Genomic DNA, 576,716 nt, shown 5'->3' on the forward strand with positions numbered 1-576,716 from the left:
TTTTGATGATAGCATACAAGCATGTTTTCACAGTCTGCAAATCTTTTGGGACAGGTGCAATGAAACAATGGCAGGATGATATCTGATGACTGAGTTAAAGGATAAAAAAATGTGACAGTCATACGTACTGAGTAAATTACCATGGACCTTATTCAGCTTGATGTAAAACACAGTATTTTGATACTGGGGAGGAACAGAGATAGCTGTGAACTCTGCTTAGTTAATTTTCATTACTTCAAAGCTATATCTATATTTCAGGTTTTTGTGTAACGGTATGTATGTATAATAAGTTGGCAGAGTCTGTCTGAAACATCTCACACTTGTAGCAGGTTTGATTCTACTGGGAAAGGGTTAAGTGGATTGTAGCATCTCCTGCATATACTGAAGGTGGAAGTGGCTCTTTGAGAATAAAGGATCTTGGGTGTGGGGCGAGGACTCCTGAAGAACCTTAGCAGCCACCAAATGCAGTTGAGGTTTGTGCTCATCTGGGTATTACCTTACTATTGGAGTGTGTTTGTAACGTATCTGAAGGTACAGCTGCTGCCAACAGCAGCACAGAAGTAAAGATGGCATGATATGGTATTGCCACCTTTACTTCTGCACTACCTTCAGGGTTGGGTGCCCAGCCAACAGCCGCTGCTCTCCAGCTCTGAAAGCAGCACAGAAGTAAGGATGGCAATACTGTGACCCTCTAAAATAACCTTGTGACCCCCCTGCAACTCCCTTTTAGGTCAGGACCCCCAATTTGAGAAACGCTGGTCTCCCCCTTATAAAATCTGTATCGTACGGAGTAAAAGCACACAAAAGACCAGATTTCATGGGGGGAGCCCAGATTTCACAGTCTGTGATGCATTTTTCATGGCCGTGAATTTGGTAGGGCCCTACTTATACCAGTACAATTGGGGGCAAGATGACAACTTTCACAGGGTGCTGCAGTTACGTGTTATGGACTAGTACAACAGAAGGCTCCCAGATATCGATTTGTTGATCTTCTGGTATTAGTAATGTGAAGCCATACTGTATGTAATTAGTATCTTCATGTTGTGTATAGATTATTCCCCTTCCTATCTAGAAATAAGCAGTAGAGGTATAACCACTTTTATACTAGTGTAATGATATCCACAATAGGGGTGTTATACCACTCTATGATACAATTAGAGTGGTACAACTTTTGAGAGACCTGGTATAAAGCGACAGAACTTTTACATGCAGACAGGGCCTTAGCTTACTCTTCCCTGTCTCTTAGCTTATGCTTGACTTCAAAAATCCCTAATAATAGGAATAATGCAGGGGCTATAGGGCCTACATACGTATGGTTACCATAGGTCTGGATTTCCTGGACATAACCTCTTTTAGGAGCTTCTTTTCTCTGTCCAGGCAAATTTTTGAAACAACAGGAAATGTCCCGGGTTTTTGCAGAGCTCAGAAAGAGCCCGGATTGGTGCACTTCCCCATGGATCCCTCCCCTGCAAGCCACACCACAGCTCCTTGCACAGGGGAGCGCGGGTCCTACAGGGAGGCATTGCCTGCTAGCTGTTGCTGCATCCTGGGCTTGCCCTAGCCACCCTACCACTGTGATCGGGAGTGACACTAACCCCCACCTCCAGCTCTCCCCCCTAGCAGTGTCCTCTTTGGGGGAACCTGAAATACTGTGACCCTATATACTAGTGTGAAGCAACCATGTTGTTCTTTAGCTCAAGTGGGGGAGGTTTTTCTGTTTTGGGGAGCTGAAACCCCCCCCCCCCCTTTTTTTTAAAGGTCTCCTGAGACCCGCAGTATCTGAGTGCAGGAGCAGACAGGGCCCCAGCGAGCCCATGAGAGACAGCCGCGCAGCGCGCCAGGCAGCTAGCTGAGCACCACGCGAGAGCGAGCTTCGCCACGCCTGGCCGCACGCGAACGAGAGACGGACGCCCTGAGGCTGCCACAAGCGGAGCGAGCCCCCTACGTACAGGGGACTTGGAGGGCAGCTAGGCCCTTTCAGCAGCGGCGCGCGGACCGCACCCACCGGCAGGCTCATCCCACCCCCCAGGCACTGCACCACCTCGGCTCAGGCGCACGAGATTTATTTATAGTGCCAGACGCGAGATGGACAGGAGCCTGAGCCAATGAGAGGGCGCCTCTCGGCAAGTTGGCGGTTGACCTGCCGCGGAGGACCATTTGGCCAATGGGCAGCCCGGCGAGCTGCAGCGGGCGGGCTCTCCGCGCAGCGGGCTCTATAGGGCGGGCGGAGGCGGTGCGGGCTGAGGAGCTCGCGGGCCTTTGGGCGCCGCCTCAGCCCCTGCCGGCGAGGAAGCGCGAGCGGCGGCGGCTCCTCCTCACCTCCCCCCCCCCCCGCGCGGGAGCCCAGGTGGCCCGGACCCAGGTGAGCGTGGGGGCCGGGACACGCCCCCTCCTCAGCCCGGAGGGCAGGTGGGGGCTGCGCTGCGGGGGGCTCCGGGCTGAGCCGCCGGCGGACCCAGCCCACCCCGGGCCGTTGCCTCGGGGGACTGGGACCCTCCTCCCCGGCTGTGCCGCGAGCGCCCGGCCGGCGTCAGGGGCCGCGCCCCGCGGCGTGTGGGGGTCCCAAGCGGGGTCTCCCCGGCCAGTGCCCCAGCCCGGCTCCCCCGCCCCGGCGGTTGCGGGGCGCCCCGGAGCAGGGACCGCATCCCCGGAAGCTCCTCCCCGCGGGGGCTGCCCCTCCCCGCGGACTGAGGCGACGGTTACTTATCGCCGCTGCCGAAGCAGCCCAGTCGGCACCCGCGCAGCCCGGGACGCGCGGGGGCGATTGGCAGGTCCGCGAGCTCCGCTTCTCCCCCCGGCGTTGTGGGATGCCAGGGTAAAGGGATGTCGCTGTAAAGAAAACTAAGGGGCGATGGTGAGAGAGAAGCTACATCAGTAAACGGATGCGAGCCAGACCGTTCAAGGGAGCAAGGGTAATAATCCAGCCTTAATTTGTCTCGTGTTCTAGGAATTAGACACGGTGTTTGGTCCTGCTGGAAAACCCCAGGCACAACAGGGTGGTCTGGCCTTTGATTATCCCTGACTTGCTTTTCGTTTTTGCTAAAGTTGTTACGATGGCTACGTTATTTATCAGTCTTGAGCACCCGCCTAATGCTCAGTGATAAAAGTATTTATATTACTGAGCGTGATACACGTGAGACTTTCTTCAAAGTGGCTTACAAATTTTACCTCTGATCCTCACAGCCATCCGGTACTAGTGCCCTCATTATTACAGAGGAGGAGGAGGAGGAAACTGTAGCAACGACGTTTCCTGCTTGTAAGCAACAGTGATAGCCAGTGTCACCTGAGAGTAGAATTAATTCGGTTTTGGTTCCCAGTCCTGTGCTTACACTCATTCTCCCAACCCTAAATACAGAAAAATGTTCTAAGGAAGGGTTTAAAAATGGCTGTAATGAGAATGTCCCCCTTTATTTTTCTCTTTATAAGTTTTTTCTTTTTGTATATTATACAAAACAGCTTTTTAAAGGTTTTGGTGGTGGTGGTTTCTTTTGCTATTGTGAATTCCATTTTCTAGGCATTTGTGCTCCAATGTGTGTTAAGGTTTCCTCAGAACCACAAGGTACTTTAGGTCCTGATCCTACAGAGATTTATGCATAGTTGGACTGCAGGTTTGGGGCATTAACGCATATCAGGTTTTGGCACACATTTGAAACTACTTCATGTCCATTTACCAGAGGTCTGGAAGCATATAGACGTTAGCCAGTTGTTTGATTTAGTAGGCTAGGGAGCACCTCCTGAGAGATGTTGAGAGCCCTCAACTGCCATTGCCTTAAGCGTCTTGCAGGGTCAGGACTTGAGTCACATCGTCCATAGCGGGGAAGCCTAGGCCATCTCTATACTTGAGAAGTTTTACAAGTTTAACTAAATACATCTAGATAAATTGGTAGAAACCATATAATATAAATATACTTCAACTGGCTGACCCCTCATTTAGATCAGCTTAGTTTGCTAAATTACTTTACCATAATCAGTAATTTAAGCAAACAGAATAGATGTTTGGGGGTTAAATGGTTTAAGTACATCAACATTGGGGCATGCACTGGGTTAACTAGATCAATTTAAAATTTTAGTTAAATTGGTGCAATCTTTCTAGTATTGATAAGGTCTTAGAATGTGCAGTCTCTGATGCAGTGTAGTTCACTTACATCTCACTTAACGTTGTAGTTATGTTCCTGAAAAATGCTTCTTTAAGCGAAACAATGTTAAGCAAATCCAATTTCCCCATAAGAATTAATGTAAATGGGATGGTTAGGTTCCAGGGGAATTTTTTTCACCAGACAAAATACTAATATACACACAGTATAAGTTGTAAACTCACAGTTTAATACTGTACATAGCAATGAGGATTGTGAAGCTTGGTTGAGGTGGTGGAGTCAGAGGGTGGGATATTTCCTAGGGAAGGTTTTACTGCTAAATGATGAACTAGCCGCAGTCAGCTGAGCCCCTAAGGGTTAACAAGTTGTTAATGTAACCTCATGCTCTAGAAGGTAGCACAAATGGAGGGAGGAGACACAGCATGGCAGTGGCTGCAAACATTGAAAACTGAAGGGGTGATGAACCCACACTATCCCACTGGAGCGCACCACTCCCTCCACTTTCCAAAGCACTGGGGGGATGCATGTGTTTGTGACAGAGACACACACCGTGTGTGTGTGAGAGAGCGAGAGAGAGAGAGACGGACACATGCACTGTGTGTGAGAGAGACAGACGCGCATTGCCCCTTTAAGTACGCTGACCCCACTATAAGTACACTGCCTTTTTATGCCAACAAGCTCCCTCAGTCTTGAACCCTGTTGTCTCTTCCTCCCCACCCCCGCGCTCTGTGGAGATGGGGTACTTTAGTAGGGGGCAGGAGCGGAGGGAGTGGGACACCCTGACATTAGCATGCCTCTTTCCCCCCTGCTGTGCACAGCAAGCAGGAGGCTCCCGGAAGCAGCTCCAAGGCAGGAGCAGCACCCGGCAGTGGAGGGAGGGACATCTGAACGGCTGGGCAGTTGATAGCCTGCTGGGTGGCTGCCGCACAGGGAACTTGGGGGGGGCTGCCGGTCCACCCTGATTCCAAGCCCTCACCACCTAGCTCCAACAGACTGCTCTTTCTGCAAGCAGTGGACAAAGCATGCGGCTGCCAAACAACCTTATAAGGGAGCATTGTGCAATTTTAAACGAGCATGTACTCTAGTAGATGAATGACGTACAACGTTAACTGGGATAATGTTAAGTGAGGAGTTACTGTACCCCTAAATAATAACTAGGTTATGGGTGGAAAAAAGGAGTGTGTGGGGGGGAGGAGAAGAATAGCATAAGAGCAAACCCAACTCACCACAATCTACAGTACTACTTACTTCATTTGCAAACATCTAGTTTTGCACATATTACTGTGGCTTGTACTTACTTTCTTCCCCTTTCTGCTGCTGTTTGAGACATTCATATATCATGCCTTGTCTTATAAAAACTCTTTGAGCAATGACTGTCTTCTTATGTGTTTGTAAAGAACAGTGGGATTCCAGTTTTGATTGGAACCTCTAGATGTTATTGCAGAACATCATAATAGCTCTCTAAAACCAACCTAATGCTGTTACTGTCAGCATTGTTGATATCATTACCTCCCAGTCAATTAGGCCTGTCACCTGAGAGTCATTTTAGGTTCCTCCCTCTTTCCAATCCTATACATCCAGGCCATATAAAAATCTCACTGCTTTTTTCCTTAACACTTCCAAGATCTTTTCTCTCTGTCCACACTACTTTAATTCTCATTTAGGCCTTCATCTTCTGATTTAACTACTGCAACCTACTCTCTGGTCTTCCTTATGTCCATCTCATCTCCCTTAGAACGTTCAAAATGAGGGTGATAGATAATTTTTCCTGAGCTATAATTCAAACAGCGTCAGTCCTCTCTCTGAATCTCTCTACTGGTTCTCTCTCTCTCTCTCTCTCTCTCTCTCCCTTCACATCAAATTCTTCTTGTCTACCTTAAATGTTCTTCACAACTCTGCCCTTCCTATTTATCTATTCTTATATCGCATTGTCCCAGGTGCTCTCTCAAGGTCAGCCTTTATCGCACATTTGTCCACTTCTCCCACAAGTACCTTCTTGATGCTCCTTACATGTGGAATGCTCTCTCCAAACTAATATGTGAAGTACCTGCCCGACTCTGTTTTTAAATTCCCTCAAGGGTCACTACAACGATTATACTAATGGTAAATTACCAAGTGAAAAAGATTGGGAAGGCTTCTGATTTAAAAAAATATTAAAAAAAAAAAAATTTATGAAGAGTTGTAACCTGAAAGTTGTGTGCAGTGTTAGTCTGCGAAATCATGTGCTCCTATAACTGTTACGTTTTTCTCTCTATTTGTTTGTGACACACTCTTGGTGCATCTTGTCTTAATTGTAAGCTCTCTGCATAAGGGTCTTTGTTACTATATATTTTTATAGCTGTTAACACAATGGGGCCCCAGCTGATTGGAGTCTTAAGGTGCCAGTGTATTAAATTTTTTTTCCTTTTGCTCTTAACTGATGACCTATTTGAATGAGAAATAAATGATCAGTTCTGAACTGGAAAACTTAAACTCAAAGAAATTCTTGCCAGCTGAGTAACAAACTTCTGTCAGATGGAATTTGAAATAGAAGATCTGGCAGTATCTTGAAGAAACAATATCAGGTACTTAGGCTTCATGTTTATGCCATTTCATAATTGTGTAGTCTGGTAGGAGGAAAGTCCTCCAGATTTCTCTGGTACTTAAAAATCCCAGAAACCAGACATTGGCCTGTTTTGGGATGTTTGATCTGCTCAGGTAGTGCAAAAAGGCGGAATACTTAGAATTTTCCAGTAAATTGAGCTATTGACTGGGCAATGCTAGCATAGCTATCTCCTGCACTACACCCTGGTGTGAAGGGTAGTGGTGGGGAGACAGGTAGGGGCATGGGCAGAGTGTAGTATTCTCAGATGATTCCTTGGGGACCGCTGCCAGCTGGTGTAGGTTGAAGGAGCTCTGAAGCCTTGGTGTAACCCATGCCAGAGCTAAAGCTGTGGTTGAAAGAAAGTTGGAGACTGCTGGACCACTCACTCTCCTGCACTGCACAGATCTGTGTTGAATTAAATCTGGCATATTGTCTTCTGTGCATCTAACACTGTTTTGGGTTCCTGTGCATCCTATATTGGGTCAGGAGCAGTTAACTAAAATACGGTAACTCTGGAAATGCTAATTGAGAGCTCTGATTCTTCAGTTCACTGTTCACAGGTGCACCAGTGAGCCTGTATAGTTTTGTTGATTTCAGTGATGCTCTGTGCAAGTGCACCACTGTTACCTATGTGCAGTGAATCACATAATTGAGGCCTTGGACTATAGGTCTTTTCTTGAAGAGTTAATCTTCTGTGATTCTAGTATGTACCTGTGCAGCACCTTGAATGATGAGACTTGGTCCTGTTTGGGCCATTTGGTATTGCTGTAACAAATACTAATATTATTGATATTTGTAGCATACAAACAAAACATGTGCTAATTGTGTCCTTTTCAGAAACAAAACTTTTTAATGAAAGGGACAAATTAGTATGTCAAGTAGTATTCATGTTTGAAGAAAGTATCCCAAAAATGGGTGAGCGGAAAGGAGAACTAATCTGCTTGTGCCATACTTGACTGTATCCATTTTAGTAAAGAGCATCATAGTACTAATGGTGTTTCTATTATGTGTTTTGATATAGAGGTGAGACTGCTTATGAATATATTTTTGTGCCTCTAACTGATCAATTGTGTTCCCTTTGTAAACAGGAGTAGAAGCATAAAGAAGTTTACTTTATGAAGGCTAATGAGTGACTCAAGTAACAGTTTGAAGCGATGTAACTGCTGGACTGGTTTTACGGAGCTTTTGAAATGAGAGAGCTACATCTCTCATTCTTGTTGGTCAAGTGATGCTAATGGTGGAATAAACTGACTTCAGTACTACTGATCAATCCAAATCGCAAGTACCATATAAACAAGTGTGATGTTGAAATGAGATGAGGCTCCGAAATGGAACTGTGGCCACTGTGTTAGTTTTCATCACTTTTCTCAGTTTGTCCTGGTACACTGCATGGCAAAATGGTAAAGGTAAGACAAATATTTTCTGAAAAGAAACTGAACTCTAGCTATGTGTGAAGGAGAAGTGAATGATGCAACATATGCTGTTTTTTTAAAATGCTTTTCTTAATGCTAGTAGGCTGTAAACTGAATGTTGACTACTTCTGCTCAAGAGTATTACCTTGATGAGTAATATGCATCTATTTTTGCACTCAGAAAATCAACCTGGAGGGATGCCTGTTGGTTTTTGTTTGAAAACATATTTCTGTGGAGATAAACAAGCCTTTTTTTCCCTAATGGAAAAGGGCTATGTTAGGCAGTATCTCCATTGCACATTTGCAGGAGAAAAGATGCTCTTCTTTAATTTTTCCAGTGGGCCAGGCTGGAGAATATAAACATTACTTTTTGGTGCCACTTTCTATTTTTTCTTATTGTTTTGGTGATTGGAATGGCAAACTGCAACTCAACATCTTTTGAGAGATTTTTCTCCCTTCTGTCTTGCCTTTTGAGGGAAATGTAAAATATTTCCAGTTTGACCTGTTTATATGAAATATTCCTTTTCTAGTCATTTAAATAAGGAATTTGTGAATTCTATATATTAGATTTTTACAAAACTGATATGTTTGTTGAGGATTGTATTACTGTTAGCTCAAGTCACTTCAAAATGATGAATATGCTCTAATTGTCTCTTCTAAGACTGACTTTCTCAATGCGGGGTGTGAGCACATCACTTCCTGATGGAGCAGGGGGTTGGTGGCGGAGAGTCTTAGAGTAAAAGTGCCATGGGGCGGGCAATTACCAGATCACAATGCCTCTCTCTCAGATTTTGGGAAGGGACAGCCAGGTTACATTTGAGTGAGTGGCATTGTGACTTGGCACTTATTACTTTTGCCATCCTTCCAGCGCCCCTTATCTGATGCTTTCTAAACAGGTGGGAATGTTTTTATAGCACCATTTGACTTGCATTTTCAGTAATTTGCCTAATGGTTCATGAACATACACGTGGAACACTAGGTGGCAGTCTACTCGCATTGTAAGGATGGGCGGGGATCCAAGTTTTTAAAAATAAAATAAATTTAAAAAATACTAAGGTGGGGCATGGTTTAAAAAAAAAAAAAAAAGGCTGGGAACCCCTATGCTGAGAGAGTGCTGTTTTGGGGTTCTGATCCTGCACCACTGAAGCATTGACTTCCCGGAAAGCAAGCCAAGACTTGCCAGGAATCCCATCTGTTACAGAGAGAGCCAACCTAGAGTCTTTCTTTAAAAAAAAATCTGTGGGAAGAAAGACAAACAAAGCCTTTGGGAAGAAACATATGGGCTGTGTTGCAGGTTGGCTAATTTGTCTTCATTGTGCATTTGTAGGAGAAACAGATGTTATATCCTTTAATCTGTTTTGTAACAGTTGGTCAATGGGCTTGGCTGCTGAACATAAACATCAATGAAACAGCTGCATTCTTGAGGTCAAGATACTGTAAATTTGTTTTAATTGGGCAATAGAAATCTAAATTTGACAAACAATGAAAACAGAAGGATATTAATACTGTACCAGAAATGCTGAATTTTGCATGTTGGCTTATAAAATGCACGTACCCTTTCTCATAAAAGTTTCATGCTATATAACTTGGACAAAGATATTACAATATGCTGCTTCTGCAAATTCTGATGACAGTGTCTTTATAAATACCTTGATACATATCTGTGGACTTTTAGTCAGGGTGGATTTGATTTAAATCACTAGTCAGGAAGACTTGATTTAATCATGGATTTCTACTTAAGTGCATTCTTGTTGGTTGTTATAACCTTAATACATATTCTTCGCAACTCAGAGAGAGAGAGATGTAGGTTTCATTTTTAGAAGGTACACGCAATACATTTTTAAAGTGATTTATTTTGAAAACTTTTCAGATTTGTTTTACAGCTATATCAGAAGATTAATGATTGTTTGGTTATTTCATTTACTAAGGTGATTTTTATGAAGTCATTGGGAGGTGAACTATCTCCAATTCAACAGGTTAATCAATAATATTTGGAGGATTTTCTTGCCAAGCTGTATTAGGAGGAGAATATCACCAGATAGACATTTAAATTGTTTTATTTAACTAAAACAACAACATTATTATGTATTCTGGATTTTTTTCTTCAACAGCAAACATATAATATTTTAACAAAACAAGCATATGGATCTTTGAATTCAGCTAAACATTCAAGTTTTTTAAAATCACGTTTGTTTTTGTTTTAAACTAAAATAGTTAATATTTTTAAAAAAAATCAACTGTCAGCCAGGTCAACGTGAGAAACTTAAAATATTGGCTTCTGCAGCTAACTCAGTCATCTTCACCTTCATTTTCCTGTTGGTTCATAATCTGGAAAAGAAAAACAAGCTTTCCTCCTTTTTCAGGTCCCCAACGATTTCTCAATTTGGAATGAATTAATCCAAAGAAAGAAAATATTCTTTCTACACCGGCAGAAGAAGCTACTGCTGTTGAGAGAGATTATCACTTCAACAGTTTCTGAATCCAAGTACTAAAGTGACTTCCACCAGTTCACTGGTGTAACTTTTCTTTAAAACATCCTCGGCAAACCTATTTCTTGAATGGATCACCCTTAGCTCTGAAATTTATTATAGTTAGCATTATGGAAGCATGATTGCTGGATGTCCATGTCATTGCCAACTCCTCTTCTTCATCTGTTAAGGTTTGACCCTGGTACCGAGTATTGAGAATATTTGCAAGAAAATGAGCTGGAGATAGTGCTTGTCCCATTCTTTAATGCTTGTAATTTAACTCTGTCATTGCATATTTCTCTTTTTAAGATCTCACTCAATTCCTTCCGAATTTCAACAGCGTCAGCAATAAAACAGCTATTTCTCTGCATTTTGTTCAAGGTTACAGAAATAGGCTTCAAGGTACTCAGCATGTATTCAACATTTCTCTTAAGCCCAATGTTGAGAACTTTGGCAATGCCATCTTTTTTCAAGATTTTGTTCACAAACTGTCATCAGATTAGGCCACTCTTGATACAGTACTCAAAACAGTCCATTACTGAGTTCCATTACACGTCTTGTGGGAGAGTTAGCTTCGTTCCTCCCACTTTTTTCAGAGCAGCTGCTGCAAAGTAGTTGTTACAGAAGTATTTTGCAGTTTCAACAATATTAACCTTAATTTCTGGAACACTGAAGTCTTTGGCTAGGAGGTGCATCAAATGAGCACTGCAACTGTATGTTAACTTGGGACTCTTTTCTAAATAATCTCTTCTCATCTTGGATACATTTGCAGCATTATCTATGACCAAGCTGCGTACTAGACATTTGAATTTTTTTCCCACAGTTTTATAGTTTTTACTGCTGCTGCTTGTAAGCATTCTGCTCTGTGTGCATTTCCTGATATATCAATTGTTTCTGTAAGGAAGACATTCCCTTCTTCTGTTGTCACACAAGCACATACAACAGGATAATTGTGGGCATTGCTCCACCCATCAAGTCTCAGGTTAACAATTTCACTCTAGACTTTTTGCACACCGCTCAATGTCTTTGTCATACACTTTGTCCAGCAATTTGCCTGAGACATCTGCTCTGTTGGGGGGGACTGTATCCTGGTCTTAATCACTGAACCATGTTAATGATGTGTGGGTTATCAATCACACTGAAAGAAGAGTTTGTTGTATAAAGAAACTGGGCAATTTTTTCATCAATTACACATACACTTTGGTTTTCCTCTAAGAAAAATAGTTTTGTTTACTATTCCAAAGATTTTTTTTTATGACTGTGCTTCAACTAAAAAAACTCTTGTCTCTAATTTCAGATGTCTTTTGTAATTTTAAGGAACTGATATTTGTGTTGCAATGGCTCTATGGATAGGCTGTCAAAATCTGAGTGATGCCCTCACTAACTTTACTCTGTCGACCTTTTGTAAAGGGACGCTATCTGGTTAAAATTCACAGACCTGATTCTTGCATTGTGATTCGGCAGCATTTTATCAATAACTACACAGTGTACAAGGCAGTGTAGAATCAGGCTACATAGGTATTAAACTAGCTTCTTTACCTATAAGACATTAAATTTTTCAAATTGAAAATTTTGCCATTAATTCTAATTGTTTTTTTGCATTTCACTCATCTTAGATAATGAAAATTGAAGTTAATTGTACTGTCATTTCTAGTATTTAACTTCATTTTCCCTCATTTCTGACCCCACCCCAGAGCCCGCATCCTCCTCTCCCACCCAGAGCCTGCTCCCCCACCCTTAACCGTCTCCCATACCCCCAGCCCCCAAGCACCCTCCTGCTCTTCCTAGCAGCTGCCTCAGTTAGGTGGCCCTGTTTCCCACAAGTGGCCAGCAGCTGCTTGGGGAGGAAGAGTCAGACAGAGATGCTCCAAATTTTTGGCTACCTTCCCTGATAGTCCCTACCCAGAGGCCTCCACTTTAGCCCCACTGAGCTGTCTACACTGCAATTACGTGCCCTGCTGGCCTGGCTCAGTGGACTGGGACTATAACATTACTGTGTAGACATTTGGGCTCTCTGAGTCCTTCCCCCGTTGGGAGTCTCTAGCTAAACCTCAAGCTCTGAACAAACACCGCCCCACAGCGAGCCCCAGTCAGTGGACGGGAGCAGCCAGGTTTAAGTGCTGTGTAGATGCACCCACCCACACCCTCTCCCAGCAAGTAGGACACAGCAACTGCTAGCCTAGATGGCTGTGCAGGCCAGTCCCTGCAGGAGGTGCATGTAGGTTAGTTTGGTTTTGGGTGTATCTCTGTCACTTCATCCAGGGTCAGTGCACTGGGGCTGCTCTGGCTTCCGCCAGTGGAATGGCCACTGCAACCCACCCAGTCAGTGGGGCATATCAGAAGCCACCCCAGCAGCCTGACATCGCTGTGCACAACGCTTGGCACTGGTGGGTACCCGCTGGAGTCTGCAAAAAGTAAGTGGGTCATGTGGTCTGATGGTGCCAACACCATGGGCAGCACAAAAGGGGCCTGGCAACAGGGAATGCATAGCGTCACTTGGATTGATGTTCCTGAAACAGAAGGGGGGAGGAATAGCTCAGTGGTTTGAGCTTTGGCCTGCTAAACCCGGGATTGTGAGTTCAATCCTTGAGGGGGCCATTTAGGGATCTGGGGCAAAAATTGGGGATTGGTCCTGCTTTGAGCAGGGGGTTGGACTAGATGACCTCCTGAGGTCCCTTCCAACCCTGATATTCTATGATTACCCTCTATGAAGAGCTAGTCCCTGGCTATGATGATCTCCCTCTCACCCATATACAGACCCTTTATGTTTCAAATAAAGGACAACTTGGAGAAAGTTTATTTTTAAAGGCACCTCCCCAATGTTTTATTTGTGACACACACTCATATACAAATAACACATTTTATTACAGTGTGCAATCCTTTTAATGATGATTGGTGTATATGAGACAATATTTATTGATTTATGTGGAACATTGGGCACCGAACAAAGGACAGGTGGTCACGCAGTGTGTGACATTCTAACAAATCTGGGACATAGTACACATGAAAAAACTTGAAGAACACTAGAAAATCTGTTGGTTAGTAGGATGGTAAAATAGGGAGGGGTCCATTTCTGTGGCCTGAATTACATTTTATGCAACCTTATCTTCTTAACGTTAAAGAGCTACAATGAATTCATAAAATAACATCAGTGCAATATTAAGGTTAAACATAAGTGTGTGGAAATCTTAACATTAAGAGCCCATATCCCTCCTGCATCCCATAACATTAATTTGTGCAGATTGCATATATTGTCTATTAAAGCATACATTTAAACAGTTTAACTAGTCATTAAACATGGAACAGCATAACTTTTTCCCCTACTATACAGTTCATTTTCAGGTAGGGAAGGAGTCAGTCAGTGGCTGCAGCACTACTGGATCCCCTACCAGGACAATTGGGTGAGGCAAGGAAAACAAAGCTCCTGCAATAGTCTCTTTAGTCTCGCTCATTGAGAGTGGTGGGACTCTTTTGGGGGGCAATTAATTTTGCAGTAGTGTTTAAAACCTCTCCCTGGTGAGGTGAAGGGTATTTGAATCACACATTCTAACTGTTGCAACTCCTGGCCTTCTGGTGCCTGTTTAGGCCTTGCAGTGAAAATCAGTGAGCAAAGGGGGAGTGGGGGGGAGAGAGCAAGTGATGGAAGGAAAGGGGATGGAGTGAACCAAGGCGGAGCCTAGAGGAAGAGGTGGGATGGGCGGGCTCTCGGGAAGAGGCAAAGCAGGGTTGTTCGGTTTTTAGCAATTAGAAAGTTGACAACCCTACGTCACTGAAAGGTAATATATCTCCGAGTGCTTGCTCATGTTAATTCAAAGTAGGTGTGCTCATGCCATGAGCAGTCATCGGAAGTTTTTTTTCCCTAGCGGTACCCATTGGGTCAGCTGTAGTCTCCTGGAGTCGTGCCTTCATATCAGTGTGTGTATAGGTCCCTGCTGAGGTGTCACTTCTTCAGTTCCTTCTTACCGCTAGTGATAGTCATTGGAGCCTCTCTCTTCTTTTAACTATGGCAAATGATCCCCAGTGGACTTTCTCTTATTGTATATGTGACTAGTTTAAACTTAGGATTGATTAGTTTTCATTAATTCATAGCTAAGATAAGTTTTAGTTGTTGGTTTCTACCCCCAACCACCACGTTCTCCCCTTCCCAGGGACTGGGGCATACTTTGTTCTCAGGTGTTCAAACCATGCGAGTCCTGTCTGAAGCCTATGCCATAGGGAGACTCTCATGTCTCCTGCTTGAAGTGGTTTTGGGGGAAGCTCATCAGACTGAGAAATGCAAATCTGCAAAGGCTTCCACCCAAGGGCTAAGAAGGAGAGAGAGATTTTAGGCTAAAATTGCTTCTCATGGAGTCAGCCTTTCGTCCTCATCTGACGTCCGACCCCAAGCCCAGCACTTTAGTGTGGAGTGCACTGGCCTCAGTAAGAGAGGCTGCAGCACCAAGAAAGGACTCGGGCTCCAGAGACCCTCAGCACCATCACTTCCCAGCATCGAAAACTTCCTCTGGTGTGGTGCATGGCACCGCTCCAATTTGCTGGTGCCGCACAAGACCAACACAAGTTGCTCTCCCACTAAAGCAGCAGCGCGAAGAGATGCCCTGGGATGCCCTGCTCTAGGTCAGCTGGCGCCATCAATTCCAGCCTTGTAGGGAGGTCCGTCGAGTCCGGTTCTTGTTGAATCCCCAGTGCAGGAGTGTCAGTTGGAGGACCTTCCCCTGCACCGGCGCAGCAAAGAGTAGCTTCTAAAGGCAAGCCGGCAATGATGTGGCACTGCTCTCCCTGGCCTCAGCACTGCTCCCTGGCACTGTCTTGCTCCACTGAGGTCCGAGTCTTCATCTGACTCGGAGGCAGAGTCATACATCTCTAGGTGGAGCCAGCAGCGTGGTCGGCACCACTCCAGACAGGAGAAAGGGCAGCCGTTGCCTATGATGCCGTGGCCACCACAGTGGCAGGTGTCAGCTCAATGGTCCTTCTGGACCGCATTGGCCTACCACCAAGGGTCCGGATCATGTTGGTTGTAATGGAGGCACAGGGGCCCTCCATCATCATCTGTAGCTCAGGAACCTCCTTGAGGCCATGAGATGGGTACCCAGGCTGCAGCAGGGGCCGGCACGGGTCCAGCACCACACGACCCATCTACGCAGGGGGATCTCTGCGAGCCGGAGGGAAGGAGGACCCAGTGGCACTGCAGGCAGCATCCTCATTCTCTCTGGATGAGGCAATGGCAGGCACATCTACCGTGCTGCTGGCCATGGACAACAGAGCTCACCAGGAGTTGCTCAGAAGGAAGAGCAGGACAGACCCCATGGTCGACATTCTGGTGCCTGAAGGTCCCTCAAGGGTAGCTTTGTCTCTCATTAAGACCATTCAGAACACTACTAAAGTGTTGTGGCAAACGCCCGCCTCTCCTTTTCCTCCCCTCTCCCCCCGCCCAAAACCAAAGGAGTGAAGAAGTAGTTTGTGCTTTCAAAAGGGTATGAGTACCTTTTCATTCACCCTCAGCCAGACACATTGGTTGAGGCGGCTGCCAACAAAAAGGAAAGGCAAGAGCAACCGGGACTGACTCCCAAGTCCAAGGAGGCAAAGAAGTTGGATCTCTTCGGTAGGAAGATGTATTCTACCGGGGGCCTCAAGCTTCACATTGTCAACGAACAAGGGTCCTCCGCCACCACAGCTTTAACTCCTGGAACACGTTGTCCAAATTCAAGGAGCTGCTTCTGGGTGTTTCTCATTCAGAGTTTACTGCTGTTCTTGAGGAAGGCAAGGTCATTGCGAGGACCTCCTTTCAGGCCTCCCTGGATTCTGTGGATTCAACACCCATCACTATGAGAAGGGGCTCATGGCTTCAGGTGTCAGGACTTCCGCATGAAGTTTATGCAGACAATTCAAGACTTGCCTTTCAATGGCTCAGGGCTTTTCTTGGAGCAAACAGATTCTAAGCTCTGTAGCCTTGAAGGCTCACAGGCAACACTGAAGTTCCTTGGGCTTCATACATCAGCCCCCCAGAGGAAACATTTTAAGCTGCAGCCTACCCCTCACTTCTACTCTGCTCCCCCAAGACAGGACTATAGCAGGAAGAGGGGGCAGGAGTAATAGATGGACCTTCTTAGTCCTCCTTTAACTAGGGCCACGGTTCAGCGAGGCAGCTCTCAGCCCCCAAGCAAAAGAATCATCCACTCCCCACTCACCCCTTTGACCCTTCCCAAATTGCCCTGTGATGCTTGCAACAGCATTAGCAATATCCAATGCCGATCTGTCTCCGCCAGGGGACCCCTGGGGAGGGGGCTGGGGTGTGACAATGGTAGAAATGGGATATTCTCTCCAATTCTGTTTCCTCCAACCTTCCCCGTCGCTGTTCAGGGACCCTTCCCATAAGCAACTTCTCATGCAGGAGGTGCAAATGCTCCTACAAATTGGGGCAGTAGAGAAAGTTCCTCTGGAATTCAGGGGTGTCTGTTCCCTATTTCCTAATCCCGAAGGCCAGGGTGGGCTCAGACCTGCGAAACCTCAACAGATTCATGAAGTTGACGTTCCACATGGTCTCCTTGGTTTCCTTTATCCCCTCCCTGGATCCAGGGGACTGGTACGCTGCCCTTGACTTGAAGGACGCATACTTTTACATGTCTATAGTTCTGTCCCACAGATGGTTTCTCCGCTTCCTGGTCACCAATGCCCACTAGTCTCTAAGGTGCCACAAGTACTCCTTTTCTTTTTATCAGTTTACAGTTCTCCCTTCAGCCTCTTGGCGGCCCCTTGGGTGTTCACCAAGTGCATGTTGGTTGTAGTTGCCTTCCTGCAGAAGCAGCAGGTACAAGTATTCCCATACCTAGACAACTGGTTAATCAAGGGCCACTCTAGGGCCCAAGTGGAGGACCACGTGAGCCTGGTTCAGGTGACATTCGACAGGCTCGAACTGATACTGAATATGGCAAAATCAGCCCTAACCCTTACTCATAGGATAGAGTTCATTGGAGCTCTCCTAGACTCTGGTCAAGCCAGGGAATTCCTTCCGGAAACAGGTGTTCTTGCCATGGGCGCCATCATAGAGGCGATACCCCACTACTACAGCACACAATTGGCTGAAGCTGCTCGGCCATATGGCCGCTTGTACTTATGTAGTATAGCACACCAGGCTGCAGCTCCGACCCTTTCAAGCTTGAATAGCCTTGGTATACAGGCTGAATTGAGACCATCTAGACAAGTTGGTCACACTCTTCCAGTTATGGAGCCCCTCCTTTGGTGGCTTAACCCGCAAGTGGTGTGTGCGGGAGCGGCCTTCTCCGGGCCCCAACCCTTGCTGTGTCTAGTAATGGATGTGTTGGCAATGGGTTGGGGGGGGTGCACCTAGGAAGACTCAGGACTCAAGGTCTCTGGTCCAAAGCAGAACTTTTTGCTGCACATCAGTATCAGGGAGCTATGTGCAGCTTGCCTTGCTTGCCAGACATTTCACACCCATCTGGAGGGCAGATGTGTGTGTCCGTATTGACAGACAATACAAGTTATGGTGTATATAAAAAGACAGTGGTGCTTGCTCTTCTCCCCTGTGCCAGGAAGCCCTCAAGCTGTGGGACTTCTGCATTGCCCACTTGATACATCTGGAGGCATTGTACCTTCCGGGCTCTCAGAATGAACTGGCTGATCATCTCAGCAGGTCCTTCCACAACCATGAGTGGTCCCTCCACCCGGATGTCGTGATCAACATCTTCCGAAGGTGAGGATTTCCCCAGATAGACTTGTTCGTAACATGGTACAACAAGAAGTGTCAGCAGTTCTGTTCCTTCCTGAATCACAGTCCGGTCTCCTTCGCAGATGCCTTTCTTCTTCCTGGGAAAGGACACCTGCTGTATGCATTCCCACCCTTTCCGCTCGTGTACAAGATCCTGCTGAAAGTCCAAAGAGAGGGAACATCAGTGATCTTGACAGTACCGGCATGGTAACATCACCACTGGTGGTTCATGCTTCTAGACCTGTCATAGACACACCTATAGCCCTGCTCCTGGACTTGATCACCCAGGACCATGGCTGCCTCCAGTATCTTAATCTAGAGTCTCTCCACCTCATGGCATGGAAACTGTGGCTAAACCCTTTGGAGCTCACATGCTCAGACTCGGTTAGGAAAGTTCTCCTTGGCAGCAGGAAACCATCCACTAGAGCCACTTATTTGGCTAAGTGGAAGAGGTTCTTGATTTGGTCACTGAAAAAGGACAGTCCACCATTACAGTCATCAATTCCCTTCATCCTGGACTATTTACTGCACCTGAAACAGCAAGGTCTGGCAGTATTGTCAGTAAAGGTGCTTCTGGCTGCCATCTCTGCTTTCCATCCCTGGTCAGTTCTGCTGACTGGTCAGTATTTGTTAACCCCATCGTTGACCACTTCCTCAAGGAACTAGATAGACTGTACCCTCATGTAAAGCAGCCAATCCCCCATGGGATCTCAGCCTGGTGCTCTTGAGGCTGATGGGCCCTCTTTGTGTGCCCTTAGCAACATGCTCCCTCCTCTACCTTTCCTGGAAAGTGGCATTCCTGATGGCAATAACTTCAGCCAGGGGAGGTGTCTGAGCTTAAGGCCTTGACCTCCGAGCCCCCTTCTACTGTTTTTTATAAGGACAAGGTACAGTTGCGACCATACCTGACTTTTTCCTCCAAAAGATAGTTTCGCAATTCCATGCGAATCGGGACATATTTCTTCCAGTGTCCTTCCCTAAGCCGCATGCTAGTAACTGGCAATGGATGCTCCACTCCCTGGATGTCGGACGAGTGTTAGCTTTTTACATTTAGCAGACAAACCGGTTTAGAAAATTAACACAGCTTTTCATTGCAGTGGATGAGGGGGCTTCTGGTGTCATCCCAAAGGATCTCTTCATGGATCACGACCTGTATCAGGATGTGCTACAACCTAGCAAAAATACCTAGCAATAACAGCGTACTCCATAAGATTGCAGGCTTCCTTGGCAGCGTTCCTGGCAGATGTCCCCATTCAAGACATCTGCAGGGCAGCGACGTCATCAATCCACACCTTTGTCGTACTACGCCATTACACAGCAGGCCAGAAATGATCCCGCGTTTGGCAGAGTGGTGCAGCAGTCTGTGACTCGGTGAACTCCGACCCCTCCTCCTAGGGACTGCTTGGGAGTCAACTATTTGGAATCGACATGAGCAAGCACTCGCAGAAGAAAAAACGGTTACCTACCTCTCATAACTATTCTTCAAGATGTGGTGTTCAAGTCCAAGACCCACCCACCTACACCTCTGTTGGAGTACTCTGGCAAGGAGGAGTGGTGGCAGGTGAAGAGGTGGCGGGTTGGCAGGGACCTATATACACCCCCATGAAGGCGTCACTCCAGGGGGCTTCACAGCTGACCCAACAGGTACTGCTAGGGGGAAAATCTTTCAATGACTGTGCATGTGGCACGGGCACATCTACTTGCAATGGATATGAGCAGCACATCTCAAAGAACAACAGTTAATTGGTTTTTTGATATTTGGGAAGTATTAGTAATCTTTGAACAATGCATGTTCGGTGGAATTGTAAAAGAATTCACTTAGCAGAACACTAATTCCTAAAATATGACTTTATTACATTAGGAATACCCATTCCTTTGGGATGAAAGGCACAATATGCAAGATTCTATGCACTCAACATAGCTGATAACCTATTCAAGTAATTTAAAAAAACCCCTACAAGCTAATGAAAAATAATAAATACCTTGATTCCTTATAGTACTGTAAAATAACTTGTTTACCCTGCTCAGAAAATTAATTGGAAGAATTTAATTTCTGCATCATGACTATTTTGAATGAAATCAGTGTGTGTATTTTCTAAGCACTGCTGTATTTCTGTTGATTGTGTTGGTTTTAAAATGAAATATGTTTGCAAAATTGAATTTGTAAGTTATGCTAATGATCCGAATACACATGGATATGAGGTGTGGTGATCGTGATCAAAAGAAAGCTCTATTAAATGTGTTCCAAATTGTAAGAAACCATGATTTGCGATGGGACTTTTTTGATGCATATAGTTAAAAATGCAAAAATTCTGTTCATCTGCTATATTATGAATAGGGACTTTTTTATCTCTGTGATTGAAAATAGTGTAATCTATTGGAAAAGACATCAACTGTAGCAGAAATAAGCATCATTTCCTTAGTACTAGTGGTTTTTTGTGTGTGTGTGGGGAACTGAATTATATGAAACCCCTTAATTCTTGCTGATACCAGTGAGGATCAGAGGTATTTTAAGTGTTGGGTGCTTACTGTGGAACTCATTCAACATATGACTTCAGAATATGAGGAAATGCCAACACAGTCAACATCACTTCTTGATATTGAGACTGAAGTACAAACCAAATAACCGGGACTTGAACAACGAAGTAGAAAAATGTGTGTGTGAGTACATAGGAACACAGGACAGCGTAGTCCATTGAGCAACAAGTATGAACTCTGGTAAAATTAGGAGTGAGATGGAAAAAAATCAAATATGAGACTCTTTTTTTAAAAATGTGGGAAAAAGAAACCTAAGCTACAATGAAATAAAGTAATGGGCAACATTTAAGCTGCAAGAATTATTTCCACACAAAACATGTACTTAATTATCCTTATTGGCTGTAGCCGAGGCACAGACAGCGAACCATATGCTTCTCTTGACATAAGCTCCTTAATAGGAGTCTGGATTTTCTGATGCTTCGTTTTTTTGTACAGTGATATTTCCTACAAATGGTTGGTCCTCCACCTCTCTCGTTAGTGAGATAGAGAAGAGCATGAGGTCTTGAGCTTTATAAGAAAACAAAAATAGCAGACTTCCTAAATTTATGTCCTTTCTGTTTTGTACTATGAATATGTAGAGGTACATAGAAAAATCAGTTACATCAAAAGAGATTAAAACCTGTTCCCATTTATTCTATCCAGCTGTAAAAAAACAAACACTCCTAGATAGATGTGCAACTGTGCCACTATTAGTGTTAGGCTGCTTTAAACACTATAACTGTTTGACAACTATCCTATCAAATTCCTGCTATAATATTAAGGTAATTTACAAGTCGCACTTCTTTTAAACCTTCCAAATCTTATTGCAGAGATGACTTTAAATGCTTTTATGTTCATTGGCCCTCCCAAGTATGGCTGGGGTGTTAGGGCTTGTCTACACTTGAAACATTGTAGTGGCATAGCTGCAGCCGTTCTGCTGTAGCGCGTCAGTATAGACGCTGCCTGCACTGATGGGAGGGGTTCTCCCATCAGCATAGGTAATCCACCTCGAGAGGCAGTAGCATAGTCAGTGGAAGAATTCTTCCATCAACCTAGCACTGTCTACATCGGGACTTAGTTTGGCTTAACTATGTTGCTCGGGGATGTGGATTTTTCACACCCCTGAGAGATGTAACTGGGTTTATCTAATTTTCTTATGTAAACCAGACCTATGAAACAGAACCTTTAGTGACATTAGTTGTCAACAATGAGACAAAATTTCAAGAACTATGGTGAAGATTTGGCTTTTTACAGATTGGTGCTGACCAAGGTTTTGTCCTATCTACACTCCAGGTAAATTGTTTTCATCTTGGGTTCAGGAGGATTTGTTGCTCACAATTATTAGTTCGGTACCTTAGTGTCTCTGTATGTTACTTCCTGTATTTAGCCTCCGTAAACAAGATTCGCAATATATAAAAAAAAATCTTTTTAAAAAAAAATTACCCTGTTGATTGGACTCTGGTGTAAATGAGAATAGTACAGTATTTAAAGAATTTCAGAATTTGGAAGTAAAATAACAAGTAGCTTACTGTAACTCTTCCCCTTATTTGGAGGGTAATTAGGGTCTCCTCATTTCATAGAATCTTTCTTTTTTGAGAACATATTTTAAATGCCTTTGCTGCATATTAATCTTCATTTCAGTCATAAGCAGGATATAAATGCAGCTCACTATCTGAAAAACCACTATCACTTGTGTAAGGAAAGAAGGAAGTGGAAACCTCAACAAAGAATTAGAAATTGTGTAAGCAATAACATGCATCAAGATTAAATTTTGATTCAGTTGTCAATTCTATGAGTAATTATAATGGAGAAACTCCTCTTGGAATTGATTTGTAACTGAGAATTCTTTTGTGTGTCTTACATTTCTATTGTGGGGTTTCCATTCTCCTTGAAACTAATGGGCAGAACTAAATCTGCAAGGCAGGTGGGAGCTGTGCCTTCAAATGAAAATGAGGATAATGATACTCTTCTTTAAGTGATTTGTGGTCTATGGATGAAAAGTGCAATTTAAGATTTTAATACTATTGTAAAGGGAAGCTACTTGCCTGTTGCTTTTTTAAAATGCTGCTTGACTCGTATCGGGAATCCTCTGTGAAAGAATTTTTGAGGTCAATTCAGAAGTATTTTGCGTTAAGGACATGTTCCTAAATTTGGATTTGAGTCCTAGAATTTCTACCACCTTGCTTGAGCGATTACTTTGTTTTTTGTGTTAATTGAAAAACTGACTGCTACATTTTTGCATCTGTTTTTGAAAGCAAAACTTCCCTATGAACTTGTTTCATTACAGTCCTTAAATTATTGTTGAATGATCAGTCTGTGAGGTTACTTACTCTGTCCTTCAAAGTGCAGACACAACTGCTTCAATTAGACAACAAGAAAATCAAGTCAAGATTGTAATTTGAACAAGGTCTAATCTTCTAGGAAAACTTTTTTGTTTATCTAATGTTTAGAAACAACTTGTCATTTCTTTTTTGACTGACAATTTTTTTTTAGTATATTGAATTAAAGGTGTCAAGGAAAATAATTAACAACTCAAGTCTGTATGTTGTGTTTTTACAAATAAAATATGAAAAGTCTGCCAAATCTGTATGAACTTTCACAGTGACAATCATTAGTTCATAGCTCAGTATATATGATGATTTAAACCATTTCATCTGTTTCCCTTAATTTTCTTTTCTTCTCTGTCAATGAAATTGTGACTGTCATTTTAGAATTTTACAGGAAAATTGTACAGATTGTAAGGGCCTATCCTATTTTTATATTCTATTTCTGTTCCTTTGTTTCATGATTAAATAGAATCACTATTGGGACAATTTTCTAGAAATGTTTTCAGATAGCTCAAGCCTAAAATTTAGAGTTTGTAATAGAGATGTTTAACCACCTCTCATTAATAGGAATTTTTTTTTATTCAAGCAATTTTAAGTCAGTGAAAATGATTTTTGTTTGCTTTAAATATTCCCTTATAACAGGAGGTGCAGGTGGTTAACACCTCAAAAATCAAGCTCCAGAGTTTTCAGCTCAGACATTTCAGCACTGTGCTAATGCATTCAAACCAGAAAGTAGGGTGGGGGTGGAAAACAAACTAAACCAAGAGTTATTGGATTGTACTCAGAGGCCAAGATGATGTAAAGTGCAAAAAGTAAACAGGCTACAAAAAAATAGTGAAAAGTAAACTAGATGTTAAAATTCTTTTTTTTTTTTTAATCTGGGTTTGAAAAATCCGCTCACTTATGATGAGTAAGAATCTTTCCCAAAAATTGAAGCTTTGTGAATGATAGATCAGAAGTAATTACTACTACCTTTCCATCAGCAATGAGGCCAAGGGATGATCTACACTACAGGTTATGTTGGTATAACTTATGTCACTCACGGGGTGTGACTAAGCCACTCCCTTGAGTGATGTAAGTTATACCGACCTAAATGTTGGTGTGGACAGTGCTATGTTAGTGAGAGAGCTGTTCCCACCAACATATGTGTATATATATATTTTCTCGCAGAGGTGGTTTTATTATGCCAATGGGAGAGCTCTCTCCCATTGGCATAGAGCGTCTTCATCTGTGCCCCTGTAGCACTTCTAGTGTAGACTACCCTAAAGATTTTGAGGGGAGAGGGTGTTTATACTTGCCAGCAGCAGTTGGGAGGATGGGTATGTAGAGCTTCAAATTTTTCAGATGCCTACTAAAAAAGATTGATTCGTGCTAAGGGCTTTTCCTATACTACAGACCTTACAGTGGCACAGGTCTCCATAAGGTCTCCTGTGTAGCTCCTTTGTCAATGGGAGAGCGCTCTCCCGTTGACATAATTAAACCACCCCGAATGAGCGGTGATAGCTATGTTGGCAGGAGAGCATCTCCTGCTGACCTAGTGCTGTCCACACCCCTGCTTTTGTCGATGAAACTTATGTCAGTCGGATGTGGTTTTTTTTTCACACCCCTGACAGACAAAAGTTTTACTAACAAGTGCTAATGTAGACATAGCCTAAGGCTTTAGGGCCAGTATTCTGGTAAAAATTGCAGCACTTGCCCCTTTCTAAATGGTTTGGAGAGAGGAGGGGGAAGGTTTTTGACTTCTCTGCATATTGCCCCTGAACTTCAAATTTTAAGTTCCATCTATTAAATATCTGTTGAATTGTTTACACTCCATGTATAGGAAGAGAGTAAGTGGGAATTATAGTAAAGAAAAAGTGGAGTGAAGCTAGGAAAGGAAAGGTTTAAGAAAAGCAGGAGCCATAAAGTAACACTTTAAAAATGTATTTTAGAAAGTTAACTGGCAGTATATATGACCTTCATACACTGCACAGCCACCACTACACATATTTTATTGCTTTGAGTCATACATTTTAGACTTAAACCTTTGGCCTAGTAGGTGTCAAATTTTTAATTATCTCACTGTGTGGGTGTTTAAAACTTTTGGCACTTCACTCAAATTGCTAACAAAAATAGATTGTTCACTTTCAGATTTTGTTTTTAGTTAATTATAATTAGTTTCACTTTATTTCCCGTGCACTAGCGCAGTACTGTTGGACTTGGGTCCACATCATTATAAAAGTATAACCAGACTTTAACATTTTAAATCTTAAGTCGGGTCCCAGAGACTACATTTTGCTTAGAAATGATTAATTAAAAAACCTTAGAGATTTTTATTTACCTTCTGGTTGCTGACTCGTTAGGATTCAATGGTTTGATGTTTTCAAACTTTTTGCCACAACCATGAAGTTGCTTTTTATTTTTTAAATGAAATCTGAGATTCACGGTCTTTTGATTACTGTAACTAGGATTCTAAGAAAAATTCTAAATAGCATGAGACTTTGTCAAATTCTGAGAGCTTCAGGGAATATCAAATATGAAAAAAACTGTTTTTGCTTTATGTATAAGTTTTTATCTTTTAAATGTAATGGGGAAGAGGGATGCAAAGGCAACATTATGTATAATTCTGCAACACCCACCTTCTTCCTGCTCCTCATCTTAATTCTTTGCTTCAGCACAGGCAAGAGTTCTGTCTTTTTTCAGAAAACATTACACAGAGTTAAACTTAGGGCTATTATGTGTAAAACCCTGACAAGTAGGCATTAATAGTTCTAGACAATTTCAGAAAGTGAGAGAGAAACCCCCTACAGTTTTTTAATAAAACATTTAATGCATACAGAAAACATTATAAATGGCATGAAATATAGTAAATAGTATTTGGACTACTATGAATAACTTTTAAACAAAAGCTGTTAGGTAGTAAATCTACTGGTGTTGTTTTTACAGGTTTCCCTACTTTTACATAATCACCGTAACATTACACGCTTGTATTTTAATGCACATATCAAAATGCATTCCCCTCTGATCTGCTCTCATAGATGATTTCTCAGTCTTCATAGTGTTGTTGTAAATATGGTGTGTGTGTGTGTGTGTGTGTGTGTCACCTGGAAGAATAACAGCATCTCAGTCCTTTCAATACCCCAGGACCTGTCAGCAAACCATATGGGGCTCTCCACAGTTAGCAGCTTTCCAGTCAATGGGTTAATAGTTTACTGATCCTTGAAGTTGCTGGTGAGACAGAAATCCATAGCCTGTATCCAAAGTGATGCAGGTTTTAGGATCAACATATAACACATCAATTCCCTCAATCTCTCTAAGGCTCTTGCTCTACCATTCTCTCTCTCTCATAAGCCCAGCTAAATCGGACAAAAACTTGGAAACTGTCACCTCACTGAGCCTCTATCCCCATTCTTTTTAACTGAGACAGAATCCCAGTTTAAAGCAGTTAAATATAAACTCTGCAGTCTCTAAGGATCACAAATGCACCCCAACTAGGTCTTCCTCTAGGGCCATAAAACACATCAGATTGGACCAAACATTATTCTAATGGAGGGCTTCTCTACTAAGTAAAGCTGGAATAAACACTCACTTGTATCCAAAGTGGTACGAGGATGGGGACGCAGCCCTCATAGCAAGCACATTGCTTGGTCCTGTGTCAATCAGCCACTGAACCCAAAGGTCTGTCTTTAACTCCTGTATTTGTAACCTCCCCAGCTCCTGTGCTATGATAGGCTTAGCGCTCAGAGAATGACTAGGTGTGACCTGGCAAATGGGCTTGCCCACACTGAAAACTTGCTATGAAGCTTCAGAAACACCTATAGAGTATGTCTAGTAACTGCTACACTTCTATTACTGGATATTTGTGGGGGCATTCTGGCTCAGCTGCCTTGCACTGCTCTCTGTAGATGTGTGGGACACCGAATGCTCCATTCCTTTACAAGTCTTTGATGCAGGAAAATAATTTTATTTGGTTTATGGAGAAGGGAAGGGGGTTTTGTGATTGGGATGTATTTTTAATATAGAGAGATTTAACAGCCATGTTCCATAACTTATTGTGACTTTCACTTCAAGGATAGTAGAGGTTTGATAGCTTTGAGGTGTCTAAAAATGCATCAGGAAAATTATCCTGAGTCTATAGATGAATAGGATAAAATATTTTTTGAACAGTCTTCAATTTAAAAAAAGCTTTTCAGTTTACTACTTTCAAAATAATAAAAATATGCAGAGCAGCTTTATGAATAGCCATAGTTCTGGAGGCCTAGAGAATAAAATTGTCAAATAAGAATACCTAATGAAATTTGATCCCAGGCAGTATCTTTAAGAACATCTATTTATAGGATCTATATTTTGTTTGTTTATGCATGGCTGATTAATCTTCTGCTTCAGGTTTAATAATCCTCTGGAACTTGCTTAAAAAGTTTTTGTTCTTAAAAGGAGCTCATTTCAGTCAGGAGTGAGGCAGCTAATTAGCCCAAGGGAAGCAGTCATCTATGTCAGTACACTTCTGACATTTCAAGGACACCATACATCAACTTTAAGCAGTTTCAAGGCACAGACATGGATGACACATGTTTGCCTTATGTCAACACAGTTTTTTTAACAACATAACTTTGTGTATTGTAACTGTCAGATGAGCGTCACAAAAGCCTTCTCTATGCTAGGAAGCTGAACCATTGCTGAAAATGGTTTTCAACAGAGTTCCCCTGAGCCAGTATTGAAAATGGGTTAAGCGCTAATGTAGAGCAGAAAAAAATATTTTCATTATTACTTAGGTTCAGTCTTTTTCTGAAATGCTACTGAAAACCATTTTGTTTGGTATACGCTTCCACATAAGTAGTTTAATTAATTAAAAAAAGAGGCCAGTTGGCTCCAAGGAGAAGGAAGGAGACTAGACCAGATGATGAAATTTGTACTGATTTGTAAAACTCTCAGATATTGTAGCCTGAGCATGATGGTATATATTCAAATAAAATACAGATTTTCTTCAAGTGATGGTCCCTATTCTGTTGCACTGATGAGCTTTTTCATGCACACCATTCAGCTGCAGCCAGAGATTTTGAAAGTAGCAGTGTCTGTTGGTCTGCACGTGTGCCCGTGGCTCACCTCATGGTTTCTGTAGCCGGACACAGCCCCCACGCGCCCTGCTGCACACGCCCCCTCTTATCTCCCCCCTCTCCCCAAACTTGCTCTTTCGCGTATAATCTGTACGATTTCCTGTTGTCCTGCTACAAAACCACTAGAAACAACGGAAGGTCCTTAAAGCTGCAATGCTCTGTATCACCAATAGTATTCATCCTTATGAACATGTAATCAGTCAATGTAAGGAATGAGTGAGATAGTGAGTGACAGCCAGTGGCAAAGCAAAGAAGCAAATATCGCCTTTTATGGAACCAAGATGTATATGGGGCTGTATATATACCTATGGCAGTAGCGACCAGAGAGAGATGTAACCCATGACAGAGAGAACTCGGGACCAGACCAGAAGCAGTAGAGCCCTCTTGCAGATCCGAAGGGACTTCGGAGGCTCTCGTCACCTAGTGGTTCAATCTCATGGGCAGCTGAAACCTGGCCAGTCTATCACCTAAGATCAAAAGTAACACCCCCGTCTTCAGCCTGTCAGAGAATTAATGGGATGTGCCTGTGAGTATAACTGCGCAAATAAGGGAAGCAAGTAATAAATCAACTCTCAGTACTGCTTTAGTTCGACCTTTTTGGTTATTTTTTGGCTGTTCCCAAGAATGGGTAACAGTTTTGTGCGAGGTGATAAAGGGCGGAGCAGATCGACCATGTCTCCAGTTCCTTCTGACTGCTGTGTGGTCCAGGTTGCATTTATTGGGTGTTCTCTATCATGTGATGCACTTCAGAAATATATAGTTCTACATACTTTGAGTATTTTACTGTTTTTACTGTTTATGTAGTAGTTTTTAGTAATTTGCTAGTTCTAGGAGTAGAGTTGGGGCTTTTGGGGGAAGAGGGGGGTTGTTTCTGCATAAACACCGCTCCCTGGTACCCACCTGCGGGTACTGGACTATGCCAAAGACCCCAGCTTTTAAAATCTGTGCCTCCTGTCCATGTTCCTTCTCGGTCAGCAATGCACATCAGCTCTGCGTGGAAGAAGCCCATGTTTCATCCAAGTGCAGTATCTGGCAATCCTTCCCCAGCCATACCTAAGAAGGCCAGGCTTTCCACATCTGGAATCTCCTCCTGGAAGTCACCACGAGACCTCATTCGGACTGTGGCCAGGCAGCCCCCCTGTCAGAAGCCTGAGGTTGCCAGGAGTGCATCTCCAGCTATGGAGTTTGACGCCAACAGTGTTACCACCACTATGGATCCAATGGTGGGGCCTAGTCTTGAAATAAGTAAGCATGCATATAAGAGTAGCAGTAAGTCTTCCTCTAAATCTAAGAAAGGAGAGACTCCTTCCACAAGATCCAGTTGTGGGGAGGGAGTGCGCTCTAATGACACAACACAAAAAGAGGCCATTTAAATCTACAGATCTGCCAGTACCGGTTACGGACCCGCACACGTCTGCATCCCTCAGAGTTGGAGCCATCCGTTCCAGGAAAGACAATTGCTCCTAGACCAGTTCCGGGGACTGAAAGAGTACCTTTGACTCTGGGGAGGTTGGGAAAAGCACCAGAGTCCGAGGAAGTGCTCACCCTGGGAGAGCTGAGGTCTCCATGCCTTTTGGGACTCTCTATCTCCAGAGAGACTTTATTTCAGGGACAGGACAAGCCACATCTGAGGCACTCCTCACCACCCTCCCCGCTCTGGTGGTTTACATGATTCTGATGATACCGCTGATGGAACAGAACTTTGAATTTTCATCTTCTGAGGAATTGCATGAGAACAGGGACCATCCATCCCTTTCCACTACTATGAGTACCAAAGGAGGCCTTCTACATCGTTGCAGTATCCTCCACACTCGTTTTGATTTTTCAGTTTTCACTCCCCTCTCTCAATTCACTTGCGTTCCAGGCAGCGATGGAATGGGCTAGCAATAGCACCCACACTCCACCCCATCCGACAGGAAGGGCAAGCAGCTGGACCTTTTAGACTCCAAGGTCCTCACCTCAGTTAGCCTTCAATTCAGGATTTCTCATTATCAGGCATTACTTGACAAATACAATTTCTTGAATTACAGCAAATTGGAGGACTTTGCCAAAAACAAAAAAAAAAACAAGCCTGCCACAACAGGACCAGGCCAGCTTCTGAGCAATAATTGAGAAGGGGAAGCTAGTAGCAAGGACAATGGCGCCAATCAGTGGTGGATGGGCAGATACCTCATTTCACTCAATGGCCACAGGCATTGTGATGAGGAGAGAGATGTGGCTCCATTCCTCTGGTTTTCCCAGGGGGAGACACAATACCATCAAAAACCACTCTTTTGTTTGATCCCATCTTTTCAACCAGAAAATAGACAATTCCCTCCACATACTCAAGAGTTTAAGAGCTATACTCCATTCCTTTGGTATTTACACACCTGTGCCAAAACGTTAATTCTACTGCCCGCAGCCCCCACAGTGTTACAGAATTTCCATCAGAAACCTTATGAACCACATCAAAAAACTCAAACATCGTCCTCAAGGCCCACCTTTGCTGCCTTCCTCCTCTCAGATGCAACCCCAGTAGTAGAGATGTTTCTAAGGAACCATAGAGAGCTGTCAACCATCTTGCCTGCTGCCATACAACCACCTTTGGGGGTCACCTAGCACTCTTTTTTTTTTACCAGCATGGAGTGCAATAACAATGGACAAATGGGTGCTAAATGTCATCCACTATGGCTGTAAGATCGAGTTCATCATGCTACCTCATCATGCACAACCCCCTCCCTGATCCCTCTACAGGGATCACTCTCATGACAGCTTCCTCACCCTAGGGATGGACTCCTTGCTACAAAGAGGGGTGATAGACTATCAAGGAGAGGGTTCTACGTCACCGCCTTGATGTGGCTCCAGAAAGTTTACTCACCCATGCGCCATACCATGGACCTTAGGCTGACAGTTCCCCCTATGATACTCTTTCCCTCCAGTGGTAGATGGACCTGCAGCAGGTTTTTGGGGGGTCCCCTTTCTCCCATCCTCCCTGGAAAAGATGATCATCACCGATGCATCCCTTGCAGGATGGGTAGCACACATGGGAGATCACATGACACAGGGAACATGGACCTCTTGGGAATCTAGGATGTACATCAATATTTTGGAACTCTGGACTGTAAGGAAGACATGCCAATCGTTTCTCCCATCCATCCATTCCCATGATGTCTTATCATTTTGGATGACACCATCACTGTTTACTACATCAGTAAACAAGGGGGCACTAGATCAACAGTTCTGTGTATGAAGGTAGTCAAGCTCTGGAATTGGTGCATCACCCACCAGATCCTGTTGTTTGCAGTCGATCTCCCGGGCACTCAGAACGTGACCGCAGACTCATTCAGCAGACCGTTCGTCATCAATCACAAGTGGGAACTCTGACACTATAGTATATGACATCTTTGACCAATGGGGGACTCTGATCAGGGAGCTCTTTGCCTCCCCTGCCAACAACAAATGCTCCAGGGGGTGGGGAGGGTATTGGTCCCACCCTCAAAGCGATGTGCTCATACTCCGCTGATCAGAGCAGATCAACTCCGTCTTCCCCCCTCTGCCATTCCTGCCACAAGTTCATCCTGATGGCCACATGCTGGCCCAGACGGTTCTGGTTTTCCAACCTCCTCTTTATGTCAGCCCATCTCTCAATTCCCATTCCCAGTTTCCCCGAGCTACTAACGCAGCACCATGGCAGGATCAGACATCCCGATCCACAGACGCTTCACCTCAGAACATGGTATTTGGATGGGAATCTTCTTTATTTGACCGTCTCATAAATAAACTAGGGAAATGCAACCTAGATGGAGCTACTATAAGGTGGGTGCAAAACTGGTTGGAAAACTGTTCCCAGAGAGTAGTTATCAGTGGTTCAGTGTCATACTGGAAGGGCATAATCAGGGGGTCCCGCAGGAGTCAGTTCTGGGTCCGGTTCTGTTCAATATCTTCATCAGTGGTTTTGATGATGTCATACAGAGTACATGTATAAAGTTTGCAGATGATACCAAGCTGGGAGGGGTTGCAAGTGCTTTGGAGGATAGGATTGAAATTCAAAATGATCTGGACCAACTGGAGAAATGGTCTGAAGTAAATAGGATGAAATTCAATAAGGACAATGCAAAGTACTCCCTTTAGGAAGGAAAATCAGTTGTGCACACACACAAAATGGGAAATGACTGCATAGGAAGGAGTACTGCAGAAAGATCTGGGAGTCATAGTGGACCATAAGCTAAATATGAGTAAACAGTGCAACACTGTTGCAAAAAAAGCAAACATCATTCTGGGATGTATTAGCAGGAGTGTTGTAAGCAAGACATAAGAAGTAAATTTTCCGCTCCACTCTGTTCTGATTAGGCCTTAACTGGAGTATTGTGTCCAGTTCTGGGAGCCACATTTCAGGAAGGATGTGGACAAATTGGAGAGAGTCCAGAGAAGAGCAACAAAAATGATTAAAGGTCTAGAAAACATGACCTGTGAGGGAAAATTGTAAAAACTGGGTTTGTTTAATCTGGAAAAAGAGAAGACCGAGAGGGGACATACTTTTTCAAGTATGTAAAAAGTTGTTACAAGGAGGAGGAAGAAAAATTGTTTTTCTTAACTTCTGAGGATAGGACAAGAAGCAATGGGCTTAAATTGAAGCATCGGGGTTTAGGTTGGAAATTAAGAAAAACTTCCTGTTGCTGGTTAAGCACTGGAATAAATTGCCTAGGGAGGTTGTGGAATCTCCATCACTGAAGATTTTTAAAAGCAGGTTAGACCAACACCTGTCAGGAATGGTCTAGATAATTAGTCTTGCCACTGGTGCAGGGTCTCTCGAGGTCCCTTGTTCATCAGAAGTGCAAAACATCCTCTCCAGCAGCAGGAAAGAGTCTATGAGGCAGTCCACGAGTCGTTCCTAGCAAGCCAAGTGGAAATGCCTCCTCGGCCCAACAGAAAGGACTTTCCCAGAAGAGCTGGAGATTCCCCTCCTTTTGGATTACATCCTGTCTTTTGAATGCACTGGGTGTCACCCTCAACTCTCTCAAGATACATGTGGCAGCAGTAAACTCCTTTCACTTCAGTTTATCTTAGGGCTGTCAAAAGATTTTAAAAAGTAGTGATTAATCACAGTTTTAATTGCAGTGTTAAACAATAAATAAATACCAATTGAAATTTATTATAACTATTTTTGAATGTTTTTCTGTATTTTCAAATATATTTCAATTACAACACTGAATACAAAGTATACAGTGCTTACTTTATATTATCTTTAATTACAAATATTTGCACTGTAAAAAAGATAGAAGAAATAGTATTTTCGGTTTACCTCGTATAAGTACTGTGGTGCAATCTCTTTATTGTGAAAGTGAAACTTAAGAAGGTAAAATTATTTTTTAACATAACTGCACTCAAAAATAAAACAATGTAAAACTTCAGAGCTTACGGGTCTGCTCAGTCCTACTTCTTGTTCAGTTAATTGCTAAGACAAACAAGTTTGTTTACATTTACAGGAGATAATGCTGCCCTCTTCTTATTTGTAATGTCACCTGAAACTGAAAACTGGCGTTCAGATTGTATGGTTGTAGCCAGCACTGCAAGGTGTTTACGTACCAGATAAGCTAAACATTTGTATGCCCCCTCATGCTTCGAGCACCATTCCAGAGGACATGCTTCCAAGCTGATGAAGGGTTCTGCTCGATTAATGATCCAAAACAGTGTGGACTGACGCATGTTCATTTTTATCATCTGAGTCAGATGCCACCAACAAGTTTGATTTTTTTTTTTTTTTTTCTTTTCTGTGGCTCGGCTTTTTCTGTAATTTCTGCATCGGAGTGTTGCTCTTTTAAGACTTCTGAAAGCATGCTCCACACCTTGTCCCTCTCAGATTTTGGAAGACACTTCGGATTCTTAAGCCTTGGGTCAAATGCTGTAGCTATCTTTAGAAATATCATATTGGTACCTTTTTGCATTTTTTCAAATCTGCAATGAAAACGTTCTTAAATTGAACAACATATGCTGGGTCGTCTTTCAAGACTGCCAGAACACGAAATATATAACAGAATGCAGGTAAAACTATAAAGGAGACTTACAATTCTCCCACAAGGAGTTCAGTCACAAACCTGAAGAGCTTTAGTAGTGTTTCCAGTTTCTACAGTTTTTCAAAATCATTACTTGTCGACACTGATAGATTGTGTTTTGAAGAGCTAAGGTGGCTGTGATCGCGGCTTTATTTCTAAGCAGTTGCTGAACCATATCTAATGTGGAGTTCCATCTGGCTGAAATATCTTGTACAAGAGTTCTTGTTTCTGTCCATTTGCAGCTTGTTGTTTTTCTAGCTCTGTATTGTTAGCTGGACTATGTTTTGAAATGGCCAACAAGTTTTCTAAATTTTGCCAGCAGGTTTTCAAAACCCCCGAGTGCTACTGTAATGGATTGCTGCAGATTGTGACAGGTTTCAGAGTAGCAGCCGTGTTAGTCTGTATTCGCAAAAAGAAAAGAAGTACTTGTGGCACCTTAGAGAATAACAAATTTATTAGGGCATAAGCTTTCGTGAGCTACAGCTCACTTCATTGTGAGCGATGCATATCGTGTTCAAAAGGCAAATGACTGGCTGCTGCTATTATTATTATGTGCACTGTTAGTACTAATTGTTACCTTTTCTTGAATATTCCCTTCTTTGGCAACATCCAAGAAACACTCTGCACAAGTTTCAGCATATTGTCTCTCTTCAGTATGCGTTTCTGTTAAAGCAAACTACTGCAGTGTCCATGCAGCATCAGTCAGGTGTTCTGTGACTCTAAGATAGCTGTGATTGCCCAAGGATGTCCAGTGATCACCAATCAAAGCAACAGCTAGTGCATTTTTCAGAAGTTCCAACTTCGTAGTCTTCCCGTTGTGATGCCCTGTATTTGGGTTGCAAATGGTTCCTTGGGAGGGCAAATTGCATGACTGATTGGAAGATGCAATTTGAATAACATCTCTTAGTGCTCTGATGTGTACAGTGTTGCGAGGTCTGCAGTCCATAGCTATCCACTTTGCAATAGCTTTGATTAAGAGGTTGTACTTTGTTTGATTCATGGGCTTGTAGCAATCCTGAAACTCTATAAGCGTACTCTGTCACAGCTGGCAAGATTCATTTCTGTTGGTGGGCTATCTGTAGTGCAAGAACTAGAGGTGAAAGCATGTTTAGGGCATAGGTGGTATGCAGACTTTAAGTACTTCGATGGTGTTGGATCTCAACCTTGCAATAGCTACAGATATGGATGGTTCTCTGGATAAAAAGACTTAAGTTTTTTGAAAATAAACTTCCCATTCAAAAGGCCATAACGTTTGCTGCTTTACTCCATTAACTTTTTCTGATATTTAATCACTCCAGAACATCACAGAACTGTGCCAATGTCCGCCAATCGATTAAGTAGTGTGTGTGAAGAGGGCCAAAACAGAGGGGTGCAATTAACGCTTGTTAAAAAAACAAGTGTTAATTTGTTTTGCATTAATCACTTGTGTTAACTGCGATTAATTGACAGCCCTAGTTTTTTGTTTTTTTTAAACTGACAATTAAGCCCCAGCTATAACCCAGGCTACATCTGATTTTTAGAGCAGATCTCCTCAGCTTTGTTTCCCCTTCTGAGGCATTTGTATCAGCTGGTGCCCCTGCAGACTTCATAGAGTGAGCTGGACCTAGAAAAGTCAGAGGCAAAAGGAAGGCCCAATTTATTTCACCGCAGTACTAAGCATTGCATTGGGGATCTTGGCTGGCTCAGTGGGCAAAGTGCAGTTTACCACTCAGAGTCCAGTCCAGGTGGAATTATCTTGTACCTTCCCCAGGGCAGGAAAGGAGCCAAGGAGGATGGGCGGCTGGCTCTGGTAGGCAGGGTACAGGCATTGTCTCAGCAGCCCAGTCTGGTTGGCTTGCTTTAGTTCTGCTCCCCTGGCCAGGAAAGGAGCTGAGCAGGATTGGAAAAGAAAAGGTTCCAGGCATAAACAGCTTCCCTTTCCCCATTTCCATGAGGGGAAGATGCCAGAAGAGCATCACACTGGATGGAAGATCAGGTCCCTAGAGCCCACACCTTGCACAAAACTTAAAATTTGACTTTGGCTGGATTAGTGGGAGTGCTTATACTGACGGTCAACAATTTGTTGCTCTTTATAAAAAAAAAAAAAAATACATTGAGTACATTGTGCAATATACCTGATATCCAGTATCATAATTGGAGATAGGGATGTCACCAGAAAAAAACAGGTGCACACCTCACAAACACGTACATGAACTTTCTCTCATTAAATGAATGAAAATACCAGACCATTTTGAGGCTTTTTATGGGTTTTTGTGTGTGGAGGGATAAGGGAGATGGAGACCTGGCTGTGCACGTCCCCCGCCCCCACCCCCCAAATGAAAACAACAAAAAACTGAATGCAGCCTATTACACCTATCCTGTTAAAGCTGTATATATCTTTGTACATCTAACTTGCATCATTTTGTAAATATATACAAGCAATTCCAAGAACAGCAAATGTTAGTTTTTCAAGTGTGTAGCTGTTCTTGTGTTCTGCATTGGCGGAACCTTATTAAATAGCTTCTGTTCTAACATGTTGTGACAGCTATAACAATAAAAGATTTGAAAAGAGTCAGCGTTAAAGTAGAACCTGCTAATTAGCAATAATGAATTGAGACCCATTGCAAACTAATTTGTGAATTGGGTAGTAAGGATCCCATTCTTCTCTAATTTAAATCAGTGGAAAAGAGACCATTGACTTCAACTGGAGGAGAATCTGATCCTAAATTAATAAATATATTTAAAAAAAAACAATCTAATGCTGAATCACAAAATATGCTTCATTCATTTGATGCATTTCAGTTTCAATATTTAGGATGTCATAGTATATTGTCTAATAATAGGGCTGTCGATTTAACTCTCATGATTAACTAAAAAAATTAATAGTTTTAATTGCACTGTTAAACAATAGAATACCAGTTGAAATGTATTAAATATTTTGGATGTTTTTCTACATTTTTCATATATATTGTATTCTGTGTTGTAATTGAAATCAAAGTGTATATTTATTACAAATATTTGCACTGTAGAAATGATAAACGAAAGAAAATAGTATTTTTCAGTTCATCTCGTACAAGTACTGTAGTGCAATCTCTTTGTCGTGAAAGGTTTCAGAGTAGCAGCCGTGTTAGTCTGTATTTGCAAAAATAAAGAGTACTTGTGGCACCTTAGAGACTAACAAATTTATTTGATCATAAGCTTTCGTGAGCTACAGCTCACTTCATTGGGTGCATTCGGTGGAAAATACAGTGGGGAGATTTATATACACACACAGAGAACATGAAACAATGGGTTTTATCATACACACTGTAAGCAGAGTGATCACTTAAGATGAGCCATCACCAGCGGGGGGGGAGGAGGAAAACCTTTCATGGTGACAAGCAAGGTGGGCCATTTCCAGCAGTTAACAAGAACATCTGAGGAACAGTGGGGGGTGGGGTGGGGGGGAAAATAACATGGGGAAATAGTTTTACTTTGTATAATGACTCATCCACTCCCCGTCTCTATTCAAGCCTAAGTTAATTGTATCCAGTTTGCAAATTAATTCCAATTCAGCAGTCTCTCGTTGGAGTCTGTTTTTGAAGCTTTTTTGTTGAAGGATAGCCACTCTTAGGTCTGTAATCGAGTGACCAGAGAGATTGAAGTGTTCTCCAACTGGTTTTTGAATGTTATTATTCTTGATGTTTGATTTGTGTCCATTTACTCTTTTATGTAGAGACTGTCCAGTTTGACCAGTGTACATGGCAGAGGGGCATTGCTGGCACATGATGGCATATATCACATTGGTAGATGCGCAGGTGAACAAGCCTCTGATAGTGTGGCTGATGTGATTAGGCCCTATGATGGTGTCCCCTGAATAGATATGTGGACAGAGTGGGCAAAGGGCTTTGTTGCAAGGATAGGTTCCTGGGTTAGTGGTTCTGTTGTGTAATGTGTGGTTGCTGGTGCTTTGCTTCAGATTGGGGGGCTGTCTGTAAGCGAGGATTGGCCTGTCTCCCAAGATCTGTGAGAGTGATGGGTCATCCTTCAGGATAGGTTGTAGATCCTTGATGATGCATTGGAGAGGTTTTAGTTGGGGGCTGAAGGTGATGGCTAGTGGCATTCTGTTATTTTCTTTGTTGGGCCTGTCCTGTAGTAGGTGACTTCTGGGTACTCTTCTGGCTCTGTCAATCTGTTTCTTCACTTCAGCAGGTGGGTTTTGTAGTTGTAAGAATGCATGATAGAGATCTTGTAGGTGTTCGTCTTTGTCTGAGGGGTTGGAGCAAATGCGGTTATATCGTAGAGCTTGGCTGTAGACAATGGATCTTGTGGTGTGATCTGGATGAAAGCTAGAGGCATGTAGGTAGGAATAGCGGTCAGTAGGTTTCCGATATAGGGTGGTGTTTATGTGACCATCGCTTATTAGCACTGTAGTGTCCAGGAAGTGGATCTCTTGTGTGGACTGGTCCAGGCTGAGGTTGATGGTGGGATGGAAATTGTTGAAATCATGGTGGAATTCCTCAAGGGCTTCTTTTCCATGGGTCCAGATGATGATGTCATCAATGTAGCGCAAGTAGAGTAGGGACATTAGGGACAAGAGCTGAGGAATCGTTGTTCTAAGTCAGCCATAAAAATGTTGGCATACTGTGGGACCATGCGGATACCCATCGCAGTGCCGCTGATTTTGAAGGTATACATTGTCCCCAAATGTGAAATAGGTATGGGTGACGAAGTTCAGCCACCAGGTTAGCCATGACATTATTGGGGATAGTGTTCCTGACGGCTTGTAGTCCATCTTTGTGTGGAATGGTGGTGTAGAGGGCTTCACCATCCTAGCCACTATGGATGTAGTTTTTAGGAAGATCACCGATAAATTGTAGTTTCCTCAGGAAGTCAGTGGTTTCTCGAAGATAGCTGGGAGTTTGGCTGGTAACGTAGGGCCTGAGGAGGGAGTCTACATAGCCAGACAATCCTGCTGTCAGGGTGCCAATGCCTGAGATGATGGGGTGTCCAGGATTTCCAGGTTTATGGATCTTGGGTAGCAGATAGAATACCCCAGGTCAGGGTTCCAGGGGTGTGTCTGTGCGGATTTGTTCTTGTGCTTTGTCAGGGAGTTTCTTGAGCAAATGCTGTAGTTTCTTTTGGTAACCCTCAGTGGGATCAGAGGGTAACTGCTTGTAGAAAGTGGTGTTGGGGAGCTGCCTAGTAGCTTCTTGTTCATATTCCGACCTATTCATGAAGACGACAGCACCTCCTTTGTCAGCCTTTTTGATTATGATGTCAGAGTTGTTTCTGAGACTGTGGATGGCATTGTGTTCTGCACGGCTGAGGTTATGGGGCAAATGATGCTGCTTTTCCACAATTTCAGCCCGTGCACGTCGGCGGAAGCACTCTATGTAGAAGTCCAGTCTGCTGTTTCGACCTTCAGGAGGAGTCCACCCAGAATCCTTCTTTTTGTATGTTGGTAGGAAGGTCTCTGTGGGTTAATATGTTGGTCAGAGGTGTGTTGGAAATATTCCTTGAGCAGGAGACGTCGAAAATAGGATTCTAGGTCACCACAGAACTGTATCATATTCGTGGGAGTGGAGGGGCAAAAGGAGAGGCCCCAAGATAGGACAGATTCTTCTGCTGGGTTAAGAGTATAGTTGGATAGATTAACAATATTGCTGGGTGGGTTACGGGGACCACTGTTGTGGCCCCTTGTGGCATGTAGTAGTTTAGATAGTTTAGTCTCCTTTTTCTTTTGTAGAGAAGTAAAGTGTGAGTTGTAAATGGCTTGTCTAGTTTTTGTAAAGTCCAACCATGAGGAAGTTTGTGTGGAAGGTTGGCTCTTTATGAGAGTATCCAGTTTTGAGAGCTCATTCTTAATCTTTCCCTGTTTGCTGTAGAGGATGTTGATCAGGTGGTTCCGCAGTTTAAATTCAACTTACAAATGTAGGTTGTTTTTTTTTTACATAACTACACTCAAAACCAAAATAATGTAAAACTTCAAAGCCTACAAGTTGACTCAGTCCTACTTCTTATTCAGCCAATCTCTAAAACAAACAAGTTTGTTTACATTTACAGGAGATAATGCTGCCCTCTTATTTACAATGTCACCAGAAAGTGAGAACAAGCATTTGCATGGCACTTTTGTAGCTGGCATTGCAAGGTATTTATGTGCCAGATATGCTAACCAATCGTATGCCCCTTCATGCTTCGGCCACCATTCCAGAGGACGTGCTTCTATGCTGATGATGCTAATTAAAAAAGAAAAAAAAAAGTTAATTATATTTGTGACTGAATTCCTTGGGGGAGAATTGTATGTCCCCTGCTCTGCTTTACCCACATTCTGCCATATATTTCATGTTATATGTGATAAACCCAGGACAAACAGCTACAAAAGGGGGGGGTAGTAATTAGTCCCAGGGGATTAAAAGGCCCCTCCCTATCCACTGATGAGAGAGAACCATGGGGCAATAAGGTTCAGCTGGAAAACGGGTTGCTAGGGAATCAATTAGGTTCAGCTGACTCCAACTACTTGGAACCTTTTTAAACCCTCCCCTGGGTGGTAGGAGGGGGAGAGTGAGGGAGTGAGAGTAACAGGGAAGCTGCCAGTAGGCTGTTTGCAGCAAGACACCAGACCTTCCCAGTAGGGAGGCTGCACTCACTCCCCAGAAGGGAAGGAAAACATGCACAAGGGACTGACTGAGGAGAGGAGTAGCAGGAGCCTGTGCCACCTATAAGGATTCGCCTTGCCCCAAACCCTGAGTCTCCAAGGCTAAAAAGGACTGAGCCTACTGAGGCGAACAAGGTATTTTGCAACATCTAGCAGTCTTGGATGATGACCCAGCACATGTTCTTTTTAAGAACACTTCCATTTTAGATTTCACAAAATGCAAAGAAGGTACCAATGTGAAATTTCTAACCAACACAAGGTTTAAGATTCTGAAGTGCCTTCTAAAATCTGATCAGAGTGGGGTATGGAGCATGCTTTCAGAAGTCTTAAAAGAGCAAGACTCCAATGCAGAACCTGAACCACCAAAAAAGAAAATCAACCTTCTGCCCGTGGGATCTGACTCAATGGTGAAAATGAACATGCGTTGCTCCATACTGCTTTGAATTGTTATCAAGCAGAGCCCATCATCAACATGGACATATGTTCCCTGGAATGGTGGTTGAAGCATGAAAGAACATACTAATTTTTAGCGCATCTGGAATATAAATACCTTGCGACGCCAGCTAAAACAGTGCCGTGTGAACACCTGTTTTCACTTTCAGATGACGTAAACAAGAATTGGGCAGCATTATCTCCTGCAAATGTAAACAAACTTGTTTGCCTTAGTGATTGGCCAAATAAGAAGTAGGACTGAGTAGACTTGCAGGAATATGAGTGGAATATGAACAAGAGGCTGCTAAGCAGCTCTCTAACTCCACATTCTACAGGCCATTATCCTCTGATCCCACTGAGGATTACCAAAAGAAACTACCCCATCTTCTCAAGACACTCCCTGAAAAAGTACAGGAACAGATCTGTACAGACACATGCCTAGAACCCCGGCCAGGGGTATTCTATCTGCTTCCCAAGATCCATAAACTTGGGAATCTTGGACGTCCCATTATCTCAGGCACTGGCACCCTGACAGCAGGATTATCTGGCTCTGTGGACTCAGGCCCTACGCTGCCAACACTCCCAGCTGACTTCGAGACACCACTGACTTCCTGAGGAAACTACAATCCATCTGTGATCTTTCAGAAAATGCCATCCTGGCCACTATGGATGTAGAAGCCCTCTACACCAACATTCCACACAAAGATGGACTACAAGCTATCAGGAACAGTATCCCCGATAATGTCACGGCAAATCTGGTGGCTGACCTTTTGACTTTTTGTCCTCATCCACAGCTATTTCACATTTGGGGACAATATATACCTTCAAGTCAGTGGCACTGCTATGGGTACCCACGTGGCCCCACAGTATGCTAACATTTTTATGGCTGACTTAGAACAACGCTTCCTTAGCTCATGTTCCCTAACGCCACTACTGTACTTGCGCTACACTGATGACATCTTCATCATCTGGACCTATGGAAAAGAGGCCCTTGAGGAATTCCACCATGATCTCAACAATTTCCATCCCACAATCAACCTCAGCCTAGACCAATCCACACAAGCGGTCCATTTCCTGGACACTACTGTGCTAATAAGCAATGGTCACATAAACACCACCCAATACAGGAAACCTACTGACCACTATACTTACCTACATGCCTCCAGGACACACCACACGATCCATTGTCTACTGCCAAGCTCTAAGATACAACCACATTTGCTCCAGTCCCTCAGAGACAAACACCTACAAGTTCTCTATCAAGCATTCTTACAACTACAATACCCACCTGCTGAAGTGAGGAAACAGATTGACAGAGCCAAAAGAGTACCCAGAAGTCACCTACTACAGGACAGGCCCAACAAAGAAAATAACAGAACGCCACTAGCCATCACCTTCAGCCCCCAACTAAAACCTCCAGTGCATCATCAAAGATTTACAACTATCCTGAAAAGTGATCCCTCACTCTCACAGATCTTGGGAGACAGACAAGTCCTCGCTTACAGACAGCCCCCCAACCTGAAGCAAATACTCACCAGCAACCACACACCACACAACAAAAACACTAACCCAGGAACCTATCCTTGCAACAAAGCCCGATGCCACATCTGTCCACATATTTATTCAAGTGACACCATCATAGGACCTAATCACATTAGCTACGCCATCAGGGGCTCGTTCACCTGCACATCTGCCAATGTGATATATGCCATCATGTGCCAGCAATGCCCCTCAGCCATGTACATTGGCCAAACCGTGCAGTCTCTAGGCAAAAGAATAAATAGACCCAAATCTGACATCAGGAATCATAACGTTCAAAAACTGGTAGGAGAACACTTCAATTTCTCTGGCCACTCAGTAAAAGATTTAAGGGTGGCAATTTTGCAACAGAAAAGCTTCAAAAACAGACTCCAACGAGAAACTGCTGAGCTTGAATTAATATGCAAACTAGATACCATTAACTTGGGTTTGAATGGAGACTGGGAGTGGCTGGGTCATTACACATATTGAATCGAATAAATTTTAGTCTCTAAGGTGCCACAAGTACTCCAGTTCTTTTTATTAATTCTTATGGGGAAATTGGATTTGCTTAACTTTGTTTTGCTTAAAATAGCATTTTCAGGAACATAACTACAGTGTTAAGTGAGGAGTTACTGTACTAAAGTACTGAGACTTTCTTAGAGGTTTTTTATTAGAATTTGAACAAAAATATCTTTGATTAAAATAACAGACTTATACTTGGAAAAACCTAATATATCTTTAAAAATCTGTTTCAGGTAACTGGTGACCACACACACTAAATGCCCTAATCATAATTGTATTGTTACATGGCATCACAATAGGGCAGAGTTAAAGCTGCTTGGGTGCCTTAACTTTGCATTCTCATATTTTAACTAGGGCTGTGAATTAATTGCAGTTAACTCAAGTGGTTAACTTAAATTACCTCGATTAAAAAAATTAATTGTGATTAATCGCACTGTTAATAATAGAATACCAAATGAAATTTATTAATATTTTTGGATGTTTTTCTACATTTTCAAATATGTTGATTTCAATTACAGCACAAACACAAAGTATACAATGCTCACTTTATATTATCTTTGACTAATATTTGCACTGTAAAATGATAAATAAAACAAATAGTATTTTTCATTTCTCCTCAGACAAGTACTGTAGTGCAATCTCTTTGTCATGAAAATGCAACTTACAAATGTAGATTTTTTTTTGTTGTTACATAACTGCACTCCAAAACAAAACAATGTAAACTTTAGAGCCTACAAGTTGACTCAGTCATACTTCTTGTTCAGCCAATCGCTAAGACCAACAAGTTTGCTTACATTTACAGGAGATAATGCTGCCCTCTTCTTATTTACAATGTCACCAGAAAGTGAGAACAGGCATTTGCATGGCACTTTTGTAGCTGGCATTGCAAGGTATTTACGTGCCAGATATGCTAAACATTCATATGTCACTTCATGCTTTGGTTACCATTCCAGAGGACATGTTTCCATGCTGATTACACTCATTTAAAAAAAAATGCGTTAATTAAATTTGTGATTGAACTGAATATCCCAAAATATTTAAATAGATGTTATTCTATTCTTCTATTGTTTAACAGTGTGATTAAAACTGCAATTAATCATGTTGTTTTTTTAATCTCGTGATTAATTGCGATTAATTTATTTAATCATTTGACAGTCCTAATTTTAACATGTTTGGATTTCTTCTAAAATGTAACCTTAATCGTGAATTTCCTTGGTTTGTAGTGCTTGGATTTGGAATACTTACAACATGCCTCTAATATTTTCTGCTCTTAAATTAGTTATATACAACCTAAACTCCAGTTCAACGTCATTTTTTCTCATGGAATAGATAAAAACTTGAATGATTCCTTGAGTCATGATATTTGGCAGTTAGAGACTTTGTTGACAAAAATTGTACACCAAATGTAATTCTGTCTTAAAAAGAAAATGCACCAGACTTTGAAAACAAGAATGAAAATCTGGGAAAGTAATTAAACTACTAGCATCCAAAACCCCATGCCGTTGCATCAGTGTGGCAATTGAGCCAAGTAATCCACCATCTGAGCAGTCTCATTCTTATAAAAAGAAAAGGAGTACTTGTGGCACCTTAGAGACTAACAAATTTAATAAATTTGTTAGTCTCTAAGGTGCCACAAGTACTCCTTTTCTTTTTGCGAATACAGACTAACACGGCTGCTACTCTGAAACCTCATTCTTATAGTTAGTGAAATTGGTGCATGCAAATTAGCTGTAGAGTAAGATAGTGATTACCTCCGATATCATGATCTAGGAGTCTTGGCATGGCATAGATACATGTCTTGGTGTTGCATGGATGTAATTTGTCAAAAAGTAAAAACTCAAAATGACTGAGAATTTCGATAACAGACCGCAAATCCCCGTAATGATTGAACTTGTTGATATTCTGAACAAAAAGAGCTCCCAGCCATGCTTGTAGCTGTTTCTATGGCTTCACACCAACTCAATAGACGTAGCCTTGACTGACACGCGGTGACAACACTGGAGTTTTATTGTATAGATATGATCCTAAGAAATCTCAGGGTAAATGCATAAAAGTTGCAGCAAAGTTCTCTTACAGTATTAGGGCTTGCCTATAAAGGGAAATTGACCAGAATAACTACTGTGAATTGTGCTATTCTGAAATAGCTCCCAGTGAGGGTACTCTTATTCTGGAATTTTAACAATCTTATCACCTGTAGGTGACTATTATAAGCCATGTTCTTTGATTTTTTTTTTTAATTGAGATAAATTTCTGGATTTTTTTTGTTTTGTGAGCAGGGATTTTCATATCACAGCAATTACTTCCCTTTCATGTCTTTATGTGAAGTTTTTTCAACAGAAAACGAGCATTTTTAATACATGGTGTGCACCAGATGCACCCAATTTCTGTGCATTGGAAAATTTCCTAAAGCTGGGTCAAAAAACTAAATTACAGGATTCAGAGTAGCAGTAGTATTAGTCTGTATTCTCAAAAAGAAAAGGAGTACTTGTGGCACCTTAGAGACTAACAAATTTATTTGAGCATAAGCTTTCGTGAGCTACAACTTTCCACCGAATGCATCCAATGAAGTGAGCTGTAGCTCACGAAAGCTTATGCTCAAATAAATTTGTTAGTCTCTAAGGTGCCACAAGTACTCCTTTTCTTAATTCTAGGCGTTGCATAGTTGGATAACTATTTGTGTAATTAATTCTTTCATGTGGGGAGTAACAAATTGATTGAGCAAGGTAAAGTAGTTGAAGACTCTAGCCTATATTCATAATAACAAAATGATTCTGTTAGGTCATCTTTGACCTCAGATTGAGATTTTGTAAAAATGAGCTTTTATGAAACCTAAGACAAATGCAAATATTTTCCAAGAGGTAAAATATATATATTCTATGGAAAGAGCTTTGTGAAAATATACTCCTCTACACTGTTTGCAGCATTGTACTAGTGTATGGTACTAAATTGACACATAAGCAACTGGACCTGTCTTCATTGTCCAAACTCTGGGGGGGGGGGGAATAGACAATAAAAATATTATAACTGAATTTAAAAATCTTCTTTTTAATTTAAAATATCTTCTACCTGTTACTGGTGTGGGGTGATAATCCCCATAGAAATGCCTATAAAGAAATAAAATAAAGAGTAGTATCAGTTGTGAGGAAATTTGTTCTTAAAATATGAATTTTAACTTGACAGTGCACTTTTTAAATACAGATAGGTAAACTTCATATTAGCATTTCAGGCTAGATGTCACAGTGGTCCCTTCTGGTCTTATAGTCTATGAATCTATAAAATTTGCTATGCAGATTTTGTTAAGTATTGCATTAAGTGTGATTCCATGATTACATTATGCTGGACACATGGGGTAGGAATTGTTTCAAATACATTTTTACTTTTGGTTCTGAAGTATTATGACTACAGTTTTGTTTTTGAAGAAGACCCATGCATCTCACATAAGAATTTGAACTCCACTAGAAAAGATTCAGTTTGAGTTTTAGTAGGCATAGCAGTCTGAGAGAATTAATGTAACAAGGGCTGTGATTGTCAGCAGGCATTCTCAGAAAAATCTCCTACTGTACAATTTGTTCTGAAAGCATGTGTTTTAGTACTCAATCAATTAAAAAACCTGCAGGACGACAAAAATGCCAAACATTAGATGAATAAGGCTATTGACATCTGTTAAATAGACCAATCACTTTATTTTGATTCCTTGTTTTTACAGGAGAAAATAACACAGCTAGGGAAATGTATATATAAGTTAGATGCACACCTGAGGTAGCAAAGTGCAAGACTGTTTTACAGCCACATTCTCTACTGATACTTTCATGTTGCAAGTAATATGTAGGGTTTAATTCATTTTTTCAAAATAGGTAACTAATTACAAAAAGGTATTTTAGATCTGCATAGCTGATTTTTTTTAACAAGATATAACAAATGAATACAAAAATTGATAAGATTGGAAGACTTTCTTTGGATCTTCAATGTACCAGTCCAGATTGAGGGGTTGCTGGTTTTTGTTTGAAATTGACGGACAGCAGTATTAACAAAATTGTAATCAGATTCTTGAGAACAAAAGGCTTGTTTCCCATTCCTCTCTTTTTCAGATTGATCTTTTGCCTCCAATAGAGAGACATTCTTCCAGGATCTGAAGACTTAACTATCGCCATCTGATGACTGACCTTGAGTACAAGGCTAATGAAAACATAGCAATGTAACCCATTTCTGTATGTTTCCTTCACTAAAGTATTGCTGAGTCTGCTTGTTAGTTTTGAATCCTGGAATCTGTTCCTCTTAAAAGGCTAGCATTTGACAATTTCCCCCTAACGGGACTTATCTGGCATTGTACACAGGTAAATGCCAAATGCCCACTTCCTCTCTACTGTCGTCTTGTGCTCCATAATTTAAGATTTCATTATATTTTTAAAAGTAATCTTTATGGTTGCAAAAGAAACCTTCAATTGTGAACTCGGGTATAGCAATAATGTAGTGCTGTTATCCTGAGCCTGCAGAAAGACTGAAACAATAACTTGGAAAGGTGTGAACTTCCTCTATTGACACTACATTTAACTGTAACATTATGCTGGACATCATAACATCCATCAGCTTTCTATTAAATACATTTTCCCCACCTGGGGGTTTTTCACCTTCCTCTGCAGCATGGGGCATGGGTTACTTGCAGATTAAAACTAGTATAAATGGTGGATTCTCTGTAACTTGAAGTCTTTAAATCAGGATTTGAGGACTTCAGTAACTCAGCCAGAGGTTATGGGTCTATTACAGGAGTGCGTGGATGAGATTCTGTGGCTTGCAATGTGAAGGAGGTCAGACTAGAGCAGTGGTTCTCAAACTTTTGTATTGGTGACCCCTTTCAAACAGCAAGCCTATGAGTGCAACCACCCCTTATAGATTAAAAACACATTTTATATTAAACACTATTATAAATGCTGGAGGGAAAGCAGGGTTTGGGGGTGAAGGCTGACAGCTCATGACCCCCTGAGGGGTCGCAATCCCCAGTTTGAGAACCCCTGGACTAGAGGATCATGTTTTTCCCTTCAGGCCTTAGATTCTAGCCTGTCCACACCTACCAGGATGTTAGGAACCATGTGCTAACCATATGTATACATGTGAACCCTATGTGAACACGATTACAATTTTTGGTAAAAGCAGTAGTGTAGTCAGAATCTTATACTTTTAATGGTATCTTCTGCACCCTTGTTGGTAGATTTTTAAAAATACTAGAATACCTCTAAACAGTAACATGAGAACTTGTTCTTAAACAACTTCCTGCTGTAGTTGTAGCACCATCTTTAGTATAAAGCCTGTCCAGTTATACTTTCTAGATTTCTTTGTAGAATTCCTACTCTCAAGACTGGTGTATCATGAAACCTATGATAGCCACAGGGGCTGCAACTCTACTCATTGTATTGTGGAGTCTTTCAATGTACAATTATAAAGGTTATTCTGCAGTAGTTTGTCCATTTAATCTAAAAGCTATTGACAGCTTTAAGAACTCTGAAGCTTTAATCTTCAACATTTTAACATTACTGCAGCAGAGTGACTTGGGCGAAGTTTGGAGAGAGTTTTAGCCATTTTGATGTTCAGACTTTCATTTGAAATGTTGATATTCAGAGCTTTCTGGTCATGCAAACTATTAACCTACAATTTAGGCTGCTTCTGCTACAGTATTCAGATATTCTGGCAGACATATATACAAAATGAAACTACACTATGGTTTTTCTCTCCTCTTTTTCTTATTTTTTTGCTACCCGTTTTTGCTAAGGGAAAGACCACTTAACTGTTAAAATCATCAAGGGTTGAAATGCATTCATTTTAACACACTGGACTAGTAATAAAGAAAATATAACTTAAAAACCAGTGAAAAACTCACTAATATTTCCAGATTCTTCTTGCTGAGTTTAGAAAATTGGTATCTATTGTAAAAAAAAAAAAAAAAAAAAAAAATAACTTGCTAGCTGGCCAGAACTAAAAAAACCTGGAACTAAAAAAACCCTAACTGTATAATATAGAATGTGTGTGTGGCTGAGGCTGCAAGGAAAATGGACAGCATTTGTAGCTTGTGGAGTGTGTTCTTCTTTTGAGATGCTAGTGGAACTCCCATTACATTCATGAGAGTACCACACAAGAATCAAGTTCCCAAAAGAGCATGTCTGGGTTTTTGACTCTGCCTGTTTATGAGCAGTGCTTGGATCAAGGGAAAAAAAGATGGAGAAACCTAACTGCTAAACTAGCAAACAGTGTTAATTTTCCAGGAAATGCAGAACGTTAAGCCAGATTAAACATTTACTTTTAATTACTGGAGTTATGCTGGCTGAATGAAAACAACTGACAAAGAATTAAAATATTCAGTTCTTATGTAATTTCTCAACAGGAAAATCATTTCTTTTAGCAGTTATTGAGTATTGATATTTTTATTTGATCCTTTTGGCTTCCAAAGCAAAGTGTATGTATGGCAAAACATCAATTTCCCATTTTTACCCTAAAGTGATAAATGCTTCTTAAATAAAAAAAAATATCAAGGACCAAGCTGTAAAACCTGCAGAATTTTTGAAGGTCAAATCTTCTGTTAAATTTTCTACTCATTTGCTGCTTCTCTGTACGGGAACAAATGGTGTTTTATTCATCAGATAGATCTCTTTTGGGGTCCTTCCATCAGCTTTAAGGAGGCTAGTAATTTGGTATCTCAATTCCTTCCTCTGTTTTACTAAATTATTGTAAGATTCAACATAAATAGAAGGAAAGAAGCATTTGGTAATATGGTGGAAACCTAAGTGTTTTTTTCATTTAAATTATTGATCCTTTAGTGACCTGTTTTTCTAACTTATTTAAATTTTAATGTTTTTCTTTTTTTGCTAAAATAATTAAAAATCTGAGGTTTTCCTACTTGTCTCAAGAAATCCCTATCGGCTATTTTGGTACTGCTAACTAAGAAATAATTCTTTTTCAATTAGCTGCCTGGGTTTTTTGGCAGGAAGCAATAGACCATTGTGTGTATTATTCTGTGCAAAACAAACTGACACATATCAAGAAGTTGTTTGTGAACTGTGTTTTGTTCCTTCTTTTCTAAACACAGGGTATTTTAGCTAACTAATTATGTTTTCAAAATATTAAATGGATAATACATCCTAACTACAGAGAAAATAAATGTAAAGTAGGGGGTAAAAAGGACAAAGAAAGAAATATAGTATAATCAATCTTTAATGGAGAACAAGGGAAAGATGAGCAGTGCATGGATAGAGAAGGAATTGTACTGTATTAGTCTTTTAACAACCAAAAAGATAATTTACCTGCAAAACTTTAATTTAGTTAAGTAGAGTTAACTTTGCACTTTTCAGAAGTTGGCATGGGAAATCACCACTGGATTACAGATGGATAGTTGGAACATCCATTTACTAGATAAGAGGGATTAAATGGATTGAGATCAGAGGTGGGGCTACTGTGTGATCAGGTTGGGGACTTCAAAACAGGGAGCTGACAGGCTGGCAAAGTGAAGAGGGCAACAATGAAGGGAAGATGCTTAGCTTCTTGGGTGGTTGTGTCCTAGGACTCAGGATATCACTGAAAGGGCCTTGTGTTTACTGCAGCCCTCCTCTCTTTCTGCACCTCAAACAAAGAAAAAAAATGTATGTGTATTTACCTACTAACATATTTGCTTACTAATACGAGTAGGAATCCAGTTTTAGTCACGGGGTAATTGCTGGTAATTTAGTACTAAAGGATTAAATAATTAAAGTTGAACTATATCGCCAAACTCCATTTATGAGTCAGTAGTGCTGCCAAGTCTGATACTGCTACAGCTACACTAACTCCTCTGAATGATTCAAATAATAAATAGGTTCTTTGTTGTTTCACTCTGAAATTAAAATTTATCTGGTACTTTGGTCCAAAAAGTTTGGTGTTTTAGACTGTGCTACAAGAAGTGTCTGCATAATTACTACATCATCTAAATCAGTGGTTCTCAACTTTTCCGGAGTACTGTACCCTTTTCAGGTGTCTGACTTAAGGTTGCCAACTTTCTATCTGCAGAAAACTGACACCCTTGCCATGCCATGCCATTCCCCTTCTCTGAGGCCACGCCCCCCCACTGCCTCCATCACTCGCTCTCCCCCACCCTCGCTCACTCGTTTTCACTGGGCAGGGGGTTGGGGTGTGAGGGTGGGTGGGTGAGGGCCCTGGGGTGGGGCCAGAGATGAGGCATTTGGGGTGCAGGAGAGAGCTCTGGGCTGGGGCAGGGAGTTGGGGTGCAGGAAGGGCTGAGGACTCTGGCTGGAGGTGTGACTCTGGGGTGGGGCCAGGGATGAGGAGCTTGGGGTGCAAGAGAAGGCTCCAGGTTATGGTGTTGGAGGGGGTACGGGCTCTGGGCTGGAGGTGCAGACTCTGGGGTGGGGCCAAAATGAGGGGTTCAGGGTACGGGACAGGGATTGGGGCAGGGGATTGGGATGCAGGGGGGTGAGGGCTGTGGGTGAGAGTTCTGGGGTGGGGCCAGGGTTTGGCATGCAGGAGAAGGCTCTAGCCTGGCTCGGGTTGGGGTGCGGGCTCTGGGGTGGGGCCAGGGATGAGGGGTTTGGGGTGCAGGAGAGGGTTAGGGTAGGGGGGTGGGACACAGGAGGGGATGAGGGGTGCAGGCTCCGGGCGACGCTTACCTGAGGCAGCTCCCAGGATCTCTCTCCGCCTCTTAGGCGGATGCATGACCACGTGGCTCTGAGCGCTGCCTGCACCTGCAGGCGCCTCCGCCTCAGCTCCCATTGCCCATGGTTCCTGGCTAATGGGAGCTGCTTAGTTGGCTCTGGGGGTGGAGGCAGCACGCAGAGCCTCCATGGCCACCCCTGTGCCTAGGAGCTGGAGGGAGATGCCGGCAGCTTCCCAGGAGCTGCAAGGAGGTGGGTAGGGAGCCTGCCTGCGCTGCCTACTGGACTTTTAACAGCAGTGCTGATCAGAGCTGCCAGGGTCCCTTTTCGTCTGGGCGTTCTGGTCGAAAACCAGAGACGGGGCAACCCTAGTCTGATTTTTGTCTTATGTACCCCAATTTTCACCTCACTTAAAAATTACTTGCTTACAAAATCATACATAAAAATACAAAAGTGTCACAGCACAATATTAGTAAAAAATTGCTTACTGTCTCATTTTACCATACAGTTATAAATCAATTGAAATATAAACATTGTACTCACATTTAAGTGTATGGTATTTAGAGTAATATAAACAAGTAATTGTATGAAATGTTAGTGTACTGACTTTTCTTGTAGTTTTATATAGCCTGTTGTAAAACTAGGCAAATATCTAAATGAGTTGATTATATCCCCTGGAGGACCTCTGCATATCCCTGGTTGAGAACCCTGATCTAAATTCTTCTAACACTGGAGTTAACAGGAGTATATTGCATTTAATTTAATAATTTGATAAAGGTTGTCCTTCAGCCTTCTACAAAAGAAGTTTTTTCTACTTGTTCTGAGACTCTAGGCCCAAAGAAAAGGAGTACTTGTGGCACCTTAGAGACTAACAAATTTATTAGAGCATAAGCTTTCGTGAGCTACAGCTCACTTCATCGGAACAGAGTCTCTGTTTTTTCCACCAAATGCATCCGATGAAGTGAGCTGTAGCTCACGAAAGCTTATGCTCTAATAAATTTGTTAGTCTCTAAGGTGCCACAAGTACTCCTTTTCTTTTTGCGAATACAGACTAACACGGCTGCTACTCTGAAATCTAGGCCCAAAGTTTGCAACAAAATTGTCTTATATAAGGACGTTATTTGGGGAGTGAATAACAGATGAAGTGTTTTCAAAAGTAAGTAACCAGACATTATTTTTCCTTCTAGAAAAGCTGATTGCTTATCAACGGGAATTTCATGCTTTAAAGGAACGTCTTCGCATTGCTGAGCATAGAACCCTGCAGCGTTCCTCCGAGCTAAATGCCATCTTGGAGCAATTCAGACGTGCAGTAGCAGAAACAAATGGAAGTAAGGATGCATTAAACAATTTTTCAGGTACAAGCCATGATACAGGGTTTTTTATGCTTAATGTTTTACGTCTCTAGATTACTGATGTCTATTGTATATAATTATTAAAAGAAACCATCCAACTGTGCATATAGCTAGTTTATATAAACATGTTCTTATCTCTGGTACCTCTTCCCCTTCCTTCATCCTCCTTTCCCTCTGTTTGTTATATCCACTCATTGTATCATATTTTAAATTAGATTGTAATCTCTTCAAGGACTACATAGTTGTTCAAGTGCCTAGTAAAATAGGTTTGGGGCTTCTGGGTGCTATTCAGTACAGGTAATCGGGCAGCAATTTGTATAATATTTTTACACATTTTAAGCTAAAACTGATCAACTTTAAAAATGGAAAAAAAAAAAAAAAGGAAACTAGTAATTCATGCAAATGTTAAAAGTAGAATGAAATCCTCTTTACCTGCCAGGATCTGATTTGGGGATTCTGTGTTTCTAAAGTTTGCCTTTTAAGCAATGCAAAGTGTAGTAAATAGCAGCAAACATTTGTTAACCTTTTCTGCAAAACTAATAATTAAATATTTAAAAATAATTACCTCTTTTTCCTTTTCATCAAATTATGAGGCAAATCCTCAAAACTAACAAGAACTGTATATGGAAAGATTATTAGCCAGCACAACCATATTGTAATAGTTTTGTCACTGTTTCTTTTTTGAGGTATATTCCCCTGACTTTAAGAGATTTAACTTGTCTCTAAAAAGTCAAAATTGCCAAAAATAATTTTGTTCCAAAGGACCTCAGTCTAGCTAATTAAACCAATACTCCCTGATTTTTTTCATATGAGAGAAGTACACCTAAAACAAATTTTATTTGAGGTCTGCTGTCACTTCCTAGTTCTACTATAGAATGTTGAAAAACTTCAACAAGTAGTGCCTTTTATAGAAAGATGAATCTACTCTGTATTCTACAGCTCGTGTCTTAGGTCCTCCAGCCAGGTACTGATTTAAAAAGTTGTCCGTCAGTACGTTAATGTCTCACTCTTCTGGATTTTAGATAGCCACCTGGGATACCAGGAGCACTGGGGACATTACTTTTTAAAATCTGCATGTAACATATCTTGTGATTTTCTTTCTGATGTGTACATTGCCATTGTTAGCCATGTCGTTGTGATATCCACATTGGACTATTGCAATGCATTCTCCATAGTGGTTTAAGACTGTAGAACATTTAGAAGCTAGAGATCATGCAGAATTAGAGATGACCCTGAGCCATAAAGTTTGGATTTGGATCTTAATCTGAACTTTCACAAAGTTCAGAGATGATTCGATATGGAGTTTTAGTTCGTGTTTGTCTTTATGTAAAATGTATTGGCCTTTTTGTACAGAATGTTTGGCCGTAAGAAATCATATTATACCAGTTCTCCAAAGACTGCACTGTCTTTTTCTGTTCACTACTTGGTGCAATTAAAAATAGTAATATACATCTTTAAAACTCTCTATGGCTTGAGCATAGTTACCTAAAAGGTAGTCTCCCCTCCCGTGTGCTGTCCTGCCTTCTTAAGTCAGTTGTGGTATTCTCACTAACCATCTCAGTTTTGAACAAATGGTGGCAGAGTTTTTTTGCTGGAGAACCTTCTACTCTGTAATTCACTTACCTTATTGGTTTGACAGAACCCAAGTTGAGACTTTTTGGGCACACATAAAGACTAAGTCTTCACTGTGACTTTTTCCTAGGGGATGTATGGGCTAGGTATAATTATTTTTAACATTGTAATTTTGGGATTGTTGCCTCTTATTTTGGGTTGACACTGGTTCACCAATTCTTGTGTTAAATTTAATGAATTGTAAATGTGCCAGAGATTACTATGATTGGTATATTTTAAATAAAATATAAATTATCAAATCTATATATTGTATTTGTTTAGTACCTTAGATCTAGAAGGAATCCAAATTGCTTTACAGATCTTATCATTCATCCACCCTGGAATACATTTGGGTGAACTTGCATGTCCACTTCTGCAATTGAAACTGCAGAGAAAATTTTGACAGGAAGAGTATAATCACCCAAATTGGAATTTAGCCCACACATTGAAGCTAACATCTCTACTCATTGCACTTTGTACAAGGGCCTTTTCAAGACTATAAGTATTCAGGAGTTTAGTTTTAGATTTAATCCAAAAAAGGCATCTCCAGTTGTATAGGAAACACTGGTTCATTTCAGCTTCCCAGGAAAGAGTGATATCTGCTGAGTCACCATCACTTCTAAGGTAGGTAGGTTTTCTTTGGAAATCTCCCAACCAGTTTCTGACCTGATCTTTGAGACTCATGAGATCTCAAAGGTCAATATGAGGTGCTATGGCTTTTTTTCTAATTAAAAAAATTGGCTACGGTTTTCATGTTTGATTTAAGAGAGTTGACACATACTGGCTAGGGAATTTCAAAGCTGATATTTATGCTCCATTGTGGAAACATCTTAAGAACTGGTTTATCTTTAGTATTTAACTGTAGTAAATAATTTATATGCCTACTTTTGTTAGGTATATCTGTTTTTATTATAAAAAGTATATCCAAATTTAATCCCTGGACTGTTGCATTGTATACTGTGTGAAGTCCTATTTCTGTGCAATATATTTGCGTGCAATGTATGTAAAAATGTGCATGCAATTTTGAAGTTATTTATTTGAGGATTAAAATGTTGCTTGAGCTCATGTGAGAATAGATGCAGATTATTTTGAATGTTTGGGGTCTAATAAACCCAATATACTGTATGATATGAAGACACACCCAAGGTAAATATTTATGGAGGATTCTACTCAAGGTGAGTTACTTCCTCTCTGTCATTGGTCATAGCACATTTTAACTCACATGCGATGATGTAAGTATGATCCTGTTTTCAGAAAACTATTAAAAATCAATCTCGTTCATAACTCTTTTAAAAATTAAAAACAGAAAACTTTACTTCCTGGTATACAAAACTTAAAAATGGTTCCTAACTCAAACAAAGCATGAATGAATGATCAGTTTTGGAATTGCATATGTTTTATTCCTGCATAAACATATAGCCTCTCTGATTAATTTTCTTCATTACTGGTTTTATATGTGTTTGCAGATGAAACACTGAAATTGTTAAAAGAGCTAATAAGCAGAAAATCTCTTCAAGTGCCGAATATCTATTACCATTTGCCTCATTTGTTGAAGAATGAAGGAAGCCTTCAGCCTTCTGTGCAGATTGGCCTGGGACGAACAGGCGGTATGCTGGCATTATTTAAATAATGTTTGTGTTTATATATATATATATATATAAAATAATATATAATGTATATTATATAAAAATAATATGTTTGAAGGACTTCCTAATTTTGTTTTGGTAATATCCTAATTTAAAGTATTGTTTGGTAGCTGCAATGTTATTTGTATGGTATCTCTTAGAACTCGAATGAATCCAAGATAAAAGGAGTTGTCTTCAGTTTTGCTCTTTACTGCATAATCCCAGATCACACACTACCCCAGGTGCTAAGGTATAGATAAAAAGCACTTAATCTGGATCAAATTGTGTTATCTTTTAATGAGATTTATGAAAATTAACAAGGCATGGAACTATTACAGGCTCTGAAACTAGTTTTCTGACACATCCCTTTGGCTACTCAGATATATAGGTAAATCGAGAATGGATTTAACCGTTTCAAAGTTCGTGTCTTGTGTTCTCACCAATGAATTCCAGTGTATAACTCAGAGGACCTGGAATTATGGGTACCTAATAATTGGCTTGGTCCTTTCCATAAAAGTTGGACCCTGGTTGGAGGAGAAAAACACGTCTGCTATTAGACTACATATTTTTACTCTTATTGATTCCTTATACTTCGTAAATATAAATATTCACCAAAACAAGTGATTAATCCTCAAAAGTTCTGCTCCTTCATCAGTAGATCTCTACATAATTCCATTCTTGGAGCTGCAGTCCTTAAAGCAGATAAAGCCCAACCAGAATCATGTACTTGGAAGCATGTCTGCATGTCTATAAGGCATAAAGACCCGACATATTAATCCATATGTGTCTGACTGCCTTTTGATCTGGAGCTGCTGATTCTCTCATAATGGAAGCTTCCTTGTTTTGATAGTAGTATTACAGTTAGTGTCTTTTTTTGTGTTCTGTGCATTTGATTCTGTCCTTGTTATAACAAGATGCATGCCCATATATCAATGTGCAGAATCAAGTCTTGTATTCAGTCACACCCACTAACAAAATTGAAATACGTATTTTATATGTAGGGCTCTTCTAAATTCGTGTCCGTGAAGAATGTGTCTCAGACCGTGAAATCTGATCTCCCCCATGAAATCTAGTCTTTTGTGCACTTTTTCCCCTATACTATATTGGGGGGAAAAGTATACAAAAGTACAAAGTGTTTTTCAAACTGGGGGTCCTGACCCAAAAAGGACTGCAAGGCTATTGTAAGGGGGTTGCGGTATTGCCACCCTTACTTCTGCACTGCCTTCAGAGTTGGACAGCTGGAGAGTAGCAGCTGCTGGCTGGGTGCTGAAGGCAGCACTGCCACCAACAGCAGTGCAGAAGGATGGAATGGTAGGGTGTATTGCCACCCTTACTTCTGCGCTGCTGCTGCTGCTGGTGGCACTGCCTTCAGAGCTGGCGTCCAGACATCTGCTTTCTGGCCGTCCAACACCGAAGGCAGCACAGAAGCCCAGGTGGCAATACTGCGACACCTGCCCCCATATAGCCTTGTGACCCCCTCTTGGGTCAGGACCCCCAGTTTGAGAAATGCTGACTTAAGGGCTTTACATGTTTATATTTTTCTGTTTTTAAAATACATATTCATGCTTACAACACCATGAAATTTAAGATTTAAATTTCTGAAACTGAAATTCAAGATTTTTAAAATGCTATGACTCTGAAATTGACAAAAATGGATTGTGAATTTGGTAGGGCCTATTTATATGTATTTAACCAGCAAAGTGAAGGATTCAGACTTTCTTCCACCGGTTTAAGCAACCAGAATTTAAATTGCAAAAAAAAAATATTTAAAATCAAGGGTCCTAAAAACAGAAGAGAAATTAAGATTTGCTTCACCATCCTTCTCTTTTTCTGTTGTGCTTGCTGGATAGGCATTTCTACTCAATGCACATTTAACATCACATACCTTTCTAGGAGATCTGTAGTTTGTAAGCACAAGAGGATGAGTTAAGAATGCAGTCAGCATTTTCAGCTCTAACTTGATTTTGTGTATTTAAAGGTGAGATACCTTTAAGTACAGCTGCTTCAGCACAGGGCCACTACGCTTCCTCATTACTGCATCCAGTCCTACTCATCCCTTTTATTCCCCCCACCCATTCTGCTCCCAGTAGGAGGGCAGCCCTTTGTATTGGGAGTGAGCTAACGAGCATGAAAATTGAACAGCCATGTGGAAGATAGGGATAGGTCGGTGGGATTAGCATCAATGTGGTGGGAGTCAGAGTGATGATATTTGGGGTAGTTTATGGGGAAGAAGAGGTTTTAATAAGTTTCTTCTGCAAATGTTATTAAATATTTTAATAAAAAAATACATAGAAGATTAGTTTGTGAAAAACTGTTTTACTAAATTTGGAGACTAAACTCTGGAAAAGGATTTTAGTGTACTTTGTGTAAGTCTAAGTGCAACCTTAACTAACTGGTACCACAGTTGTATGCATCTTAACAATACATACATATTAATACTGTGACACTTTCAGCATTTGCTTTTTTTTTTTTTTTTGGCTGGCTGTGTTTCCTCTAAGAATTGATGTTGTTACTATTAATTGTATTCTCAAAGATACTGGTATGCTTTGAAATTGTTTTTGGTTACCGTGTTATCTCTTAATATTTTGTGTGTATTTCTGAATTAATGCTTTGTTATATAAAGACTTGTATATTGATTGTGTTTTTTTATTTATTTTCAGTTTCAATTGTAATGGGAATTCCCACTGTGAAGAGAAAAGTAAAGTCTTATCTTACAGAAACTCTTCATTCCCTTATTGATAAATTGTCTCCAGAAGAGAAACTGGACTGTGTTATGGTTGTCTTCATAGGAGAGGTAATCACTTATGTGTTTTTACATCATTAGTATCACATAGCAGTTTATTGTGCAATTTCTAAGAATTGGTTTGAATGTTCTACAAGGATAAATACATTGTTATAGAAAAATGTTTTTGATTTAGTGGTGGTGCATGAAGAGGCAGAGTGTATGGTGCATGTGTTATATTGAGACACGTCACCTTGAAGTTGTGTGAGAGAAGGTGGAGGAAGGTACAGGAGATCCATCATTTTGCAGATCCTCTGGCGCTTGCTCCCACTGGTGATGGTGGCATGTGTCGATGCTGGAGAGCACTACTGAAGCTATTTGGGTGAAGTAGCCTCTGCAGAGATCCAGGTTGGTGAGGAGAATTCCTCTCTTGTACATCATCTTGTACATCCTGATCCTCCTGCTTTGGGTACTGTGCTTAGGATTTTGTCCATAATGCATAACAGATTGTTGACAAATGTTTTGCTGTTTTTATTTTTATGGACAATACGTTTCTTCTGCTAAAAGATCATTATTTTTGAACCTTGTCTTTTGGTGGACACCATTCAAACAGGATTAATTGAACAGTTTGGAAAGATGATTTATTGTTGCTGATTACACTAGATGTTCTAGCTCAGATCCTAAGGACAACAGGGATCCATTCTCTTTCAGGAATGATTTTATCAGTTGCTGGGGTCAGATAGGGAGCTCATGTTCAGCTGATTATCCATCATATATAAGCTAGAACCTTTCTATGAGTAAGTGCAGAGCCAAACAGACATGCAAATGGTTCTAGTTCTGTTATCAGAACACGCTGAGAATTCAGCAAATTCTAAGGCCTCCTTTTAAAAGTTTTAGATTACTCCTCTTCAGATGTTAAATTAGAACAACTTGGGAGTCAATTCTAGGTCATATTGCTCTCCATTTTTCCTGCCTGTCAACCATGACCATCAGTCTGGATATTACATTTGGGTACTCTCAATCTCCATAAGCAGCAGAAAATGCTCATACAATAGAGACAGTTTTCACAATTGTCCCTTTTCTGTAAGTATGGCCTACATTTTTTGTTCCTTGATATATATATTTACAGTTAGCCATATTAAAATGAATATTGTTTGCTTGCACTCAGTTTACCAAGTGTTCCAAATTACTCTGAATCAGTGATATACCCGTTTCATTATTTATCATTATTTCAATTTTTGTGTCAACTGCAAACTTTATCAGAGATGATTTTCTGTTTTCTTTGAGGTCATTGATAAAGATATTAACTAGTGTAGGGCCAAGAACTAATCCCATTAGAAACATACCTGTTCTATGATGATCCCCTGTTTGCAACTATATTTTGAGATTTATCACTTAGCCAGTGTTTAATCAGTTTAAAAGTATACCTTGTTAATTTTATAGTCTAGTTTTTAATCAAAATGTTATACCAGATCTAATGCCTTATAGAAATCTGTGCATTATATAATCACTATTACCTTTATCAACCAAATTTGTAATCTCATAAAAAAAAATCAAGGTAGTTTGACAGGATCTGTTTTCTATAAACCCATGTTAATTGTGATTAATTATGTTACTGTCCTTTAATTCTTTATTAATTGAGTCCCATATTTGCTGTTCCATTGTCTTACCCAGGATTAATGTCAGACTGCCAGACCTATAATTACATGAGTCATCCCATTTACCTATTTTAAATGTTGACATAATAGTAGCTTTCTTTCAGTTTTCTGGAACTTCCCCAGTGTTCCAAGACTTACTGAAAATCATCATTCACGATCCAGTGAGCTCCTCAGCCATTTCTTTTGAAACTCTTGGATGTAAGTTATCCAGGCCTGCTAATTTAAAAGTGTTTAACTTCAGTAGTTGCTGTTTCACATCCTCCTGAGAGACAACTGGAATGGAAAGAGTACCTTCTTCCTCAGTTGTGGTTTTTTGGGTGTCTAGTGAATTGTTCTAAAACAATTCCCAATTATCATTCACATTTTTCTGATTAAATTCTTCCTCCCAGCTGATTTGGCTCATAATTATTGAGCTATGTGAAACTGGCCTTTTTAAAGCACCAACTCCTGTGTGTGTGTGTGTATGTATTACTGGTCTGGACTTTATTCTGTTTTCACATTATAAATGAAATTAAGTCATGATCCCTTGTCCCTAAACTGCCTTCAACTTTTTTATGCAGTGATTATGCAAATTGGATATCCACACTCAGAGTTCAGGGAATTCTAAAGTGCCTGTCAGCTTGATAGCTAAGCACCAAATTAGGCAAGTGCTGGAATTGTATAACTGAGATAGTTATGCTTCAATAACTGCAGCATCCTTGCTCTTTGATTTGCTGAGACAATCGTATTTCATATAACTTGGATTAATTAATCATATAACCATATTTGACTAAGAATTTGCTCATTAATTAGGAAGGATTACAAATTTTATTTTTATCTTATCAGTTATTTTAAAAGTGGGTATGATTCATCTTTGTATTCCATCTCCATTACATATTGAAACTCTTGGGTTCTTGTTCACTATGTAACTAGTTTATATACTTGCCAGCTCAGTTTGAGACATTTAAAATATTTATTTAATCTTGTCTTACCTAAGTATTGCCCTTCAGAATATCCTAGAGGTTCTGAATTGCAGAAATGATGAACTCCAAATTACATTAACTATATACAGTATTTATTATGGTAGGGATTGTAGTTAATTTGGGAAGTATTATTTTGAATTCATCTTTACCATTATAAACATTATTGAATAATAGATTTTGTTTAAAAACTTTGGTGGGCTTTGCTTGAATAGTTGAAAGTGAGAAGTATTTTGTGGCTCTCTGAACAGGTTTGTCTCAGTGAAGCATGCCTGCTTAAATAACTGCAAACTAATCTGAACTAAATATACCTCTCAATAATTTATTCTAGAGATATTTCTAGCACAAATCATTGTCTACCCACTTTAATCAGTGAATACCCTCTAACACTTTTGATACAAATCGTAATCAGGATATATTCAGAACTACTGAGATCTTGTTTTGCATTCTGACTGATTGTTCCCAAGACATTAGCTGAATTTCTGGAAGCTTTCAATCAGTCAGTAGACATCTCAGATTAGCTAAACATTTTTTAGTAGTTCTGTACGCTGTTGCCTAATTAGTAGGGCTGTCAATTAATGGCAGTTAATTTACACGATTAACTAAAAAAATTTAATCTAGAATAAAAAAGTTAATCACAATTAATCACATTGTTAAACAATAGAATACCAATTGAAATTTATTAAATATTTTTGGATGTTTTTCTACATTTTCAAATGTATTGATTTCTATTACAACACAGAATACAAAGTGTACAGAGCTCGCTTGATATTATTTTTATTATAAATATTTGCACTTTAAAAATGATAAAAGAAATAGTATTTTTCAGTTCACCTCATACAAGCAGTGGGGTGCAATCTCTTTATCGTGAAAGTGTAACTTACAAATGTAGATTTTTTTTTTTTTTGTTGCATAACTGCACTCAAAAATAAAACAATGGAAAACTTTAACGCCTAAAAGTCACCCAGTCCTACTTCTTGTTCAGCCAATTGCTAAGACAAATAAATGTGTTTACATTTACAGGAAATACTGCTTCCTGCTTCTTATTTACAATGTCATCTGAAAGTAAGAACAGGCATTCACATGGCACTTTTGTAGCCGGCATTGCAAGGTATTTCCGTGTCAGATATGCTTAACGTTCGTATGCCGCTTCATACTTCAGCCACCATTCCAGAGGAGATGCTTCCATGCTGATGATGCTCGTTAAAAAATAATGTGATCATTAAATTTGTGACTGAATTCCTTGGGGGAAGAGTTCTATGTCTCCTGTTCTGTTTTATCTGCATTCTGTCATATATTCCATGTTATAGCAGTCTCGGATGATGACCCAGCACATGTTTGTTTTAAGAACACTTTCACAGCAGATTTGACAAAACACAAAGAAGGTATCATGTGAGATTTCTAAAAATAGCTACAAAATTCAATCTAAGGTTTAAGAATCTGAAGTGCTGTCCAAAATCTGAGAGGGACGAGCTGTGGAGCATGCTTTCAGAAGTCTTAAAAGAGCAACACTCCGATGGGGAAACTACAGAACCGGACCACCAAAAAGAAAATCAACCTTCTGCTGGTAGCATCTGACTCAGAGGATGAAAATGAACATGCATCAGTCCGCTCTGCTTTGGAGCGTTATTGAGCAGAATCCTGTGACAGGTTGGGTCACAGAGACCACCTTGGGACTGCCACCTGATATGCTGAGACTACCTCTGATCCCATTTTCCCTGCCAGCTTGGGACTTCAGTACTCTTGTCTTGTTGAGCCAGACATGCTAGCCTGCTGCAAACACAGACCAAAGTCTGAACCATGTCCCCCAAAAGGTGCAGATTTAACAGAAAATGGCTTAGAAAGTGCTCCTGTCTCTAGCACCCAGATACCCAATTCGATCCAAACCCCAAATAAATCTATTTTACTCTGTATAAAACTTATACAGGGTAAACTCATAAATTTTCCACCCTCTATAACACTGATAGAGATGCACAGCTGTTTGCTCCCCCAGGTATTAGTCATGAACTCTTGGTCAATTAATAAGCAAAAGTGATTTTATTAAATTTAAAAAGTAGGATTTAAGTGGTTCCAAGTAATAACAGACAGAACAAAATAAGTTACCAGGCAAAATAAAATAAAACACGCAAGTCTAAACCTAACACTGTAGGAAACTGAATACAGATGAAATCTCACCCACAGAGATGTTCCAATAAGCTGCTTTCACAGACTAGACTCCTTTCTAGTCTGGGCCCAATTCTTTCCCCTGGTACAGTACTTGTTCCAGCTCAGGTGGTAGCTAGGGGATTTCTCATGACTGCAGCCCCCTTTGTTCTGTTCCACCCCATTTTATAGCTTTGGCACAAGGCGGGAATCTTTTGTGTCTCTGGGTGTCCACCCCTCCTCCTAAATGGAAAAGCACTGGGTTTAAGATGGATTTCAGTACCAGGTGACATGGTCACATGTCCTGTGAGACCCTAAGCCTTCATTTTTCCTGGCCTGACTCACAGGAAGGCTTGCAAGGAAACAGAGCCATCTACAGTCAGTTGTCCTAGTTGATGGGAGCCATTAAGCTTCTAAATCACCATTAACGGCCCACACTTTGCATAACTACAGTAGGACCTCAGAGTTGTATTTTATATTCCTAGGTTTCAGAGTAGCAGCCATGTTAGTCTGTATTCGCAAAAAGAAAAGGAGTACTTGTGGCACCTTAGAGACTAACAAATTTATTAGAGCATAAGCTTTAGTGAGCTACAGCTCACTTCATCGGATGCATGAACTCCTTTTCTTTTTATATTCCTATTTTCAGATACAAAAATAATACATTCATACAAATAGGATGGACACACACAGGAGATTATAAAATTTGTAATGATACCTTATAAGAGACTTTTTTTTTTGCACAAAGCATATTCCAGTTACATTATATTCACACTCACTAGCATATTTTCATAAAATCATATGGAGTGCAACGTTACAAACCCATCATCAGCATGGATGCATGTCCTCTGGAATGGTAGTTGAAGCATGAAGGAACATATGACTCTTTAGTGGATCTGGCACGTAAATATTGTGACGCCAGCAAACACCTGTTCTCACTTTCAGGTGACATTGTAAACGAAGCAGGCAGCATTATCTCCTGCAACTTGTAACCAAACTTGTTTGTCTGAGCGATTGGCTGAAGTAGTACTTAGGGGACTTGTAGGTTTTACATTGTTTTATTTCTGAATGCAGTTATTTTTTGTACATAATTCTACATTTGTAAGTTCAGCTTTCATGATAAAAAGATTGCAGTACAATACTTGTATTAGGTGAATTGAAAAATACTATTTCTTTTGTTTTTTACAATGCAAATATTTGTAATTAAAAATAAATATAAAGTAAACAGTATACACTTTGTATTCTGTGTTGTAATTGAAATCAATACATTTGAAAATGTAGTAAACATCCAAAAATATTTAAATAAATGGTATACTATTATTGTTTAACAGCATGATTAATTGCGATTAATTTTTTTAATCGCTTGACAGCCCTACTAATTAGTGCTAATAATCCGTTATTAACATACACAATGTATTTGAGTCTGGATACTCAAGAGTAAATTCCTTGTCTGTGTGTGGTGAAATCCTATTTGTAAAGCACATGGCACACTTTTGGCATCATAGGCCTGATTCAACAAGGTATTTAAGCACATGTCTAACTTCTATATATATATCCTGAATACAGACTTGCTTGCCCAATTATAATATAGTATACATATAATAACTGGGCAAGCAAGTCTTGGTACTACCACTTATTGACCTGAATTTTCATGGACAACATTGAAATTATACCCCATTTGGACATTAACTATCTTGCTTAAGAAATCTCATGTTAATATAATATTATGTGTGTACATGTAAAATGCTATTTATTTACTACTTTCATAGAAGTTAATATGTATTATTTCCTTGCTCTTTCCCCCTTGCCCTTAATAAATTTCTAGTAGATTGTTTTGATTAGATATCTTGCATTAGTGTTCATTTTTGCAGTGTTAAGGCTGAGAAATAAAGTATGCAAAGTCAGAAAATGCAGTTAAAGCCGCACATTCCAACCTTAGTGCTGTATCTTTGTGCTTTTGTCTTTAAAATATGGTCTCATTTTATGTCTTTGTCAGTTAATACAATATAAAACAAATTTGAATTCATATACAACCTTGTATACTGTAAATTACAGCTCATAGTCTTCAAATTTTGCTTGTTTTTTTTGTCTTTGGTGCTACAAAACAAGTCATCAGAAGAAACTGAGATAAGTAGTTTTAAAGTTATGAATCTTCACAATCCTCATGCTGAAACTTTTTCTGTTTTATCAGCTCAAACTTAGTGTTTTAGAATGTTGGGAGGAAGGAGTTGGGCTATGAAATACTTTAGCTTGGTCTTATTTGCAGATTGATCATAGAATGGAAGTGGGAAAGGGGATTTTTTTTATAGTGACACGTGGGTAAGTGTACACGCGTACACTTACAAAATGCATAAAGAACTCTTGAACACACACAGCAGAATTACACATTTTAGTAACATTTTTTTAAAAATCCACAAAGCAAACTTCTTAGAATTTTGTTTGTTTGTAAATGTCACCTGGTATCAGTCAGCATTGCCCATCAGCCCCCTTCATCATGCCCTGTGACTCAGCCTTTCCATGACTTCCAATCTCTCAGTCCTCCCATCCTTGCCATCCCTTCCCTTTCTTCCATTGATATGGTTGTTGATTTTCTCCAGAGTTCACTCTCTTCCACCCTTGACTCTTTCCCTTCTTAAGATCCATCCTGCTAACCCCTATTTCTGACTCAGAGCATCCCTGGTAGAAATTCCATGATCAGGCTAACTTCCTCAACTACAAATTTGTTCTCTTCCTTCAGTTCTGACCTCTTCCTACCTAAACAATTCTACTTTTCCATTTTAATTGAATCTCATGCCCTTGACCCCAGCCATCTTTTCACCATTTTTGACTTATTCCTTAAATGCTGTTCTCCTTCAACTTGTCTCTCCACATAGGATCTCACCAATTTCTTCCAAGAAAAAATTGATAAAATATTGCACAATGACCTTCCCTCTCTCCTTGGCTTCCCTTCCCCTCCTAAAAATCTCTCCTCCTTTTCCATCTCAGAGATATAGAAGTTTCTCATCTGCTTTCTTCCTCTAACTCTCCATTTGCCCCAGTGACCCCATCCAATACCATATCATGATCTCTTTGTGCCCGCTTATTCTTTCCCTTACTCTTCCCATTAAACTCTCACCCTCCTCTGGCTCTTTCCCCTCACAATAAAAGCATGCTTTAGTCAATCCCATTTAAAAAAATAATCCTCCCTTGACCATATTTGCATCTCCAACTTCTGCCTCTTTTCCCTTTCATCGCTAAGCTCATGGAATGCACTATTTACAATTGCTGTCTGGAGTTCCTCTCCTCCAATTCCATCCTAAACCCTCTCCAGTCTGGCTTTGCCCCTTGAACTCCACTGAAACCATTCTTATCAAAGTCTCTCTAATGACATCTTCTTAACCAATTCTCAGCATCGGTACTCCACCCTCATCCTCCTTGACCTGTCAGCCACTCTCAACTATACTCTGCTTCTTGAAATCCTGTTTTCTCTTGGCTTCTGTGACTTTGTCCTCTCTTGGTTCTCCTGCTGTCTCTCTTACCAATCTTTCATCATGTCCTTTGGCAGATCCTCATAATCTCTCTCTCACCACCTTCTCCCTCACAGAAGACTGTCCTTTGTACCCTTCTCTACACCATATCTCTGGGTAACCTTAACCGCAAACACAAATTCATCTACCATATTTGTGCGGATGATTTATAGAACCACGTGTACATTCCAGACCTGTTTCCTTTTGTCCAAACTAAAATCTCAGCTTGTGTCTCTGACAGTTCCTCATGGATGTCTGTCTGCCAGCTCAAGGTCAACATGGCTAAAACACAGCTCTTGATGTCCCCCTCCCCCCCAAAACGCTCCCAACTATCATTTTTCTTGATGACTGTGGACAACATTCCCATCCTGCCCATCAGTTCATCTTATAACCTGGGCATCATCTTTGACACAGACCTCTGTACAGGTCTTCATATCCAGGCTGTGTCTATATCTCATGGATTCTTTCTGCATAACATCTCCAAGATAATGGCCTTTCCTATCCATCCATGCAACTAAAACATTTGTCTAGGCTTTTGTCATCTCATGTCTCAATTAGTACAACATCCTTCTCTCTGATCTTGACAAATGCAGTCTTGCCCCATCCATATCCATTCAGAATGCTGCTGCTGCTTCAAAGATAATTTTTCTAGCCTCTTGCTTTGACCATGTCATTGCTGTCTTTGCATCGCTCCATAGGCTCCCCCTTCTCTATTGCGTCAAACATGAGCTATTTCACTTTCAAGGCTCTTTGTAGCGCACCCTACCTATCACCTCTCATTCACTATCAGTATGTTTCAGAGTAGCAGCCATGTTAGTCTGTATTTGCAAAAAAGAAAAGGAGTACTTGTGGCACCTTAGAGACCAACAAATTTATTTGAGCATAAGTTTTGTGAGCTACAGCTCACTTCCGATGAAGTGAGCTGTAGCTCACGAAAGCTTATGCTCAAATAAATTTGTTGGTCTCTAAGGTGCCACAAGTACTCCTTTTCTTTATCAGTATGTTGACTCCTGCCTCTAGTTAGCCAATCACCCCGCCGCCCCCCCCCCCCCCCCCCAGCACTCACCGGCAGCTGGGGCTGGGTCGCGGCACTTTGTGCCACTGGTGAGTGCAGGCCCAGCCCTGCTGCAGTCCTCAGGGGAGTGGGGACAGGGCTGGGGCGGAGCAGGGGCAGGGGCTTTGCGGAAGGGGTGGAATGGGGGCAGAGCAAGGGTGGGAAGAGGAGGAGATGAGGCGGAGTAGGGGCGGGGGCCATGGGGAAGAGGTGGGGCAGAGGCTGGAGCAGTACGCAGCTGCGCAGGGCATCAGGAAATTTGGTACCCCAAATTTTCTGGTGCCCTATGCAGCTGCTTACTTTGTGTATGGGTAGGGACAGCCCTGATGATAGTGTCATAAATAAGTGAAAACACTATCATGTGGAATTACTACTTGTATTGTGAATGTGAATATTCTTGACGACTAGTTCATCTAAAGAAAGAAAACAAGAAAATATCTGAATTCATCATTGATGTGGTATAAGGAAGAAAATCCGTAGTACTTGCATTTCACTCTTTCCTTATTTAGGAGAGTATAATCTACGTAGTTTACCTTCAGTATGCCACTCGTATCTGTTTCAAAAAGGTTCTTGGTATAATATTCAAATTACTTTGTATCCTTCATTGAAAATATTTAATTTATTTAAATTTGTTTTTATAATCTTGCTGAATTAAGTTAGAGACTAAAATTAGGAAAACTGTTCCACCTTTGTTTCTTGAGAATTACCTACAAGAATGATCAAAACCATTTGATTATTATTTATTTTTTGTAAAGCTCAAACACCATCATTGCAATGCCTTGGAAAAGCCGACAAGACGTAACCTTTTGCTTCTATATCCAGTACTTAGACGGGTGGCAAACAGCTTGCGGGCCAGATCCAGCAGTCTTTCCCCACCCTACCTATCACCTGTTTTAAGCTGGCCTGCAAACCTCCATTGGGGAGCGGGCTCTGGGGCTTGCTGAGCTCTAGCCAGGGTGCCGGGTCCGGGGTCGCACCACACGGCTCAGCCCAGCTCCAGCACGGCAGCCAGCAGTCAGGAGCCACTCCAGCCGGAGTGGAGGCTACACCACGCGGCTCCCGGAAGCCATGGCATGGCCCCACTCTGGGGTGCAGAGTTGGGGCCACACTACATAGCTCCTGGAAGCAACTGCATGGCCCCGCTCTGAGGGTTGAGGGCCGCGCCACACCACGTGTAGGAGCCGGAGAAGGGACATGCCACTGCATCCGGGAGCCACTTGAGGTAAGTGCCACTCAGAGCCTGCAGCCCTGATCCCCCTCCCACTCTCCAAACCCCTTGATCCCAGCACGGAGCACCTTCCTGCACCCCAGACCTCTCATCCCCAGCCCTACCCCAGAGGCCACACCCCCAGCCGGAACCTGCACCCCTTCAGTACCCTGCCCCAACCCTTATCCCCCTCTTGCCCTCTGAAACCCTCGGTCCCAGCCAAGAGCACTTTTCTACACCCCAAACTCTGCACCCCCTCCCGTACCCCAACCCCAATTTTGTGAGCATTCATGGCCCACCATACAATCTCTATTCCCCGATGTGGCCCTCAGGCCAAAACATTTGCCCACCCCTGGTCTAAGAATTAGTTTATTTTTTGTCAACATGGAGTAATAAAAATTATCTTTTTAATTAAAATGAAAAAGACTGTCAGTAGACCTTCATATATTGAGGTAGAGGCCAAAAAACAATACAAAAGAAAAAATCCAATATCATTTTAGTTTATAAAATGTCAGAAGTAAACTCATTACTGAGTTAATCTCTTAAATCAATTGATGTATTCATGTGAAATTGAGTCACCTGCACTTCAAATCCAAGCCTCATTAGGAAAAGTCAAGAATAAATAAATGCCTCCATTTTGGTGTTCATGTAAACTTGGCAAATGTTGAATACTAAAAACCATAAAGTTGTTGTGCTTTGAGTGCTTGCTCATGTCGATTCCATTCTAGGTGGGTGCACGCCCACAAGCACATTCATTACAGATTTTTGCCTTAGCAGTAACCGGAGTGCCGTGCTCATGCATCTGTATATTAGGCACCACTGGCCTTACGCCCTCTCAGTTCCTTCTTACTGCCCATGACGGTTGGTCGGATCGCTTTATCTTGCATGGAAAGAACATTAGCGGTTCTTAACAGTCCACTGTTGTTCTCTTTGTATATAGTTCTTAGGTACTTAGTTCACCATTTAGTTAAGTGTTTGTTAGTTGTTAGAGTCCTGGCTGGGACTTTTCCCTGTTTCCCAGGCTTGAAACTGTGTTCATGCAACAGGCTGATGCCTGTTAGTGACCCCCACAGCAGCTGTTTGAAGTGCTTGAGGGAATCCCATATAAATGACAAGTGCGGGATTTGCAAAAATTTTCATCCCAGAACCCAGAAGGCATGGAATATCCACTTGAAGGCCCTCCTCATGGAAGCTGCACTTCGCCTGGTGTCGTTGGATTCTGTTCCTAACACCTGGTCGTTGGTGTGGAGCACCCTGCCAGCACCAAGCTCTCCCCAGCACCGTTCCTCCTCATCGGTGCCCAAAAAACAGCAAAAGAAAAGAGGTGCCTTGGCGCCATTTAAGCAGGGGCAGGGGGCTCTGGGCAAAGGACCTAGTTCAGGCCACGTGCCTGTCCAGAGCTACAAGGGAGTACAGCTACAGTGGGACCCCCTAGCCCACCCAGGGATCTGCCTCCAACTCCTGGGAGCAGCAGGGGATCCTGGCTACTACTGGGACCGTCAACACCTGAAGCTGCCCAGGTGGACAAAGACCTCATGGGCCTTCCAGTACCGCAGACACCACACCAGGTGTTGGATATGGCTAAGGCCCTGCAATCCAAGGGCAAGCTGGCCATGGGATCCCCGCAGAGAGCGATGGAGCACCATTGGTTTCCAGATTGTAGGCGTATGTCCCTGGCTTCATGGCCTAGGACCCCAGCCCCGCAATCTCAGCCTCCAGACAGAAGACCCAGGTCTCCGGCACCTCATTCTGCTTCTACGAGGCATGGAACGCCGGAATTGAGGCACCGGTCTCCATACTCTTGGTATCAGCCAGCCTCTCGCCAGAGATTGCCCCGGTGCAGGTCCCTATTGTCTAGATGATCTCCCAGGCATTGGTCCCCACCAGCATGGGACCGCTCTCCATTGTGGCACCAGTCTCTGCCGCCTCAGTACCGCTCAATGGACAGACGCCAGTCTCTGCCCTTTAGGCATCGGTCTCTGTCAAGGGTCAGCCGGCAGACTCAGGTTTCCACAGCCCTGCCTTGGTCACCTGAAGGGGAATGGTCTGAATCGAAGCTGGAGTTCAGCCCCTTGGTGAGAAGGCAAGGATCCCCATTGGTCCCCCAAAAAGGCACGACATCTGCAGTGGCAGCAGAGCCAGTGGCCTGCTCAATGGCCTAGTTGGAACCCTTAGGGTGCATGCATGTGGCCGGTTCCATATTCCCACCACTCCTCCCTGGCCGCCTCAGGCAAACTGCCCCTGGTACTACTGGCACAGAGTTTGAAGCACGGTGTGGAGCCTGACGCGAGTGTAGCACATCAGGTACTGATGTCTAGAGAGCCATCCCCAGAAGGGGAAGGGGAACCTGCCTGTCCCCCTGTAATGCCATCACTGGACGAAGCAGTGGTGGTTGTCTCCCAGAGTGATAATTGTTCTCTTCCCCCCCCCGAATATTTTAAGGAGCACCAGGCCCTCATGAAAAGGATTTCTGCCAACCTAAATCTAGAAATTGAGGAGCAATCAGATGACCTTTTCAATGTCATCTCTACCACCACCCTGGTCTGCATCGTGCTGCTAGTCCACCCAGGGGTCCTCAAGCTCGCTAAGGCATTGTGGCAGATCCTCTTCTATTCCACCCACATTCAAAAAGATGGAAAAGAAGTATTATGTCCCTGCAAAGGGGTTTGAATACCCCTATACGCACCCACCAGCTGGGTCACTGGTTGTGTTCGCAGTTAATGAAAGGGACAGGCAGGGACAGGCGAGCGGCACCCCAAAGAATAAAAACGCCAAGAGGCTGGATCTTTTTGTCAGAAAGATTTATTCGATGGCCAGACTGCAGTTTCAGGTATCTAACCATCAGGCCCTGTTTGACAGTTAAAGTTTTAGTCTGTGGGACTCCCTTGGCCAGTTCAAGGAGGACCACGCCAAGGAGTTTGCCATAATAGTGGAGGAGGGCATAGCAGTGGCAAGGGGCGCTCTCCAGATCGCCTGGGACACTATGGACTTAGCAGCCACGCTTGTGGCCTCCATGGTGGGGATGAGGCTCAACTCTAAGCTGTGCTCCTCAGGCTTATCCTCGGACCAAGGTATTAGGCCTAAGTGGGCCTTGCTGCAGTCGATCCTGGACTACTTTCTGCATCTCAAGCTCCAGGGTCTGTCTGTTTCATCTATTAAGGTCCATTTTGGCCTTCCACCCTCTGCTCCAGGGCAGGTTGGTTTTCACTCATGACATGACTATCAGGTTTCTCAAGGGTGTGGGGTGACTTTAGCCCCACATCCGGGACCCCGTCCCTCCTAGGGACTTGAATCTTGTGCTGCCGTGGCTCATGGGTCCTCCCTTTGAGCGTCTGGCTTTCTGTTCCCTTCTCTCCTGGAAAGTTTGGTTGTTGGTTGCAATAACTGCCCGCAGGGTCTCTGAGATGAGGGTGGTCACCTCAGAACCGTCCTATACAGTGTTCGACAAGGACAAGGTTCAGCTGTGTCTGCACCCGACTTTCCTGCCCAAGGTGGTTTTGCAGTTTTCTTACAGGCCATGACATATTTTTACCTTTCTTCTTTCCAAAGCCTCAAGTCAAAGGAGGAGTGCAGATTGCACACTCTGGACATCAGGAGGGCACTAGCCTTCTACATCAAAAGGACCAAGCCATTTCATAAGTCAACACAGCTGTTTGTCACGGTGGCAGACAGGATAAAAGGTTGTCCAGTGTTCACTCAGAGAATTTTATCCTGAATCACTGCTTGTATCTGCTGTTGCTATGATCTGGCGAACGTGCCTCCACCAGTGGTTGTGACTGCCCGTTTGACTAGAGCACAGGCTTCCTCGGTGGCTTTCCTGGCCCAGGTGCTGATCCAGAATATCTGCAGGGCTGCTACTTGATCTTCCATCCACACATTTGTCTTATGCACTTACCCAGCAGGCCTGAGACAGTGCTAGATTCAGGAGCGCAGTGTTGCAAGCTGCACGACCGTAAACTCCGAGCCCACCTCCAGGGGTACTACTTGTGAGTCACCTGGAATGGAATCAACATGAGCAAGCACTCAAAGAATAAAAAATGGTTTATTTTTCCATTACCCGCCCTCCGGCCCCTTTGTCGGAGTTGTTGGCAAGAAGGAACTGAGAGGGCGTAGGGCCGGCGGCACCTAATATACAGACGCATGAGCGCAGCACTCCAGAGGGCTCCACTGCTGACCCTACAGATACTGCTAAGGCAAAAATCCCTGATAACTGTACATGTGGGCACGCACACACTTAGAATGGAATGGACATGAGCAACACATCTTGAAAAACAACAGTTACGAAAGGTAGGTAACTATTTTTTCTGCCCAATCTGAGGGTAAAAGAAAGGGAATGCTATTACAAATAAAAATATGTAACAAAATGTAGCCTTGCTAAACTATGCCATTCACATTATCTGGCTGTAATATGGAGCAACAGCTAGCCACATTGATCCTGGTTGCAGATTGCTTTGAGTTTTGTTTTTGTTATATTTTGTTGCCATGATGACACATCTTCTTGGAAGCATTTCAGCGGGAAAGGTGAATTGTAGGCAAATCAAACAAAACACGATTCTGACTATTCACAAATCCTTCCATCCTCTTTCCTTGTTCCCTTTGGTGAGGATATATGCTTTCTCCATTTACATCTCCATAGCAAACTATTATTGAAGATTAATCCTTTCGTTCTTTCTCCTTCACTGTCCTACATAGATTCACCACTCCTGCAGCACACTATATGTAAACACCACAAGCTTGTTTAGTGGCTGCAGTCCTAAACTGTTAAACTGTGTCTAAAGGCACAACAAACCAAAGTTTCTAAGTAGTTATTCATTGGCGTTTCCACCCCCAAACATTTTTCCTTGTTTCCTGCATATTACACAAAATTTAGAGAGTTGTCAATTTTGCAGTGTTAGATTCATATTTTAGGGAAACGACTTCTGTAGTGGTTAATTCCTTTTGTTTTATTTTCATACTGTACTCATCCTCCCCATCCTATATGATGCAAGGGATCAGTAAGTTTGAATAAATGACTGCAACAAATAGAATGACTGGTTTTGGCAGAGTTGGATCATTTTCTTCTTTTGCTTTTTAAAGATGTCTCTTGATGGTTTCCAAAGTATGTATTTATAGTTAGCCATACTTAAGACAGTTACAGGTTGTGTAGTTTCTGAGCCTAGATAAAAACCATTCTAAACAGTATGGCTTGCGTAGATAGTGTCTGGATCATCCCTGCAGCTTTTCTCTCTGAATTTAACTTGACTCCCTTTAGCTTTGTTTCCTTTCCCAGTGGCTTGTCAGTGTCCTAATGCTCTCCCTGATGTTAGTGCCTTGCTTGCTTCCCTTTGCATTTCTCTTCCTGAACTTGACTTTTGCTGTAGGGTGAAGGGTGGGGAAATCATTCAAAGGAGACTTGGGATTTAGGAAATATGGCCGCCAGTATAGATAGTCAAGGTGAAATCCTGCCCCTATGAAAGTCAATGGGAGTTGTGCTGTTGAATTCAACAGGGCCAGATTTCACTCTGGTTATTTTTCTCAGTATTTGTTCAAATATAAATACCTAAAAATAGCAACTATTCATATGAAGTGAATATAAATCAAATATTAATTGCATCTCTAATTTGCCACCTAAAACAGTGTGAGCAAAGGATGACAATATATCTTCATGAGCAAGGCATTTCAAAATTGTAAAGGGAAAAAATGCCTCAATACCTGTTCAGGATTTGTACATACTGGTAAGGATTTTCAAAAGAAACTAAGTGATTTAGGAGCAGAAGTCCTCCTAAGTCACTTAGGTTTCAGAGTAGCAGCCGTGTTAGTCTGTATTCGCAAAAAGAAAAGGAGTACTTGTGGCACCTTAGAGACTAACAAATTTATTAGAGCATAAGCTTTCGTGAGCTAAACCAAATGCATCCGATGAAGTGAGCTGTAGCTCACGAAAGCTTATGCTCTAATAAATTTGTTAGTCTCTAAGGTGCCACAAGTACTCCTTTTCTTTTTAAGTCACTTAGGTGCTTCTGAAAATTGCATCCTGTAAGAATATAGGACAAAGCAAGGAATTAGAATGTAAAACAATTACTAACACAGATTTAGATAGCTATGTGACTCAATAAGAATATAATTTGAGTTTGGTGTGATTAAGAGCCGGTTCTTATACCCCTTAAATTGTGAGCATGTCCTGGTAGGGAACATCTCCTACTCTTTGAAAGGCAATATGTACATCAATGCACCACACAGATGATTATTCTAAAGTATACTGCCAAACTTCTTTTTCTAAATTATTTTACAGTAAATAGTGTTTGCATACATAAGAGTTTATCTTTATCGTATCTTGGAATTCTTCTTTTCCAGTTTCTGCACGATTCAGGGCATCAATATCAGTAGGCAGAAGCAGCAGATAGTAAACTGAAGTACAGAGCACCAGCACAGTCCCTACCGCAAACAAACCTCAGCCTGTTGGCAGAAGCATTTCTCTTTGGATACAGAGCATACACTGTACTTGCAGTTCTGTGTATACAATGAAGGTTCAAAAATCCAATTAAAGTACCAAGAAAGAGACTGTGTTGTTAGAAAAATGCATTCAGAGGCAAAGATTGTTGTATGTGTTTATGCATCTTGTTGAATATTGTTTGAATACTGCTATCCCTTTTCACAAAACAGAACACGGACATGGAAAGTGACTTGGGGCTTGTCCACACAGTGCGGCACTGTGCACTACAGGGGTGTGAATCTAAAGTGCACTAGCAGATCCATGTAGACCCTGCTGGTGCGCACAACAAGTTCTCTAGGGTGTTTTAATGTAGGTACTATGTGGAAAGCACAATAGGGAACTTTGTGTGCACCAGCAGGGTTTACATGGACCAGTTAGTGGACAACACATTAGTGTGCTTTAGAAATCACACCGATGTAGTGCACATTGCTGCACTGTGTAGACAAGCACTTGCTCAGGATTACACAGTCTGTGGAAGAGCCAGTAGCTGATCCTGCAACTTCTAACCCAGTTCTCCAGGCCTGTGTACTAACTGCAAAAACAAGCCAGGTTATGAGTTAATAACTTGCAAATTTTTACTTTTAGCCCTAAAGATCTTAAAATACAAATAAATATTAAAGTGTTGACTTTCCAGCTCATAGCATGTTTTTAGCTAAAAGCTTTAAAGTTTAGACTAATCATGAAAACAGTTTTCTCCAGGACTGAAACTGAATGCCATATTTCAACCCAGAATGAATTATTATGGCTGAGTTGTAGTATAAACTAATAAATGTAAGGCTTGTAAGAGATTGCCTAAAACAACCTTAACTGTAGCAACAACAATGTGCTCCTTCATATGGTGTCTTGATCTCCACAAAAGCAGTACTGAGATTTCTCGACACTTTTGAAAACATGCTTTCTTCACTAACCAAATATGCCAGATCTATTAATACAAGTCTGGTTTTGTTCCTGCAACCCTATATTATTTGTTTAGTACGAAATGCAGTTCCAGGAATGTAGGATGGTGAGGGAACAGAACTAATTTGCAAAGTTACGCATGTCTTATTGGAGGCCATCTACAGCCAGTTAGTATGTAAAGTGAGACAGTATTTACAGAGGGGGGAAAAGCAATCAATATAAATATACTACAATCTCAAAGTCCATGTTAAAATAATCAGTGATCTTTACATCAGACATCTGGGTAAAATACAATAATGTACACCTCTGTTTTTGTCCCTCTCTCCCCACAACACACTCACTCTCTCACTCTCTCTCTCTCCTGTGCCTCCTTTCCATGCTAAATAATCATATTTTAAAATCTCACATTTGAACTTCCCCAAGGTCACTAACCGTTTTCGTCTTCTTTCTCCTATAGACTTACTTACCTTGATACTGGTTGAACTTTATTCATATTATGTTGAAAAAATGTTAAGTTTGGAAACTCAAGCACTTAAATTTAGGAAATGATAGAATGAAGGTTTTCTGTTCAATTTATTCTTACATCATCCCTGTGAAGTAATATGGTATTATTACCCCCATTTTACATCTGAAGAACTGAAGCTCAAAGACATCGAGGCCAAAATTAAATATCCAGTATTTTTGGGTGCCTAACTAAACTTAATTTTTGAGAGCATCTTAGCATTCGTATAGAACTTTATATGTTCAAAGCACAGCTGGCATTGATTTCAGTTGCAGTTCTGAGTGTTCAGCACTTATGTAAATCAGGCCCTAAGTGCCTAAAGGTTGGCATCTAGAAAATTAGTAACACTTAATTAATGGTCACCTGTGAAAAGTTTGGTTTAAACGATGTACCTAGCATCAGTATAGTAACTTTGTGGGTGAGGCAAGGATAGAATCCTGTTCTCCAGCATGGCATTCAGCTGCCTTAGCATGAGAGCATCCTTTCTCTTCCTGTAGTCCTCTCTCTCATTAACTACACAGCTTCCAATTTCCGGTAAAGAGGAGGTCCTACAGATTATTTTATTTATTGCTCCAGGTAATTGATAAAAATGTTAAGTAGTGTAGTGCCAAGAACCCTTTGCGTCTCCACTGGAAACAGACCCACTTGATGATGATTCCCCATTTACAGTTACATTTTGAGACCTGTCAGTTACCAGCTTTTAATTCATTTAATGTGTGCCATGTCAATTTTGTATCATTCTGTTTTTTTAATAAACATATATGTGGTTCCATGTCAAACACCTTACATAAATCTAAGTATATTGCCTCTACATTATTATCTTTATCAACAAAGCTTGTAATCTCATCAAAATAAGATATCAAGTTAGTTTGACAGGATCTGTTTTCCATAAATCTGTTTTGATTTGGATTAATTATATTGCCCTCCTTTAATTCTTTATTAATTGAGTCCCATATTGAGCCATTCTGTTATCTTGCCCAGAATCAATGTCAGGCTGGCAGGCCTACAATTACCTGGGTCATCCTGTTTACCTAGTTTAAAAAATTGCACAATGTTAGCTTTCTTCCAGTCTTTTAGCACTTCTACAGTTCTCCAAGACTTATTGAAAATCAACATTCATGGTCCAGCAAGCTCCTCAGCCAGCTCTTTTTAAAATCATGTATTGCATATAGAAATCATATTGTGCATCAACGTATCATAACAACAAGGGGGGCAAATTAAGATTGCACTGGCAACTGCTAATTCTGTCACTTCCTGAATTTTGAGTGCTATGTCTTTGTGAACGTAATATTCCTTTGCCATATTTTTCTATGTGACTTACTAGCAAATTGGACAAACAAATTCCATCAAGTGGAATCATACTGTCCACTACATAAATCATTGGGGTTGGGACATTTAGGTCCATGGTGTATACCTCTATTGCTTGAGCTAATGGAGTAACTGGTAGCAATAGTAGGCTGTTATCCTTTAGGTTGAACAGCCCTTAGGAGGGAAGAGATTCAGATTTTGCCAGTAGGATTCACAAATGTTTGCTAGAGAGCTGAGGAATGCAGAATGTCAGGACTCTTAGGTTCAGTTTCAGGTTCTGAAGATAAGTGTGCTGAAGTGGTTAGACAGCCATCTCAGTTCTCCACTGCTCATTGCTTACATCCAATCCCTGTCCCTGCTTTCTCCTCAACTCTTGGCTTTCAAGTCAGACTGTTTCTTTCTCCTCCTCCATACTGCCTAGGCGCTAGAAGGGGAACATTAAGAGCACAGGAGACATCATTTCCCTGCTCTCAGTTCTGAGGCCTGGCACTTCAGTGGGTCTCTGCAATTGGAAGGCGCAATTGCAGGAAAAGTCCCATTTCCCTCCAGCCCAGGGCTGGAGCATACTTAGTTATTCTGTCAGGTTTCAGAGTAGCAGCCGTGTTGGTCTGTATTTGCAAAAAGAAAAGGAGTACTTGTGGCACCTTAGAGACTAACGCATTTATTTGAGCATAAGCTTTCGTGAGCTATAGCTCATGATGAAGTGAGCTGTAGCTCATGAAAGCTTATGCTCAAATAAATGTGTTAGTCTCTAAGGTGCCACAAGTACTCCTTTTCTTTTAGTTATTCTGTGGGGATGCTATATGTGCAGTCTGGTTGGCCTACAGGAGGTGTATGGGAATGGAGCGTGCTCCGTGCAGATAGAATCTTAAGAGAATAATGCTGAGAATAAACCTCTGAATATGTGCAAACTGATGACTTTTTGGAGACTAATAACATTGTTAGATTTGAGCAGATTTTCATGGGGATGGCAAAAGGTACATCCCTGACACTAGGACAATCCCACTTGCCAAATTTCAAGTCCCTGCTCCAAAGCATAAAAGTGCTACAGTTCTTAAAGAAACTAGTAAAAAATTCTTTAACATGGGGGAAACAACTTATTTTCCCTAACCTCATTCTAGGAAATAACTGAACCATTTTTAGTGGGGAGCAGGAGAGGAGGAATTAGCCTGAAACAGACACCCAGCATGGAAAATTTCAGTCCAAATAGTTAAATTTTGACACAATTATAAGCAATTGAAAACAAAGTCTTGTAAAGGACTGTTACCAGTGTTTTCTATAATATGGCTGTTCCTTGATGTATCTGCCCACCTTTATGTACAGTGGGTGTGTCTTTTCTCATCTACCAATCAAACAGGTGGGAGCCAATTCAGATTCAGTAATTTTCACCTATAGTCCCTCCATTTCATCCCTCTTCACATCAATTCTAAGTGTAATGTCAGGTCACTGGAGTAGCTATAGCTGGTGTCTCTTTGGAAAGGCACTGTCTTTGTTCCAAGGCCTTAGGAGAGACCCGCAGCAACAAGATGATAGAAGACCCACAGATGAAGCAGTGGAGAAAGGGCAGAAATAAAATGTTTTACTTTTACTATCTCTTTTAAGCCTTTCATAACAGTAGCATTCTGTGCAGGTTGACCCTCTCTTTCATTCCCTCAAGTAGAACTGCCTCTGCCAGGCCTAGTAGAAGCAGGGAAAGTAGTGACTCTGAACCTGCATGTCTGTGCCATGCTTCAGCACCCTCCTGCTGACACAGGATTTGTAGGATAGCAAACTAGAAGACCAGAGTGATCAGAAGTCTCAAGATTCAGTCATCTAGGAGATATCCAGTTTCTCCTCCTCTTAGACTGACCCCCTCTTCTTCTGAGCGGGGGAGGGGGGGAGGAATCTGCACGAAAGAAACATGGACTGGATCAGCTGGGTGTCTCCTTCTTTGCTCTTTCATCCTGCTCCTTTCCCAAGAAACTTCCAAAGAAAGCCGCTTCTGCCCACCTGAGATCTTCCTGTCCCTCTCATCAGAGGTCTGTAAGAACCTGTTCTTGGCCCCCTCTGCCCTGGCAAAAAAAATAAAAATAAAGTGCTTTTCACTGTTTCCTTTCTCAGAAAGAGGCATTTTGGAGGGAGAGAATTGAATGTAATCTGATCTTATCTGTGCTCAAGGCTCTAGAGAATCCTAAATTAGCATCCTAGGAAAAATAAAGGTACTTTAAAGCTCATTTCACCAAGACCTTGAAGATCTCCTGTATCAAGCAGAAGATACCAGATGATTCAGTAGAATCTACCATTTGTCCTTCAGGCATGCATCAAACAAGTCATTGTCTGTATGAAATTTTAGTTTGTACTGACTTTGCTTTTTATGTAGCCTGTTGGAAAACTAGGCAAATATCTAGATGAGTTGATGTGTACCCCCTGAGTATCCTCCAGGAGTAGGTGTACCGCTGGTGATAACCACTGATGTAGAGAATGGGGAGTTCTTCTCCCTAAACTTCTTGCAGAAGAACTGCCACTGTCCCTTCATCTGAGGCATCTGTTTGCAAAGTAAACATGTTTGAAAAGTTTGGATTAAAAAGAACTAGTTCCTGATGCACACAATCCTTTAGAGTCTTTAAAGGCCTTGTCGCTGGCCTCAGATCACTGGACCCTTTGAACATCCGTTCTTTACTAGATCTATGAAGGGAACTGCAATAGTGGTAAATTATGGCACTAAACATGAATAATACTGTGCCAGTCCCAAGAAATGTTGTATTTGTTTGTTTGTTAGGATGGGACAAGCTATTAAGGCTTGGACCTTGTTGACTAGTTCTCATAGTTAAGACTACGTTTTAGTCACAGGTATTTTTAGTAAGAGTCGTGGACAGGTCACGGGCCATAAACAGAAATTCACGGGCCCGTGACCTGTCCATGACTTTTACTAAAAATACCTGCTGTGACTAAAACTTGGGCAGGGGGTCACGCATGCTCTGGGGGTGGCGGGCAGGGGGCGCCGTAGTTGCTGGGGGAGGTGGCTTGGGATCCCCAGTGGTGCTGGGGAAGGGAAGGGCTGGGCCACTGGACCCTCACTGGTACTTGAGAAGGGGCAGGGTCCAGGTCGCGGTGCACAACCCGGGACCCTTGCTGGTGCTGGGGGAGGAGGGTTGGTGGGGCTGGCAGGGGCTTCATACCCGGCTTTGTGTCCCTGCAGCTCCTAGACAGCGGAGGCAAGGTCCAGGGCAGGGGCTCCACTGCTCCCACCACAAGCGCTGGCTGCCGCAGCCCCCATTGGCCAGGAACCACAACCAATGGGAGCTGTGGGAGTGGGGACCTCTCCGCTGCCTAGGAGCTGCAGGGGGGCCATGCCAGTGGGAGCCGGGCAGCCCCTACCCTGAGGTAAGCGCACTCCCCAACCCCATGCCCCTAGCCCTGAGCCCCGTCCCACACACCGAAACTGCTGCTGCTGGCCCAGGGGCTGTCCGGCTCGGGCAGCCCCTGAGGCAGCACCAGCCACTGTAGAAGTCATTGTGGTCACGGAAAGTCATGGAATCCGTAACTTCCGTGACCTCTGGGACAGACTTGCAGCCTTACTCATAGTCAGCCCTCTTCCACAGAGTAGCCTACATGTGTGACCTCATGATTTCCCACTTTCCATTTTGCTGGGTTTGCTCTCAGACCTATATCAGTGAGGGACTGGAGGACTACTGCAGCAAGTCTTATGTGGCTATCTCAGTTTTGGCTGTAAATAGTGTTAACCAAGGAGGCTGCTGCATATCGTCTATGTGGCTGCAGAATCCAGTCCATCAGTTTCTGAAAAGTTCTTGCTTCCCTGTGGAGGCAAAAAGGCACAGTGGAGAATTGATATAAACCCAAGGCTTTGGAAAAAGTATTTTTTCCCTGCGATTGTGTTGTCAAGGGTATCTGCCTGTATCCTGTCCTGAGGGCTAAAGTCATTAATATCTGGCTGCTCTTTGCTGTTCTAACAGCTCATCTTCCTTTATCCGTTGTATTGAATTTTGAAGAAGCATTAACCTTTCAAAAATCAATGCAGAAGCGTGTTGTGCCTTCAGAGTTTGGCACAAGCACAGTGGGGCTTCTCCATTCATTGTGCTATTCTTCTATTAATTCTAGGGTCAGCATAGCCTATAGTACGTCCGGAACTGTGTCCCACATTTTATGGGGGAGTGGCAGAAGAATCTCTTGGGCATGTGCAGTCTTGTTATGGTGATATGCTAGGGTGGGTTTGTCCTATTTAGAACAAGAACACTGGGGAATATAGCAACTAGTTGCTGCACCTGGGCTTTTTGTTCAGACTACACCTGCTCTCCTATCCATACAGTCTCAGATGTTTGTGTCAAGGATGCCTACAGTCTTAATTTATGCTCTGGAGGGTGAGGATTATAAGAAAACCCTAAAAAGAAAAGGAGTACTTGTGGCACCTTAGAGACTAACAAATTTATTTGAGCATAAGCTTTTGTGATGAAGTGAGCTGTAGCTCATGAAAGCTTATGCTCAAATAAATTTGTTAGTCTCTAAGGTGCCACAAGTACTCCTTTTCTTTTTGTGAATACAGACTAACACGGCTGCTACTCTGAAAGAAAACCCTAGTGGTCTTTCCAGGCTTGTAAAAGATTCACGTGGTAGATCTTTATTTCAGCTGTCAGACCTCATAGTCAACTGGGGCCCACTTGCCTCAGCATCTCAAAGAGCCCCTCTCATTGGGCCAGTAACTTGAGATTTTGAGCTCAGCAGCAATAATAGTAACTAGGGTTGTCAGTTAATCAAAGTGAATGCCTGCCATTAACTGGATGAGGAGGGAGGCAATGGCAGCAAGGGGCAGAAGCCCCAACCTGGAGCTCTGGAGACAGCGTGGGGCTGAAATCCTGAGAGGGGCTGGAGCCCAGAGCCCCCAGCCCAGAACCTATATTTAAAAATAAAGAAAAGATCCAAAGATATTTAAATAAATGATATTCCGTTATTATTTAACAGTGTGATTAAAACTGCAGTTAATCAAGATTATTTTTTTTAATTGCTTGACAGCCCTAATCGTAAGTGATTTCCTGGTTTGAACACCTGCAATCAGGCCCCTTAATTGTAAGCTTTTTCTTGGACGTTCTGGACTTCTACCAGGTTTTCCGTGGCAAACATAAGATCATAGATTTATTACCTCTGGGGGAATTCTGCGCTACTGCTCACATACTTAATTAATGAACTGTGCATATTTTTAATTTTTTGTGCAGAAAAAAGCTTCTGCCAAAGTATTGCTTCAGTTCTGCCTTTTGCCCACCAGCAGGTGCTGTGACAATAGAAAACAGCAGCTTCCAGCCAGCTAGGGAAGAGAGAGAACCTTCTTCGTAGTGGGCCAGGTCAGGAGACAAGGGTTAGGGGGAGACAGACAGCATGGGGTGCTGGGGAGATCAGACGGGCTCATAAGGGCTAGTGGGAGAAGACAGACTGGGGCAGGGGCTGAATGGGAGTGGAGGCACAGGGCCACAGTGGGGAGGGAGGTGCAGGGCTATATGGCAGTGGGGGAGGGGGTGCAGAGCTACATAGGGATGGGGTGGCTGGGTGGGGGCACAGATACACACGGGGAGGGCATACAGGGACACATGGGGATGGGGGGAGTGGGTGTCTTGAGTGGGGGTGGAGGGACATGGGGATGGGGCAGATGTACCTGACTGAATAAGAGAGGCTAGGGGTCTGCCAGGGTTTGCATAGGAGAAGCGCCCTAACAATCCCTTCCCATCCCTCCCTCCCCCCCCCAAGAAAACTTGTTCCATACTTTTCCCACCCATACCCAACAACCTCCCAAGTTCACACTCAGGCTTCTTCCCAGCAATTTACTTCCCTCTCCCTCAGCTCCTCCACTACTCCTATTTCCCTGGGCCTTTGCACTGCTTCTGAGAGGTGCGGGAAATATGGTTCTGTATTGTATTTTAAATGAATTATTATTCAGAGTTCTGTATTAATATGCCTAGTAAGGAATCTATCTGTCAAAAAACATTTCCTGAATCTTTTTTGTTGACTGTATTGTTACAGACATACTTGCTGACAGGTATTTTGAAATAAATGACCAAAAATAATTGAAACTGATGTGATTATATTGTTGTTTTGACAAATAAAATATGCAGAATTTTGCAGAATTTTAAAATATTGTGCACAGAATTTTTATTTTTTTGGTGCAGAATTCACCCAGGAGTAGTTTATACACCAGAATCTTTTATACACGGTGTGACATTTGTCCTTGGAGATCAGCCTAATCCTCTCTATCTTCACAAGAAGATTCAAAGCATGGTCAAGAAAACCTTTGAACTGGTGGGCTTTGAAATCACCATGGCTATTTATGCCTGCTACACCTATAAGGTGGGAGTTCATTGGCTTATGGAGTTCCACCTAACAAGACATCCTTTCCCAAGTTTCTTTCTTTGGTGACTCTCCAACACACTCATTGATATGTCCCATCTTTTTAGAGACTCACTTTCTTGGCTCTTCTGCTCTGGCTCAGCACAGCCTTGGATTCATCCCTTTCAAGGGGAAATTTGTTTATTTTCTCCCCTACACGTTGAGGGATCTGTCTCTGTGGAGATATCTTGGATTCATCCTTGAAAGAGCATTCAGAAAATACGTTAGCCTCCTCAATGAATAGACAAAAGCTTTTGTCATCTTCTTCCTTAAGGATGAGCAGGTGATGTGTCTGAAAGGAAGTCATTAGTCAGATATAAGTAGGGCAGTACCAAATTCACGGTCCATTTTGGTCAATTTCACTGTCAAAGGAATTTTAAAATAGTAAATTTCATGATTTCAGCTATTTAAATCTGAAATTTCATGGTGTTGTAATTGTAGGGTCCTGACCCAAAAAGGAGTTGTGTGGGGGGTTGCAAGGTTATTGTGGGGGGGGGGGCTTGCGGTAGTGCTACTCTTGCGTGCTGCTGGTGATGGTGGTGCTGCCTTCAGAGCTGGGCAGCTGTAGAGCAGTGGCTGCTGGCCAGGAGCCTAGCTCCGAAGGTAGAGCCGCTTCCAGCAGCAGTGCAGAAGTAAGGACTGCATGGTATGGTATTCCCACCCTTCTGCACTGCTGCCTGCAGAGCTGGGCCCTCAGTAAGCAGACATTACTCTCCGGCTGCCCAGCTCTGAAGGCAGCAGCGCAGGAGTAAGGGTGGCATGTTATTGCCACCTTATTTCTTCACTGCTGCTGGCAGGGCGCTGCCTTCAAAGCTGAGCGCCTGGCCAATGGCTGCTGCTTTCTGGCCGCCCACTTCTTAAGGCAGCGCAGAAGTAAGGGTAGGAATACCATGACCTCTAAAATAACCTTGCAACCCCCCCGTAACTCCCTTTTGGGTCAGGATCCCTGATTTGAGAAATGCTGGTCTCCCCCATGAAATCTGTAATAGTATAGGCTAAAAGCACACAAAAGACCAGATTTAACGGGGGAGACCAGATTTCATGGTCTGTGAATTTGGTAGGGCCCTAGATATAAGCCCCAATGAACATTATTTTTATGAGTCAGAGCTTAAGTTCACCAGATCTTCCTCTAACCCAAGATGGAATGGATACTAAGTAGCCTTCCCTGGAGGCCTGAAGAACCTTTACGTGTTGCTTTTCCTGGAGTACTTCCTTTTGATTATTATAGACCTCTCTTTGTCCTGTTTGAGGAATCTCTGAAAAGGCAGAATGTGTTGTCCTTGCCCAGTGGAGTTTGTTTCCAGCCCTCTGGTTCTTTGGGAGGCTTTCTCTGTGCAGAGGAGCTTTAGAACTCATTCTACCAGGACATTAGTCACCTCTCCCATTAAAAGTGGGGAAGCTTCTGTGAACTAACTCTGCTGGTCTCAGTTTGCACAATTTCTCATGGCTACTAATTGAATCTATCCACGCTGGTCAGATGGTTCTCAGAGCAGTTCCCACTCAGCCCAACAACTCCTGACTGTTTCCTGTCCTTCTCCTGTCTAGTTCTTCTTGTGTTTAATTTTCTCTCGTGGGCATAGTGTCACGGAGTCCCCGGGCGGTGCTCTGGAACTGCTCCCTACGAAGCCAGTCAGGACTCTGGGGAAGTCTCCTCTCTCTGAGTAGACTGTCTGTCTGCAGGGCAAAAAGCTCACACAGCTTCCACCTTCCTGGATCTAACCTCAGAGCATTCAGCATCCTTTGCCCCTCCGTGCACTTCCCACAGCTAGTCTTCCCAGGCGGGGTCCTGGGGAAGCCAGAGGGTCCTGCACCCAACTTCGCAGTCAGACATGACTCTCAGCCAGCCAGTAAAACAGAAGTTTATTAGACAACAGGAACATGGTCTAAAACAGAGCTTGTAGGTACAGAGAACAGGACCCCTCAGCCGGGTCCATTTTGGGGGGCGATGAGCCAGACAACCACGTCTGCACTTCACTCCTCCTTCCCAGCCAGCCCCAAACTGAAACTCTCTCCAGTCCCTCCTCCTCTGGGCTTTGTCCCTTTCCCCTGGTGAGGAGGTCACCTGATTCCTTTGTTCTCCAACCCTTTAGCTATCACCTTGTGGGGGGGGGGGGGAGGAAGGGTCAGGCCATCAGTTGCCAGGAAACAGGGTGTTGGCCATTCTCTGTGTCCAGACCCCTGCACACACCTGCCCTCTAGGACTCTGCAACGATCATACACCCTTATCCCACCGCCTAGATACTTAAGAACTGCATAAGGGAAACTGAAGCACCCCCACACTATTCAGAGAAAACATTAAGAACAGTCCCACTTCGTCACATATAGTGACTGTATATATTGGTGGCAGCCATATCAAGGAAAAACAAATTTCTCACACTTGCTGTGCTTGCCACAATGTGGCAATATGCACCCACTAAGAACCTACTAATAGGCCAAAAAAACAAAACAATAGGTCTTTGGCAAAGTGGCTGCTTAGTTAGACTAGAGCTGGCTGGCAAAAAGGCTTCTCTCTAGTTCTGGAAGGTCTTACCTGGGAAAAGATTGCCTGCCTGGCTGCCAGCTAGCCTTCTTAAGAGGAGGCACTGGGTATGAAAAAATCTTAGCACTGGATTGGCTAACGCCTGCTAACAGATAAGAGTATAACCACCTGAATTGTAATTTTTCCAGGACACCAGGTCTAATGTTTCTGCTCTTGTGAAAAGTTGGGCTTGAATCTTTTAATCACTACATGTCTTTTCCTTTGGAGGGTGGCATCTCCAGCAGCAATAACCTATCTGACTGTTCTGGGGCATAGGTTTAATAGTGCTGTCTACTGAATGCTTGCTGTATTAGGTCTTCCATACACCTACTAGTCAGATCTAACCTGATTTAGTTTGAGAACAGAGAAGACTACCTAATAGTTGTATGCTTTTGATATGAGGCATGTAGACCTATTTAAAGTTTTCATTCAGAATTCTTTCAGGAGGAAACTTATTCCCATTCATTTCAAGATGCTTTCTGTTAGGCATTATAATGGACTTCAGTTAATATGAAAGTAGGTGTTCTTAATTGAAATGGTGATGAAAATCATAGGATCGTAGCCTTAATCAAACAGGATTAATATTGCTAAATTCTTGGGGCAGATTCTCCTTTCAGTGCACATAGCTCATAATGCTAATCTGAGTTATGGGCACAACAACAGAAGAGCATAAATTATCCCTTTGTTTTCCATCATTTGTAAGAGTAACCAGCAAGAGGCTGTAAATAAAGCATTCTGATGAACTTCCAGAATCTACTTTGATTTGTCAAGGGCTAAAAATTTTCTTTTGAAAATTGATAATCAGTTCCTCAGAGTATTAGATTAAAAACTGTAACAAAGACTGATTTTCAGCTTTGATTTATAAATTCAAAGGCTCACTTTTTTCAGAATTGGATACATATTACAGAAGAATAGGTTGTATAATATGGCAGGTTTGGAATGTTGGTGACCTTTTACCTTATATAAGGTCAGGATTTGATTTAAGTGATTTGTAAAACTGTTATTTTTGCAACATTATTTAAATCAGACTTAAGAGATTGCTAGTAGAAATTTTGTCTCTAGTAAAATTTAGACCCTGATTCATAAGACCATCTCTATTCAAGAAAGCACTTAAGCATGTGATTTGGGGCCTTAATAGATACTATAAATGACAGTTTTAATGTCTTTATTTCCAAGAGATATAATCTGACTTCAAGTTGTCTATTTGTAGAAAACTTGTTTATCTGTAAATATTTTTCCTAAAATTAGTAATTCTTCAGGTATGCATGGATCCCACCGTAGGTGTGCAAGCACTACATAGTTGTAAGCTTGGAATCTTTTGACTAGCAATGTCTGGTGGGACTGCGTATGCCCTGTGCCTCTTAGTGGAGCCATACAAGGGGATAAAGGGCAGAGCGGCCTGGCCCCTCCCTCAGCTCCCTCTTCTGCCATGGTAGTGAGACAGAACCAGGCCTGTGACTCCACCCACTTCTGATTTCTGTAACTCTTCAATGGTGAAGAAATGTTTTCTCAATTCTCTTTTTAATTAATTTCTTCATTTAAGTTTTGTTGGTATTTCTCCCCCCAATTCGTCAGCCCTGCTCCAAAAAAAAAAAAAAATAGTAGTTAAGGCAGATTGGGGAGACCCTCCTTGACATGCACAGCAGGGTGAGGTGCTTTGTGGCAACCACTAGCTATGGTCTATTCAAAACTCACTAGGTTCAAACCCTGTCTTTCCTTCAGTGTACTAATGCCCGTGGTAGACTGTCTTGTTTCAGAGTAGCAGCCGTGTTAGTCTGTATTCGCAAAAAGAAAAAGAGTACTTGTGGCACCTTAAAGACTAACAAATTTATTTGAGCATAAGCTTTCATGAGCTACAGTTCACTTCATCAGATGCATTCAGTGGAAAATACAGTGGGGAGATTTATATACATAGAGAACATGAAACAATGGATGTTACCAAACGCACTGTAATGAGAGTGATCACTTAAGGTGAGACATTACTAGCAGGAGAGCTGTGGGGGGAACCTTTTGTAGCAAGCACACATCCCCAGTAAGTATGATATCTGCTGCTCTTTTTGTCCCGCTCCCAGAAATCCTGGGACATCAAGTTCAAACTACACCTCTTGGAGCAATCCAGGAGGGTAACTTTGGAGGATGTCTCCACTCCTGGATCGAGATAGGAACAGAGAAGTTTGTCTTAGGAAAGTGCTCTGATGACTAGGCACCACACCCCTGGTTCCAAAGGAAAAGGAAGGTGAAGAAAGCACCAAACCCATCTGTGCAGGCACTGGCATCCCCGATACTGACCATGTCTACCTTGGGTTGGTGGGGAAGAAAGACCCAACTCCATCCTCCAGAGCAGAAAGGCATGCCCACACCAAGTGCAAACACAGCGTGGAGAGGCAATACGTCTATCCCGCAGAGATGATTCTGGATTGAGAAAGAAGCCCTCAACATCAACGAAGGATAGCACCAGAACACCAGCACCGCCATCTAAAGCGAGAAAGACAGGCCCACTAATACCAATGCTGAAATCCGTGCCAGCACTAGAGCCAGAACGCTTCCCGGTACCAGAATATGCCTTCAAGCCCCCCCTCACTGCTCCTCTCAGCACAAATATTGGCACTATCCCACTGCCAAAACAAAAAACTCAAATTATGAAGGCATCTTGAAATCTAATGCAGCTAGTTGGTTCTAGTTACTTCGCTACAAATTCACCTGAGCAGTGCAAATACTAGACTTTAAATTTTTCTTATGATTTTTTTTATGAGCAGTTTCACCACATAGAACACTTCGTAGATGTAATATCACTTTTGTAGGTTTAGAAAAAATAAATATAATTAACTTTTAATTCTTCTGGCATGAATTTCATTACATGTCAGTCCCCACCAAACTTTTTTTGCAGCACACATTTAAAAAGTGTTACTATTTTTAATTGCGTGTCTCCAGTTTAAAAAAAAAAATCCCTTTTCTCTGTTTGAACACCTTGTGTTCTAAAATTATTGTTGTGAAATGTCAATTTAAAATACCTTTTCTTTTTAAAGCGGAAAAGTTTAGCTCCGAAACTGTTCTTTTTTTCTTTTCCAGACAGATCTTGACTATGTACACAGCATTGTAGCAATCCTGGAGAAAGAGTAAGTTGTGGGGGTTGTTTTGTTTTGTTTTCTTAACAAAGCTGTGGTGTGAGGGAAATGTTTTGGTTACTCCTTTTTTTTTCTCAGGGTGGTTTTGGTTTGGTTTGGTGGTTTCAGAAAAAATAAGCGCATGAAGACAAACCAAGGGGAAGTAATTAAATAGGTTAAACTGTAAAACAGTAAATGGGATTAAGTGGATTTGGCGTGACATAAATGGATTGGATTGGCGTGACATAAATGGATTCTATGACATCTGCATTCATGCTATCCTTTGCAGTAGTATGCTCAAACTGAGCTATAGAAGGGAAAGCCCAGGTATTTTAAAAATTGACATCATTAGATTGACTAGAATATAGTGTAGAGTGGAGGAGTTAATGTTCTGGAAGACTCACTTAGGAAAATAACTTTTATACTAGTTTTGTTTTATGTTGCTTGTTTAAAAAATTCTACTGCCGTATTATGCTGTCAACATAAATTAAGAATGTAATTTTACCAGACATAAATCCTGCATATCATAAAAGTTAAAAGATGAGCCCTCATTCTGATATATTGTGAAGTAACATTATGCATTTGTTCCAAATGAGTACAAATATGTTTTCTGTCAGACACAGTAACTGCACCAATAATAAATAAATAAATAGTCCCACTGCACTTATTTACTTGATGTTTCTGATGATAGATTTTCTACAGAAATCAGTTCTGGCTTGGTGGAAATAATATCCCCTCCTGCGACTTACTATCCTGACTTGACAAATTTGAGAGAGACATTTGGAGACTCAAAAGAAAGAGTCAGGTAACATTTTTCCCTTAGACCTTTCTTGTTTATGTAATGCCAGACTGAGTGTGAATTCTGGAAACATTTTTCACATATTCTTTAAATTATGTGGGGAAAAAAGGCCCTAATTCTGGGGGAGAGAGGAAAAAACCACGCATGGTTGAATCTCTGCATCCACATGAAGCAGTTCCTGCATGTTTTTTTCTTAAGGATTGAAGCCTAAATGTTAAGCTTTGTGGGTTTCCTTTAATGTTAAATTTTGGGAAGAAGCAGTGGGAGTTCAGAATATAACAGCATATAAGATTTTTGTTGCATAACATCATGTAGGTTGTCTGTTCTTGTTTTCTGTTTTCCTTCATAGAATCATAGAATCATAGAATATCAGGGTTGGAAGGGACCCCAGAAGGTCATCTAGTCCAACCCCCTGCTCAAAGCAGGACCAAGTCCCAGTTAAATCATCCTAGCCAGGGCTTTGTCAAGCCTGACCTTAAAAACCTCTAAGGAAGGAGATTCTACCACCTCCCTAGGTAACGCATTCCAGTGTTTCACCACCCTCTTAGTGAAAAAGTTTTTCCTAATATCCAATCTAAACCTCCCCCATTGCAACTTGAGACCATTACTCCTCGTTCTGTCATCTGCTACCATTGAGAACAGTCTAGAGCCATCCTCTTTGAAACCCCCTTTCAGGTAGTTGAAAGCAGCTATCAAATCCCCCCTCATTCTTCTCTTCTGCAGACTAAACAATCCCAGCTCCCTCAGCCTCTCCTCATAAGTCATGTGCTCTAGACCCCTAATCATTTTTGTTGCCCTTCGCTGTACTCTTTCCAATTTATCCACATCCTTCTTGTAGTGTGGGGCCCAAAACTGGACACAGTACTCCAGATGAGGCCTCACCAGTGTCGAATAGAGGGGAACGATCACGTCCCTCGATCTGCTCGCTATGCCCCTACTTATACATCCCAAAATGCCATTGGCCTTCTTGGCAACAAGGGCACACTGCTGACTCATATCCAGCTTCTCGTCCACTGTCACCCCTAGGTCCTTTTCCGCAGAACTGCTGCCGAGCCATTCGGTCCCTAGTCTGTAGCGGTGCATTGGATTCTTCCATCCTAAGTGCAGGACCCTGCACTTATCCTTATTGAACCTCATTAGATTTCTTTTGGCCCAATCTTCCAATTTGTCTAGGTCCTTCTGTATCCTATCCCTCCCCTCCAGCGTATCTACCACTCCTCCCAGTTTAGTATCATCCGCAAATTTGCTGAGAGTGCAATCCACACCATCCTCCAGATCATTTATGAAGATATTGAACAAAACGGGCCCCAGGACCGACCCCTGGGGCACTCCACTTGACACCGGCTGCCAACTAGACATGGAGCCATTGATCACTACCCGTTGAGCCCGACAATCTAGCCAGCTTTCTACCCACCTTATAGTGCATTCATCCAGCCCTTACTTCCTTAACTTGCTGACAAGAATGCTGTGGGAGACCGTGTCAAAAGCTTTGCTAAAGTCAAGAAACAATACATCCACTGCTTTCCCTTCATCCACAGAACCAGTAATCTCATCATAAAAGGCGATTAGATTAGTCAGGCATGACCTTCCCTTGGTGAATCCATGCTGACTGTTCCTGATCACTTTCCTCTCCTCTAAGTGCTTCAGGATTGATTCTTTGAGGACCTGCTCCATGATTTTTCCAGGGACTGAGGTGAGGCTGACCGGCCTGTAGTTCCCAGGATCCTCCTTCTTCCCTTTTTTAAAGATGGGCACTACATTAGCCTTTTTCCAGTCATCCGGGACTTCCCCCGTTCGCCACGAGTTTTCAAAGATAATGGCCAAGGGCTCTGCAATCACAGCTGCCAATTCCCTCAGCACTCTCGGATGCAATTCGTCCGGCCCCATGGACTTGTGCACGTCCAGCTTTTCTAAATAGTCCCTAACCACCTCTATCTCTACAGAGGGCTGGCCATCTCTTCCCCATTTTGTGATGCCCAGCACAGCAGTCTGGGAGCTGACCTTGTTAGTGAAAACAGAGGCAAAAAAAGCATTGAGTACATTAGCTTTTTCCACATCCTCTGTCACTAGCTTGCCTCCCTCATTCAGTAAGGGGCCCACACTTTCCTTGGCTTTCTTCTTGTTGCCAACATACCTGAAGAAACCCTTCTTGTTACTCTTGACATCTCTTGCTAGCTGCAGCTCCAGGTGCGATTTGGCCCTCCTGATATCTTTCCTACATGCCCGAGCAATATTTTTATACTCTTCCCTGGTCATATGTCCAACCTTCCACTTCTTGTAAGCTTCTTTTTTATGTTTAAGATCCGCTAAGATTTCACCATTAAGCCAAGCTGGTCGCCTGCCATATTTACTATTCTTTCGACTCATCGGGATGGTTTGTCCCTGTAACCTCAACAGGGATTCCTTGAAATACAGCCAGCTCTCCTGGACTCCCTTCCCTTTCATGTTAGTCCCCCAGGGGATCCTGGCCATCTGTTCCCTGAGGGAGTCAAAGTCTGCTTTCCTGAAGTCCAGGGTCCGTATCCTGCTGCTTACCTTTCTTCCCTGCGTCAGGATCCTGAACTCAACCAACTCATGGTCACTGCCTCCCAGATTCCCATCCACTTGTGCTTCCCCCACTAATTCTACCCGGTTTGTGAGCAGCAGGTCAAGAAAAGCGCTCCCCCTAGTTGGCTCCCCTAGCACTTGCACCAGGAAATTGTCCCCTACGCTTTCCAAAAACTTCCTGGATTGTCTATGCACCGCTGTATTGCTCTCCCAGCAGATATCAGGAAAATTAAAGTCACCCATGAGAATCAGGGCATGCGATCTAGTAGCTTCCGTGAGTTGCCGGAAGAAAGCCTCATCCACCTCATCCCCCTGGTCCGGTGGTCTATAGCAGACTCCCACCATGACATCACTCTTGTTGCACACACTTCTAAACTTAATCCAGAGACACTCAGGTTTTTCCACAGTTTCGTACCGGAGCTCTGAGCAGTCATACTGCTCCCTTACATACAGTGCTACTCCCCCACCTTTTCTGCCCTGCCTGTCCTTCCTGAACAGTTTATAACCATCCATGACTGTACTCCAGTCATGTGAGTTATCCCACCAAGTCTCTGTTATTCCAATCACGTCATAATTCCTTGACATCACCAGGACCTCCAGTTCTCCCTGCTTGTTTCCAAGGCTTTGTGCATTTGTATATAAGCACTTGAGATAACCTGTTGATCGCCCCTCATTCCCAGTATGAGGCAGGAGCCCTCCCCTCACAGACATTCCTGCCTGTGCTTCCTCCCGGTATCCCGCTTTCCCACTTACCTCAGGGCTTTGGTCTCCTTCCCCCGGTGAACCTAGTTTAAAGCCCTCCTCACTAGGTTAGCCAGCCTGCTGGCAAAGATGTTCTTCCCTCTCTTCGTAAGATGGAGCCCGTCTCTGCCCAGCACTCCTCCTTCATGGAACACCATCCCATGGTCAAAGAATCCAAAGCCTTCTCTCCGACACCACCTGCGTAGCCATTCGTTGACCTCCACGATTCGACGGTCCCTACCCAGGCCTTTTCCTTCCACGGGGAGGATGGACGAGAACACCACTTGCGCCTCCAACTCCTTTATCCTTCTTCCCAGAGCCACGTAGTCCGCAGTGATCCGCTCAAGGTCATTCTTGGCAGTATCATTGGTGCCCACGTGGAGAAGCAGGAAGGGGTAGCGATCCGAGGGCTTGATGAGTCTCGGCAGTCTCTCCGTCACATCACGAATCTTAGCCCCTGGCAAGCAGCAGACTTCTCGGTTTTCCCGGTCAGGGCGGCAGATAGATGACTCAGTCCCCCGGAGGAGAGAGTCCCCGACCACCACCACCCGCCTTCTCCTCTTGGGAGTGGTGGTCGTGGAACCCCCAACCTCAGGACATCGCATCTCATGCCTCCCAACCAGCGGAGTCTCCTTCTGCTTTCTCCCCCCAGACATATCATCTGGTCCACTCTCCGCATTGGTACCTGTGGAGAGAACATGAAAGCGGTTAGTTACCTGTGTCTGTGTTACTGGAACCCGGACATTCCGCTTACCTCTTCTGGAGGTCACATGTTGCCAAGCTTCTTCACTGGCCTCTTGGCTCCTCTGTGCAACCTGCTCTATATCTTTAGAGCTTTGTGCCCCTAGAAGGCTATCCTGAGTTTGGTCCAGAAAATCCTCAGTCTCTCGTATACAACGCAGGGTCGTTACCTGTTGCTCCAGACCTTCAATCTTCTCTTCCAATATGGAGACCAGCTTGCACTTTGTACAGACAAAGTCGCTTCTGTCCTGTCCTTCATACTGTCAGGAATAGAACAGTGTATGAAACTCCACAGTATTACTCACTTACCATTTGAAATACCCAATATATTTTTAGAGAAAGCTTAAATAGCTGCAAAAGATCAGATTCAGTTGGGTTGTTTTTTTTGTGTGTTACAGCATATGGGGGGGGGAGTATTCACCTGGGTTTTTTTGGGTTTTCTCAGACAGAGACTTTCCTGGGAGAATAATACCTGATATAATTGTTCTGTCATTCAAATAATGTGTAGTAACTTATCATTCTTTGTAATGCAATTCACTATGTATTGTGAAATTCTTTTTTATTTTGTAATTCCTTGACTTTTTTTTTTTAACATTTAATTTCAGATGGCGAACAAAACAAAACTTGGACTATTGTTTTCTTATGATGTATGCCCAGAAAAAGGGCATTTATTATATTCAGGTAAATCGCTGTTCTTTGATGTGTAAAGCTATTCAAAGATGCCTTGGTGATGGGCACATCATAAAAACCTAAATAGAATATAAATAGAATGATTATATATTTGTAGCATGATTGCAATTATGGATATTATAGTATTAGTGAATGTGTATAAGTTGAATTACATACACTGTCTAAACTGGAAAGCCAGTTGTCAATATGCTTAAGTGTGGCAAAAAACTGCTGATGTGGCAAAAAACAATGAAGGAACACTATTTAACTTTTTCATATGCCAAAGAAAGGGGTAGGAGTGGAGCCTCTATAATGCAAAGAAACAATAGAATAGTTATTGGTGGAAGTAGAGCTCTAGATGCTGCATTATTTTTAATTGGTTTTGAAGAGGCCTAGATATACTTTGTGTCTTTTGGCACATAAGATAATGTGACTGTGTATTGAATACAGATGCTTTTAAGTGTGTTGCTAGATTCACTGCTTTTAACTAAAAGTTAAGATTGTGGTAAAAGCTGTAACAGTTGTGCAAAATTTAAAATAAACTTAAATGTAGCCCTGAGTAGATTTCACCTTTTATTCCTGCTTTCAGGTAGAACCCCACCTTCTCCTCCCTCTCAAATACATTTAGGGCTTGAGCTGCTATTAAAAGAAACAGTAGCATGTTTTCTTCAGGCAGCACACACTGCCCCTTACTGAGGTTTAAAACCCCCTAATCACAGTATGGAACTTATATCTATACACAGGGAAAAAAGAAGAAAATTAGTTGGGGGGGTCCCAAAATGAAGGTGAATTAAAGTGAGAATTTTTTAAAAACTGACCTATCTTAGTGGTTAACTAATCATGACTTCCTTTTTCTAAAATTGGAGGCCACCGAGTCCAGGGACGCTTTAAGACTTGGCAGGACATCTGAAAGATTGAATGTACATAGATTAAAAAAAAAGTGTGTTATATTGTTATGAGCTGGATGAAACCTTGTTATGGGTTGAGCTAAAACCTCATTCAAACTGGTGTGTGAACGCACCCTTTCTTTGATAGTTGTAAGCAATGAGCTGTCAAAATCTTAACAACCGGTTCCCTATAAAAAGTTCTGATTTAAGGGATGTGCCACAGTATGTATTTTTTGTACCAGTAGGGTTACCATACGTCCGTATTTTCCCAGGAAAATTCCTCCTGGACAGCGATTTAAGAACCAAAAAGTATGACATGTCTGGGAAAATACGGATGTATGTTAACTGTACCTAAAGTTCTTTTATAAAAAGATGGGCCTGAACTAGAGATGAGCTCCGTTTCACATGTGTGGGTCCCCGCCACTCCCTGGGGGTGTGCTAGGGTGACCAGATGTCCCGATTTTATAGGGACAGTCCCGATTGTGGGGTCTTTTTCTTATATAGGCTCCTATTACCCCCCACCCCTGTCCTGATTTTTCACACTTGCTATCTGGTCACCCTAGGGTGTGCACATGTGTGGGTCCCAGCTGCTCCCTGGCCACCTCATTGTAGCAGATATGCAGGGTTACAGCCCTGAGAACTGCAGGGCACCAGTGGATGTGGGGCCAGCTGCAGACAGGGGTGTGGGGCAGGGCTAACTTGAGGCACGGGGTGCGGGGCTGGCTGCGGGCAGGGCAGGAGGGTGCGGGGCTGGCTGGCTTCGGGCAGGGCTGCAGGGGGGTGCAGCAGGGGTTGGCTGGAGACGGAGGGTGTGGGGCTGGCTAGCTTCGGGCAGGGGGGTGCAGCAGGGGTTGGCTGGAGACAGGGCAGGGGGGTGCGGCAGGGGTTGGCTGGAGACAGGGCAGGGGGGTGCGGCAGGGGCTGGCTTCAGGCAGGGGGGTGCATGGGGCTGGGGTTGGCTGGGGTGGTGTGGGCAGGGGATGCGGCAGGGGCTGGCTGCAGACGGGGTGCGGGGCTAGCTGGAGACAGGGCAGGGGGTGGGTGCGGCAGGGGTTGGCTGGATACAGGGCAGGGGGTGTGGCAGGAGCTGGGTGCAGGAGTGGCTGGAGGCAGGGGCTGGCTGCAGGCAGGGTGGTGGGTACTCATGGGGAGAGCAGCTCGGAGAAGCCCAAGCAGCAGGACGCAGCCCAGGCCCAGCAGAGCATCTGCGGACCCACCAGGCAGCAGCGGGAGCCCCAGGGCCAGGGGTCGGGGGAGCAGCAGCAACAGGGCTCGTGCCCAGGGCCAGGCGGCAGCCCACATGGCTCCCGCAGCACAGCGGCCCCGGCGGCCGGAGGAGGAATTACATCACTTCCCGGCTGGAGCCCATCAAAGCCTCAATGCCCCCTGCAGGGAAGCAGGTTAACAACCAGTTCTAAAACTGCTTCAAAATTTAACAACCGATTCATGCGAACCGGCTCCAGCTCACCACTGGTTGTAAGATATAGTTAAGGCCCCACACCTAAAACAAGGCTTATTAGATTTTTGTCTAGAAACTAGCACCATGTGAACAGAGGGTTCCACTGGGTATTGTGTGAGAGAACACGCACAAACTCAGAACAGACAAGAACAAGAAAGAGAGGCAGAGGTTAAAAGCAAGAAAGCCAAGCAATAGCCTGTGAGCACTATGTGCTCTGGAAAAAGCTAGAGTTTTGGGTGTGGTGTTGGCTAAAGATGCTTGGGGTTGTAAACTAAGAAACTGCCCCTTTTGTTGTTTGTTCCTCCTATGTTCAGACAAGCAGGATTTTGTACAATCTTTGTAAATAAACAAGATTGTATCAAGGAGATTACCAGACTCCATCAGTTTTACTTGCAACTGGAATATTGCCAGAGCCCCAAAATTTGACTAGCTGCTCAGATCAAAAAGGAGTGACAATACCAATATTACACTCTACCTTTACTGTTTAAAAATGGCATTGGAGAATGATGATCTGATTACCTTTAAGGAATCATGGCTATGAAGAAATTTTCAGTTAGATCCTACCATAAACATGTAGAAATAAACGTGTTAAAAGCTTACAAAAAAGTGTAAAGTTCCTTCTCTTTATTCAGATTCTGCACAATATACCTAGTCCCTTCAGTGTTGTCCTGTAGCATCTCTTATCAGGATGGTTGAGGGCACATAAACTTTGGCCTTCTATCTCACAGTACACCAATAGATGCAGTTATAAGACAGTAATTTTAGAATTTAAGCTATTAGGAAAATTTGATCCTGCCCTTGGGTTTGTATAGCACCTACCACAGTGGGGCTCCAGTCCTGATTGGAGCCTTTGAATGCTACCCCACTACATATAGTAAATAAGAAGTAATGCACGTTATGGCCTATCTTATTTTCACACTGTGTTGAATCACTCAAACTGGTTCTTACCAATTACTTATATTTGTGACAATAAATACATGAAGAAGAATAAAAAATCAATGTTGAGATTCATCCTTTTTGCGGGGGGTACATTTAGCTGTTTGTTTCTCTTCCCATGTAACTTTAGTGGTCCTCACCGTTGATATGCCATTTTATATATGCAATGTTGTTGTCATGTTAGTCTCAAATATTAGAGAGACAAGGTGAGTGAGGTAGTATATTTTATTGGACCAACTTCAGTGAGACTTGAAATAAGAGCTCTATGTAAGCTTAAAAACTAGTCTCTCTCACCAGCAGAAGTTGGTCCAATAAAAGATATCTCACCCACCTTGTGTGTCTCATGCCAGTTAGTAGATTATTGTATAGTCATCTGCTATGATGTCAGTTTTGTTACAAATAATGCATGTATTCATGTGAAGTAAAGTAAACAATACAACCAATTAATCTATACCTGGAAACTTGCACTTAGTCATTTGTATGTCTACAAACAACACATGCGATAAGAGGAAACATATGTATGGGTACTAGTATTCAGTGTTTCCACTATGGGCAGCAATTGTAAGCAGAAGTGGGCAATTTTGGGGATAGAGTCCAAAACTCTCACTACTATGGAACATTTGAAATTTTTTTAAAAATTGTTTAATCATGCCAGTATTTGCTTCATAAGCATAATTCTAAAATGGAGATCGTGCTGCTTTGAGTTATGTAAACATTTCTATGCTTATTTTCCTTGATAATCGCTTTCTACATTTGCTGAGACAATTGCTATTGAGGGAATGGGACTATAGCTTCTGTTTTCAAGCTGTTATTTTTATTGGCCATTATAAAATGCACACATCCTTTCCCATCTAAGAAATGTGTGGGGAAAATACCAAATAAAATATTATAGAAGTTAAGATGGTGCTTTCCCTTTTGGTACAGTTCTATTGTATGCCAGCAACATCAAGCAAATTCACTATAGTAGTTGTATACTAAAGTATTTAATATTGCTACAGCCTTTTGATCAAGGATGAGAGATCATTATTGATAGCTTATAATCTAACAGCAGTTCAGTAACAGAGGGGTAGCCATGTTAGTCTGTATCCATAAAAATAACGAGGAGTCCTGTGGCACCTTAAAGACTAACAGATTTATTTGGGCATAAGCTTTCGTGGGTAAAAAAACCCACTTCTTCAGATACATGGAGTGAAAATTACAGATGTATGCATAAATATACTGACACATGAAGAGAAGGGAGTTACCTTACATCCACCCTGATTGAACTGGCCCTGTCAGCACTGGTTTTCCACTTTAAGGTGCCAGTGGACTCCTCGTTTTTTTTAACAGCAGTTAAGTACATGCTGAATTGAATCTTTATCTGAATATTATACGCTTGTAAAGAGAAGTTTTTTAAAACTATTTCCTATCCAGTTCACTCTTGTGTGTTCCCAGATAGTTGATGTATATAAAGAGTCTCCAAATTAATTATCCTCAAATAAGTGGATGGTGATCATGCTTCTGCAGTAATAATTCTTGTGTATGATTCCTGGATACTAGGGTGGTGATTGCACTAGAAATCTATGGATAAATATATTTTAGGACTACTTTTTCCTTGCTGTACTTTTTCTTTTTGCTTTGCTCTTCCTGCTTTGTGTTAATACAAGTGTTTGATTCCCCTAGCTTGAAGATGACATTGTTGTCAAGCAGAATTATTTCAGCACGATAAAAAATTTTGCACTTCAACTCTCTTCTGAAGATTGGATGATTCTAGAATTTTCTCAGCTGGGTTTCATTGGTAAGAAAAAGGTCCAGTTTAGTAGTTTGAAAAGAAACTGAAACTTTGAAAAGAAAGTTCAGCCGCAGAATCTCTGATTAATAGTGCTATGACCTCAAAACTGCCTTATTTATACTGGTAATGGAACATGGAATAAAAATGGATTGACTTTTATGACTATATGCTGTAACTATACACTACAATAACTGCGGTTACCTATGAATGTTTGTCAGAATTAAGCTATGGAAAATGAGAACACTTTTATAACTAAAAATTAAATTGCTTTTAAAAATATGGAAAATCAAATTTTAAATATGTCGTCTTTCTAATTTTTGGCAAAATAAAAATGACGTTAAGAAGATTGCGTATGTGAAGCAAAGGGACAAAATCAAGAAAACTCACCCAGCTCAAAGTAAATTTGATGTCTTTTGGCTATTAGAGACATCATAAGTTTCCAAGAGTCAACAGCCATAAAAATTAGTCTCTTTTGCAAAAAGGTTCTATCCTATCTTCCTGCTACCACCTGAAGCAACCATGTGACTTCCAGAGCCTGTCCCCTTTCTAGGGATGGAGTCACAAATACCACCTGTCATTTACAGTGATTAGGATAATTACAACAATGTTGAGACAGAAAATGCAGAGTCCAGAATCTTAGCAGGTTGACCACCACTATGTCATGAAAGTAATTTTAATGTTCTTTATTTTCTGCACAATAATGGATTTTACTGAGAGGCACAAAACTTACATAAATGCAATTGAAAGAGCTTTCAAAGGAATTTAACACTTTGAAAGTTGATACAACTAGAGTCACAGTCTGGTTTGATTTAATTAACCATAACGAACTAGAACCACACAATGATAAAATTGGAAACTGATTCAGAGAAGCTATGACATCTTTCCATTAGTTAGTCAACGTTACTGATCCCAAATACAAAGTTCATAAGTTGAGCCCAGAACAGGAAGAAGCTGAAACGTGGCTAGTGGAATGTAACCCTGAGGTTTTTTTTCATTCTTTTCCAACATTTCAATTAAAGACTCAGATCTCTACCCACGTATTTGTTTGCAAAGGAAGTTGTGTCTCAGTTCATTGTATTAAGGTGGTGGGAAACAGTGAATGTAAAATTAAACTCTTGATTTCAGTATTTTGTCAATAATTAAAGAACATGCATTCCCCTGAAGTCAGCTTAATATCAAATGTGTTTTTAATATGTTCCTCTCATGCACAGGAAGTGGGGGAGATATGATCCTTTACAGGGCTGTATAGCAAGCAGAATGGGTGTCCACTGGGTTGAAAACATCAGCCAGCAACCTTCCACCAAACCAAAACGGGAGGAGATGGTGATCCGTACTTTGACAATGAGGTGGTAGGTTCAAACAACAAAAGCAGGGGGGAGACAGGAACTGCCCCAAATGAGAGGAAGAAATTTTCCAGTTCTTAAGCCAGGCAAGAACAAGTGTTCTCTTCATCTTGAATCACACAGTTAGGGTTACTTCCAGTTGAAATACATCCTATTAGTTTCATGGCTCCAAAAGGGACAAGGGTGAGAAGAGGAAAAGGACCAGCCTCGAGTGGAGAGCTAAGAGTTCATTTACTTGAGTTCTTCTGTCCTCCAAGCAGCTCTGTTACTCCTGCTAAGGAGTTTTGTGTACACCTTGTAACTCTCTGTGACTGCCCAAACTTTATCTCAGGAGACTGGCCTGGAACCTAGAATGCCATGGATCTCAATTTCTGGGTTGTGCTGATAAACCTTAATTATGAATTTTACTTGGGTTTTGGAATTTGCTTCACAATCTAACCATTCTCTCAATGTAGATTTTCATAAGAAATTCTGTGATTTTACAAGTAATGTAAAATTAATTATAGATTTTCTTAATCATCATAGTATATGCTGGAATGTCTTGTGGCATGCGGGAGCTTGTGGTCTGCAGTTTTTTAAGACTGAAAAGGCAAAATATATAAAATCTACCATGTGCTGAATCTTTAGTTTACACTTGCAATTTGGGACATGCAGCATATAACCCTATGAGTAGAGCCCTATGCGGATACAAAATTTGTATCTGTATCAGATCCCAAACATGGTCCACAGATATAAAGCAGATATCTGCAGATTTCCAGGGCTCTACCTATAAGTAAGGCTACGTTTTAGTCATGGGTATTTTTGGTAAAAGTCATGACCAGGTCAAAGGCAGTAAACCAGAATTCATGGCCTGTGACCTGTCCATGAATTTTACTATATATCCCTAACTAAAACTTGGTGGGAGGCGGACGAATCTGTGACTTCCATGAACTGGACTTGCAGGCTTACCTATGAGTTACTTTTTAAAGTATATTTACAGATCATCTTTAAAAGGGGCACATTTCTCTCCTCACCCCTACCGTTGGGGAATAATAAATAAGCATTATTTATTACAATTTGCTTATTTCATAGAGTTTCTGGTTAAATCATGAGTAAAACTGATTGGAACTCAAGGATTAGAAGTTGAGTTATACCTGATTGCCTGCCTGTTTGTTGGCTTTTCTTTATATGGATTCTGAAAATACTTACTTTTAAAACTAGATTAATGAATTGTCTCCAGCTACTTTCTCTCCTTGCTCTCCCATGTGTTGTGTTTACTGCTTACTCCATTCTGTAACCATTTCATTCAGATGTTCTTGCTAGTAGGCCTTCAGCAGGATTTACCCATGACTACACCACATCTTAACAGTGTTTTTTATTGAGAGAGTTTAATCGGGAGTCTAATGCTCCCAATTTAGCTCCTTATTCTATTTTTAAGTTGAATGAATGTTGTATTCATGAAAGTGTGTGATTGGCTAGAGACATGTAGACATAGTGTATTCATCCACAGTGCAAAATTCTTCACACAGTTATCATTATTCTTGATTTGCTGTCTCTGCTATTCCATTTCTGGTTCTTTATGTGGACACATACTACTAGTTGTACAATTTGGTAATGTGAAGAAATAAAGATGTTGAGGCAGCCAAATAAACCATCATTTATGACTTGGGATGAGATTTATATCCAGATCTCAAAAGGCTAGCATATTGACTTGTAATATCACTTTGTCCCTATCAATTTAACATAAAAAAATAATAATTTAAATGTTAATAGAGATGTGGCTTTAACCATACACTGTTGAAAGCCTTAGCTAGCTTACAAGTTCATTTATAAAAATGGTGTTTTGTTTTTATTAAAATTTGTCTTGGCTGTAAATCTTATTTATGCATACATCTAATCTGTTATTTTTTAAAGTGTGATGAAAAAAAATTGTTTATACACAGAAGTGACATTCATCCTTGTTGATGAGGGGTTTTGACTGACAGCCAAAAATATTAGAATTCTACCATCCATACATCATAACAGAAGTTGCATTCTCTGTATGCTGTGCTGAATATGTAGTCATTAAGTGTTGTCACTTAAACTAAATAAATCACTAAATTATAAAGAGTGGAATTCTGTGCTTCACCTCTAAGAAGCACAGCACACTCATCAGTTTTGAGGGAGAAGATGCCCTCCTAATTTTGGGCTGCTAGGCAGTCCATGGTATATCACACGCAGCTCTGGGGTCCTGTCTGAACTATGGCAGCCTGTCTCCAGCTGCCTGTGACCTGCAGTTTGCACAGCAGAGATTCTGAGCACCAAGTGCTACAGCCATGTCCTGGACATGTCCCCTATGCCAGGGCTTGCAAGGGAATCCTCTGAAGGCAGCCTTACAATTGTATTCCACAGTTCCTATGTTGGAGGAATCCTCCCATGGCTGGATCTAGAGGTGTTTAGAACCCCTAATATGAAGGAGCCGTGTAGCACGGGTGCTGACTCAAGTTTTTAAATTTTTTCCAATTAAAATATCGAGAACAAAAAGTTAATTCTGGATGAGTTTGGAGTCTAATAACACCAGCTGCCAGGCAGATTGTCAGTGGATCAATTTTAATATTAGTCAAAGAACTTCAATAATTTGCAGAATATAAGCATAAAAATAGTTTAAAAGTTTTTCATTTTGTGTTTCTGGAGATATAAAATTGGTTTTGGAAACGTTCTGATTTGTGGCTGTAACTAACTCTCTGTGTTTAACACTGTTTTTACTAAAGATTTTAAATGAATTATTTAAATATCTGTAATTCAAAGAAAAATGAAAACAAAGTTTTTCCTCTTGAATTGTAACTTTTACATTAATACTGACCAACTAAATACTATGCAGTCAGAATAGTATAATTTACAATAGAGTTAAAATATACTGAGAAACTAATGAACTAATAAACTAATAAAAGGTCATAAAAGGTAATAGTAAATTTTCCACTGTATACCTTTTTTGAATCCCAAACTCTCATTTGCCCTCTTCTCTATATAAACACAAAATTAATATTTTTAATATGGAGAAATAATCTTCAACATTGTATTGCTAATGGTTTACAGAAATCTGGTCCTATTTTAAGTTTGACTTTTGTATTCTAAAGTTCTCTGTTCTTGGAATTATTGAAAAATTCTGTATTTATATTGAGTTGTGTTTTATTATGCAAGTTGAGTATTTTAAAGATGTTGGGAGTTGTAATATTTTAAAGAGCTATTTTGTGAAGTTTTCCTGTTTATATAGTTTTGCTCAACTTGTTGACATGTCCCTTTGTGATATCAGCTGGGATTTCCAGTTGTGAGATGGTAATACAACTTGCCTTAGCACAAACAATATGGTCTCTAGGCTTGTGATCTCGAAAGAGTTGTTTCAGAATTACTATTATTAATTTAGAATAATATCTTTACAGGTAAAATGTTCCAATCTCCAGATATCACTCTTATTGTAGAGTTCATATTTATGTTTTATAAGGAGAAACCTATTGATTGGCTCTTAGATCATATACTCTGGGTGAAAGTCTGCAACCCTGAAAAAGATGCAGTAAGTTCAATTTTTGTTATGTAGCTTTTAATGTGTCTCTTGATAAAAAGCTTTATTTTCTGTGAATCTAAGAAGTAGTATGTGATATGCTGATTCTTTTAATGGTTCCTTCATATCCCAATACAAATTTGTCTATGGTTAAATCTGAATCTGTGAGAAAGTTTTGGAGACCTCAAAGATCAGAGAAGTTACTTTCTTACATTTCTTAATGTTTCAGATTTGGGAGGCTTAGAAATGCACTTTTTGGGGGAAAACAGAGGTCAAAATTTTTTGTGCCTAGCAGGCCTAAGATAATTAGCAGTTGCACTAGCTATATTTAACATTCTGCAGCAAAATTATTTGAGTCCACTTTAATTTTTGAAAATAATTATAAAGGTTCATCCCAATAGCTCAATGGTAGTGCTCAATACTTCAGTGAAGGAGTCCTTCATTAAATACACAATCTTGGAGTAAATTCCTGGTCATTTTGAAGTCAATGAAAGTTTTTTTTCCATTGACTTCAGTAGGCCAGGATTTCATCCAGGTTTTTTTCATCTTCAGACTATCACATCCCTGTGGAGGTAGTTCTTGTAACCCTATAGGGAGTACCTCATGTAGCCACACAGAAAGCTCTCTGTCCAGTGAAGAAGCTGTATTGACTAGTTCCATTAAAAATCTCATGCAGGTCTCATTAACCAAAAGAATGATGGCTACGATATGGAGTTTTGAAGGTGTGTGGGGGACTTAGGAGTCCCCTGAAAAAATATTTAAAATTATCTGCTAAAATTGGTAAAGTATTTACATATATTATAGAATTGCTGCAGGTCTTTAAAATACTGGAAACTTCTTTTTCTACCATAGTAACATTAGGTAGTCCTTTTAACCAATCAAAATTTTGCTCTTCAAGGTTATGGATTCTTCATTATGTTAGTCATTTAAGAGAGGCATTTTGTAAATATCAGTGGTGCTTTGCTATTGCGGTGGATCATCAAGAGGACTCTTATTACAATAAAAAAGCTTTATCTCCAGGGTGCTATTCTGCATGTGTGTTAACCTGGAAACACTCTGCAGGCAAACTTTATACACTGCTTTTTTTGGCTGAGGTTTTTGTGTGTGAAAACTCCAGGGGTAAAATTCACCCATCAGTGAAGAGGCCAAGTGTAGCTGAACCACTTCAGTTCTGCTGCATGGGCAGGGCAACTGTTGAGAGAGAGTATATAAAAGGGTCTCTGTGTATGGCACAGTTGGCATGTAGACCAGTATAGCTGGAGAATATGGGGCATGTGAGCAGATTGCTCTAAACAGAATACTTGTAGTCAGAGTATAGTCCAGATTTATCCCATACTTGAGAATTGGATTTCCTGGTACTAGAAACAAGAATTAAACATCATAAATCTCAACCTGAGTTTTCTGCCCAAGTTTGATATGTCTAATTATTCCTGCAGGTGCCATTAATTCCACCTTCCTTATATCCCTATAGAGTTAAAAAGCCCCACTTGCAACAATGAGTGAGCAGAATTTACTCAGAAGCTTTGTGCCAGGTCCAATACCAGCTAGATAGGGTGGATCGACAGGAGAGCCCCATTAGTATTGTCACAGGGTGGAAAGGGGAGAGCATTATGTCTGAGACTATACCTACTTACTGGTCAAATATCATCATCATATGGAGGCTGTACAGAAATTCCCATTTGACTTGAGAAGTAGTTGTGATGGGGTTACAGGCTGCCCTGCATCCACCTACTGATTGGTAAATAATTTCTCCTGTAGTTCCTCTGTACAGAGCCCATTTACTCAGGCTTTTTGCAGGAGGAGAGGAGTAAATTTTAACCAGAATGAATAGCCCAATGGTGCTCTTATGCAATGAAATAAGATAGCGTCAGGAATGAAGTATGTAGTTCTAATTTCTTATTTGTTTTGGTTCATGAATCATGATTATCCTACAATTTCAATAAAAATTCACTGATCTTTCTTTATTAGCTTTGCTAATGTGAGGTTTTCTTGATTTTATTTTAAGAAACATTGTGATAGACAGAAATCTAATCTACGAATACGCTTCAGGCCTTCCCTTTTCCAGCATGTTGGCCTGCACTCCTCCCTAGCAGGAAAGATCCAGAAACTCACGGTTAGTAACTAAAACTTTCTTTCCCTTCCATGTCAGACAGGATTGATAAGTGATTTTTCATCAGATCAGAAAATTAACTTTTTTGATATAGTTTAGCATTTTCAGGTATAATATATTATACTCTAGTTGGAATTAAGCCTGATTAAAGCTGACTACCATAGAATAGAAGAATGTCTAGGTCAACTCATATATTTTTATATGACTCCTGCATATAGTCTCTCATTTTAAATCTCTAGCCTTTTATCTGTAATACTGTGACCTTTTAATTCATCAATACAGGGTCTCAGATGTACAGTGGAGAAAATGGATAATACATTAGTTGCCCTTTGTTTTCCATTTGCTTTTAAGTACTAGCAAAATTAGCCACTAAGGAAAAGAGACTGCCTGACCAACTTAATAGCATGTTTGTCTTTCTTTCAATTAGGATAAAGACTTCCTGAAACCATTATTACATAAAATTCATGTGAATCCACCCGCCGAAGTTTCTACATCTTTAAAAGTCTACCAAGGACATACGCTGGAAAAAACCTATATGGGAGAAGATTTTTTCTGGGCTGTTACACCAATTGCTGGGGATTATATCCTATTTAAATTTGACAAACCAGTCAACGTAGAAAGGTTAGTAATCACTTGTCTTTTGGTCTCACAGCTAAAGATGCTTGCTAAGCAAGTATGCTTGAGCATAGAATTGAGGAAAAATAAATTAAACATAATGAAAAAGTAATTTCATACAAGGTGTTAGATGAAGTGGATATTTTGCAGTTCAGTTTAAAATGTGCTTCAATCAACTTTGTTCTTCGTAGTTGACTCTGTATTTTATTTAGAGTATTTTGCTACAAAATCTGTTTTTGTAACCTTCTCCAGAAGTATAACGCCACAGCCAGTGCCCTCCCAGCAGTTAAAAAGACTGCCAAATTGAGTCTGTTCCAGTCGGTTGAAGGTGACTTTTTTTTCAAGCCCTTTATCTTACTCAAAGTCAATGTGTGTGGTTTTTTATCTGCATCTGTGCTTGAATTTATGATTTGCTACAGTCACACAGAGGAGTGAAAGTGACCTCGTCTATTTATTAACCTTTAGCCCAGCTAAGGCAAGGAAATACTTCTTTTGCTTTTATTTTTTAACGCGGTAATTTTAGTTTTGCTAGGTTGCCACTGTCCTCTCTCTCTCTCTCTCTCTAGTTATGTTGGAGTCTCTTTTGTTTGCTTATTTTCTTTTCACCCTGTCTTCCTTGTACACTAGCCCAAAACTTACGAAAGAAATTTTTTGTTTAAGGTATCTTTATATTCCTCTTATAGTCTCCTTTCATGCACATTGTAGCCTTTCTGCTGCCCCAGTTCTACAGACGCAGAGCCTTGCAGTGGTAACAACTACTATTAGAGTAATCTCACTAGATACTTTCCTTGTGAAGGCTATCTCAGGCTGTCAAGCTGCTCTTTCTGCATTCTTGAAGTGAACCCAATTGGTCAACTTCTTCCATGGATTGGCAGCTAGCTGAAGACTGAGTCATCACCTTAACAGATCTTAAAGATCTCAGATTCATTGAGTTTGGTATTTTCCCCACATTGTACTTTTTGCTCCAGTGATTCTGACCAGTGAAATGCAGATCACTTGAGAGGTGAAAGAATTAAAAATTACTCTTCAGTTGCTTAGAAAAGTCTTTTCTTCCAGTGTGGTTATTAGGCCTGCATGGAATGTACCTCCCGGGGGTACATACACCCCACCTCATCATATAAAAGTCAATACCTTTTACCTGTGGCAATAATATGAAATAGACACCTTTCAGCTAGAGAGTATACATTCATAGAATCATAGAATCATAGAATATCAGGGTTGGAAGGGACCCCAGAAGGTCATCTAGTCCAACCCCCTGCTCAAAGCAGGACCAAGTCCCAGTTAAATCATCCCAGCTAGGGCTTTGTCAAGCCTGACCTTAAAAACCTCTAAGGAAGGAGATTCTACCACCTCCCTAGGTAACGCATTCCAGTGTTTCACCACCCTCTTAGTGAAAAAGTTTTTCCTAATATCCAATCTAAACCTCCCCCATTGCAACTTGAGACCATTACTCCTCGTTCTGTCATCTGCTACCATTGAGAACAGTCTAGAGCCATCCTCTTTGAAACCCCCTTTCAGGTAGTTGAAAGCAGCTATCAAATCCCCCCTCATTCTTCTCTTCTCCAGACTAAACAATCCCAGCTCCCTCAGCCTCTCCTCATAAGTCATGTGCTCTAGACCCCTAATCATTTTCGTTGCCCTTCGTTGTACTCTTTCCAATTTATCCACATCCTTCCTGTAGTGTGGGGCCCAAAACTGGACACAGTACTCCAGATGAGGCCTCACCAGTGTCGAATAGAGGGGAACGATCACGTCCCTCGATCTGCTCGCTATGCCCCTACTTATACAACCCAAAATGCCATTGGCCTTCTTGGCAACAAGGGCACACTGCTGACTCATATCCAGCTTCTCGTCCACTGTCACCCCTAGGTCCTTTTCCGCAGAACTGCTGCCGAGCCATTCGGTCCCTAGTCTGTAGCGGTGCATTGGATTCTTCCATCCTAAGTGCAGGACCCTGCATTTATCCTTATTGAACCTCATTAGATTTCTTTTGGCCCAATCCTCCAATTTGTCTAGGTCCTTCTGTATCCTATCCCTCCCCTCCAGCGTATCTACCACTCCTCCCAGTTTGGTATCATCCGCAAATTTGCTGAGAGTGCAATCCACACCATCCTCCAGATCATTTATGAAGATATTGAACAAAACGGGCCCCAGGACCGACCCCTGGGGCACTCCACTTGACACCGGCTGCCAACTAGACATGGAGCCATTGATCACTACCCGTTGAGCCCGACAATCTAGCCAGCTTTCTACCCACCTTATAGTGCATTCATCCAGCCCATACTTCCTTAACTTGCTGACAAGAATGCAGTGGGAGACCGTGTCAAAAGCTTTGCTAAAGTCAAGAAACAATACATCCACTGCTTTCCCTTCATCCACAGAACCAGTAATCTCATCATAAAAGGCGATTAGATTAGTCAGGCATGACCTTCCCTTGGTGAATCCATGCTGACTGTTCCTGATCACTTTCCTCTCCTCTAAGTGCTTCAGGATTGATTCTTTGAGGACCTGCTCCATGATTTTTCCAGGGACTGAGGTGAGGCTGACCGGCCTGTAGTTCCCAGGATCCTCCTTCTTCCCTTTTTTAAAGATGGGCACTACATTAGCCTTTTTCCAGTCATCCGGGACTTCCCCCGTTCGCCACGAGTTTTCAAAGATAATGGCCAAGGGCTCTGCAATCACAGCCGCCAATTCCTTCAGCACTCTCGGATGCAATTCGTCCGGCCCCATGGACTTGTGCACGTCCAGCTTTTCTAAATAGTCCCTAACCACCTCTATCTCTACAGAGGGCTGGCCATCTCTTCCCCATTTTGTGTTGCCCAGCACAGCAGTCTGGGAGCTGACCTTGTTAGTGAAAACAGAGGCAAAAAAAGCATTGAGTACATTAGCTTTTTCCACATCCTCTGTCACTAGCTTGCCTCCCTCATTCAGTAAGGGGCCCACACTTTCCTTGGCTTTCTTCTTGTTGCCAACATACCTGAAGAAACCCTTCTTGTTACTCTTGACATCTCTTGCTAGCTGCAGCTCCAGGTGCGATTTGGCCCTCCTGATATCTTTCCTACATGCCCGAGCAATATTTTTATACTCTTCCCTGGTCATATGTCCAACCTTCCACTTCTTGTAAGCTTCTTTTTTATCTTTAAGATCCGCTAGGATTTCACCATTAAGCCAAGCTGGTCGCCTGCCATATTTACTATTCTTTCGACTCATCGGGATGGTTTGTCCCTGTAACCTCAACAGGGATTCCTTGAAATACAGCCAGCTCTCCTGGACTCCCTTCCCTTTCATGTTAGTCCCCCAGGGGATCCTGGCCATCTGTTCCCTGAGGGAGTCAAAGTCTGCTTTCCTGAAGTCCAGGGTCCGTATCCTGCTGCTTACCTTTCTTCCCTGCGTCAGGATCCTGAACTCAACCAACTCATGGTCACTGCCTCCCAGATTCCCATCCACTTTTGCTTCCCCCACTAATTCTACCCGGTTTGTGAGCAGCAGGTCAAGAAAAGCGCTCCCCCTAGTTGGCTCCCCTAGCACTTGCACCAGGAAATTGTCCCCTACGCTTTCCAAAAACTTCCTGGATTGTCTATGCACCGCTGTATTGCTCTCCCAGCAGATATCAGGAAAATTAAAGTCACCCATGAGAATCAGGGCATGCGATCTAGTAGCTTCCGTGAGTTGCCGGAAGAAAGCCTCATCCACCTCATCCCCCTGGTCCGGTGGTCTATAGCAGACTCCCACCATGACATCACTCTTGTTGCACACACTTCTAAACTTAATCCAGAGACACTCAGGTTTTTCCACAGTTTCGTACCGGAGCTCTGAGCAGTCATACTGCTCCCTTACATACAGTGCTACTCCCCCACCTTTTCTGCCCTGCCTGTCCTTCCTGAACAGTTTATAACCATCCATGACTGTACTCCAGTCATGTGAGTTATCCCACCAAGTCTCTGTTATTCCAATCACGTCATAATTCCTTGACATCACCAGGACCTCCAGTTCTCCCTGCTTGTTTCCAAGGCTTTGTGCATTTGTATATAAGCACTTGAGATAACCTGTTGATCGCCCCTCATTCCCAGTATGAGGCAGGAGCCCTCCCCTCACAGACCTTCCTGCCTGTGCTTCCTCCCGGTATCCCGCTTTCCCACTTACCTCAGGGCTTTGGTCTCCTTCCCCCGGTGAACCTAGTTTAAAGCCCTCCTCACTAGGTTAGCCAGCCTGTTGGCAAAGATGTTCTTCCCTCTCTTCGTAAGATGGAGCCCGTCTCTGCCCAGCACTCCTCCTTCATGGAACACCATCCCATGGTCAAAGAATCCAAAGCCTTCTCTCCGACACCACCTGCGTAGCCATTCGTTGACCTCCACGATTCGACGGTCCCTACCCAGGCCTTTTCCTTCCATGGGGAGGATGGACGAGAACACCACTTGCGCCTCCAACTCCTTTATCCTTCTTCCCAGAGCCACATAGTCCGCAGTGATCCGCTCAAGGTCATTCTTGGCAGTATCATTGGTGCCCACGTGGAGAAGCAGGAAGGGGTAGCGATCCGAGGGCTTGATGAGTCTCGGCAGTCTCTCCGTCACATCACGAATCTTAGCCCCTGGCAAGCAGCAGACTTCTCGGTTTTCCCGGTCAGGGCGGCAGATAGATGACTCAGTCCCCCGGAGGAGAGAGTCCCCGACCACCACCACCCGCCTTCTCCTCTTGGGAGTGGTGGTCGTGGAACCTCCAACCTCAGGACATCGCATCTCATGCCTCCCAACCAGCGGAGTCTCCTTCTGCTTTCTCCCCCCAGACATATCATCTGGTCCACTCTCCGCATTGGTACCTGTGGAGAGAACATGAAAGCGGTTAGTTACCTGTGTCTGTGTTACTGGAACCCGGACATTCCGCTTACCTCTTCTGGAGGTCACATGTTGCCAAGCTTCTTCACTGGCCTCTTGGCTCCTCTGTGTAACCTGCTCTACATCTTTAGAGCTTTGTGCCCCTAGAAGGCTATCCTGAGTTTGGTCCAGAAAATCCTCAGTCTCTCGTATACAACGCAGGGTCGTTACCTGTTGCTCCAGACCTTCAATCTTCTCTTCCAATATGGAGACCAGCTTGCACTTTGTACAGACAAAGTCGCTTCTGTCCTGTGGAAGAAAGACAAACATGGCACATCCAGTGCAGGTCACAACAGCTGAATTCCCCCCTTCCATATCACCTACCTACTACGGAGCTTCCTCAGAGACGTTGGCAAGATGTAAGCCTCACTGGGCTCACTCCAGGCGAACTCCCAGGCAAACTCCTGCTGTGAGCTGCTCTGCTGTCCCCGCTGCTCCGCTGGTTCGCTGCCGCTCAGCCGGTTCGCGAGGCTCCGGCTATTTTTAAACAGCCAGGCTTCCCTGACGCAAACACACAGACACCCTAATGCCCGCCCCCTGCAGGCTAGCAGCCAATCAGACACTCACTCAGGCTCCCTCCCAGCAAACACACGCTCGGATACTTCCTCAGCAAGCAAACACACACACTCGGATACTTACCAGTCCCAGGCAAACTCCTGCTGTGAGCTGCTCTGCTGTCCCCGCTGCTCCGCTGGTTCGCTGCCGCTCAGCTGGTTCGCGAGGCTCCGGCTATTTTTAAACAGCCAGGCTTCCCTGACGCAAACACACAGACACCCTAATGCCCGCCCCCTGCAGGCTAGCAGCCAATCAGACACTCACTCAGGCTCCCTCCCAGCAAACACACGCTCGGATACTTCCTCAGCAAGCAAACACACACACTCGGATACTTACCAGTCCCAGGCAAACTCCTGCTGTGAGCTGCTCTGCTGTCCCCGCTGCTCCGCTGGTTCGCTGCCGCTCAGCTGGTTCGCGAGGCTCCGGCTATTTTTAAACAGCCAGGCTTCCCTGACGCAAACACACAGACACCCTAATGCCCGCCCCCTGCAGGCTAGCAGCCAATCAGACACTCACTCAGGCTCCCTCCCAGCAAACACACGCTCGGATACTTCCTCAGCAAGCAAACACACACACTCGGATACTTACCAGTCCCAGGCAAACTCCTGCTGTGAGCTGCTCTGCTGTCCCCGCTGCTCCGCTGGTTCGCTGCCGCTCAGCTGGTTCGCGAGGCTCCGGCTATTTTTAAACAGCCAGGCTTCCCTGACGCAAACACACAGACACCCTAATGCCCGCCCCCTGCAGGCTAGCAGCCAATCAGACACTCACTCAGGCTCCCTCCCAGCAAACACACGCTCGGATACTTCCTCAGCAAGCAAACACACACACTCGGATACTTACCAGTCCCAGGCAAACTCCTGCTGTGAGCTGCTCTGCTGTCCCCGCTGCTCCGCTGCCATTCAGTGGTAGGTTTTTGATCAACTTCAAAGTTTGTTTCAAAGTGTATATTGAAATTAACAATATTGTTTGTTTTTTTACTTATTTATCCATTTTTGAAAAAAAAATGCATACTTTTGTAGGATATGAATTTCAGGGAAAGGGGGTGTAACAAGTTGATTTTTATTTTGGTTAGATACTTGTTTTATTAAGATGTGTCAGAAGCAACCTGGCAGTTTTGACAAATGCTCTAAACTTGCTAGGAAATGTCAAAAGTAAACTTTGTGCCTCAAAAATGGACATGACTCAGACGATGTATTTGCTGAAGAGTATCACCTCAGTTTATCGTGTTGAGGGAGAGAAAGTGCCAGTCATTTGTGCAAAGAAAGGGAGAATGTGTCCATTCTTTTGTAATTGGGCAAAATGGTTAATATAAGCCTATTCTCAATACTGCCATGTCTCAGGTGTTAGTAACATTCAGAAGAGATGACTTTAATAATCTCTATTCAATGAAGATAATTTAGTTTCTGAAGAAAGTGAACATCTTGGATTCTCCTGCTTTCTCAAAGGAAGTTCACTGACTGGACTGGTAGAACATTTTAAATCTAAGTAGTTTTTAATCTGACATGAGGCCATTTTCTTAATTTCTAGTAAGTATTGAAATGTTATTTGGGCTCTTATATCATTACCCAAAGTCCACACACATGCAGTTTTTACCTTTCTTGAAATGTCAGAAGATTTGGGAGAGTTACTACTCTAGCTAAGAATTGTCAGGGATATGATGCACTTAAGTGGTGGGATTTTCAAAAGCACTCAGTATTGGCCTAAATCTGTTTCCATGGAAGTCAAGTGACAAGTAGGTGGAGAAATAAGTTTGCAGATATATCATGGGTCTAAACACCAATGAGGGAGAGGAATGATTTGCTGAAGTACGCAGAGGTTATAACTGGGAGTAATGGGTTGAATTAAGAAAGGGAAAACTTAGGCTGAATATCAGGAAAACCTTCCTGATAGTGAAATGTAGTAGGATGTGGAATAAAACTAAACTAGATAAACACTAGGAAGTATACCTTTGGGAACAATCCTGGATTTGTGGGGGAAGGGAACTTGATGACCTTTAGTATGCGTGTCTTTTCTTTGTTTATGATTCTTGAAACCAATGAAAAAAGCCTTCTGAACCTGAATGAAACCTTGTCTGCCAAGCTCCATCACAGAGTTACTGGTTAGTAGCTAGGTATGTTAGTAAAATCCTGATAAATGAGCTTTCTGATGGAAATAATGACGACAAATCTGACCGAATGAATGGTGCTTCTGTAACAGCATAACACAGCAATTACTTGTTCCCATAATGTATTTTCCATATAAACCATTTTACTATGCCAAATTTACTGTTTCTGTAGTAGTTTGCTTGTAGTAGCTATAGTATTAGCTATAAACTTTTGATCCCTTTTTTTAAAACCCCATACTTCTGAGAATCAGAAAAATTGTTATTTAGCAAGGATAAAGGTATAAGAAAATGTAAGAGCAAAACTGAGCACAGAAACCCACTGTTTATTTTATCCCTTCATAACTTCAGCATATGTTTTTTGTCCTAAGCCAATCATACTACAATAGGGATGGAGTGAACTGAACAAGACTCTGAAACTAGTTTTCCATTTCGATAACAGTTCTTACAACTGAAGTTCCTCATCACTGAACCCCCTATATAGTAAGCTAGAATCACACTGTCATCTTTGTAGTCTCTGATGTGCTTCTTCACACATCTCTCTGTTTCAGTGCTGTTCCAAGAGGATACTGTGAATTCACTAGTTTTATTCTTGATAGTAAATTGGACATCAACATTTTGTGGATTGTTTGCAAAAATAAATCCCTCATTAATTCTGGATGTTAAGACCCTCAAAATAGATCACACTTTTAAGATTACAAAAAGATGCTGTCACTTTAAATTGTTACTGGGCTATTGAAGTCCACTTTAGCTATTTTGATATATGCTACTTGTTGTCCAAATGCACTTTTTTGAACTAAAAATGACAGCCACATTTAAAAGTAGCTTTGAAAGCTCGACCGTTCTGTCACTGTAATTTTTGTGTCAAAGATGCATTTACTTTTTTTAGCTTCTAACATTTTGTAAGAAAATATAGATACCCTTTTTCCCTTCTATTTACTCTTTTGTTTAGTGATGTCAATGAGAAACACTGCACCTGGTTGTTCTGTTGTAAAAAAAAGGTTTGAATTTGGACACCACTTTGTCTGGTTTAGTGTTAGTTTTTATAGGAATCATTGAAATATTTTTAGCTTAGCAGTCAATCTAAAAGAAAAGAGGAGAAACAAATAAAAGATAAATATGCTTCCCATTTAAAATATATATATATCCCACCCTCAAACTTTCTGCTACAGCACTTTCTAAGACTGCTGTCCCTTGGCTCTCAATTACATCTAGCACCATTGTAACCATTGCATTTAGAACACCCCACCTTGCATAGTACACACAAATGTTTCACTGTCACAAATCTAATGATAACACAGGACTGTGAAAACACTAATAATGCTGATGTGCTTTTTGGAACACATACATTGTGATCACCCTTTGTTCTTTTCAAAACTTGGCACCTTTCAATTATAAATGAGAGCTTGTTATCGTGAAAATTCAGAGTAAACATTTCATCAAAATTAAAGCCTGGCTCTTCTTTCTCAGCTTGAGAAAAATGCTTCCAACTTTGATCTTACTGAAAATTTTTCAAGAAAAAAATGCAAAAATATATTCTATCCTCTAGTTTCAGAGTAGCAACCGTGTTAGTCTGTATTCGCAAAAAGAAAAGGAGTACTTGTGGCACCTTAGAGACTAACAAATTTATTAGAGCATAAGCTTTCGTGAGCTACAGCTCACTTCATCGGATGCATTTGGTGGAAAAAACAGAGGAGAGATTTATATACACACACACACAGAACATGAAACAATGGGTTTATCATACACACTGTAAGGAGAGTGATCACTTAAGATAAGCCATCACCAGCAGCAGGGGAGGGAAAAGAGGAAAACCTTTCATGGTGACAAGCAAGGTAGGAAAAAAGAAAAGGAGTACTTGTGGCACCTTAGAGACTAACAAATTTATTTGAGCATAAGCTTTCGTGAGCTACAGCTCACTTCATCGGATGCATTTGGTGGAAAATACAGTGGGGAGATTGATATACACACACAGAGAACATGAAACAATGGGTTTATCATACACGCTGTAAGGAGAGTGATCACTTAAGATAAGCCATCAGCAGCAGCAGGGGCGGGAAAGGAGGAAAACCTTTCATGGTGACAGGCAAGGTAGGCCATTTCCAGCAGTTAACAAGAAATCTGAGGAACAGTGGGGGATAGGGTGGGGGGAGAAATACCATGGGGAAATAGTTTTACTTTGTGTAATGACTCATCCATTCCCAGTCTCTATTCAAGCCTAAGTTAATTGTATCCAGTTTGCAAATTAATTTCTCTGTGTGTGTATATAAATCTCCCCACTGTATTTTCCACCAAATGCATCCGATGAAGTGAGCTGTAGCTCACGAAAGTTTATGCTCAAATAAATTTGTTACTCTGTATTTTGTGTATAGTTATAATTAGTTTTAGTGTTAGTCTCATACAGTTTACGTATTTCTCCTATTAGGGGTTTGATATGCAGAAATCCGCAGGACTCAAGCAATGGTGTCATATGCAGGGCCATGGTCCCAGTTATGGATTGACACTAAAGCTACCTCATTTGCTTAGGTGAAGGACATGTGAAGGACAAATGTCCTATTTGTTCTTCCTTTCCAATGAGGATGAAGAAGCAGAGGGATTTCTACCTTAAGGTACATGTCATAAAGAAGCCACTACATCCTTCTTCAGAGCCTGACCCAACCATGAGAAGATGGACAGTCTGTCCATGAGGAGCACCTGTCTAGCTGCATCAGCTTCTAAGCCCAAATTGGGTGAGAAACACCACTTATCTTCCTTCCTTGCAGCCTCATTGAAGTTTCACCCCACAGAAAATCTTCTAAAAAGTCCTCCAGTGCCAAGTCAAAGTCTGATTGTAAATCCAGACACTCACCAGTGCTGTCTGAGGCAGCACTGTTGACTCTGGCTTCAGTGGGGCCATCAAGAATGCCTTCATCGTTACCAGACTGATCCCTGACTGCAGTGCCATTGGGTCCAGGACCTGTGGCATTGGCAACAGAACACTTGCTTCTGATTTCAGTGCCGTCGGTACTCCAGGCCTACAACAGAGTGAGAGAGCTGCCAAGGTAAAGAGAAGTTTGGCTGCAGGGGGAGGAGGCCAAGGGATTATAACTATTAGAAAGACACCAAATCCCGAAGAAAAGTAACTGACAGGGAAAAAACAAAAAATACACCTAACAGTATACCCCAAACTTAAACTATATTTAAAAAAAAAAAAGCCACAAGAGTAAAAGAAATGCAGGCAGAAAACCAGCAGCAGGGTGGGAGCTACATATATGTGTTGCTCTCAATGTAATAAACTGATTATCTGGCTTGTGTGCAGGGGGCATATGTATGTGTGAGGTGTTAGCAACCCATGACTTTGAGACAGCGTTTGGGCTCTTGAGACCAGGGTGACTGAACTGGAGGAGCAAAGGGAAACAGAGAGGTACATAGAGGAGACTTTTAGGACATAGAGTGGTCCCGCCTCCTGTCCAACTGTCCCTGTGCTGCTAAGGAGGATGAAAGTCTGGGGAGGGAGAGCATCAAGCTGGAGTGGAGGGAAACAATCCCATAGTTGGGATCCACTTTCCAGATGATGTCATAATATTCTCTTGCACTGAGGATATCCCTCCAGGGGCAGGGACTCCAGTTATTAGGAAGAGGCAGACAAAGTAGTGGGGGATTTGATTATTAGAAATATAGATAGTTGGGTTTTTGATGACCTGGAGATCTGCATGGTGAATTGCCTGCTGGGTGCAGAGGTAGTGGATCTCATGAGACATCTAGGTAGTCTTATAGGCTGTGCTGGGGAGGAGCCAGTAGTCATGGTACATGTAGGTTATCAGTGACACAGGGAAAGGTAGGAGTGAGCTCCTGGAAGCCAAATTTAGGCTGCTAGGTAAGTGATTAAAGTCCAGGACCTTCATGATAGCACTCTCTGAAACGCTTCCATGCACAAGCCTAGTAAGACAGGCAGAACTGCAAGAGTCAAATGCCTGGATGAGATGATGGTGTAGCAAGGAGGGAGTTAGGTTTATTAGGAACTGGGGAACCTTTTGGGGAAGAAGTAGCCTATACAGGAAGGATGGGCTTCACCTTAACCAAAATGGAACCAGAGTGCTGACACTTAATTAAGATTATAGAAGATTTTTTAAAGGGTTGAGGGAGAGCCAACAGCTGCAGAGGAGCACACAGTTTGGGAGGAGACATCCCTTAGGGATGAATTTATGAAAGAGGGAACTCTTATATCCTAATATAAAGGATAGGCAAGAAATTGGCAAAGGTAGGAGCTAGTGAGGAACAGTCAAATGCAAAGAGACTAATTAAAATATAATACATGAAGGCAAGCAACTAAATACTGCCAAAATGTACAAGTGCTTATATACAAATGCTAGAAGTATAAACACACAGATGGTTGAACTAGAGTGCCTGGCATTAAATGAAGATATTCATATAATAGGCCTATCAGAAACTTGAGGGTAATCAATGGGATATGGTAATACCAGGGTACAATATATAGGAATGACAGAGCAGGTTGGTGTGGTGTGGGAGTGGCAATATATGTTTTTTTTAAAAGTAGAGTCAAATAAAGTTAAAATCTTAAAGGAATCAAACTGTACCTAAGAGTATCTATGGATAGAAAGTCCATACGTGAATAATTAGAGTATAATAGTAGAAATACACTACCGACAACATGACCAGGATGATGACAGTGATCGTGAAATGCAAAGGAGGGTAGAGAGGTTAAAAATCAGAAAACACAATAATGATGAGTGATTTCAGCTGTTCTCATATTGACTGGGTAAATGTCACCTCAGGGCATGATGCAGAGATAAAATCTGTAGACACCATAAATGACTGCTTCTTGGAGCAGCTAGTCTTGGAACCCACAAGGAGAGAGGCAAGTCTTGATTTAGTCCTAAGTGGAGCATAGGATCTGGTCTAAGAGGTAATTATAGTTGAACTACTTGGTAATAGTGACCATAATGTAATTAAATTTAGAATCATTGTAGGGAGGAAAATACCAATACAACCCACCACAGTAATACTTAACTTTGAAAAGGAACTACACAAGAATGAGGATGCTAGTTATGCAGAAGTTAAAAAGTCACAAGGGTAAAATGGCTTCAAGCAGCTCGAGACCACTTAAAAACACCACAATAAACATTCAGAATAAATGTCTACTCCAAATAAAAAAAGACAGAAGGAGGACCAAAAGAATGCCACCATGGCTAGACAGCAGAATAAAAGAGATGGTTAGAGGCAAAAAGACAGTCTTTAAAAATTGGAACTAAAATCGTAATGAGATGAATAGGAAGGATCACAAACTCTGACAAGTAAAATGTCAAAGTATAATAAAGCAGACCAAGAAAGAATTTGAGAAGCAACTTGCTAAAGATGGAAAAACTAACAGTAATTTTGTTTAAAGTACATCAGAAGCAGGAAGCCGGCAGTGGAACCAGTAGATGACAAAGCTGTAAAGGAGGATTCCGGGAAGACACTGCCCTTGCACAAAAGCTAAATGAATTTTTGCACTGGTCTTCAATTCAGAGGTTATGGGGGAGATACCCACATCAGAGCTATTTTTTTGGGCAACAAATCTGAAGTACTGTCCCAAATTGATCTCTGTCAGTAGAAGAGGTTTTAGAACAGATTGATAAACTAAACAATAAGAAGTCACCAGGACCATATGATATTCACCTTAGTGTTCTGAAAAAACTCAAATATGAAATTGCAGTACTACTAACTATAGTATCAGGTTTCAGAGTAGCAGCCGTGTTAGTCTGTATTCGCAAAAAGAAAAGGAGTACTTGTGGCACCTTAGAGACTAGCAAATTTATTTGAGCATAAGCTTTCGTGAGCTACGAAAGCTTATGCTCAAATAAATTTTAGTCTCTAAGGTACCACAAGTACTCTCTTTTCTTTTAACTATAGTATGTAACCTATCACTGAAATAATGTACTTGATTACCTGCTGCATGTGAAGTCCTCTGGTCTTTGTCAGTTCAGTGAGAGTCCATCTAGCATGCATCTCTGCAGAACACCTTCCAGTGGATGGATTTTCTATCTTTTCACAGCCTGTCATTTCCAGATTTTAAAAGGGATTTCTTAGCATGTACCATCTTGTGTCTGATCCATTACCTTCATGAGACCTGAATTTAATGCTGTCTTGCTTGTTGGTTCCCTCTTTGAACCTTTGATAACATCTCTGAAAACCATGTTCTTGATGGCTGTTAGCTCTACAAGGAGAAACTCAGAGCTGCAGGCACTTTTAGCAGACCCTCCTTTCACAGTTTTCTTCAAAGACGAGGTCTCTTAGGCCGCACTCCAAGTTTGTGCCTAAGGTGGTATCAGCATTCCACCTCAACCAGAGTATTATCTCCCACTATGTCATTGTTCCTAGGCCAAAGAAAAGCTTCATATCTTAGATGTTTGGAGGGCTCTGGCATTTTACCTCAACCACAAAAAATCTTTCAAATCCTCTGCTGGACTCTTTGAAGTCTCTGCTGAAAGGATCAAAAAGGGAACCTGTTCCAGCTAAGTGTATTTTATACTGGATTTTTGACTATATCAAGCTTTGCTATGATCTTGCTAAAGTCCATACTCCACCATAATAGTGGCCCACTCCACTAGGACTCATTCCACTTTCAGTCTTTTTTGAGCAACATTCTAACATTTGTTAGTCTCTAAGGTGCCACAAGTCCTCCTTTTCTTTATTCCTGTAGTGGACATGTGCAAAGCAGCAACATGCTCATCTGTACATAGCTTCTCTAGATACAATATTATTACTCAAGCTTCCTGGGATGATTCCTGCTTTGGCAAATCAGTCTCTCTTCAGATAATGCAAAATCCCACCACTTATAAGAAAACTGCTGGTGTGTCACCCACAGTGAAATGTATATGTGCACAATCACTCAAAGGAGAAAAAACTGTGTTTTAGAACAATGAAAAAGAACAGTAAGCCTGCTATGATGATTTCTCAGAGGAAGACCACATTTTAACATACATGTAATCTGATTATTCTATAGAACATTCCTTTTTTATTTTTAAAAATCATTTAAACATCAGTCAGTAAGAGAAGATTATTAAAACCAGAGCTGTTTAAAAATCTATATATAGAGAGACGAAACACATACTATAACCTAAATAACAAGAATTACAACCATGATAAAAAAGTAGCTTGGAGTCCAGAAAAACCACTAATGCCAAAATCCTGGCACCATTGAAATCAATGGCAAAACTCTCATTGACTTCAGTGGGGCCAGATTTTCACCCCTGGGATTTTATAAATAGACCAAACAGTTCACTAGGCACATAAAAACAAGATAGAAAAAAAAAAAAACACCTAATACTTTTTCCAACTAAGTTAAAATGCAGTTGTATGTTATACAACAATAGACTTAAAAAAAAATCAAATTGTACTTTAATTAAATTAAATAACACATGTCCAATAAGTATCACCCATTGATAGAGAATTTTAATTTAAGGGAAATATTATTTCCTTTCTCTAGTATAATTGTAGTTGTTTATATCGAATTACCAGGAAATTAATATAAAACTAAACTTTTTGAAACTACAAGTGATGTTCATGTAGTTTCATGAACTACATGATACTGATCAGTATCAAGCTCACTAGTATCTTTACAGGCCAGCTGTGAAGAAAGGAAAGCCTTGTCTTCATCAAAAGTGTAAAATAAGTACATTTTATAAGTACATAAAATTTGAAAGGACATGAGGCAGAAACCTAAAGACAGAACTTGAGCTGAGAGAAACAATAATTAATTCTGTCAACCAGCATAGATTTTTGAAACATGCTGGAAAATGCATTGTTTTTATTTTGCTAGAAAAGATTACTTCTATTTCCTGACCTGATTTATGAGCCTTACACAATCAATAGCTGATCAAAAAGGGTACAATCAGCACATACTTTTGCAAAAAGAAGAGATGAAGAACTGCTGTTAGAGATTAAACAGTTTAAGTATGGAATGGAGAAGATTAAAATCACAAATGGAGGTTAAAAGTATTGACATAGATTTGTACAAATGGTTGAGGTTTTTTAAATGACACCAGAATTAGGTAGTTTTAACTCTGACCCCATACTCCGTACAAGGAAGGTGTCAGGGATAGAGCAGCTTTTTACAGTTTCATTTTTATGAGGTAGCTTGATGTTACATTTACAAAACAGAAATTAATATTACTTTTCATTGACAAACTTATTTTAGAATTTCCAAACTTCTGCATGTTTAAATTTTTAACTAAAATATTTGTTGTACATCTTTTATTTTTAAGAGAATAATTTAGCAATTTTCACTTCAGTTTGGAATAATATACGTGTGTGTCTGTGTGTGTGTGTGTGTGTGTGTGTGTGTGTGCACGCTTTCCAGAATTTTAATGTTAAATAATGATTCTGAGGCTATTGTGTAGAAATAGCAGATAGATGAGACACTATTGTTAGTGATTTTAGTGACAAGAAAAATGCCACTCAAGCAGAAAAAATACGTATTTCCAATGTTCCTGTCAAGATTCCCTCCCCACTCTGGAGTACAGATGTGGGGACCCGTATGAACAATCCCCTGAGCTTATTTCTACCAGTTTAGGTTAAAAATTCCCCAAGGCACAAATCCCTTTTGTCCTTGGACAGTATGCTCCACCACCAAATGATTTAAACATTCAGGGAGGGCCACTTGGAGCCCTATCTCCCCCAAAATATCCCCCCCAAGCCCTTACACTCCCTCTCCTAGGGAGACTTGAGAATAATATCGTAACCAATTGGTTACAAAGTGAGCACAGATCAACTCCCCCTGGGTCTTAGGACACTGAAAATCAATCAGGTTCTTAAAAGAAGAATTTTATTTAAAGAAAAGTTAAAAGAATCACCTCTGTAAAATCAGGATGGAAGATAACTTTACAGGGTAACAAAAGATTCACAAACAAAGAGGAACTCCCTCTAGGCTTAGTTCAAAGTTACAAAAAACCAGGAAAAAACCTCCCTCTACCAAAGGGAAAATTCACAAGCTAAAACAAAAGATAATCTAACACGCCTTGCCTGGCTTTACTTACTATTTTTGTAATATTAGAGGCTGGTTCAGGATTGGTTAGAGGAGATGGATTTCGGCCTGGCCTCTCTCAGTCCCAGGAGAGAGAACACCCAACAAAAAGCACAAACAAAGCCTCCCCCTCCCCAGATTTGAAAGTATCTTCTTTCCCCATTGGTCCTTTTGGTCAGGTGCCAACCAGGTTATTTGAGCTTCTTAACCCCTTACAGGTAAGGACAAATTCTAGGCTACCCTTAGCTGTATGGTTATGACAGTTCCCATGGGTTGACACCAGTTAAATCCCAGGCCAGATGTCTTAGTAATTCATGAATCAAAAGCACATCTCTCTACACATCAGTCAGGTCTTGCAACTAGGAAAATGTTCTGTAGCTCAACTCCTCTTGGGCCTTGTGCTCGTTATCCACTGAGAGGAAGACAAGCTTACTGCAGGACACCTAGCTAAATGGCAACCAGTGTACTAGCAATAGAGTTTTGATCTGCTGTAAAATAATTTTATCTTTAAAAGAAATAAAATTCTTATAAATCTGAAGTACAAGAATATACTATCATTAAGGCTCCGTGTTTGTCACAGAGGTCACGGAAGTCACAGATACCGTGACTTCTGCAGCAGCCTGTGCAGCTGGCCCGGGAGCTGCCTGAGCCACTCGGGCAGCCTCTGAGGCAGTCTTAGGCCCTTTCCGCCCTCCCTTCTCTCTCCCCAGCAACAGGAGTTCGGGTGTGGGGGGGCTCTGGGCTGTGGATTGGGTGCGGGCAGTGCTTACCTGCGGGGGAGAGGGGGCTCACTAGAAGGGCAACAGGAACTCCCCTCCCTCAGCTCCTAACTCCAGTGTTGCCTTGGCCCGCGGGCACCGCCCACGCAATTCCCATTGTCCGCAGTTCCTAACCAATGGGAGCTGCAGAACCGGGGCTTGGGGCGAATTGAAGACAGCACATGGAGCTAGGAGGTGTAGGTCGCTGCTTCCCAGGAGCCGGCTAGGGAACATGCCCCAACACTCCCACCCACCCACACACACACCACCCACGGCATCCACCAAGCACCCATGGTGATACCCTGCTCCCGGGCCATGCCCACTCCCCCAGCACCCACAGCGCCCCCTGGGCTGCAACCTCCCCACCCCAAACACTTGCACCGCCCCCAGTTTTAATCATGGGTATATAGTACAAGTCATAGATAGCTCATGGCCGTGAATTTTTGTTTACGGCCTGTGACTTGTCCATGACTTTTACTAAAAATACCCATGACTAAAACGTAGCCTTAACTATTATGCATAACTTTATTTGTATTTTGTATGCATTCTTTGATTATGGTAATAGACCTGATCTGTCAAAGAGAAATTACATGTGTGTATGTGTTATTTACATAGAGGAAGAGAGATAAATGAAAAGGACAACTTTTGGATAGAAGGAAGCTTGGAAACTCATTTAGGTCAATCATTTCTTTAAATCATATCATACTGACATTATGCTAACTTTTGTGTGTGTTGCAGTGTTGCTGCAGTGGAGCTGATAATTGCTGTAAATGAACAAAATCACCTTCTAGTGTCTAAATGTTAATAGCACAGCAGGAAAAACACTGCTACCGTTGCAATTTTTTCACCATTAACTCACACAGAGAGCTTGATGACTGTAAAGGAGTTTCTTTGCTTATTGTTCCCAGCTCTGTCCTGCTGTCAGTAAAAAGATTTGTGTATTAAAAAGAGATGAAGAAAAGTACTGTTCCTGCCTCTATGCAAGAGCGTTTTATGCATTTGCATTTTTAAAGAGTTCCCCTTATGAAAAAATATTGGCGCGTGAGAGTGATAAGAGAAGGGTTATCTCATTAGTATAGTAAAACTCCCACTGACGATTAGGGTGTTAGAATGCATAAGGACATCAGAATAGATCTAAATGCACATTTTAAACACACATCTTTCTGGGCTGCTTTGCTGTAATTTTGGCTTACTTATCACTGAGACCTGTAGTAAAAGGTGGAAAATGTACTCCTTGTATGTTTTTGAGATTTCATAAATGTTTAGAAAAAAGATTACAAATTTGGTTTTGCAGTCCTTAATCCAGGCAAAACTCTCCATTAATTTCAATAAGAGTTTTATTTGATAAAATTTGCAGATTAGGGGCCTGTGTATGATAAATTCTGTTTCTATGTTAGCATTGTGTAAACTCATGTATTGAACATTTAACAACAATTGTTAAAAAGAACAAATATTTTTCTTGAAGAGTTTAGAGCCCATGTCCCTGAAGTAAATTCTGTTCTGCTACTCCTGTACAATTCCTGTTGAACTCGGTGTATGCCACTGAAGTCATTGGAGCTTGCATGCATGTATCTGACAACAGAATTTGACTCTGTCTCTTTCAGAGCCCTGATCCTGTTTTAGGATTTTTTTTCTGTCACCCATCACTTTATCAGAGAATTTCCCTGTTTGAGAAAGCAGGTGCTTAAAGTTAAGCATGTGCTGCTGTATGATGTTTTCCCAAATCAGGACTAGAGAGCCCTGTTTTCCTCTTCTGCTTTCTTTTAATGATGCTTTCTGCAAGGATCATTAATCACAGAAAAAATAATTTCTTGCAGATAGAGATTTTGTGGATTAATGGCAACTACTTATCCAGCTCTAGACATATTTAACACTGACAAATTGGAAATTTTATGTCTGATTACATTTTAATAAATTGTAAATTGAGTGATTTTTCATAATTTTAGTTGTCATAATTCTTGAACTAGTTTTAACTGAGTGATGATGCATATGTAATGTTTTAGATGGTGCTTATTTTACATTTCAGTTGAAATGAGGGCTTCAGTGCTAATAGATTTTACATATTTATTTAGATGCATTAAGAATAACAGAGGCCTGTTACAGTAGGAATATTTAGATGTCACTTCTATACGCAGTTACATAGACATTAATCTTAGGAAACTAGTCTGTGTTCTATTTGTATAAATGAATGGCCTTAATAAATTCCCAAGTAGAGATACCACCTAGTGGTAAAAAATGCAGGTGTTTCTCATTCACACAGTGCGTGTTGAAAACTCAGCGTTAAAAGGAGTGCGTGTAGTTGAAGCCATGTTGGTCCCAGGATACTAGAAAGACAAAGTAGGTGAGGTAATATCATTTATTGAACCAAATTTTGTTAGTGAGAAAGCCAGACTTTCAAGTCACATGGAGCTATTCTTCAGGTCTGCAAATGTTACCCGTACAAAATTCTCTATTACACACACTCTAGGACACCCACCCTTACCTAGTTCCTTGGGCTCAAGGCGTAACCCAGTTGATTTAGGCACCCCCACCCTTTCCCAGTTCCTAGAGCTCCAGGCGAAAGGCATCTAACTTTATTCCTCCATGGACTCTGGGCTCTACTCCTCTGTGGGATCCAGGTAAACACCCATTCCCTGTGGACTCAGGGCTTAATCTTTTGGGGATTTACGGGTGAAGGAGCCTTACACAGTAATATCCTACTTAATCTCTATTTATTAACAATCACCAAAACAGAATGCACATGCTAAGCACACAATGCTCACCACTCCCGATAAGGCAGATGCACTTTTCCTGCTGGCCAGTCAGGATCAGGTAATCTTGAGGTCTGGCACCTCTGATCTTGGGGCTGTGTTCTGGAGTTGGTTCCAAAGAACTTCCTTTTGGACCTCAGTTTATATAGTAAAACTTGAGTCTTGCTTAGCTGTACCTTAACCAATCGTTTTACTAAAATATTACTAAACAATTTTTTAACCAATCCTAACATACTGTAAAACAATAATTTAACGAATCATACACCACCACCCTAATTGATTTATACCTAGCAAAATTAATTCTGTAACAGACAGAAACAATCAAAGAACCAGACAGAGACCATCCAGATAAACAATAGAGAAGTGGGGACCACAAAGATAAAACAATAAAGAAGTGGGAATTTCACAATCACTACTAGTGATTTCTTGCCAGACAGAATGCTATCAAACTAAGTTTTCTTTAACCATCTTAAGATTTGTTTCTTTCTCTTGTAATGGTGGGTGCTAATTCACCTTCTTAAGATCACCTTCTTAACAGCCGATATTACATTGTTTTAATGCAGGGATTCTCAAACGGGGGATCGGGACCTCTCAGGGGGTTGTGAAATTATTACATGGGGGGTCGCGAGCTGTCAGCCTCCATCCCAAACCCTGCTTTGCCTCCAGCATTTATAATGGTGTTAAATGTATTTAAAAGTGTTTTTAATTTATAAGCGGGGTCGCACTCAGAGGTTTGATATGTGAAAGGGGTCACCAGTACAAAAGTTTGAGTACCACTGTTTTAATGTAATTTTAGATGGAATATGAGGATGTGACTTTTTGCTGCTTAGCTAATGGCTGCTGCTGTCCTAATATGGCTGCAAACAAAAGCCTTAGGCCTTACAATATGGCTACAGGAAAAGGCCTTATCCTTACAGGAAAGGAATTCCAAGCATCACAGCTAAATGCAGGGTGGAACAGATTGTTTAGCATAAGTAGTTAGCACATATTGTAATTGTCATAAATATAAAGGGAAGGATAACCACCTTTCTGTATACAGTGCTATAAAATCCCTCCTGGCCAGAGGCAATATCCTGTTACCTATAAAGGGTTAAGACGCTCCGCTAATCTGGCTGGCACCTGACCTAAAGGACCAATAAAAGGAACAAGATGCTTTCAAATCTGAGGTGAGGGGGAGAGGGAAAGCTTTTGTTTGTGCTCTTTGTTTACATGTTTGTTCTCTCTTGGGACTGAGAGAGGCCAGACAGAAATCCATCTTCTCCAACCCATCCTAATCCAAGTCTCCAACATTGCAACCAGTATAGGTAAACCAGGCAAGGTGGATTAGTTTATCTTTTTGTTTTATGTGAATTTTCCCTGTGTTAAGAGGGCGGTTTATTCCTGTTTTCTGTAACTTTACGGTTTTGCCCAGAGGGAGATCCTCTGTGTTTTGAATCTGAATACCCTGTAAAGTATTTTCCATCCTGATTTTACAGAGGTGATTCTTTTACCTTTTATTTAATTAAAATTCTTCTTTTAAGAACCTGATCGATTTTTCATTGTTCTTAAGATCCAAGGGTTTGGGTCTGTGTTCACCTATACAAAATGGTGAGGATTATTATCAAGCCTTTTCCTGGAAATGGGGTGTAGGGCTTGGGGGGGATATTTTGGGGAAAGATGTCTCCAAGTGGTCTCTTTCCCTGTTCTTTGTTTAAAACGCTTGGTGGGGCAGTATACTGTTCAAGGACAAGGCAAAGTTTGTACTTTGGGGAAGTTTTTAACCAAAAGCAAGTAAGAATAAGCTTGGGGGGTCTTTCATGCAGGTCCCCACATCTGCACCCTAGAGTTCAGAGTGGGGAAGGAACCTTGACAATAATGTAAGGGATCATTCAAGGTGAAGTGACCGGTTAACACCCCTGTAGTCACAGGACAAAAAGAGGGGTTTAGTTGGGTTACAGATTGTTTTAATAAGCTATAAATCCAATGTGTCTGTTCAGTCTGTGATTTTTATTGTCTAATAGAGTTATGAATTTAAGCTCCCACGCTGATCTTTTGAATGTGTAGTGCAGGTTTTCTTTGAGGATGCGGATTGATATAGAGTGATAGCTTTGTGAAAAGTGTTCACCCACAGGTGATAGGATGTATTTGTCTTTTATATTTTCTGGTGAGAGTTAATTTGAGAGCATAGTGATTGGTTTTACATAGTTGTTATTGGGGCACTTAGTGCACTGGATGAGATATACTACATGTTGTGACAGGCATGTGTAGGATCCACAGATCTTGAAGGATGTGTTGTGGGGGTTGTTGATCATTGTAGCAGTGAAGATATGTCTGCAGGTTTTGCATCTGTTGTTCCTGCAGGATCTGGTGCTGCTTTGAGTTGGTTTGTCCTGGTCTGTGAATCCCTACATTGGAATTCTCCCATAACTTTGCATTAAAATTCCAGTTAGTTACTCTTAATATATGTCATACACATTTATTTTTATCATCATATTAATACATCATTTAAAAAAATAAAGTATAATTAATAAATGCAAACACGGTTCAAACAGCCTACACTGCAGAAAAATGTTGACTGTGGAGATAAATATATTTATTAATGGTGAGAAACATCCAATTTTGTCCTAATATAACTAATGCTAAATTTAGCAGGCACTTAAATTGAGTGTTCTTTGTTAGCAAAGTGAGATCTTACAAATGTGCATTTTCAAATGTCTGTTTGGAATGTGTCCATTACCAGATGTCATAGGCATAATTAAATATGTAATTTCTGTCACACAGTTCATCCCAGCCTTGTTACATTACTTTCTGAAAGTGGAATTGTTGTCTTTTTCTTCCATTTCATTGTCACATTTTGGAACATTTTGTTCCCACCTTTATTAGGGGAAGCCTTGCTCAAAGAGACAATCGTGTCTTGACTCTTAAAAGTAGCAAATCTCAGGTTCATCCAAGTCTCTGGTGGTAGGGAGTTCCATAGTCCATGAGCTCCTCTTTTAAGTCCTCTTGGCCAGAAAGCTGTATGCCGCTCGGTTTAGGACCTAGAAACTGCCATATTGAATTAAGCCAATGGTCCCTCTGGGTTAGCGTCCAGTCTCTAACAGTGTCCAGTATCAACTCCTTCAGAGGAAGGTCCAGGAAACTTAATAACGAGCAATTACGGAATAATTGCCCTTGGGAGAAGTGAATTCCTTTTCTCATGTGGTTAGTGGTTTACTTGTGCCCTGAAGCATTAGGGTTTAAGTGCTATAAACATTTTTTATGTAATATAATCCATCCGATATGCATGTTTACAGGGAAATTTTCTAGTTTCTTTTTTCAAAGTTGTGATGCACATCGCAATATGGTCTCTAAAATTACTGTGTAAAATACACACAGGTACCGTTGTTGCCTAACATACCTTGTTTTTCTCTCTTATAATAAATAAATCCGTAATCCCATTAAAAATGGGAAACTGTTCCACAACTTGGATGGGGGAAAGTAGCTTCTTTCTACTGCACTACATTACTTTGGGGGATTTATTTGTTTGTAGTTTTTTTGTATGTTTGTTTATAATATGTGATCAAGGGATTGTAGCTTTGATGAGCCATAACACTATGTAAATGTTAAGACTAATACTTATTAATACCTATAGTTATGAATACAGTCGTGTAACTACAACTATGCTAATAAACTATGTAGCTTTGTTGTTGCATTCATGATCTTGGTTAGTGTTTATGCAGTAGCTTTTGCCATGACTAGCAAATTTCCATATAGATGACAATAACATTTAGCATTTACTATATAGCATTTTTCATCCCTAGATCTCGAAGTATGTTATGAAAGAAGTTATTTAGTATTAGTTTTGCAGATGGGAAAGATGAGATGCAGTGGACTTATGTTAACTGCCCACAGTTACACAGCTGGTCAGCAGTAGAACTAAGAACAAATGCAATTTTCCTGACTCCCAATCCTGTGTTCTATTGAATGGACCTCTTGCCTCCCAGTCCCCTTTGTGTCACAAGATAACCTTGTGGTGTCAAGACCAGCTCTATATGGTTATTTTCCTAGGTGCAAGTTCTAGTAACATGTGAATCTATTTAAAAATCTTTGCCTAGTGACTTTTTTTAAAAAGCAGAGTTGTTCAGTACATTAGTATATGAAACTAATTTTCAGTTGATTTTCATAGTTGAACTGGATCATCTACCAGTGTAATTTCCATAATGACTTTTAATGTTACTTATTAAGCCAACAGTGACTGAGGTGTGCAGACCATTTATTTTTAATTTTTGCATTTATAGATACTTCTTTCATAGTGGCAATCCAGAGCATCCAGGAGATATTCTACTAAATACTACAGTGGAGGTTCTGCCTTTTAAGGTATGAATACATTAATATCTTTCCTTTCTATATTAGGGTAAAAGCAAAACTCCTACTTTCTAATGACATCATTGGGTTGGGAAAATTATGGGTGTCTCTTTTATTGGAATTGAAAACCTCTTATCTCATCACATTTATTCCTCTTTACTTTAAACAGACCTTGTTTACAAAGAGCAGACTTTCATTCAGAATAAACCTTGGTAAAAGAAAGATAGGTAATCTGGAGGAGAACAGTCTTTACTCATCTACTTTTGTTTAGCTGTTGTTTTGTTTTGTTTTAAGAATTGGATTTTGGAGGAATTGGCTTCACTCCGCTTCCTCATTTGTCATCCACTGAGTGTCCAGCCTTAAAGATCCTGCATAAATCCAGCTAAGAAGATATTTTGGCATCTTAATTGTCAAGTTAATAGAACAGTGTGTGAAACGTTCTGTTCCTTCTACACAACCAACCTGGATTTTACCTCAAGATGGCAATGCGGTGAAGAAAGACAATTCCAGTCTTTAACCACTGTACCGAAAGGAAAATCTTTAGTCTTTTTCACCACAAAAATTTCTATTCCAATAGCAAAGACATTACTCTTTTCAGACTGACTGAAATAACCCTCTTTTTGAAGTAATCTAAAGTATTTGTGTCTGATCTCATTGCAATTGATGCACATCTGATGCAGATATTTTCATCTAGAAGAACCCTGACCATTGTGTCTGGAAAATAAACATATGATGATTCAAAGTGATATCAGAGCAGTAATCTTGCTAGTATTCCATTCTCCCCTACTTTATTCCCACTGCCTCCCCCACACAAATCCTACCTTAACTCATGAGAAATTACTTCACAGTTTTAATCAAAACAAGACCTTCTTTCCTCTCCCCACTTCCTTGTGTTGTGAGAGGCCAAACTTATTGATGTTCATATGTATATTACAAGAGAGAAATTATAAAAAAAGAAATAACTGCTCAAAATGCAAAAATTTTTTGGAAAGCTGCATAATTTCACAATGGAAATATCTTTAGCCAAATTCAGAACTGGCATAAAGAGGCGTTAAATGGAGTTGTACCCCAATTAGGCCTGAATTTGGCTCATCATATTTACATTCTACTGAGTAGAGTTAATTTGATTTAAGTTCAGTAGTTTACTGTGGAGGTCAGCTGGAAAAGATAGGAAACATTTCAGACAGGTAAAGAGTGTTGTATCTTGATATCCCTTTCTCCTGGTGTTTTTGATTCTTATTGGTTCGTCAAGAAAATATTTCTTTTAAAAAATCAATATATTTATCATGTATACAATGCTAAACATTATTACAATTATTAATTTTAATACAGTTTACGTTTCATCATGCTATTTTGACATGTCTAAATAAAGCCCAAAGATGTATAGAAAGACAATTAGAAGCCTTTAAATGGGGTTAAAATATGTTGCCAACTCTTGTGATTTTTATCATGAGTCTTGCCATATTTGTTGATTTTCTTAAATCCTTAGTTTCTCAAGTCAAGCGATTACATGAAGGTATTAGCTTTTTTAAAGGAAAACAAAAAATAAAGTAATTTTTAGCCCTTCTGATTGCAGAGAAAACTTTGAAAAGTTTGAAAGCTATATATCTTGAATTTAGCAAAGCTTTTGATACAGTTTCCCACAGTATTCTTGCCAGCAAGGTAAAAAAGTATGGATTGGATGAATGGATTATAAGATGGATAGAAAGCTGGCTAGATGGTTGGGCTCAACGGGTAGCAATCAACGGCTCAATGTCTAGTTGGCAGCCAGTATCAAGCAGAGTGCCCCAGGGGTCTGTCCTGGGGCCTGTTTTGTTCATCATCTTCATTAATGATCTGGATGATGGGATGGATTGCACCCTCAGCAGGTTTGCGGATGACACTAAACTGGGGAAAGAGGTAGATACGCTGGAGGGTAGGGATAAGATCCAGAGTGACCTAGACAAATTGGAGGATTGGGCCAAAAGAAATTTGATGAGGTTCAACAAGGACAAGAGCAGAGTCCAGCACTTAGGGCAGAAGAATCCCATGCACTGCTACAGGCTGGGAACCGACTGGCTAAGCAGCAGTTCTGCAGAAAAGGACCTGGGGATTACAGTGGACGAGAAGCTGGCTGAGTCAACAATGTGCCCTTGTTGCAAGAAGGCTAATGGCATATTAGGCTACATTAGTAGGAACATTGCCAGCAGATTGAGTGAAGTGATTATTCCCCTCTATTTGGCACTGGTGAGGCCACATCTGGAGTATTGCATCCAGTTTTGGGCCCCCCACTACAGAAAGGATTTGGACAAATTGGAGAGAGTCCAGCAGAGGGCAACAAAAATGATTAGGGGGATGGGGCACATGATTTATGAGGAGAGGCTGAGGGAACTGGGGTTTATTTAGTCTGCAGAAGAAAAGAGTGAGGTGGGATTTGATAGCAGCCTTCAACTACCTGAAGGGGGGTTCCAAAGAGGATGGAGCTAGGTTGTTCCGAGTAGGGGCAGATGACAGAACAAGGAGCAGTGGTCTCAAGTTGCAGTGCGGAAGGTCTAGGTTGGATATTAGGAAAAACTATTTCACTAGGTGGGTGGTGAAGCACTGGAATGGGTTGCCTAGGGAGGTGGTGGAATCTCCATCATTAGAGGTTTTTAAGGCCTGGCTTGACAAAGCCCTGGCTGGGATGATTTAGTTGGGGTTGGTCTTGCTTTGAGCAGGAGGTTGGACTAGATGACCACCTGAGGTTTCTTCCAACCCTAATCTTCTATGATTCTATGACCTGAGGACTTGTCTACATATGGATATTCAGAAAAATTAATCCAAATTAACTAAAGGTGTGAATTTGAAGGAGATTAGCTAAACCACATTCACTTCCAAAGTGAATTAAACTAAACCCAATTAAGGTCACTTTAATTCTGAATAACAGCGTCCACACAGTGATTTAATGTGCTTTAATCAAACCACTTCAAATTCACACCTTTAGATAATTTAGATTAATTTTCCTGGATGTCCACATGTAAGATAGCTGTTGGTATCCCATAAAGGCTCATAATATAAAAGGCAAAAAAAGAACTCAACATATATTTGAACTCATTATTTTTCAGATAAACTCATAATTATTGAGGCCTGACATATGATGTTTGAAAACCTGAGTTTGGCAATACTGTAACTCTAAGACAACAGTTTATTGACACAACTGCTCTATTCAGAAATCCTCAGTACAAGGAAGGAAAGATCGTCCATAAACCGAATATATATTCCCTACTTCTCCTTGTGCCTTTTCTAGAGACATTGTGTATTGAAGAATCACAAATATTGTATTTTTCACATGGATCAGATGGCTCTTAATCTCAAATATTTTTTGTTCTTGCCAAGGCAGGGTCAGTTTTGTCAATCATTGGATAGGGACTGGTTCCCCATTCAAAAAAAAACTGCAATTCAATCTGCCTTCTGGGAGCAGAAACAAGCTGTTTCCAGAGTTCCTGCTTCCCAAAAAGAGAGAGCATAGGAAAAAGCCTACTTAAATTGCCAGTTTGGTTCTGAATATCATGCTCTTTTTTGCCCATCATGTTTAATGATAAAGCTTTCAGGTTTTGTTTCTCAGGGCTTAGGCTAGGCTTGCTCAAAAGCATGCATCAACAGCCTCACCCACAAGAGCTCAAGATATAGTGGCAAAACCCAAGTAGTAGCCTGGAACAAAGGGATCCTGAGATCATCTCCCCTTCAGCCTTGCCTGAGGGAGTTTTGCATCTTCTATACCCAGGAGCATCCTTTGCTCTCCTGCTCTGGCTGCTAGCTATAACTACCAGCTCCTAGTGCTGGCCACCAGTAGGAACAGCTCCCCCTGCTATCAGCGCAGTGCCACAGCATGAAGCATAGACCCTACCAGCACTGAGGTAACAGCACTACAATGGCTGCTGACCCTGCAGGAAGCAGACCCAGCTCAGGTGGCCCCAAGGATTTCCAGCTCTGGTTTGACTCCAGCAGGGCTGAGTCCAAATTCAGTGGCTGATGCTGGATAGAAACTTCAAGCTGAGTTCCACAAAATCTTTCAAATCCCAGAATACCTACAGGATGGATTGGCTCTAGGTCTTAAAACAACACACTCCAAAAACCACTTTCAGCCATCTTTTTAGTAATAGCAGAAGCAAACCTTAATGGATTTCTTCTCATCCACCTATCAAGCATTTTTGATTAATCACCAGGAATTCCCCAGAGTAGAGCCTTTGGATTTAGACCTTGGATGAAATTACTAGACTGTTGTTCACATTCCTTTCTTCAGTTTCATTTTTCTATCTCTTTATTAAAGTGAGCTTACTGGTGTCCATTCCCTTTGTACATGGAGGCATTGTGCCTTTTCTAGAGACATTGTGTATTGAAGAATCACAAATATTGTATTTTTCACATGGATCAGATGGCTCTTAATCTCAAATATTTTTTTACCAAAAGTAAATTAGGGATTTCACAGATCCCAGGAGATAGTCCTCCCATCATTCTCTACAAAGCTTACGCATCAAAAAGAAAAGCTCCAGCAAATATTTTATGTCCACTAAGCTGTTAAGATCAACCTGGCAAGAATGTAAATGTATAGAAAAGTCATCCAGCAACAAGAGCCAAAAAAGGGCATCTAAAGCATTAATTGCTAGATCTCTGAAATATTGCATTAAAGAAACCTATGAAGCAGGCTTACAGGAAAGATAAAGTTCTTCAGGCAAGGACATTATTTACTTCCTGGGCTGGTAAATTGTTTGTGTTGAATAAAGGCATTGGTAGGGCAGCAACAGTCACCTAATTAAGCATTCACCAGGGGCTAGGAGTTGGACACGGGCCTTGACAGATACTGCCTTAGCAGGAGGGTATTGCGTACTGTGATACCTAATAATCTCTTAAAGTATCATTGCTTCAGTAGTCTTGCTTGTGGCCTACCCTTGCTTGGGGCTTTCCCACTATGGGAATGGTGAGCCTGGATAAGAATGAGAAAGTTGATAACTGCTGATAGTTCTCTGAGTATCCGGGCACTATGTTCTGACCCACCTGTTAATTGGAAGTAAGTAAAAGTTGTTTGACGATGGATTGTTCTGCAGATAGACTTACTCAGTGGAAGTTGATTGTTAATTATTGTTCTAGTGTTACAAACTGAGTTGTTTCAGAGTAGCAGCTGTGTTAGTCTGTATTCGCAAAAAGAAAAGGAGTACTTGTGGCACCTTAGAGACTAACAAATTTATTAGAGCATAAGCTTTCGTGAGCTACAGCTCACTTCATCGGATGCATTTGGTGGAAAAAACAGAGGAGAGATTTATATACACACACACAGAAAACATGAAACAATGGGTTTATCATACACACTGTAAGGAGAGTGATCACTTAAGATAAGCCATCACCAGCAGCAGGGGGGGGAAAGGAGGAAAACCTTTCATGGTGACAAGCAAGGTAGGCTAATTCCAGCAGTTAACAAGAATATCAGAGGAACAGTGGGGGGTGGGGTGGGAGGGAGAAATACCATGGGGAAATAGTTTTACTTTGTGTAATGACTCATCCATTCCCAGTCTCTATTCAAGCCTAAGTTAATTGTATCCAGTTTGCAAATTAATTCCAATTCAGCAGTCTCTCGTTGGAGTCTGTTTTTGAAGCTTTTTTGTTGAAGTATAGCCACTCTTAGGTCTGTGATCGAGTGACCAGAGAGATTGAAGTGTTCTCCAACTGGTTTTTGAATGTTATAATTCTTGACGTCTGATTTGTGTCCATTCATTCTTTTACGTAGAGACTGTCCAGTTTGGCCAATGTACATGGCAGAGGGGCATTGCTGGCACATGATGGTATATATCACATTGGTAGATGCGCAGGTGAACGAGCCTCTGATAGTGTGGCTGATGTGATTAGGCCCTATGATGGTATCCCCTGAATAGATATGTGGACAGAGTTGGCAACGGGCTTTGTTGCAAGGATAGGTTCCTGGGTTAGTGGTTCTGTTGTGTGGTGTGTGGTTGCTGGTGAGTATTTGCTTCAGATTGGGGGGCTGTCTGTAAGCAAGGACTGGTCTGTCTCCCAAGATCTGTGAGAGTGATGGCTCGTCCTTCAGGATAGGTTGTAGATCCTTGATGATGCGTTGGAGAGGTTTTAGTTGGGGGCTGAAGGTGATGGCTAATGGCGTTCTGTTGTTTTCTTTGTTGGGCCTGTCCTGTAGTAGGTGACTTCTGGGTACTCTTCTGGCTCTGTCAATCTGTTTCTTTACTTCAGCAGGTGGGTATTGTAGTTGTAGGAATGCATGATAGAGATCTTGTAGGTGTTTGTCTCTGTCTGAGGGGTTGGAGCAAATGCGGTTATATCGTAGCGCTTGGCTGTAGACAATGGATCGAGTGGTATGATCTGGATGAAAGCTAGAGGCATGTAGGTAGGAATAGCGGTCAGTAGGTTTCCGATATAGGGTGGTGGTTATGTGACCATCGCTTATTAGCACCGTAGTGTCCAGGAAGTGGATCTCTTGTGTGGACTGGTCCAGGCTGAGGTTGATGGTGGGATGGAAATTGTTGAAATCATGGAATTCCTCAAGAGCTTCTTTTCCATGGGTCCAGATGATGAAGATGTCATCAATGTAGCGCAAGTAGAGTAGGGGCATTAGGGGACGAGAGCTGAGGAAGCGTTGTTCTAAGTCAGCCATAAAAATGTTGGCATACTGTGGGGCCATGCGGGTACCCATCGCAGTGCCGCTGATTTGAAGGTATACATTGTCACCAAATGTGAAATAGTTATGGGTCAGGACAAAGTCACAAAGTTCAGCCACCAGGTTAGCCGTGACAGTATCGGGGATACTGTTCCTGACGGCTCGTAGTCCATCTTTGTGTGGAATGTTGGTGTAGAGGGCTTCTACATCCATAGTGGCTAGGATGGTGTTTTTAGGAAGATCACCGATAAATTGTAGTTTCCTCAGGAAGTCAGTGGTGTCTCGAAGATAGCTGGGAGTGCTGGTAACGAAGGGCCTGAGGAGGGAGTCTACATAGCCAGACAATCCTGCTGTCAGGGTGCCAATGCCTGAGATGATGGGGCGTCCAGGATTTCCAGGTTTATGGATCTTGGGTAGCAGATAGAATACCCCAGGTCGGGGCTCCAGGGGTGTGTCTGTGCGGATTTGTTCTTGTGCTTTTTCAGGGAGTTTCTTGAGCAAATGCTGTAGTTTCTTTTGGTAACTCTCAGTGGGATCAGAGGGTAATGGCTTGTAGAAAGTGGTGTTGGAGAGCTGCCTAGTAGCCTCTTGTTCATACTCCGACCTATTCATGATGACGACAGCACCTCCTTTGTCAGCCTTTTTGATTATGATGTCAGAGTTGTTTCTGAGGCTGTGGATGGCACTGTGTTCTGCATGGCTGAGGTTATGGGGTAAGCGATGCTGCTTTTCCACAATTTCAGCTCGTGCACGTCGGCGGAAGCAGTCTATGTAGAAATCCAGGCTGCTGTTTCGACCTTCAGGAGGAGTCCACCCAGAATCCTTCTTTTTGTAGTGTTGGCAGGAAGGTCTCTGTGGGTTAATATGTTGGTCAGAGGTGTGTTGGAAATATTCCTTGAGTCTGAGACGTCGAAAATAGGATTCTAGGTCACCACATGTTCGTGGGGGTGGAGGGGCAAAAGGAGAGGCCCCGAGATAGGACAGATTTTTCTGCTGGGCTAAGAGTATAGTTGGATAGATTAACAATATTGCTGGGTGGGTTACGGGAACCATTGTTGTGGCCCCTTGTGGCATATAGTAGTTTAGCTTTGGAAGCATTCTCAGTTTGTAGAAAAAGCAGCCAGCCCCAATGTGGTGGGTGATAGGTTTCTGATCCTGCCGCCTCAAACTACAGATGAGAACAAAAAACAACTATAGGAATATAAGCCTGAATACTCAAAAGAGAAATCAGCAAGTATCCAATTTCTTTCTGAATACAGCAGGCAGATTAGCTAGACCTATTTTAAGATTAAAGTGTGCTGTATGGTTTCATGAGTGTCCTTTGCGTGGGGAAGAGGTTTTTTAATCTTTCTCTCCCCAAATCAGCCATGGAGCAGGCTTTACCCCCGAGTGTCTTTTCTGGTGTGTGTGCCAGTATCTGCAATATCCTTGTCCTTTCAGCATATGAGTTCTTATGAGTGGTACTTTTCTTTTCTACCCTGAAGCCAAATACAGTCAGTTCTGGAACAGTTTTTTTGTTTTTTGTTTTTGTTTTTGTTTTGTTTTTGTTTTGTTTTGTTTTGTTTTGTTTTAAGAAAAGTCTATGCTATAAATAACATCTGTTTGCTCATAGAAATTGTAGGCTGGTTCAAAGTTTTTAGGAAACTGTTCTAAATAGAGAACAAGGGCACCCACATTTTGCTCTAGCTTGCAAATTTATTAGATGCATGCAAAATAAGTGCTCTCATTTTGTTTTGTGCCTGTTTTATTTTAGAATGAAGACTTGGTATTAAGCAAAGAAACCAAAGACAAACGCTTAGAGGATGGTTATTTCAGGATAGGTAATACTCTGCGCCATAGAACAGCAATGTTCGTTCTTTTACAAACCTAGAAATAAAATTTGTTTTATTACTATATCAATTAGTAAAATGTTATTTTTTTAAAGCCTTTATATGGTCCTGATCATTCTCATTGCGTAACTGACCTTGTAAATGTTACTTGCCCTTTTCAGGTTGATTTAATGAACGAAGTCCTGATATGATTCTTAGCTGTAGTGGGAAAAAAAGGATTTTATTCATCACTTTTTAAAGTATTCTAATTAGTTTTTAATTCATTTTTATTTTGGTCTATTAATAGCCTTTACAACATCATATTTATTCATCCTGATATAATCGAAGTTTCTACCTGTAGGAATACCAATATCTGTACATGATTAATGTAGTTTGAATATATTTAAGTCAAAATTTAAAAGTTGGTTGCCTAAAATTTGACCTCTGAATCCACATTTAGTTTCCTAACCAAAAGTGGCCTGATTTTCAGAGGTGTTGAACCACCACAGATACACTGAATTTAAGCTTTTTTATTCCTTATTAGTGCCTCTGCTGCTTAGTCTGTGTGCTGAGGCTATATGTACTGCAATATTTGCCAATAAAAAACTGAAGCTTATGGCAAAGAGCTCTGAGCATTATGGAAGATTTTTGGATAGTGGTTTAAGGTTCCATCTTCCTACTATTAGACTTAAGCAAAAAAAATAAACCCTCAAAAACTTATTTATGGTGAATTACTGCAGCCAATTCATGACAGTAGCATTGCAAATCCATTTATTGAATAGATATTCACTAGGACTGTCGATTAATCACAGTTAACTCATGCGACTAACTCAAAAAAAAAAAAAAGTAATCACGATTAAAATAATGAATCATGATTAATCACAGTTTTAATGGCACGGTTAAGCAATATAATACCAAATGAAATGTATTAAATATTTTGGATGTTTTTCTATATTTTCATACATATTTTATTCTGTGTTGTAATAGAAATCAAAGTGTACATTATTTTTTATTACAAATATTTGCACTATAAAAATGATAAAAGAAATAGTATTTTTTCAATTCACCTCATACAAGTATTGTAGTGCAATCTCTTTGTTATGAAAGTGCAGCTTACAAATGTAGATTTTTTTTGGTTACATAACTGCACTCAAAAACAAAACTATGTAAAACTTCAGAGCCTACAGATCCACTCAGTCTTACTTCTTGTTCAGCCAATCGCTAAGACCAACAAGTTTGTTTATATTTACAGGAGATAATGCTGCCCTCTTCTTATTTCCAATGTCACCATAAAGTGAAAACAGGCGTTCACATGGCACTTTAGTATTCAACGTTGCAAGGTATTTACGTGCCAGATATGCTAAACATTCGGATGCCCCTTCATGCTTCAGCACCATTCCAGAGGACATGCTTCCATGCTGCTGATGCTCGTTAAAAAATAATGCGTTCATAAAATTTGTGCCTGAACTTCTTGGGGGGGGGGGGTGGAATTCTACGTCTCCTGTTCCATTTTACTCACATTCTGCCATATATTTCATGTTATAGCTGTCTCAGATTATGACCAAGCACATGTTGTTCATTTTAAGAACGATTTGACAAAATGCAAAGAAGGCACCAGTGTGAGATTTCTAAAGATAGCTACAGCACTCGACCCAAGGTTTAAGAATCTGAAGTGCCTTCCAAAATCTGAGAGGGACGAGGTGTAAAGCATGCTTTCAGAAGTCTTAAAAGAGCAACACTCATGCGGAAACTGCAGAACCCGAACCACCAAAAAAGAAAATCAACCCACTGCTGGTGGCATCTGACTCAAATGATGAAAATGAGTCGTTCTGCACTGCTTTGGATTGTTACTGAACAGAACCTGTCATCTGCATGGATACATGTCCCCTGGAATGGTGGTTGAAGCATGAAGAGACATATGAATCTTTAGCGCATCTGGCACGTGTAAATATCTTGCAATGCTGGCTACAACAGTGCCATGAGAAAGCCTTTTCTCGCTTTCAGGTGACATTGTAAACAAGAAGCGGGCAGCATTATCTCCTGCAAATGTAAAGAAACTTGTTTGTCTGAGTGATTGGCTAAACAAGAAGTAGGACTGAGTGGACTTGCAGGCTCTAAAATTTTACATTGTTTTATTTTTGAATGCAGGTTTTTTTTGTACATAATTCTACATTTGTAAATTCAACTTTCATGTTAAAGAGATTGCACTACAGTACTTGTGTCAGGTGAATTGAAAAATATTATTCCTTTGGATTTTTTACAGTGCAAATACTTGTAATCAAAATAAATATAAAGTGAGCACTGTACACTTTGTAATCTGTGTTTTAAGTGAAATCAATATATCTGAAAACGTAGAAAACATCAAAACATATTTAAATAAATGGGATTCTATTGTTTAAGTGCGATTAATCCTGATTAATTTTTTTTAATTAATATTCCTAATAAGCCCTAATATTCACTTTCATCAGAAACCTTTCTACAAAGCAGATCTTGTATTTGTTTGTCTGGAGATTGTTTATTCAGGATATGCTTTTGCTCATTTAAAGGTAAATTTGAAAGTGGTATAGCAGAAGGAACAGTTGACCCAAGTCTAAACCCTATTTTATCATTTCGGCTTTCGGTAATACAAAACTCAGCAGTCTGGGCAATTCTGAATGAGGTGAGATGTTGTATACTTTATCCCTTCCCTTTTAAAATCAGAATATCAAATATGAGATGTCTCTTAATTGCATCAACATATTTGAAGCTAAGAATTTTGGATTAATCGGAAAGCTGTTTCTCTTTTATAATTGTCTAAAAATTAAGATTTACTGTAATGTACTAAAATGTGTGATTTTTTTTTTTTTTCAATTCTTCATTTTAGATTCACATTAAAAAAGTCACAACCTGATCAAAATCTGTTTGGAAGAAAAGAGAGAAACTTTTCAAACATTTCCTATAATATCCTACATCTTTAACAGTCAAAAATTGAAAATACTGAGCATGCACCTTATTCCAATTGTCTTTTATTTTTCACTCGAACTCTACCTCTTGTGAAATCTACTGTAGATGAGAAGATTGTAAGTAACCCTTCCTGTCATATCCATCCAGAAACTGATGCTCCATACTGATAACGTTCATCTGAGATCCAAGTTGTCGTCCATTTTTACATGACTTTACCATCTTATGGTTGCTGAAGCCTGCTACTCTTAACCCGTACTATTTTGATAGTGTAGTAATACGGAGAAGTTGTACATATTCTTACATTTCTTGAAGATGAAAAAATATAATTAAATTTTATGAAGGGGGGTACTCTCGGGGTTCCATTTATTTTGCTATAACAAAACCCTCTTTTATAGATTATCAGGATATATTTATATCTATATCTAGATATAGATATATATTAAAACATTCGGGATATTTAATTTATTAAAATTTGAAAAGTACATATTTTTATGCAGTAAAATTTTAAATTGATAAAGGTTTTTTTTATGGATTATCTAGCTTAGATTATCTTTCTACATTTTTCTTTGCAACTGCAAACAACATAAAAAACTAATACCATATTTCAGCTATACTGCCATACTAAGAAAACTAAATTGAGTTTCTAAATTAAGTACTTTTGTACCACAAAATCTGTAAGATATTGTTCAAAGCATGCCTTAATTGCCCAAGTTCTGAAGAACATTATTCTTGGGGGCTACCATATTCCACTGATTACAGGGCATAGCCACATAAAAAGCATGTTGAAGTATCTTAATATTTCAGTATAATGTAAGTGCTAAATCTGCAGTGATTTTAAATTTAATCCATCACATTTTAGAGGGAGATTTCAATACCAAGCTATCCTTTTTAAAAATTTTGTAGACAGTTCTTAAACCGAATGAATTCATTCTCTGTGTAGAAGAGCATTCCCTATCTTTGTGCTGTAAATTTTGAATCTTGTCTCACATGCCAAAACATACAAATTCTGTTCAGTACCTTGAATGACTACAATCCTATATGATATTTTTATCAGGAAAATAATAGTAATTAGACACTTGTAATTAATCTCATTATAGGTCTCTCATAAAATGTTTTTATTTCAGTATTTACCTTACGTAAATGTTGTAGTGGGTGATTTTTTTTTAAAGGGTGAGTCCTATCCAACTTCCATGGGACTCAATTAAAAGACTTTCATTGACTTTAATAGAATCAGGTCCAAAGTCAGTTTCCTGTCTTTTGCTCTTCAAGGAAAAGAACAATACCTGTTTAACTGATGAGCAGCCCAGACAGTGTGAGCTCTTTGTGCTGCTACAGCACTGTTCATAACATGTAATGCCATTTAACAGTTCATTAAAATCTAATAATTTTTTCACCACATCTCAGCATAGATCTGAGAAATTATTTGGGTTTAGTTTTCTCCCAATTGTATCTGCGAATGATGCCAATAATTTAAATTATAGCTCTTTATTAAATTATATCATGACTTAATTTTTGTCAGATATATGTTTCTGAACAAGCAATGCCAACAACTGTTGTCTTATCGTTCCATGAAGTTAAAATGATTTCTAATAAATTTACCAATACCATTGTTAGGTGCCTTTCCTCTGAGCAGTGTCTTCTTATGGGTTTATTCTGTCAGCCTAGCTGTTCCTAAAGCAACGTTCAACATATAAGAAACTCCTAACAACATCTCTAAATGTGTAGAAACTCACCCCAAACTGATCACATTGTTGTTTTTTTTGTTAGCTGTACCCTATTTTTTTCGAAGAACTTTTTTCTAGCAGTCAAAATATTGAACTGAAACTTGTCAATTATCATCCATTACCTCCTTGATGATAAACTGATTTTTTTAAAAGTATTAATTTATATTCGATTTTGTTGGATCTTACTAGCAGGACCCAGAAATACCTTGGGACACTATGACAGATTGCACTCTTAGTAAATTAATGTGCCACAACAGTAGAAGTGAATTTATTATAAATCATTTAGGGAGCAGGTTTTGTAGATTCAGAATCAAATTCAGACCTGATGTAATCAGGTACAATTCCGTTGATTTCCTGAGAGTTTGTTCCTTAAATTAGAAGGTAGGGGTGGAGGAAATCTAGCTTTTGTTGTTGTTGTTTAAAGAAAATTCTCTCTATCTCTACACACCATTGTTTTAGACTCTAAATTCTCAAAAATTCTGATTCACAAATCACTCTGAAGTGGTCTGCTCTCCTTTTTGGAGATCCACCTATATATGGCAGAATAAGAGTATTTCAAATATTGCTGGACATTAGCCAGTTTCTGTATTGCATTCCTCCATAATTTTTTGATTAATACACTACAAATATACTTACGTACATTATGTCAGCCAGAAACGATAGTTGATAGATGTTGTACCTTAAGGAAATGTAGGTCTTTTTTGGAGCAGCTGGCATTTCCAGATATCTCAATTTTCTGATCAAATTGAGTTTAAATCCCCAGATTTGATGCCAATTAAAGCTTTTTCTTAAAATACTGTTTTGTTTTGTTTTTTAACAAGACCTTTAGCAGAGCCCAGAGCAATTGCAAAGATTTGGCCTATTCATAATGAAATCCTGTTTGGCTAAGTGAATAATCCTGCTGAAGACTTTTTGTGTGCGTGATGTAAGAAAGATTTGGCCTCATGTCAAAATATTCCCCCATGAATGAAAACAATCCCCCCTCTGAACAAGCTACTACAGGCTTTCTGCTCTTTTAGGGACCTAAACATAATTTATTTGCATTATTTGACTAATTACAATCATAGGGATAAATTGAATGATTTTTTTTGCCTCTATCCATGGTGATTTGGCAAAGCTCAAGGCAGGTATAGTAGTTATGGACCAGATTAGAATTCTCATCCATCTCTGCTTTTCTCAGTCTTTTAAAAATTTAGACTAGAAAATCATTAGGGTCCCTTGTGAGTCTCAGATGAGATAAGATAGGTTTCAGAGTGGTACCGTGTTAATCAGCAAAAAGAACGAGGGGTGCCACAAGTACTCCTCGGGTTTTTTTTTTTGAGATAAGATACTGGCTAAATTTAAGGCAGAATGATTTTGTATGAGTATGTTGAGGGATCTCGTTTAGTCTTTTGGCAAGACTAGACAATTTTGTACTTTTTCCTTCATTTTTCCCATAAGCAAGTATAAAATTCCTTCAGTAATTCCTTTTATTGTTTGAAATATCTGCTCCAAAAGGAGTACAGTATTAATTTACATCTTGTGCTTCTAATCTGTGCTTTCCTCTGGAAACAAGAATACAAATTCATTCCAAGACCATTGTTTCGTGAAATCAAGTGTTTGCTTAAGTTTTAGATTTCAGCGTTCTCTTGTGATTTCTGCTGTAAGCAGTGAGCTAGAACTCTAAGTAGCTTAATATTGAGAACTATGAAACTTTGTTTCAAGGGGACAAACTTTGATATCTTTACATGACTGGCAGTCATCCTGCTCCCATTAATTTTATTGGTGCAGGATCAAGCTCCTAATTGCAAAACATCATTACTGTTGCCTTTAATGGTAGCTCGCATGATGATCATCACTGGTGCTAAATGTTCATATAAAGTAAGGAAGGGTGGTTTTTTTTTTTTAAAAAGTGTTAATTGGTGGCTGCCTGCAGGTCAGGAGCTCTCACTTTGTGCCAGTGTTCAGCAGGTCACAACAGGAATTCCCAGCCTCCCCAGGATCAAAGGTATCGTGCTTTACTTGTTGAAATGGTAATTTTTTCTTTGTTGCTCAGTGTTTGCTGAGATTTCAGTAGATGACTTGGAGTGCATTCTCTTCAAGCCTGAACAGTGGCTGATATGACTGTAAAATGAACTGCCAGCAGATTTGGTATTTTAAGCTAAACGTATTTTTTTTCTATAAAAGATCAAATTCTAGTAATCCAATATTGAAGTTGTATTGTAACTAGTTTCCTGTTTAAAAATATCCTTTTTGAAATTAAAACCTGGTGCTTGAGTTTGATACTGAGCACTGCTTTTGCAAAATTGCCATCTTCATTTTCAGGGTTTTTTTTGGGGGGGGTATCAGTTTGTACTCTTGCCTTGTAGAATCTAGTACTGTTAGATCCTCAAACATTATTTTCTGGCAAAACTTATTCTGTACATTTTTCCCCACCTTTTCATTAACCAACCCCTGCTGTAATAGATTTTTATAAATTGGCTAGATTTGTTTAAAACTTGCTGCTATCTTTGAAAACCTGATATGGGTCATGTCAACTGTGCCTTTCATCAATGTTTCTATGTGCCACAGCTATCTATGTATATTTGAAATAAAGGCTTTAAAAAAAATTGTGTAGTTCTTATATAAGCTGAGAGAGAATACTTCTGTCCCTAAGAGACCCAAGGTGTTAAGTCCAAAGGCATTGAATACAGTACTTTTAAATGCCATGTATTTAAAGTACTGTAGCCGCCTTATTGAAGAGCAGTCGCTATAGTTCAATACAGAAGTGACACATACAAAAACCTCAGTGCTGGCCAAGAATTTAAGTTTGTAATAACGATGACTAATTTTTTCACAATAGTGCCATTGGGCTAGGCTCTGTACAAACATGGTAGTAGACAGTCCCTGTTCCTAAAAGCTTACAATCTAAATAGACAAGCCAAATGGTGTACAATGTAGTAAACAGTTGTCAGTTCCATACTTCTGAGGGGTGCATTTGTTTAGGAATAGATAATGGAAAGGAGAGGGGTGGTGGTATGGGTGAAATGAAGGTAAGGGAGGGACATGGTTGGAGCCAATTAGCATAGAACAAAAATAGTTCTGAATGGCCAGTGGTCCCTGTGGTTGGGGCTTTTGCTCCTAGGGCCTGCAGTCTCATGCTAATTGACTACATTGTTTGGCCCAAGGCTGTATGGCAGGGGAGGCATCACCTGGGTCTTATTATCCCTACAGTACAGGTGGAGGGGGGGGTTATAGCTGTACCTTTGAGTCTATAGGGGTGGGCACAATTTCAGCACCTGCCTCCATATAGGAGTCCTTGCTTTGGCTGACTCCAGCTGCTTGGAGTGGCTGATGCACTACAGGAACTTAACCCACATAATACTGACATGTAGCTAGAACATGTGACTCTGAGCAGCAGTCAGGTATTATTAGTGTAGGTAAACTGTAGAAGTATTTACCCTGAGAACCACACAATAAACCAAGCACTGCATCCTTAAAATGATTTATAACTAGCCTCCATCTATTTGTTCCACTAAAATATAGTACTTATCCCATTAAGACATTAACAGTGAGAATTATGCTATTCAACTTATTCATAGTTAGATTTATTACAAAAATGTACAGGTAGTTTATCTTGAGGAATGTACTGCAAAAGTGTTCATACAGAATTACTAATGTTTGTTTGTAAATATTTTAATCATTAAAAATTGCAATAGACATGTCAAGCTTTTTACACTTATCTACAAAGAAAATTTACAACGAGATCTTAGATGTTCATACTGTCAGCAGCTAAGAAACTACACAGTAGAGAAATATGAAGTCCTGTTTTTATTTCACTCTGAATTCATAGAAAGTACAAAGTGTCTTAGTGAAGTTCCATCCCAGTGCTAATGAGAGCACATATAGCAGAATTAAGAGTGCAAATGGATACAAAAGAATAACTGTGTTCTTCAAAAATGGCAATGCTAGAAAAGAAATACAATTATGATCAGAGTACAAAATTTAAAACCAGCAACTAGTTGCATTAATGAACTAAACAAACTCTTACAGCTAGAACACAGATCAGAAAACTTTGGCACAAGGCTGCCAGGGTAAGCCCCATGGCACGCTGGGCCGGTTTGTTTACCTGCTGCATCTGCAGGTTTGACTACTTACAGCTTCCACAGGCTGCAGTTTGCCATTCCAGGCCAATGGGGGCTGCGGGAAGTGGCAACCAGCACCACTTCCCAGCAGCCCCCATTGGGCCTGGAGCAGTGAACCACAGCCAGTGGGAGCTGTGATTGGTCAAACCTGCACACACAGTAGGTAAACAAACCAGCCTGGCTGGCCAGGGGGCTTACCCTGGCAGGCCACATGTCAAAGGCTGCCAATCCCTGATCTAGAAGGACCCTGGGGAGATGCTGTCAGCATTTCATCAATTTCTTAACAGCTTGGTTAAAATTAGGTGCCTGTTTATCATCCCTGCCATGCTTATTCTGCAGGCCTTAGCCCAGATACAGGCTAGCTTCTATCAGCGTAGAGGAGTAATTGAGGTAGATCTGCATACATTAGTACAGCCAACCTGCTCAATGATTTTGTTGCATTACTACCTCCTCTCTAGTCAATCTGGGAGTCCAAAACTAATGCAAGGGTCTTGAGGATTGAAGCAGTATATTAACTGGATTATAGTATAACACAAGGGCGAGCATCAATAAGTACCATTACCTTCTGTGCAAAGCGTTTTAACACCACAACATAAACTGACAAGTCCTTTAGGTATAAACTTTTTAACCCAGTTTGGACATTTAGATAAGGGTGTACCTAGCATTCTTGACAAAGGATTACAAATTAACTCCAACCATGAAGGACAGAGGCAGTATTGGGTTTGGAAGGGAATGGGAAAAGTTACGTTCAGAAAAAATTTAACAGAATGGAGCAAGCTGCAAAGGGAGCATATGGAATTGCTTCATTAGACAGTGAAGCCTGCAAGACATCCATCTAGGAAGGATTTAAAAATAAATCAATATTGAATTCTTCTCTTACTTCTGCATTTGAGATGATCATTGCAAACCTCTGAGTTCATAAATTAAAGTAGCTTACTAGGTCAAGACTTGTTGGTTTTTCTATAGTCAGTTGCCTAATTAATAAAAGCTTTTGAAATTACTTACCACTGTACCCTAGAAATGTTATGTAGATATAATAACCAATTGCAATCAGCCATACTGTATTCCCAACAAAATATCCCATGAATGAGGCTGTTGAGATAACATCTGTAAAAGAGAAGACAGTTGCTCTGTTACCTGCATGAAGCCCAGCACCAGGGCAAAAAAGCATTAAAAAAGGTGTTCTACTTACAATGGATGAAAAACAGTTGGATAAAATGTAAAATGACTAGAAGTGGATAGAAAGCATTCAGATGAACATCAAAGGCATATCCCCATTCCACATCATAGTCTCTGCTCTGTCGCTTTACCAAGTACTTATTAGAAATAAACCTAATTGGAAAAGAAATTCAAAAGGAATAAGTTGTGAAACAATTTCACACTTTCATGTTTCCTGAAGTTATAATGCTGATTTGACATTCCACCTATAGTTAAAGTAATGAAGTCACATACAGGAAAATACCTCAAGTCTTTACTATTTAATTCATAAATTCAATCCTTTCAAATGTTTCTGCATAATTGCCAACCTCAGATGACTGAAAATTATTTCCCTAATGTGTGAATAAAACATAATAGCCTAAGCAAAGGTGAGTATTTCCTCAAAAAGACAGCGCAGACCAGCCTTTTGTTAGCCTTTTTCTCTCTCAGCAGTAGTCACATTCTTTGATGCTAAGTAGAAAGTGCAAACATTGTGCACAGGAGAGCAGCAGCTTCCTTTTGCAAAGACTGCTGGTGTAATTACAAGGTACTGAAGAAGCACTGTCTTTCAGTTGGCCCATCCACTCACTTCCCAAAAAGGCTGGGTATATCCTACATCTTCACATTTCCTGTGTTACAAAAATATCCCAATTGCATTCAATTTTAGAGACAGAAGGCACACAGGTTACCTCATTTAATAAATGCCTCACCTCCACCAAAAAAGGCAACAAAATACTTAAAAATATGGGTACTAACTTACTTTCTGCACCCAAAAGCAAAACAGGCCAAACATGGTTTCTGGTCTTGAGTTTATGGACCAAATCCATAGCTTAGCCTAATTTTCTCAAGCAAACTTTCACTGAAGTCTATGGAAATTTTGCCTAATTAAAACCTGAGAAAAGAGCGAAGAATTTGATAATACATTTTGGGCTTACACCTGGAATAAGAGCAGAACATTGCTCATATGATCAACAAACTTCCAAAGACATTTTTGAATCAAATATCGAACCTCTCTTTTTCAAGGTCACTTTACTTTAAAATGTCATTTTCACTAAGAAATCAGTTATTTGAAATGCCCCTGATTTCCTTTACATTTTTGACAACAGCTTCCCTACCCTTTTCCCCACCTCCCTGCAGCTTCAAGTGAACCATACAAGCAGCAGAGAAAAGAGCATGTGTGAGAACTGAGCCCTTCCTGTGCGTGTGCCTCGAAGAAGCAACTGAAGGCAAGAGATTGCCTCTGCTATTGGTCTCTGACAGGAAAGTCTTACCACTATTCTCAGCTGTTTCCCTCAGAGGCCCAATTCTGCAGAGGAACCAGCATTCGACATATTCTCAACTATTGGCCCATCAGGCGATACCCTGAAGTACTGGAAAAGTCTCCCGTGTCTGCAGGGAGATGCTTGGCCCTCAGTACCCTGACAAGGTTCTTAGAATTGAACACTATATCTGTACAAAGGCCCAGGAAGTAGGAAGGGCTCTTTACTCACTCTGCCTTGCTCCCAACTATTCCCTGTCCCATTCACTGAATCCAGTACATGCCTGGACCACACTAAGCTGGGGTTCTCAAACTGGGGGTCAGGACCCATCAGGGGGTCGCAAGGTTATTACATGGGAGGTAATGAGCTGTCAGCCTCCACCCCAAACCCTGCTTTGCCTCCAGCATTTACAATGGTGTTAAATATATTTAAAAAGTGTTTTTAACGTATAAGGGGGGGTTGCATTCAGAGGCTTGCTGTGTGAAAGGGGTCACCAGTACAAAAGTCTGAGAACCCCTGCACTAAGCTCTGGGCAGTTAATGAGGCCCCTTGATTCTCCCTTGTCCTTCCCATTGACAGCAGCGAGGGAGGGGAGTGAAAAAGGGGCCTGTTTCCCCTCACCCATGGAGAGGGAGGGAGAACCTCTCTGCCGTACCCCACCTACCTCTTCCATTATTATTGTGGCTCAGTGGAGAGGTCAAGTACAGGGAAGCAAGAAGTGTGCGGTTCTTTTTGCTCATTCCCTTCCTCTCCCAATCCCATGCAGGGCACCAGGGATAGTGAAGGGAAGCTACTACCACTCCGTGCAGGTGTCCCAAAGGGAAGGGCTTGGGTAAAAAGGAAGCATCCCAGCCACTCTCCCAGGCTCCTGCAATGGTTTGAAGAACAGGAGAACCTGCCCACATCTCTGAAAGAGCAAACACTGCTGCTATGTTACTGGGAAACATCCTCTTACTGCACATGAACTCTGCCCAGCACAGGGCATAATACTGACGTGGCATACATAATATGGCAGGAGACAAAAGTGACAGTGACCACAGGAGCGGAGAAGCTGACAAATGCATAAAGTAAACTCTTATAATCACCTCAGGAATTATTTGTGACAACAATAGTTAAAATAGTTCAGCAAGAAGGGTGGCTTGACTTTACAATGTTGTTCCATTAAACATTGAGAATACTAAACAAAAGAATTCACCTGTTACACGTTTACAAGCATGTGATTTATTAAAAAAGCCCCAAAAGGCAATAAAAAATGTCTTGATCCCTCCAGCATTGTTGATAAAGACCAATTCAGCAGGAAAATAGGCACTGAGAGGTGCAACTGATAAATTTCCTCTAAGTATTGACCCTTTTTTGTAGAAAGAGATCAAGCAAAGTAAGTATTTTCTAATGCTCTTTCCCAATAATAGTGCTCTATTCACAGCCCCTGAAAACTCTTAGCCCTCTCTTCTGAGCAAAGTCATATCGTTACAGATTTAAGTACAATGCCTCAGCAGCAGGGAACTGTCAACTGCCCTATAGCAATGCCTAACTTAGTTCTATTGACTTGGAATTATTTACTTACCACATTAAAGTTGCTATTAGAAGGCCAACGCCTACACAGTCTATAAACACAACCCAAAGAAGTAGCTTTATCATTTGAAAAAATCCCAGGTCCAGCACAAATCCAAATCCTATAGTAGAAACTGGGGGCAGGGGGGAAGAGAGAGAGAAGGGGGAAAAAAAGGAGATTAATCCTTCCTAGCTGAAAAAATGCTGCATCACCAAACAAGGCCAATCGCTCAAACTTTGACATTCCAGGGATTAACTTTTTTGGAGGTCTCCTGAAATCTCAACATTTTCCCCTTTATTCCTCCTCACCCCTAAGATCTTCTGCAAGGCAGTCCCTTTTTCTATTCAAATGCTGCATACCATACCACTTGTGTATAATGTGATTGGCTTAGGTTCCGTGTGTGGCAGCACCACTGCCACTGAACTAATTTCACATTTTTAAACTTAGAATCTTTTTATGAAGAAGATACTCTGCACTTCTGCTAACAAGGTAAGAGCAACAAGCAGAGCTGAAGACACACTGCTTTCAGTTACAACGAAACCACGTGATAGTGCATAGTTTTCTGGCTCTGAAGACTCAGCTGTCCTTCACACTGGCATTCAGATTTCCAGTCCATTTCAGTTGAATGAAAATGCAGTACACATAAGACTCATTCTTATGGAGTTCCTTTGGCAGCTTTGGGAAAACATCCATGAAACACATATGGATCTAGGAAATATTTCCCATCCAACTGCAAGAACATTAGAATTTCAGAAGTGACTGCAGGTACTGTGCCATGTCAAAAATGGACTGGGTGTAGTGTTTTCACTGTTGCCTTTTAAAAGACAATTTGACCTGAAGCTTACCTGCAAAAGATTTTCTTTTGATTGGTGATGGCCGAAGTCCACAGTATCTCGCTGAGACTTTGTTCACTGTATTTGTATTATCAAAGCACCTAGGAGTCCTAGCTATGGACCATGACCACATTGTGCTAGGTACTGTACAAAAAGGGAGTCTCTGCCCCAAAGGGCTTACAATCTTAAGTATCAGACAAGATACAACAAATAGATAAAGACAGATGGAGTCGCCAAGGAAACAATGAGACAATACTGGACAGCATGATAGGCAGAGGTCTCGGCATACCAGCAGCCTAATTGTTGCCAAGAGTTCTGTAGGCATCACAGCAAAGGAGAGTTTTGAGAAGGCCTTTGAAGGTGGATAATGACGTTCCTTTGCTGATGCTTACGGAGTACTCCTCCCAAGCGTGTGGGTCAGCATGGGAGAAAGCATGAAGGCGCTGTCTGAAAATTTAACAATGGTGTAGTGGGCAAGGGAGGCTGGCATTGCAGGAAAGGAAGTGAACATCCACAGGTTGATAGTGAATGAGAGATGATCGGTAAGACTGGGGGCTGACCAGGAAGGGCCTCAAAAGTGAACACAAGCAGCTTACGTTTGATGTGATAGCGAAGAGGCAGCCAGTGGAGGGATTCAAAGAGAGGGGTGATGTGGTCAAAGCGCAGGCTAGGAAAATGATCCTTGCAGCAGCATTGTGAACGGATAGGAGTGGGGCAAGATTGCATTTGTCAAGGCCAGAGAGAAGGATGTTACAGTAATTGAAACATGAGATGAGGATACCTTGGACAAGAGTTTTAGCTGTATGGATGGATAAGAAAGGCCTATCCATAGAAACAGCCTTGATGTAATGACCTAGCGAGATGTCTGAGTCAAGATGATGTCTGGGTAACAGGTCTGAGTGACAGGCAGGATGGTGGGGTTTGTCCACAGTGATCAAGAAAGCAGGAAGGTATTGGGGGGAGGGGGTTTGCAGAATAGGAGCTCTGTTTTAGCTATGCTTAGCTTGAGCTGGTAGCTAGACATCCATGAGGGATGTCAGAGAGAAAGTCCAAGATTTTAGTTTGAACAGATTTTAGTTTGTACGGTAGATCTGTGAGCCATCAGCATATTTGTGTTTGTAGATAAGATGACCCAGAGATAAGGAATAGAGGGAGATGAGAAGGGGAGCAAGGACAGAGCCCTGTGTAAAGGGTACTTTGCCTGTAATGGGTTCAACATTAGGGACTGTCTTTTTTTCTGTGTTTACACAGTGACTAGCACAATGGTCCTAGGCTACAATTTGGGTGCTTATGCGATAAGGTAATACACATAATAATACACCCCAGTTTCTAATCATCCAAATGTTCGACTTTTTTTTTTTTTTTTTTTTAAAGAATAGTCATTCATTCCTCTGGTTGTTTTTGCTATGACAATTACTGAAACCCAGACAGTTTGAAATACAGAACAGAAACAAGACTTGACTACAACAAACAAAGAAGACTCTTTAGAGGATTCTAGATACAACTAGACCCTGCGGTTTACCCTGGTTCTCTAATTTCTAAATGGTTACTGTAACCTTTGAGTGTAGATAGGTCATCAGCTTCTTTTCCATTCTGATTAAGGGCCTCTACAGTCAAAAACCCAGGGTGCTGAAAAAAACCCTGCGAAGCTACATTCCTGCAACTTTATTGAAAAGAGAAAGATCTTATCTAGCTTAGGTACTTATATGGCCACCATCACTGTAGTATCTGCGCACGTCACAATTAACGTGCTTATCCTCACAACACCCATGTAAGGGTGGAAACTACTATTTACACAATTTTACAGATGAGGAAGTGAGGCATTGCGAGACTAAGTGAGTTGCCCAAGGTTACACAAGGTCTGTGGCAGAGCAAGGACTTGTACCCAGGCCTCCCTAATCTTAGGCTAATGCCCAATTCTTCCTTTTTCCCACCTCATTTTTGCTGTTCATGGAAATAGACACTCACCACACAGCCAGATACTCAGCAATACCAAGAAAGCAGGATCATCTCTTGCCCACTGGTCCTTTGTTTGTTTCCGGTAATGAAAGTTTCTATAAACTCTCTGTGGTGAAGTGAACAGGTAGAGCATCTGCCAAACAGCAAACTCAAAGTCCATCTGCCGGAAGTGAAGCAGCCTCCTCAGGTATTTGTAGCGTTTTGCACCCGCTGTATGTCTCGCTGCATCCCTGGAGTTTAACGCACCATTGCCCTGGTTTTGGGAACTAACTGAAGTGGTCGGCAACATTTTTCTGAAGAAAAGATTTTTAAGTTAAAACTAATTTATTTTACATAATCTTAGAAATGATAGACAGCAGATGTAAAATTAGAAGTGTTTTAAATTATGTAGTGTTAATTACAGCATTTAGATTTAAATCTGATTTGCAAGGGTAATCAGGCAAGTAGCTAGCTAAATAGTTCCACTTGTGCCTGCAAGACTGTACATGCAAAGCTGTAAGCTAGAGTGAGCCCCTTTCAAAATTTGGCCATGTATGTTAATTGATTCACCTTTCTGCTGCCTAAAAACAATGTATTGAAATAGCATAGTTTAGAAACTTGCGCACCAAGATTGGTGCCAATAACACGCAAATTAAAATTCCAATCTGCTAACTGTGTGGCCTTTGACAAATTATGTAACCTCTCTGTCCCTCCCCTTTCCATATATAACACAAATACTTACCTGCCTACTGCATGGGGTGCTGTGATAATCTTTGTAAAATGCTCTGGAAACAAAGCACTCTTCAAGCACTAAGTATAAATGTACAGTTTTACAATTGCCTTTGAATTGATCTATGAATCTATAATCTTTGTAAAATGCTCTGGAAACAAAGCACTCTTCAAGCACTAAGTATAAATGTACAGTTTTACAATTGCCTTTGAATGTTTTTACTATTAAAGATGTTCTATTTTACACTGCATTATATTTTAATTATTTCAGATAAAAATTCAGTTGGCCCCCCTCCTCAAAGAAACATAAGCATGTAATTCTGGGTTGGAGGGAGGCACCTCTGTTTGCTTGGGATTCAAGGCCATGAACCTTCTCCCCACCTAAGCTCTTTCTTGCAACAAACAAAACAAAATGAAGACAAGATGATTGAGTCTCCCCTTATAAACTTCAGCCTAGTGGGCAGGGCATTTACCCAGGCTTTGGGAATCCTGGATTCAAACTTTCCCCTTTGCCTGAGGTGGGGAGAACAGAGGTTTCCCATGTCTCAGATGAGTGCCCACTGATTGGTAGGTATTCTTGGGTGGGTCTCTCAATCTGTCCTGTTGAAGCTGTTTCACTTTATATTAATAAAGAGTTATTGCAACAGGGTCTTGAACTTGGGTCTCTGAATATCAGTCATAGTTTAAGGGCCTGCAAGGACCACCAGATAATCTAGTTCGACCTCCTGTATATCACAGACCACCACAATCACCCAGAACCCCACACTAAACTCAATGACCAAAATATTACTGCCCACAGGAGACTAGACTATGTGTTGTCACAGGCAGAGAATAGGAGGGACTAAGGCTATATCTACACTAGCACTTTTGTCAGTAATACTTTTGTTGGACAAGGAGATTGGGGGGGGGAACCACAGCCCTGACTAACCTACATTTCACTGACAAGTGCCAGTGTGGACAGCACTATGTCGGTGCGAGACGTTCATTGGGGTGGCTTAATTATGCCAGGAGGAGAGCTGTGTGCCGCCAGCATAGAGCAGCTACACAGGAGACCTTACAGCGGCACAGCTGCAGCGGTACAGTTGTTCCACTGTAAGATCCCGGTAGCGTACACATAGTCTGAGGTGGACCAACGCCTGAGGCCCCTGCAATGGCAGGGAAGTGACTGAGATATACCCAGATAATCCTAGCAAGTGACCCACACTCCCGGGAAAGGCAAAAAAAACCCCAAATGCTGAAGTCACTGCCAATCTGACCTGGGGGAACTCTCTGCCTGACCCCAAACACGGGGATAGTTAGACCCTGAACCTGAGAGAGAGAAAATGCTCTGAGACGCCTCAGACACCAACCCAAACCATCTAATGGCCCAGCTCCACGGTGGCCGCCCAGGATGCCACCAAGGAGGAAGGAGACCCAGGAAGTCCCCCCCTTAACGCTGGGCGACAGAGTCAAGGCTCAGGCCGAGGCTATTGAAGCGTCCCCGCAAAGTGGAACAGCTTCGGCAGCGCGGAGGGAGACCCCCACCCGCAGCGTCCCGCCCCCAGGGGTTCGGCCGGCTCCTGGCCGGTGGGAGACCCGGGTTCAAGTCCCTTCCCCCGGCAGGGCAGAGAGCGCAGGGTCTTCCCCCGCCCCCCGCGCGTGCTGCCCCCTGGGGGAGACTCCGCTCCGGCCTCCCGGGCAACGATCTGCCCGGGGCACGTGCCCAGAGGCGGCTCCGAGGCGCGACGTCGGGTGGCTGGGGGGGCGGGGAAGGGCCGCGCGCAGCAGTACAAGGGAAGGCCCCCCCCCCCCGTGGCTGATGCAGGAACTGGGGGCGGAGCCACGGGTGTCCGGCGGGTCTCTCGAGCCCGGGCCAGCAGCTCCCGCGGGGCGCCAGCGCTTTGTGGCGCAGGCGGGACCCTGGGTCGCCCGGCCCAGGCAGCGCGCGCGCGCACGTTGCACCGTCCCACGCGCCCGGGGGGCGAGAACGCCATCCGCAGCTGCCCCGCTCACCTGCCGCTCCGGCCCCGCCCCTCCCAACCCGCACACAGCGCGAGGGTCTCCCGCGGCCGCGCGCACCCACAGCAAATTCCAGCGGCTTCCGGCAACGTCGCACGGCGCGCGCCCCCCTGACCCGGCCCGTGACCCTGCGTCGCGGTGCACGCTGGGTACGGTAGTTTCTGTCCCGGCGGGAAAGAGCGGCGGCGGTGGTGTCAGCCCGGGCGCCGCAAGGGGGTCAAAGGACAACAAGATGGCGGCGTCCTGCGGTGCGAGCTGGGAGGCGGCGGCGCTGCAGTGAGAAGCCTAGACGCTGTGTGCGGGGAGCGCTGCCGCGATGCCCAAGTACTATGAGGAGAAGGAGGAGGACGGGCGGGCCTGTGCGGGGGTGCGGGAGGACCTGAGACAGTGTCTGCTCGAGACCTCCTGCGTCACACAGGTACGGGGGGGCGGGGCCTGCTGAGAGACCCCTGGCGTCATACAGTCAATGCGGGGGGGGGGGCTGGGCGGCCCCTTCCCTGTTACCCCCCAGTGAGGGCCCAGGCCGGGACGCTGCACCTGACTCGTTGCCCCCCTGCAAAGCGGTTGGGTCCTCCCGGCTGCACTGAGCCTGGCTCCCCTTCGACAAGGGGCCATCTACTAAGAGCAGCGAGTCGGCCCAGCCTGGACTGATGTGGGTGAAACAGTCACTGCTCCTCCGAGCCCCGTGGAGTTGGCACAACTAAAAGGGAAGAGCCGGACACTCTCTTCCCCATCTGCCATCCGCAGAACCGTCCCAACGAGTTACACCTGTACAGGTCAATGTATTGAAGCCTTGCCTTTATTTACACACGTGCGACCCCGCTGAAGGCCTTAGTGCCCCAGCGTAAATGGCAAACAACGTGATCCATCTACCTCAGAAGGGTCACTGGCTGAGTTCGCCCACCTTACATTGGAAATTGGTTCCAAGGAGCCTTGGAAAGCCTGATTTAAAATCTACCAGGCGGCACATGATGGTGATAAAACTAATAAAATATTATTTGTCTCAGGCAAATAACCAAGCAAAGGAAGAATTCAGAATTGTAATCCCAGGGGTTTCGCTGTATGCGTTTTGACTATTAACATTTTTGACTGTTGCCTCATCTGAAAAATGTGGGGAATAATACAAGAGTATTGTTAGACTTAATGTTTGTTAAGCACTTCCAAAGTGAAAATCCTATAGAGCGCTTTGTATTATTATTGGATCAATAGGTTTTAGAGTAGCAGCCGTGTTAGTCTGTATTCGCAAAAAAGAAAAGGAGTACTTGTGGCACTCTAGAGACTAGCAAATTTATTTGAGCATAAGCTTTTGTGAGCTACAGCTCACTTCATCAGGTGCATCCGATGAAGTGAGCTGTAGCTCACGAAAGCTTATGCTCAAATAAATTTGTTAGTCTCTAAGGTGCCACAAGTACTCCTTTTCTTTTTTTTATTAGATCAATCTACTTTATTCTGTCTTGGATAACATATCGTCTAAACTTTATTCTGTCATTGGTTGCCACCTCTCGTGATGTCTTGCATGACAGAACCATTATTATATGATATATCACATTATGAGCTGTCAAGATTTGTGACTTTAGGATTGTAATTTAAAGGGAACTGTAATGCTCATTTTGACATTCAGGAGATTTTGAAGTTGCTAATAATCAATCTTCAAAATATAATACCTTTTTCCCTTAGTCAAGCCTACCTCTTAGTCAAACGAAGGCCTGTTCTACACTGGGAGCGGGGGAGATCGATCTAAGTTACGCAACTTCAGTTATGTGAATAACATAGCTGAAGTTGACACCGCGGTGAGTCGACAGCTGATGCTTCCCCATCGACTTTTCCCGCACCTCTCGCTCTGGTGGAGTCCTGGAGTCAACGGGCGAGCACTTAGCAGTCGATTTATCGTGTCTAGTGTAGACACGATAAATTGACATCCCTCTCCACCACCCCCCCCCCGCTGGATTGATCCTGCAGGTAATGTAGACAAGCCCTAAATCTCGGTAATACTGGAAATAAAAGTGCTCTTTATTTTGTTTGCTAAATTGATCGTTAGTATATAAACTGTCAGTATCAAAGCTACAAACGCTAGTGAATATCAAAGAAGAGAATTCATGGAAAGTCAATGTCAGTAGAAGAATTAAAACGTCTTTAGATATTTCAGACCTTGTGATTATTTCCAGACGAAGTACCTCCAGAGCTAACACTGTAACTAGCTGGTCAATAAAAATCAAAGAATTTGCCACTTCAGGCAACACCACCAACGTGAGATCACCATAACCTTTTATTCCTTGTATAATAGGCTATGGAGGCTTTGTAAAAAAATCCTTGTACAGAGAGACTTGCGCTGAGTGAAACTGCAGAAAATTTAAAAAACAAAGCAACCAGGTATGAAATTTTGAGTGGTGAAGTTTTAGACCATATTTTCAATTACATAGGATAAATAACCTGAAAGGGCCATGCCCACTATCTAACATGAGCTAGCAATAAATCTTTTTTCCTGTTGAAGATGGAGCCTCTGAGTAGGTTTATATGCAGCTACTGAAAATCTATAAACACTAGATATAGCCAATATTTACCTGATCGTTTTCTATTTTAAAAATGCAGATTGTTCTACACCTGAGCTTTTGTTTTTGAACTGCCATATTTGCATCTAAAATCCAAAGGAGAAATGAACTGTTAATGTTTGTAAAACACTCTCTGAACATGTGAATTGCTACATATATGCCAAGTATGCAAATGGGTTCAATTGCTGTGATGGCATTGATACTTAAATTTCTTTACCAACTTACTGCTTGAAAACGTGCAGTGCTCAGTATATTATCTTTATGGACATCTCATTTTAAATAGACCAGAAAATCTTGCCCTCTTTCATGATAAACTGAAACTTAGAAACCTTCCTGTATCTTGCATTTGAGGGAAAATAGAAGAGAAAGTGAAATGTAGGAATGAGAATTCCACAATGATTTATTTACTTTGGAGGCACCTACAATAGAGATAAGTATAAATAAACAGAATCATTGTAAGAGAAGATGTGTGTGACCCCTAAGAATCCCTCAGTGCCAACTGGCAAAGGAGAAAAGGAGTACTTGTGGCACCTTAGAGACTAACTGGCAAAGGGTTCACTCTTCTGTAACAGTAACTCTTGACAGACCTGCCAAACTCACTGCTTTCCATAAAAGATGTCATGTGCCATCTTAAATTAAAGCCAGAAAACACAGTGATCATAAATATGCTTGTGAAATGTCTGTACAGATGCAATGTAAAAAGTTATATATGTACAGTGTAAAGGAAATATGTTCCTACAGTCTGAATCAAGGCAGAGTTGACAAAGAGGTATGTACCAGACAAAAGATTTTATATCACCTGTCTGCCGCAGTTCACAATGTAAATTAAGCATTGTTAGCCAATACAATGGAAGCCCTCTTTGTATACAAAGTCAGCATGGGGATGTGAAGTCAGCACAATATGGAATAAACTTTGTGGGGTGCCAGGGAGGTATCCTGACTTCAGTATCCAATAATTAATTTTGGGGGATAAAAGAGAAGGCAAAAGGACACCTCTTTATCCTGCACCTGAGGACGTAATCAGTCAGTGGGATTTCATTCATGAAAACAGGATCCTAACCTGCCCTGGTTGGAAACACTACAAAAGACATTTTGGGTGAGATAAAATTCCTTAGTCAGAAGGTTAGCCTGCTAAGTTATCATAACAAGAAATGTGAAGGCTAGAATTGCCCAGTGGAGGTTCTTTGGGTGGCTAACAGGCGGGAAGTGTCAAGGAGGTGATACCCAACTAAGCACCAACAAGTCTCTCTCTCTCTCTCACTGGAGGCATGGGCTCACAAGGTAACTCACAGTCCTGGGCACCCCAAGAAAGTGTCACGGTGGGTTAGCTTATTGTGTGTAATCATGAGCTGGGAAAATGTGAATTGAAACAGAAATGTTAAAATTTGATCATACAGAACTTCAGGTGTGGTAGTGTGATTTTTTTCTATAAAAGGTCAAATGGTTGTGTTAGAAATTCTGTACCGTTAATAAAATTTCAGTTTATTGAAACAAAAAGTTCATATGGAAAGCTCCCACCAGAGATGGCACCCTTGCTTGGCTACTTGAATAGGAACCTCAGGACTGAATAGAAATAGAGACTGAAAAAACTTTCATCCATTAAAGGTGGTCCCTTCAATTAGGGTTGAAGCACATTAGCAGAATGTTGTAGGGAAGCTTGCCCTGCTGCTGTCTATGTTGTATATGTTGTGTAGATAAGTACAAAACTTCTGTCTCCAAGACTGTCTTGTTGACACCTTTCACCAGCGCAATTACCCCTGTTTTGTTTTCTTTTTGGTCTTCTGGTGATGATAGCTTGCTTTTAGCATTATGTTAAGTCCAGTTTGAATAAATCTAAAACCCCTCAAAAGATGTGTATCCAGTTAGATTATTCTTCTGTCAGGGTGGATTTGATTTAAATCAAACTGATTAAAATCATGATTTAAATCACTAGTCAGGAAGACTCTATTTAATCATGGATTTCTACATTAAAATGCATTCTTGCTGGTTGTTTATAACCTTAGTACATATTCTTCACAACTCAGAGTTAGATGTAGGTTTCATTTTTAGAAGGTACACACTATACATTTTTAAAGTGATTTATTTTGAAAACTTTTCAGATTAGTTTTACAGCTGTATCAGAAAATGAATGATTGTTTGGTTATTTCATTTACCAAAGGTAATTGAAGCAGATAGTTCACCTCCCAATGACTTCATAAAGATCTCCAATTCAACAGGTTAATCGTTAATATTTGGAGGATTTTCTTGCCAGGCTGCATTAGGAGGAGAACATCACCAGACACGCATTTAAATTGTTTTATTTAACTGAAACAACAACATTATGTATTCTGGATTTTTTTTCTTCAACTGCAAACATATAATATTTTAACAAAACAAGCCTATGAATTTTTGAATTTAATTAAACATTCAAGTTTTTTAAAATCGGGTTTCTTTTTGTTAAAATTGTTTTAACTAAAATAGTTAATTTTTTTTAAACAAAAATTAAATAGACTATGTCATCCACGTCAACATGAGAAACTTAAAATATTGGCTTCTGCAGCTAACTCAGTGGTCTTCACCTTCATTTTCCTGTTTATTCATAATCTGGAAAAGAAAAACAAGCTTTCCTGCTTTTTCAGGTCTCAAATGCTTTCTCAATTTGGAATGAATTAGTCCAAAGGAAGAAAATACTCTTTCTACACTGGCAGAAGAAGCTACTGCTGTTAAAAGAGAGATTATCACTTCAACAGTCTCTGAATCCAAGTTCTTAAGTGATTTCCACCAGTTCACTTGTGTGACTTTCTTTAAAACATAATCAGCAAACATATATTTCTTGAATGGTTCACCCTTAGCTCTGAAGTTTATTATAGTTGGCATTATGGAGGGATGACTGCTGGATATCCATGTCATAGCCAACTCCTCTTCTTCATCAGTTAAGATTTGACCCTGGTACCGAGTATTGAGACTATTTGCAAGAAAATGAGCTGGAGTTAGTGCTTATCACATTCGTTTTTTTAATGCTTGTAATTTAACTCTGTCATTGCATATTTCTCTTTTTAAGATCTTACTCAGTTCCTTCCAACTTTTCAACAACATCAGCAATAAAACAGCTATTTTCTTGCATTTTGTTTAAGGCTACAGAAATAGGCTTCAGGGTCCTCAGCATGTATTCAACATTTCTCTTAAGCCCAATGTTGAGAACTTTGGCTGTGACCGTGCCATCTCTTTTATCACGATTTTGTTCACAAACTGTCCTCAGATTACACCCGTTCTTGATATAGGGCTCAAAACAGACCTCTACTGAGTTCCATTGCACGTCTTGGGGGAGAGTTAGCTTGGTTCCTCCCACTTTTTTCAGAGCAGCTGCTGCAAAGTGGTTGTTATGGAAGTATTTTGCAATTTCAACAACATTAGTCTTTATTTCTGGAACACTGAAGTCTTTGGCTAGGCGGTGCATCAAATGAGCACTGCAACCGTATGTTGTTAGCTTGGGACTCTCTTCACTCTCTCCTAAATTTCTTCTCATCTTGGATACATTTGCAGCATTGTCTGTGACCAAGCTGCGTACTAGATATTTGAATTTTTTTTCATAGTTTGTTATAGCTTTTACTGCTACTTCTTGTAAGTATTCTGCTGTGTGTGCATTTCCTGATGTTTCTGTAAGGAAGACATTCCCTTTTTCTGTTGTCACACAAGCACATACAACAGGATCATTGTGGACATTGCTCCACCCATCAAGACTCAGGTTAACAATTTCACCATCTACATCTTTTGCACGCTGCTCCATTTCTCTTTCATACACTTTATCCAGCAATTTGCCTGTGACATCTGCTGGTACTGTGACTGTATTTAATGAGTGAACCATGTTAATGAAGTGTGGGTTCTCAATCATACGGAAAGGAGAGTTTGTCGCATAAACAAATCAGGCAATTTTTTCATAAATGACCTCTTTTTGTAATCTGCTACTTCTTATCACAAACTTGTCTGTTTGTTTCTGGATGATGGAGGTTTTTTTTGTTCTTTTTTTTTTTTTTTTTGCTACAGGTGATAGATATACTGTGGCTATGTGACATACATGATGTGACTAAAACACTATCATTGGCAGATAACTCTGAAACTATAGAAAAAGATGGTGATCTTGAAGGTGGATAGTCCTTCAGAATCCTGTATGTTGAGGATGGATTCTCCTAAACAAAATAAGTCAGTGCAGTTATTTAATTATTATTACCATACTGCTCATTTAGCATTCATTGACACTTAGTACTACTTTAAAGGTGAAATTGTAAAAGTAAGATCTGCCTATTTCAGCCATTTATTTTTTATCACAACTGCATCTAAAGTAACATAGAGTAACAACTATATTTTTTGCTCAAACGTGAGAATTCAAGAATAGTCCAGAGAGAAGACAAGCAGTCTCTAAGAAAGAAGTATGAAATAAAAAAAGTTTACCAACCTGAAGATCCTGCACATTCAGGATGTTTGTGTACACAGAGTCAATCCCTTACCTCTCTCTAAAGATACAAAGTTTCAAAAAGTTCATCACAAGAAAGATGTTTCTTTCATCATCTTCAACGCAGCTTCTTCCTGAGAAGGAACACTTCTCATTATGTTGCTTCATTCGGGAAACCAGACCTTGCATTTCTTTGTTGCACTGTTTGCATTTTGCACGCATGCCTGTTTTACCCACAGGTAGAGGAATTTAATTAAAATATCCCCAGACTGGGTCTCTTTTATGGCCTGCTGCCATTATAGGTTTTCCCTTCTAGTGTGAGAATGTATGTTAGATCTCAAATCAATGAAGGCTACACTCGGAAAGACCTCAAGACTTCCGGAATATGCTGCTCAAACAGTTTCACTTCTGTTTCTACTGCCTGTCCCTCCCTTCTCACATTTATCTCCAGACTTCTTCTCCTTGTCCAGATCTATTCCACCCCCAACAACCTTCTATTCATTGAACTTTTTGAAACTTTGTACTTTTAGAGAGAGGTAAAGGATTGACTCTGTGTACACAAATTTGCAGAGAGACAATAGGGTTGAGGTCAGTTATTTCTCACCTCTGTATATTTATTTAAAAACATTTTTGCTGTTAACAAGCCTGTTATCTCTGGGGACACAAATCCACAGTTTGAGAACTGGAAAACTAAGCATCTCTGATGGTATCTTCTACACCAGGGGTGGCCATCCTGTGGCTCCGGAGCCACATGCAGCACTTCAGAAGTTAATATGCGACTTCTTGTATGGGCACCAATTCTGGGGCTGGAGCTACAGGTGCCAACTTTCCAATGTGCTGAAGGACGCTCACTATTCAACACCTGGTTCTGCCACAGGCCTGGCCCCCACTCTACCCCTTCCCGCACCTTCCTGAGCCTGACATATCCTCCCATCCCCCTTCCCCCCCCAGAGCCTCCTGCACACCACGAAACAGCTGATCGGGAGGTGTTGGGAGGGAGGGGGAGGCGCTGATCAGCAGGACTGCTGGTGGGTGAGAGGTGCTAGAAGTGGGCAGGGGGGAGGGAAGGTGAAGGGGACGGGGGCTGTTGACATATTACTGTGGCTCTTTGGCAATGTACATTGGTAAATTCTGGCTCCTTCTCAGGCTCAGGTTGGCCACCATTGTTCTAGACTGAGCACTGAGTCCCATTGGGTAGATAGAAAGATTAACCTAAATAATCTGTACAGAAGCCCCTGGAACCCAATCAGATTGGGTCCCTAATCTATGAACTATTGGAACTCATTTACAAAACTTTTCTTAAACATTACATGAATATATTTTCTCATACTATAGAATTAGAATTTATAATCCCTATTCCATGATGAGATTGCTTTGAGCTATCATGTATCTTAATTAAAATTATCTTTAGATTGCTTTTTATCCTCAAAAAGCATTTTATCAAAAAAAAATCGAGTTGAAATTAAAAAAAATCAGATTTTTTTGATAGTTTTTTAAAAAGCATTGATTTTTATCCATCCTGGTCTTCATTTTACTGATGCAAGCACATGTCTTGGGAGTGGGGGGAGGAAGGGAAGAATTATTATCCGGACTTTCACAATTCTCAGTTCCACTTACCTGGAATTTACCACAGCAAAGAACACAAGTTAAAGGACCTTGGACAAAGTTTCAACAGTGTCCACAGGACTTTTTAGAGGTGTGTTGTCTGTAGTGTCCTTTCCACTGAAGAAATACACTGGATTTTTATTCTGTTATGTTTCATGTGACAGGAAGGAAAAAGCCCCAGACAATGCTTGAAGGAAGGACACTGCAGAAGTTTGCAGGTTTCTTTTTTTGAGTGCAAAAGGTCAATGGTAAGTAATTGGTTTGATTATTTTTTAGTCTTTGTTGCCAGTGTATTTTTGTTTTTATATTATTTTTTTCTTTTCTAAAAGATTCTGATGAGGAAGAAGATACCATTGAAATTAATCAAATTGACATCACTAAGTAGAATAGCTCCTTACTTGTTATAATTGTAATTGGTCCTTAATAAATGTTAGCTCTTGTGAACATTAGTAGAGCACATCTTTCGCACTCAAGCAAAACAAGGAATTAGGTTGTGGGTATAATCCAACAAGATATTCATATTTAAATTGGAAAAGGCTCAGTGTGACAGCTGCAATAAAAATAGGAAATGATAAACAAAATTGGGGTTATTTTAAATATGAAAGATCAATAGGTAAAATAGCTTTTTAATATTTAGGATTGATATTTAGCCATGCGTTAATCTTATCTATTTGAGATCATGGGAAGAAACAGAACTGGGGGACATTGATTTAAGTTTAGAGGAAACTCACTGAGGGATCATTTTACTGTGGTATTGGACTTCTGCTTTCCACTTGAAGTTTTGTAGTTTTACTGTAATGTACTTGGGTAATAATTGGATGACTGTTAATTTAAGGAGATATAAGTCAGTTTTATGATTGAGTGACAAACTCTCCTTTTGGAGTGAGCGCTCAAGTACCACAGCATACTATTATAAATACCTACCTTGATAGAAAAGGAGGAGTTTCCCCAGACTGGCTATGAGTTTCTTGTATGGAAATGTTGACCTATGCTGTCATAAAGCTTTTTTTTTAAAATAGGGTAGAGACAGCAAAGTTGATATCAAACCATTCCACACATGATGGGCGCACAGCCTGTTTTTGGTCTTAACTAATGTGTTACTTTGCTCTATAATGAATAAACCCTGATTTTAATTTTAGATTAAGGAGGGATGCAGAAATAGAACATACCTAAGATCTTTCATCCCACTCTGCTGCTCTAGTCTCACAGCCTTCAACCCCTCTCCAGTGGAAACTGTCTTAATTCAACTAGAGAGGAAAATGGAATTAAGCTAGAAATATGCTAGAAAAGTGTCTTCAAATGTCTTATTTACTCTCCAGCATGTCTACAACAACACTGTACCAGTCTTCAAATATTTCTTATTATAGTTTAGTATGTAACAAGGACAGATCAAAAGGACTAGGTAGGTGGTTCTCAAACTTAATTGATTACGCCCCTCTTCTTTGTGTCTGTAGTGGTTTATGCCTCCCCGCCCGCCACACAGGTACGTACACGGATTAGAAAAAAATCAACATGCACCTCTCACTAAATATTAAAAACAGTAAGGCATTGATTCAAACAGAGCCAACGACCTATTGTAACAGTAAAAGCAAACCTGTGATTGTGGCCAATGCTTAGAATTAAATGTGCATACCACATTGTAGCAAACGGATTAATGTATAGATGGCAACGGCTTTGTTAAATGCTATGCAAGCTTAACAGAAAACTGTCAAAATGCACAGCACCATCTGAGGACCTGATACGTCTGGAGGAATCAGCTTTGCTAGTTATTCATTGCTGTGGGTAAAATGTGAACAGTAAGGTTTTTTTTCCCACCTCAAGCACCTCATGCCCCCCAGAATACATTCCCCACCCTCCATCCCAGAGAGCCTCATCCCCCTGTTTGAGAACCTCTGGATTAGATTACTAGAAAGGAAAAGAGTGAGAGATTATGATAATTATATTTAAATAGGAATATAATAGAAAAGGCTGTTTGTGTGCTTCTGCTTAACCTGTCCGTAATATAGGGGGAAAAGACATTTGTTGACCAATTAAATTAAAAGGCAACAAACTTAAAATGGAATTTTAAAAGATTTTGTATTCTGGAATTTTACTATCTCAGGGTACTAGTGAGGCAAATAATTTAGTACATTTTTTTAAAGGATTTGGCACTGCATGCAAATACAAATACTTTTAACATTTACACTAGATTAAAATGATTAGGCTTTTTCAGTTGTCATACTTCAGGACATAAGAGATCAGCAGCTGGGTAAAGAATAAAGTATGCTTCTGGGCTAGCAATTAGATACACAAATGGGCAGGGAGTGTACACGTTCTTCTCCCTCCACATGGCATGGTGACTGTTGTAATATGCTCAATCTTACGTTTACCTAACTTTTTCTTGTGCTATAGCAGTGAATTCTAGTTAATGATTTTGCATAGTAGTAATCTATTCCTCAAATTTAAGTGTGTAGAACATACTAGCTGAATTATTGTTGGATTCAAGAATACTCAGTCATCGCAACCTTGAAAATAGAAAACTTAAGCTCAGAGGAACTATGCCAGGCCAAAATAACATGGCCCTTCTTGCTGCCATATCTCTCTGCAGTGCTAAAAACGATCTACTGTACAGCAGCTCTCCACTCTCAGCTTTAGGAAATGCTGGTGTACAGTAAATCTTTAGGCTTTTTCCTCCAATTATATATCCATGTATTACTTCCCTTAGATATTAGCTTGCATTTTTCCTAAATTAAATCTCACTTTATTTTTTCCCATATTTATAGACACTGTAGATTCCTTTTTATATTACCCCAGCCTCACTGGTGTTTGCAACACCTTCCATTTTAGCTTACTCTGAATTTGCTGTGTAGCACATTCTCCAGATCATGAATGATGATCAGTAAGATAAGACTAATAAGTATTCTCTACAGTGTCCCACGTACACAGCTTCCTCACTCTCGCAACTCTGTTATGCCACTTACTATTATTCTGTTTATGATCCTTCAGCAAATCTGAAATCTACATGATAGTGCTAATCAGTCACCTAGTATTAATTATGAGTAAGATTTCTGAAGATAGTGCTACCATGTACTGTCACACCAGTCTTGTGTCTCTTTATGGAGAAACCATTTATTCTCTTCATTGACTTTTTCTTTACTGTATCCTTGTTTGTAAAGTGCCAAAAATAGAAACACAGGTGCTTCAAAGCAATTCTAATACTAGTATTTTACATTTTGCAATATGTTGACTTAATTATTCTTCAATCTTTAGTTGGATGGCAGAGCAAGATTCAGAGGAAGGAAGGGATACTGAAGCCTTTCTGAAGAGAGCCAAGCATGGGGAATTGTGGGTGTATCAGTGCTTTAAGCAAAATACAAAGACTAAAATAAGAAGAGTAAGTCTGCTGCATCCTCCCAGTCATGAAGTATTCTCATGGAAAATACCTGCTTTCAAGAACTCTGATAAATTAATGCTGGCATGCACCTAAAATACTAAAAAGAAAACGAACATTAGGCTGGCAGTTTGGAGTGATATGAAATGCCCTAATGCATTTTAAATAAACTATGCAAAATCCAAAGTAAGCTGTAGCAATCGTTAGCTGAGTCAATTTGTTTTGAAATTGAGATTTCCATTCAGTTTTTAGGTTTGTAGTTTTATTTATCTAAAATCATAAAACGTTGTCAGAATGAAATATTATAAAATGATTGAAATTGGTAGGCCGCTTGAGTAATGTTCTGCAGTATCATTCAGGAAACCTAAGATAGGTCTCTTGTTTCCCAGGTTGGTAGGGCCAACATACACTGAATGTACAGGTTAGCCTCTGGGGAAGAGAGTGGCTTATATTGCTCAATAGTGAGTTGTTCCAGTTAGAGTGCAATTGGTACCTGTCCAGTCCCCAAGAACTGTGACATCTCTTAATCTCTCCACAAAATTCCCTTTTTAATATGTTGGTTGGTGTAAGTTCATTCATACATTGTAGCCTTTCACTACTGAAGAGCTAAATTAAAGTTGGAATTACTCTTAATAGATAAAATATGTCTGTCTGAAAGTGATTGTTCTTTTCGAAAAACAACCACTGCTTTTAAGAGAAATATAGTTCATCTGACCAGTACTAGTGTATAGCTGAAGACTTGCATATGAGGAGTAAGAGTAATTAAATGTCATGTTTTTCACCCAGACATGCAGCTGAAGAGATATCGGTTGTCGTTTTTATCATACTGTGCTGACAACAGCCTCTAGATTCCTTTGAGGTTATGCTGGACTTCCCCCTTACTACCCAAATAAACATACTTTACATACTTGACCACAATTCAAAATCACATTTTTTCTTAACTTCTTATTAAACATTAATTATGTATCACAAACTTTATAATTTTTTGGGTTTTTTGTCTTATTTCCTGCATTCTTATTCCTTTCTGTACTCTACAATGTATATATGGGTGTGTAATTTTCAAATTGTCATTCACATTCATTTAAATTATGACTGGTTTTCTATGGTAAACTTGTTTTTTAAACTCTTAGCATTTCCACATGTTCCTTTTGTACTACTTAATTCACAAGTTTGTATAATTGCATAAGTAAGTCATAATGTAGTTCAACTGGAAGACCAAACTATAAATGGGGAAAAAGAAAAAATGTGGGGGGTTTTTGTTTTGTTTTTTTTTTTTTTAAATCAAGGATGTCTCCTCCCAGTGCCAGATCTGTCTGTAACATGTAAGTATTGGAGGATGTTCTTTATGATATATGCTGCCTAGAGTTAAGCATTTCACAAGTCCAAAAATAATTGGTCAGTTGACTTGTCATATATTTTAAAGCACTAATTTATTAGAATGGGAACAACAGTAACAAAAGAGAGGAAGACTTTGTTTCTAATAGGCTTAGCTCAGATACTTACTCCTAATTACAAAAAAAAAATTACTTAACTGAGTTATTTCATCTTAGAACAATGAAAGACCCAATGAAACCAAGTTCTAAAAAATGAAGGAAAGGCACCATAATGCAATCAAAAATGTAGGCAACCACCTCCATCACGTTTTTCTTGCTGGAACATGTGACGGCACAGTAACTCCTCACTTAACATTGTCCCAGTTAACTTTGTTTTGTTGTTACATCACTGATCTATTAGAGAACATACTCATTTAAAGTTGCGCAATGTTCACTTATAACATTGTTTGTCTGCCACCTGCTAGTACAGTACTTTGTCTACTACTTGCAGGATTCTCTGGAAGAGCAGCCCCTCGGAGCTAGCAGGTGGGGGTTTGGAACCAGGGTCGGCCGGTAGCCCCCCTATCAGCTCTCCTCCACCACCATCACCACCACCACCCAGCGCCTCCTGCCTGACAGTGGGCCCCTGCGGATTAGGACTCCCCACTCCCTCCATGCGCCTCCCACCCGCAGCAATCAGCTGTGTTGCAGTGTTCAGGAGGCTTGGGAGGAGGAACGAGGATGTGGCACGCAGCCTCCCTGTGCCTCATGCCCCCAGCAATCAGCTGTTTCGCAGCATTCAAGAGGTTGGGGAGGAGCGAGGACGCAGTGCGCTCAAGAGGCGGGAGTTGAGCAGGGGTGGGGCCTTGGGTGAAGGGGTGGAGTGGGGGCGGGCCGGGGCAGAGCCATGGGTTGAGTACCCTCCAGTACTTCAGAAAGAACAGCAAGAGAAACAACCCGAACAAGCCACCCTCTTTCACCTTCTGACTCCACCACCTCAACCAAGCTTCACAAACATCACTGCTGATTACAGGATTAAATTGTTTAAAATTTACACCTGTATTACATTGTTTAAAATGGTTTAAAACTTGTACTGTATATGTATATAATGTCTTTTGTCTGGCAAAAAAAATTCCCTGGAACCTAAATCCACCCTCCCTCCATTTACATTAATTCTTATGGGGAAATTGGATTCACGTAACATTGTTTTGCTTAAAGTTGCATTTTTCAAGAAAGTAACTACAACGTTAAGCTAGGAGTTGCTGTATTTGAGTGTGATCAAATAATAGGTGGTCAATTGGCATTTTTTTGACCAGTTTATCAAGCCTAATATTGCCACTCAGTTTTCTTAAAAGAACGGCCATGCTGGGTCAGACTAAAGGTCTATCCAGCCCAGTATCCTGCCTACCAACAGTGGCCAATGCCAGGTGCCCCAGAGGGAGTGAACCTAACAGGTAATGATCTAGTGATCTCTCTCCTGCTATCCATCTCCACCCTCTGACAAACAGAGGCTAGAGACACCATTCCTTACCCATCCTGGCTAATAGCCATTAATGGACTTAACCTCCATGAATTTATCCAGTTCTCTTTTAAACCCTGTTATAGTCCTAGCCTTCACACCCTCCTCAGGCAAGGAGTTCCACAGGTTGACTATGTGCTAAGTGAAGAACTTCCTTGTATTTGTTTTAAACCTGCTACCCATTAATTTCATTTGGTGGCCCCTAGTTCTTATATTATGGGAACAAGTAAATAACTTTTCCTTATTCACTTTCTCCACATCACTCATGATTTTATATACCTCAATCATATCCCCCTTTAGTCTCCTCTTTTCCAAGCTGAAAAGTCCTAGCCTTTTTAATCTCTCCTCATATGGGACCCATTACAACCCCCTAATCATTTTAGTTGTCCTTTTCTGAACCTTTTCTAATGCCAGTATATTTTTTTTAAGATGAGGGGACCGCATCTGTACTCAGTATTCAAGATGTGGGTGTACCATGGATTTCTGTAAGGGCAATAAGATATTCTCCCTCTTATTCTCTATCCCTTCTTTAATGATTCCTAACGTCCTGTTTGCTTTTTTTACTGCCGCTACACACTGCGTGGACATCTTCAGAGAACTATCCACGATGACTCCAAGATCTTTCTCCTGATTAGTTGTAGCTAAATTAGCCCCCATCATATTATATGTATAATTGGGGTTATTTTTTCCAATGTGCATTACTTTACGTTTATCCACATTAAATTACATTTGCCATTTTGTTGTCCAATCATTTATATCTATTCATGAGAGTGGGATTCCTTTACTTCTGTTCTTCATGTAGTATGGCTCCAGGGGGACCAAACCAGGCAATTTGCCGCTTTATATACCCTTTTATCCAAGCCATGGTCCGTCTTGGTAACAAAACAAGATTTATACCAGTAGTTAAACAAAGTAAGGCTCTCACAAAACATACTGTAAGCAAAACTTAGGGTTACCCAAAAACTAATTTCTGAAAAAGGCTTCTTAATACGCAATACTTAACTCTGTATGTAATAAGAAAACTTAACAGTTTCTCAGAGCTCTTTCAAGGGCATGTACTTTAAAAACAAACATAAAATCCCCTCCAAACTGCATTGGTTCCCTAACCCAAACATCTTTGCTGTGAATAGTTGTACCTTACAACCAGGGCACCTTTGTACCCAAAATATAGAGAGGCATCATGGGGAAATACTGTGACAACTCTTCATATTCCTTTCATGGAAGTTTAATGCTGCAGAGATCAGTTTTATCACATTTTGTCTTTCACCAAGTCGATCTGAGTGTAAAAAGAAATGTCTCTAAACACAAGATAAAACAAGTAAGGAGATTCATGAAATTTTAAAAAGTACTAGCTCAAAAATTGCTTGGTGTATGCAATATTCAGTTAAATTAGTTATATACCTTTAGATAGTTATTTTCAGTTAACGTTAAAGCAGTTTAAAAGTAGCTGCTTTATATGGGGGAAATCTTTTGGAGCCCTTTAAAGGCCAAATAGCCTCAAAAATTATAATTTAACTCTTAAAATGGGGGAAATCAAAGTAATTTTAGCCAACCTGATTAGTAAACTAGAACATAAATCAGGAAATGAGTGTAAGGATAAAGATAGCTACCAGTTTTTGCCTACCTCCTCTGATGGATAATTAATACATACACTGCTAACTGGAAGGCCAGCCCCAAGAATGGCTAGATGTTTTTAATGATAAAATGTCTTTTTAAGCGTTTGATAGTTTTTGAAATAGATAAAATTTGGTGGTTTTGTATAAGAACTTTAAACAGTTTTTCTTATGGAGTTTTCTTCTATTTTTAGATGGATAGTATCTATCTTGTATTACTCAAATTACTTGAATTTCGTGCCAAAAAAATAAAAATTCTGTGCACGATATTTTCAAAATGCAAATTGTATTTGTCAGTAAATAAATGTGGCAGCTCCAGCATGGCAGTGGGGAGTACAGGCCACTGGCTGCATGAAGCTGGGAGATCAACCTGCAGCTCCCTCCCCAGGACACGGACTCAGGGGTGAGGCTGCCCCGACACAGCGCAATGGCTGGGCCTACCCCAGAAACACCCTGGAGCATTGCCCCTCAGCACCAGGTGTGAGCAGGCAGGCTCAGCCTGGCAGGATCCAAGTGAGAAGGGGCTTAGTGTGGGGGGATCCAGATGGGGATTGAGAGGATTCTGTTTAGGGCAATCTGGGTGTGGGTGGCTCAGGGGGGGGGTTCAGGTGCAGGAGGGATCTGGATGTACAAGGTCTCATTGGTTTCAGAGTAGCAGCCATGTTAGTCTGTATTCACAAAAAGAAAAGCAGTTCTTGTGGCACCTTAGAGACTAACATATTTATTTGAGCATAAGCTTTCGTGAGCTACAGCTCACATCATCGGATGCATTCAGTGGAAAATACAGTGGGGAGATTTATATACATAGAGAACATGAAACAATGGGTGTTACCATACACACTGTAACGAGAGTGATCACTTAAGGTGAGATATTACCAGCAGGGGGAGGGGGGAACCTTTTGTAGTGATAATCAAGGTGGGCCATTTCCAGCAGTTGACAAGAACATCTGAGGAACAGTAGGGGGTGGAATAAACGTGGGGAAATAGTTTTACTTTGTGTAATGATCCATCCACTCCCAGTCTCTATTCAAGCCTAAATTACTCGTATCCAGTTTGCAAATTAATTCCAATTCAGCAGTCTCTCATTGGGGGGTTTTGCATGCAGGGGCAATGGGACTGCAGAGGGGTCCAGGTGAAGGTGGTTGGGGCTCAGCTGGGGCATCTGGGTGCTGGGGAGTGGGGCTTAGTAGGGGTCCAGGTGCAGGGTGGGATGAGGCTTGTCAGGGTGAGAGTTTGAGGGGGAGGCTCAGTGGGGGGTGGTCTGGATGCAGGGGTAAGGGTCCTGATGCAGGAGGTGAGACTTGGTGATGCGGCTATGTGTGCAGGGTAGTCAGCAGGGGGTGATGTGGACGCAAGGGTGGGGGTCCAGATGCAGAGCCCAGCTGGTGGGTTTGGGAGTAGAGGGATAGGGCTCAGCAGGGGGATATGGATGCAGTAGGGCTCCGGATGCAACGGGTGAGGCTTGGCAGGGGGGTGAGGGGTGTTCAATTCAGGCAGGAAGCAGTCCGGGGCGGTGCAGTGCTGGGGAATTTCTGTGGGTGGTTCTGACCCAGCCCTGGCCACTCCTTGCAGGGGAAGAGGAAGTCCTATCCTGAGACTAGCAGGATAGGAGCCACTGACCTGGGTGTCCCCAGCCACTGCAGCCCCCCCCCCCAGTGATTTACTTCTCTGCCAGCTGTTCCAGGCACCTGAAACAATATGTTAGCGCTGCTGGGGAGGGGTACATGACCACACTTGCAGCTTCCCTTTGCTTGCCCATCACAAAGTCATTTTTCTGTGGGTAAGCAAAAAAATCTGAAGGGGATGTGAATTCTGTGTGCGCATCATTGTGCAGAATTCTCTGAAGAGTTACATGCTATGTGTGGTGGGTTGGACCCCCTCGTTCTGGAATGCCACCTGATGTGCTGGGGTTTAACTGAGCCTCCCCTGTTCAATCAGCCTGGGCTCCCTCTCCCTGCTTTGCTGAATCAGGCTCTTCAGCCTCTTGCAGTACACACACACGTAGGGCCACATCCCGCTGCAGACACAGACTGAAGTCAGCTCTGTGCGAGGGGACTCCCCCAGCATTCACATGCACAGCCCTTTTTGGGAGATAACCCAAAATAATATTGCCTTGCGCTATATAGAAAAATCTGCACAGTGCAAGCTCATAAAAATCTGCCCTCTTCCTCAGTGTGAAGAGAGTTGTGCACACTTCTCCCCCACCCCCATCTACCAGTTAGAAATTATATAAACTGAGTTATATTATAAACAAGAAATACGTTTATTAACTACCAAAGGTGGATTTTAAGTGAATCTAAGAAATAATAGACAGTACGAAGTCAGTAGAGATTACTGACCAAATAAAACTGAATATGCAAACTAAGTTCAATATACTTAAGAAACAGGTTACAAAATGTAAATTCTCACCCTAAATGTTATTTTAGGCAGGTTGCAAAGTTTCTGTGGTTCAGAGTTCCAGTTGTATTCCTTTTCAGACTGGACCCTGTCTCAGTTGGATTCCCCCCCTTGCCTTTCTTCAGGTGGCTTTTGCAGTCTTTCTTCTTGGGTAGACAGCCATGGCGAGAAGGAGGAGGCCCCTTTGCATTTACATAAGTTGGGAATCCTCCTTTCCCAAACTTGACCTCCCTTCTCTTCCAGTGGAAAGTTACAAGAAGTCCCAGATAATGTTTAGTACCTGGTGACAAGACCCATGTCTCTGTAGGGCTGTGGCAGCCATTGCTCGTAGGCTGTCTCCAGTGTCCACAGGCAGACTAAGCTCTTTCACAGTCCATTGTCTCTGCTAATGGCCCATTAGCCTTGTCTGGGTTTTTCATTGTTGTACCCCTGAAGCATAGGGGTTGGGTGGGGTGGGGACAGGATGCGACACGTAAAGTAACACATTTCAAATACAGATACATAGTTAATATTCCTAACTTCAGATACAGAAAGGATACAGGCATACAAATTGGATAATCACATTCAGTAAATCATTACCTTGCCAATGATACCTCACATGAGCCATCTTGCATAAAGTATATCTCAATTAGGTCATGTTCATATCATAAGCGTATTTTCATAAAGAATATGGAATGAAACATCACAGTATGTATAAAACAAATTGACACAATGCTAGGCAGCATGTGCCTCATTCCCTTATTCTGTAGGAAAATCTTGGGGTGGAGGAGAAGATAAGGCTTTGTTATATCTAACTTCATATCTTAAAGTTAATCAAATCTTAGCTGTGGCAGTCACTGAGGTGGTGTATATGACTTGCTGAGTCAAGGGCACCCACATGCGAGTGCTGTGCCACCATCTCTCTTAAGGGAGGGGATTGTTAGTCTGAATGCTTTAGTTTAGATGACTGCACCTAACTCGGGAGGCAGGGAGGCAGTCTCCAATGTGCCAGCTAAATCATTCAAGCTTCTTTTAAGACCAACACCATAAACTTCATCTGGAAATCGTTTGACAGACAGTTCTGGCAGAACATGAGTAGGTAACTGTTACATTATTTTCAAATATACCGTGGACCCGAGGTTGATCAAATATTTTTAAATTTTAATAGGAAAATATTTGCAATTTGAGATTTCATTACTTCATAAATACTTGGTTCCTTGAGGTTAGCTTTGTTTTGTATCATAGGAGTCTAATTTGCACTTTATTTAGGACAGGACTACTTACTGTCATAGTTTCAGAGTCTGGAACCAGAACTGCTTGTTAGACTTTCTAGGACACCATAGAAACATGAATATAATATGCATTTTTAAATTACTCTGAATGCGGATTTACTCAAGAGATCAGAATTGCTACACTCTAATCTTGGGTAACATAATGTTCCGTTTAAAAATATGTCTAATTACATAACTGCCCAGGAGATTTGAACCACTCTGCCATGGCTGAGAGCTGTTCAAGTTTCTAGGTAAAACATTTTTAAATTTGTAAAAGAAGCAGAGTCCTGTGGCATCTTATAGACTAACAGACCTATTGGAGCATAAGCTTTCATGGGTGAATACCCACTTTGTCAGACCCAACACTCCCTGCCTGGCACTCTCCACCCTCCAGGCCTGGCTGGCCCCCAGGACTGACCTGCCTCTCCTGGTATCTGGCATGGTGTCTTCTTGAGGTAACACGGGGGGGGGGGGGGGCACACAGGGTCACATGCCCCCCCCCTTCCGATTTCTGCCATGGTTCGCACCAGAATGTGGCCAAAAGCAGCCTTTTGGAACCATGCTGGAGAGAAGGGACGGGAGCTGCTTATAGCCTCGCTGGGGGGAGTGGGGGAGAGACTTGTTTCATTTTAAAAAGTTCTAGCCTTCCCATTGACTCTTTTGGCCAGGTGCCCACTCATTTCCTTTTACCTATGCATAGCAGTGAGACTTTTAACCCTTTACAGGTAAAGCAAGTAGAGAACAGCTGCTAAGAGGGATTTTATAGTTAACTGGCTGGCTGGGTCCATAAAAGGGAATGACTTCCTCCCCCATCCTTCATTTATCACAGGTTCAGAAGGGTTGTTGTTTGTTTTTAGAATCAGTACAGTTGTCTCCACTGTATCTGATAGTAATAATGCAATTACGTAATAAGAATTAGTTTAGGATGCAGATTTCTAAAGCACTCATCCTTGGCCTAACTCCTATTGATTTCAACAGGAGGAAAGTCAGGCAATGTTGGGTGCTTTTGAATATTCCAGCCATATATTATAAATTTTAAATAAATATGTAGGTTATCACTACATCTAATTTTCCCGTGGTGTTCTGTCTATGGTCCCAATCCTGCAAACACTTAACAATGCACTGGAAGCATTGTTATGCTATACAAAGCACACAAGATCTTTTATAAGAGAGAAGGCAAATACACCATATTTATTGAAAATACAAGAGTTAGCATATGTTTTTCAGCCACACACACATATACATCATGCACACAGTCCTGCCAGTTGATGTTTTTATAGTTACCCAGTCTGGAGTCTGGATCAATCTAGTGGCCAGCCAGATTGGTTGCAGAGGGGAGTCGGGCTTTGTCAGTTGCGATCCGATGCTCCTGGAGTAGTAGCAAGACGAACCCAAAATCCCATGGCAAAGCACCCTATTCTTATAGTTCCTTTTCTCTGTTGAAGTCTATGGATTTTGCTGTGTCAGTTTGTGACAGGTTACTTCTTAATTGGTGTTATCTTCTGATGTAAACATTCCAATACACCTCTGAGAGGGTTATCCTGTCCTGATTCCGATTTAATCAATTGTCCTATCTTTAGGGGTGCCAGCCTTCACCTCAGGGTCGTCAATTTGCCCTTTCTTCATTATGGATGCAAATTGATGATTTTCTGCTGTTGTTAAGTCTCTTTAGTCCTTTTTCCTTGACCATCTGGCTATAACAATGGCCTTCACACCTTATCTTTTGCTGATGCATACATTCCTCATTCACACAGTCTTTTTACAGAGACCTTTGAGAATACAAACAGTGTAAGTTTATTTTGAATCCCCTTAACATAGACACAATACATGATCCTGTCTTTTACTTACTAAACCTTAAAACAAAGAAATGTACATTTAACTAGAGTGCCTAATTTGTAGTACATATAGGAAACCATAGTAGACATTATAACTTATCCTAAAACAAAAGGGTGACCATAATCAGTCATAAGGATTGTTCTGGTCTGTCCCTGCTTTAACATCAGTACAGACACTGGCAGTCTGTCAGATGCATTCCTACCATTGTCCCAGAGGGTCATTCCTTTCTGCTATTCAAAAAGGATGGCTGCTAAAATGAAATCAAGACATACATTATGACAGGCTTCAGAGTAGCAGCCGCATTAGTCTGTATCAGCAAAAAAGAACAGGAGTACTTGTGGCACCTTAGAGACTAACAAATTTATTAGAGCATAAGCTTTCGTGAGCTACAGCTCACTGCATCGGATGCATAGAATGGAACATATAGTAAGGAGCTATTTATACATACGGAGAACAGGAAAAGGTGGAAGTACCCATACCAACTGTAAGAGGTAAGAGACAGAAGGAAGTAATTCCAGTAATTCCACCAAGGTTTTTGGTGAGATAAATCACACAATTAAATCTCAATTGATTTCTGATGGCATCACAGCCAGCCCAGAACTGAAAGTTTCTTATTTTTACTGTTGATTTCTTTTTAATAGGAATCTAACAACAGTCAGGAAAGAAACGGTAACTAAATACGGCCAACTGCATGCTGAAACTGTGAAATTGGCCTTTTGGGAGTACTGAAAGTCAGTTACTTCTCCCCACTTATTTACAGGCTGAAGATGGTTTCTTATTTCATAGATTCTAATTTTAAAATGTGTTCTTGTAAAATGATGCTAATTACTCCATTGTATACTTTCTTTTTAATTCACACTGGGGGGGGGTAAGGTTTATTAATAGATTATTGTTTTGTGAATTTGGGCCAGGGATGTGTTTTCCACACAAGTTTTTTATTGGGGGGATCGGGGGGGGGGAGAGGGTCATTATTCAGTTGATGTCTGTTGCAACATGTCTTGGTGGTTTTTACTCACATACCCAGCTGTATTCCTTCAATGACTGCTGCAGGGTAATCAAGGGGGTTGAACAATACTACTGCAGTTTGTAAATATGGAGGTCTAGGTCAGAGGAGACCAGTTGTGGGTCCTTGGCATGGTGGGCACAGTGAGAATAAATGGGAAGAGTGCTTCAGACATGGATCACAGAACATTACTTGTCTAAAATCCTTTCTTTAGATTCATGTTTTTCAGTACGAGGATAGAATGTATACAAAGCCCTTTATGGCTTGAGTCCCAGATGAACTGCCTCTTTCTCCTGGCAACTGAGATCATCAGAGACCTTAGAGCTGAAATTCCTAGATTTATACTTATGGCTGCTGGTAGTGGTGCATACTCAGTGAAGAGCCCCCTACTTTGAAACTCATTTCCCATCTTGGTCTGACAGAGCACATGTTTGATGATCTTCTGGCTGTGCACTCAGGCTTTTTATGAGCAGATGGCCTGTTTTGGAGGGACTCTTTCTTTTTTTATGGTAGACATGGGAAATCTGTTTAGTGATTTTTTTTGTTTGTTTTTAAGAGGATTAATTTGAATAAAGTTTATATGCATTTTTAAACATGTATTGTTTCTTAGTTTAGATCAGTGGTGTCCAACTTGTGGGCCTCAAGGCTCTAACCTGTGGCTACAGGCAAATGTTAAAAACATTTATGTTTTATTATCAATTGAAAATAGGCTCTCCGAGCTACATTCTGTGATTTTTATGTGTTTGAATCAGCCAAGTCAATGCAGAGAGACAATATGAGGCCTTGCCTACCACCACTTTCCCTGTAGCCCTAGGAGTAGCTTGGGTGTGAGCCATGAGTACTCTAAGCAGCTCCACAGCTGCCCTGCTGACTGACTGCTGCATCACAAGAGAGGGAGGAGCTCTGGTTGCTCTATTGCCTGTTTTATTGTTGTGCAGTGGGTGGAAGAGCAGGGTATGAGCTCTCTTGGCTCTGCCTCAACTTTGGGGAGCACCTAGCAAAAGATGGCTCCTTCCTCTGCACAGTTGCTTAGGAGAAAGGAAAAGAGAAGCTGAGAACAAACCAACAGACAGTGATGGCTCCCTGATTCTGCTCCAGTTGGGTTAGAGTAGCCTGTGGCCTGCTCTATCTTGAGTCAGCAGCTGGCAACAGTCCTCTACAGGCCATTCATATCCGCTGGAGATAGCCATATACATTAGAACCTCAGAGCTACAGACAGCTCAGGAATGGAGGTTGACCATAACTCTGAAATGTTTGTAACTCTGAACAAAGCGCAGTGTCTTGCTGTAAGTGTCTACCCCATCAGTCAGGTGGGGAGTCCAGATGTGCCTACCTTTAAGATGCAATACAGGCACAGTACAGTACTTGCTTTTTGTGTGTGTGTGTGTCTCTGCTGCTGCCTGACTGGTTACTTCTGGTTTCACATGGTGTCTGGTTGACCATTCAGTCTGTAACTCTGGTGTTCGTATCTCTGAGGTTCTACTGTAGTAGTATACTCCAGCCACTCTTCATCCCGACATGTTCCCTGCACACAGGAGCTAGCTGTCAACTGTTAAGGGGAATCCACAGCAGGTGACTTGGGGGGGAGGGGGTAGAACCTGCTCCATTTGTATTCCCTGAGCTATGCAAAGGAAATTGAATAAGGCAGAAAGCTTACCTTAAAATATCAATTGTGGCCCCTTGAACTTTTCAAAATACAGTACAACCCTTATTATTTGAGCCTCCATTATCTGGCTGTCTGTATTAACTGAACTAGGTGGTGGGGCTGACAGCTGTGTTATACCAATAAAATAAAAACCAGCAGGATCTTATTAAAGGGGATAAAACAAAATATCACATTTATTGTGAATACAAAAAGAATTGTAGTAGGCAATCAGTTATAGCTATAACATTTCATCCAGTTTCACATTCATTCACACGTTCGTTCATACGCACACACGGGTTCTGCAGCTGCTGTATAGTTACCAGTCCTGAATGTAGCTTGAGTTCGTGGCTTGGGTTCGTAGCTTGTGGCTGCTAACTGGCCAGGAAAGCCGGGCACAAGGAAGAGCTGGGTCTCTGTTGGGCATGCACCAATGCCCTTCCATGTTGGCAGCAGAATGTTGCCTTCAAAGTCTTCCTTCTCACCCATCCTTTTTGTAGGCTTTAGTTTGAATCCAGAGTCGATTGGTCTTGCTGTGTCACGCTGCCTCTGGGTTTGGTGTGATTGATCACCTGTCAATTGCAGACATGACTTTCAGCCTAGGACCTGGCTTTGATGTTTCTTCAATTGTACTTTTGTTCTTTTCTTTTGAGGGTGGACTCCTCTTACTTTGTCAGGGCTGTTGTCTGCATCTTCAGCTTTTGGGTGTTTACAGTTTATTTCATCAGGACAGGCTGGGGCTGGAGGTTGATTCCATCATCCATACATACCTCATTCACACATCTAAACTAAACTAACAAGATTACAGCAGGGTTTTGCAAAAAAGAAGGTTGTAGCAAGCTTTTACAAAATGGAGTGAGCGTTTTAAAATGGCGTTTGGAACAAGTTAAAATGGAGTTTGAGTTACAATATGGACAAGTGTAATGGCAAACAGTAAACAGAAGTTACAATATAGATAAGTATAATGAATGACAAACACTGAGCAGAAGTTACAATGTTGAAACCGTGTACGTTTCCGTGATTTAAGCAGCAATTGGATTGAAAGTGAAACTCAATTAGGCAGTTATTGGGGTAATAAACCAATAAACCAATGTTGTTTCATTCATAAAACTTTGCTTATGAAGTTATATTAATAAAGTGAACAATTAAAAACAATTTCATTGATCAGTTCTACAGCTGGAGCCCAGCTGCTGCCCAGGGCTGACTGCCGGAGCCTCGCCCATTCTCCTGATTATCCAAATTTTTGATTAGCGGATCTCTCCCTAGTCTCAATTAGATTGCATAAATGGGGTTCCACTGTAATATGTTTGGCCTTTAGCTGAACAAGTTTATAGATACTAAGTTCAGAAAGGACCATTCTGATCATCTAGTCCTACCTCCTGCACAATGCAGGCCACAGAATCTCAGCGACCCACTCCTGCAAAAAAACTCTCACCTATGTCTGAGCTATTGAAGTCCTCTAATCGTGGTTTAAAGACTTCAAGGAGCAGAGAATCCTCCAGCAAGTGACCCGTGCCCCATGCTACAGAGGAAGGTGGAAAAACCTCCAGAGCCTCTTCCAATCTGCCCTGGAGGAAAATTCCTTCCTGACCCCAAATATGGCAATCAGCTAAACCCTGAGCATATGGGCAAGATTCACCAGCCAGATTTAATAATTTTATTAAGGTAATGACAGGTTTCAGAGTAACAGCCGTGTTAGTCTGTATTCGCAAAAAGAAAAGGAGTACTTATGGCACCTTAGAGACTAACAAATTTATTTGAGCATAAGCTTTCGTGAGCTACAGCTCACTTCATCGGAATGCATCCGATGAAGTGAGCTGTAGCTCACGAAAGCTTATGCTCAAATAAATTTGTTAGTCATTAAGATAATATTGAAGTAAAAAGAAAACGGTACAGAGTTTAGGCATAGAAGTTTCTGGTTATCAGGGAATAAGGTACAGATTATCAAGGGGTGTGAAGTTCAGTTTAGGAGCGGGTGACGTAAGGAATACATAATCTGCAATCTCCCCGATTGAGGGTAAAAGTTTAACGGGTCAAAGTACAAACATTGAGATATGGGGGTGTGTTGTCCATATAATGGCTACGTTAATTGTGGAGTATAATGAGTGGATACGATGATGAGGACGGATCTACCCTCATCTGGTGGGATTTAATGTTCAGTGAGTTTATGGTTCTAGTTCATATGGTCCAATGGAAAAAGTCTCTCAGTCCCTTTCCCATAGTTGATGCACGATGTCGTACCGGCTCACACCTCCTGGTACTGTCGGTGGCCGATGATGTGTTCGATGTAGATGTCCCTGGGATGCGCACTTCTTTGCATTGAAGCGGAGTCCCATCCAATCGGCAGCTCAACTGGTGGCATCTAGCGTACATTGGAGGTTCTCTGGGTCGTCTGCGGTCAGGACCAGGTCATCCGCGTAAGCCAGGACGCTCACTCTCTCGCCGTGGAGGTTGAAGCCATCTGTGCCATTGGAGATCGCTCGCAGCAACGGCTCCATGGCGAGGTTAAAGATGATGAGGCTGAGGGGACAGCCCTGCTTAACTCTGCTCCAGATCGGGATTTCGGCAGTCTCCCCTTCGACCGAGTGAATGGTGGTGCTGCATCCCTTGTACACCTCTCGGATTACACGGAGGAAGTTCTCTGGCATCCCAAACTCCTGGAGCGTGGCAAAGATGTGGTGGTGGGGCATGGACCCAAAGGCATTAGCCAGGGTGAGCCATGCTACTGTGCACTGCCTCCGCGCACTTTACTACAGAAAATTCTTTCCTAGGTAACTCAGATCCCACCCCATCTAACATCCCATCACAGGCCAGTAGGCCTATTTACCATGAATATTTAAAGATCAATTAATTACCAAAATCATGTTATCCCATCATACCATCTCCTCCATAAACTTATCAAGTTTAATCATAAAGCCAGATAGATCTTTTGCCCCCACTGCTTCCCTTGGAAGACTATTTTGGACAGCTCTGGCCTACGGTGACTGACAGACGCATGGTATAAATTTCAGAGTAGCAGCCGTGTTAGTCTGTATCGACAAAAAGAAAAGGAGGACTTGTGGCACCTTAGAGACCAAGAAATTTATTTGAGCATAAGCTTTTGTGAGCTACAGCTCACTTCATCGGATGCATTCAATGGAAAGCTTATGCTCAAATAAATTTGTTGGTGTCTAAGGTGCCACAAGTACTCCTTTTCTTTTTATGGTATAAATTGATTGATAAATTGAGTCAAAATTCCTGATTTAGCATTTTCAATAAATGTGGTGTGGAAAGCACACTAGTTATCAAGGCAGCACAGTTGACCATGGCCACATAAGAGGAGAGATAAGAAATACGCTGTACTTGCTTTGATAGCCTGAATTATATCCTCTTAAAAATCAGTAAATGCTGTTGCCCACTCACATCATCAGTTACTTCTGTGGGGCTTTATGCAGGGTCCATGTGTGGAGAATGAGACTACCTGCAGGCACAAGGGTCCACCTGGACAGGGCTTCTTGCAGGATTGGGACTTGTTTTCTTTATTTTATAGTGACATTGGACCTATGTCTCATCTTAAATCCTACTCTATCTTGTTAAAAATGCATAACTTTAATAAAAAGTCATCAGTAGTCAAAACATAATTTTCTTTTTCCTACATGTGCTGTTAGTTTACTTTTGAACTTTAAACTGGACGTGGAGAAGAAACTGGTCAATTTTGTTCTCAGATGCTCATGTTTCAAAAACTGAAGGAAATGTTGAAATCAACCCAAAAAATTGAAGAGGAAATCAGCAAGGTTATGTTTAATACAAAACTTAAATACCTGTGTATCTTAGGACGCCTTTCATTTTGCCCCTTTTTAAAGCAAATGACATACCTGGATGTGTTGCCATCAGGTGTAATTTCATTGCTGGTTTTATGATAGTCCATGTTTACTTAAAGTTCAGCTTCCTGAAGACTGAGGTGAGAACCTCAGCTTTAATTGTTTTTTGTAAAGTACCTGTCTAGCCTTCATGGTTTCAAAGCAAAGCTTTGCACCCAAGGGCTCCAAAACCTGAACCTGAACACAAATAAGCAAAACCGCCATTCATTTTGAAGACGTTCAGGAATTTCCAGTTCACAGGGCGGGGAGCGGACTGACTCCGTTCTGAAAGTTTGAGGTTGGCAGCAGTACCGTTCGCAGGCTTGGACGGCCACAGCTTGTGGGGGCGGGTTGGCGATAGCACGGGCTCGCTGAAGTGCCAAGGGCACGTTGGGTCAGGGAGCGGCTCTTTTCCCACCTTGCACAGTGTGGGGCACCCCACTGGCTCTAGGTAACGCAAGTGCCGGTTGCATGGCTAGTGCTCAGCTGCCCGTTTTGGCTTGCAGCAGGGCAGGCCCCCTCACGTTGAGAGCGGGGGCCTCGGCGTGCAGCAGGTGGAGGACACAAGCATAGGCGCCGGAAGGAACCAGGGGCGCCCCCGCCCCCGGCTTGAAGTGGGTCCCCCCATATCCAGGGTTTACAGCGGGGTTCAGCGGCTCTCAACACCCCCACGCTGCACACGGTCCCAGCGCCCCCGGACACAAGCGGGGGAGGGGATTTGACCGAGGACCCCTCCCCGGGGGGGCGGCGCTGCGCTGCGGCAGAGGGCGCGCGGGCGGGAGCCGGCCTGCAGGGGGCCGAGCCGCTGCGGCGGGAGGAGGGGCCGGGCTGCCTTCTGCCGTCACAACCCGGAGCTGCGGGGCGCGTCGACGCCTCCGGCCGCTGGAGCCCCGGCGGCGGAGCGGGGCGCTGCTGCGAGCCATGTTGGGCGGGAGCGGCTGAGGCGCGGAGCGGAGGTAAGGAGGGGGCTCGTTTCCCGGGCTGTGCCCCCCACTTCCCCCGCCGGGCTCGGTGCAGGGGACCAGCAGGACGGGGCAGGGGTCGCTGCTCCGGACCGCGCCCCGGCTCGGGCCAGGGGACGCTCGGCTCGGCTCGGCTCGGCTCCCCTTGGCGCCGGCAGCTGCCCGCCGTGGGCAGGGCTGGTTCCCCGCGCGTGGGGTGGGCCCGGGGGGAAGCGCCGCGATGTCCGCAGCCCGCGCGTGGGGAGGGCGGGGGGGCGTTTGTGACCGGGGCTGCGGGTGGTTTGATTGCGGTGCCGATGCCCCGGTGACAGCCCTGGAGCCTGCCCCGCCGCTCGGCTCGTGCCCCAGCCTGGTGATCGGCTGGTGCCGAGACCGCGGGCATCACTTTGCCGGGAGGGAACAAATCCTGACTTGTGAATCGTAACAGCGGCTCTCCGGGTCTCCGCGCGGCAGCTGCTCCGCTGCAGGCCTGGCGGGCTGATGCCGGGGGCTTCTGCTCCCTGCAAGCTTAGGAACCAGGGATGGACGAGGGAAGGGGTATGCTGTATTGCCTACCCAAATAAGGGGGAATGTTGAGTTTCCCTACTTAATCCCGCCGGTCAAGGTGTTCATATGCAGTATCCATTTTGAACAGGCTTATGATGCTTGCTGTTTACTTAACAAAAAGAAAAGGAGGACTTGTGGCACCTTGGAGACTAACAAATTTAGTTGAGCATAAGCTTTCCACTGAAGGCATCCGATGAAGTGAGCTGTAGCTCACAAAAGCTTATGCTCAAATAAATTTGTTAGTCTCTAAGGTGCCACAAGTCCTCCTTTTCTTTTTGCAGATACAGACTAACACGGCTGCTACTCTGAAACCTATTTACTTAACAGGCACTGTCAAGGTCTCCCTCCGGTTTCAAAAAATCATTTTTGTCCAACTTCCCACTTACTAGTCCAGCTGTTTGTAGGCCAGAGTGAATCTTTTTCCATGTCAGCATAATTTTGTTTTCTGTATTGTTGATCTTGAGAAGTGGGCTAGTGTGATCACTCTAAAATAGCTGTGCCTAGCGTTTGGTGTTTTGGAGGAAAAAATAGATGCATATACATAACTGTCTTGCAAACAGATGCAGAACTTCAAAACTGATTTTTGTAATTAATCCTGCCAACAATCCATTTGAATTTATTATTATGTGACAGTCGCATTGTCATTTATTTTCATCCATGTTTCTGGGTGTTTTATCACAGAGCCTGTGTTTTGACATTAGCATGGGCACCTCTTTTATTATTTTGTATAGTGATGTTCGTGTACATGGTACTTCACAGAAATACTTGATGGCAAGATCTTTGCACCTGAGGAATTTACAATCTAAATTGTATGTCTATTTTCACAGAAGTACTGTGATCCAACACTAAGTGTTAAAATCAAAATGGTACAGTGTGTTGCATCCACCTCTTCCCCCATTCTTTGCAAGTGACTCTCTTCTGAGTTGGAAGCTCCACCTGATGTTACTCCAGAGCTTGAGTGGGAGGAGTTTCCTCCCATCCAATGCAACTCCCATCACTCAAATTGAAAAAAATAAGGTTGGAGCAGGATTCTAAACCCCTATCTGCAAACCAATTGCTTGCTTGTACCTGGGGTGCCTTGAGGGCTTTTGTGATCTCTGCCTTTCCAGTTAAGTTATCATGCAAGAGGTAGAAAGAGGCCACAGTATCAGGACTATAGTCACATGACAAATACTGATAAACCCAGGTGGGTTGAGTAGATGATGGAGAGGGAGTACAAAATTTGAGAGCATCCACTTTGAAAATGGATTAAGCTAAAGTGGAAAAGGCATTCTTCTTCTGGAATATGTGTGTCCACACTGGGAGCTATTCTGGAATAGTTTATTTTGCAGTAATCATTCTGGTCAATTGCCGTATGCATACAAGCCCTAAAAGGAAACAGATTGCTTATAACATATCTTGGATTTTATTATCCATGTGCAAGACCAGAGTATATCAACAGCGGAGATCTATCTGCATAAGAACAGCTATACTGGGTCAGACCAAAGGTCCATCTAGCTCAGTATCCTGTCTTCCAACAGTGGCCAATGCCAGGTGCCCCAGAGGGTGTGGACAAAACAGGTAATCACCAAATGATCCATCCCCTATCGCCCATTCCCAGCTTCTGACAAACAGAGGCTAGGGACACCATTCCTGCCCATCCTGGCTAAAAGCAATTGATAGACCTATTCTCCATTAACTTATCTAATCCTTTTTTGATTTTGTTTTTTTAAATCTAAGGGAATGATATAGAGGTGGTTGTATGTGCATTTGATTCAAACTCTTGACTCGGTCATGTCAGCAGATGTGAGTTTAAAAGTGCAGGTTGTCCTGGAAAACAGCTTTACACTTGTGTTTGTCTCAAAGCCTCCTGTTCTTAAAAGCTCACCGTTGAGTTATGTTTTCCTTCTGAAGATTCAGTTCAACAGGTTGCTTGGCTTGGGAACTCCTAGGTGAATATAAGCTAATTATTTTCCTCTCAGTTTCTCACTAAACTCAACACTAGTGTTAAATGTTGGAGGGGAACTGAGAGTGGTGTGGAAATGCAATAGGTCTTTACATGTGTATAAACTTCGATATTTAAAAATGTTAAACCTTAGCACTTTGTTGGCTAGTCCAAATTTAGATAAGGAATTTGCTGCTGCTCCCCTCCCAACCAGTAGTACCAGGTTCAGTTAGTTTCTATTGTAGTACTCTATTTTCAGCTATCTGTACCTGTGCCATACATGTTTCCTAAAGACTGACATATGACAGCTTTACACTGGAGTGAATTTGTTTTTAATGATCAAATTTTAATATAATCCCTAATGTGCACTAATACCTTTTGAAAATACCAATGAAATAATCATTACAAGGAGTAATTTGAACTATAGAAGGAAGATGCCTGATTCTGATCTCTGTGACCAAGATCCATACAAATTAGGTGTTTACCTAAAACATCCTTACCCAAAAAATTTCTACAGCAGTTTTAAGAAGCACTTGAACTTACAGGAATGATAGCAGAACCTTCCAAATCTCTGATGGAGCGAAGAACTTCGAAAGAGTTGATATAAACAACTGTGACACCTCTACCCCTCAAAACGCAGACTGAGAACGGAATCTCAGCCATGTAACAGGCTCTCTTATGCAGAACTGCTTCTGATGACATCACTAGCATGCAGTCCATTCTGGGCACAGTTCAGATGATGCTGCAGGATCTGACTGTGTGGACAGCAGAGTCTGAAGAACAGATTTTAGCTTTTGAAGACCAATTCTGGGCTGTACAAGAAGTGGAGGCAAAACCTGCCTGACTTGATAAAAGCCCTGCAGGACAAAGGGGATAGATCTCAGCACTGCAATATGAGGGTCGTAGCAAACATGCTAATTCCTTCATTACATATTAATCAAGCTGCCTTAGGACACAGACTTGGATCGGATGCACAGATCACCTGCATCTAAGCCTCATTTATACACCCGAGGATGATGACTAGGAGCTGTGGGTCCAGGGAGCAATCCAGAGCAGGCAGCCTGGCAAACCTGGAAATAATAGGTTTCAGAGTAGCAGCCGTGTTAGTCTGTATTCGCAAAAAGAAAAGGAGTACTTGTGGCACCTTAGAGACTAACAAATTTATTTGAGCATAAGCTTTCATGAGCTACAGCTCACTTCATCGGATGCATTTTTCCACCATTAGCAAGGTTGCAAAGTCAAACATTAAAAATTAGGCAATATCAGAATTAAGATTGCCGTTGCAAAGTCAAGGTTGTATAACTCATCTCCACTAACCCATTTTACTTCATCCATGGTTCCTTTTGTTGCCTGCTTCATCACTCGGTGTGTTTCTAGTGCAAAGATGATTGGTGGTAGCACACACCCTTGTCTAACTCCAGTCACAATATCGAATTACTCACCCAGGCCTGCATCTGATTATACTGCTCATCTACTTCCATCATATAAACTTGTTATGTTGATCAGCTTGTCTGGGATCCCGTAGTCAGCAATATTCCACCGGGTATCAAATGCTTTCTTAAAGTCAATAAATTTGGATAAAGGTGTGCTTTTGCCAAGTAGCAGCTTTTACGATGATCTCTCAAAGGGTGAATATCTGTTCACAACATGATGTACCTGGATGGAACCAAGCCTATTCTTCTCTTAATATGTCATCTACTTCAGTCTGTTCAGCATAACGGTGCCCAATACTTTGCCCGAGGCTGGTAGCAGTACAATAGGTCCCAGGTTCATTCAGTGAATATGATCACCCTTTTTTGTTAATGACACTGTGATATATCTTTCCAGTCTTGTGGCACTTGTTCTTTCACCAAAGTTGAATTCTGTTAACCACAAAATCTTTCCCCTGTTTAAGATCTTGGAAGGTTGCTTTAATTTCATTAATGTTGTTGGCCCTCTTCTATTTCTAATTTAGTACTGGCATTTCTCTTAAACCTGAGCATGATCATCTGCCCTGGGCCGTTTAATATGGAATGGAAACTTTTGCCATTGTCTGGCTTGTTCTTCATGCATTTTCAACGCCTGTACCCGAGAGTCCCTGGTGAGCATCACCTGTGACTGTCTGGCTCTTCCTGAGAGGTCTGTCGCTGTTCTATAGAGCTGCTTGATGTCTCCCCTCTCTGCTGCTTCCTCTGCCTTTTCAGTGTTCTCCTGAAACTAGGCACTTCTCTCTTACCTGCCTCTCCTCTCTCTCTCGTCTTCTCTGTATGTGCCACTGCGTAGCAACAGGATGTCTTGCTTGTTTCGTAGGGCATACGTGTCGCAATCACCTGAGCTTTCTCTGATATCCTGCTCTGTCAGCTCTTTGTATAGTCTGGGAAAGCTGGCACAGGTTACGTGAGAAATGAAAGAAGTACCATCTGACTATACTTGGTGTCAGTGAGACGAGATGGGCAGGGAGTGGGGTGATGGTGCTACAATCTTACACAGTGAAATCTTGATTATCTGATTGGGGCCAGGTAGGATAACCAAAAATCCAGATAAACCAGAGAATGAGTTGTTGTTGTTGTCGGCCCCGGGCAGTGGGGCTCCTGCTGTCATGCTGACAGTTGGAGCCCCAGCTGCTAACAGCCCCAGGCAGCTGTTGGTTCGGTTAATACAGAGAGCCGGATGATGGAGGCTTGGTTAAACAGTTCTACTGTACTCGGGATGTGGAATGGACAAAAGAGGTGTAATTCTGTTGAATAACAACATCACAACAAAGCCTCTGCTGGCTTGGGAGCCAGTGAACAACAGAATAACAGCCAGACTGCCAACAAGACATGTCAAGCATACAATAATCGGAGTACATGCACCAACAAATGCAGAAGGTGACAGTGAAAAGGATACATTCTCTGCGCAAGTGCAGCAAGTATTTGATGGCGTGCCTAACCATGACATTAACTTGATTGGCAACAGCTCTATTGGCTGGGAAAGCATTATGGGCACAGCAGCAGAAGGCATTCAAACTGATATGGCAAACAGTTCTTGAATTTCTGTCACAAATAACCAAAAGATAGGAGTCAGTCTCTTCTAGCACAAGAGGATTCGCAAGGTCACGTTGAGATCACCAGACAATGTGATTGTCAGCCAGATAAATCATGTGTGTATAAATAAGAGATGGACATCTTTTTGGAGGGATGTCAGAGTAAGCAGAGGAGCAGATGTTGGCTCAGATTGTCTTTCAGTGGGTACGTTACAACTTCAAGTAAAAAAAAAAAAAAAAAAAATGAAGTTGGACAACACAAGTGTTTATAGCAGTAGAGAAGTTCAAGAACAAAGAAATGCAGATCAGATTGTACTTCGCAACCATTCCAGTGTTTTGCAGGACCAGGCCAATGAAAGTTTGGAGGACACAGATGGTCAGACTGGAAGAAGATGGTAGTTGAGATGGCAGAGGAAGTAGTGAGCCACTGAAGATGCATGAATTATATCTGGGCCCTTGGCAGTGATTGACTAGTGGAAAGCTATGAAGGCAAAAAAGGAACAGGCAAAACTCTTAGATGTGTATGCAAAGTGCTTAGGGAAGTGGATTTAAAATAACAGAAACCTATATGCCTGTTTTCCTTATCTACTTGCACCTCTAGCCAGTTTCCAAGCTAGGAGAACTAGCCTATGCGGTTTACAGTCTGGACCCAGACCGTGTGTGTTTGTGTCAGTCAGATGTCAGCCTTTTCACTGTCACACTCAGGGCCACCTCCTTTTCCTGCTTTCCTCCCGACCCCGGCTTCTTGTCCGATCTGCGTCACCATTCTCCACCCTCAGGCTTCTCATCCAATCTCAAGCCACCCCCACCTTCTCCATGAGTCTTTCTCCCAGTCTCTTTGCCCAGAAAATCCTAGTTCTCCCCCGTTTAACAGCTCCACTGGTTCCTCTTCCCAGTCTCCCCTATTCACCCCAGCTTCATCTTGTCCAATCCCAGTTTTCATCACAGGCTCCTAGTGTAACTAGTTCCAGTCTCCCCTTCAGTTCCTGGGTACAGTTCTTCTCCCCCATTCAGTTCCAGTCTCACCAGACTCCTCACCCCAATCTACTCCTTTCTCTTCCCCTGATCAGATGGCTTCTTCCTTCACGCTGATCGGGCGCCGGTGGGGGTGGCGGGGAGTCACTGAAAGCACAGACAGGCTCTGAGAGCAGGGGAGCCTATCTCAGAGCAGCTGGGAGCAGCCATTATAAAATAGGGAAAGACCAGCTTCAGCGTGGTAGTCCTGGGCTGGAGCACGCTCAGTTGCAGTGTGGGGATGGCACATGTGCAGTCTGGTCAGCACTAGGAGCTGAGAGGCTCGAGCGTGCTCAGTGAGGATGGAATCTTTGGAGATTTTCGCTGTTTAAGCTCTAGCTAAGTCTAGTGGGTGGGTGTGAACTGCAGTTTTTTTTTTTTTCAATGGTTTATAATGTGTCTAAATTTGGGCTGATTTCCCCTGGGATGTCAAAGGGCACCTCCCTGACACAAAGGCCACCTCCACCCCCTTGCCAAATTTCAAATCCCTGCTCCGTAGCATAGGGGCATTAGATCATTTCAGAGAAAAGGACGCAATAATTTTTTAAATATAGACACAATGTATTCTTTCCTAGCTTTGTTCTCGGAAACAGGTTACAGCTGAACCATTTTGGCATGGAAAACTTCAGCCCACATGGTTAAAGTTTGGCAAAGTTATAGGCAACTGAAAATAGAGTCTTGTAATGGGAAGTGTCAGGCAATCTTAATACTTGTAGTGTGCATTGGTGAGAACACAACAACACCTCCCCTTTTGTCAGGTGCCATGGGAACACTAAAGAATGTAAAGTGCCAGGATCTCTGTGTTATGTCCCATGTCATAACATCTTCCTCAGGCTCCTCCACTCTTCCCAAAACACATGGCACTGTGCTGCTCACAGTGCCTCTGAACACCATGGAAAAACATTTGTTCAGTATGAATTCAAAGATACAAGTGCTACCAAATTAATTGCCAATAGTACTTAGGCTTTTGATCATTCAAATAATGAACTGGCCTGATCCGGCTTAGCTTATGAGACCTGACAAAATTGTAGCCTGAGGGAATAGACCTTTATTTCATGGTGTTAGTAAAATTAAATCTTGTACATTTCAAATATTTGCAAGAAGAAAATTCACAAGGAATAGTTGATTCCCCCCCACCCCCATATTAACTTGGCCTGGTTTAGCCCCTTATATTTTAGCAAAGTTTAAATATTTCACTTTCTAAGAGGAGTTGGTAAGAACTATATTTCTATTAAGATTACTTAACATGTAGGGGTACCAATTACATTACAATAAGAAGGCCTTCAACACAAGACTTAAATTCAAGTTTCCTGCTTCATTTTGTGAAAGGTTCTATGTTGACCCGAAATTGAGTTTTCATGTTGCTTACTACGTGACACTTTGATCTCTGTCTCAATATCCAAATGTTCTGTACTAAATACACTAAGGTCAGGCTACAACTCTGTGCTTCCAAGAAGCCTTCCTGCCAGGAGAGAACAACTTGTTATGCCCAGAAGGATGTCTCATTCTTGTTTATATAATATATAAAAAGCTAGCACAGCGAAATGTAATTAATAAGAAATGTAAATGTGGTCTCCTGTACTAAATGAATCTTGTGCTGAGATTGCTGGGTGGATTTGTGTTAGGGTTGCCAGCCCTCCAGGATTGTCCTGGAGTCTCCAGGAATTAAAGATTAATCTTTAGTTAGAGATTGTGTCATGTGGTGATACCTTCAGGAATACATCCAACCAAAAGTGGCAGTCCTAATTCATATTATTGACTGATTAAACATTGAGAGAATTTCAGTCATTCAGAAAAAAACATATATAGTTATGAATCAGGTTGTCTTGATTGGATAAAATGTTCAGGTTTCAGAGTAGCAGCCGTGTTAGTCTGTATTCGCAAAAAGAAAAGGAGTACTTGTGGCACCTTAGAGACTAACAAATTTATTAGAGCATAAGCTTTCGTGAGCTACAGCTCACTTCATCGAATGCATTCGATGAAGTGAGCTGTAGCTCACGAAAGCTTATGCTCTAATAAATTTGTTAGTCTCTAAGGTGCCACAAGTACTCCTTTTCTTTTTATAAAATGTTCAGTAATTCTGTTTTCTCAGCTGGTCAAAATACAGTAGCCCAGGAATGGTAGAAAGCCTGTTGTCTCTAGGTACTGTGGGAACCTATTGATTTCAGGGGGAATTGCACTGTTCAGCACTCTGTAATATTGGGTCCAAAATTAGCAACTGCATCAACATTTATTAGATAGGATGACTAGACTTATAACAATGATTTGGCAGAGCATAAATAAAACCATTCTAGAAACATCACAGGCTCAACTAGAGCTTTAAATTAGCTATCTGTATGTGCAGGATATTGCACTGCTTTTCAATGGCCACTGCAATGCCACTTATCTTCAAGCAGGATAATCCTGCCTGGGGAGAGTAGGCTCCTGCTGAGCAAGGGTATCTGCTCTGCCCCGAGCCGCTGCCAAGCCAATCTCCAACACAGAGTTGTTACAGAAGAGCTACTTTAGAGACGCAGTGTGAGGCAGAATAAGTGGGGTGCAAATGGAAGGAAATACAATGGAGGACACAAGCTTTTTAATCAAACTTCCTCACTGGAAGGTACCAGTGGTTTGGGGTTACTCTTGCTCCACACGCACGTGCGTGCTAAAGCCCCATCTTGTGATCTGAAACTACTTTTCTTCCTCACTTTTGTAGCAGCAGGTGACATTTAGCTTGTCTAAAAATTTTGCTAATAAATCTTATTTCTTACTTAGCCAAGAGAGTTATAAATTTCAGGGGGCCAAATGTGACACAAGAGCAGAGAAATGTTCCATTTTCCTGCTTTACCTCCACTGCTGCGCTCCAAGTTAATTTACAGATTCCCCTGTGGGAGAATTACATCTTTGCTGCCCATGCACATAGCATTTCCCTGTAGGTTATAACTTGCCTGGAGTGGAAGTTTCTCCCTTGCCCCCATTAGTCAGTTAATCAGTCAATTGATTCTTACAGTAGTAAATCTGGATGTTCCCATTATTCATGTGACTGTCCAAGGATAGACAAAAGGATGTGGGGCTGACCCTGCTGGCCTTTGTGGCAGCCTGTTTGGGTTAAATGGCTTGGCAGATGCACAAAAGGGAGGAAAAAAGAGAAGAACAGGAACAAGACATGACTGCAAATCCCCCTTTTTTTTGGTCCTTAAAATAAATTTCTCTGTTTCCATGTAGTAACGTGTGGGGAATTTTGCCTCTTTCTCTCCAGACAGACACAAAAGTAGCCCAGGGTTGTGCCCCTTGCCCCCCAGTCTTTGATAAGCCGTGTGTGGCAGGCAGGCATGTTTACAAAGAGGAGGGATGGATGTAATGGAGAGTTTGTCAGAGATAAGGAAATCCTCCCAAACTGGCCTTCATTTTAGTGGCAGAATTTTAATAAGGGCCTGCCACAAGCCCCCTCCAGCACAATACTGGATTAACCCCTTGAAGTTAGCTCTTTGATCCCAACAGGATATTGCCAGGAGTAACCCACCTCTTTTCTAATCTATAGTTTTCTGTCACTTGTCTTTAACAGACAGCTTTTACTGCATTTACAACTGATGTGTTGTACAGCCGAATTGCAGTAGCAAAAAGGAAATAGTGGATTCAAATCCAGCACCAGATAATCCCTCTTAGCCACTAAGGATGAAATAGCCCTCGGCCTCGGTGCATTAGAACCCACAGAACATGTTCAGTTTCTGTTAGGTGATCTGCTTTTGTATGAAGAAGGCAAAATGCAGGTGCATGTGTGGTCAAATTAGCTAGTCATAGAGATGGCTATAATTTCTTAGAACAGGGTTACTATATTTTAAGTTCCCAAATAGAGGATGCTGCTGGAGAGAGGAGCAGCTGGGGGTGGGTGCAGTTAGGGGATGCTGGAGAGGGTATTTGGAAGGTGCTGGAGGGGGTACCTGCAGCCTCACTTTTGAGATGGATGGCAGTGTCGTTCCATGGCAGGGCGGCTGGCATAGGCCTAGACACAGCGCCAGCCTATCAGTCAGCACCTCCCTGTGGGCCTCTCCCCCACCCCAGGGCAGGGAGCTGGGACCTGGCCCTGTCACCCTCCCGGCAGGGCTCTGAGGCCCCACAGCAGGGTAGGTGGCCTGGCCATGAGGCGCTTGGCAGCTCTGCTTAGCTGGTGGGCAGGGCTGGGCTGGGTGGGGCCAGCAGCTGCATATGCAGAGGAGGGACCAATTGGGGCACAGAAACGGCTCTTTCTGATCTGCAGTGAACAAGGAAAAATCCCAGACATTTTTTCATATTTCAAAAAGCTGCCTGGATGGAGATCAGAGGATCAAAAAAAGAGGTTGTGTCTGGGAAATCCCAGACGTATAATAACCCCTTAAAACCATATCTTCCTTCCTCCATGGCAGGTCTGATTAGCTGGGCTTGCTGGAGGGGTGGCAGTAGAAGGAGAGAATGCATCTTCCTTGGAGCTGCAGCCTGGGAGCAGAGTTCCCCTGGAGTGACTATTCTGCAGGGGCCACTCTGATGGCTCTCAGCTTGGGAATGTTGATGTGCATTTTTCTCTTTCATCATCATTCGTGGGTATTTCTTGTTCCTGGGTAAGAAGGTCACACCTCAGGCTGGCATCTGTAGTTGGATTATGATCCTGTCTGGGTTTTGTTGGAAGCAGGGGTATGGTGGTTTTTTTTTTTTTTTTTTTTTTTGAACAGTTGAGCTCTGAGAGCCTCCAAGCCCCCAAATGAAAAACAGGTGTTGAATAATCCTCTTTTGACCAGTTGAGGTTGCAGGACTTGGCTTTTATTTGTAACAGGTGAAGGAGAATTTGGGGAATGTTTAACACCACTGCCAACCCTCTGCTCCATGAGTCGAGCCCCCAAAAATCATGAGTGGCTTAAAAATAATACATCTTGCATTCTGTATTTGCATCCTGGCTTTTGAGCTGTTAGGGTTCACTAAGTCACATTTTCAAGCTCTTTTCCACCACCATGAAGGCCTAAAGGCTTATTTTTTAAAATGAAAGCTGAGTGTCTCTCATAATATCATGATTCCAGGATCTTGGACTTTAAGAAAACACCCAAATATTGTGCAACTCTCAGTAAAATTATGAGCTGAGGCAACATTAAAGATAACTGCTCTCGAGTATAGAGGAAGGGCTGGGAATTCTATCAGATTTGTCCATTTCTGGGTTTTCTAGCATGCCCATCACTGTAGTGCTTAAGCCTGTGTTCCTTTGATAGTATGAATCCACCTTTCTTGGGCTCCTAAAAGTGTGCAGATTCATATAGTGGGCAGTGGTGAGACTGAATTGTACATGATTCATTGCTTTAGGTGTTCATGATGCAAGATTATGTACAAGCTCCCTGATCCGGACTGGGGAGTGGACAGTAATATCTACCCCATATTGATGCAGTCAGGGAAACACTTGGAAAGTATTTTGAGGGATTAGTAAAGAGTGCAGTGAGGCACAGACCCTGCAGGGGAGTCCCAGGAGTAGAACAATATGGGGACTCTGAGTGAGAGATTCTGGGCCAGGTTCTCCTAAAGAAGCCTTAAATCTGGCCAAAGTGGCAAGCTGGGGAATCGCCACAGCCAGCTCTGTGCCACCCCCCCACCCGTTCCAAGCACATAGGAGATGTGCAGGGAGCCATGTCCGGGGCACACTGTGCACTGCCTATTCCTGTGTGCTACAATGGCCCTTTGGGAGCCATTGCAGGCTGTTGTAAATTAGACTGAGTGTGTGGCAGTTCTGATTTATGCTAGGGGTCAAACTGGCCCTTGGCAGCCCCAGGGATTGGTATAAGCCATGTTTGCCTTTGCCCTTCTCCTTCCCTGGTTTCTGGGCTGGGAGTGCTGTGGAGGCAGCCTGCCCAACCATGAGGAAAATGAAGCACCTCACCTTCCCTTTGACAATCCCTGTCTCTAGAGTAACATTAAATGGGTCTGGAGGGTGAGTATCTTCACCCCTCCTAAGCAGTGTGCCAACTGATTTTGGGGTAGAAGGAAAGAAAGAGATACAAATCCCTGAACTGAAAGAAAGTGGAGCTGTCTGTAATTTTCTGAGAAATGCAATTCTGCCTACAGAGTCTGAAAGGTTAAGAAATGGGCATTATGGTTCTAATTGAAAGAAAATCAGTTTACATTAGGCAGGTGGGATGAACTGCATCTGAACAATGTGCAGGTTAAGAGGAGAGACTTCTGTGTGGGACAGTTTAACTAATGGATGGGGAAAGGGGAAAATAAAGTCCATGCAGAAGTCAGGAAAGAGATTAAAAATCATTTGAAACAAGATGAATGGGTGCCATAAATATAAAGGGAAGGGTAACCTCCTTTCTGAATACAGTGTTATCAAATCCCTCCTGGCCAGAGGCAAAACCCTTTCACCTGTAAAGGGCTAAGAAGCTAAAATAACGTAGCTAGCACCTGGCCCAAAATGACCAATGAGGGGACAAGATACTTTCAAATCTGGAGTGTGTGGGGGTGGAACAAAGGGCTTTTTCTGTCTGTGTGATGCTTTTGCTGGGAACAGATCAGGAATGCAGCCTTACAACTCCTGTAAAGTTAGTAAATCTAGCCAGAAATGCGTTAGATTTTCTTTTGTTTAATGGCTGGTAAAATAAGCTGTCTTTTTGTAATTTAAGGTTTTGCCTAGAGGGATTCTCTGTTTTGAATCTGATTACCCTGTAAGATATTTACCATCCTGATTTTACAGAGGTGATTCTTTTACCTTTTTCTTTAATTAAAATTCTTCTTTTAGGAACCTGATTGATTTTTTCATTGTTCTTAAGATACAAGTGTTTGGGTCTGTGTTCATCTGTACCAATTGGTGAGGATTCTTATCAAGCCTTCCCCAGGAAAGGGGGTGTAGGGTTTGGGGGGATATTTTGGGGGAAGAAGTCTCCAAGTAGTCTCTTTCCCTGTTCTTTGTTTAAAACACTTGGTGGTGGCAGCATACGGTTCAAGGACAAGGCAAAGTTTGTACCTTGGAAGTTTTTAACCTAAGCTGGTAAGAATAAGCTTAGGGGGTCTTTCATGCAGGTCCCCACATCTGTACCCTAGAGTTCAGAGCGGGGAAGGAACCTTGACAATGGGTCAGACAGCGATAAAAATTACTTATTTGTATTAGTAATATAGTAGGGTGTGAGAGGGAATATTAAAAGATCCTTCAGAATTATGGGAGTAAAATCACAAAGGAGTTTAGATATTCATATAATTTCAAGAAGCAAGGTAATAGAAAATAGGGAACCTGGAACTGTGAATGCAAAGAGAATTACAACATTTTATTAATAGAAACAGATGGTGGGAAAGTGAAAGCAACTGGGCAGCTCAGAATTGAGGGATTTACTCTGTTCTGAAAGAAAATGAAAGGGGGAGGGGACTGACCTTCTGTAAATTAAAGTCTGGAAATAACTGAAGTAATGGTAGTGCACTGTGCAAATTAATTAATATAAAAGCAGGAGATCCTAGAGGAAATATGTAGGCTATCATCATAATGAATCAGAATTACAGATAGGAATTTACTATAACTTCAGAAGCAGCAACATAAAGCAAAACAGAAATAAACGAGTTCCTATATTAGCTTCTGCGGGGACAGCTGTAGAACCAGATGTTGGTTGTGGGTGATGTGCAAATAAGATATTTAGCACTGCAAAACTGGCATAAAAATATACTGTCCCAGATACTAAATCTGTTTACTATGAAAATTGATCATGGAAAAATAGATGTTGTTGTTCTCATGTATTTAAAAAAAAAAATTACTATGTGCAAAAATAAATTATGCAAAGCTGATTAATTCTCACAAATGAAATAAGTAGTTAAAAACAATTAAGATGAATATTGTACCAACAAAACCACTAAAAATCCAGGAAGGCCCCAGTTAAGCCATCCCTTGAAACCCAGAATTATGATTTTATTTTCTCCACACTATCTTGCTCACATCTACCACTTACCCCATATGCCTCTCTTCTCTTTCTATGCAAATGGGCAGTCTCTATCGCTGACCATGTAGCGTGGTTAGACAGGAATGTTTTCTAATGATGGAGAATGTTTCATAGGCTATAGGGCCAGAAGGAACCAGTGTGATTATCTAGCGTGACCTCCTGTATAACATATTGATACTGTTCTGAAGTTGAAGACTTGAATGGGGAATATTTAGTTCACCTGTTTAAATGTATTGTGCTGGATGACTGTTAATGGAGCAATTTTTTTTGAAAGTGGAAATACTTTGCAATAAGAGTTTCTTTATGTGAAGTGTGACAAAGTTCCTCCTCTGCCTTGGTGGGTCCTGCGCTTATTGGTGGATTTTCTTGCCTCAGAGGTTCACGGCAGCCCTCAGTTTGGCAACTTTCATGGCTCAAATCTGCTGTTCACTCAGTTAACCTCATCACGGCCAGCATGGGGAAAGAAAGAGGAACAATCCCCGCAGTCTCTGCTGATCCACCTAGTGGATTAGGGAACAGGCCAGAGACCTTCCCCTCTGGTGGAACCCACAGTCCAGTTCAACTCCTCCAGTATCAAGTAGGGAGGATGGGGGGAACCCGGGCCCGCCCCCTACTCCAGGTTCCAGCCTAGGGCCCTGTGGATTGCAGCTGTCTACAGTGGCTCCTGTAACAGCTGTGTGACAGCTACAACTCCCTGGGCTACTTCCCCATGGTCTCCTCCCAACACCTTCTTTATTCTCACCACAGGACCTTATTCCTGATGTCTGATAATGCTTATGCTTCTCAGTTTTCCAGTAGTACGCCTTCTTGCTCCCAGCTCCTCGCACGTACCACAAACTGAAGTGAGCTCCTTTTAAAAACCCAGGTGCCCTGATTAGCCTGCCTTAATTGATTCTAGCAGCTTCTTGATTGGCTGCCGGTGTTCTAATCAGCCTGTCTTCCTTAATTGTTTCTAGAAAGTTCCTGATTGTTCTGGAACCTTCCCTGTTGCCTTACCCAGGGAAAAGGGACCTACTTAACCTGGGGCTAATATATCTGCTTTCTATCACTCTCCTGTAGCCATTTGGCCCAACCCTGTCGCAGAAGTTATTGTTGTAATACCGATATCTATGGTGTAACGAGGAAAAATACAATTATATCTTTCAGTCTTGATACTTGTAGTTGGCGTTAAAGGACTGCATATTTTGCATGGAGGTGGAGGCAGGAGACATGGGGAAGGTAATGTGAAGAAGATGAAATAATGGTTTATTTCTACATAAAAAAACTCTGCTCACTCCTATTCAGTCTCCTTCCTGCTCACTGAGCTTCTCCCACCCACCAACCCAGACACCCACAAAGCCCCTTACTCTCCTGCAATATTCAGCTTTTAAATGTTGATACGTATCAGTATTTATCTGTGTTCTATTTATACACGTCAACATATTTGTGTTTAAAAGTGGAGTGTGGAGAGGAGTGGGGTATATGGATGGGGGAGTGTGGTTGGAAGGAAAAGTGAGGGTTTTAGGTGGGGACCTGAAGAAGGCACATGGTTGTAAGAAGGGGCATGGGGAAATCTTTTGAGTTGACAGGGAGGGTAACAGATGTGGACAGTGGAAAAGAGGATCACGTGTAGAGAAGATGGGGAAGAAGTGGGATTTGAGCACAGTGGGAGAAGCAGTGTTGTGTGACCCTTATTCCTGGAGACAGAGGATATAGTGGAGAAAATTCTTCTTAGAAAGGATTCGGAAGGAGAGAGGGGGACAGAACATGCCGGAAGGCACCAGAAATATGTAGCTGCCATTTGTCACTGCTGACTAGTAGTCAGGCCTAGCCTACACTAGAAAAGGTTTACTAGGATAGCTGTGCTGGCAAATCCTCTTCAAGTAGACACAGTATATACTGGTTCCCCAAATAAAATAAACTATACTGGCAATGCATCTGATGAAGTGAGCTGTAGCTCACGAAAACTTATACTCAAATAAATTTATTAGTCTCTAAGGTGCCACAAATACTGCTTTTTCTTTTTAGGTTGACAGAAGGATTCTTCTGTTGACTAACTAGTGTCTATGCCAGGGCTTAGGTTATTTTAACTACATCTCCCGGGTGTGAGTTTTAGTGGAGTAGATAGGTCAACGTAAGTTTTAGGTATAGACCAGGCCTCAGTGCATGGCAGACTCACAGCCCATCTTGCTGTAAACTAACTATTTGTGTAGTCAAGCCTGAAGAGTTGAAGTGCACATTACGCATGTCACTGGAGAAAACAGTTTATTCAAAAATTTGCAACATGGCCTGAAATATTACATCTGTTACTGATATGGTGATTTGATTAATGCACCTTTTAATAAAAAAGGCATCTCCACTAATCTAAGATGCTGTTATTAAATGGCCTGTACCTTGCCTCTGTAGTAATAATAAAAGACAGTATCAAATCTTAGTCAACAGAAATACTTTAAAAAGCCTTAGGGTAGGAAGTTCCTTTTTTTTCCCCCTATAAAAAATAAACTTTAGCAAATTCTTGTGGGCCAACTGTTTATTTCTGCTGCTCTAAGTTTATAGTTTAAAAAAAAAACTTTAATGACATAGTCATGATTCAAATGGTATTTCTTATTTCAGAAATATAAAGTGATGAGTGGTGAGCTGAAAATGGGAGGATGGTTATTTTCAGTTCGAGAAGAAAATACTACAGCAGGGTTTAATTTATGCCTTGAAAGAGGTTTCATTTGTAATTTAAACAATACTTTTCATAGATATTTTCAGAACTTTTCCTAACCCTATTTTTACATGTACACTGTTTGAGTTGTTTTCATTTCAAATTTAGTAAAGAATTTGAGGGTGAAAGCAAAACTATCTTTAAGATATAGTAAAGAAGAAAGGGAGAGGAGGTGTAAAATTACATTTGAGCCACATCTGATCTAAGAGAGCTTTTTCTCCTGTTTCTCTTGTGCCTGAATCTGTGGTGGTTTCCTGGTGAAAAAGAAGCCTGTAAAGACCATGCATGGGGAAATGCAATCTGCGAGGTAGTGGAATTGCTTCCTGTTTGTCTTCAGATATATTGTTGAAGGAGATCGACATGTTATCTGTAGACTAAATAGGCAGAGGATGGCAGAGAGGATTATTTTATTCTCATGTGCAATTAATAATAGAGATCCACTGTTGGCCGATATGGGATTTATATCAGACAAGCATTCATTTTCTATTCTGGATTTGAGACATTTCAAGTGTTTTGGTTTGTGTTTTACTTCAGACACAATGTAAATTGCCTGATCTAGGTTTCAGTTTAGTTTGTTCAAACCAATCAGATTTTTTGTTCTGTATGTTACTTTCTTTTCTGTATCCTCCGCTAGCCCCACCCTCACAATAAAACCCTGAAATTACAATTCATTGTAGGGAAAATTCCAGACAATCTGATAAGGTGAATATAAATTAAACATATTAAATATTTTAAACCTTTTCCCCCAAACAAAACAAATCCTACAATGTGGTTTTTTTTGAATCCCAGAACTAATTTTTGGCTGCATGCACAAGGAGGATGACAGACTTTAATATAGACTATATGCTTCCATTGGCTGATGAGGATTTATTTATATTTTTCTTTGAATGTCTTTTAAAATAATGAAAATATCAGTGTGATATCGTAAGAATTCACTTACTTGTTTTCGTTTGAGTGTGAATATTCATCCGTATCAGTATCCTCCATTTCTCCTCTCCTTCACCATGCCCATTTCCACTCGTGTGCGTGTGCTGCTACCAGTCTTCCGACCAGGAAGGACTGGATTGAATGGAACCTGGCCATTCTGTTGCCAACAAGCAGACAGGTTGGTAGTAAGTGGCACAAATACCTCCTGACGCTGGGCTGAGAATACAAGATTTCCAGTGTTGCTGATTTGAGGAGGTGAGATCAAGCACCACTTTCCTAGATGGCTGTGACAGACATTACTAGTCAGCAGTCAGGTTGCCATGCATTTTGGAGATTTGAATGAGATGAAGTTGACTAGTTTTAGGCCCCAAATGTAGTTATTTACATGTTTTAAATGTTTGTATAGTTTTACAAAATAATACCGGAGAGGAGGTGTTTTGTAATTGCAATGGAAACAATTCCGTGCGTGTGTGTTTTGTGAAAATATTTCCGGGCAGGGTTGGGAATGTTAAGACAGCAAGATTGTGCTAATGCATGGGAACCTAAAAATGGTACTGACCGATCTGTTTTCATTGCACAAGCAAAGTGAAGTGCAAAAAAGGAAACAGCCTAGACAGTGAAAATAAATTATTATAATAATTTATTTGTTGGTGCATAATTGCTGTTAAGCTTAAAAATGGGTTTTTAATTTCACTGAAGTAAAAAAACTGCTCACATCTGCAACTGTGCAGTGTCTTATCTAGACACCTTCTCCAAACAGTAGAAAAACATATCAAACGAGTATAAGTTCCTTTTTCCTTTTGATCTGTCAACAGCTTTCCTCTTCTAGGTAGCCTTTATAAGAAAAAGCATTAATAAGCTGGATCCATTATTCTAGAGCAGATAAGAATAAGGATCTACAGATTGGACTTGCCTAACACAATCATGCTGTTGAGTGTTCATGTACATGTACCTTTCCAGGGCGGAAAAATATTGTAGTTAGGGTTTAGTAGCCATAACAAGTGCTTTATCAATATAACAGAGTGGAAGAAAGGGAACTGAGAAGTTGGGAAGTATGGAGAAGGAAGACAGAGTGACAAATTTAATTTTTTCTAACAATTACATTTTTTTCTTAATTGCAAAGTTATTTTTTGTTGCAAGATCATAAGTAGGTCACAATGTATGCATATACTTAATGATGACAGATACAGCATAAAATGAGAATATATTGGAAAATCAGCCCTTCCTTTACCTGATAAGTCTCAAATGCAGGGTTCTTTGAGTTCTGCTCCTGATGTTTTTTGTACCACAAACAACTAAAGCCAGAAACTGAGCAGGTCACACCTGATCTTTTCTAACCAGGGTTATTTTCCTTTATTATGGCCCAACCCGTCTCCCACTGAAGTCAGGGGAAAGATTCCCATCTACTTCAATTGGAGCTGGATCAGGCCCTCAGTGCTGTAAAAATCTCAGAGGCTGGTGTAGAAAAAGGATCTTTAAATATAGCTGCAGGAAAAATGTAGGTAACATGTAAGAAGTGTGGTGGGGTGTTCTTTGTGTTTTCTAGAGCATCTTCTTCATTTAGTATATATTTAGCAATTGCCTTGTGCTTTGCAGTTTACTTAATTGACTTCCTATTGAGGGTTGCATCAGTCATGATTGTTTGCAGGCAATTAAACCTGTAAGTTGCATCTATAGTCCAGTTTCACACCTTGAAGTTTTAAGCAGAGACAGATGTCTTCTGTAGCACAGGAAATGCAGACTCTTTCATTATATTTTTAAGGGCCAATTCTGCAGACCTAGATGTTTGTCTTTGAAGAATAAGATGTCTTGGATGATGTCTGAGGGGTATTTGCAAAAAGAAAAGGAGTACTTGTGGCACCTTAGAGACTACCAAATTTATTTGAGCATAAGCTTTCGTGAGCTACAGCTCGCTTCTGAGCTGTAGCTCACGAAAGCTTATGCTTAAATAAATTTTAGTCTCTAAGGTGCCACAAGTACTCCATTTCTTTTTGCGAATACAGACTAACACAGCTGCTACTCTGAAACCTGAGGGGTATTTGACTTCCTGTATTCTTGAAATCTCTATATATGATTTTGCCATCCGATGAAGTGAGCTGTAGCTCACGAAAGCTTATGCTCTAATAAATTTGTTAGTCTCTAAGGTGCCACAAGTACTCCTTTTCTTTTTACAATTGAATCTATTTCCCTATGTTAAGTATCCTCACACCTTCTTGTCCACTGTCTAAATGGGCCATCTTGATTATCACTACAAAAGTTTTTTTCTCCTGCTGATAATAGCTCATCTTAATTAGCCAGCCTCTTATGGTTTGTATGGCAACTTCCACCTCCTGTGTGTGTGTGTGTGTGTGTCTCTTACTATGTGTTCCATTCTGTGCATCCGATGAAGTGAGCTGTAGCCCACGAAAGCTTATGCTCTAATAAATTTGTTAGTCTCTAAGGTTCCACAAGTACTCCTGTTCTTTTAGAAGCTTTACCGTTCATTTTGTATTAAGTACTCTGAAAATGTAGATTTTCATTGAATTCTTATAACCATTTATTGTGATTTTTATATCTAGTAGTTGCTGCTACAAAGTTAGAACCTTAAGCCAAAACATGATTGGGAAGGAAGGAAATGGTTTATATCATATTTATACGCATAGGGTGTATCCATCATTACAGATACAAAAAAAATCATGAAAATATAAGGACATAATTATGCTGTACATAAAAGAACAATCAAAGGGTCCATCCATATCCAAGTATTAATTGGGCTGTTCGTTGATTGAATGTAAATCTGGAAAATTTAAAATAGGGAAGGCAAGCAGTGCAGGATAACAAGCCAAGTAAAAAAGAATGAAAAATACTACTAGGACTTGCCAGATTTTATTTTGATCAAGAAGAAAAAACGAAAATGAAAACAAAATGGTTAACATTCTATGATGGTCTGAGAACTAAGTATCAAAGGTCTAGTTCTTACCGGTGCATGTTTGCTGGTGGAAGAACAGGAAAAATATTGTTTCAACTCCTGCCCTGTCCCTACCCTTAATTGCTGGCTTCTGCTCTCTCTACCTCTACTCCTGCTGGGTTTTCAGATTATACTGTGACCCCCCCCCCCACCCCCAAACCCACTGGAATAGAACTCTGTCCTTGTACCTCACTTTTGTTGCACAAGAGTGGGCACTAATTGCAATATTAAAGCAAAGCCTATGGGGGTGGGGGGAGAAATAACAGTAACATGCCCTTCTAGTACATAGTTAACAGTTTTCATCTTCAAAGCATTTTGCATATATTAACATAGGGAATTTCAGGTCAAAACAAACCATGCAAGGTTAGAGCTCCAATACCACCCCCAACCTTCAACCCTGATGTACTAAAATCAAAATAAATATACACCTAGATCCATTAAAGGAGGTAGAAAAACATGCATCTCTGTTTGTCCCTTCATGCCTGATAAGGAGTGTGATAGTTTGAACTTTTCAGCCATGCCAGCTGTGAAAAGGAGATAATCAATGTTTCACTTGAGTCAAATCAAAACTTAAGAATTGGCATCTCATGACAGTTCTTCAGTTAGGCAAAACCAAAAAAAGTCAGGAGTCCCACAGAAGTTCAGTGGCCTGGTTGATTCACTTGCAAAACTAGGTTTCAGAGTAGCAGCCGTGTTAGTCTGTATTCGCAAAAAGAAAAGGAGTACTTGTGGCACCTTAGAGACTAACAAATTTATTAGAGCATAAGCTTTCGTGAGCTACAGCTACTTGTGGCACCTTAGAGACTAACAAATTTATTAGAGCATAAGCTTTCGTGAGCTACAGCTACTTGTGGCACCTTAGAGACTAACAAATTTATTAGAGCATAAGCTTTCGTGAGCTACAGCTCACTTCATCCGATGAAGTGAGCTGTAGCTCACGAAAGCTTATGCTCTAATATATTTGTTAGTCTCTAAGGTGCCACAAGTACTCTTTTTCTACTTGCAAAACTAGTATCTGTAACTTTTTATTGAAATCATATTTATACAGCTTACACAAATCTGACTAATTTTGCATTGCTAATTTTAAGTGCCATTATTAGTTATGAAAGGGTGTTTGATACTGTGCAAACAACTAAGGTGCAATTGGTCCCAGCTCCAAGGCATTGACAACCTAGCATAGATGAAGAAATTCAAACAGTGAAGGAAATGGTGAAGGAGTCTTGCAGGCTAAGTGTGAGACTACTTATTTTTCTCTTTCTTTTGGAACTGGGGGTCGGCTTGATCAGAAGACAGTACAAATACAAGAATGGTAATGGAGTCTTTTAAAAACAAATTGAAGCAACCACCCAATGGACCATCAAAACAAAAAATCAATCTCTTAATCAGTCCTTTAATAACAGTAGAGCAGAATTATATTCCTTATTTTGAAGATACTTATGAGTGGTTTATTGAGACATGAGGATGCTTATTGGTTTCATTGTATTTAAATCACTTGAGATCTAACACAGTTAAACTTTTTTGCTTTTAAAAATCTTTTGAGTTCTCCTTCCACTGGAACATTGTAAATAGTTCTAATGTATTAAACATGTAGAATAAGGAAACAGTTGCTAGGCAGGAGTATACTAAATTTTGCAATGGAGTTTCTCACTCTTTACTCCCATTTATACATATACCATCACATGTGATTCAGTTCTTCTAGATGTAACAAACAAAGCTTTGGAGTACAGACAAAATAGGCTTCACTATATTGTGCTTTGTGTGGTAATGTGCATATGTGTTGATCATCCTAGAACCTTCTCAGACCATTTTTAATGCAGTGTTCATAATGTTCATTGTTGAAATGGAATTTGCTTAGCCAATCTGAGTGCAAGGACCAATCACTGTATTTTGTTCATTATTATATTTCCTGCACGTACTTTCAAGAAATAATCATACCTTGATTAAGCATATCCTGTTCCTCTTCTCTGATTGTCAGTTGTCCTGAGAGCTCCCTGTTCAGACACCCACTGCAGGCATCTGTATCCTTCCCACCAAGAGTTCCAGAACATTTGAAGAAGTGGAGGGGGAGGGAGCAAGGCCAAAGTGGAGAGGGAATTTAAAATACTACTTAAATATCCTTAAGAATATAAATATCATGTAAATAACCAGAATACAAAATGTTGCCACATTATAATATTTAAGGTATAATTCTAGTACAAACAAATGAAAAAAATAGACAACTTCAGTTGTAAACATTGGGACTGCATTTTATTTTTGCATTTCATGTATTATACTTAACTTGCATTTATCATTTTACTGTGTATATTCCACTATTAATACTGTACTATTTAATATTAATACTGCACTAACTATTATTTGTTATTGAACTGTAACTTACAATTCTGGAACATTACAATTGAATCATCCTTCTTTCTATATAATGCATATTTTAACAATTGTAACCCTAAACTGTAAATCTCCATGGAAAAAGTCATCTGCAAAATAAGTAGTAGTAATAATAGCAAACAACTTTGAAGGGAGGTAAACTTGTCTCCATCTAAGAGCTACCATATACAATGATTTTTTCGAATATGTTGTTAAAAATAAAATAAATATATTTTTAGAAAACCTAACAAACATCATCACCAGGCTGTAGCAGATAGAAGCAATATGGTAGCAATTCTGATCAAGCAATTACATGATTATCTAGGATTGCAGTGAATCTAGAATATCTAGGAATACATCTGATACAATCTCATCTTGGCCTTTAGCAGTACAATCGTGTGTTTCTCACAGTGCATATGCTTCTTTTGTTTAAAAAGCAAGGGGCATGGCCCTCCTGCTTTTAAAAGTGCAGGAGCCCAGTGCCGGTGCTCCCCACCGTGTCATTCTTCCTAAGACTAGATATTAAATGCACATTAATTTAAAAGGGTTAAATTTTGATACTCTTATTCATGTTGAATAGTACCTAATTTCACTTCAGTGGGACTACTTGTGCAGTAAGGTGCTACCCAACAGGAGTAAGAGTATTAGAACCTTCTCCTAAAGGAATCATTCTTAACTGGTGGGAGGGTAAGAGTTGATGAGCCTTCCCCAGGACAAATCGGAAAATTGTCAGAAAAGATTGCGAGTTGGTATAAGAGGAAGTCGGAAGCTGACATGGCTTTGTTTGTGGAAATATGGGTATGGAATTCAAAGGACAGGAGCAACGGAACAGAAAGCACTTTTCAGAACAATAACTTGAGGGTGCTCCATGCTATAACCATATCCTAGGTCAATAATGGGAAGTCTGACAAGACCTCTCTCCATTCAGCTTCAGAACCCTGGCCTACACTACAGTAAGATTGATGTAAGGCAGTTTATGTTGATCTAACTATGTCAGTGTCTACACTACAGATTGCCTCCCGCTGCTGTAAGTATCCTACTACACCAACATAATAACTCCACCTCCATGAGAGGCATAGGGCTTATGTCGGTGTATTAAGGCGATGCAGTGTCCATGAAGATGCTGCCTAACTTACATCAGCTGCTGCATGTCATTCTTGACAATTTCATGGCTCCACCATGGAGCCGTGAATTTGACAAGAAAGTCCTCCCTGCTCCCAGCCGGGCTGCTGTCCGCTATCTGGGCTGCCTGTTTGGAGCTGGCTGCCCCCAGGCTCCCTGCAGGAAGCCCGGCTACACTGAGGCTCCTGCCTCCTCACTCCCTGCTGAGAGCCCAGGCAGCTGCCCTGCTCGAGAAAGGAAGGTGAGAGCCCGGGCTGCTGCCATGCTCCTGGCGGGGAGAGGGAAATGGAGAGCAGGAGGGTGGGGAACCAGAGGGGAGCTGAGAGCCTGGGTTCTCAGTTCCCCACTGTCCCTCTTAGATCAATGGAAGCGCTGCTGGTGAGGACGCACACACTGATCGAAGGAGGGTAATATGGACATGAACCATTGTAGACTATAGGATGACCTAATGTAGTTCAACTTAAGTTTTTAATGTAGACATGCCCATGGGATAAGGGCTGATTTTTTTTTTTTTTTTTTAATGGAGAATCAAGCTCATCGGTACTTTCCAAGATCTTTTTTTTTTTTTTTTTAAAGAAACTCTTCACGGTTTGTTCAAATGTGATACTTTCATTATATGAATAATACAGGTATTGTATGTACAGTATTGTATACCCAATCTCAAATAATTTTAATTGGTTAAAATAAAACACAGTACTGTTTCTAATTTTCATTGGTATTTTTACTTTTATTTTGATACAGCAGATTTGTGCCAAGAAGGTTCCCTAATATAATTATCTGAAGAGCCTGATGAATCATTGAAATGTCTGGATAAATATTAAATTAAATGGCAAAATTGACCTTATTCATGCAACTATCATATTCTACCAAAAATGAGGCTTTGAAATCCATCCGGTCAGGATGGTGGCTTGCCACTGGAGAATCTGTGGCAGTGAATGACAAGTTCCTTTTTGTTATTCAAAAGAGCACTAGGTTATAGCTGTCTCAGTTTAATCCTTGATTCACTTGTCTTCTGAATCACGTTATGCAGAGACGACTTGTGGTGATAGTGCGGGGGCACAATGTAAAGGGAGGCCATGTGACTGCTGCACGTATTGCCTCTGGGAGGATCCGTCCAGCCCCACCTACTTGGGCTAGGGCAGCTAATCCCACTGGTTCCTGGGGGTTTGGGGCCACAGGAGTGAGGAGCACATGCCTCTGGGCCAGGCAAACTCACAGCGCCAGTGTCTCCCTGGAGCTCCTGTGCCCTCATGGACATTTCAGTAGGGGGAGGGGCATGGGCAGTGCCCCTACCTCCTGCTGAGCGGAGGGACCCTGCTCCTGGCACCTTCCCCAGCGACGCTGTGGCCCTGTGCCACTGTGCTCTCCTTGCCAGTGTTACCTGCTGGGGATGGGGGGGCTCTGTCCTTCTCCAGCTGCACCTCCCCCAGCACTCTTCTGGCAGGCTCGGCCCCTGTCTCCGGCAGCCAGGCCCAGGCGGGGAGCAGAGAGGGCAGGATGGAACTGCTTTTCACGCTAGCTGAGGGTGGCTGCTCTGCCTTCCTGCCTCTGGGCAGCCTGGCGACTGCTGGTGAGAGCCCTGTTGGGGAGGCAGCGGCAGCCCGTCCAGGGGTCAAGTGAGTTCTAAGTGCCGAGGGAGTGGTGCAGCAGGAGAAGGACAGAGCCCCCTTCCCTGCCGGAGCAGAGCAAGCCCTGCAGCAGAAATCGGGGGGAGGGGGCACTTGACCCCTCATGCCCCACTACAGGTCGCCTCTGACTTTATTCCTGGGATTACTGCAACTGTTGCGTTGTTGTTTATGTGATGTAATAGTCTCTTCCAGAGATTGTATTTTAGGTAAACAGATTTATCTTCCTTTGTGGTTTCCACAGGTTAGTGACAAATACAAAACAATACCTAATCTTGTTGTTGGGCTTTCTTAGTCTGAAATGTTAACATTACTCTTGGAATTGCAGCTACGTGTATATTCTAGAGCCACCCTTTTTACAAACTATTTTGTCTAATATTGATGAGGAACTTTCTAAAATGTTCTTTGGAGAAAATACTGTTTTTATAAAAGTAGTATGTGGGGTGGGTGGGTGGAAAGTAAGCCTTGGTACACATTTAATTTACTGCATGACATCTGCCATATTTGCTCAGTCTCCTATTCAGATCAATCTTTTAAGACTTAATTTTTACCCTGCTAGATCATTGCAGCTTATGAAAAATAAGATACACTCGTTCTACCTCATGAATCTGTCTAGAATTATTGATGATAGTGAATTAGTACTTATTTTTGTCTGGCTGCTGATTAGAAAGAGAACAAAGGTTCATTTTCAGAAATTATATTGACCTTTTGCAGCTGAGAACTGTAATATGCTTGTTTTAATTAGTGGATAAATTTACATATGAAGAAAGTGGGGGAGGAGCAAACACTCCCTGTAGTGCAGTGAATCAGTGTAAGGAATTCATCACTCTCACATGACAGGAGACTAGTTAGTTTCACTGTGTGGTTGGCATTGCTGGGAAGGGATTCTGTGGAGGCATGCTGCATTACTGTTTCTCTGCTGTAGCTGCTGGTGCTTTTGGTCTCATGGTTGACCTGCCAAGTCTTCAGATTTCTAAACCCTCCTGCAGGGTCTGTGGGGAAAACCCCCTAGCTGAGGCAGAGGAGCCTCTCTGACTGGCTGCTTTTCCACATTCTCCTGCCAACAGGTGAACTGGCAACCTAGTCCCTCACCATGTGTAGCAGCCAGGGTTCCTTTCTTCTTACGCTGGGCAAGTATGGGTTGGAGTGCTTCTGCAGTACTCCAGTCCAGGGAACTCTTAAGACAGCTGGGAGCAGCTGCAGTATTGTCAACTAAAAATATGAGTCAGAGGTGTAAAAATCATGAGATTTAAAAAAATCAAAAATATGGATTCCTTTTATTGGCATTACAGTGCCTGAGCCTTTAGGGACAATGTTTTCAAGGTTTTCTGCACAACTATGAGGGAGCGAGACTTTCTATTTTTTAATTGAATCTGAGTTTCCCTCATAATTCCATAACTATAGGAACTGAGCCTTTAAGAAAAACAGCAAGACTTGCAATAGAATTGCAAGAGTTGGCATCAATGCCAGCTGCTCCATACTATCTCTGAAACTCTTGACACTGCTACTACCCTGCCCCTAGCCCAGGAGAGCGGTCTATCCTATTGCTTCTGCCCTTTGGGCCTAGGTTTGAATGGGGGAGGATCCTGCCCATTCCCTCTCTGGGCTGAGATATTTTTGTTAATTTTAGCTGATGGTTCTGTCTCTGCATTCTCATCTCCTATCTCTCTCTCTGCAGCATTACACTATTTCTGGAAGGCTTCCATCAATGCTGACAGCTGGCCCATTGTGGTCAGGCATGCCACCTCCGTAGCACTTTCTTGTGGCGTGGGGTGGCTCTGCAGTGCCCTGTCTGTTTCCCCAGGGTTTCCTGACTCCTCCAGGGTTTCATGTGATTCAGTGGCTGGGTCACTTTCAGACTTCAGTCCCCTTTTGGGGTAACAAGAGTCCAAAAAAAGTACAAACAAACGGAAAGTTATTTAATCCTGCTTGGGCTTCTTCAGCCTACCTTCAGGGTGCTCTTTACATCTCTCTATTGCTCTCTGACTCGAGGGGCCAGCAGACAAACCCCTTCTGTTACTCTCCTGGCCCTCCCCTGGTTTCTCAGGGTTCCTGCTCTCTGCAGCTTGCAGGAACCTTCTGAAAACTCCCTCCAGCTCCTCTACTCTTCTCTCTTTCCCAGAAGGCTTGTTTGAGTCACATGTCCCACCAGTCACACTCTTCTTGATCTTACCATCTGGAAGGCAAACTAATTGTATCACAGGTGGCGCTGGGTCCATTTCCCTTTAATGAGCCAGCCACCTTGACACCCATCACTGCAAAAACATAACCCCTCTGTCAAAACTGTAAACATACATTTGTTGTACTTCATAAATCTAGTCCTAAAATAATGCCAGCTTTGTAGGCTGTATAGTCTCTTGTTCTAAGTGAAATGTCCCCTGGTCATTACAGGATTTCTTGTAAATGTAGTTGTCATTTCCTCAGCATAAAGTTTACTTTCTTTAAAGGGTGCCAAGAGAATATTCTGTTTTTTGCCTATACTTCTAAAAGTTGCACTTGCCTACAGACACATTTTCAGGTAAGTAATCAGCTGTGCATAATTTTGTGGCAAGTCTATTTTAATCTTCAAAAGGTGACAAAGATGACAGACTTGGCATGATAGTGTTGAACTGTGCAGTGCCATGAAAAATAGTCCTCTGTAGTGTTTGTTAATTAGTTTGTTCTAACTGACTGGTTTCATCTTGTCTTTTTATCACTTAAAAGCTTAGAGTTTTATTCTGGGGGAAAATACCACATTTTAGAAGCTTTAAGAGATCTCACAAAATCTCCTTTAGCAGCCATGTGTGAGCCTCCGTGGTGTGGGAAATGGGCCATGTTTTGAATGCTGAATCAGACCCTTAATATGATAAATATTTTCCAGAGGACTTAACACTGTTTGTTGATGCTCCACTGTATGATCTCTTTCTAAAACATGGAATGTCACTTCTACCATTTATTATATGTGAACAGTGGAGTCTGTCTTTTTTGCTTTTGATAAAGAGGGGAGAGTAATACTAATTTCCTAAGTGTCTCACATCTATTCATATAAATGATATTGGAGACACACTGGGACATTGGCACCAATTTAGTGATTAGCTTAGAGACTTCACGCTCAACCCTAGCTGCTCTTGACGCTGCCCACAGGAGAATAGCAGGGCATTCCATGGAAGTTATCCAATAGGTCATGTCTCATTAGGATTAATTTTAGGCTATTTTGAAACCGTAAGTCTCACCCGTTTGACACACAAATGACAAGACACTGAGGGTGAGGCAAGAAAAGGGAAAATCTTCACTCTGATGCTTTATTCTCTGAATCCACTGGGATTGAATCAGATACTTGTACCTCATGTGTCCGATGCTGTCATTCATTTTCAGGAAATAGGCAGCCACTGATTGAGACCTGCATACAAAATTGCTGCTAATATTGTGGTGTTCTTCTTTCCCACCCCCAAGCCTTTATATTGCTAGCCAACAAAAGCCCAAGGGACCTCTGCTGAACTAAAAAGGGGAGGAAAGATTCCAAAACCTACTGAAGGGAAAAGCAGCAGCTCTATGGCATATTCCCTCTTCTCCTATTCATCACCTTCCTCCCCAGGAGCTAAAGAAAGCTGCTTTGTGATAGCTCCTGATGGTCAGGATTCAGTTGAGGGGGAAGAGGGTGAAAGCATGTCAGGGAGCAGCCACTGTGTGCAATATATTTTTCTCAAAACAAGCTGATTTTCATCTGAGTTTCCTGGCAGAAGTTAATGCTGTTTTGTCACTGTGCATCCCGCTGCTCCCTGCAGACGGGAAAGGAGTGCATGGGTGTTGCAGGACAACAGCTTCAGAGAGCTGTATTGCCAGTAAGTTTAGGCGGTTGGTGATGGAGCATCACAGAAGCTTCAGGCTTTGTGGGACTGGAGCTCCTTTTTCCCCCTTGAATGTCTGGGGGCTATTGGAGGCTCTGCCATCTTCGGGCCACAACCCACACATTGAAACATTCTGCAGAAACTCCACGAAGTGGCACTCCCAGTGTCCCTTTTTCTTCTTGTTGGCATGCTGTGGCCTCAGGTGCCAATTAGTTTCCTGTCTACGTATGCAGCTGTTTCCCAAGTTAGGCTTTCATTCTCTTGTTTTTGTTTGTGCTAGGTTTTCAGAAGGCAAATATTCTGACAATATTTGTCCAAGTCATTGCATAACAGAACAAATGCCCCAAAATGTTATTTTTTAAACAAGTCTTTGTTTTACAGCCACTCCAGCCGTTTTACAACCAAAGCCTGGCAATTCTGAAAAGTGCCATTGCAACAATCGGTGACAGCAAGATATTTCATGAGACCTTTTTAAACATTATAACACAATGTTTCAGGAATCAAAGGCCAGTAGCTGCAGGGATGAATGAACCACTGCCACATCCAGATGCAACATTCCAAGCATTGGTTTTCCTATAACTGAGCTACCATATAATGGGAACAATTTACTGGAATCATGGGAGATTTGCTTACCTATGTATTAGCCCTTTGCAGCTGCTATAGCAAAATATTTATCAGCTTCGAAGATATAGTTCAGACCAGGAGTTCCCAATCTATGGCCCACAGAGAGGTGGCTGGTCACATGGCTTTCCTCTATTTTTCTATATTGCATTAAAATAGGCTAACATACATTGAATAGGTTTCAGAGTAGCAGCCGTGTTAGTCTGTATTCGCAAAAAGAAAAGGAGTACTTGTGGCACCTTCGAGACTAACAAATGTATTAGAGCATAAGCTTTCGTGAGCTACAGCTCGCTTCATCGGATGCATTTGGTGGAAAAAACAGAGGAGAGATTTATATACACACACACACAGAGAACATGAAACAATGGGTTTATCATACACACTGTAAGGAGAGTGATCACTTAAGATAAGCCATCACCAGCAGCAGGGGGGGGAAAGGAGGAAAACCTTTCATGGTGACAAGCAAGGTAGGCTAATTCCAGCAGTTAACAAGAATATCAGAGGAACAGTGGGGGGTGGGGTGGGAGGGAGAAAGAATACATTGAATACTTTGCTCATATTACTTTCCCATGTGAGCAATTGCTGTTTTAGCCACAAAGATACTACCTGACTATGAATGGGAAAGTGGGGTCTATGGGGCAGTCTCTCTATTGAGACACATTCCATGCTAGGGAAAGAGTTTTGGAACTCCTGGGTTAGAACCTTATGGAATCCTCCATCATCCACTGTCTTGTTGGTCAAACTCCAACTTTTAATCATGCCAGAAGCTGTTTGTTTCCCTCTAAAACCTGCAAAACCGAATGGCAAGACTCAGTTTGGACCCTTTCCCAAACTAAAACCTGCAGGACTCGAGCAGCCATAATTGCAGCATGGCTCTTTGGTTGGCCTTGTCATTGGCAGAGTCCTTCTCACTGTGAATGAGAACAAGTAAGTGCTGTGAAGTCTTTGGCCCCGTTCTAAAAAATAACAATTTTGGAGGAGTGGACAGTTTCACTGAATGGAAAAAAGATGATTTCCCACGACACTTGGCAAATGTTAGACTATCCCCCAAAATTGCCATTTTTATAAAGTTTGTTTGGATTTGTCTCCTCCCATCTCCCCGTTTGTCCTGCTGTTCCAACTTAACCTCCCCTTTGCCTTTCTCCCTGTACCATTCCAGAGCCTTATCCAAAGCACTTCATTGTCCTATGCTGCCTGCCTTTTTCCTGTCAACCTACCTACTTATTCATTCTTCCCCCTCCCAAGTGTCTGTTCTCTACTAATCTTGCCTAGTTTGTCTTTGCAGCCCTTCTCTTGTATCATCCTCTCTTGCCCTTCTATCTACCCTTCTTTATCACCTGTTTTTTCCCTTCACATCACTCTCCTATGCCATATTAGCATGGTATCAATCACTCTTCTCTTCCAAAACACAGGTAAGCAATCTCCTGCCTAGCGCCTGTTCTCTCAAGCAATTTGCCTTCCTGTCTCTACAATTCCTTTTTAAACTACGCGGCCACTACTAAGCCCCACCATTCCACTAACCTCCTTCCTCTGCCTCAGGAATACGGTAACCTCCTCCCTGCCAAGACCACTTTTTAGACCCAACTGCCCTCTGCCTTCAGGCTTGCTTTCTTGCTGTATTAACCGGGTGGTTAACCGGGTGAGTCCCACTGCTTAGACTACCTCCTTGCTAATAACATTGGCCTCTCTTGCCTGACTGAGAGACTTGGTTCTCAAGCTCTGACCTCTTCTCTTGATCTGCCTGTCATTTTTCAGAAAAATCTCAGAGCTAATTATCAGATCACTCATCTCAGTTTGTCTTATCTTATTCTGAGCCCTTCTTTCACCAGCCGGCCTGACTGACTAGTATCTAGGCTGCCTTAGCACATAAACTTATTCCTCAGGATTTCATCACCTCTGTTGACCTCTTCCTGTTTGGTCTCATAAATGGAGATTACAGCACATGTATCCTCTGATTCTCTCTCGGACATTTTTGTTAATTCTGTTTAATAGTTCTCCAACCCAGACCAAGGGAGTGTATGGCAGATTGCATTCAAAATTCTGAAGTATAAAGCCTCAGACCTTTTCAGAATTTTAAAAGGTAATGTTACTTGTTTGTTATGTTCTAAATGCTGCTCTGGGCCTGATCAATGGGGGCATTCAGCATTTGTAGGGGGAATAAATAGATTTTTCTGGCTTTGCTTTCTCGTTTCCTTTTTAATATATTCCCCTTTTTTGCTGAAACATTTTTAATGACAAACTTTTACAAAAGAGGTGCATATTTTTTCCCCTTTTTTTTAACCCCTATATTGCAGATTACTAGGTATTGATTTGGCACATCAGGCTAATAGGTTTGAATAGGCTTTTAAATAACAATCATCAAACTTATTAAACTCAAAATGTGGCCCTACACTGTTGTTTTTCCTAACAATTTGCAAAGTTCATCTAATTATTTCTGTGGATTAAAAATGATTGTGTCTTTCCTTTAAGACTTCATAATTGCTGACATTTCTCACACAGATGGTGAAGTTTTGGATTCTGTGTTTTGTAAAAAGGTTCAGTGGGGGTTTGCATTTTTTTTTGAATTGCACCTGCAATTGTATCATTAGGGTTTCTTGGGTGGGGGGAGAAAGGGTGAGGTAGAAAAAATGTGTAATAAATGCATAAATAAATTGGCAAATCCTGCTGAGTTGCTGGCTAAAGCATATTCTATAGAAATAAATTCTTAGCTCACTCGCGTAATAGTTGGCTGCAAGTGGGACTCTTTGAATTGGTGTTAGAGCAGTATTTGTAACATTTCAATCTATTGTACGCTTCCTGAAAAGGCAGGCTGTCTAAGAATGCTGCAAAAAAGATGCTGGCTGCTGTGAGGGTCTTGTCTGTTTTTTAAACTGGATAAAAAAAATCACTCCTTAAAAATGATGTGATGTGAGAGTAGCTTAGCTGTTCTTCCTTTAATTTCAATATTGCATCAGTTTCCTTTTTCATCATAACCACAGCTGTTAGACTGAACTACAATTTGTGTATTTTCAGAGTCCTCCCACGGGCACAGGTGGAGGCCATAGAAAAGTTTCTTTAAACAGGCTGGCATTTTTTGATTGGTTGTTACACTGCTGTGCATGGTGATGGCAAAGGGAGCTGCACTCTGACTCAGAGATTTCCTCTGTGCTTATCCATAAGTGGGCTTTAGCCCACGGAAGCTTATGCTCAAATAAATTTGTTAGTCTCTAAGGTGCCACAAGTACTCCTAGTTGTTTCTAGCTGAATAGTGTGGGAGTGCTGCAGCCTGTATGAGATAACAGACAGAGATCAGGATAGTTTAATGGTTCTGGAGCAAAATTTGGGGAAGAATGTATTGTGAGAACCTCTTTGTCATTCCTACAGAATACATGACCGCTTTCGTCATCTTTTCCCTTACTCAGTATGGTGTCTTTGCCAACATCTGTTCAGGCTTGATGAACTTGACAATTGACAAAAAGAATGTGTCCATATTGCATTTGAGAAGGCCCTTCTTGTGGGTTTAGTGACTGTCTTTGCAGAGTCTTTCTTTCCTAAGAAAAGATGACAGAAAATGAATGAGATTTTGGATCAAGATGAGGAAGAGGTCTTGACTAATCATCCCTGTATTATTGCGCCTTAGTTCCCACTTCCTCAGACTTACACAAGTGATCTTAAAAAAAAGAAAAGGAGTACTTGTGGCACCTTAGAGGCTAACAAATTTATTTGAGCATAAGCTTTCGTGAGCTACAGCTCATTTCATCGGATGCTGTAGCTCACAAAAGCTTATGCTCAAATAAATTTGTTAGTCTCTAAGGTACCACAAGTACTCCTTTTCTTTTTTGTGAATACAGATTAACACGGCTGCTACTCTGAAACAAGTGATCTTGCACCCACATTCATCTTTTCAATAACTCTCTTCCTTAAGGATTTCTGAAATCACTTCCTGAGTGTTTCCAAAATCTATGGCTAGCAAAGGCACTTTAGACACACCTTTGTAAGAATGTGAGTGGCTGTATCTGAGAAGGGTTGTCACCTAAAGATAATGATCCATAAGGAAACAGAACAATCACAATGACATCCTACAAATGAAAGGTCATGGTGGGTTCTCGCCCCTTGAGGTGCTGTGCCGCCTGGAACTGGGGTACCACTGAGCCCCCCCGACCCACCAGCCTGGGCTCCCTCTCACACTGTGCTGCTGTGACAAGTTGCTAAGTCTCCAAGCTTGTTCTTTCAATCAGCATACACACAGGTAGGGACACACCCAGCCGTTGTAATTTGCAGACAGGCTTTCTGACCAGCACCTGCATGGGAAGGCTATACAGCTAGGGAACTTACCAGCTTCTCAGGCACACATCTCTCTCTGGAGGGTAAACCCAAAATTATACCATCTTGCACTGCACAGGGAGTTCTTAAGTGATTATAAGGGATAGCAAACAGATCAAAGCAGATTAGAATCATAGAATCATAGAATATCAGGGTTGGAAGGGACCCCAGAAGGTCATCTAGTCCAACCCCCTGCTCAAAGCAGGACCAAGTCCCAGTTAAATCATCCCAGCTAGGGCTTTGTCAAGCCTGATTACCTAGCAAATAAAACGAAAACACAATCTAAGCTTAATATACTAAAGAAATTGGATATGGGTAGCAAATTCTTACCCTAAATGATGATTTAAGCAGTTTGCAGCTATTCTTGGGACCAGCTGCCCTTGCTTGCAGCTTAAAACCCCAGGTGTTCTTCTTGCAGGCTAGAAATCCCTCTAGCCTGGGTTAGGTCCTTCTCCCCCAGTTCAGTGTTTGTTTCTCGGGCGTTTTCAAGCGTCTCCTTTGGGTGGGGAGTCAGAAGAAGAACCCCAATGATGTCACTCCCCTGCCTTAAATAGCTTTTGCATATGGCGGGAACCCTTTGTCTCCAGCTTTAGTTCCCAGGCCTTTCAGTGGAAAAGCACTAGTATTCTGTGATAGAGTCCAATACCAGGTGACTTGGTCAAATGTCTCTGTAGGGCCATAGCAGTCATGAGTCAGAGGCTGTTTGTAGCATCCTCAGGAAGGCTCCCTGGTGGGAGATTAACATCTTCTAAGATTGTTGTTCTCCCTAATGGCCCTTCCCAGCCAGCCATCTAGACTGATTACATTCTTCTTAGTGGGCATTCCCCAGATGTAAACACATTTGTAATAGATGCATGGACAATATTTCTAACTTCAGATACCAAAATGATATATGCATACAAATAGGATAATCGCATTCAGTGAATAATAACCTTTTCAATGATACCTTACATGACCTATCTTGCATAAAATACATCATAGTTACGCCATTATCATATCATATATATATATATATATATATATATATATATAATACTATGAAGAATATGGGGTGTAATGCCACAGTGACATTCCTGACATTCTGACCAGCTCTTTGCAGCTATACCACATGGACAATATAGTTTTGGTAACATCTTGTTAAAACAAACCTAAACAAGTTTAGAACCAGTTTTATAGGATGTGGGTGGTGAATTAGTAGTTCTTTTTGTTCCCAAAGGTATGTATTATTGAGCAATTATCTTGTATCATCTTGATGGAAAGACATCCCAGTGTTAGAGCAATAGTTTAGGACTCAGAAATGCTGGTTCAAGTCTCTGCTCTGCCACAAACTTCCTATATGACTATGGAGAAGTCACTTAGTGTCTCTGTGGCTCAGTTCCCTATCTGCAAAATGGGAATAAGAGCACTTCCCTACCTCACAGCAGTGTTGTGGTTAAAGATAGTGAGGTGCTCAGATACTAAGGTATGGGGGACCATGTAAGTATCAAAGATAGGTAGAATTTAGAGAAGATGGAACTAGTGGAACAGAGTGAGTGAAAACCACAAATTGCCTCACTTTAATTTAATGGACTGCTGTAGGCATTCTCATTGGCCTGGGCTGGTGGAACTAAGCCAAAGTTTACAGGTAGTGCTATTGTCGTGATTTTTCTGCAGAGTTGGGATGGTTGGTGGCTAAAAGAACAGTAGGGAGCTTTTCAGCATTTCATCTACCTTGCCTCGTAGAATTGAATCAAAGGGAATTTAGAGGTGGAAAAGATCTATTAAAGTAACCTAATCCTTACCCATGTCAGTGTAGGATTGTTTCTCTACACTGTATAGTCTTATTGTTTTCTCCCATTCAACTGTAAGCATCCCAAACAATGAGGCCTCCATCATTTTGGAAAACAAAAATAATGTATCGATGGAACCACTTAAATATTGTTTTAATCAAGAAAAATATTAAAATGGGTTGTTCCAATGTGAAGGTTTTGAAATGGTTTATTTTTACTCTGAAGCACCATCTTTTGTTTATCTTGCTATTTCCTTATCCTACTGTTATCTGATCTGTTTCAGTTGAGTGCTGAATGACTGGGCCTAAGGTTGACCTTCCTATGGACAAATACACCTGGCATGTGAGATCAGGATTTGTAGGAGCCACATTAACAATGCTGAGGTGACACTTTTTATCTCGTGAAGTCAGGTTGTTGTTTTTTTTTCCTTTAAATTTGCCTGGCCTAATTTGGGAAAAAATCCCAAATGATCTAAAATCAATTACGTTTTCAATGTCAATCTTTAGATTAATCATGAAGGAATTAGTTTTCTTTATTAACATTTTTTAATAAGCTTTCCCTCCTCAGGCTCATACAGGACTGGATACTGATACCCCTCATGAAAATTATTTGGTACCTTACTCTGAACGGAGTCCAATGATTTCAGTGGGACTAATTTGAGGAGTAGGTTACTTCTACTCAGCATGATTAAGGGTGGGTGAATCTGGTTCACTTTTAGTAACAGAAGCTTTTACCATCTTGCAGATAACATTCTGATTGTGACTGAATCATGAGTTTCAGAGTAGCAGCCGTGTTAGTCTGTATTCGCAAAAAGAAAAGGAGTAATTGTGGCACCTTAGAGACTAACAAATTTATTTGAGCATAAGCTTTAGCTCACGAAAGCTTATGCTCAAATAAATTTGTTAGTCTCTAAGGTGCCACAAGTACTCCTTTTCTTTTTGTGAATCATGAGTTGCTTTTTGAGAAGGGAACTAATTGACTGGAGTGAGAGAGGAACCTGTTCTTTAATACTTTGGACTCGCATTGTTTTTGAATCTGTTATTAGCCCTTAGACATTTAAGGCCCAATCCTGAAAGCTTTTCTCTCGCTAGTCAATGGGATTGCTTGCCTGGTAAGGTACCAACAAACATGCATAAGAGTAGCAGAACTGGGCCCTTAGATATGTGCTAAGCAGGTATTGTTAGGCAGATAGTAGCGTTGGTTTGTGGCAGGTTAACTTGCAACAGAATGTAAATGAGTTTGGATGGAATTGCTTATCAGAAAGAAAACTGGGAAGCCATTTTTGCATTCTTTGAAAAATACAGTTTTTAAAAACAAGGCTTGGTATTCTGTGGTGTATATTGTGTACATTTAAATGTGACCAAAAAAGACAAGCAAGTTTGATAATACATTACCATGAAAAGACAAAGCAAAATATCATTACATCTGGTTCTTTTTTTTTCCAGTTTGATTTACACAAGGCAGAAAGTGCACTTAAAGCAAACAATGGAGTATCTGCGTATACTTTTTCGAGCATGAACAATGGTGCTTTCTCTGGCATCTGAAGAACCTAACAATCAATGTATAGCACAAAATAGCATAAGATTTACAAGTCCTGTATTGTGAGCACACAGGAAACTTGACCCAGAGAATGTATAGTGTTTACACCAGTTCTGTTCATTCAGTATGTAAACAATTCACAAGACCATAGCATTGTTCAACAGTGTATGGAATTGTGATCAAGATACACAATAGCATGTCATTGCCTCAAAATGAATTCACTCTTGGGGCTGACTTTCACTTTTGTTAAGATTCACAGATTAATATAGCTTTTCAGTTGAAATAGTTGTGCAATTGTTGAAGATTCATCAGAAAAGATGCATTGGACACAAAGATCAGCGAAAGAGGTACAGAGAAACAATCAATCATAGTAGATAAAAATAAGCATGCTTTGTTTTGAATTTTGCGTGCATCACACACATTTAAAAAAATGTCCTTTCATCTAGAACAAGCTAAACACAATTATTTGTTGAAGGAAGTTGGGAAGGCCAGACATGGTTTTCAGAGGTACTGCCTCTGTTATCCAAAGCTATGATTTCAGGTTACCAACATCTTCAAAACCATTCTATGAAGCCTTTAGGATAGGGTCAGGGCCTTCAAAGTCTTTCCATTGACTTTAATGGGAACTAGATCAGGTCCTAATAAAGGAAATTAATAAAAAGGCAGATTTGGTGTAAACACATTGTATGATGCTAATTGAAAAAGTTTCATAGTATGGTGATCAGAATTAAGACATTATCAAGATCTTATTCACTGTCCCTATCTAGACAAGACATGGACACTTACTAGCATTAAAGAACATGGAAATGGGTAGATACATGTGGACCAAGCAGATGCCACACACCCAGCCCCTGTTAGACTTGCAGTCAAGTATGTTCTGGAGAACTGTACCCTTCCTCTGGGTGACCCTTCACACTCAGCTAGTGCATTCATTGTCTTTCAAACCCCTTCCCCTACTCCACCTCCCACTGAAATTACAGCGGTGTCTCTCAGTCCATCTGGCTAATACTATCTTTGTTGCCATGAGTAATATTTTGCTTGTCTTGAGTTAGTTTGTTTCTGAGAAGCAATCATTAAGAGTTGAAAATTGAGCCATTTGCCTCATCTGCTAAGAACAAAGCATAAGAAAAAAATCTTCCTGCCAAAAAGCAAAATTGTTAAATTTGAATGATGATTTAGGTCAGGGATTGGCAACCTTTGGCACATGACCCGTCAGAGAAATCCGCTGGCGGGCCGGGCCGGTTTGTTTACCTGCCATGTCTGCAGTTTCGGCCAATCGCAGCTCCCACTGGCCGCGGTTCGCTATTCCAGGCCAATGGGGGCTGCGGCAAGCAGCATGGGCCGAGGGATGTGCCGCTGCTTCCCGCAGCCCCCATTGGCCTGGAATGGTGAATATGGCCAGTGGGAGCTGCGATCAGCCAAACCTGCGGACGCTGCAGGTAAACAAACCGTCCCAGCCCACCAGTGGATTTCCCTGATGGGCTGCGTGCCAAAGGTTGCTGATCCCTGATTTAGGTTGTATTTTTCTTAGCATCTAACAGTTGTTATATTAGGTTCATGAACAGGTTTAAACATATTTCAGGGTTTACTTCAGCTTTTAGAGGCTCTATTCGAATGATGCTTGTTTTCAGCCAAATGCAGATTGAAAATTAGCTATGAAAACATGTTGATGTTAATAATAGAACATATTATGTTATGTTCCAGTAGCACCTAAAGACCCCAATTGGGGAACAGGGTTATTGTGTTATGCATGTCATACACACATGTAATAATAATAATTATAATTTAATAAAGACAGCGACTTTCCCAAAAAACTTACTACCTACACATGTGTACATTTAACATCAAAGAACTAGTTTACCACTAAGGGACAAAAAAGCCCCAAATACCTTGACTACCATGGACTAATATAGGAGTCCTAACAAGAGGAAAACCCATGTAGACAGCACCTGCTCTAGTAGAGTGGAAGTAGCAGGTATACAGTTTCCACTTTACTCTTGTGTACCTACACTCAATATCATCCTTGTACTGTAGGTGTAAGGAAATTACTCTTCTTTACTGCCTTGTGCGGGTGTGTAGCCCAAGTCACAATCTGACCCGTATTTTTAAAATTCTTTTTAAAAGCACTTTTGACCAATAAGTTATATGGACATTTTATAGGTCTGGAAAGCTTTGAGAAACTTTATCTTGTATCACTTTAAAAATGTGCTGAGAACTTACAAATACATGTAGAATGCCTGGGTCTTTCAAACTTGTATGTTACAAAAATAGAGTTTACAAAACCCTTTTCTTCCTTTTCCAGAGTTTTTTTTGTTTCTTTTTATTACCAGAGACCTGTATAAGAACAGGATAATTGAGTCTGGCCCACTACTGAATTTTTAAAGGAGTACAAGGAGTGGCAAAGGTACAAAAGATACAAGGGAACTGTGTAGACAGAAATATATCTCAGACAAAGCTATCTGCACCTGCGGCTTATTGCCTGCCTAGAATCAGAGTCTGCTTTAACAGTCACAGGTTAGTTGTCACAGGATTGGTTTTAGATAGGTAATGAGCTGCAGGAGCAAATGTTTTGTCTGAAATGCATTCTGTGTCTTGACATATTGTCTGTCCATACAGCAACCTTGTATCATCTGTCACTCACTATAGAGTCTTTTTACAATTCAGTGAAGTCGCTCTTAAAGCGGGATGTACTTTCCCAGGATGTTAATAGAGAGCATAAAAAGAAAATGGGTGATTATGTAACTTAAATGCATTTTCACCAAAGACGCAAAAGTACATTGCTCTACAATCTGTGTACAGTATGTTCTGGCTTATTGACACTATTGTCTCTTTTCAGTGTAGGATAATTAAGGAGGCGGCCCTATTTACCACTGAAAGGTGACCTCTTCCTGGCAATGGATATAGGCCCTATCTCAGTCCCCATAGTACTCAGCCTCTTTGTAGCTTTTAACAGAGCTGACCACAAGGTGCTGCTGACACACCCATGTGACATAGCTAAAATTAAATGGCAATCACTAAAATAACTCCAGTCATTCATCTCCACCAATCCCCAGAGTGCTGTGATAGGTAACTACTGCTCCACCCCAAGGACCCTTACATGAAGAGTTCCTCAAGGATCCATTCTGCAGCACCTCCTCTTCAATGTCTACATTTGACCACTTGGAGTGGAGGTTAGATGCCACAGACTCCGTTCCCAAAAATACTCCCAGCTATACAATTAATTTTCCACAGATGCAACCAGCACCATCACAAGTGTATCAGTGTCTGCAAAACATAATCACCTGAAGGAGGAGCACTTGACTGAAACTGAACAAAAGGACTGACAGTCTTGTAAGACTCTTGTTGCTAAGACCCTGGATGCTGTGAATCTCGTTTAAATTCCTTGCTCTGCTCCATATTTCTTGTGTGACCTTGAGTGAGTCACTTTACCTCCTCGGGTTCTGAGTTCCCCATCTGCAAATTGGATAATACTTCCTTTCTCCCTCTTTGTCTCGTATATATTGGATGGTAAGCTCTTTGGGGCAGGGTCTCTCTAACGTTGTATATGTACAGTGCCTAGCACAGCGTGGTCCTGATCTCTGGTTGGGACTCTTGGTGCTACTGTAACACAAATAACAATAAAGGCAAGACCAATATGAGCCTAGTCAGAGGGGGAAGACTGTTTTCTTTTATCAAAGGCATCTATTCACCCTTATCAAAGTACTGCAAAGTCTTGGGGTTCTGTTCTGTAAAGCCTGGACACCCAGGTAGAATCAGTGGCAAAAAACCCTTGTCCACCCCTTGCTTGCTAGGAAATTTTGCCCTTTCCTCCTGATTGAGGATCTGGTTACAGTGACACATGTATTCATCACTTCCAGGCTGTTACTGAAACTTGCTGTATCTAGGGCAAAAGGAGGATATAGTGCAGAGGCTCCAGCTGGTGCATGATGTTGCTGCGTGGCAGGAGAGTTCATTGTTGTTTCCTTCATTGGTTCCCAGTCTGCTTCCATTGCCAGATTAAGGCTTTGGTTCTGATCTTCAAGCCATCAGTGGGTCACGACCCAGCTTCATCAATGGCTACATCTCACAGCAAGATATCTGCACTTCTGAGACTATGCAGCTAAGAAAACCCAGGATGAAGCCCATAAGAACTGGAATGCTCTCAGTAGAGGAGATTTGACATGGAATGAGCTTCCATGGGAGATCAGATTAATCCAGACTGTGATAGCCTTCAGGATACCCTGCAAGACTGTTCTCTTTGGCAGAGCATTTCCACCATATTCAGCAGGATGATGGTTATTCCTCATTCACAGCCTCTTTTAGACAGTGAGAGGAGAAGAATGGGTTTTACTAGGGACTTCGCTATGTGGATTTCATTTGCTTAGGAAGTGCTTAGATATTACTATCGTGGGTACTATAGAAGGTCTTTAGATTTTGTAATTCTGAAAGATAAAAGGAAAAGGATAAGTAGCTCAGTCTGTTATGTGAAAGTACCTTCTACACAAAATCTTTCATTAGAGGCACCTCAGTCTTATTACCCCACTTGTAGATCCCATTTGAATTCATGCTTCACAGAGGCCTGGTAGTCGCCTATTAAAGCACAGTAGCTTTCTTTACAGTGCAAACACTCTGTGCTGCATTGCCTGAGCCCAAATATGCCATTTCAGTTGGAAAAAGAAAGCTATCCAAGCTTGATAGGGGCTCACAAAGATTCACTTTCAGAATAAATCCAAAAAATAGGGCAGGAATTACAGCTCTCCCAGGATGTACTCATCCCTTGTGATAACAATGGTTGTAGGGGAAAAAAACCTTTCTAAACGAAATTGTTTTTCATGAGGCATGAGCTGCTCTAAAATTCCTTGTTTATGCCTTGCCAGTGGCCACACCTTCAAGAATTCAATAATTCTTTTGTGTGTGTTGATATGCAAGACACATAATTTTATACCCATAGTGCCACACAAATGTCTGTCTATGGGGTATGTGGTGGACTGTGCATCTGAAGGTATGACGGAGAAAAGTATTTAACATGGAGATTGTTAATGTTTTTGTGTATATGGCACTGCCATGATACAGTATATCGGAACACACTGTTGTGAGATACCCTAGAATGAAAGTGCCTGTGTATTCTAAGCTGTTTTAAATACATCCTTGTGTTTAGAAACTCATGTGTCAGTCTAATTAGCATGTTGAATTTGTGATCTTTAAATCACTCCACAGGGCAGGATTTCTACTTTTACTGAGCAAGCTTGTCTTGTGTTATATATAGGTTATCTGGGAATGGGACAGAATGAAAGAGAAATTTCCTCTATGCAGGGCAAATCTTGCCAGGAGACCTGAATGACTATCAGGATTTTCAGCAGCAATGAAAGACCCTCCTCTCCTGTTACTAAGGTTGTTAACCAAAAAACTGGGGAGCAATCCTTAGGAAGAAAAGGAGAGAGGATGAGCTTACTGTGGGGTGGTCTGGCATCCAGTGGGGACATGAGACTGTAACTTCTCTTTAAGTGTCTCACCCAGCTAAGTAACTTCTGTGACAGAAGTGCTTTCCACTTATCTAACTAAACAGTGAAAAACAATTGGCTTTTTAAGAGCAACCACAGCAGAGTTTCAGTGAAATAAATTTGATTTCTTTGTATTGTTTCATCCTTTTACATTTTTGTTAGTGGTTCCCTAAAATGATTCCCCTACAACCATGTGCAAATCTGAATTTTAATTCTAGCATTAATATGCACCCTCGCCTATTACTTCTGAATTCTGTATGTGGATTCATTTTTCACTAACCTCCCAGAATGTTGTGGGCCTTTGTAGAATCTTGTTGAACCTTCCAGACTTTCTGAGAACAACATTTTCCTTGAACCTCTTAGAATGTTGTCAGCCAGGCCCTCGCGGGTATATAAGGGGCAGCATGTTGTCAGTCAGTGAGATATACGAACGAAATGAAGTAAAGTGAGAGCCCAGCTGTGATACTGTGAACCTTGCCTTATTGTGTATTTGTGTTTTAAGACCTGAAGAGAATAAGTAGTGACACAAAAAAAAAATTCAATAAGACACCAGAGAGATCTATCAAACCCCTATCTATGCAACGATATAAAAGAAATACTGTTACTACTTTTGTCATGCGTAACATGTAGTGTTTGATGACTTTCTAAGACTGCAGAACATAGATTTTTGCTATATATCATCTAAAGACTGGCCAATAGCATTTTTAAGTCTCTCTGATGTTGTGCTTCAGTTCACAAGGGAAAAGGCGAGAAAAGAGATGTTTGCAGTTACTTTGGGATAATCATCATCTGTCTCATTGTGTCTGTTCAACATATACAGGGAGTGAAAGTGCAAATGCTCTTATCGAAGGGCAGATTTCCACAAAAGGGAGCCCAGTGGAAACCAATACCACCGTTGTCTTCTGTACCACTCGCAGCCACCAAATGCTCCAATAGCCACATTAGTGAAATAGGTTTGACTCAGTTCTTTGTAAGCAGAGAGGGAGGACAGTGTTGTTGAACTGAAATTCAGTTTATTAAAGTTGTTGTTACTGTGTTAGTGTGGTTGCGTGTCATGAGTTTAGTGGGGTGAGGCTTGTAGATTGGTATTGTGTTGGATGTGACTGTTTATCTCATGATTTCCTTAGTGTTTGCACTGTTAAGGAAATGCACCATGTTTTTTTGGTCATACAAGCTTTTCTTAGTCTTTTCTTGTGGTTTTTGCTTTGGGTGCTCCTTCTTCAATGAGAAGCCTCAGTAGAAATCTATCTGTCTGGGTGTTATCCAGTCAGATGTTTACTGAGGTTGGGGGGAAAATCTCCTGATGTAAATGCTTTGACAGTTTAAAAAAAAAAGATTTTGGTTTCTATCTAGGATGTTTATATAAAAGGATTGATACACAGGTCTGAGTTTTAATGGCACCTTTATCTTGGCCATCAGATTCTGCTGTAAAGAATAGTCGTCCTACTAAGAAAAGATAAATCCAAGTATGAAAGGTTTTGATGACGCTGTTTTAGTTGTCCCATAGTTCTTCGTTACTTTGTGCTATAAGCTGCAAGGAGGAGAGCTTCAGCACACTGACTGCTCTGGTGTAATATGCCAATTCAGAAGTAGATTGGTAACTAAGTATATGTAAATGTGGACCTCCTCATTATTCTGTGTATGCAACTGGTGCCTTTTAAAAAAGTACCCTTTCCAGGGTGAAATTCACCAGCGTAAGGCCCTCCATGCTGCTTAAGTCCTGCACTGGGGCTGTGCAGTGGAGCACAGGTCAAGGGCCTCTGTTCCTCTCCAGTGCTGCAGAAAGTATTTCTGTGCTAGCTCCACGTGGAGGGCAGTGATGGGGACAGGCTGTAGGAGGGGCCATGGGATTGGTCCATTCTTGGATCCTGTTATCCCAACACCCACACATGTAGGCAAAATGGCTGCAGTATGGAGGGGGGGGGGTTGTGGGCGCAGCAGCATAGCCCCGCTTTCTGGTCCCACGTTGGGGAGGTGGGTTTGCCCACAGATTCTATGGTGATTGATTCGTTAGAAATATATAGAAATATATAAATAAATCCAATGGTTTTCACACCCCCAAATCTGCTTTCCCCTTGGCATTTTGCTTATGTAGATGAAGGAAATTCACCCCAATTAAACTTTCTGGGTTTAGGAAATTCCTGTGGGCTACTTGAATTTCCCCCCAGCCCACATCTTCTCTGTTACTGGTCTGAGCTCAGAATTTTTTGTGTTGAGACTTTTGCCAGGATTATACATTCAATAGCTGTAGTATTAGACACTTGCACAGATTGACAAGGTTGCCCAGCAACCTTTTACATTTAAAATAAAAATACTGTTTCTGGTGCGGAGAGAAGTGGTTTCCTGGATTTGCAGTTAATAACTAACTATGCTGAATTGATGTAGTAAACGGACGCAGAGGGAAATGAAGCTGTTAACACCTCTTGTGAAAGAAGCAGCATAGAGCTAGGGTGGGCTGTTCGTGCGTGTGTGTGTGCGTGCGCATATATATATATGTATGTATGTATGTGAGAAACACTGAAACTCCTCCTGCAGCTCTGAATCTGCTGTGAGTCGCTGATATGACGCATGCTGTCCTTATTCACATTAGCTAGAACTCAGATGGAGCAGGTCTGGCAGTAGAAGAAGCAGACTGATATTGATTACCTGCTGCAGGAGACAATTGTGCCAAGAAATTTTTGCAGGCATGGCTGAAACTCGGGAGGCTCTGCTGAGCAAGATCAGTTTATGTTCGTAATTTTTTTTTTTAAAAGGTAAGAATGTTTGTTATTAGAGGAAGAGAGATGGGAAAAGGGAGATGAATAGCTTGTCACGGTTGAATTTCATATGCTTTGCTTTTCCTCAGAGTGCTGATCCTTGCAGCCTATTATTGCTGAGCATCATCTTTGCTGCTTGAAATGGCATACAGAGAATCATATGGCTAATGGGTGGTACATGTGCTACAAAACAAAATGATACACTCATTCACTAGTGCATCCTATGTTTTATATAATGCATGGCAGCCATGTTAAGGATAAAGGACTTCTTTCTAAGGAGCAGAGCTGTTAAATATTAGGGCAATGAGAGTTATTACACAGTACTCTGTTCATTATATGGAAAGCACTCCTCTTCAAGTTCATGCATTAAAACCAAATTTGCCAACTTCTGAATTTCTGCAATTCCAGAATCAAAAACAGCCTAGCCAGGATCACTGTAATAACTATTTAAATTTGAAATCACATCATTAGTTTACCCTGCATGTTAAGGTTGTGCATGTATGGCGCTGGGTGTGACCTGTACCTTACTGCTTCAATGTAAATGTTGCTTAGGTTAACTCCGTTGTTTGAAGTACTTAAAACAGTATCTCTGGCTGCTGCTTTTTTCCCTTTTTTGTGCCCCGAAATAACACACATTTACAATATAATACTGCTCTAATTATTGTTGTTTGCAAAGAATAGTACATGTGCTAGTCAATTCCTCGGGCTCAGAAGCTTGAATTTCTTTAGCTTAAATTTGTAAAGTGATGAAAGTAGTGGCTTTATAAGTTGGCATTCACTATAAAAAGTAGTTTTTGTATCGTATCAAAATTGCAGCTAATCCTCATGTGGAATCCTACTAAGTTTTGAGACTTTGCTGTACTCCTCATAACTGATGACTGTATTTCATCAGTTTTGGTCTGAAATCGTGTCCTTCCTTTCACAAGTCGTCCTGTTAATCTTTCCTTTTCTGCTGCAGTCATGTGTTCAACTTTGTTTTATGCTTTTAGCATATTTCTTTATATATTTTGGATTTAGAAGGCAGTTGTCTTTTAGGTTGCACCTTACACTGAAGGTGGTAATTGCTCTTAATAACCTATTGCAGCCTGATCATTTGTGGTGTTACGCTGTTAATCTCAGAAAGAAAGTGGCTTAGAAGGCTGGCCACTGGCTGACTCACTTTTAACTACAAGAGAGCATGCATTAATCTCCATACTTTATAATTTGTACAAAAGGGACACATGTTCCTCAAAGATTTACGAGTAGAGAGGGTTCTGTAATGAGGTCTCACACCACTAAGATGCACTTATTTTTACGGAAGATACCATGCCTTGTTTGCTTGTGTACTCTGAAGCATTAAAAACAATGTAAATTACAATTTTCAGAATTGTGCTACCTTATCCATGGTGGTTTTTTATTTCCTTGAGTGATTGATTACTTGCGAATTTACAAAATGTACTGATTCACAAAGGTTTTCTGTCATTGCTGTGAATTAGGGAGGTTCTAATTTGTTTCCTATCTCTTTATGCAAGGTGAGCCTTAACACATGTCTTTACTTCAGTCAGTGTGCTTGTTGTAGTCTGACTTCAGGCGCCATTGGAGTTAAAAAGTTGTAGCATGAGAATGGTAGTTAGAAAGTTCAGCTCTTGGCTCTCCTTCTTCCAGAGCAGATTTTCAGTCAATGAGTAATTTCATGATTTAGGAAAGTCCTTTTGTTTAGGTATGTAAAACCTATGTCTACATCTCTCTATCTATATAATATTATGGAGGCAAATTATGATTGTTTCCTGGATTCTCTTGTGATGGAACCTTAATAGTATCTACTACACAAAGGGAAGGGTATCTGAACTAACTGAAATAAGGAAAAAATTCCTCAAAGCTCTCTGCATTTTTGGAGGGTGTATGCGCGCGAGTGTGTGTACGTGCACTTAGTTTGAATACATGTATGATGAGTATGTAGAATGTGTGTTCCGTCAAGTTCCAATCTGTAAACTGAATAAAAAAAAATAGTATCCTTTTAAGGACTTCAGTGGGAATTGTTCAGTCTTTGCAATACTGCAGTTGAGACGCACAGTTAAACTATTAGTGGTTAACATTTTCAAAACAAATTAAATTAACATATTTAGTATAAATGACAATAGCTGCCCTGAATGCAGCCTCTCTTCCCCCTGCTTTTGTTCACAACCCACTCTTGCTTTCTGTGACCTCAGAAGAGCAACCACTGCAGTGCAACAGAGTGCTATGTTAACTCCAGGGCTGCTAGATATCCTCTCTGTCTCTCTCTCAGCTCGGGGTTTGGATTAATATCCCTACGTGGAAAAGGACATCAATTTAAAAAGAGCAAAACTTAAAAATAAATAAAAAATCCCCCCACCTTGCAGGGTACCTGGGTAATTTGGGCTTGATTCACAAAAGGATTTAGGTACTTAACTGCCACTTTATGTGCCTAAATCCCAGAATCGGACACCACTGGGATCACTGCCCCCGTGTTCATTTGCTGCTGAATCCTGTAGGCACCTAAACTCACTTGGTGCCTACATTTTTGCAGTAAAAGTTCTCTAGATGTCTGCCTCTGTACATGCATCCTGCAAGCCCCATACTAGGGGTTCAAATGTCTAAGCCCCACAACAATTCACAAACCTTGTAACTCACTTGTGGGGCTCAGTCTGTTATCTCACCTGCTGCATTGGGTGAGCTTACACAAACTGGCTGGGTTTGTGTGTGAGAGGAGGAGGAGGACAACCTCCCTTATAACTTTTAGCTAAGTGGTTGGGATACTCACCTGGGATGTCAGGGGATCCCCACTTCAAGTCCCCCCCCAACACCTGAAAGGGAGAAAGGATTTGAGTAGGAATCTGCCACCTCTTATGTGAGTGTCTTAACCACTGAACTATGGGATATTCTTGGGTAGGGCTCCCTCAATATCTCCTGTTGCAACTATTGCACTATAGATAAGTAATTTAAAAAGTAACTGGAGCAGGGGGTCTAGTGAATGTTCTAATCACCATGCCACAAGGTCATTTTCTTGCTTGCTTGCTTGCTTGCTTGCTTGGCCAATGACACTCTCTTTACTTATTCACTGTGCTTCTGCCTCCCACCATGCGGCGAGGGGAGAGAGGGGTTGAGAAATACTTTGCACAGAAAACATGGGTGTTGTCTTTGAGAGTAAACTGAAAAACTAGGAGGGGAGCAAGGAGAAAATAGAAGCATCTCACACTAAATTTAAATTCCTGAATTCTTTGACACCTGACATTTGTGAGATGCGCCTGCTGTGTATCCCCTATGATATTTCCCACAGCATAATCATGCCCAGATTTTCTGAAGAGACTGGTTAAGACGGTTGAGGAACATTAGTCCCTGTTACTGAAATAAAATTACTATCTCTTTTTTCAAAATGGTGGTGGTGGGGGGAAAGGGTAGTGATTGATGTATTTTAGAAACAAATTTTCTGTGATACTAGACTTTTTTAAATGAATGTCTCTGCAGTCCACTAAATAAAACTAAATAATCATGTCCCTTACTAGTCCTGTGGCTCAAAACAGCCATGCTATTTTTGTTTTAAACTCAAAATTGTTGTGGGGTGAACAAAAGAGGGAATTGGTTTAGTAGATTTAGACACATGGGTTTTTTTGGTGTGTGTTTTTGGTTTGGTTTGGTTTAGTTTAGTTAGAGGTAAACAATTGGAACTGGGTGTGTGTAATAGAAATGAAATTCCTGAACTTGAGCAGCCCAACCTGGTGTTTGTAATTCTGAACCATTTCATTTTTTAAAAATCTAATTGTCTTTCTAATTGACTATTAGTCATGGTGTCAAGCTATAGAAAGCTAAATTAACTGCTTTACAGTCACTTACTTCTGCCTCTCCATGAAATATTTGCTTTGATTCTGTAGTTTTTCCTGGTCTCCAGATAAAGTCACCTGTTTGGATTAGAACTGTTCCCTGGGTTTTAAAAGAAGGGGGGAAAGGGCCAGTAAAGTCTCTCTTTACTCCCCAGTGTATTCTGGAAGGACCCAAGTCATCACTGCCCTAAGGCTCCTTTGCGCTGACATAATGGAAAGAGGTCATAAAACATGTCCAAACCCCCCCTTCCCGTCCCCTCCCTCCCCCCAGCGAATATCAGCAGCATAGCGGGCCTCTCTGCCAGCTACTGAACTAGTGCTGCCCTCTGTGTGCTCCCTCTCCACGAGTCCCCTGTGTGGGAAGTGTTACAGGGGGCATGCTAAGGATGGGAGAAAGCATTGTCGGAACTAATCTGTGCCTATTCCTTGACTGAACAAGGTCCCTTATTTTCTGAGTAGTATTCCCTGACTGAACAGTACCCTGGGAGCAGGGGGTACAAGCTTGGTCAACCCTCAAGGACTGAGCTGCTGCTGATCTAGCTTTTCATAGCCACCTCAGAGCCAGCACAGGGATGAGTCTGGCTCAGTGTGCTCTGATTAAATGAGATTGGGGCTTCAGTTCATGCCATGTTATTTCTGTGCTGAATATTCCCTGTAGTTAGGTAGAATGCAGAAGTCTGGGATTAGGTCAGTTTTCATTTTGGTTTTGCACTTCATCTTTAAATGCAGCAGAGCACCTTTTGCATATGTTGTTCAGGCTTCAAAGGATGGCAGTGAAGTGGTAAAGTACAAAGTAATTGGGGAGTGACCATGTGTGTTTAATTTAAAAAAAAAAGGCACTTAATTCAGATTATTTTCTGAGTAGTATTTAGCAATGCCACAGGGTTGATTGTAGAAATGTTACAGTAAAAGTGAATTAAGGAACATATAAACTTCCATGAATTAGTTGGGCAATGACTTAGATTAGAAAATACCCCTGGTTAGAGGAATTACCTTTCAACTTCTGGGTTTTAGATGGCATTAAATAGTCTGCAACTAGAATAAATTCCTATGTGACAGGTGACAAATGTATTTTAATCCTGAGTTCCTTAAATTATAACACGCTCCAAAATACTACTTCTATAATGTTTCAGACTCTTAGGGATCTGACTTTAATCGCAAAAGTAATATTATTCACTAATAGCAATGTTATTCCCTGGAAAAGATATAGAAGAATAATAGCATGATCGTTTTGTACTGATTTTTCTATTTCCTAAAGGTTTGGTCAGAAGAATTACATTGAGCTGTGTATGTTCAATGAGGAGTCTTCTTAAATGATTCAAAGCGTGGAAGTGAGTGTGTGTGTATTGGTGGTGATAAGGAATTTTGCTTTTTTTAGTATTCTGTTCATGAGAGTATTAACTAGATTTTTCTATTTTAAAGCGAGTCTTATAAAATCTGTTGCGTATATAACTTATAAAGTTGAGGCAATAAATGTTCAATCCTGAGAAGTGTTTGTGATTTAAGATCCCACTCAAATGGGAGATTCAGGTGCATAATAGGAGTATGGCTCCCCTAGTGGTATCTACGCTACAAAGGTCTGTAGTTTTCCGGTGCTGGTGCAGGAAGTGGAAGTGGTCCTCTGGAAGGCACAGCTGTTTTTACTGTTGTGGTGGTGGTGTACAGAGAAAAATGTATACAGAGAAATGCTTACTGATTTCCCCCCCCGCCCCCCAGTGCAGATGTAGCCAAGGTGACATGGAATCTAGACTCTCGGAAAGGCAATGCTTTAAAACCAGATGGAGTTCAACGTCTTGCGTATCCTCAACTGCACTTCTATGGAGTCTACTGTTCAGATGGCAAAGCTTGTTTATAAAATAAAAAGATGGTGGGGCCGAACAGGAGATTTACTCTATAAACTACTGAGTTCAAGGAAATTGTGCTATTGGTTTAAATAGGAAATGGACAATGGTATGTATAGGAAGTGGCCAATATTAGAATTTGTAATATAGCATGACTAACATCTGTTGCATAAAGGTTATTTCCTCTCCTTTCCTGAGTGAGGTATCATTGTGGAGAAACAAATTAAGTGATGTTCAGGACTAACTGGGGTACAGAAATGATTTGCCTTACAATTTTTCATGTGAGTAGAGCATTCTTGAAAAACTTGGTGGGAGATCAACAGATTTATAACAACTTCTGTTTATAAAGCTCATCTTTTCCCAAAAAAACCCAAAGTGTTTAACAGATTTTGTTTGATTGTGCAAGCTATTTATGTACAATATATCTATATAGCTTTCCCCAACACTAATGGAAACTGTGAAACATAGTGGCTGCTTAAAAGCACATGTAATGCTACAATTTGAGTGAAGAATTTTGTGTCCAATTGAAGCTTCAGAGAAGTGAGAACTTGGGGGGGGGGGGGAATAAAATTAGAGTCCCTGGGCATTGGGTACTGTAGTGACTCTGATGGAAGTAAGCCACCTATTAAATCACCAACATCATTTCTTGAAGCACTTAGGGGTCTTACTTGGGAGACTTCCCATCCAAGTATTGAGCCAGCTAAATCCTATTTGTATTGTGAGCACTGATAGTGCCTCCACTTGAGGTACCATGGCTATATCTATCAGAGTGCACCATTTTCTCAAATGAGAAATGGTGTGAATTATTTTTTCTTCTTTTTCCAATGTTTTGTTTAACCTGATTACTGTTTAATACATTTACACCCTTTACCTTGTCTGTCTTTTACCTGTATCTGTCACTGCTGCTGTGCACTGAGTGGGTGTTTTCAGAGAACTATCCATGGAGACTCCAGATCTCTGTCTTGGGTGGTAATAGCTAATTTAGAACCCATCATTGGAAAAAATAATCCCAACTATATCTGTACATGTGCATTACTTTGCATTTATCAGCGTTTAATTTCATCTGCCATTTTGTTGCCCTCTTTGTGGCAGAAGTACGATGCTTTGTGACAAATTTTGGTAAACAATGCAGCAGAAAGAGGGAGTTTTAACGGTAAAATAAATGCATTAAAATTAAAAAATTCAGAAGACAGAAACCTCTCTTTCTCTCACAGGCTTCCTGGGGAGGTAATGCACACTTCGGCTTGATCTGGATTAGTGCTTGTTAATCAGGATCTCTAAAACTGACAAAATAAGGGGAGATAGGGAGAAGTATATGGATAAGATGTCATAGAACATGGCAGCCAAGTTTTGACGGATTCCTGACACCAGCACTGAATTTCATATTTGACAGAGAATTACAGAAAGTGAGAGCCCTGTTTATAAAACACATCTATTTTTGTGCGTTGGTGTCCACTAATTCAGAATGTGCTTCACCCTCCCTCCTGTAAGTGACCTGTCCTCATTCAGAATTTTCTCACTCTCCATGTTCTCCTCAGTCACTCCCTTCCTTCTCCAGTCTGTCTCATGATGTCACTCTGCATTACTGAGTCACTGGGCTGGACCATAATATACATCTGTAATAACAAAACATAGCCTTTCTTTAACATTTAAAAGAGAACACAAGTGCAAGACCTGCTCAGACAGAGTAGCTTGCAAGATTGGGGCTTTATTTTGTAATCTTATTTCCCATGATTATTAATTTACAGGCCATGACTGTACACTTGGCATATGATTGAATTGTGGAGGTGTGCAAGTGTAACCTTTGGGTGGGCTAGGGTTCACTTCATTTCCAGTCTCTAGTTTAAAGGCCATTTCTAGTGCCTTTAAAAAAAAAAAACCCCAACTCCCATAGAAAGTAGCTGGAGACCCAGAGTTTGGTCTCTAAGGATTTTCAGCAAGGATTGCACCGGGTCAACGTCCCCACATTCAAGTCCCAAAAGAAACTAATAAAGAAATGAATTTAATTAAATAATTTTATAAAATCTTATGATAAACGAATAATAATCTACTTTTACAGCATGACATGGCTATTTTATAAGCCACAGACATTACCATCGTTGTTATACATAAACATAATTAAAGAAAACAAATTAAAATCTGAACAGTTCAGTCCCCACAGAAACACAGTGAGAAGAAACTGAAAGTTCCCAAAAGCTTAGGTTTTGTTCACCTAAGTCTCAGTCAGTCTTTGATCACCAACTCTATACAGTTTGCTGAGTCTAAAACAGCGGTAGGCATCCTGCGGCAAGCAAGCTGATTTTCAGTGGCACTCACACTGCCTGGGTCTGGGGGGCTCTGCATTTTAATTTAATTTTAAATGAAGCTTCTTAAAAAAACTTTTTTTAAAAATTTTTTTAAAAACCTTATTTACTTTACATGCAACAATAGTTTAGTTCTATATTATAGATTTCTAGAAAGAGACCTTCTAAAAATGTTAAAATGTATTACTGGCACGCGAAATCTTAAATTAGAGTGAATAAATGAAGACTCGGCACCCCACTTCTGAAAGGTTGCTGAGCCTTGGTCTGAAATAACATCTTCCCTCTACTTGCTTATGGGGATCATCAGTTGGAATCCAAGCCACCTCTTCCTCTGTTGAAATCACACTAGCCAGTCAGCTAACTGATTAACCAACCATTCAGTTAAGTGTCTAGATTTAAAGAAAATCCTGTTACAAGAAAATACAGAACTGCGAATAGCAAAATAAAAAATGACTTTCCCCATTACTACATTCAAAGAAAAGTTGGTGACTCAGATTAGTTGAGACAATTTAACTAGAACAGTTTGGCTAAAATCAAAACATTCAAAGCATACAATTAAAATAGTTTTTCCCTCTCCCAGTTTCCCCTGGCTATAATTAGCATTGCCCATGCTTCCCTGTTAGAGGGTTAACAATATCACTGTTTCAAAATGCTTCTGAGTAAGGAACAACAGCCTGTTTTCTGCTCCTGGGCTGAGCTTCTCCCAAATCACACAGGGCACATGGCCTCCTGCCCTGACTGCTTGCCCTCATGGAGTCTGACCCCAGCAACAGGGAACCTATTGGAGCAGACCCAAAACTACCACACCCAATTCCAGAAGCTTCTGGATGTGAAGTGCTTAATCTGCCTAGCAACAATGACCCCAACACAACTCACTCCTACCTCCCCCAATGGGTCTCTTAAAGAGATGTTTGAGTAGCAGCCGTGTTAGTCTGTATTCGCAAAAAGAAAAGCAGTACTTGTGGCACCTTAGAGACTAACAAATTTATTAGAGCATAAGCTTTCGTGAGCTACAGCTCACTTCATCGGATGCATTTGGTGGAAAAAACAGAGGAGAGATTTATATACACACACACACAGAGAGTGATCGCTTAAGATGAGCCATCACCAGCAGGAGGGGGGGAAGGAGGAAAATCTTTCATGGTGACAAGCAAGGTGGGCCATTTCCAGCAGTTAACAAGAACGTCTGAGGAACGGTGGGGGGGGAGAAATACCATGGGGAAATAGTTTTACTTTGTGTAATGATCCATCCACTCCCAGTCTCTATTCAAGCCTAAGTTAATTGTATCCAGTTTGCAAATTAATTCCAATTCAGCAGTCTCTCGTTGGAGTCTGTTTTTGAAGTTTTTTTGTTGAAGGATAGCCACTCTCAGGTCTGTAATCGAGTGACCGGAGAGATTGAAGTGTTCTCCGACTGGTTTTTGAATGTTATAATTCTTGATGTCTGATTTGTGTCCATTCATTCTTTTACGTAGAGACTGTCCAGTTTGGCCAATGTACATGGCAGAGGGGCATTGCTGGCACATGATGGCATATATCACGTTGGTAGATGTGCAGGTGAACGAGCCTCTGATAGCATGGCTGATGTGATTAGGCCCTATGATGGTGTCCCCTGAATAGATATGTGGACAGAGTTGGCAACGGGCTTTGTTGCAAGGATAGGTTCCTGGGTTAGTGGTTCTGTTGTGTGGTGTGTGGTTGCTGGTGAGTATCTGCTTCAGGTTGGGGGGCTGTCTGTAAGCAAGGACTGGCCTGTCTCGCAAGATCTCTGAGAGTGTTGGGTCGTCCTTCAGAATAGGTTGTAGATCCTTGATGATGCGTTGGAGAGGTTTTAGTTGGGGGCTGAAGGTGATGGCTAGTGGCGTTCTGTTATTTTCTTTGTTGGGCCTGTCCTGTAGTAGGTGACTTCTGGGTACTCTTCTGGCTCTGTCAATCTGTTTCTTCACTTCAGCAGGTGGGTATTGTAGTTTTAAGAATGCATAATAGAGATCTTGTAGGGGTTTGTCTCTGTCTGAGGGGCTGGAGCAAATGCGGTTATATCATAGAGCTTGGCTGTAGACAATGGATCGTGTGGTATGATCTGGATGAAAGCTAGAGGCATGTAGGTAGGAATAGCGGTCAGTAGGTTTCCGATATAGGGTGGTGTTTATGTGACCATCGCTTATTAGCAGCGTAGTGTCCAGGAAGTGGATCTCTTGTGTGGACTGGTCCAGGCTGAGGTTCATGGTGAGATGGAAATTGTTGAAATCATGGTGGAATTCCTCAAGGGCTTCTTTTCCATGGGTCCAGATGATGAAGATGTCATCAATGTAGCGCAAGTAGAGTAGGGGACGAGAGCTGAGGAAGCGTTGTTCTAAGTCAGCCATAAAAATGTTGGCATACTGTGGGGCCATGCGGGTACCCGTCGCAGTGCCGCTGATTTGAAGGTATACATTGTTCCCATATGTGAAATAGTTATGGGTGAGGACAAAGTCACAAAGTTCAGCCACCAGGTTAGCCGTGACATTATCGGGGATAGTGTTCCTGACGGCTTGTAGTCCATCTTTGTGTGGAATGGTGGTGTAGAGGGCTTCTACATCCATAGTGGCTAGGATGGTGTTTTTAGGAAGATCACCGATGGATTGTAGTTTCCTCAGGAAGTCAGTGGTGTCTCGAAGATAGCTGGGAGTGCTGGTAAGGTAGGGCCTGAGGAGGGAGTCTACATAGCCAGACAATCCTGCTGTCAGGGTGCCAATGCCTGAGATGATGGGGCGTCCAGGATTTCCAGGTTTATGGATCTTGGGTAGCAGATAGAATACCCCAGGTCGGGGCTCCAGGGGTGTGTCTATGATGTGCTTGTTAACTGCTGGAAATGGCCCACCTTGCTTGTCACCATGAAAGGTTTTCCTCCTTCCCCCCCCGCTCCTGCTGGTGATGGCTCATCTTAAGTGATCACTCTCCTTGGAGTGTGTATGATAAAACCCATTTTCATGTTCTCTGTGTGTGTATATAAATCTCCCCATTGTATTTTCCACCGAATGCATCCGATGAAGTGAGCTGTAACTCACGAAAGCTTATTCTTAAAGAGATATCTCCCTAGTAGGCACATGGGTTACACAAGTATTTACTGGGAGGAGCTATGGATTTTAGAATGGATTTTAGTGCAGCTGAAGTACAAGTATTGTATTTAATGCAAGTGAGAATGAAATTATTCTGTGGGAGTGGGACCAAGAAAATGTTTTCTCTGCTTTTTTTACATACATGTTTTAATGTAATTGTGACATTGTCTAGTATAAATTAGTATTTTCAAGAACAGTCACTACAGGAGCCACATGAATACTGAGTGCTAATATTTGTGGGGATGTGCCTGGGCACGTTACAGATCATAGAAATGTAAGACTGGAAGGGACCTTGATAGGTCATCTAGTCCATGCACTGGGGCAGAACTTAATAGCTAGACCATCCAAGACAGGTTTTTGTTTATCCTGCTGTTAAAAACCTCTAATGATGGAGATGCCACGACCTCCCTAGATAATTTGTTTCAGTGCTTAACTACTCTGAGCCCTGGTCTACACTAGGCATTGAGGTCGAATTTAGCAGCGTTAAATCAATTTAACCCTGCACCCGTCCACAGGATGAAGCCCTTCTTTCGACTTAAAGGGCTCTTAAAATCGATTTCCTTACTCCACCCCCGAGAAGGGGATTAGCGCTGAAATCGGTTTTGCTGGGTTGAATTTGGGGTACTGTGGACGCAATTAAACGGTATTGGCCTCCGGGAGCTATCCCAGAGTGCTCCATTGTGACCGCTCTGGACAGCACTCTCAGCTCAGATGCACTGGCCAGGTAGACAGGAAAAGGCCCGCGAACTTTTGAATTTCAATTTCCTGTTTGGCCAGTGTGGCAAGCTGCAGGTGACCATGCAGAGCTCATCAGCAGAGTGACCATGATGGAGTCCCAGAATTGCAAAAGAGATCCAGCATGGACCGAACGGGAGGTACGGGATTTGATCGCTGTATGGGGAGAGGAATCCGTGCTATCAGAACTACGTTCCAGTTTTCAAAATGCCAAAACATTTGTGAAAATCTCCCAGGGCATGGAGGACAGAGGCCATAATGGGCCCGAAGCAGTGCCCCATGAAACTTAAGGAGCTGAGGCAAGCCTACCAGAAAACCAGAGAGGCGAACGGCCGCTCCGGGACAGAGCCCCAAACATGCCACTTCTATGATGAGCTGCATGCCATTTTAGGGGGTTCAGCCACTACTATCCCAGCCGTGTTGTTTGACTCCTTCAATGGAGATGGAGGCAACACGGAAGCAGGTTTTGGGGACGAGGAAGACGATGACGATGATGATGATGATGATGAGGTTGTAGATAGCTCACAGCAAACAAGTGGAGAAACAGGTTTTCCCGACAGCCAGAAACTGTTTCTCACCCTGGACCTGGAGTCAGTACCCCCAAACCCACCCGAGGCTGCCTCCCAGACCCGCCAAGTGGAGAAGGGACCTCTGGTGAGTGTACCTTTTTAAAATACTATATAAGGTTTAAAAAGCCAGCATATTTAATGATTAATTCTTCCTGGCATTCGTGGCTCTCCTGGCTATACTCCCAAAGCCTTTGCAAAAGGTTTCTGGGGAGGGCAGCCTTATTCCATCCACCATGGTAGGACACTTTACCACTCCCGGCCAGTAGCACGTACTTGGGAATCATTGTAGAACAAAGCATTGCAGTGTATGTTTGCTGGCGTTCAAACTACATCTGTTCTTTATCTCTCTGTGTTATCCTCAGGAGAGTGATATCATTCATGGTCACCTGGTTGAAATGGGGTGCTTTTTGTAAGGGGACATTCAGAGGTGCCCGTTCCTGCTGGGCTGTTTGCCTATGGCTGAACAGAAATGTTCCCCGCTGTTAGCCACGCGGTGGGGGGAGGCAAAATGCGACCTTGTAACGAAAGCACATGTGCTATGTATGTAATGTTAACAGCAAGGTTTACTGTGAAAGAGTGTACCCATTGTTCTATAACATGTGTCTTTTCAAATACCACTGTCCCTTTTTTTTCTCCACCAGCTGCATGTGTTTCAAGGATCACAGGATCTTCTCCTTCCCAGAGGCTAGCAAAGATTAGAAGGCGAAAAAAACACACTCGCGATGAAATGTTCTCTGAGCTCATGCTGTCCTCCCACACTGACAGAGCACAGATTGTCTGCCTCCACGCATTCATGTCAGAGTGCAGGAAAGCACAAAATGACCGGGAGGAGAGGTGACGGGCTGAAGAGAGGGCTGAAGCTGAAAGGTGGTGGCAGCATGATGAGAGGAGGCAGGATTCAATGCTGAGGCTGCTGGAGGATCAAACTAACACGCTCCAGCATATGGTTGAGCTGCAGGAAAGGTAGCAGGAGCACAGACCGCCCTACAGCCCCTGTGTAACCAACCGTCCTCCTCCCCAAGTTCCATAGGCTCCTCATCCAGATGCCCAAGAATGTGGCGGGGGGCCTCCGGCCACCCAGCCACTCCACCCCAGAGGATTGCCCAAGTAACAGAAGGCTGGCATTCAATAAGTTTTAAACTTTTAAAGTGCTGAGTGGCCTTGTCCTTCCCTCCTCCAACACCCCTCCTGGGCTACCTTGGTAATTATCCCCCTATTTGTGTGATGAATTAATAAAGAATGCATGAATGTGACGCAACAATGACTTTATTGCCTCTGCAAGCAGTGTTCGAAGGGAGGTGGGGAAGGTGGTTAGCTTAGAGAACAGTAGAGTGAACCAAGGGGGGAGGGGGTTCATCAAGGAGAAACAAACAGAATTTTTACACTATAGCCTGGCCAGTCATGAAACTGGTTTTCAAAGATTCTCTGATGCGCACCACACCCTCCTGTGCTCTTCTAACCGCCCTGGTGTCTGGCTGTGCGTAACCAGCAGCCAGGCGATTTGCCTTAACCTCCCACCCCGCCATAAACGTCTCCCCTTTACTCTCACAGATATTGTGGAGCGCACAGCAAGCGGTAATAACAGTGGGAATATGGGTTTCGCTGAGGTTTAACCGAGTCAGTAAACTGCACCGGCGTGCTTTTAAACATCCAAATGCACATTCTACCACCATTCTGCATTTGCTCAGCCTGTAGTTGAACAGCTCCTGACTACTCTCCAGGCTGCCTATGTATGGCTCCATGAGCCATGGCATTAAGGGGTAGGCTGGGTCCCCAAGGATAACTATAGGCATTTCAACATCCCCAATGGTTATTCTCTGGTCTGGGAAGAAAGTCCCTTCCTGCAGCTTTTGAAGCAGACCAGAGTTCCTGAAGATGCGAACGTCATGTATCTTTCCCGGCCATCCCATGTTGATGTTGGTGAAACGTCCCTTGTGATCCACCAGTACTTGCAGCACTATTGAAAAGTACCCCTTGCGGTTTATGTAGTCGCTGGCTTGGTGCTCTGGTGCCAAGATAGGGATATGGGTTCCGTCTATGGCCCCACCACAGTTAGGGAATCCCATTGCAGCAAAGCTATCCACTATGACCTGCACATTTCCCAGAGTCACTACCCTTGATATCAGCAGATCTTTGATTGCGTTGGCTACTTGCATCACAGCAGCCCCCACAGTAGATTTGCCTACTCCTAATCCAAATGATTCCCAACTGACCGGTAGCTGTCTGGCATTGCAAGCGTCCACAGGGTTTCTCAACTGTGAGTGCTGCTCTCATCTTGGTATTCTTGCGCCTCAGGGCAGGGGAAAGCAAGTCACAAAGTTGCATGCGTAAGGGCACTTTCATGGAAAAGTTTTGCAGCCACTGGGAATTGTCCCAGACCTGCAACACTATGCGGTCCCAAAGTCTGTGCTTGTTTCCCGGGCCCAGAATTGGCGTTCCACCGCATGAGCCTGCCCCATTAGCACCATGATGCCCACATTGGCAGGGCCCGTGCTTTGAGAGAAGTCTGTGTCCATGTCCTCATCACTCTCATAACCGCGCTGACGTCGCCTACTCGCCCGGTTTCGCTTTGCCAGGTTCTGGTGCTGCATATACTGCTGGGTAATGCGTGTGGTGTTTAATGTGCTCCTAATTGCCAAAGTGATCTGAGCGGGCTCCATGCTTGCCGTGGTATGGCATCTGCACAGAAAAAAGGCACGGAACGATTGTTTGCTGTTGCCCTGACAGAGGGTTGGGCGACTGACGACATGGCTTACAGGGAATTAAAATCAACAAAGGGGATGGCTTTGCGAGAAACTGAATGGCCGCCTCAAGGATAGAACTCAAAACCTCAAGGATAGAACCCAAAACTGGGTTTAGCAGGCCGTTGATTTCACAGAGGGAGGGAGGGAGGAGAAAATGAATACAAAACAAATCTGGTCTATTTCTTGTTTTGAGCCACTTCATATGTCTTTATACATCTTGCTGGCAGCAGACTGTGCAGTACGACCACTAGCCATCGTCACCTCCTGGGTGCTCGGCAGAACACGGTGCAGTATGACTGCTGGCCATCATCTTCTGCTGGCTGCAGATTAAAAGGCAGTGCACGCCGGTAGGACTCAATCGCCATGAGACGAAACAAGGGAAATGACCTGGCTGAGTCACCCCCATGTTTGCTCAGGTGCCCGGTTAAAAGAGCACCCAGGACTACGTCGAGGACGGCTACCAGTCATGCTGCACTGTCTGCTGCCAAAAGGCAATAAACTGCTGCCATGTAGCAATGCAGTACCACGTCTGCCAGCACCCAGGAGACGTACAGTGACGGTTAGCTGAGCGGGCTCCATGCTTGCCATGGTATGGCGTCTGCACAGGTAACTCAAGAAAAAAGGCGCAAAATAATTGTCTGCCCTTGCTTTTACGGAGGGAGGGAGGGAAGGAACGGGGGCCTGACTATATGTATCCAGAACCACCTGCAACAATGTTTTAATCCCATCAGGCACTGGGATTTCTACCCAGAATTCAAATGGACGGTGGAGACTGCAGGAACTGTGGGATAGCTACCCACAGTGCAAAGCTCTGGAAGTCGACTGTTGCCTCGGTACTGTGGACACACTCTGCTGACTATATGCATTTAGAGCATTTGTGTGGGGACACGCACACTCGACTGTATAAAAACGCTTTCTACAAAACTGACTTCTATAAATTCAACCTAATTTCATAGTGTAGACATACCCTTAGTGTTCGGAAGCTTTTCCTAATGTTTAACTTAAATCTTCCTTGCTGCAATTTAAGCCCATTGCTTCTTGTCTTGTCCTCAGTGGTTAAGGAGAACAATTTATTCTCCTCCTCTCTGTAATAAGATGATCATTCAGTAAAATTAGAAATGCCCTGGAAAATAATTAACCCCCCTGTAACTTTTACTGCCTATTTTAAAAATGGGCTAAGATTCTGAAACAATAAATAGAATGGGGACAGGCAGAACACAATAGCAATATACAATATAGCCTACTGCCCTTCAACTGCAGATCACAGCCGGAGTTAGGACAGCTTGACCTAGGAAAGAAAAGCATTGTCCAAATTTGTAGGCTGACTAATGAAAATTCAAGTGCTTAACATGTGTTAGCAGGAAACTCCCTTTGAGCTAGATTGTAACTTTACAATCTGCCTTGAGTAAGGGGTAGTGTGTAGCTGCACTGCCCCAGGAGTCATCCAGGGAAAGAAGAGTGATTCATACAGTCACAATTCCTCCTTGGCATTCCCATTACTCAGGGAGAGGAGAGAGCAACTTTCACCCCTTTTCATGAAGCACATCAGGTGTTCTGGCTGATGATAAAGGGGGTGGGGTAGATGGTTCTTCCCCCTCCGTTCCCTCCTTGCTCACAGGCTGGAGTGTCAGGTGGGTAGTGCCTATTCTCCCACCCTATGACTGGAGTAAGAACATGAACAAGCCCGAAGTGGAGTCTTATTGCCCAGCTCAGTAAGGGCTGGAATAAACTAGTCCATTGTAAGGGAACAAAACCCCCACGGTATCATGGGTTGTTGCAGACACACTTCAGTGGTATTTACACATTTCATTACAAGGGAAAATGCTTACTTGCCTGTTCCTTCCAGGAGAGAGTGGCTTTTGTTGTCCCTGGTCTCTGGGACATGGAGGGAGTGAGCAGCCATGGGGAAGAAGTGGGGAATTTTCAGTACAAATACTCATTCTCACAATAGTAAATGTACCCCTTTCTTCCTGTCTTTCTGGAGTCTCCTCTGCAGTGGGTGGTGTCACATGCCATATGTGCTGCAATAAGGGTAATGGCATAAGCAAGATTTGATGACAGTTGGAGCTCAGAATGGTGATTTTTGTCCATTTGTACAGTAGCCTCAATGTTTATCATTAACAGCTGAGAAGTTTATTTCTCTCCCAGACCTGCGGCAAGGGAGTTAGAGAGTTTGCAGTCCTGTCAGCAGGGGAGCTGAGAAACCTGCATCACGTTTCCTGCAGGGAGGGACTTAAAAGGCTTTCAAAATTTGGCAGCAAGCACTGGATTTATAACTGTATTTTAAGTGGATTGCAAGCCAATTTCCATAGGCTTTTAATTTAAGCAGTAAGACACATCAGGGCATGAAGAACCTTCTATGTGTCACCATCTTTTTCTTCGTGCGGAAGGCCAAAGATAGAATGTCTGCAAAAAGTCCTAGGTCTGGTGTAATATGAGAGAGCATTTTCACACACTGCCACATCATAGTGCTATTGCAAAGCAATTTAATTATAAATAATACAATATGGTGATTGAGCAGGAGAGATTTCACTGGGGCTCAGTGGCCAACTAGATTCTTTCTGTTGTAAATGACATTGGACTACCCTGGCTTAATAATTGGAAAAACCCAAATGAATGGAAAAATAAGCAGTGAAGGTCATATTCTAAATTAGTTATAGCTGGAATTAAAGCACAGGGGAAATCGACCTAGATTTTGTTTTTTAAATTGGATTCATACAGTAATTGTGTCACAAGCTGGGAATGCCCAAGCAAGTGCTCAGCAATTTTAATAATAATAATTAATAATAAAATCTTACCTTTGAGTACAATTCAGAGCAGTAGGGATGCTAGGGTTGACTAAAACTAGCTAACACGTTTTTAAGCATAACTTGCCCTTTCTACACTAAGTGAAAGATTCTGTTTAAAATAGAGTTAGCTAACACATTTCTAAACAGGATCATTTTTTCTAGTCTAGACATAACCTGAGTGAAATTTAAGGTTCATGTAGTGTCCTCCTTTTGTTGGAGCAATGTACAAACATTAACTCATCCTCACAAACCTCTTGTAAGGTAGGTAAGTAGTGTTATCCCATTATGCTGATGGTAAGCTGAGCCAGAGAGATGAATTGACTTGACCAAGGCCACAGAGGTAGTTATTGGCATAGCTGGGGGGTAAACTTCAGGAGATCCTAGCTCCTAGCCTTATGCTCAGTCCATTGGACCTCTCTGCCAGTCTTACAATACTATACTGTCATTGGCTGGATAATAGTCTGCATTAGCTGCAAATGTAATTTGGCTGAACTTGCCTTTGTTTGTCAATAAAGCAGGTGAAATTGTATGTTAAATGTACCATACACCTTCATTATAAAACCCTATTCATTATTGGAAGAGGCTGGTTGGAGAATAAGTAGGGTGCTACCAAATTCACCATCCATTTTGGTCAATTTCATAGTCAGAGAATTTTAAAAATGGTAAATGTCATGATTTCAACTATTTAAATCTGAAATTTCACAGTGTTGTAATTGCAGGGGTCTTGACCGAAAAAGAAGTGTGGGGGCGGGGGGAGGTCACAAGTTGTTATAAAAACAAAAGGAGTACTTGTGGCACCTTAGAGACTAACACATTTATTTGAGCATCCACTTTCGTGAGCTACAGTGAACTGTAGCTCACGAAAGCTTATGCTCAAATAAATGTGTTAGTCTCTAAGGTGCCACAAGTACTCCTTTTGTTTTTGCGAATACAGACTAACACGGCTGCTACTCTGAAGGTTATTGTAGGGGGTGTTGCTGTACTGCTACCCTTACTTCTGTGCTACCCTAGTGGCGGTGCTGCCTTCAGAGTTCAGCAGCTGGAGAGTGGCAGCTGCTGATTGGGAGCCGAACTCTGAAGGCAGAGCCGTTGCCAGCAGCAGCGCAGAAGTAAGAGTAGCATGATATGGTATGCCGCCCAGCTCTGAAGTCAGCACAGAAGTAAGTGTGGCAATACTGTGACACCCCCCCCCCCAAATAACCTGATGACCCCCCTGCAACTTCCTTTTGGGTCAGGACCCCCAATTTGAGAAACGCAAATCTCCCCCCCCTGAAATCTGTATAGTATAGGGTAAAAGCACCCAAAAAAGCACCCAGATTTCACGGGAGGAGATTAGATTTCATGGTCTATGATGTGTTTTTCATGGCCGTGAATTTGGTACGGCCCTAAGAATAAGCATTAGATAACACGTTTTGTGCCATTAGAAATTTAATTGAATTTTTAGCTTCAGTACACTCTATTATCTCCCTCACTCCCTGTTTCTAATTGAAGCCAGTAGCGACTTGTCTATTTTAAATGTTGGCAACATATAAAATGTCTTGCAGCTAAGCTGGGGCACTCTCGGTTAGAGGGTTATAACTTGGTATCTAAATTATAGAAGTACCTATTACTGTGATTGTAGCTAATTGTGACTTTCAGTCTTTCCTTTATAAATAACTATTTTAGTATATAGGAACTGTCAGGCTTGATAGGAAAAATACCAAACCTCACCCTACCCAGCCTGTTCTCACCTTGGGAAAACAGAAAAAATAAGAATATTTGTATTTATTTATTTATTTATTTATTTAGATTTTTAAAAATACAAAAGGCACCTACTTGACCTTCTAGGCACCTGTGATTGATGTTACTAACTAAAACAAAATCAGTTAAAACTAACAGCTCACCCCACTTGCCAAACTTTACCACCAACAAAACTCCCCACCTCTGTGTAAGCCTTTGCCATCATCAAGGCCCTTTCTCTCCAAAAGCTAGAGTTAAATAAAAATCTTTTGCAGTGCGACCTGAAGATCAGAGAGGCTTAGAAGTAAGAAATGAAGTTCACTCTAGACAATCCTGCTTGCCCCTTTAACAGGGAAAGAAAACTCGTGTCTTAGTATAGACCTCTCATATGAACTGTCTAAAACAGGGGCTCTCAACCTTTCCAGACTACTGTACCTGTTTCAGGAGTCTGTTATCTTGCATACCCCGTGTTTCACTTCACTTAAAAATTACTTACAAAATCAAACATAAAAATATAAGTGTGTGACAGCACACTGTTACTGAAAAATTGCTTACTGTCTCATTTTTACCATATAATTGTAAAATAAATCAATTGGAATATAAATATTTTACTTGCATTTCAGTGTATAGTATATTGAGCAGTATAAACAAGTCAGTATATGAAATTTTAGTTTGTACTGACTTCACTAGTGCTTTTTATGTAGCCTGTTGTAAAACTAGGCAATATCTAGATGAGTTGATGTACCCCCTGGAAAGCCTCTGAGTACCCCCAGGGGTACATGTATCCCTGGTTGAGAACCACTGCTCTAAAAGGCACTCTAATAGCTTGATGATAACTGCAATGTAAATACCTATGTAATAGACTGTATTTACAAATAATAACATAAAGTGGTTAATACTTTTTAGTTGGAGTATCACGTAAAACCAGTGATGTTAATTGTTTTTATGTATGAGTCTTCCCCAAACTTTACAAGTTTTAAGAGCTTGATGTTAAGAGGCTTCTGGTTGTTTAATTTTTAATTGATGCCTTTAGTTGTTTAAATTGTTTTTTTCAAAATGGCTAAGAATCTTGCTTGAGAAATGCCCGTTGAGTATGTGCACCTGTTACCTTTATACCATTATGTGCAACATAGTATAAAAATGTGTTTACAGTGCAATCATGCAGCAATATGGCTCCAGTGTTTCAGCTGAAATATTTTACCTGGTATTGTCCTGAAATGCATAAAATAGGGCAAATTGAAGTATTTTTTCTGCTCTTCAAATAAAATGTTTTAATTCATAAAATAATTTTCTGGCTCCTTAACAGTCAGCTGAGACATTTGGCATTTATTATTCTGGGTATGGGGACATAGGCAAAGATGTCAAACTGGGATAACAAAGGTACTTTTTTGGCTCCCCCCATATGTTTCTACAGGCAATATGATACAGCATTAGTGCAATAATGCATTACTTAGTTTTTATTCTGCGCAGTCCTTGCCAATGTATGACACTCACACCACTAATTCCAACGGGACTTTGTAACGGGATTATATTGCACAATCGTTTATTTAGGAATATAGTCTCCATTTAAAGGGAAGTGACTGTACTTCAGCAAAGTGTGATGAATGCCCTACTTACCAGCCTAGTTAGTTCCCCTGAAACTGCTTCCACTGGGTCTAATTCTGGCTCCACTGTGCTGTCCCAGCACACACCATGCTGTGATGTCCTTGCTTCTGGGGAATCAACATTGATGCAGGAAGCCCATCCACATGGGCTCAGATAAATTCCTGTTTCTTTCTGACAGAGCAGAGTTTCCACAGTTTCTCATGCCGTGTATGAAAGGCAGACAATATTTATTCAGAGATGAGCTGACTCTGTGAATTCGCAGGGCAATTCCCTTGTTGCTGTAGGATCATAATATCGTGCATGCTGGGTATGGAAATGGAGCCAGAGGCAGAATCTTCATGGGAGAGAACTTTTCTGCTGTGTTAGTGTTAAGGGCCTAAGCCTTTCCTGTTATGTGATTTGCAGGTCTATAGGGAAGTGTGGCATTAAAGTTGAATGGGTCTCCTTGCTGCTTTGTTTTGTTTTTATTTGTTTGGTTTTGTGGGGTGGATGTACTCTGAGTATGCCTGCAGAATTGAATAGTGATTAAAGAGCATTTTTAGCATATATTAGTAACTGAAATCCTGGGCTGTCGCATAGGTGTAATTCATAAAGTTGTGGGCAAAAGCTGAAAATGGCTGAGAACTTAAATACTGGTTAGTAACTGATTGAAAAACCCAGTGATGATTGGACCTGATGATATTCTGCAAAAGGAGCTCTCAACCATGCTTGCAGTTGTTTCCATTGCTTCACACTGACGCAACAGACAATCTGTGATGTTTGGGGTTATTAGTTGTGTTGTGTGGGCGGTTGTGTTGGTTTGTGTCTAGTTGGGATTGTGCTGGGATATTGGTGTTTTTGTGTGGGTGGAAGTAGGGCACACAGACATGGTGGTTGGGCCAAATAATCCACCATCTGTGCAGTCTCCTTTAGGCAACCAGTGAAATTGTTACATACAAATTAACTGTAGAGTACGGTGGTAATTGGTTGAGTTACCTCTGATATCACAGTGGTTTAGGACTCTTGGCATGGCATAGACACATGCCTTATTGTAGCTGTACAATGAGTGTAATTAGTAAAGCCAAAATGGTTGAGAACTTAACAATTCAATGGTGACATACTGTGAAACCCAGTGATGATTCAGCCTGGTGATATTCTAATGAAAAAGAGCCCTCAGCCATGCTTGTGGCTGTTTTCATCACTTCACACTCTACAGATATAATAGGCTCCAGGGTGAGACACCGAGTGACACTCCTGGAATCTAGTTGTATCGATACGTATTCTGTTTTCACTAATATTTTTATAGTGTAAGGGACACATGAATCACAGTCTCTAAGCATAAGACTTTACAATAATAATATATGACTTCTGAAATTTCTCTTGCACCTTTAACATGCTTTCTTTTCTCAAAAGTGGTCCCCAGTCTAGATTCCTTCTCCAACTATTGAGACATTATCTTACAAAAGGAAAAAAAGCCATCTTTTTGGTTCAGTTTTTTAATGGAATGATATTTTTGTGGACTTGACCATATGTTCATTTCATACCAAAGTTATTTTCCATATTCTTATTCTATTATTATGGTTCCACACAGAGATTCTTTCTTATTGTCTTTCAGGTTTTATTTAAAAAAGACAAATTGAGTCTGGATGCCTGTGCTGGATTTTAGCAGCTGAAGATGGAGTAAGGTAATGTAACATCATTTTAGTGGTTATTACTATAGTAAATAATGGTGCTGAATAATAGCAAGTTTTAAAGGTAAATTGAAGGGAAACAGCTATAAAATTGTATATGGGATCTTCAACATCTCAAGCAATGAGGTTTTAACAACATCCCACAAATTCTGGATTTCAGTTTCAATGGCATTCTCGTGCTGTAGACATCTGTGCTATTTGATTGCTGTGGATAATTCTTTATCCTTACCAGAGGCTTTGTTGTTTTTGAAAACTTGCAGGGGTTAAATTTTTTTTTAAAAAAAAAAGTCTTTGTTGGAAGACCTAGCTTTGCAATCTAGTTCCCTCGAAAGGGCTTCCAGTCTGCTAAGTTCTCTCCTTTCCCTCCTTTCATTGCTCTTTGCACTCTCTTTTCCCCCATTATCTACCCTGCAAGATGCGTTCTGTCTTTGCCTACTTCCCAAGCTGCCACAGCCTGCTCACCCTGGAAAGCACAGGGATAGCTTTAGCGCATGGGTGCTCGGAGGACATTCCTTGGAGCACCGGTGTGTTTGCAGAGCTCTTTGAGATTGTTTCATTCTGTAGACCTTCTCACAAGCAAGTTATGAGAGAGAGAGAGGGGGAAGGCAGATTCATTATTATTGTTTGAGTAGCACCTAGAGACAGCCCCCCCCAAGATGGGGGCCTCACTGTGCTAAGCACAGTACAAACACATCATACGAGACAGTTCCTGCCCCACAGAGCTGACTGTGTAAATCACACAGCAGGCCAGTGGTAGAGATGGGAACAGAACACAGGTCTCCTGACTCCTAATCTAGTGCTTTATTCACTAGAGGATAGCAGAGCACCCTGTTGTGGAGTTCTGCATGGAATGAACAGGTTGGAGAACTGCTGTGCTGTACAGTGAGCTGTGGTCAGTAATGGCTTCCCTGCAGTTCCCCTCTCCAACTTCTGCTGTGTGGTGGTGTGGGCCCTTCTGTAAGTAGGGGAGCAAGCTTATTTGGAAGATCAAACTGCACCATCTGCCTCTCTAGCAGTCAGTGAATCCATTCCCTCATGTGATAACTGGGAAATGTGTCCTGATAGAGATTGCTGGGGCGGTGATCTGAAAGCCTGGATAGGCGACCTATTACTGGTGTACGTAAATCTGGAATTCAAATTGCTCGTGAATATTTTGAGCCAGGGAACTGAACAAATGCAAATACAATGCACAACTGCATGCTTCGTTGGCTTATATGTAATTTTCCCCCCTATAGTATATCCAGAACAGTTCAGCGAAAAATAATCTGGGAACTGTGCATGGATAGGAAGTTCTTTCCGGGTTCTAAAAGGGGGCCTTTGTGGTGGTATTTGCCAGTAACAGGAAGCATTGCCAAACCCCTTAGCTTAGTAGTTATATGTGGATTAAAATGAATTGCAATAAAACAAGTGACTCATTTCATCTTTACTTCGCCTTCTAATCATTGTCTGATACCCTCTGCATTAAAAGCATTGCTTGGAGCCATCCTGCACTGCCATCCAGTTCAGCAGTGCTTCTTACTGATGAAATTAGAACTGAGCATCACAGCCCACTTGGGACCGCTATACATCCAGTCACAGATTCTATAAGAAAAGGAGTAGAACAGCAAAGTCAGATGCATTTGGGACAGCTCTGTGGGGACAGCATATTGTCCTAACGAAGTGTCTCTTGCAGCTAAGGCCCTGATCCTGCAATGAGGTCCACATAGGCAGGTCCATACACCCATTTGAAGTTCATTGCAGGAGCCAAAGAGAAGACACCTTTTAAAAATGTTTGAAAAGGTTTTGAAATGCAATACTAGAATGACACTTGGGTTTTTTCTTTTTCTTTTAATCTTTATTTAGCAGCTTTTACATTAAAAAAAAATCTGAGCTCAGATTTAATATTAGATATGATATAATGCACACATTTAGCACCAGTTAACACTTCCACTTTGCTCCTGTTCCCTTGTTTTTCTGATCTCTTTTTTCTGCCAGTACAAAGGGCAACATACATTGAAAACACAGAAGAGAACATACACATGCCTACCGCATGGTTAAATGTGTAATGAGCATAGCTGAGTAGGTTTTTTTTTTAATCCCTTTTTTGTACAACTCTTGTCTGGTCCAGGCATCTAACATTCTAATACATTTCAGCTTTGTTTCTGAAGCATACAAGATGTACCACATAGAAAATGTATTGTAGTTTAATACCCCATCTCTAATGGGATTTTGAAGGATAAAAGACCTTTTGATGCCAACAATTCAACTGAATCAAAAGTTAGACAATGTCATAGGTGCATTGGTACTCTACATATATACTATAGAATGAAGTAATCATGCTAAAGAGGACACACAACAGAGTATGAGGAGTACGAACTAATATTTAAAAGAAAAGGAACATGGATGAAAAACAATCTGGCAAAACACAAACTGGTCCAAAAGATCTGGACAAAAAGTGTCAGTTGCAGCTGATCACACACAAAAAAAGAAAATATTTAGTACTCTCTAGCTAATATACCTATTGTTCAATCTCAGATGGGTGACGGATGAGCTATCCAGAGTGCAGCAGGCAACAGAAATTAGAAAATGTTAAGGTGTCTAAAAAAGTAGTTGTTGCATTAATTAAAGAGAGAACGCAAAATTGCATAGTTGCCCTGAAGCCACATAGTGAGATGGAATAATTGAGGTAGTAATATTCCCCAAAAAACAAGAGCATTAGAAAAAAAGATGGGAAGGATTTCATGAAACATGTCAGACCTTATTAAAGAGATGTTATGTAACTTCATGACCCATAACTTGTCTATCCTTAAGCAATTAAATCTAGGTAAAATGGGCTAATACGAAGTGTTGCTGAGAACCTGCAGTTCCCATTGACTTTAGTGAAATCTGGAGATGCTCAGCACTTCTGAACGACAGATCACTTTTATCTAGATGCCTAAATGTGGATTTAGATGCCTAGCTTTATGCACCCAAATTCAAAAATGTGGCCATCCCCTTGTTATCTCTAAGACTTTGCATGCACAACACCTGATTTGTATGTAGAAGTGCAGTAACTGCATGTGTGGATGGTACCTGGCCTGAGGTACTTGACTTTTTAATAATACAGCCCAACAGGTCATTTCCATTTGGCTCTTACAATGCTAGTCAAGCTGAGATAACCAGTATTTTAGCAGTAGCAACAGATCTAAAAGGATGAATGTTAATACTCTAGAGGATGAAATAATCAGACTGAGCAAGAGCCTGAATGCAGAGGGAGAATGGCAGTGTAAACTCATGTCCTTGGACATGGGCACCCCCTCCTGCCTGGACACGGCATTGCAGGGGACATTGCCTCTTGCACTCCCTCTGTTGGCCATGATGGTCAGTCCCAGCTAGTCCCTTCTGCAGACTGCCTCATTGGATCTTCTGTGGCTCGGCCCTCTGGCCAAATCTTTAACTGTTCAGTCCCTTTTCAGGGTTCAATTCTGAATTTAAAAAAGTCCATTGTCCCACCTGGCTTCTTCCTCAATCCCTGGTCCTAGCAGATCTTAGCTCAGGGCTCTTTTCCTCTTTAGGGCCCCACCACTGGAGTTAATCCCACTCCTACATACAAAATGGCTGCCTAGGAAGGCGTACTGCAGAAAGGGATCTGGGGGTCATAGTGGATCACAAGCTAAATGAGAGTCAACAGTGTAACACTTGCAACAACAAAAAAGCAAACATCATTCTGGGAGGTATTAGTAGGAGTGTTTTAAGCAAGACGCAAGAAGTAATTCTTCTACTGCATGCTGATTAGTGATTGGTGGAGAACTGCTTTCGGGCCTGAGAAACGAGTACTAGCTGGTGGGATAACGTTGTAGTGCAGACTTGGGATGACAAGCAGTAGCTGCAAAACTTTTGAATGCACAAGGCCATATTCTTGGATATGTGTGCTGAGATTGCTCCAGCGCAGAGACGCCAGAATGACAGCTACACTGACCATGGAAAAACAAGTGGCAATTGCACTGTGGAAACTTGCAGTGTCGGATTGCTACCCTTGTCAGTGGCAAACCATTTTGGAGTTGAAAAATCCACCGTGAGGGCCATTGTTATGCCAGTATGCAGGACCATTAATTGCCTCCCGCTATGCAGGACTGTGACTCTCTGCAATATGCAGGACATAGTGAATATATTTGCAGCACTGGGGTTTCCGAACTGCAGTGGGGCAATAGACAGCATATATATATCCCTATTTTCACACCAGCCACCTTGCCATAGAGTACATCAACAAAAAGGGCTATTTTTCTACTGTTACGCAAGTGTTGGTGAAGAAACCCTGATTGATGATCCACTGACATCTGTCTTGGCTTGTCAGAGAAGGTGCATGACATTCGCATGTTTAAGAACTCAGGATTTTTCAGAAAGCTACAAGCAGGGACTCTTTTTCCTGACTGGCAGGTTACCATTAGCAATGTTGAAAAGCCAACGGTGATCCTGGGGGACCCGGCTACCCCTTGCTCCTATGGCTCATGAAACCGTACACCAGCCAGCTTGACAGTACCAAGGAAAAATTTTACTACCAGCTCAGCAGGTGCAGAATGACAGCTGAATGCAGTTTTGGTAGATTGAAGGGACACTGACATTGTTTACTCACAAGATTGGATCTCAGTGAAAAACATCTCAATGGTTATAGCTGTCTGCTGTGTCCTGCATAAGATCTGTGAAGCAAAAGGGGAAAAGTTGCTTCCAGGGTGGAGGATAGAGGTGGAATTGCTGTCTGCTGAGTTTGAACAGCCAGACACAGGAGCTATGCTGCTCCAGGAGGCTTTAAAAGAGCACTTTAACAGTGAGCCACAGGAATGCATGGTGTACTGTGATGCACCTGGCACCTGCTGTTTTGGGGCCTGTTAGGAATGGTGTGGTGCTTGGTGTACGTCTATGACTACAACACTGTCAATGCACATATTAATTTTTCAGTGTTTGCTGTACATTTCTGATTATTACACTGTTTTTGTCACTGATCCTATGAATTGTCACATTGTACTGTAACAAGTAAGTGGGTGTTTTCCGAACGGCTAGGCACTCTGGGGCATATGCTGTGAAGTAATAAACGATTAATTATTTTGCAAATAGTATTTTATTCAGTAACAAAACCCATGCAAGAAGAAGTCTGTGCAACTTAAAACCTTAATAAATTAATGGAACAGAACTTAACAAGTGGAGAGGACATTCATGTCCATTTTACCTGCACATATAGCAACCATGGCTTTCACAGGTCAGTGTATATGAAGCTGTGGTTGTCCTTAATGTTCCCTGGGGTGTTGTGATAGGGGTAGGGAGGAAGCCCCTGAGGTCATGTGGAATGTTGAAGGGGAGGGAAGTGTAGGAAGGTGCTGTAATGGAGTTCTCCAGGGACTTCAGAGGTAGGCGAACCTGTGACTGTTGAACCTGTAGGCCCACAAGAGTCTGCAGCATCTGTGTTTGCTGCCTGAAAAGTCCCATCATGCTCTCCCTCTCCTTTTGCTGCTGGGAATGCTGGGTCTTCCTCCTGTGTGCTCTTCCCTTTTCCAGGCTGTCTGCAGTGTTGATCCTTACGGTTTGATGCAGCACTGGCTCGCAGGATCTCATTAAACATGTCATCTCATGTTCTCTTCTTTCCTCTCCATATGTGGCCCAGGCATTCTGCAGGTGTGGAGGGGGAACCCCTCAAGGCCACAACGGCAGCAGCTGAAGCTAAAACACACAGAGGTACCATTGTCAATATAGTCACAAGGGGAAGTGCGAGTTAAGATTCAGAACTCCCTTCCCTAGCTCCCCTAAAGTTTCAAACAAGACATGCTTATTGACACTTCTGCTTCAGAGTGCTTGTGCATAGCACCGCTCTCAGCACCCGCCTGGGTATGTATGGCCCTCCAGGGCTGAGGTTAATGAGGAGAGAATTACTCAGTTGCATGAAACTTGAGTTGTCAAGGTTCCTTCCCCACTCTGAACTCTAGGATACAGATGTGGGGACCTGCATGAAAACCCCCTGAGCTTACTTTTACTAGCTTAGGTTAAAACTTCCCCAAGGTACAAACTATTTTACCTTTTGCCCTTGGACTTCATTGCTTCCACTGCCAAGCGTCTAACAAGTATATAACAGGGAAAGAGCCCGCTTGGAAACGTTTCTCCCCCCAAAATCCTCCCTAAACCCTACACCCCCTTTCCGCGGAAGGCTTGATAAAAATCCTCACCAATTTGCATAGGTGAACACAGACCCAAGCCCTTGGATCTTAAGAACAATGAAAAATCAATCAGGTTCTTAAAAGAAGAATTTTAATTGAAGAAAAAGTAAAAGAATCACCTCTGTAAAATCAGGATGGTAAATCCCTTACAGGGTAATCAGATTCAAAACACAGAGTATCCTTCTAGGCATATTAAGTTACAAAAAGACACAAAAGCAGGAATATCCATTCCATTCAGCACAGTCTAATTTCTCAGCCATTTAAAGACATCAGAATCTAATGCGTATCTAGCTAGATTACTTAAGTTCTAAGACTCCATTCCTGTTCTGTCCCCAGCAAAAGCATCACACAGACAGACAGAGAAGCTTTGTTTCTCCCCCCCTCCAGTTTTGAAAGTATCTTGTCTCCTCATTGGTCATTGTGGTCAGGTGCCAGGGAGGTTATCCTAGCTTCTTAACTCTTTACAGGTGAAAGGGTTTTTCCCTCTGGCTAGGAGGGATTTTAAAGGTGTTTACCCTTCCCTTTATATTTATGACATGAGTATAGAGCAATAGCACTGGTTGCAGCACCGTTTTCCACAGGTGGTGGTGATTTTAGCTGATCTCTCACTCCTGAGGGTAACAAAGACAGAGAGAGCACAGCTGTTGCTGGTGTCCTGAAGCCACCCAGGCCTGCGTACTACTAGCCTGTGTACTGCAGTGGTGCTTGTGTGCCTTATTTCTTTCCTTGATTGTTAATTTGCAATCCTCATTCCACCAAGGAACCAGATTTCTAAGTTGGGGGCAATTTGATGTTTTGTAGATGGCTGGATCTTTGGGCTTATGCCCAAATAAAATGGTTAGTCTCTAAGGTGCCACAAGTACTCCTTGTTGTTTTTGCTGATACAGACTAACATGGCTACCATTCTGAATTCTGCATTCTGTTCAGCGTGAAAAGTGAACGAGAGATTTACTGGAATTAAATGCAACTCTTGTATCAAGGAGTTAAAACAGTTTGGATTGTTTAAATTTGCTTCACTGAAAATCACATGGTTTTTATTTCCATTTATTCATTTTAATTGTAAAAATACTGCAGTATTTGGATTACAAGTTTCCAGAACCCATCTGTTAAAAACTCCTCCTTTATCCATAGATTCTGCAATAGGATTGCTAGTAGTATTGCAGTACTAATTGTTTAATTATGGCATATTGTAAGGATCAATACTTAATCCAAATCTACCTAAAGAGCACCTTCACAGTCAACTGTCTACCAAAATACTCTGACTGTTGGAAGCTCTGTAAATGGAACCCACCTAGGATTGTATGTTTCTTGCAAGAAAGAGTTTTCTGCTTACTTTGAGTTTTAGAATATGCCTTCTCGCAGCTTTTATTGGCAGTTGACTATGAAAGACCTGAAACTACATTTTTCAGATATGAGTGCCTAATCTGTATTTAGGCATCTCCTTAAAAGTGACCTGATTGCTGAGCACCTGCAGCTCACAGTGAAGTCAATGGCAATTGTCAGTGTTCACTGTCTCTGAAATTCAGGCCACTTTAAAATCTCGTATCGGAAAAGACCAAGTCCCATTGACTTCAGTAGGAATAAACGTGTTTAAAGTTAAACATATATTTATGCGCTGTCCTGAATTGGGGCTTATTGAGGTACCTCCATATTATTATGGATTTATTTAACTTCAGTCACCCAAGCTTGAAAATTTTAGCTGTTTTTTTTTATCACTGGGATCTCACATCACCCTCCTTCTGTGGATATGTAACTTTGCATATTCAACATTCTGCACATGCACTTTTCAAGCTCTAACAACTACTTACCCACAGTTAGAGTTTGAAAAATGTGTGCCTGAGGCTTGGTCTATATGCGACCAACTTATGTTGGTATTACTACCTTGCTCAGTGGTGTGGAAATTCCTGAGCAATGTAGTTAAATTTACCTAATCCCCAGTGTAAACCATGCTGTGTTGACAGGAGGGCTTCTCTCATAGACATAGCTACCGCCTCTCAGAGAGGTGGAATACCCATTGCAACGAGAGATTATCTCCTGTTGGCATAAGTAGTATGCCAACTTCACGAAGCACTACAGCGATACAGCTGCATCGCTTTAAGTCTAGTCATATCCTGAATGTTTCCATATGCCATGTTGCATGCACAAAAAGGAGATCACCTCTTAAAAATCAAGTCCTGATTGTTTGAAATAGGCAATGAGCTCAAATATTGCTATCCCAAATATCACTTTTCAGAAGGATGATTGCTGTCACATGGAGAATGACAAATGCCAACTTGAGTCAAAAACTTTTATTTCAAACTTTCTGAAAAATATGACTGAGCACAACTTTTTTTTGTAAATTCTGGAAATCTCTATTTTTGTTGGGTCAATCCCATATCTAATATAAATGTACTCTATTAGTATGAACCTATCGTGAGACATGATTTGCCAGATAAATGTAAACAATCTTGTTGTAAACATTTTCTCCAATAAGTCCCGTCCCCTCCTGAGAGCTCTTAATAAGGAAGAAAATCTGTCTCTAATCTAATCCATTTCTCAGTTCAAGAAAATTCTGTTTTCCATAACAACTCCTTTCAGAACCTGCCAATGCTGTTCCTTGATTAGCTGAACAAGATAAGACACGCTGTTTTCTTTATTCCTTTTCTTTGTATCTATCCCTCTATGTGGAACTGGAAATGCTTCCTTGCCATAAATATAAAGGGAAGGGTAACCATCTTTCTGTATACAGGTTTCAGAGTAGCAGCCGTGTTAGTCTGTATTCGCAAAAAGAAAAGGAGTACTTGTGGCACCTTAGAGACTAACAAATTTATTAGAGCATAAGCTTTCGTGAGCTACAGCTCACTTCATCGGATGCATTTGGTGGAAAAAACAGAGGAGAGATTTATATATACACACACACAGAGAACATGAAACAATGGGTTTATCATACACACTGTAAGGAGAGTGATCACTTAAGATAAGCCATCACCAGCGGGGGGGAGGAGGAAAACCTTTCATGGTGACAAGCAAGGTAGGCTAATTCCAGCAGTTAACAAGAATATCAGAGGAACAGTGGGGGGTGGGGTGGGAGGGAGAAATACCATGGGGAAATAGTTTTACTTTGTGTAATGACTCATCCATTCCCAGTCTCTATTCAAGCCTAAGTTAATTGTATCCAGTTTGCAAATTAATTCCAATTCAGCAGTCTCTCGTTGGAGTCTGTTTTTGAAGCTTTTTTGTTGAAGTATAGCCACTCTTAGGTCTGTGATCGAGTGACCAGAGAGATTGAAGTGTTCTCCAACTGGTTTTTGAATGTTATAATTCTTGACGTCTGATTTGTGTCCATTCAATCTTTTACGTAGAGACTGTCCAGTTTGGCCAATGTACATGGCAGAGGGGCATTGCTGGCACATGATGGCATATATCACATTGGTAGATGCGCAGGTGAACGAGCCTCTGATAGTGTGGCTGATGTGATTAGGCCCTATGATGGTATCCCCTGAATAGATATGCGGACAGAGTTGGCAACGGGCTTTGTTGCAAGGATAGGTTCCTGGGTTAGTGGTTCTGTTGTGTGGTCTCTACGTAAAAGAATGAATGGACACAAATCAGACGTCAAGAATTATAACATTCAAAAACCAGTTGGAGAACACTTCAATCTCTCTGGTCACTCGATCACAGACCTAAGAGTGGCTATACTTCAACAAAAAAGCTTCAAAAACAGACTCCAACGAGAGACTGCTGAATTGGAATTAATTTGCAAACTGGATACAATTAACTTAGGCTTGAATAGGGACTGGGAATGGATGAGTCATTACACAAAGTAAAACTATTTCCCCATGGTATTTCTCCCTCCCACCCCACCCCCCACTGTTCCTCTGATATTCTTGTTAACTGCTGGAATTAGCCTACCTTGCTTGTCACCATGAAAGGTTTTCCTCCTCCCCCCCCCCCCCCCGCTGCTGGTGATGGCTTATTTTAAGTGATCACTCTCCTTACAGTGTGTATGATAAACCCATTGTTTCATGTTCTCTGTGTGTGTGTATATAAATCTCTCCTCTGTTTTTTCCATCAAATGCATCCGATGAAGTGAGCTGTAGCTCACGAAAGCTTATGCTCTAATAAATTTGTTAGTCTCTAAGGTGCCACAAGTACTCCTTTTCTTTCTGTATACAGTGCTATAAACTCCTTCCTGGCCAGAGGCAAAACCCTTTCACCTGTAAAGGGTTAAGAAACTAAGGTAATCTCACTGGCACCTGACCCAAAATGACCAATGAGAGGACAAGATACTTTAAAATCTGGAGTGGGCGGGGGGGGGGAGAAAGGATTGGTCTGTCTGTGTGATGCTTTTGCCAGCAACAGATCTGGAATGCAGACTTACAACTCCTGTTAAGTTAGTAACTGATCTAGCTAGAAAGGCATTAATTAGATTTCCTTTTGTTTAATGGCTGGTAAAATAAGTTGTGCTGGATGGAATGTATATTCCTGCTTTTGTGTCTTTTTGTAACTTAAGGTTTTGCCTAGAGGGATTCTCTGTGTTTTGAATCTGATTACCCTGTAAGGTATTTACCATCCTGCTTTTACAGAGGTGATTCTTTTACTTTTTCTTCAATTAAAATTCTTCTTTTAAGAACCTGATTGATTTTTCATTGTTCTTAAGATCCAAGGGTTTGGGTCTGTGTTCACCTGTACAATTTGGTGAGGATTCTTATCAAGCCTTCCCCAGGAAAGTGGGTGTGGGGTTTGGGGGGATATTTTGGGGGAAGGTGTCTCCAAGTGGTCTCTTTCCCCGGTCTTCGTTTAAAACGCTTGGTAGTGGCAGCATACGGTTCATGGACAAGCCAAAGCTTGTACCTTGGGGAAGTTTTTAACCTAAGCTGGTAAGAATAAGCTTAGGGGGTCTTTAATGCAGGTCCCCACATCTGTACCCTAGAGTTCAGAGTGGGGAAGGAACCTTGACATTCCTCTTCTAAACTCCTTTCCTCTGCCAGCCAAGGGAATGAGAGCGGGACTGATCATGAAATCCAGCTGTCCTGCATGACCATGTAGAACACTCCTATATGATCACAGGATTGGCCCCAGATTTTGACACTTTGTTGTTTTATATTTTGTTTAAAGTTCTTTAAAAATATACTGGAAGCATTAAAACTGCTGATTCAGGGTAAATTTAATTTGTATTTAGTAGTATTTTTTGCAGACTTTACGTCAGTTTGTAGAGGTGGATTGATGGAGTTTAAAAGGGGTAAAAGGGTAGAAATTGTCTCTTCATACAAAGAACATTCTTACATAGTAGAAAATGCAAACTAGTGTCTGCGTTGATGCATGCTTGTCTGTGGCTTCCTTAAGCATGGGAAATACTGACCGTTAGAAGAGATGCTTATCATGTCTCACTGCATGGTATGTGATACAGATTAAAACACATGTCATGGCGACTGGCACTTTACAAAATGCCTTAGGTAGATAGATGGATGTTCTTTAACTGCATCAGCTGAAAAACAAATTCATCTGTAGTTTGTTGCCCATAAAAAATGAAACTTGATTGAATAGATATGCACTATAGATTCATGTTCCAGTATACTTTACCAATGGATAGAATGAATAGGAAAGGAATATGATCTTTTCATCTCAGCCAATAACAAAATATTCCAAGTATATTACTCTAAACTGTAGGAACAAGGATCTTGTAAAGAGATCTTCTCTTCAGTCGCTGGATTAATATAGCCCTTTTGCAATCAGATTAGATAGAGATCTAGCACCTATTAATTTATTAGCTTCATATTCCTTGTTGCTCACACTCATTTTTATCACAGTTTTGAGATGTCCTATTTTGTTAAATAGCAGCTATTTATTGTTGATAGGGCACAGGTAAGCCTTTGTTTAGCCCTCAGGCTCAACCAGAGTTTAACTGCTTGGAAATTGAAAGAGTGATATTACTATATAGAGTGTATATTAATACAAGTATCAATATATGAATGTCATCCTAGTTAGAAAGTGCACTGTGTGGCCAGAGTTTAATGTACAGTATGTCTTTTAGGGAGTGATTATGTAGCTTACATCCTTGACACATTTCACAGATTTATACTGGCAGGCTTAAAGAAGGGCCTTAGTTTAAATTATCTCACATTGCAGGTGATTGCATTAGGGGTGTTTTGAGAGCTTTCATAGTGTCTAGGTTATTTTGCCTTATGTTCCCACCTTTCATTTCTTTTTTCCTTTCCCTCTCAAAATCTCTCTCTCCCTCCCCAACCACCTCTCCCAATATGTTCTACAAGCAATTAGATAGCCAGAAGATTTTTTTTTTTTAAACTGAGTGGTTGGTGCCTATTCCAAACCCATGAAGTCTTTGATATTGTAAAAATCCTTGGAAGGAAGCTCTGGAGAGAGTGACATGTCTTTTCTTTTTCTCTTGATAATTAATGATGACATAAATGTACTGAGTGGTTATTGTTCTGTTGTGAAAACAAGCACATGATGATCTCAGAGTCCTTCTGTGGAACACTGCCACAGGAAAGGAGAAACACTGTCTCTGGACTGAATTGTCAATAGCTTGGAAGAGAAATGTTCTGTCAGAACAGCAGTGCTGTGAGTGAGAATCAAATATGATGGTAAAGAGTATGGTGCAGCCATGTGCTAAAATGTGGGAGTAATTTTTCAGGTTTGTTAAAGGAATATTGTCATCTTACATTTACTAGTCCTAAATCATGTATATTTAGAATTCCTGTCCCAGGAACAGTTTCTTTCTGCATTTTGTTTTTTATTTTGCTCCAACTTTTTTGTTTCCGGCCAGTAAACATGGTCTGTTGTTTTGAAACGCGTGTAAACAACAGCTTGAGAGTGTGCACATGTAGTATCACTGTCCTGCAAGCCTGGGCTGCTGCCACCTACAGGGCTTCTCCTGTAACACAAGGGGAGCAGCTCCAGGGAAAGCCATGGAAGATCAGTGAAGATGTACAAGCTTAAGGAATTTGGGGGAAGAGTACTGTTGTTGGACTGGGAGACAGCCCCCCTTCCCACTGAGGGGAGAGAGAAATCAGAAACAGCAAATCTTCCCTCCTGCCTCCTCCTCCCCCCCAAAGCTATTGTGGGACACCCCCTCAAAATGCTAGTTAGAAATGGCATGGTGAATACCAGTTTCATCCTGTAACAGCCTGGAGCTCTCTCTTATACCCTTCCTGCAGAGTGAATGGGTAGGGGGTCGTTTTCAGTATTTACCGATTCTCTCAGAAGATTTCCTGGGTTTTGACAAAGCCAGTATTCGGATTTTAATAATTTTCATCCAAGTTTTGGATTTTTGGGGCTTCAGGAATTTTTCACAGTGAAAGTAGGGGTTGTGCTGAAGGGCCAGAGTCAAGAGGGGAGGAGAAGGCTGCAGTCTGTGAGCACTGGCCCCCGTGCCAGACAGAGCCCCCTCCTGACCCAAGCCCGTCGGCACTACCCCGTCCGCTTCCTGGGTCCCTGTCCATCTTGTTTTCCTGCAGGGTAGCTGCAGCAGCCACCAGTCAACAGTTAACTCTACTCTGCTGGCCATGTTGAGGAGGCAGGTGGGGAGTCTGCAAACAGGGAGCCAAAGGATGCACCCTCTGAGTGCTGGCCCCCATTCTGGGCAGAGACCCCACCTGATCCCAACTCTTCAGCCTGGCTTCATCTACTTCCTCTGTACAGTGGTGGAGCGAGAGGGCCAGGGAGTGATCAGAGACCACTTGATCATTGCATTGTCAGTGCCCCCCACCCATGTGGCCCATATAACTACTGAGCACTTGTCCACCCTGACCACTGTCCTTAGTTTTTGGTTTTTAAAATTTTTCATCTGTTTTTTTTTTTTTAAAATTTTCAAATAAACACTTACTAAATTTCCTGCAGAGGTATCAAAAATAAAAAACAAACAAACAAAAAAAGAAATGGCATGATGAGTGGGGGAGGAAGCACAGGAGATTCAGAGCTGCATGTGATCTTCATCATGTCCTCAGTGTATGTGATGCCTGTGAGGAGCCAGTACTGGGACATGTAAACAAACCCTCTCAATCTGTGTTGGAGGGAGCATATAAAAATGAGTTGGAAAACTGGAGAATACAGATCCGAGTTGAAGGCAGATTTCTTATTGTTTCCAAAGAGTTGTTAATAACATAACTAAGAGAAACAGGTGTGTTTTTTTTTTTCTTCTTCCCCAAAGTACGATTGTCAATTTGATGCTATTCCTTTACAGTCCTTGGGGTTTTTTTTCCTCCCTTTCTTCAAATCAGATTTTTTTTTCCTTTTTTACTTTTCAAAATAACATTGGATGAGTAAATATTGATTCACTGTACAGCAGAGGCAGGGAAAACAACTGTAATGTTGGGACAATAAATTTTGACATGACTACCAACAGAAGGTAAGTAGTATAAAATACCTTCCATTTCTAAAGCTCCTTTCATCCAAAGATCTTAAAGCAGTTTACAAAGGTTATACTGTGCTTTAAGGCCCAGCCCTGTGTTGGCGCAGTGTTGAGCTGGCCTGCCTCAAGGGAACTGGGAGAGAGGCTGTGCCTCAGGAAAGCACAATCCTTCCCAGGTGTGAAGGATGGTTTACATGGATTACATAAGCCTCCTAGACTGTACTTTGCTCTTAATAGTGCCTTTATGGACTAGTGTGGAAGGGCGTGGAAGTGTCCTTTTTTCCCTTTGGAGAGAGGTGCCTTTGGGAGAGAGGAAGGGAGTAGTAGTAGCAGGGACTGTGATTGACCTTGGTTTGTGTCCAGGGCATGGAATGGAGAGAGGTTCCTTGTGCCTCATTGCCTACTTGTTATTCCTGTACAGTGATGCATAGAACCTAAACTTAGTATTTATCATTATTTTTTTGTTTGTTCCAATTACACAGTATCCAAACCACTTCCCAGTTTTGTGCATATTGCACCAGTTTGCACTTGACATGAAATTCTTAGGAAAAAATGAGGCAATACAATACTGTGAACATGTCAGTGTATATATAGACATCAGATACGTGAACTCCATAAAATAGGGGGTTTGTGGGTTTTATGTTCTCACCACGTATGATGATTCCAATAAAGGCCTGATCTGTCCCCCATTGAAATGAATGACATGACTTATCTTTGCTTCATTGGGGCCATACCTGGTGCCCAATTCTGATACTTACTTTTCCACATAGCTCCATTGACTTCAACTGGATTATACATGTGAGAGAGTCTATATGACAGAGCCTGTCCTGGCATAGTCCCCTCCAGTAGACACAGCGTACACCATACAAAGAGTTTTTCTGCTGGTGTATGAGCACCATCACTCTCAACGTTAGCTAGCTAAAAGCACTCTTTTGTTATCATAGCCGTGTCTACATGGGAAGTTTTGGTGACATAATTATGTTAGGGGCTGTGGGTTTGACCAACATAGCTGTGCCAATATATGTTTTATGTGTACACCATACCTAAAATTAGACTTTGCAGTCAGAGTTTCCAAGATTGGCCCTTAATGAATGGGGAAAACAGATAAGAATAACCTCCCTGCCAGACACTTATTGAAGTTTTCTTCCCCTTGCCAGAAAGATGGTTTCTTGCTCTTTTCCCCCAGAGGTCCTGACCAGGTTAGGAAATTTTTTTTTTTTTAAATTAGCTCATGTTTTAAGAAAATGCTGTTTATATAAGTGTTAGCACCTCTAGAATAGATTTTTTTTTAGTATGTTTATACGTACATAAGCTCATCATGCTAAACAACCTATACTAGGTACTTATTTTTTAAACAGTAGGTAGAAAAATAAAACACCTTTTTTCCTCATCTAGATAGGGTCTAAGAATTTTTGAACTCTCACTCTACTGGATTGTTCACATGACATACTCCTGGGGGAATTCTGCATCACCTTGTTCTCCAGCAATGGCTAGTACTTATTGCTTCTGAACAAACCAAGCCCCTCCCTATAGCCAAGTTTACACTGCTGCCTCTGGAAAGACATACAAGTATCTTTATTTACTTGGAATTACAGCTGGTTGGAAAATATGATGTTTTTGGTGAAAAATGCTGATTTGTTGAAACTATGCAAAATCACGATCTGGTGCGATGAATATCCCATTTTTTAAAAAATGGAGAAAAACCTTTTGAAATAGTCTAATGATTTGTTTGGACATTTTATAAACAAAAAAATTGCTGTTTTGGGGTTAAAAATGACTTTCTTTCCGTATTTGAGCTAATTAGACTGAAAAAGATATCTTCAAATGTTCCAAATCAAAACACCTTGAAACAGTCAAAAGGAAACATTTTGATTGACCCAAAATGAAAATAAATGGTTTTTTGGTTTGTAAATATTTGAGATTTTAACTTTGCATTTTTATTTGAGACAGGAAAAACATACATAAGAATGGCCATACTGGGTCAGACCAAAGGTCCATCTAGCCCAGTATCCTGTCTACCGACAGTGGCCATCTGACCCTCCGGGTATGTGGCTAGTCCAACCAGCTGAGGCCACACAGTTATTTTTAGCATGCTAGCACAAGCAGAGCTAGTGTGTGTCTGTATAGCTGCTTTGGAAAGCACACACCCAGATGCAGTGCAGACATACCCAGAGAAATAGTGACTGGAAATGTGAAAGGGCTAGATGAGAAAGAGGAAGTAAGTACGAGAGTTTAAATCAAAGTCCCTAACATAGTCCCTAACAAAGTCCCTGAACTTGTTTTCCCTAAAAGTAACCAAAAGAAAAAAAATTAAATGTGAACGTTAAAAATATCCTGTGCCTGAGAAATACCAGCAGCCAGGCCCATATGGCCTGAGACCCAGAAGGAGTGCAGAACAAAACATAGCAGGCAGTAAAATGCTAACTCCTACCTTGTACTCTGTTTATAATTTACCAGATTGGGATGTGGAAAAGTTTAGTCAAAGGAGCATGGGCCAAACTCTGTCCTCACTATAACAGAGTGAATCGTTAAGGCTAAGGAAATAGGGTGTGTGTTAAAGCTGTTTAGGTAGGCCCTCCAGGTGTTGACCGCTCCCAGAAAATACGTTTTTAAACATGACAGTCTATGTTAGGAGTGAAGTGGTGTTAGCTAGCTGTTTTAACTGCCATTCACTTTCCCAGTCTAGATAAGACCCTGGAATAGCCCCAGTGCTCTCTCAAAGACCTCACTGGAATTTATTGTGTTGTAAGTGAGATCCAAATTTGGTCCTCCTCCTTTTTTTTTCTTTTTTTTTTTCTGGCTACAAAAGTTGAAAGTGATCTACTGTAAAGCTACTACTTATTAATATAAACTTCAAACATTACCAGCATCCCTGTGTCTGAAGTCTGTCAGTGATTAGCACCAGAAGTACAAGATAATTACAATAGGGACTGTCATAAATATAACGGGAAGGGTAAACACCTTTAAAATCCCTCCTGGCCAGAGGAAAAATCTTTTCACCTGTAAAGGGTTAAAAAGCTAGGATAACCTCCCTGGCACCTGACCACAATGACCAATGAGGAGACAAGATACTTTCAAAGTTGGAGGGAAGGAAAAACAAGAGGTCTGTCTGTGTGATGCTTTTGCTGGGGACAGAACAGGAATGGAGGCTTAGAACTTAGTAAGTAATCTAGCTAGATCTGCGTTAGATTCTGATGTCTTTAAATGGCTGAGAAATTAGACTGTGCTGAATAGAATGAATATTCTTGTCTTTGTGTCTTTCTTGTAACTTAAAGTTTTGGCTAGAGGGATTCTCTATGTTTTGAATCTAATTACCCTGTAAGGTATTTACCATCCTGATTTTACAGAGGTGATTCTTTTTACCTTTTCTTATATTAAAATTCTTCTTGTAAGAAATTGAATGTTTTTTTCATTGTTCTTAAGATCCAAGGGTTTGGGTCTGTGGTCACCTATGCAAATTGGTGAGGATTTTTATCAAGCCTTCCTGAGGCAGGGGTTGCAAGGTTTTGGTGAGGATTTTGGGGGGAAAGACGTTCCCAAACAACATTTTCCCAGTAAACCCAGTTGAACGTTTGGTGGTGGCAGTGGAAGTCCAAGGGCAAAGGGTAAAATAGTTTGTACCTTGGGCAAGTTTTAACCTAAGCTGGTAAAAGTAAGCTTAGGAGGTTTTCATGCAGGTCCCCACATCTGTACCCTAGAGTTCAGAGTGGGGAAGGAATCTTGACAGGGTCATAGAAATGTAGGGATGGAAGGGACCCCAATGGTCATCAAGTCCAGTCCCTTGTAATGAAGCAGGATCAAGTAAACCTAGACTATCCCTGACAGGTGTTTGTTCATCCTGATCTTAAAAACCTACACTGATGATTCCACACCCTCCCTTAGAAGCCTATTCCAGAACAAATTACCCATATAATTAGAAAGTTTTCCTAACATCCTACGTAAATCTCCTTTGTTATGGATTAAGCCCGTTAGTTTTTGTCCTACCTTCAGAGGACATGGAGAACAAATGATCATCCCTTAATGTATTTCAAGACTGTTTTCAGGTCCCCACTCAGTCTTCTTTTAAGACTGAACATGACCAGTTTTTTAACCTTTCCTCATACATCAGATTTTCTAAATCTTTTTTTGTCATTTTTGTTGCTCTCCTCTGGACTCTCCAATTTATCCACATCTTTCCTAAAGTGGGTGCCAGAATTGGACACACTGCTCCAGCTGAGGTCTCACTAGTGTCAAATAGAGCAGGGGAATTATCTCTTTTGTCTGGGATACGACACTCTTGCTAATACACCCCCAAATGATATTAGCCATTTTCGCAACTGTCACGTTGTTGACTCATACTCAATTTGTGATCCATTAGAACGCCCAGATCTTTTTCAGCATACTACTGCCTACCCAGTTATTTCCCATTTTGTAGTTGTGCATTTGATTTTTCCTTGCTATGTAAAGTACTTTGCACTTGTCTTTATTGAATTTCATCTTATTGATTTCAGACCAATTCTCTAATTTGTCAGTCATTTTGAATTATAATTCTGTCCTCTGAAGTGCTTGCAACCCCTCCCAGCTTGATGTCATCCGCAGATTTTTTTAAGCATGCTCTCCATTCCATTATCCAAGTCATGAATGAAAATATTGCATAGTACCAAAACCAGTCTGATCCTGTGGGACCCCAATAGATACACCCCTCCAACCTCCAATTTGACAGCAAATCATTGATCACTACTCTTTTTTAGTACGGTCTTTCAACCCGTTATGCACCCACTTTATAACCATTTTATCTAGACCCCATTTCCTAGTTTGCTCATGAGAATGTCATGTGGGACTGTTAAAAGCTCTACTAAGCTCATGGATGATTCACATCTACTCCTTTCCCCCTATCCACTAGGCCCATAACCTTGTCAAAGAAGGAAATTAGGTTAGTTTGACATGATTTGTTCTTGACAAATCCATTCTGGTTATTCCCTGTAACCCTATTATCCTTTAGGTGCTTACAAACTGAATGTTTCTTAATTTGTTCTAGTATTTTTCCAGCTATCAAAGTTAGACTGACTGGTCTATAATTCTTTGGGTCCTCTTTGTTCCCCTTTTTAAAGATAGGTACTATGTTTTCCCTTTTTCAGTCCTCTGGGATCTCACCTGTCCTCTGTGAGTTCTCAAAGATAATTGCGAACGGTTCCAAGATTGCTTCAGCTAGTTCCTTAAGTACCCTAGGATGAATTTCATCAGGCCCAGCCAACTTGAATACATCTAACTTCTCCAAATATTCTTTAACCTTTCTTTCCCTATTTTAGCTTGTGTTCCTTCCCCCTTGTTGTTAATATTAATTGTATTAAGCATCTGGTCATCATTAACCGTTTTAGTGAAGACTGAGGCAAAATAAGTATTAAAAACTGCAGTCATCAGTTATTACCTCTCCTTCCTTGCTAAGTAGTGGACTTACACTTTCCTTCTTCTTTCTCTTGCTCCTAATGTATTTAAAGAACTTTTTCTTATTGTCTTATGTCCCTTGCTAGATGTTTCATACCTCAGAGTTAACTGTCATTCACCAATCACACAGATAAGGTTCTTGCACAAGGTCACTTCAGGCAAAGCTGGCATTAGAACCCAGATCACTAATAAGACATAACCACCTCTCTTTTCCACACAGCTTTGCAAAGGAACAAATAAAACTAAGGGCTTGTGTAATTGTGACAGGCTGTACCAGGCTTTTGTGGCCCCTGCTGGAGGCCCCATGGTCATATTACACTCCACCCCAGGAAAGGAGCAGTGAAGCTGGGTCCTCCAGGCATGCCTAGAGAGATGTCATGGAAGCAGCCAACCAGAGCCCAGCAGACTCAGATAGAAGGAGCTGTAGGGCCTTAGGCAGGTCAGTTCCTGGCTGGGACCAGAGGGGCAAGGCAGAGCGCTCCTCTCTGGTCAGAGGAGCTTGAGGGATAGCCAGAGTTTGGTGCTAGCTGTATTGGCTTAAGCTGTGAAGGAAATGACCCAAGAACTTTAACCCAGAGATAATGGGTGAAGATAAAGGGACCAAGTAGGAAAAGGCCTAAGGAAGTAGCAGCAACGAATTGAAGGGAGTGGTACATGACTGCTGTTTATAGAGTCCCTGGTTTGGAACACAGAGCAATGGGTTGGTCCGGCTTCCTCTACTGACCACTGCTGAAGTGGTATAAACCCCCAAGAAGGAAACAAGGGTCATTTGGAAGCTTCAGTGAAGGGCTGAATTTAAAGGGCCCAGAGCCTGGGCTCAAGATGCTGGTGAGTGCAGATAGATGGTTTTGTTGGATTTTTGTTACCCTGGAAGGGGTTCATTTTGATTGTGTAACCCTGCTGGAGGACCAAGACACTGAAGACTTGTTAAGTGAGGTTGACAACCTACAGGGGGTGCTAGGAGCGGGAAAAGGACTGTAGTACTGCATGCAGCAGCAGAAGGTGCTCAACAGGCAAGTGTTCTCTGTTACAGTAAGGCATACTAATGCAACGTGTGTGTCATCCTGTAGCAGCTAGATGACATGGAGAGATTTGACTCTGAAACTGCTTCCATGCTGAGGGATCTGGTTGCTTAGGTCAGTGGCTCTGAACCTTTCTAGATAATTGTATCCCTTCCAGGAATCTGATTTATCTTGCATAACCTCATTTCCACCTCACTTAAAAACTACTTGCTTATAAAATCAGGCATAAAAATACAGAAGTGTCACAGCACACTATTACTGAAAAATTGCTTATTTTTCTCATTTTTACCATATAATTATAAAATAAATCAATTGGAATATAAATATCGTACTTACATTTCAGTGTATAGTATATAGAGCAGTATAAACAAGTAATTGTCTGCATTAAATTTTAGTTTGCTCGTTTTTATGTAGCCTGTTTGTAAAACTAAGCAAATATACTAGATGAACTGATGTACCCCCCAGAAGACCTCTGCATACCCCCAGGGATACACGTACCCCTGGTTGAGAACCATTGGCTTAGGTCAAGTGGAAGAATCTTGTATTTACTTCTAGGATGCGTCTACAGAGTTCAAAAAAGTGAGCCTTTAGAGTGCTATTGTGAGCCCCCACTAGCATGAATCTGTCAGCTCAGGCTGGGAGACCCGTTTCTGTGGACTGCATAGACATATCCCTAGAGGTCCTGAGTTAACTCCCCAGAAAAGAGCCAAACAGAGGCATTGTTACATCAGGCCGTGCTAGTCTATAACCACTAGACCACAGTCTGCTCCCAGAGTTAAGAAAAGAAAGATGCTCAACATTCTCTTGAATTTGTGGTGTTAATATTTGCTTTACTGTTGCACTTCGAATATTTGTATTTGGTTAATGGGAGCTGCTCCTTTAAGAACAGGGTGTGGCACATCATTGTGCAGTATGTTTGACTGAGAGCAATGTGGGAGATTTTGCCTGTTTGTCCTAAGTGGAAGACCCTGTCTGGGTAAATAAGCTTCCAAAATGTCACAACTAGATTTAATAAACATATCCTTCCAGAATGCAAGCCTACTTCAAGGTGTAACTCTAGCATTTATGGGAGAAATTGAATACCTCAGGGTATTGCTAATGAGTAGTGCCCTACTAAATTAATGGGTTTCAGAGTAGTAGCTGTGTTAGTCTGTATTCGCAAAAAGAAAAGGAGTACTTGTGGCACCTTAGAGACTACCAAATTTATTTGAGCATAAGCTTTCGTGAGCTACAGCTCACTTCATCGGATGCGTTCAGTGGAAAATATAGTGGGGAGATGATTTATATACACAGAGAACATGAAACAATGGGTGTTATCATGCACACTGTAAGGAGAGTGATCACTTAAGATGAGCTATTACCAGCGGGGGGGGGGGGAGAAAACCTTTTGTAGTGATAATCAAGGTGGGCCATTTCCAGCAGTTGACAAGAACATCTGAGGAACAGGTGGGGGAGGAGGGAAATAACATGGAGAAATAGTTTTACTTTTTGTAATGACCCATCCATTCCCAGTCTCTATTCAAGCCTAAGTTAATTGTATCCAGTTTGCAAATTAATTCCAATTCAGCAGTCTCTCGTTGGAGTCTGTTTTTGAAGTTTTTTTTGTTGAAGAATAGCCACTCTCAGGTCTGTAATCATGTGACCAGAGAGATTGAAGTGTTCTCCGACTGGTTTTTGAATGTTATAATTCTTGATGTCTGATTTGTGTCCATGTATTCTTTTACGTAGAGACTGTCCAGTTTAACCAATGTACATGGCAGAGGGGCATTGCTGGCACATGATGGCATATATCACATTGGTAGATGTGCAGGTGAACGAGCCTCTGATAGTGTGGCTGATGTGATTAGGCCCTATGATGGTGTCCCCTGAATAGATATGTGGACAGAGTTGGCAACGGGCTTTGTTGCAAGGATAGGTTCCTGGGTTAGTGGTTCTGTTGTGTGGTGTGTGGTTGCTGGTGAGTATTTGCTTCAGGTTGGGGGGCTGTCTGTAAGCAAGGACTGGCCTGTCTCCCAAGATCTCTGAGAGTGATGGGTCGTCCTTCAGATAGGTTGTAGATCCTTGATGATGCATTGGAGAGGTTTTATTTGGGGGCTGAAGATGATGGCTAGTGGCGTTCTGTTATTTTCTTTGTTGGGCCTGTCCTGTAGTAGGTGACTTCTGGGTACTCTTCTGGCTCTGTCAATCTGTTTCTTCACTTCAGCAGGTGGGTATTGTAGTTGTAAGAATGCGTGTTAGAGATCTTGTAGGTGTTTGTCTCTGTCTGAGGGGTTGGAGCAAATGCGGTTGTATCATAGAGCTTGGCTGTAGACAATGGGTCATGTGGTGTGGTCTGGGTGAAAGCTGGAGGCATGTAGGTAGGAATAGCGGTCAGTAGGTTTCCAGTATAGGGTGGTGTTTGTGACCATTGCTTATTAGCACCGTAGTGTCCAGGAAGTGGATCTCTTGTGTGGACTGGTCCAGGCTGAGGTTGATGGTGGGATGGAAATTGTTGCTACCCTTACTTCTGCACTGCTGCTGCGGGAGGTTCTGACTTCAGAGCTGGGCGGCCAGAGAGCAGCGGCTGCTGGCCAGGCACCCAGCTCTGAAGGCAGAGCTGCCACCAGCAGCAGCACAGAAGTAAGGATGGCCTGGTATGTTGTTGGCACCCTTACTTCTGCATTGCTGCCTTCTGAGCTGGGCCCTTGGTCAGCAGCCGCCGCCCACCTCTAAGGCAGCAGCGCAGAAGTAAGAGTGGCATGGTATGGTATTGCCACCCTTACTTCTGCGCTGCTGCTGTCAGGGCACTGCCTTGAGAGCTGGGCGCCGGCCAACAGGTGCTCCTCTTCGGCTGTCCAGCTCTGAAGGCAGTGCAGAAGGAAGGGTGGCAATACCTGACTCCGCTAAATAGTGAGCTGTAGCTCACGAAAGCTTATGCTCAAATAAATTTGTTAGTCTCTAAGGTGCCACAAGTACTCCTTTTCTTTTTGCAAATACAGACTAACACGGTTGCTACTCTGAAACCTAAATAATCTTGTGATCCTCCCTGCAACTCGCTTTTGGGTCAGGACCTCCAATTTGAGAAATGCTGGTCTCCCCCCATGAAATCTGTATAGTATAGGGTAAAAGCACCCAAAAGATCAGATTTCATGGGGAAAGGACAGATTTCCCGGTCCGTGATTGTATTTTTCATGGCCGTGAATTTGGTAGGGCCCTACTGATGAGCTGTAGAGCCTTTCAACTCTTTCAACCAGCTTGAATCCAGCCCAGCTCAGCAGAGAGTAAAAGTTGCTCCCATCCAATGGATGTTTTCATGGCCCCTGTGTAAGGTAAGTTTCATGGATCTCAGTAACCACTCCCATGGCACACTTGCTACTGTATTTGGCATTAGCCGGCAAGCTCATTGGGGCAAGGACTGTGTCTTACTACGTGTTCGTACAATGATTAGCTCAAAGCAACCCCATGCTCAGCTGAGTCCTTGAGTACAGAGTTTCTCAACCCATGGGTTGCCACCCAAAACTGGGTCACTAGAATGGGTCAAAAGGTCACGGGGCTGGCTGGGCTCAGCTACCCGCTCTGGGTATTGTGACTTGCTGCATAGGATCACGGCACCGCTAAGATCTGGCCTTTCTGTCATGATTACGGTGGGCTGGACAGCTCAAATTTGAGTGAATGGCACTGCAGCCCCATACACCAGGTCTCAAAACCCTTCTCACAAATGTGGTCTGGCTGTCTCCAGATGTTGCAATGCCCAGAGCGAGGAGCCAAGCCCAGCCAGCCCCACAGGACAGGAGCTGAGAGGGAGTAATTAGTTTTAGGTTCTCCAGTATTCCCCCCACACATGATGCACTGCCCCATGCCCCTCAGCCAGACAACACCCGTTTTACAAACCCCCATTATGCTCCCCAGTCTGGCCCCCCCTATGTACCCTTCCCATTAGCCAGACGACTCCCCCTCTGTCAAACCACGCATCCTGGCCCCTGCTGCCTCCCAGTCCTTCCTTCAGACCCATCATTTTACCCCAGCCTTCCAAATCCTTCCACCCCTTTACCCTCTGCCTCCCATGGGTTGTGGGGGTGTCTCTCTCTTTTGGGGAGTTGTTGACTCGCCAACCCTCTGCCCCATATCCTTTCCCCAATTCCTGCCCCATCTCCCCCAGAATCCCAATTCCTTCCTCACTACACCCCCAGATTCACTCCCAGGCTCCCAAATCCCCCCCTTCCCTTGCCCTCTGCCCCTCCATGGGGGTTATCTCAGCTTTTCACCTCTCCCTCCAGTTTGGGTATGTGAAATATTGGTTTGGATCCCCTCCATTTCAATGGACCTCTATGGGGCAGGGGGAGGGGGAATCAAGTCTGAGGGCACGTCCAGGTGGATCTCTGGGTTGTAACAGGCCATCACGGTTTACAAATGGGTCCTGAATCTAAAAAGATTGAAAAACAGGGTTCTGGTGAGAGCTCCTGCCTCATGGGCCAACACCTTATTAACTATAAATTTGCAAGAGTTAACAGCATTCTCATTGTGTCTTTCTCTCTCACATACGCACAACTGAGCGTGTGGAAGATCAGGAGACAGATTAAAAAAACAAGATTAGTTCTTTTTAATTTAATGATTTTTGAGCCAGACTCATGATTTTGGGGTGTGTGGTTCATGACCTTTTAATGTGCGTGTGTTGTCTCAAAACTGAGGCACTGTGATACCATGGATTGGAGAGGACTTCATTAGCCTCTGCTTTAAAAAAAATCTTAGAAGATGCCAACTGAGCGTTCTCCACAATGATTTTTTTCACTAATATCACTATTATCAAATCCATCTTTATTTTTATATTTGGTCACAGATGTGAATTTCATTAAACTCCATTTACATTGCTGAGTTACACATTACAGCTGTTTTCAATTTTCTTGGTTGAAAAAAGCATGACACTTCTTTTTATTTAAGTTGGAAAAATGATTGTCATTATTATACTTTCCCTTACAAAACTCAAAATCCCCAGAAGGGACTTTGCTCACACTTTCCAAAAACAAATTCACCTTTTGATAGATACCAAACATGGAAAATTTCAGAGTGAAAGGTGAATGTTTTGGAACATGTTGTACATATGAAAATAGGTTATAACTGGAATTATTTTGCAACCTTAGCTAGCACGGTAGCTATGTGACTCATATAACATTTAAGAAGACCTGCTATTATAGGAATTGAATCATGCTAGTTTAGTCAGGTTTCTAGACAGTTCTGTCACTTTATAGATTACTCTTCATAGAAGTGGGTATCTGTCTGTCTTTTAGAAAAAAAAAAAAGCAAACTCTCCAATGAATCAACCATTTAAATAATGTATCTTCTCCACAAGGTTGTTTAATCCCCTTTAATCAGGAAGTAACATAAAATAAAATGTTATGGGTTTATGATATTTGGAATAACAATATCTCATTTGCCAAAGGTGCGTGTGACTTGGTTATGTGGTGGCTGTGTGTGGGGGATCACTTCATGTTTTAGTGTAAGCAAATATATTATGCTAGGAGCATAGAACGTCTCACAATGATCAGAGGCTGGATCTTAAAGAGCAGTCTATGCTTATCATTCTTTAATTTAGGGATTAGGGTTGCCAACTTCCTAATCACACAAAACCAAACACTCTTGCCCCCCCCTTTGTCGAAGCCCTGCCCTGCTCCACCCCTTCGTTGAGGCCCCACCCCCACTCACTCCTCCCTCACTCTCCCCCACCCTCACTGGGCTGGGGCAGGAGGTTGGAGTGTGGGAGAGGGTGCGGGGTCCAGGCTCCAGGAGGAAGTTTGGATGCAGGAGGGGACTCAGGGCTGGGCAGGGGGTTGGAGTGGGGGAGAGGGTGTGCTATGTGGGCTCTGGGAGGGGGCTCAGGGCTGAGGCAGGGGGTTCGGGCTCCAGCTGGGCGGTGCTTATCTCAGGTGGTTCCTGGTCAATGGCGCAGTGGAGCTAAGGCAGATTCCCTGCGTGTCCTGGCTCCATGTGGCTCCCGGAAGTGGTCCCCATGTCCAGCTTCTAGGCATGGGGCTGCCAGATGGCTCTGCGTGGTCACGGTTTCTTGCCAATGGGAGCTGCGGAGCTGGCACTCAGCACGGGAGCAGCGCATGGAGCCTACCTGATCGCCCCTCCACCTAGGAGCTGGACATGGCGGCCGCTTCCGGGAGCCATGTGGAGCCAGGGCAGGCAGGGAGCTTGCCTTAATCCCACTGCACCACCGACTGGACTTTTAATGGCCCGGTCAGCTGCGCTGACTGGAGCCGCCAGGGTCCCTTTTTGACCAGACATTCTGGTCGAAAACCAGATGCCTGGCAACTGTATTAGAGATTCTCAAATTGTGGGTCTGTAGGGACTTTTTACTCAATCTCTGCATACAGTGCTGAATTCAGGGCAACCTGGGGAGCCTGTAAACAGCAGTATTGTCAGCCCTAACTGTTCAAAAAATTTAGACCACACAAAAATAATACTAGTGTGATTGGCAATTTCTGGTTTAAAAATGCCACTTGAAATGTACACCCAGGTCTACTCTCCACTCTAGTAAAATAACCTGTTCTTAATGACAGTTGTCCGCAAACAGTGCAGCTTAACAGCAGAACACCAAAGACCAAGATCAAGCTATGTTTGATATCAGGTTTCAGCAATGGGTCATCCTTCTAGTGCATACCAGGCTAGGCTTCAGAGGAAAGTTGGTCATTGAATTCTGCTGCTTCTTGTAGTGTGTTTTTTTTTTTTTTTTTTTTTTTTTTTGAAAGGGGAAGAAGGGTGTGCTGCTGAGGGTAAATCTACATTGCTACGAGGAATAGGCCTGTCAGTCTGGGTGACAGACTACTGCTACTGGCCACTGAGTTGGCACACTAAAAATAGCGGTGTGGTCATTGTGCCTCTGGCAGCAACTTGGCTAGCCACTGAAAGCTAATGGTTTTTAGGGTGGGAATGTGTGTATGTGTGGTGGGGGGGGGGAATGGATTTTGGAAAACAGTGGGAGAAGGGCCCTGGACTCAAGAAGTTTGAAAGCTTCAGCTGTTATGTATAGGACTGTTAATTTTTCTCTCTCGACTTTTGTCTGAACTGTTTATCTGTCTGGCCCTTAAGCGAATTAGTGCTCTAGGTAAACAATATAATTCACACAGATGTACTAAATCACTCCCTCTCCTCTTGAATAAACCACTCCTCTTGGAGTATCTCAAAGAATAAGGAGGAATAAAAATTCTAAATAGAGAACTACCACACAGTTTTCAGATATGTCTTTGATTTCACACTGGATATTAGTTCAAAGGACTCTTGCTATCCCTTGCAAGCTTTCTTATCTAACGTAATCTTGTACCATTATTTTACATGGAAAGCACCTTAATACCTGCTACAATAAATTTATTTTCTGCAGTAGATGCCTTGTGTAATAACACCTTAGCAAATAGGTATAGTTCTTTATTTTGGTCAAATCCAAATCTTACAATTGATTCTGAAAATTTCCATGTGGGGAGGGAAAAAAATTCCATATGGGAAGACTGGTGAGAAAACAATATTCATACAGGAAATATGTAAATTCCAGACTCAGTTATATTGGAGAACTATTTAAACCAAGCATATAAAATGTTTTACTGATGTTTGGTCTGATTCCATCTTGAGAGCTCCCATTTCTTCAAGTATATGCAGTTTTAAGTTCCTTATATTCCTTAGTATACTCTTCTGTCTCACATACTTCTCACTTACTCAACCCATGTCTTTGGCTTTACCCTCTGCTACTTCAACCTTTACTGGTTTTTCTAAACCCAAAATCCAAACTGGGTAGTCTGATATTTTTTCAAAATATTTGTAAATCACCCAAGTCTCTGTGTGTGTAACTTTTTTCTTACAGATGTTTTTAAAGGCAAGGATTGATCTAGGAAATTAAACTACCTGGCAGCGATGGCAGAAGTTTGGAATTGCCAATGGCTGTAATAATGTTTTAGCAAGAAGTCCTCTCTTTCCTGAAATTATGTTTTGCAGCAGCACATAACCAAATAGTAGTTTATTTTACAAAAAAAAAAAAACTATTCTGGCTTGGGTAGCAAATTACATTGCTGTTTATCTTTCTGGCAGAAATATAGCTGTCTGTGAACTATCTAGCTGTGGCCTATAGTTTTTATTTTTTCTCCAAATTATACTCCTGTCCTGCAGCAGTGGCTAGGGCAACTAATTTTGTGTAACACATTGGCTAAATTGTGTCATATTTCCTCCTAGTAGATGGTTCACATAGAGGATAAGAGCCCACGACTAGTGCTTGCTAATGGAGTTCTTAGTTTAGGTCAAATAGTTGAGGGCTGTATTTTTGGTGCTTGAGGTCTTGGATTCTATTTCTGATGATGACCTGTAGTGGGGGGTTGTAGTGCTCTGAAAACTGCTATGTGGCTATTCTGGCTTGGCTAGAAAATGAAAATATTTGCTTTTATGGCAAAGGACTCTTTGAACTCCTGAATTATAACAGAAAAGTTCAGACCCAAACAGTCGCTTCCATGGTTCCCATTCCCACAGACTTCTGATCAGCACGCTATTGAATACATACAAACTGAGGCTTGGCCGCAGGCATGCTCAGCAGTGTACCTGGCTCTGCTCCCAAGGCATTACTTATGGCGTACAGATAATGAGCTCAGACCAATAGCTCTGCAGCCTCAGTGCCTTCTCCCATTTGTTGAGGGGAAGCTCAGTTCTCTTCATTTCACTCCCACTCAGCCCCTTCCAGCCCATCTTCCCTTTGCTGCTGTGCCTGACGTCATTCAGCTTGCATCCAGCTGCCCTCGTGTCTTGGTCTGGCAGTCAGGAAACCTGGGGTTGTCGCTTGCTCAGATAGCACTTCTACTTGTCCCAGGCTTCTTTAGTCAGTAGTATTTTTCCTGGCTAATTTATTGGATGTGCCAGTAATTCCTGGTGCTTCTCTGGAGACCCACTGGCTTTCTAGGCCCCTCTAGAATATTCTGGGAGAAAAGCAGGCCTGATCCCATCTCCACTTGCAACTTCATGTGCATTTTCTCTTGCTTACTTTATATCGGGGTGGGGCCAGTTCCCTTCTTTCCTCCAGTGGCCTCTCTCCCCTAGCCCCCCAACAAGATCCAAGAAGGGTAAACTGGTGAGAGGGATGTACTTCCCCTTCCCGGTCACATAATCTCAGTGGAGGGTCAATGCTCTGTCCCCCTCCTAAGGGGCAGCAGGTTTGTATAATTTTTGGTGGTGCCCGGAACCCACCCCTGCCCAAACTCCGCCCCCACCTGCCCAAGGCTCTGGGAGGGAGTTTGGGTGGGGGAGGAGGTCTGGGGTGCAGGCCCTAGGCTGAGGCAGGGGATTGGGGTGCAGGCTCTGAGAGGGAGTTTGGAGATGGGAGGGGGTGCAGGTTCTGGGAGGGAGTTTGGGAATGGGAGGGGGTGAGTTGTGTGGGGTGAGGGCTGTAGGGTATGGCAGCAGATGAGGGGTTTGGGTTGTGGGATGGGCTCAGGGTGAGAGTAGGAGTGTGGGGGGTGAGGGCTCTGTCTGGGGCTCGGGGGTTCAGGGTGTTAGAGAGGCTCAAGGCTTGGGCAGAGGGTTAGGGTGTGGGGGATGAGGGCTCTGACTGGGACTGGAGATGAGGGGTTTGTGGTGCTGGAGGGGCTCAGGGCTAGGGTTGAGGGTGTATGTGGGGCGTGAAAGCTCTGGCTAGGGGTGGGCAGGGCTGTTGGATGAGTTTGGGGTGCAGGCAGGATGCTCTGGGACAGGGGCCAAAGAGGACTCCCCCCAGCCCTTTCCCTGCTGGGAGCAGCAAGCTCTGAGGGAGGAGTCCCCCTTTCCCGCCTCCCCCAGCAGCACACTCACCCCCACCACTGTCACTACACGTGCTCCTAGGGCCCCCTCAGGTCCAGGAATCTCCCTCGCCTCCCCCATGGTGGGTGCTGGGGGGTGCTGTGTCCGCCTCCTCCCCCTGCTGTTGCCCCTGACTGTAGCTTCACTGGGCATGAGGGATGGGGCTGCCTCCTTGCCCAGCATGGGGCAGGAGCTGTGACTGCGGGCGAGGGGGCCCCCTGTGCTGGTGGAGGGTCCCGCCGGAAAAGGGAAGGGTCTGAGGTGGAAGGGCAGGCTCTGAGTCCGTCTGCCCTGGCAGTCGAGATGGGAGAAGGGGGCATTAGGACCCTGCGGCAGCAGTTGCTGCAGGGAGGCAGCATAGAGCTGCACAGCAAGAGGCAGGGACGCTCTGCTCTGGGTGCGTGGGGGGGCAGTAAGGGGAGGCCGGGGGGACACTCGTAGGAGGCGCGGGGTGGTGGCAGGTGGGCCTGTGGGGGGGACGTTCAGCCCCAAATATTGGTGGAGCTGGGCCCCTGGGCTCTGCATATTGCTGGTGCCAAGGCACCACGGGCCCATATAACTCTCTGCCTATGCCCCTCCTTTCTGTCTGTGAGCCCCCTGCCTCTCTGTGTGCAGACAACACCTGCAGCAGGTAGGAGGAGCGGACATAATGTTGTGGACTGTCACCAGCTATTTGCCTAGCTGGTCTACATTGTGCTATCTTGTGGTGCGAGGCTGGCATTGTAGCAAGGAAACAAACAAATCCTCAGGTGGCAGTTGACACGGTCCCCAGAACTCTGGCCAGAACGATGAATAGCCAGTATGAGTTTACCAAACCTAGAACAATGTCATCCAAATTAGGACTCCATACATACTGTTTGAATGTCGTCTGAACAGATTTTAAAGCAAAATATACTGTGAAATTAATGAAATACTGAGTTTGCAATTCCAGCTCTTACGTATATCAACACAGTACAATCTGTTAATGTACCAGAAATTATCAATGAAGGCAGCAAAAAGGGTAACAGACCTCTGGAACCAAAACAGTTATTTCACTAGAAAGATATCAACATAATTCTAGATCAGTGATGATGATGGGTACTACTGCACTCAGTGCCTGCATAATATATAAAATATTTCTAGCAAAATATTTTTCTTACCCTAAATATTATGATATTAATATTCTGGTACTTATAAATTGTTCTTAAATGGTTAAGCTAAGAATATTGTTTCAGCAGTGCACATATTTTATGCTATGTATAACAAACATTTAATTATGCAATATATACATGGGGGGTGGTTATTGAAGACTTGAGTACCAATTGAAAACTATTTGGAAAAAAAATGCATTTATATATTTATATTAGTGCCATAAATTATACTGCATAAATCCCAGTAATAACAGCTGTAGAATATAGTTCCTTTATCATTAATTTTTTTACCAATGAATTGCTTCATTTGCTGGGTCAATTAGTTATAGTGGGATGAAATTCAAAGAAATCACATATTTTAAGCTTGTCCTCTGGCATATTTATATGTGTGTATTTTTTAGACATTTAAAAAGAAATGTTGAATAATTGCAAGACCCAGAAGTGCCATGTAAAATGGACAAAACTAGTGAGACACTTCAACATACCTATGTCCCCATTCAGCAAACTTCAATATCAGACTAAACCTTGGAGTATACTTTTTCATGTCCCTAGTGCAGGGTCCCATTGCAGAGTCATGGCCTACTGTATGCTAGCAAGACAAGACAGAACCTGGATATAATGCACTAAACATGCATGCAAAATTAAGAGAATAGTATCAACACATGATTCTATGATTGTTGGATTATTTTGTGATCAGAATAAAATGGCTTTAATAAATATAGTACATTAGTATATGGGGTGGTTAAAAGGAATCTTTATGGTTCAATGTATTGATTTTGCTGTAAGTCACGCTTGCATTCCAACAAAATGATTGTCAAATTTCTGATTTACAAATGTATTTTTATTCATTTCAGTGCTTTTTCTCTGTATTTTCTCCTGTCTCCCCCCATCTCATTCACATTATCTGTTTGCCCAGAAATGGATGGCAATTTGAGTGCCTTCCACATAAAACCAATAACAATAATGAAATCCTTAGTGGACTTCATGGAGCATATGGCTTGCCTCCCTTGTGATTTGTTTTGGTTGATTGGTTTATCTGTTTGTTTGTTACGGGCAGTGGGTTGAGAACTGCTGCTCTAAAAGTTTGTTCACTAGCTGGATCCCCTCAACCGAGAATGTTTTGTTACCAGCTCTCATGCAGCTTGTCCTGGGCTTCACGTGCTGTGCCACAAGAGCGCAAGTGTCTTGGCAATTCATAGATAAAAAATTTGGTCTTGAATGTAGCTGGGTCTTGGTCCATGAATTGCTTTGAAGATTGGGACCAAGGCCTGAGACTGGCATCTGAAATTGACTGGGAGCCAGTAGAGAAACTTGAGCATAGCCTGCTGTGCTTGTAGCAGCCTACACTATGGAGAAAGTGAGCAGGCTTTCATCTCTTTCTTGCATGATACAAGTGGGAAAACAGTGGGAGACTCAAGTTCTACACAACTGTAGATTTCCAGAGAGATCCTATATAGGCCTGTAGCCATGTTGTAAATCATAGAGAAATCATTCCATGAACCAGAAATTGCATCAGAATGTAGGCTCCATATTTCATGGGAAAAAGGTGGTAATTCATTTAAATGATAGATACATTTGTAAGCTGTTTTTTTTTTCTTTTTTTGGTAAAATAATTGGTTGTTGAATTTCAAACTGTCTTGTAGCAAGACTTACGGTTTCAATTGCGTTGTTCTCTCCTCTAGTTGATGAAGCTGTTCAGAAATTCTACAAAACATAACATTACCATGCTTTTTGTTCTTTCTAGCTATTGTATACAGATCTCTCTGCTTAACGGGCTATTTATTTCTGTAATTAATACTTGCTTTCAGATGTAGGCATACATATTTTGTATTAATGGAGATAGAACTAAAGAAATGGAAATATTTTGATCATGAGTAAATTAAATGTAAAAAAGTGAGTCTGCTGCTTATTTTTCAGTTGTGAATATATACAATTTGTCTTAATTTACACAAGGAGCTGACTAATTAAATGGCCTAAATTGCAGTTTCCAGTTAAGTGCTCCCAAATATCAGTGTGGTTAAAATTAGTTTCTAGATTAACTGAGTTTTTTAAAGCTTCTAAACTTTTGTAGGATGATCAAGAAGAAAAACAGTGTGATTTATAGGTCATATCTAAGTAGGTGGAGAAGGGTGTGGGAAAAGGAAGAAAACCACTTCCTGTAGTTTACACAGCACTTAGTCGAAATGTCAGTGAAAGGATGTACTGGGGGATTTCCACACTGCATGAATGTATTTGTATTCATTTTCTTTAATACACTTCCTGCCCTCCAGCTGGTGGCTTCTTGCCACTCAATTTTAGCATAATCCCTGGGTAAGTTTTAAAGAATAAGAATGATTGGTACCGGGTTGGGCACTATTGGGAGGACTTTTTTAGTTCATGGTAATCAAAACTCTTTTCAAAGAGGGGATCGGTAGCCAATTAACAGTAGATGGGGGGGGTGTTCCCTTGATAATAGACAAAGGACCAATGTCTCAGTTAGGATACAGCCTCTTTGTGCTGCTCAGGTTGTGCAAAAAGGCTAGAACCTGGCCACAGTTGGTGGGTGAGAATTTTCATGATGGGGAGGTGCTCTCAGCTGGCTTAAAGCCACAGAACTGGTGCTTTTGCCCACTGCCCCACAGGTAGTCAAAGTGTGGGTCTGAATGCTTACTTTTACAAGCTTCTTGGAAAAGTGGTTTTCATGGTTCATTGCAAATTAGCGAAATGGTCTCTGAGCATGGGAGTGTTCTTCCTAGGAAGCGATCTGAGAGAGCCAGTTAGCTGGAGTTACTTTTCTGATTCTCCAAAGCACATTGGACAGTAGCAGTTTCTCTAGTCTGATTTGGCAGTGTGGTAATGGAAGCATTTATGAAGTCCTGACAGTTATTAAAATTACAGTAGTTCAATCTTCACCATGACCTTCACCACCCCACAACTCCTTCATGGAAATGATAATAAATTCCTTACATGGTCACAACCCCTGGCCATTTTTAGAAGTATTCTGTCCTTTCTTGGTTGGTCCACAAGTGCACTTGGAATGTAGTGCTTCGGTAGGAATGTGGTGATCTGCACTGATTTGGCTGGACAGAACTGTTGCACCCACTTGTAAGGATCCAGACCTCAGTGATAGTGTCAGTGATTATGAGATTCTCTTTTTTCTTCACACCTGTAAGTCAGTGATAGAGATTCCTTCTCTGCCACTGCTCCTTCCCCAATCTTGGTATGTGGCTCTGTGGCCAGAGCATGTGCAATGGCATAGAAATAGAGCAGAGGTTTTCAGACTGGGGTACACCCCTGTAGGGGGACACAGAGGAATGCTCGGGGGGCTATCTGTGATGCCTATCTACACACACTGTAGCCCCTGGAGATCAGTGTTTTCTGGGCAGACCCAGGAGACAGCCCCTGGAGATCTCTGGCTTCAGTGTAGAGTCTCTGGCCCTATCAGAGTTCAAACAACCAAAAAGGTGGAAAATGTTCCTGTGACTTTGTTTTACTTCCTTCATTTAGCTTCCAAGTCCATGTGATGAATTGCACATAGTTTTTCCAAGGTGCAATAGGGCCATTAACCAATCTTTATATTGCAATGTCCCTTGATGGCCCATCTGATTTTGATAGTCCTTCTGGCAGTGGAAGGTGGATGATTCCCAAGCCTGGGTTCACAAGTTCAAAGCAAACATTTTCAAAGTTATAAAGCAAAACTTAGTTTCTTACAGCATGGAATACAGACATTACAAGTGAAATTAATGCACGCAGCAACTTACAAGCATTTCATAGAGTCTAAACACTGAATACATTCTTATAAGACTAATGCCTGTTTTGAGCAAAACTAACACACATGTGAACTGGTCTGGTCTCCAGCTATAAGTTTGTCAGTTCTTAGCTAATGCCTATAGCGTGGGCAAGAACTGGCATCTGGTTTGCCAGCATCACAACCGGATTTACAATCACAACGGAAACGGAAAGATAAGTTTCAAAATTCCTTTCCCTCATTGCCATAAACACTTCTGATAAGACCCGCTTATTGAGACTTCAGCTTTGGAGCACCTCAGCATGGCACTGCTCCCCAGCCCCAGCTATGATATAGCTTATAAAAAGTGAGGAGAGGAAAGGATTTTCCGTTGCATGAAGCTAAGAAATTTCAGTCCCTATTCCATGGGTACTAACATAGGGCAATGGCACTGGATCTTGACACTGTTTTCCACAGGCAGTGATGATTTTAGCCAATATCTCGCTCCTCAGGGTAACAAGGGCACAGAGCTCAGCTGCGACGGGCATCTGGAAGCTGCCTAGACCCATATGTTGCTAGCCTTTTTATTACGACGACTCCGGCCAAACTCATTGCACAGTGGTATGGGAAAGTGCCCTACCACAGAAGAAGAAATAAGGCAGCCTTCCCTAGAAGCCCTCGGAGAGGATTGCAGAGTATCTGCATGAAATTTGCATTGAAATCTCTCAGGAGAATTAAAGGGACATCCCTATGTACATAAAGAAGTACACCATATCCTCATCCTCCATCCCCCCACCGCCAATCCTACAGGTAAATAAAAAGCAGATGCCAACTCTACCTCTGTTGCACCCATACCACTTCTTGATTGAGTAAAACAATGAGAAGTCAATACATGTCTTGTTAACTTAGGGACAGGCTGGTCGCCATCTCATAAACCTTGCAAGGAAAAATGCATGCACGCAGTTACCCAGGAACCTTCCAAGGACATCATACCCCTCCAGTACAAAAAGGACTACGATATGGCATAATCCTATTCATTACATCAGAAGTATTCTTCATCGGATTTTCTGAGCTTTCTACCATTCAAATCTAGCCCCGACCCCAGAACTAGGAGGATGTTGACCACCCACAGGAATTACCCCGTTAAACCCATTTGAAGTTTTCCTATTAAATACAGCAGTGCTACTAGCTTCAGGGGTGACAATCACCTGAGTCCACCATAGCCTAATAGAAACTATCAAACTATCCAAGCCCTTACCATTAAAATCTTACTGGGGTTATATTTCACAACACTACAGGCTATAGAATACTATGAAGCTCCATTCACAATCGCCGATGGTGTGTACGATTCTACATTTTTTGTCTCAACAGGCTTTCATGGACTCCACGTAATTATTGGCTCAACTTTCCTAATTGTATGTCTACTATGACAAATCAAATTCCATTTCACCTCTACCCACCACTTCGGATTTGAAGCAGCTGCCTGATACTGACACTTCGTAGATGTTGTATGACTTTTCCTCTACGTATCAATTTACTGATAAGGCTCATGCTCTCCTAGTATAACAGTACAAGTGACTTCCAATCACTAAGTTTTAGTTCAACCCTAAAGAAGAGTAATGAACGTAACAATATCCATTATCACAACAGCCCTTATCCTCTCCATAATCTTAATAATACTAAATTACTGACTAACACTAATAAAACCTGACGAGAAACTGTCTCCATATGAATGTGGTTTTGATCCATTAGAATCAGCCCACTTACCATTCTCAATCTGATTCTTCCTCAGTAACAATCTTATTCCTACTATTCGATCTAGAAATTGCCCTACTTTTACCCCTACCATGAGCTATCCCTATTTATTGCCCTATCAATATGGCCTGTCCAACTACAAACTTCATCATTTATACTTACCCCAATACTAATATTATCCTTCTCAGCTTGTGAAGCCGGTATAGGTCTATCCTCACTAGTAGCATCTTCACGCACTCACGGTTCAGATGACTTACAAAATCTAAGCCTTTTACAATGCTAAAAATTTTACTCCCAACAATCATTATTACCAACAATCACATGCAAACCAAAACAACTATGACCCTCTACATTAACCCACAGTTTAACAATTGCCATCTTAAGCCTACAATGATTCAAACCTTCTCTAGAGCTAACCATAAATTTATCTAATAACTACCTAGGCGTAGACCAAATTTCAGCCCCATTACTCATCCTATCATGCTGACTTACCTCACTACTAATCCTAGCTAGCCAAAATCGTCGAACCACTGAACCGACTTCACGAAAACAAACCTTTATTTTCGCTATCTTTTTACTACATATCTCGTTAATTCTAGCTTTCTCAACTACAGAACTAATCATATTCTTCATCACATTTGAAACTACACTCATCCCAACACTAGTAATCATTACACAATGAGGAAACAAAATAGAACGACTAAATGCAGGAACCCATTTCCTTTTTTACACCCTCATTGGATCCCTCCCACTACTAATCACCCTTCTATCACTGCACACCCAAAACGACACCCTATCCTTACACACAATACAACTAGACCAACCCGTCATACCAAACTCATGGACCCACACAATATGATGATTCGCACTGTTAATCGCTTTTATAATTAAAATACCACTGTATGGATTACACTTATGACTACCGAAAGCACATGTAAAAGTCTCAATCGCAGGCTCAATAATCCTAGCTACAGTATTACTAAAACTAGGAGGATATGGCATTATCCGCATCTCAAAAACACTCTCTTACCTATTCATAGTACTCGCATTATGAGGAGTAATTATAACTAGCTCTATCTGCCTACGACAAACAGACCTAAAATCACTAATTGCTTATTCATCAGTAAGCCATATAGGTCTAGTAATGCGCCTCAGCATTAACACAAACCCAATGAGCATATACCGGTGCTATCACACTTATAATTGCCCACGGCCTAACATCATCAATATTATTTTGCCTAGCTAACACAAACTACGAACGAACCCACAGCCGAACACTATTATTAACTCGGAACATGCAACTCTTACTCCCATTAATAGGATTATGATGACTCCTTGCCAGCCTAACGAACGTAGCTCTCTCTCACCAACCATTAACCTAATAGCAGAATTAACTATTATTGCTTCACTATTTAATTGATCCAACATTACAATCCTAATAACAGGATTAGGAACACTAATCACTGCTGCCTACACCCTATACATACTATCTACAGTACAATGAGGAGAAACACCCTCGTACATTAAAACCATCCCACCAACCCACACACGAGAACATCTCCTCATATCATTACGTATCTTACCAATATTACTACTACTAATAAAACCAGAACTAATCTGAGGTACCTTCCACTGGTAATATAGTTTCAAAACAAACATTAGACTGTGGCTCTAAAAATAAGAGTTAAAATCTCCCTATAAACCGAGAGAGGTATAATACAATAAGAACTGTTAATTCCTACATCTGAAATTAATCTCTCAGCTCCCTCACTTTTAAAGGATAAAGTTATTCACTGGTTTTAGGAACCATAAATCCTTGGTGCAATTCCAAGTAAAAGTAATGACTCTATTAATAAACTCAACTTTCCTCTTAGCCCTATTCACACTAACACTCCCATTAGTAATATCAGCATACCCTAACAAAACATGAACAACCATAAAAACAAAAACAGCTCTAAAAATAGCATTCTTCACCACCCTAATTCCACTAATTTCCTTCATTTACACAAACACTGAATCTATCATTACTAACCTACATTGATCAACCACATCTACATTCACCATAAATATAAGCTTTAAATTTGATCAATATTCCATTACATTCGTCCCAATCGCCTTATACGTCACATTATCCATCTTAGAATTTACACACTGATATACAGCCACAGACCCACGCATCATAAAATTCTTTAAGTTCCTACTAATTTTTCTAGTGGCCATAATAATTCTAGTAACAGCTAACAACATATTTCAATTTTTTATTGGCTGAGAAGGAATAGGAATTGTATCCTTTCTCCTAATCGGATGATGACACAGCCGAGCAGAAGCAAATTCATCAGCCCTACAAGCTATTATCTACAATTGTATAGGGGATATTGGACTAATTCTCAATATATCCTGATTATCAATAAACCTAAACACATGAGAACTTCAACAAATCTTCACCCACACCAACCCTACCCTACTACTTCCATTCCTAGGACTAATCCTAGCTGCAACAGGAAAATCTGCGCAATTCAGCCTCCACCCATGATTACCAGCAGCCATAGAAGGCCCAACCCCAGTCTCAGCACTAGTACACTCAAGCACTATAGTAGTTGCTGCATCTTCCTACTAATTCGCGTACACCCAATTCTATCTACCAACAACACAGCCCTTTCAATCTGCCTCTGCTTAGGAGCTACCACCACACTATTCACAGCCTTCTGTGCCCTTACCCAAAATGATATCAAAAAAATCATTGCCTTTTCCACATCAAGCTAACTCAGCCTCATAATAGTAACTATCAGCCTAAATCAACCACAACTAGCCTTCTTACATATTTCCATACATGCATTCTTTAAAGCCATACTATTCCTATGCTCCGGCTCCATCATCCATAACTTCAATAATGAACAAGACATCCGAAAAATAGGAGGACTACACAAATCCCTACCAATCACCTCCTTATGCCTGACTATCGGAAGCATAGCACTCACAGGCATACCATTCATAACCGGATTCTACTCAAAAGACATCATCATCGAAACAATAAACACATCATACTTAAATGCCTGAGCCCTATTCTTAACACTAGTCGCAACCTCATTCACCGCAATCTACAGTCTTCGCATCCTAATCTTCGTACAAACAGGACACCCACGATATCCCTCCACACTGCTGCTAAACGAAAACAACCCAACAATCACTAATCCAATCATTCGTCTTGCCATAGGAAGCATTATTGCCGGATTACTTATTTCACTAAACATCACACCACTAAAAACTCCCCCAACAATAATACCAACGTACATTAAAATTACAGCATTAATAGTAACAATTCTAGCCCTAGAATTGGCCATAATAACAAATAAAATAGCCCAAAAACCTTCTAACATCCATAACTTCTCGAACTCACTAGCATACTTCAACACCCTGACACATCGTTCTTTACCAATAACAAACCTAAAATTTAGCCAAAACATCGCAACCCACTTAATTGATCTGTCCTGGTACGAAAACATCAGCCCAAAAGGACTAATCAAATCACAAATTACCCCAATTACAATTATTTCCTCATCACAAAAAGGCCTTATTAAAATCTATATAACCTCATTCATCTTATCCATAATACTATTACTCCTCATAACCTAATTGCATGAAGCACTCCACGAGATAAACCACGGACTAATTCCAACACAACAAACAACGTTAACAATAACCCTCAACCTACAATCAAAAACATCACATTATCAAAATAATAGAACCATGACACTCCACCAAAATCTAATCGAACAATACACAACCCGTCAGCATCAACTGTAACATTACTGAATCCCTCGTAACCAAAAACCTGTCACCGCAAAACCCACAATAACCAAAACATAACCTACTGCATAAACTACCCCACCCCAATTACCGCAAGCAACAGGAGAAGGTTCTTCAACTAAAGCAGCTGAATAGGCAAAAATTACCAACATACCCCCTAAATAAATCAAAAACAATACTAAAGAAACACAAGACCCTCCCATACTAACCAACAATCCACATCCAAAAGCCGCCTCTAAAACCAAACTTAAACCCATAATAAGGAGACGGGTTACAAGACACACCGACCATCCAAAAAACAAAACAAAACCCCAAATAAAAACACAAAATACATCATAATTCTTGCCTGGACTCTAACCAAGACCAATGATTTGAAAAACCACCGTTGTATTCAACTACAAAAACTTAATGGCCACAAACCTACGAAAAACCCACTCCATAATAAAAATTGTCAATAATTCACTCATCGACCTACCAAGCCCCTCCAACATCTCTGCATGATGAAATTTTGGATCACTATTAGGCACCTGCTTAGCACTACAAATCATCACTGGAATCTTTCTAGCAATACACTACTCACCAGACATCTCCCTAGCTTTTTCGTCAGTCACCCACATTACTCAAGACGTACAATACGGATGACTCATCCGCAATATACACGCTAACGGTGTCTCCCTATTCTTCATATGCGTCTACCTCCATATCGGACAAGGACTTTACTATGGCTCATACCTTTACAAAGAAACCTGAAACACTGGAATTATCCTTCTTCTACTAGTCATAGCTACCACATTTGTAGGTTACGTTCTCCTATGAGGCCAAATATCATTTTGAGGGGCTACCGTTATCACCAATCTACTTTCAGCCATCCGGTATATCGGCAATACACTAGTACAATGAATCTGAGGGGGATTCTCAGTAGAAAACGTAACCCTAACTCGATTCTTCACCTTTCACTTCCTATTACCATTCGCTACCCTTGGCCTTGCAATAGTTCATCTACTATTCCTTCATGAAACCAGATCAAACAACCCAACAGGACTAAACTCAAATGCTGACGAAATCCCGTTCCACCCATATTTCTCCTACAAAGACATACTTGGGCTCATCCTAATATTAACTTTCCTCCTAACCCTAGCACTATTTTCCCCTAACCTATTAGGAGATCCAGACAACTTCACCCCAGCTAACGCCTTATTTACCCCTCCCCATATCAAACCAGAATAATACTACTTATTTGCCTATGCAATTCTACGATCAATCCCAAACAAACTGGGTGGAATACTAGCTCTACTATCCTCTATCCTAAGTATTATTCCTTATACCTGTTCTACATACATCAAAACAATGAACAGCCTCATTCCAACCACTAACCCAAATCCTATTTTGATCCCTGGTAGCTAATCTCCTAGTACTAACATGAATCGGAGGACAATCAATTGAAGATCCATTTATCACTATTGGTCAAATAGCCTCTGTCCTTTTATTTCTTAATCCTAGTACTTCTTATACCCACTGCAGGAATAATCGAAAACAAAATATTAAACCTAAAATATTCTAGTAGCTTAACCTTAAAGCATTGGTCTTGTAAACTAAAGATTGAAAACTACAACCTTCCTAGAATAATCAAAAGAGAAGGACTTAAACCTTCATCCCCGGTCCCCAAAACCGGAATCTTCTAATTAAACTACCCTTTGACGCAGGAATAAAGCGCTCAATACGTAAACTATTTTCTCTCCCGTGCCCAACAGAATAATACCTGTAATACCTATTCTATGTACTATTGTACATCTACTTATTTACCACTAGCATATGTCCAGTAATATTACCACTTAATTTCATTTTAGACATATAAATTATTGATTTCACATAACATGTTTTAATGATACAACTATTATATAGGACATAGAATTAAACCATTATTCTTAACCATGGATATTGCCACAGTACTTGGTTATTTCTTAATCAACCTAATCACGAGAAATAAGCAACCCTTGTTGGTAAGATACATCATCACCAGTTTCAGGCCCATTTAACTATGGCGTACGTAACTGATCTATTCTGGCCTCTGGTTGTTTTTTCAGGCACATAACATCAATAAAGTTCATTCGTTTCTTCGTACTTGCAAATGCACACCAAGCACCACATAATTCATAGCTTCAGGAAAACACCCAGTCATATTTATAAGTGTATAGCAAGCACTGCACAGTTCTCACCAGCGCCCAAATCTCCAAGTCCAGAGAACGGTCCAGCAGAGAACACTATGGTGGCTGACTGTTAAAGTGCTCTTTCAAAGCCTCCCTCAGCTGTGCAGCTCCACCGTAGGCTCTTGTAATAGCTCTTGTGTCTGGCTGTTGAAAGTCAGCAGACAACTGCTCCACCTCTAGCCTGGCAGCAGCTTTTCCCCCTTTGCCTCACAGATGTTATGCAGGACACAGCAAGCAGCTATAGCCATGGGGATATGTTTCTCACTGAGATCCAGTCTAGTGAGTAAGTGCCAATAGTGTCCCTTCAGTCTACCAAAAGCACATTCACCGGTCATTCTGCACCTGTTGAGCTGGGAGTTGAATCTTTCCTTGGTGCTGCTGAGGTGGCTGATGTATGGCTTCATGAGCCCAGGGAGCAAGGGGTAGGCTGGGTCCCTCAGAATCACTATTGGCATTTCTATATTGCTGGTTGTGAAAGAATATTCCCGCTTGCAGCTTTCTGAACAGGTCTTGTGTTCTTAAACATGTAAGTATCCATGCACTTTTCCTGAGCAGTCTGCATTGATATTGGTGATGCATCCCTGGAGAACCTCCAGTGCCTTGCATAACCATAGAAAAGTAGCCCTTTCTATTGATGCACTCAGTGGCAAGATGGCTGATGCCAAAATAGGGATATATGTGCTGTCTATTGCCTCACCGCAGTTTGGAAACCTTATTGCTGCAAATCTATCTGCTGTGTCTTACACATTGCCAAGAGGCACAGTCCTGTGTAGCAGAAGACCATTAATAACCCTACATGCTTGTATGGCAGCGGCCCCCACTGGATTTTCCAGCTTCAAAATGATTTCCCACTGACGTGTAGCAATCTGGCATTGCTTCCAGAGTGTGAGTGTCACTTGCTTCTGCACAGTCAGTGCAGCTCTCATTCTGGTGTCCGTGCACTGTGGGGCTGGGGCAAGTTTGACACACACATCCAGAAATTTCCACACATCTGAAAGTTCTGCAGCCACTGCTCATCTTCCCAACCTGCATGATGATGCGATCCCACCAGTCAGTGCTTGTTTCTTGGGCCCTGAAGTGGTGCTCCACTATCTGCAGCTGCTCCGTGAATGCCACCAACAACCTTGAATAGCTTTTTCCTATGTTCCTCAGCAAACTGTCCTCAAAGAAATCCTCATGTCCCCAGTTGTTGCGGTATTTCCTGTAGGTCTACAAATACAGATGAACATAGGCACCAGCGGCTGCTCGACCCCACCCCTGCCCCACCCCCATTCCAACCCTTTCCCCAAAGTCCCCGCCCTTTACTCCACCCCCTCCCTGCCCCAGTGGACTCCTTCCCCAAATCCCTGCCCTGGCCCTGCCTCTTCCCCTCCTCCTCCCCTGAGCGCGCCACATTCCCGCTCCTCCCTCCCACAGCTTGTTACACCTCAAAACAGCTGTTTTGCGGTGGCAAGTGCTGGGAAGAGAAGCAGGAATGCAGTGTGCTCAGGGGTGGAGGTGAGGTGGGGGGGCGGGGCGGGGAGCTTGGCTGCTGGTGGGTGCAGAGCACCCACCAATTTTTCAACATGGGTTCTCAAGCCCCGAAACACCCATGGAGTTGGCACCTATGCAGATGAATCACTTGTCCTGTATTTGAATGTTCATGAGAATAGTGCGAAGTTCTATGCTTCTGTCAGAAATGACAGAGGCCAAAAAGTGCCGCATGGGTTTGTGGGATATTTTTTTTTTAAAGGTGCAAAAATTATGGGCAATGGATGGGATGAGGAGATGGAGAAAGTTGCATGCTTTGAACTGATCCTTAGCTCCCAGAGGTCCCTAGTTAAATCATTTATATCCCATGTTGCAAAAATTTTGAAAAGGCATTTCACCAGACAGCTATGCATGGCACTCTGGGGCTACCTATGGCACAGAGCCAAATATGCACACCTCCGAGCAATTATACACACTTTAGCAGCTGTATGCTGATGTAACCACAGTTTGCGTAAATCACAATTTGTAGCACAAACATGGCCTGCTTGGACTCTAGTAAAAGCAAAAAATTTAGAGTGAGGTTCTCCCAGCCCACTTTCATCATAGTGTACCCTTCGCAAGATGTTTAAGTATGGTGGGATTTTCATATTTCTTTAAGTTTAAAGTTATTTAGTTCTCTTTTCTGCTTTTTAGGGCCTTAAATTTACTTTGGAGAAACTGAACCACTAACAAATACAAACCTCCAGTTATCCCATGATGTATTTATAAATAACTTCTTTTCTCTTTCTTTTCGCAATGTTTGTTGCCCACCATTACAAAGTAGTGTAGAAATTGTGGGTTTGAGTCCAGACTTGGCTATAGAAAAGCAAGAGTAGTAGGGAAAAAAATAAAAACCCACCACTCACATTCTGCCAGTTATATACTTACAGCTTTTTAGACTTTTGTGTAAACATTTTAGCATATTTTTCTTCCTGTTGTCTCATCCACTCACCAAATGCTGACTTGAAATCAGTCCCCCTTAGTGTTAGTTTTACTCTTTGTTTCTGTTATGATTGGCTGTTGCCCTTGCTAATTTTGTTTGGAAGTAAGCTGTCTGTCAAACTGACATGCTTTTGCTAAATCTGTTGCAAAGCTTATCACACAGCAAAACTATGTCACAACTAGGAAGCGCATATGCAGCTCTCTAATAATAAGGGAATGGGCTAAACAATTAGGAGTACAAATGCAATCATTTGATAAAATATAACTTTGAAATGGTGCAAGTTTTCATAAACCTGTAAGTGCAAGCATTTATAAATACTACTGTTTATTTTTAGATGTGACCTTAAATCTGATTTTAAGAAATGCAAAACCATACTGTCTCACAGGAGGAAAACAGCCCTCAGTGAGTATGCTCTGTGTGAATTGTCTATGAAATAAAAATGTATCACCAAGTGGAATTTAAAATGGTTTAATTTGTAATTTATATGAATAATCAAGGGTATGTAAGGTTTCTGAAAATGATCATATTTGGTATTATAAATAGGAGTTCTTCAGCTTGAAAACTAAGATAATTTGTTGTCTTTCAATTTTGAATATTGATCTGTTTTAAGGGTGACAACAGTTGCAGAGGTTTTGGCTGGAGAAGTGGCAGTCTCCCTTATCTACCCAAGCTGTTTCTTGACCTACCGTCATAAGCACATATTATTTATTCACAAAATTGAAGTATTTGTATGATTTGTTCTTTTATGGCACTGAGCCCAGATCCCTCCATATATCTCTTGTGACAGTGTTACATTCCACTAGAATGCTGACCTTAATAGAGTTAGTCACCACTAAGAGACCATTTTATATACAGAAGCAGTCAGCTAAAATCTAATTTTCAAAGGAAAACAAATTAGGGGGAGTGCGAGGATTTGGAAGCTAGCGGAGAGTTATGACAGATCTCCTACTTGAGCAAATCTTGTGAAATTAAATACTTTTCTATGATGACTGTCTCTTTACTAACCATCATATGAATTAGAAGAATTGGAAAACTATCTGCTTCAGTTGCTGACTGTCATGCTATGGTAAGAGTATAGTTCGTTATGATGCATGCTAACACTTTTGGGGATGAAGTATGCAAGTCTCTCATCTTTTGGTTTACCGATTTAATTAGTGTTCCTTTTTTCACTTGGAATTGATTTACATCACTCCGTTGATTTATAGGCACTTTCAGTTGATGCATAAATTCTTGTGTGCAAGGAATGCTATTCATTCTGAATTGAATTATAGGGTGGCCCATCTCCTGGTTTTGGGAGCAGATAGTCAACAATTCCTTCTCTCAACTCACCCCAAAGTGAGTTTCCTGTTTTAAAATTTAGTTACTTCTGTGCTCACAAATATTGGCCTTATTATTTGTCTCATAATCCTGTAAGGAAAAAAATGTCTCTGATGTCCAGAGTGGTTGAAAGGTTTCATGATAGAATGAAGTATTATAGAGGCATTAGAAGCAACAATAATGCATGTGTGGTCACAGTCACTACGTTTCCATTTGTTGTATTTTTCTTCTTGTTGTTCTTAGTTGGAAAGAGTTGCCACAACAATGTTATGAAATAGATAGAAAAGTTTCATGACTGCAGTGTTAATGTAGCTAAGGGAGGAAGGAAACCTTCAAATTAATCAACCTAATCAAATTTAGCAGGCTTAGATCATACTTTTCTCTCCTTGCCTGTACTGGCCCACATCTCTTTCTTTCTGGCACCATTTGGGGAAGAAGATCACAGCTTCCTTGTATTTATCTTGTCTAATATGCACCGTGAATGTTGGCATTATTTTTATACATTATTGGACTAATTTATATCATGTTGCAAGGAGTTCAACAGCTCAATTGTGCATGAAAATCTTTCCTCTTCCATTTTAAAATTGTCTGCAGTTGGAATGTGAGTTATAAAAGGTAATGATTATTAATATTGTTAATAACTTGCCTGATGGTAATGAGGTTTATTAATAATTAATCTTAAAAACAACAGGGTACGATGCTGCAAAGTAGAATATCCCTGGTCATATTTTTAGGTTATACCTTTCTAATGGTGATTCTAAAATGGAAGAGTTTGACTGCTAACCACACCATTTCCTGTCTTCTATTTATATTCTGCTGGCCATTCTCCCTCTGACCTTATGTATTGTCCTATTTCTACAGAAAGAGGTCACATCAGACAAATTTACTCTCAGTCCCCTGGGGTTATGAGAACCACCAAATGTCATTAAAGATGTAATCACTTAAGTTAACACAGCAGCTGCTCTCTTCCCTTTGTCTAATAGAGATCAGGGTTGAGAGATACCTGACAGAAAAGCCTTTTTTTGCAAGTTGTACTGTATTTAGACAGTTTTTATTAAAAGTCCTACAGAAGCATGAATCATGTGAACTGTCACCTTGCATTTTATCAGCATTTAGCGTTCTATCAGAGTTACTTAAGGTAATTTTAAATGTATAGATTTGCCACTGTTACAGTGAGTTGATAGTGGTCATTTTAATTTTGTTTTAGTTATGCTTAGCATGATGATATTGGAGGATTAGCGCCTGGTGACAATCTGCTCCACTCTCATACTTCAACAAGACAAATCACTAACGTCTAGTAGCAAGAAGAGACGTGTTCTTCATGACAAAATGACAGCAAGAGAACACAGCCCCCGCCATGGTGCAAAATCCCGCACTGTGCAACGGGCCTCCACTATTGACATTGCCTCTGACATGCTAGGTCTGTCTCTGGCAGGTAAGCACCTTTGCATCATCTGGTGCCTACATATTCCTTTCAGACATACTTACATTATTATTTTTTCAAAATATTTTTGTTGTTTTTTGGAAGTTTTAAACATTCCTGTTTATCCTCAGTGCATGTGATGGAGGGATTATCCTGAAATTCAAATACCAATAGACTGCCTTTTAAAAACTTATTTTGCCCTATTTTATAGGCAAGGAACTAGAAGTGGCAGCAGGGAAGAGAAGGCTAGATTAGGCTAGATCTTCCATGATCATTGGACAGGCCAAGGAAAACAAAGCTTCAGAACAAGGCTCAGATATGGAGAGGATGGGAGGAAGAGAGGAAGTGTGAATATGTGTGTGCGAACTGTCTGGTATTCCGCACTTTAGGCATTGGGTAAAATCCTTAACAGCATCTAAGTAACTTAAGGCCTGGACGACACTTGAATGTGATCCCAATATAACTATGTTGGTTAGGGTTGTGATTTTTTTTAACTGATATGATTATACTGGTACAAACCCTAGTGTTAGACATTATAAAGGTGCCTTATAGTCATATAGCTGATTTCCCTTCCTGTAAGGGGATAATTATACTGGTATAAGCACATTCATACCTGTGTAACTACTTTCACCCTAGGGGAGTTATACCATTTTAACTATGTCAGTGTCTTTAAAATGGTTCCACTTTCTAGTATAGACAAGGCTTAATCTCATTTAGGTGCCTTTCAATGAGGTTTAGGATTCTAAGTATTTGTTGCTTTTGAAAATTGGACTTAGGCTCCTAAGTCACTTAGGCACTTTAAAAAAACCCATAACCATTGCCTTAAAATTTTTTAATCCAATGGCTTTGCAGGTGTTAAAGATGTAATATGTAAATATTTTAAAATAGTTTTTCAAGACTCACTGAATTAAAAAAAAGTCACATAAAATGTTCTATAGATTCCCTAAAATGTTTCCCCTCTCTAACTGTAACTTCAATTCAAGAATTGTATGAGAACAATGGAGAGTTAATCTTTTAATAATTTTTCTGCTCTACAGGAAACGTCCAGGATCCAGATGAGCCAATTTTAGAGTTCAGCTTAGGTCAGTAGTTTTTAATGACTATTTTTAAAACCGTTTCTGGTTTTCATGGGATTTGCTGTTGAATATTTTTTTTACCATTGTTGATCTGGAAAGGGCTACCATACAAGTAAGTGTTGAGAGGGATATGCACTTGCATTTGTATGGAGCTTTCCCTGCTTTCTGTAAAAGGATCTTGACAGATAGCATGATAGGCTGTAGTGAACCAACTATGCTAGACTTTTGAAAGTCTATAGGTTAAAACTTCTTCTGTACTTTTAGATTTAATGAGTGCGAGATTGAGATTGTTGCTTCAGTCTGAATTTGTTAGCACTATGAATCTTTAAGAAAATTATACACCTGCATAAATGGATGACAAATATTTTAAGACAGAAAGTTTTCCAGTGGTTATCCACTGCCAGTTGTACATTTTTTCCTGCAGTCACGTGGTTAATGAGAGACCCAGAAGTGTCCTGATTTCTAACATGGTTAAAAATGTGGCTGGTTGAATGACTTTGGACAAGTCATTTTGACCTCTTTGTGCATCAGTTAACCTGTCTGGAAACTAGAAGAAATGCAGCTTCTCAATGAAAATTCAAAAATTCCATTTGTGGAGCACATTCCTGGCTGAGTAACTAATTTACAAAAGTTTGAAAGCTTTATGATCTGACAGTGGTTTTTAAATGAAAATTGGAAACCAGCAATAGGTATGTTTAATACTGGATCTGAATCCTTTGTTGTCATTCCACAGAATCTGAATTACTAATTTTTTTATGGCTTCAGCTACAGTCTGATAGATGAGCAAAGAAAATAAAAAAAGTATTCAGCACTGCAATACTATTTAGGTTACATCAAAAGTTTGCCTAGCACAGACACATTTTAGAGTTAATGCTGTACATCTAGTCACCAAGTTTCAGTCATAACTTGGACCATGGTGGGGAAAATCTAGGCATAATCATACATGCAGTGTTTTTGTAGCTGTGTTGGTCCCAAGATATTAGAGACACAAGGTGAGTGAGATAATATCTCTTAGTGCAGGGGTGGGAAAACTTTTTGGCCCGAGGGCCACATCTGGGTATAGAAATTGTATGGAGGGCCATGAATGCTCATGAAATTGGGATTGGGGTGCAGGAGGGAGTGAGGGCTCTGGCTGGGGATGCGGAATCTGGGGTGCAGCCCGAAATGAGGAGTTCAGGGTGCGGGAGGGGACACTGGGCGGGGGGCATGAGGGCTCCAGCTGGGGGTGCAGGCTCAGGGGTGGAGCTGAGGATGAGGGGTTTGGGGTGCAGGAGGGTGCTTCAGGCTGGGACTGAGGGGTTCGGAGGGCAGGAGGGAGATCAGGGCTGGGGCAGGGGGTTGGAGCATGCGGGGCTGGCTCAGGAGTGCAGGGTCCAGGCAGCGCTTACCTCAAGCAGCTCCCGGAAGCAGCAGCATGTACCTCTTCTGGCTCCTATGCGGAGGCACGGCCAGGCGGCTCTGCTGTGTGCTGCCCTGTCCGCAGGCGCTGCCGTGTGCTGCCCCATCCACAGGTGCTGCCCCTGCAGCTCCCATTGGCTACTGTTCCCAGCCAATGGGAGCTGTGGGGGGCGGTGTTTGGAGTCTGGTGTCTGGCAGCGTGCAGAGCAGAGGCCCCTGGCTGCCCCTATGCAGAGGAGCCAGAGGGTGGACATGCTGCTGCTTCTGGGAGCCTTGTGGAGCAGCCCCCCGACCCTGCTCCCCGGATGGAGTGCCGGAGCAGGGCAAGCTCCAGACCCTTCTCCCCAGAGGGAGCTTGAGGGCCAGATTAAGATGGCTGGCAGGCCATATGCGGTCCACGGGCCGTAGTTTGCCCAGCCCTGTCTTAGTGGATCAGCTTCTGTTGGTGAAAGAGACAAGCTTTTGAGCTTACACACTGTGTAAGCTTGAAAGCTTGTCTCTCTCATCAATAGAAGTTGGTACAGAAAAAATATTACCTCATCACCTTGTGTCTCTAGGCATAATGATGGCATTCCAACTGGAAACAACATGGATTTTCAGCCTTAATACCAAAGTTCTGTTTAACTATGTATGGAAGGCAATCACATACAAACTTTTTGGAAGGAGATTCCTCTTCCATGTCCCTCTCCACAGTAGTTAAAATAATGGCTTTGTAGGTGAATGAAAGGACAATAATTTTGTTAGCGGAAATAAAGTGCCCTCTTGTTTTGATGGACCGTCTACTTCTGTTTACAATGCAGACACATGGTTGGTATTCAAGCACTCCCAATGATATCCTTGAGAAGATACTATTGATCAAAGAGTTCAGCAGACTGCAGGCTTATTTCGTGCACACCGTGCCCATGAGCTTTCCACTGGAGAAATACCCCTTGTGCCATTATGAACAGTAGTGCCTGAGGGAAAGGGCAATGGTTGCACCACCAACCTCTCACAGTGGTACCTCTGGGAGAGACTAATTTTAAATTGCAGCTGGGAACCCACAGCATGTTCCAGTTTTGTGCATGTTATATCTTTTGTGTGTGTAAAAATACCCACATTTGCATATGCATAGTTGGTAATTCCAAATCTGACTACCTGATCTTTGTGTGCAATTGTTGTTTGCATGCACAAACATGAGTATTGTACCTATGCACAAAACAGAAGCATACTGAAAATTTGGCCCTTCGTCACTTGCCCACTCTTTGTATTATACATGTTTATGATAACTGTAGAATTTTGGACAATGTCAGAAAGACCATGACTTTAAAAATTATATTCTTAAACCTCTAAAGTTTGCAGTGAGTTGCTCACACCATCGCTAGATCGAAAACCAAATACTTTTGTCGCAGTGAGTGTCACTACACCTCCTCAGGCATTCTGGACAAAGCATGCACAGACAGAGATTATTGAGGTGAGTGGTGGTGTATTATTGCTCTTGATTTAAGGTTGAAGCTAGTATAAGAAACATTTATTTCAACATACATCACACTGCATTAATATTACTTTTTTTTTGTTTATAATCATAGGGAACAAATAATCCTATCTTTCTAAGCAGCATTGCCTTTTTTCAAGACTCTCTTATCAATCAAATGACGCAAATCAAACTTTCTGTGTACGACGTCAAAGATAGATCTCAGGGAACAGTAAGTGCACTTTTGTATTCCTTCATAATCCTTCTATCATTTCTGTTGCTCTAAATTAAACCAAAGCTCTGGATTTTCACCTCATGTATGATGAAACCTGTTCTTACTTTGGGGCCCCCTGCAAACTCTTAATTTGGTGTGTCCTACACATTTAAAGGCTGAAATATGTTCTACATGTTTAAAGTGAAAGGTGCCATCTTTATGGTACTCTGTTCTAAATTAGAATGATAGTCTCTCTTGGCCTCAAATTAGAGTTATGTGAAATTTAAAAGAAAAAAAGTGTTTTGAGGGGTTTTATATGAAAATGATTGCAATTTGGCTGTGCGTAATTCCACAAACCCCAAATTTTGCTTCACAGTAATTTTTTCTTTACAATTGTTCATTGAAAACAATTGAAAAACCTAAGAATCTGCATGCAAAGCCATTTTTCCTCAAAATTGGGCCTATCTTAGCATAATTTTTCTCAAAAATGAGCCCACCTTCAAGTTCTTGATGAAAACTGGGGGCTGGGGGCGGGAAGCTCCATGACTTTTGAGTAGTTTTTAATTTCAGTATGAACATTGTGCATCCTTTTATTCAAAAACACTTAGCACTGCCACTTTATCATTGCTTAGCAGCATATGGAGTTCCACAACATCAAAATCCCTGCAACTTTCTGACAGCTCAGTCTTGCTTTTCAAAAATTCCTGAATTGCAAAATAGAAGGTTGTTTCTGAAGCAAAAATGCCAGAAGATGCATTCAGGAAAGCAACCATGCAATCTGTTTTCTGACATAAGGATACTCTGGATCAGCCTTTGAATTTATATGCCTGAGGAATTAGACTCATTCTCTGTTCAAATATCATCTCAGTAAAGGACAGCCTGAAGTGAATGTTATGATTGATACCCTCTGACGTGTGTATTACCCACCAACAAACTGACATCCAAGAAAAAGTAATAACTTCGACCCAGCTCGTCCCCTTCTGCAGAAAAATGAGCAAAAGAAAATTTTGGAGAAGGGAGTCTTCAGATGGATTCTCTCACTGAAATTCCTCCCACCCCCGACGTTGCCCCATTGAGAGGGTGGGGTTTGCTTCCTCATAGAAAAATCCATAGATTCAGACCTCTCCTTCACTCTACAGGTGGCCAAGGTGAGGGGCCCTGGCCAATTCGGAGCGCCGGAAACTGTGTAGAAATGGGGGGCCACCGGCACCAGATTTGTGGCCTACTCCCTGCTCTTCTTCTTCCCCCAGAGTCCCTGCCCGTTGGGTAGGCCAAAAGCCAGAGCCACGTCATGGTAAGAGCCGCCCCAAGGAACCTCAGCTGCTGTGGGAAGCCCTGGACCCTCCACCTGCCCTGGGCGGTGCGTCAGGGTGCCTGAGAGTAGCCTCCAGCCCATGTCTCCGCATCCCAGGGCACGCTGCCCAGGGCAGATGGAGGGTTTGGGGCTCCCCACAGTGACCTGAGTTTCCTGGGGGAGCTCTTATGGCCTGGCTCTGGTTTCTGGCCTGGCCAGGGGGCGGGGCCTTGGGAAGAGGAGGAGCAGGGGCAGGGCCCCGTGTAAGGTTGCCAGGCGTCCGGTTTTTGACTGGAACGCCGTGTTGAAAAGGGACCCTGGCAGCGGTGCTGACCAGGCTGCTAAAAGTCCAGTGGGCAGTGCAGCGGGGCTACTGCAGGCTTCCTGCAGCTCCTGGAAGTGACTGCCATGTCCCTGCGTCCTGTAAGCTTGGGGTGGCCAGGGAGGCTGGGAACCATGGCCAATGGGAGCTGGGGGGGTGGCACCTGCAGGCGCGGGCAGTGCACAGAGCCTGGCCCCTCTGCCTAGGAGCTAGACATGTCGCCGCTTCCGGGAGCTGCCTGAGGTCAGTGCCACCCGGATGGAGCCTGCACCCCCTCCTGTACCCAGACTCTCTCCCAGAGCCTGCACCCCCTGCCCCAGCTCAAAACCCCCTCCCGCACCTCAACCCCCTGCCCCAGTTAGGAACCCCTTTCTGGACCCCAAATCCCTCATCCCCAGCCCAGAGCCCGCACCCCCAGCCAGAGCCCTCACCCCTTCCCGCACTCCAACTCCCAGCCCTAGCCCAGAGCCCCCTCCTGCATCCTGAACCTGTCATTTCTGGCCCCACCCTAGAGCCCTCTCCCATACCCCAATTCCCTGCCCTAGCCGGGTGAAAGTCAGTGAGGGTGGTGTAGAGCGAGCAACAGAGGGAGAGGGGATGGAGTGAGTGGGGGTGGGGCCTCAGAGAAGGGGCAAGGCAGAGGCGGGGACAGGGGGTGGGCAAGGGTGTTTGGTTTTCTGCAATTAGAAAGTTGGTAACCCTAGCCTCGTGGCCAGGGGAGTATTGAGGCCTCCCCCCCACCAGGAAGGTGATCAGCTTTCCCGTGCTGCTGCTGCTGCTGCTCTGCACCTACCTGAAACTACTATGCCCATGGTAAAAAGTGGGCGGGGCATGGCCCCCTGGTCCTCCCCCCCCCCCCGGTTCTGGTGCTCCTGGGTCCAAATGTTCTTTGTGCCCAGGGCCTCACTAAATCTTAATCTGCCTCTGTCTGCATTGGCTCTGGCCCCATTGCCTGTTCTCCCATGACTCCCTGGTGCTGTGGCTCCATCAGGGTCTCCCATGACTCCCCCTATCTGTGGCTGCCTCAGAGTCTCAGTGGGGAGGCTGTGGAGAATAGATGACACAGTGTGAGGTTGTAGAGTCTTTGAGAGTCAATAGGAGGATATGTCATGTCTCCCTGGTCCTACCCAATCTTCTCTTTTGCCCATAAGCCTTTGGGGTGGGGGACACAATCAGGACTTTCATTATTATTGCTTGGATGGAAATACTGAGCTTGTTCTCTGACCCATTAACATAGAGAGTGAAGGTCACCCCCTTTGCTCTTCCATGCAAGACCGCACCATTTCCATGCCTTTGGTTTGGCTTGTGTGTGTTGGGAGAGTCCTTTCCCTCAAGCCCAGCGAAAGCAAAGGTCTTGTTTTCCTCAAGGGAAAAATTCCCAAGGTAGTAGGGGTTTTTGTTTGTTTGTTTGTTGGTTATGCTTTCTGAGCCTGGTTGGATAGTTTATTATTATTCGTAATAGTATTTTGTTCTTAAATGTTTCTTTATAATTCTAGTGTTTAATCCTTGTACACGACTTGCGCTTATGGACAGGTGCTTTATGAATTGAAATGTCTACACTAATAATGTTCCTCTTTTCAGATGTATTTATTGGGTTCTGGAATGTTCACTGTAAAGGAATTACTTCAGGAGAAGAACCATAGATTGCATTTAACACTAAGGTTTGTAATGTTGTTTCAGTCCATCAGAAACTAACATTCCTAACACTGTGATTAGTAGGGCCCGAGAGCATGTTGTGAAAATTGTTTTTGATTTTTAATTAAAAATAAGTGTTCAAAGTTTACGGGCTCTACTAATGAAAATCAGTTATTGGGTGGTGATTAAAACATGTAGAACATAAGAACCTTTTCAAATATTGGGATAGATTTTTGGTGGCAAAGCATGCAGGGAAAAAGGAATGAGAACGCTGTAATTGTTTGTTGGGAGTTGTCTTTAATTCCGCAAGTTGAAAGTGTACCCACAAGTGCAATTTCTTTTTTCACACAGTACACACACACTGGCAAAACTGGCTACTCTTAACTATACTGATATCTAAGGTGTGTGTGTGTGTGTGAGAGAGAGAGACGAACAGGGGAGGCTTTGGAAAACCAGTACTTGTGGCACCTTAGAGACTAACAAATTTTATCTGTACAAGTTTTTTCATGAAGTTGACAGATTTCCACTCTATACGGCTAAATTCAGTGCCTTGCATAATGACAGGTTTCAGAGTAGCAGCCATGTTAGTCTGTATTCGCAAAAAGAAAAGGAGTACTTGTGGCACCTTAGAGACTAACAAATTTTCTGTACGAGTTTTTTCATGAAGTTGACAGACTAAATTTGTTAGTCTCTAAGGTGCCACAAGTACTCCTTTTCTTTTTGCGAATACAGACTAACACGGCTGCTACTCTGAAACCTTTGGAAAACCAGAATCTTTTCTTATTTACATTGGATATCTTAGCTACTGAGCTCTCTGTAAGTTTGAAAGTGTCTCTCTCTCACCAACAGAAATTGGTCCAATAAAAGTTATTACCTCACCTACCCTGTCTCTCTATTTATCTATGTAAGGTATTTATATGGTCTCCATTTCTGTAGTGTCTGAGCATCTCACAGACTATAGTGTGTTTGTCCTTACAACACTCTAGCTATAGGAAGAACCAGTCTCAAAGCAGAGCAGATATCTTCAATATTATTTTAAAAAATAATTTACTGGGTGGATTAATGTTGAAAAGCTTCATGGGAGGAGAGTGTCTTGTGGGATGGTAGCTTGGTGCCAAAGAACAGGGATACAGTCCAACCCTTAGGGGTCAGCTTGGAGGTATGAAATCAAGTGTGGGAGAAGTTAGGAAGCTTGTGCAGAGTGAGGGGAGCAGGAGGAGATTAGAAGGAACTGAGCTCAAACGTGTAACTGTGGGTGGCATTGCTAGAGAGGGTTAAAGGTGAAGGTGAGAATCTTGAACGTGATGCAAAGGGAAATCTGTGAAGGGATCTTTGTAGGAGATTAGCATGGTCAGAGACACTGGAGAGGAAGATGATTGCAGCAGCAGCATATTGAAAGCCCTGAAGGAATCAGTGGGAGAAGCATAGAGGAGGTTGCATTAGTGAAGGTAAGAGATGACCAAGGCATGGACAAGGCTTTTGATGGTAGGGACAAAAGGAAGTTCATTAAGTTCACAGATTAGTATACTGTGTGTAGTAATAATTGGTCTCCTATTGACAAACAGATCCCTCTCTTAAAAAAAAAACAACTTTTTGTTGCAGGTCTGCTGAAAGTGATCGCGTAGGTAACATCACAGTTATAGGATGGCAAATGGAAGAAAAAACTGACCAAAAGCCTCCTGTAACAAGGTCTCCTGACACCATTAATGGGAGGGTGAGTGTAAACATTGTATCAGCCTCAGATTGTCTTCAGTAATCCTGTAACTATGTTATAGGTAATGTTGTAATCTGCAAATTGCCTCCCCCTCTACCCAATCCCTTACTAATTCTACTTAGCACTTATAGGTCTTTACAGTTTCAATGTACTATACAAATATTAGCTGGTTAATCTGTAACAAACAGTTCAATGTTGATGAAATACTTTGGGTAAAGGCTGTGATATACAGTCTTTTGTAATGCTGTGAGTTCTTGAAGATGGTGGAATGAAAACTTGTCTGTGGTAATTCTTATTCTATGGTGCCCTTAATTACACTGGCTTGTATTGCAGTATACCCTTTAAAAAAAATAAAATAAAACCCACTACCTACTGTGCATGATGCATGCCTATGGGACGTAGCTGATTTTACAAGAAATTCAGTGATGTCCATTTGTAAATCTGAAGGCAGTACCAAGCAAATGCATAAACTAGATTATTAGAAGCTGTCTGTGAAAATGGAAGTTCAAGGAGGACAGATTTGAAGTAGAAATATGATCAAATAGTTTAAAAGAACAGACCACACTATTATCTGAAACCTGGATCTTTTCTGATAGTAACAAGTTGTGTTCTCTAGTGCAGATATTTATAGTTGCCTGTCTGCTTAGAGAACAAGTTTAATGCTTCAGACTCTGTATTATGAATACATCTGAAGTCATATAATCTGTATTGTGTACACTGTATTGTGTACATAAGGCCTGTATTGTGTTCAGAATGTGGATTATCATGATCTTTTATTGGGCCAGTAAATTGATGTAGACTATAGAGCCAATTTACCGCAGCTGAGGATCTGGCCCATCATTTTTACAGCACTCAGAAGTGTGCTAGATGCTTTGTAGTACAAATAAAAACTAGGTCCCTTATCTGAAGATCTGATAGATGTTTTTAGTATTTCAGTTTGCAGTCAGGATAGTAATTGTCCATGATAAATGTTTGGAATATGTATTTTAAACATTCCCTGTTTTGAATATTACCTTCATGTCTTTATGTTGAGTCTCACCAGTTTAGCTTGACTTTTGGTGTTGAGGTTTTACATTGAACAGACTTTACTAATTGTGTCTTTTAGACTGTACTTCCAGTTGATGAAAGTTTAACAGAATCTTTAGGAATCAGATCCAAATATGCTTCATTACGGAAGGATGTGTTACTAAAATCTGGTAAGCAGCTAACTGGGCAGATATTGATAGCTCACCTACTATCAGTTTAATATCTTTGCTCTGTGTGTATTGACAGTTCTTACTATACTTAGCATGTTTACAATATCGGTGACAGCTAATCTCTTGTTGCCTCCATCATAGCCCCAGTTCAGCAAAGCACTCAAGTGTATGTTTGAAGTTGAATAAGGATTGGTTGCTGAATTGAGACCCATAAGAATAATTTATTTTGTCACCTGCACTGCAGCCCTTTGTAGTACAAACAATATTTTATGAAGCAAAATATCTTGCATGTTGTTTGCTATTATATTCATCTACCATGGCCAGTCCTTCCTTCTCCTACAGACTTGTGTATTAGGAGAAAGAATTCAATATGTGAAGAAATTTCAAAAATTAATTGTTCCTTTTTCCTTTAAAATAGTTGGAATACCTTTGGATTTGGGGGTTTTTCTTTGACTGAGTGGAAAGCTCCTTCCTATAAAAATAGCATTTGAAAAAGCTAGATAGGTGAATGACTTAAATTGGATTTTTACAAGCAGCCAATATTGAATCTAGTCAATGTAGTTTAATGTAATGGGTGAAAGGAGACTTTGTCAATGCTGAACTCAAACCACATATTTACATAATGTGGTTTTAATATTTTAGTATTTGGTGGTGCCATTTGTCGGATGTATCGTTTCCCCACAACTGATGGGAACCACCTGAGAATCTTAGAGCAGATGGCTGAGAGTGTACTGTCACTGCACATCCCCAGACAGTTTGTGAAGCTTCTGCTTGAAGAAGATGCAGCCAGGTAAGGGTGAACAAATGTACATGTGTTGTAATACAGCAGTGATGTGCATCCTTTGCTGAGCTGGCAGAGAACAAATTGTTACAACAAAGAGACTGCAGCAGAAATAGTGACTGCAGCAACTTGGTTGCTGCCCTGTTGTTGTTAACCAAGTCAATACCTTCATGTCACCACTAGATTGGCCGTGAACTGTATCTTGCACAGGCCTGATGCTTCTCTCACTTTGGAGTGTCTTACACTGCTTTAACTCTGTTGGTCCAGATTCTCAGCAGGTGTAAATTGGCAGAGCTCTGTGGAAGTCAAATGGAGCTGTGACATTTTACAACAGGTCAGGGGCTGACTCGTTGACTTAAACCCTTGATTTACACCTGTGTCTATGTAGAGGAAGGTCTAGCCCACAGAGTAACTTAGTGTGGTCAGGATGAATGGACAGTGATAGCAGAAGTGGGGTTGTGCAGATTGCGTTATTAAAATGATGATGTGCAGTTCTATAAAAGCATCTTTAAATACTGAGGTAAATTTTTAATAAGTGTTCTTAACTATCTTTAGTATTTTGGTGCAGCAATCCTTATTTAGTCCAATTGAAAGGTAAAAGGCTGTACAATATGATGGGTCTGTGGGTGTTCCTAACTCATACATACCAGCTGGGACAGCTGTACCTGAGGCACTTGAATTCTGCAATGATGAGTGGGATATGAATACCTAGATAGATTGAGGGCTTGTTATCACCTTCTCAGTGGGTTCCCGTGAGACCTCTGCCAGTGGAGGCTACCCAACTGCTGCATTGTATAGTGTATCCGCCAGGTATCTGGCCATGAGTCTTTAGGTGCACAAGGAGTGTGGGTGGGGCCTGTAAGTAGTTACTACGTTGTTGGCATCTAACATTTTGGGCCCTGTAACGGGACATTAATAGCAACCTCTTTTTATAGCTATTGAGGATATTAAAATTTCAGAGTAGTGTGAAAAGAGTAAAGGGATGTATCTATCCTGGCCGATGTTCTGTCTGTCATAGGCTAAATGACATTAATAAGAATGTTGCTGGCTAAGGGTATGTCTACGCTGCAGTTAGACACTTGCAGCTGGCTTGTGCCCACTGACTCAGGCCTTGTGGGTCTTGGGCTAAGGAGCTGTTTAATTGCAGTGTAGATGTTCAGGCTCAGGCTGGAACCCAGACTCTTGGACCCTGCTCAGTGGCCTTTAGATCAGTGGTTTTCAACCAGGGGTCCGAGGCCTCATTGGGGGCTGCCAGGCAGGGCCAGCATTAGACTTGCTGGGGCCCAGGCCAGAAAGCCAAAGCCCAACCGCATGAGGCTTAAGCCCAGGGCCCTGAGCCCCACCACCTGGGGCTGAAGCCAAAGCTTGAATAGTTTTAGCTTCGTGGGTGTCCCTGTGGCATGCTCTGCTTGCTAACCCCTAATGCCAGCCCTGGCTTACATATGCAGAAAACCATTTGTAGTACTGGTGGACCGTAGAGTTTTTATAGCATGTTGGTGGGGCCTTGGAAAGAAAAAGGTTGAGAAGCCTGCTGTAGATCCTTTAGATAGACATGCTAAAGAACCTAAATGTAACAGAAGAGAATTAGAATGAACAGGACAAGCTACTCCTTGGTATTAGACTTTAGTCAGTGGAATTCACTCAAGCATTAGCTAGAAAATGTCACCAGTCAAGGATACTTTCTGTAGAGTAATGAAGTTCTATGAATGTTCTGACCAATTCTGATTTCATAACAAATACCAGTAAAACAAGCTTTTAAATACTGAACAGTATGGCTTAAAGTTGAAAATGACTTTCTGTAATTTAAGAAAAATGGGCCCTTAGATGAAAGGCATTGGCATATCTTTACTCTCCATTAAGGTATGCAGAGTATCAGAAGTTTTTTTATTATTTTCATCCAGTATCTTCTATATTGTTAAATTAATAAACAATTCTCTTTAAGATGAATTATTGTCTGAATTTTTTTGCAGAAAGAAAACCTACTGTTATGCATATTTTTATTGTATATTTTATTTTCTATATTATAATCTGGGTTGAAAACTTTAATAGTATATACTCCCAGGATACGTTAGATCTACCCAGGTATTCCTCTCTGTACTGAAACCTTGAGAAATACTATGAAGCTTTAGGTGGCACACCAGTATAATCACTCCTGTCTACTATTAAGATAACAGCTTAAAATATACTTGGGTGATCTTGATTGCTTGATCTTGATTGCTGCTTGTGAAGAGGGGTTGGGAAGGAATTGTTCACCAGGTCAGAGTGGCAGAGACCCTAGGAGTTTTGAGGGTTTTTTTTGCCTTCCTCTGCAGCACGGGACACAGGTCACTTGCTTGTTTGAACTAGAGTAAATGGTGGATTCTCTAGTAACTTGAAGTCCTTAAATCATGATTTGAGGACTTCAGCAACTCATCCACAGGGTATGAGCCTACTGCAGTACTGGGTGGGTGGGGTTCTGTGGCCTGCAATGTGCAGGAGGTCAAATTAGGTGATCACAATGGTCCCTTCTGTCTGTGTGTGTCTGAGACCTCCTCAGAGGATCAGCTGCCTGCTGATGCTGCCTCTCATGTAAAGTTCTTCTGCCCAAGAGCTCTGTGTGAAGAGTAACAGGATGCATATAGCCAGGGGGATATGTCTACCTAACATTTATACTGCACTCCATGGTATGTCCATGCCACCATGGTACATCTAATTAAAGGATGTGATAGATTCCACCGCAATTGAAGTCTTTAAACCATGGGCTTGCTGCAGGAATCACTGGATGAAATTATATGGCCTGTTATGCAGAAGGATCTGACTAGATGATCATGATGGTTCCTTCTGGCCTCAAAATCTGAGTCATTGGTAGATACTATATGTTGCCTGTTGGCAGTCAACACATTGGATTATTGTGGGATGGACAAACTTGCTTAATTTTGATAATGTGCTAAAATACTATATAATGAATAGAGAACTATTCTGTCAATTCCATAAATGGACTCTCAAGTTATACACAGATAATTGGTAAAAATTATGGACCAGGGATCTTGAGAGAGCATACAAAAGACACTGCTAGATCTGATTCCTTTGCCTACTATCCCAAATTTGTGTTTAAGATGACTAGAGCCCTGCACTCTGGGTCCGCATCTGTAAGAATCAACTGGTATCCAACCCTTGATGTGCACTCTTATCTGTATCTGCCCCACACCTGCAGCAGTACACTGTCTCACAGTGCCTCTCAGGAGGAGTGTCTCTATGCGTGTGTGTGTGTGTGTGTGTGTGTGTGTACGTACTGTATATAGGATCTCAAAGGCAGGGAAGCAACTGTCTGCAGCTCATAGCCTATGAGGCTTCTTCCCCACCTTTGAGATTCTATATTCCCTCTCCAACTCCCCCATACAGAGAAAGGGGAGGTGATAACTGCAGACAGTTGCTTCTCTGTATGGGGAGGGGAGGGAAGAGGAAATATAGGATCTGGAAGTCAGGGAAGCAGCCCAATAGGCTATGAGCTGCTCCCCATCACAGTGCACTGGTGGATTCAGGGCATAGATATGATCCCACCTCCTTCTCCCCTTATCCTTATTCCTAGGGGGAGCAGAAGCAAGCAGTTCCTGTTCTTCCCAGAGCACAGAGACTGTGCAGCCACATGAAGAGGGAAGGCTTCTTGCTTACCCCTGTGTGGCCACATATGGGCCCACTTGGGATCTATCCCTTATTGAAAACTCTGGATAAATGGAGAGAAAGAAAGTAGGCACCTTAATTTTGCCCATTCTGGTGTATTGAAACATTCCCTTGTGCCTGGAATTCTTTTCATGGAATTCAGAAGGCGTTGCCCGAGGAGTCTGCTGTGTGACATCACTTACGTTTTTTCTTCTTGCTCAAGTGTACAACTGAGTTGAAAACATTTTGCTTTTTTCTTGTAGGGTTTGTGAACTAGAAGAACTGGGAGAGCTTTCTCCCTGTTGGGAGAGCCTTCGTCGACAAATAGTTACTCAGTACCAAACAATTATACTGACTTATCAAGAAAACCTAACTGACTTGCATCAATACAAAGGTCGGCAAGATTTATTTTCAGTAATAATAGATAATGTTTATTATGCTGCTTACTTTCCTTTTAAAACAAAGATTTAGAACCAAAAAAGTGGTTTTAGTCTTGGTTTGGTAGGAAAAATCAACAGACAAAATATTTGTACTCTCTATTAAAGTTTTATAGTGATTGTACAAAGAAGCTAATTTATAAATATCATAGTCATTTGTGCAACTTAACATACAAAAGAGGGGATGGTGAGTGAGATCTGGAAAAGAAAAAGTAATCTGCAATTTCCTTAAAAATAAATTACATTAAATTGTTCTTGTTATTTTATTATTTTTATCACCTGAATTCTCTTCTGTGGATTTCCATTAGTATTACTCTTCTCTATATTTCATGTAATTAATACATAATTATTATATGCTTAATGATGTGCTTAATGATAAGTAATATAATATATTACTTCTGGGGGAATTCTGCGCCTCTATGCGCATGCAGAATTCATGTCCCCCCCAGAGTTCTTTGCTTCCCTGTCAGAAGTCATTTTTCTGCGGGGAAGCAAAGGGAAGCCGCAAAACTGGTCACGCCTCCCTCTCCAGAAGCATGGGCACATTGTTTTAGGATCCTGGGGCAGCTGGTGGGCAGGTACATCACTGCAGGAGGGCTGGAGATGCCCTGACTGGTGGCTCCTACCATGCACTGGGCACAGCTGCTAGTGCCAGCTGGGCAGGGGGCAGGGGAGGATGAGACTTACTCTTCTCCTGCAGGGAGTGGCCGGGGCCGGGGCCAGGTCAGAACCAGCCCCAGAAATCTCTCCTGGCTGCAGGAAACTTCACCCACCCCACCCCCTGCACTTGAACCCTCACCACAAGGAGCCCCGCCTCTTTGCACCTTGACCACTTTGCACCTGGACCACCACCCCACTGAGCCCCAACCAGTTGCACCCAGATCCCCACCCCACCGAGCCCCACTGCCCCAGCACCCATACCCCCTGTTGAGCCCCCATCACCTTCACCTGGACTCCTTGCAGAGTCCCATTGCCCCTGCACCCGGAACCCCCCAACAAGCCCCTGAGCATCCAGATCCCACATAAACACAGAGTGGCCACTGAGCCACCCACACCCTGATTGCCCCCCACACAACCCTCTTACATATGCCTGGATCCCTCACACACTAAACCCCTCCACACTTGGATCCTGCTGGGCTGAGCCTGCCTGCCCACACCTGATGTGCCTGGTGCAAAGGTGCAGGGCCCCAGGCTATTTCTGGGCAGGCTCAGCCCTAGCACTGTGTCAGTGTCAGGGGCAGCCTCACTGCCAAATCTGTGTCCCAGGCAGTAGGGGAGGGCTGCAGGGTGATTTCCCATCTCTGTGCAGCCAGTGGCCTGGAGCCTCTACATTTATTTATTGATAAATAAAATGTGCAGAATTTTAAAATATTGTGTAGAATTTTTTGGCACAGAATTCCCTCAGGAGTAATATAAACTGACAATATAAATTGTGGTGCGCTGATTCAGCTTAATAATAAAAAAACTCACAAACTAACTTTCTGTAGGTAATGAACTGTCTTCAGAAATCCCCAATACATTCTGACTCTCTATATTAATAATAATTTTAGAATTTTTAATGTCTTATAGATATAATAATGTAATATTATTATATGATCTAGGTTTTAGTTTTTATTCCAAGAGTCCTCAAATCTTTGTTTGATAGATTCTCAGTGGGTTTTTTTTCCCTATACTGAGCTCTCTCTAAAGTATTATGGGAATTATTTGATTTCCGTGTTTCGTCTTTTTTAAGGAATGAGTGTGTATGTGTATGTAATTATTTCAAAATCTTAATAAAATTAAATGGGAAATAAGGCAGTTTATAACGGACTGAGTTGCGCACAAATGGGGGAATGATGTAACTTTATTTACCCTAATATTAGTCCAGTTTTTCATTCAGAATGGGGGAAATGATTGGGTGTATTTTGTTTGCTTTTATACTTTTCTTACTATTATGTATTCATGTCAGGCCATATTATACCCTTGTTCTACATTCATAACTCCTGTTGACATCCGTTGAGGAGGATGGGGGTTCATTCATAGTTCAAAGTTGCTGTTTTAACATACAGTGACTTCACTCATGGTGAAATTCCCCTCTGTACAGAGGGCCAGCATAAAGGTCTAGGCATCACATAACTTCTATTTTGAAGGGTTAAGTGGGACTTGCTATAAGTGGTGTGTAGGCTTTGTGCTGGCCTCCCTGCACAGGGGAAGAATTTCTCCCTGAAAGCACAGAACAGCAGTGACCAGTATGAGGAAGGGTGATTTTCATGTGATAGGCCAGTTCAAAAGACACTGACCAGTCAATGAGAATAAAGCAAAACCCCAGGAAAGTAAAACAGAAAGTTTCAGTGTGCACAATGCTAAAGTTGTAGCATGCATCCCACCTCAGATCGTTAGAAAGGCAGGCGTGTGTAGGTGACAGTATATTACAATATTAATTACTGAGCACAGAACTTGTATTGGTCTGTGTATAATGGATCATTGGGACCCACAGAGCAATTATCTATGGTAAACATTAAATTCACCTGTAGCTTTGACCCTGTTGCATCTTTACCTTTTTTGTTTAAGGCCTCGATCCAGCAAAGCACTTAAGCGCATGATAAACATTCTAGTGAGGTCAGTGGGACTTTCCCATGCTTAAAGTCAAGTATGTGCTTAGGTGCTTTGCTGGATTGATTCCAGGGATCCTGAACAGTAAGAGAAAATAACAGTCCAGTGCTAAAATATAAACTTAATGTGCTAGTCATTTAGACCCCAGTTCTGCAATGGACTTAAGCATGTGTTTAAAGCTTCCTGAATCAGGGCCTATAGCAAGGCGGAGACTCACTGGCGTGGTGCCTCCCACTGGTTGTCCTGGGAATTAGCTCTCCAGCCTTTGGGGCACCCTCTGCAGGCTGATGTCTTGCGTATGGCGGGCCCCATGTCCCTCCTGGATCCTGGTGCCCCTTTACTTTGGGCAGTACCACCCCCCCACAGATCTGGGTCTCCCCCAGGGAACCCCAACCCTCTATCCCCACCTTGCCTCAGTCTATGGCTACTGCCAGTCAGCATCTAGCCACCACTCACTGGGGCAGACTGCAGTGTACAAGCCATTCATCAGTAGCCAAGGGGAGTTTGGACCTGCTGCCTTTGCCTATCCTCTGGGCTGCAGCCTCTGCAACCCCAGTACCTGGTTTGGCCTTGCACAGGGCCTGCTGCCTGGGGAGTTGCCAGGCAGGAGTTCCTCTCGCCTTTCCCCAGCCCTGCTCTGTTGCCTGCACCCACGGCTCCCAGGCAGCTAGGTCCTTCTCCCTCTGAAGCTGGAGGGAGAGTGTGTCTAGCTCCTGGCTCCTAGCCCTTTTATCAGGGTCAGCTGAGGTCTGATTGGGGTGTGGCCCAGCTGTGGCTTCTTCCCCAATCAGCCTAGCTTTTAGCCCAAAGCTCCAGCCCTCTCCCAGGGCTGGCTGTAACCCTTTCTAGACCACGTAGCGGGTGACCACCCCGCCATAGGGTCTAAGTGCATATCTAATTCCAACTCATTCTTCTTAGATTAGTATTTGGACTCCACCAGATCCATCAGCTAGGGATGATATTTATTACTAATAAATAAAGTAATCCAATAATTGTACACGGACCTGGAATGCCTCAACCGTAAACTTCCTCCAGTTTAGTTGTATTTTCCAATACTGTACAATATATAAATTACTCAAAATTGGAGTGGAAGTGAGTATAAGGATCCTAACAAACGAATTCTCATAGGCTGGTGAGATGGAGTGCACTAGAAGAATTGTTCGTCTGCTTATTGCTATCATAAATGTTCTTCTGGTGGGATTGATTTCTTCACCCCTTGCAATCAGAAGATTTTTAGTATTTTTTTTAAAAGAATACATTCTCCAGGTTCTTGCACTGTATTCTTGTATGCTCTTCCAGCACTTGTGTACAGAGAGACCATGTTCCATCAAAATACAATGAAAATAATATATTTGACTATGCATTGGTTTGTGTTTTAATAGGCATTTCCCCACAATATTACGGAGTCGTCTTGTACCAGAGGGTTGGTCACAGGGTCTTGAAAGTGGATTTTAAATTAAGCCTATGTTGCCCTTGCACTTTTGTGATCATACAGTTTGGCCCCACCTGGCCATTGAGTGCCAGAAACTCCAAGAGGGGAAGAGCCTACCTGGTGCCCTCAGTGGGTATCTCCCTTGCAGCTGGCACCATCCAGTTCCCCCAGCCATTTAGGCGGGTGAGTGGCTCTTGTAGCTAACAGCATGTGCCTTGCAAATACACTTACAACTAAAAGTCTGTTAGTCAGCAAGTCATACTTTCTGGCAGTATTACTTCCCACCTAATGTGCAACCAGTGTTGAAAGTAACCCCAATCCACATTTGTTGGTATTCTGACACTGGCAATTGGTCATAGTTTTACAGGGCAGATATAGAATAAATATTTTTCTGTTACATTTCTCAGGCCCTTCGTTTAAAGCAAGTAGCTTGAAAGCTGATAAAAAATTGGAATTCGTGCCCACAAATTTACACATACAGAGAATGAGAGTCCAGGATGATGGAGGATCAGGTACTTCTCTCTCGTGTGTGTGTGTGTGTGTGTGTGTGTGTGTGTGTGTGTGTGTGTGTGTATATATATATATATATACACACACACATTATTCTCTTTTTTTGGGTTTCCGCCATCCAGAGCTAAGTTTCCCCCAAACCAGTGTAGCTTCTGTGCAGTACTAATAATATTTAACATTTTAATAGCAGCTTCCATCCTTAGATCTCAAAGCACTTTAGTAAAGTAGAGTAAGTATCATTACCCCTGTTTTATAGGTGGCAAAACCAAAGGGCAGATCAGCTTGTCCAAGGTTGCGTAGCACATCAGCCTCAGAGCTAGGAAACAGAACCCAAGTCTCCCACCTTCCATCCCTGTGCTGTATCTACTAGATTAATCTGCTGGATCCCCTTTGGTTTTAGGAGCCACCAGGATCTTTTCTGGTTATGACATCAGAGGCCCTCCCAGTTGGTCTTTTTTTAGTTTAATTTAATTGTGAGGGGGCTGCACTTTAAATGTGTAAAAAGACATTAACTTGTTTAGGTTGAGCTTGCTTCTTTGTAAAAGACCTAATTTTCTCCTTTCATTTAATGTTCAGCCCCATCCACCTGTTGACCCCTAGCTGCCTTGTGTATCCTTCAGATAGGAGGGACGATAGGCTGAGGTATCAAGGTTAATCCTCCTTCATCTCCAGACATAGGAATATTGTCTTTCTAGATCTTCCAGAACAAGAAACAGGGGTCCAAGTTTCAAACAGGGGTCTTTTACTTCATAGTATATGGGAGTTTCTCACCACTAATGCAGTTCCAAACTTTTTAACACTCAAAATTGTTCTGAAGACTTCAATCTCTGGCAGGAATATTTGAGAAATTACCTTTCAGTAGTTTGAATTTCCACAGATTCAACCAAAGTAAATATGGTGAACTTTCATCTGTAAGCACTTTTTGTCCATCCAGATCAGAATTATGACATAGTAACCATAGGAGCACCAGCAGCTCACTGTCAAGGCTTTAAATCAGGGGGTCTACGGAAAAAGCTGCATAAATTTGAAGAGGCAAAGAAACAGTAAGTAGAAGAGTTATAAAATGCATCACCTGCCTTTTCTTAATCTCCAGGCTTTGTAAAATCATCACATTCCATGATTTTGTTGCACCTCCATTTGGAAGTTCTGCCAAATATTATGAAGATTATGCTATGCTTTTTTCAAAGGGGGGGGAGAGAAAAACAGTTTTTCCATTTCCAATAGTTTTTGTTTACTGATAGTTCCTTTTCAAATTACTTTTTGTGGAATATTTAATATTACAGGACTGTTGTTAAACTAGCTAAACTGAACAATTTAAGTGTTGAATTGGGCTTAATTGAGTTTAAGTTCTGTCTGGTTGTGGAGGTAGAAAATATCATTGGAATCTCTTTAAATATGTTACATTTGATACTTCCACTCCCTTTAGCTTGCTTCCTCAGCACATCTGGGAAGCATTTTCCAAATCAAAGTAAATTTTGTCTTGGGCTATATCCTAATTTGTGACTCTAGTGTTAACTGAAGAACTGAGATTAGCATGACTCTAATTTACCTTCTGAAGTCAGACAGAAGTTGGAAAAAGTAATTTCTTAGCTTCTATCTCTTACTAATTTCCTAAAACCACAACATGCTTAGACACCCATTCTATGCTGGAGTCGTCCACCTCCGATCCTTCCCCTAGAGCTTCAGAATTCTATGCAAAGAGAGGATCAGTTGACTTGTTCTACTTTCCCTAAGAGGCGGCAGCAGTGCCTCAAATGCAAGTTTCTTATTAACAACTTGGATTTAGTTATGGGGCCAGTTGCTCCAGGTTTCTCTATATTGCCCCAGGTTTTTTTGCTGCTGTGTAGTTACTAATTGTTCTCCATCCATATTAAAGTAAAAATACTAGGCCAGAATGTGCCCCCTAGATGCATGCCTAGAGAGGACCCCACTGTACACTGATCTCCCCCTTTCTACCCTGCAGGAGGGATCATTCACCTCTGTGATGCTGTGCCCCCTGCTTCGGATCTCACCATGGCTTTTCTGGGAGGTTAGCCATTCACACTGCAAGCTGAGGCAGAAATTGAGAAGGCCAGGTGTGCTGAAGAGAAAGGGACACACGATTTCCCTTCAGGCTACAAGGGGTATCTCTACTTGGCAGCAGGAAGCATGCTCTTGCAGCCCAGGTGACAGACCTGTGCCAGTTCTGCTTGGGCTAGCACTTTATAAATAGAGGTGTGAATGTTGCAGCGTAGAGAGTGGCACAGGCTAGCCACCTGAATAAAAGGACTCAGGAGGTGGGGCAGCTAGACCATGCCATTGCCAGTGCTGCAGTGTCCACACTGCTATTTTTAGCCTGCTAGCTTGAGTAGAACTAGCATGTGGCTTTCTACCCAGGCTGGGAGGTGCACTCCCAGCTGCAATGTAGACATACCCAAGGAGCTTACAAGAGAAAGATAATTGGACTCTGGGCTGCATTATCTTTACTGTAGAACCCCTCTTTGGGGGCTACAGGAGCAGCTGCAGCCAAGGGGAGACTTTAGTAGTGCAGCTTCAAGAATCTGGGAATGCAGCCTGCCTTGGAGTCAGAGCTGGTGGGAAGGTGCAGAGAGAGGGGATGATCTGGACACCAACCTCAATTCAGTATTTTTGGAGGCTAATGAATTGTACCATCAGTGGCACTAATTTTAGTAATGGATAGGGCTACTTGCAGTGCCAGTTGAAACCTTAGAGTCAGACTAGTACACGTAATGGTACAGTATTGAGACCAGTATAACAACTCCCTCCTATAAGTACGTCTGACATACAGGATGTTCCAGGATGGTATTAGCAAAGATTATAAATCCAATAGGCTAGGCTAAACTTTTTGTTGTTGTTGATACCAAAATCTGCCCTCAGAAGCATTGTATCTGTTTACTTAGTTACTTACAGGGCCCTCATCACTGACTTATCTAAGCACCTAAACCACTGATGTCTTTTTTTCTACCAAATCTATTCAAAACCTCCATTTCCATCCTGCATTTTTCTTCTGAGCCTTCACAAAGTTGCAGGTCTTCTGATCCTATGTCGAAGAGTAACTTTCCTGTCGGCAATATCATTTGCCGGAAGATAGCACAAATTACAGGCTCTTTCTCTGTTGGACCTAAGTTTCCTTATTCAGTCTATTGGATATCTCCTATTACAATATTAATTTAGAGTACTTTTGTAATAAGGCTTGAGACGATCTCCAAATCATATAAAAATGAGCAGGGACAAATACTGTACTTACCAAGATAATCTTAAAATATATTTGATCAGAAGCATAGAAAATCAAGTATGCTTATTGCATTTTATCCTCACCGCTTAACCAGACATCACTGTCTTGGAGCATTTCTTACTCTGATTGTTTGGGGCCTTGCAAGCAGAATGAAAAATGAGATGTCCTGGAACTTGGAAAACCAAAATGCATTGACTCAAAGGGGTTTGACCTATATGTGTAATTCAGGCATCACATCATAAACCTAATGTATAAAATTAGAACCATAAAATAGTTCCTAAAAAAAGCACCAGGGTTTCATCTTTGGAGAAAGAAGCCAGAAATATTGTGATAAGTAAAAGAAATCAGTAACACTTTGGTAAATGCAAAAAATACTGTATCTCAGGTGTAAGACTGGGTAGTCAATCAGCCAGAGTCAGTTTCTGTAGTGAGTGTTAGTTCTATTTGGACTGTATTATATAGGAGATAAGGCTAGATACTCATAATGGTCCCTTCTGGCCTTAAATTGTATGAATCTCTGAATGTCATTAGGCCAAGAGATTGTCAATAGCAAGATCCCATCATTTGGATGCCTTATCACATGTTATATTAAAATCTGTAGAGCATGTTTTGGTAACTAAATAAAATGTATTGAGAGTCTAATCTCTCCTTGTTTACATACAGATCTCATTAACATTTTTAGGGATGATGTGCTCTAAAGGGGAGAACAGAATCCACTATTAATAGATAGAAACAACGAGTAGTAGTTAGAAGTCCTTTTTGTGTGAACTTCTTTGCTGCTATACAAACCAGTATAGTAGAATTTAGTGCCATTTTTTTCATTTTCAGTGTTATGTACAGATGACTTTTATTTTTGTCACTTATTGGCAAGAGTGTTCCTTGTACACTTACAGCACCCAGAGCAAATAAAACACGTTTTCCTGTGATTCAGCAGTATATGTATATTTTGCTTACAAGTTTAATCATATGCACATGCCTTTTTGAAAATATTAAGCAATTTAAAACATTTTCCCAAACTTACTTTGCTTTGTTTTCTGCTTTCAATATTTGCAAACAATCTGCTAATTTTATTTTGGTTTTGTTTTTTTAGCAGTTATGAGGAATGTTGGTGAGTTTTCTGTTTCTGAGAGTTTGTGGAGAGAGTTTTTTTTTTTCTTTTGGGATGGGGCAAACATTGGTATATTTTAAAGTGTGCAGATTTTTTTAATGTTGTGCATCATAACACCATTAATTGTGCTTTTAATGTCTGTAGCTGCTTAGTAGAACATGATATATGAATGAATTTGTCCTTCCAACTGCAACTTTTATTTTGTAATGAACAGCTAACTTCATACCTGTCTCTGATTTTTATGAAGTCAGGAGATTTTGCAAATTAGAATAATACGATGTGTTCATCTGTTCCTCTGTTATTTCCAAAGAAAAATAGATAACAGAGGGGAAGAGAGACAGCTACACAAAACAGTTTTTGAACTTTTCACTTCTACTGGATGAGATAACACATAACTTTAAGCCTTTATGATGATATAATGGGCCTGGTTTATATTTTTGAAATTTATCTCTACACTTATACACATGTTCCTAACCCATGTGCAGTTTTTTCCCCTTAAAGTACTTGGAGTTGATTTGCTGATTATTATGACCGTACTTCTTATGGCCTGATCTGAAGCCCATTGAAATCAATAGAAAGACTCTCTCATTGTCTGTGGTGGGTTTTGGATCAGGTCCACATATTAGACCATATGTGTCTTCTGAAAGCACCACAGAATGCAAATTGTTTATTTATAACTTTACACATCTAGTGATGTGCAGCTTGTGTGTTCTTTTTTTAAAAAATTTAAGGATAAGGATCTATTAAGCATATAATATAGCTTACTTATGCAGAATGACAGCTGTTCATTTGAAAGAGTGATTGCAGATTGGAAAATGAATACGTGTGAACTTCATGCCATAATAGTTTCTTTCCTCTGACCATCCCAGGGAAATGTATTTATTTTTTAGTAAGAATCTAATCTGAACATGCTGCATGGCCTTCCTGCCAAATACATCATCTTTCTGCATGTTAACCCTTCTATAGTGGAAAGAAATTTCTCAGAGGAATTGTCAACAATAACACTGGACACCATGGAGTAGGCTGAATCAGTATGCAGTAAAAGTCCTTAAAAAGGAGATCTGTTTCATGTATGGATAGGAGTGTAGGGGATCAGATGTCCTTCTGTTCCCTGTAGAAAGGTGTGTGACCAGAGGAACATAGAATGATGCCAGTTTCAGGGGTTACGTCTGCTTTACGTCCTTCAAACATGATACTTATCCTTTTAAAGAAGGTCAGACTGGATAATCATAATGGTCCATTCTGGCCTTAAAATCTATTTATCTATGAAAATGCCTTCAGATTGGCTTCTAGGACAATTGCTTTTTAAGTGTGCCCCATGAGAGGCTCCTGCATTATCTCATGAGCACTCTGTAAAAGTGAATATTACTCCTGGGGGAATTCTGACACCAAAAAATTAAAAATTCTGCGTACTATATTACCGAATGCATCCGATGAAGTGAGCTGTAGCTCACGAGAGCTTATGCTCAAATAAATTTGTTAGTCTAAGGTGCCACAAGTATTCCTTTTTCTTTTTAAAATTCTCTAAAATTCTGCATATTTTATTTGTCAAAACAACACAGTACAGTCACACCAGTTTCAATTATTTTGGTAATTATTTCAAAATACCTGTCAGCAAGTATGTCTGTAACAGTACAGACAACAAAAAAGATTCAGGAAATGTTTGACAAATATATTCCTTACTAGGCATATTAATTCACAACTCTGAGTAATAATTCATTTAAACTACAATACAGAACCATATTTCCCATACCGCTCAGAAGTAGTGCAAAGGCTTGGGGAAGTCAGGGGTAACGGAGGAGCTCAGAGAGAGGGAAGTAATTGCTGGGAAGGAGCCTGGGTGTGAACTTGGAGGGTTGTTGGGTACAGGTGGGAAAAGTAGGGAACAGGTTTTTTGGGGTGGGGTGGGGAAGAGATTGTTAGGGAACTTCCTCCATGTAGACCCTGGCTGACCCCAGCCTCTCCCATTCAGTCTGGCACATCTGCCCCATCACCATGTGTCCCTGCATCTCCTGTCCACACATGTCCCTGCACCCCAACTCAGACATCCACTTCCCCATCTCCACATGTCTCTGCACCCCTCCTCTGCTCCCATGTGTCTCTGCACCCCTCCCCCTCTCCCTATGTATCTCTGTGCTGCACTCTGCCTTCCCTCATGTGCCCCTGCACCTGTCCCCATGTGGCTTTGTACCTGCACTCCCATTCAGTTCCTGCTGCAGTCTGTCCTCCCCAAGTAACTCTTGTGAGTCCCTGTCTGACTCCCCAGCAGCCCTGGGCTGTCTGCCTCCCCATATACCCTGTCTCCTGACCTGGCCCAACAGGCACTGTGAAGAAGGCACTGCAGGCTTTTTCTCTTCTCTATCTGGCTGGGAGCAGCTGTTCTGTTCTATCACCACATCGCCCCCCGGTGGGAAAAAGGCAGAACTACAACAACATTCTGGCAGAAGCTATTTTCTGCACACAAAAAACGTTAAAATATGTATGGCACATTAATTATGCACATGTGCAGTGGTGCAGAATTCCCCCAGAAATAGAATATACATTCCTCAAGTTTCCTTGCAAAAGTTTATACAAATTAAAATATATTCCCCATCAGTGGCTTAACTCCCCCCCACCCTTCCCCCAAAGCAAAAGAATTCAGACTCAGAGAGTGTGATTTGAGGCAATTGTACCTGGGAAATTAGGCTCTCTGATATGCTAAGCATGGCTTTGTCCACCAAACAGCTGGCATTTACACTAACAATAGGTACTTTTATGTCTAATGGCTACAATGAAGCAATTAATGACAGGAAAAAGGGAGGCGGAGGAGAAATAATTTATCGTGTGCCAGTTTAGGCATGTCTGACTTGTCACTTCATCCAGAATAGGAAAGCATGCTTGTCACACCCTGAGCAGAGAGACAGGCAATAAAACATCTGCATGCTGGTACGTCAGCTGACTCTGACTGCAGGGTTATAAAATTGCAGTGGAGATGTATGGCTCAGACTGAAGCCCCACGAGATCTTAGACCCCAAGCTCCAGCCTGAGCCTGAATGTCTACATTGCAATTTTATAGCTCCATAGCCCGAGTTTCATGATTAGAGACTTTCTACTGGTATAACTATTTCAGTTCGGGGTGTGGCTTTCCCCCCCGAAATAGTTATAATGGGTCAAACCTAATGTGGATGCAGTTACACTGATATAAAGATGCATTTTACTGGCGTAGTCTATTCTCCTTCTCATCTGGGAATAAGCTAAACTGGTGTAAGTACTATGATATCAATGTAACTGTGTCCACAGTAGGGTGGGTTGTACAGCTTTAACTCTGCTGGTTTAGTTAGAGTGATATAGTTGTGTGCAGACAAGGCTAAAATTCCTAACCTGGCAAGGAGATATCAGGTGTAACTGTGTAAAGTGTCTGCATTTTGGGAAGAGAGAGTGGAGCAAGCAACCTAAGGAAACTGGTTCTGTCACTGCTGACAAAATTTGTCATGCACATTCTCCTCAGAAAATTGTCCCTCCTGTATGTGATCTGTGAGCACAGTCATTTAGCATTAGTAATTTTGCATCTGAATGTTTTCATTAAATACAGAGGTGCTCAGGTATAAGTGTTGCTGCTGTTTAATTGTCCAGTTGGTCTTCCACGATTAATTGTTAGCTTAGGTAAATTTTGTTGTTTGCGATTCCTTTTTCGACATGAAGAAGTGTGACTAGAGTGTTTATACCTTCTGATATATTGTATTTAAATTTTTTCTTCTTTTTCAGCACTTCAACAAGCTCCCAGTCTATAATATACATACCACAGGACATTATTAGAGCAAAGGAGATTATTGCACAAATCAACACCCTGAAAACTCAAGTCAGTTACTATGCCGAAAGGCTCTCGAGAGCTGCCAAGGATAGATCAGCTAATGGCCTTGAAAGATCACTTGCCATTTTGGCAGATAAGGTATGAGAAGAACAAACAAAATCATTGATAAAAGTGAAGTGAGACACGTTCTGAAGCACCCCTTTTTTTGTGAGCTCCCTGAAAAATCCAGAAATGGTCTCTCTTGTGGCCCCACCCAGCCCCAATTGGAAGATAAATCCAGATGGGATTTTTGAATTTGCGACCATTTATTCAGGTTTTCTCTTCTCTTCCACTCACTCTTGCCTCCACCTCCTATGGATGGAGTAGTGAGGACCGAGAAAGAAGAGTGATACCTACTGACTTCCTTCCTCAAGTTTAAAGTATCACCTCCACCACATGTCCAGTCACAACATCCCAGAGATGAAAATCCTGAATTCACTTTCATACTCATGTCTCTATAACCACTGATTGGTTTGTTGAGCTCATTTCTGAATAAGCTATCATGCAATTGGAACTTGAAGAAACCGGAACACCACAAGGAGTATTTGTTATCGTTTCATTTGTATAATAATGACATGAACTTGGGGCAAATTGTAGTGATGCTGTTCAATTAATACCTGACTCCTGTAGCCTGATCTATAGATTATGAATAAAAATCCCCAGTTATCACTTTGAGAGTTGACAGGTTCTTGTCCCAAGATCAGGCCCGGTATTATTTAAATTATTATATAGTTGGGAACCCCGATGTGCACAGGTGCAACACTCACACTATAAGGATTCTTTTATATTTACAAGTAAATAATTTATTAATACATTTAGCAAAGTCAAACACTCTAACTTAGTAAGGTAGATGGAGATAATACAGAAAGTACATCTGAACATCCATACTCTCACCATCCCTTTCAGAACAACCTGAAATGTTAGCCATTATCTTCCTCGTCACTGTCCCCTTCCTCATCTTCATCAGCGGCCATTATTCTGGCCCCTCCCAAGGGCTACATCTCTCTCTACCCCTACTGTCCTTGGGATGCCACTTTTATAATATGTTACACTGATGTTACCATGTCTAATGCATATTCAGTAGTGGTTTCTCCCCTCTTCCTCATTTGTATTTCCTTCCCTTACCAATGGAAAGGTGTCCTTCTATAGGTCAGTGCATTTATGATTTCGCTCCATTATCATATGCATCAAGTCGTTGTCATGGCACTCTTGTGGTCAGATGTTCCAACCAGAAGCTGGTATCGCTTCATTTTCTGTGGTTGGCTGATGTCATCATGGACAAGATTCCCCCCTACACTCTACTTCAAATTCTCCAAAACTTATGAATTACTTATGTTTATCTATGCCAAAGGTCATAGGCCTCAAGCCTCATGCTAACTGCTGAAGCCAATGACTTACAGGATACAAGCCTGTAGGTTTCTTGCATTACTGCTGAATATAATAAAGCTGAATATAATGCAAAGTAGTGAATATAATAGAGGTAAACTAGCCCCCTGGGCTACACTCCACTCAATATTAATGGACTGAACAGGCAATCAGAATGAAACTTCTTCACAAAGACAAGTGCAGTTTTATAGAGCTCTTTTGTTGTAGTAATCTGAGTTCTAAGAAAGCATAGCTAATAAATAAGCAGTACTCTATGACAGAGAATGCATTCGATAGTCAGTTTACTGTATACCCACTTGCGGTGCCTGTATACTTTCTCATAATGCAAGAATGTATGTGATGAAATTAAAGTTAAAAATATACAGAAGAAAATACTTGTACATAGTGTATATCTGACCTGTGGATTCTCTGCTGCTGGATATTAAGGCACATAGTTTAGTAAGGTGTTTTTTAAATAGGTGAACAAGAATAGTATCTGAAGTTATGTTATCTAGGAGAAAGGTAGGTCAGCAGTCCTCAGGGCTTGCGTAAATCATTTGCCAGAATAAGGAAGAAATTCCGCCCAGGATACAGTATTGCACAGTGAGGTGGATGTTTCATGCCTTCCTCTGAAGCATGTAATATTAGCCATTGACTGAGACAGGATATTAAACTAAATGGAACATTGCCATATCAGAGGAGACCAATTTCTGTGGACTGTAGAAAGGTGCCTGAGGTGTGTTGTGGGTTTTTTTTTTTTTATTTAAAGACTGTTTCACTTAACAGAAAATGAAGTGCTCGTCCTAGGTAGAGGCACTAGGAACTGTAGGTATTTGTTAAATATTCAGCATGTGTAGTCCTAAAATGTCAGTACACATTTTTGAAAATTACACTGCACATTTTTGCTTCCTATACATCCTTTTAAGGCCCTGCTGTAAAATAAGCAGCACAAACTCAAAATGAGGGTAGTTTTTTTTAATGAAAAAATAAGAATGTAGATAAGGATTTAAAAGTGAAAATGCTTTCAAATTTTGTTTTCTATAATTTTTAGACGCGGCAGCTTGTCACTGTCTGTGATTGCAAGTTATTGGCAAATTCAATACATGGATTAAATGCTGCAAGGCCAGATTATATAGCCTCAAAGGCATCTCCAACCTCTGGAGAGGGGGAACAAGTGATGCTAAGGAATGATCAAGACACCCTTGTGGCAAGATGGACAGGAAGAAATAGCCGATCTTCTCTGCAGGTGGATTGGCATGAAGAGGAATGGGTAGGTTTGCTGAATGGAGGGATGAGGTCTGCTGATGTCATCTCCTTTTTTCCCTTTTAGTATCCCTTTATTCCCTAGCCCTATGCCTCTTAGAATGTAGCTACTAGCTACAGGTCACCGATATCTACAAGTCTTATTTTGGAGCACATCACTGCATGTTTTAGGCCTGGTCTACACTTAAAATGTAGGTTGACATAGCTATGGCACTCAGGGGTGTTAAAAATCCACACCCCAGTGTGCCAACCTATATTTTAAGTGTTGATGCAATTAGGTTGATGATAGAATGCTTCGCTCAACCTAGCTACTGTAGCTTAGGGAGGTGGGGTTCCTACAGCAATGGAATAATGCCTTCCATTACTCTAAACTGCATCCACACTATGGGGTATGGTGCCACTGCTATGCCACTGTAGTCCTTGTAGGTAGACATGTTAGTTGCCCAAAGGGGTCACTGATAAGTGTCTTGAAGTGCTCCTTCTGTCCTCTCTCTGTCTGCCCTTTGAGCAGCAGGAGCAGAAGCAGGCACTGAAAAATTAGCCTGAGTTTCTTGCATAATAGCAGAGTCAGATCAAGTCTACATTACAGACCTATGTTGGTATAACTATGTTGCTCAGGGATGTGAAATATCAATACCCCCGAGCAATTAAGTTATACCGACCTAACCCCACCCCGTGTAGATGGTGATATGTTGACGTCTTCTCCCACTGACATAGCTATTGCATCTCGGGGAAGTGGATTAACTATGCCAACAGGAGAATTCTCTCCCATTGGTGTAGAAGCATCTTCACTTAAGCGCTACAGTGACGCAGCTGCATCAATGCAGCATTTTAAGTGCAGACCTGCCCTCAGTCACTTGGGCCACCTGGCTGTACTGCAGTCAGTTCTATATTGAAAGTTAATTAAATATTCTTTTTAAAGAAACAATTAAGAAACATTGTGCAGGGTGTCCCTTTATCAATCTCCATATGCAGCCAAAAAAGAAAAAGAAATAGAATTCTTGCAATATACGCTTAGATATTAATTCTGAAAAACAGCTTTTTAAAGGCTTTCCTTGTTTTTTTAATCTAAATATTTAAGTGAGGTGTCTTTCTGTTTTAATTATTAGCTGCCTTTTAAAACAGGTCACACCAAGAATTAAATAACTTTCCATCTAATGTTGCCAATTTAAATGAGAATTGAGCTGTCCGAACAGTGTAGTGAAACAGAAGTGAATGCAGTCTTTATTAAAACTGTTGTAATTGATTAGAATTGTGATTAACCCTATGAAATACAGGAGGAAAAGAAATAATGTCAAAATTCATTTCAGAGCTAACAATGATGTAAACTTTCCCATCTGTATCTGATGGCTTATTGATTTTACATTCTGCAATAATAGTGTGTATGTATGTGTGTATATAATTATAGAACTTTTATCCCACAATATCATGTATTTTTATATTCACATATGTAGTGTGTGTGTGTGTGTGTGTAAATAGACACACCAGCTACATATAAAAATACTTGATACTGTGGTATAAAGGTTTTATCAGTATGAGTCTGGATGGCCACATTACTCATAACTGTGTTTTATAGGTCATCCCAAATGGATGCCAATAAAATCTTTATATCATAGCCTCTGTTACAGGAAAATCTTTTAAGAATGTCTTAGTTTTAAAATTTGTTGTTGGAACTATTTTTGTATCCCTTCAGCTGTAAATTCAGATACCTTAGTTACTTAGGCTAACTTTTTTAGAAGTAGCCTGTGACTTTGGAAGTCTCAGTTTCTAGGTTCCAGGCTTGGGAGACCTAGAGGCTGATTTTTTCAAATGACTGGTTACCCACAGATCTCATGGACTTCAGCTGAAGTTGCAGATGTGTGTTCTGCACTTTTGAAAAACAGGCCTAAGGGGTGTCAATTTGGGCACCAAAATTAGAGGCCACTTTTGAAAATTTTAGCCAATGAGTCAAACTATGCAGGGTTCAAAAGGGAGACACCAAAAAACCCTCTAAAATGAACTAAAATTAGTCTTTTTGTACCTAAAAATAGCATGGCTTTAAAGGTTTCAGAGTAGCAGCCGTGTTAGTCTGTATTCGCAAAAAGAAAAGGAGTACTTGTGGCACCTTAGAGACTAACAAATTTATTAGAGCATAAGCTTTCGTGAGCTACAGCTCACTTCATTGGCTTTAAAGTAAGCTCTCTCTAGCCATTTTAAAGCTAGAAGTGAATGATGGGTTCCATTGGGACGCTGGGGACTTCCCTTTCCAGTGGTACTAAGTTCCATTTCTAGTTATGCAAGAACACAGAGCACTGGAATTTAAAGTAACATTTTTTTAGGGATAGAAAAGCTGTCACTGGCCCAGACTAAACTTTATCCATTCTGGACCTCAGGCAGGTATAACTTTTTGAGAAGAAAATTACACATTTGGCTGAAGGAGGAGGAAACATTTTCCCTGTTAGGTTGATGGTTTAAAAAAAATGTGCATTTGAAGTTGAAATAATAACCGGGGAAATGGGTTAGTGGGCAGATGGCTTAAGAGAGTCAGAATTGTATGACAAATTTATCACACAGCTCTGCAGTTTAACATTTGGATGTCACTTTAACTGATGTAGATACATATGGAGTATGTATGTAGAAATGCAATGGCAAAGCGCAAACTTTCATAAGCAATTTTGTCTAGAACCACAGCATGCAAAGTATCTCTTTTTTGCAGATGTACTTGTTATCTAATGTTGGGATCTTCTTAATTGAAAAGGGGACATTTTTCTTTGAAGGAAAAAGTTTGGTTGAATGTTGACAAAAGTCTGGAGTGCATTATTCAGAGAGTGGACAAACTTCTCCAGAAAGAGCGTTTGCACAGTGATAGCTGTGAAGATGTTTTCCAGTGTGACATCAGCTGTACTAGTAAGAAAGGTAATCGGGATACTCGTGCCTACTGGATAAATCCAAAAGGCTTAGATGAGAACTCATCCTCACCTTCATCATCCTCACCACCATCTACAACCATATCATCCTCTGCATGCCATTCTCACAGAAACACAAGTGCGTATGACAGACACTGCTTTGCTGTATGTTGGCATATTTCTAAACCTTTTAATACATCTTTTATGTCAAATTCTGATTTTTTTTTTTAAATAAACAAGATACCAGACAACAGGGCCTGGGTGAGTGTGGAGTTGCTAACCTTTGAAGTGAAATCCTGGCCCTGCTGAAATCAATGGCAAAACTCCCATTGACTCCAGTGGGGTCAGAATTTCACCCTTGGTGTTTTGAGAGCTGCGGTTCCAGATTTCAGATGAATAGAATGAATCTGGGAAACATCATAGCCTGATATACTCAGCATATGGGTCAGGCTGTGACAGTTATGCCAATACCTTATTATTTTTTCTCTTGGCATCAGCTTGTCTGCTGCATCAGGGCTATTCCAGTGTACCTTTTAAAAGATAAAATAAAACATGAAAGTGGCCCATGCAGTAATACAATGCTGATGAATGGAGCTGAGCTGCCAGAGTGTAATGCCAAATGAGAGTTCAGGAAAGGTGGAAGGGAAGTACTGCTGGGTAAGAGGCTCCAGAAGAGTGAGTTAAGAACAGATAGTTGCATTGGGTTTTTAAGATGTGTAAGATATTTATCCTCGTACTGATCTGCTCATCAAGTGAATGAGTATTTCTCAGGTGAATGAGGTGACCTGGTGATGACCAAGGATAACATGCTCTTGTTCCTACCATTTATTTATGAAGGGCAGCAGCGTGTAGTGGACTGAGCATATGACTAGGAACCAGGAACTCCTGAATTCTGAATCTGGCTCTGCTGCTGATTTGCTGTATAGCCTTGGGCAGGTCACTTATGCTTATTTTTTTAAGTCTGGATGCCTTGAAGTGAGGCAGTTAAATCTGTACTTAGGTACCTAAGTCAAAGTGGTCTGAATTTCAAAAGTGCCCAAGTTGTAGTTCCCACTGAAGTCAATGAGAATTTGAAAATTAAGCTACTTTGACCTACGTGGCTAAATATGCATTTAGGTCCCTACATACAGGCACCTTTGTTGGAACAGTTTGTCTGTAATCTCTTCAGGTGCCAGTTCACCAATTTGTAAAATGGTAGAACAGGCAAAATGCTTTCCGGGGCCCTGAGGGATAGAGAAGGGCAAAGCACACTTACTCGTGGCCTCTGCAACACGTTTTGGAAATGGGTAGTGTGCGCTCCCTCTCATCTTTCCATTAGTGCAATTCTCCAGGCACCCCCTACCCCAACAGATTTACTGGCCAGTTGTGGCTGTCAGTAGTGCTAGTAGTACCCCTGCTGTGCTCCAATTGATGGTTTTGTCCCATTAGGAAGCATGAGGGAAGGAGGGGCTCCTGGCAAGTTTTCTCCCCTTGCCACCAATGTGATTGTCTGGGGCAGTTATAGTATAGGGCCCAATCATATTGCCTTTTCAGTGAGTTAAATGGCAGTTTGATCAGCCTTAAGTTGTAACTGAGAGTTTATCTGTATATTAGCATGTATAAACTGACTGAAAATAATGTATGCAGCTATTTAAAAGTAACTGTTGGTTTGCATGGTAAGGTTGCCTTAAAATTGGCTCAGGCATTTAAGCAAAGTTACGGTAATATGTGGTATCAAAGTAATTAATCAGTTGGATTTTATAGTACAAGCATAAAACGTAAGAAAGAAAAGATCATTGTAGTCCATTCTCCTGCTAGTGCAGCTGTAAACAAAATAAGATTATCAAAACTATAGGTTCACCTGGTGCTAAATATATTGTAAATAAATAATGTGTTAAGCATGTGAGTGAGAGAAATTCTTAAACTAATCCTACTTTTAAGCTCCATTTTAGGTTTACAAATTTCCTACCTCTGCATGAAATTTCAAAATGACTTTATTTTTATGTCTTGATTTTTTTTAAAACAGTTTTCATGATAGTCATTTTCATAGAACAGATCAAGCAGTGTTAAGTCTTAGAAAAGGTCATTTGAGTTTTGAACATTTCCATGTTTCATACTCTGTGGTATTTCATGGCTCTTCCTTCCACTATTTTGCATGCCTGTGACTTCATGTTCATTCAACTATTAATATTTTAGCACAGTAAGAGATGTTAACTTAAAAACTAAACATTTGTATTAAAAATTAACTTTTTAACAGCATATAGTATAGAATTGAATGTCCATTACATATGATTTGATGAATGTTTTAAATTGCCAAGGGGGTTTGAGAATATTCTGCATTTCTGGGTATTTTGTATTAATAAGCTATCATATTAGAATTGTTTGAGTATTTTCTTCCTGCTTCAACTATTTGAGCATCAGAACAACAATTACATAAGGAGTACAGCAAGTTTCAGAGTTGTGGGCACTCTACCAGGAATGCCCTGCCCCTGTCTTCCAGTTGTACAAATCTGTCAAACTGAGTATTCATCCCAGCTATAAGATTATGAGGAGAGAAGCAGTTTCTGAAGTAGCCTGGACCCCAGCTGATCCATAGTTGTTCAAAAACAACTACTTGAATTGTACCAGAAATGAATTGGAAGCCACTGCAAACAAAGCGCCTGATCATGAACCCATCAAAGTCAGTTGCTAATTCCCTTTCACTTTTGTGGGAGCAGGATTGGACCCTAGAAGTTCCTGGTAGGGAAATGGTTCCTGATATTGGTTGAAACTGTGGCCCTACTGAAGTCAATATTACCATTGATTTCAGTGGGACTAGGATTTCACCTGTTCTTTTTACATTTTCAAGCCATGCATCGCTGGTTTTTTTTTCTGGATGTCAGAAGCAGTTTCCCACAACTAATATTAAGGATAGTGCAGTGAGCCTGAGAGAGGCTCACACGCAAAATTTAGGACTATGGCACCTTTAAAATTCTTCCTGTTAGAGTTGCTAGGCGTCAGGCTACAGTGCAGGCTGGAATAGAGGCTGACTAGCATGGAATGAGGCACAGCTGGAACAGGAGCAGTCTGTTGAAACTACTGACTATGGGAGCACTCCCAGTCAGGTAGCGACTTTGAGCAGATTAGAGAAACTGCTTCCCTTAGGAGCTTATATATCTGCCTTGGAATCACCTGGGTGGGTGTTCGCCTGTGGATTGGCTGAACGGCGTAGGGCCTATCAGAAGACCTGCCGGTAAATTGCCTCTGATGAATCAACAGGCTTAAGCAAGCTCAGACGGGAGGCTTTGCCCATTGACACAGATACCTTCTCTCAGGTAGGTGGATTAACTACGCTGACAGGAGAAACTCTCTCTTTGGCATAGGAGCATCTTCACATACAGAACTACAGTAGTGCTGTATGTGAAGATAAGCCCTCAGAAGCATCACATTTCCTTGACTGATATGCATCCAAAATAGAAATACCCTACTTTCTATAAGTACATTTGTGGTAAACTTATTTAATTTATTTAACCATGACCATTGGTTAGAGATTAATAATAATTCGGTATTAAAGAAACCAAAAAAAACCCCCCACCCAAACAGTTCTAAATTTGGTGAAAGTGGCATAGTAAAGCACTGTTGAAAGTATTTTCCATGCTTATTCTAAGGGTGAACTGTTGTGAAGGGAAACATTGTCTGAAACAGTGAAAAGAGAGACTTATCCAGAAAGCCTAAGAAATATTTTAGAAATAAAATGTTCAATAGACTCAGATATTCACTTTAAAAACCTGATTTTTTTGCTCTGCTAAAATCTTTACTGAATGTTATGCATGTTTTGTTTATCCAAAGTAATCCTTCTACCTCAGATGGTAGTCCCCAGGACTACTATTGAATTTATTTTTCTCTATTATTTGCTTCCTTGACGAATAATTCTTGATATAAACATGACACAAGTTTCAGTTTTGTTAATCTACTAAACTAATATTGAATATTTCAGGTCACGTTGTGACTTGGGTTATTAAACTTTGACTATATTCCTTTCTGAGTGCTCAATCCTCCCATTGAACGCAGTGCAAAACTCCCACAAGCTTCAGAGTGGAGTGCGTTTGGGCCTTTGATATACGCCCAGTACTGGTCAGAGTGAACAGATTTATAAATTGTACAATACAAACTAAATATTATGAAATAGCAGAGTAGTGATTCTAATTATTGCCGCCTTCTGAGTGCATTAATGTCACTTTCTGTTAACTGCTCTGGTACTTTAAATTTATTGCTGGTCTTTTGCTGTTCTGTTTTAGCTGCCTTACTGCAAGCTTATTCTACAGTTGCACTGAGCCAGTGGTTCTCAAACTATGATCCATGGATTGGTGTTCTTTGGAACACTTGCTGATGGTCCACAAAAAGCTGGTCTCATGGTACTGGCTTCTCCTCCCTCTTTTCAACTGCCAAATCAAATTTTAAAAGCAGCTAAAAATGTTTACAGGGGAAAATAATATTAGGGAAGCAGTTGCTGTAGTTGGTGGTTATGTGATCATGAGTAGTGGGGAGAGGTGGTCCACATAATCACACTGGGAGGAGAGGTAGTCCATGAGGTAATATCTCTGTTAAGTTGTGGTCCGCTCTGTGGAAAATGTTTGAGAACCCTGTACTGAGCATTTGAGTTGCTTATGTTGAGACTGTGTTGCTGCTCCTTAATCATGCATGTTGCACCTCCATTTCTGTGCAGATTGCAGCCCCCCTCCTGAAGAGTCCAGCCCAGGTATGTGCGTTTTCCATTCATGGCTTCTGCAAATTGCAATTTTTGTTTGTATTTAATAATGGAACAAGTGTTTTGCTGATGTGTTATCTAATACTGCATTGGAAAGACGTGCAAGGAAAAGTGTTGTTTTTCCCCAATCAGCCCCTTTTTACCAAATAAAAACATGGTAGGAGGAAGACATGGAAGTAAATATAGCTACAAGTATCACTTAACTTCTATAAACTCATACTTCTCACCATGAAATCTGATAGGTTATTATTTCCTAAGGAGAAGTGGAACAGGCTCACTGTAGAGTCTGGTAGCTTTATATCAAGTGTTCTCAAACGGGGTCGCGAGGTTATTACATGGCGGGTCTCAAGCTGTCAGTCTCCACCCAAACCCTATTTTGCCTCCAGCATTTATAATGGTGTTAAATATATAAAAAAAGTGGTTTTAATTGATAAGGGGGGTTGCACTCAGAGGCTTCCTATGTGAAAGGGGTCACCAGTACAAAAGTTGGAGAACTACTGCTTTATATGTTGATAGATGAGAAATGTTCAGTGACATTACCTTTAATTTCTCTAGTTGACAAGTTCTAGTAAATTGATTTGAGAAGTGCTAACATAGGACCTGTTCCAAAGGCCCTGGATATCAATTGTAATGTGATTATTGATTTCAATGGACTTTAGATAATGCCATTTATTGGGTGTTAAATTTAGTATTCTGAATGGGCAGTAGGAAATGGAGCAATCTGATTGGATGATAGAGGGTAAGTAATTGCTTTGTGGGTGTGCCACAACATTGTAGGCCATTGCAAACTTAACGTTCAGAACACAAATTTGAAAGAGTTGGATTTCATTGTCTACCTCTCCTCCTCACAACACCACAGAGTTTATTCACAATCTCTAAATTATTCTGCTTAAATGTTGCCTCTGTCTCATATTAAACTACTGTGATTTCTCTCTTCTATTGGAGATCAGTTTTGGAGTGGGACAGAAATTTGATTTCTGAACTGACACAGCAGTCACATCCTGTGGGCCAAATGAAATCTTCAAGAAATTAAAACCATGTCCTTTAAACTGACCCCCAAACTGATCTAACTTTCATCTCTTTGCATCATAGCTAGAGTATGTAAAAATTCTCCTCTGTTATACACTGTGTATGTGTATCCTTAGTCCCTGTTGTAGACAAGATACAGTGATTTTAATCTTCAAAGTGCAATACAAACAGTTGTAGTAGTAGTATTACTATCTTGTAACACGCCCATAAGGTAGGTAGGTGAGAAGTATCCACTTTTTACAGAGGAATAAATTAAAGCAAATCAGTTAGGGCCATCATATTGAAAATGGGGTACCTAAACTTGTGTAACTAAGCCCTTGTGCACACTACAGAGTTAGGTCAATGCAGGGCAGCTTACATCGACCCAACTCTGCAAGCATCTACATTAAAATTTCGCTCCCACCAATGTAGCTCACCCACTGCATTGACTTAACTCCATCTCCACAAGAGGCATAGAGTCAACGTTGATGTAGTTAGGTCAGTGTAGTTACTGAATTGCTTACATCAACTGTTGCTGGCTTTCAAAAGCCATCCTACCATGCCTTACACTGATGGTTCAATTGGTGCAGGCACTCCTGGTGAGGACACAAGGAGCAAAGTGTAGACATGCACAAACGATGTAATTATTGCAATGGCTGGCTGCCAACATAAATTAGGTCAACTTAATTTTGTAGTGTAGACATACCCAATTCAGAAAAGTACTTAAGCATGTACCTAACTCTCATTGGAGTCAGTGGGACTTGAAGGCATGCTTAAATATATTATTGAATATGGATGGACTTGAGCCCTGCTGTGCTGAATCAGGGGCTAAACGCTTAGGTCAGTTTGAATGAATGAATGAATAATCCGGTTTTCAGAGCTGCTGAGTATCTGCAGCTTTCACCAGAGTTAAAGTGCAGCGTTAGGTGCCCAATTCTTTGATATATGATCCTGCCTTTATTGCTCTATTCTTTTTTTGCTGTCGAAAAGGAAGATATAAACTACACACACATACCCCTTTCTCCCAGTACGCCTCTGTGTGTGCACATTAACTTAAATAGACTTTCCAGGGACAAAAGCAATAAGGCTTGCATGCAGTAGTCCTGAGAGGAGCTAATATGTCTTGATAGGTCATTTTCAGTAGCTAATTTTTGTGCTCCATGTCCCATCATCACAGCCTCTCACCTATAGAAGCTCTTTCTCTTCCTCCCATATGCAGTGTTTTTTCTGCCTTGGCTGCATTCTTTTTATCTCATTATTTCTTTTATCTCATTCTTTTTATCTCATTATTTCCCTATGGAAAGCAAAATGTCCCTGGAGGTGTCTCACATTTAGGCCTTCCTCCTGGCTTCCTAATAGCAATAAATAGAGAAGACATATGGAGCCAAATCCTGACATCCTTTACCAAGCAAGACTGTCATTGACTTCCATGGGTACTGTCTCTTAGTGGGGACTCTGAGATTTGGCCTTCAGTCTGAAGCAACTTTTTAACATAAATTAGAAACTTTGATAAAAGGGGGGTATTTATAAACAAAATAAACAAATGGCAACTTTGAACTTTTTTGACCAGATCTTCAGCTGCTGTAAATCAGCATAATTGCCCCTCTCACTCCCATCCACACCTCCATTTATTTTCAGTGGAGCTATGCTAATTTATCCTAGCTATGGATTTGCCTTTCACCAGAATGGGCGCCTCCTGAGAGCCCCGTTGTGTCCTGGGATCATGCTCATGGGCCTTCTTAGACTCCACACATCCTTTTTGTCCATTCACAAACCCTTTCTTGGAATCTGGGTTTATTCAGATAAAATAAACTAAAAAGTAAAACTCACAGCACCAAAACAAAATCCATCCATGTTACCCGCTTTTAGCTCATTCCCAGGCCTCTCCTGCTTGGAGCCTCAGTCTCGCGTTCCAGGACTCCCTGCTGAAGTCTCCTCACTCATAGCCATCTGTGATCTCCCTGAGCATCTGCACATCACTGCAGCCTCCTGCTGCTCTTTCTAGGGAAATCACCTGATCCATACCCAGGTGTGGCCCCTTAATAATCAGAATTGGTTGGCCTCAACCCTCCAGCCCTTCAGGGGCAAGCCATCCTGTTAATTATCCCATAGAGTATGTATTGCCATTAAAGTGTTCTGGTGATTTCATAAAATGTAAGAGCAGAGCTCAAGTGTATTGTGTTGTCACAACAGAATTAAAGTACCTGACAGTGTTTCAAAATCTTTTGTTTTATAGAGTGTATAGTTCCAACAATAAAATCCGGTTAAGAATATTGTTAAAGAAAACACAAACAAAAACCTGATTGAGGAAAGTGTATATATGAGTACTAAAGGCCATTTATTTTAAAACTGCCAGTGGCTATCCAATTCTGATGTGAATCTGTCAGTTATTATTCCTTTCTTCTTTGTTTATAGTCGGTTGCTGCTGCCACTGTCAGATTTCTTTAATTTACATGTGTGGCATCTCTCCTCTCAAATTAGAGGGAAAAGCAATGTCACACTGTTAAATGACAGGATTTGAATTTCAGTATTGATGTTCCAAACCATAAATAAAATATACCAATAGAGCAAAGGTTAGCGCACTCCCACTGAGCCATGAGAGCTTACGTTACATGACAGCTGAACCTTGGGAAAAAAATCCAAGAATTGCATTATCTTTGTGAATTCTCTTTTTGTAATGCTTCTGATTTACAGTTTGATTAAAACAGGTATCCATGTTTTTTAAATGGATTTGTTGACAGACATATAATAATTTTGAATTTTAACTCCCCTTGGATTATTTAAAAAGTTAAATATTGCCATGTGTTGGAATGGCTACATTCTAGAAGATATTTTCCATTCTTTTTATCCTTTTCATACAAAGCTCTTTAAAGAAAATAATGAGAAATATTTTCTTTAAAATCATCTGTATTTTGCTTTCTGAGGGTTCATAGTTCCAGGTTAGGGCTGTGATAGCTTCGGTCACAGAGACCCCCTTGGGACTGTTACCTGATGTGCTGAAATTACCTCGAAGCCCGTTTTCCCTGATGGCTTGGGACTTCAGAACCCTGCCGTGTTGAGCCAGACACACTATTCTGCTGCAGCACAGACCCAGGTCTGAACCATGCCCCCAAAGCTGCAGGCTTTAACTGAAAATCATTCAGCAGGTCACCTATCTCCAGCACCAAGACACCCAGTTCCCAATGGGATCCAAACCCCAAATAAATCCATTTTACTCTGTATAAAGCTTATACAGGGTAAACTCGTAAATTGTCCTCCCTCCATGACACTGATAGAGAGATGCACAGCTGTTTGCTCCCCCGGGGATTAATCACTTACTCCGGGTTTACTAATAAACAAAAGTGATTTTATTAAGTATAAAAAGTAGGATTTAAGTGGTTTTAAGTAATAACAGACAGAACAAAGTAAGTTACCAAGCAAAATAAAACAAAACACGCAAGTCTAAGCCTAATACATTTAAGAAACTGAATACAGGTAAATCTCACCCTCAGAGATGTTCCAATAAGCTTCTTTCACAGACTAGACTCCTTCCTAGTCTGGGCCCAATCCTTTCCCCTGGTACAGTCCTTGTTAGTTCCAGCTCAGGTGGTCACTAGGAGCTTATTCATGACTGCAGCGGCAGCCCCCTTTGTTCTGTTCCACCCCCTTTTATAGCTTTGGCACAAGGCGGGAATCTTTTGTGTCTCTGGTTGTCCACCCCTCCTCCTAAATGGAAAAACACCGGGTTTAAGATGGATTCCAGTACCAGGTGACATTCTTCCTGGTCTAGCTCACAGGAAGGCTTACAAGTAAACAGAGCCATTTACAACCAGTTGTCCTGGTCAATGGGAGCCATCAAGATTCCAAGCCATCATTAATGGTCCACACTTTGCATAATTACAATAGGACCTCAGAGTTCATATTTCATAATTACAATAGGACCTTCATATTTCTAGTTTTAGATACAAGAATGATAAATACATACAAATAGGATGAACACATGCAGTAGGTTATAAGCTTTGTAATGATACTTTACAAGAGACCTTTTGCATAAAGCATATTCCAGTTACATTATATTCACATTCCAAGCATATTTTCATAAAGTATATGGAGTGCAACATCACAAGGGCATTTGATTATTTTGGAAAAACTGTATAATAGAGAATAAAAGACAAGCTATAATTCTTTGTTAGCTCTCCTGAGCTTCCCTGCTACTAAAGTAAGGTAATTATATCCAGTGGAACAGAACCAAATAACTTCCTTTCATTCAGTTTATTAGATTCTGTCTCCTGCATAGGGCAGAGGTTTTAAAAGCACAATACTGCTGGACTTGTCATTTATGATGTTTCTGTTAGCAAGTTTCCATAACTTCCCTTTTTGGAAGGTTATCAGGGAAACTTGTATTGTTGTTGGCTCTTAACCATAGACTTCAATTGAAATCCTGACAGCTTCCTGTCAGAGACCTGAAGTGATCCTGTTTTTGCATGATTATGCAAAAACATCACCTTGTATGGTGCGGCCAGTCTAGTGGTGATATGACTTCCATTTCGGGACTATACTGCATGTTAAAAATAAAAGTGATTTAAATAGCTGTTTTCCCTTTTTAAATTTATATTTTAAAAAAGACCAAAAGCAGAACACTTTTCTACCCTGTCTTGGACTATGGAAAAAGTTTCAACACAGTGTCTGATTAACTTTTTTTTACAGAATGATGAAAGTGGGCTTAAACTGGAGGATGGTTAAGATGTGGGGAGGGAAGAAGGAGCAGAATATTGGAAAAACTGAACTACTTGGACTTCTTATGGTAAATGAGTTTTAGAGAGGAAGGGTGGTGTAATGGTTAGGGTACTAGCATGGGAATCATGGGAATCTTAGGGTCCGTTCCCTGTTCTGTCACTGGCTTCATGGGTGACCTTGGGGAAATCACTGAGTCTTGCTGTACAATGGAGATAATAGGACTTCCCTATCTCGCAGGGGTGTTCTGAGGATAAATACATTGAAGATTGTGAGGTGCTGGGGGCCATGTAAGTACCACAGAAGGGTAAAACAGATTTAGGAGAAGCCTTTTTGACACCAAAGGGCAGAAGAAATTTAGTAGCAATTAGCTATACTGTGTATCTGTCATAGAATACAGTTTGGCTTTCTTTCCTCCTATCTTCCACCCCTTTCATAGTGCTTTATAAATCAGTTATTCTGCTCCTTGCTCTTTGCAGGCAAATATGGCAGCTATTATATGCTGAAGAATATCCACCACCGCAGCCTTGCACAGGAGAGCCTTCTTTATTGATCTGTTGTAATAACAATTCTTTTAAGCACATTACAGTATGGTACTCAATAGCATTGGAAATAAATGGGCCAGCCAGGAAAAATAAGCTGCTATTAGACTATGCTAAATACCTGTTATCAATAGTGTTCTACTTTAAATTGAGCCAGAAAGTTTCTTAAGACAATGGCTTGAACATTTTTTTCTTTTTCAAAATAAAAGTATTTAAAATGTCTTTTTAAAAATTTTTTTTAACCAGGTGAATGGAGTGAAGCTCTTTATCCCTTGCTGACAACGCTCACGGACTGCGTAGCCATGATGAGTGACAAGGCAAAGAAAGCCATGGTCTTTTTGTTAATGCAAGATAGCGCTCCTACAATAGCTCTGTGCCTGAGCCTTCAATATCGCAGGGATGTTGTCTTCTGCCAAACTGTAAGCAAGGAAGTTGCCTGATATGATTACAGTTAGACTTGTGGTGGGTTTTCTAGGAGTCTGAGAGACTAATATGGTCAGAACTTATAATGATCTTGTATTCTTACTGTCTTAACAGCAGTGTAGAAATCAAATGCAGCCTCCCCTCTTGTGCATCATGCTGTTCGGCTATAGCCATAGGAAAAATAGTACTGCCTATAGGTACCTACCAATAAAATGAATTGTCTGCCATCTCTGTCCTGTATATTCATTTAAAAATTATGCTAATTTAGTAAAGCTGTCAATCAGTTAATTCACACGATTAACTAAAAAAAATTATTCGTGATTAAAAAAATTGATCGTGATTAATCAGTTTTAATCGCACTGTTAAACAATAGGATACCAATTGAAATTTATTAAATGTTTGTTTTTCTACATTTTCATATATATTGTATTCTGTGTTGTCATTGAAATCAAAGTGTATATATTATTTTTATTACAAATATTTGCACTGTAAAATGATAAAAGAAATAGTATTTTTCAGTTCACTTCATACAAGTACTGTAGTGCAATCTCTTTGTCGTGAAAATGCAACTTACAAATATAGATTATTTTTTGGTTACATAACTGCACTCAAAAAACAAAACAATGTAAAACTTCAGAGCCTACAGGTCCACTCAGTCCTACTTCTTGTTCAGCCAATCGCTAAGACCAACAAGTTTGTTTACATTTACAGGAGATAATGCTGCCCTCTTCTTATTTACAGAAAGTGAGAACAGGCATTTGCCTGGCACTTTTGTAGCTGGCATTGCAAGATATTTATGTGCCTGATATGCTAACCATTCGTATGCCCCTTCATGCTTCGGCCGCCATTCCAGAGGACATGCTTCCATGCTGATGACGCTCATTTAAAAAAAATGCGTTAATTAAATTTGTGACTGAACTCCTTGGGAGAGAATTGTATGTCCCCTGCGCTCTCTCACCCACATTCTGGCATATATTTCATGTTATAGCAGTCTCGGATGATGACCCAGCACATGTTGTTCATTTTAAGAACACTTTCACTGCAGATTTGGCAAAACACAAAGAAGGTATCAATGTGAGATTTCTAAAAATAGCTACAGCACTCGACCCAGGGTTTAAGAATCTGAAGTGCCTTCCAAAATCTGAGAGGGACGAGACATGGAGCATGCTTTCAGAAATCTTAAAAGAGCAATACTCTGCTGTGGAAACTACAGAACCCAAACCACCAAAAAAGAAAATCAGCCTTCGGGTGGTGGCATCCTACTCAGATAATGAAAATGAGCATACATTGGTCCACACTGCTTTGGATGGTTAACAAGCAGAACCCATCATCAGCATGGATGCATGTCCCCTGAAATGGTGGTTGAAGCATGAAGGGACATATGAATCTTTAGTGCATCTGGCATGTAAATATCTTGTGATACTGGCTTGAACAGTGCCATGAGAACACTTGTTCTCACTTTCAGGTAACATTGTAAACAAGAAGTGGGCAACATTATTTCCTACAAATGTAAACAAACTTGTTTGTCTAAGCGATTGGCTGAACAAGATGTAGGACTGAGTGGACTTGCAGACTCCAAAATTTTACATTGTTTTGTTTTTCAATGCAGTATTTTTTGTTCCAAATTCTACATTTGTAAGTTCAACTTTAATGATAAAGTAATTGCACTACAGTACTTGTATTAGGTGAACTGAAAAAAGTGTTTCTTTTGTTTTTTACAGTGCAAATACTTTTAATCAAAAATAAATATAAAGTGAGCACTGTACACTTTGTATTGTGTTGTGTTGTAATTGAAATCAATATATTTGAAAATGTAGAAAACATCCAAAAATATTTAAATAAATGGTATTCTATTATTTAACAGTGTGATTAATCTTTTTAATCGTTTGACAGCCCTATAATTTAGGCAAAAACACTGCTGTGTAAAAAACAATCAAACAGAAGGGGTGGAGGGAGAAAAAAACATGATCAGCAAAACATTTCTTCCTGACCTGCAATAGATTGCCTGCATCAAGTGCAAAACTGACAAATATCATTTTTAATATGTTACTTAAAGCAGGGCTCCAAAATGTATCAAATATCAGTGACAGGATTTGAGGAGGAGAGAACCAACAAGGTCTAAGGCTATGTTTATGCCGTAGTTGAAGGTTTAGGCAGGCATACATGCACTACCTAGCTAGCACAGCTAAAAATAGCAGTGAAGTCATGGCTTCATGGACTATTACAAGCCCTCCTGGGTCCCCTGGGCATGCACTCGTGTTGATTGCACTGCAGCCAGTGCTGCCGTGTCTTCGCTGCTATTTTTAGTGAGATAGCTAGATTAAGCTAGAGTGGGTATGTGTATTTGAGCTGCAGTCACACCTCTGACTGCAGTGTAGACATGGCTTTAGGGTAATTCCCTGGAGAAAAGTCCAGCTCCCAACCCCAGCTACTTGGAAAGGTAAGGGTGCTGGGATTTCTACTCAAGTACTGTCCCTGGACCCTGTTTGGGGGCTCAGACTTTCCTGTCTGCCTCTGACTAGAAGATGTCTGATAAATTTGAAGGGCTTCCCACATGTCTGTCTGCTGAAAGACAGAAGGAGCTTTCACACTCTTTTCTCGCACCTGATAGGGCCGGTCTAAACTACCATGTAAGTCGATCTAACTTACATCACTCGGGTGTGAAAAAGACATCCCCTGATCAATGCACATTAGATTGACCTAACCGCTATCCACACCAGTGCTATGTCGGGGGAGAGCGTCTCCCACTGACATCGCTGCTTCTTCTCGCTAAGGCGTAATAATTACGCTGATGGGAGAGTGCTCTCCTGTCGGCATAGTGTGTCTTCACCAGGTGTGGTACAGCGGTGCAGCTGCGCCAGTGTAGCACTGCAGTGTAGACTTGCCCATAGCCTCCTGACTACTCTGTGCCTTCTGCCCTCCTCCTCCTCAGGCTTCCATTTTCCAGGGTCTCCTCCTTCTGTGAATAGCTCCAGAGACCGTCTCTGCTGTTTCTCCTAGCTTTCCCAAACAACAGCAGAGTGAAACCAACATGATTATTGTTTGTGTTACTGTTGCTCTTGGGGTTTTGAATAGTAGAAATGAAAACTTGATGGGAGTCAGGTTTCACTCAGCTGCAGCTTGGCGTAGCTATTAGCAGGACAGGTACTGGAGTAATCTCCCTGCTGACTCGGATCGATATTTCCTCTTCGGTTCAGTTTCGGAAGTCTTGAGTATTGGTTCACATTTGCTATCATTGGGTGCCTTAATATTTTAAATTAAAGCTTAAATTTTGGGTAATGGATACTTACATTCCTCCTATTCACCAGGGAAAGCTGACACTTTGCCATTGGTGAGTAGGCAAGTAGATTATTCTATGCCCTGTCATAGTCGCAGAGTCTTTGCTTAAACACAGCAGTGCTACTTGACGTCAGCTAAATTGGAGGTTCGTTCTACTAACTCACTGCACGCCATAGAAAAAAACATACTCAAATTCTCCTTACAGATACTCCTTATGATTTTAAATCTTGGTGCTCTAGTTATACTTTGTCTAATAACCCCAAATCATGAAGTTTAATTTTACAGTAACCATTATCTAGTTTAAATAGTTCAAACAGCCCTTAGCCACCATCTTTCAGCCTAAATGATCCCCAAAGGAATTTTCATATGGGGATCAATTCAGAGACTATTTTATACAAAAAGCAATTGATAATATGGGCAATTTCTGTAAACCACTTGCTGCTGTTAACAAGATCTGTTTTGAATAAAAATAATGTCCCCCTCGTAAATCAAACTTCCTTCCTTCAGCTTAATTCTGCAGTGAATTCATAATCCTGTGTTAGTGGCATCAGTCACTTGCCTTGGAAATGACTTTGTTGTTACAAACACGGAATTAAGACTCCATCACAGTACTGGGACCTGATCCTGAGAAGTGCTCAGCACCAGCTGCTTCCACTGTAGTCAGCAGGTGTTCTGTGGTTCACAACACTACAGGGAAATGTTTGCATAATAAAAACAGACATTGTAGCCTTTAAACTTTTTAAAAAATGTCAGTGGAATAATTTTTGTTATTAATATTAAATCTAAGTTTCAGAGTTAAAACAAGTTATGTCTTTTACACCTCTATTTGAAATTGTTTTCCAAGAAAATCTTGGAGATTCATTAATAAAACCTAGATTCTAATACAACTGGCCATGGGAACAAAACTAATAGACCTGAAGGCAACAGGAATCCCTGTAAATCAAATAAAATATTTCCCATTTTTTATTAATATTTCTCTTTAACTGTGAGGAAGGCATGTCACTTTTAAAGAAAAAGAATATCAGTTTGACAGCTGTTACAGCATCTCTTAGATATTACGATGCTTTCATTTTGGATTAGAGAGACATATTATCTAGAGTTATTTTACTTTTGTATTTCTTCTCTTCTGTAGCTGACAGCTCTTATTTGCGGTTTTATTATTAAGCTGAGGAACTGCCTGCATGATGATGGATTCTTAAGGCAGCTCTACACCATTGGTCTGCTGGCGCAGTTTGAAAGCCTTTTGAGCACATATGGTAAAATCACTCTACATGGGTCAAGGCGGGTGACATTATTTATGAATTGACAAGTTCAGCTTAATATAGGCCACAGTTGCAAAATGAGTGTGCAGGATTTGGAGTAATTTGCAGTTCAGCAAGAAAAAAGAATTTTGAACTGAACCATACAACAAAATTATAGTTTAAATATTTAGTCAGCTCTTGAAATAGAAGCTTTGTATTTCTTTCATTTAAATGATTTACATTTCATAAAATAAGACTTGGTTACTTGAACATACTTGTTCTTTTCTGAAGAGAAATGGAATTAAACTCCACTATGTTAAGAGGAACTACTTGCAAAAAATACAATTTGCACTTTCTTGAACCTCCTTAAATACATAATAGAAAGAGAGACTGAAGAGGTATTAGGAGTTATGACTCTATGAATAAATCCAGTATCCACTCATACTACTGTGCAGTATGGAATTAATGCTTTTTGAGCTGATGACAAATAGACAGAATACCGTGGTTATGGATATGACCAGCCTCTGAAGTATTTCCTAACATTATTTATCAATGGAAAAAGAATATAAAGTATACTTTAAGGTTGTAGCCATGGATGTGTTTTCCATCTTTACCAAGATTCAAAAAGCCAATTAAGACTCCAGTCCTGCAATCAGATGAACGTTTATTTATCTTTGTGTTTGTGGGAGGCTCATTAATGTCAAAGGTTTTTAGCCTGGAGGCAAGGGGCTATCCAGGTAGATCCAGCTGAAGGATAAGGGTCTCCTAATTTCTTCATAATGCTGGTGAACCCCAATCATATCAAGTATGTATTTGAGACTGGATAAGAGAAAATTGTTTATTCATGGAAAGTAATTACTGCAATCCACTTTTCTGCTCCTTGATTTAGGTGAAGAGCTGGCAATGCTGGAGGACATGAATTTGGGAATAATGGATTTGAGAAATGTAACCTTTAAAGTAACTCAGGCCACTTCAAATGCATCTGCTGACATGCTGCCAGTCATTACAGGAAATCGGTAAAAAACAAAACAAAAAACCACACCCCAAACGGAGGAGAAGGGGGGCAGTGGGACTTGAAGAAGGGAAGATAAAAATATACTCGAACCTCAGGTGGAAAACAGCCAATATCTGGATATATTTTACAATCCCAACATTTCAAACCGAATGATTTTGAAGCTGACCTTGATTGTAAAATATAGCAATAGTAAAAATTAAACAGCTAAACTGATAAGTGCATAAGAAGATGAAGCCAGAAAAATGACAAAATTTGTTATCAAGTGTAAATATTAAATTGTCCTGGCTTTTCATAATCACAAGGGTTTCAAGCATTTTTTGAAGTCTCATCTTAAAAAGATAAAAAAATAAAAAGTCTATTTGAATTAACAAAAGGCTGTTCTCCAATATACACTAGGATTTGTTACAGCATTATTCTGGTGAGAATAGCAAAGCTTTCACACTGCCAGAACAACACATTGAATCAGACACTTCAACCTGCCCCCTAGTCAATTAGACTGCAGTCCTGCTCCTGGCACAATACCAGCATACCCTTGCATCCATGCGGAGTCTCATTGCAATCAGCAGGACTCTGCACGAATGCAGGGGTCTGCCCATAGGGAGCTGGTATCGGGATCAGGGCTTTAGCTAGGAAGGGCAGGACCCTCGCTGAACTGAATGTGTTTCTTTACAATTTAGTTGAGATTTTAACTGATGTACTTTTAGCTCAATAAGAGAAGAAAAATACAGGAAATAATGTGATTTTAAACCAACACAAGGGCAAAACAAGATATTGGGGACATTAAATATAGACATAAGCATGTCTTTTCACCTTCAGTTAGACTACAGAAAATGAAGCATCATTTCTAAAACCAAATTGTAATTTTTGTGTTAGCTTTATGTTGAGGGGAAATTGCTGTTTGTGTGTTCTGCTTTTGTCCACTAAAAATTACAAATTTGGCCTAAACAATACTCTTTTTTCCCCCTCCATCCAATGTAAGACAATGTACTGATTTTTTTAATGCAATATTTTCTTAAGCTCCTTAGCGCAGTGCTTGAAAGCTTTTTAAAATACCATTGTGGTCAGAAAAATACTGTAAAAATACCATATTTGTTCTTTCATTGACCTCCCTAACAAATTGCCCATTTTACATGTACCCTAAACACCAGTCCTGCAAATTCAACCTGGGGCTTGTAAGTCAAGTGGGTGGTTCTTGCTTCTGTATCATCATCAGTAATAAAGATTTTGAAATCAAAATTACCAGATTGTTGATGATGTGTGAGGCATGCTAACATCCCGGTTGTTCTCCCAGAGCTGTTTGCACTCTGCAGTACTAAATTAAATGAAAACTAATTTTTAACAGTGAGGTAAACAGATAAAACACAAAAGATAAATACATCAGGACATAAGCTGAGTGCTGCAGTTTTTAAATTGCTTTCTTTTCTAATCAGTACGAAGCTTAAAAGCACTAGCATGTCTCTGATACCCTATTAATAATTTGCTGTATGTTCAGCTATTATTCTTTGAAAAAGTGTCGCATTTTTAAAAATACAGATCAGTAAGCAAATGTCTCAGTTGTAATATTTTCCGTTTGTTTGTTTGAAGTGATGGATTTAATGTGAGGATTCCTTTGCCAAGCGCCTTGTTTGATTCGTTGCCCCGGGAGATTCAGAGCGGCATGTTACTGAGAGTTCAGCCTGTTCTTTTCAACGTGGGAATTAATGAGCAGCAAACCCTAGCAGAGAAGTACATATCCAATCACAAAAATTCAACCTTAAATGATGCTAGATAATCTTTTACCCTGCTGGAAATACATTTCTGCGATGATGGAATACCTGGCATTATTGTCATAAAAGAAAATGATTGCTGGATAAATAAAAGCTTGTTTCTCAGTCATATATCTTTGGATCAGTGACTACAGCCTTCTCCTTAGTCCTGATCATTGTTGTTTTGAACCCCTTTTACCTGTCTCTGGCAAGACAACAGGGCCAAAGTTTCAGATGGTATTTTCCCAATCCAAATTAACTTGAAATTTCCAAATAAATGGGCTTTTAATATTGAAAGATAGAGAAACCAAGATTTTAAGTATTAACTGCCATAGCCTGAGTTGTGTGTGTGTGTGCGCACCTACATATAATTTTATTCCTGGAATAAATCTCTTTAGCTTTGTGTACTGTACTCCTCACTGTCTGAGTAGAGGTTTGAACTTTCAGGATTTTTACAGGCTGAATCTTTGTCACCCTCTCATGCTTAAATGTCAGAAAAGAAAAGGAGTAAAGGTATCTCTGGGCTAATGTTGTTTCCTTTTCTCATCTTGAAAGGTTTGGAGACACGTCGTTACAAGAAATAATTAATATGGAGAGTTTAGTTCGTTTGAATTCCTATTTTGAGCAGTTCAAGGAAGTTTTGCCCGATGATTGTAAGTACTCAGTAACTTATAGCAGGTAGACCTAGTACAGTATTTTTCATTTAAATAGCTGACTAGTTTGTATCAAATTAATTGTTTAAATGTTGAAACTACTGCAGTATCAATGGCATCAGAGCAATGATGAAACTATGTGTTGCAATTGCAGAGTTAAATAGTGTTGTATAAAATGATTTGAGGCTCACTCTGATTCAATTTTTATCCTTCACTCAGTGGTATATTTACTTATAAAATGTATGACTGCTGGGGGAAAATTAGACAAGTGAATATTTTCACAGCTGGTACTATGGCAGAAACTCTGCCTGCTGCTATGGTAGTATTCTCCACATGCATGATGGTCTGTTGTGAGATTGAGACACTGCACCTTGGACAAACTCCATTCCTCCTGCCTTTCCTTTTAAGTTCCTGTGAAATGATAGCATTTGTAGCCAGTGAGGTTGCTTTAAAGAGTGGAGAACCAGTTGCTAGAGCAGGTGTGGAAGCTACAAGTCAAAATTCCACTCTGTATGAGGGCAAAATTCTTGTACATTTTTCCTTTTCTTTTATCTGGAGGCAGGGACTTTGCATGGGACCACAAAATAAGATAGCAGTCAGTTGGCACAACTTTGAAGTCACAACCTTTCCTCATACACAAAAACCACTGGGCTCCAAACCACATTTATGGGATTTGCATCTCACACACACACACACACACACTCTCTCTCTCTCTCTCTCTCTCTCTCAAAAGGCCGGTAACAATGCCAGGGAGATCCCTCCTTCCCCAAACTAAGGCATGTTATCCCCTTCCTCCTTCGCACAGAGGAATATGGGACGCTGCCCACCTTTTTAATCACAGTCAGGGGCCAGATTGCATTCTCAGTTATACTGGATTTATTCTGGTGCAGTTGAGAACAGAATCTGGCCTCCAGTCTCCAAGTTCCCATTAATCCTGTGTAATCACATTCTGTGACGACTTCACCTACAAAAACTACATTTGATTTTAATGTAATAGTTTGGTGCCACATGTTAAATAATAAAATAATTAACTTTCAATCTCCTTCTGGTTTTTTTCTCTCTCTTCATTCTTCTGTATTTTCTTGTCTGTGTGAGGAATTATTCAAGTCATTTTTTCTTCCCTCTCCAATTCTGTCCTCTCTGTTTTGTTCACTCCTCTCCCTTCTCTCTCCCTTGGCTCATTTAATTCTGTCTCCTGCTTTGCTAGTTCTCACTCTTTCTTTCCTGAGCATTCCTTATCCTACAGTCTGTTTTCGTCCCCCTGTGAGAGACAAACTAAGCTAGGAAGAACAGACCGTGTCCTGTTGTCCACCAGTCTTTATCTTCTTCTGATCTTCCCTATTATCTTTCTGACACTCACTGCAGCTCCATCTTTTTTTCATTGTCCTTCCCCTTACCTTCAGAGTGTCCTCCTCTCTCACTTGTTTGTGTCCTTTTGAGGGGCTGGAAGGAGGTATGATATTTTCCAAATTAAAACCCTGGGACACCTCTCTGATGGTGTCTTTAGCATGGTGAAATAGTCATTCAAATGACAAAAGTACATCTTACTGTAAAAAGTGGGGTCTGGTGCCATACTGCCAGCTTCTACCTCAATACCAACATGTACATATTTTCTGCACTAGAAGCTTTCTTACAGTACTTAATGTTCTGAGTAAATTTATCTTGAAACATTGAAAAAGTGTCACTAATATGTACTTTGAGCAAAAGAACAGCTTTGATAGTGTCTATACCCATTTGGCTTTTCTCTTCACTCCAAGTACCATTCATCACACTGGATTTCCTGCCACTGGAGTGTTTGCTCTGTGTTTATCAGGAATAAATTCTGCTTGGTATTACAATACATCTTGAACAACTGTGTTGTGATTATACATTAACCAGATACTCTGATTAGTGATGTGAAAAATTGGGACATTTCAGGTGCTAAAGAAGAAGTTTCTAGGACATCCTATGAAAAGCTGGGCTAAAACCAGATGTATGCTTACAGGAGGGAAGGAAGTGAGAGCAGTTCTCTTCCTGCTTCTATTCCAAGCACATAGTGGCAGTATTTGAGCAGGGTTACAAGCTGAAACAGGCACTATTCTCCATGAGCCCATGTCCAGCTCAGGCAAAGCAAGGAAAGTGTTTAACAATTTCCCCAGCTGATGTCAGGCTGCAAAGCAGATGGTTGGTATCAGCAACTGCATAAGTGCAAAGGACGAATGACCATTGGCGAAACTGCTGGTCCTTTGTTCAGGGGAAGAAGTGCTCTGTGAGACACAGATTACTTAAATGGAGACTCAGGAAGCATCAGCCAGGGTCAATGCCTCCCAAAAGCAACTTCTCTGCTTTTCTTCTATTGCCAGAAGAAACTTCCTGCAGGACCCTCCAGACTTGTAAGATCTAAGCTCCTCAGGATTTCAAGTGCATGAATTACTCCTGGTTGGAGAGAGGATATGAAGTGTGTTTCACCTCCATTTTATCCTCTTGGCCTGTTGAGAAACGTTTGGAATGTACACCCTCCTCACAGCAGGCAATCTCTCTGTGTAGGGAGCCAGCAGGGCAGACCATTAAGAGTAGCTATTCTCACAGCTTGCTGGTGCCCGGTACCATCTGAGAGAAGAGACATGGTCCAAAAACTGAATCACATGGTTCACAGCATGTTATTTTTCAGATAATAATTGTCTAACAGTATATATCACCTCATTTATCCAGTTGCAGCTTTAGGATGTGTACAACGTCATTCTATGTAATAATTGCTTACAGGACCTTGATACTTGTGTACTAAACGATATATAACACTTAGATTATAAAGAGGTGACCAGTGAAATTTCCATGGCATTTTGAAGAGCCGTCAGTTTCCTTCAGTAGGAGTTTAATCAAAGACCTTAATTAATTTGAGTTCAGTATTAATCCACAGAATGCTGAGTCCTGCAGGGACTTTGCTCAGTAATGACTTCTCTGACCACCTGAATAATGCTGACAGGAATCTGAAAGTTTGTGGATGCTGTGATGTTGGACATTGAAGGGAGGGCAGAATGTAAAATGAGATTTCCAGAGTTCTTGCAGGGACAGGTGCAAACCAATATGGCCTCTTGAGGAGGGAAATATGAAACCCAACATATAGGATAGTAAACTGATCCTGTTTTCCTGTGTGATTACTTTGCAGTCAGATTCCGAATTCCCGGAGACTGAAATCCTGTGAATATACCGTATATATATGCAGTTTAGTTTAGCTTTAAATGAAGCTTTAATTTGGGTTGTTAATAGTGCTAAGTAGTTTAGAGTTGTAAAGCTCTGAGTTGAAGAGAACATGGCTGAGGTTCTAGCTGGTACATGTAATAGTTCAGCTCAGCCCTGAGAAGTTATCATTGTGTAACCAATGGCCACCAACGAGTAGGAGTTGTTTTTATTTTGTAGGCCTACCTCGATCTCGTAGTCAGACGTGCCTGCCTGAACTGTTAAGGTTTTTGGGACAGAATGTACATGCAAGAAAAAATAAGAATGTTGATATTCTTTGGCAAGCTGCTGAGGTATTTATCATTCTGATTATTGCCATGCTCTGACAGTCTGTTTTGTACATGTACAGTATATACTCCCCTTTCTTCTTTCAAGTTTATTTTTGTAACCTATATTTCCAAATTTCCCAGTTGACTTCCAATTAAATTTTAAAGTGGCCCCTACTCAAATCTCTAAAGTGGGAAAGGAAAGCATCCACTTTTAAATCCAATAAATTCTTCACACCGCTATTAGTGGGCGTTTTGGTGGAAGAGTTGGAAGATGTCTTTCCACATAGACTCTCTCACCATTCTCCTCTGGCCTATAGAATAAGAGACCAGTCTGACAAGCCGATGTCAGAAATCACTAGATTAAAAATGTAAAACACTATCTAAAAGCTCTGTCCAAAAGTAAAGACAAATCTTATTACCATCTTGGTGAAATTTTTCCCACAACTACCAGTAACTAAAGGTACAGTGGTTCCATCACGCTGTCTCTAATACTAAGACTTTGACATCGGAGATCTAAAGTGTAAGCTGATGCAAAATACAATTTGAGAGGGAAAATAAGTGTGTTCTCTTAGCCAGAGTGTTTTCCACAAAGAAGAAATAATGAATTGTGTATCCCACTTCTAGATATGCCGGAGACTAAACGGTGTTCGATTTACAAGTTGTAAAAGTGCCAAGGACAGGACAGCCATGTCAGTGACTCTAGAGCAGTGTTTGATCCTGCAGCATGAACATAGAATGGCTCCTCAGGTCTTCACCCAGGCACTGGAGTGCATGAGGAGGTAAGAGTTGGACTGCTCACTAGTCACTTATTTCTAATTCAGGATCCATGTAAACTGCAGATGAGTGGTTGTCTCTTTTTGGGAAAGGATCAGTTCCATCAAAAAATAAAGTAAAATAAACCCCACAGGCTATAGCTGGCTATCAGACTGTCTCTCTTTCAATCTTAAATTCCTTGACCTGTGCAAAGTAAAATTGATTATTGCCGAATTTGCACAAGGTGCTCTTTAAGGGGCAAGAAACAATTTGTAACCTTTAGTTTTCGACAATGTATTGGAAGTGTTCAAAGAAGCACATAAGAGAGAACTTTCAAACAGACTGTCAGTGCTGAGCTACCAGTTGAGCATAGAAAACTAATGTCCACTTGAAAGTCGCAATGATTGTGACATACCCTTGGCTGCCATTATGGTGCTATCTTTTTAATTTAGTTTTTGATTAGGAGGTTTTCTCAGAGATGACCTTTCTCTTCTTTCTTACGTGAAGGGTACGCATCTGCAGGTTGCACTGGTTTGCTATGCTTACTCCTTAGCGGTGAAACAGTTTGCTCACTGGGCAAATTGTCATTCTGAGTGTTTCATGATACAGCAACCAAACCCCATCAAAACCTGTCAGTGTTCTGTTTTCATCAGTTTAACAATGTTCTGTATTCTGAAGCAGCAGACATGTTTGCAGAGTTAAATACTAAAAAAAAAATCTGTTTATTGTTGTTCAATGCCTTGTTTCAAGCACTGCTGGAAAACTCCGTATTTCACATACCAAAAGAAAGGATAAGAAATCAAGTTTTAGTCTCTATTAATGTAGTTCAACAATGCTGTTGCGTCCTGTTTTTGACATTCACTCTTACTGAACGTATTGTACTGTGTGTCTTCTCACCAAATTCTCTAAAGTGTTCAATTCTCTTATCCTTTCTGTATGTTTTTGCTATTTGACCCTTTCTTAATCTTCAATTGCCTACAAGAAAATACTTCACATGATAGCAGCTACAGCCTCTTACTCTGGTAAATTTTGTTTTTTAAATGATTTCACTCCTAGATTTGATTGGTTGCTAGTAGTCTTTCTTTTTCTCACTTAGTTTAATGGTTTGTAATAGTGGACTCATTCATTCTATGTATGAAACCTGTGCAATCCCTTGATGTTAGAATCTGAGGTATCTTGACACAGCACCTTAAGTAGTAAAAATGTTACAAAATACTATATGGCAGAAATTCTGTACACAATAGCAAACAAAAGGCCAATAAAGCCAGACACCTCCAGATCCAAAGTCTGACTGTCATCCAAGGTATTTGGATCTAATCACCGTCAGCAGTATAGTTCCTTTTTAGTATAGCTAAATTGGATCTTTTCAATGGTACTAACCATCATTAAAGGATAACATGGAGGGAAATGGATCTGTTTTTAAAGTGCAATTTTGCAGTTAGCCTTAGGTCACATTCAAGTGCCAGATTAGTGAGGAACTTTCCTTCTCCCTTTCTCTTTCCTTTGTAGAGTTATTCTCACTATGAACATTTCACTTTGTCAAATGAAACACGTACTATTAGGCGCAATCTAGTATGTTCCTAATGTAGCATTTTTTGCTCTTTAGGAGTGTCTGCATGAGCCTGGGATAAATGTAACTGACCTGGATGCCTGTGGTACTCAGTTTTATATTACATGAGTTGGTAAAGAGGTGACTTCCTATGGCCTGGTCTACCCTAGAAAATTAAATCAGCTTAGTTATGTTGCTTAGGGAAGTGAAAAATCCACATCCATGAGTGGTGTAGTTAAACTGACCTAATCCCCAGTATAGGCAGCGCTAAGTCGATGGAAGAATTTTTCTGTCAACCTAGCTACTGCCTCGCGGGGCGGTGGATTACCTAGGCTGACAGAAGAATCCCTCCTGTCAGCATAGGTAGCGTTTCTGCTGAAGTGGTGCAACTGCAGTGGTGCAGCCATGCTGCTGTATCATTTCAAGTGTAGACAAGCCCTACATCTCCTGTGCTTTTGTTCTTTCTTTTCCTTTTCCCATCCTTCTCTTCATTTTCCGTTCTGTTTTTCATCCTTGATGTATGTCTTCCTGTTACTTTCAGTGCTGCTGCTTCCCTCCTTCCTTCTTCTTTACCCTCATGTTGTCGTCTCTCTCTCTCTCCTTCCCCATATACTGTTTCTTCTCCTCTTATCTTTCAAGATCAAAAATCTTTTCCTTGTCCCTCACCCAACCCATTCAGTCTAATCTCTCTCTAACACTGATCACATTTTCCATTCAGCTCTAGCTCTCCATTCACTGCCTCCCCTACTCACACCCAAAACCCATTTACATTCCCTTCATCTACTCCCCAGCATTCTCCCTCCATTTATTTTGCCCCCCAATACATATTGATTCCCACCCACTTATCCCAAATACGTTCACCTTTTCGTACCTTAACTTCACATATACACTCCTCCTCAATCCACCACTATTCTTCACCAGCAGCAGGCCAGGCAGGGGAAGCTACTGTGGGCATGTTCCTGTGCCTGGTCTCTTTCTAAAGGTTGGGGAGACAGAGATATTCTTCTGTCCACATCATTCCTGCTTACCTGAGGGACCTCCAGGAAGTTTGAGATCTTACTAGCTGCCAAAGAGAGTTGAGTTTGCTCAGCACCTTGCACAGAGGCACTTGATACTCGAAAGATTAGGTCCCAAACTTGCAGGTGTTTGTGGCTTTGCGCATTGTAAAAGGACAGTAGTACGAACAGATTAGTGATACAAAAGGAAGAGCTGGGCTGAGAAACCTCAGCTAACCTGGACAGGTGTTCTCTGCTGTTGGCCCTCTTTGCTCAAAAACAGTCTGGGCAGCGAGGGTCCATTTTGAGATGATTATTCTGAGACCTGGGGATTCCCCCATTGCCCATGTCCGCAGTTGCATAAATCAAACACTGCCCAAATGTGTGTGTTGAAAAGTATTTTGAGGACAAGTAGAATTCATTTTGAAGCACAATATCTGATCTGTTGCATTGTAACAGACAGATCAGAGGCTGTTGAATTAATTCACTGCAACTCATATTGAAGCATGTTTGAAATGGTCAAATATTACAATGGTTATTCATGTTCAGGTTGCTTTTCGGAGCTCCATTTCTTTGCAGCATGTGAAAGCATGGCAGGGCAGCATGGAATATTGCTTGGCCAATTGAGAATGAACATGGAAAACCATTCTGTTCAACCTACATGTATTTCTTTTCAGTAGACGACAGTATTTTTTTCTTATTTTCTCTTTTTATTCCTTTCTCTCTTGGTCTGTAATTGGGGTGATTTTTTGGGCATTACTCCCTCTCCTCCCAGTTTTGATTTTGTTGTGGGCTCTTCCATGTTTTTCACACATTTGGTCACCTTGTTTTCCCAGCTCGGTGATACATTTGTTGCATGTCTGCTTCTTTCTGTTTATTTTCCTTCTCCCAAATTTTTTCCTTTTCACAGCATAGGAACACGGGAGGTAGCACCCAGAAGAACTTGAGTGCTTGGTGCCCATCCGAGATTTCGGCTAGACCCAGCCTCCTCTACTCTTTTCCTTTACTAGCTCTGAGCCCCAATTACTGATTGTGTGTGCGTTCTGAGCTGTAGCATACCTGGTGGCCCATTCGTTGCAAATGAAGACAAGCTTAAAAAACAGAATAGATAAAAGTGCTATAGGTATTGCCACCTGATACATGCTGAACAAAGGAATGTGTCATAGCAATGTCTGCCAAGAATACATTTATTATGCCTTACAATTTTACGTTTTATTGTACTAAAGTGTAAATATACATCAAATTATTTTATCAGAGGAATTGTATTGAAAGTTTAAAACCATTGTTATGCTTTCAGTGCTTGTAACATATCCTGAAGTTGGCTGTTACCTCGTTACTTAGCGGCCTGAAGATCATTTCTCTTACCAAATATTCTCTTACCTTCAGATCTAAGAGTCTCTCTCATATATACAGTTTTGTGTTACTTGTTTCATGTATTCCAGAGAAAGGAACTCTGTCTGAAAAGAATTTGTATCTTTTTGTATAATCTTTAAATGTATGCTAACCTTGCCTTTCATTTTTATGAGGTATGAAGAGAAAAATTTAAAATAAATAGGTGGGGTTTATAACAGATGTACCTAGATAAACAAATCTGACACCTTTCTACTTCCATTACAAAGCATAATAGCTAAATTACAGTAGTAAGCAGTTTGCAGAACCCATAGTCTTGTTCCTTTCTCGTGTTTAAATCTATTTCAGTAGCATATACTGTACCCACTAAAAAAAATCCTTGAATTGCAGTGTACTGCATGCAGTATTATTCCATTATGTTTACAGGTATACATTTTTGTAACCTATTTAAGTGAATGACTCTCAGAAAAGGAGAGTATGTAGTAAAAAGAGACTGATAGTGATCAATTGTCCATTTATTCTTCCTTGGGGAAAGATGCTCCATTTTTAAACTATAAAAAAGAGAATTCTGAATCAGGATAATAACTTATAAGTTAATTACGTTGACATTTAATATACCAGGTAAGAAAAGAGGTATATCAGTTAGCTCCCTTAGCATGGTTACACTGAACTACGAAGCCAAAGCATTTGGGTTTTGTGCAGTGACAATAGACAAAGTATTACTGTTATTTCTATTCTTAAATATTTGCTAGCTGCACAGATATTATGGTTATGGGAGCCACATAAGGACCTAGGTAGGTAAATAGATGACAGTGAGTTAATATGTAATTTCTATCATTATTATTATAATTAGTTCAAATAGGCACATAGCAGCATTCAGAAAGCCGAGATAGCTGTAACTGATACATTCATTATAATGTTTTTAGAAGCATTTCTGACCAATAATAATGCAAGATGAAAAAGCAGCTATGTAATTTTGAGGTTAGAATAGACTCTTAAATTCAGGAAATGTTTAATTTCCAGTTATAACAAAATCAGAAAGTACATGCTATATTTTCTTTGTCTTCACCAAATCAAATCGTATAATACAATGTCTCCTGGTTTCCATCCCCTCCCTCACCCCAGATACCCTCTGATGTTGTTTTAAAAAAAAAAAAAAAAGTGAATCTATTTATTTATATTTAATTTTTATAAAAAGATACTGGAGTGAGTCTGGGAAAGCTTATTGCTAATGGAATTGAAACCATGGCATGCCAGCAATGGAAAATACACAGCTAATTGGTGGCAGGTATAAATTACCCTGCCACTGCATCTAAGCCCTGATCTTCACACACTTCTGATTCCAGCCTTATTTGTCCCCTGAACAGCCTGCCTTTTGTGCCAAATTCTGTGTTTTTACTATGTGAATAAACATCCAGTATGGACAAAGGCCTTGGTCCGGCGAAGTGCTGAGCACGCTAGCCCAGTCTAACAGTATGTGCTTAACTTTGAACATGACTAGACCCACAGAAGTCAGTGCGACTATTCATGTGCTTAAAATTAAGCATGTTTAAATGTTTTGCTGGATCGGGGCCAACATGCTCATCATCTTGCAAGACTGAACTCTAATTTAAGAAGCCGATTAGTCTTACTTTGTGTGAAACCCAAGGCCTGCTTAATTCAATTTCATTTCTTTGGGCCTAGATTTTATCCTTTGTTTGTGACCTAGCCTATATTTAAACTCGGGTCTCCAGAACTGAGAAGTTTACTGCACGCTGCCAACATACCTCAATCAGAAGAAATTAATTCTTCACAAAAACTATCACATAATTAAGTTAAGATTCTGGTTCTTCACTATGGTCTCAGTCTTGCACAGTGCCAAGTGCCTGAACTTCCAGTGAACTCCGCGGATGCTCAGTTGAGGATGCTCAGCACTTCATAGGAGTACTTGACACCTTGCTCGATCGAAACCCTTGCGTAGGATCTCGAATGAGAAGATGACAGTTATGTCATATCAATGACAGCGTAATAAACATAAGTGCCATTAGTTGAGACATATTAAGCAGCACAAGATCTCCATTCTTTGCATTTTAGAACACTCTTTAGTAACTTTGGGTGGTGGCATGAAGGAGCAATACTGTAACCTTATAATTCAGCTGGTTACCTTTGGGTAGGAGTTTTCATATTCATTTAATTAAATGTTGACAGGTACTAGGGTAAAAGTGAGATATATTTTAATTAATTTAAGGTAAAGATAACCCCTACATTTAAGGTAAAAATACCAATTACTGTTATGCCTTTGTGGTCACATATCAAAATATATTTTAGATCATGTTTAAGGTTATATTAAAGGTAGGACTAAAAATAATAAAATTAAAGAAGCTTGATACCAGTTGGTGCAGTATGCTGTTACTAACTCATTCAGTTGTGTCTAGGAATCTCAGTGGTGAAATAAGGATTTATGTTCACTATTAGGTCATCAAAGAAAAAGTGACTTGTGAATTAATATTTCTGGTCACCATTGTTTCCAGTCAAACAGTAAGCCACATCCTCAGCTGGTATAAACTGACATAGCTCTATTGAAGTCAATGGTATATACACCAGTTAAAAATCTGGCACAGAGGATGATATGTGACAGCGTATTATATCTTGTCTTCACATTCACAGGAGGGGAAAAAAGCCCTTGCAGCACCATCACTGTGACTCACTTCAGACATGTGCAATAACTAGTCATGATGGGATGAATTCTGAACAGTGCTAAACTTACCATTGAATACCTTAACTTTCTGGTTTGTGTCCCATGCTACTGTCCCTTTGTGACATTACCCAGGGTGCAATCTGGACTGTTGAACAGCTTAATTCTCTAGCCTTGGGTGTCTTTTACCCTTCTTTGCTGTCAGAACATCCAGTCCTGGTCTGCTCTCACAGCCTTCAGTATTCAAAATCACTCCCAGATAAATTACATCTGTGCTCTGACCAGTCACTCATGAATTACATATAGGGTGACATCCACAAATTCTTAGTCCCAGCCTTGTTCCTCCAGAAATGTGCATCTTGTACTGCTCAGTACCCTTCTCATAGGAAGTCTGTCATTTCATCAAAGGAAAATGATAATGTACCAGCCTTGTTATCCCAAATTGAGCTTCCCACACACTGTAATCCAAACACAGTGGTTAAGATAAAACAATAAAATAAGTTTTTATTAACTACAGAAAGATTAGATTTTAAGTGATTACAAGTGGTGATGCATAAAAGTCAGGGTTGGTTACAAAAGAAAATAAGAGTAAAATGCAAGCTAATACTTAACTTAACAAGCTAAGTGAACTTAAAAGCAAAAGGTTTTGTCTCACCATACGCTGCAGTAAATTTCATTGGCTGGGTCTACTTTCAGCCTGAGACCCTGCCCCCTTAGTTCAGTTCTTTGAGAGTCGTTGATGTTATGAGCAGAGATGAAGGAGGAAAGAGGAAAATGGGAGGCCACAATCTCTCAGGGCTTGGCTACAGTGGCAGGTGTAGAGAGCTGGGAGTTAAACCAGCCTTCGGAGACAGCAGCAGGGAAAATGCTGCCGTGTATTTACACTGTCAGCTGCAAGTGCAGTGGCGTGGCCACATTAGCAACTCTTGCAACGCCACAGAGAGCAGTGCATTGTGGTAGCTATCCCAGTGTGCAAGTGGCTGCTGCATGCTTTTCAAAAGGGTGTGGGCGTGGAGTGTGACAGGGAGTGTGTTGTGTGTATGTGGGGGGAGAGACGGTGTGTTTTGGGGGGCAGAGAATGTGTCAGCATGCTGTCTTGTAAGTTCAGACAGCAGCAGACCATCCCACCCCCCGCCTCTCTCTCTCACTCATGCATGCACGCACGAACGCCTGCCTCAGCAACAGCAGCAGCATTCCACAGTAATGGTTGCTTTGTGTCCCGGAGCAGAGAAGCAGCCAGCTGTCAGAACGGAGCTTTGAAAGGGGATATCCGCATGCCAGCAACCAAGTTCAAAGCAATGACCAGAGTGATCACTTCACTTCAGGGGATTATGGGACATTTCCAAAGGCCAATCACAGCATAGTAATGCACCGCGTCGTCCACACTGACACCCAGTTGTTTTAGCCGGGGCGCAGCAAGCTCTATGCTTCTCGTGGAGGTGGATTACCAGGAGCGCTCCAGCTGCAGAGTTCAGGTGCTCTAAGTGCCTTGCCAGTGTGGACATCTCAGGAGTTAGGGAGCCCAGTGCTGATTTAATGCGCTTTAACTTGCAAGTGTAGCCAAGCCATCATTCTTGTATCACCCTCTCCCTTTGAGGATTGCCCCCAGCTGAAGTGCAGGCGACAAGTAGTCTTTTGTGGACATGAGATCTGACTAGTCCCTGTGATGGAATGTAAATTTCTTATTCACACCTTCCCCTTGCTGGAGAATGGCTGCTTAAGCAGGTGATAGCTCTTTAACACTTGGCTGAGGTATCAATATGTCTTTGTCTCTGGAAAAACTGGGTTGGGCCTGCTTTTCTTAACCTTGAAACATGTATAACAATGCTATACAGCCAAATCTTATAACTTTACATACAATGATCAGCAGACAATAATGTTCAGCAGATTGAGTTTTCAAATGATTTCACAAAGCCTACTCTGTACAAAATTTATCCTAGTCTTGTAAAAATGGTGAGCATAATAATATAGACCATTGCACAATTAAACTTAATATTTTAATTACATTTTAAAAAAACAATTTGTCCAAGAAAAGGAAAGCAAATCTTTTATGGAAGTGTATTTTAATGGCTCCTTTGAAGCAATTCAAGTCCATTACATGAAAATATATTAAAGAAATTTTCACAATATATCTCACTCACTTAATTGGCTGTAACAATTTTTGCAGTATTTTGTGTAAAGACACAAAAAAAATGGTGTAATGTACATATTGGGATCCATACTATAAAAAACAGTTACTGCACATTTGTAGTAGGCAATCCTCAAACTTTAAATAGGGTGGTTTTAGAAGACAAAGTTAAGAATGCTAAATGCATTTAAAACAGGCAACAAATAAAATTACAACCAGTTTAATTAATCAAAATCAAATAAACCCAGCAATGAGCATGAGCCAATGTTAGAAGAAGATTTTTAAAAGGTAAACAAACCCCAAACCAACCTTTTAAATTAAGTCATTATGGTTTATCTGGGGTATGTTACATGCTGCTTTTATCTGTCTTTAAAACAGGAATAATATAGCATTTCAGTCGTAAGATGGCGGTGTGTACATTACACCATCAAGCTAGAGCATTAAACCATTATTATTATCCATTTTTTACCTTCTCTAGTAGAGAGAGAAGAAAACATTCTCAAGAGAATCTAACTTAACTTATAACCTACATATTTTAAAAAGTGCTTCCTCTTTGTAAGTCTGTTTTTGGAAAACAAGGATTTTGCATACAATCAAAGGAACTTTGCGGTAGATTTCAGAACCATTATATAGAAGCCTTATAGCTGGGGTAGCTTTCATTATAGCACAGAGCCTCCTCTGCTGGTATAGAGCAACTGCATAACATTAGGTTTGCAATCTAAACTCTGAACAGTTTTGTGTGATGACTGTACATGCAGCCAATCTTTTTTTGCACCCATACAAAGCTGCCGTTTCAGGATTTAGATTCTGCTAGTACAGTTTGTTAATTTTCAAATTAATTTATGCATGCAAAGTTATCTGAAAAGTCATTATTTTTGTATTCACTCTTTAAGTAAGCTTTGATAATATTGCCATACAGGGGACAATAAAATTATTTAAAAAATTCTGTTCAGAGATCAGCAGTTTTTCTTTTTCAACGTACAGTTCTGCTAATTTGTTAGTAAATTATTTCAGCAGGTTTTTTGGATTCCATGTGCAATGAAATGGCATTTAAACTTCACAGTAAAAGTATCCTGAAATACATGAAACCATCTCAAATATAAAAGTTTGTTCCATTAGATACACTGCTGCTTTTTAGAAATGCAAAACTAGCAATTAAACATAGCATGTGTCCATTCTATGTGCTTCTTAATAACATTGTTTAATGATCCACCATTTTTAATATTTGCAATGGCAAATGATCCACAAACACCCATTGAAACTAATCAACTTTTTTTAATGCTATGAAATAACCAGTTCATTTCATCTTAGTTTAAGACTTTTATTTATTTATTTTTCCTTTTTACTGCTGTCATTTTTTTGTGCTTGTTTTTTTCCCCAGTGAGGGTTGTCGAAGAGAAAATACAATGAAGAATGTTGGATGTCGCAAGTATGCATTTAATTCCCTGCAGCTGAAGGCTTTCCCAAAGCATTACAGGCCTCCAGAAGGAACTTATGGAAAAGTTGAAACATAAGCATACTGTGTCCTGTAATTAGCTGTTCCATTAAAACACGGGGATATACTCTAGTTTAATATATGAATTTGTCATCGAGACCAGATAACCAATTTTTGTACATTTTACTAGGTTATATTGAGCATGTTACTTTATTGAATTGGAATCTATGAAGATTATTCTGACACCTTAGCTTGATGACTCTGTCCATTTAAATAGCCTTCAGTGTATGTAAAATGCACAAATACTGTAGCACTGAATAATTACCTAAATGGAAATAGCTTGGTACCTCCAGGATCGTCAAGGACTTTATGAATGATATTTAGCAGGTGTTTCACATAATATCTTTTTATACTGAGTTGACTTGAGAGTAAGCTTTTCATAATACTTTTTAAAACTGAGAATAAAACCTCAACATTGTAAATAGTAAATTAATTGGACCCTGGGCAGTCGGAGGAGTGTAGAATGAATTGTTACAATCAAGCAACAACAGTTTAATTTTTAAAAAAGAATGTCAACACAAAAGTCAGGAGCTTAAAATGTTTTACTGTATATATAATGCTGTCTTTCATACATGGAGTTAGTAATGTACAAGGCCAGATACTGACATGAAGTCCTATCCTGCTCCAACTTAATCCAAAGCTCCCATTGACTTTAGTGGGCTCAGGATTGGACCCACAATCACCTTATTTGATTTCAGAAACTTTTTAAATTTTTCGAACACTTATGTGATTGCATTTGATTAGTGGTGAATGCTAACAAACAATATTGTAAAATTCAAATACAGTTTTATCTCCCCATTACAGTAGTGTAACTTATAGCATAACAGGCAAGTCAGTAAATATCATGGTATTGTGTATTAAGTAACACATTTTTCCATGGCTTTTTATATCACTTCAGGTCAATCGTGTTAGTATCTAAAAATTTTGTTGATATTTTCAATATCTGCTAACCCAGCGATGCTCTATAAATGCCCACCACTGCCCAAATCCTTCCATAACAAAAATTTGTTTTCTGTTTAGCATTGCATTTTGCCCAGCTGAGCTCTGTCAGAATAATGCGCAGGGATTATGATTATTGTAACATATATTTCTGGTGAATCTAGCAATGTCCTATTTTGATACAAAGTAACTGTTAATGTCTTAAAATCTCATACTTATTCCATCTCATGACTAAGGTGACCAGATAAGCATCCGATAAGAAATGTTCAACAGATCTCCTTGAAAACAGTCTCTGTAAAGGGTATGCATTCTAAAAAATGAATGTAAACACTAATTTCCAGATTTTATCAGGATTAATTTTCCTTAGCCACATTTAACCCAATATACAATAGTCAAGTACTCACTCCCCCTTGGATTTTAAGGAAGTAGGCTGGGAAGTAGAATGGGAAATATGGTCAGTTTATTCATAATAGAATAGCAACAGCCAGGTATGTGTGTGGCAGTTCCTTATTTCTTTCTCTGTGTTCCTGGTGTTCGTCTGTGTTCTTGCTGCTCTATTGATCATGTTCATTCTGCTCCCACATAAATTTTGGGGGTTTTAAGTACCGTAGTTTTCATGTTTTGCTTTTTGCCGTTCAACATTTAACTGTGTGTCACATGTGCCAGTTAGACTGTTTTGCTGAACTAGCTTTTTATTATTATTTCAGCCTTACTAAGATAACAAAATGGCGACTACTGTGTAAGATATGCATATGTCTAGAAGTCTGTAAAAAGTATTTATTTTCCTGTCCCTGTTTTGAATAATTAATTCATGGCTATAGCAGAAACAGTCCTTGGGAACTCCACTGGCTCTGTTCATCCCAAATGAAGCAACCTGTTTGTTTTTTGACAATGTGTAAAACAAATACATATTTAAAAAAAAAACAACTTTCAGTAAGGATCCTTTGGATTTATATTATTCCATTCATTCTGTTAAATCTGCAATCCCTATTCCGTTAATAAACACCACATTTCTTTTTATGTAATCTGTACTCTGTAGAACTCAGAGTTTCTCAATGGTGACATTTAGTGATCAGTTTATTTCATATATTTTTCAGTCATGTAGTTAAGCATAAATATAAATTCTTACATTGTTACACTGGAACTCTGTGTTCAGTTTTGGAGGGGGAATAATGCAAAAGAGTTATTACAATTACTAGAGCTGTTCACTAGTATTATGGAGTTCTTAATAATTAAATCCACTCTAAATTATAGTGACCTTTATTTATTTTCTATACACACCTAATCTAAAAGAATTCCAAAACTCTTTATGTGCATGCTTTTTGCTCACCTTTTTAAAGCGGTGGAACACCAAACTTAAGTACTGCATTATTTTGTGGAGAATATTCCAATTTCTATGTACTTCATGTAAAGCAACATTATTCGGCTAATATTTTATATATACAACATTGTTATTACATGCACCTAAATAGGCTTGCTTAAAGGGCATATTGAACAGTAAGATTTTGAGCAGTTCATCTAAAAAGAAAAACTGTGAAACTTTAAACATATAGGAACCTTCACATGTTGCACAGGAAAGACGTTAAGGATTATTGTAAAATGAAGTTCTGTCTAATGTTCTTTCTGAGTACATTTTTTAAATTATAAAACATACTAAGGTTTTAAAAAAATGTTGCCAAGTATGTTCTGTGTATGTTCTGTGAAAACACCCACAGCACAGTTGCCTTTTGTTTCATTTATATATGTAAAATTATTGTATAATACAATACTGTTTTGTCCCAACACTGTTGTATTTGCCAGGCTTTGTGCACTTAAATATTTCTATTTATTTGTTTTTGGGCAGTATTAATATATCATAAACATATGGTTAGTGTTTTATATATTCCTAGTTCATCCAATCCATGTATGCTGTAAATGTGCTTGTCTTTAGGATGAAAAACAATAAAAAACTGACAAGAATATTGAGATGGTGACTTGTTTTTAAATGCATCAGTTTAAGATAAATTAAATCAATACTTTCAAGGTCTTTGGCTCCAGACTTGACCTATCTGATAACATTTATCTAATGGGGAAGGCACTGGATCTTTTATGGATATGTTTTACACATTTATATGAATAAAATGGAACTATTTATTTTTTAGATCTTGCTAAAACATTGTGTACGCCACAGAAGAGCCATCAGTGTAGTTAAACCAGACACAAATTTGGTCCAATATTCTGGGTAGACTCCACAGTGACATTTAGCAAACAAGCTAAATGAGGTGGTTTATGCCACTGCATCTCCCTAGTTTCTCTAATAACTTCCCAATCCATCCTCACTCTGCTTGCTGCTTCCCTTCTGTTCTAGAATCTCTTCTCTTCTTATTCCTGCTTCCACTGCAGCCAGCTCTCCCCTGGAACAACTTTATCTATTTGATCACTCCCTGTTTCCTCTGCTAGTTCCCTGCCCTGAATCGACTGGCATTCATTGTTTAGTACAAACATCCTGCTTGCAAGTCCCTTTCCTCACCATCCATATGAATTAGATCTTGAGGGGAACAGGGCGCCTTCTGAGTGCGTGAACTTCATTTTGGTTCAGTTGCAATAAATTCTGCATGAATTAAGCAAAGCTTTTCATGTTCATTCTTGTTATTTTTTGCTTTGTCTCTGAGTGTTTGAGGAATGGCAAATGCAATTGTATTTGTTTTTGGAAAGATTATTTTTCTACTCACAATGGAAGGACAATTGTAGCAGAAAACAACCAAACGATGTTCAGCATCATCCAAAATGGAGAAAGAAATCATGATTGCCAAGTGTAAAAATTCCTGATTGGTGGAAGGCAAAAAAATCATTAGTAGGCTTCTAACTAGGTATAATGAAATAGTATTTATCTGTGTCCTTTTTAACACGATTTTTGGAATCTGTATAAAAATACCATTTTGGATTTGATGTGGACCCAGAGAAACAAGGATATCTCAGGCTTGACATCACTGCTGAGTTAACTCAAGTTATAACTCGAGTGTTGTCTCTAACTTGAGACCCCGCCACACGCACTAACCTTAACTCAAGTGCAGTGGAGCTTTTAACTCAAGGTGGCTGGCCTGAGAGTGGATACATGCTACAGCCTGAGTCAGCATCACTCATCAGCTGCAGTCACAATCGCTTTGCGCAGTGTGGAGTCTGTGTGCCCTCGCTCATTTGAGCTAAACTAATTCAGGTGTTGATACCCTGAGTTAACTCTGCAGCGAAGATAAGACTAGAGTTCACACTTCCACCACAAGCTTATCTTGCTGTGCTTAGGGAAATGGGCTCTGAGATGGCTTCAGATATTGTGTGGTATAAATTGGAAAATGGTCCCTAAGCCTGAGAGGATTAGTTACAGATGAAGATGGAACTTTAATACTGAATTCCTTTATTTTGTGGGATGAAGTTTAATCTTGATTTGTGCTGGAGTTTTGTTGAGTTTCCTACTTTTTGAAAATATATCCTATGTATAACTGAATAAGAGAACATGTAAGACACAAGAGCTTCCATATTCTGGTTGGATGTAATTCACCCCTGTGCAGACAGACAGCACAAGACTGATGCACCACTTAAGCCCTTGGGCTACGGCTTAAATGGGAGCTAAGTGGTTCTTGTGCCTTATGCTGGCCCTCTGACTGGTAGAGAATTGCACCCATTGCACATTATCTTTCTACACATTAATGCAAATTCTTAGCACACGGTCCCATCAAAACAGTAGCATAAATGTTGTTTATGGAACTGGATTAAGCAAACAGAAAAAATTAGGTATAACATTTTGTACAGTATGCATTCAAAATGCTACAAAAGTATATTAACGGTGCAATTGTTTTATTGATTGGAATTTGTGTAATGAAACTACACCGCTGTTTGATGTAGTTATGCTCTTTCAAAGAATCCACAGAGACAGTAGTTCAGATTTAATACACAGTCCTACAAGATCAAATACATAAGTATCTCATTCATTTCAGTAAAACTTTGCTACTTATTCCTTGTATCCGGGTGTTTTGATGGATGGGGAGGAAAGGGGGAAACTTGACATCATCAAAGACCAACTTTAAAAAAAAAAGTAAGAGCCAAATGTTGCCTCTTTGCAGTCCCATGTTATGCTTTTCCATGTGCAGATTATTCCTGTCAGGAACAGGAGTATTCTGAGCTGTGGCAGGTTTGTGGAACCACCCTGGATCAAGACATAAACCTCTTTTAGGAACTACTACTCCTGAGTTGAGGTTGGCGTGAAACCAGAAGGGATACCATTTCTTCCTCCTGATTCTCCTCTTGGCCACTGCTTTTTTGTGTGAACATATAGGTCAAAGAGAGAATTTGGCCTTCTTTATAAGGATGTGTGTTGCACTTCAGAAAGGTTTTATATAGTACTGGAGGCACAAATAGCTTAACAGGGAAACCCCTTTACCAGTTCAAAGAATCTTTTAAAGGTGCCTTTGTGTTGATAAAAGAAAACTTTTAAATTGATGCAATATGGCATGGGCAAGATAAGAAACCACAAAAAATAGGTTTAATGTGAAATACAAAGCTCTTTTTTTTAACAAAAATTAAAATCTTATTTAAGATTTCCAATCAAAAGAATGTGTAGATTTATGTGTATGTAACTTTTGCTTATGTTGCTACGTGACTTCATGGGTAAGTGTTCAAGTATGTGCTTGGTGTTGTGGGGAATGCTGTCTGAATATGTTCTGTCTTTATTTGGAATTCTGCCATTTAGGGAAGATGTCTTTTTCACTGTATTTGTTAATTCGTTTTGTAATAACCATATTGTTTCTCTATTGATGAGATTTCATCCATTGATTACTTGGTCTAAGAAGGTGAGTTCCCATCCTTCCAGTGTCCGAGAAAGAAACATGTTTGACTACACCATTGCCATCATCATCATCCATTTTATTAGAGGTGGTGTGAACTGAAGGATCTTCAAATTGTGACTGGGAAGACTCAATGCAAGTTTAATTGTACTCACATGCTCTCTCAAATTATTTTAAAGTGCAGACAGATTTCTTGCTATGTCACTACAACTCTCATTCCCTGTGATTCTATTCCCCTGCTCCTCAAATTTCCATTTGGTAGTGCAACAATTATCTGTGGGTCTGTGGCCTATTATGTGGAGGTTCGCAGTAGCTGATGACATAAGAGATTATTTGTATAATGGCGGCTCTACATCTTTTACTTCTTTTTTCATAAGTTTTGACAATATTAAACTTTGTTGTTTGATGTATAGTTCCTATTGTGACATTGCACTCCATATGTTTATGGAAATAGCTTGTGAGTGTGAATATGATGTACCTGGAATATGCTTTATTCAGAAGGTCTCTAGTAAGGTATCATTACAAAGCTTATGATCTACTGAGTGTGGTCATCCTATTTCTTTGCATGTATTATTTCTGTGTTAGGAGAATAAGATATAAACTGGTATTACTGCTGTATACATGTTAAATGGAAGCCATTAAGGGTGCTTCAGAATCAATGAACTGTGAATGGGTTTGTTTACCTGCAACCCTTCCTGTGTACTTGACTTCTAGCTACTAGGTAATGAAGGAGGAGGTCTTACAGTGACATGTGATCATGTCAGCTGAACTGGATTCAATCTTGGTGCTTTTCCATTTAGAAGGAGGGGTGGGGACAAGATTCCCACCTTGGGCCAAAGCTATAAAAGGGGGTGGAATAGAAAAAAGGAGGCTGCCAGTCATGAGAAATCCCATAGTTACCACCTGAACTGGAGTTAACAAGGACTGCACTGGGGAAAGGATTAGGCCCAGACTAGGAAGGAGTCTAGTCTGTGAAAAAAACGTATTGGAACATCTCTGAGGCTGAGATTTACCTCTCTTCAGTTTCTTAATGTATTAGGTTTAGATTTGCGTGTTTTGTTTTATTTTGCTTGGTAATTTACTTTGTTCTGTCTGTTCTTACTTGAAACCTCTTAAATCCTACTTTTTATACTTAATGAAATCACTTTTGTTTATTACTAAACCTAGAGTAAGTAATTAATACCTGGGGGATCAAACAGCTGGGCATATCTCTCAATCAGTGTTATAGAGGGTGGACAATTCATGCGTTTACCCTGTATAAGCTTTATACAGAGTAAAACGCATTTATTTGGGGTTTGGATCCTATTGGGAACTGGGTGTCTGTGTGCTGGAGATAGGTGACCTGCTGAGTGGTTTTCAGTTAGTCTGCAGCTTTGGGGGCGTGGTTCAGACCTGGGTCTATGTTGCAGCAGGCTAGCGTGTCTGTCTCAACAAAGCAGGGTTCTGGAGTCCCAAGCCATCAGTGAAAACAGGATCAGAGGTAATTTTAGCATATCAGGTGACAGTCCCAGGGGGGTCTCTCTGACCGAACCCATCACACCTATATTTTTTGTGTGTACTTAGGAGCTTGTGTTAGCAGGAAATTATATTAGCAAGACATGGAATTTGTGGTGGCTAATAGCTTTCATTTGTGTTGTTAAATATTTGTGTAGATAGAATCCCAGTTTTCCCTTTATGCAGTTGCAAAGTTTGACATTTCCAAAACACGATAACTGGTATTTCATCGTATTTATTAATATCAGCATTAGTATTCTATTTATAAATATCTGCCATTCTCTGTATTTTCTTGTATTAAGCCTTCAACAATATTGATGCTTATTATAAAGTTCTGGCTTATGCAACCAATATGTATGAGCTGAAGTGTGTTTGTTTTATGGTGGCACCCAAAGGCCCCAGAAAGAATAGATTTCCGTTGTGTCAAGAACTGTACATACAATTAAGTGTTGGCTTCTTTCTCTATGGGATAATGTGCATCCTTGTCTTTGCAGTGATCATCAGAATCGTTTGAACCAAAATGAAGCCTTGTTCATTAGATTGGGAATTTGAAAGATTCTCTCTCTCTCCCTCTGTAAAAATGAACTATTTAAGCAGCTTACAGAGTGCCAATAACTGTAGGCACGGGATAATTTAGCATTTATATATCATTTGACATGGTCAAAATATGTCTCAACATTAATATTAATATTCACCCCATCCAATAAGGTAGGTAGTGCATGTATAATTATCCCTATTTTACCAATGGAGAAACTGAGGTGTGGAGGTGAAGTGACTTGCTAAAGGCCACACACCAAGTCAGTGGCAGAGCCTAGATTAGAACTCAAGACTTACTCATTTGTGCTCATGAATTCAGATGGCCTGAGTGGGAGGGGGAAAGATCATGGGAGGATATAGAATTTTAGAAGAGGCTTCAGTGGGAACGGGAAGATGATATCTTAGTGGAGGTGTGTGGTCCCATTAAAGCTGAGGACTGTCTTGTAAGAGGGATGAGCTGAGTGTGAAAGGAGTACACTGGGAGTTGAAGCATAATGATAGGAAATCTGGAGTTGGAAAGCAAAAGAATTGCTAGTGCTAATGCTGAGCCTGCAGAGCGAAAGTAGCAGATCCTGATGTTGAAAGTAACCTTTTGTGTGTCCTTTTAAATGTGTTTTATTTTAGTAATTCTATTACATCTAAATTATAAATGTGCCAATGCATTATTAGCAACTAGGATGAGTACTTAGTTGCTCCACCTTGGTGAAATTTGCTACTTCAGACAAGCTTGGAAAGCTTCTTTGATGTGTACATCAAGGGATCAGTAAAAATCTTACTACTAAGTAGGAACTACACTGGTTTCTTTCCTCCTTCAGGAATTTTATTTATTATTACTTGTGTATGCAAGTGGGGGAATGGTCCCTCTATTGTGGGGAATTTTCCTAGCTTATACACTACCCCGGTGAAGTGGACTAGCGAAAGGATCTGAGTCCTCGCTCCCACTCCCTTAACCCGGAGGCCTGCCTGACCTCCAGGGCTCCCCTTCCGCTCTCCTGTGTGGCAGAGTCCTCGTAACCCCAACAGGGCTGGGCCCAGGATTCCTGGGGGGCTCGACCCCCACCTTGTCATGGTCACTTAGGGTAGGGGCTTGAGTGTCCCCATTCCGGGGTACTCTCTCTGCAATGGATGCTTCCCTGACCCACTGATCATTACATACAGTTAAAAGCAAATACAATTTATTAAACAGCAATCAATTTTAAAAAATAAGGAAAGAATGGGAAAGGTTAAAGGAAAACCTGTCACCCCACTCTGTGGCACGGGGACATCACAACCAGTGTCTCTGGAATGTAAGGGAAGTTCAGTCTGTTCCTCACAAGTCCCAGGTCTCCTTCTCAGGCCCTGGCTGTGCTGCAGGGATGCCATGGGTTGGACACTTGCTCTGGTGATGGCCACATGCTCTCAGGTTTTAGGTGGCAGGACCCTTCTTCCCAGGGTCACCCCCACCCCGTCGGGGTTACGATCCCCCTCCAAGTCTGGCCTGCAAGGCCTCTCGGAGGGGGGCGTCTCCCTGAGCTGGGCCACTGCCCAGGGTCCCCCTCGATCTCCCTAGCTGCTCACTGCACCCGGCTCCAGACTGCTCCAGCCCCAGCTCCACCCTGCTTCAGCTACGCTGCTACTGAAGCTCTGCCTCCAGCTCCCTGGGCTGTTTCTCTGGCACTGTCTGGCTCTGGTTGTTACAGCTCTGCTCCCATGACAGGTCTGCTCTGTGGGCTGTTTCTGTGACTCTGCTCCCAGCACTGACCTGCTTCCTGGGCTGCTTTTCTGGCTCCGCTGTCTGGCAGAGCTCTGCCCCTGCTCTCTCCTTAGCTCGGCCCCACTCTATCTCTCCCAGGCAATTCCAGCTCACACGGAGGATGGGACCCACCCTGGCCTCTTGACTCCCTGATTAGCCTGCTCGCCTCGTCAATCAGGCTGACCTGGAGCATTAGTCTCAATGTTCCTGGGGACTGTCAGTCTCAGGGTCCTGATTTCCCATCGACCCTTCCCCTTTCTTTTGGTACTGGGAGCTAGCCAACCAAACACCCCCACTGAGTTTTAGTAAAGGGAAAACAGTCCCCTTTCATGTGTAACTCTAGGTTCATAATTCTTTACATTCCTATTTTTTGTATTTAAACCTATGGGAGAAATAAAGTGAAGTTAGCATCAAAAGTTAATATGCTTGATGCATTTTTAACTGTAATTACTTGATTATAACATTAATTTTTATTTTTTTAAAGTGATAAGAACATAAGAACATCCATACTGGGTCAGATCAATGGTCCATCTAGCTCAGTATCTGGTTTTCTGACAGAGGCCATTGCCAGATGCTTTAGAAGGAATGAGCAGCATAGGGCAACTTATCAAGTGATCCATCCCCTCCTATCCAGTCTGAGCTTCTGGCAGTTAGAAGCTTAGGGACATGTCAGGCATGAACTTATCTCATTCTTTTTTCAACCCAGTTATAATTTTGGCCTTTACAACATACACTGGCAACAAGTTTCTTAGGTTGACTGTGTGCTGTGCGAAGTATTTCCTTACGTTTGTTTTAAATCTGCGGCCTGTTAATTGAATTGAGGGACCCCGGTCCTTGTGTTACGGGAAGGCGTAAATAACACTTCTTTGAGAGAGATGTCCCTGTGGGTGCTCCACTTCAGGTCAAGGTGTGTTCCAGCACCTTCGATCAGAGATTTCTACAGCAGTGCCCCTATGGGCCGCGCACGCACAGTGCCTGCCTCACGAGCCGTCAGTGTTTGAATAGCGCGTGCACGGCCCGGGCTCCTCGGTTCCTTCTCTACCATCTCCGGCTAGAGACTGAGTTCAGCAGTCCTCTCAGATTTAGTCGTAGTTCTGTTTCTCAGTATAATTTAGACAGTTTAGGTTTTAGAGTTACTATTTAAGAAAAATAGTTTCATTATTAGAATTATTTTAAAAACCAACCAACCAACCAAACCAACCTCCTCTGCTACGGACATGCCCGGCTCCCCAAGTTTCAAGAGATGTGCCTCCTGCACAGATGCCATCCCCATCTCGGATGGTCATTCACAGTGTGTACGTGGGTTGGGGGAGTCTCATGTACCCCAAAAATGCATCCACTGTAACAAGCTCAAAGCGTGGACCCTCAAGGACAGGGAGCTCACACTGAAACTGCTCCTATTAAAAAAACTCCCTCTGAGCTTTGCTGGCCAGGGTCCTTAAAACCCTCAAGGGAGAAGGACAAAACAAAGAAACGGCCAGCTTCCTCCCCTCTCAAGGGCTGCTCCTCAACAAAAAAGTCTCAGATGGCTTCCACCTCACCAGTGCCCGCTGCTCCGCGGCTTAGCACTTTGGACTCTGCTGGCATCTCAGGCACCGACCATGAGTGGGCTGCTCAGCTACCTGGTGCCGAGGCTCAGGGCTTTCAGCTGCCCACCTCCTACAGCTCTTCCTCGGCCACCTTTGACAGCACGGTGCTGAGAGCTGTCACGGTGCCGTCGTTTGATCTTGCAGCGCCGCTTTCTCACCCGCCGCAGCTGACATTCCCAGCACCGAGCCGCCTAATGTCACCTGCCTGCCAGACAGTGCCCACCTCTGGGGCACCTACTCCTGCAGCACCATATGGACTCTGCCTGCACCAACTGCAGCGGCACCAGCTCCATTTCAGTCACCCTTCACTCTTCTCCTGCCTTATCATTTGGCACCTGGAGTCACTGCACCACCTCAGTTTTTACATCAAGGGGACTTAAGAGTGTCCCATGCCTCTGAATCTCCGCTACTTGGCACCATTTTGTCACTGAGACCGTCAGCACCCTATCTACAGTACTCCCCTACTGCTTCAAGCCTCTCAAGTGGCGAGGAGGAGGAGAACGAGGAGGATGGTGAATACGTTTTCCTCTCAATGTTCCTCCCACATTCCATTATCTGCAAGTGGGAGACTGACTAAAGCACGATCCTCCTATCCTAGTGGCTACCCACACTGGTATGGTAACTGCTGGATGGGACCACCTGTGCCCTTTCATGGGCAATGGCCACACTGGGGTCCATGGAACTACACCACGACACAGTCGGGCGTTCACCGTGCCGCCCATAGGAAAGATGTCAGATCCTCCCCAATGCTTTCTTAACTGATAAGCAGATAAGACCTGAAGTAGCCGCTCCGCCTCCACAGGACATCGCTCCCCACACCTCTCCTATGGCGATACCACCACAGGAGGCCACGGTGTCTCCACCACCTTCCACTACTGATGAGCTCACTCATTTTCAGGACTTATTTAAAAAGAATAGCCGATCAGCTCAAGGTTACCTTGGAGCATATACCAGGAACCCACCACGAGCTTACTGACCTATTACAAGCTACCACCTCATCCAAAATAGCCCTACTAATTAATGGGGCCATCATGGAACCCGCTAAAATTGTCTGGCAGACCCCTGCCACGATAACCCCCACTAGCAAGAGACTGGACCGCAAATATTTTGTTCTGTTGAAGGGTTCTGAGTTTCTATTTACATACCCATCACCCAATTCACTAGTGGTTGAGGCGGCCAATCAGAAAAATAAGCACCAGTATTTCCAATTTACCCCATCTGACAAGAATAACAAGAGACTGGACTTCTTTGGGTGCAAAGTGTATTCATCTTCCAAGTTGCAATACCGAGTAGCTAATTACGTGGCGCTCTTAGCAAAATATGACCCCCAAAATTATGCTGAAGTAATGCAATTTATTGATGATGTATCAGAAGACAACAACAATTCAAAGCAGTGGTGTCTGAGGGCCAATTAATCTCCTGCACAGCTCTTCAGGCTGCCCTCAATGCTGCAGATGCAGCCACCAGATCCACAGCCATGGCCATCATCACGCGGCATGCCTGATGGCTTGCTTCTTCCTCCTTTCCCAAGAAGATACAGAGCACTGTCAAAGATCTCCCCTTTGATGGGGACAAGTTCTTCACCTCTGTGACCAATGAGGCCCTCCATTCCATGAAGGACTCACTTGCCACACTCAGATATTTAGGCATCCAGCCACCTGCCCAAAAAAGAGGCAGTACAGATATCAGCCATACTAACGGCCGTGCTACCATGCTTTTGTGCAAAATCAACATTTCAGACAATATGATATGCAGTAACAACAATGCCATAAACCCAGAACCCAAGGACGTCACCTTCCATAAACGATGGCGATCCACTCTCCTACCTCAAATAAACAAATTTGAAGTCTTGGTTGAGGGTATAGAAAGCCTCGCACCCTCTTCAGCACCAATTTCAACCATCCATTTCTTTGGACACCATCTACGCCTGTTTCTTACCAATTGAGAAGCCATCACTATGCACAGATGGGTCCTGGAAATTATCAGATCGTGTTATGCCATCCCTGTCCTCTCCTTACCCCGCACCCACCCTCCCACCTTCTCTCTCTTCAGGGAACCCTCCCATGAACATTTGCTCCATCAGGAGGTACAGCACCTCATACAATTAGGAGTGAGACAGCGGGTACCAGCTCAACATGGAGGGAAAGGCTTTTACTCCCACACTACTTGGCAGAAAAGAAAAATGGTGGATGGCACCCTATCCTCTATCTTTGACATCTAAACAAGTTAGTCAAGAAACAGACATTCCAGATGGTTACTCTGCTAACAATAATTCTGGCGCTGGAGCAGGGAGATTGGTTTTCAACCCTCGACCTCCAGGACGCATATTTCCATGTCACTATCCTGCCCATCAACGTTTTCTCAGATTTGCCATGGGAGTGGAACATTATCAATACAGGGTCCTGCCCTTTGGCGTTTCCACTGCCCCACGTGTCTTCTCAAAAGTACTAGCAGTCATAATAGCACATCTCAGAAAGAAAGGAGTCCTCATTTTTCCTTATCTAGACAATTGTCTCCTCAAGTGCCCCACTCAGTTGGAGGTGATCCGAGTGACTTCTGCCACCGTGCACTGCTTCCACGCCATTTGGGTCTGCAAATAAACAGAAACAAATCTACCTTATGACCTACCCAAAAAATCCACTTCATTGGGGCCCATCTGGATTCCACCACGGGTCTTGCTTCTCTTCCCCAGGACAGATTCCACACAATGGGCACCCTCATTACCCAGATACATGTCAGCTCATAGGTTATAGTCTGAGATTCTCTGCAGCTGTTAGGACACATGGCCGTTTCCACATTTGTGGTCCCAAAAGTCCATCTGTACATGCGATGCCTTCACAGGTGGCTAGCCCCAGGATACAAAGCAAATATCCACAGATTAAACAAATTGCTATCTGTGCCCCCGAAAGTCAAGGACTTGCTCCTATGGTGGAACTCTCCTATCAACCTCTGTGCCGGGGTCCCTTCTGACAAGAATCCCCTTCAATTACCATCACTACAGATGCATCCCTCACAGGATGGGGTGTGCAAATGGACCACCTCACCACTCAGGGCCTCTGGTCCTCTACAGAAACTAAGCTTCACATAAATCTACTAGAGCTCAGAGCCGTATGCGATGCCCGCCTCTATTTCCTTCCCATTATCCAAAACCGCAGAATTTGGATCATGACAGACAATATCGCATGTATGTTTTATGTGAACAGACATGGGGGAGCCTAAGCCCGGTCCCACTCCCTCTGTACAGAGGCGGTAAAACTATGGAACTGGTGCTTTCAATACAATATCCATATCTTCACCTCATACCACCCCGCTTCTCAGAACACCACCGTAGATGAGCTTAGTCAATCCTTCCCCATACAGCACGAGTGGGAACTCGACACCATTCTATCCAGCATTTTTCAGACCTGGGGTTATCCCCAACTGGATCTATTTGCCATGGCAATAAACAAAAAACGTCCGACATTCTGCTCCAGAGCAAGCCTAGGGAAACACTCTCGAGGAGATGCCTTCATGCTCCCATGGAACCTCTCATGTATGCGTTTCCACCAATACCTCTGTTGAACAGAAGAAGACAAGAACAGACTGATCCAACATCATTCTAATAGCCCCATCGTGGCCCAGACAACCATGGTATCCCTTCCTCATGTGGATGTCGGTCAAGCCACCGATTCCCCTCCCCCCCTCAGCAACCTTCTATCACAACACAGGGGCCAGCTGTTTCACCCCAACGTACAATGACTCCACCTGAGGGCCTGGCTAATCAATGGTTTTCTAATGAGGAGTTAACATGTTCTGAGCAAGTGCAGACAGTTCTACTACACAGCAGGACACACGCCACGCGCACTACTTACCTACATAAATGGAAGAGGTTCACATCTTGCTGTACTGCCAAACCGACCTCCCCAGTTTCCGCCCCACTCCCACTGATACTGGATTATCTGCTGGACCTTAAAACATCAAGTCTTTCCACGAGCTTGCTCAAGGTCCACCTCACTGCAATCACCATAAGATCGACAACACTATGGTCTTTGCCCATCCAGTAACCAAAAGGTTCCTGAAGGGCATCCAAACATACAACTGCCTGCTGTGCCATGGGTCCTCCACCTGGTCCTAAAAGCCCTGAGGGATAAACCCATTGAGCCAGTGGCTACATGATTCCTTCTCTACCTATCCACGAAGACCGCCTTTCTGATAGCAATCACGTCTACCAGACGAGTAGGAGAAATGGGCTGACACCTCACTGACAGCTTGTGAGGCAGGCACTGCGTGTGTGTGGCCCATAGGGGTACTGCTGTAGAAATCTCCGATCGAAGGTGCTGGGACGCACCTTGACCTGAAGTCAGTACCGGATTTACCATGGTGCCAATGGTGCCATAGCGCTGGGCACAAGTTTTGAAGGGGGCTGATAACACTCACTTTCTCCTCTCTTGCAGCGCTGCAGAAATGGCGCCTCAGAGCAGCAGGGATCCAGCATGGGAGCCGAGAACCCACGGGGCCCTGGGAACTGTAGTTTCTTGGCCAGCTCCCTGCCTATAGTGCTGGCCCTAGAGCAGGGAAGGAACTAGATTTCCCAGCATTCCCTTGGCTGTTATCAACAGGAAAGGGAGGGGGAGGAAGTGGGGAAGCTGTGAGACCCCATGCACCGCAGCTTGCTGTGAATGGAGAGCTGGCTGTAGAAGGGGGTGGCACTGTGAATGGGGAACATGTATGCCCAAGGAGTAGAAGGCTTTGGTCCAGATATCACCCTAAGAAGACTTCCCCAGACTGGATTAGGGATGCTGGTGTGACCTCACTGGGCAGCCCCCAAAGGAAGAACTGGGTGGACTAAATGGACAGTGCACCTCTCTGTCTGAAGCCTAGCAAGGGAGGTATGTGGATCCCACCAGAAGTTAAAATGAAAAGTAAGGGAGGGGAGGAGGACCTGGGCAGCTTCAGGTACAGTACAGGAGGATTTCCACTTCTAAACCATGAAAGTAGAAATTGACTTTTCCTTTCCATATTTACCTAATATTCAGAAAGGGAATCTAGCACCTGCCTTCCAGGTTTGAACACCCTCAAAATTCAGGAGTGCTCAAGCTCAATTTGGGCAGCTGTTATTTCGTTTCTCCCAAATCAAATATGCTGATCCACTGTAATTTGCTGTAGAAAAAGTAGAATAAAATTGAGGAACAAATTCTGGGGTCTTCCCAGTGCTAACTAGGACTGGAATAGCTATTTTCAACAGCCATTACCACTTTTTTTTTTAAGTTTTGTTTGTTTAAAAGGAAGACAGTAATATTGCATTGGCAAATTCCCCATAGAAACGAAGAGTGGAACAAAAGAATAATAAAGACACCAACTTTTCCTCATTTCTATAGGACCAGTCTTATATGGATCCAGATATCCTCCAATCACACAAACTGAAAATTGTTCCACTTTGCTGCAGTTCTGTAACCAGGCGGGAACCAGTCCTGTCTGTGTTCTGTGCACATCCAAAATTCTTACTGAATTCAGAAGTGCCTTGCTTTTGTAACCATACTACCTGATATTTTCAGCCCTTGTAAGCAAAGCAGGTTTACATTTAGTAATTGGGTGGGAAGTCTCTCAGAAAAAGTTAGGTGCTGTAGGAGGTGTTGCTTATTCACTCAGTAATGTGAGACCTTCCTGTTACAATAGTAAACCAGTGCACTATAGAATGCACTTTGCTCCTGGAGTCTAGAATGGGGTCCTTTGCTTTTATACACAGCCCATAAAAGACAAAGAAAAGACTCCCACTCACTTCAAGAGGCTTTGGACAGAACTGGTTATACACAGGGTAACTCCACTGTTTTCATAGGGTCCTGGTCCCACAGCAGAGGAGGGGCATGTGAGCTTGTTGCAGAGCTGCTGCTCAGGGATGGGAACCTCCTGGCACCCCAGCCTCCAAAATCATTCAGGCTGCACTTTCTGCACAACTATGTGCTAGCTGAGGGGTGCGTGGAAATTGGTGGCCTCTGCTGCAGGTGATGGGCATCTCAGGTACTTAAAGCCATGGCCTAGAGGAGGGAAGTGCATAACTACAGAGTCTGCAGCTGCCTAGGGCCAGCACTGAGGATTTAGAGTCCCTAGTGCCGCCCTTGCAAGGTTCAAGCATGCTCAGCCTTGGAATAGCCACCCCTCCCTTGACGAGTAGCTGCAGCTATCTAAGGCTGGCCTCTGGCAATTGGCCTCATGGCTATAGCCAGAGAAGCTGCAGGTGGCTCTGTGACTACTGGGGGCCATTAAGCTACAGCAAATAAAGAAACGAGTTAACCTCAAGGAACAGAGGTCACCAGTAGGAAAGGAATGTCAAGGGGAGCAGGGAAAGAGGAAGCAGGTCAGGCTTGCAGCGGGAGGATACTCCCCAACCAGCTGGGGCTATGTCCAAAGTAGAAAGGAAACAAGTAAATGATAAATGATAAATGATATTTTCAGCCCTTGTAAGCAAAGCAGGTTTACATTTAGTAATCATAATAATCATAAATGATCTGGAGGATGGTGTGGATTGCACTCTCAGCAAATTTGCGGATGATACTAAACTGGGAGGAGTGGTAGATACGCTGGAGGGGAGGGATAGGATACAGAAGGACCTAGACAAATTGGAAGATTGGGCCAAAAGAAATCTAATGAGGTTCAATAAGGATAAGTGCAGGGTCCTGCACTTAGGATGGAAGAATCCAATGCACCGCTACAGACTAGGGACCGAATGGCTCGGCAGCAGTTCTGCGGAAAAGGACCTAGGGGTGACAGTGGACGAGAAGCTGGATATGAGTCAGCAGTGTGCCCTTGTTGCCAAGAAGGCCAATGGCATTTTGGGATGTATAAGTAGGGGCATAGCGAGCAGATCGAGGGACGTGATCGTTCCCCTCTATTCGATACTGGTGAGGCCTCATCTGGAGTACTGTGTCCAGTTTTGGGCCCCACACTACAAGAAGGATGTGGATAAATTGGAAAGAGTACAGCGAAGGGCAACAAAAATGATTAGGGGTCTAGAGCACATGACTTATGAGGAGAGGCTGAGGGAGCTGGGATTGTTTAGTCTGCAGAAGAGAAGAATGAGGGGGGATTTGATGGCTGCTTTCAACTACCTGAAAGGGGGTTTCAAAGAGGATGGCTCTAGACTGTTCTCAATGGTAGCAGATGACAGAACGAGGAGTAATGGTCTCAAGTTGCAATGGGGGAGGTTTAGATTGGATATTAGGAAAAACTTTTTCACTAAGAGGGTGGTGAAACACTGGAATGAGTTACCTAGGGAGGTGGTAGAATCTCCTTCCTTAGAGGTTTTTAAGGTCAGGCTTGACAAAGCCCTGGCTAGGATGATTTAACTGGGACTTGGTCCTGCTTTGAGCAGGGGGTTGGACTAGATGACCTTCTGGGGTCCCTTCCAACCCTGATATTCTATGATTCTATTCTATGATTCTATGAAGTAAGGAGAGATTTCAGAGTAGCAGCCGTGTTAGTCTGTATTTGCAAAACGAAAAGGAGTACTTGTGGCACCTTAGAGACTAACAAATTTATTAGAGCATAAGCTTTCGTGAGCTACAGCTCACTTCATCGGATGCATTTGGTGGAAAAAACAGAGAACATGAAACAATGGGTTTATCATACACACTGTAAGGAGAGTGATCACTTAAGATAAGCCATCACCAGCAGCGGGGGGGGGGGGGGGAGGAGGAAAACCTTTCATGGTGACAAGCAAGGTAGGCTAATTCCAGCAGCTAACAAGAATATCAGAGGAACAGTGGGGGGTGGGGTGGGAGGGAGAAATACCATGGGGAAATCGTTTTACTTTGTGTAATGATTCATCCATTCCCAGTCTCTATTCAAGCCTAAGTTAATTGTATCCAGTTTGCAAATTAATTCCAATTCAGCAGTCTCTCGTTGGAGTTTTTGAAGCTTTTTTGTTGAAGGATAGCCTCTCTTAGGTCTGTGATCGAGTGACCAGAGAGATTGAAGTGTTCTCCAACTGGTTTTTGAATGTTATAATTCTTGATGTCTGATTTGTGTCCATTCATTCTTTTACGTAGAGACTGTCCAGTTTGGCCAATGTACATGGCAGAGGGGCATTGCTGGCATATGATGGCATATCACATTGGTAGATGCGCAGGTGAACGAGCCTCTGATAGTGTGGCTGATGTGATTAGGCCCTATGATGGTATCCCCTGAATAGATATGTGGACAGAGTTGGCAACGGGCTTTGTTGCAAGGATAGGTTCCTGGGTTAGTGGTTCTGTTGTGTGGTGTGTGGTTGCTGGTGAGTATTTGCTTCAGATTGGAGGGCTGTCTGTAAGCAAGGACTGGTCTGTCTCCCAAGATCTGAGAGAGTGATGGCTCGTCCTTCAGGATAGCTTGTAGATCCTTGATGATGCGTTGGAGAGGTTTTAGTTGGGGGCTGAAGGTGATGGCTAGTGGCATTCTGTTGTTTTCTTTGTTGGGCCTGTCCTGTAGTAGGTGACTTCTGGGTACTCTTCTGGCTCTGTTAATCTGTTTCTTCACTTCAGCAGGTGGGTATTGTAGTTGTAGGAATGCATGATAGAGATCTTGTAGGTGTTTGTCTCTGTCTGAGGGGTTGGAGCAAATGCGGTTATATCGTAGCGCTTGGCTGTAGACAATGGATCGAGTGGTATGATCTGGATGAAAGCTAGAGGCATGTAGGTAGGAATAGCGGTCAGTAGGTTTCCGATATAGGGTGGTGTTTATGTGACCATCGCTTATTAGCACCGTAGTGTCCAGGAAGTGGATCTCTTGTGTGGACTGGTCTAGGCTGAGGTTGATGGTGGGATGGAAATTGTTGAAATCATGGTGGAATTCCTCAAGAGCTTCTTTTCCATGGGTCCAGATGATGAAGATGTCATCAATGTAGCGCAAGTAGAGTAGGGGCATTAGGGGACGAGAGCTGAGGAAGCGTTGTTCTAAGTCAGCCATAAAAATGTTGGCATACTGTGGGGCCATGCGGGTACCCATCGCAGTGCCGCTGATTTGAAGGTATACATTGTCACCAAATGTGAAATAGTTATGGGTCAGGACAAAGTCACAAAGTTCTGCCACCAGGTTAGCCGTGACAGTATCGGGGATACTGTTCCTGACGGCTTGTAGTCCATCTTTGTGTGGAATGTTGGTGTAGAGGGCTTCTACATCCATAGTGGCTAGGATGGTGTTTTTAGGAAGATCACCAATGGACTGTAGTTTCCTCAGGAAGTCAGTAGTGTCTCGAAGATAGCTGGGAGTGCTGGTAACGATATTCTTGTTAACTGCTGGAATTAGCCTACCTTGCTTGTCACCATGAAAGGTTTTCCTCCTTTCCCCCCCCTGCTGCTGGTGATGGCTTATCTTAAGTGATCACTCTCCTTACAGTGTGTATGATAAACCCATTGTTTCATGTTCTCTGTGTGTGTGTATATAAATCTCTCCTCTGTTTTTTCCACCAAATGCATCCGATGAAGTGAGCTGTAGCTCTCGAAAGCTTATGCTCTAATAAATTTGTTAGTCTCTAAGGTGCCACAAGTACTCCTTTTCTTTTTGCAAGTAAGGAGAGAGGTAGTGGTGATCAGGTAGTAACTAGTACGTAGAAGGGAGCAGAGGGAGAAAGGCTGGTGTCTTCAGATTCCCAAGGGCTAAGTCCTCACTTTGGGGAAATGGTGTTTGCAAGTGGCTTGCTCAAATGGCAGGATGGGTGCTGAGGGAGGGATTTGTCAGAATTGATCATATATCTGCTTGCTTTGGAACTTTGAGCTGAAACTAGGACCACACTAGGACCACATACGGTGACTGGTGACATAGGGTGGTACTGGAGACATGGCTATAGGAGGTCTGAATGAGGAAGGAGATAGATCTGTGGGGAGTTTCCCTAATCACTATGAAAGCTCTGCCCACATGGGTGTACAGCTCAATGAGAAAAACTGGGGGCTGAAGGAGCTGTGTATGGCAATGCATATAGTCCTGTAGAGGTGTGTGATCAAAATGAAAAATGTCTCTGAGATTCAGTACCGGGTATACTATGGCACCAATGGCACTGCCACACTAGGCCTACACTTGGAGCCCACAATGACTACATAGGGGCCCACAAATACATTTGGCGCCGGGGCCCACAAAAGGTTAATCTGGCCCTGCCTGAAGTGGAGCACCCACTGGGACACTCATCTCAAAGAACATCAGTTACTGCACAGGGTGAGTAATTGCTTCTTACTTTCTTCACACCACTCAAGGTTTTATAGACTTCTATCAAATCCCCCTTTAGTCACCTCTTTTCTAAGATGAACAGCCCCAGTCTTTTAAATCTCTTCTCATATGGAAGCTGTTTTGTACCACTAATTATTTTTGTTGCCTTTCTCTGGACTTTTCCAATTCTAATATATATTTTTTTGAGGTGGGGTGATCAGAACTGAATGTGTTGTTCAAGGTGTGGGCATCCCATGGATTTATGTAGTGGCATTATGATATTTTCTGTCTTATTTTCTATCCCTTTTCTAATGATTCTCAGCATCCTGTTTGCTTTTTTGACTGCCGCTGCACATGGAGCAGTTGTTTTCAGAGAACTATCTATGATGACTCAAAGATCTTTTTCTTGAGTGGTAACAGCTAAATTAGACCCCGTCATTTTGTATATATAGTTGGGATTATATTTTCCAGTATGCATTACTTTGCATTTAATCAACATTGAATTTCATCTGTCTTTTTGTTGCCCAAGTGCAAAGGTCTGAGCTTTCAAATACATAGATAAAATTCCATTGATTTATGCCAACACATTGAGTAAAAAGTGAAGAGTCCCAAGTTCATATACAACACTACACACACAGCTTCTGTTTTCAGCAAATTATGAATTAACTCTGGTATGTTATAAAGTTCTCTACTTCCAGATCAAATTCCAACATACTTGGAAAGCAGCAGCAAGCAAAACACCAGATTTGAAAAGTAGCACAAAACATACCAGATAACTATATGCTAATTTAATGTCAGTTGTGGGGATATTGTTGGAAATTTAATATAAGATCACCTTGAAGAGAAGTAACATGATGTGACAACATAGGTATAGTTTTGAGAAGGAAAAGCCATGCTTAACTAATTTACTTGCATTGAAAATCTGTGTGTTTATAAGAAAAGGAGTACTTGTGGCAAATACAAACTAACACGGCTGCTACTCTGAAAACCTGTGTGTTTATAAGGTTTCAAAACAGTATGTCTGTCAACATGGTACTAATGGTCACCTTTCAATTGTAATTATGTGGAATGAAAACTATTTGAAGTCCTTAAAATGGTAACTTCTCCCACGGGGAGGCTTGCCAGGTGCGTATCTCTAAAGATCAACTTCTGGGAGTTGTCTTGTTTCTATTCTAAGCTTAATAAATGTGGTGGTTTTTTTTTTTTAACCAAATACAAATAGAGGAGACTGCATCAATCAGTTGTTAAATGATGGAATCTTGGTCTGAGGCTCGGTCTACGCAGTTATTTTTAACCAATTTAACAATTTTTGTTATGCGGTTGATTTTATTACCAGTGTAGTTAAATCAGTACATCCCTTAATGATGTTCTACTGATAGTTTTTTTTTTTAGCATACATTTGTGGGAATATACTATTCTGTCATAAGTGTGAATTTGTGGAGATAAACCATACTGCTTTATATAAGTATATACTAAGCCATTACTCTGTTCTAACTACATCAGTTTCAAAAGGAGATAGTAATAGAAAAACCCTGTGCAGACCTGTCCTTAACCATCTCCAGGTGGCTCAGTGGCTACTGTGGTCCAGCCACCTGTTTGGAGAAGGTTAATGCTGAATGCTGTTAGCCATAATGCTATGAAGTTTGTAACAGGTGTGAGGTAATCAGTCCCTGTCTGAATGTGACGGTGGTGGCAACACTAGCCCCACCATCCCCAGAACAGCAGGGAGCTCTGGGCAGGCCCTCAGCTCCCAGGTCACAGCTTCTTTGCTGGGCCCTGGGGTGACGGGGAGGCCTGCTCCCATGCGTGCTGGAGGGCGTGATGGGTTTGCTGAGCCATGGGTGATGGGGGAGCGGGTTAGGTGCCCCTGGTGGTAGGGGTGCCTTGCTGTCTGAGGGGGGGGGGGTGATGGGAGTGGCCAGACGGATGGAGGGTGGGGCTAGGGCGATGAGGGAGACTTGATGGGGGGGGGGGAGGCCCTGCACGGGCAGAGCCGGAGGCGGGAATTTTGCAGCGCTGTAGCATGACTTGACCCCGGGTGCGGCTACATGGCAGCGAGCCACCCGCAGCTGCCCTGGGCTTGTTTCAGGGCTGTGCAGCCGTTAGGCTCCTGCCAGCCAGGAGGGCGCCCCCGGCTCCGAGAGCGCGGGCGCAGCCCCAATCCCAAGGTCTCCGCCGCAACGACCCCGGCCGGCAGCCCCAGTCCCCGGCTCTCAGCCGCAGGCAGGGGCCGGGCCCAGGGTGCCCGGTACTCGACACGCCCACTTTCCGCCACGGCGCGCGGGGGGGGGGGGCGGGGCTAGGCCGGCCCCTGCCGGCGGGACACCGCTGAGGGGCGGGATCAGCCACCCTCGCCCCGCCCCTCCGCACGCAGAGCGAGCGCATCCGCGCGCCTCCCGCCCGGCCGTTAGCTCACGTGACGCCTCCTTTCCCCTCCCTCGGTTCTCCCAGGACTCAGGGGCGAGAGTCGCGCGGGGCGGCTCGGGTTTGGCCGCAACGTGTGTGGGACACGGACCTCGCCCAGCGGGCTCGGCTCCCAGAGCGGCGGCAGGTAGGGGCGGGGCCGGCGCCTCCCTAGAGCCCGGCGCCGGAGGCCCAAACCAACTGCGGGAGCGCGCGCGCGCGCGCGCCTCGCTCCGTGCTCGGCGCTGGGCGCCCTGCCTCGGGAGGGAGCGGGGGCGTCTTCGGCTGTGGGAAGCGCCGCTTCCTCCCCTCCCCCGCGCGCCCAGGTACTGAGAGAAGCGCGCGGCTCTGTTTTTACCCAAAAAGCTGCCGGCGCTGAGCGAGCGGGCTGTGGCGGGCGCTTTTTGGACTCCCGCCCCGCGGTTTGCCGGCGGGAGGTTTGGGGCTCGCGAGCGGGGACAAGGCCGAGCAGAACCCGTCCGACTCGCCCCTTACAGCGGCGTCGCGCAGGTGCGCGCCTGCGGCCAGTCCGCCTCCACAACACCAGCGGTCCCTCCGCGCAATAGCGTAAAAGGTTGCAAAATTCTGCACATTTTATTTGTCAAAATAACACCACCTAATCACACCGGTTTCAATTATTTTGGTCATTTCTGACAAGATACCTGTCAGCAAGTATGTCTAGAACAATACATAAAAAGAAAAGGAGGACTTGTGGCATGTTAGAGACCAACAAATTTATTAGCGCATAAGCTTTTGTGAGCCACAAGTCCTCCTTTTCTTTTGTACGGATGCAGACTAACACGGCTGCTACTCTGAAACCTAGAACAATACAGACACAGGCACAAATTCCCCCAGGAGCAGAGAGTTAAAGAAACCCCTGTGGCAACCTGGTTCCTGCTTCTCTGGCCCCTTCCCCAGCCAGGGGAGGCCAGACATCCACAACCCGCCCCTCCCAGAGCCCAGCCATCCCACCCCAGCACAGACACCTGCTACCTCCTCCTGAAGATCCAGCGGCTTCTGATGTCAACTAGCATCACTTCCGCTCATTTTTGTGGCAGAAAGGAAATTCTGCACAAAAAACATTTCTGCAAATTTTGCATTGTGCAGTAGCGCAGAATTCCCTCAGGAGTAGGACATGACAACTTATATCACTTTTGCTTGGGGTCATTGGAACAATTTACCATCACTGATGATTTTTAAGGCAAGGTTGGATGTTTTCCAAAAGACGTGCAGGTAATTGTTTTAGGGGAAGTCCGATGGCCTGTGTTATACAGGAGTGCAGACTAGATGGTCCTTTCTGGCCTTGGAATCTATGGGTCTCTGGAGATTTGATCTGGGTTGACAGCTTTAGATTGACATGTTTTAGCAAAATGCTTTTCCTGGCATTGTACATGTTTTCTTCATCTGTAAAATCAGTGGGAGTTTCATCTTGATTTCCAGAAACTGGCTACCTAAGGCACCTGGCAGAACCTGTTCTGGAACATTACTCTCCTATTATCGCATAATCAATTAATTGGGTGGCTATAATGCAGGGACACAATGACAAAAAAAAAATTCAGTCTTCTCTGCCACAAGATGTCTCAAATGGGCCCGAGGAACTCATTTTTAGGTTCCTGTTGATCTACAAATCAGTGATTCTTGACATTTTCTTTTAAAATAGAGGTGGATTAATTTTATGGTACATAAAACATTACAAAAAAAGTCAGATGTAATCTGAAATAATAAAAAAAGTGTAGAAAAAGGTTTTGGCAAATAACCTACAGTGTTTGAATTTTATAATACATAAAACATTACAAAAAAAGTCAGATGTAACCTGAAATAAAACAAATGTCTGTAGAAAAAGGTTTTGGCAAATAACCTACAGTGTTTGAACTGAAACCCAGTTAAACTAGCCATATCTTTAGAATATGTTTTCTCCACATGATCAACTGTATCTTAATCTTAATTATTAGGTTAGTTGTCTAATTCACTTGTAACTTTTTTGTAGGTATTTAAAAAATGACAAAGTTGTTGATTGATGTTGACTGTGGAGTCGATGATGCTCAAGCCATAATGATGGCTCTGGCATCTCCCAGTGTTGAAATTCTGGGAATTACTTGCTGTTATGGAAACACACTGTTGGAAAACGTCTGCAAAAATGTACTTCGTGTGCTACAAGTTTGTAACAGGCTTGAGGTAATCAGTCTCTTAAATGTATGTGAATGGGTTTATCTTTGTGGCAGGTCTTGTTTAAAAATCATCAACTCGCATAGGGTAGGGTCACCTTTTATAGTTTCTCCTCCATAAATAATTTCTTTGCTGATGTAGAGTAATTTTTGATTTGTTTGTTGTTTCATCGTATCGATCCCAGGAATAGTAATAGTAATTTTCCTAGCTCCTTTAAAAAAAAAATCCTATAGGTATATATATTTTTCTTGGCTGATGTAAAATTTCTGCCCTTTTCATAAAGGCTCTGCAATTATAGTGCCACTGATTTGATCACTGCTTGGATATTTTCTGGAATTGGTGCTGTAATATTGCTTCTTCAAGTGATTGTCCACATGGATTCCATACACTGCGTGTATGCATCCATGCACGTGAGATTTTGATTCTTTTGGCCAGCAGTGTTCATTGGGACCATGCTGTTCCTTGGGTGCCCTTGTGCCCCTTTCCATCTCCCCTTAGTGGGCATAAAGGGTGGAGTAGGCCCAATTGTCCTTCAGCTCCTTCTTTCTTCCTGTGGCAGCTAGCATAGGTATGAGAGGATGAGTTCTAAAATCCTGAGGGACATGGAAGCAATTTGAGTTGGAAGCAATTGGTTGAATTCACTAGCTACAAATAATACTTTAATAAATCAGTTATAAATGTAAAACATGTTTCGATACATTTACTTTTTTCTCATGTATCCAGCACATTTAAGCTAGTTTTCTTAATAAAATAATTGCTCTTTCGTGCATTTTTAATGGATTTGAATTTCCATTCAAATTGACACAAATCACAAGTAAAAAATTATTCATTATCTAGTAAAGAAAAAAAGGTGAATGACATTTCTTAACATAAGAAAAATGTAAACAATAAGAATCTGAATAAATGTAAGTTAAGATATATAGTTGCTCCAGTAAGTAAGTAAGAGTGTGTGTGTGTGTGTGTATTATAGCCTCCTGGTTAATAAAAAGTAGTACCAAATTTAGTATAAAGGCTGAATTTAGTTCCAAATCAACGTGTTTTAATGGTCACCAACTAATGAGAGTCAACCATTCTTTAGCAAAATAACTAAAAATTACAAAAGCAAAATAAGATTTAAACCAGTGTTTCCAGCTTGCTGGTTTAAATTGCTTTGATTACATCATTCCAACTTGCTGAGACATACCAAGAAAATCATAGAAAACTTGGTCATTCTGCATCCTTCCGCCGCAGGGAGGCTCAACATGAGCATTCCCATTAATGAAAGTCTGCTAGAGCCTGCACAAGCCATCAGACATACATCTGTATCCATCCTGTCCATGTCAAAAAGAGTGGACCGTGGGCACTAGGTTCCTGCTTCTTATTTGATTTTCTGTTTACATCCAACACTGGGTTCTTTTCTAGTGGCTGCACAACAGTAGAGAACAAAACAGCAGGGACCTTCTAAATCTATGCCAAGAGAAGAGGATCCAAAAAAGCTGGATCTGTTCAGCTACAAGATGTATTTAACAGCTATGCTCCAGAGGAAGGTGGCTAACTATTCAGCCTTTCAAAATATGACTTTTTAAACTGGAACCAATTGTCTCAATTTATAATTGCTCAATGAGCACCAAGAGGAGATGTGCTGTTGCCATTAAAGATTTCAGGTGACTGCCTATACTTCTCTACAGTCTATGCTGGACATGTGACACCACAGTGCACACAATAGCTACTGCAATAGCCAGGAATTTGTGGCTTCAGTGTTCGAGGATCCCCAGGAAACTCCAGGCAACAAGCAAAAACCTCTCATTTGATGAAGCCCTGTGGCCTCCAAAAGATTCAAGGCCAATTCTGCTTTCTTTAGGACTTTGAGTTCCAACCCAAGAAGGAAGCAGCCACATCAACATCCTATAGACAGCATACCTCAGTCCAGTTTTATAATTTAGAAATAATTTTATTTTATTTGAGCTGAGGTTACCTCGGATTTATAGGTCCCAGAGATGGTAACAAAGGGGCACCCCATTCAGTTTCAATCCCATCCTTCTCCCCACTCTCCTACTACCTCCTTTCCTGGCTCTTTTCGGGGAACTGTTTCATGAAAGACCATCAAAATGGGAAGTACGCTCTCTTTTACAGCTGGGAGCAATGCAAGGGGTGGCTTTTTACTCCCATTTCTTCTTTGTGATCAAAAAAGTAAGGGGGATGATGGCCTATCTTGGATCTTCACTGAGAGCTGTGGGCAGCCGTGTCTGCAGATGGTCAACGTAAACACTGTCTCACAGCCCGCCAGCAGATTACTCTGACGGGCTGCAAGTTGCCCACCCCTGATCTAGATTATGACCTTCAAATTCAGGACCTCTCATTCCCTCTGGAAGCTTGCTGCCATATATGTGTGTTAGGGCTCAGTATCAGCTTGGTATGCAAAGCATTCCTGCCTCTTGTTTAGGAATTCTGAATACAAGTGTTGACAGACAACACCACAGCTGTGGATTATGTCAACAGGCAATGGGGAACAAGATCATTCTCACTCTGTCAGGAAGCCATAGGACAACGGAATAGATACATTCTGAACCAAGTTACATGTGTGGCTGTGCACCATTTAAGCCTTCTGAACACCTTGGCAGATCAACTCAGCAGGCAATTTCCTGACAACAAGTTTCCCGGCCAGTGGGAGCTGCAGGGTGGCACCTCTGGACGGGGCAGTGTGAAGAGCTACCTGGCCGTGCCTAGGAGCCAGAGGCAGGATATACTTCTGGGAGCTGCTTGTGGTAAGTGTTGGCCAGAGCCTGCACCCCTCATCCCCCTCACCCCATGCCCCAATCCCCTGCCACAGCCCTGATCCCCCTCCCGCCCTCTGAACCCATTGGTCCCAGTCTGGAGTACCCTCCTACACCCCAAGCCCCTGCCCCAGCACTGAGCCTGCACCCCCAGCCGGAGCACTTACACCCCTCCTCCGAACCTCAACCCCCTGCCCTGATCCCCCTCCTGCCTTCTGAACCCCTTGGTCCCAGCCTGGAGACCCTCCTGCATTCCAAGCCCCTCAGCCCCACCCCAGAGCCTGCACCCCCTCCCACACCCATACCCCCAATTTCGTGAGCATTCACAGAATCATAGAATATCAGGGTTGGAAGAGACCTCAGGAGGTCATCTAGTCCACTCCCCTGCTTAAAGCAGGACTGATCCCCAACTAAATCATCTCAGCGAGGGCTTTGTCAAGTCTGACCTTAAAAACCTCTAGGGAAGGAGATTCTACCACCTCCCTAGGTAACCCATTTCAGTGCTTCACCACCCTCCTAGTGAAAAAGCTTTTCCCTCATATCCAACCTAAACTTCTCCCACTGCAACTTGAGACCATTACTCCTTGTTCTGCAATCTGCTAGCACTGAGAACAGTCTAGATCCATCCTCTTTCAGGTAGTTGAAAGCAGCTATCAAATCCCCCTCATTCTTCTCTGCTGAAGACTAAATAATCCCAGTTCCCTCAGCCTCTCCTCATAAGTCATGTGCTCCAGCCCCCTAATCATTTTTGTTGCCCTCGGCTGGACTTTTTCCAATTTTTCCACATCCTTCTTGTAGTGTGGGGCCCAAAACTGGACACAGTACTCCAGATGAGGCCTCACCAATGCTGAATAGACTGGAATTATCATGTCCCTCATTTGTGGCCCACCATACGATTTCCATACCCTGATGTGGCCCGCAGGCCAAAAAGTGCGCCCACTCTGGCCTAGATGTTGTGTGGATGACATCTACTGAAAGAAACTGTTCAGGTGAGATTCAGAACATTCTGCTTCAAAGCAGGAAAACCTTCAACCTTACTTATAACGCTAAATGGAAGGCGTCTGCTACTTGGGATACCAGTGGTAGCTGTCTTCCTTGACATCATTAGTTTCAGCAATAGTGGAGTATTTGCGAGCCCTGAAACAGTCTAGACTTTACATCAGATCCTAAAGGTCCATATAGCAGCAATGTCTGCACATCATCCCTCACTCCTGGGTAATACTGTGTTTTCCCACTACATAGTAGCAAGATTCTTAAAGGCCTCACATGTTTTTTCCCCAATGCAGGAGCCCCCCTCTCTTTTTGAGACCTTAATACAGTGTGGCAATATAGTATTTATTAGCAGTGTTGATGGGTTCCCACTTTGAACCCCCAGCAACTTATTCCCCACTAGTCGATGAAGACTGCCTTTCTGGTGGCCATTACATCAGCTCGCAGGGAAGGGGAGGTTCAGGCCCTTGAGACAAATTGTCTACATATAGTATTTCGGAAGGACAGGGTCATTCTTAGACCTCACTCCGAGTTTCTCCTCACATTGTCTCAGAGTTCCATATGAGTCAGTTCTTTCATCTCCTGGTTTTCTTTCCAAAACCTGATTAAGTGGGTCTCCAGATGTTTAAGGGCATATTATGAATTAGCCAGGATAGATCCATCTAGCCAGACTAGAGCTCATTCCGCGATATCTGAGGAGCAGTTATGTGGAGCTTAAACCACACATTTACAAGACACTATTGTTTAGTAAGGTCTCCCACATCAGATGTTGGTTTTGTTAGGGCTGTCTTATGGCCATTTAGGTAGGACTCCTAATACCCACCTCCAGGCAGTAGATAACTGATTGTTAGTCTCTAAGAGTGGAATTCATGTTGACAATTACTCAAAGAAAAAAGAACAGTTATGTATGCTACAATTAGGGAGGTTTTGCAAGATGATATACACATGGATTCCACAAGACATGCTCTTTCCCTGCTATTATTGAGTCCTACTACTATGAGATTCTATACTGGTAAATGAACTGAGGAGTGGTTGAGCCCACGCTGCGTTTATGCCTTTGAGGGCGAAGGGGCACTTAGGTTGCCAGCACAGCCTAAATGGACACTGCTGGTCAAAAGTATCCAATCTCACATGCATGATGGTGCGCATGTGACATAAGAGTGAAATCCATGTGGACAACACAACTCAAAGAATCACATTTACTGTAAGGTAGGTAACCGTTCTTTCACATAACAAACTTAATTCATATTTTCCATAGTGCATTAGAAATATGAAACACCTTTGTGAGGTAAGCAAATATTATTTTCATTTTACAGATAGGGTAATTAACACGTTATATTAGTTTTCCAAAACGCATATATATGGTATCGTCTCTAACATTTAGTCCAAGTAACCTAGGGATCAGTTTGCAGATTCAATCTTCTAGGTCCTCAATGTTTTGAACCTATCTCCACGATCTAAACCACAAGAGGTTATCATGGCAGAATTGAAAAAGCAACTTCTTTTATGTAAAAAGAAAAGGAGTACTTGTGGAACCATAGAGACTAACAAATTTATTTGAGCATAAGCTTTCGTGAGCTACAGCTCACTTCATCGGACGCATTCAGCTGTAGCTCATGAAAGCTTATGCTCAAATAAATTTATTAGAGCATAAGCTTTCGTGAGCTACAGCTCACTTCATCGGATGCATTTGGTGGAAAAAACAGAGGAGAGATTTATATACACACACACAGAGAACATGAAACAATGGGTTTATCATACACACTGTAAGGAGAGTGATCACTTAAGATAAGCCATCACCAACAGCAGGGGGGGGAAAGGAGGAAAACCTTTCATGGTGACAAGCAGGTAGGCTAATTCCAGCAGTTAACAAGAATATCAGAGGAACAGTGGGGGGTGGGGTGGGGGGGAGAAATAACATGGGGAAATAGTTTTACTTTGTGTAATGACTCATCCATTCCCAGTCTCTATTCAAGCCTAAGTTAATTGTATCCAGTTTGCAAATTAATTCCAATTCAGCAGTCTCTCGTTGGAGTCTGTTTTTGAAGCTTTTTTGTTGAAGTATAGCCACTCTTAGGTCTGTGATCGAGTGACCAGAGAGATTGAAGTGTTCTCCAACTGGTTTTTGAATGTTATAATTCTTGACGTCTGATTTGTGTCCATTCATTCTTTTACGTAGAGACTGTCCAGTTTGGCCAATGTACATGGCAGAGGGGCATTGCTGGCACACGATGGCATATATCACATTGGTAGATGCGCAGGTGAACGAGCCTCTGATAGTGTGGCTGATGTAATTAGGCCCTATGATGGTATCCCCTGAATAGATATGTGGACAGAGTTGGCAACGGGATATCTTAAGTGATCACTCTCCTTACAATGTGTATGATAAACCCATTGTTTCATGTTCTCTGTGTGTGTGTATATAAATCTCTCCTCTGTTTTTTCCACCAAATGCATCCGATGAAGTGAGCTGTAGCTCACGAAAGCTTATGCTCTAATAAATTTGTTAGTCTCTAAGGTGCCACAAGTCCTCCTTTTCTTTTTGCGAATACAGACTAACACGGCTGCTACTCTGAACCTTCTTTTCTGTGTGTCTGCTTTCTCACAGATACCAGTCTGATTCTTAAACTTTGTTTTTTCCATTTAACTCTTCCTCCCCTAAGCATCATAATGCAGATCTTCTTGCAGTTGGTAGTAATTACTTGCATGGTATCTGATTTTATGGGGTAGATCTGGATACTTACTTTATTGACTTGTTCTGTTATTAATTGGTCTTAGAAATCTTGATTACCCTGAACAAGACCATGCACATCAGAAATTGCATCACTAGACAGCAATTTCTATCTGTTTATTGAGAGAGACAATGTAGGTGGAGGTTATATCTTTTATTGAACCAACTTCTGTTGGCGGAAAGTACAAACTGTCAAGTGAAGAGGAGCTCAAAACCTTATACCTTCCGCCAACAGAAGTTTATCCAAGATTTTGAGCGACGCAAAGTTCCTCTTCACTCGAAAGCTTGTACTTTCTGCCAGCAGAAGTTGGTTCAATAAAAGACGTTACCTCACCTATCTTGTCTCTTTCACATCCTTGGACCAGCATGGCTACAACAACACTGCAAATGCCTATTTTATTATAATTTAGTTTAGACATCTTTTATCTAACAAGCTGTGTTTCCAAATGTTTGCCAACACATATTAATCTCAAAGCCATTCATTCCTTGCTAACGGAGCAGACTTGCAATTTTGCTTCACTGCAGTTTCACATTTACCATAGATAGACTGTTTAAAAATCAAGTGGTCAGATACTATGACAGGTGTGGCCAAACCACAGCTTGTGAGCCGCATGCGACTCTTTTGACAGGTCAGCTGTGGCTTGCAGAGCTTGGGGCTTCACCCCATGTTGGGGGTGAACCGGCGCTCATGGCTTCAGCCCGGGGGGGGGGGGGGGGCTGAGGCTCAGGGCTTTCCCCAGAAGTGGGGCAAGTCGGCGCTCGCAGTTTCAGCCCCATTGGGCGGGGGGTCGGGCAGCAACACTGCGGCTCAGGGTTTCACCCTATAGCAGGGTGACACATAGCTCACAGCTTCCACATCGCTGGCATGGGAGCACTGATGCTTGCGGCTTCAGCCCCGTAGGAGGCAATGAGGCTGTGCTCAGGGCTTCAGCCCTGCAGGTGGCGTTAGGCTCCGGCTGCAACTGTACATGCTCATTATAACAGGAAATTGCATCACTGTAGTGCTGTGCAGACCTCGTGTGCTGTGATCTCCCTGCATGCTGCACACTACAGACTGTGTTTTCTGTTCATAAGTTGCATTTGAATAGTTTTAGATTTAAGTGCTAACTCTAAATTAATTTCATGGATGACAATGACATCTTCAAACTGTAAGAAATGCATGTATGAAGAAGAAAACCAAAGTTTTCAGCTGGAATGGGAGGAAGATTTTGCATTTACTAGTAAAGATGGCAACCCCCTGTACCTAATCTGCAATGCATTGTGTTCTCAGTACAAAGTGAGCAACTTGAAACAACACATAATAACTTTTCGTCTAAGTACCCTCCTGGATCAGAATTAAGGAAAAGCAAGCTAACCACATTAAAATTATGCCTCAACAGTCAACAGACACTACTTTCTCTGCTCAGTAAGGAATCTGACACAACGACTGAAGCTAGTGTTGTTATGGCATGGAATATCGTTTGTGCTAAACGTTCATGTTGTGATGGAGAATTTGTTAAGAAGAATATTGCAGAAGTGGTTGCAATTTTAGATCCAAGTAACACTAAACTTCAGTGATTAATACAGCAAATTCCAATTTCACGCCACATTATGGAGAGGAAGATCTCCCAGATAAGTGATGATGTTGCAAGCAACATGCAAAAGGATCTAAAGAATTCTCTAGCATTCAGCCTAGCTGTTGATGAATCCACAGATATTCAAGATAAACCACAGCTAGCAATATTTGTTCGCTATGTTTCCACAGATGTAATTGTGAAAGAAGAAATATTGGACTTAGTGGCGCTAAAAAAAACAACCCATGGTGTTGACAAAGAATGCGCTTGACGAAGCACTGACAAATGCCTATGTACCACTGGATAAACTTGTCAGTGTTGCAATGGATGGAACACCTGCAGTGGTGGGGGAAAAAGTAGGCCTGATTGGACTCTTGAAGAGCAATCCCAAATTTCCAGAGTTTCTCCTTGTTCATTACATCATCCATCATGAACATCTCACAGGCAGATACTTCAAGTATGAAAACATTGCAAAAATAGTCCAAGAAATTGTCAATTTCATCTGCTCAAATGGGAAGACTCATCGACAGTTCAAAAATTTCATTGAAGAGCTGGATCTTGAAGACAAACCCAACAGTGTCTCTTTCTACTGTATTGTGAGTTGGTTATCAACCAGCAATGTCTTAAGTAGGTTTGTGGAACTGTTGGAGCTTATCAGTGCTTTCATTGAAGAAAAGGAAAAGTCCTGTCCACAACTGAGAGATGAGCAATGGATACAGGATCTTATATTTTTCACTGATATTATACAGCCTCTGCAAACTCTCAATTTGGCAATCCAGGGGAAGGATAAGATTATTTCTGACCTTACTCAGAGCATCTTCAGCTTCCAGAACAAGTTAAAATTTCTGAAAAGAAACATAGTGTCAAGAGACTTCAACCACTTTCCCTATTTCAAGAGTAGGGTAAACACATTTCCTGAAATCAAAGTAGAAGATCACAAACTCGAGGAATACAAAGATAAATTACAGGGACTGCTTGATGAGTTTCAGGACAGGTTTGAAGATTTGCAGAAGTTGAGATCCTGCTTCACTTTTCTTGTAAACCCATTCATGATTGATGTCCTGGATGGCAACTAGCATAGGCTGGGGAAGGCTGTGACTCCCCAAACAGCCCCACTTGGCCCTGCCCATGCTCTGCCCCAAGGCCCTTCCTGCTTGCCCTTGGCCCCAGCCCAGGCAGACTGCTTCTCTTCCAGGGAACCTTCTGGGGCTAGCACTAGGGCAGCTGGGATTTGGGGTGGCTCCTGGCTGGGGCCGCATGCAGCCCACCCACCTGCCTGGTGCTTCGTGGCTGGGGGGATGCACCGCCTGCCTAGTTCTCTGGGGTGGGAGGGGGGGCACATGCCATCCACCCTCCCAGTGTTGGGTAGGGCACATGCCGTCTGCCCGCTTGCCTGGTGCTCCGGGGCTGGGGAGGGGCGGCTGCGCTACTGCCTGCCCGGTGCTGGCGGGGGGTGGCGCCTGCCCGGTACTCTGAGGCTGAAGGCACTCAGGCGAACCATAGTTGGGGAGGGGCGAGGGAGAGGAGCTGGTAGTTGCAGGAGAGGGGAGCCTCAATCAGTAACAAGAAGACAGCATGAATAATAATTAAACACTCCTGAGACTTGCTCCAAACATAATCTGCTCCTTACAATAGATTATATGTATTTATGTAACAACAGGGTTAACACTGTAAATAAAATGTTGGTGGCAGTACTGGGATAATATAAATTTAAAGAGAGGCAAGATGTCTTTAAGTGATGTGCAGCCATGGTATATTCAGTCTGGTTTTGCACCTTACATCTTGTTTAGATTCCAGTTTATCAAGGTGCTTCTGCTCCCTTACTTGGTGGTCCTGTGGAAGGGGCTTTGTATCATGGAAGAGATGGTTTGGGTGATGTTCCTGATCCGAATGCTCCAGGATTAGACCATCTACAGAAAGAACATGCTGTGATTGCAATGTTAAGAATTGTTAGAGAGAAGCCTGGTAAGGTGAGAATGTTCTTTATATCATTTTTTTATGTAATAAAAGAAGGCAGCAAGCAGGACTGAAGTCTGCTTATGCCAATTCCTTGCAATTATATGACATTATTTTGCCTGTCTAATCCTAATGGAGGATCCACGTTCAGTCTTCAGTGGAAGGTGACCCACCTACCTTCTCCTGATAGTCCATGGCGTTGTACACTGGGGTTGGAAGAAATTGTTTCTCATGCTTCTCACCCTGTACATGAATAACCATAATTAAACATCTAGTCCCAAGTCACTGGTGTCCAAGTAGCTGTCCTTTTAGTCAGGTAATTCTGGAGGCAAAGAATTTGACACACTGATTTACAATCCCCCTTTCTCCCAGAGAAATCAAATCTTTAATATTTAGGAGAGTCCATATGTTTGTTTGGTTTTTTTTGCTGCTTACCTCAAACATGTCCTCACTTTTGTCTCTGTGATCCTCTTTTAGGTATATATTGCAATAAGATTTCCTACTGCCTTCTCTTTCTCAGCTTCTACTGTGTAGGCACAAGGTATCAATCTTTCATAATAGCTAAGACCCTCTATGCCTTTGTTTAATTTATCAGGGGTTTTTTATCTTTAGAATTTTTGCATCCCTACAGAGTTAAGAGCCATGAACTATCATGGTACTTCATTTTGGGGCCTCAGTGTTTGTCTATCATAGCTTTCCTTATGGCGGATTTGCATGACTTGGAGGCACTGAAGATAGGATATAGAGTGTTTCATCTCTATCGCAAATTCAGATTATAGACTTCATTGGTAGTGCTTGAAAGCTATTACTGTTTGATGGGTGTTTGGTCCAGATGGATCTGGTGCTCAGTCCAATTCCCTATGGACAAGTAGACAAATCACAAAAGTCACCTCTGGACTTGATAGTGATTGACAAAAGATAGACAACAGTTCCAGCAGAGATCAAGGATTGAATGGACATGGAGTCTATGAAAAATATCTTGTCTCTGGAGGTGGTCAGAGTTGTGGCACATTGGTGGAATGGCATAATGAAGTGTCTGTCTTCACCAATGGTGTAACTGTTCAGTAGCTAAACTGATTACTTGATTTTCCAGGTTTCTAATTCTAACACTCTTCTCAAACGTATAGAAAAATTAAAATATTAATTTTCTTAGTCTAGTTTATAATGTCTCTCCTCAAATGCAGCCTAGGATCCTATTGACCATCTTTCTTGCATTTTGGGATTTTCTTTTAATATTTTCAGTTTTACAGAGAACTCTGCTCATGATTATATTTTCTTCATCCTATGCTCCCAAACACCATCTTTGATATAGTTGTTGCGATATGTTTTCCTTGTCTAATCTGTACACCTTTGTCAAAACTTTAGCTTCTCATTCTTATGTGTTCTGTCAATCTCTAGGCTTTAGGGTGACCTATATGAACTTTCCCTCAGGCTTCCCTTTAGTACATTAAAAAAATACTAAGAACAAATTGTATCTACCATGTTTTCCTCGCATTTTTGCTTTAACAATTATTTTTGTACATGCTGTAGATAGATTCAGTTGAATTAGTTTCTTATATTTTTCCTGCTCTTCCAGGTTTTATAAAGACTTTCTTTTGATGATATGCTTCATTATAAGCAATTACATATTTTATTTATTTAGTTAGTTAGTTAATTAGTTTCTTCTAACAAAATTTTTAAAACAGGGATAAATCTTAACTGGAAAAGCAGACTACAGTATACCTCAGCCTACGTAACACCCTTTTCTTTGCAATAGCTATTTCAATTAGTTCACTTCTGTGTACTCAAAAATAATTTTAAATCTCCCTTCCCAAAATCTGTTTTTTCTAGGTGCTTGTGTCTAGCAGTTAGAGAACCTCGTAAATCCAAATGATTTCTTCAAAATCAGTTAAAAGTAGGTCTAGTAGGCTCTGTCTCCATCCCTCCACTTCCACTTTGACTACTTTCGAGAGAGAGGTTTCCTTGCAAATTGCTGTGGCCCTTTCAGAACTGTAAGTTTGTCCCTACTGTCAGTTGATTCCTGCTTAGCCTCCCATTTCAGTTATGTTCTCTGCTTTCGCTGCCTTTGTGACTTCAGCCTAGAGGAATTCCTCTTGTTAAAACTGTCACTGGAACCTAGCTTATACTCATTATAAAGTGTCTTTAGGTACCTAGCCCTTTTTATCACGTAATGCTTAATAGATGTGATTCTATTAATATCTAACTTCACTGCTGTGTTAATGTTGTGGATGAGTGAATATTAACCTGTATATAATATTACATTTCCTCCTGTTCTACTTGTTGTATTCTATGGCATACATTTTATTTTTTGTTACCTACTTATGCCACCAGATTGTTGTAATGGCGAAGTCTGGTACTCCCGGCAAGAGAAATGGATTAAATTGTCTGTCCATCATCTCATTTTATTTTTTACTAACCTATCATTAAAATAGAAGGCTCCCCTCTTCAGATGCTTCTTCAACCTGGACAATAAAATCACCCATCTTATGCACTCTAACAGTCCTCTGCCTGATTTAAGTGTTCCACTTGTTGCCCCTTGTTTAAATCCCCTCTTCAATCTTCCTGAACTTTTTGGGCCAGAATGGAAGGCTATTTAGAGTTTCTTCCCCAACAGATGTTCTTGCTTCCCAAAGACATAAAAACCTAGTTGTCCTTATAATGTTTCCTCAACCAAATACTGAGGAATCTGATCTTCTCTGCCTCATCTTACCAATATAGGGCACAGATAATTTTTTTAAGAAAATCACCTATAGGTCCGTTCTGCCCATCATTTTACTACCTAGCTATGTAAATAGTGCCCTCTTACATACAGATTTCCCTCTTTTGAAAGCTAGTAGATTCTGCTTCTGTTGGTTTATCAAAGGGAGTGAGCTCAGAGTTCTACAGGGTATTGTACACTGCAATAAAAAAACCTGCGGCACGGAGTATCGGAATTTGGACTGTGAGGCTAATAATTGCAGTGTAACTGTTCAGGCTCAGGCTGGAGCATGGGCTCTGATACCCTCCCTCTCATGCGGTCTCAGAGCCCGGGCCCCAGTCTGAGCCTGACCAGCTACATGGTACTTTTATAGCCTCACAGTCCTCAAAATATCTTGCCTCCAGTCCTCAAAAGTGTGCTTTTAGGGACTGTCAGCAAAAGTATCTTAACTAATTTATGTCATAATGATGGAGGTACATTTTTTTTCTCTTAAGTGGCCAGGTTCTAAACTGTATCATGTTTCAATGATAAACAACACCCTGAATTTGCACTCATAACAGATTGGAAGCCAGTATAACCTCTGGAGCCTAGGCACATTGTGCTCATATCAACTCACTACACCTAGCAGATGAACAGCCTCATTCTGGACTAGCTGCAACTTCTGAGTGGTCTTTATAGATAGCTCCTGGTAGAGTTTTTATTGCAGTATTCCAAGAAAAGCAAGAAAAGACTGTAATGTCTTGAACAACTACAGATGAAAAAAGAAGTATGCGACTTCTATGGGATTCCCAGACATCTGCAGTGAGAGTTCCAAAAAACCCCAACGTAGCTAATCCTTCTGGCAAGTGGGAGAATTAATCCACCAGTAGATGAAGTCACAGAGATGGAGTGTTGCTTTAACAGAACTGTAAACAAATGTTTAAAACAAGCCACTGAGAAAAATGTGATCTGGGGTCTCTTTTGGTTTGTTTTCACTGGAGTAACATGTACAGAGATGAAGTAGTGTTTTGTTTATGTTTTGTAGATTTCTCTAGTTGCCACTGGTCCTTTGACTAATCTAGCTTTGGCAGTGAAATTGGATCCAACATTTCCTATGAAGCTTAAAAATATGTTCATCATGGGAGGAAATATAGAATGTAAGTCATTTATAAAATGATCAGTAGGCAAACATTTTAACTAATAACTCCAGTATGCTTATTCAGAAGCTGTTTGGCCTTTTGTATAAGATTGCTAGACTGCATGCATTTATGTATTGGATTAGGTATGGGAAATGAGATGGTGTAGTTGTGAATGTTGCCATAATGTGTGATTTTCTTGATATTTAGTAATCGCACTCACAGTTAATACCTTTTAATGACTTGAAGTTAATTTTTGGTGGAATTTTATAGTAAGATAAATTTATGATAGTATTTTAATGCTAAAAATATGGTGTGTTTGGGACATGTTCTTTTTAGTGTTATTATTTTTTGCTAAGCAAAATGAACAAGGTGCAGTAAATATTGTAAGTTTTGGTACTGAGAAGTAAAATGATTGAAGAAAATAAGCAAAATATACTGAACAGTTTTTTTTTTTGGTTTTTGTTTTTGTTAGCCAGAGGAAATATTACAGTCTGTGGAGAATTCAATTTTACAACTGATCCAGAAGCTGCTTATGTTGTCTTAAATGAGTTCACTTGCCCTACTTATATTGCAACATGGGAATTTACATGTCACAATTCCTTGTCTTGGGTAAGATACCAAATGTTTAATGTAAATTAATGTTAAAGGTAAATCTGGTGAAACTCAGTCTGCATGGTTGCAGGGATATGTCCAAATGGGTCAGATTATAGGACTGGGTCCTAAATCAGAGCTTCCTGAATTTGAATGTAAAAATAACTATCTAAAGCTGTGTACATGCTCTAATGCTGGGCAGTCTTGACTTAATCGCAGAAGGAGGCATGAAGCTATATTCCAATGTTTCTCTTCATTTTTTAATTGCCAACGTTATTCTTTTTGTTTGCAGGAATTCTATCATGAGTGGGTTAATCAGGACACCAAAAAAGCTAAATTCATGGAGAAAATATCTGCTCACAGCATAAAATTCACAGAGTCAAAACACGAAAATACAGGCAACATCTTATGGACTTCAGGATTTGTGTCTTGTGATTCCTATGCTATGGCTGCTGCAATTGACGAGAGCTTTGTCACAAAAGCCATAGAAGTTGCTGTAAGTGTGGAGCTGAATGGCTCACTAACTAGAGGAATGATGGTAATGGATATGACCGGTCTTCTTAAGAAGAAAAATAAAGCTTTTGTCATTAATAAGTGTGATTTAGAGAAGTTCAAGGGACTTCTCATTGCTGCTTTAAAATAACATTTGGCTGTCTGATAAATGTCCCAGTCTTGTTAATTTTGAACTGTAACTGTAGGTCTCATTACAGTGGTAACTTTAGATTCATAGCTACCATCAGACAATCATAAAATTATTTTTAGTTAATAACTTTCTCTTATGTCAGGTTTTCAACAAAGTCCATTCAAGTGAATATGAAAAGGACCCATTTAAATCTATAATAGTGAGAGAATTCAAAGTGCAAGTTAAAATGGCAGCCTAATTGTTAGATAACTCTGAATGCACTTATTACCTGGTAGGCTAGTACTCTAGTTTAGCATGTAAATACTTAACTTACCCAAGTTTCAAAAAATGCATTTACTCGGTAGACAGAAACAGCAACTGAAATCTAGAATATACATATAAATTATGATCTGTCATCAGTTTGTAAGATGGAGAAGATAGACTGTTCTAATTCCCACTGCTTTATTATTATGGAAAAACAAGCCAATCTAGATTAAGGATTTTGTAAAGTATTATTTAAAAGTCACTTTAAGATCCAGGAGCTCAACATATATTGATAAAATTTAAAACACGTAAAAAGGGAAGATCATGGTCATGGAAAACAAAACTGTTTAACTTCAGGTTACTAATTTTAAAATTGTTCAGAAATATAGTGAATGAAAGTTTATCATCTTACATCTGTTATGTATCTTATTTAAAGTGGGTTTGTAACCTGAGTCCAGTTTACATAAAAAAAAGTAGCAGGGGTAGCAGTGTTAGTCTGTATCCACAAAAACAACAAGGAGTCTGGTGGCACTTTAAAGACTAACAGATTTATTTGGGCATAAGCTGTCATGGGTAAAAAACCACTTCTTCAGGTCTGAAGAAGTGGTTTTTTACCCACGAAAGCTTATGCCCAAATAAATCTGTTAGTCTTTAAGGTGCCACCGGACTCTTTGTTGTTTTTATAACAAAAAAGCATGCTTGTTTGTAGATTCTGCAGAATGGTGAACAGCCCTGAAGATGCAAGTAAGTGAGCAATTACTTCAGAAGCTGCAGAGCCATGTGTTAAATTAATTGATCATGCATCTTTGATTGCTTTGCCTGCCTGTTGCCCATTAGTCCATCTCTTTGGAACTTCTTCTAATATTTCAAACCTCTGAGCCCCTTCAAACATCTACCATTTAAGAACAAAACATTAATTACACCTTTCCAAGCTTTTTATGGTTGAGGATCTGGCCTTTTGTAATTAAAGCTTTATAGGGTTAGGAATACAATGAATGTTCCCACTAACAAGAACACTCTAAAACTCTGTTTAAGATACCATATCCTGTAAAATGGATTTTCTGTGTCCATACAGAATGATGTGGTAGAAAGGTTTTATCCTTTTATCCAATCCTTGCTTGGGATTGCCTACATAACTTTACCACTGTGAAAAATGTGTGATCATCCGAACTGGTCATCCCAAACTCACACCTAGAGAACCTTTATACCACTCCATCTTGTATTATATAAAATATATTTAGAAGATGACTGAAGAATGATAGTCAGTGTTGAGCTTTTTTCTGCATCACTAACAACCAGTTTCAAAGTGTTGGATCTACTTGTAATGGATGTCAGATTGTGGATGGAGTAGAAAATGGTCCATGCAATTAAATTCTATCTTTATTAAGATGTAATATACATTATGAAAATATTTGAGAAGTCTTGACTTAAATTAAGCAGTATAGCTGGCAGTCATTTGTGTTCTGAGGTTAAGGACATATATTGTCCATTGAGACAAGCTCTTCAGTGATTAGCTTCTAAAATTCCTCCTTTTCCTGAAGCCCTAGATTTTTTGCTCATAGTCTAAGCCAGGCCTTATTCTAGTTACCTATTTCACCGTGTATAGAAAAGGAACACTCAGTATATGCTTCTGCCGCATGAGATGGGCTGAGGTTTGAGCCTTGGACGTCTCTCAAATGGAAGTAGAAAACCCATTAGGTGTAAGCACAAGCCTAATGGGAAGAAACTGTCTCAAGTAAATTGTACTATACTCTAAATTGTACTCCATTTTGCTTATTTTGCTTTATACTCCATTTTACTAGCTTTGCACTAGTAAGAAGAAATTGTAGCCTTGAAGAAATTGTTTTGAGTTTATTCTTTGCTGACTGTACTAATGATTTTAATATTAGAAGGATAGAAGTTTTATGGCTCTAATTGCCTTATTTACGATGCAGGCTTCTATCGCTATAGTTCTTAATTGTCTCCTTTTTGATACTTCAGCGACTTGTATGACTTGGAATGTTGTTAGACTTGTAACTCATGATGCAAGACACCTAATGACTCTTACCAGCAAAGAACTATACAGGACATATGTTTTATAATTTGAGCCAAAGTTCTGTCATCAAAATCTCTTGGTTAGAGAGAGCCATGGTGGCCAAGTTATATAAAGGCATTTATTCAAGATAGGGAAATTACTTGCAGCTGCTGCTGTTGCTCCAGGTATGCTGTTCTAGGCAGTCTCATACCCTTAATACCTGCCTGTTTCTATCCATGCTGTTCCTGTTCTGTAGCTTGCCTTTACTCTCTGATTGTGTCAGTCTGGCTGTTAAACTTATGCTGGAAATTGTTTTCACCGATGTAATAATTTTAATAGCAAAAGACCATATTATATTGTTGCTCAAAATGGACATGAGTGAAATAGTACTTGGACCCAAATTCCTAATCAATAGTAAAGTAGTTGCATAGTGCTAAAACGTTTAAGCAGAGGAAAAGGGAATTAAAGCAGAGTATAAGATTTATTGCATTTAATTAGATTTGTCACATTAGTCTGGTATGACACCCAGTTAAGTATTTCACATTATTTTAGTAGAAAACTCTGCATATAAAATTTCCAATTTAAATACATGTATTTAATTGTTACCTTTCTGGGGTAAAATCCCATGCTGTGGCTGTCAACAGTTCAGAATATTTAATTTATTAGAAGAGGTTCTTCAGTTTTGACTCCAAAATTTGCTATAACTTAAAAAGGGAAAGTCATTATTTGCTAATTATCTACTTTTGAAACCCAGCTCTCCAGCAATTAGAAACTAAACAATAGCAACTTGTTAATGTAGGACCTGGACTGAATATGTCTTAGTTTGCATGCTGTAATCATACTCTATGATTCAGTTCGGGTACATGTGTAAGCACATGTTTGGTAAGCATATGTGTAACATAAAGCATCACAGTCAATGGAACCACTGACATCGTTTTAGTTACAAACGTGCTTAAGTATTTTCTGTAATAGTACCTTAATACTGGTACAGCAGCAGCAATTAGCTAAATCTATTCCTAGAGCTGTGTAACAAATTAATAATTCTGCTGAAAGCAAAGAGATAATAAAAGAATACGAATTCATACTCTTTAGGAAATCAAATCTGTTTGTCAAACAAGAACAAAAACAATAGGAAATGTGTTGGATGTTTAAACTTTTAACAAGAAACACAAAGAATAACTTAAAAATATTCACACTTCTGAACTATTGTTGCTGTTTCTGTTTATATTACAGTAATGGCAAATATTCAGAAATAATCATCCTACTGTAACTTGACATTTTTTGACATTTGCTACTTGTATTTTTATATACAATTCCTAAGATTCTTTAAGAATACTGCATATGTTTGATATCACTAATCAGTATATTAATTACATTTTGTATTAGGATGCATCAGTATAAGAAACATGTATGATTTTGGAAGTAAAGAAAAATATTAAATACCTGCCCGTGTTCTTTCCAACTGCTAATTTTAATTTGCTACTTGGAAAATCCTGAATGTGCAAAATGGGAAGTGAAATAAACAAGTTATTTCATGCATTAGGAAAGATCCATGCTCCCCCTCATGAGTCTTGTGGTTATCCCTGTTATAATTTATTCTTGCTCTCCCTGGTAATGATTTCTTAATTAGAATTGCATTCTAAAATGGTTTTAACATGAGGCATAATTTCCTGGGGTGGATTTCTCTAAAAGTAGGTGGGTAATCTGTGAAATTTTTAGACCTTGCTAGTTTTTATGCCCTTTGAATTTTCTTTGTAGTTATTGTTATTTTCACATGGTTTTAAATGAAAGCCTTTGAAATTGGGCTCTGGCTGAAGTTTTCCTTCGGCAGTTGTGCTTTTCATTGTTGACTAATTATCTCTTATAAAACATTGTCTGCACAAAACTTGGTAGATAGTTGAATGCTAGGAAGAAACTGTTGCAAGAAGGAGGCTAGTTTTTTTTTCTTCATTGTTGAATTTAGAGTCACTTTTAGCCATTATTCATGCCCATAACTGAAAGTTTATGCACTGTGCATGCAATCCTAATTGGTTGATTGGAGCTGGGCCCACACAAGACCAGTTGATGGAGTCAGTGGAGAGGCAGCACACATTAAATGTACAGCGGGTACTATATTTTTCTTATCAGAGTCTATTCTACAAAAGAGAAGGGATTCCGTGTACATCAGTAGCTGCACTTCTTACTCCCCACAGGTCCCCACTCACATTGCCTAAATCCCCTGTCATGACCTGGCCTGCTCTCCTTCTCTGGACTGACTCCAATCTGTTAGTGCACACAGGCGCTAGATCTCATGTGTTTTTAAACCCCCCTAGCTCTGGGTCTCTCAGGCACACTTCCATATGCAGACACTGAATCTGACACCTTTGTTGGGTAGTGGATCTTGAAGTCTGGCCATTTCAGACCCTGGAATCAGTGCCACAACCCTGCCAAACTCCCAGTTGCTTAGACACGTTCTCTCCCCGCTGCCCCAAATCCACCTGGCTATGGAAGCTCTGGTTTCTAGTTAAATGCTTCAGGAACAGTGTGACAGGAAAGCAAGGAACAAAGGCTTAGCAACAACCTACGCTTTACTCTTAACAAAGCACACTAGAGTTTCAGATCTTTGGAAAACCAAAATACTGAATGCAGTCCCCCAAACGTGATCTCACTCCTTCTGTAACTCGTAGGTTTGGGTCAGAGTCCTTAAGCTCAGTCTTCAAAGCCTGGCCTTTCTTGCATGTTGTGATGGTTTGGTCTTGCTGACCTTGCTTAGAGAAGTACTCCTCTTTTAAAGCGCTCTGTCCCCCTTTTGGCCACGTACTACTTCTGGGGAAGTTCTGGGTTCTAGCTGTTGTTGTCCCCCACCCCCAACTTCTATTTGGAGTCATTCAAAAGCAACAGTCCTACTGATATTAAACCCATTGTTCTTTGAGTGCTTGCTCATGTCGATTCCATTCTAAGCATGTGCACGTCCAGTCGCCTTAACGGTATCCGTAGGGTCAGCTGTAGCACCCTCTGGAGTGCTGCACCCATGCGCTGGTATATTAGGCGCCACCAGCTCTATGACCTCTCAGTGCCTTCTTACCGTGTGTAATGGTTGGTTAGAGTGCCTTGTCTCGCATTGCAAGAGCAATAACAGTTCTTAACAGCTATTATTACCTCTTTTGTGTATAGTTCTTAGGTACTTAGCCATTAGTTTAAGTGTTAGTTGTTAGTTTAGTAGCAGAGTCCCGGATGATACTTCGCCCTGGAGCGGGGCATGCCCCATTTCCTGGGCTTCAAACCATGTTCGTCATGCAAAAGGCTGAGGCCTATTAGTGACCCCCATGACAGCTGTTTGAAGTGCTTGAGGGAGTCCCAAATGAAGGACAAGTGCAGGATTTGTAAGAACTTTTGCCCTAGAGCCCAGAAGGAGCGGAATATCCGTTTGAGGGCCCTCCTCATGGAGGCTGAGCTTTGTCCAGTGTCGGAGCCCTCTCATTTGGACTCCACTCCTAGCACTTTGGCATTGGTGCGGAGCGCACTACTGGCACCGGGCACAGTCCAGCATCGCTCCCCCTCGCCAATGCCCAAGAAGCAGCAGCAGAAGAAGGGCTCCCTGACACCACCTAAGGAAGGGAAGAGAGCCTTGGGCAAAGAACCTATGTCAGGCCATGTGCCTGTCCCGGAGCTCCAAAGGGGTACTGCTGCAGTTGGACCCCCACGCCAAGCCAGGGATCTGCCTCCAACTCCCGAGAGCAGCAGAGGACCCTGGCTCCTCCTACGGCCTTCGCTGCCTAAAGCAGCCCAGGTGGCTAAAAATCTAGTGGACCGGCCGACACCGCAGATGCGCCAAGTGCCAGACTCAGCAAAGGCCCTACCGTCTAAGGACAAGCCAGTCATGGGACTGCCCGAAAGGGCAGTGGAACACTATCGATCCCCGAACCGCAGGGTTAGGTCCCTATCACCACAGCCTAGGACCCTGGCCCTGCAATCCCACTCTCCAGCCAGAAGGCCCCAGTGCTGCACTCTCCTTCTATAAGGCATGGAACGCCAGTGTCGAGGTACCGATCCCTGTATTTGCGGTACTGGTGAATCTCCCGCCAGAGATCACCACGGTGCAGGTCACTATCACCGAGATGATCTCCCAGGCATCAGTCTCCACCAGTACAGGACTGCTCCTCATCGTGGCACTTGTCATCACTGCCCTGGTACTGCTTGTCGGGCAGGCATCTATCATTGCCCTCTACACACCGGTGTCCGACAAGGGTCAGTTGGCAGACATGGGCTTCCACATCTCCACCCTCATCACCGGAAGGGGAAGTGCTTGGGCAGCAGAAAGACCTCCACCAGAGTGACCTACCTAGCCAAATGAAGTGGTTCACATGTTCAACCTTGGAAAGAGGCATTCGGGCGGGCCTCACTGTAGTTAATCCTGGATATCTTTTGCATCTCAGCCTGCTATTTCAGCCTTCCATCCTCTGCTCCAGGGCAGGTTGGTTTTTGCTCAAAACATAATGGTCAGGTTCCTCAAAGGCCTTGAACATCTCTACCTACACATCTGTTTGCAATTTGACGTAGATGTCATCTCAATCTGTCATGTCGCCTCCTCCAAGTAGGCATTAAAAAAACCTAGGAAACCTAATATACAAAAAAATTGTTGCAAAGCAGTTAAAGTTCCTGCACACACACAATTTGCCTTTCATGGATCTACAAAAGTAAGGAAATGTGAAGTTAGGCTACCTAACAGTACTTACCTTCTACCTTTACACCTGAAAACTTACCATTACCAGAACTACCATTCAACACAGACCATCTACTACACCTTAAGGAAGCAGAGTTAAGTTTACCCGACTTGCATCACGCCCTTTAAGCCACCCTTCTGCACATACCCCTTTATCAAACTACCCTCTCTCAAACATCCGCAACTACTAGTGTTGTGTGGAGATGGGGGACTCTGGTAAAAGAATATGTACAGGGTGACGTGGGAGTGGGAGGACAGAACTAAGGTTGCCATGCATGGTCTGTGCTGTATGGTCGATATGGCAACTGTGTGGCTTTGAGTAGAAGGCATGTATCATTAGGTGGCTTAACACGTCATTTTCCTGTTCGGTGGGGTGTGCTTCACAACACTTTTTTTCTGAATTAATTGTATGGTTACCTGACTCTTGAACTCAGTAGGAGTCTGGTCTGCATAGGAATTGCAAGATCAAGTCCTATTTAGCTACACTTTTGCATAAAGTATGCATCATGTTGAGACTTATTTTAAATTAGTGTACTGTTTGTGACAATGGCTGCAAAAATTGTAGAGAACATTCCTCATGGGGTTTTGTAACTGTAAATTCTACTCATCTTTTCTAAAGGTCCTTTTAAAGAATCTCTTTACCACACATTTGTGTGTGTCTGTGTTAAAATGACCTGGTAATTTCTTGGGATATTTTTTGTCTTCATTTATTTATGAAGTAATACTTTATCTGTAGTGATATAAGCTGCCTTTAATAGGGATGTGGTAGTAATTTTTTTATGTTGTGTGATCTAAAATAGAAGAGATCTAGTTGGTCCAAGATGCGTTCCAATGGCATAAAAATGATATACTTTACAGGAGTTTGTAGTTTGTCGCATTAGATTAGACAGAACCTCAGATGTGTCAAATGCAGTAAATGAGATGAGACACTTCACTTATTCCTAGATGTTACTAAGAGAAAGAACACTGCTCTGGTGGTTTTTTTTGTTGGTACAAGAATCTCTGATTAGCCTGCCTGGATTTGGACCTTCAACAGTGAAGGAGAAACGCTTTGAAAAATGAGTGACTAAAATCTGAATTCTGTTCACTGAAGATTTTCTGACCACTTACTCGAAAAGCATTAGAGAATTGGAGATGCAGCAAATTTGACCTTTTTTTTGCTCTCCACTTGAGTTTTGGGTGTGGTGTTTCCTGCATGAGCTTCAGAGAAGACTGAATAATCTCGCGTGATTAGATGCAGATTTCAGTTATTGGGCATTCAGAGATCAAAAGATATTTTGCCATTGTGCCTAGTCAGAAAACAATTAAAATTTGATAACAAAAACCAACTAACCAGCCAAGTAGGTAAGGAATATATTTTTGATGCTTTACTCAATAACAATCTCTATATTAAAAAATCATGCCTATCTTTTTTATGGCATAGAGGCAAAAGCACAAAACTAAAACTAGTCAGCCATGAAACACTCCAAGACAGATACCCCAAAGCCTTTCAGTAACTTATTTCCTAATACCAAATTTTTAGGTCCCTTCAGTTTTGGGTACAGCAGCACATAAAGAAGGATTTTCAATACACTACATTCAAATATTGAGTTGATAATGACAAATTACTTTGAAGATCATTGCAACTAATTCATTTGTGGATAGAAAATTGGCAACCTTGCTAAGTGACACATCGTAAACAATTTTATTCCAACTTTTTAAAAAAAATCCTGTGTCAAAAGTGTTCCTGAAATCACTCTTGCTTATCTGTCACAGCTAGCTAAATAATGGTTTACACTTAAATAATGCATGCATTTTCTAAGGTTTGTACATAACATACATTCACTAATCCTGGTAAGGTCTAAGATATTCAGGGCATTTTAATAATCCTAAAGAGGGTGAAGTGACAGGTGATTTACAGAGTCTCTGAAATTAGTGTAATATGGTTCAGTCATTTGACCAGCTGCATTTTAAAAGCATGTGGTTATTTTTTAAGTTTAAGATAACTACACAAAAATACTTTTACATATATTGATTTCAATTCAAAAATTTCTTTGGATATCAGCAGCTTTCTTGCAACTTCTTCATGACCAATACCTTTTAACTTTATTGAACTTTAATATGTTCACAGTAGTTTGTACTGTGAACATTTTAAATGCAAAAAAATTGTTAAAGCAGGACTTTTAAGGCTGTGCACAGCCTTAACTCTGTATCATAATGTATCTGCGCTGGGGGCAATCTAATTATGTGATCACGTACTATTTCCTAAATATTCTTAATCCTTTATATAGCATTGGAAATGTACACACTGTGCTTTACAGATTAATGAAGATACAGTCCCTGCCTTCCAAAGAGTTTACAATCAAAGATAGATATCATGGGACAACAGCTCAGGTAAGGAGTGTGTGATAGATTGACTAATTAAAAGGATTGGAGGGATCGTATGAAGAGCTAGGTTCACAGATGCCACAAGAGGACAGAAGAGGCATCTGGTGGCATTTCATTATGGATTAATTATAGGGAATTGTAACTGAAAGCACAAAGTTGGAAATGGGAGGAGATGGAAAAAATATGACAAAAGATTTGAGAGAAGTCTAGGCAGGAGAGAGTTAGGGGAAATGGGAGCAAAGAGGTAGTAGGTTAGCAACTATAGGGTCTTGTGAGTATAACTAGCTCAAAGTTGATGTGATTTGAAACAGGAAACCAAAGAGGAAGTTAAGGAGTGAGGTAATGTGGTGGAGCAGGGATGGGAGAACCTACAGAATTTTCAATGGGCTTGAGTGGTGAGAGGTAGGGAGGCCAGATATAAGGTTACAGTAATCAAGGCTAAAGATAGGATGGGGGAGAATATAGTAGTGATAACTTTAAGGAAAGAGTGGATTTTTGGAGATTAAAAAGGAGGAAGCTACAGGTCTTAGAGATTTGACATAATGGTTGATGAGAGCAGTCAAATGTGACAAGTTGTGAACCTGGATAATGAAGCTATTAATAGAGACAGAGATGGCAGGGGTAAAAGATTAAGAGGAAAAATAAGATCAGTTTTTGAGAGAAAGTTTGAGATAGTGGCTAGATATTCAAGAGGAGTTGTCAGTGAGACAGCTTGAAACCTGAGACTGGACAGAGAATAGGACAGGGCTATTAATAAGGTGTAGATATTAAATCCAATTTTATTTCCCCTTAGTATTTACTTGACCTACTGTCATGTGAATACAAACTGCCTTGATGACACTAAGATTTTACCACGTGTTACCTAGCAAGTGGTGGTAACTCTTTTTCCCTAGTGTGAAGACAGACAGACACACACACTTCAATCTCTCTGGTCACTCGATTACAGACCTAAGAGTAGCTATCCTTCAACAAAAAAGCTTCAAAAACAGACTCCAATGAGAGACTGCTGAATTGAAATTAATTTGCAAACTGGATACAATTAACTTAGGCTTGAATAGAGACAGGGAATGGTTGAGTCATTACACAAAGTAAAACTATTTCCCCATGGTATTTCTCCCTCTCACCCCACCCCCCACTGTTCCTCTGATATTCTTGTTAACTGCTGGAATTAGCCTACCTTGCTTGTCACCATGAAAGGTTTTCCTCCTTTCCCCCCCCCTGCTGCTAGTGATGGCTCATCTTAAGTGATCACTCTCCTTACAGTGTGTATGATAAACCCATTGTTTCATGTTCTCTGTGTGTGTATATAAATCTCTCCTCTGTTTTTTCCACCAAATGCATCCGATGAAGTGAGCTGTAGCTCACGAAAGCTTATGCTCTAATAAATTTGTTAGTCTCTAAGGTGCCACAAGTACTGCTTTTCTTTTTACACACAAGAGAGTATGTGCCAAACAAGATTAAGGGATGGTTCTTTGAGTAGTGTCCTTATGGGTGCTCCACTTTAGGTGTGTCTGCATCCCTGCACCTAGGATCGGAGATTTTTGGTAGCAGTGCCCGTTTAGGTCACACACGCGCTCTTCCTGTCTCACTCTGTGTTCGGCAGCTATATAGAGCTGTGCAGCTAAATCACCCTCAGTTCCTTCTCAACCGCCCTTGGCCTGAGACGGAGCCCTCCACAGAGCCTGTTTATAGTATCTCTAATGTTGTTGTTATTGGTGTAGTGTAGTGTAAGAGCTATAAGCACTCCCCCATCATTTTATTTCTTTAGTGAAAATATTTTTTAAAACAATAAAGATTTGTTAATTATCCTTAGAATAATATAGTTGTTCTCCTCATACTCCTTCCTATTAGGGAAGGACAACTAGAAAAGAGGGGCATGCCAGGCTCCGCCAGGTTCAAACAGGGTTCCCCAGGAGGCTATCCCTGTCAGCAATGGACACTCATGGTGCATCCACTGCCTAGGAGAGGCACACTTGCTTCAGAAGTGTAGGCATTGCCTCAGGCTCAAGGCACGCACCAAAAAAAGCCAGGGAGCTCAAGTTAAAACGTATTATGATGGAGAGTTCACTTCGGCTGGCTTCTGACCCTGGCTTGGAGACCCACTTTGGGCAGCAATCCCCGCCGATCCAGATCACAGCTTCAGAGGAACATTCCCTGCTACCTTTGCAAAGAAAGTCACTGCATTCCTCGCAAATGGCTGCCAAGAAGCAGTTTCCTACCAGGGAACCAGTTAAAAAGAAAAGATCCCCAGCACGCTCAATGACATCGGTACCGACAGGAGCACAGTTGAGTACCTTTGAGGCAGTGGGATCCTCTAGTACCACTGATGTTGGTAAAGCCAAGGAGGGCGGGCTTGAAAGGAGTGGCAGAAATAGGCCTACCTCCTCCATGACAGTACCAACAGAGCTGCTCAGACATATGGCACTGATTAGATCAACACTGTAGCAGATTATGGCACCACCTACCCATCACTCAATGGAACACAGAATCCCCTCGGCACTGTCACCCACTTCAGCTATAGCGGTACTGCCCCCAATATCTTCATTAGTACTGATGCCCATCCCGATACCGCAAGAATTTAATTTCCAGAACGACTTGCTCGTATCGAAGACACTGGAATCTCAGCTTCTCAATACTGATATTGCCCTAGTATGCATTGCACCCATAGTGCACTCGGTACCAACCCAATGCTACCAATCAAGTCAGTGCCCCTCCTCCTCCAGTGAGGAAGACGATGAGGGAGGAGGAGAACATTTACTTCACATCAACATACTACTCCCCACCTCAACAGGCAGTTACCAAATCAGATCCATTTGTGCAAACAAGATACCAGCCTAGAGGTGACACACATGGGTGGTACAGGCATACATGCATGCTACCATCCATGCCATTTCCACCACAGTGGCCTTACTGGGATCTGTGGGCTGCATACAGGCAGCATTATTTTAGGCCTCCTAGCACTCACAGAAAGAGAATGAGATGCTCCCCATCAGCCTTGGTGGCTAGACTCCTGGATTCTCAGGACAAGACATTTGAGGAGCAGGATGAGAGGACTGATAAGGAAGCCACCCCAGCAACCAATATTTCCTCATCCCCTCTGGACGAGGCTGCCATGTCTCCTCCACTGACAACAGCTGATGATTTTAAACAATTTCAGAAACTATTCAAGAGAATTGCAGACTCACTACAAATACTGCTCGAAGAAGTTAGAGAGTCTCAACATAAATTGCTGGATATATTAGAAACATACATCAATCTCATCTAAAATTGCACTCCCATAAATGGACCCAGCTAAGGCCATCTGGCAGACACCTGCCACAATACCACCCACAAGTAAAAGAGTGGACAAAAAGTACCATGTCCCCTCTAAGGGCATGGATTTCTTATTCTTGCACCCTTCCCCGAATTGTTTGATGGTCGAAGCTGTGAATGAGCAGGGCAGACAATATCATACTAAAACTACTCCAGATGATAAAGATTGGAAGCGTTTAGGCCTATTTGGATGCAAATTAACTCTAGAATTGCCAGTTATGAAGCCCTGATGTCCAAATATAATCATACCAACTATTCAAAGCGGAATGAATTTGATTACTTTCCTGATGACAAAAAAGAACAATTCCAGGCAATTATCTCCAAGGTTCACCTTCTGGCTAGGACAACTTTACAAGCTTCCTTGGATGCAGCTGATATAGCTGCATGATCTATTTCTACAGCTGTAGTCATGTGAAGGGTGTCATGGCTCCACCTCTTGGGGTTTCCAAAAGAGGTACAGGATATTCCCTTTGAAGAATCCAAATTGTTTGCGGACAAGACGGATGAATCTCCCCGTTCTTTAAGAGATTCTAGGGCAATTCTTCAGTCTTTAAGTCTCTACACACCTGTGTAAAAGAGAAGGCCAGGTAAATACCATTCTGTACAGTGTTCGAGGCTTACTCCATACGTTCCTCCTCAGGGAAAATATGGCCCTCAAAGGAGGAGACGGGCTAGAAAACGTAGGCCACCTCCATCTCAATCATCAACATCCCAACCATCCACTTCAAAGCAAGAATTTTGAGAATTTGATCGAGGCCATGAGATGCCTCCCCCAGACCCATCTGGTGCAACCACTAGAAAGTGTCCATCAGTTTGGCGACTGCCTGACCCTGTCCTTCCCAATGTGGCAGAGTACCTTGGACAAGTGGGTGTTAGAAATTATCAAACAATGGGTACTCAATTCAGTTTATATCCTTCCCTCCTACCCACCCTGCCTCCCCATCCTTCTTCAATGACCTTTCTCATGAGCACCTTTTACGAGAGGAAATAAACCACCTCCTACACTTGGGTGTTGTAGAACCAGTTCCGATCCAGCACAGAGGGAGGGGGTTTTATTCAAACAATTATCTAATTCAGAAAAAGAACGATGGTTGGATACCCATCTTAAGCTTAAGAAAATTCAACAAATTCGTGAAAGTACAACAATTCAGGATAGTCACGTTAGCAACAATTATCCCAGCACTGGACCAGGGAGAGTGGTGTTCACTCATCGACCTCCAAGTTGCACACTTTCGTATTACCATCCATCCCACAGAAGATTCCTCAGATTTGCTCTAGGGCAGGACCACTACCAGTACAAAGTTTGGTGGTTGAAGCTGTGAATGAGCAGGGCAGACAATACCATACTAGAACTACCCTAAGTGATAAAGATTGGAACCCCAGAGTGTACTCCAAGGTCCTTGAGGTGGTGGCTGTGCACCTCTGAAAACAAGGAATTATGATATTCCCATACTTGGATAATTGCCTACTCAAAGCCCCCTCTTGAGATGGCACATCAGTACCTATACAAAAGACTGTGGACATAGATGACGCGTGCCCCCCGATCCTGGGGGGCACAATCTAAAGGGGAGAGCACATGACTGACTCACGTGTCTCCTCTACCCAGTGATCCACCTGCCCTGTATCCAGCCTGGGGCTACCACACTCTTGCTGCCCACCAGAGTTACCTGCGGGAGGGGGTGCTCTCTTTCTCCTGATGCACCTCCCCCTGGCACATTTGGCCCCGTCCCTGCAGCCGGAGTGGGATTGGGGCCGCTCTGGGTCACTGGTCTGTGTGGAAGCTGCCTGAGAGAGAGCCTGTCTGGGGAGGAGGAAGCATCAGGTTCTCCCTCCCACCAGGGCCTGGCTGCTGAGGACAGGCCGAGCGAGACATGACGAGAGTCAGGGGAGGACTTGAGCTCACTCGGCCCTTGTCCCCAGCAGCCAGGCCTGGGCGGTGGGGTGGCCTGCTGCCGTTGCCTCACTAGCTGGGCTCTTGCAGACAGCCCCCATGCTGCCCAGAACAGTGACCTGGAGCAGCCAGCGTGAGAAGTGGCTGCTCCCTCCCCTTCAGCTCCCCGCTTGGGCCAGGCTGCCAGGGATAGGGGCTGAGTGTGCCGGGAGGGGGAAGGGGCGGGCAGGTGCAGCAGGAGAAGGCGAGAGCCCCTCTCCCTCCCCCCCTCAGCAGGCCAAGCAAAAATTGGAGCGGGGGGGGGTGGGTTTGACACCACATCCCCCCCGCCCACGTCATCTATGACTGTGGACCTTGTCTTACGATGAGGCCTACAAATAAACACCCAGAAATCAACATTGACACCTGTACAACACCTAGAATTCACTGGGGACTACCTCAATGCAGAGGAGGCCGAAGCCTCCTTAGCAACACACAGATTTATCACCCTAGTCAATTTGATGTCCGCAGATATCAGCCAGAACATGCTTACAACTACTAGGACATATGGCAGCGACCATCTTTGTTATAAGACATGCCAGAGTATATATGCGTTGCCTTCGGGGTGGCTCAGAACAATATGCGTTCTGCACAGACACAACTTGAACAAGTCTCTCTCTGTGTCAGTCACAATCAAAAGCTCACTAGACTGGTAGACAAAGCCCCACAATGTGTGTGGTGGAGTTCCTTTCCTATAACCACCACCATCACTAATACTGACAACGGATGCATCTCTGTTGAGTTGGGGAACACACTTGCAGGACTACACAGTACAGGGCAAGTGTTCCCCTTCAGAGTTGATGTTACACATCAATCTACTGGAGTCCGGAATGCATGTTCACACTTTACTGCTAATCAGAAACAATAACGTAATGACAGATAACATCACTTCTGTGATTTACATAAACTAACAAGGGGGAGCAAGTCACCATCCCTGTGTGCTGAAGCTCTGAATGATGGAATTGGTGCATTCACCACAGGGTCAACATCTCAGCTATTTGCCTAAACACCACAGCAGATGCACTAAGCAGGAAACAGGAACATAAATGGGAAATAGATACCATGATCCTACACAAAATATTCAGATGTTGGGGATTCCCAAGCATAGATCTTTTTGCCATGATTGGGAACAGCAAGTGCCCACAATTCTGCTCAAGAGCAGGACTGGGTCATTGATCGCTGGGGGATGCCTTCTTTGTCAAATGAGATGCACATCTGCTATATGCCTTTCCGCTGATCCTATTAATACACAAAGTAATGCACAAAATAAAAGAAGAAAAAGCCAATGTCATCTTGATAACCCCAACATGACCCAGAAAAACATAGTTCCATTACCTCTTATGGATGGTGGTATGTCCACCAGTCATTCTTCACCCAGTTCCACATCTCCTGTCTCAGATGCAGGCCAGATGCACCATCCGAACCTTAAGATTCTCCATGTGAAAGCATGGCTCCAGAATATCAAATGACCTGTTCTCAAGATGTAAAGGAGATGCTATGAAATAGCAGAAGATCAACGATGCAATATATTTACCTGCAGAAATGGAAGAGATTCCAGACCTGGTGTGACAATAAACATGCCACAGCTGAAACCTCTCCCTTGCCACTGGTACTGGACTACATCATAGAGCTAAAAAAAGTCAGGACAGTCCTGAAGTTCAATTAGAGTATGTCTTAGGTCCCTTATGGCCTTCCACCACAAGATTGATGAGCACTCAGTATTCACCCATCCTATAACAAAAAGATTTCTCAGAGGTATTTGAAACCTCTATCTCTAAGTATAAGATCCCACTCCACCTTTGGAGCTTAACCTAGTGCTACGATGCCTCACTGGTCCCCTGTCAGCGCCCACGGTGACTTGCTCACTCATACATCTATCTATGAAGACTCCGTTTCATGCTTGAAGAATGGGGGAAAAGGTGCTCTCAGGGCATACCCCTCTTCACAATTTTCTTCAAAGATAAAATCCTGTTAAGATCACATCCAAAGTTCCTACCTAAAATACTTTAGTCATTCCATGTGAATCAGCCCATTCGTCTGTCATTATTCTTCCCTAGACCGCATGGGAATAAATGCACTTGTCTCCTTAAAACTTGTAAAGGTCATCTCTAGTCCAACCTACAAAGCCAATCACATGATGTATCTGGTTTTCAGCCTAGATATTAAAAAAATGAAAAATGAAGAGAGACCTTTAAAGTTAGTAAGCTTTTTTCATTTATTTGTGATTTAATACGTAACGTAATTTTCTTGGCATAAAAGAGAGGGAGCAAAAGGAGGTGAGTTCTTTCTATGCCCTGGAGATAGTCACCCTTCAGGCTGAATGTTGGTTTTTGGGAGGATGGGGGAGAAAAATGTCTGAATTCCTTTTTCTGTAATGTTAATCTATGAAAGAATGATGTTGGATCCACTTCTGTTTAGCTGCGTTTGTCTAGTTCTGTGTTCTTAGTGCTGTTTGTGGAGCTAGTGTCCCACATCTGACTATCTTACCACAGTACACTGAAAAATTTCCACATATTTGGGCATGATTATGCCACTTCCTAATTTCAGATTCTGGGACTCCTTTCTGTTACTTAACACTGCCTTCCGCCCCTGTGATCACTAATCCTGTGTGCATGATTCATTCTCCAAAATTATTCTTATAGCTTGGAACTCTCTCATTGTTCTCTAGAGCTACTTGGTCATTTTTTTCCTATATGCTTAATTTTTTCCCTCTTTTTCTGGAAGGGAAGTTCATCCATCTCTCTTCTTCAAACACATCAGCTTATGATCATACAGTGAACTACATAAACCCAAGAGAATGATTGTAGGGGTTATGCAGCGAAGGAGGTGAGGAGAAGTTATCCTTCCTTGCACAGTCTTCGTTGTCTCCCAGTCTCAGTGATTAATCAGGGGGCAAAGGTAGTGGGGGAGCCCAGGCCCACCCTCTACTCCGGGCTCCAGCCCAGGGACCCTAATAGTATCAGCTATGGTAGCTGACCTTTTAGAAACATGATATGTACAATTCCCTGGGCTACTTCCCCCACAGCAGCCCTCACTTCCTCAAGCTCCACTTCACCCTTACCTCAGGGCCTCCTTCCTTATGCCTCATATGGTGTGTACTACTCAGCCTCTCCAACCGCACAATTTCTTCCCACAGCTCCTGCCATGCACATCCACCTGACTAACTGGGAGGCTTTTAACTAGTTTCAGCCAGCCCCTGATTGGCTTCAGGTGTCCCAATCAACCTAGCCTTCTCCCTGCCTTCTGGAAAGTTCTTAATTGGCCCCAGGTGTCTTAATTGACCTGGAGCAGCCATTTCACTTATCCTTGTACCAGGGATTTGTTTAGCTTGGAGCTAATATATCTATCTCCCACTACTCTTCCATAGCCATCTGGTCTTGCCCCATCACAATATATATAAAAGAAAATTCACGACCATCCATGAATTCTAGTTATCCAATGTGCTATGACCAGAATATGATACTGAGTCTTACTATAATAATATTTAGCTCATTTATAGTGCTGCTCATCCATAGATCTCAAAATGCTTTATAAGGGACAAAGACTTTCAATGTCATAACTTCTTGGCTTCCTTCCCAACTAACTCATAGGGTTTTGTGTGCAGAGGGGTCAGCCACCTTCATAGCACCACCACCACTTCTTCTCTTGATTTCAGGGGAGGGTTCTTTGAAAGGTCCAGGGTCTGTGTTTGTATGAATGGGGCTGGGAAACGTCACATAAGGAGATAGAGGCCATATATGGGCAGCTAGAGTGTTAATTCCCTGCTCAAGTATTGTGCAAGTGTAGAGGGCTGGGATAGTGACACAAGGCTTGTGTCTAAAAGTCCAATTAGGAGGTCAGTGCCCTACCTTGGTGTTGGGAAGGGGGAAACTCCCTGCTTTGAGTTAGAAAGGTGGAAACCTCTCTAAAGCAGAGTACTGGATCATTCTGAAGGGGGCTTTTGCTTTAAAACTTTTGGGGCTGTTTCTAACCAACTTTTGCACCATTATAACTCTGACTTCAACAGTTACTTTTGAATTTCCACTGAGGTAAGTAAGAAGAGAACTGGACCCTATGGCTCTGTTGTTGAAACTAGTTAATACTACAAGCCAGATACTAGAGACTTGAGTAAAACTATCGTGCATAAAAGATAGTTGGGGGGAGGGGCTGTGTGCTAGGAGAAGGGTGGGTGAAAAACAATGGAAGGGAGGAAAGGGAAAAGCAGTCTGAAGGATTGGGGAAAATATGAGGTGTATAAATCAAAAATACCTAAGCTGTATAAAAATAGAGACAGTGGGTAGGCAGGTGTGGAATGTGAACATGAAAAATTGACTTTTTTGGAGGAGGCTGGGAGAGGATAGAGCTAGTCATAGAGAATAAATAAAAGGCCACTTTAATAGGAGACAGCGTCCAGTTTAGTTAGATAAATAAGACCTACAAGTAGTATATGGTAAAATATTTACAGGAAGTAATATTTACTGTACTTGTATCACTGTAGCACCTAGGAGCTCCAGTCATGGACCAGGACCCAATTGCGTGCTAAGCATTGTACAAACACAAAATGTAAGTGCAATGAAACAGTACGGGCTCTATCTGGCCCTACTTTCTCCTTACGGCCATGTCTACACTTACCGGCGATCGATGCTGCTGTGATCAATGCATGGGGGTCGATTTATCGGATCTGCAGAAGACCTGCTAAATTGATGGCAGAGTGCTGTCCGGTCGACTGGTACTCCACCGGAACGGGAAGAGTAAGATAAGTCGATGGGAGAGTGTCTCCCATCGACACATTGTGGTGTAGACACCACAGTAAGTTGACCTAAGCTACATCGACTCCAGTTACGTTATTCACGTAGCTGGAGTAGCGTAACTTAGGTCGACTTACCATGGTAGTGTTGACAAGGCCTATGTTTCGCATGTTGCATTTTACCTTTGAAAACTGACACATCTCAAAGTATTACATTTACTTAAGCCACAGAGTGGTACTGTTGATCTATATTTAAAGCTCTCTAGTTATTTGCTGTGCAGGGAGGAATTTAATTAGTTAGACAAGGTGTGCTTTGCAAATTGCTGATTTAATCACAATTGCTGGTAGTGTGGGGGAAGTTTGCCAATGTGGTTTTCACTGCCCTAGGGGCTAAATAGCTGAATCTTCTCAGGGAGGCTCCGCTAAGATACACACATGAAAGCACAGTAAAATATTGTCGATTTGCTGCAGTTGTCTGGCACCAGCCTACTGATTTCAGCAATATTCTACTCTCATTGTTTTAATAGCTGAAGTATAGATTTTTGCCTGCTATTATATGCTGACTTAGTATCACTGTATGTTTAATGGGCCTTGTTTTCATTTTAAATGACTGCAAGCATCAGTTGAAACCTTAGGGATAGGGCCTGACTCCAAAATTTGTAATTTTAGAACAAACTGTAGAATAATGACCAGATCTCCATGGACATTGCTTAAAGATTAACAGACTTCCACTGTGTATTTTGTGAGCTGGGAGGGGAAAAACACCATAGCATCTTTTTGCCATTTGAGTTCATCCAGCATTAAAAAGGGAAGCTTCTTTCATCCACACTGAAATATTCACAGCCTGGATTTGTCACTTGCTTTAAATACGCTTACTTTTTTTTTTTTTTTTTTTTTTTTGCAATTTATCTAAACTGTACAGTTTTCCTGTGCATTCTCTGTCCATTCACTTTACAAGCACTAACGAATTTAAAGCTCATGATACTGATTTCCTTTCTTTGTGCCAGGCAATGAACTGAGGAAATCTCTCACTGGATGTTTTCTCATGATCCATTGGACTTTTCAGGAACAAGGGCCTGCAGACAAAGTCCATGGCAAAACCTCCCAGCAGCTCCAATGGGAGCAGGATTTGACCCTGAGAGGTACATGGGCAACTTCTAGCAAGGCAATTTTGAGCTGCAGGTGCAATAAAGGGCCTCCATTGATAGATTTCAAGTTGAAAGTGGGGTTATGTACAAATAACTCATTCTTGGGAAATATCATTTCATCTTTATTCTCTGTGCCATTCATAGCTGATTCCAAAGGCAGAACAATTTCAGATATTGGATCAGCTTAGGGGCTGCAGAGAAAATCATGCTGTTCTTTCTAGCCTCACTCTTAATCACTAATAGTAAAGATTTAAAAAGCAGAACTTATGTGATAATTTTGCTGATGTAGGACAGACTCCAGCTTGTTTTTGCAGTGGGCTTTGTGATGCTGCCAGTGGTAAAAATCCTCCTTTCCTTTCAGTAACCTAAGCAGCTATAACTGCACACACAAGCAGCCCATTGCAGTAACCCGTTTCAGTCACTTTTCTATGGCCCTGCGTAGTTGAGGTCCCTCAAAATTCTGACTAAATCCTCTGGTGCACTTATGAAACCTTGGCCCAGTTCTTATATTTTACATGCCAGGACAAGTCTCCAGCATTGTTTGCACTTGATCTAATTGTAGAGGGTCTCTAATTGATAAAGGACCATTAGCTTTGAGGAACCTCCAGGAGCAGCAGCATCCTGCTGAGACTTCTGGAATGAGGGACACAGGCATTGGTCCTCTCTCCCTCCTCCTTTCCCTGCCTCCTGTTGCCTGATTCTCTCTGTGTGATGCATGTTGCCTTCCCTGCACTGGGTTCTAGCGTGAGTAGTTTAGGAAGTGGCAGTGAGGGAAGTTAAGTAACATTAGGAGAACAAAATCGGGAGGAGACAGGGTCAGTGAGAACTCTCAGGGCTCAGAAACCCTAACCACACCGCACTTGCTCAGCTAGTCACCTCTAACTAGGGTAAGATGTCATCTTGGTCAGGTCTAGGGCTCCTGGCGTTTTCTTCCAGTTTCCACAGACTGTCTGGACACTTGATCACACACCTCTGCCCAATGACTGCAATAATTTTGCAGTGATACCTCCTTTGGATCTTGGAGCTTTCCCCTAACTGCACCCCAGGGTAATTTACTGCATAAGGGAAAGGCAGGTCAGAGGCCACCATCATCATCTGGCCTGCACTGATGCCAAGATCGCAGAAGTCTTGATGATCAAAGCCACCCAACTCTATACTTGGAAAGAGGAAGGAAGAAAGGTGGCCAGACAAGGTTGTAGAAAAAGATGAGCAGAAGGTAAAAGGAATATCATCCTAAGGTGATGAGGAAGTAATGTGGGCGCTAGACAGAGTAACTGGACTGCAGAATAGTAAAAATGAGTAGGTGGGATGGCAATGTCTGAGTTAATAATATGGTCTCGTATCGTCAGCACTTAAGGCACCAGCCAAAGCCCAAATGCTTGGCAGATGCCATTATGCTGCTCAGTTAAAACAGATGGGTTAGTTTTTCTGTAAGCAAATTTTAAAGTGCCTTCATTCAATAATTTAGCAGGCTAATGAGTTTCCAGGCCAGCAAGGTCGCTAGCAGAGGTGCAAGTGCACACAGGCCCGGATGCTTCATAGATGTGGTCATAAAGCTGGTGTAGGAGGATGCCTGGTAACAAATCCTATTTCCTCACTTCTTCCTGCATTTGCATGGGGTACCTGGCCTGGGCTTTGCAGCACCTTCATGATTCAGGCAGCTGTCCTGGCCCTTTGAGCGATTTGCAGCTTGTATAAAACTTAGCGTTAAGTACTGAAGAGCAGCTCTGGCACAGCTGTCCCAGGCTTAGAAGTGCAAAAATGGTGACTTAAAACTCAGAAATGGCTCAGGCCTATGCTAGGGCCTAAAACCGAGTTTGGGCTGTGCAGATGGTGGAGGAAGGTTTTTTTTGTATAAATACCTGTTCAAGTATTTGTTTGACTACACCTTAGCGCAATGAAGGTTTGGAATGAGAGGGTGGTTGTGCTCTCCAATTAGAAAATAATTTAATACTTGTTTTAAGTATATATCATGTGCCTTCCTTGGGTACTGGGCACACACAGATCTCTGTGTATAATAGCAGCCAGCTTCCTAAAGAGGACAGAGCAGATCATGCTTGTACATCCATCCAACTGCTGCCCTTGCTCACAATCAGTGCCACTTCTTGGGTTGGAGTAGGAATTGGTAGTTTCATTTGTAGTCAAGCCTGCTTATATGAACTACGTGCACAGGGTTAAATACCTAGAAAGCAGGAAGTGGAAAGGAGCATTGTTTAAGAAGCAAGAAGCAAAAAGGGAGAGAAAATACTTAAGAAAATTGCCTACCCACAGTGGTTGGTAGCATTATTTAGACAACAGCGGTTGCAGCAGCTTTGTATAGCATACCACAACCTGAGTACACGACTATTGAGGGAATACCATGAACAGTCTCCAACACGTATATGCAGGTTTATACTATTTGGCAATTAGGGAAGGTAAAGTTCAAGTGAAAACTTTCCTTAGGAAGCATAGCTGTGAGTTAGGTCATCCTGGGCAGGCCCAGGCCTAATGCTTCTTGCACTATAAGCTTCTAAAGCACTTCGTTTCATCTATAGCAGTGGGAAACTTCTGCTCCGTTTCATCCATGTGTAACTTTGTAGGCCATTTCTCTGTTACACCCAAACTTTGTGATTTATATTCCCCACTTACTGTCATTTGGTCAAGTGCTTTGTTCTTAATTTGGTTGATTAAGGAACAATTTGAACAAACGCTGCCTTCTCTCCAACTTGACATTTCTGCAGTGGAGAGGCCTAGAATGGAGTGCAGTATTTCAGGTATTCTCTCTCAGGCCATGCAGAAAGAGCGTGGTAGCTCTGAGGCAGTTACAGGTAGCTCAAAATTCCTTTGCTTCTTTGGGCATTCTTTGCTTGCCCACCTCTAGATTAGAATATTCTGTAGCTGTTTTACAATAACTTGCATTTGTTCAGGTTGAATCTCTTACTTCATGCCCAGCTCCCAAAGCTCTAGTGCAGTGGTTCTCAACCAATTTACCATGGTGGGTCACATCCAGTACTACCTATATGGCCCTGAGGATGGCACATAGGCTACAGGTTGAGAACCACTGCGCTAGTGGTACTTCTCAGTTTAGGGTCATATCAGTACATCCAAAAGCTTTGCTATACTTCAGGTTTAATTGGCAATAGCCTCCTTTAAAGAAAAGACTTCTAGATACCATTGACATGTTTCCCACTTTCAAGTCTCAGATCCAAAAGCAGACAGATGACCAAAAATATAAGACCTTGTGCAGTTCTGAACCTGAGTCAGCTGATGGAATGGAACACAAGTAAGGCTGATTCTGTGACTTTCCGTGATCTCTGTGACTTCTGAGGCAGCTGGTGCTGGCTCAGGGGCTGCTTGAGCTGGGTAGCCCCTAGTCCAGCAGCAGCAGTTTGGGTGTGTGGGAAGGGGGTCAGGGCTAGGGGTGGGGGGTCCCACCGGCATTGGCTGTGACTCCTGGCCAACAGGAGCTATGGCAGCTGGCAATTGTGCCCCTCTGCTGCCTAGGAGCCCCTGACAGCCCCTCCCCGCCTAAGGTTTAGTCACAGGTATTTTTAGTAAAAATAGTCATGGACAGGTCACAGACCGTGAATTTTTATTTATTGCCTGTGACCTGTCCATGACTTTTACTACCCATACCCATGGCTAAGATTCCTCAGATTTTTTATTCTCCAGGAGTAGGAACCTTGTGAATCTGTTCTCTCAAGAAGGTAAAATTGCCTATACTTTTGTTTCTTAAGGTCTGTTGTGACTTCTGCAGATGCACACTTGCTACTGTGTCTAGTTGGAGTTTGGGTGGGAGCGCTTGCTTTAGAGTCTTCTCACTTCCTGCTTGGGTAGAAACTAGAGGGAACGGAGGCATTTGGAATAGAACAGAGAAGGGCTCATGTCTGAGGACCAAAACCCAAGAGCTCTGTTTGTCTAACATGAAGAAGCAGAGCCCCTGAGGGTGGCAGTCCTTTAAAGCAGCAGAATAATTTTCCTGATGTCACATTTAGCATTTGAGGGTGCTTTAGCCAGATAAAGTCTACAAAATATCAACAAGCCTAGATTTATTTTTAGTTAATAGATAAACTTTGTTAAAAGCCATTGTAGATGGAGGCTTCTTACTGAATCAGCTGATACCTTCTTACAAAGGCCTGCTGGAAAAAAGTAGCACCTATTCTGCTTTAATCACCTCCCCGTGCTTAATACAGATGTTTTGTTGCTCCCTTTCTTCTGGGAAAAGCTGGAGGATGGCTGAGAGAAAACATGCTAGGACATGTTAGTGGCTCTTGTCCACAGCATGCAAATACAGAGCTGGTGACAGACTGTCTTGTAAATGGTTCAGTCTAGTTACCAAAAGGTAATGGAACACAGTATATAAAGAATGGTTGGTGAATTTAAAGATCTAGCTGTCAGCCTGGACTCTACAATCCAGGAATTCCCAGGTTTCCTTGTATTCCTCTCCTGCATTTCTAAAGTTCCTTTTCCAGAAATTCATAGCTCTAGCTTTGTCCAGAGGCAGCAAGAACAGCTGATACTAAAGCCCTTCTTGTCTGCTTTTCTGCTCCTGCTGGGGAAGCATTGAGTAGCAGACATAGTCTCCCTTCTCTATGTTGTGCAAGCAGTTGTTGGAGAGATTACTCTGCAGAGAGCACACCATGAGGGAGTGAAAACAAAATCAAGTGCATCTTTTGCTGCCTTCTGCAGCTCTTATCCCCAGGAAGCACTAAGAACCTACTTGATTTACTGCTGGCAAAGGGCACTATCAAAGTGTAGGAGTGAACTCGATCTGCAAGCCACACACACCGCTTTGGAGGAGACAATGTGCCTAGCACTGCTGTCTAGCGACTGACAGGAAGAGCAGCATTACCAGACTAGAGATGTAGCCGCTGCCACCAAGCCTGTTTCTAGCAAACTTTACCGCAGCTGGCCTTCAAAAGAAAGTACACTCAGTAGGTGTTTTTACACAGTGTTCTTCTAGAGAGCAAACCTCCATATAGGTGACCTGCACCACTACAGTTCCTCTGAAAACAGCAGCTTGCAATGGAAGGTGTTTCATGTGCAGTGGGGTTCCAGCTCAGAAGCCCACTTTCACAGAATGAAAATTGCCTTGAAGCCATTATGGCCATACAGATCTGTACATATGCACATCTGCAGAGCGTGGCGCACAGAACTACAGACAATTTTTGAAAAAAGCATTTTTTATTTTAAAGTACAACCCAAAGTTGTATCTGAAAGAAATGCACGGGGTATCTTGTTTTTTCCACAAGTCTTGGCTGTGTGCATTTCAGTTCAACTTAAAAATGCATTCAGGTTTACAAATGTACAAACAGCACAAAGTGTACGCTGTCTTAACAGAATGAATCCTCTTACATTCAGCCATTTTTGCTCTTAATGTTTTTACATTCTTAGAACCTGTGTTAACAAAGACAGCCTTATTTTAAAAAAATACTCTGCATTTTTAGCACAAGGTGCTTTTTTAAAAAAATTAGATCTTGGAGCATAATACTGGAAAAAAAATTAAAAACCAAAACCTGGTGCTTTGATAAAATTGCTGCATGCTGGGACCATTTTCTAATTCAAATAGTTTCCCAAATAAAGAATGGTAGATGATAAAATATGAAACCAATTAAATTGTTCTGATTTACAAATCTTAGCTGAAGTTTGGTTTGTCACCACACTGACTTTTTCAAGCTCAACTGCGACCTCACGCTATCATAATTGCAAGGTAGACTTTAAAAGGAGCAAGTGATGAAAGCATGACTGGTTCATAACTTTGTTGCGAAACGGGAAGAAAAAAGCAATGGTAATAAATAGCCTGAAAATGATGTTTCAAAAATGGCATATTCAGAATTGTATCATGATCTGGATAAAAGTCCCTTTGTATAGCCTAATTTCAGTTTTCATGAGGATAGTGAATGTTAGACCAAGGATCTGAGCTTCTTCTTCCGATTGTAGGGCTCCAAATTCGCCATGGATTATAGGTCTGTCCCATGTCTTCAGTTGGGTTAGTAACACTGGCAGCAGTAGATGGAGGAGGAGCAGGGGAGTTTTCACTACCCATGAGATCAATACCAGATAATGTATTTGCCGGAGCGGTGAAGGGAAGGGTGCTGTTGAGGTTACTTGACCAAATAGAACTGCTGAATGGAGTGGTGGTAGACCACAGGCCACTGGGATTGCCAAGGATCGACTGCAGTACAAAAAAATTAATGCTGTATTAACAGGTTTATAACTGTATCCAACAGTCTTAGTCATTGCCCTTTGTCTGGCAGCTTTCAAACTAATGTTTCCTTTAGTTCAGACATGTTTAGTTATGAAATTGTCAGATGCACTGGACTTCAACATCACCTGAGCTTTCTAATGCTTAGATAAAAGCCTGATACATTGCTGTATGTTAAACAATTACATACCAATGAATTCTGCATTTGAGAGCAAAAATTAAAACTCATTTTGGAAAATTAAGTAGTAACAACCTGGATTTTGAATCTCAAGATTTTCACCTTGAATATTTAATCTTCATTTCTGCAATTCCCTCCAACCCCCCAAGGACTGGAGGAGTCAAAACTTGTTGGAAACTAATGCAAAATTAACTATGCACCAGCAAAAGGAAGCTACTGAGAAGTGATTTAGGTAGTAGTTGCAGAGGATGCTGAAGTGGTATCAAAGTGACACTCTTATAATCTCTCCCATGTCACTAAAATGGTGAGTTAAACAAAACAGTTAAGGTTTAGCAACAAAGGGTGTGCATTACACCACCTAAACTCGTATATGAGGTAAACGCTGCATTGAAATGGGGAGGAAACTGTACACAAACTCATTTTCCTGTACACTGTAAGTGCTAACAGTAGTAAGAGAAAAGTGTGTGATGAGACAGTTCAACAAAAACCTTTCCCCATTGCTGTCCTGAATGTCAGAGTCTTCATACTAAATGAGTAAAATATGAAGTGTGAGGATGAGAGAGCGGAGCTACCACTATCTGTCTGAATGTAGGATCTATTCTTCTTTCTAGCTAGCTATATGCAAGACCTGGGTTGTTAAAGTCAAAGGTCAGCAAAGAATCTACCCTTCAGTTTCCAATTTCTTTCTCTGCATTTATGGCCTTTGTTTTTAAGCTGCAGCATTAAGAAAATCTGACTCTTGAAGAGTGGGTATGAAAACATCATATGTCTTGGACTGTAGTGATTTATAGGTTGGGATGATATTGGGGCTACCAAACAGAATCAAGATCTGCCAAATGTCACCTTGGCTGTTCTTAATTGTTCATGAAAGTGGAAGGAGTAGCTTTACAGGGGATAGAGCTAATGCTCCTGGCTTTCGGCGCAGGATAGATAGCAGCACTACGGGTGTGTATGTGCAATGCTGGAAGTGCTTGGGTACCAAACAAGTGGTTTTATAAAAATTCCAGGTGCTTGCACCATTGCTGTAAGACTGGCCCTAAGACAAGTATTTTGGGTAAAGCAATGTACGCTGATCTATCTGCAGGTGAGCCGATCTTTTTCATTGTTTTTTACAGCACCCATATGATTTTAATCTTTTTTATTCAACAGCTATTTTATTTTGACTATGTAAACTGGTGATTGAGTATGTTCTTCCTTATCAACCCTTCAGCTGAAGACTGAGTGGTGCTGAAAGTTCATCCAATTAAAAAAAGATTAGATACGACTGACGTCACATGGCAAAAAGATTAATAAAAGATTATATAACCTGTGTACTTACTGCAGTTGTGTGAGTTGGGGAACCTGAATTTGTTGGCCAGGAGGGTACAGGGCCTGTAGCTGAAGAGTCCCAGATGGATGAAGGGATGTTACTAACTTCACTCCAGTTTCGCTGCATATCCTGGCCATAAGCAGATCGAGGGAGCCCAAGTTTGCTGAAAACCTCTAAAAAGGAAAGAAAAAACAAACATTTCACATTTCCCCTGATATTGTAAACATAATATTATATTTTCCACATTGTAGTGGATACCAGTACAGAGGGGGAGACACAAAGATAGAAAAATAGAGAAAGCTCATGTAACAGGAAAGTACAGATCCTATCTGATGTGCCAGATAGGGGAATAACTGAAAAACTTATCCAGCGTAATCCTGGAAGCTTGTGGTCCACAGCTGACATCTTACTGGAACCAAGATCATACTTAGAGGAAAAAGTTACATACACACTACATATGGTTTAACTCCTCTTCAATGCTTGCTGCAGTACTGGATATTAACTCAGTGCCAGGAATTGGGATTCCTTGACCCCTCCCCCACTTACAAACACAATGGTGTTGGCAAGTTTATGTCAGGAATTCTTAATAATAAAGAATAAATCTCAGAGATGGAACAGGGTAAGATGATGAAACAAGGTCTCAGGGATCACATTTGCAGCACTACCTTCTCAGTCACAGCTGTAATAGAACAGGTTTTCACTGCTGTAAAAGAATGTCAGAACTGCCATACTGGATAAGACCCACAGGCCATCTTGTCCAGTATCATTTCTGAAAGTGGCCAACACTAAGTGATTGGGAGGAAAATGCAAAAACAGGCAGGTATGATCTCATCTGATCTTATTCTGATCCCCAATAGCTTGAGACTGATTTAAAACCTGAAGCATGAGCCCTATATCTGTTCCAAAACACTGTTTCCCATTAACTGCTATAACTCTGCATAGTCTTGTTTTCCAATTAAACTTCCAATCCCATTTTGCCTCAATGACATTTTGTGGTATCAATAATTTAGTAGGATTCAGAGTTCCACAATCTAATTATGAATTGAATGTAAAGTGTTTCTTTTTATCAATTTTGAAATTTCTACCGTTTGGTTTCATTGAAAGTCCTCTTGTTCTTTTGTTCGGAGACAAGGAGAACAGAAGCTCCTTATCTGTCTTCCCTAGAGCAGGTGTTATTTTATACAGGTTTTTACATCCTGCAGCTTTGACAATCTGAATACTGACACATGTAGTTTAGAAAAAACTTCCCATTGCTAGTTACCTTGCTGTTGATCTTCCACTAGGCTATTAACTAGTATTTTTGGAAGCAGCATTTCCTCTCAGTCACTCAAAAGAAGCACCATACTACCAAATGACAAGTCAATCCAAACATAGCAAGACCCAAAGGCATAAATCTCAGACCTCATAAAGCTTCACAGCAGAAAACTGTTTGAAATCGTCAGCTTCAAATAAGAGTATAATCTCAGCCTACTTTCTGTTCCTAACCAAGTGAAGCAGCAAACATCAGTTGCCTTTCTTTGTCCACTTTAGGACAGTCAAAACCAGAATGTTACTGTTGCTACAGTTTCAGCACATAAGTAATATCAAAATAAATTGCTAACTGTTTCTTCTGGGTTTAGATATTAGACCAGTGGCTCTCAACCTTTCCAGACTACTGTACCCCCTTCAGGAATCTGATTCATCTTGTGTACCCTCACTTAAAACACTACTGGTTACAAAATCAGACAAAAAGATACAAGTGTCATAGACACTATTACTGAAAAATTTCTTACTCTCATTTATATAATTAATAAAAAATCAATTGGAATAAAATATTTACTTACATTCTGTGTATAGTATATACCGAGTAGTATAAACAAGTCACTATGAAATTTTAGTTTGTACTGACTTCGCTTGTGCTTTTTATGTAGCTTACTGTAAAACTGGGCAAATATCCAGATGAGCTGATGTACCCCCTGGAAGACCTCTGTGTACCCCTTGGGTTATGCATAACTCTGTTGAGAACCATTGTATAGACTACTCCTTCCCCTTAAAACAAAAAAACTGAAGAACTATTTTTATTTTTTTCAATATGGAGAAAGGAATGAAGAATTTTTCACAGTCCACTGTTTATTATTTACTAATTTTAGTGTTAAAAGGCTCACCTCCAGTTAAGTTGAAAGAATTTCCAAATGCCGAGAATGAATTGAGGGGTGTGAAGTCAGGGCTGCTAGGGTTGCTGATGGGACTCCACAAACCAGAACTAAACATACAGGGGGAGGAACAATACACAAAAGTTAACACTGAAATTGTATCACTAATGATAACAACTTAGTGCTATACACATAAACATTGTGTGGAACAGACAGATATACTGTTAGGAAGTTCAAGTCGAAATAGAATACCATGTGTAAAGAGAACTGAAGTGACCAAGTATTTTAACATAGTTTTTAAAAAAAATTTAACTCATCATTATTGCACTCAGTTAATTTACATTTCTCTTATTTGTCCTTATGTATTTCAGTTAGCCTTTTTGCTTACTTTTCTGTTGGCACCTGTCTTATGACAGATAAACCTCTCTGGAAATAGAGCAGATTAGTTAATTGTTATAACAAGTGCACATTGGACAATAGCTCTTTTGCTCAATTTCTCAGAAGTTTTTGGTGTTGCAATCTAGGAGAAATTCTCTGCCAGACAGGTCAAGTCTAGGTTCTAAATTATTTGAGATCCCTTAAAAGAAAGCCATTTAATTACTAAGTTTGTAGTTTCTGGATTTAAATGTTTTGACAAGCAGACAGGTTAACTGGGATCAATAACATCCACCCTCAGAGCTCATTCTCTCCTCTTGCCCACTGCCCTCAGCATTGGGAAATGCAGTCACCATTCCTGCCCTCAAGGTTAAATTCGGAGAGGAAGAGCACTCTCTTGGATTGGTGAATCCAATTTCCCCATAAGAATTAATATAAATGGGGGGGTTAGGGAATTCCAGGGAATTTTTTTTTGCCAGACAAAAGACATTATATACATATACAGTATAAGTTTTAAACAATTTTAAACAAACAGTTTTATATTGTACACAGCAATGAATGACTGTAAAGCTTGGTTCAGGTGGTGGAATAAGAGGGTGGGATATTTCCCAGGGAATGCCTTTCTGCTCAATGATGAACTAGCACTCAGCTGAGCCCTCAAGGATTAATACACTGTTGTTAATGTAGCCTCACGCGCTACGAGGCAGCATGGACCGAGGCAGGAGGGAGGAAACACAAGAGGTGCAGGGCAGTAGCTTCAAACACTTCTCTGCAAGAACTGAACATGATGATGAACCCATGCTATCCAGCTGGAGCGCACCACTCCCTCCTCCTGACAGCACATGCATGGCTGCACAGGTGCTGACTTTCCAAAGCACTGAGGGGTGCATGCATAAGTGAGAGAGAGAGAGAGACATGCATTGACCCTTTAAGTACGCTGAACCCATTTCAAGTACATTGCCCTTTTAAGCAGATCAGGCAGGAAGCAACAGCTTCCTGCAAACTCCTCCTGTCCCCGAGCCCTGTGACTGTCCCCTCCTCCACTTTGTTGAGAGGAGGTACGGGGGGGCAGGAACAGGGGGACATCCTGACATCAGCACCCCTCTCCCCCACACCCCCAGCAAACAGGAACTCCCGGGAGCAGTGCCAAGGCAGAGGGCAGGGCAGAAGCAGCACGGCAGTGGGGGGAGGGACACCTGAATTGCTGCTGAGCCACAGATCTTACAGGGAATTTAGGGGAGCTGATGGGGGAGGCAGCCCCCCCAGTTCTAATCCCCATGAGGAGGGGCTGCTCTTCCAGAGAATCCTGCAAGCAGTGGACAAAGCAGGCGGCTGCCAAACAACGTTACAATGGAGCATTGCGCAACTTTAAACGAGCACGTTCCCTAATTGATCAGCACGATAACAACGAAACAACGCTAACCAGGACAACATTAAGTGAGGAGTTACTGTAGTTCTGAACCTTGGACTTGCTAATGATACTCATGTTTAGAAGGTCACCTTTTGATATCCTGAAATCTCTCAAATTTTTAATAAAAGCATCCCTTCTAGGAACCAGAATGAACTCCTCCTACCCATGCAGAGAATGCCTCCATTGACTTCCTGTGTATTCCCCAACATTTGTATAGGGATGGTGAGGGAATGGGGGGATGGTTTCTAGAAGTGTATTAGTTACCTGTCAGAGCCATCGCTGTCAACAGGTGTGTGAGAAATGCTGATATTGCCAGAAACATCTGCTTTATTTGGTGAAACCTTTGCTAACCCACCACCACCTGCAACGATGAATTCAAACTGAGTAAAGCAATGAAATGGTACAAGATCATCATCCAACACTGGGCAGCAATAGGTATTACTCCAAACCAGTTCCATTACCTGGGCTCTTGTCGTAACCCGCAGCTACAGCAGCAAAGGTGGGATTTCCGTTCCTGCCCGGGAGAGAGGCTGTCTTTGCCAACTTGTGTTTGATACCATTAAGGGGCTTGCTTTTTGTTTCACTGGCGGGGTGGGGGGGGAAAAAAAAGGGTAAAATGTTGCGATTCAGCACATTACTACAAAAGGAAGTTCTCAGGACTAGTATTTAACTGGCTTTGCAATGATATAAAGTTATTGCAGAAACACTTACTGATTGTTTTGGCCAGAATACAATACCGCACTAGTTCCCAAATCCCAGTTTTTAATTATCCTGTTGACATTTAGATCTGTGACTAGAACAATCAGATGTCAATAATTTGACTACATAATGAAGCAAAGGAATTACTACTGAGTGATTACAAACATAGAGGCTCCAAGCAGCAGCACTGCTGAAATCTAAAGGAAACACATTAGTTTTCTTAATCTAGAAGAAAAGTTTGGTTAGGCAGGACGTAGAAAATAAAGGCAAGAAGGGTTGGATTCCTAAGGATATGGAGGACGTCCCTGGAGGATGAACTAGAGTTAGGATGTGGGGTGGGGACAAAGGTAGGTGAATAGAAAAATTACTTGTAATTCTTTTTCTCTGAATATACAGGTTTCAAAAGATCATCAGATTTGGGTCCATGCTTCTAGCTATGAGGGAATAAGCTTTCTGTAGCTTAGAATTCTAAACCTAATTGTTCCAGCAGGAGGCATCATGTTCTGCCCCTGCAATGCAACCATTTCTAAATCCTAGTACCTCTTGCCATTAGCTGCTTTGTAAGCAAGAGGTGGAGATGTACAGATTTTGAAAAATCAAATGGACTACAGAATTTTGGGCTCTGAGCTCTCAGTGGAGCAATGATCTAATATATCCTTCTGTCTTCAGCAAATGTTACAAGGGAAGTCATTTTATTTTCAAAAGGTGCCAGCTGAAATAGGTCCCCACTCTTGGAGACTTAATTTCCAGAGTATTTCTCTAAAATACTTCCAAAATATTTCTCTAATTTTTTAGAAGTAAAACATACCTGTATGAACAGAAAAATTACAAGTACAAGCAGAAGCAAATACACTGCAAGGTAGGAATAAGCTTTATTCAGATGAAGCTATCTTAGAAGTTACTTAATGGAGGGATAAAATACATCAAGAGAGAAAGTTATCCCAGAAAATAAAGCTACTGTGGAGTGGGAGACCTAGAGCACCGATAGTTCAGAGAATTTCTGTAGCACTGATGGGCTAAGTTTACAAGCTTGCTGTGAGATAGGCCATGCAGTATCACCTCACAGAATAACCCAAGCTGTCCTCCAAATCTCACACTTAAATGATTATCAGATGCTGGTGGCATGTGCATACACTCCTCTCTGACTAATCATACCATGTCTATAAAGTCTGCTAAGGAACAAAAATATGAGATGCAGCCAGCCATTTGACCATGGCTTTTGGAAACAGCATAACCTAGGGTATTAGGTTAAAATGAAACAAAAAACTTAAAGCCTTAAGAGCTTTTCACTACAGATGAAAACTTCAGGATCTGTTTATGTTTAGTTTTAGTAGAATAGCCTTGTTGGGAAGGGCATAAAGAACGTTGGCTGGATAACTGATTTAATTAAGGTGGAATTTAAGCACTGCCTTTGAAAGGAATTTAGGTGCCTTAACATGCCAAGTATCCAGTGACTCAAGGGGATGTTTTAGTAGCTTCCTAAATACCACATTAATATCTTACAACACCTGGGACTTTTTAGTGGAAGGTTTTAAATGCAATGAAGTCCTTCACGAGACTGAGGACTTTGGGCTGCAGAGAAACTGGTCTATTTTCTATATGGCTATGAAGTTGAAATGGCTGTGAATTGTATTTTACGGATGAGATCTGTAGGACATACTAAAACAGGAGAAGAAAGTGAAACAGGTTCTCTCTCCTTTCATTGGTTTGCTTTTCTGGAAGACTCCTGAGCAGACAGAACTTCAGACACATGCTTAGGCACATCTCTATCGCCTTAGGAGCCATGCTATCCTGAGCTGAGCTGTAGTAAGGTTCAGAGTTTACATGTGACAAGCCAGTTGCTCTCTCTCATGAGCTGATCGGGTCCTTTACTACTACAGTTAATGAGGGAAATGTACATCAACACCCCAACTTCCACGAGGCATAGAAGACATTTATTCTCCATGTGCTTCACCCAGTGCCATGTGCAGAAAACCAGTAACTTTGCAGACAGGCAAAGTGAACAAATCTATTCTAGGTACACATCACTCAAGGAGAGATTTTCCTTGTACAAAGAAAAGGAGTACTTGTGGCACCTTAGAGACTAACAAATTTATTTGAGCATAAGCTTTTGTGAGCTACAGCTCACTTCATCGGATGCTGTAGCTCACGAAAGCTTATGCTCAAATAAATTTGTTAGTCTCTAAGGTGCCACAACTACTCCTTTTCTTTTTGCGAATATAGACTAACACGGCTGCTACTCTGAAACCTTTCCTTGTACAGTTCCTGGAGTTCTTCTTGAGATTTTTGGTGTCAGTGCCCATTTGGCCCCTGCATACGCCCCACAGATCATTGTTCCCAAAAACTTCCCTCAGTCCCTTCTCCATTGCAAAGCCCCAAGAAGGTGACTCCAAAGCAGAGTGGAAAGAGAGCAAGTAGTGAAGCACCCATAGGGACACCCATCTCAAAGAACTCCAGTAACCTCTCAGAGTCGCGTTGCTATGTGTGCTCCATTTGAGGTAACTCTTTAATAGTACCCCCTGAAGGACATGGGGGGTTTGGTACTCAGACTAAGGCTGCCTGCAGGACTGCAGAGCCAAAGGCAGCATCTGCCCAGCAAGCATCGAGCAAGATATGTCATCTTGAGGAAGTGTGGATCCAAGCCCATGCAGCAACCTTGCATATTTCTGTAAAAGGACATGTCCTTTAGCAGGACCACAGACATGCAATACAATCTGGTAGAATGAGCGATGACCTTAAGCAGGCAGAGTACATTAGCAACTGCATAACAAAAGAGTATGCAACCAGAAACTTAGAGAGCATCTAGGTAATCACTGGAACCCGTTTAGCTCTGTTGGCAATAAAAACAAAATCTCAGGGAACATCTAAGGTATAAAGGCCAGCTTCCTGTCTTGACTGATGAGGCTTACGATAAGACTATTGGGAGATGAATTGATTGATATGAAAATCCAAAGTAACCTTGGGTAAAAAGTGTGAATATGGTCAAAGAGAAACTTTACCTTTGACAAAGATGGAAATGATTGACCCTCCATATGAAGCTCACAGTTTCTCCAGCCTTTTGGGCAGAGATAATAACCACTAGAAATGCAGTTTTCATGGAGAGGTTCAGAAGTGAATAGGTTGCTAATGGTTCAAAGTGTGAATTCATCAAAGCATTGAGAACTAACTTTAAGTCCCTGTTGGGAGTAGAGTGTGTAACATTTGGGAAGAGGTCTAATAGCTCCTTGATAAATCTCAACGTTGCAGAGTAAGCCAATACCGAGAAGGTTTGTACGGGAGAATGGAACGCTGTGATGGCAGCTATGTGAATTTTAATGAAACTCAAAGGCAGGCCTTCTTTCTTCAGAATTAATCAACAGGAGACAAACTATGGTGAGTACACTAGTGGTAAAACCTTTTCTATTTCTGAAAATAAGGTAAATTTTTCTGGTAGTAGACCTTGAGCTGCAGCAGGTTCAGGTCAAGTCTACAAAGGACATTCTCCAAGTCCTGTGTGAGAAAACTGGGTGTCAGTGGAAGACAGATGGCTGGTTGGGAGGTCAGGCAAAGAAAGTGAGGAAACCAAATGCGTCTTGGCCAGATTGGTGCATTCAAGATGACTGTGGCTTTGTCCTGCTTGATTTTGTATTATAAGAACCTGAGAATCAGCAGCAGCAAAGGAAGTTCATATAAGAGATTCTTCGCCCAGGAGAGGAGAAAGGTGTCCCAAGCTTCTCCTGAAATAGAACTACACCCATTTCCAATTGGCTTAGGTGGGAAAAAGATTTTTGGAAATCCCCAGGGAAGAAATCTGCTTGAGTATGGATTTGTTTAGTTCCCACTTGTGATCTTGAGTGAAGTGCCTGCTGAGGTTGTCAGCTGTGGTGTTTCGGAGACCACATAGGTTGACTGCCAAGATCAGGATATCGTGGACTATGCACTAGTTCCATAGTCTCATGACCTCTGTGAAGAGAGTAGGGGCTCTTGCTCCCCCTTGCGAATTCATATATTACATGCTTGCCCTCTTGTCTGTCATGTGGATGGATTGTCTTTGGATCCTGGGTAGAAAGCGTACATAGGCATACCTGACAACTCTGAGTTCCAGAACATTGATATGCAATGTGGACTCTTGGGTAGTCCATCTACCCTGGATAGTGTGGTCCTGGAGATGAGCTTCGCGTCCAGGGAGGAACACACAGGAAACTCTTGTACGAGCGGTGGTTGAATGGGACCCCCAAATACGCTTTGTCCAGATTCTTCCACCATTTGATGGAAACCAGAATATGACAGGGTTAGAGAGCAGCTTGTTTAGACTGTCCCCGTTAGGTTGTATACACTGACCTGAACCAGGCTTGCAAGGAATGGAGGTGCAGATGAGCATGCAGCATGACAAAGGTACACACTGCCCTGTGCCCAAGATGTTGCAATCATAATCTGGCAGTGACTTGAGGACTGATCAGAAGGTGCACCATCAGAAGTGACACACTGAGGAACCTGCCATTTGGAGAGAAGTTCTGGCAGTGGTGGGGTCAAGAATGGCCCCTATAAACTCTATCCTTTGTATTGGTAGGAGGGAGGACTTCATGAAGCTTAGCTGGAGACCAAGACTGTTGAATAGTCGTAACCCTGAAAACTACCAATTGGACATCTGTGTAGAAGCATCCCTTGATAAGCCAGTCGTCGAGGCAAGGGAAGACCATTACTCCCCACTGATGAAGTTGTGCAGCCACCATTTCCATGACTTTTGTAAACATCCTGGAGCAGTAGCTACTCTGAAAGAAAGGACATGATACTAGTAGTGGTTCTGCCTCACCATGAAGTGAAGACATTTCTTGTGAGATGGATGTATCGCAATATGAAAATACATTTTCTAACAGTCAAGGTCACAAAGCAGTCCCCTGGTACAGAGATGGAATGATGGCTGAGTCACCATCTTTAATTTCTATACCTGGACAAAGGTATTCTGCATCTGTAGATCTAAAATCAGTTGCCATTTGCCTTTCTTTTTTGGTAACCAAGTCGTCCTTGGAACAAAGCCCTCTTCTCTTGTGTTGAGTGGGAACTGGTTCCATTGCTCCTAAACAGAGAAGGAACTGAACCTCTTGTTTCAGAAGAGGTTTGTGAGAGGGGTCCCTGAAAAGCGACAGGGAAGCGGGTGGAAAGGGGGCATGGAGCAGAAATGAATGGTGTATCCTGAAGTTATAACCTCCAAAACCATCGGTTGGAGGTAATCTGCTCTCATGAGGTATGGAAATGGATAACAGAATCCCCATAATGTGGAAAGTTTGATGGGGTAAGATGGTGCAGCAACAGGTCTGGATCACAGGAGTATTCATTCTGCTCGCAACAGAAAGTCAAAAGGAACGTTTGGCCTTTGTCAACTGCTGACTCAAGATTGCTGTAGCAGATGAAGATCTTCTCTTTTGAAAGCTGGGCTTTTTTCTGTTGGTTCTGATGGTCTATGGAAAGTGGAGAACTTAAATGAATGTGATCTGCACCATCTGATATAGAGTAAACCTTTTATTTGCAGGGGGACATATGCCCAGCAAATGAAGATGAGCTCTGGATTCCTTCAAAATATGCAGCAAATCGTCTGTGGTGTCCCTGAATAACTTTAGACCATTGAAAAGGAGGTCCCTTACCATGTTGTGGATGTCACATGGAAATCCTGAGAATTGGGGCCATGATACCTTGTACATTACTAAAGCTGTAGCAGTAGAAAGAGCTTCTGTATAAGCCACCAGAGAAGCTTGGAGGGCTGTTCTAGCCAAGAGCTGCCCTTCTGCAATGATGGCTTGAAACTGTTCTTGTGGTAGATGTTCAGTAAGAGCTAATCATTGTGTAATTAATGTGATTGTATTTTTCCAGAATCGCCTGTGCCCAAAAAGGTCACAGGGAGTAGTCTTTGAATGTTATTGCCCATGACTGAAGAACTCAGCGGAGGTGGAGTAGGGGTGGGGGCACGGGAAATAAAAACTTCCATCCCCCAGCTGGAACATAATACCTTTTGTTTGGTCTTTTAGTTGTTGGGGGTGGGGGAGCAGTAGCAGGAGTCTGCCAGATGGACGGGTAGGTTCTATAAAATACTCGACTTATAGGGAGGGCTCCCCGTGCTGATGACAATGTATGCAATATGTCAACCAACTTGTGCTGTATCTTCTGCACTACTTCTAATAGGAACTATCAGGTCTTGAAACTGTCTGAAATAGTAAACATGAGATGAGAGCTTTATTCAGAGAGAAAGAAGAAATATTAGACTGTGGAGTAGCTTTCTTGTCAGTTCTCCATTCCTGGTACTTGAATGTGTCATCCTGTCTTGGAGATTGTTGAGGAGGACCAGAAGCCCTCCACACAGCTAAAGCTGTCATCCATGCTCTCATCCTAATTACTGCAACATCTCTCTCTCTGGCCTTGAAAAAATGCAGTCTTGCCCTACTGATATCCATTCAGAAGGCTGGTTAAAGACATATTAAGGGCCTGTTGCTTTGATCATGTCACCCTTCTCTTTGAATCTCTCCAGTGGCTCCCCCTGTTCATTCACACCAAACCTAAGCTTCTTGTCTTCATTTTCAAGGGTCTTCAGAGCCTATTCTCACGCTACTACCTATGATCTCTCATTCAGTATTGAAATGTTGACTCCTGCCTCTAGTCAGCAACTACCTCCACTGGCCACTTACTACATCTTCAGACTTTGTGCTTTCTTCCATACTGCACTTCACTCTTGGAGGAGCTCCCTGTAAATATCCGAAAAGCTACCTCATTATCCTCCTTCAAACTCTCCTTTGACATGATGCCTACAAAAAATGTAAGTTAGTTGGTTGATGTGTAGAACCCACTGCCTATCAGGCTGACCAATGTGGTACCATTGTGTTCTTGTACTTGCCAGTCTGTCTCTCTGTATCCATTTGATATCTCATCTTATACTTAGACGCCACAATACTGTATACTTAGGCTCTTCAAGGCAGGGACAGTCTTTGTTTTGTGTCTGTATGGCACCTAGCACAATGGAGTCCTGGTCCAGGACTAGTGCTCCTAGGCATATGGTAATAAATATTTTTTTTAATTAACCACTTAGAATTACAACTTTCAGACAAACTACATTTCAGAACACTGTTTAGCAGAGGATAGCATTGTCCCATTTCAGTAATTTTAATTCCCACAAAAACAAGCACATCTACCCAAACACACTGCAGGAAAATTTAAGCATCATGCTGATTAAAGGCCACTTCCAATCCTCACTGAAATTAATGAAAGTCTTTCAGTTGATTTCAATGGGCACTGGATAAGGCCCTGAGTGCTCTTAAATGAGCCGACGACTGAGCCAGTGCTAACTCGATAAAATTTAACAAGCTTGTTGTCTAGTTTTGCTACTCTAAGCTGATAAGAAAGACTGTTGATATGCAGCCATATTTTAGCGATCAAATGTTGAGAAAAATCAAGTTATATGAAATCTGAGCAGAAAGGTCATACTTAAAAGATTAACTATGTTCTATAACTCAGTATTTAACTGTTCCCTAGATATATACTGCAAATATTGAGGTGAATTTGTATAAGGGAAAAGTAAAAAATTTAAGAGAAGTGCCTGTATTTTAATGTTACTTAGTCTAAGTCTACAACAGTAGGGATAGAGGATCTAACTTTAGCTGCTGAATTTTTAAATTTTATTTGTAAATATTTATGATTTTGATTCAGTAAAGATTATTAACTGTGCCCAGGAAGTAAATATGTATATTTTTATACTTTAGGCAGTACGTTTTTCAATAATAAGGAGGAATATTGAGATTACACCACTCAGTAGCAACAGAAAATGTTTTTATCAAAAGAAAATGCAGGAGGGAATCAATTTTTCATGGCTACATTGCTATCAGCATCAGTGGGGCTATAGAAATATAGCTTTATGGGAAAATGCAACACCATTCTAGCTTATGTTTACCATTTCCCCTATATGCTTATAAGAGTCTAAAGCAGAACGGCACCAATTAGCAGAATCAGCTAATTCCATATAATCTATGCTTTTAAAAACAGATTATGTGCAATTGTTGACATTTGATAATCAGATGGTTAGGACATATAGGCGATTTAGAACTATATTTCTAGTTTTTTCCACTAAACGTAAAGTTAAGATTAGCTAGAATTTTTATATCAGATTCCCAGTTATCTGTGTACCTGGGAGGATCCCAAGCTTTCAAAAGCACTGCACAGATTTGAGGTAATGTCTGTACTATGATATGCATGAAATATTATTTCTTTTAAGTTTGATAAATGTATGATCATTAAAGTACCAGTGTCCTGTAAATGGATGTCTCTGGAAGTAATAAAATGATAGTATGTCTCTAATTATATTATGTTCTTACTGGATTAAAGGAATATATGCAATCATTCTTTTCAATAAATTGGGTAAATCTAGTAAAACCAAGATGTCAGACGAGGTCTATACTGCAAACTTACATCAGTATAACTGCATTACTCAGGGGCGTGGATTTTTCACATCCCTGAGCGACACAGTTATACCGACCTAACCCCTGGTGTAGACAGCGCTAAGTTGACAGGAGGGCTTCTCCCATCGACATAGCTACTGCCTCTTGCGGAGGTCGATTAACTCTGCCTACGGAAACAGCTCTCCTATCGGCAAAGTAGTCTTCAGTGAAGTGCTACAGTGGAGCAGCTGCATAAGTGCTGCTACACTGCTACAGTGTTTTAAGCATATACCTGCCCTCTGTTTCCTACAAAGATAAACAATAGACATTAACCCCAAGGGAAATAACGGATTATCATAACAGGGAGATAAACGGGGATGACAATGGAAGTTTAAGAATTTCGGTACTACTGTGCTGAACATACTGACAACTGGATTTCTTGAAGAAGTCAACTGGATAATTTGCAGCTAGCATTGCAGTGGATAACTGGAGTATGTATTAAGATTACTCGAACCTTAACTGGAAAAATCAATCATTGCTTATCACCTGACAGTGAATCAATACATTTTACGCAAAAGTACTCAAACAGCTTAAAATGCAAGTGTCAGAGGAATTCAGTTATATCAATTTCCCAGAAGAATCAGCAGTACAATCATGGATCCAGAGGTCTCAGCAGCAGCATTTCAACTGCAAGCAGTGGTGTCTATGATAAAACATTTTCCCAATCTGCCATGTTGAAGAACCAAGTTAAGAATCCTCAACCCATGCAAAATTACAGAGTGATACATATATAAGAACAAATTCAGAGCATTTAAATCAGAACCATAGACACTTGGGAAATGAAAAGAGTATTAAAAGGGAGAGAAAACACGTTAAGAAATATACTTTACGGAAATATACTGGCAGGGGGATGACTTAGATAACCTAACAGCTCTTTTTCCACCTCTAATTTGTACGTTTCTATGAGCTTCACATAATTGCAAAGACTGAAAACTTGCTTAACATGAAGTAGAGATTTCAACTACTTGCTGCAACTGCTGTTCACAATACTACTATAAGTGCTCCGTGGCACAAAAGCTAGAGATGCAGGGGGTGAGATGGAGAGGCAGGAGTTGGTGAGGTCTGTCGTTGTTTCAAGAAAGCATCTGCGTTGAGGGTTTGCAGAGACAGTTATAAAGATTGCGGTAGCTGGGAAACCAAGGAAAAAAGGTCTTATAATATTCATTTCACCACATGGGCCACTCTTAAGGAGGTTTGTCATCCTTTCTGAAGTACTGTATCTCCTGCTCACATTCTCATAGAAATTTTTACATAGAAATATATTCATGTAACAATACTTATGTATGAAATATTCATATCAAATTTTCAGAGAGAAAATGGAGAATTAAGTGAAATGAATATCAACCAATATAATGTCACAAAAAGCTGGGCTGAAGAAAGCTATCTTGGAGTTGTACTAGTGACAGAACTTCAGCAAAAGTAATTTTATGATAGCCTGTAATTCTCTGCTAATAAACTATCAAATCGTGGTAGTGGCCTGCCACCCCAGAGTCTGTGTAGATTTCAGTCACGTGAAAAAGCTGTTTACATTTTTGCTAAAACACCATGCGAACAAACTTCTGTGAAAATGAAGTTTTCCAACAATTTTGCAAGTCAACCTCTCTCCACAATTCTAGTTCTCAGTTCTGTTTAAAACTTTATTTGTAAAAAAAAATCATGTATAGGTAATAATTAATGCAGAAAAACACAGCTAGATCCAGAACCAGATTTGTCTATGACAGGAGGAGATTTCTGAACTGTCAGCGAAAAATTGCTGCATACTGCAGCACATGAAGTCCATACTGATATAGTTGCTAATTAAAATTGCTGCAGGACTGCACATCAGACCTATATAGGAATGTGTTTGGCTATATACCTTTGGGATAGTGAACTGGAGCAAAGGCAGCAGGTAGTTTATTTACAAAGCGAGTTAAAGCAGGATTTGAAAAGCATGGAATCGGTAGAGAAAGGTGTATCTTTAAACATGCCTCCATTTCCCCAAATTAAAAATCTCCTATTTTCCTCCATTGTCTGTAGCCTTAGCATCACATTCGACCATAAACTGTTACCCTACCTCATCATCTACATCTGACAATCATCACCTCTACACATCCCTGCCTTAGCTCCACCTCTGCTGAAATTTTCATCCATGCCACTTAGCTCCTATCATACTGACTTTTTCGTATGGTCTTCATTAGTGCCTGCTCACTCAATGCAGAATGCTGCTGCTTCTCTCTTACACACCTAGGAAGTGGAACCATGCCCCACCCTGCCTCTGGTCTCCACCTACACCAGAACTAGAGCTCTCCATTATCTTCCAACGTTTTGTGACAAACTCTCAGGCCAGGGAAGATGAATATATATAGGGGCAGGAAGGCAAAAACGAAAGCCAGCAAATGCTACTTTCAGAGTAGCAGCCGTGTTAGTCTGTATTCGCAAAAAGAAAAGGAGTACCCGTGGCACCTTAGAGACTAACAAATTTATTAGAGCATAAGCTTTCGTGAGCTACAGCTCACTTCATCGATGCATTTGGTGGAAAAAGCAGAGGAGAGATTTATATACACACACACAGAGAACATGAAACAATGGGTTTATCATACACACTGTAAGGAGAGTGATCACTTAAGATAAGCCCGAGAACATGAAACAATGGGTTTATCATACACACTGTAAGGAGAGTGATCACTTAAGATAAGCCAATGGGCTTATCTTAAGTGATCACTCTCCTTACAGTGTGTATGATAAACCCATTGTTTCATGTTCTCTGTGTGTGTGTATATAAATCTCTCCTCTGCTTTTTCCACCAAATGCATCCGATGAAGTGAGCTGTAGCTCACGAAAGCTTATGCTCTAATAAATTTGTTAGTCTCTAAGCTGCCACGGGTACTCCTTTTCTTTTTGCAAATGCTACTATAATCACTACAAGAGGCATATGTTTACATCCAAAGCAATCTGTGCCAGCAGTGACAAAGATCTTCCTGAGAAAGTGGAGTCAAGCAGAAACTCTGCATTTCACAATTTCTTCCCTTCCACTGGTGGCATAAAGCCAGGTTTGATTGTTTCTCTGGTTTCATGCCCTGCACTGAAGTATCAGTCATCAGTTGGAACCAAACACAGCCCTCAAAGCCTGACTGCTTAACAAATGATTGAGGTGTAGCATTTGGCTTCAAGTTGGAAGGAAAGTTGTCCCTGGTCCCACCAGAATACTCTCATCATGTATTATTCACATCTATAAGCAGTTTTGGGATACAGCGTGGATGAAAGACTCAGGCAAAGCTGGTTTATACTGTAGAGAAGGGGAAGAAAATTGTAAAGCCTTTTTAGTAAGCTCTTTGGGAGAGGGACTGCATTATTATGTCTGTACAGAACTGAGCATGAAGTGGTCTTGATCCTTACTGGGGGCTCTGGCTGCTACTGAAATGCAAGTAGTAATAGTGAATAGTTTTGTCTAATAAATACTCTCTGGTTACTTGAGATATTCTCATTATTGCTTCCCTAGGATATACAAATTGGCTAGTTTTAACCTCAACTGCAATGGACCTGACAAAATGGAGCCCACATTTCAAAAGACTGGTGCACTCTGTTTTCAGACAATCAGCTATATGAATATTCTTTCCATCATCGCCAATTCTCAGCTTTTGTACAATTCTGCCCACTGCTAAAGAACTGTGGAAAAATCAAGGTTCTATCCGTCATTTTCAGACCTCCACATTACCACTAGATATTGTCAAAATGGGGGCCACTACTGAAAAAATAGGAACAGGATTGTGTAGGGTGGGCAGATGGGAAGATTTAAAGAAGAACCACAACAAACAGTCCTTGCTGTTTTGCAGAACACTGTAGTCTCCTGTTGTACAGTAACTGTACTTACAGCTGCCTGCTTTGTGAAGTGGCACCGAGTCCCACTCTGGTGGTGGAGAATCTTTTTCCCCTTCTGAACTGCTGGTATTGCCTAATTCCTGTCCAGAGCCACTGGGGAGAAATTTTGCTAGTGCTGATGGCCTGCTGTCCATTAACTTATTGTTTGGACCTGTACAAAAAAAACAGAGCAAGCCATAGCCATTAAGAGATGCACTTCTTTCTCCCAGTGCAGAGATCTAGAAGCTAGAACTCTAAAAACTGAAAAATTAAGAAACCATTCGTGTAATTTAACAAAAATCCTCCCAATCCCAAAATATTTGTTTAAGAACAACTGGTATATTGTACCTCTTGTTTTCGGGAGGTTTCTTGATTTGGACCCATTTGTCAGCATGTGCTGAAGAGACATCTTGGATGAAAAGGTTTTGCGCTGTTTGTTTTCCAGTGGGGGATTATATGGTAACTCCAAGGAACTAAAGTGAAAACATGAACACAAATTTATTCTATGTTGCTGGGTGTTGCAGAAGAGTTTCACTTATATACACACCGTGTAGTTTTGTTGCTGGGTGTTGAAGAGTTTTACTTATATACACACACCGTGTAGTTTTATACAAGTCTGGTCTTCTCTGACTTGCCTCATTACTCCCCTGACTTTAGTCCATCCTGACTGCAGCTGCCAAGATCATCTATTCCTGTTGCTCTAAGTCTCCTCTTCTCTTTAAATTTCTGCATTGGCCTTCCTTGTTTATGTCAGGCTTCTCCTCCCATTCAAAGTTCTCCATAACTAACTCTGCCTTTGTCTACATCTCTGTCCTCATCTCCTCCTAAACCCCATTGCACAAATCCCTGGGTGCCTCATCACCGCATCTGTCTCCTGCTCCAAACTCCATCTCTATACATGTTATGCTGCTGCCCCATATACCTATAATGGCCTCTAAACTAACCCACAACTTCAAGAACCCACTGATTTTTTTCACACTGCAGCTTTCTGATGGTATAAAACTGTCACAGCTAGGTAAGTGATGAGCTGTGATTGCCCCTCTTCCCCTCAGTTCCTTTTTCTATTCTTACTAGCTCAAACATTCCTGCCACTCCCATCATACCATTTTGACTCCCAGTAAAACATTAAAAAACAACAAAACTATTGCAACCAATAGCAAGCTCATTTGCCTGTATATTTTGTTGTTAATCTCCAATCATTCTGACTGCAAGCTCTTCAGGACAGGGGGAGTCTCACCCAACACAATCCTCAGTATGGCCTTTGGATGCGGTCATAACGTATTTATTAATAAATACCTGTCTATAATTTGGAAAGCAAACAAAATATGATCATGGTAAAAGAAAGAGGGGAGACTACGTTTAGAAGCATTTTCAGAAGTAGTCTGAAGGAAATCAGTCTATACACTCACTCCAGATTTCTGCTAGTCTAGTATTTGACACTTCCCCCGGGGGGACACATAAATTAACATTCTGCATTCCATCTATTATGCAATCCAGAGGCGTGGCATTTGGGATTTTATAAAACTCCTCAGTCAGCAGTGTCAGAAAGAAATGGGTGTAGTAAGACTAAACCTCTCTGTCAGCACAGATGATGCAGAGGCACAATAAAAATCAGTCTAGCACCAGACAAGAGGAAGAAGTAGCAGTTGCCTTCCCAGATCACTGATCTGAGAATCTGATCCATAAATTATAAGCAGGGCCCTACCAAATTCACAGTGTTGAAAAAATGTGTTCCAGGCTGTGAAATATGATCTCCCCTGTGAAATCTGGCACCCAGCTGCGGGTTCCTGCACTGTGCAGGGCTCCAGTGCTAGTCCTGGCCCAGGATTCAGACTTGCTCTTCCCCTGCAGGGGCTGCTTTGACCCACCTCTGGGATCCCCCAGGCTGTAGGAAGCTCCATGACTCCAGTTATCAATCACCCCTCCCCTTTCCCCCTTCCCTGTGCAAGCAAGCTGCAGCTGGAGCTCTCTCTCTCTCTCTCTCTCTCTCTCTCTCTCTCACACACACACACACACACACACTCCCTCCTCCAGCTGTCTCGCATCCCACCCTGCGCAGGGAAGCTGTGGCTCCAACTGTGACACCCCTACTCACCCCTCTCCACTGGGGCAGGAGACTGCTGGGAAAAAAGGACCTATGGTAACCCTCCCCCTCCCTTTCTTCCTCCTCCCCCATAACACTCACTTCTGCGCTGCTTTGGTGATGGTACTGGCTTTAGAGATTGGCATCCAGCCAGCAGCCCTGCTCCGAAGGCAGTGCTGCCCCCCGAAGCAGGGTAGAAGTGTGCTTGGCCTCCCTACAATAGCCTTGCAACCTCCCGACCGCCTTTTGTGTTGGGACCCCAGTTACAACACCATGAAATTTCAGATGTAAACATCTGAAAGTGTGAAACTTGCCAATTTAAAAAAAACCCTGGCTGTGAAATTGTCCAAAATGGACCATGAATTTGGTAGGGCCATAATTATAACACTCAACAGGAAAAATTCTGTAACTATAATTCCACCGAGAGTATCTGATATCAACCACAGGCATGAACGGTGTACTTTATTACGTAGTTGCAATACTTGATGGAATGTTGGCCATATCTGTTTTTCTACATGAAGTTTATTACCAAAAAGTGTCACATTATTGCAGTTGATTCACTGCTCAAGATTTAGCATGCATCTCAATGATGCACAGCATTCCTGTCAGATGATTCCTTACATTTATAAAACAGATATTCTCAACAACAGGAAGGAAGACAATTAAGGTTAGCCGCTGCTACAGGTGGATTTTTCGGAGCAGGCTGGCAGCCCAAAGACTTGAAGACCACAGAAAGCTCCACCTTCATATTTCCCCTTCAAGCATAAAGCCTTCCTAACTAGGAGGAGATCCTTATAATTATGCTCACCTTGATTTCACATCTGCTGGAATTTCTTTCTTGATATTTGATAGTTTTTTCCCTCTCTGTTTTATTTGGAATATTTCACTTTCATGCTTTTCTGGCATGGCTTGTTTTCCCTTTTGCTTTTCTGGTTCCTACAGAAGCCAACACACAGTAACATAGAAAACAATAAGAACAATAACTGAAGGATCCTGCTTCAATAAAAACCAGAGAGAGAAAACGGCATCAGCAATTGTGAGCAATTTGCATAATGGATGATAACATTTCAACACTCAATAGTGACCATCCCCCTCCTTTCCTAAAGTGAATTTAATGCCTATCAAAAGGTGGGTGGCCTTCCTAGAGGATTTCAGTCTCTACTTATCCACAGAAATAGTATAGGATGGGCAGCAGTAGTGCAAACTTCCTCAGATTACCCTACTTATGTGCTTCAAACCTGATTTTTGGGGGCCATTCTAGGAACATGAGGGTAGCTCCAACTCCAGGTTCATTCAGACCTTTGGTAAGACTGTTAAAAAGGATGCTGGTTATGGACTTTGGACAGAGATGGACACTCAGTTTGTATAGGTCACTGATCAGTCATCAGAGGATGGTAACTTTCTGTCATTGATGACCTGGGTTGCATTTGACAGACAACCAAAAACTGAAATGGTTCCATATCTCAACTAGATAGGATGCTTTTAAGCAAAGAAATAGCAAGTTCAAGCAACTTCACCATTTGAGTTATTTCCCCTCTCTCATTTTCCAGAGCCTCTCTGCTTTATGATTAAGGTGATAAAATTACACTGTCAAATTAATGACTAACCATCTTGCAAAGCAAAACTGATCAAACCTAAATATTTTAACATGTATTTAACTAGTTTTGCTTTCAAAACAGCAAGATTCTAGCTGCAATAAATTCATCATATTAAAAACATGCTCAAAATTTGACTTTCTATTCTCCCCAATTAGTTTTATTTTGATTTCACAATGCATGTTTTGAGACAAAACCATTATCATGACCATTTGACAAATACACCAGTGGTTGAGATGCTGCAGTTGATTACCTAGCATCATTTGGCCCCTGTGGAGTGAAACAAAGTAATGATGCAAGCATGTTCTAATTCTCTTTTCTATAAAGGAAGAATCCCTTTATTTCTCAGAGAGATTTGGAAATAGGCTGCTTATTAGTATTCTTGGTATCAGTGAACACAGTATAAATAGCAGCTCCCACTATAAATGAATGTGTGTCAAAAGCAAAGCCATGCTTTCTACTTAGGTGAGCCATTAGGTATTGAGAAGTTCTGTACCTCTTTCAGGAGTGGTTCTGTGTCTGGATTGGAGGTTTCTGTGGTGGTTGAAGAACTGTCATCATCTGCCAAAGAATCTTTCAGCTCATCCTCCTGTGGCTTTCCCTTTCCTCTTCTCTCCTTTTCCTCCCTCTTCTTCTGTGGTTTAGATTTGCGCTGAAATGGTTTCCCTTTCCCTAGAAGATAAGGGCAGCTCCAGATTATTAGCAGCTGTGCTCCAAGACTGGGAGCGTTTTGAACCACTTTGTGCACTGAAAAACAATCTATCACTAAACCTCCCACACCAGCTGCAGCTTTAGTTCCAGAAGAATTGGACTACTGTAGCATTTTCATCTTCTCTCTCATACGGTGGTTAAAAGTGCAACTTCAGACTTTTGCTGATATATCTTTATACCACTTCACTTCATCTATACAAGTCATGTCAAACCTAAAGAACTCTGACCAATACTAACATTCATACGTTTATTCCCCCAGATCCTATCAACATTACCCACCTTCTATAGACACTGGCCACTTAGACATAATAGTTCTCCTTTGTGACTCGTTGCTACTATGTGACTGGAATTCTGTTTGAGTTGCTTAACTTTTAATATTAGAATTTCACCATGTAAGATTGATTTTGACATCAATCTCTTTAGAAATCACTATGAAAGTTTTAGTACCTTAACAGACAAATGAGAAATGGAACTGCTCTACAGACTTCAGTTGTTCATTTTTCGTGTTTGAGAACGGCAGTAATTTGATGGAGAGTATTTACAAATATTACAAGGTTTTTATGAGAGGATCTAACAAGTATGCCAGGGGACACAGATTAAACAATCTATCTGTCTTCAGCATATTTTGTTCTCTCTGAGTTGCATTATTTTAATACTTAAAACTAAATTTTATGTCCTACATTTTAAGCCCTAAAATTTTGGATGTTACAACAAAACATAAAAACAGGAAAAATGTATTAAAAAAATCCATAGACTTATCTATAAAGTTGGTTGCAACAGTTAAGATCATCCACCAGTCTCTACAACAAATCTATATATAAACAGGAGCTAATTATATTTAAATATATTTATTTCTTTTTTGGTTTCTCTCAATTTCAGGTTGAAGATGCCTGAGCTCAGGGAAATTTACTGGGGGGATAGGTTCAAAGGAGCATCATCTACAGATCTATCAAAATCCTGCCAGAACTCTAGGTAGACAAAATACTATGGTATGTCTTGGACTCTTGGGAAAGGGAAATGAGTTAACATCATAAAGAGCATAAATATGGAGCAACTTGAGCAACAGGTGTGGGTTTGTTTGTTTGGTTTTTAAACACCTTCATCTTGATCCATAGGCTTTTCTCACCATTACCTCTAATTATTCCCTTACTAATTTCTGCCAGCCATCCACTACAATACCATTTAATAAGATCTTCCTCAGATGTTGGCTTTAAGACTAAATGCATTCACTTATAAGCCATATTGCCTACACACCGCTGTTTTGTTTTTAATACTTTGAGAGAAGACCAAATTCAGCTCTACTGTAAATGGGTGTAATTTCCATTGAGATTTGTGTCTGCTTATGTTGGAACTGAATCTGGTTCATAATGGTTGTTGCCATACGTAATTGTGTAAAACTTTTTGGAATAAAAGTTATAGGAAAGATACTACACAAAATAAGGTTCTGACCCTGAAGACACTTAGTTGCGAAGATAGCCCCATTGTGCAAAGCTGTACTCTCACAGTCTGTACCTATAAACTAAACTTTTATTTTTCTGGGTATAAGTTAAAAATCAACATTGCATAAATTCATTTTCAATCCACATATGGTCTGAGAAGCTATTGCTCCTAACATGTTCTTCAGCATTAAACTGTAAAATAGTTAGTAGACACCTTCAGGAAATATATTAAAACATTTTTGCAAACCTAATGATTGACTTCTCCTTCTAGATCTGGCTATTTATTATCACAATTGAGAAGGTTGTAAAAAACCACGAAGTTACACATCAAGCAAGGTTCATTCTAGCAATTCCAACAATGGTTGGAAGAAAACAGTCTACTTAAAAAAAATTACATTTCTCTCAGGAAATTTCCCCCGCCTCTTGTTAAGATTGAAGAAAAAATTCTCATTCCGATGAAGTGAGCTGTAGCTCACGAAAGCTTATGCTCTAATAAATTTGTTAGTCTCTAAGGTGCCACAAGTACTCCTTTTCTTTTTGCGAATACAGACTAACACGGCTGCTACTCTGAAACCTACCATTTTTTAGTTATGTCTGTACACAAAATTTTGTCAAAGGCACAAACTAAAAAAAAGACACATTTTAAATGTATTTTGATGCCTAAAGATCCATATAGGTGCTTCTGAAAATTCAACTAGGTAGCTAACTGCATATTTAGGCACCTGAATACCGTTACAAGCCTGGCTCACATCATCAGTGTCTCCTGTTCAGGAAAACATTAATGTAAAAAAATAGAAAAGTTGGTAGGGGAACTAAAGATCAGGTGTATACGAAACCACCTTGAACTTTTGTTTTTTTTAAAAGCAGATTTCAAGATGACTGTGCTTCTTTAACAGATGTAACAAGTAAATAGAGATTTCATTAGTTAACATACAAGAGACCTTGTTAAATGGGTAATTTAAGAGCTAGGTCAAATTTGGCCCAAAATTTAGGTTTGTAAAGACACACACACTTATCAAACCTTAGAGCAATTGATTTAAGACTTAACAAACCTTAGATGACTTGAAATATTTTCATGAAATGAAAAAATGTTGAACGTAAACAATACTTTAACAAAAATAACCCTTGTACTGTTTGCTTCATTGTGTTAGGGCACAAGAATTTGAAACTGGGAAAGTCTATTCACCAGATAAATGTTTAAAAATTCCATTCATTTTTATAGTAAGGTATTAGTAGGGTAGGTAAGTATGCAGTAGCTACGTCGGTCCTAGGATATTAGAAAGCTAATATCTTTTATTGGACCAATTTCTTATGGCTTATCCACTAACATCCCCTTTTTGTCCTATGACAGGTTTCAGAGTAGCAGCCGTGTTAGTCTGTATTCGCAAAAAGAAAAGCAGTACTTGTGGCACCTTAGAGACTAACAAATTTATTAGAGCATAAGCTTTCGTGAGCTACAGCTCACTACATCGGATGCATTTGGTGGAAAAAAACAGAGGGGAGATTTATATACACACACAGAGAACATGAAACAATGGGTTTATCATACACACTGTAAGGAGAGTGATCACTTAAGATAAGCCATCACCAGCAGCGGGGGGGGGGGGGGGGGGGGGGGGAGGGGGAAGGAGGAAAACCTTTCATGGTGACAAGCAAGGTAGGCTAATTCCAGCAGTTAACAAGAATATCTGAGGAACAGTGGGGGGTGGGGTGGGAGGGAGAAATAGTTTTACTTTGTGTAATGACTCATCCATTCCCAGTCTCTATTCAAGCCTAAGTTAATTGTATCCAGTTTGCAAATTAATTCCAATTCAGCAGTCTCTCGTTGGAGTCTGTTTTTGAAGCTTTTTTGTTGAAGGATAGCTACTCTTAGGTCTGTAATCGAGTGACCAGAGAGATTGAAGTGTTCTCCAACTGGTTTTTGAATGTTATAATTCTTGACATCTGATTTGTGTCCATTCATTCTTTTACGTAGAGACTGTCCAGTTTGACCAATGTACATGGCAGAGGGGCATTGCTGGCACATGATGGCATATATCACATTGGTAGATGCGCAGGTGAACGAGCCTCTGATAGTGTGGCTGATGTGATTAGGCCCTATGATGGTATCCCCTGAATAGATATGTGGACAGAGTTGGCAACGAGCTTTTTTGCAAGGATAGGTTCCTGGGTTAGTGGTTCTGTTGTGTGGTGTGTGGTTGCTGGTGAGTATTTGCTTCAGACTGGGGGGCTCTCTGTTAGCAAGGACTGGCCTGTCTCCCAAGATCTGTGAGAGTGATAGGTCGTCCTTCAGGATAGGTTGTAGATCCTTGATGATGCGTTGGAGAGGTTTTAGTTGGGGGCTGAAGGTGATGGCTAGTGGCGTTCTGTTATATTCTTTGTTGGGCCTGTCCTGTAGTAGGTGACTTCTGGGTACTCTTCTGGCTCTGTCAATCTGTTTCTTCACTTCAGCAGGTGGGTATTGTAGTTGTAGGAATGCATGATAGAGATCTTGTAGGTGTTTGTCTCTGTCTGAGGAGTTGGAGCAAATGCGGTTATATCGTAGAGCTTGGCTGTAGACAATGGATCAAGTGGTATGATCTGGATTAAAGCTAGAGGCATGTAGGTAGGAAAAGCGGTCAGTAGGTTTCCGATATAGGGTGGTGTTTATGTGACCATGCTGGAATTAGCCTACCTTGCTTGTCACTATGAAAGGTTTTCCTCCTTTCCCCCCCCCTGCTGCTGGTGATGGCTTATCTTAAGTGATCACTCTCCTTACAGTGTGTATGATAAACCCATTGTTTCATGTTCTCTGTGTGTGTATATAAATCTCCCCTCTGTTTTTTCCACCAAATGCATCCAATGAAGTGAGCTGTAGCTCACGAAAGCTTATGCTCTAATAAATTTGTTAGTCTCTAAGGTGCCACAAGTACTCCTTTCCTTTTTGTCCTGTGACTGCAGAGATGTTAACAGGCCACTATCTTGAATGGTCCCTTACACTATATAAGTAACAACTACTTATGCTAAACAATCTGTTCAACTTTGCATTTTTGCTGTGAAGTTGGGAGTTCCTTTCCCAGACCTGAAGAAAAGCTCTGTGTGGCTCGAAAGCTTGTCTCTCTCACCAACAGAAGCTGGTACAATAAAAGATATTACCTCACCTACCTTATCTCTCTAGGATAAGTAAGGAAATTTGTTTAATACACATTTTCACTCTGATAATGCTCTCTAACATACTGTAAGGCACCTATAAAAGTCTGATTTCTCTACAATGAGACTAATTTCTCTAGTTGGATTTTTTTTCATATTAGGAACACATTCTGGATACAACAGTATTTAATCAATCCTACATAAAACATTTGAACAAAATCAAACATTCAAAAAGTTGCTTTCAAAATGCATCTTTCACACTAAAAAACCCAGTGAACTGTTAAAAAAAAATATATCAGGATTTCCCAAAGCAACACGTTTTCATGGGTGCTAACAAATCAGAATCTAGTCCTATCAACCTGAAGTGTCTGTTCTAACATTCCTAAGTTTTCACATACAGAAAAGTTCTATAATTTTAGGTGATAAAATTTCTCTTGGGTATACCTCTCGAAATTATACTTATGACAAATAAATTCCTGTATTTTTGCTTGTGCAATTTCATGCAACAATCAGACAAGATCCTGATAGTTCACAAACAAACTTCAGACTTCAAGAGTGTACTATCATTGAAGAACTAGTTTATAGACTGAGAAAAAGCTGCCACAAGACTTTACAGAAGTGATACTTCTTAGCTAGATACCAAAGCACAAATTTTATTTCATAACAGGCTGATTATACAAACATTTGGGTACATGCATAGTTACATGTACAACTGCTTGAAGAATCGGGCCCCAATTTTTTTAAATCCAAGTCCTAATGGATGAAGCAAATATCTCAATAAAGACATTTTTTTAAAAAGTGTATGAGAGGGAGATTGGAAATGGACAAGTTCTATCATGTATTGCACTGAGCTTTTATCATTCAAACTGTATAACTCAAAACTGTATAGTGAATATTAGTTTTGTGTAGACTTTTCTACGGATGAAGGGCTTTTTATATATTTGATGGTTTGGGAAGATGAAAATAATAAAACTGCTTGTCCGAAAGCAAAGAAAGAAAAAAAAAAGCATCCAATATAGTCTCACTCCCAAGCAGAAATGACAAAGGCTACTAAAGGGATGCTTTTTATAGAAGTATGGACTTATCTGAAGGTATTTAGAATTAGGAAAAAGTTACAAGAGAAAAAAAATGGACATTCATTAGGATGAATAATGATTCATTAGGACTTAACGTGAAATGTTCTAACTTCATTTAGACTTCTGCTGAAACTTTTAGACAACAAACTAGCAAGTGATTACACAGTGCATACTGCTTGAAAAATGGGTAAATAAAAACTTTATAACTGGCACTTGCAATATTTAGGAACAGCTATTTTCATCCTAAATATGTTAAGATAATCTTCCAACATACAAATTGCTGAGAATTGTTCCAACCAGAAATCAGATATGAAAATGGTAGTTAAGTCATACTAGCCATTCATTTGTTAAAAGACAACACTTTTGTTTCCAAGTCTTAAGAAATAAAAATAATAGTCTCCATAGTTCCACTAGACCATGATACTGCTGAAATCCTAGATGCACCTCATTCATAAGCATAGCCAACACTTTGCATCCATCAGGAATATTTAATACCATCTGTCCATAACAATGTTGTGTTACTATGCTGTATTTTTTAATCATTACAATACAAGTTAAAATTGCTTTATCTGTTGTAATTACACAGTCATTTTTAGGTTTCTAACCGTATCCTCTGATCTCTTCCCCAATCTACATCCATCTCTAATGAATTTTATATAATGTGTATGAAAGGCATCAGCAATATTCCATGTAAACCATACTGCCTAAATGAGTTGGCCGCCCCCCCCCCCCCCCGAAAAACAACCAAAACCAAACCAAACCACTAAAAAGCACACTAGATTTAAATTTGTAACTAGGCTGACCCATCAGAGATGGGTGTGTTAGACAACTGGTTAATTAGAAAACCATTTTGGACTATCAGTGTAATCAAAAGCTACACAAACAAAATATTTATAGCATAAGGATAAATTTCTATTAATAATCTCAAAATTTGTTTTGAAAATTGTCTAAACTGAACACACATGATGTATGTATTTCAAGAGGATCTGAGAAATCAAAAGGTGCACATATAAACAACTCTACAGGCACCCTAGCTTCATACAAAGATTAACACACTTCATTAAAAAAAAAATCAAGCAAGTACCATTTATTAACTTGTTGACCTCCTAACATCAAGAATTTTCAGTCACAACTGCAAGTGCTTGGCATGAAGAATTCCATACTGACAATATTATATTGATTCACTATGCTCCACTTTTCAGTTTTCATAATAAACTAGGGCAACCATCCCCCTTTCCCAAAACTAACTGGAGGCTAAAAGGACTGAAGCCAGAAGAACAGTAATTTAAAAAGATTTCTAAATATATACACTTCGGTTTTCAGTAAAAACCTATTTCATATAAAACTTGCAAAAGAAATGTATCCAATGTTGAATGGACAATTCCACTGTTATCAAGAGACAGAAAGGAAGTGTATGAATTCTACTCAGGATCATGCATGACGCTCTGATACAGCAGAGAAGTTAGTAGCTTACAACACTATGAAACTATAACCTTTACGTTTACTGGTTCAAATCTCATTCCTTAGCTGTCATAATGTGTCACCCATTTCATTAAGTAAAGCAGAGTTGTATTACCTTTGTTTTTTGTTACTGGAGATGGGGGCTGCTCTGTAAACACATCTGGGGAAGGGGATTCTGGATGGTCAAACTCTTTGTCCATAGTTTCTATCAGACCAGTGATATCTGAATCCTCTGAACTGTGCCTTGTGTTGCTGGTACATTCGGGGTGTGAAGGGTTAAGAAGTGGTGATTGTGGCAAAGAACTTTCAGTCTGTTGCTCTTGTTGCTGAGGCACTGTTGGTGTTGGCTGTTGTGAATGCTGCTCTAAGAGAACTTGAGCATGTTGCTGGTTTGTTTGCTGGTTCTGCTTTGCCCCCCTGGATCTTCTGCCTGCTGGGTGATTCTGAGCTGTAGCACCTGAATCCAGGATAAGGGGACCTCCTCTGTTAGATGACTGCATAGAAGCTGTCTGTAGGGAAGTCCTGCTAGCAACATTTGAATTGTTTTTAGATTTGACATTTTCAATATCAGCTGAATTTCTATTGCTGTGCAGATGTGCTGTTGGATTGCATTGCTTATGACTTCCTGCAGTGGATCGTGATGAGGAACCACCTGCTCCATAGATTCCTCTGGAGGAACTGTGATTAGAGTCCGATCCAAGTGCATTCAAGCTGGAAGAAGAGCAAGTGTGTTCAAATATACAGTAAGCATATATTCCTCTACATAAAAAGAGTTATTACATCAATTAGTAATCCTGAACTACACAGTTCTTGGCTTATTTATCACAGAAATGTAACATGAAAACTCCCTTAAAGCTCAACTGACAAGTCAGTAATACTTAATATCCCTTATTCACTTGCTTATTTACATTTGTGGACTAATCACCGCAACACCACATAGTACATGTGAGAAGGAATACTGGTGTGGGGAGTTTGTTTTTCAAATAAAGCCCTAGGAGGCCAGGGGTAGTCTATTTTTTGTGAAAGTATTGTCAATGTCTAGACTCCAGAGAAATATTTTTCACATTGCAACAACAACAACAAGTAGTAAATAAAAAGATTTCACAATCCATTCAGAAGTATCTGGCGGTCCAGATTTGGTCCGCGGTCTGCCTATTGATTACCTCTGCCCTAGGCAGAGAGCCTTAAGCAGAGACACTTTTGCCCCAGTCTGTTGCATTATACACTTTCTGTTTTTCTAACAGGTAGTATGTAATTTACTATATTGATTTTCACAAAAAAGTAGGAATTCCTCCACCCTTCCCACATTATTTGGATGCCCTCTTAAGTTATTGCTGCATTACCAGTCCCTTTTGTTAGAAGGGAGACCTTGATGAGTCTCCTGTACTAGGAGAAATGTTCCTTTCCAAGTGGCCTTATTCATATGTGTACTTACTTTCCGTCAGATGAAATTCCAACTATTCTCCTGAGATCAAATGGCCTTCCCATATCAAAGGGAGGGTTTGATGCCTCAAAGGACAGGCGCCTCCTGAATGGCTCCCAAATTCCTTGAGCATCTAAATAGGCTGTTCCAATTACCAAGAGAAAGAGTACACTATAGGGAACAGAAGTAAAAAAAAACATTAAATTTGTTGTCGTCGTTTTAGGGCTGATAAGGCTGAATGCTAACAAGGCGGCAAAGAAGATGCATCTTTTGCCAAAAAATCAAAAGCTAAAAGGTGAACAGTACCCAAAAAGCAATTTTATATGTTGCTGAAAAGAGAAAAATCCCAGCATGACACACACACCTATTTAACCCCTCGATGTACACATATTCCTATGGGAGTTACAATTAAAGTGGAAAAACAAGATATACACATGATCCCCAAACCAAAAAGCTATGAAAAAAAAAGTTTCTGAAGCAGAAGTTAACTTGTTTCAATCAGCATGGTCTCTTCTCCTCCTTCCAAATTTTTGACAGCTTCTTGATATTTCCACTGTGTGAAATGAAGTACCAATTCACAAAAAAGTTCTACACAAAGATGCAATAAAAGAGTTAAGAAAAACAAAATCAATCAAAAACAGGGAAACATCTCCAGGTAAGTTCATCAATACTCTATTTAAGAAGGCAGAATTTTGGCCTTAGCTACTGTTTCCTGTTAAAACCACACTGTTACTGGGGAAAAGAGGGAGAGAGATGAGGGGAAGAGCATAGGTTAGAATCTGATTTGATGCACAGAAAACTGAAGAAATTTTAATTCTTAGGTAAAAATGCCACTGAGTAATTAAAATATACTAGATGGACTAAAATATTGTCAGCAGATTTAGTGTGCAAACTAAAAGTACTATTGAATACACGCAGCAAGTGATTGTACTGAAAGAAAAAGAGTGCATGTGTGTTTATATAACACACTGTTGCTTGAGTAAAAAAAATGAGTTTTCTTCTGTTCCCGTGTTTCCATCATTCAATTTTTATTTTTGCAGTTTTACTGTTGATATTTTAGTTATACTCAGTCAGTAGTGTTTTAATACAGTGAAACTGCAAAACAAATTTATTTTCATTTCTCTGTGTAATTACAATATAAGGAATATATTAAGAAATGGGAGAGGTACTGGCCTGAGAGTCAGGAGACCCAGGTTCTGCACCCAGCTTTGCCACTGATCTGAGCTGTGATCTTGAGCAAATTACTTCACCTCTGTGTGCACCTCTCTCTTGCTACATCCTTTGTTTTGTCTATTTAGATTGTAAGCTCTTCCTGGAAGGGACTATCTCACTACATATTTGTATGCTGCCTAGCAAACGAGCCCCAACGAAGCTGTTAAGTGCCAAAACAACACAAAATAGTAGTAGCTTAGGGCAGGTGGCGATGAAGAATACCACTTCAACTGGAAATGCAAAGAGACTTTAGAGAGGCAGACCAACAACTTAAAATGGAATTTGATCTGGACACTAGGGCTAACACAGCCACTTGAGCAAAAAGTGTCATCGGACCTTTAATAACTACAAGTAGTTAGGACCTGAAGGATTGTCTCATCTGAAAGGGTGCACGCTGTCTTGATCGGCTCCTGCACTGCTTGAAGCTAAATATAACAAGGGAATTTGTCAAGAAAAAAGTGAATGAGTTATGCCATCATCAAATAACCCTGAGTTCATTTACATATAGTACTCAAGGCTACAGCTTGTCCCCTTGATCCTTCCATGATGTTAGAAGGCTGTCACATTAGAATGTTTCCCTCACTGAGTATTGGTACTTATATTGTGGTTATAAGCAGGAGACAAGCTGAGACACTATGTGTTTTGTAACTTAGACTAACAAAACATTAAAAAGCACATACAAAATCCCCTGAAAACTGTACAATTTGAACAGCAAATGTTAGAACAATGACACCTATATTATTTACCCAGTGAACAAACTGTTAAGCTAAAGTTAAGATTGCATGTAGTTAGCAACTATTTAGGGGGAGAAAAATTATAAAGATTACTGCTCAAAAGGCAAAGTGTTGGAAAGTACATAAACTAACTGTTCCATAATGCCTCACCTTTATCCATTTCTTCATTGCCCACAAAACACTGCAAATGAGGGTACCCGAACATCTTTGAACAGCTCTAAACTGAGCTTAGGAGCCAGTATCACTATGAAAGATGTATGAATATTTAACCATGGGCTGCGGAAGAAAAACTACTAGGACAACTATTCAGGCTCACAGCATCTGGCTGAAGCGCTACTATATATCACAGGAACGTATAGCATCACTGTATTTCTTATGCTGGGACACTACTTCAATACTAATTAAAAGGAAAAAGCCACTTATTGAAACACCAATACCATTTTTTGTAGATCCTGGGTATGTGAAGAGGGAAGTCTCCCATAGAAATACTGAACAGGTATGACACTGTTTATAATCTCTTTAGACTTCACAAACTAATCTGAGGTGGCGCAGTTCAGCCTACAGAGCGTAATACATTTTCAGTTCAAAAGCTAACAATCTCTTATTATGGTAAACACAATGACATTTTCTGAAAGATTTTGTGCTTTGTTGTCTGGTGTATTCATATGCTACTATGTAACCTCAAAAAGAAAAGGAGTACTTGTGGCACCTTAGAGACTAACAAATTTATTAGAGCATAAGCTTTCGTGAGCTACAGCTCACTTCATCGGATGAAGTGAGCTGTAGCTCACGAAAGCTTATGCTCTAATAAATTTGTTAGTCTCTAAGGTGCCACAAGTACTCCTTTTCTTTTTGCGAATACAGACTAACACGGCTGCTACTCTGAAACCTATGTAACCTCACTAACTGATGGTACTCTATTTTAAATGTTTTACATACGACTCAACAATGCCCTCCAGATTCTCAGAAATTCCATTATTACTATCACTAGTTGTCTGTTGCATAAAAAGGTGGCAGCAGAATTAAATCATTCAAAAGGCATTTGCTACTAAACTCATCTAAGTCATTGTTTCATATCTCCCTAAGGTGCAGTGCTGTGGAAAAGTGACTTCTCATCTCCAAAAGGAGCCATGTTTAACAACGTTGCCTCAATTCATAACTTGGTTCAAGTGTGGCTTAGTTACAGCTATAAACAATCACACATCATCATGGTTAATAGGAGTACAATATTTGATCTTAGCAAAGATGTTCTGGGCAAACATATATACTGTATTTTCCACTTGTTTTTGACAGAAAGTTAGAATTCCCAACTTCATGGTGTTAGCACAAAATCCAAAGTGGTTTGCACCTGTTTGTTCTTAACTTCATTTTACCATAATACATTATTTTACATCAATTACCAGCTGCACTGTATACAAAATGTATACTAAATTATACTAAAATCTAAGCATCTACCATCTACAATACCCTTTTGTATTCAAACTCAGACAATTCCACGTACATTATGCAGGTACAAGCAACTCATACCTCATTATTCCTGAGATGATTATGTAAAGTGCAAGCTCCCAATTCGGTCTGGGCAGGGCTTCTGCACATGTTGCTAACATATGATATGGAAGAGATGCATTCAATACAAATATAAATTCAGAACCTCCTGCTGTAATGAATTTCAGTTCACGAATGACTCTGGAAGCAGTGAAATCTGGTGTAAACCTGAAAAAGTAAATGCAGATTGTTACAACTGTCCATATTTTAAGACTAAGTCCAGTAAGACAGTTTTAAGTTCTAAATAATTTGCATTATTCATCCTTTTCGTATTTTAAAAAGTTAATAGCGACTGCAATGACTGTAATTTGGAGAGATTTGCTGAAACTGACTGAATCAGTGGGATGATCATTAGTCTCCCATACACCTTAGCAAAATAGTACCTATGGATATTATTCAAGTAACTTAAGAGACAATGAAATAAGTCTCCAAGTACATACACAGAAAGAACATATTCAGTAAGAGGGAAGATTAAAGCCTAGAATTAAGCCAATACCAGAGGGCAGTTTTATGTAGCAGATTCAGCCAACTAGATACTATGGCTGGAATTAAATTTGGACCAATTATTTTTCCTTTGAGAAAAAAATCAAACTAAAATTATGCAAAAAATGCAAAATTTAAGAGTGACAGTCATTAAGCAATGAAACAAATTACCAAGGAAAGTGGAAAGTTCGTCACTTCATCTTCAAGTCAAGACTGAGTATCTTTCTAGAAAGCTATGCTGTAGTCTCATCACTAATTGTTAAGCTTGATGCAGGTATTAATGGGTGAAATTCTATGGCCTGTGTTAGACTAGTTAATTAGAGTGCTCCTTTACCGTTTTAAATTCTATGAATTTTTAGTAAAGGCTAATCAATTAGTATACAAAAAAAGCATTAAATACAATCGGGCCCCAAAGATCATTTTTGGAGCAATGGGTCCTTTCTGTAGCCAATTCTTGATTAAAACACCCACTATAATTTCAGTCAGTGCAGCATACCCAAAGCCCGCAGGGTTAAAATGCTGTATGTTATGAAAGGAGCACTCATAATACAGAGATGGATCCTTTTCAGTACACACCACAATTAACCAAAAGGACATGTTAATCTATGTCTATATTCTACGATCTCCTGAATGAAGTTGTCTTTATATGCATCTGTTTATACAATTCCAAGTTTACAGCAAATTGCTTCATCACCATCCAATAAATACAACATTGTACTCAGCCGTGAAATCTCTTTAATAAGTTCTTGCAAACAGTTTGTTCCACTTTTAGAAAGGAAAGGAAGCTTCACAATCTTTGTTCGTACAGAAGAAAATTAAGCAACTTGAAGTTTAAATGAGAAAAAAAAAAAGGATTTAACCAACACCGATTTCTTACTGAGTAAAGCTTTGTACACACATTTTCTAATGTAAGGCCATTCTCAAATGATCTACATGAGGAAATGGCCTCACTCTTCAACAACAATGTACTTACAATATGACAATGTCTTTAGAGGCATTGGCACTTAGTGCAAACTCTTGACAGTTAACAACTTTAAATCCATATCCTTCACATGTATATCCACTGATTTCCATGGACTTCACATTAATCTGAAGTTGCCCTGTGTTCTCCACTTTGAATGTTCTTTTCAGTGTGAAATTTGGTTCTTTTAATTTCATTTCTAAAAAGATATAGAACAAAGTAATTAGGACTATGTTAAGCCAGTATAGTGCAGTAAATTCATTATCTACAAAAAATGCTTGCAAAGTTCTGTTAGTACCATTCTCACTTTAAGCCCAACAGTGACACTAGGAAATACATGTGTCAGGGAAGTGGTGGGTGGTCTAAATGCTGACCTTTGGACAAGATATTAAAACAGAGGTCTCTGCAAGCAGTGTCAGATGGCTGTCAAGTAGAATGGTTTTTGTCCAATTCCAGAACATTCTATTCCCTCACAAAAAACCTGGAGAAAGCTAATCTATTGAGACTAATGTTGCTTATAACAAACCTGCTCCCCGAATTGTGTAGTAGTGTAAGTTACTGTTCCATCACTGTGTCTATTTTGCTTCTGTACACAGTTTCTGTACTAGCAGCATTTAACTGAATGTTGTAAACATTACTTTCAGACAGTATGTGTAGTCTAACACTAAATTCTTTTCTATCCTGAAAATAAAGCTCATGGATGACATCAAAGACATCGAAGTCAGCATTGTTAAAAGGAATATGGAAAATCAATGTGAGACATATGTTTAGAGGTAGGATCTGAGTTTTCAACTTCAACTCAGTTTTCCCACACATCACTCAATGGAGAAGGGTTTGTCTGACCATCCATGAAGAAATACCATGGATCTCTGGCAAAGGCTAAGGGCCAAATCTTCTTGACTAGTTCTTCAGCCCCAATTCCTGTACCCTCTCCCTTCCCTGCCCCCCACACAAACTGTTCATGTTGAGGGCTGCTAAAGGATTCGGGAAGACAGAGGGCTGGTTGCTGCTTTGGTACACCTATTCTCCGATTGAGAGATCCAGGGCCATTGTAGTGGGTTTTCTGTTACTTTTATCTGTCTTCACTTTTTTGCTCTTAAAAATTGAGGTTATATAGCCTCTAGTATTCATCACTTTAAACTAAAGTAACATTAGACAGACCTTCAATTGTATGTTTACATTTTTTAATTAATTTGTTTAAAATGACAAAACGCCCAAGACACTATGAAAATAAAAAATTTTGCCCAGAAATACTGCTTGTATATTGAAATACGATATTTTTCATGGTACATCAACCATGAGTTCACACATTTTACATATTTTTAGAGATTCATTTCATCTAGGCTTTATAAAACAAGAAAAAGTGGTATTTTCTAGTTACTGCAGATATTTGCAGTTCTGTACATCAGATGTCATGAGATGTTCTGTTCAGTGTAATAGGTCTTCATAGAATACTCACTTTCTGAACAGTCTTTTAATAATGTTTCAGTGATCTTAAAACGTAATGAACTTCCTGGACCCGGAGGCTTGCCTGCAACCCTCAGGCTTTCAGTTGTTCCTTGGCCTTGTACCATTATAGCATCTATTACAGTCAAATTATTTCTGTATAAAGAGAATAGGGGAAAGAAGAAACATTTAGCAAAATAAATATGCACTCCACTGCTCCTACAAACATGTTCACAAACTATATTACATTACATCCCAATCCTAGAACTGTTTTATGTATATGAGTAATATCACTCACAATTCCCATGCATAAGCATTTGCAGGTTAGGGGCTGCAGTAACCAAAACAAAGCATACTAAACTTTAGTGAAGAAACTCATGATTTAGTTATAATAAAATGTTATCATTAACACTTAACTGCAAAACTCCTACATGCTTCTTTCAAACAGTAAACACGCTTATTTAAACTCTCGACTTCTCACAGCAAAAATATTTAAGGAAAATAGTGTTTGACCAGTCCCTACTTTGAATACAAGTAGTATAGATGAACTTGAAAAGAATTCAAACTTCTTAATATAGAAAGCATATTGGCAATACATGAATATTTGAAGATATGAACTGAATGCCTCTGACCACTGTAAATCATGGTGTAATGTAAACAAACTAAATCCATCCCTCCAAATCCTGGAGATTCCACAATTAATCTTGAAACAGTGGGACAATTTATTGGTCACAAGCGGTCAAATGTGTAACCTACACATAAATAAGAACCTCATTAACCTCAAACCCAATTTTAGAGACCTACAATACCTGATGATAATTAATGATGAAACAGTCTTATTAAGAACTGGAGTAAATTTTACTTTGACAGATTTTCTCTCTCCAGGCTTTAAAATTATGTTTAGAACTGAATGTCGAGACAGACCCTCTGCAAATCCTGTAGTGCTCTGCAATGGCTGAACCTTAAGACAATGAAAAATAAAAACCACTTTTAAAAATAGGGAATTTTGCATAGATTCCACTGAGTACATACAAACTATATTTTCTAAAAAATGCCCATATCAAAAGGTCTTCCTGATGAAGTTGTTTCATGTGCATCTCTACCGCTAATATTACTACTTTGCAATTACATAGTGCTTCACATCTTCAAAGTGCTCTACAATTATTAAATCTTCAGAACACACTTTGAGGTAGTCAGGCTAAGTATTACCAATGTAAAAGGAGAACACAAATCTAAAATTTCTAAAAATTTCTCAAGTGACCTTTTCCTGATCTTGATCTTACCGTAAGAAAGCACTGATTTATGAGACAATAGTAAAATAAGTCAGTGGTTCTCAACCAGGGGTCTGGGTCCCCTGGGGGGCCACAAGCAGGTTTCAGGGGGCCCGCCAAGCAGGGCTGGCCTTAGACTTGCTGAGGCCCAGGGCAGAAAGCTGAAGCCCCACCGCATGCGGGCTGAAGCCCAGGGCCCTGAGTCCCGCCATCCAGGGCTAAAGCTGAAGCCTGAGCACCTTAGCTTTGCAAGGCCCTCTGTGGTGTGGAGTCCTGGGCAACTGCCCTGCTTGCTCCTCCCTAATGCTGTCTCTGGCTTTTATATGCAGAAAAACAGATGTTGTGGCACAGGTGGGCCATGGAGATTTTATAGCATGTTGGGGGGACCTCAGAAAGAAAAAGGTTGAGAAACCCTGAAATAAGTAACTAGGTATAGCTTAGCTAAAAGATGACTAATTGGAGGGAAAAGAATAAGTGATTATACATTTGAGGAGAACATCTGCTTAGGGGGATCACAAGTAAAATTTAGACTGTCAAAAAATTCTGAATGAAAAGTGAAGTGACAGATGCCCCACCACCTGGATATTTAAAACTAGCATCCAAGAATATACTGTAGGGAATACTTGTATATCAGTAAGGGGATGAATAAAATAAACCAACAGATATTTTTCATCTTTAATTTCTTTAATTATATAAAAGGATAAACATACAGGAAAAAAGTTAAATTTGAATTACACACTAGACTTCAAGGAAAACTGCTCTGCAATTTCCGTTAACATATCCAACAAACATCAGATGCCGTTCATAATTTTGAAGACTCTATGGCTATATTTTTATTATACAATATTTGTGTGGCTATGTAAAAACATTAGAAAAGAAGAAAGTGTTTTGAAATACTTACAGAGTTTCTGGAAACCTGGAATTCTAGTGTCCTCAAATTGAAATTTGTTGGCTTACTCAAGTTAAACCTAAAATATAAACATATACTTCTTACCAAACGGTATTACAGTGAGAGAGCATATACAGGTATTTATGAAATTCACATAATTAACAATATGGCCTTTATAACACTTTCAAATAATTTATAGATTTCAACACTAACCAAAAGTACAGGATTTATATTAAGATGACTGTAATGAAGACTACACAGATAAAATGGCCACTCATTTTTCTTATTTTGCTTGGTCTCTCCCTTCTCCACTCTGCTTTACAAAGAGGAAAATCTGAAGCATTTGTTTAGCTCACCAGCTTTGCCTCAAACTGAGGGCTGGCAATGAAAGTGTACTAAAGTTTCTTTACCTTTTCATTTCCCATTTATACTAAAGCTCTGAATTCTCTCTACAACACTGCCGCTGTTGATAAATACTGCATAGATTCCCCCCAACTCCCCGCAAGAAGCACATTTAATATCAAAGCAAGGAGTTTAAATATTCCAAACAATACTTACCGCTCTATTAATTTGTCTACAAAAGATGATGGGTTGGAATACAGAGCTAAAGGAAGGAATTGAACATAGACAGGAACATCTGCTGGGTTTTCTAGAAGAACTTCCTCCTCCTAATACAAAAGTAACAATTTGACAAGCATTTACATTCATATTAATTGTGAATATAGTGAAACTTTTCCAAATATTAAGACCTATTTCAAACTATGCTGTGTCACTGTAAAATGATCCTACTAACACACATACTTACTGATGAGCTGTTGGTATTGGTAAGTGGGAAACTTAAATGGCGTGGTGAACTGAGTACGGAGGGCCAGGCCAGTTCGGCTGTGATTTTCAATATTACATCCTTCTGGAGATCTGTGTCCACTTCAAACATGGCACTCAATCTGGGGGGGGGGGGGGAAGTTACAAAATCCACCTTGTGATAACGGAATGTCGATAGCCTAACAACATTTTGTTAACTTTCCATGCACTCTAGAAAACGTATAATTATTGTAGAATGCACCATTCTTCAATATATTTTTACTTTTGTAAAACATTTGATCTTTACCTGTACTACCGCTATTTTAGTTAAAAGAAAAGGAAAGCAAGAAAGGACAACACAACCACACTGTCTGTGCCGTCACACCTTTGCAGAATATTCTAGGCTTTCTTGTTTTGCCCCTCCCATGCCTCCTTCAATTACCAGAGTATTCTTTTGTTACGAAGGCGTTTTATAGTAGTGAGACCATGACTAAGGCTCTGACTACAGTGGTGCAAAGAGGGAGTTAGAGTAAACAGCTATTGCTAAATCCTTTTCTAATACTGTTTGGCTGTCCAGTGTGAACAGAGTCAAATAGTATTAAAACTCATGAGTGGATATGTAAAGTTACTTCTGTATACATTAGCTGTTTTTAAACACTGGTCCAATATAGTATAGCTCCAGCAATACTGGCTTCACAAACTGTGTTAAGGTCTGTCTATGTCATAAATACAGGACACACAGTGAACCATGTTACAGCAATGCCAAATCCCACCATTTTATCACAAGTCTCAGGATATTTGGTGTTCTGATTCCAGGATCTGGTGCTGAATTTCATTTTAATAAAAGTTAAGGTTTTCTCAAAGAATTTCTAACTCCCATGGCTGCAGAGAAAAATCTTGACAATCTGACCCAAGTGAACCCTAAATGTCCAAACCAGAAAGCAAGTGAAAAGAAACTCATTTATTTATGTTAAACCTCATGATTTTAATTAAATCATGATTTGAGGGCCTGAGTCATGATATTTTAAAGTTTAGGGATGGTAGTACTGAGGATACATGTTTGTCCCCTGATGCAGTTGTAATTTGATTCCAATTTGAGATGCTCAATTTGGAATCAAATTGTAACTGCATCAGGGGACATTAGACGGGCATTAGCCGTCTAGTCTAACTAGACTAAGATGGTAAATTTTTCTGTATCCCTACTTCACTTTTCCTCTTGCCTCAGTGATGGTCCCTTCTCTGGCTCAGCTGCTCAGTGCACTCACTCTTCTGATTGCCACTGTCATGCTGAAAGGTGCAGAGCACAGGTTTAGGGAGGAAATGGAACAGAAGGATAAGTGTGATGAGTAGTCAGACCAGGCCAAAGAGATTCTCACCCAGTAAGGGACAGAGTAACCCAACATCCAAATAAAACTTACTAGCTGGTGTGGAGATTCAGTAGACAGGTGGGAGTACTGGAGATATGGACAAAAAGCCAGGGTTCAACAGGTCTCAAGCACTTCAGCCAAGGCCTTCTGTTGGTGTGGCTATACCACTCTGGGCTTTAGTACCAGAGTCAGGTCTGTCCAGTATTCAGACTGAGCATGCCCTATTCTTTGTTTAAAGTTTCTCTGTATTATTTGTTTTCTTAACTGAATTTAGAGGGCTTTACACATTCACTGTGTCATGTAACTATTTGGAAATGTGTTTTCCTGTATTTCTTTCCCTCCTCCTCCTCCTCAAATATTCTAGCCTTTACTGTAAACTGCAAAAAGCAGATAATTTCGCGGAATTCTGACAGGGTCATATTTCCCTTCCTTTAAGAGTTACTGTTGTGCTTTCTGAGGGATGCACTTTTGTTATGCTGTTGATACATTTCTATTGCAATATTTCATTACTTATGTAAAGTCTTTTTGTGTTTTCACAAAGTCTAGAACATTAATAAAATCGAAGTTAAAATGGATATCATCATAATAAATAGGATCTCAAAAGCACTTTGCCAACATTAACTAATCCACACAATACCCTTCTGAGACACTGAACATATTATCCACCATTGAAAAGCAGCTATTTCATGCATGAAATACAGTAAATGCTTTTAACAGAGCACAGTAGCACCACACAACAGTTCAACTTCTTAGGCATTAGTTTGAATATGTTTTTAGTCATTATCATCGTCACGCTCCATATAACACCTTTCAAAAAAGTATCCCAGAATACTTTACACAAAACTAAGGGATTACTTTATTCATCACTGAAAAGCGGCAATTTAGATAAACAGGAGCACAGCAGCTATTTTGCACAAGCAATACCACACATTTTACGAATACTTTGTAAGCTGGGGTTTCTTTTAGCCTTCTAGTTTACAAAGAAAGGTGCTCAACTACAAATGCACACTAGTTGATTTACCTAAGCCAGAAGTTCTCGAATTATGGTCAGTGTACCACTAGTGGTCCGCAAGCTCCATTCAGGTGGTATGTGGATAGTTCCCTCTAAGGTGCACGCCTGGGCGGCCACACATGAGAGAATGAAGGGCAACCCACCTAATTAGTGGAGCCGTGCAGGCATGACTCCACTAATTAAGTGCCTGGACCCTGAAGAAGACGCACATGTAAGGTGAGGTGGGGGCAATAGGGGGTAGGTGGGAGGGGGCAGTGGGGTGAGAAGAGGGGGTGGGGGAAATTTGGGATGCACAGGGCTGTGGCAGCCAGAGAAAGAGGTGACCTTCTTCAGCTCCAAGGCTGTGGCTGCCGGGGAGAGCCCTTCCCAACCTCAGCTTGGGGGCTGCCATGGCAGGGGAGAGTGGGAGAGACCCCACATCCTTCCCAGCTCCAGTTCAGGGGCTGCCATGGTGGGGGAGAGAGGGCACATCCATCGCGTTAGAAAGGTAAGACAACTGATATTAAAATATGAGTTGTGTGCTTTTATTTGTAGAACAAAAAAACATTAATGATTAAGTTTTTTTTATATAGCGCTTTTATTCAGAGTGCTTTACAATAGATCGCTAACGGTACCACCAACATTTGGAAAGATCATTAAGTGGTCCACCAAGACCCTCAGCATTTTCAAGTGGTCCATGGGGGGGAAAAAAAAAAAAGTCTCATAACCACTGACCTAAGCCAAACATAGCACCTTGAGAAAAATGTTTTTTTCCACCCTTCAAACTCTTTTAGAATAGCAAACCTAGCAACTATTCCTTGCCCTTCTCTGGCAACACAAGAATTCATTACTGTAAATAGACAACACAAAACAAAAAGAATCAAGTAAGTCACAGGGGACAGGGAAAATATACACTCACCTATGACCTGAGTTCTCTCTGATTCCTGCCCACACTCTGAACAAATTCTCATGTAAATCCCAATCAGAATCCCATGCATCTTCTTGCATCGTTAAGCTGTGTTGAACTTTAGGTTCAGCTAAAAAACAAAAAACATACTTTTATACAACACTTCAATATTAATGGGGGGAAAATAAGTTGAGATTTTAATTGCAAAAATGAAAATTACTTACATTTAGATAGGAAAGGCAATCCAACATAACAGTGATTCCCACACTGTAAACCAGAATCAAAATAAATATTTGCTATCTGCAAAAAGTACAAGAACAACTAAATGAAGCAAGCATCTCTGATGACTAAAATAGAGAAAATAAATTCCCAATAACTGTAAAATTATCAATGTGTTACTTTTAAAGAAAAACTGCCTATTAGTACTAATACACAAAACTCTCCAACCTTTGATTTTTTTCCTGGCTCTAAATCTTCTTTATTGCTCCTTAATCTCTTGTAATAAAACCGCACATCTTTGGACAGAGAACGTACATATTGTATTTTCACCTTCTGAGAGAAGGAATTCATAATATTTAAACTCTGATGAACTACTTTCCCCTAAAGGAAAGGAAAAAAAAATTATACAATATACATTTCCCCCACTCACAACACACAGTGGGCAAGCCATTAGACATCTATCTACCCAGGTAGCATTTACCTATCTTAGCATTTTGGCAGAGGCTCACAGAATTTTTCGTTCTGCCCTCCCACACCCTTCCAAAACAGAGCCAATTCCTCTCCCAATATATCACACCACTATACACAGAACCACCTTAAGTATTTTGAGGAGGGTTAGTAAGATGATTTTTTGAGATACTCCCAAAACTTATCTGACTCCTTTTATATTAAAAGTGCCAAAAGTGGGAGACCAAGGGCTGGATTTTAGGTTCCCTCAGTCCCGAGGCAGAAGAGGAACCAGTTGCTTGTGATGGAACCGGTGCATAGCTACAAACATTTACAAGTATTTTGAAAGGGACAATAAAGCGGGATTCTGGAGTCCAGTAGGCTCTCAGATACTGCTGGGTTGCAAGTATGTATATGGTGAAATTTAGAACAGTGGTTCTCAAAGCCGGTCTGCCGCTTGTTCAGGGAAAGCCCCTGGGGGGCCGGACTGGTTTGTTTACCTGCCGTGTCCGCAGGTTCGGCGATTGCAGCTCCCATTGGCTGCGGTTCTCCGTTCCAGGCCAATGGGGGATGCGGGAAGCGGCGTGGGCCAAGGGACCAGTGGGAACTGCGATTGGCCAAACCTGCGGACACGGCAGGTAAACAAACCGGTCCGGCCCCCCAGGGGCTTTCCCTGAACAAGTGGCGGACCGGCTTTGAGAACTACTGATTTAGAATACACATAGTGCTTTATAAACACTACTACTAAAACATCACAACCAGAGATGGTCAAAAAACATTTTTTATGAATCTGTAAACTCAGGAATAGTACCGAATGATTGGAGAATTGCTAATATAGTTCCTATTTTTAAGAAAGGAAAAAAAAGTGATCCGGGTAACTACAGGCCAATTAGTTTGATATCTGTAGTATGCAAGGTCCTGGAAAAAATTTTGAAGGAGAAATTAGTTAAGGACATTGAAGTCAATGGTAAATGGGACAAAATACAACATGGTTTTACAAAAGGTAGATCGTGCCAAACCAATCTAATCTCCTTTTTTGAAAAAGTAACAGATTTTTTAGATAAAGGAAATGCAGTGGATCTAATTTACCTAGATTTCAGTAAGGCATTTGATACCGTACCACATGGGGAATTATTAGTTAAATTGGAGAAGATGGGGATCAATATGAACATCAGAAGGTGGATAAGGAATTGGTTAAAGGGGAGACTGCAACGGGTCCTACTGAAAGGCGAACTGTCAGGTTGGAGGGAGGTTACCAGTGGAGTTCCTCAGGGATCGGTTTTGGGACCAATCTTATTTAATCTTTTTGTTACTGACCTTGGCACAAAAAGTGGGAGTGTGCTAATAAAGTTTGCAGATGATACAAAGCTGGGAGGTATTGCCAATTCGGAGAAGGATCGGGATATTATACAGGAGGATCTGGATGACCTTGTAAACTGGAGTAATAGTAATAGGATGAAATTTAATAGTGAGAAGTGTAAGGTTATGCATTTAGGGATTAATAACAAGAATTTTAGTTATAAGTTGGGGACGCATCAATTAGAAGTAACGGAAGAGGAGAAGGACCTTGGAGTATTGGTTGATCATAGGATGACTATGAGCTGCCAATGTGATATGGCTGTGAAAAAAGCTAATGCGGTTTTGGGATGCATCAGGAGAGGCATTTCCAGTAGGGATAAGGAGGTTTTAGTACCGTTATACAAGGCACTGGTGAGACCTCACCTAGAATACTGTGTGCAGTTCTGGTCTCCCATGTTTAAAAAGGATGAATTCAAACTGGAGCAGGTACAGAGAAGGGCTACTAGGATGATCCGAGGAATGGAAAACTTGTCTTATGAAAGGAGACTTAAGGAGCTTGGCTTGTTTAGCCTAACTAAAAGAAGGTTGAGAGGAGATATGATTGCTCTCTATAAATATATCAGAGGGATAAATATAGGAGAGGGAGAGGAATTATTTAAGCTCAGCACCAATGTGGACACAAGAACAAATGGGTATAAACTGGCCACCAGGAAGTTTAGACTTGAAATCAGACGAAGGTTTTTAACCATCAGAGGAGTGAAGTTTTGGAATAACCTTCCAAGGGAAGCAGTGGGGGCAAAAGATCTATCTGGTTTTAAGATTCTACTCGATAAGTTTATGGAGGAGATGGTATGATGGGATAATGGGATTTTGGTAAGTAATTGATCTTTAAATATTCAGGGTAAATAGGCCAAATCCCCTGAGATGGGATATTAGATGGATGGGATCTGATTTACTATAGAAAACTCTTTCCTGGGTATCTGGCTGGTGAATCTTGCCCATGTGCTCAGGGTTTGGCTGATTGCCATGTTTGGGGTCGGGAGGGAGTTTTCCTCCAGGGCAGATTGGAGAGGCCCTGGAGGTTTTTTTGCCTTCCTCTGTAGCATGGGGCATGGTTGACTGGAGGGAGGCTTCTCTGCTCCTTGAAGTTTTGAACCATGATTTGAGGACTTCAATAGCTCAGACATGGGTGAGGTTTTTCATAGGAGTGGTGGGTGACATTCTGTGGCCTGCGCTGTGCAGGAGGTCGGACTAGATGATCAGAGTGGTCCCTTCTGACCTTAGTATCTATGAATCTATAAACAGGATGAAGCTTTCATGAAAATTCAAGAAAAAACAGATGGATGTTTCACAGATAATTTTTGAAATTCCAAGTTTTTGTACCCGCTCTCGTCATGACTCTCCCTCTATAAAGCAGGTAAGTAACACATTTCATCATTTTAAATCAGAAGAGTTAAGTGACTCAACTAAGTGTCATCTGCAGAGCCCTGATTAGAATGCCTGAGCCCGATGTTCTCCATCTTGTGTCTATTTACTATACCACGCTGGCACTCATTGAGATACTCCCTCTTCTGGCAAAAAGCCATCAAGGATGGTCAGTAGAGGACTGGCTTAGCTGGAAATTGTGACTGCCCTAACTACCATCTCTGGCAATATAGATGCTACTGCCCCCATAGCCACAAACTACTCCGAGATCCTACTAAAAATCACTCATTGAAAAGGTCAATGCTGGTGAACATGAAGGGGAATATGAATAACTTGTGATCTTTAGTAAAGATCAGTGACCAACTTTCAACCTTCACAAAGGAATATAGACAGATGCAAACAAATTATGTTTTTGAGGTTTTATTGCAAGGAAGAGGACTAGAAACTTACATCCTTCCCTCAAATGAAATCTGAGATTTACCTTTTATATATCTCAGTCCCAGAGCTGGGGTGAGACACAGCTGTGGGCTTGCAAGGAATTCAGGAAATTCTTGAAGTATCACAAACAAGGAAAATAATTTTTCAGCGTGATGACTGGTGCATGAAGGGATAGTTTACAACATGGCTTGGTCCTGATGAATGGACACTTTCCATAGGAGGAAGAAATGACTGTGCCCAAAGCCCCATGTATGGAGTCTTGCAGATACACCCAATTTTTAATCAATGGGCAATTTGGGACCCCATTAAACTCTTTGGCAAAAACTAAGTTTTTTTTTAAATCAAAACACTGTCTCAAACCTGTACAATGATTACTAACAAGAAGAGACTATACAGCTGAACAATCCCCTTTGTGAGCTGACAGCCTTTCAAAAATCTTAAACATCCAATTCCCATCCTTTCCTCAACTCACACCCTTCCAATAAAGCAGCCCTACACTGGTCCTTTGCTACCATCTCTCTTCTCCCTCTGCACTTTTAGTTTTTGTATTCCTTTCCCTGATGATTCTCCCTTCTCCTTGGTTCACTACTCATCAGAAGGCTACATGCTGTTCAGACTGGGTGATCATCCATTCATGGCTCACAGCTGGGCCAGGCTGCATGTGATCCCATGGTTGTACCAAATGCCCTGGGAGCAGAGAAGATCTGTTTAATGGACTGCTCCCTGACACACAGCCCTGTACAAAATCAGCTGCTTCTGGGGCTCAGTTCATGAAGACTGCAGCAGCAGCAATGAAAGATAGGCAGATCCCCACAAGCAGTCATTGTGTCTACAGAGGGATTAAAGTGGATCCAGGATCATACAGCTTCCTTGCTGTACTGTGCAACATGTGCCCTTAGGGGCGACCCATCTCCAGGTTGGGAAACAATGCTAAATACACAACTAATTTTGAATTTTTGTAAACTGGCCAGTTTAAGAGTTTCTTTGGTTTCACAGTCTTTCTTCTGAAGGTCTCAGAAATCTGAAGATATACCTGATATAAATAGATGCCTTTCTCTTATTCCTGGCACTAATGTAGAAGGAATGATGGGGAAAAACAACTGACCACAGGTACATCATAGCGAAGCTGAACAGAGAGCCACGTCTGGGCCAGGAGTCAATATCCCAGGCTCTGTTCAAGTGATACAATAAAAGAGGAGCTGAGGTGAGTGTCATGCCTAGCATCGGGGTGATGAGAGCTTCTATACTGCTGGCTAATGAGAGTTAAAGAATAATCGCCACTGTTCCCTCCAGCATAGCAACTCACAAGTCAAAGCAAATCATAAAGGAAGTTGCTCCTGAAAAGGATTTGAAGAAAAAAAAAATATTGTGAACAAAATATCTTACTGGAAAGGAAGGCGGAAGGTGAATGTGTTTAGGGGAGCAAGTCAGTGAACCCACAGCAATTACAGCCTTCACAGGAATAGTCAAAATCTGAAAGAACAAGAGAAGTTTAGTAATATATCTTCCCCAAGTGGAATCTATATATGTCTGTCTACTCATCCTTTCATTTCTGTTTCTAGTTACACCAACACATTTTCTTAAAAATCTAAAGTTCTATTATTTATGTTTCAGATTTACATATAATCAAGCCAACAGACTTGGCATTATAATATGACAACCAAGCGTGTAAAGTTTAATGCAAGGATGATTATTTTAAAGTCTCCAGCCCAATATTTTGATTCCTCAGCCAATTTTCTAAAAGAAAATTCCTCAAGTCAAATGTTTACCAGGAAAAAAATTAAGAAGCCCATTTTCCCTTAATTGCACGCATTCTACCAATTTATATGCAACTTAGTACAAGGTAGAACAAAACATACAAGCAAGTTACAAACTTCCCAATGGGCATTTTTGTTTTTCCTTGGAAAATACGACATTTTCTTAAAAATTCTGCACTTGTGTTTACACAGGAGATATTAAACTGCTCTAGAAGCACTATAAAATCATGGTAGTGTTAAGCTGTAGACACAAAGATCTGTTTTAGGGATCAGAATATATATAAGTAATATTAAAGATGAACAGATATCAGTCCAACGAAGTCCTCACAATCAGAACAAGACTGTAACGTGTGCACACACAGGAAAAAACAAACAGCTTCAGATTTTACAGCTGCCCAGAGGGTCAAATATGTATGCATCTGTGCATATGCAAACAAATGCCAATACTATTTCTGACAAATACAGAATACTGGAAGACTTAAAATATCCCCTTTTTTCTGTAGCTGCATCCAGAATAAGCTACAACACTTCCTGACTCCATAAATCCACAAAAAACACACACAATGTTCACAATACAGTTTATAATACGCTATATCAAAACACACTTAAAGACACTGGAAGTTACAGCCAAATATTCTAAAAATGAAAGTGATCCCATTATATGCTTCAAGTTTACTGCTCTTATTGTAGAGATTAGAATATATCTTGTTTTGTGGATATTAGCACTGAAGACCAAAGAGGTCAAGTTCAGTAACTTATTACTACTCTCCAACAGTACGACTCCATATTGTGGGCAGATAACACATTCTAAAAGTCTCAAAAGGAGGTGCTACATTGAGCTTTGAGAAAAAACTGAGCTATTATGCTTTCACACAAATGATGGACATGATGCACTAAGAGCGTCATCACGATTTATCACGTCAAAAGATCCATGCCATGGTGCTTTGAGGATGCATCGACCCTCAATGCACTTGGACTCATCTTGAAGCATCACATAATAGACTGAAACAGAGATTCCAAAAGCAAAGTGGAAAGCTGAGTGAAACTTGCCTTTTTTCAAATCCCTTCAGAGCAAATACAGTACCACTATATTTTATTGCAACATATACTTAATACAGTATTCTATCCACCGGGATCCAGACATGTCATTAATGGAATTGTTATGACTTCATACTTGATTACAGATGTGGTTTACATCATCAGTTACAGCAAGCAACTATTGCACCAATGTAGCAACTGCTTTTCAGAGTTAATATCTCAGTCAGTTAAAAAATCTTCAAGTATAGCACAAAGTACCAGTCCACAATAGGATAAAATGTCTTTTACACAATCGCCAAAATATAAAGATTAACTCATCTCATCTATGGCAGCGCCACTGTCATTTAGGTAGGCAATAAGTATACCTCATAATCTGTTGTTATTTGTATGGCTCCATCATGAATTCCTTCAAGTTCTTTTGCTATTAGTTTTACTCGAAACACAGCATAATAACCAGATGATAGTATTACCTGTAAGTGGTAGAAATATATAATGAATCATTTATGTTTTATGTCACATTCTTCCAATATAAACAGAAATGATAGTAGGAAACATACCTAATAAACTGCAAATTCTATATACCAATATAGAATCTGTTTAAATTACATACATTAGCTGCAAAACAATTTTTCTTTCAACTTAATCAATATTCTGACTAAATTAGACTGTAAATTCCTCAGCCCGGGGGGTTTTTTTTAAACTTGCTTGCAAACCACGATGAACATTTACAGTGTTACCTTGATTAATATTTTTAAAGTTTCCCTTTATAAGACATAATTGTCCAAAACAGAACACAATATATCATGACAGAGAGCAAAGTGAGTTATTTAACTATGGTAAGAATAGCAGAACCAAGCTTGGGATTTGTGGCTGCCATGTATTAATGTTAACAATGGTATTATGATTTAATACTATGAACAGCACCTGAAAGCTGCCTATACAAATAAAATAAAAACATTATAAAAAATAACTTTGTCCATTGTTCATCCACACCAGAAGACAGACAGGAAACCATGGATTTGGTTTAATTAGGCCATGACTTTATTCCCCTCTCTCCACCTACTGCAAGGGAGCCCATAAAGGGGCAATGCCCCTTTTCTTCCAGCTAGCTGGACAAAGACCCACTAAGGTTGCAGAGGGCACATTCTGTAAACAACGAAACTCACAGGTTGAGCCCATCTTTGTATCTCCACATGTATCACTTATATTTCATAAGAGCAGCTGAGGAAAGAGTGTAACCTGCTTCTATTTGCTTGAATCACTCACTTCCTGAGAAGCTGTTATGAATGGCTAGTTCACAAAGCTCATTCAGCTCTATAAAGTGACCAGGGAAATGACTAATATGCAATGACCCAGGAAGCGAGTATACTAAGATTTAGCTTTCTGAACATTTTATTTTAGAAACTCACCAATCCATCAAGTGTACCCTTAGGCTACAATTATCCCACATATGAACAAATTTATTTTACCTTCTATTCAAAACATACTACCTTGTTCATTATCCTGCGAATATCTTCATGACAGAAAGTTATACTTACGTCATTCATTGCTACATTATTTATCTTCACTTATCAATGTGCTACATGAAGCTTTTAATTAAGGACTCAAGAAGAAGAGTTTACTTACTGAAGATTGATCAGATACGCTTGCATTTTCTAATTCCGAAAGGTTTGCAATGATTGTGGTTCTATTGCCTTTTTCAGTAACCAGGAGTTCTATTGTCAAGCCATCCCCTATAACATGCCAGCTTTTTATAGCCAGCTTAAAAAAAAGACAAAGATGACAATCTCAGCAATGACATAGATGCAAAAATGTACTACAACAAACAGGAATTTAAAATATGTTGATTCTCACCTCAATGGGATTACTGTTGATGATTACAAATAAAATGCTAGTAGTTTCTGTTGCACTCAGTATCCCAAAATCTATGAAACGCTCCTCGAGTTTGGGGGGTAATACAAAATACTAGAGAGATGAAGAAAGGTATTATAGCTGTACGTAAAAATACACAGTACATTCAAAATCAGAGTTCACTAGGAAATGCATTAATAAGTGAAAGCATTAAAAATCTGGGACTTTAGTTCATGTATAGAATAAGGCAAACAAACCACATAACAGACAAAGTATGGAAAAAAACAGGGGAAAAAACCTCACCACATTAACCCAATCCCTGACAAATTATTTAGTTTGTTGAGAACCTCACGGGGAAAGGGGCAGCAAAATTTAGTTTACTTTTTTGTTTTAAATCACAAAGGAATTGAACAGCTACCATGGAGAAAGACCAAGGAAATCAAATTAGCATTCTTTGATCTAGCGTGAAATTTCAAGGAAAAATACATACTTACATCTAAAAAACCTGTGTATGCCCGCACAGGCAGTTGAAATTTAGAAGCGTTGGTGATAAGTAAAATATTGTTATCTATATGAACAGATGATGAGGAAGGCATAAAATAAAGTGTGAACATATATATGGATTCATTAGGTGGAATCAAGACTGGTTTGCTGAAGTTCTGGACCTAAATTAGTGAAGAAATAAGACCAATGTTAAAATTTAATATAGTACAGTTCATTAAATATTTAATATTAGGTAAAACTTTCATTGGAATTGGGCTTACTTTAAACATTGTTTTTATTTCTTCTGGTAACACAACATCATGAATGAGGACTGAAAAACTGAATGTATTTGTAAGATAGATTGGCCTTTCCACAGAGTCAGCAGGACTGTCCCGGATGTGAAACAACGTGGCAGCATGATCAAATCCTAAATATCTATTTAAAAAGAAAAATATATTCAAAATTTAAGATTTTCCTCAAAAATAATCTCCTGTGCTCTTTACCTCCAAAGACTAAAAGCAGTCAATTCACACAAAAGGGATGGCTCTCCCACTGTATACTCTATACCCTTGCTTCAAGCTAGTGGCAGGGCAATCCAAGCACAAAATAGTGATTGTTCCAATGTTTTAGAAAAGAAGAGCAAGTGATACAAGTTTGTATTCTGAAAATATGAAATACATAGTCATAAGCCACTTAGGTAAAAGACTCATGAAAGCCCGAGAGTCCAAATCTTGAAATTAGTTTGTGTGTTACTGAGTAACACTAGCTCATCTACTACCCCAAGAAAGCAAAAAATTAGAACCAGCAGCTGTGGAACTCCATAGTTAGGAGTACACGAGCAATAACCTTATTCCACAAAACATAATAAAAGACAGAAAAGCAGCTGATTCTCATTGTTTAACTTTTAATCAGCACTCAGTTTATACAAACTTACCCATCTAATATTTCTGCTTGATATGGAATTTCAAGTTTTGAATAACTCTTTTCTTTTGCTTTAACAGTTATTTTTCCAGAAGATTGAGAAGGTCTTTTTGCTTTTGAGGCTGCACATGTATGACAAAGAATAAAATAAGTTCTGTGATCACTTTATTTACATAAAGTAGTAAATCAATAGCTATTCTTCACTCTTAAAATTTGATCGTTAATTAAAGCTGCTATTAAACTGCTGCAAACCAGTTAACCTGTTAACTGCTGCAAACCAGTAGTGGGATCATTTTTCTTACCTAACTGAATTATACATAAAACACCAAAGCTGTAATTTTTTTCTCTATATGCATAAGATGATGGGTACCTTAATCACCAATAGACCAGGGAAATTGTTTAAAAACCATGTGACCTCTATCTTCACATTCCTTATTCTAAAGGACTGCTTAAAGATTACCTGTTTTTTACCAGATGAGATACTTTCTATTAAAAGACATTTACTAGTATCAATAGGCTGCATATGGTGGAGGTGGAGAACTGCTTAAGACTGAATATTTTTGGATGTTTGGCAGTGATTTAAAAAAAAAAATACTCAGTCCAAACTCTCAGACCAGTAATTATTTGGAGCAGAGTACAACATAATTATGTCCCAGTTTGAGCCTTGTTGAAGTAGACAAAGAATTAGCCAACAAGTTACTCTAGAAAGCTATTTGTGAGGTAAGGTTGTGGTGGGGGAGGAAAGTTTCAGGGAGTGGCATGGAATAAACCTCAAATAAAAGTCACAGGGATCCAATATTATTAAATAAGGAAAGAAAAAAAAACCTGGATGTTTTAACCTGGAAGATTATAGAAATAAGTAAAACCACAGTGCTTGCAAGGACTCAGAAGTACAAGCTGAAACAAGATAGAAGCCTTCAGGGGTTGTTCCGAAGGTCTCAGAGCAAGCAGAACATCATGCTTGTAGAAACACCACAAGAAAGCAGTTAATTAAGTCATGAATATTGGCTGGTGGAAGCCACAAACACCTACCATTTTCATATATTAGGGCAGTAAAATCTGAAAAATGTTCAAAACAGGTCCTCTTCGTTAAGCCAACCCATCAGCCAACCACTGAAATGCTGCAAATGGTCTATTAGACAGAATGTTGTACCCAGCTGAGTCTGCAACTTCACACTAAGCAATTTTAAGTGCCCTGCCACACTCATTTTATATCTATTTGTCTTCATTATATGATTTTTCTTCAAATTTCTAAATCTGGACAAATCCTTGCCTCGAGCTGGGGACGTTCAGCAAGTCTAGAATATGTCTCCTAACTTCTTCTTTAACTCTCTTCTTACAAAATTTTAGTATTAGGCTCTTAAAAGTTGCAATGATTATAATTTACTTGGGCAGTCTCCCAACATTGTGTCTTGGTTCATGTCAAAATGAATGATATCTGAACACAAACCTCAATTTTGAGTCATTTCAGCCTGTGAGACATACTAAACCCTGTAATATTTTTACTGTAATAACTTGTGGATGCCTCGAACACTTATTCTGACAACTCAATAAAAACTTTGGTAGAAAACAGGTATGTTTTATGCACTTTTTCCTATAAAATTGCAGGGCCATATTGATCACTAGGTTTGGTTGGAAAAGGAAATGAACCACCAAGTCTCTCCAATGGACTGGTGGGATACAAATGATAGCCAGTGTGAGCAGTATGTGCTCTCCTTGATGGAAAGGATATCAGTGGAAGTTCTATTTTGCACACCAAACAAGTCTATTTCAAAACAAAATAGACTTAAAATTCACAGCAGAGTGCTGGAGAAGATTCCATGGTATATGGAATTATTTTCATATCTTCTGGGATTGCCCCAAATTGAAAATTTTCTGATCTGATGTTGTAGATCTAAGCAATGATACATGCTGTCCAAATTTCTATTACTAAAGTATAAGGAAAGTATCTGCTTTCCTGAAATTCATAGATACCTAATTTTTACCATCAACAATTCCTGTTTATTAAAGGTAAAACAGTCAACTAAAAACTGATATATTCTACAAACAATTCTGTTATGCATCCAAGTAATTTTGCTATTCCACTATTTTTAATGTTTAGAAGATGGAGTACTTTAGAATTCATCTATTCCTGCTACTAACCAACTAAAACGAGTAGTTTACAGTTTTACATGCCATAATTATTTCCAAATAAATCAGTTTTGATGGTCACATGAATCAACAAAAGTCTGACATGAGAAGGAATTACTAATTTTCCCTAGAAATATGACACAGAACAGATATTTTCCTGAAGAAGTATTTTTCAAATTGTCATGAGATTTCAGTAGCACTTTGAAGAAATTTTAAAATATTTCTAAAGAAAGAAAAAATACTTACCATCAAAACTAATGCTTGCAACTTTGGTATATTTACTTTCAGAAGCTTTTAATGTAACTGGCTTAAAGTGTACTGTTATAGCTTCATTTTGTGGTGTGGGTCTAACACTCTGCAAATAGAAGCCAAAATATTAAACAGTTAATTTGCTGAAAATTTACAACCACCACCAAAACAGTGCACAGCTTTTTGTATTTTTCCAAATGATCAGGTGCACAGCATTTGCAACTTTTTTAGTTTTATATTCACTACAATGAAGACAGCATTGTAAGATTAAGAGGCTTGGGAATTTGTCAAAGGACTCTGAATTAGTCAATTTAACATCCAGTGAAGTGGGCAATACAGAACTTTCCACTAACAATATTAGGTGAATTCAAGTGTGGGAGAAAAGTGACTACGTAAAAAATGATACAATACACAGGGAGTGAGTTTTATCTTACTTTTATAATCAAGATTTTACTACTTTTTACTGGTGCTAATGCTGCAGAGTTAATATACCTACAAACAAAACTAGATTTTCTGGTTCATACATCAACGGAACTGTTAAGTATTTAAAGTTCATCAATAAAGGTTGTGCCATTTGATGATTCACAAGGAAATGACCCCAGCTTGATCCAGAGTGTAGGCTGAATTTGCAGAGCTGGCAGTTACAAAAAAAAAAAAATGTTACTTGAATACTGAGAAAATTTGGAATTCTACAATTTTACAGGGTCACTTTTCGGATTCCAACAGCATTTTAATGTTCTAAAGTGGGTGGAAATGGTATTAAAGAGGAACATGGTTAGGAAGTCATTCTGTCAGTGTGATTAGCCACAGCTCATTTGCAGAGGTCCCAGTGGACATACAACAGAGTAGTTCAGGATCTTGAATATATCAGTACTATTTTATTTAATAAAAATTGCTGGGATTTTCTTCATTTAAAGAAGCCAATTCCTAAAATCTAAATCCTATATTACTGCCTTCTGCTAGATGAGATATCAGATCTGTCCAAACCATATCCGATGCCCTTGAGTGGTTGGCTTGCAGATGCAACAAGCCCAGCACTACTTCAGTAGAACCTCAGAGTTACAAACTGACCAGTCAATCACACACCTCATTTGGAGCCGGAAGTATGGAATCGGGCAGCAGCAGAGATAAAAACCCAAAAGCAAAAATCAAAAACAAACAGTACAGAACTGTGTTTAAATGTAAACTACTAAAAAAATTAAGGGAAAGCAGCATTTCTCTTCTAGATAGTAAAGTTTCAAAGCTGTATTAAGTCAATGTTCAGATGTAAGCTTTTGAAAGAACCATAATGTTTTGTTCCGAGTTATGACCAACCTTCATCCCGCAGGGGTTCTCTGAGGTTCTACTGTACAGCTAACAAACAGTCTCTTTCAGTTAAGTGGAAGAGATTTGTGTCCTTGGATTAAGAGGTACTGGGTTTTATCATCAAATCTGCTCTTGTGTAGTATAGATGACCTGGATGGATCTATTCATGAATCACATATATTACCAGCCCCCTGGAGAGGACTGTGTGTGTTGCAAAATAAAAAACCTTTAAAGTTGCTGTAAACAAGCAGAGAACTCACATTTTATGGCCATTTGTACCTCCCCCAAATCAAAGGATAACAGTCTTTAATGGCTCTTGCACATTCAACTGAATGAGGCACAATAACTTATCTGTTCCTTAATAGCAAAAGCTAGAAATTATAAAAAGTTATATCCAGCAATTAAAGTTTGGAAATATTTAAAAGGACAGTTCATTCTGTATACAAGATTCTTTATGTAGTTCTGTCAGGAAAGTAGGAAATTTTAGAAATACATGTACTCAACATCAGAGGTGCACCAAAGTTCTGTAGGTCCCCTCCTCAAAATGCTTACCTCATGGCTAAAACTCATTGAAAGGAATTAATCTTTGTATTACTAAGTTCTGTTGCTGTCCAAAATTCCTTAATTGTTTTCAAATTCTCCACATGGATTAAAACATTTAAAAGCAAATTAAGTCAAATTAGAGAGATTAAGGAACAACCAACCACCTCAAAGTCCTTCTTAAATCTAAAACAAAATCTCATTTCCCCCCAAAATAAAACTCTCATCCAAATACCACCTTAGAAAACAAGTTTCTTATAGTGTTCCTAGAAAGTCACCAATCTACACCCAAACTGGAGGGCACAGGAATGACATACCAAAGCTGAAGACCTCTCACCAAGAATGAATGCTGGGCCATCAGCCCAGCCTGCCTATGTAAACCAGCAACTGCCATATCACCAAGCAAGGAAAAAAGGGGAAGTTTAAAGTAGCCATACTACACCAACATTTGGATCTGCCATAGACTACTGCACTCAGACTTCCATGCTGATGTTCCAATTTACCGATCCAGCTTAACTAAATGACACTCACTTTTTTTTATGTGCCCAATCCATAGGTAACAACATATTTGAAAACTTATACTTCCCATATCTTCTTGGGACTGTGAACAATGAAGCCATAGTATAGTTATGGTGAAAGAACTGGAAGATTCCTTCTTCTCTTCTTCCCCCTACTTTCCGTTAATCTTAGACTCAAAAACAGATAGCTAAACCCTGGACTGAATCCTCAACCTAGAGGTGGACATAAACTTGCCAACTTTCACAGAAACTGAAATCTTACCACATAATGCCCAGAATGGCTAACTTTTAAGAAAACATTTCTTTAACTTAGCTTCCCCTCAATTTTAACCCTCTCTAACCCCCCGCCCCAAATAATAAACATACACAAACAAAAACCAAAAATATCTATAGATGAATCAAACTACTTCTCATAAAGACTGGAAAGGAGAAAAATAGTTATTTCTCAATGAAGCACTGGGCAAGTGATAAGGGTTATATACCTTGGTAGTATATTGTGTTCTCATATTCCTATGATGGATCTCAGCTTCCGTATGCTGCTCTCCCCACATGCATGAAACTCCCCCTATTAAACAGCATAACTTTCCAAGTATTTATGCAGGGAAAGCAGCATGTCTGTACTAGTATCTGCTGTGCCAATTGGAGCAAAGTTCTGTTCTAGCAACCAATTGGGTTTAATAAAGAAATTTATCAAGCTACAGAACTGTTAAGTGTTCATTTTAGAACATAAACAGGCAAAAAATAACCAATGACAAGTTTTTAGCAAGGTTTTGACATTCAAATAATCAAATAGTTTCCTAATGCTCAAGAACAAGATATAAAGCTACACTTATGCAGATACCACAACCTCAACGAATAGATGGACCTTTTCTGGAGATGCATGAAGAAGTTAGTGACTCAGTACCATATTTAGATTCAAGCAACCAGTAGCACTAGCAAAATAATGTATACTGCATTCATGAAGTGTGCTAGATACTTTACAGACCACAAAAGTAACAGTTCCTGCCCCCACAAAAACAAACAGGGACAATTCAAAAGGGAAAAAGAAAAAGAAGGCAGAGAGGGGGTGAAGGTGATGATAAAAGTTATGAGAACAAAATGTGATTGCAAAAAATATTATATGCAGATCTTGATGGATTTATGCTTTTAGCTTTGGTATTAGACCTTGTATTTGTTATTTATAGGGGCCCTCTGGGGGGGTGCAAATGGGGATGGAAAAAGTGGTGGGAAGAGGTATGATTGTAGGGTTAAAAGATTGGGGAGAGGTGTACGAAACAGCAGAGGGAGAGAGGGAAGGAAAGTGAGAAGCACAGAAGGCAGGGAACGATACTAGGCAACAGAAGGGTAGTGGTGGTAGGACAGGGGCAGGATGAAGAAAGGGCCAACAATCAATGGCAAAACAGCAAATGCAGATAAATTCCAAAACTCCAGATAGCACAACACTGTGAGGGGAGGAAGATGGAAAGCCCTGGGGACTTGCCCCTCATACTGAGGCTGCTGTTGGCAAACTAAGAAGTGTAAAAGCTTCAAGGGGCTGGGACCTTTCTGTAGGCTTCTGTTGATGCCTACTTTTCCCTCATGGAGTGTGAGTGACGGGGGCCCACAGGGCCCAGGGCTCAAGAGGCTTCCACTGGGACTGGTGAGAGGACAGGAGTATGGCAGAGTTAACCACTCATCATCCGTCCTGCTAGACCTACTGCAGCTTGCTAACTGGTGAGAGGAGAAGCTTCAAGAAGTCAAAGAACTATATATGCAACCTCAGGATGTACTGCTTTCATACGACTAAGAAGGTAGGCAGGCAATTTGAACTGAGAATGAAGGTAAAAACGTAAGAAATTAAGTGAAACATGTTGCAATTTCTAGAGTCAATGTCAGAAAGATGTCAAGCTGTATCTTGGTAATGAACCAATGGACTGTTTAGAAGTTTGGGATACCAGTTCAGGGAAAAGAAAGTACGTTTCCTAGACTTCAACCTTGAACACCACTTAGTGGACTATATCATGTCAATGTCAATGAACGAAAGTTTGGACACAGTCCTCTTCCTTTCATAACTTGTGAAATTAAAAGGAAATAAAACTTACTGTAATTGGTACATCCTTTGTTCCTGAATTTAATAAATGTAGATTTAAAATTTTTGGCATATCTGTTAAAAATGAAGAAATTAATTATAGGTCATACTACTGTTTAATCCATCATACAAAAAGCAATCTGTTCCAACCAGATTTCTGCACAAATCAACCATTATTCAATATGAAACTTACTTTAAAAACAGTTCAATTAGTCAGAAACTTGTTATTCATAAAAGTATGTTACATTTTTAAAATTATGTTTCTATGTATTAAGTACATTTTGTATACTTCAGTCATTCTGATTTCTAAATCAAAAAGAATTCAGCGGGTTAATAATGTTACAATGAGCAACTGCGGCTCTCCTACACCAATATTCACCAGATAAAATGATTACATCGACATCATTTCATATAAGATGAAAGAATCACTCAGTAACATAAGATTTCAGAAGCAATCTCACTTACTCTAAAAAAAAAAAAAACAAAAACAAAAACAAAAAACCCAAAAAACAAAACACACCACTTTTCATATCCACCAAAGATGATCTTTTTTAACCAATGTTGCAAGTTATTACCATTGCATAATACTGACGCCTATATATTGTTTTCTCTGATGCACAGACTGAAGACTAACAGATTTTCTGTTCACATTTAATCTCTATACAAACACTTGTGTCAAGTCCTCAGAATCATGTAATTGACCAATATTTCAATGAATGAAGATTAAGTCAGAACAGCAAATTTAATGAAGTTAGAAAAGTAGTTTTTAAACCTGTAGTCCACGGACCCTTGGGGGTCCACAGACTATGTGTAAGATTTCCAAAGGGGTCTGCATGTTCTTTTGAAATTTTTTTGGGGTGCACAAATGAAAAAAAGTTAGAGGTTTTCAAACATTTGTGTACAATGTTGCAAAACTCTTAAATCACCTAAAAAACAAAAACCTCACTCAAAAGTTAAAGAAATAAACTGTACGGAGCTAGTTTTCAGTTAAGTGTGTGTAACTGTGCCAGCCTAATTTGTCGACAATACCATCAGTATTATAATTGTGCATACAAATTATTTGCATATGGCCACGTATTTAACAAGTTATTTGCATGCACTGATAACATTTTTGCACATGAGCTTGGCATCTGCAATCACATCCATCCATCTTTGAAAATCAGACCCAAGGTTTTTTTTGGTTTTAGTTTTATATTTTAGCTCATGTTAAGTATTTATTTTTATGACATTTTGGATTATTTATTATTAGGAGGAAAAAATCTGTTTTAAATGGCATTTAAAAAGTCGTTTTCCTTTAATTACATTTTTAAAAAAACCCGCCTGTGAAGACAAGCACAAATTAAGCTCAGCAGACACAGAAGGATCTTTAGGGTTCACCATTCTCCTCCACAAATAATTTTCATCCATGCAGAACTGGGAATTTTCTATGTATATTGTCTTCAATCCTTTTTTTTTTTGGGGGGGGGGATTTTATTTTTAAAACCCAGAATGAGAAACCTTAAGTACAATTTACCTTGCGTTCGTAGTGTACCAAAATCTAGCATTTCTGTTGATGAATAGATTCCTGGAGCTTTACAAAAAAGAAAAAGAAAACCATTAATATTTTCTTATTCTAGTATAGCAATATAAACTGAATATTTTGAATACTGCATTTTCCCACAAACCTGTTGTAACCTCTACTTCAACAGGAAGAATGATAAATTTTGTGTTGTCTGAGGCATTTGTTTTTATTCTTATGAAGGCTGTATGATTATCTGCTTCTCTTGAAGAAAAGCTGGCTCTCATCACTCCCTTTGTTTCATAGGGGGGAATTTCCTTTTGAAATAATCACAGACATAAATAAGAATACAGTAGCTCCAATAAGGCTGCAACATCAAACATTACATTGTTAAAAAAAATTCAGTATATTTGGTGTCATTTTTATGTGTAGACAATGCTCTAAAAAGAATTAACAGTATATTGGGGTGGATTATAATGGCATATTTATAAAAAATAAAAGAAGGGCTAGCTAGCAATCTACCGACAACACAGTACAAAGATACATTAAGATTTCTGCGTCAGCACTTTTGGCCCAAGGAAAAGCGTGTCACATGCTGGTCTCTAGCAATGCTACTGGGGGACTGAAAGTGATGCCTTTTAGGAAGATGTCACTCTCAGCCCTCTTCTGTTAGGTTGCCGTGCAACAGAGTTTTTCTCGGGACTCTGGGAAGGGGCCAGAAGAATTTTTCAACCCTTATCAGAAAAAGATACAGGCATAACTGTGGAATTCTGTTGTATTCACATTGGATGGAGTTTATATTTAAGAGGAGAATTTTAATAGCACAAATAATCACTTGAATTCAGAGTCTAATATGAAAGCAACATACAATAGACTTACATTTCCATCATAACCAAATATAGGTGTATGCTTTTATTCAACACAACATGCAGGTTTTTCTCTCAGACAATGAAGAAAAGTTTCTCCTTTAATAATAAAGGTTGTCAGCCATAGTAAAGAGAATTCTAAGGTGATTTATACATTGTTTAATAACCATAAACTCTGTGCACTGCAATCATACATTTCTAATGTTGCATTTTGTATCTTAAAGATATAGCTTTAAGCTGCTGAAATGTATTTTGGTTTCTTTATAGAACTTCCTACTGAAGGATAAAAGTCTGAATAAAGTCTTTGTCAGTCCCTCCTTCAAAAGGGCACCACTCATCTCAAAATGGAGGTAGAGAACACCTCTTGAAAAGGCATTTTTGAAACTAATCAAGCCCAGAACTAGGATGGTGAAAGTACACCCCTTCACCCATGGATGCATAAACTAAGGATGTACATTTCTAAATTCTCGTTTGGGAATCTTTTACCCTGCAACAGTCATATGCATAATTTGACATCCTATACATGACAATGTTCAAGTGGCATCATGACCCCAACATGAATCACTGTATATATTTCTATTTTTCCCATGTCAGAAAAATATACAACGTGAGTAGACACCTGTAATTAAATAAGTCTCTGATCCAGCTCCCACTGACTTCAATTTAATAAGTCATTTGTATGCTTATCTACTTTTTAAATGGCTGCTGAACAAGAACAAAAATCACCAGACCAAAATGAATATAGAACCTGTTAGAAAACACATTACCACTCACCCACAGTTTTTTTGTACCCCCTTGTTGACCTGTTGGAAGCTCTAGGTGGAGATCACCTCCACTTGAATACATTTCTACCACCTATGACAAAAAACAAACATTTAAAAGAGCTTTCATTAGTTATGTGAAATTATAATCTATAGTGTGATGGACCAGCAAAGGCACTAGAGCACAGTCTGTTGCATCTACTCAGGGGTGAAAGTAAGGCGGTACGGAGCGGTATGGTGTACCGGTAAGAAATGGCTGCCGCTCTACTTTAAAGTGCTGCCACTTTTGCTCCCCCCGTCGGCGGCCCTCCCAGGTCACTGACAGGGGAGTGCAAAAAGGGCAGCGACATTAGAAGCGCAGCCGCGGCAAAGACCCTGCTTAAAGCGCTGCTGCGGCAGCACTTTATCGTTGCTGCTGCCTTTGCCCCCCCCCCAGGCTGCCAATGGAGTTGGGGGGGGGCAAAAGGAGCAGCTGGCCTGGAGCCAGCGATTTAAAAGGGACTGGGGCTCCGGCTGCAGTAGCAACAGCCGGAGCCCCAGGCCCTTTAAATTGCTGCTGGAGCCCAAGGCCAGGCAGCTGTGTAAGGGCTGACTGGGATGCTGACCCCCTCAGCCCCGCCCCTTCTTCCCAAGGCCCCGCCCCTTCTGGGGGCTCCTGTACCAGTAAATTTTCAATTTTACTTTCACCCCTGGATCTATTCCAATTTTGATGAATTATATTTTGCTGATTTCAGATAATTACAGTGTTACTCTTCAGGAAACAGGCACCTTCTACATCTATGTACGTCAGAATTTGTAGAGCATAAGGTGTCACGTTTACAGAAATCACATCAGTGGAAGATTTGTTTTCTTTTCCAGGAAGATACAATTACTGCTTCCAACATTAACTATGTCTGAATATTAAAACACTTTTGCCCTCAGAAGATATTTCTGTAAATATAAAAAAAAGCCATCCATACAATGAGGTAGTTTAGGATAAGTTAATTTTTTTTTTAAACTTCAGTAGAGGAAAATAAATTTTGTTTTAGTTATTGTGTACAACCGATTTCCAATGCTTTTGGCAGTCTTTGCTAAATAAAACAGTAATTTTTAAGGAAACTTTTTCCCTTTCTTTTTTATTAATATTTTTAGAATAGACATTGTTTTTCATCCATAAATTTCAACACTTTAGAAAAGTGGTTAAGAATGACTATACTCCATTTTACAGTTGAGAAAACATGCATAGAAAGTTAAGTGAGAACACATGCATAGAGAAGTTAAGTTGTCTGTGTTCCAACAACGAGTCACTTTCCTTTATTCTCTGCTCTGAAAATATACTGCATTTTATTTGCATCAATGTTTTTCTTTACTTACCAGTGAAGGCAAAGATTAAACACACATACTAACTCCTAAAGTGGCTTGTGAAGTTTAATTTTTTACACGAGTATAATGAAAAAAGTGCTTTTAAATTGGCTAATTTCATGTTTTTCTACTTTTTAATTTCCTCTTTAGAGAGTATCAGAGTAGTAGCCGTGTTAGTCTGTATCTGCAAAAAGAACAGGAGTACTTGTGGCACCTTAGAGACTAACAAATTTATTTGAGCATAAGCTTTTGTGGGCTACAGCCCACTTCATCGGATGCATGCAGTGGAAAATACAATAGGGCAATTTTACATACACAGAGAACAAGAAACAACGGGTGTTACCATGCACACTGTAACGAGAGTGATCAGTTAAGGTGAGCTATTACCAGCAGGAGAGCGGGGGGGGGGGGGAGAGAAGGGGGAACCTTTTGTAGTGATAATCAAGGTGGGCCATTTCCAGCAGTTAAAAGAACGTGTGAGGAACAGTAAGGGGAAAAAACAAACATGTGGAAATAGTTTTACTTTGTGTAATGACATATTGTCATAAATATAAAGGGAAGGGTAACCATCTTTCTGTATACAGTGGTATAAAATCCCTCCTGGTCAGAGGTAAAACCCTTTCACCTGTAAAGGGTTAAGAAGCTATGGTAACCTAGCTGGCACCTGACCCAAAATGACCAATGAGAGGACAAGATACTTTCAGATCTAGAGTGGGGAGGAACAAAGGGTTGGTCTGTCTGTGTGATGCTTTTGCCGGGACCAGAGCAGGAATGCAGCCTTACAACGCCTGTTAAGTTAATAAGTAAGTAAGTAAGTAGCTAGAAATGCGTTAGATTTCCTTTTGTTTAATAGCTGGTAAAATAAGCGGTGTTGGATGGAATGCATATTCCTGTTTTTGTGTCTTTTTGTAATTTTGTAATCCCTAGAGGGATTCTCTATGTTTTGAATCTGATTACCCTGTAATTTGAATCTGCTTTACCCTGTAAAGCATTTACCATCCTGATTTTACAGAGGTGATTCTTTTACCTTTTCTTTAATTAAAATTCTTCTTTTAAGAACCTGATTGCTTTTTCATTGTTCTTAAGATCCAAGGGTTTGGGTCTGTGTTCACCTGTACCAATTGGTGAGGATTCTCATCAAGCCTTCCCCAGGAAAGTGGGTGTAGGGCTTGGGAGATATTTTGGCGGAAGATGTCTCCAAGTGGGCTCTTTCCCTGTTCTTTGTTTAAAACACTTGGTTGTGGCAGCATACAGTTCAAGGACAAGGCAAAGTTTGTACCTTGGGGAAGTTTTTAACCTAAGCTGGTAAGAATAAGCTTAGGGGGTCTTTCATGCAGCTCCCCACATTTGTACCCTAGAGTTCAGAGTGGGGAAGGAACCTTGACACACATCCATTCCCAGTCTTTATTCAAGCCTAATTTAATGGTAGTCCAGTTTGCAAATTAATTCCAATTCAGCAGTCTCTCATTGGAGTCTGTTTCTGAAGTTTTTTTGTTGTAATATTGCGACTTTTAGATCTGTAATCGAGTAACCAGAGAGATTAAAGTGTTCTCCGACTGGTTTTTGTATGTTATAATTCTTGACATCTGATGTGTGTCCATTTATTCTTTTTCGTAGAGACTGTCCAGTTTGACCAATGTACATGGCAGAGGGGCATTGCTGGCACATGATGGCATATATCACATTGGTAGATGTGCAGGTGAATAAGCCTCTGATAGCGTGGCTGATGTGATTAGGCCCTATAATGGTGTCCCCTGAATAGATATGTGGACACAGTTGGCAACAGGCTTTGTTGCAAGGATAGGTTCCTGGGTTAGTGGTTCTGTTGTGTGGTTGCTGGTGAGTATTTGCTTCAAGTTGGGGGGCTGTCTGTAAGCAAGGACTGGCCTGTCTCCCAAGATCTGAGAGAGTGATGGGGTCATCCTTCAAGATAGGTTGTAGATCCTTGATGATGCATTGGAGAGATTTTAGTTGGGGGCTGAAGGTGATGGCTAGTGGCGTTCTGTTATTTTCTTTGTTGGGCCTGTCCTGTAGTAGGTGACTTCTGGGTATTCTTCTGGCTCTGTCGAACTGTTTCTTCACTTCAGCAGATGGGTATTGTAGTTGTAAGAATGCTTGATAGAGAACTTGTAGGTGTGTCTCTGACGGGTTGGAGCAAATGCGGTTGTATCGTAGAGCTTGGCTGTAGACAATGAATCGTGTGGTGTGATCTGGATGAAAGCTGGAAGCATGTAATTAAGTATAGTGGTCAGTAGGTTTCCGGTATAGGGTGGTGTTTATGTAACCATCACTTATTAGCACCATAGTGTCCAGGAAGTGGATTTCCTGGGTGGACTGGTCCAGGCTGAGGTTGATGGTGGGATGGAAATTGTTGAAATCATGGTGGAATTCCTCAAGGGCTTCTTTTCCATGGGTCCAGATGATGAAGATGTCATCAATGTAGTGCAAGTAGAGTAGGGGCGTTAGGGGATGAGAGCTGAGGAAGCGTTGTTCTAAATCAGTCATAAAAATGTTGGCATACTGTGGGACCATGCGGATACCCATAGCAGTGCCGCTGATTTGAAGGTATACATTGTCCCCAAATGTGAAAAAGTTATGGGTGAGGACAAAGTCACAAGTTCAGCCAACAGGTTTGCCGTGACATTATCGGGGATACTGTTCCTGATGGCTTCCACCCACCCGCTGTCCTGCTGGTAATAGCTCCCCTTAACTGATCACTCGTTATAATGTGCATGGTAACGCCCATTGTTTTATCTGCTCTGTGTATATAAAATCATCCTACTGTATTTTCCCCTGCATGCATCCGATAAAGTGGGCTGTAGCTCACGAAAGCTTATGCTCAAAAAAATTTGTTACTCTCTAAGGTGCCACAAGTACTCCTGTTCTTTTTTCTTTAGCGAGTAGTTTCACGTAAGAAACCCAAATCATGCAAACTTCTATTCAATTTTCTGCCTGTGAGCAATCCCAATTATTCTAGTGGGACTTGCGTGTAAAGTTATGCAAGTGCTTATAATTTGCAAGATTTGACCCTAAATTTATATACCTGTTTATTTGTAATTCTGTACAATTCTTTGAACACAGTTTCTCAAAATATTAAATTAGACAATCAAGTCATCAAATCAGTTAAGTGTTTTCTCCTTTAGTGCATTTTAAACAGAGCACATAGTGCTCAAAATATCAGAAAAGAAGTTTTGAAAATGTGGGTGGGGGGAGGGAAGCATTCTGAAACAAAACACTTTGTAATTTTTATACAATTTCAACAAAGCAAATATTGAACAAATTTCAGTGAACACTGTAAAAAATAAACACACTTGAAGCTGGCACCTGATGCTCACCTGCAAAGGTTCACTGTGGGGATTGTGTATATTTATTATAGGAGAAAAACTGCTATTTACAGGAACTCTTGCCCCAATAAAAGGGCGTAACCGATAAGGGTTCGGGACTCCAACACCAAACACCTGTTTCAAACCAGAGAAAAGAGTCTTAGTTTCTGCAACTAGTATTGTATCTAAAAAATGTATCAATTTTAGGGAACAGACTCAGCAATCTTTCAAATAAATACCATCAATTTAAAGTGTGCTCTAACTCTGAAAATTAATTTTAAAGGCATCATGGAAATCCATGCTTATTTCAAATCAAGTTGGCTCAGCATACAACCAAAAGTATGATTTCTATACCCGTCACCTTTGCTAACTACTGACACACAAACACAGAACATTGAGAGTGAAGCCAGGTCAGATTGTTAATCTCTCTGGTCTGATATCTTTTCGGAGTGGCCAGTACCAGATGTTTCACAAAGGTGAAAGACATCTCATAAGGGACAGTTACAGAATAGCTGTAATTTCTTCCTAAACAAATAAACTTCCTCTCTGTTCTATATAGGTTCTAATACCACATATGGTCATAGTACCTGAGCAGTAGGCTTACACGCAGAAACATGAGTATTTCTCTATATTTTTCTACCCTATCCATTTTAGCAGCAAATGTTCTCATTATCCACACAGCAATTTTTTTTTTGTAAATTATGCTAACTCTTTCACTAGAATTGTATTTAGTGGCAATGAGTTCCACAGGTTAATTGTGTGGTGAATAAAAAAAATGTCCTTTAATCAGTTTTAAAATTTCTATCTTTCAATTTCACTGAATCCTCCCTTGCTCTAGTACAAGGCTCTCAAACTCCCGGCCCCCATCTGCGGCCTGAGAACCTCTCCAATGTGGTCCGCGGGGCTCCAGCAATTTTGGGGCCAGGTTTCTCCCTTGGCCCCACCTGCTGCCCCCTGGTGCACCCCCAACCCCGAGTGATTTAAAATGGCCTGGGGCCCCGCCCACCACTGGCAGCACAGCAGAGCTGAGCGGCTTCCTATGCACTCGCTCCATATGGCTGCCAGCCCCTCCCTGTGGCCTCCGCACACTGCCCCCACCCCGAGCGCCCCTGCAGCCAATGGAAGCTGCAGAGAGCAACAGCATGGAGAGGCCCCCTGGCCTGCCCTGCCTTGGAGCCCCAGGTAAGTGACACACCCCTCCCAGAGCCTGCACCCCATCCCCTCCCATCCCCAAACTCCCTCCCAGATCTGCACACACCCCCCAGCCCCAAACTCCCTCCCAGAGCCTGCAACCCCACCCCCTCCTCCTGCACTGCCACTCACTGCCCCAACCAGAGCCTGCACCCAGCACCCAAACTCCATCCCAGAGCCTGCACCGCAAACCCCCTCCCCCACCCAAACTCCCTCCCAGAGCCCAACCTCTTACCCCTTCTGAACCCAAACTCCCTCCCAAACCCTGCACCCCAATCCCCTACCCCAGACCTCCTCCCCCACCCAAACTCCCTCCCAGAGCCTTAGGCGGGGGGGGGGGTCAGGTTCTGGGCAGCATGAATGACATTATTTGCCTGCTGGGAGGATTTGAGGACTGGCACTGGCCCTAAGGTAAACTGAGTTTGAGACCCCTGCTCTACTACTATAAGAAAATACACTGAGCATTGTAACCTATGTCCACTTTGCCAGCTTTGTTCTTCTCTCTCTCATTTTTTACTGTGACACTTCAGACTAGAACCAAACTTTAAAATCTGCATATGAATTATTATATTAAGTTGACCCATTGGGCATCTAGTAAACAACAGCAAAATTACTGGCGTATAACTTCTGCAGTTACTTTAAAAAAAACAAACAAAAAAAACCACACCATTGTTAGGGAATTCAGTACAGATTTTCCAAAAACTGGCTTAGTAACCTGGTCACAGAATCTACTTGCCCACCACCATTTCTCCTTCCCACTCATTTCTCATATGCCTTACAGCACTGATAGATTTACTAATGGCAAGTACTTAATTTACTAGTGATTTGAATCAACTTACAAGTGACTTAGAAGTTGACATCTCTATCACATTGCCAGCCTTTTGAATAATCCATTCTCCTAACTTAACAGTAAGACACCCACATTATATATGGAGGAACCTTTGTCACTCCCTAGTACATACAGAATATACAAACAATAGCTACCCTTATACGTGAAGTTATTTAATATCTGATTCAGATACCCTTATTCTCACTGAACAGCATCCACAATACGAGTTAGGGGGTCAGATTCTTGCCCTTAATTTGTAAGATTTCAGCACAACACCAAAGGAAAGCATTCTATTAAAAATGTTGCCCCAATCAGGAACAGATACAAACTTGTGATAACAATGGGTAAACTACTGCATACCTTTGCCTTCAGGAAACTTTTCAGACAGGATGCTCATTATTAGGTTTTGATTGGGGTATTTACATATAGCAATTTGTGAGCATAATGGTGTTTATAGGTATTAATGCTCACACTCAGGCAACAAATTCTGTGGCACTATTCTCCATTTCTTGACACCGCTCTAGATGGCTAAACAACACTTTATACCTGCCACTAAACATAGTCAGAAAAAATATTCACAGGCCTGTATGGTTATCTATTTTAAGAATGCTAAAAAGATTATTCTCCCATTTCTTCTCTTACCTGGTAAGTAAATACCCCATGATTAGAAGTGTTAATAAATAAAGTGTTCTCTACATTCCCAACTACTCTCGCAAGGAAAACTACATCAAAAGATGTGTTCCCTCCTGGAAGAATTTTCTGAAAAATAAAAGCAATGAGAAAATAAGAACATTTAAGAAGGACTATACACCTTTCAAACAAACAGTGCTTCATATTATAGTCAAGAATCCCCTTCCAGTGTACTTCTTGGCAAACTCGACCTAAATTCTCTGGAAAGGATTTTGCAGCTGACTAGAAATTCTGTGGTAGCTTCACATAAAGCAAAGGAGGTTCTAAACAGAGTTAAATGTGAATATGAATAATATAATCAATACATTACACGTTTAGTTTGATATTATAATTAAAATTTACAATACACCCTACATTTTTATGTTTAATATCCTGCAGAAACCTTGTACTGATAACTTATAGCTGCATAATGAATGTTGTTGTGAAGAAACTAGCGATTATGACAGAACTTTTGGACGCATAGAAGGTTGTCAAATGTTGTGCTTTTAGGGGCAGGGATCATTTGTGTTTGTATAGCAACTTAAGGTGCTACCCAAAATAAATAAAAACAAACAGATGAATATTTCTGTTAACGTTATTAGCAGTTATAAAGTTCTGACATTTAATGACATTAAGTTTCAGCATTAACATTCATGGATATGAATGAGGCCATTTACTCCTGTGTTAAAATTACTGTTTCAGACAGTCTTACAACTCAGGCAGATCTCACTTCATTGTTTTACACTCCATTAATGTTTTTAAAGTTTTCTTTGTAACTATACAGGCTAGAAACTCAATTTTATTTTTAAATGCAGCTCAGATCCTGCAATATAGTTCTGGCACAAAGAGAGGACTCTGAAGGAAAGTCAGCAACCACAAAATGGCACAGTAAGTGGGACTATGACTAAAATAGTTAATGTATTTCTAATATCAGTCTTATTTTCTCTTCATTGTAATTTGTTTTTTCAAATCAGTTTAAGATAGCCACAATGAAAGCTATACAGAATGTTCAAAGAATGTTTAGCTGAAACTGCACATTTAAACATTAGCAAAAAATATTAATAAGGAACAAAGCAAGATTTAAGCTATTGTATACAGTACTTCGTTAAAAATAATTAATATATTCATATGGGTTTCTAACAGCTTAATCTAATATGTCACTGAAATTTCTTAAAGATTTTAGTTTGAAAACACAAAGTCAATTTCGTAAGGAGAAAATACTATACATCACCTATTCGTTCTACCTTTATATAGGCAAAGGACGTTGAATGTCAGTGTCCACACAGTTGTATGATACTGCAAACTTCAACCTTAAATCAGGACCTTAAATCCTGATATGAGTATTGAACACTTAGAACCAAAACATTCTGTACCATTAAAGATTACAGTACAGGGCTTGGGCACTGATTATCAAAAGGCACTTTCTGATTATCCAGCTTTGCCACTTTGGTGGTGAAACATCAGTGTATCAACTCTCACCGCCCATCTCTTAACTGAGTTATTAGAATTTTAAAAAGTATCTATGTTCATTATCTTTAAATGGAGAAAAAATAAAATCTATTCCCATTTTTCCTTCTGTCCTCTTCATATCATCCTTCACTTTTAAAAAACAGAAATAAAACATTTGTTTTGAAAAAACTCACATTAAGCATTACATGTGCCAATTTTTTTTTTCATCTTTTTTAGCTTTGTCTGTCCAAACTATGTTAATTCTGCTGTACTGTGATATTTTTATACGTTTTTAAATGGAAGGAATTTCTACAAAATTTAAAGGGGGGGGAGAAATGGTAAACCAATCTTGACAGTGTCCTTTAAATAATAAAAATGAATTGCAATTTCACTGAGTAATGAAAACAAATGAGAAATTTATTTGGCCAGATAAAGACTGAAATTACCTATTTGTAAATTAAAGATAATGCACCATTTTCCTACCACATCCTCAAATAATCTCACTCGTATCCAAAGCTTGATAAGTAAATAATTTCTAAAAATTAATTTTTTCTATACCTTGATTTATTGACTATTCAAATATCATAATCATCAACACTGAGAAAGGACATCTCATGGTTAAGGACCCAAAAGCTGTTATAGTTTTCTGAACACAAGTAGACAGCACACACAGATGCTAGCCCTCTTCAACTTTCTTGGTTCAGAGCCCAATGCCTGTCATCTGCTTCACAACCCTTGGAAAAAACTGCTCTGAGGGGTTAGTAATAAGTACAACTCCCTGTAAATTTGTCATACTCAAGGCAACATATACAATCAGCAGAGCTTTGACATCCATTCTATCAAGAGTATTGTAGATCAGGTTTAAAAGAGGTAGAATGCTTTAACTAAAATGAATCAGATCTTTGGATTTAACTTTACAAAGTATGAAGTGAACACACTAAGGTATTTCTGATCTCAGTGCGACAGTTCAGACCTCGCTGTTCAATTTGGCTTGTATCTGTTATAGCAATATGCTGGCTCTATATGTTTTTTCTATTAATTTTAATTTTCTAAACTGTGTTCAGCTAGGAAACAAATTCCCAATATGAAGTGTTCATTAAACAGGCTAATAGCAGCTGCTTCAAGAAAAATGCTACCTCAAATAGCACAAAGATCCTTAAGGTAAACCGGAAACTTTAGGCTACTTGTTTTTCGGAGGGTTTTTTTTTTAAATGCACAGCATTTCTGTATCCATCTTAAAGGACTCACCTCTTGGACAGGTTCAAAGACTTCTTTTGAAATGGGTGAAAGTATGGATCTGTACCCTTTCAAAATTAAGTGAAGTGAAAGATGCTTCTGAGTACTGTACTGAACATCTAAGCAAATAGGTTAGAACTTTAAAATACAACTGTACTTGTAGACTGATATCTGATTAAAGGATACTGTAATGTATGACTTATAAAAACACCACATGGACTCAGAGAGAGCTTCACTCTGGATTACAAGAGAAGGAATGGGACTAGATACAGTTTGTGATTCAGAGGGTCTGATTATACTCAAAGTGATTTGCATTATTGACAATGTAACAGTGAATCTCCCCCAGCTCCTCCTCAAGTGATATTTAAAGCAGTTTGGCTGCTAGTGTAAATAGGGACAAATTGTCTTCAGCATCTCCACATGGCATGTCCTAGAGGCCTAATATGATATAGGGTCTGTCAGAGTTTAAAACCATTTGACCTATCTACATTACCAGCCAAACTGTATTGACATCAGTTGACAGATCTAGAAGGGACCAGCTGACAACCATTGTCAGCAATAGGCTACTGTCCTAATTTAGACAGACTGGGGGAGGGGGACGGACTGGGGGCTAGGGGGAGCCTCAGACAGCAACTAGCTGACACAGGACTTGCTAAAAGGTAAGACTTAGCTAGTATTCTCTGTAACAAATCTTAGAGCACAGCTGGTACATTTTTCATAACAATCTTAATCTAGTTGTGTCTGCTTATTTACTGTTTCCAATTTTCTCCCTTATGATATGTGCATTTAAAAAATTAAAAAAAACCTACACAACCTTGGAATTGGCTGTAGAAACTATTACCACAAAAAAACCTGCTGACAGCTGCCAAAAGAGTAAACAGACCGACATTAAAAGACAAGGAAGCAGGAATGACCTACTGGGCTTAAGGATCATGTTAAAGGCAGAGGAGTTTCAGTGGCTCCCCCCCAAAAATACTTCAGTCTTAGTTTAATGAGTCCTAAGGATTTCAATGCAGGTTCCTTTCATGGCAAAATTAGTGATGACTTTACTGGAAAGAAATGTTTATAATATAAAGGAATCAAACAATCAGTGGTGCAAGAAGGGTGATACAGTTGGTACACCATACCAGTAAGATATTTATAGCCGGTACGCCGTACCGTAAAGACACAGGAGCAGCAGAACATCGGGCCGCGTCCTCTGGTGCGGCTGTACCACCCCCAGCACTTCCATGCAGCTGCGTCTCCTGGCTGGGATCTGTATAGCAGCCCCACCGGAGGATAGGGCTGGAGATGGTACAGCCGCTCCAGGTCTGAACCGCAGGGCTCTCCCGGGAACCGCAGCAGTGAAAGGAGCAGGGAACCACAACGGTGAAAGGAGCAGATGCCAGCACCTCCCCCAGAGTGGCTGTACTGTCCCTCATCCCAGCCCCATCCCACGCCCTGTCCTCCGGCGGGCTGTTCAGACCCCAGACAGGACTCAGGAGACGCAGCTGCGTGGGGGGCAGTACAGCCACGCTAGAGGAGTTGCCAGCATGGGGCTGTCCAGCAGGCCCATGTTCTGCTCCTTTCACCGCCGCGGTTCCGGAGAGCCCTGCCGTTGTTTTATCAGTCTTGGTAAAGGTCAAAAGGTAAAGATCAAAAGAACTGAAGAATCCATACAGTTTTAGATATCCATAAGAAATTTTGTTTCAAGCAAGAGCTACTCATTACAAAGAGAAACAAGTTTTTACAGTCGTAAGAAAAACAGGATAAAACTTTAAAAAGCAGAGTAACTCACCCTATTTTGAAAGAATGATGCATGAAAATGTGATGTTGTAGCAGATATTGATACTAATATAATAGTTTCTTCTGAACTAGGGTTATGTAGATAAACTTTTTCCATTTTTGGCATCCCAACTGGCCTGTCAAAAGACAAGAGAAAGGATAAAAGTCTATTCAGAATGTTTTTACTGTGTTTTATTAGATAAAATTATTATTAGGTTTCATATCACAGAAGACTGGACAAGAAATACAAATTTAAATAAAGCAGTGAAAAGAATTCACATACGCAAGTCTTCATTAAAAGCATTATGAAGCAATACTTAAGTCTCACCTGGAAATAAGAGAAGCAGCACCTCCTTACAAGCTTGCTCTTGTTCTGTAGTTTAATTATTTATTTTATTTGCTTATACACTTTTCTATGGTGCTCGTATCTGGACACACCCTGAACCAGGGATCGGCAACCTTTCTCACGCAGCCCATCAGGGTAAGCCCCCTGGCGGGCCAGGCCGGTTTGTTTACCTGTCGTGTCCGAAGATTCAGCCAATCACAGCTCCCGCTGGCCGTGGTTCGCCACTCCAGGCCAATAGGGGTTGCAGGAAGCAGCAGCCAGCACATCCCTCGGCCTGTGCCACTTCCCGCAGCCCCCATTGACTTGGGACAGCGAACCGCAACCAGTGGGAGCTGCGATCGGACGAACCTGTGGACACTGCAAGTAAACAAACCGGCCCGGCCTACTAGGGGGCTTACCCTGGCGGGCCGCGTGCAAAAGGTTGCCGATCCCTGCCCTAAACATTAAGAATTTAACTTAAGCAAGTGAAGTAAAGTGGTTTCAGAGTAGCAGCCGTGTTAGTCTGTATTCGCAAAAAGAAAAGGAGTACTGGTGGCACCTTAGAGACTAACAAATTTATTAGAGCATAAGCTTTCGTGAGCTACAGCTCACTTCATCGGATGCATTTGGTGGAAAAAACAGAGGAGAGATTTATATACACACACACACAGAGAACATGAAACAATGGGTTTATCATACACACTGTAAGGAGAGTGATCACTTAAGATAAGCCATCACCAGCAGCGGGGGGGGGGGGGAGGAGGAAAACCTTTCATGGTGACAAGCAAGGTAGGCTAATTCCAGCAGTTAACAAGAATATCAGAGGAACAGTGGGGGGTGGGGTGGGAGGGAGAAATACCATGGGGAAATAGTTTTACTTTGTGTAATGACTCATCCATTCCCAGTCTCTATTCAAGCCTAAATTAATTGTATCCAGTTTGCAAATTAATTCCAATTCAGCAGTCTCTCGTTGGAGTCTGTTTTTGAAGCTTTTTTGTTGAAGTATAGCCACTCTTAGGTCTGTGATCGAGTGACCAGAGAGATTGAAGTGTTTTCCAACTGGTTTTTGAATGTTATAATTCTTGACGTCTGATTTGTGTCCATTCATTCTTTTACGTAGAGACTGTCCAGTTTGGCCAATGTACATGGCAGAGGGGCATTGCTGGCACATGATGGCATATATCACATTGGTAGATGCGCAGGTGAACGAGCCTCTGATAGTGTGGCTGATGTGATTAGGCCCTATGATGGTATCCCCTGAATAGATATGTGGACAGAGTTGGCAACGGGCTTTGTTGCAAGGATAGGTTCCTGGGTTAGTGGTTCTGTTGTGTGGTGTGTGGTTGCTGGTGAGTATTTGCTTCAGATTGGGGGGCTGTTTGTAAGCAAGGACTGGTCTGTCTCCCAAGATCTGTGAGAGTGATGGCTCGTCCTTCAGAATAGGTTGTAGATCCTTGATGATGCGTTGGAGAGGTTTTAGTTGGGGGCTGAAGGTGATGGCTAGTGGCGTTCTGTTGTTTTCTTTGTTGGGCCTGTCCTGTAGTAGGTGACTTCTGGGTACTCTTCTGGCTCTGTCAATCTGTTTCTTCACTTCAGCAGGTGGGTATTGTAGTTGTAGGAATGCATGATAGAGATCTTGTAGGTGTTTGTCTCTGTCTGAGGGGTTGGAGCAAATGCGGTTATATCGTAGCGCTTGGCTGTAGACAATGGATCGAGTGGTATGATCTGGATGAAAGCTAGAGGCATGTAGGTAGTAAAGTGATATCACTGTTTTACAGATAGAAAACTGAGACAAAGCCATCTTTCCTTTCTTTTATAAGTTTGTAATATCAAGCAACTTAAAGAAAAAAGGGAACACACACCACCAATCTGCAACCCTCAAATGCTGAAATTATTATTTTCATTTTATCATCATGAGCAGCCCTATCTGGGTCCTGCATTTCCTACCAGTTTACTATATTTTAGAAGCATACAAATATATACATCACTTTTGATTCAGTATTATAATATAATCTAATATTCTTATTTGAATTTTACATCTCTAGGACAACTTAGCAAAGGTTCTTAAAATAGCCTGATTTAGTTACCTGAAGTGTATCAGTGCAGAAGCTCTAGAGAGCTGTGAGACTACAAAATCCATTCACTTGACAAAAATTATAAACTGCAAGCTTTTCAGTAACAAGTGAGATCAAATCGATAATTTGTTCTACGTAGTTTTTTTACTCACTTTTTATTAAAGCACATGTATACTGACAAAACAAGACATGCTTTGATTTCATGATTGCTTTTCAGACTTCAATGTCTCTGAAGAAATTTGTTTTATACCTCATAATACATACCTTTCACATACACAAACTGCTGAATGGTTTATGTTACCAACAAATTTACTCCAAGTCAGTCAGTCTCTGAACGTTACCCTCAGCTCACGTGTGTACTTGCTCCCTAAAACTATAGTCTGTGTCTATTCAAATAGTGTACACTTTCATTATAGTAGATACCATACAGCAATTCTAGTAAATAGTATTATACAAATCAAAAGGGTTGAAGATTCTGGCAACCTACGTTTTGGTTAGTTACCAGTTTACTTAACTAATGCTAGTGTAATTACGCAATTGTTTCTATAACTTTTCATTTTAGGTTCCAAATGTGAAGCAGGATAATTTTGCTGACTGTCAAACAAGTGATTTACAGATACCTGAGTGGTGATAATCAACTTTCATCACAATTAAATGATCATTTAGGCAACTAGAAGATGCTTCCTGCTTATGAAGTAATAAGGGTATCCTGTGCTAAGCATCCTGAAGCTAAAGGCCAAGGTGTTAACAAGGATATAGTTATTAACAAGTTATTTTTATTCCACTGAAATACTATCTTCTCACTCTGCATTCTGTTTGGCTTTCTAGAAATGCAGCTATATGTAGCACCTTATAACTGAAGTTATGAATCTGGAAGAGAATCTGATGGCATCTGAAACATATAGCTGCTAGAATTGTTTTTAGTGAATATGGAATTTACCCTCTTCTTTAGAGGTAAAGAGGTGGGTAAGTCCCTTGCACTGAGCCATGTTGTACCTGTGGGTAAAGCAAGGGTCCTGGTTATTGGCTCAAAAGTAATTCTCAGAGATTTCCATCTATTCATTGTGGGGCAAGGATAGGTTGTTGAGGAAAGACCTCTACTGAGAACACCTGTGGCTTCTTTTCAATCTATATATAGTTTGGGATTCTTCAAACAAATGCAGACTTGCCTTCTGAAATTTGTAAGATTTCATTTGAATATTAAAAGTTTAGAATGTAATCTCAGCTGTATGAATGTAATTCATGAATGTAATTCCCATTCAGCCTTAACATCTCACCCTTCCATCTCCACTTCTTTGTGGGAAAATTGGAGGATGAGGAAGAATAGAAAGATTTTTTTGTGATTTTTGGATTCTTCATTTAGTTAGTTTCAGGAAAAAAGAGAAATCTAGATCCTCTAACAGGTCTGCTCTGGTTCTAGACAGAGCCTTTATGAATTCGGAGGCTGTCTACAAACTTTGGCAGCTGCTGAAAGCTAGTCTAAAGGAAAGCTTCCTATGAAAAAGACCTAAGCAAAGGAGACTACTCTGACTTCAGTGACATGTGCAATATCCAGTTTGCCCTAAATGGAAAGGTTATCCTTTCATAATTTTGGTCACTTCTCATCTATTAACAGTTCAGCTTTGGACTCTTGCCACAGCTTCACGGAAAGCAAGACTGTGAACAAGACCAAAGCACAAAAAAAGCGTAATCCCTGTTCTGCACTCAAGCATACATAATAGTTGGTCTGAACAATATGGATGAGTTACTTTTCTGACCAAGGTAAGTGAGAGAGAGAAATTGAGATCAGTTGTGTCACTCTAGCAGGGGAAATACTGCAGAAATTAAGGAAGAGATATCACTGCACTGTCAGAGAGTGAGATTCTTAATCTTCAAGTTTTAATTAATGTAACAAGTACAAGTACAAGTATTTTTATAAAGGTATATTTTTGGACCAATCTTTGCAGTGCATCAGCCTCTTTTCAATCGGTTTTCAAAGCTCCACAGATGGAAATACTAAGAGCAGGTCATTATCCAACCACGTGACCCAGAATGAACTGGACAAAAGTTATGGAGCAGGTCCTCAAGGAATCCATTTTGAAGCACTTGGAGGAGAGGAAGGTGTTCACGAACAGTTAACATGGATTCACCAAGGACAATTCATGCCTGACCAACCTGATTGCCTTCTATGATGAGGTAACTGGCTCTGTGATATGAGAAAAGCAGTGAATGTGATATATTTTGACTACAGCAAAGCTTTTGATATGACCTCCCATAGTATTCTTGCCAGCAAGTTAAAAAAGTATGGATTGGATTAATGGACTATAAAGTGGATAGAAAGCTGGCTAGACTTTCGGGCTCAACAGGTAGTGATCAATGGCTTGATGTCTAATTGGAAGCCAGTATCAAGCGGAGTGCCCTAGGGGTCGGTCCCAGGGCCGGTTTTGTTCAACATCTTCATTAATGATCTGGATGATGGGATGGATTGCACCCTCAGCAAGTTTGCGGATGACACTAAGCTGTGGGGGAGAGGTAGATATGCTGGAGGGTAGGGTTAGAGTCCAGAATGACCTAGACAAATTGGAGGACTGGCCCAAAAGAAATCTGATGAGGTTCAACAAGGATAAGTGCAGAGTCCTGCATTTAGGACAGAAGAATCCCATGCACTACTACAGGCTGGGGACAGACTGGCTAAGCGGCAGTTCTGCAGAAAAGGACTTGGGGATTACAGTAGATAAGAAACTGGATATGAGACAACAGTGTGCCCTTGTTTCCAAGAAGGCTAACAGCACATTGGGCTGCATTAGTAGGAGCAATGCCAGCAGATCGAGGGAAGTGATTATTTCCATCTATTTGGCACTGGTGAGACCACATCTGGAGTATTGCATCCAGTTTTGGCCCCCCACTACAGAAAGGATATGGACAAACTGGAGAGAGTCCAGTGGAGGGCAACGAAAATGATTAGGGAGTTGAGGCACATGACTTATAAGGAGAGGCTGAGGGAACTGGGCTTATTTGGTCTGCAGAAGAGAAGAGTGAGGGGGGATTTGATAGCAGCCTTCAATTACCTGAAGAGGGGTTCCAAAGAGGATGGAGCTAGGCTGTTCTCAGTGGTGGCCGATGACAGAAAAAGGAGCAATGGTCTCAAGTTGCAGTGCGTGGGGAGAAGTAGGTTGGATATTAGGAAAAACTATTTCACTAGGAGGGTGGTGAAGCACTGGAATGCATTATGTAGGGAGGTGGTGGAATCTCCATCCGTAGAGGTTTTTAAGGCCCGGCTTGACAAAGCCCTGACTGGGATGATTTAGTTGGGATTGGTCCTGCTTTGAGCAGGGGGTTGGACTAGATGACCTCTTGAGGTCTCTTCCAAACCTAATCTTCTATGATTCTATGACACAAGGCTTTAAATTATTGCATTATTTAACCTGCCAGCATCCCTCATTCTAAGGTAAAATAATTGACCAATACAAAACAGATTGCATCAGCTTAACATATTTAGTTTTGATCTACCAGTAGAACTGTTTTCTAGATTAAGTTTAAACATAAACAAGCAATTTCTTTTAAGTGAAGACAAAGCTGTTCTATACTCTCTTCAGAGTAAAAACTGCCTGCCAATTATTAAAAGCATAGACTCACAAGCATGATAGAACTATTTGCAGTGATAAACAGAAAACAAAACAAAAACTAAAGTTAGTCTTGTAGAATATTAACCTAGGAAGAAAACACTAGGCATGGGTTGAGATGTTGCAGATGCTTTTCAACACAAGTGAGGCAAGGCAATTCCACAGATATATTTTGCCACAGAATGAAGATTTCAGTACCATTTGAAGACTTTCATAGTCTGTTAATCATGATTTAACAAGCTCAATGAATAAGCTGGTAGACTGCTTTTACAAGATGAATTGTAAATTTAGTGCTTGTGAGAAAGACCAGATTGAAAGAAAATGAAAAGAAAGTCCTCTAGTCACATACTGTTAGAGCTACGGTAGCAGTCAAATCCCCTCCCTCTTCTAGGGGTATCACCCTCTACAAGTGAGGTTAATTTAGTACCTTTCTTCTGTTTAACTGGTGGCAATCCAACATGGTCTACATGGAGCCCCAGCGACATAGCAACGCAGTGCTTAAGAGCTAGATATCGGGAGGGGGGAATCCTACACTGGTGAAACAAGCATACTGGATACAATTAGGTTTTTAAAACCTAACTCACTAAGTATCTCAACTGGTAAAATACATGAAATTTCACACTTAAAAAGATCAGGGTTTTCATTTGATACAACAAGTCAGAACCATCTACTTGCTTGCCTGAGTCCAACCTGGCACAGTCTGGTGGGCCGTATTATGAAGCCAGCTATGGCGGTGAGACACTAGACTGATACTAGGCTTGGACTATAACAGGGTTTAAAAGAGAACTGGATAAATTCATGGAGGTTAAGTCCATTAATGGCTATTAGCCAGGATGGGTAAGGAGTGATGACCTCTGTTTGTCAGAGGGTGGAGATGGATGGCAGGAGAGAGATCACTTGATCATTACCTGTTAGGTTCAGTCCCTCTGGGGCACCTGGCATTGGCCACTGTCGGTAGACAGGATACTGGGCTGGATGGACCTTCGGTCTGACCCAGTATTGCCATTCTTGGGTTCTTAAGATACAGGAGGGACTAGCTACCATATGGAAAAATGACACCAGAGAGGATGACACTAGATTTCTGGCCAGGAAGAATTGGTTCTCTTTATTAGGAAAGTCTTATTGAACTCCTGAAAGGCATTACTAGGCATGATAGACTGGTCCTGTTCTGGAAGCTGGGAAAAGGTATCTCAGTGTATGCCATAGAGAGTGCTGAGACTAGGTTAAGGAGCTAGGACATGTTTGGTACATGCCACAGGTACAGTGATGAGAGGAGGGAAAGAAGAACACCCATTGAGATGAATGGGGCAGTTCAGCTTCTCAGAGATAGTATTTCAAGGTGTAATCATCTCCATGGGGTATTTCTCACAGGCATGGTCTCATCTGAATGAGATGAATGGGCCAGTTTACACCTCTGCAAGACACCTATGCTGCAGAGGTGTGTGCAGAACCCCTTCTCACTACAGTAGGCCCCCAATATGGGATGGAGGCTCTGGGGCTATCCTCCTCTTCCCCTTTTACTTCCAGCTCGAACGTGTGCTACTTACAGCCCAGGACTACCACTTTTTCTCCTCCCCAAGACTTTTCCAGCCCTACCAGGAGAATGAAGGGACCATCACCAAACATGACCTAGTTATCTCTAACAAAATCTACTATTTTCCACATCATGTCCAACACAATTCTATATCATTCCTCTTCATACACTCGGACGCCTGTACTGTCTACAGGGAGTAGCTGCATTGTATACAGATAGTAGTTGTAGCAATTTACAGCACTCACAATGCCATTTGAGGAGAGGTGGAGCTGCACCTAGATGAAATCAGGAATGCTTATTTCCTGGACTGTTTATATGCAGGAATTGTGAGTAGATGATCTCACCTTTTACTTCAAAATCCAAGAGTGTTTTTCTTTTTTAAAAGGTCAATAGAGTTTCAGGGCTTCTAAAATGGATGTCACTGTCATCTCCAAAGGCTGACATTCTACTAGGTATGTCAAGACAGGGAATATAAGAGTGCTTCATGCCATTCTAATATTTGTGGAGTTCTTTAGGCCACTGAGAATATACATCTGCACTGGCATTTAGACACTGCTATGCACCCTCTCCATTCTCTAGCTACACTATTCCTCTAGAAAGTTCTAGCAGTCTACCGGCAGAACACAAACCTCAGTCAGGATAATCAAATGTGATCTTCCTAAGTAAGACAATGCTTACAAGTTTCCCCCATGCTACTATTGTGCCCTTTTTCCACTGTCCTCCACGTGCTTGGGAACGATACAGTCCTCTGACCTGACAGAGACAGGTGGAGAACACTCAGAAACCAGAGTTAAGATTTTGTGGGAGACATTACCTTAACTCTGCTTTCAGAGGTTTCAGTTTAGCCCCCTCGATGTTTTGAAAGGATATGAAGCAGCACGAAGCAAGTTTTTTTGGCAGTGAATGTAAGCATTTCATAGGCCCCGATTCTGAAGAGCATGATGTACAAGGGTGCTCCAACCTGGCTGGTTATTAATAGCTTGATTAGTTTCTCAAAGTTACTTTAGCAGGATTTATGGAAGCCTTTGATTTATACATTCAAAACCCACAAATATGTTTGTTAGAATTGTGGCACAAATTAGGAGAAGAAGGAAATGCAAAATAGATGAACACCACTATCCTACCTTGGTCCGCTTGGACTAAATACTTAATTTTTAACACCATAAGCTACTCCTTTTTAGGACAAGCCAAACTAAGGACAGAATGTCAGATTTAAAATCTATTTTAAAGTTAGATATCAAGTTTTATTAATAGTCTTAAGATGTCAACACAACTTAAGTATATATGTATTAAGGCTTTACTGAAAAATTAAACCTACCAAGAGAAGAAACTACTTACGAGTAACTGGGTGCCCAAATTTAAATTAGTTTTTGAACTTTCTATTCTGGATTTAATATTCATGAAATATGCCATACAGCGAGCCCTGAAGACTGAAGTTCTCTGTTTGCCCATAAAGCAGGCATGGGCATGCAATATTAGTCATTCTGACCTAACATGCCTCAACCTTACTCTAGATAACCCACCTGCAGGAGTCCCATCTTGCAGGCCTTCCTCAAGTAAAACACTCAAAGGCAACAGTAGTTTCGCCTGACTAAAGCATGGAGGATCATGTCAATGGTTTTCAACTTTTTCTAGAAGAGGACCCCCACAAGAACTGCCCTTCTATTTAACAATGTGGGAAATCTGATGCATTAAGGGGGTGGATGTGCAAGGAGTGCAACATGCTCAGGTTAGTGGTGGTGTTTGTTGTATTTTTTAAATCAATATAGTAAATGTTGCATCAAGGATACCTGCCCTGAATTAAAACCATAACAGAGCATTTCTAAATCAACAAGGACAACATTTGAAGAATGTGATCTACTTCAACAAATTACAGAAAAAACAACTTTATCACATGGCTTCTCTGTAAGTACTATAAAAACCACAGTATTCTACATGAATGAAGCATTATATTTATAAGCAGGTTTTTTTGGAAATGCTCCAAGCAGAGGGCATGATGAAATACAATAAAGATAAATGATTTCTCTCTTTGGTATACCTTGCAATCTTCTACAGATTGGGTACTACGAATGTCCTGTTTTAAGTGTTCTACAGCTTCAAGGAAATATTCCAATGATTCATAGCAAGGATAATTTCAACCATTCCTCTAAACCACTGGAAAAGTGTTTTGTTTTTTGTTTTTTTTTTTGCATTTTAAACTAGTAAATGGTTCTCTACCAGGTAGGAATTTTGAAGTGCCATAATCTTTTATGCTAGACTGCATGGGTTCTCAAACTTCATTGCACCGCGGCAATCTTCTGACAACAAATATTACTACACAACCCCGGGGGGGGGGGGGGACCGAAGGGCTACGCCCTCCCGCCCACCTGCTGCCCCAAGTGGAGGGGCCAAAACCCAAGCGCAACTGCCTCGAGAGGTGGGGGGGTGGCAAAGCCAAAGCCCATCGGCTTCATATCCGGGGAGGGGGCCTGTAACCTGAGCCCTGGTGCCCAGGGCTGAAGCCCTTGTGCTTGGACCTGGGGGGTGGGGCTTAGGCTTCAGGTTTGGCCCCGGGTCCCAGCAAGTCTAACACCAGCCCCGGTGACCCCATTCAAATGGAGTCCTGACCCACAGTTTGAGAACTGCTGTGCTAGAGAAAGAGATATGAAAACTCATGTATGGACAGATAAATATGCAGCAGGATTCTGTTACAAAGTATTTGGTTGTAACAAAAAAAACCCAGAAACTTAAAACAAAATGGTTTATCAGCACATCAGCATGCAAGAGATACTCAGCTGACAGCCATTAGCTTTATTATTCATCAGGCATTTTACAGACCAAAAAAAAAAAAAATCTTGCTCAATGCTGAGCTGGTGTAGAGAGAATGTGTGAATTTAAGCAGCCCTCAAGTTGTTCTTAGTTTGGACAGTAACCAGTTGATCAAGAAGCCACAAAGGTTCCTTCTAGATCACCTGTGAGATGCCACGGATGATACGGCCCTCCGATTACAGTTCGTATTTTTGTTGCAATGTCTTTCCTCCATGAAAGAAATCGTGTTTGGTATATTATGTTGTGTGCCATCTTCTCACGGCCTCAATTTCCTCCTTAACTTTTCTCTGGATCCTCTGCAATCTTGTTTGTTTGTTATCCAAATTCCTCAACAAATTCTCCTTGGAGATTTGAGAACTTCCTGACCGGCTGTCCACCTGCTTCTCCAAATGATGTTCCATCATGGTATCCACTGCTCTCTAGATTGAATCCACTGGTGATCTTACCTACTCTTAGGGTTTTAGCCACCAGCTAAACACCGACAACTCTTCTTGCCCTCCTGACTTCTCCCACTGTTCTGATTCTACAACCATCTGAAATCTTTTCTTGGGTGTCCCGCCACCAATTCAGGCACAACATTGTGAAAACAAAAACTCCTTGACTGACTCTCAACATCTCATTTATCCTCCCTTCTGATAATTTCCTTAAACTACTTGCCCACACGCACAAGTTTAGCATTGTTTTAAATTAAAGATAGTCTTGTAGTTAATATAGTGTAGTGGGACTCATGTGATATTATTTCTATTCTTGGCTCTGCTAGTCTCCTGTGTGGCTTTGGAGAAGTCATTTAACCTCTCTGGATCCCAGCTTTCCCCATCTGAAACACTTGGGATACAAACTTCTCATCTGTAAGACTCAATTCATTGTTGTAGTTGAGCTCAAACAAAGAGGTAACTGAAAATCCTAAAACAGTTGAAATAATTTTCTTTTCCCCATACCAAGTTTACAGTAAATTCTGCTCATTCTTTCTTTTGTTTATCTTGAAAAAACCCTAGGAAATAGCACACAAAAAAACTACATTAAAAGACTAAGGTTGCAAAGTCAAGCACTTAAAAGTTAAGTGAGAACCACCCATTATGTGCACTGAAAAAGGCAGGAGTGCTAAGAAAAAAAAATCTGATCATGTAATTAGGACTATCATAATGAATACACAGGAGGGGGCCAAGTTAAGTTTATGCAGACAGTCTTAATTTTGTCACTCCCAGGTTGAGTGCTTGACTTTGCTACCTTAATGGTTTTTAAACATAGTTTGTGTGTGTTTAATAGAAGTATTAGGTGTTCATTGTTTTCTGACTGTTGTCTACCATACTGTTACAAGTTTCAATGCCCTAGGAATTCATGATTTATCCCATGCTACCCCAAATACTTGGGAGAAGCTCTCTGTAAACATCTGCAAAGTCATCTCATTATTCTCTTTCAAATCCGTCAAAACTCTCCTTTGCTGTGATGCTACAAAAAAACCTTCTCAGGGGTTAGGCCACTAGTGTAGAGAGCCACTAACTATCATACTGACCAATATTGTCCCACTGTTCCCTTGTACTCTGCCTATCCATCTTAGGCCTCTTGCCTTAGATTATAAGCTTACTGGGGCAGGGGCTGTCTTTCTGTGCTTTGTTTGTACAATGAGGTTCTGATCCATGACAGGCCCCTATGCCCTATGGCAAAAACAACAGATACCACTGATTACAAGAGATTTCACATTTGGACAGAAATTGTCTGCCTCAACTTATTACCTGAATAAGACTGCTACTGAATAGTGCTTTGAGAACTGCATAGAACATAAAAGACTGCTACAACACTTTACAGAAGGTAATGACATCTATTTCTTGTCTCTGTCTGGCAGAAGGGAAGATTGATACACTGAGTGGGTTGGTACAGAATTAAACAATAATAATTCTGACAAGATTAACTTCAATTTATTATTTAAACCCATATTGTATTAAGTGAGAATAAAGTATTTATGCAAAAAAGGATATTCTGAGGTCAAATAAATACTTTCACAAAGCTTATTAACAGCACTGGTCTTCTTGATAAAATTTCTTATACTCTATCTACAAACAACATTTCAAAAACATGTATACAAAGAATGGATTCTAGTGCAATATTTTAAAAATGTATTTTGTACATATGTTCAAGTCTGTGCATTTAATCTTCTATACATGACCCCAGGGAAGTCAGGTGAGACTCTGGTCCAGTAATATGAACTGTAGTTATCTGTTTGAGACAATACAAGCGATTCAAAAACCCAGCCCATCTCAATCTTTCATAGCTGTGTTAGTCTTCTAATACCACGAGAATTTTTAAAAACACAGTAAAAATGTGATGTCACTAATGAAAACAGATGTAACTGAACACACACAAGTTTGCTAGGAAGCAACCATTTTATTTCATTTATTACAGCTATCCTTTTCACTAGGAATAGTATCTAACTCAATTCAATTGAAATCAGATTACTGAATAAACAACTTACTACTCAACAATAAGGATGCCGAATCTGGCTCTTTAGCTGTAGATCAGAAATTAGACTGAAAAACATCCATCAACTCTCAATTACTGGATTCAAGATATAAACTTTGTTATTGGACAATAAATGTCTGACTAAAGAGGGCTGATAAATGTTTTGCATGAGAATTACTTACTGGAATTAAACCTGGAGCTAAGGTTGTAAATACCTTATGTATTGTTTTGGGAGGGACAGAAGGACATGGACCATTGAGAATATGATATCTTTAGAAAATTACAGCAAACATCAGAAAGCCTCAAAATCCAAAATTAAGATTACATTCAAAGAAATCAAAAGCATTAGAATATCTGGAAATGTACAGTTATGGTCACTCAGACATTAACACTACTCCCACCCAGGGCCAGCCTTCCTCTATGTGCATGCAATGTGCCTTGTATGTATGATAGATAAGAAATTTGTACAAGGACTTCAAAGTAGCTATATATATCTACGGACTGCAGATTAACAAGTGCTCTGGCAAAAGCTCTCAATATATACATTTAAGTAAAAATAAAAAGCCTATACAGCATTAGACAATTACAGTAACATACATCGCATCATGTACTCCTGACTTTACCATGTAGTTATTAAATGATAAAAATATAAGTAAACACACGTACTGAATCCTGGATGTTTGAGTTGACACAGCATAGCACTCACTCAAAAGGTATTATTCAACATTGTAAGGCCAAATTTTCAAGATCTCAGCTGAGAATGGTAAAACTTTGTGCCAGCAATTCATGTTTTTTCCATGCAATTCAGTGCAGTCATAAAAATGGAAATCCAGTTTGAAAAATCAGGCCAGTAATGAAACATACCATATTTATACATTTCTCTGAAAAAACCAAGATCTAAAATTCAAACTTATATGGGGTATTCAAAGAACGTATGGGATATTTTCAAAAGAAAAACAAATAACTGAATATATAAACATACAGCATATACATATACTGTGATATAAATAGAACTGATTTTTTTTTTTAAAAAAAACACAAGGTAGTTTTAGTTGACCCAAAACCTTCTGCAAATTTACCAAATAATTTTGGCCAAAACTTTTCCAGCACTTTGATTCCATTTACAAAATGACATGAAGAGGAGATGGTGGTGCCTCCTTATAACTTTTAGCCCAGTGGTTTGATCGCTCACCTTGGACATGGAATAACTGGTGTTCATTTATGAATTACACAATTAATAGGCATTGGGCTAGCGGAAAACAGACTGATTCTCTAGCCTGGTGGCTAAGGCATTCACCCAGGAGGTGGGAGACCCAAATTCAAGTCCCTACTCCAATGACTATTTATAAAAAGCAAAAAGAAAAGGAGTACTTGTGGCACCTTAGAGACTAACAAATTTATTTGAGCATAAGCTTTCATGAGCTACAGCTCACTTCATCGGATGCATTTGGTGGAAAATACAGAGGGGAGATTTATATACACACAAAGAGAACATGAAAGTGAGTTTTATCATACACACTGTAAGGAGAGTGATCACTTAAGATGAGCCATCAACAGCGGGGGGTGGGAGGGAAGGAGGAAAACCTTTCATGGTGACAAGCAAGGTAGGCTATTTCCAGCAGTTAACAAAAACATCTGAGGAACAGTGGGGGGTGGGGTGGGGTGGGGTGGGGGGGAGAAATAACATGGGGAAATAGTTTTACTTTGTGTAATGACTCATCCATTTCCAGTCTCTATTCAAGCCTAAGTTAATAGTATCCAGTTTGCAAATTAATTCCAATTCAGCAGTCTCTCGTTGGAGTCTGTTTTTGAAGTTTTTTTGTTGAAGGATAGCCACCCTCAGGTCTGTAATCGAGTGACCAGAGAGATTGAAGTGTTCTCCAATTGGTTTTTGAATGTTATAATTCTTGATGTCTGATTTGTGTCCATTTATTCTTTTACGTAGAGACTGTCCAGTTTGACCAATGTACATGGCAGAGGGGCATTGCTGGCACATGATGGCATATATCACATTGGTAGATGTGCAGGTGAACGAGCCTCTGATAGCGTGGCTGATGTGATTAGGTCCTATGATGGTGTCCCCTGAATAGATATGTGGAGACAGTTGGCAACGGGCTTTGTTGCAAGGATAGGTTCCTGGGTTAGTGGTTCTGTTGTGTGGTTGCTGGTGAGTATTTGCTTCAGATTGGGGGGCTGTCTGTAAGCCAGGACTGGCCTGTCTCCCAAGATCTGTGAGAGTGATGGGTCATCCTTCAGGATAGGTTGTAGATCCTTGATGATGCGTTGGAGAGGTTTTAGTTGGAGGCTGAAGGTGATGGCTAGTGGCATTCTGTTATTTTCTTTGTTGGGCCTGTCCTGTAGTAGGTGACTTCTGGGTACTCTTCTGGCTCTGTCAATCTGTTTCTTCACTTCAGCAGGTGGGTACTGTAGTTATAGGAATGCATGATAGAGATCTTGTAGGTGTTTGTCTCTGTCTGAGGGGTTGGAGCAAATGCGGTTATATCGTAGCGCTTGGCTGTAGACAATGGATCGAGTGGTATGATCTGGATGAAAGCTAGAGGCATGTAGGTAGGAATAGCAGTCAGTAGGTTTCCGATATAGGGTGGTGTTTATGTGACCATCACTTATTAGCACCGTAGTGTCCAGGAAGTGGATCTCTTGTGTGGACTGGTCCAGGCTGAGGTTGATGGTGGGATGGAAATTGTTGAAATCATGGTGGAATTCCTCAAGGGCTTCTTTTCCATGGGTCCAGATGATGAAGATGTCATCAATGTAGCGCAAGTAGAGTAGGGGCATTAGGGGACGAGAGCTGAGGAAGCGTTGTTCTAAGTCAGCCATAAAAATGTTGGCATACTGTGGGGCCATGCGGGTACCCATCGCAGTGCCGCTGATTTGAAGGTATACATTGTCCCCAAATGTGAAATAATTATGGGTGAGGACAAAGTCACAAAGTTCAGCCACCAGGTTAGCCGTGACATTATCGGGGATAGTGTTCCTGATGGCTTGTAGTCCATCTTTGTGTGGAACGTTGGTGTAGAGAGCTTCTACATCCATAGTGGCTAGGATGGTGTTTTTAGGAAGATCACCAATGGATTGTAGTTTCCTCAGGAAGTCAGTGGTGTCTCAAAGATAGCTGGGAGTGCTGGTAACGTAGGGCCTGAGGAGGGAGTCTACATAGCCAGACAATCCTGCTGTCAGGGTGCCAATGCCTGAGATGATGGGGCGTCCAGGATTTCCAGGTTTATGGATCTTGGGTAGCAGATAGAATACCCCAGGTCGGGGTTCTAGGGGTGTGTCTGTGCGGATTTGTTCTTGTGCTTTTTCAGGGAGTTTCTTGAGCAAATGCTGTAGTTTCTTTTGGTAACTCTCAGTGGGATCAGAGGGTAATGGCTTGTAGAAAGTGGTGTTGGAGAGCTGCCTAGTAGCCTCTTGTTCATACTCCGACCTATTCATGACGACGACAGCACCTCCTTTGTCAGCCTTTTTGATTATGATGTCAGCGTCCACATATCTATTCAGGGGACACCATCGTAGGGCCTAATCACATCAGCCACACTATCAGAGGCTCGTTCACCTGCGCATCTACCAATGTGATATATGCCATCATGTGCCAGCAATGCCCCTCTGCCATGTACACTGGTCAAACTGGACAGTCTCTACGTAAAAGAATAAATGGACACAAATCAGACATCAAGAATTATAACATTCAAAAACCAATTGGAGAACACTTCAATCTCTCTGGTCACTCGATTACAGACCTGAGGGTGGCTATACTTCAACAAAAAAGCTTCAAAAACAGACTCCAACGAGAGACTGCTGAATTGGAATTAATTTGCAAGCTGGATATTATTAACTTAGGCTTGAATAGAGACTGGGAATGGATGAATCATTACACAAAGTAAAACTATTTCCCCATGGTATTTCTCCCTCCCACCCCACCCCCCACTGTTCCTCTGATATTCTTGTTAACTGCTGGAAATAGCCTACCTTGCTTGTCACCATGAAAGGTTTTCCTCCCTCCCCCCCCTGCTGCTGGTGATGGCTCATCTTAAGTGATCACTCTCCTTACAGTGTGTATGATAAAACCCACTCTCATGTTCTCTGTGTGTGTATATAAATCTCCCCTCTGTATTTTCCACCAAATGCATCCGATGAAGTGAGCTGTAGCTCACGAAAGCTTATGCTCAAATAAATTTGTTAGTTTCTAAGATGCCACAAGTCCTCCTTTTCTTTTTGCTAATACAGACTAACACGGCTGCTACTCTGCTATGTCTAGAATAGCTTTTAGGAGACAAACTGATATTTGATTTTCTGGATTGCCACAGACGCTAACAGAGCAAATTTTAACAATTCCATACCAACATTAGCTTTCTAATTAACAAGAAAAAATATTGCAATCCTTTGGCAAAATCTGCCTACACCCAACCGTCATTTAGATGTTAAGTGTTTTGTGTAATGGGAGGTATGTGTCATCTTATGAACAAAGTAAATGTTTCTCGATTCTTTAACACATTACTTCCCCGAGTTATAGTCACGGCCGGATTTACACCTTACGGGGACCCCTAGGCACAGCATTTTCAACGCCCCTGCTGCCTCCAGCTGATCTTCATTTTGCAGGCAGTTTTAGAAAGATAAGGCACCCCTAGAACACCAACTCCCTTAGGCACGTGGCTACTCTGTCTAATTGAAAATCCAGCCCTGGTTATAATCTACCTTGTTCTGATGTTCCGAGATGAATTTTACGCTGAACTCTCACACGTCTTATTCTTCTGAATGCTAGTAACTACACAGACATTGTGCTTTATGAAAACATTTATTGATAAAGAAATTCTCTGAATTTCTATCTTTCCCTTTTGAACTACTAACTGATTTTGGAGAAGATTTCAAACCTGTGTGCCTCAAAGTTAAATTCCCAATCCCTATTTAGGCACTTAAATAGAAGTGGTTTAATTTTTAGTAACTCAAGCTTCCACTAAAGCCAAATGGCAGGTCACTTCTCTTTGTGTACATAAACATGCCTTAGCTTTAGGCAGCCAGTTTTGAAGTGACTGGCCTATATTTTTGAAGCCAAGCAAGCTTTTGGTTTTAACTGATATAAAAGTGTTCAAACATTTTCTCCACTAATAATACAGTCCTACTAAAATTTTAACGAATATATTATAATAGCAGATCATTGTCTTCTGCCTAAATTTATAATCGCAGCAAAGCATTTTAACTTTCTACAGCAGGTAAATATATTTAACATATTTGTATTTTTAAAAAGTGAAGAAAACATTTAACGAACCATTGATGCATATTCTCCCATTATAACTTTTAACTGAGAAATTTACGTATTCGATTAAAAAGCCCACATCATTTGGCACTAATTCTATACAACTGCACATATCCTTTTCATATCATAAACTTGCACAGTTTTGGCAGTGTTTCAGGTCTATATTAACTGGACTTGTTTTAAAGTGACAGAGATCTAGAAGGATAGATTTATGTAAAAATCAACTGAAGCATAATGAAGAGCAAACTTACTAGAACAAACATTTAAGACATCAGTTTTAAGGCTAAAACACTGATATTTTATATTTATATTCATATTTTTATGACAAATGTAGATATTCAAATACTTCCGAAACAAAAAAAATTTGGAAGTTCACATAACTCATTTAATTTCCTTCAGATGTGCATACAGAAGATCATTTTAAAAGCGAGATTTTTCTATAAAGTTAAAGAGTAGAAGCAATTAACATTATGATAAAAAGCTGCATAAAAATTAAAAATAAACTTCAACTGTTAAAAGAATGCTGTGTATTCACTACAAATCAAAACTTCTTCAGGAATTCCCCCATACATTTACTTTATTCTTATTCAGTAACTAAGACCATATAATCAAACCTGTGTCATAGAAAAAAGTTATCTACACGAGCAGTGTTTAAAACTTACTGAATTTAGAAGTTCTTCTACTGCATTATTTATATGAATGATATTCAATCAAATTTTGTGGTTATAGCAGAGATATAACTAACATGGCACTTTTGTACTGGATAGTTTTGCTTAAACATCATAGTAAGTAAATAACTAGAGAGTTAGTTTTCTGACCATGACCGCATACTGACATTTAAAAATCATGAAGTTCCCAAATCAAAGTACTGAAATATAGACAAACCTAAGATGGTTGGTTAGCTTCTCTTACAAGTTCTTTTTGTAACAAATGTGTTAATATAAATGTGGCATATTAGCTGTAGTCTGTTGTTCATTGCACTGACAAAGGCCATAGAATAAAATATAGAATATCAGGGTTGGAAGGGTCATCTAGTCCAACCCCCTGCTCAAAGCAGGACCAATCCCCAACTAAATCATCCCAGCCAGGGCTTTGTCAAGCCTGACCTTAAAAACCTCTAAGGAAGGAGATTCCACCACCTCCCTAAGTAACCCATTCCAGTGCTTCACTGCCCTGCAAGTGAAAAAGTTTTTCCCACTATCGAACCTAAACCTCCCCTACTGCAACTTGAGACCATTACTCCATGTTCTGCAATCTGCTAGCACTGAGAACAGTCTAGATCCATCCTCTTTCAGGTAGTTGAAAGCAGCTATCAAATCCCCCCTCATTCTTCTCTTCTGCAGACTAAATAATCCCAGTTCCCTCAGCCTCTCCTCATAAGTCATGTACTCCAGCCCCCTAATTATTTTTGTTGCCCTCCACTGGACTCTTTCCAATTTTTCCACATCCTTCTTGTAATGTGGGACCCAAAAGTGGACACAGTACTCCAGATGAGGCCTCACCAATGTCGAATAGAGGGGAACAAACACGTCCCTCGATCTGCTGGCAATGCCCCTACTTATACATCCCAAAATGCCATTGGCCTTCTTGGCAATAACGGCACACTGTTGACTCATATCCAGCTACTTGTCCACTGTAACCCCTAAGTGCTTTTCTGCAGAACAGCTGCCTAGCCATTTGGTCCCTAGTCTGTAGCGGTGCATGGGATTCTTCCGTCCTAAGTGCAGGACTCTGCACTTGTCCTTGTTGAACCTCATCATATTTCTTTTGGCCCAATCCTCTAATTTGTCTAGGTCCCTCTGTATCCTATCCCTACCCTCCAGCGTATCTACCTCTCCTCCCAGTTTAGTGTCATCTGCAGACTTGCTGAGTGTGCAATCCATGCCATCCTCCAGATCATTCAATGAAGATATTGAACAAAACCAGCCCCAGGATTGACACTTGGGGCACTCCACTTGATCCCGGCTGCCAACTAGACATGGAGCATTGATCACTACCTGTTGAACCCAATGATCTTGCCAGCTTTCTATCCACCTTATAATCCATTCATTCAGCCCATACTTCTTTAACTTGCATTAATACTTGTAAAATAAAGCACTTTCATATAGCTTTAATGTTTAGTGACTTATTTGCTATAAAAGGGAAAAGGATACTTCCATGTGCATAGGGTATTCCTGGGCAACCACTTTGACAAAACTATATACATGATTCTCTTTCCTCCACAGGTTAACACATAACTCAGGATCAGCATAATATTCAGCTTGGACAGGCAAAAACTTGTACTATTTTCCAGATACTCCTCTACATCCCTCACATTGTGCCATTACTCTTTCCTACAAATAGGAAGTAATCCAGGTAGCTTCACTGTAGCATGCAATGAAAGCAGACTCTGCTTAAAACAAACTATTCCTCCACATCTTAGACCAATGATGTCTAGATGTCAAGAGCAAGTTTTAGCTAGGAGTCAAAGATGGTCGAGAGCCCATGGTGACGAGTTTAGCTAGGCCAGCTGCAATTATGCATATACATTTAAAGTTCTGCCCATCAAGTATGTGTGTTGTTTAGGTTAGTTTTTGTATTGGTCTAACTACGACAGAAATTAAAAGCTTCCCAACTTACTGTTCATGGAAATCCAGCATCGGTGGTTCAAACTGGATAGGTCTGCAATTCCCCCGATACAGAGATACACTGTGGGGAAAAAAAAAAATAAGGCTCTAACAGAAGTAGCAACAACAAATACATTTTCTCTCCACACATCTCAATTCCTCCTTTCCTATCAAGTAATTTCTGGAGGCTAGTACCGTTATAATTACTTTAGATGAAGGAAGAATTTAACAAATTTGTCCAACCAGTGACGTTCATATTGCATTTACTCAAGTTGTTACTGTGCAGTGCTTCAGTGCATACCATTTATGAATAAACTCACTGGATGATTTTAAGTGAACAGATCTGAAAATTATTTTGAATGCAGTCTAGCAAATGCAGAGACAAACAGGATTATGTTATGCTAAGACTATACATATTAAATGGGCATAGTTTAAGCTAACATTTTAATTTTTCTCTCTACAATTATATCCATTCCAATATAAACAAAATACAAAGACGAAACATTAGGGAAATACATCAATGTCCACGCACATATGGCCATTAGGACATCTGACAATATTTCATGCACATATGATTGGTCTCTTACAGACCCAAATCCACATGTTACAAAGAGGAACAAGAAGGAAGAGTAATTAATTTCAAATTGAAATTGAACTTGGCTTGCTGACCCCAAAATATTTTACTTCACTTTGAATGAAACAGATGTGATTGAATTGGAATTGCTCTGTAATTTATGAATACTGTATGCTAACCTGGTCATTGCTTTAGTGTACAACTATATTGGTTTAGTTTAAAAGGGAGCTGTAAGAAAAACAAGCAGGAAGGGGGGAAATGGCTCAAAATAAGCCACTTCTCAGCAAAACAGAAAAAGACCTGGGAACCAGAAAAATCAAGAGAACTGTGGCAGGTTTTAAAGAAAGAATCCTCTCAGGGGAAGAGGGGAGTTGTTCTGAGGAACTACACAGAGACAGACAGTTTCTGGGGGTGTCTGAAGAAGTTAGCACTGACTAGATAACTGAAGGAATGCTAAACCATATTATACTCTTCAGCCACTAGGTGGCATCGTGTATAACACAGTAGAACCTCAAAGTTACAAACACCTTGAGAATGGAGGTATTCGTAACTCTGAAATATTTGTAACTAAACAAAATGTTACATTGGGGTAATGCAACATAGGGCCTGGTCTATGAGTGGGAAAATTGTGGATTTGTATCCTGAGATTGGTAAAGGCCCCTGACACCTGCGGGAGTGCCATTAGGGAGACCAGAAAAGGGACAGTAGTGCAACTAGCCCTGTAATTGTGATAATGGGATTTGAAAAGAAATTGTGCACATAATGAGAACTTAAGTCTCTCCCATTGTACTTCGAAGAAAAGCTAAATATTGATCAAATTTAAGGGTATATGTCCACATTCCAACCACAGTGTAGTTGGGGAACAATTACAAAATTAAAATACCAGACAGAATCTTAACTGTATTTTAGAACCAGATTAAAGCCTTGGCCATGACCAATCCAGTAATATGTTTGCAAAACCAATGAAGTCTTAGCAATATGAACCCTCAGCAAAGATCTAACTGCTGAGTGCTGAAGTGAGAAGTGGGGAGTGGCCATGTCAGAAAATTAGCGAGGCTCTACTGTGTAACTAAACCACTTACAGGTTGTCATGACTGACAGAGTGGTTGCACATATGCATAGCTGAATTAGAATTCAGCCATTAAGAAGTTACAGAGATGCCATAATGCAGTTTAAGTTTTATTCTAACCCACACAATATAGTTTCAAAACGTAGTGCCCACCTTTCTCAAACAACTATCTCAATGCAAATTGCTCAACATTACAATATAAAACCTCCTTTGGACCCATACACTTCTCTCAATTTACTGCTTCTGCTCCAACTGTGCTATTTTAAACAGTGTAACAAATTTGCTCCAAAGGAGACAAGCTTGGGCCTTTCTGCTGTGAAGACAGTTATTAGTACTGGCTGCAACTACTCTCCTACATGGATTTTAAAATAGTTTTGAATTGTAATCTAAAGCGATCTTTTTCGTATAATATGGTTTGGAACTAGTGGCGCTCTTAGGGATAACTCAATACCTTGTCAGGAGACCATGACTGGGGGCAGGGCTGGAACATAATGTTTCTCCGCGCCCCCTTAGTTTGGGGACCTCTGGGTTACAGTTTGCTCACTTTTTGACGGTTTTCTTCACAACCATAATGGCTAGAGACTTTTAAATAAAAAGATAAAATTCTGGAGAACAAGATGGTAGCAACAGGGTCACATTCTGTGATACTCTACCTAATTTGAGCCCAAGCCCTCTATGCTGTTAGAGGAGCTTTAGACATTTTAAAATAATTTCCTTTTGCCAATGATCTTTTCTGAATCCTAATTTCCCCCATGTGTGTATTCTAAGGCATCTGGATTCAGAGCCTATTTTTCTTCAGTTCCAAAAGGGTATAAACAAACAGGAATTAATGGAGAAAATTCATAGAAGAGTAACAAAGGTGACTAAGACCCTAAAGGGGCAGGTTTATGAAGAAAGAAATTAATACAGTTTGGTTAAACAAAGAAAAGTGAAAAAGGCATATAATGGTCTACATTTGTAGGGTTAAACACCAATGGTTTACCTCAGTATCTTAAACTATAACTAAGAATAATTAAATGAAGAGTATCAGGAAAAACATCTTAACAGTTAAGTCCATGACTGTGGTATAGTGACTGTGGTATAGTCTTTCAATAGAAGGAGTTGAAGTACTATTTCTTGTACAGTGTTTATAACTAGACTGAACAGGAGTCGAAGAAAATATACAATAGGGATCAAATTCTACATTGGAATGAAGAATGCACTACATGTCTCAGTCGATTTTCTCCCTCTCTAATTTTTTAGATGAAATAGGCTCTGAGACTAACTGGAGCTACCTATCTACCCACCCAAATCATTTCTTATGCAATGATAAGAGCCTTAAAGAAGTCAACTGTTTAAGTGTTTTATTAGAACTATATAGACATCAGATTTACGCTAGAGTTTGCTCACCAAAATGAGGCATGACTAGGGGATCCATTTCAACTCTAAGGTAATATGAAAGTTGAACTCGAATGAAAGAGTGGCTTTAGAGCAGGGGTCTCAAACTTGCAGCCCACGAACCTCCCCAATGTGACCCAAGAACCTTCAGCAGTTTTGGGGGCCAGGTCTCTCCCCAGGCCCCGTCTACTGCCCCCGGGCATTCCCCACAGGTGATTTAAAATGGCCTGGAGCCCTGGCAGCGCATCGGAGCTGCGCAGCATCTGCCTGCTCGCTCCTCCTGTCTGCCGGCCCCTCCCTGTGGCCCATGAGCGTGGTGTGGCTGTGCTTCCATGTGCTGCCCCTGCCCCAAGTGCCCCTGCGGCCAATGGGAAGCTGTGGGGGAGGTGCCTGGGGCGGCAGCACACAGAGGCCGCCCGGCCTGTCCTCCCTTGGAGCTCCAGGTAAGTGCCGCACTCCCCTAACCCCCTCCCAGAGCCTGCACCCCCACCCGTGCCCCAGCCCAGAGCCTGCACCCAGCACCCAAACTCCATCCCAGAGCCTGCACTCCAGACCCCCTCCCCCACCCAAACTCCCTTCCAGAGCCCAGCCTCTGACCCCTTCTGCACCCCAATCCCCAACCCCAGACCACCTCCCCCACCCAAACTACCTCACAGAGCCTTAGGTAGGTCAGGGGCCAAGTTTTGGGGGCGGGTTCTGTGCGGCATGAGTTACATTTTTGGCCCACTGGGAGGATTTGAACACTGGCACTGGCCTTAAGGTAAATTGAGTTTGAGACCCCTGCTTTAGAGATTCATTTAAAAGGAAATGTGACTGACCTCTGCAGATATTCACAATTCTCACAGGGTTAACAGCTATTAGCAAGGCCATTTTGCAAGGCAAGTATTTTAATACCCATAGTTTAAAAGTTGTTGAATAGTAGAGTTTTCCGAGAACCTTCTAAAAAATGTCAGGATCAAAGAGTGCTTTTTTCGCCCCTCGCAATTCTTGAATTTCCTACAGCTGTTAAGAATATCAGAACTAAGAAGCAGACATTTATCCTGGGACACGCCACATTATTGTAGAATGTGACTTTTTCAGATTGCTATACTCTTGAACCCTGGCCCCCTGTCTGCATGGAAAAAACATTTCAAGGCTTCTGACAGCGGGAACAAGGATCACACTGTGGTTATACAGTCCCCCAAAAGTGACTAAAAATGGCACTGAGGTTCCATGTTTACTTCTCTCAATGCCTTCAACAGCAAATCAATTCAAAAGTATTTTTTAATTGCCAGCCCTGCAAGCAATTTGAGGTCTAACACATAGAAGTCAAGCTATTATTTTGGCTTGGGAGTGAACATTAATATAGATGCTGCAGCTGACACACAGTTAACTCTGTTGATGGTACAAACCAAAAAGTAATTCAGCTAATTCTTCTTCCGCTTCTCAGCTCTGAAGTGTTTGTAGGAGTTATTAGTCACTGAAGCGAACTTATGACTCTCATACATGCAGAAAAACAATTTGTTCAGAAGGTGCAGTTTCTATGTAGCCAATAGATCAATGGTGCCCAAATTTTTCCTGTCACACCCGCTTTACTAGTAGTGGAATCTGTCCACAGGCCTCTGCCAGTATTGCACAGTTGTCTCAGCAGAGGAGCTTGGGTGAAGGTGGAAGGTAATTATCACCAGTGAAATTTGACCAGGACCTTTTCATGGGGTATTCCAGTGCATCTGTTATAGTGTTTGGACCCTATAAAACTGGGAGCTGGAGCAGGACTATCTACCTGACTCAGATGAGATTGCTACCTACTGAGTCACGAATGTCTTTCTGCAGCACCTACATATATTCCTATAAGGTCTCCAACTAAGTTCTCTCCCAGCCTTGTGAGATCTAATAAGTATACAGCCCAAGGTGGGTGTGGATGACTGGGGATGGATCACTTGATGATTACTTGTTCCGTTCATTCCCTCTGAAGAACCTGGCACTGGCCACTGTTGGAAGACAGGATACTAGGATGACCCAGTATAGCCATTCTTATATTATTTCTTTTTTGAATTCAGTTATATTTTTGGCCTTCACAACATCCTCTGGCAAAAAGTTCCACAGGTTTACTGTGCGTTGTGTGAAGTAGTACTTCCTTTTGTTTGTTTTAAACCTGCTACCTATTAATTTCATTTGGTCACCCCTAGTTCTTGTGTTATGAGAAGGAGTAAACACTTCCTTATTCACTTTCTGCACACCATTATGTTATAGACTGCTACTGTTTGTTCCCCCCTCCCCATCTCTTTTCTAAAATGAAAAGTCCTAATCTTTTTAATCTCCTCTCACAGGGAAGCTGTTCCACACCCCTAATCGTTTTTGTTGTTCTTCTCTGTATCTTTTCCAATTCTAAAAATGTTTTTAGATGGGACAACAAGAATAGCATGCAGTATTCAAGGTGTGGGCATACCATTGATTTATATACTGGCATTATGATATTTATTGTCTTATTAACTATCCCTTTCCTAATGGTTCCTAACATTGTTAGCATTTTGACTGCTGCGGCATATTGGGCAGATATTTTCAGATAACTATACATGAGGACTCCACGATCTCTTTCTTGAATGGTAACAGCTAATTTATAATCCATCCTTTTGTAAGTAAAGATGGGATTAGCTTTCCAATGTGCATTACTTTGCATTTATCAACATTAAATTTCATCTGCCATTTTATTCCCCCATCATCCAGTTTTGTGAGATTCCTTTGTAACTCTCTGCAGTCTGCTTTAGACTTATCTTCAGTAAATTTGTATTGTCTGCAAACTTTGCCACCTCACTGCTTACCCCTTTTTCCAGATCATTTATGAATATGTTGAACTGCCTTGGTCCCAGTGCAGATCTCTATGGGGCATCACTATTACATCCCTCCATTCTGAAAACTGACCATTTATTCTTACCCTTTGTTTTCTGCCTTTTAACCAATTACTGATCCATGAGAGGACCTTCCCTCTTATCCCATGACTGCTTACTTTGCTTAAGAGCCTTTGATGACGGACCTTGTCAAAGGCTTTCTAAAAGTCCAAGGACACTATATCCACTGGATCACCCTTGTCTACTATTTGTGGACCCTCAAAGAATTTTAATAGATTGGGGAGATATGATTTCCCTTTATAAAAGGCATGTTGACACTTCCCCACCAAATCATGTTACTCTGAAACATGTTCATCTATGTGTCTGATAATTCTGTTCTTTATTACAGTTTCAAACAATTTGCCTGGTACTGAAGTTAGGCTTATCAGCATGTGTCAAAAAATAAAGGGAAGGGTAAACACCTTTAAAATCCCTCCTGGCCAGAGGAAAAATCCTTTCACCTGTAAAGGGTTAAGAAGATAGGATAACCTCGCTGGCACCTGACCAAAATGATCAATGAGGGACAAGATACTTTCAAAGCTGGTGGGGGGACAAAGGGTCCTCTCTGTCTGTGTGATGCTTTTGCCAGGACCAGAGCAAGAATGCAGGTCAGAACTCCTATAACGAGTTAGTAAGCAATCTAGTTAGATATGTGTTAGATTCTGTTTTGTTTAAATGGCTGATAAAATAAATTGTGCTGAATGGAATGTATATTCCTGTTTTTGTGTCTTTTTGTAACTTAAGGTTTTGCCTAGAGGGATTCTCTATGGTTTGAATCTGATTACCCTATAAGGTATTTACCATCCTGATTTTACAGAGCTGATTCTTTTACTTTTTCTTTAATTAAAATTCTTCTAAGAACCTGATTGCTTTTTTCATTGTTCTTAAGATCTGGGGGTTTGTGTTTGTGTTCACCTATGCAAATTGGTGAGGATTTTTATCAAGCCTTCCCCAAGAAAGGGGGTGTAGTGCTGGGGGGGGGGGGGGGAAGGAGGCGTTTCCAAGTGGGCACTTCCCCTGTTCTGTGTGTAACACTTTGGTGGTGGCAGCTTTTAATCTAAACTGGTAAGAATAAGATTAGGGGGTCTTTCATGCATGTCCCCACATCTGTACCCTAGAGTTCAGAGTGGGGAAGGAACCTTGACAGCTTGTAATTGCCAAGATTGCCTCTGGAGTCTTCTCTTAAAAATTAAGATCAAATTCTCCAGTCATCTGGTACAGCAGCTGATTCAAGTGATATGTTATATACCACAGTTAGTAGTTCTGTAATTTCATATTTGCGTTCCTTCAGAACTCTTGGTGAATACATACCATCTGGTCCCAGTGACTTACTCTAATTCATCAATCTGTTCCAAAATCTCCTCTATTGACACCTCAATCTGGGACAGTTCCATTCTTTTTAGGTTCCAAATCTGAGGATCAGGAGTGGGGATCTCCCTCACATCCTCTGCAACGAAGACTGATGTAAAGAATTAATTTAGCTTCTCTGCAATGGCATTGTCTTCCTTGAGTGCTCCTTTAGCACCTTCCTGCTATTGATGTATAATATTTTTTGTTTGCTATTCAATGTCTTACTAGTTGCTCTTTAAATTTTTTCACGTGCCTAACTCTACTTTTACATTTTACTTGCCACAGTTTACATTCCTTCCTATTTTCCAAACTAGGATTTTATTTCTAATTTTTAAACTATGTCTTTTTGCCTCTAATGGTCTCCATCACTCTGTTTAGCCTATCCCCCAAAAAACTTCTGCCCACACCCACAAACATGCATTTTTTAATGTTGGTTTACCCAAATCTGAAATGTTTTCACACTACTCTTAAGGTCTGTATCACAAGTTTTTGGTCAGTGTCAAATCAGAAAGCAGCAGAAAACTGACAGTAAATGGTGCACAAAGCAAGATAAATGTTTTGAAATAAATGGGGGACAATTTCTCATTTATTTGCCGAGATTTTCAAAATTGGATGCCTAAAGACTCCTAAATCCATATCCAGGCATCTAAATAGATAATCCAATGGGAGATGCCACATAGCTTGTTTGAAAAAAAAAAAATCAGTTACGCAGGGGCCTAAGTTTAGGCATACAACACTGAAAATTGTCCAATCCTTGAAAGTTTAACTAGACTATTATAAATTACATTTTCAATCTCAAATTAGTTGCACAGTCTATATTACAACAACTATACAACTGTACTCATCACATTCTATTATATACTTCCTTTGAAAGACTATGTATTTCAGAATACTTAATAACCACCTCTTCCTTGTTACAAGTTCTGGCATATCTGCTTTCATTCCATTCACGTCTCAAATTATGTCTCAGAGTGTAGCATATGCTGGTATTTTAGGTTTATACATGGGATCTTGATACATTCTCTCTGAACACTTACAAGTCATTACTAAGAAATTTAACACGTTTGCCACTTCAAATCTTCCCAAGTAACACTTCAAATGCAGAGTGAGAGTCTCACCAAGCTTTCCACTTTTAAACCTTGGCATTCTATTCCCCAAAGCCTCTTCTCAACTTGGCTGTCCCAACTTCTTCTTATAATTTCAGGAGATATCCTACAATCGCAATCAGAGGAGTAGTGTTTATAAAAAAGTAAAAATGATTTCTTAGGATTCTTTAAATTCTAGAAAACTGTGAGCATTAGATTGCCCCCCCCCCTTTTTTTTTTTTAAACTTTCATATCTTTTATAGCATAGTGCCAGAATTTTTGCCACTGTACTGTGAGCAACATCTTCCCAACATCTCATTAGTCATATCTTATTCAATAAGAATTAGTCTGGAAAATAGATGCTTCACATTTATCTTAACTGCAACATATTATGTTTGCAATTTTCTGCCCACATTATGTGTGATGTTCTACACTTTCAACTAAGTGCCACTGAGGTTTCATGCAAAGCAAGTTATTTTCTCACTTTAAGTTCACTTTCAATAAAAGTTTGTCTCTTCCTGTTAACAGCCAACTCTGTTCCTCATAATGAACACAAGTGGGTAACAACTTTGACATGCATGAGAACTCACCCCATGCGGGTGACTGCAACAGCCTAAATCTTTAAAACCGAAGGGATCCACACTTCAATAAGATATGATAATTAAGAGGGTTGCACACTTCGTTGCTTCTGAGCGCATTACACACACCTGGGTCTCTTTACGTTCCTCCACTCCCCCTTCAAATTCCCCGTGTTCCACCCTCCTATCCCATTCAATTTTAGGAATGCCTGCAACCTCACATACACATACACTCCTCCCACACTGTAGGAGCTGTAGGATGTAGGTCCCCCATTCCCCACTCTGCCCATCCAAAGGGTTCTGTATACCTCCCATTACCCTTTCCTCCCTGCCAGAGGATAAGCCCCTCCGTTTCCCCCTTCCCTTCCCTTCCCTCATAACAGAGTCCTTCATTTTCCTGAATGGCAAGCAATAGGTGCTGTAATGCTGGAAGGTAGCTAGGGGCTGTGCCTGGAGGGCCCCCACACAGTCAGTGCTCCCTGAGGGCTCTGCCAGAACTAGGTCCCTCCCAGGCAGCTCTGACCAGCTGTGCGAGCAGTCAAAAGGGGCTGGGAGCTGAGGAGGAGGTAGGGGAGCGCCATGGCAGCATCCTCCATAGCACCAGCCACCCTACACTTCCCAGCTCTGGCTTCCCACCTCAGACCTGGCCAGGGGGTGGGGGCTTTGGGGGCAGAGGGAATGTGTGGAGCTGCCCCCAGAACTGTCCCCCTCTCATTAAGGCACTACAGTTTGGGGGGACAACTCTCCCCGTGCTCCTCTCCAACTCCGCCCATGGGTTGGGGGCTTCTGCTCCCCAGGGCACCAGTACTCAGGGATGCCCTGAAACTGGCTCATGGTCTCCCTGTGGGCCATGGACCCCAAGTTGAGAACCACTGCTTTAACTTACAGAGGTGGAAAGCTACTTTGTCTTTTTCCTTTTAAATTTAATCGAGTGTAGAAGGGTTTGATTTATCTCCTCAGGCTTCTCCATCCGATTGATGCAGAATATATACCTTCCTTAAACCAAATTCATTCAACTGCCCTTAGGGTCTTATTTCAAAATAGGGCCATCACCAAGGCCCTTTGTATAAGTGATTACATGGATACATAAAACCAGTTATCATGCAATTGTCCTCTCTTAATATACCACATACTTATGCCCCAAATCCATTCTTTAAAAGCCTCTAATTATGGTCATGGAGAGGATCTTCAAAATGTGAATCAAAATTAATGCATTGATGCCTGTCTAGGTTGTCTGGATTAGGAAAAAAAGGCTTTGTTTACACAGGTAAATTTTTTCAATATAACTTAAGGTGAACAGCTTAATTAATATAAACCCCCATACAGACCCTCTTATTCTGGTATAAGAGTGACTTTGTTTGGTTTGACTTATGTTGTTTGGGAAGGTGTCTAGACAATCAAAAAAGCCACTTACAGCAGTACAAGCATCTACAGTCATATAAGTGGCAAAACTTTTCCATTTAAACAAAGACTACATTTATATAAACCTAGGCTAGGCTTTTAACTGGACCATCTTAGCTAAACTAATTGCTTTTATAAGGTATAAAACTAAACTAGGTAACAATCTATCACCACACCTTAAATCTTAGTCCAAACTAAACTTAATTTAAACCCATGTTAAGAGAGTGTCCACACACAAGTAGCAATTGTTTAACTAAACTGGTACAACACTACACCTTTAGTTAAATCCATGGACCTTGTGTGTTTAGACAATACCAGTTCACTAATGCTGAAAGTCACTATTATAGAGGTATTATGCTATTATCGGACCCAGGGAAAGAATTCGCTTCTGTATTAGTGTCTTGAATCAATGATGCAATTTGTGGCAAAGGCTGAAATACTCAGTGCAACTTTTGACTTGGCCATTCCACTGTTGACTAGATCTTTACCTTGAGACAGTTTTTTTTTTAAAAGATGGCTGAATTTAATAAGCTGTGCACAGCCACTTTTTATAGATTTCTGTCAGGCCTTTTATTCAGTGTATTGAACAAGTTTATGGGATCTGATGAGGCATCGAGGCAACCTCAGAAGACAGTGTCATTGATAACAGAGCTCTAAAAGAGAACAGAAAGCTGCACTTGAGACCATGGCAGATACATGCCAGGGTTTCCTATCTACAAGGGAGTTTGGCAAGACTGCATCTTGCCACCATCCATCGATTGATGGATGCACTTGAGAAGGCAGCTGTTGGTAGTGTTCAACCCAACACCATTCCACTTCAAGATCTCGAATACACTGTGGACAATGTACCACTGACTCTGATTAATTCCTGCAGCTTATGGCTGATCTGGGCAGGCAAGAAGCAACACGCATTGGTCTGGTTACTAATTAGGATAAAATTACGTTCCTGGTGATTACCATCAAACAGTCTCTAGCTCAATATTAATTTGTATGACTGGTACACTGGGCAGCTGTCACATTTTGAATTCTAATACTGTCTGCAATCCCTTCCAGTTTGGTGGCATCCACAAATTTTATAAGCATGCTCTTCACTCTCTTATCCAAGTCATTAATGAAAATATTGACTAGTACTGGACCCAGGACTGACCCCTGCAGGACCCCACTAGATAAGCCCTCCCAGTCTGACAGCAAACCATTGGTAACTACTTATTAAATACAGTCTTTCAACCAGTTGTGCACCCACATTACAGCAATTTTATCTAGACATTTCCTTAATTTGCTTATGAGAATGTCATGTGGGACTGTGTCAAAAGCCTTACTGCTTCTCCCCTATCCACGAGTCCAGTAACCCTGTCAAAGAAGGAAGCTAGGTTGGTTTGGCATGATTTGTTCTTGACAAATTCATTCTGGCTATTGTTTATAACCCTATTATCCTTCAGGTGCTTACAAACAGAGTTTTTAATAATTTGTTCCAGTATCTTTCCAGGTATCAAAGTTAGGCTGATGAGGTCTATAATTCCCTGGGTCCTCTTTGCTCCCCTGTGTACGAGCTACAGTCTCATGTCAAAGCTACAAATATCTGTATATGAGCTATAGACCAATGTCAAAGAACATTCTCACATGGAGCTATGGGGACAGAACAAGCTTCACAGCCAAAGCAAGAGAAAGTTTAGTTAACTAAGCAAATCACCAAAATGTACAAACAAGAAGTCTCGCAGCACAAAAATTCTTACCACACAGCCGAAAAAGCTACAAAGTAAAAATGGTCTAATTCATCAGTCAACAAACTTTAAAACTGCATAACAGACATTTCATATTAAGGATTTTTATGTGGAGTTACAAGGCCAAAATTTGAAGATCAGAAAAAGAAAGAAAGTTGAAGTTCTGGTGACTAAGTTTTTAAACGGTACATATCAGTCTTGCAAATTTACTGTACTCATCCACTTACTTGGGAAGATATGTTTTGTGGGCAATGGAGATCACTTTTTTTTTTGGTCTTTACCCCAACATGATTGTAAAGGAAGTGCAGCACAAAGTGCTGCTCTCCCATGGAAAAAGATGAGGGTTGGAAAGACCTCCATGACAACTCAGTCATCCTAAAAAAATTCTGAGTAAACAGAGTACCCAAGTACAGGTTGAAGCACAACCTATTGTTAAAGTTACAGAGTCCTCTTCGCGTGTTGAGTCAGCATTCCTGTTTAAGGTATCCGAAGGATAGAACAGCCAGCATATTACCACACAGGTGCATGGTTACATACACCCCAAGGCAAAAGGCCAGCAGATTCTGACATGATTGTGAAGCAATGCAAACTCTGAAGTCAAAACACTGCTAACGTCTCTCTGCAATGTACCCATAGGCTATTATTGATCAATTTACAGATAAATATTCCTTCAGATAACAAACAAAAGGCAACATGAACTGCTAAAGAAAAAGACCCAATCTACAGATATAATTAACTGCAATACAGTATTGCACTTTTAAAAATGACTTGTATCTTCAAAAAAAAATTACCTTTTTCCCAACATGCTCAATATGCACTGTTGTGTTTCGCTAGATAAAGAGAGCTTGTTTAAAATCTAATGTCCATGTATGTGGACACTGTCTAGATCTAAAAATCTGTATAAGCAACACACCAGGAGCACAATCCTCAAGATCCAATGGGGAAGGTTGTCATGTGGACAGAAGCCAAAAAAGGCTTAAAATCCAAATCCATTTGGCCCTTATGGGGCTGTTGTGAAAGTGAGGAATTGCAGGAACTCAATGCTCTTCTGCCACACACACTACTCTAGGAAACTGGGAGACACTGACATACAACCCAAGAAGCCCTCTCCTCTGTTAATATCGCTTTTGGACTCCTTTGTGCTGCTAAAGCAGATTAAAGGCACTGAAGATCAGGTACTAAGGAGTCTGAATATTAAATGAAGATTCTAGACTTCATTGTATTCACATCATGTCTAATATGATCAAAACTAAATTTGTCAAAAAATAGTGTACCAGAATTGCTCCTTTAAATTGATACATCTATATAAACACAAGAAAGCCTTATGCGCCGACATTAAGGGCTGACTTAAACCCCACAAAATGCATACATTTACATTTAAAGAGTCTACTCTGGATTTAAATCGGTTATGCCATTCTTCCTGGAATAGCAAAATAGGTCCATTATATTCAATTGCATGGAATGAGCAGCACAGAGTGAGTCAAAGGATGTGCTGAAGCTTTAAGAGTATCCTTTAATTTTGTTGCTTTAAAAAGTTTATTTAAAAAAACAGACACTGCTAAATTTAAATTTAGTTGCACTTTCATAAAGATAGGTTTCAGAGTAGCAGCCGTGTTAGTTTGTATTCGCAAAAAGAAAAGTAGTATTTGTGGCACCTTAGAGACTAAAATTTATTTGATCATAAGCTTTTGTGAGCTACAGCTCACTTCATCGGATGCATTTGGTGGAAAATACAGAGGGGAGATTGATATACACACACAGAGAACATGAAACAATGGGTTTATCATACACACTATAAGGAGAGTGATCACTTAAGATAAGCCATCACCAGCAGCGGGGCGGGAGGGGGGGAAAGAGGAAAACCTTTCATGGTGACAAGCAAGGTAGGCTATTTCCAGCAGTTAACAAGAATATCTGAGGAACAGTGGGGGGTGGGGGGGAGAAATAACATGGGGAAATAGTTTTACTTTGTGTAATGACTCATCCATTCCCCCAGTCTCTATTCAAGCCCAAGTTAATTGTATCCAGTTTGCAAATTAATTCCAATTCAGCAGTCTCTCGTAGGAGTCTGTTTTTGAAGTTTTTTTTGTTGAAGAATAGCCACTCTCAGGTCTGTAATCGAGTGACCAGAGAGACTGAAGTGTTCTCCAACTGGTTTTTGAATGTTATAATTCTTGACGTCTGATTTGTGTCCATTTATTCTTTTACGTAGAGACTGTCCAGTTTGACCAATGTACATGGCAGAGGGGTATTGCTGGCACATGATGGCATGTATCACATTGGTAGATGCGCAGGTGAACGAGCCTCCGATAGTGTGGCTTGTAGGTGTTTGTCTCTGTCTGAGGGGTTGGAATCCTCTGTCTGAGGATTCTGGGTGGACTCCTCCTGAAGGTCGAAACAGCAGACTGGACTTCTACATAGAGTGCTTCCGCCAACGTGCACGAGCTGAAATTGTGGAAAAGCAGCATCACTTGCCCCACAACCTCAGCCATGCAGAACACAATGCCATCCACAGCCTCAGAAACAACTCTGACATCATAATCAAAAAGGCTGACAAAGGAGGTGCTGTCGTCATCATGACTAGGTCGGAGTATGAACAAGAGGCTACTAGGCAGCTCTCCAACACCACTTTCTACAAGCCATTACCCTCTGATCCCACTGAGAGTTACCAAAAGAAACTACAGCATTTGCTCAAGAAACTTCCTGAAAAAGCACAAGAACAAATCCGCACAGACACACCCCTAGAACCCTGACCTGGGGTATCCTATCTGCTACCTAAGATCCATAAACCTGGAAATCCTGGACGCCCCATCATCTCAGGCATTGGCACCCTGACAGCAGGATTGTCTGGCTATGTAGACTCCCTCCTCAGGCCCTACGTTACCAGCACTCCCAGCTATCTTTGAGACACCACTGACTTCCTGAGGAAACTACAATCCATTGGTGATCTTCCTAAAAACATCATCCTAGCCACTATGGATGTAGAAGCCCTCTACACCAACATTCCACACAAAGATGGACTACAAGCCGTCAGGAACACTATCCCCGATAATGTCACGGCTAACCTGGTGGCTGAACTTTGTGACTTTGTCCTCACCCATAACTATTTCACATTTGGGGACAATGTATACCTTCAAATCAGCGGCACTGCGATGGGTACCCGCATGGCCCCACAGTATGCCAACATTTTTATGGCTGACTTAGAACGCTTCCTCAGCTCTTGTCCCTTAATGCCCCTACTCTACTTGCGCTACATTGATGACATCATCATCATCTGGACCCATGGAAAAGAAGCCCTTGAGGAATTCCACCATGATTTCAACAATTTCCATCCCACCATCAACCTCAGCCTGGACCAGTCCACACAAGAGATCCACTTCCTGGACACTACGCTGCTAATAAGCGATGGTCACATAAACACCACCCTATATCGGAAACCTACTGACCGCTATTCCTACCTACATGCCTCTAGCTTTCATCCAGATCATACCACACGATCCATTGTCTACAGCCAAGCTCTACGATATAACCGCATTTGCTCCAACCCCTCAGACAGAGACAAACACCTACAAGATCTCTATCATGCATTCCTACAACTACAATACCCACCTGCTGAAGTGAAGAAACAGACTGACAGAGCCAGAAGAGTACCCAGAAGTCACCTACTACAGGACAGGCCCAACAAAGAAAATAACAGAATGCCACTAGCCATCACCTGCAGCCCCCAACTAAAACCTCTCCAACGCATCATCAAGGATCTACAACCTATCCTGAAGGACGACCCATCACTCTCACAGATCTTGGGAGACAGGCCAATCCTTGCTTACAGACAGCCCCCCAGTCTGAAGCAAATACTCACCAGCAACCACACAACAGAACCACTAACCCAGGAACCTATCCTTGCAACAAAGCCCGTTGCCAACTGTGTCCACATATCTATTCAGGGGACACCATCATAGGGCCTAATCACATCAGCCACGCTATCAGAGGCTCGTTCACCTGCGCATCTACCAATGTGATATATGCCATCATGTGCCAGCAATGCCCTTTTGCCATGTACATTGGTCAAACTGGACAGTCTCTACGTAAAAGAATAAATGGACACAAATCAGATGTCAAGAATTATAACATTCAAAAACCAATTGGAGAACACTTCAATCTCTCTGGTCACTCGATTACAGACCTGAGAGTGGCTATCCTTCAACAAAAAAGCTTCAAAAACAGACTCCTACGAGAGACTGCTGAATTGGAATTAATTTGCAAACTGGATACAATTAACTTAGGCTTGAATAGAGACTGGGAATGGATGAGTCATTACACAAAGTAAAACTATTTCCCCATGTTATTTCTCCCCCCCACCCCACCCCACCCCCCACTGTTCCTCAGATATTCTTGTTAACTGCTGGAAATAGCCTACCTTGCTTGTCACCATGAAAGGTTTTGCTCCTTCCCCTCCCCCCCCGCTGCTGGTGATGGCTTATCTTAAGTGATCACTCTCCGTACAGTGTGTATGATAAACCCATTGTTTCATGTTCTCTGTGTGTGTATATCCATCTCCCCACTGTATTTTCCACCGAATGCATCTGATGAAGTGAGCTGTAGCTCACGGAAGCTTATGCTTAAATAAATTTGTTAGTCTCTAAGGTACCACAAGTACTCCTTTTCTTTTTTCATAAAGATGGTTCTTACATGTACACAACATTGTTATTTCTGAAGCTTCTGACTTGAATCACAAGAGTTTTCATTGACAATTGTAGCACTAAACTGATAGAATTTTGTACATTAAAGGATTCCACACTTAACATAAGGGTTCACAAGATAACTGTTATTAAAACCATGACAGTGTAAGTGACAGTCCACAAACTCCTGCTGCAATTGTTGCCATAGTAAAAACATATGGTACTAAAAGAAGCCAATGGCTTAGTTGTGTAAATTTCTCAACACTGCATATGTAAAATATTACTACCACACATGCTCATTTAACAGTTTGAGGTAATATTACACAGTAAGTGCCAAGATTTTTTTTTAGATCAATTTTAATTTTTAAAAAATTCAAGTTTACCCAAACAAATGCAATTTGTATAAATTGATGTGCAAAGCAAGAATGTGTTTCAAGCTCAAATTCAAAGAGACTTTAAGAATTTAATTATGACAGGGTGCACTGTTCCTACCTAATCCCTGGCAAGTGAGCAGTTAATGAAGCCCCCCCAAGGGTGATTCAAGCAGCCATAAAAACAAAAAAAAAAAAGGATGCCTGGGAGAAGGCTGTTCTCCGAACCCAATGCCACCAAGAGTCTGAGATAAGGGATCCTGAGAGGAGGAATCTCTTGTCAACTTTTTCTGTAAAAAAAAATATGGAGTTCTCTGACTGGCAGACAGTGTTTTTTGTGCTGCACTGCGTTACTAGTTTACAGATGAGCTCAAGGAATGAGTTACTACTCCAGCCAAGATCAAGTGCTTAGAATAATAGCAATAGCACAGCACTAAGTGAACAAACCTTTATTTTTAATGCAGCAGTAGCTTTTTATGAGTTTAGCTTGAAAGACTCTTCCCAGTTGTTTACAAGGCTGATGGAGAGAATGGAGTGGAGGAATGAGTTTGAACTGTGACTATTTGCAAAACTTTGAAGAAATTTTTCAGACGTTCTTGTCAACTGCTGGAAATGGCCCACCTTGATCATCACTACAAAAAGTCGTCCCCCCCCGCTCTCCTGCTGGTAATAGCTCACCTTAAGTGATCACTCTCCTTACAGTGTGTATGGTAACATCCATTGTTTCATGTTCTCTGTGTATATAAATCTCCCCGCTGTATTTTCCATTGCATCCAATGAAGTGAGCTGTAGCTCACGAAAGCTTATGCTCAAATAAATTTGTTAGTCTCTCAGGTGCCACAAGTCCTTTTCACAGATACAGACTAACAGCTGCTACTCTGAAATTTTTCAGTTTCAGTAAATCTAGTCAAATTTAAGGCCCGGATCTTGATACTGAATACCCTCAAATCCTATTATTTTCAATGGGTCTGAAAGCACCTAACGTCACAAGATTGTCGATCTTAGCAATTATCTTGGCCAAGGATGTTTTTTTCTGTGAACATTATATACAAAAACTTATGAAATACACACGAAATTTGTGTTTAGATCTGTTGCATCACTTGTTTTCTGCATCATCAAATTATTAGATTGCAATGAAGAGATTTATATTGTGCAGTGAGATAAGGTCAAAATAGATCTGTCTAATACAGTAGTTCTCTACTTTTTTGGGCTAAGGACTCATTTGTAAATGTTGATGGCTAGTTATGACCCAATAAATAACTTTAGTGCAAAAAACATCTAGCTTACGAAATATTTCTTACCCACAATATAGAACACACATGTTTAGGTAATAAATATTTAAGTGCACTGTATGTACCACAGCAGCAACCTCCTGCAGCGCCTGTCCCATGGGGCTGGCTGGGCATGGCTCCTTGTTCCAGATGATGTGATGTTGCAGTGCTGCTCAGTTTTGGCTGGCTGGTCAGGCCAAATCTGTGAGAACGGCATTGGTATCTGATGCATTGGATTGCAGTGTCACTCAAATTTGTGGAGACTAGCCCCCCCTTCCCCTAGCTGCCCCTCCATCATGATGCTTCCTCTGCCTGCAGGGCCGTGCAATCCCCATCCCCCCAAGTTTTAGTCACAGGTATTTTTAGTAAAAGTCATGGACAGGTCATGGGCTGTGAATTTTTGTTTACTGCCTGTGACCTGTCTGTGACTATTACAAAAAACACCCGTCGCTAAAACATAGCTTTAGTCATGACCCAGGGGTTGAGAAACCTTGGTCTAATATAGACCCTTAATAAAGAACTGCAAATTAAAAAGGGATTAAAGTGAAGTTATTTGATGGCTTTAACTTTACAGTACCAGTGCAAATAATTGGCTTTTAAACTGAAATGCAGTATGCAAGTCTGTGCCCTAATATTGCATGAAGGTGCATGAAATGTTGTTATTCAAATATACTTCCTGTTTTTATGGCATAAGAATTTCTAAAAGAAAATAATGTTTATTATTGCAAGAATTCTGGCAGTGTCAGAACAACAACATTTCTCATGCTGCTGGTTTTTCTTATAATGCTGTCTCTTTGCCCTAAACATATTTAAATTTACAAAGGAAGTCCTATTTAGTAATCAGATTTTCTATCTATTCATATCTAAAACATTTTGAAAGATTTTCAAATAAAAAGTTAAACAAGACACTTAACTGTTTGAGTACCTGTATCTTAACTAGAAAAGGTGTACTTGTGGCACCTTAGAGACTAACAAATTTATTTGAGTATAAGCTTTCGTGATGCATCCGATAAAGTGAGCTGTAGCTCACAAAAGCTTATGCTCAAATAAATTTGTTAGTCTCTAAGGTGCCACAATTATGCCTTTTTGTTTTTGTGAATACAGACTAACACGGCTGCTACTCTGAAACCTGTATCTTAACTGAAATTTTCAAATCTGGATACTTGAATTTAGACACCTAACTCCATAGTTAAGTACCTAAGTAGTCAGAGCACTAATGTCTTCCACTGAAATCAAATAGGAGCTTTAGTAACCAGCCCTTCAAAGTCAGGCCACTCAGGTGCCTAAATATAAATTAAGATGAAGTTTAAGCACTCAGATTAGAAGGAATAGGACAAAATTTGTGATCTATTAAAACACGTCTCTGGTGGGAAGTCAGAAGTCAACAAGTCACTGTGTATACTTGTTCTACAAGTCACAGCTGGAGAACCCACCTACTACAGCATGTACCTCTGTTATACAGACAGCATCAGCATGACCCATTCTAAACTGCAGCTACTCTGTTTGATTTCTACCATCTCAGTAGTGATGTTAACAGCATGACAGGTGTATTATCAAAAACTGCTTTGAAGCAAACCAAAAATTATGCTAGGAATATGCATACTGGAATTTGAATTTTCATTAAGGACAATTTACAACTTGCAATTTTCATGAGATCTGGACCTATTGGGAAGTTTGTGGAGCACTGTGTGAAAAGGAATCAGGATGGCTTCCTCAGTACTGCACACTAGTTAATGAATAGGGCTCTGTGTTTGTCACAGAGGTCGCAGAAGACGTGGACTCTGTGACTTTCCACAACCTCCGTGACTTCTGCGACAGCCAGTGTGGCTGACCCCAGGACTTCCCGGGCAGCCAGCCACACCTGGGGCGGGCAGTCCCAGGGGGCAGCCAGTCGCATTGACCACTACTGGGGCTGTAGGTGCAGCCCCAACAGCCGTAGGTGCAGCTGGCCCCGGGACTGCCTGAGCAGTGGTCCTGGAGGTGGCCAGAGCAGCCGCTGCTTGGTGGCCCTCAGCAGCAGTGCTGCGGTGGCTGGAGCAGCTGCTTCCTAGCAGTCCTCAGCAGCTGGTGCCGCCGCCCCCTCCCCCCCAGCAGCAGCTCCCTGGGGCACCTCCCACCAGTAGTAGGCTACCCCCCACCAGCAGCAGCGCCCCCCTCACCCCCACAGATTTAGTTAGGGGTATTTATAGTATAAATCATGGGCAAGTCACAGGCCATGAATTTTTGTTTATTGCCTATGACGGGTCCATGACTTTTATTAAAAATACCTGTGACTAAATCGTAGCCTCATTAATGAATATTCAAGAGGCAAAAAACTAAGAAGAGGGGGTGTAAGGTCAAGACTCAAGTGCATTGGCAGTGCTGCTTAAGGAACTTGTGCACCATCTGTCCATAACTGTGCATTATGTCCTGTACTTCTAATGCCTCTTAGCCCATTCCAGGTTGTTTAAAAGGCATTAAAAAACTGTATGCATACAAACTCACACACCATTCTTTTCTGGCCACTATACCCAAGGATTTTTAGTAAAACTTTTGTCCCAATGGTTACCACATAGGCAGCCAGCACTATCAGGATTCACATCTAAAAACTGTACAATAGGCTACTGCTGATTAGTTATGTGGTAAACATTTTCAGAACCTTGCCATTAGTAATCAGTTCATGGGGTGACTAAGTCCCTTTTAATAAATAATAAAATAAAATAAATTCAAGTCAGAACAAATTCATAAAAGAATAAAAAAGTTGAATTAAAGTTGAAATTGACTGTGGATGCCTGTAATATCTATACATGATAGACAGGCTATGAAGAAAATTTATCTTAATTCAGATTATTATTCTGTTTTTAGTATAAAACAGCCCAATTAAAGGTTAGTTAATATTAATCTGTTTTATGCTTTTGCAGTTTAATTTTGGCCAGTTCTTACTGCTTTATGAAGATCTGTAATGTGATTCATACAGGTGTGGTTCCCAAAAGCCAAACTCAAAACAATACAAAATGAGTTGTCTGCATGAGGAAAGAAACAAAGCAGCTTTTTATCTTGCTGATTCTATACATAAAAATCTTTTCATTAAAGAACTGAAAGGAAGGTCAGTAATTTTCAAAACATTTTCATAACAAGAGAAACAAAGTTTAACCCATGCAATTAAAGCCGAATACATACTGACCAACATCCCATTGCTAGGATCAGAAAAGGCAACTAATTATTTTTAAACAGACAATTTGAGGAACATTAAATAGAGAAAGATTGTGTGCTTATATGTAGTTTACACAGAGAATCAACATGGGGATTGAGATAAGGCAAGTGGACAGCTGAACAGTGGAATAAAATATGCACAGAGGGAAACGACACATCTTCTTAACAACAAATTAGCATAAATAAGTTAGCAACAGTCAGTATGGCAGTGCAATGACCTTGCCACACATTAAATTGTGGGGGCTGTTGTCTGGTTTGTCCATTTAAGGGCTAGATAACCAGAGAGTGACTTGCTGTGGCAGCTTCAGACCAAATCAGCTTTGTTATACTGATCCATCTCCCCCAGCCTGGTGACCAGAAGAGAGGGGAGAATATTTAGGTCCATGATGGTGCAGGAAAAGCCCTCTATTACTTGGTCCAGGCAGCGCAGCAGGAACAGCAGCACACAAAACTGCTCTCTCATGGAGCCATGAGGCAGCACACTGGTGAGAACAGGGAAGGAGGGGCACGAACAGCCGGCCACTTGTAGCCCACAGCGGTAGCAGTAGGCATTTGGTAACAGAGGGGAGAGGGAGAAGGAGGAGGAGGGAGTTTCTCACTCAGCTGGGAGCCACACCAGACCAGTGAGAACAGGGAGGAGCAAGGACCAGCAGCAAAAGCAGGCATATCGTAGCAGATGGGGAAGAGGAGAGAATTTCAAAACACATCAGTGTGGGGCTTTAGCCGACTAGTGAGGTGTAGGAGGAGATGGGGACAGGGTGGCCATAGCAGGCGTGTTAGAGAAGACAGGGGAGGGGAGTTCCAAACCCAGCTCAGGGGGGATGGAGTGGTGTTCGAGAGGCTGTGGGAATCCTAGATGGTGGGCTCCTAGCTGCACGAGGACCCATGACTGGGGTTGGCAGATCCCAGAGTGGTCTGTCTACCTACCAAATGGATTCCCCTCCCACGGGAAGTAATGTGCATCCTGGAGAAGCAAACATTCCAAGTAGTGAACTAGCTGCATTTGGGTGTGGGGGTGCTAACAGAATTGATTCAAATCATCCAGGTAGTTGCTTCCAAAATTGTTCAGCACTGTGAAGCTTACTAAGTGTAGTGGGTTGTCCCAGAGCCAGGACATACGTGATGCTGGCAGACCAGGAGCCAGCTCATGCCAAGGCCCAGGGCCTCACTAAACACTGACAAATGCATTGCTGGAAACCAGTCCAGCTCACCTAGTATAGTTAGGCATCAGTGTTATAAGAATGTGCTCAGATTTTATGGAATGCTTATGGAATGCTGCATGTATTAATCCTACTTATATCTGTATCCCATGGTATAAAGTTATATTGTGTGTTTGCATTTTAAACCTCTGTCGGTGTAACTCACACCAGCCAGGAAAAGAAGCATTAGTTAGGGTAAAGTGCTCATCCTGCACACAAGATGACCCACTGAAGGCAAAGGAGGCATTGTGTAGTGTCACAGGACAGAAACCTTGCTGATTGCATTCCTCACTCCCTCCAAGAAGAGGAGGTCTGTGCATGAACTATGCCATCAGCTTGCTTTCTGGGCTGAAGGGGCTAACAATCCCTGGACAAAGAGAAACTGGGATCTGTATGCTGTCTGGATACTGAGGAGCAAAGATTCCTAAACATAAAAGAGATGCCCATGCTTACATATAGGACAGAGTGGATTATAGAAGTTTCTATTATCTTTTTAAATCTAAAATTAACTCATTTGTGCATGCGTCTCTCCAGTTTTAACCTTGTAAATAATTATTTCTTTTCTTAATAAATCTTTAGTTAATTACAGGATTGGCTATGCATTGTCTTTGGTTTTAAATCTGAGTACAATTGAGCTGGGTTAAGTGGCTGGGCCACTGGGACTGGGAGTAACCAGAATATTGTTGTGCTTTTTGGTGTAAAGTGACCATCTATCACATTGTCCCCCCCTTGGGCATTCCAGTCTATCTGTGACTCCATGATAAGACTGTTTTAGTGCTTTAGGAATTCACATTTGTTACTGGGTTGGTGAAATCTAACTAAAGAACATATAACCAGCTTGGGTTTCTGCCCTGATTTTTGACAATCTGCACTGAGGTTGGCACTGTCAGCTGTGAGCCACTCCAGACAGCATGGCATTATGAACGGATTGCAGGACTGGAGAGCAACAAAGTTGGCAGGAACGAGTGTGACCAGCACCAGATGGAGCTAGCAGGGTGTGAAAGTGAGCCTCTTCTGTCCCATGCTGCATGGGTATCTATAGGGGGGAATTTGATGGGGTTCAGGGAACTTGCCCACTCTTCCTTGAGGGAGGAATTAAAGGAGAGGAGAGTGGTCACTTACCCCTCATTCCCTCACAGGAGGTCAGGAGAAATCAAACCATACTACTTTTTGGGGCATGGCTTGGTTTAACTAGGACTAGGTTGAGTGTGGCAACACAATCTGGGATCCAGTGGGACATTCCATATCATATGCTGTAGTTAGATTGGATGACGTCATGAGGCTTCGTTTCCACACTGACAGTGGCCTGTTCATTCAACAGCATGCCCGACAGAGACCTGAATCTTGTAATGACATTTGCTGGACATTTAATGAAAGCAGGCGTTTCGTAGCATCTGGAAATTTCAGCATGTTTGCAAAATATGCTTTGGGGCCTGTACAGCCTGCAATTGCCATAGCAGCTGGGGAAGGCTGCAGTGAGGAAACAGAATGGGGGATAAGTCAGGTGCTGCCTGCAGATCCCTGGGGGCAGGAGCAGGGTACAGGGGCCAACATTCAGGGGAGGGTGGGGGGCAAGCTGAACATGGGGAGCTGGACAGGAGCATGATCTATGGCTAAAATGGAGGTTTATAAGGATGCTCCTTTGGGATTACCCTAAACAAGACAGATAGGGCATATCTGTGGGGTGGGTTTACTGCAGGGTTTAATATCTCCTTTACCAGTGAAAGAAGTCATGTGATGCCAAAAGTTTGAAGCCCTTAGTGGGAATGGGTCATATTTGTGAAGAAAAAGATTGCACAACAATTAAAGAATAGGGCAGCAGGGCCATTCAACCCTCTACATATTTATACCATGAGAACTTCTCCCTTAGGCTTGGTCCCTAAGACAGGTGATATTGCTTAATTCACCAACTATCATACCCACGTAGTAGCTCAGTTAACAGTGGAACAGACCAGGCCTGGTACTGCATGCACTATTCTTCCATTGAAAAGACTGTGTGCATGGTTAGGTATTGTGGCCTAGGGCCACTGACGGCCAAGTATGATATCTCTCTTTTCAACTTCTGATGGTGCATCGTTCTGACTTTAACCTTTTGGATTTCTTTCAAAGGACAATTTGACAAAGCTATGCCCAGGGATTTGGCAAATCCTGTTCAGCATTTGAGAAACTTAGTACAATGTTACATTGGGCAGTGATATGGGAAACTGGTTTATGGCAGGTAGTGCATTACTTAGATGACATTTTATTTGCAAAAAGAAAAGGAGTACTTGTGGCACCTTAGAGACTAACAAATTTATTAGAGCATAAGCTTTCGTGAGCTACAGCTCACTTCATCGGATGCACGAAAGCTTATGCTCTAATAAATTTGTTAGTCTCTAAGGTGCCACAAGTACTCCTTTTCTTTTTGTGAATACAGACTAACACGGCTGCTACTCTGAAACCTGTCATTTTATTTGCAGGCACTAAAGAACTTTGGCACATGATGGCTGTCAGTGTAGCACAGAGATGAGTGGTTCTGCAAACATTATGGAGCTCTGAGAGAAGTTTTAATGATTTTGTGCAATTTCAGGAGCAGGAGGGCCCGTCACTGATATGGCCCATTACACAGGAATGGGTGCTACAGCACATGGTGTTAGCAACCCAGCAACTGGTTTCATCAACCATCTCCACTTGCCTATTGGCCCTTACATTTGTCAGTAAGCTGAATGGTTACCACGATTCTTGTTATGGGATTTTAGTTTGGAGGTTTCTAGCAGGGTAGTCTTGAAGCACCAACTCTAAAAAGGATACATGTTGTCCCACCACTATTAATAACACTTAGGGATCTGGCGTGGATCCTAGAGCCCATATATCTTTGTGGGCAAGAGATGGCCTTGTTCAAGGAGGCATTTCTGGTAGTGTTTTTTGGAGTTTTTAAGATCTGCGAAGTAGTACCTGGGTCCTGTAGAGATTCTTCTGGAAGGGTTTTGGAACTGAGGGCTATATGTTTGGAGGGATGATCAGTGACATTAATGTTGAAGAGGATGAAGATGGATCAAGGCGGGTAGGGGGAAGCTATTCTATGGCAGGGTGGATCTGCCCTCTGGAGGGTGTGAGGGCATACACAGCAATAAGGCCAGGGATGGACAGATCCTTCTTGGTTCATATGAGGGGAGTCTCCTCACAATATACTGGTTTGTTCAAGTTTTAAGATAGGGACTGATGAGGTTGAGGCTTCCAGCATGTGAATTTGGTTCCCACTCATTCAGGATCAGGACAGCAACAGCAGTGACCCAGATGGGCCTGGGAGCTACAGCAATTCAGGCAATTGGGTGTTGACATTTTGAAGCATACAGAATGTACATGAGATCCCAGGTGAAGAATCAATGTCAATTTTCCTTTGTATTTGCATTCTGGATGCTGGTAGATGGGCCAGGCAGATGGTAGTGTGGATCTGCAGGCACAGTATTGGTTACTGGCCACATAGGCAGGCTTCCAAGTTGTCTGGAGATTCACAGCTGGGCCTCAGCGGTGAAGCAGTCCTGAGCTAGCAAGGGAAAATAGGCATGTTATGGGACCAGCTCCTGCCCTGCGGAGGATGTGAGGGCATACATTGTTCCCAGATTTGGGAACGTGTAAAGGGGTGGACTTAATGTTCAGAGCTAAGAGGGACTTGTGGCAGACCCTGGAACTTCTCCCAAGAATAAAAATTATTTTGCTGGACATGTTGCAATGCAGGGTGTGGTGGAGAGCTGTGAAGCTCCCTTGGGTCAACAAGGCTAGGAGGAATGTGAACAGGGAAATGGCCAAATTCATACATGGCATTGGGGGGAGGGGGTGTCAGTGATTTCTCGTCTGGACATAGCATATGGGGCACCAGAATTATTCGGGGGGGGGGAGGGATGGGGTCCACCTGTCAGATTTGGGAGCTGACACGCTTATGGCCAATACTAAAAAGGGCATTAGTAGATGCTGGGAACCAACTCATTGCTGGTGCCTTGTTGGGGCAGATGTCCAGTGCCGGTATTCGATAGGGAAGGGATAGGATGATCAGAAAAAATGGACTGGTAAAGGATTTAAATGAGGTATTCTTTAAGGAGCAGAAACAGTGGGGTTTGAGGCTTCTCTGACTGGTATGATTAAGAGCCAATCCTCCCTTTATAGTCCCCTTAAATCCCCATTCAAGGGGGAAGATGGCAAGGAAGGGGTTGGCTGTGGACCAGGGTGAGTAAAGAGGGAAAGCTAACGACAGACCATAGGTATTTGTAAATGATTATGTAATTACCTGCACTGTACATTTTTATTTGCTGGGTACTCCCTGACATTTAGGAATAAATAGTACACCATGGAAGAGAAAAGTCCTATTACCGACACCCCATTTGTTCCCTAGCCAAATTGAGTAAAAGTTTTCCTTGTAGCTTCAAAGATGCAACTTTTAAAATATAAAGATGGACAACACATGCATATAAGGTTCTTTGAAAGAATAGAACTGGTGAGTCAGAACAATGCAATCCTACATCCCACAACCCAGGTGTGCGGCCGTTGCTATAATTTTGTACAGCAAAATATATGTGAAGATTTATGTAATCTATTTATCAACACTATTTAAAACAAGATTATAACACATGCTTCCCCTTTTGGAAGCTTTATGGAGTGTATTTAATACTGCATGCATGGCCCTTTTCTGGATTTATGTTGTCCACTGTTCTAAAGTCAAATATACACATATAAAAAAGGATCATAAAAAAACAAAAGGCATAATGCATTAAAAAACCTATAAGTAATTCCTGCAACCCCACTCAAAAAGTTCACTTTTTTTTAATTATTACTTCTCCAATCTTTTAAAGCATATCATTCTGGTTTTAGCTGGAAAAAACTCGCCAAAAGTCAAAGATGGGTTGGACTCTACTTTCTCAGCCTTTAATGGAAGGGGCAATGGTGCTGAATCTTTAATGACACCTTTTTCCTCTTGAATGTTTCTCAAGAGTTAAATAACTATTAAAATGTAACAGCTTGAATAAGCCACTTTTTGCTATTAATCACATTTCATAGTTATATAAAGTTCTCCAGTAATCCACAGAGTCTTTAAAAAGCAGGACTGATAAGAAGAAAACCTTTAAAAAGTTTTTCAGGCTTTTGACCGTCATACAACAGCAAAAAGGGGACTACACCTCTTTCACCTGCTAGGTCACCTTTAACAGAACACAATCTACAGGCAGAATCAGTCAAGCCCCATCTCTGCTGTGGAGAATTGTTCCCTGATGTACATTTGTCCTTTGTTCAGTCTAGCAGCAAGAGTCGTAAGCAACTGGGCTTCCACCACTTTATTCCCCAAGCTAAGAAATCTAATTGTTAAGACATGCTCCAAGATATTCAGCCTAAATTTTCCATGTTAATGACACTACTACTTGGTGTTACCCTTTTCTTCCTTTCCGAGTTACACACACAGGAATCTCCTAATGGCAGAGGTGTTCACTTACACAACAGAAAACTGACTTAACTGAATTGTTTTTCATGGATACAAAGATGTTCTTTCCTTCTCACTTCTACCGAATACATGAAGTGAGATGCTCGGTAACAGGATGTTTACTACACATTAGAATGTTTAGTATTTAAAACATTAGCCAACTAAAATTTCTATAATTGACATATAGCAGACATGAAATTTGAACAGAATACTAAATGAAAGATTACAATATTTGGATTTAAAATAGCTTCTAACAGTATCTTGCACAAAAACAAAATATTTTTTTTTTTTTTTACATCAAGAATCACAAATTCCCCAGTGGGGAATCTGTTAAAAGTGAATATCTTACTCTTGAACACAACCTTACCTTTTCTGTTGATATGAGCTGAGGCCAATACTTGTGTCGGTCTATAACAAGAAGAACGAACAGTTAAGGTTGCAATGCTGGATATCAAATATGTTTTCCATATTAAAAAAATATAATGCTAACAAGTAATTAGAACAGTCTTTTAAAAGACAATGGCAAGTTCCAAGTATGGGGTGGGAAGTCGAAGCCAGTATCTGCCAACTGTCTACCTCCAAGGATATCAACAAGTCAAGCAACTAACACAAACACCAGAGCACCCTGCAATTCTGGTCAGAAATCAAGCAGTCAGTAATGATTCCTGAAATCTTAGGAACATGGAAAACTAAGAGGTATGGAGCAGATCAGGAAGATTGAAAAGGGAGGAGGAAAAAAAACAAAAACAAAAAAAAACCAGAAAGGGCAACATTTTATGGGCCAGAGAAGAGGAAAGAATGGTCACTCTAACCTACCAAGAGCTAACTTGGGGATAAGAAATGCTGACAAAGGACATTGTATAAGTCAAATAAAAGTCAAACATAAGTTGTACAAATAGAAAGTTCAGTTAGCAAATAAGATTGAGCCTTAAGTTTCCAATACGATATCAGAAAAGTTTAAAAAGCCCATTTAACCACGAAAAGTAATATACTACAGATAACTCCAAAACAAAACTTGTTATGAAGCCTTTTAAAGATACAGTCTCTGAAAAGCAAAAATATTCAGTATTAAGGAACTGAATTTTTGCTTTATAAATCTCAGTATTTGATGAATGCCACCATTAAACCAGGATGTCAAGAGTACACAATAAAGAGCACTCTTTCCCCTTTTGGATATCCAGAGTTTTCAAAAATTTCGAGGATTTTTTGTTGTTGTTGTTTTTTAAATCTTTTGGTTATATAGGATTGAAATTGGTGCAAAAATGGCAGACTAGATAGTATATAAATCAAGGATTTATTTGCAAATTCACTTGCTAGACCCTGGTACTAGCTAACAAGCTTTAAACAAACACGCACACCTTGAAGTATTACAGAGGGAAAACTTCCTGCTAAAGTTAAATCAAATTGTGCTTTCCAGCAACAAGGAATCATACTGTATTTTATTTTACGACACAGCATACTTTGGGTTGACTGACAAATTGAACTACCACTTTTCTGGCAAAAAATAACTACCTTTGTACTATATAGTTGTGGTCTTTAGCTTGTAAGATTTATTCTCTCTCTTAAAACCAAATCAAACTAAACTTTCTGAGCTATGATGTCTGAAAGGCTCTAAGAATTGGTACACAGTTACTCAGGCTTGGCTAGAAAATTAAATTGTTGCTGAAAGCCCAGATTCAATCTCTTTTCCCCCTCCCCAGATAAAAATGTCTAATCAAAGTGCTAACAGACAACACATTCAGATAAAAGCCTTGGCATCAGGTAAGCCCAGCAGAACATTCCTTCGTAGTCCCCTATCCCACTCTTCCAAGGCATTATTTGCATGAGTGACATCAGCTAGACCAATCCCCTTCCACAATGACCAACAGTTGTTCTGCTGCTCCCTCAGGTCCTTTTCTTCCTCTACTCCTGAAGAAGCACATGCATAGCCACCCTTTTCTATGACTGGCAGTCTAGAGCTGTTGTGCTAGATATTCAACGCATCCACAAGTCCTCTATTGCACCCTGTCTGGAAGGAAGCAAAATTGACAACAGCTCAGAAAGCACTTTTGTTTGTCCTGTAGATCTGGGCAACAGGATAGTGTTAGGATATAGATATTCAGGTCTGTCTGTAAAGGCCTATACTCCAAGAATTTAGGTTTATTCTTATCACTTAGCTAGTTATAGAGGTATAAAAAAGAATCAAAATCACTGTCTGCCGTTGTAAAGGCCTTCTCTTACTGTGACAGTCTGAGGCCCTGTTCTTAGGCTAAGGCCTTTGGCTAAGCAGCACAGGCAGCCATAAGCTGGGAAGCGAACGGTCACCTCCTCACATTCCAACCTAGTCACATTGAAATAAGGTGCTATTGAGCTGTTAGGAACACAATCCTGTCCTGATAATGTCTATCGCCTCCAGAGAAAGGGAAGTGCCTAGAAGATGTAAAAGGAAACTTAGTTTGCTAGCATCCTGTCTGGCAAGAACTCACTTATCAATAGCTGGGATGTGAAATCCTCATTCCTGTTTCAAAGTAGCAGGTGTGTTAGTCTGTATTCGCAAAAAGAAAAGGAGTACTTGTGGCACCTTAGAGACTAACAAATTTATTAGAGCATAAGCTTTCGTGAGCTACAGCTCACTTCATCGGATGCATTTGTTTGTTCTATCACCGTACACCCCATTTCCCTATTGTTTGTCTGCATAATCTCTGTCTGGTTCTGTGATTGTTCCTGTCTGCTGTATAATTAATTTTGCTGGGTATAAACTAATTAAGGTGATGGGATATAATTGGTTACATAATCATGTTACAATATGTTAGGATTGATTAGTTAAATTTCAGGAAAATGATTGGTTAAGGTATAGCTAAGCAGAACTCAAGTTTTACGATACAGGCTGCAGTCAGTCAGGAAGCGTGTGGGGGGGAGGAAATGGGAAAGGGAATGGGGTAGGGAAACTGGAATCATACTTAGCTAAGGGCAGGAATGGGAATAGGGACACAGGTAAGGCTCTGTGGTGTCAGAGCTGGAAAGGGGGACACTAAGAAAGGAAACTGGAACCATGCTTGTTGGAAGTTCAACCCAACAAACATTGAATAGTTTGCACCTTTGGATTTTGGGTATTGTTGCTCTCTGTTCATGCGAGAAGGACCAGGGAAGTAAGTGGGTGAAGGAATAAGCCCTCTAACACATAGTATCAGTCCAAATATCGTACAAACTTGAATCCATTAAACAGCACCATCAACATCATAATATCTTCTATTCAAAGGCTTTAACTAAGCATCACCTATGTCTGAAGAGTGTTAAAATTATTACTATGCCGACTAGCCAATAGTCATACTGACCAACAGTCTGGGATAGAAGCCAGAGGAGGAAGTTACATGCAGTAACCATGGTTCTTTGAGATTTATCTCTATGGGTGCTCCACTGTGGGTGTATCTGCACTCCTAATCAGAGAATTTAGGTAGCAGTGTCTGTTTTGCCTGCACATGAGCCCTCCCTCATGGTTATCTAGCACTGCATGGGCAAAACCACCCTCAGTTCCCTCTCTACCGCAGAACCCCTCATCAAGAACTCCAAAGTAGAAGGGAGGAGCGCGGGCTGTATAGCACGAACAGGGACACATCTTGAAGAACCATTATTACTGCACAAGATGAGTAACTTCCTCTTTGAGTAGTGTCCCTACAGGTGATCCTCTGTAGGTGACTTCACAGCAGTATCCCCCATGGAGGGCTGGGCTTCAGAGTGCAGTCTATTATTGACAACAGTATTGTGTAGCCAAAGATGGCATCAGAGGCTGAGTCTTGAGTGATTATTGTAGTGTTCCTTGAAAGTATGGGCAGAGGCGCAGGTCGCTGCCCTGCAGATTTCTGCGATGACAACATCTTTAACAAATGCGACCGAAGTAAAAATGGATCTCATGATGCATGCAGATTCCTGATTGGGGCACCAGGTTACACACATGGGAACAGTGGTTAATGCAACTGGAGACCCATTTGGAGAGTCTTTCACTGATATTGCAGACAGTTGCAGCAGCACAGGAGCTAGCAAACAGAGCTGTAAACAGGGGAGTTTGAGTGGGAGTTCTGTTGGAGGAGAAGGTAGTTGTACTTAGTTTGGTATTTTTACTATGTGTGTGTGTGTGTGTAGGGGCTTTGTGCTGGGAGAGCAGCTGAGCCCTGATTAGGGGGTGGGGCTTTGTGCTGGGAGAGCAGCTGAGCCCTGCTTAGGGGGTGGGGCTTCTGACTAGAGGTCCTATAAAGGCAGTGAGCCAGTCAGGCAGTGGCACAGACAGCTATTATAGGGATAACAGAAACATGGTGGAATAGTAGTCATGACTGGACTACAGGTATTGAAGGGTATGTGCTGTTTAGAAAAGACAGAAACAAAGGTAAAGGGGGTGGAGTAGCATTGTATATCAATGATGAGGTAGAATGTAAAAAAATAAGAAGCGATGCAATGGATAAGACAGAGTCCATCTGGGCAAAAATTACATTCGGGAAGAAAACTAGTAAAGCCTCTCCTACAATAGTGCTTGGGGTGTGCTATAGACCTCCGGGATCTAATTTGGATATGGATAGAGCCCTTTTTAATGTCTTTAATAAAGTAAATACTAATGGAAACTGCGTGATCATGGGAAACTAACTTCCCAAATATAGACTGGAGGACCAGTGCTAGTAATAATAATAGGGCTCAGATTTTCCTAGATGCAATAGCTGATGGATTCCTTCATCAAGTAGTTGCTGAACCGACTAGAGGGGATGCCATTTTAGATTTAATTTTGGTGAGTAACGAGGACCTCATAGAAGAAATGGTTGTAGGGGACAATCTTGGCTCAAGTGATCATGAGCTAATTCAGTTCTAACTAAATGGAAGGATTAACAAAAATAAATCTGCAACTAGGGTTTTTGATTTCAAAAGGGCTGACTTTCAAAAATTAAGGAAATTAGTTAGGGAAGTGGATTGGACTGAAGAACTTATGGATCTAAAGGTAGAGGCGGCCTGGGATTACTTTAAATCAAAGCGGCAGAAGCTATCGGAAGCCTGTATCCCAAGAAAGGGGAAAAAATTCATAGGAAGGAGTTGTAGACCAAAACTGGATGAGCAAGCATCTTAGAGAGGTGATTAAGAAGAAGCAGAAAGCATACAGGGAGTGGAAGATGGGAGGGATCAGCAAGGAAAGCTACCTAATTGAGGTCAGAACATGTAGGGATAAAGTGAGACAGGCTAAAAGTCGAGTAGAGTTGGACCTTGCAAAGGGAATTAAAACCAATAGTAAAAGGTTCTATAGCCATATAAATAAGAAGAAAACTAAGAAAGAAGAAGTGGGGCCGCTTAACACTGAGGATAGAGTGGAGGTTAAAGATAATCTAGGCATGGCCCAATATCTAAACAAATACTTTGCCTCAGTCTTTAATAAGGCTAAAGAGGATCTTAGGGATAATGGTAGCATGACAAATGGGAATGAGGATATGGAGATAGATATTACCATATCTGAGGTAGAAGCGAAACTGAAACAGCTTAATGGGACTAAATCGGGGGGCCCAGATAATCTTCATCCAAGAATATTAAACGAATTGGCAACTGAAATTGCAAGCCCATTAGCAAGAATTTTTAATGAATCTGTAAACTCAGGAGTAGTACCGACTGATTGGAGAATTGCTAATATAGTTCCTATTTTTAAAAAAGGAAAAAAAAAGTGATCCGGGTAACTACAGGCCAGTTAGTTTGACATCTGTAGTATGCAAGGTCCTGGAAAAAATTTTGAAGGAGAAATGAGATAAGGACATTGAGGTCAATGGTAAATGGGACAAAATACAACATGGTTTTACAAAAGGTAGATCGTGCCAAACCAACCTAATCTCCTTTTTTGAAAAAGTAACAGATTTTTTAGATAAAGGAAATGCAGTGGATCTAATTTACCTAGATTTCAGTAAGGCATTTGATACCGTGCCACATGGGGAATTAGTTAAATTGGAGAAGATGGGGATCAATATGAACATCAAAAGGTGGATAAGGAATTGGTTAAAGGGGAGACTGCAACGGGTCCTACTGAAAGGCGAACTGTCAGGTTGGAGGGAGGTTACCAGTGGAGTTCCTCAGGGATCGGGACCAATCAGGACCAAGATTTGGGACCAATCTTATTTAATCTTTTTATTCTGACCTTGGCACAAAAAATGGGAGTGGGCTAATAAAGTTTGCAGATGATACAAAGCTGGGAGGTATTGCCAATTCGGAGAAGAATCGGGATATTTTACATGAGGATCTGGATGACCTTGTAAACTGGAGTAATAGTAATAGGATGAAATTTAATAGTGAGAAGTGTAAGCTTATGCATTTAGGGATTAATAACAAGAATTTTAGTTACAAGTTGGGGACGCATCAATTAGATGTAACAGAAGAGGAGAAGGACCTTGGAGTATTGGTTGATCATAGGATGACTATGAGCTGCCAATGTGATATGGCTATGAAAAAAGCTAATGCGGTTTTGGGATGCATCAGGAGAGGTATTTCCAGTAGGGATAAGGAGGTTTTAGTACCGTTATACAAGGCACTGGTGAGACCTCACCTAGAATACTGTGTGCAGTTCTGGTCTCCCATGTTTAAAAAGGATGAATTCAAACTGGAGCAGGTACAGAGAAGGGCTACTAGGATGATCCGAGGAATGGAAAACTTGTCTTATGAAAGGAGACTTAAGGAGCTGGGCTTGTTTAGCCTAACTAAAAGAAGGTTGAGGGGAGATATGATTGCTCTCTATAAATATATCAGAGGGATAAATATAGGAGAGGGAGAGGAATTATTTCAGCTCAGCACCAATGTGGACACAAGAACAAATGGGTATAAACTGGCCACCAGGAAGTTTAGACTTGAAATCAGACGAAGGTTTTTAACCATCAGAGGAGTGAAGTTTTGGAATAGCCTTCCAAGGGAAGCAGTGGGGGCAAAAGATCTATCTGGTTTTAAGATTCTACTTGATAAGTTTATGGAGGAGATGGTATGATGGGATAATGGGATTTTGGTAAGTAATTGATCTTTAAATATTCAGGGTAAATAGGCCTAATCCCCTGAGATGGGATATTAGATGGATGGGATCTGAGTTACCCAGGAAAGAATTTTCTGTAGTATCTGGCTGGTGAATCTTGCCCATATGCTCAGGGTTTAGCTGATTGCCATATTTGGGATCGGGAAGGAATTTTCCTCCAGGGCAGATTGGAGAGGCCCTGGAGATTTTTCGCCTTTCTCTGTAGCACGGGGCATGGTTGACTTGAGGGAGGCTTCTCTGCTCCTTGAAGTCTTTAAACCATGATTTAAGGACTTCAATCGCTCAGACATAGGTGAGGTTTTTCATAGGAGTGGGTGGGTGAGATTCTGTGGCCTGCGCTGTGCAGGAGGTCGGACTAGATGATCAGAATGGTCCCTTCTGACCTTAGTATCTATGAATCTAAAACCTTTGAGTGTTTTCATGAATGAAAGGAAGAGTTTAGGAGACTTCCTAAAGTCCTTAGTCCTGTCCAGAAAAAACATTAAGGATCTCCTAACATCAAGTGAATGAAGTATTGCCTCCCTGTTGTCGACAATGTGGTTTTAGGGAAAAAGTGGGGAGGTGACTGAGCTGGTGCATATGGACAGACAAGATTATCTTGGGGAGGAATTTTGGGTTTTGCCGCAGAGTGATTTTGTCTTTAGAAAAGACCGTGAACAGTGGCTGCACCATCAATGCTGTTATTTCCCCTATTCATTGCTCGAGTCAAGCCCTCTAGAAATGCTGCCTTTGTGGACAGGCAGTGGTGCTGGAACAATTTTTATAGTGGGGATGGTGAAGGCAGAAACCCTGTATTTGGGTTGTTATTACTACTTCAACATGGGGGGCAACAGCACCCCCAGCTCCAGCACCTATGTGGACAGGTGTAGGAGAGAGCAAGTGGCTATAGGTTCAAAGGGTAGTCTAGCTAGGGTTTTCAGAACCAGACTGAGATCCCACATTGGAGTGGTTGGTCTAACGTGCAGGAAGTCCCATGCCCTTGAAGAATCTGTGTGTTAGATGGACAAATACTCAGCATTCGTCCACCCGAAGGCTGAATTATGGTTGCTAAATGTACTTTAAGTAAGCTACGGTATAGACCAGTCCTTTTAAGGTCCAGAATATAGTCTAGGAGCAAAAGGAGGGAGAAAGATATCGGAGCCATTTGTTTGGAACTGCCTCAAATTTGGAATAATTTCCACTTCTGCGGGTAAGTGAGATGAGCTGTCAATTTCCTAATGTGCAGTAACACCTTTCACACCTGTTCAGAGCATTTGCTTTTTAAGTTTTGGAACTATGAAGGAGCCAAGCCTGGAGCAGGAGGATCTTAGGTTGAGGTGAAGGATCTGTGACGTTGCACCCCATAATGCTTTATAGAAATACACTTATGAGTGTAAATATGATATAACGAATATGTTTTATGCTAGATATGCAATGTAACATCTTTGAAAAGGTTATATTCTACTAAATGTATTCATCCTATTTGTATGCATGTATCATTTTTATATCTGAAGTTATGAGCATTAGCTCTATACTTGTATTTAAAGAGTTTGCTGTAGAAAGCACCTAAGGCAGAATTGGTCAACATAGTGTGAAGGGGTTATTAAAGTAAATGGAAGTACTTGGCTAACAATGGACCTTGATAAACACCAATCCACATCTGAGCTTTCCTGGGAACATTCGGGCTAACATGGGGGCAATAGCTCGACCTGTAGATAACTGAGTCATGCATGGACATGTGACTTGCCAATGTGACTCCAAAACTCCATCTTGCAGCTAAGAGACTAACAAATTTATTTGAGCAGAAGCTTTCGTGAGCTACAGCTCACTTTATCGGATGCATTCGGTGGAAAATACAGTGGGGAAATTTATATACATACACACACACACACACACACAGAACATGAAACAATGGGAACCTATCCTTGCAACAAAGCCCGTTGCCAACTCCACATTTCTGTCCACATATCTATTCAGGGGACACCATCACATCAGCCATACTATCAGAGGCTCGTTCACCTGCGCATCTACCAATGTGATATATGCCATCATGTGCCAGCAATGCCCCTCTGCCATGTACATTGGTCAAACTGGACAGTCTCTACGTAAAAGAATGAATGGACACAAATCAGATGTCAAGAATTGTAACATTAAAAAACCAGTTGGAGAATACTTCAATCTCTCTGGTCACTCGATTACAGGCCTGAGAGTGGCTATCCTTCAACAAAAAAAACTTCAAAAACAGACTCCAGCGAGAGACTGCTGAATTGGAATTAATTTGCAAACTGGATACAATTAACTTAGGCTTGAATAGAGACTGGGAATGGATGAGTCATTACACAAAGTAAAACTATTTCCCCATGTTATTTCTCCCCCCCACCCCACCATTCCTCAGATGTTCTTGTTAACTGCTGGAAATGGCCCACCTTGCTTGTCACCATGAAAGGTTTTCCTCCCCCCACTCCCCCCGCTGGTGATGGCTCATCTTAAGTGATCACTCTCCTTACAGTGTGTATGATAAAACCCATTGTTTCATGTTCTCTCTGTGTGTGTATATAAATCTCCCCACTGTATTTTCCACCAAATGCATCCAATGAAGTGAGCTGTAGCTCATGAAAGCTTATGCTCAAATAAATTTGTTAGTCTCTAAGGTGCCACAAGTACTCCTTTTCTTTTTGCGAATACAGACTAACACGGCTGCTACTGTGAAACCGGTCATCTTGTAGCTGTGATTCTACACAGGGGGAGAGAGGGGTTTCCACCCACAAGAGAGAGGCTATATAAGCCCCTAGAAATCCCTCCTTTTGGTCTTCAGCTGGCACAAAAGATAGCCTCTCCAACCCAAAGAGATGCCTGAAATAAACTGGAACAAAGGATACTAACTACAGGGGTGTGAGTGATTGCTGGACTCAGACTAGGATGAAGTCTAGTCTATAAAAGAGGCTTGGAACATCTCTGAGGGTGAGATTTACCTGCATTTAGTTTCTTCCCATATTAGGCTTAGACTTGCGTGTTTTATTTTATTTTGCTTGGTAATTCACTTTGTTCTGTCTGTTATTACTTAGAACCACTTAAATCCTACTTTTTATATTTAATAAAATCACTTTTTATTTAGGGGGAGCAAACAGCTGTACATCTCGCTCTATCAGTGTTATAGAGGGTGAACTATTTAGGAGTTTACCCTGTATAAGCTTTATACAGAGTAAAACTGATTTGGGGTTTGGATCCCATTGGGAACTGGGTATCTGGGTGTTCGAGACAGGAGCACTTCTTAAGCTGTTTTCAGTTAATCCTGCAGTTTTGGGGGGGATGTGGTTCAGACCAGTGTCTGTGTTTGTAGCAGGCTAGCATGTCTGGCACAACCAAGACCCAAGC

The 576,716-nt window shown here is 41.2% G+C and overlaps 6 protein-coding genes, 2 long non-coding RNA genes and 3 pseudogenes across 52 annotated transcripts in view; 7 read left to right on the plus strand and 4 right to left on the minus strand.

Moving 5' to 3' along the window:
- Positions 1–2,160: 2,160 nt before the first annotated feature.
- MGAT4A (alpha-1,3-mannosyl-glycoprotein 4-beta-N-acetylglucosaminyltransferase A) lies at positions 2,161–148,467 on the plus strand. 7 transcript variants are annotated; one of them, XM_043519152.1, is made up of 17 exons: positions 2,194–2,362; positions 2,948–3,044; positions 7,767–8,084; positions 53,158–53,325; positions 56,400–56,540; positions 59,219–59,352; positions 90,936–90,982; positions 91,662–91,775; positions 96,404–96,479; positions 101,412–101,526; positions 106,262–106,392; positions 108,386–108,493; positions 108,918–109,111; positions 133,401–133,479; positions 141,861–141,927; positions 144,462–144,574; positions 144,779–148,467. In XM_043519152.1, the coding sequence occupies exons 3-17, from the start codon at positions 7,994–7,996 to the stop codon at positions 144,803–144,805; spliced, it is 1,605 nt and encodes a 534-aa protein (XP_043375087.1). In that variant the 5' UTR covers positions 2,194–2,362; positions 2,948–3,044; positions 7,767–7,993; the 3' UTR covers positions 144,806–148,467. The 7 variants fall into 7 exon arrangements, with proteins under 7 accessions (XP_038267820.1, XP_043375274.1, XP_038267848.1 ...); XM_038411892.2 differs by lacking the exon at positions 2,948–3,044 and having other exon boundaries at positions 2,161–2,362; XM_038411920.2 differs by lacking the exon at positions 2,948–3,044 and having other exon boundaries at positions 2,191–2,362; positions 53,158–53,298.
- A 1,659-nt stretch (positions 148,468–150,126) lies between these two features.
- UNC50 (unc-50 inner nuclear membrane RNA binding protein) lies at positions 150,127–160,313 on the minus strand. Of its 2 annotated transcripts, none has more exons than XM_038411942.2 (6): positions 160,186–160,313; positions 157,495–157,778; positions 154,706–154,826; positions 151,878–152,017; positions 151,691–151,792; positions 150,127–150,508 (listed from the first exon to the last, which is right to left on the minus strand). In XM_038411942.2, the coding sequence occupies exons 2-6, from the start codon at positions 157,772–157,774 to the stop codon at positions 150,372–150,374; spliced, it is 780 nt and encodes a 259-aa protein (XP_038267870.1). In that variant the 5' UTR covers positions 157,775–157,778; positions 160,186–160,313; the 3' UTR covers positions 150,127–150,371. The 2 variants fall into 2 exon arrangements, with proteins under 2 accessions (XP_038267870.1, XP_038267863.1); XM_038411935.2 differs by lacking the exon at positions 160,186–160,313 and adding an exon at positions 158,207–159,678.
- Positions 160,314–160,340: 27 nt separating this feature from the next.
- On the plus strand, positions 160,341–173,122 carry LOC119859643 (cytochrome c oxidase assembly factor 5). Its single transcript, XM_038411965.2, has 3 exons — positions 160,341–160,609; positions 168,939–169,022; positions 172,024–173,122. The coding sequence occupies exons 1-3, from the start codon at positions 160,508–160,510 to the stop codon at positions 172,063–172,065; spliced, it is 228 nt and encodes a 75-aa protein (XP_038267893.1). The 5' UTR covers positions 160,341–160,507; the 3' UTR covers positions 172,066–173,122.
- Positions 173,123–189,308: 16,186 nt separating this feature from the next.
- On the plus strand, positions 189,309–377,362 carry INPP4A (inositol polyphosphate-4-phosphatase type I A). Of its 31 annotated transcripts, none has more exons than XM_038387997.2 (27): positions 189,377–189,512; positions 258,703–258,772; positions 304,910–304,977; positions 307,100–307,327; positions 308,353–308,397; positions 311,121–311,239; positions 311,355–311,471; positions 314,651–314,730; positions 316,307–316,418; positions 317,524–317,614; positions 318,257–318,404; positions 322,298–322,428; positions 326,903–327,007; positions 327,940–328,048; positions 331,331–331,348; positions 335,093–335,276; positions 337,594–337,812; positions 340,562–340,700; positions 345,375–345,407; positions 351,926–352,098; positions 356,514–356,637; positions 357,512–357,638; positions 359,222–359,362; positions 359,938–360,035; positions 363,432–363,544; positions 364,145–364,299; positions 374,351–377,362. In XM_038387997.2, exons 4-27 carry the CDS (start codon positions 307,222–307,224, stop codon positions 374,481–374,483), a joined length of 2,820 nt encoding a protein of 939 aa, XP_038243925.1. In that variant the 5' UTR covers positions 189,377–189,512; positions 258,703–258,772; positions 304,910–304,977; positions 307,100–307,221; the 3' UTR covers positions 374,484–377,362. The 31 variants fall into 31 exon arrangements, with proteins under 31 accessions (XP_043375788.1, XP_043376497.1, XP_043346485.1 ...); XM_043520423.1 differs by lacking the exon at positions 331,331–331,348 and adding an exon at positions 305,847–305,910 and having other exon boundaries at positions 189,379–189,499; XM_043520062.1 differs by lacking the exon at positions 331,331–331,348 and adding an exon at positions 305,847–305,910 and having other exon boundaries at positions 189,423–189,499; positions 340,562–340,829; positions 367,728–377,362.
- Positions 289,822–297,743, plus strand: LOC119851774 (annotated as a pseudogene).
- LOC119850175 lies at positions 297,935–300,231 on the plus strand (annotated as a pseudogene).
- On the plus strand, positions 300,325–301,213 carry LOC119851811 (annotated as a pseudogene).
- Positions 377,363–386,905: 9,543 nt separating the features above from the next.
- LOC119842896 lies at positions 386,906–390,029 on the minus strand. Its single transcript, XR_006273733.1, has 2 exons — positions 389,989–390,029; positions 386,906–389,126 (listed from the first exon to the last, which is right to left on the minus strand). It is a non-coding gene; the product is annotated as an uncharacterized LOC119842896 (long non-coding RNA).
- An 8,064-nt stretch (positions 390,030–398,093) lies between these two features.
- On the plus strand, positions 398,094–443,419 carry LOC119842876 (inosine-uridine preferring nucleoside hydrolase-like). Of its 5 annotated transcripts, none has more exons than XM_038371638.2 (7): positions 398,132–398,278; positions 400,118–400,305; positions 410,114–410,293; positions 414,002–414,113; positions 414,568–414,704; positions 414,979–415,182; positions 443,283–443,419. In XM_038371638.2, the coding sequence occupies exons 2-7, from the start codon at positions 400,129–400,131 to the stop codon at positions 443,310–443,312; spliced, it is 840 nt and encodes a 279-aa protein (XP_038227566.1). In that variant the 5' UTR covers positions 398,132–398,278; positions 400,118–400,128; the 3' UTR covers positions 443,313–443,419. The 5 variants fall into 5 exon arrangements, 4 of the variants coding, with proteins under 4 accessions (XP_038227518.1, XP_038227566.1, XP_043346979.1 ...); XM_043491044.1 differs by lacking the exon at positions 443,283–443,419 and adding an exon at positions 424,559–424,654; XM_038371590.2 differs by lacking the exon at positions 443,283–443,419 and having other exon boundaries at positions 398,094–398,278; positions 414,979–415,771.
- Positions 428,223–431,610, minus strand: LOC122455576. Its single transcript, XR_006273877.1, has 2 exons — positions 431,233–431,610; positions 428,223–428,533 (listed from the first exon to the last, which is right to left on the minus strand). It is a non-coding gene; the product is annotated as an uncharacterized LOC122455576 (long non-coding RNA).
- TMEM131 (transmembrane protein 131) overlaps positions 441,215–576,716 on the minus strand; it is a 185,955-nt gene continuing 50,453 nt past the window's right edge. For 2 of the 4 annotated variants that reach the window (XM_043490813.1, XM_043490845.1), the window contains exons 3-41: positions 566,718–566,758; positions 538,184–538,252; positions 517,505–517,628; positions 513,016–513,132; positions 510,366–510,488; positions 505,703–505,783; positions 504,229–504,379; positions 504,078–504,134; positions 502,578–502,639; positions 498,131–498,239; positions 495,768–495,876; positions 495,115–495,268; positions 494,845–495,015; positions 494,354–494,464; positions 494,126–494,260; positions 492,865–492,969; positions 491,091–491,177; positions 486,324–486,476; positions 486,101–486,176; positions 485,889–486,006; positions 482,616–482,754; positions 482,369–482,478; positions 481,823–481,889; positions 480,460–480,611; positions 479,664–479,806; positions 478,217–478,403; positions 476,743–476,928; positions 473,282–473,440; positions 471,962–472,557; positions 464,527–464,702; positions 463,244–463,371; positions 460,701–460,825; positions 460,366–460,524; positions 457,481–457,643; positions 447,822–447,943; positions 447,625–447,721; positions 445,587–445,684; positions 443,452–443,615; positions 441,215–441,925 (exon numbers count right to left, since the gene is read on the minus strand). In XM_043490813.1, the coding sequence (XP_043346748.1) occupies positions 441,629–441,925; positions 443,452–443,615; positions 445,587–445,684; positions 447,625–447,721; positions 447,822–447,943; positions 457,481–457,643; positions 460,366–460,524; positions 460,701–460,825; positions 463,244–463,371; positions 464,527–464,702; positions 471,962–472,557; positions 473,282–473,440; positions 476,743–476,928; positions 478,217–478,403; positions 479,664–479,806; positions 480,460–480,611; positions 481,823–481,889; positions 482,369–482,478; positions 482,616–482,754; positions 485,889–486,006; positions 486,101–486,176; positions 486,324–486,476; positions 491,091–491,177; positions 492,865–492,969; positions 494,126–494,260; positions 494,354–494,464; positions 494,845–495,015; positions 495,115–495,268; positions 495,768–495,876; positions 498,131–498,239; positions 502,578–502,639; positions 504,078–504,134; positions 504,229–504,379; positions 505,703–505,783; positions 510,366–510,488; positions 513,016–513,132; positions 517,505–517,628; positions 538,184–538,252; positions 566,718–566,758 (5,421 nt within the window). In that variant the 3' untranslated portion in view covers positions 441,215–441,628. Of the gene's footprint in view, positions 441,926–443,451; positions 443,616–445,586; positions 445,685–447,624; positions 447,741–447,821; positions 447,944–457,480; positions 457,644–460,365; positions 460,525–460,700; positions 460,826–463,243; positions 463,372–464,526; positions 464,703–471,961; positions 472,558–473,281; positions 473,441–476,742; positions 476,929–478,216; positions 478,404–479,663; positions 479,807–480,459; positions 480,612–481,822; positions 481,890–482,368; positions 482,479–482,615; positions 482,755–485,888; positions 486,007–486,100; positions 486,177–486,323; positions 486,477–491,090; positions 491,178–492,864; positions 492,970–494,125; positions 494,261–494,353; positions 494,465–494,844; positions 495,016–495,114; positions 495,269–495,767; positions 495,877–498,130; positions 498,240–502,577; positions 502,640–504,077; positions 504,135–504,228; positions 504,380–505,702; positions 505,784–510,365; positions 510,489–513,015; positions 513,133–517,504; positions 517,629–538,183; positions 538,253–566,717; positions 566,759–576,716 lie in introns of those variants that run through there. The other 2 variants (XM_043490874.1, XM_043490912.1) reach the window with 2 other exon arrangements.

The sequence above is a fragment of the Dermochelys coriacea genome, chromosome 1 (assembly GCF_009764565.3).
Source record: "Dermochelys coriacea isolate rDerCor1 chromosome 1, rDerCor1.pri.v4, whole genome shotgun sequence".
Lineage (NCBI taxonomy): Eukaryota > Metazoa > Chordata > Testudines > Dermochelyidae > Dermochelys > Dermochelys coriacea.

Coding starts and splice junctions, on each gene's coding strand:
- UNC50 (XM_038411942.2), bottom strand. CDS start 157,774: ATGTTGCCGACCACTTCAGTTAGTTCCCAAAACCAGGGCAATGGTGCG. Junction 154,827..157,494: donor GCTGAGTATCTGGCTGTGTG/GTGAGTGTCTAT, acceptor CCCTGCCCCCAG/TTTCTACTATAGGATTTGGA. Junction 150,509..151,690: donor AACATTTCTAGGGTACAGTG/GTAAGTAATTTC, acceptor TTTCTTTTCTAG/CATTGCCATTTTTGAAGAAC.
- MGAT4A (XM_038411892.2), top strand. CDS start 7,994: ATGAGGCTCCGAAATGGAACTGTGGCCACTGTGTTAGTTTTCATCACT. Junction 109,112..133,400: donor AAACCAGTCAACGTAGAAAG/GTTAGTAATCAC, acceptor TTGCATTTATAG/ATACTTCTTTCATAGTGGCA. Junction 141,928..144,461: donor GGATGGTTATTTCAGGATAG/GTAATACTCTGC, acceptor GCTCATTTAAAG/GTAAATTTGAAAGTGGTATA.
- LOC119842876 (XM_038371590.2), top strand. CDS start 400,129: ATGACAAAGTTGTTGATTGATGTTGACTGTGGAGTCGATGATGCTCAA. Junction 400,306..410,113: donor AAGTTTGTAACAGGCTTGAG/GTAATCAGTCTC, acceptor CATCTTGTTTAG/ATTCCAGTTTATCAAGGTGC. Junction 414,705..414,978: donor GTCACAATTCCTTGTCTTGG/GTAAGATACCAA, acceptor TTTTGTTTGCAG/GAATTCTATCATGAGTGGGT.
- INPP4A (XM_043519539.1), top strand. CDS start 307,222: ATGACAGCAAGAGAACACAGCCCCCGCCATGGTGCAAAATCCCGCACT. Junction 318,405..322,297: donor CTTGAAGAAGATGCAGCCAG/GTAAGGGTGAAC, acceptor TTTTTCTTGTAG/GGTTTGTGAACTAGAAGAAC. Junction 345,408..351,925: donor TCCTGAAGAGTCCAGCCCAG/GTATGTGCGTTT, acceptor TTTTTTAACCAG/GTGAATGGAGTGAAGCTCTT.
- LOC119859643 (XM_038411965.2), top strand. CDS start 160,508: ATGCCCAAGTACTATGAGGAGAAGGAGGAGGACGGGCGGGCCTGTGCG. Junction 160,610..168,938: donor AGACCTCCTGCGTCACACAG/GTACGGGGGGGC, acceptor TTCATGTGACAG/GAAGGAAAAAGCCCCAGACA. Junction 169,023..172,023: donor TTGAGTGCAAAAGGTCAATG/GTAAGTAATTGG, acceptor TTCAATCTTTAG/TTGGATGGCAGAGCAAGATT.